Source organism: Tubulanus polymorphus, chromosome 5 (genome assembly GCF_964204645.1).
Source record: "Tubulanus polymorphus chromosome 5, tnTubPoly1.2, whole genome shotgun sequence".
Classification (NCBI taxonomy): domain Eukaryota; kingdom Metazoa; phylum Nemertea; class Palaeonemertea; order Tubulaniformes; family Tubulanidae; genus Tubulanus; species Tubulanus polymorphus.
In genome coordinates this window covers 16,327,359-16,834,202 of record NC_134029.1, presented here as the reverse complement: position 1 = coordinate 16,834,202, position 506,844 = coordinate 16,327,359, and the positions used below count along the sequence as shown (strand labels likewise).

Here is a 506,844-nt window from a genome sequence, read left to right as displayed (position 1 = left end):
TTGTCTACAATGATAATTGCAGGGGCGGATCCAGAGCTTATTTTCAAGGGGTCCCAAATCTCACACGTAGCAAAAACTTGCGTTGGTTCTTCATCATCAATATCACGGACTTATGGAGGCCTGTTGAGGCCTATTGGTGTCCGGCTCGTTTGGTAATTTACATAAATTTAGGTGATATTTAAAATATTTCTCAATGCTCATAGTTTGATCTGACCTAGCCCATCTTAAAGACGGGCGTTAAATGTTCTTTAGATCAGTTAGAATGGTTGCCAAGTATTGTAACATTACATGATATAATATTGATATCAATAATCTATCATTTCGAGTTTAGATTTTAAAGAATAATAAAGTTATCTATATATAGTTAATAAGTTCTAATAGTTTTTTAGAGAAAGACTTTTGAGATTAGTTATCCATAGCCTACTCAAGTTATCTAAATAAGTTATTTCCACATTGATAAAAAAAATGTGATATCAATATTTAGATATACGGCATGAATATTATGAATTAAGTGTCGTTTTTGATATATTGTTCTGTTCCGGTACACATCCATGCTGTAGTTGGGTTCCACTCTTCTTCTTGACATGCTGTTGTTGCTCCTTTTTTGTTCTGTTCTTAGCTAATTGGATCCCGTTGAGTGTTGCAGGTTCGGTCCTTTTTAATTTTATGTAATTCTCTACGCATTGAACCCGATCATTTACATTGGTAAATATCACTCTTATGGGACGTGGTCTCGTTTGATTTTCATTGCCAATTCTTCTGATGTCTCTTAAGTTGGCTGCACCAAGTTTAATGATACCATTTAGAAATCTTTCCACCCGAGAAGTGTCGTCACAAATAATCTTATTATCTGATTCAGGTATGTTATATGATAATGTGTGACCGTCTCTCATCATTGGAAGAGCTATTTGGAACACTGATTTCCTCAGGCGATGTTTTTGTTGAAGTGTTAAATCCAGCTTCCATTTTATGGGTAGATTTCTTGAAGACCATATTTTCACTCTCAATCTGCTTAATTTGATTTGAAAGAACATCGAGATTTTTTGAGTTCGTATCCAATAGTCTACTATGGGTCTCGATTTTTATCCTGATGTCAGCTATGCATTTATTTGTTTTGTAGCTTTCTTTTGCAGAAACTTCTTGATGTATTTTGGTAATCCGGGATTCTAAAATTTCTATAGCGTTAAAGAATATTTCTCTCATGTTCTTTATCTCCAACTTAATGGTCTCCATCTCTTGAAATTTCTGCTCAGTTTGAAAATCAGTCAAACATCGACTACACAGATATTTAACCGGCAGATTCTCTGCATTTTCAGCTGGGTTGGAGCAGTTATTACAAATTGACTGACTGCACTTGGACGATCTCGTTTTCAAAATTAAACAGTCGGTTACATTTAGAGCACGGTACATAGTTTTCCCCATTCATCATCTTCTTCTAGTGTTGAATCACAATCACTGTCCAGTTCTGCTAGACTCTCAGCAAACTTCAGAGCTTCTTCATGAATTTGCCCTTTTGGTCACAGCCCTTTACCTTAGTTACCTATGGTTTCCCTTGTCTGAAATGGTTGCTGACTGGTGGTTGCTAAGTTGCTTGGATGATTTCCCACAGATGAAAGATTTCACTTTTTAAACACTCACAGATTTTCTTAGGGAAGATCGTAGTTGTTGAAGCAATATTCAGAAGAATCCCTGTGTATTATTTAACATTGTCCTGCTAAGTTAGATGGCAGGAAGATGTTGTTTCTGTTAAATATGTAGAAGTTACATGGAGCTTAGATGTTCATTCTTCCTTCCATCCCCATGGTCACTCTTCTTATCCTAGGTTGACATATTTTATTCCTTCATTCTTTCCATTCCAGGCTGCAGGGACTTATAGGAAACATTTAGAAAAGCTGATTAGTTGAAGCAAGGACTGAGGGTCGCCCGCCAGACAGGAAAAGAGGTGTAGAAACCAACTCAGGGTGAAAACAAGTGCTGTATTTTTGACATGCATATTTTGAACTATTCAAATGGAAGCTTTAAACATTCGTTAATAAAAGTTGGTCGTGTACAAATACAAACGACTAACCCTAGGTAAATGAAAAAACCGTGTTATTCTTGTTGATCATCTTGTTCAGGACGAATTCTAACTGACATTGTTTTCGGATGTAAGGTAAAGACGTCAATGGGACGTCAAGATGGAATTAAGTCTGGATTACGTCACTTTGATGCCGTATGGAGGACGTCAAGAAATTGACGTAATTTTGACGAAAGAAAAAGACGTCTTAAATGACGTCGAGAAAACTTTCATTTTTTACTCGAAATCCAACGTCTGGTTTGGATGTTTTAAGGACGTAATGAAAACGTAAAAATGCCTACTGGGGTAGTGCCCGAAAGTGTAGTGTGTATAGTAGGCTACTTACTGAGCCATGCATCCGGGCCACCGCGGCGAAAACTTTGAAAATGAACGATTCTAATATTTCCTAGGTTTGCACTTCCGGTGTCAGCGATAGTGGGCGATAAGTTCCCTTTATTGGCTCCCATGCCTTTTGGGACAAGAATATGTCAACTACTTTAAGTAAACAGTGGGCCCCGGCATAATGGAACGTAGTCGTAGTATGGATTCATTCTTAATGAGTTTAACAAGCTTATCAGCAATCCTTGTGTAATGGATGATACAATCTCTTAGGACCATGGTGATTTTCTGCGAATTGTACGGACTGACGTAATTCGTATTTTCTATTAGTTACGTAATTCGTAGAATTAGCGATTTGATTCGAATAAAGTACGAATGAAAGTTGCAAATGTTTTCCACTGGCATTGGAACAAACGCAGCGTAGGCTACCAAGGCCATTCATTGTTTAGGGCACGGCTCAGTGGCAATGACTGACGAGAATTGATCCTTGCCGATGCCAGGTGGATGTTCAATCGAATACAATTACGGGAAGAAAAGGGACCGTGGCTATGATTTACGAATTGTCCGATAGAAATTAAAGGGAATTAAACGAAGGAAAAAGTTTCATTTTAATACGAACTAGGTACGTCGTGAATTTACCGACGACGAATTTAGAGATTGACCGTAGTTAGACTGCAATTTCACTGATCGTAATACAGTAAGACTACTCTCAACTCGAATCCTACGAAGTCGAAAATCCGTTCAACTCAGCAAATGTTCAAAGTTTTTTTTCCGTCCCCGATGTTACCATACATTTCAATTCACTCTTATTGCTCAACTCGAATTCGTTCAACTCGAACTTTTTTTTGACCAAAAGTTTTACAGTAAAACTTCTTCTTTCATCATGGGCCGGAGAAGAACATGGGCGACTAGCCGGATACGGCTTGCGACGAGTCGGTAGGCGTCGGTAGGCGTCGCGTTGCCGTCGCAAGCTGGCTTATGTCGAACCGATTGAGGAGCAACTGGCGGCCTCTCGTAGGCCGCTAGTTGCCGCTAATCGGCGATAAACCCAGTTGCGTCGGTAGGCGTCGCGTTGCTTGTCGACATAAGCCAGCCTTAAGTTGCTTGGATGATTTCCCACAGATTAAAGATTCCACTTTTTAAACACTCACAGATTTTCTTAGGGAAGATCGTGGTTGTTGAAGCAATATTCAGAAGAATCCCTGTGTATTATTCAACGTTGTCCTGCTAAGTTAGATGGCAGGAAGATGTTGTTTTTGTTAAATATGTAGAAGTTACATGAAGCTTAGATGTTCATTCTTCCTTCCATCCCCATGGTCACTAGGCAACCTCATGGAGACATTCAGTCATTTGTAGGCTAGTCCACAATCTCCAGCTTGGTTAGTGATCATAAATACCCGAAAATTAACTGCCCGTTGCCCGTTCACTTATTAAAAGGTTCACTACGGTAATACAAGCCATGTAGGATCGAATGTTTCATTGAGGTTCAATTTCCAATGATTTTTTTTACAAAATTCGTCAAAACCCCATCTCAAATTACGCTTTAAACTCGATGATATTTTCTGGTCCCAATGAATTCGAGTTGAGCGGAGTCTGCTGTGCCAAATTGACGCATGCGTTCAAAAGAGAAATATCCCGCAAAAGTTGATCCCAGACAATTTAGAGTCAATGGTGTCAAAAGCCCAGCTTATGGTGATTTAGGATTCTAAATCTTTAGAACACCAAACTAGGGTTCATTCACTAAGTATTTACACAAAATCCAAAGACAATATTAAGCATTCATGGAGAATTCGTACATCACGTCTCATTACCGCAAAGGAAAGTTAAGTCAGATAGCCAAGAAGTAAATTTAAAAGCCAAATGAAATCCAATATCAAACTTTGGCTCATCTCTCATAGTTACCACAGCTAAATGAATTCCAAATTCCCAGATTTTTCCAAAGGGGTGTTTCATGAGCGATTTTTCAATTTCCCAAATGGACATGAACAGATATCATCATGCTAGTCAACATTTTAGAGGTGACTGGTTGATAAATGCGATTCTCTAGAGAAATTGAGCAAATGCCCTTGGCAAATGCAACATGTGAAATGTAGGTGAATTTCCCAAATATTTCCCTGATTTGACAAAAACATTTCAAATTCCCAAATATTTCCAAACTGGGGAATAATTATTTCAAAATTCCCAATTTTTTCCCAGTTTTCCTGTACTGTGGGAACCATGGGCTCTACCCGCCTGTAAGATCACAATCAGACATTTCGACGAACAATGAGCTCTATCCGATGATGAGCTTAGGCTTACCAATAAAAATTAGTGGTCAAGCTATGGTGTCTGAAGAATTTTAAAAAAAAGAATTGAACAAAAAATTCATGAGTTTTGAACAAACCTTACATATGAATTTATTTCAAAAAAACTTGACAAATTGGACGACATAACAGGAAATATTCAAAACTTGCAATACAGTAACTCACAATTGCCCACCCAAGATCAGAATTTTGAAATCCCAATTAGAAAAATTTAGTTCATCATCAGCTATCCACATTTATCCGCCAATAGGGAGGATAATTGAGAATTCCCTATTCTGGTTTACAATTCAATTACTTAACTCAATAACTTAAGCGATGAGGAATTTCTGTGAATCATCAGTATCTTCAGTAGCTGAAACCTGTAATTGTCCATCCGGCATCTGAATCAAATACAAAGCTTGGTTTTTGTTGACATTGTCAACCGATTCTAGAATCATATCCGGGTCATTAACGACAAGCTGCAGGGGCTTCGGTTCCAACCTACGCTCGGACCGCGATTTATCCGGCCGAGCAATAATTCTCGGACACCGGACTCGCAACGGTACATCCATCGATTCATCATCACCTATTGCGGCCACAGATTCCTCGGTTTTAATTCCATGGCAATCGTTCACGTGTTTATTAAGCAAATAATTAAACTGAAACGAACGATGGCAATTGGGACATTTGTGTTCGCGAGCCTTGGCGTGAACGATCTTCATGTGTCGTCGTATATTCTCGACCAATCCGAATGTCTGGTTACAAATTTCGCAGCGATACTTTTTCACTTGCGTATGCGAGACGAAATGCGATTTCAGCATGTACAATGCGATGAACGCCTTGTTGCACACCTTGCAGACGTACGGTTTCTCGTTCGAGTGTTTCGTACGCATGTGTTTCGTTCTATGGCTGCGTGATCGAAACATAGCCGAACACTCGCTACACTTATACGGTACTTCTCCCGTGTGTATCCGCATGTGATCTTTTAAATATTCCCGACGCGGGAATACTTTATCGCATTCCTTGCATTGAAATCCTTCGCCCCGATGAATTCGCTGATGAAACGATAGAGATTTCGCTGTTTTGTACAGTTTACCGCAATCTTCACAGGTAAAGCAGTCCCGACAGCTCGATTCGTGTTCTTCTAAATCAGTGCGAAAGGCGAAAGATTTACTGCATGTCTGACAGACAAAATCGTCGGCATCATCAGTGGCGATGTCCGATTTTCCAGCTCGAACCCGTTTAATAATAGATCTCATGAGGGAATCATTTTCGGATTGATTCGAAATGAACTGATTTTCACGCTGATTCACAGATTCATTTCGACGCTTTTTTGAAACATGCACACTTTCTTCATCATCTTTATCTGAAATATAGAAAAAAAAACTTTAAATCATATGGCACCCAGTTAAATCTTTATTGTGCTCCATTGAAAAAGATCAACATTTCAAATCAGGATTCATTTTTCAGGCTAGGATGCAGGCCACAGCTGGAATTTTTTAAGAGCAGGTGGATATGACAAAAAGGGGCCAGGGACACCATGGATCACAAAATGCTTGACAATTTCCATTTTCAGTACCCCCTGGTGAACTAATACACTACAGTAACCAACAATCCTTGAAACTGGGTTTTAAAAGAGCCAAAAGCCTGAGAATTCAGACAAAAAATGACCTTTTTAGGCACAATCAAAGTCACGGAGCAGCCAAATATTTTTGTGATTATAGGCCTAGGGGCAGGGGGGGCAATAGGGGGTATAAATTCACATTTTCATGCAAGAATTTGAATAAATTCACTGAAAGAGTTAAAAAGGTCTACAAATTAAGTTAATCAAAGGAGCAGAGATGCTAGGGCCAAAGTACCAAAATTCCGGAATTAGAACGGGGGGTCAGAAAAATTCTCCCCCAGGAAAAATTTTGCGTTTTTGCATCACCGGAGATGCAGTATCACGATCGGCATCTTTCATCTGAAAATACGACGGCAGGCATTCGTTGTGCTTCACATCCCTCGCTGCCTTCTTATGCCGCGCGCTATCCGGGTGACGAAGAATATCTTTTTTCCCGCCACTACTGTATTTGACCTGGTCTTTACAAACGACGCAGTACGCCACGCCAGCTAAGTCTAACTTACGAATGTAGTTCGATAAGTAGTCCCCGTTACTGTCCTTACACTCTAGCCAGTGCCAGTTAAATTCATTTTTTATACCGCTGTCAATTGCCTTTATATCGGCCGACTCCCGACTGACAATCTTTCCGTGCGTGCTCATTTTGCAGACCGTCCCGCTTGACAGCTGCAGGCAAAAAGAAAGTTACAAAGCTGCGTGCCTCAGGACATAGCACGCGCATGGTAATAATTAAGATGATATTTATTAAATATCATCTTAATTATTACCACGTGCATCTTCACATTGTTGGCCGTCAGCGGGACGATGTACAACGGCGCGTAAAGATAATTGGAAATGGCGTCACAACAGTGGCGCTCCACCTACGCACGCACAGATACCACCACAAGCACACATATATACATTGTAGCAGAACATCCTCGGAAACGGAGACCAAGATAAAATAACACAGAAGCGACGACGAGTACAAGCAAACGAACGCTTTTACGGTCCATGCCATTACTGGTCGCCGCGAGGGATTCTCACCAAATTTCCGGAATTGACATCGGCGATCCTAAATTTCCGGAATTCCGGATATTTCCGGAAAACTAGCATCTCTGAAGGAGGGACTGCATAGCTTTATGATATTCAATCAAAACTTATGTTTTAAAAATGAGCGCAAATAATCGCAACAATGGGGAACTCGAGGGAACGCCACAAAATGGTTCCTAGAAACTGGAAACTTCTTTATCCCCGACCTTATTGAATTGTTGCTTTCCGAGAAATTCACGATTCATGGAATAAAGCAAACAGATTCACAAAATCACGCAGATTTTTTTGTCAAATTCACATTCACAAAGATCTATAAAATTCATGTATTCACTGGAAATTTTTTCTTCATTTCACAAAATCATGCATGAAATTCATCAAAATAATAGTTTATGAAAAACCTATTTGTCCTTTTATTGAACTGAGTAAAATGTCCTTGAATAGTAGAACACTAGGCAATCTGCCGGCATGATTACCGAGGGGGTTATCCGATGTAAGACACGACTAACAATTTAAAAAAAGATGACATAACTACATTTACTTTGTTCTTTGTGTCAATGGAATATTTTTTGTTTTGTGAAAAACATGCGCATGTACTCTTTCATTTTGCAACCTGCTTGAATGCAGCTTGTACACTAATGGCTTATACTCCCTACCTGGATATTGCGCACGTAATTTATGAACACTTCATTATTGGCAAACAGCACATGCCTCAATTCTGATAGTGCCATTTTTGGGCTGCAGATGTGTCTAGGGTTGATACATTCCAAATATCATGACAATCAATTGAAGCATCTTCGAAACTTTTTTAAGTAACTGGATTATGTCTTTGGATCAACAGGCGGATGGGCAAAAAATAAACGCAAAAGCCTGCTAGGGCAACCCGCGTTAACAATCAGGGTCATTTGCTGGTTGTTTAAGTTTGTTGGTTAAGTTTATTTGTCACTACTATAGGCCTATCAACTATCCTATGAGTAACTTGAACCAAATTTTGAGCAACTGGCCCCTGATATTTATTCAAGTTCAGTGTTAAAAAAAAAACATTTCTCTTGGTATATAGGTTAGTTAACTATTGAATGAGATCATATCAAATGACAAATCAAGCTTTTGATCTTTAAAATAGTCAGTAGAGTTTCCCATGCCTCTTAAAAGAGACATTTACCGCATACTGAAGTATGTACGTGTACTATGCATAAAAAGATCCAGATAAACAGGGATAACTAAAACTTTGGGTACCCTGACATGAATTCAGTATATAGCCCTATTATGTCATCATCAGCGCCATCTTTATAAGTATCAGATGAACTACACGATGTAAAAATTCCTTCAAATTCAACACTTTTGAATCATAAATAGTTAATTTATCCATCACTCAATACAGATAATTATTATTACATAAATTAAGATCGTAATGTAATTAATCACTATCAATTAATATTGTAACTATTTAAACATTACTAGATCTTTAACTATTTGATCAATACCATGGTAAGGTTACAATCCAGTTTTAATCATCACCTCAGGGTACGTCAGTTAGATGTCCAGTTTAACCAACTACTGTGTAACTGACGCCAAATTAAACAGAATCTGTCGGATTGAGTTGTGAATCAGATAAAACATCGAGTTGATGAGAAGTTAAAATAATTGGATTCTGTTGAAAATTCAACGGATTCCAAGCTTCGAACAACAATCGATTAACGATATCATCCTCCCTGCTACTGGGTACCGTTGACGTCGAGATTTTTACGCCGGAAAACTCATCTTTAGAATGAGTTTTCAGGTGAGTCTTCAAATTACTCGCTTGCGTAAAGGAACGATCGCAGAGTTTACACGAATACGGCTTCAATCCAGAGTGGAGCAGTTTATGACGTTGTAAATTGTAAGAACTGCTGAAAAGTTTCGAGCATTCGTCGCATTTATAGGGCTGTTCCCCCGAATGCGAACGAGCGTGAATCACACAGTTATTCCTCGTGTAAAAGCGTTTCCCGCACGTTTCGCATAGAAATGGTTTCAGGTCGGAGTGACGTCGCATGTGAACTATTAACGGACCCTTTTGTGAATAACGCTTGCCGCATTCGTTGCATTCGTGAATTTTTTCCCTGCAAGGCGGTGCCACATCGGGATGTAACCACCGTGTGTGTATATCTAAATATTTCTGATTACTGAATTTGCGAGGGCACAATTTACAACCTACTTCGCTCTTAGAACCACTCGATTTCGCTTTTCTATCATTTTCGCTTTTATCCGGTTCGGAATGAATTTTCGAATGATTTTTCAAATAAGCAGCGCTCGTGAACGTTTTTGGACACGAGGTGCAAATAAACGGACGTTCTCCGGTGTGGCATTGACGCTCGTGAGTCTGAAGACTGATAAACTGACGGTATTGCTTTCCGCACGATGCACACTGATAAGGTTTACTACCCGTATGCGTCAACAGGTGGCGCTTCAAATTACACGAAGTCGGAAATTTTTTATCACAACGGTCGCACGCGAACAAATTCACGCCGGTGTGAGTTTTCAAATGCAATTTTAAATTCGGTCGGCGAGAGAAGATTTTTTGGCAAAAATGACAAACGAAGTCATCACCAAGTTTATGTCGCTCATGTTCATGGTTTTGTAAAGCAACGCGACTTTTGAACGTCTCCTCGCACAAACTACACCGAATCGTTTGTGATTCTGGCCTCAACGAATTCAGTTGATTTTCATTCCTATTATCGCCGGGTTTAAGAAATAGTGGTCGTGTCTCATGTGAGTCTGACCCTGAAACAGGCAAACATATTAAACGCTTAAGAGACACCGACCACAATGAGGTACCAGCACCGCTACCGTGGCAAGTGAGGATTCATCAGGTTCGCAAGTGGTTTTGCAGTTACCGTGCTGCTTGAATTTCTACATTTTAATGAATTTTGAATCAAATTTTATTATCAGTAAATAATTTTTCGGTGAAATCTATTATATAGATTTCATATTTCATATATGGTATATTTCATACACCTAGTGGAAAAGCAATTTTATACATCTCCTCGATGACTTGTTTGATCCTATTTGAATTTGGGAGCCTAAAAATCCAGTCCAAATTTCATCCATACTGAACCAATTTTCACTATGCATAACTATTGGTGCACCATCTGGTATGTGCCAGTACCTTAATCCAAGATTCAAACTCTAAATTCTCAATAATCATTTGCATTGTAACTTACCAAAACAGTCAGATTTATCAAGCGGACGTTTTTTGTCATCTGACTGCATTTCTAAATGTTCCTCAACTGGTTGAACATTCAAAAGAACTTCGCCATCAGCTGATGCAGTTGAGGATGTCGTAAATCTATCAATCACATCATCAATAGTAGTCTGATAATCCGGTATAGACAATCTTTGATGACTGTCTGGTGGCATATCTACTGTAACCATAACCAAAAAAAGAAAAAAAAAATATTCAGTGGTCAAATTTTGCCAAAGATGAAAGTTTGTTCATTCAACCATAACAAACCAACTCGTCCTTTTTACCAGGGACGTGTGCCTTGTATGATATTTCTAGAAGTCTATGAAGCACCAACAATATCCTTAATATTGGTAGGAATCATATAGAAATCTATCAAAATTCAGTTCCACTGCAGTGACAGGGTAAGACCTACTAACTCTCATCAAAATAATACACAGCACCAAATATTGATAAGTTACTAATGAGAGACTAAGTGGTTACTATAATGATGCATCTTCATAGTTTTATGAATGCTCATAGTCATCTGCATTAACTGAGGCTTGTTTTTGACTGATTAAAATGAAATTGATATCGAATTTGTGAAAAGCGCCAATATACCGTATTTGATCAATTACAGATACCGTAAAAACCGGCGTATAAGTCGAGTTTTTAACCCTTGATTTTACCACTAAATTATTGACCTCGACTTATACGCCGAGTACAGTTTTCTACGAAGTATTTTCAGGTCACAAGAAATATTGATTCTACCAGACAAAAAAGACTATAACAGTGCTTTAACAGTTTGAATAATTATTCATGATAAATAAAGTTATTTAATGAAAAAAACTTCTTTCATTTTGACACAGCTTTATTTAAAACGATGTATTCATATATGCGCGCTCATAGCAGCGCTTAATACATTAGGCTATATATAGCATGTGACTCACACTACTGTATCACTGTATGGTAGTGTATTATACCTGAGTGTGTGTAACAGTCTATTGATTAACACACAGCAGCAATCAGGCTGACATGTGGCCGCGTGCATGAAGGCACACATCGTTATCAAAACAAACTATTCAATACAATGATACTAGTAATTATTCTTCTAAGAGACGGGACTCGACTTATAAGCCGGATATATGTTAAAATCATAAAATGTAGGTCTAAAAATCGACCTCCACTTATACGCCGCGTAGACTTATACGCCGGTTTTTACGGTAAGTTTGTGGCACTGTGATAACTTTAAGTTCATTAATGATACCAGGCGGGTGTGATTATAACGCAATCATTAAGTTTGTGTTCCTTTAAAATGATAATGGCGCCTAAATGACTGGCACTATGAAGCGCAACCCAAATACGTGGAAAACAGATTTACACAATTTCATATTGAATTCATTAATCAAATCAATTTTTCACCCATAACTTAATGGTAAACACACGCATTCGTACACGCAGCAACAGGGTTCTTAAGCGGGGCGTAGGTCGGTCTTGCAACTTTGCAACTCATTTTTACCGGCAGCAACGATCGCGTTGCAGCGACCAACCAACCTACGCTACCTTGCAACTGCCAGCGACGGGTTGCGACTGCCAGCAAAGCCAGTCGCAATGAGTCGCACATGTTCTACTTTCGGCGACTGTCGCAACCGACCTACGCGCTCTTGCGACTGGGAGCAAATAGTCACACACAGTCGTTGACAATCGTGTCACAACCGACCTACGCCCCAACTTGTGACGCAAATCTGACTTTTCCCTGACTCCCGACTAAAAATTCCTCGATTCAATTATAAAAGATGTCATCGGTAAGGGCTGTTTCCTCACTGAGGCTCAATGTGCCATTGTCACCGGCATAAAAACAGAGACATTAGCGAAGATCACATGAATGTGTTAAGCCAGTGCCACACTCTCTAATTAGACACGGACCATACTTGTCAAATTGTTTCTCTCTAACTTTGCTATTTTCCAGAAATTCAAAGAGACAGCTGTGAAGCACAAAGCCTCAGAAAAATTACTGAGGTCTGTTTCAGATCTCCCGATTTTCATTCAGAAAATGTCAGAATTCCCTGACTCCGTGAGGGCTTGGACTTAAGACCATTCTAAGACCAATTTAGTTCTATAGCCAATCTAACAGACCACTTTTGGTCTTAAGTCTTGACTAAGGAACCAGCCCCAGGAGCCTGAACCCACAGATGTGAATTAGAGTTAGACATAGCTTTCGAGAACAGTTGATTTTCACTGGGTTAACTCAAGTAGGTTAACTGAGAACTGGATCCTATTGAATGGTCCCATTCCTCGCGACAAATTGGTTATACCCGTACCATTTTGATTAGTCGTAGTCAATGTCTGATTAGAACGCTTTTCTCTCCATTTCTTCCAAGTTTCTTCATCAACGTTCAACACTAACTGTTCAATGACGTTTGAATTCAGGAGAGCATCTTCCTGAATTTCAACCTAAAAATCAAGAGATAAAAACACAGTTAATTATCCAAAAAACGATTCAATCAAGAAACATAAACCGGCAACAACTTGCTGTGTTTCCTCTGCTGTGATTAATTAAATAAAGACTTCTAGCACCACTGGTGTGTTTGACTTGACCATGAAATTGTTCTAAAACAATCTACTGTCTGTTACATATGCTCTCTGTGCAATATTTTGATCCGTAATCTCATTAGTAATCAGTCGATCTCCGCATATTATGCATCAATTTGTTCAGTAAGGATTTTGCATTCAGAAATAAACTATGAATTCACGTGAACTGGTTTTTGTTTTCATCTATCTGCCATTGTTTTCCTAGAATACGCTGGTGTAATGCAAATAATGCAAATAAAAACACATTTAGCGAAAAATCCTTACTGAACGAATTGATACTGAATAAAGGTAGATCAAGTGGTTATTAATGAAATTATGGAACGAAACATTGCACGGAAAGCATGCAGTAATTCTTTCGTTCAGCCCAGCGACACTTAGCGAAATTCAATATAGAATCTCCCCCGAGCCTGATTTCATAGACTGGGTATCAAATTTATCCTCAAAGGAGATCCTCAACCTTGTTACTCAAGCACAGTAACAATGAGAAACATGGTGGTGATAAATAGCCAATTTCAAAATGGTTAGGAATGTTCAGATTAGTATATGAAACTGGGCCCTGGTGAACAAATTTAGAAACCAATGACTTTGAAACTCATAAGAATTATAGAATGTGTCATGAGCTACAACCTTGAAATTGATCAAATAATTCGATAGGTACTAATGAATATCAGAGCTGTCAACCTTTCACCATTCATGAAGTACTAATCCTAGATTCCATTAGTATTGTCAATAATGTTGTAATATTTTCATAAATTTGCCTAAAAGCAGGGCTGTTCTGAGTATCCCCCTCAAGCATAGAAATTTTTCATGAAAATGTTCTGTCAAAACAAGCCACCTATGCAAAGTTGAGCCAAGAATCCGCTGTAGTAAGAACATCCAACTGCACGAACAAAAGCAGACCTGCTAACCATGTGCATCCTCACTTGCCATGGTTTTATAGCCTACCGCCAAAGCTCACACCAACATAAACCCTGGCTACAGTTCCTTCATTATTACACCACCCAAGATTTCTTGGGTGGACAGGTTGTCACATACATACTCATAGGCCTAAACATGTTTTTTTTTTCATCGATATTAAACACTAATGTGTGCGAAATGAATTTCAGGTAGCTAAACTATTCAAATCAATATATCTATTAGCAAATAACCCTTGAAACTAATATCTATTGCATCACTGATGAAGTAGTACCAGTAAACCCGTAGCAAATCTGCCACTGCTACGGAACTCTCTCTCATTGATTCCTGTGAATATGAAAATTCCAAGAATTTCCTGTGCTGTTGCACTAAGGCTATGACATGCAGGGGCGGATCCAGGGGCATGTTGTTACCATGTCGACAATAAAAAGGGCATATATTCTTAATTTGGCGGGAAGGCGTATCAGCAAACTTTTTGAAATTTTACCATCATAATAGAGCTTTCTGAGCATCTCTGAGAGGCATTTAGTCAAGAAACATAGGTTATATGTTGAGGAAAAAAATCTATTGTGTATCTCAGGTGGTACAACAGCAAATTTTGATACAGAGAGAAAAAGTAATTAGGGGTCTAGGGACACCATGCCCACTTGGGAAGTGGTTTCAAATGCTCAACAATCTAACAATCTCAATATATAACGCCCCCTGGTGACCATATACAAATACCAATGACCTTGAAACCCACCACAATCATAGAACATGTGAGCAGCATACGATTTTGTAATTGATTGTGATACTCTACTATTCAACACCCCCTGGTGACCATATGCAAAACCCAATGACCTTGAAACTCACCACAATTGTAGTACATGTCATGAACAACAACATTGCAATCGATCATGGTAACAAAATAGGCCTATGCCTAGGTACCAATCTAATAAGGAAATACTAAGTTATTCTTCTATTCAACGCCCCTGGTGACTATATAGAATAACTAATGTCCTTAAAAACTCACCACAATCATAGACGATGTCATGAACTACAACTCTGCAATTGATCATGGCAACAAAATATGCCTAGGTACCAATCTAAAGGAAATACTAAGTTATTCTACTATTCGACGCCCCTGGTGACCATATAGAATAACTAATGTCCTTAAAGCTCACCAAAATCATGGAAGATGTCATGAGCTACAACGTTGCAATTGATAGTGGTAACAATATATGCACAGGTACAAATATAATATAGAAATGCTAAGTTATTGTATTATTCAACGCCCCCTGGTGACCATATACAAAAACCAATGACCTTGAAACTCACCAAAATCATAGAACATGTTATGGGCTACTAATTTCCGATGGATTATAGTAATAAATTTAATGTGGAAAAACTTTTTCCCACCTACCAATGAGTACTGATGACAGCAAGATGGCCGCCAATTGCATCATAATGGCTGATCAAAAATACCTGCCTCAGGTATAAAACATCCCTTTCCAAAGAATACCCATCACAAATTGCAATGAGAAATGACAAACCAGTAGGAAGCTACAGCACCCAGAATTCCGGCCAAAATTGACATTCTTGGGCACTAAACAGGTCATAGGACGGCCATCTTAAGTCCAATCAACCCAATTTTTTTATGTTGATGTGCCCTTGGTAGATTCAAATATAAACGAAAGATCAAGGTAATTGATAAACGCGTCTTCAAAATTTCCCTCAAAAACTTCAAAAAAGTGTAAAAATTGCTGATTTTGGCGAACAACAATGGCTGCCAGTCGACCATCTTGATTCTGACAGGGCCGGTTTTTGGGCTGAAGATGTGTCTAGGGTAGATACACGTATAAATATCAAGACATTACATTGAAGCTTCTTCAAAACTTCCCAAATTAACTGGATTCCATCTACGGACAGACGGCGGACGAAAAGTGAACGCAATAGCCCGCTGGGACTAACGTCCCAAGTGGGCTAAAAAGGCACTAAAGAATTCCGACAACACGGTCTAAATCCACCCCTGATATAAACTTAAATGATTGGTAGAATAAATTTATAAGCCAGAGAAATGCTACTGATACAACTAGGGGATTTAAGTTAATTCGTTGAATAATTCTCCGCACATTTTTACCTTTGCACAAAACTGACTGTTTAAAAAGTCTGCGCAACTACTAGTCGTGCAAGCTAAACTGATCGCTCGACTCACTCATGTACTTAAAAATTTAAATTTTGGAACCGATTTTTTCATACGAACCTTTATGTGATCGCAGTCAATGCCTAATGAATTTGCATTTACTGTATTAAGTTTTAAGCTCATCCATTCATCAAATAATGCAAGGATCCCTTCCGTTTCACTCAGTGTTTCTATTTTCTGTATATGAATCCGCAATGATTTCATCAATGACTTCTCGGTAACATCCACTGAAATTAAAAAAACGTTTAGAACAAGGAAATTCCATCAAAACCAGGCAAGGATCCTGGAGGTGCGTTTGGTTTCGAATCCCAATATTGCAAGTCAAAATTCTACTGTGTTGCGCTTGCGCTTACCTTACTCCGTAACCGGAGCGGAGCTATCGTACTCTCTATACTGACTACATAACCAGAGCCATATCATTAATTTTACGCAGTGGATATTTTACCGATCAGGCGGAGTATCTATTTCCGCTATTTTAGCGTACATCGTCGCTGATGGTTGCATTACTTCTTTATGCAGGGATGAAAATTAACCTTATATGAGCACTTTCGCCCTAGATGATGTTTGTAGAATGACGGCTAGGTACTAGCTATTAGCTGTTATTGTCTATTTATTTTCTATTGTCCACGATAGGTATGTTCATGTCCACGCGGGGCGCCACTATCGATTGTGACGACCATTATTGATTAGGAAAAGTGTGATGCGCGTTTTTACTACGCGTTTTGACATCGCGTAGTAAAATCATTCATAAAACCTGTCTATCAATGCAAATGAGCTAAAATCTTTTGGAATCAACCAATAAGATCGATCTTTATCACTTGGGGGTTGGTTTATGGTATAAATCCGCATTTTAGTCGAAGAAAATAGAAATCGAAATATACCCTTTTTCAAGAGAAAAATTCGTCAGCTTAGGACCCGGAATAAGCGACGAATCATCAGGAATCGGAAGGTTTAGGATCTTAAAATTCAAATACTGAAGACTGCATGATTTTATTTCGTGTCGGGGCTGAGCGATCGTTGCCGGAAAAGTCGATGTCTAAGTTTTGCGTTGAAGCGAGCGATACAAAATGGCGGCCGGCACTTGTTATTGAATGACGACGCGCCGCGCTGCTCGTGATGAGATCAATATTCAACAATTATTCATCGGTCTAGCGGTGAATTATTGTATTTATTTTCCGATTCATAATTATTCATCACTATATTTCTGAATATTAGGACAGATTAAGCTAAATGATCGACAAAAAAAATTTTTGCGCGTGCGAATCGCCACTACGCTCCCGTCGGTAAAGCGGCTGTTGAAAGAGGGAGGCGTCTAATGGGATGAATTGAGGCTTGTGACGGGCAAAAATAGAGGCGCGTGATGGGACAGTGAGGCTCCTGAGGGGATTTTCCGAAAGCAGCAAAATTGAAATATATATAAAATATTGTTGAAATTTAGCTCAAAACAAAACAAATGGATTATGATTTAGTTATTATTAGTAGTATTATTACTATTGCTTGGTTTATGTTACTAAACTGATTGATTTTATTATGATATCATGAATATATTTCAAATTTCAGCGTTTTGAGCTAGGCCAAGCCTAATTTTCTGCTTTTCTTAACTAAAATTCATTTAGCAAATAATATATAGAATTGGTATATTTAAATCAATTTGCAATAGGAGCCTATGGTTATAGACCTAACTGACAGACCTTGATAATCATGTTTATTCATTTCAAAAATTATGTAGTGAAAAAAATAATTTCATCTGAAATCATATCAATATTTCACATTTTTTCTTGCCGTTACCATGGAAACCTAATAATAATAATCTATATAATCATAGATATTCCTAGATAAACTGTAGAGCAAACAAACTATTGATAACTAGTTATTCTATCCCCTTTCTACATCATAACTTTTGATCTAACATCGATATTTTCATTATTTTACCATTTTTCGGCTGGTTTCCATGGAAACCATAGGCATTTGGAATCAGATAAAAATTTTGGGTCTTTCAACTGTCACCTGAAAGTGCTATGAGTGTATTGCTCTTTAAATTTCTAGTCTATCTCTTTTAGTTTAAGAGATATTGAAGTTTGTTTACATGAAATATTGCCTTCTTAGATCACAGTTTTTGTGTATTGAAACATGAAGACACTTTTCGCTCAAATTTTCAAACTTCAATTTGCGACATCTCAAAAACTAATGAAGATAATTCAAAAATTTAAAAAGCATATTGTTATTTGAGCCCTCCCCATTCCAACAAGCTTTCTTTCAGTAAGATTGGAGCTATTTGAATTTTTTATGGATATAGCTATCCACGATCTTTTTGGGATATTTCGTTATTTTGGGTGTGCATACCTCAAATAGGTCTTAATCGAATCACCTGAGTTGTGCAGTCCAGATAAATCATCGTTTTTATATCCATTTTACACTGTTTAGAAGGATTGATGAATATTCTCGAAAATTGAGCTTTAAATCGGCTTAAGAGCTTAATAATGCTTCGGCAAAAAGAAATAGAAGCCTAAATAAATCATTGCTGACTTACCCATATATTGTCGACTTCCCATAACTGTTTTTCAGCATTCAAATTCACAACAGCAACACACAACCTGGAAAATAGAAGTTTAAATGGTTTCCTGTGATAAATAGTCTGACCATCGATAAGGATTTGTGAATTTGTGGTAAACTATCGATGGAAATTGCTTCGATTGACAACAACATTCACTAAAAAATGATAACATACAACAACACAACAGTTCTGAATCATAAATACCACATCTAATCCAGAAATAAGCATCAAATATTTGTTATTCGCGAAAAGAGGAAGATCTTTCTGTCCAACCGTTTCGACCAAATTCAATTCAATTTTGAATTCAATTCAATACAGTTTTATTATAATGTATGTGCAGCCTATGACAGACGACGGACGGGTTCCCATTTTTTTAAACCGAAGTCTAGTACCGTTTACGGTCAGCATCAACTATATGTCTATTTATTAATGGATGAGACCTGTTTTTCTGGGATATTTTGCTTACTTTTTGGGATACGTACCTCATTTATGTCTTAACAGAATGCCAAAAGTCACGGACAACACCTGAATATCCGATATTATTCCAGTTCTGTACCGATAAGATGGATTGGCAAAAAGACTCCTTAAGTCCAGTTGAATGAGAGAGAAAATCCTCCATTTTGTGAAATTTCTTGGATTTGAACATTGTTACCAATATGTATCCCAAAAAGTAAGCAAAATATCAGAAAAATAGGTCTCATCCATTAATAAATAGACATTAGTCGAGTTATTGGTTTCTTTTATTAGTTGTTCAATTATGTAGTTTTGGTGTGCACGAAACAAAAAATGAATACCGGCAGTTTTTTGCTGTTTTAACACCGCGCCCGGCCAGAGCTGTTTTTGTCAGTAGTAAATAAGTCACACTTTGAATAAACGCCGCTCAGTGACGAGCGGTCGCTCTTCCCGTGTCCGGTCACCTCTTTATATCGCGTAGGCTTAACACTACTACTGTCTGTCACACCTACTCTCCGTGCGACGTTTTGGTCCGTAATTTCGTTAATAATCGGTTTATCTACCTTTATTATGCATCAATTTGTTCAGTGAGGAATTTGCATTCAGAAATAAACAACAATTTTCACTTAAGTTGTTTTTGTTTTCATTTATGAGCGATAGTTTACTCAGCATACGCTCGCGTAATGCTGAAAAATCCGCTCCGCGGACGCTCGGAAACGTTACAGTGACGTCATCACCTGCTCATTAGCATATCAAAATACAGTGGTGACAGTAGTTAAAGCGTTATGTGATGATAATATGGATTTTAGGAAAGTGAAAATCCAGTTCAAAGTTCATTGAAAAATAAAATATTGTTGACCGAGTGCTCGTCACAATATCTAGTAGGTTAGCTGGTTATGTACACTTGACTCGGCTCAAATCGGATATTGGGACCATAAAAATGTAACTGACTTGAGCGATATCCGAGTTGGATGTTATGTATTCCGTGAATAGTGTCACAAAAATAGTTTGACAAACATCCGAGTTGAACGGTTTATCCAAATTGATCAGATCAGACTCAGGCGTAGTCAACGTTGATTCCCCATTTAGGAAAATCTCGAAGGTTTCACCCGGGCGATTCACGTTTTCATACTAATAAAGCATCGTTTTTGTCGATTATTACAGAATTTGGAGATGTATTCCGTTTTGCCGAACCGAACAAACCCGATTCCGGTTCAAGGCTGGTCGCGGCGTCGGAAAGAGAAACTACAGTACATCGATCTCGACCTGAAAACGAGCAATGTCTATTTCAACCTGACTTGAGAGCATTCCAGGCGGGCCTAGCCCACTCATTTTTGGTAGTACATACCTGATAAAGGTCTTAGAAGGACCAGAAAGGACAGGCAGTCGACCTAAATCATCATTTTTTAATCCATTTGAAACTGTTTTGAAGGATATCCAAAAAGTCTTCACTGAAAGGGGTTGATGAGAGAAAAGAGACTCCATGATTTGAAAGTTTAACAATATGTCTCCATGCCTACCAATTGTACCAAATGATGACGATTTCGGTGACGTGTCGCAAACTTCTAATATGTTTATCTCGGTCAATATAGAACGGAAATCTCCAAAATTTAACTCGATGTTACCGCAAGCTCGCGCAATGTTTCGTTTTATATCTGCCGGTGATTCAAAAGAATCGGTACCAGAAGCGTGCCGTATGAATCAGTCGATGTTTCCAAAGAGTCTAAACTGCGAATATGCATTTCAATTTTATCATAGAATTGGCGCAAAGATTTCAAATTGTAATTTGGAGAATTTAATTCAATCAGTTCATTTAAATTAGCTTCCGTAATTTTATGCGCCTGCCCGAATCAGTTTTCAAGCAATTCCTTTGCTTTCTCATAGTTAGTACTGGTTAATAGTAATAGGGGTTTAGTTGTTCTAAGCCAAAGGTCGAACGGTCGAGCTCATTAAAAAACAAATATTAAAAGTAATTTAAAACTATAATATATTTTCATAGCCGTGTGTATTTTATATTATAACTAAATATTTATTCTAAGATATTAATAATTTAAATTTTAAAAGCATATTGTTTATATATAAAAGCGTATAAATCAATTGGTCGCTCCGCTTCGCTACCGCTCCGCTCCGCGACCAATTGATTTATTTACAATACACAAATTCATATAATCAAATATATTCAAATAATAATAATTATTCTATTATTTAACTAAAATACACACGGCTATGAAAATATATTATAGTTTTAAATTACTTTTAATGTTTGTTTTTAATAAACTCGACCATTCAACCTTTAACCTAGAACAACTAAACCCCTATTACTCTTAAAATATTTATATACATGAATAAAATATATATGAATAACATATAAATTGATAGATTATTCAATATAAAAGTGTAAGTAAAGTGTTAATAAAGTGTGAGCTCTTATAGAATAGATATATAGATATATTTTAAACATATTTCAATATTTATATTTGTATGAGTTAGATTTTTAAACATTAAAAGTGTTAATAAAGTGTGATTGAAAAAATTCATATATAAATCATTGAACTTCTAAAATCAATTTAAAAAAAAAAATTAGTATTAAAATGGAAGCAAATAAGTACTACTGTTCAATATGTAATATCAATATAGATAAATCCCAAAAAGCAAGACACAATAAAACTAAAACAAATTTAGAGAATAAATTGAAACTAGAATATAAAGATGATATATTAGAAACTAAATTAGATGAATTAAAGAATGAAAAAGAAACATATAAATGTGATACATGTAATCAATCATTCAGTGATAAAAGAACATTTAAAATCTAAAAGTCATATTAGAAATATGAATAATGATAACTTATTTTCATTATTTAACATTAAAAATTATATCTCAGCAACAAATGTAGTGTATGGAAGACAATATAAAATTGATAATATTTCTATAATCAATCAAATATTATCAAATGAAGCACATTTAATTATTGAACTGATAGATAATGGAATCAAAAGTCCTAACATATTTAATACAGTTTTAAATCATAAAGGAATTTTAGATGAAAAATTATGAATATTCTTGAAACTCCTTTCAATGAAAGAAATGATGATTTAATACTTTCTAGAGGTTACAATAATTTGATTAACTTAAGAATTGAAAAAAGACAATTATATTATTTAAATTTTGATGATAAACCAATTATCTATAATGAAAATTCATCAAATATTGGTATTCAATGTGAATTAGATAATGAACAATCATTCAAAGATATTGGAATTCATTGTAATTCAGATGATGAATTTGATGCGCCTAAATATAATCCTAATAAAAACGTTTTATGTAATTGTGGAAAATATTATACTCGAGGCAATAAATCACACCATCTTAAATCAAAATATCATAACTCCAAATATGTTAATCAATTTTAATAAAAATATATATTATAAATGGAGCCGGAACAATCACAAGCTATAAATATAAACAATAATGGTGTTATAAATATTTATCAGAAGACATGTTATAAGTGTGAATTGGATAAGCCATTTACAGATTATTATAAACATAAGATTTACAAAGATGGTTTACTAAATATTTGTAAAAGTTGTAAAAAAGCATATGATAAACAATATTATATAAATAATACTGAAAAATGTAAAGAAAAAAGTAAACAATATTATCTAAATAATCTAGAAAAATGTAAAGAAACGAAAAAACAATGGAGGGAAAATAATCCAAAATATATTAGAGATTGGAAAAAAGATAACTGTGATTATATGACAGAATATATGAGAGAACGATACAAAACAGATTTTAATTTTAAATTGAAACAATGTTTGAGAACTAGATTATCACAATTATTCAGTAAAGATAAACACCCAGTTACACTATCTAATTTGCTAGACTGTTCAGATGTATTTCTCAAATCATGGATTATATATCAATTCGACGATAAAATGAATACAGATAATTATGGGGATTATTACCATATTGATCATGTGTTACCAATATCGAAATTTTATATGAATGATGAATACAATCAAAAGCTAATCTGGAATTGGAAAAACCTGAGACCTCTTGAAAAGAAGGAAAATATTAGGAAAGGAAATGTACTAGATTTACAGTTATATTTAGAACAGTTAACAAAGGCAAAGAAATTTATTGAATTATGGAATAATGATCCAAATAATGAACAATACGTTGACTCATTAATGAGTGGTTAAAGAATAATAGAATTTAAATAAAATTTAATAAAAAAACCTTAACTTCAACTATCCATTATTTCTATTATATTTTTAATATTTTCTTTTAAAATTCTTTTCAAAAGAGAATACTTTATATCACAAATAAAAAATACTAAAAAAAACAATAACTAATACTAAAATTCTTTACCTTTAACTAACCTAGTCAATTTAGTATTAACTTTAACTTAACTAACTAGTATTAAAATATTATATTTTTTTCGCTTTTTTTCTCTAATATAAATGTCAAAGAAATATAAGAAGAATAGTATTAATATTGAAAAAACATTAGATGATTTGGGTATAAGTGATAATAAAGATACAGTTGTAACTAATTGTACTCAAGTTAATTGTAATATAGATTATGAATACTATTTATATTGTAAGCATCATCTAGAACTATTGATTGCTGGAGGGAAATCTAAGGATTTTTTGGGAAAAATAATAACTTTTCAAGAATAAAATGCTATGAAACCAGATAAAGTAATAAAATATTTTAAGATTTATGAAGAGTCAAGATTAGCTAGAATAAATGATTCTATTTCAGATGGTATTGTCAAATGTTATTCTAAGTTATGTAACCGGTTAATACCAATTGATGATGAAAATAAATTATATACTGATTTGAAAAATGACTATTTAGTTATGACTGAATTACAAAAATGGGTTGGTTATGCTTCATTCCAATTAGGATCGGTTATGACATTAATTTCTACTGGCATCATAACATTTTCGAATATCAAACCTATGGAATGTAAATCAGGTAAGAACGAAACAGGTGACGCCGCACTATAACCAAACGGTGAAACAGAAAATGAACCAGAACAAAAATTAACTAAAATAAATGAGTGATGATGTTAAGAAAAAGGTTATATCTGAAAAACAAATTAAATGGGCAAGAGAATTAGGTAAAAGATCTGCAGAATTAAAAAGAGCTAAGAAAAAGAAATTAACTATTATAAATGAACCACAGAAATTATCTGATATTGATTCAAATAACAATCCATCTGATTCTTCTAATAGTGAAAGAAATAATTACTTATATATTACAATTGGGTTAATCACAATTATTATATTATCCGGTGTAATATATAAATCAAAATTCAAATCTGATGATAAAGATGATTCCAATGATAATAAACCTATTATACCAGAAAATAAGTCAAATCATAAAGCCATTGAAACTAAATCTAAATTATTATTAATGGATTAAAATAAGATGAAAAAAGAACAATATTTAAGAGAGTTATATAACAACCCAGAGAGTGAAGTATCATATTCTAGCGTTTCAGAATTATGGAATAAAATTAAATCTGATAATGAAAATATAAAATATAGTGAATTAAAGTCATGGTTACAAAATCAACCAACTTATCAAATCCACAAGAAAATGGATAAAACTTATTTAACAAGGAAAGTTATGGTTTCATATATCGATCAACAATGGCAAGCTGATTTAATTGACATGAAGAACTTAGAGGAATACAACAAAGGATATTTCTGGATACTGAATGTTATAGACATATTCAGTAGATACGCATGGTCAATTCCAATCAAAAATAAAACTGGTATAGAAGTGACAAATGCTTTTAAATCAATATTTAAAGAAGCTATTCCAGATAAGATACAATTTGATGAAGGTAAGGAATTCTATAACAAAGATTTAAAAAAACTAATATCTGATAACGATGTAGAGTATTTTTCAACACATTCACATAAAAAAGCATCTATTATAGAAAGATTTAATAAAACATTGAAAACTAGAATGTGGAAATATTTTACTGCTAATGAAACATATAAATATATCGATGTATTAGATGATTTAGTGAAAAATTATAATAATTCTAAACATAGTTCTATAAATATGAAACCTATACAAGCTAGAAAAGAAGATAATTCAGAAATAGTTTGGAATAATTTATATGGTGCGATTTTGGTGAACCTAAATTTAAAATAGGACAACATGTCAGAATATCTAAATATAGAAAAACATTTTATAAAGGTTATACCCCTAATTTTACTGAAGAAATATTTAAGATTAAAAAGATAGTATTAACTAAACCATTTGTTTATAAATTAGAAGATATAAAAGATGAAGAAATATTAGGTTATTTCTATGAACAAGAATTATCACTTGTACCAAATCCAGATGAAATAGAATACAAAATAGAAAAAGTATTGAAAACAAAAACTCTTAAACGAAAAAAAGTATTCTTTGGTGAAATATAAAGGATATGATGACAAATTTAATGAATGGATTTTATCTAGTAAAATTAAAAGAATAAATGAATAAAGATTTATTTATATTTGAACCGCATAATATGTTAGTTACTGGAGTAACCAATTGTGGTAAAACACATTTCATATTAGATTTGTTAGAAACTATTTTTAAGAATCATTTTGATAATATAATATTATTCTGTCCTACTTATGTAATGAATGAAACATATAATAGAGATATAGTTAAGCTGAAAAAGTTTATTATATTAAATCCTAAGACAGTAAAAGAAAATCTAGATAATTGTATTAAAATAGCAATTGATATTTATAAAGGATCAAATACATTATTCATTATAGATGATTGTGCTAATCTACATGATTCAAAAGTTAGAGAAAGTGAGTTATGCTATTTAGCTTTCTCTGGGAGACATTTTGGGATAACAACATGGGTTTTAAATCAAAAATATAATTCAATTGTTAATGACTTTAGGGAGAATATAAGATTTCTAGTTTTATTCTACTATAAAGATAGAAAATCTATGCAACAATCATTGGAAGAAAATCAAATTATACCTATTAAATTACATGATGAATATATGAATAAATTAAAGAATAATAAAGGTTCAAAATTATTACTGAGGCTTCAATTTCCATATGAATATAAGTTAATAAAATAACTATTTATATATCTATGTACTAGACGTACGAGTAAGAATCCAAGATTCTTGCCAAGAAAGTAAGAATCTTGGATTCTTACTCGTACGTCTAGTACATATAATATAAATTAGTTTTATAATAATTAAAAACATAAAAATGAAAAAAAAATATATGTTTTCTCTTAATAAAAATAAAAATAGATTATATTATAACTATTTCTATACTTAGATTAATAATTTACATTTTTAATTTAAAAAATAACTATTTATATATTTATGTACTAGACGTACGAGTAAGAAAGTAAGATTTCTTAGATTCTTGGATTCTTACCAAGATTCTTACTTTCTTACTAGTACATAGATATATAAATTAGTTTTATAATAATTATTCTAATTTTGTTTCTAATACATTTATAAAATCATCTCTGTTTATATCTAATTCATCTAAAGTCTTAGGTAGATTTATTAATTTTAGTCGAGCCATCTTAACATAATAATTAGTAGGTATATTAGCTTTTTCTCTTAATTTTTCTAAGTATTCATCAAAATCATCATTATCCAAATCAAAATGATTTCTAAAATTATTTATCAGATAACTTAAATCTATTTTTCTAAAATATAATAATTTATATATTTGTTCAGGATTATCTTCTGCATAAGCTAATAATTTATCAAATAACAACTTATAGAATATATAATATTGGTTAGTTTTAGGGTTAAAATATTTGATATATTTCTTTGGGTTATTTAACAATGGTATCATACTCACCATTTTATAAACATTAATTAGATGTAATTTTGATTTATAATGAGTATTTTCATCAACAGGTTCAATTTTCTTATTAAAATATTGACACGTTTTATTTCTTTCTATTTCTTCTAATTTCTTTTCATATTCTTCTAACTCCCTTTCATTTTCCATATGCGCTTGAGATATTTTATGTTTAGAAAAATTACTTTTAGAAATATCTAAATCACAAATGTTACAATGTTTTTTAGAATCATCAATTGTTTCATTATCATTAGTTTCAATTGTATCAACATTATCTGTTATATTATCTGTGGTATCATTTGTTTCAATTGTATTAACATTATCTATGATATTATCTATTATATTATTATCAGATATATTATTATCATTATTATTCTTTTCTTTTTCTATATGTTTCTTTGATTTCTTATGTGATGCCCAATTTTTATATGATATATATTTCTTACATACATCACAATATTTTTCATTTGTCTTTTTGGTTTTGATATCAGGTTCAATCTTACCATTATTAGATGTAGAAGGTATTATATTCTTAGATGTAGAAGGTATTACATTATTAGATGTAGAAGGTATTACATTATTAGATGTATAAGGTATTACATTATTTGATGTAGAAGGTATTACATTATTAGATGTAAGTAATTGTAAAAGTAGGGTTTCATACCAGAGGGCGAGAGGGCGAGACACCACTCATCACCACAACTAATAATTCAATTGAGTATGAGACACCACTCATCACAGCTAGGCTCTAGTGAGAACGGACGATTGCTCTGTGACACACATATACAGTCAGTGCGCGTAACAACAGCTGCGCGTGGATTGATCGATACAGTGAGTCTCTACTGAGAACGGTTATTAACGCGTGTGCTATTACTGTAGTACAGTGATTGCGTGTTAACTGTACCCGGATAAATAGATGCTGTGAGGCTTGGGTGAGAACGGTTAATAGCGTGTTTGTTATATACAAGGGGAAGTAATCCCCACTCATCACCACAAGTAATTTCTTTTCCTAATAAATGGGAGATAGAAAAGCATTCTTAGCAACAATAAATAACAGAATAATACCAGCAAAAAAACAATTTGAAATAAAAAAGTTAATTGATGTTACAAAAGAAATTGAACATAAAATATTGAAATTAGAAAAGATAAAAACTAAATATGGAGAGAAAGTATCAGCTAATTTAAGCTACTGTAATGTTAGTACATCGCGAGAATTTAAAGTATTTTTACCTGATAAATGGGTTTCATCGAGTACAGAGGAATTAAAAGATTTAGAAGGATTTAAAATAATCTATCATGGAAAAAATGAAGATGGACATCATGATTTAGAAATTGTTGATTAAATTTAAAAAAATAAATTAATAAAAATAATGAATATTAAGAATCCGAAATGACTTATCTGGACAATTTAATTGCTCCGCATAGATGGTGCCATAAACAGCACCCACACAGTGATAGACAAAAGTAGTGAGATGGTGCCGTATGGCACCCACATGGTGATATTCAATTAATATTCAATTAATTTAAAAAAATTATTTTTTTTTGCTTTTTTTCTAAAATATTAATCCATTTTTTTATTATCAATTTTGGAATTTCAGAAGTATTTTCATTTTTGATAGCAGTTGTTTCAGAATTACTAATATCATGAATTTTATTTGATTTCTTATACCAATTACACCCAATCAAAATGAATACAATTACAAATCCAACTGTAAAATATAAATATTTATCAAATATTCTATTATCAGAAGGAGTAGAAATAACAATATTTTCACCATTTTTATTAACATTTTTATTACTTATTTTTTCTTTTACACCTTTTTTATATTCTTGTGATTTAATTCCTAATTGCCGAGACCATTCAATTTGTTTCTGTGATCTCGGTTTTTTCTTCACAGTTAATTCCTTCACTTCTTCCACCTCGCTCATTTATTATAGAAATATTTTTACTTTCAATATTTGAAAATGTTATAACCCCAGTTGATAATAATGTCATAAATCCACCTAATTGAAATGATAAATATCCAATCCATTTATTTAATTCAGTCATAACTAAATAGTCATTTTTTAAATCGGAATATAATCTATTTTCATCTTCAATTGGTAGTATATAATTACATAATTTACTATAACCTTTTACTACATTTTCTGATATCGCGTTATTAATTCTAGCTGTTCTCGCGGCTTCATAAATCTTAAATAATCTTATAATTTCATCTGATTTCATTGTATCTAATTCATCATAAGTTAAATTTTTACCGACAAAATTTTTACATTTTCCAGATGCTATTAATATTTCTAATTGATGTTTACAATAAAGATAATATTAATAATTATTATTTGTTGTAACATTATTTAAGGCACCATCATCTGGAATTAATTTGTTTTCTGTTATTCCTAAATCATCTAAAGTTTTTTCAATTGGAACATCACCATTTTTAGATTTTATTTTCTTTTCACCTACCATTTATATAACAAAAAAATTAGTTGTGATGTTGCAACTAGAATTCAACTAGAATGTAACTAGAATTAAACTAGATTAACAAGCTAGTTAAAATATTGTTAAATCTAGTTGATTTTTGTTACAACTACCAATAACTAGAATTCAACTAGATTAACAAACTAGTTGAATTTAAATAAATTCATATTTAAATGGGTGTTGTAATCTAAATAGTAATTTTGATCTTTTAATATTTTTCAACTTATCCATATATTCATTATGTAAATCATGTGGAATAATATCATTTTCCTCAAGTGCATTTTTCATCGATTCTTTATTGTAGAATAAAACTAGAAATCTAATGTTTTCTCTAAAGTCTTTAACAATTGAATTATATTTTTGATTTAAAACCCATGTTGTTATCCCAAAATGTCTCCCAGAGAAAGCTAGATAACATAACTCACTTTCTCTAACTTTTGAATCATGTAAATTTGCGCAATCATCTATGATAAATAATGTATTTGATCCTTTATAAATATCAATTGCTATTTTTATACAATTATCTAAATTTTCTTTTACTGTTTTAGGATCTAATATAATAAATTTATTATTTCTAGTAATATTTCTATCATAAGTTTGATAAAATTCATATGTTGGGCAAAATAATACTACATTATCAAAATAGTTTTCATAAACAGTTTCTAATAAATTTAATATAAAATAAGTTTTTCCACAATTTGTTACGCCAGATATTAACATATTATGAGGCTCAAATATAAATAATTCCTTATTCATTTATATATTTTTAATTTTACTTGATAATATCCATTCATTGAATTTATCTGGCCATCCAACCCATTTTACTAAAGAATATTTTTTTCTTTTAATAGTTTTTGTTTTTAATACTTTTTCAATTTTATATTCTTGTTCTAGATTTTCAGTAGTTAAACTTAATTCTTCTTCGTAAAAGTAGCCATCAACTTCTTCACCATCTAAATCTTCTAATTTATAGACATATGGTTTTGTTGTTATTACCTTTTTTATTTTATATATTTCCCTAGTAAAATTTCGATCGTATCCTTTGTCAAATATCTTTTTATACTTAGATATTCTAACATTTTGGCCAACTTTAAATTTAGGTTCACCAAAATCATCTACAAGAAATGCACCATATAAATTATTCCAAACAATTTCAGCATTTTCAGGTTTTCTAGCATCAATAGGTTTCATTCCAATAGAAGAATGATAAGAATTATTATATCCTTCTATCAATTTTGGTAAAACATCAATCCATTTAAAAGTATTATTTGCTGTAAAATATTTCCACATTCTTGTTCTTAATGTTCTATTAAATCGTTCAACAACTGCTGCTTTTTTATCCGATTTTGTTGAAAAATATTTAATATTATGATTATCTAAGAGTTCATGAACAAGTGAATTATATCTTATATACTCTTTTCCATCATCAAATTGTATTTTTTCTGGTTTTAGTTTATCATCCGAAAGAAATTTTCTTAAAACATTTGATGTTTGTACAGCATCTTTTCTATAAAGTGGGAAACTCCATACATAACGACTAAAAATATCAATTATATTCAATAACCACCAATAATCATCATTATCTTTCTTAACATTTTTCATATCAATTAAATCTCCTTGCCACTGTTAATCTACATAACTTACCATAGTTTTACGAGTTATATATTTTCTAACAATTTTTTTATGTGTTGTATATGTTGGTTGTTCTAACATAAATTCATTTATATCTTTATATTTAACTAAATTTTGTGGGATTATCTTATCTAATTTATCTTGTTTTACTTGACGCCATATATTTTTGGTAGAAGAATAAGCAACCGAACTCTCAGGGTTGTAATATAAATTTCTTAAATATTGTTCTTTAGTATTAGGAATTTTTTTACCTCCCATTTATATATCGTTAATTTTAACTTTATATTTCTAATATTGAATACTATCTAATTGTGAATTTATTCTATCTTTCAATGATATTTCAGAATTTGGTTTAATCAACAAATCTTTAAAAATAACTTTTAATCTATTAATATTATAATCATATGATTTTAATAATAATTTAATTTCTTCTTTTACTAATTCTATGTTATATTCTAAATCATCTTTTTCTTTTTTTAAATATTCATTTCTTTTTTTAAATTCAATTTCTTCAATAACTTTATTATCTCTATCTAATTTTAATTGTTCTATTTCTTTATTTTTATCAGTTAATTCTTTTTCTAAAAATCTAATTTTAAAATCTCTTATTTCTTTTTCATGCGCAATTTTATCAGATGCAAGTTTTATACTAATAATTTCTCTTATTGCTTTATCAGAAAATATATCTAAATCTTCTAATTGTTGATCTGTTGCGTCAAGTAATCCATTCGGTAAAATTTTTTCAGTTTGAACTTCTCTTGAATTAGGTTTACTAGTTTTGGAATTAATAACTTCTTTAGGAATTGTTTCTGGTTCTAAATTATTATCGATTGTTTCAAATAATTTATTAATTCTTTGTTTAAATACTCTATTTTGATTTATTTCTTCTTGTGTTACATCTTCTATTTCATTACTATTTCTTATTCATTTAATTCTAGATAGGTCTAACTTAAGCAGAGTTGATTTTGCTATTATTTTTTCTTCTTTTTTATAAGAGATATTAATATAATAATCCGAATCATCTTTCAACCTATAATAATATTCACCATCTAAAAACTTTAATTCTTGTACTAAAAGTCTGGCGCCTCTGGCATTTATATTATATCCAGATTCTTCAAATATAGGTTTGAAATTATGAATATATTCATTATATTCTAAATTTTGTTTTAATAAATCTGGATTTAAATTTTCAGCAGCTATTTTCTTTATAGTTCTTCTATCAAATTCATCTGTTGATTGGCCTTTAGAACCACTATCTGCTAAATTAGAATTATATGCTGATTCATTACCATCATCAATATTAGTTTCTGCATCATTATAATCATCATCAATATATCCCTCATTATTATTTCCCATTTCTCCCATTTCATAATCTTCTCCACCTTCTACATCCATTTACATAATAAAAAAATTAAAATTTAAAATATAATATTCCTCCGATTACAATTCCTATACAAGTTAAAGCTAATTTAGCATTTTCATGGGATTTATTATCATCATTTAGTTTAATTATATCATGTTGAATATTATCAGTTTTAATATCTTCTGATGTATTGTAATCTTTAATTTTAGAATCATTATTTAATTTAATATTCTTAGTTTTAGTTTCTGTTGATTGAATGTGTTTTTTATTTTTTACACCTTCCATTAATTTTGGAGCAGTGATAATCTTTTTATTTATATCATTCAATCCAAATGAATTATTTATTGTTGCAGTTTTAATTAGATTATTATAACCAATTATGTTTCCCATCTTTAATACTAAATCATTAGAAATAATAAATAGATTAGGGCCTATACAATAATTTAATCTAATATGTGATTTATCTAAATAATTTTGATATCTTACAATGTTTTCTGGAATCGATCTATTTTTATCATTATGAACAGAATCTTCAAATAATACTTTGAATTGTTTCTGTGTATCAAATGATGTATTCAAATTTCCAATTATCGGTGATCTTGTTGCAACTTGCGCACCTAAAATACATATCAAATAAGTTCTAATAGATTGATTTATTCTTTGTATACCTGATTTTGTAAAACCTTCACCATTTTCTAAAATGAAATTAACCCAACCATTATTATTATCAATTTTATAATAATGATAAGCTGAAATTCTATGCATATAATCAATTCTTTTTATTTCAAACTCTTCACCAACACCTTGCAATTTACCATGCGCTCTGAAATCGGAATTAATATTTATATTAAATTCATTACATATTTTATAAAACTTAGATAGATTAATATTATTATCCAATTCTTTAAAATATTTAGACCCGGGTAAAGGACATTCTAATTCATTTAATATTATTCTGATTTGAAAATATGTGTGAAATCTAAATATTGTGTGAATTAATTTTAAATCAGAATACTTCAAATTTTTATCTAAGTTATTTAAATGATCATTCCAACTTATTCCACATCCTGTTGTTGCACAATAAACAGCAAAATCTAATTGGTTCTGCCAATATTTCATATTAGATTTTACTTTATATATATGGTATTCATCTCGAGTAAAAGTAACTTCATATGTATTAAATATATTTTCCATTTTAGAAATAAAAACTGTGATTCAGTAACATATATTTCTAAATTAGTTAATGAATTTAAAACTACATTTCTATATGTAATATTTTTCTTAAAATCTATTGCAGGAATATTATATTTAATTGATTTATTATATTGGAAAGCTTTTGGAAACCCCATTTATATAATTAAAAAATTAATAATTAACTAATTCTTTTAATAATTTATCTTTTTCTTCAACTGTTATATGGCCATTTAAACTTATTATATAATCTAGTGTATTCTTCAATTTATTAATTTCTTTTATATTAGTTTTAATTTTTTCTTTATTACTTTTTATATTCAATTTTGAACTTATACCAGTTAAAACACTTGAACTTAATCCTAACACATCAATTGATATAGCTAAAGGGGTTAATGGACTGAATATTGCTAGAAATGTTATTACAGAACTAATTGTAACCGAACCACTTATAATCAAATAATATATAATTTTACTTTTTAAATATTTTTTCTTTTTTATCTTTAAGTCACTTTCAAATTCTAATATTTGTTTTTCTAAATATGTTTTTAATTTAGTTTTATTTATATCATGAGGAATAATATCAATACTATCAACTTTATCTTCCATTTATTTAGAAAAAAAATTACTAATTAGTAAATTTATATGCTACAAATATAACAATAATAGTTCCACCTAAAATCCAAATTATTTCATATTTCTGTTGTTCTTTACTTGGGGTATAATAATCTGATAATTTAGGTTTGTATAGATGTAATTTTTCTTCATTGGTTACCGCGTTATATAAACTCATTGCATCATCAACTGATTGAAAATCTCTATGTGAAATCTTCTGATCATATAATTCCTTGTTAATATAATCCATATAGTTTTGCCTCTTTTCTCTATATTCTTCCGCTGCTTTATTGTATTTCTCTAATGCTAAGTTATGTCTTTTTTGTTCTGTTAATGAACCATTTTTATCAATATGCTTAAATAAATAACCACCACCAGTAAATGCTAAAGCGTTAACAATTGCCGATCCTATAATAGTTATAACTGCAGAAGCCATTTATTTAGTAAAATAATTATGTATTTATATGGGAGGAATATATTTTTGTTTTTCCAAATAATCAATAGTTAAATTAGATAAAGTAACTGCTAATGTTAATTTTAAAATATCATTTATATCAAATCTATCAACATTAACACTTCCCATTTTGAATACTTTTTTTAATACCATTGAATAACCAACAGTTCCAACTGATAGTAATGCTCCATTATATAATCCAGTTATTATCCACTTATTATCACTCATTTATTTATCAAAAAAATTACTATCTTCAAAATATTTAGTTATCTTAGTGATGATTATTTCAACATTTATTTCATTACTAGTTTCATTTGTATATATTTCAATTATTATTTTTTTAATATCATCGATGATAAAATCTTCATCTAATTCATAAATTCTTAAAGATTCTCTAATTAAATTAGTAATCTTTTCTACATTAAAAGTTTCTTTATCTATTGTTTTTTCATACTCAAATGTTGTTTCATTTGAAAATGCAATATTTTTGATATGTGTAATTACATCATTAATGTTAAATTTCATTTCTTTCTCACGTTTAAAATCAAATCCAAAACATATACTCGGTCCAACAGTTATATTCATTTATATAATGAAAAAACTACTCTCTACATCTTATAACTAATTCATATATCACAGGAAAGTTATTCAAATCAATTAAATATCATTATGATTTCTTATTTCTAATTTAAAATTATTGAAATGTGGAATACAAGGTTTGAAATCACATTCAGTTAAATTATAATTTATTTGAGTTCCAAATTGTTTGACATTTTTTAATGGTAAAATATTTAATAAACCAGAATTACAAATTGTATCTTTAGTTGCTTCAAATGTTTTTGTTGGGTCAATCAAATTGCAATAAATATAAAAATGTGTAAAAGGTATTAAGTTTGATCTACCTTCTGCGTATGCTGTAACAATATCTGGGTTAATTCCCAACAGTTTACCTAAAGGTTTTCTTACTGTAAATTTAAATTGTTCGTCATTAGCTAACCTAATCTTTATTTTATTAGAACTATCACTTTTTAAAATTCTAATACTAAATCCGGAATCACTTCCTAATTTAGCTCGAGCTTTTCTATTAATTTCTTGTGCTAATGTATCTAAATTATATAATCCTGGTTTTAAATATAAAAAAAACCATTTATTCCTTTTTTTGTAAAAGATTGAAAAAAATTAAATGTTCTAGACGTTTATCCGTTATATTATTAAAAGAATTACATAAACTTATATTAACTAATTTTAAATCTACACAATTCTTAAATTCTCTATCTAATTGAACTAGTAAATTATGTGATTTATAACTTGTAAGTTTTCTAGAATCAACAAATATTCTGTATTCTTTTAATTCTACCATTATTTATAACATAAAAAAATTACCGCTCATCACTAAAAATTAATTTTAATAAAATTTTTCCTAAATAAATGGATGAGAAGATACCATGCGAAATTTGTGGTGAACTTCTTAGAAAAAGTAATATGGCTCGACATATGAAAAAACATGATGAAAATTATAAACCCCCTAAACTAAACTGTCCAAAATGTAATAAATTATTCTCAAGAAATTATGTCAAAAAACATTCAGAGAAGTGTAAAATTAATGGCGCAACGGCTAATGTTGATAGTAATGAAAGTAATAGTAATTCTGCTGAAGTTGAACCTGAAATTATTTGGAAAAGACCTTTCTTATTCTATGACAAGGATAATATAAAAGATCATTTCTGTGAGCCTTGTCAAGTAAAATATAGACCTGAAAATATAGAAGATTGGGAGAATCATCAATTTCGTCAAGCACATAGAGATAAAATTTCTAATAAATTTGAAACAGAATTCAATGAAAGAAAAAATAGTTTATTAGAAAAAATAAAATATGAGAAAACGTTACTAGATAATAAAGAAACAGTTGAAAAGTTAGAAAAACAATATAATGAATTAACAAGAAAAACATATTATTGTAAATATTGTAAATTGATTATTACAACAAGTAATTCAAATCTACATAATAGAACAATAAAACATAAAGAAAACGTAAGAAAATACCAAGAGCTTAATGAAGATCTATTACCAATAAATTATAAACGAAAATGTCCACAATGTTATGCGACCTTAAGACAAGAAGGTACTGTGTTATTTTGTAATGAATGTGTATGGCAAAAGAATTTATGGAGTGAAGAAAAAACTAGAAATTTTCTCATAGATCCAAAATTAAATTATCTAGATGAAATTTTTAAAATATTTTCTATAGAAGATCATACACCAGAATATATGCAATGGCTTGAAAAAATGAAAATAATAGAAAATAAAAATGGTGAAATAACTAAAAAAGATATTCTTAAAACAATTATTCCGTCAACATTTAACACAAAACAAAAGAAAATGTATTTATATTTATTATTTAACGATTATTATGAAAAACCTTAATTAACAGAAGAAGATATGAAAAACATAAAAAAAATATTCAAACAAATATCAATGTATCATTTGGAAAATAGAATAACAGATTCAATAAATTAAGAATTCTTTTTAAATAAGATTGAAAATTATTTAAACATAGATATTATAATTCCATTTGATGAATTAACAAACAAAAAGAAACAAAGAGAGCGAGATGAAATGTGGAACAAGATAGAACTATATTTAAATGAGAAAAATGAAATGGAAGAAGAACCTAAACAATTAAATGAAAATGAAGAAGCCAATAGTATTTCGAGTATGATGATATTGATTTTATGTTTTAATGGCCATAAGGTAATGTCTTTATACCATCATCTAAAATATGCCTTTTATCATCAAATGGATTTAAACTAGTTTTTTCAACTTCATTAATGTACATCTCGTGATCTTCTGATCTTAAACAATTCATTTTGTGTTTCATTACAATTGAGTTATATAAACACTTTATATAATCTTGAAATTCTATATGTTTATCAACCACATGTTTTGTTATTACTTTTAACTTTTTAGCTTCATGATCTTTTGTTCTATAACTATACATTTTACCTCTTATCCCAACAAATTCAATCATTTCATCACCCCCTAATTCATCTTTAAACTTACCAGGAATCTTTTTATTATCATTGCTAAATAGTTCATGACCTTTGGGATAATTGCTAAAATCAAAATGATGTTTTAATGTTTTTAAGTCTTTTGTTATATCATTTGTCTTGATTTTTAGTATGTAACTGTCAGTATTGAAGCAAATTAATGGAAATCCACAGTTAAATGTACCATCTTCAGTTGATAAATCATAAACATAATCTGATGGGTTATATATTTCAAATAAATCTTTAACTTCTTCAGTTAAATCTTTTTCTGTGTGGCTTAGATTAAAGCAATTTGGTTTAGATTTAATCAATCCAATATTCATATTGAAGCCTAATGAATTACATAATATATTTAACCCTGATATAGCAACTTTTCCTTTCTGTGCAAAGGTTATCTTTTTATCCTTTGTAAATTTTTTAGCACCATCTGCCGCATAGAATCCAATGAAGAACCATTTTCTTGAATTATTTTTTGCATTTAATACATAATCTGGAACTATCTTTTCTTTTGTTGAAGTATAACTTTTCACTATTGCATGAATATAGAATTCATCATTATATTTTATAGCAAAATCTTTAGGATTATTTACAAGTATTCTATAAACTGCTGATGATTTCATAACATTCATGATTCTAAATGTTTTATTTGGATAAACTTCTTCACAGAATTTCTTAATTCTTTCTAATAATTTTAAGTCTTGATTGCATAAATACCAACAATATTTATTACCCCAAACATAATTATACACACCTGCTGAACCATCTCCCATGAAAAATCCTTTGATGAAATATTCTTTTTCTTCTAATGTTTCGGGTTCTATGTTATAAATATTATCAATTATTTCATCAAATGACATATGATTCATTCTTTGGAAAAATCTTTTATGTAATAATTCATCTCCAATTTTTATACCAGTTGGTTTTATTTCATCGCCATTTCGTTTAATTAAACTATGATCTTCTGTAACATCTACAAACCCTAATTTAGTTCTAACTCTATAGATTTTCTTATTTGTTTTATGCCTAATAATATTCTTTAATTTTTTCCATCCATTTCTTGTCCAAACATCCATTAAACCATTTATTTGTATTAATTCTTTTTCACCATATGAAATATAACATTCATTTTGTTTTGGAATTATTTCTGAAATTCTTCTTATCAATATTTTATCATTACATTTTAATAATATTGGGGTGTCAGCTGTTACAGAATCAAAATATAATATTTCAATATGCTTTTCCCCAAAAAGTGGTTGTAAAACATTATAATAAAAATCATACATTAATAATTTTGATACTTCTAAAACAGTTGAACCAATGAATATAGGTTTATTAAATTTCATTGACGTTCTTTTTAATTTAACTGCTGTTAAATAATCTTCAAATCTTTTATTTCCTAAATGTCTAAGACTTGATTGTAAATGTCTTAATCTTTCAGAATTATTCACTAATTCAATGTCATTTCTATTTCTAATATTTTCACATGTTTTACCATAAAAACTATTATTCAATAATTTGAAGAAATCTTTTTCAAAATCTGTTTTTGATATTGTTCTCAGATGAGTATTGAAATCTATATATTTTTCTAACCACTTCGATTGATTAAATTCAATATATCTATGTACTTTCTTTAATTTCATTCCTTGTTTTAGATAGAATTTTAACATTCTATAATGAACAATATAATTGTATTTATTATTTTGAGTAAGTATTAATTTTTCTGTAAAAACATGATCTTTCGGTTTTATTTTCTTCTGGTATTCACTTAAATAACTATCATCTACAGTTAAATGTTCTGGGCAATAAGGTAAGTTTCTTGTTTTACACTTTATATTTTCAGGATATTCTAAATCAACTACAAAGAAATAACCAATTGGTGCTTCATCTTCTAAACTCATAATTGCGCTTTCCCAATTAGTTTTATCATCATTTTCAACTTCTGTTAATATAAAATTTTTATATGGTTGAGGTTGCATCATTGCCCAACCATATAAATTATTGGCGTCAATATATAATAATTTATATTCATCATTTGCTTTAAAATATCTATCTCCCATAACACCACTAATTCCACCTCTAATTGATTTTTCAAATAATAAAACCATATCTGGTTCTTTTAATAAATCTAATTCTACATTTGTATATTTTAAACCACATTGCCAGGTTAAACCAGGACTAGAGTAGCAATAACAAGGATCAACATTAAAATGATTCAAATTAACTTCTCTAAATTTTTCAAATATGTCAGCCAATATCATAACATCTGATTTTAAATATAAATCAACTAATTCACCATGATTTTTCATCTTAAAATGGTTCCAAATATTTAATGTTCTATTAAACACTTCATCTTTCACATACTCCTCTTTTAATTGATCATAAAATTGATCTTTTAATAATTCTGTTACATTAAAATCATCATGTGTTTTGTAAAATGAATAAGGAATTGCACCTTTATATCTCAATAATTTAAAATCTTGTTCATTTGGATAATAATATCGAGTTATAACAAAATCATTATCAACTAAACTTTTTGATAAATTATCTAATGAACTTGCTAGAAATCTATAAGAATCTAAAAATCTAATGCAACCAAATTGAAATGAAATATAATTTTCAGATGTTTTAGCTAATAGTTTAAAATCATATTTCTTACATTTACACCATTCATAGCATTATATTCTTCTATTTCTTGATTAATTGTGCCCAATTTCCTTGATAATTGTTTTATAAATAGATGGGTATCATAGCCTGATAAATTATGAAATAATATTGGTACGAAATTAACTTTCTTAGCTTGTAAATTACAATCTTCATGAGCAGCTCCACGATATTTTGAATTTAAATGATCATGATCTCTAACTTTTTTATCAAATGAATAAAAACGTTTTTCACAATAACAACAATGAGTTGCATAATTAAAATCAATTTCATCTTCTTTTGTCATAACTATTCTTTTATTTTTGTTTAATAATTTTGCAAAATCACTTTCTAATTCAATCATTTTGTTACAAAAATCATTAACTACATTTTCACTTCTAAAAGAAATATATTGACTTTCATATAATTCGGGATAATTTGATTTTATATAAATTCCATAAGCAGCAGCTCTTTGATGAACTTTTTTAATTGTATTTATAATTGGTGGGTCTTGTGTTGTGTCTTCATTTAATTCATTTCCTTTATCCATTGATTTTAATAATTGCTTTTTGTTATATATTTCTTTTCTATCTTGATCAGTTAATTCTTTATTCAACGATTTGAAATCCCCATAAATTACAAATGGAACAATATTCTTAAATTTATGATTAGTAAATTTCAATTTATAATCTTTTTCTGTTGGCATTATTAATTTACAAAAATCTTTATTATCACATAATTCTTTATGTTTTAATAATGTATTCTCAGTCATAAATTTAGATAAACGTTTTCTACATAGATAAATTTTATTATGGTGATCACTTTCTGTTCTAAAGAATAAATCAATTTGTTTTAACCACATATAATGTTCATTTTCATCTTTTTTGTAATATAACAAATCTATAGCATTTTCATCATCATAATATTCTGTTAAATATAAAGCTTCCAATGTATAATCTTTAATATTTTCACCTTTTGTCTTTGGTAATTGCATTAATTCGAATACGTTAATTTTTGAATTATTAACTTTTTCTATTTTAGGAATCATTTTTATAGTTACTGGATATTGATCAATTTTATATAATGTTTCATATTTCCGGTAATTTGTTATTCTAAAACTATGCGTCATATCTTCTGTTGGGTGTTAACAACTAATAATTGACCATAGAAAACATTTATTATCTTCATTTTGAACATTTATTACTGCTTTTGTTGTAAATGGTAATTTAATATAAGATGATGCTTTAATATCCTTTTCTGTTGTAAAGTTTGAATCATTTTTAAACATTTTATTACTTTTTGATGTTTTATTCCTTTTTGTATTGTAAACATTTAAATCTAAATATACAATTTCATTCAATGTTAAGCCAGAACCCTCAAAATATCTTTCTTCAATATGACGTTTAAATTCATTAAATATTTTTTCTAACTTCCCTTTTATTTGCGTTTTTGAAATTATTTCTTCAGAGAGTGTTTGAATATTATAATCCATTTTTTCTTCTGACTTTATAAAACTTACTTTCCCAGAGATACTAATTTTTGGATATTCAACATCTGTTATCAAATCTAGTATTTTTTCTTTTATTTCATTAAATTTACTATAATCTTCTATTGTTGTACCTTTAAAAAATCTAAATATAATAGCTGCTGGACCAATTTTACTATGTAATGTTTCTAAAATTTCAATTGTATCTTTTATTTCTAGTGAATCAATATAATTTCTAACATTTTCCATGTAAGGTTTATTTGAAATGGATTTAGTTTTTGAAGTTGGTTTTTTTACTTTTTGAGGTTTATCATCGAAATAATCTTTTCCTAAAACATTATTACTCAAATTTTGATGGTGTTTTTGTGATTCGAGATGTCTATTATAATTCCTTTTTACTATAAATTCATTACAAACTTCACATTTTATTTCATCCACATTCATATTTTCTAATCTTTCTTTTCTTTCATTGGAATTTTCTGGAGTTTCAAAATCTATTACATTTTTTATATGATTTGCAGTTTTTTCATGTCGTGTTTTATGAGATGTATCGATGTATTTTTTACAATATTGGCAATAATATTGATTTTTATTAACATTATTGTTTTCTGGTTGGTGTTCATTCTCCCCCATTTATTAGGAAAAAAAATTACTTGTGGTGATGAGTGGTGTCTCGCCCTCTCGCCCTCTGGTATGAAACCCTACTTTTACAATTACTGATGTAGAAGGTATTACATTATTAGATGTAGAAGGTATAACATTATCATCAATTACATTACTTAAATTATCAACAACACCACTTTTATTATTATCGATTTCTATTAGTTTAGTTTTATAAATTTTAAAAATAGGATCAAATATCAAAGCTATATTACAAGGTATTACATAATATAAGCCATCATTATTTTCATGGGTATCGATATATGGAATATGTTTATATACTTTACCTCCTTCCATTTATTATATAAATTTTTATTAAAGTTAAAATTCTAATACATAACACTATTTAATTGAGAATTTACGATATTTAATTGCGCGTCAGATATAATATAAATATGCATTTTGAAATTTTTGATTCCTTTATTCTTTGTCATGAATAATTGTATTCCATCTTTTGTATTTTGTAGTTTTTTCCCAGAACCATGTAATGAATTATCCTCTGTTGTTCTAAAATCTAACCATAATGCGTATTTATTACCGATATAGTAATCAATTTGATTAATATTACAATTTTCAGATGATTTTACTTTTTCATTCATAAAATGTTCATTCTCATTCATTGACAAAATATTTTATTTGCTATTCCTTCGATAGTTATTTCTACTTTTGTTATTTCAGGATTATAATAATTATCAACATTTATTTCACCATTTGAATATGTGGCAATGGTAAAAAATATTAATATACCTTAAATAGATCTTCTTGGGAAGTTAATATTCTCATTAATAATTTCATCATTTGCATTAATAGTTACAGTTTAAAATTTATCAATATAATCATATAATAATGAAAATCCTTGATTGTATTGAGTTTGAATTATACTTGAAATATTTTCATCAGTTACTGTATCATATTCTAAACATATATTCGATAATTTATAACCCATATCTTTATTAACGCTAGATATTACGATTTCATTAACAGGAGCAAATGTTATTTCGAATATAACATCTTCTTGAATTGCGTATTTATATAAAGGTGCATTATTATTTATCAATTCAAAATCTTAATTATTATATCTGCTTCCATATATACTTTTTATCAATTTATCTATAGCATTAGTTAATATTGCATTATGTGCTTCTGGTCTTAATTTATTTTGGTTTTCTGATTGGATTCCTTGAAATATCATATTATTTCTATTTTCTGTAGTTAACCATAAATCTTTATAATGCATAAATAAATTATCATCATCTAATGAGAAAACTGTTTCTGGACCAATCTTTATAGTTAATTTTTTAATCAAATATCTTCCAACATTATCAACAACGTAATTATTATTATTACCAGTTACTTTTATATCGGCTGATAAATAAATACTATTTGGAACATAAAAAGTATTTTGTGTTAATGGAGGGATTCTAACATATAAAGTTTCATCGGGATTAATATTAGAAGGGTTATGAGTAATTATATGATGTGATCTTAAATAGCATTAGATATTCTATGATTCTTAGAAGGATTGATATAACTCCCGCTCATTTATTTAACAAAAAAATTAATTATTTATTTTTTATTATGTGTATTTTTTCTTGATATTTTTTGATATCATATTCACGAATCCAAAAATAATAGCACTTACAACTGTAATTAAAAATAAAATAATATGTTTAGCAGCAAAGTTAAGAATGTTTCCTGCAGATTTCAATATAAAACCAACAATTGATGCAATAACTCCTGGTAAAGCTGCAGCAGATTTTTTAGATAGTTCCCATAAATATTTTGCTAATTTTTTTAAACCATCTTTAACTTATCTTGTATCGAATTACTATCTGGGGGTTTATCCGGTTTATTGGGAGTAGGAGTAGATTTCAGTGAATTTGATATAGCTAAACCAATTGTTGTAAATACCATAGTTACAGATGTTAGAATTGAAAGAATTGTTATTCCTTCTAACTTAAATAATAATTTTATTCTATCTTTCGATGATATTTTAGAATCTGGTTTAATTATTAAATCTTTAAAAATAACTTTTAATTTTTTGATATGATTAAGATCATATGATTTTAATTTCTTTTTCCTGTAATTCTTTGTTATATTTCAAATCATCTATTTCTTTTTCTAAAGCTAACTTTCTGCTTTCATAATCAGCTTCCTCTATTACTTGAAGATCTCTATTTAATTCTAAATGTTTTAATTCTTCATTTGCAATAGTTAATTCTTTTTCTAACATGGTTATTTTAGAAAATCTCATCTTAATATTAGCAAGAATCAGCTGGTGAAATTGCATACCTTTAATTTCTCTACGTGTTTGTTCAGGAAATGCTTCTAATTCATCATCAGTTAAATCAAGTAATCCTTTTTCTAGTAAAGATTGTATTCGATTTATTCCAGTTTCAGCACCGGGTGTATCTAAAACACTAATCATATCTTCTTCAAATGAATTCATTGTATCCAGTAAGTTATCTAAATGTTTTCCTAATTGTAATTGACTTGAATCATTATCAATTTGTTGAATATCTCTTCTCGATGTTTCGGGTGTTGAAGATCTTAATCTATCTAATCGATCTCCATACTCTTCCATTTCTGTTTCTGAATTTTTATTGATTATTTTTAATAAGTCATCAATTCTTTGACTAAATTCTTTTATATTATCATTTCTTTCTTCTTGTGTAACATCAGTTATTTCATTATTAATACTTATTATTTTAATTCTATCTGGTTCTAATTTTTCCAAAGTTGATTTTGCTAATATTTTGTTTAGTCTTGTCCTTTGATTAGTGATATCAATATAATAATCACCATCCAAATGATAATAATATTTACCTTCTAAAAGTTTTAAATCTCCTACTAAACGTTCGGCATCTCTATCATTTATATTATACCCAGATCTTTCAAATACAGGTTTGAATTTATAAATATTTTCATTATATTCTAAATCTTGTCTTGCTAAACCTTGATTTTCATTTTCAGGATTTATTCTCGATCTAGTTCTTCTATCAAATTCATCTGTTGATGGGGCTTTAGAACCACTATCTGCTAAATTAGAATTATATGCTGTTTCATCATTATTATCAATATTATTTTCAGCATCATTATAATCATCAATATACCCGTCATTATTATTTCCCATTCCTCCCATTTCATAATCTTCTCCACCTTCTGCCATTTACATAATAAAAAAATTAAAATTTAAAATATAATTCCGCCGATTACAATTCCTATAAAAGTTATAGCTAATTTAGCATTTTCATGGGATTTATTATCATCATTTAGTTTAATTATTTCATGTTGAATATTATCAGTTTTAATAATTTCTGTAGTATTGTAATCTTTTATTTTAGAATCATTATTTAATTTAATATTCTTAGTTTTAGTTTCTGTTGATTGAATATGTTTTTTATTTTTTTCACCTTCCATTAATTTTGGAGCAGTGATAATCTTTTTATTTATATCATTTAATCCAAATGAATTATTTATTGTTGCAGTTTTAATTAAATTATTATAACCAATTATATTTCCCATCTTTAATACTAAATCATTAGAAATAATGAATAGATTAGGGCCTATACAATAATTTAATCTAATATGTGATTTATCTAAATAATTTTGATATCTTACAATGTTTTCTGGAATCGATCTATTTTTATCATTATGAATGGAATCTTCAAATAAAACTTTAAATTGTTTCTGCGCATCAAATGAAGTGTTATCATTTCCAACTATTGGTGATCTTGTTTCAACTTGCGCGCCTAAAATACATATCAAATAAGTTCTAATAGATTGATTTATTCTTTGTATACCTGATTTTGTAAAACCTTCACTATTTTCTAAAATGAAATTAATCCAACCATTATTATTATCAATTTTATAATTATGATAAGCTGAAATTCTATGCATATAATCAATTCTTTTTATTTCATACTCTTCACCAATACCTTGCAATTTACCATGCGCTCTAAAATCGGAATTAATATTTACATTAAATTCATTACATATTTTATAAAACTTAGATAGATTAATATTATTATCCAATTCTTTAAAATATTTAGATCCGGGTAAATTCTAATTCATTTAATATTATTCTGATTTGAAAATATGTGTGAAATCTAAATATTGTGTGAATTAATTTTAAATCAGAATAATTCAAATTTTTATCTAAGTTATTTAAATGATCATTCCAGCTTATACCACAACCAGTTGTTGCACAATAAACAGCAAAATTTAATTGATTTTGCCAATATTTCATATTAGATTTTACTTCATATATATGATATTCATCTCGAGTAAAAGTAACTTCATATGTATTAAATATATTTTCCATTTTAGAAATAAAATTCAGTAACATAAATTTCTAAATTAGTTAATGAATTTAAAACTACATTTTTATATGTAATATTTTTGTTAAAATCTATTGCAGGAATATTATATTTAATTGATTTATTATATTGGAAAGCTTTTGGAAACCCCATTTATATAATTAAAAAATTAATAATTAACTAATTCTTTTAATAATTTATCTTGTTCTTCAACTGTTATATGACCATTTAAACTTATTATATAATCTAGTGTATTCTTTAATTTATTAATTTCTTTTATATTAGTTTTAATTTTTTCTTTATTACTTTTTATATTTAATTTTGAACTTATACCGGTTAAAACACTTGATGATAATCCTAATACACCAATTGATATAGCTAAAGGTGTTAATGGACTGAATATTGCTAGAAATGTTATTACAGAACTAATTGTAACCGAACCACTGATAATAAAATAATATATAATTTTACTTTTTAAATATTTTTTCTTTTTTAATCTTAAGTCACTTTCAAATTCTAATATTTGTTTTTCCAAATATATTTTCAATTTAGTTTTATTTATATCATGAGGAATAATATCAATATTATCAACTTTATCATCCATTTATTTAGCAAAAAAAATTACTAATTAGTAAATCTATACGCAACAAATATAACAATAACTGTTCCCCCTAAAATCCAAATTATTTCATATTTCTTCTGTTCATTACTTGGGGTATAATAATCTGATATTGTAGGTTTATGTAGATGTAATTTTTCTTTATTGGTTACTGCGTTATATAAACTCATTGCATCATCAACTGATTGAAAATCTCTGTGAGAAATCTTCTGATCATATAATTCCTTGTTAATATAATCCATATAGTTTTGTCTCTTTTCTCTATATTCTTCCGCTGCTTTATTATATTTTTCTAATGCTAAGTTATGTCTTTTTTGTTCTGATAATGAACCATTTTTATCAATATGTTTAAATAAATATCCACCACCAGTAAATGCTAAAGCGTTAACAATTGCCGATCCTATAATAGTTATAATTGCAGAAGCCATTTATTTAGTAAAATAATTACGCATTTATATGGGAGGAATGTATTTTTGTTTTTCTAAATAATCAATAGTTAAATTAGATAAAGTGACTGCTAATGTTAATTTTAAAATATCATTTATATCAAATCTATCAACATTAACACTTCCCATTTTAAATACTTTTTTTAATACCATTGAATAACCAACAGTTCCAACTGATAATAATGCTCCATTATATAATCCAGTTATTATCCACTTATTATCACTTATTTATTTATCAAAAAATTACTATCTTCAAAATATTTAGTTAACTTATTTATGATTAATTCAACATTTATTTCATTACTAGTTTCATTTGTATATATTTCAAATATTATTTTTTTAATATCATCGATGATAAAATCTTCATCTATTTCATAAAATCTTAAAGATTCTCTAATGAAATTAGTAATCTTTCCTACATTTAAAGTTTCTTTATCTATTGTTTTTTCATACTCAAATGTTGTTTCATTAGAAAATGCAATATTTTTGATATGTGTAATTACATCATTAATGTTAAATTTCATTTCTTTCTCACGTTTAAAATCAAACCCAAAACATATACTCGGTCCAACAGTTATATTCATTTATATAGTGAAAAAATTACTCTTTACATCTTATAACTAATTCATAAATTACAGGAAAGTTATTCAAATCAATTTAGTATCCATTGTGATTTCTTACTTCTAACTTAAAATTGTTAAATTGAGGAATACAAGGTTTAAAATCACATTCAGCTAAATTATAATTTATTTGCGTTCCAAATTGTTTAACATTTTTTAATGGTAAAATATTTAATATACTAGAATTACAAATTGTATCTTTAGTTGCTTCAAATGTTTTTGTAGGATCAATTAAATTGCAATAAATATAAAAGTGCGTAAAAGGTATTATATTTGAAATGCCTTCTACGTTTCCTGTAACAACATCTGGTGCAATTCCTAGCAATTTAGCTAATGGTTTTTTTACTATAAATGCATGTTGACTTTCATCAAATACCTTTAATTTAATTTTATTTGTGCTATCACTTTTTATAAATCTAATTAAAAATTTATCATCTTTTCTAATTTTCGACCGTGCTCTTCGATTAATTTCTTGAGATAATGTTTCTAAATTATATAATCCTGGTATTAGATCCAAAATGTATTCATATAAAACCAAAACTCATGAATCAAAGAAATTGAAAGGAATTACCAAAAGCGTTGTTTAACGGAATATTCATTTCAAAGATTACATCAATTGTATATTCAAAGAAGAAGTTAGAAAACATAAGATGAAATGTTTAAGATCTGAAGATCATGAAATGTTTATTGAAGAGATAGAGAAGATAAGTCTAAACCCATTTGATGATAAAAGATATATTTTAGATGACGGAATTCACACAGTTGCTTATGGTTGCAATTTAGATGAATACTTAAAATTTAAAAGAGAAGAAACAAAAGAGAACGAGATAATGAAAAGAATTCTAACGTGTTAATCAAATTTTAATAAAAATATGTATTATAAATGGAGAGTAAACAAGCAAACAGTGAGAACAACAAATTATTTCTAGATAGAATAAAAGATACTTCAAATGTCAAATCAGTAGATTATAAATTTAAGAAGTTAAAACAATTAATAATCCATAAGAAATATCTAATTACAAATATTGATACAATTACTAACAAATATGGAGATAAATTAGTTATACACTTAGAATATGAAGGATTAAAAGGAAATACATATAAATTCAGAACATATTTACCGGATAGATTTCATAGATTATCAAGTGAAGATTTAGAAGAATTATGTTCTGGAGATTTCTATTTCGTATACAAAGGTAAGGATGAAAAGGGGCACCATGAAATAGATTTCGAATAAGAAAATATGTAAAATAGATCGTAGAATTAAAAGAATATAGAATATTTGTTGATTCTAGAAAACTTACAAATTATAAATCTCATAATTTACAAGTACAATTAGATAGAGAATTTAAGAATTGTGTTGATTTAAAATTAGTTAATATAAGTTTATGTAACTCATTTTACAATATATCGAATAAAACTATTGAACATAATACTTTTTTAATTCATATTAGAAATGTAAATAAATGGTTTCATCTAATTTTAAAACCAATGAATTCAATCATTTCTTCACCACATTAATTCATCTTTGAATTTTCCCGGTCGCTTTTTATTATCATTGCTAAACAATTCATGATTTTTAGGATAATTACTAAAATCAAAATGATGTTTTAATGTTTTTAAATCATCAGTTATGTTATTAGTTTTTATCTTTAATATGTAACTGTCAGTATCAAAATATAAGATTTCTATATGTTTTTCTCCAAAATGAGGTTGTAATACATTATAATAGAATTCATACATTAATAACTTTGATAATTCTAAAACTGATGCTCCAACATAAATTGGTTTATTAAATTTCATAGATGTTCTTCTCATTTTAACTGCAGCTAAATTTTCATCAAATATTCTGTTACCTATAAATTTAGGATATGTTTGTAAATGCCTTATCCTTTTGCCATTACTAACTAACTCAATATCATTTCTATTTCTAATATTTTCACAAGTCTTACCATAGAATGCATTATTCATTAACTTGAAGAAATCTTTCTCGAAATCAGTTTTAGCTTCAGTTCTCTGTTTGGTGTTAAAATCTATATATTTTTCTAACCACTTAGATTGACTAAATGAAATATATCTATGTACTTTTTTTAGAACCATTCCTTGATTCAAATAAAACTTTAACATTCTATGATGTACTACATAATTATATTTATCTTCTTGAGTTACCATTAACTTTTCTGTATGAATATGATTTTCGGGTTTAATTCTTTTTTGATAATTTGATAATTCTTCATGAGTTACAGTTTTATGTTCGGGACAGCATACTAGATTTCTAGATTTAAATTTAATATGATCAGGATATTCCAAGTCTACAACAAAGAAGTAACCAGTATCTGAATCATCTGCAATATCTAGAATTCTTTTCTTCCAATCAAATTTATCATTATTTTCAAAAACTTCACTTATTTCAAATACTCCATAAGGTTGTGGTTCCATCATTGCCCAACCATACAAATTATTTGCATCTATATATAATAACTTATATCCAGTGTTATCATTTACATTGAAATATCTATCACCTAATACACCTGAAACTCCTCCTCTCATAGATTTTTCAAATAATAATAATTGATCTATATTTGTTAACAAATCCATTTTCATATTTGTACATTTTAAACCACAATCCCATGTTAAATCTGGACTAGAATAACAATGACAAGGATCAATATTGAAATATTTTAGGTTTACATCTCTAAACCTTTCAAATATATCCGATAATAATAATACATCTGATTTTAAATATAAATCTACTAATTGTCCATGATTTTTCATTCCAAAATGATTCCAAATATTCAATGTTCTATTATAGACTTCATCTTTAACATATTCATTTCTTAATTCATCATAGAATTGTTCTTTCAATAATTCAGTTATATTAAAATCATTATGTGATTTATAAAATGAATATGGAATTGCGCCTTTATATCTCATTAATTGAAAATCATCATTATTTGGATAGTGTTGCTTTAATATTTTTAATTCATCATCAACTAATGATTTTGATAAGTTATCTAATGAACTATTTAAAAATCTATATGAATCTATAAATCTTAGACACCCAAATTGGAATGATATATAATTCTCAGATGTTCTAGCTAACATTTTAAATTTATAAGTTGGTATTTTATCTTTTGATCTATTTGAATTTAATCTTTCTATTTCATTATTAATTTCTTCTATTTTATGGCATAACTGTTTGATGAATAAATGTGCATCATATCCTGATAGATTATGAAATATAACTGGAACAAAATTGATTTTCTTTGCTTGCAAATTACAATTCTCATGCGCAGCGCCTCTAAACGTTCCATTCAAATGATCATGGTCTCTTACTTTTTTATCTTTATAATTAAATATCTTTTCACAATAATAACATTTATCTGTAAACTCAAATGCTTCTTTATCGTCTTCTGTCATTATAATTTCTATATTTGAATTCAATAATTTACTAAATCTTATTTCATATTCAATTAATAAGTCACAAAAATATTGATAACATTTTCATTTCTATAATGATAATATTCACTTTTAATTAGTTCTGGATAATCAGATTTAATATATAACCCGAAAGCAGCAGCTGATTGATGAATCTTTTTAATAGTAATTGTTTTTGGTGGTTCATCTGAAAAATCATTTTCATTAGAATTTAATTTCTTTCTTTTATAATATATTTCTTTTCTATCTCGATCAATTAATTCTTTATTTAATGATTCAAAATCTCCATATATTACAAATGGAACTTTATTTTTGTAATCATATTTTTTGAATTCTAATATTTTATCTTTTTCAATTGGTAAAACTAATTTACAATAATCATGATTTTCACATAATTGTGTATGATTTAATAATGCACTTTCAGTTCTGAATTTATGTAAACATTTTCTACATAGATATATTTTATTATCAAAAATACTTTCTGATTTAAAAAATAAATCAATTCTTTTAATCCACATGTAATGATTCTCATAATATAATATATCTATAACATCGTTTGAATCATAATCTTTTGTTAAATATAAAGGTTCTAATGTATAATGTTTTATATTGTTACCTTTTGTTTTTGATGATTTGATTAAATCAAATACATTTATTCTTAAATTATTATCTCTTTCTATTTTTGGGATATTTTTAATTCTAATAGGATACTTATCTATCTTATAATTATTTTCAAATGGTTTATAATGTGTTAATCTAAAACTATGTTGTTTATAATCTTCAACTGCGTGTAAACAACTTATAATTGTCCATAGAAAACATTTATCTTCAAAATTTTGTACATTTATTACAGCATTAGTTTTAAATGGTAGTTTGATATAACTCGATGCTTCAATATCTGGTTTCATTATTTTCATCTATTGGTTTCGATTTAGTTAACTTATTATATTTTGTGTTATAAACATGTAAAGTCATAAATATTATTTCATCAAATATTAAACCAGATCCTTCAAAATATTTCTCTTCTATTTTAGTTTTTACTTCATTATAACATTTATCTAATTTTTCATCTATATGTTGTTTAGATATAATATGTTGTGAATGAGAATTTATATTATATATTGGTTTATCTTCAGATTTTATAAGGCTAACAAAAATGATATCTTGTTTCTCCGCAGCGGCCGGGTCATTTTTGTGAAATATGATAAAATTCATAAACAGTTCATTTCCATAGCGGCCGGGTCTGTTATGGTGAAATTGATCACGATTTAAAAAAAAGTAATGTATAGGGTAGATAGGCGGCCGGCCGGGTCAACATTTAAGCTCAGCAGAGCGGAGAAACAAGGTATCAATTTTTTTTTTGCCTAAACTTTACTTTAGAAGATATACTTATTTTAGGGTATTCAACATCAGTAATTATTTTTATGATATTTTTCATATTTTCTAAATGTTATTTATTTTCTTCTAATGTTTTTCCTTTATGAAATTTAAACTCACTAGCAGCTGGACCAATATCACTTTTAAATGCTTCGGTTATCTCTATATTTTTTTTATTATCTAATGAATTAATATAATTTCTTACATCTTCCATGTATGGTCTTTTATTGTTTAATTTATTTCTTATTCTTTTAATTGTCTTATGTTTCTGATCATTGTCATTATCAAAATAATCCTCACCTAAAATATCATTATTCATATTTCCAATATTTCCAATATGACTTTTAGATTTTAAATGTTCTTTATAATATCTTTTATCACTGAATGATTGATTACATGTATCACATTTATATGTTTCTTTTTCATTCTTTAATTCATCTAATTTAGTTTCTAATATATCATCTTTATATTCTAATTTCAATTTATTCTCTCAATGTGTTTTAGTTTCATTGTGTCTTGCTTTTTGGGATTTATCTATATTGATTTTACATGTTGAACAGTAGTACTTATTTGCTTCCATTTTAATACTAAATTTTTTATTAAAATTGATTTTAGAAGTTCAATGATTTAAATATGAATTATTTCAATCACACTTTACTAACACTTTTAATGTTTAAAAATCTAACTCATACAAATATAAATATTGAAATATGTTTAAAATATATCTATATATCTATTCTATAAGAGCTCACACTTTATTAACACTTTACTAACACTTTTATATTGAATAATCTATCAATTTATATGTTATTCATATATATTTTATTCATGTATATAAATATTTTAAGAGTAATAGGGGTTTAGTTGTTCTAGGTTAAAGGTTGAATGGTCGAGTTCATTAAAAACAAATATTAAAAGTAATTTAAAACTATAATATATTTTCATAGCCGTGTGTATTTTAGTTAAATAATAGAATAATTATTATCATTTGAATATATTTGATTATATGAATTTGTGTATTGTAAATAAATCAATTGGTCGCGGAGCGACCAATTGATTTAATTCACTGAACTCAAATTACTTTGTTCGTCAACCGTAGACTTAAAAAAATCCCAAAAGGAACACCACTCCAACAAATCACCAGCAAATTTTGGTAACTGCAATTTCGGCAAGGATATGCGCTTACTGTTCGTAAGTGAACTGGAATTTTTGTCTGCAACATTGGCACACAATTGATTAAATGCTATCTCAAGAATGTTAATTTCAGTAAGTCGCTCACACAGATATTCATCTCCTGTGACGATCTCTCCCTCTTAATTCGCAAGTACTTATCAAGTCTTTTTCTATCTCTTCCTATTTCGAAAATGTATGTCTTAAGCCGGGCGTAGGTCGGCCTTGCGACGGCTTGCGACTCACTGCGACCGCCAGCGAAGATCGCGTCGCAACGACTCGCCGACCTACGCTACCTTGCGACTGCCAGCGACGGGTTGCGACTGCCAGCGACGCCAGTCGCAATGAGTCGCACATGTTCTACTTTCTGCGACGCGACGCGACCGTCGCAACCGAACTACGCAACCGAACTTTTGTTAAATATAAAGGTTCTAATGTATAATGTTTTATATTGTTACCTTTTGTTTTTGATGATTTGATTAAATCAAATACATTTATTCTTAAATTATTATCTCTTTCTATTTTTGGGATATTTTTAATTCTAATAGGATACTTATCTATCTTATAATTATTTTCAAATGGTTTATAATGTGTTAATCTAAAACTATGTTGTTTATAATCTTCAACTGCGTGTAAACAACTTATAATTGTCCATAGAAAACATTTATCTTCAAAATTTTGTACATTTATTACAGCATTAGTTTTAAATGGTAGTTTGATATAACTCGATGCTTCAATATCTGGTTTCATTATTTTCATCTATTGGTTTCGATTTAGTTAACTTATTATATTTTGTGTTATAAACATGTAAAGTCATAAATATTATTTCATCAAATATTAAACCAGATCCTTCAAAATATTTCTCTTCTATTTTAGTTTTTACTTCATTATAACATTTATCTAATTTTTCATCTATATGTTGTTTAGATATAATATGTTGTGAATGAGAATTTATATTATATATTGGTTTATCTTCAGATTTTATAAGGCTAAACAAAAATGATATCTTGTTTCTCCGCAGCGGCCGGGTCATTTTTGTGAAATATGATAAAATTCATAAACAGTTCATTTCCATAGCGGCCGGGTCTGTTATGGTGAAATTGATCACGATTTAAAAAAAAGTAATGTATAGGGTAGATAGGCGGCCGGCCGGGTCAACATTTAAGCTCAGCAGAGCGGAGAAACAAGGTATCAATTTTTTTTTGCCTAAACTTTACTTTAGAAGATATACTTATTTTAGGGTATTCAACATCAGTAATTATTTTTATGATATTTTTCATATTTTCTAAATGTTATTTATTTTCTTCTAATGTTTTTCCTTTATGAAATTTAAACTCACTAGCAGCTGGACCAATATCACTTTTAAATGCTTCGGTTATCTCTATATTTTTTTTATTATCTAATGAATTAATATAATTTCTTACATCTTCCATGTATGGTCTTTTATTGTTTAATTTATTTCTTATTCTTTTAATTGTCTTATGTTTCTGATCATTGTCATTATCAAAATAATCCTCACCTAAAATATCATTATTCATATTTCCAATATTTCCAATATGACTTTTAGATTTTAAATGTTCTTTATAATATCTTTTATCACTGAATGATTGATTACATGTATCACATTTATATGTTTCTTTTTCATTCTTTAATTCATCTAATTTAGTTTCTAATATATCATCTTTATATTCTAATTTCAATTTATTCTCTAAATGTGTTTTAGTTTTATTGTGTCTTGCTTTTTGGGATTTATCTATATTGATTTTACATGTTGAACAGTAGTACTTATTTGCTTCCATTTTAATACTAAATTTTTTATTAAAATTGATTTTAGAAGTTCAATGATTTAAATATGAATTATTTCAATCACACTTTACTAACACTTTTAATGTTTAAAAATCTAACTCATACAAATATAAATATTGAAATATGTTTAAAATATATCTATATATCTATTCTATAAGAGCTCACACTTTATTAACACTTTACTTACACTTTTATATTGAATAATCTATCAATTTATATGTTATTCATATATATTTTATTCATGTATATAAATATTTTAAGAGTAATAGGGGTTTAGTTGTTCTAGGTTAAAGGTTGAATGGTCGAGTTCATTAAAAACAAATATTAAAAGTAATTTAAAACTATAATATATTTTCATAGCCGTGTGTATTTTAGTTAAATAATAGAATAATTATTATTATTTGAATATATTTGATTATATGAATTTGTGTATTGTAAATAAATCAATTGGTCGCGGAGCGACCAATTGATTTAATTCACTGAACTCAAATTACTTTGTTCGTCAACCGTAGTCTTAAAAAAATCCCAAAAGGAACACCACTCCAACAAATCACCAGCAAATTTTGGTAACTGCAATTTCGGCAAGGATATGCGCTTACTGTTCGTAAGTGAACTGGAATTTTTGTCTGCAACATTGGCACACAACTGATTAAATGCTATCTCAAGAATGTTAATTTCAGTAAGTCGCTCACACAGATATTCATCTCCTGTGACGATCTCTCCCTCTTAATTCGCAAGTACTTATCAAGTCTTTTTCTATCTCTTCCTATTTCGAAAATGTATGTCTTAAGCCGGGCGTAGGTCGGCCTTGCGACGGCTTGCGACTCACTGCGACCGCCAGCGACGATCGCGTCGCAACGACTCGCCGACCTACGCTACCTTGCGACTGCCAGCGACGGGTTGCGACTGCCAGCGACGCCAGTCGCAATGAGTCGCACATGTTCTACTTTCTGCGACGCGACGCGACCGTCGCAACCGAACTACGCGCTCTTGCGACTGGGAGCAACTAGTCGCACACAGTCGCTGACAATCGCGTCGCAACCGACTTACGCCCCGACTTGTGACGCAACGCGACGATCGCGTCGCGTCGCAAGGTCGACCTACGCCCGGCTTTAGAGTGCAAACGGTAGACATACCTTGAGCCGCGTGTTTCTCTTTCAGATGGTCGTCACATTTCTTTTTCCATTTCGTGAATTGTCCTCGTTGCTCCCTCCGTAGCTCCTTCAAGCTTTCAAAATCTGTCATGTCGTGAACTTCTGGTTACTTCTTTCTTCAAATTTTCTTCAAATGGATCCGGCTCGAGGGACCAAATTGTAGCGACTGTTAACTACAAGGACGAACGGCGACGAGACATAACGACGAACTCCGAATCCAACGAATAAGTGTAACGAACGACGACCAGGGACAACAAGGCAGTGCTTACTGTTACAAGGTTTAGTACGGTCTAACATTTTATTTAGTTCAAGATTACACGAAAACCCGGTGGAAAAATGCATGACTCGGATAGGTCGAGAGACGTCAGTTCAGTACTTCATGGTTCATAGGTAAATGCTCGTCACGACAACTTATGTATATAAACATACTTCTCTGGGTGCTGAGGATGATAACCTACTGATTATCAGACCAAACAACCTGGAAGAAATTGATACATATACGACGTAAATGTTGTAGTAACTCGGATTTCCATTGCAAGGGGAACGTAGCTCGATGGCTGACAACTCATGTAGAAAAAAAGAAAAAATTATTTAATTAATTCATTAGTTTATCTATTTCAATAACTTTTTTATTATTATTATTTGTATGCCCATTTCCATTCAGCTTCTTTAACTTCTTACTTAATTTCATATTTTCATTAATCAGATCTTAACTAATATTCTCATAATAAAAGTATAGCGCAGCTAAAATTAATCCTCCAGCAACTAAATAATGTTTCAAGTCACTACTTCCGGTTGGAATGAAACCATCCTTTATTTAAGATAAAAAATTGAAAAATTGATAAATATTTGCTAGTTTTTAATTTAATATTTTATAATCATTTTTAAAATATCAAACTTTTAAAAGATTAAATCAAATAACAATTTATCATTTCAACAGTCTAACAATTTAACATTTCAACAGTCTAACAATTTAACATTTCAACAGTCTAACAATTTAACATTTTAACAATTTAATTGTTATTCATAAACTTATTTCAAAATGTTAAACTATTATATAATTATAACATACAGCTTAATCCTATTTCAATATAGAATTATTATTCTTTCCATCATTGATATGTTTAATTGTTTGCTTTGATTTATGTGATCTTAAATATTTACCTCCGCAATAACAATATATTTTTTCATTAGGATTAAATTTCTGATTTTAGAAAGTATCAAATCATCATTTCTTTCATTGAAAGGAGTTTCAAGAATATTTATTATTTTTTCATCTAAACTACCTTTATAATTTAAAACTGTATGAAATATTTTAGGATTTTTGGCACCATTATCTAAAGTATCTATTAGTTCAGTAATTAAATATGTTTCATTTGATAATATTTGATTAACTCTAGTAATATTATCAATTTTATATTGTCTTCCATACACAAAATTTGTTGCCGAGATGTAAATTTTAATGTTAAATAATGAAAATAAGTTATTAGTATCTTCTTTTTTATAACAATACTTTTACTAAACTAAGTCTAACTTAAACAAATATAAATATTCAAATGTTTTAAATATTAATCATTTCACTCACACTTTACTCACCTTTTTTTCATTTAAAATTGACTTTGTTTTATTTGCATCACAGCCCTATTTTATTCTTACCAAGACTAACCCTATTCGATTATTCAAACCTCACGACGGGGCGGCTTGTAGTGTTGCCCGCACACTGTAAGCAGCTGGTGCAGGACTCGTCCTTTTCAGAGGCGAGCCGACAATTTTGGAGTGGACGCGAACTCAACTTTGACACGGAATGAGTCACCCAGGAAGAAAGACACTCTAAATATTTGGATGGATATATAAAAGCTGTGGGTACTGGAGTGTGTAATGGGTAGTGTATTGTGATCTGTGTGCATTTGTGGCCAGCACACAGATCACAATGTTCATTGGGGTTTGGTCCAGGACTCGCGAGATTTTCAACAACACGGAAGTAACGTGTAATAAATGATGACTTGAATTGCATGACTACCTACCACCCCTCATTATTGTTGGAAAACTAAACGTTCGGCACTGACTAAAAATTAGTAATAACATTTTAGAAATGGCCAGAATTTTAACTTAGGTTCTATCTCATTTTTATTTTACAATTGCGATTGGTATAATTTTTTTCTAAACGGCCGTTAAGGCTTCATGTTTCGTCTGCAATTCACTGAAAATAGTTACGCAACTACGCACATTTCAGTGTTTTTGGCAGCTGTACACTCAATCGGCACCGTTCGTGACTAGCTTCACTGCGGAATTATCATCAATTAACATCGCCATATCACATCATCAACTTATATTGTGCCTTAAAACCCTAACAGCCGAAATAATTGAAATGCACACACGATTTCTATCATTGAAAATTGAGAGAGTGGCCATGTTTGTGTTTGCTGCTTCGCGTAAATCCCGCACGGTGGCGCACCTGCGCGGAGTGGGGCCGATACACGTCCATCCAGCTAATAATGCAGATTCCGGGTGCAGATTAGGCTCTCCACGATAGCAGGGTCCATTGGCTTCTTTATCTGACATAAGTTAATTTGACACAGTTTTACCATGTTGCATGACAGAGGCGACAGAAATCAACCATGAAGGATTAGGAGTCCGTAGAACTAACTGTTTATTCGACGTAGCTACCAACTGTTAACAGGGCGTAACACGTATAACGTAAAACTTTGTAGACTGCTATTGTATGAAATCCATGGGGCGAATGCCCAGAACAAATCCTAGCAGGGAACTATATACTAAAAATAGTCACACCTTGTTTTGCGATACTGTGGTGTTTTCGGCCTGGGTGAAAGTGGTAAAATAAAACTCAAGGCCGGGATCAACCTAGGTTTTTCACCTATGACAGAAGTAGCCTTGAGGTAGTAGAAATTTACGCCAGCGCGCATTTACATCCTACGTATATACAAAAAATCAACCTCAGATGTGGGAATTAGAATTTTATGTCAGTACCGTAACGAATTTTAGAATGAACTTTACTGAATATCTGGCCCTGCTAGTTTTTTCACTTGCCTAGGCGAATGATAAAATACTAAGTTAATCCGGATCAGGAAACTTGAAAAAGCCACCAATACCCTTATTGAATATTCTTAAATATCTTAAAGATCTTAAAATGTCAGTACCATAACACATGTCGACGTTATGGGATTGGCGTTATGGGACTGACATCGGATTCTACGATATTTCATGAAATTGAGTTCATTCGTCGTAAACGCTATCAAAAGTTAATGGGGATTTAAATAACACAATATATACCTTTCTAGAGACAAAAAGATAGTAATGAGCATCTTGTATTTGAAAAATACGCGTCCCGTTACATATTTTCCCGTTATGGGACTGACATAGAAATATGGTATCTATCAATTTTCTTTTAATGTGCTACGGTTGTTATGAACACTGTTCTACGTACCATAGTCAACTGTTAAACAGTATTTATATGTACATTATTTGAAATATTTTTGAAAAAATATTTTATTGAAATATTTAAATTAAGTACGATTGTGTGGTAGGCGTTAGGGTACTGATTTTGAATATGAATATTCCAATGTCAAAAAGCGATAAAATAATGAAAACATACATCCAAAATATTTATTACAGACATTAGAAATGGTGGGCTGTCAAAGCTGTGTTAACTTATCATGTGACATAGCTTTTTCTAGCATACATGGCTGCAAGACAGATTGTACTGGGGGTGCGTTTATATGGTACTGATCATTCTATCAGAGACAGGTAGAACAAGACAAATTTTTCTGTAACTGGAACATATATCGATAAATCATTACAAGCCTATCAGTGCAACTAATTCTTATTTGCACATTTCAAAAACGATAACTTTTTTCAACAAAGAAATATTTTTTGCGCTTTTCAAAACAGAGATTGAGTACGAGATACTTGAAAAAATTACTGAATGAATCTGTCAATGAATTTAATGATGATCGAAAGTAATTAAAAGATAATAATCATATTCGACAAATTCTGGGGTCCTTTTTTCCTTTATTTTCTATTCTAGAACTAGAAATATGGTGGAGACATGAAAACACCGCATTTCCGCAAAACAAGCGGTGCCATGTCGAGTTCCTGAATTGAATGGTTCTGCCGTTTCAACACGCTGGCCCATTATTAAATCCATAGAGTCAACACTAAACATAACATAGAAATCGACAAAGACAAAAAAGATTCAATCGCAAGATGTAATTTACACAGAATCGACTCAGATATGGAAAATATATGGCTATATCGGAGGAACACCAAAAAGTGCCGAGGGAATGGACTGAGGACTGGCCGAGTGTGCATCGGCAATGTGCTCGTGTCAAATGATTAAATATTATACACTTTCTACATAAGTTTTTCGTGGCGTTTTTATATTCTTTCCCGTCCCGAAGCAATAAACTCATAGAATTGATTGATCGCTCGAATCATGAACGTGTAAATGTTCCTTTTTTTGTCATTACTTGTAAATCGTATTTTTGTTACATATGTTTTTTTTTTCTCTCTCTTTCTTCTCCTTTTTAACTTGTCTCTCTTGTTTGTAACTGTAATTGTAATGTGTTCACTTTATTGTTGTATATCTGATGTTGTAATGTTTCGACAAGGATCAATAAAGTATGAATTGAATTGAAATTGATCCATGACGTCATCGGGAAATCGTACCCAGGATCTAACACTAGAGAATAACGCTAATTCTGAATTTAAGTCGGGGACGTCGGATTATGTCAATATATCACGATGAGATTGAAATAGAGGACATGGAATTTGATGAGGACACTGACACCTATTATTACCCGTGTCCCTGTGGAGACAGATTTGAAATAACTAAGGTAAAACGGGCTGGGAAGTGGATTCTCACTGACACTGGCACGACACCCACACGACACGGGTTCCTAATTAATACCTGTGACCTGTTGTCGTCTGACGCTAAAGTATCATATAATAGAGGTTAACTCCTGTTAATTGCAATGCAACAACTGATTTTAGTGTCAAATCAAACCCTTGTACTCAAGTTACCTTGTTGACTTTGAAAACGTGTTTTATGATAATATTTTTGATGATTTAAATCGCGAAACGGAGAATTTATTGATTTGATTTGAATTGAATTGATTACCACAATCGGGATTTCCAATACGGACTAAATTAATAAAATATGTAAATTCAATATGCCTCTCTAAAATTACTCGAAATGTAATTTTTTGGTGATAAAACGCAAATTTTGGTCTGTTCTTCCTTAAGAATTTGAAACAAGAATAATATCTGCATTGGCATCAATGTCGTCAGTCCAAGTTCAAGTCCGAATCCGTAATTTACACTCCCATCATGCAACACGAAAAGCCGCCATATTTGTTATGTTGCTTCACTTCAACTATTTTTGGTTTACCTTTGTCAGCAGTATGAGGTTGGCATTGAGCCAATTCATGTAAAATCACAGTACGTCTTTTTATGTGAGCATTTTTTCATTGGTTCTCTGGTTAAACGATGTATAATCGATGCGATTGAAGACATGACGAACTTCCGTCGATGAAATGGTCAACTGTGTTTAAATTCGACGAAAAACTGTTTTTGGCGAAAATTCTTAGCTCTTGCATGTAAAATTGCAATGACCTCGATTGGGGGGCGTCATCTCTACGAGCGAATCTGATTGGCTGTTTTTGGGATAATTATGGGGAAGCTATTTATGGCGGACGTTTCATTGGACTAGGTGCGAATTTTAAATGCTCATTGCTGGCGAGAATATAATTATTTCACATATCGCCATAGGTATTGTTTCATTTTAATACCCGTTGATTGAGATTGAAGTGAAGCGAACGTTCACTACACAAGGCCTCCACTTGCGCACGACGGGAGTGCTAAACATTAGCTACTATATGGAGATGCTGTAACGCTGCTTGGCGCGTGCACGTTTGGTATGATATTAGGCTGAATGATTGTGGTAGCAGAAGATCAATATTCAGCCACCTCTGACATGTGGCATCATATGAATTTTATTTGAATATTTTTTGACGCCTTTTAAAACGTTACCATTATGAAACCTAAATAATGCTAACCATTCAGCGTCATTTTACAAACGACAACCGTAAATCGATGTGCAAAACGTCACAGGTTTATGTGTACACATACAAGCTATTTGGCAAAATATTATTGATAAAGATGTAGAATGGCTCCCTGTGATTATATAATGACCTATATTTGAACGTCGAAATGTTACATTGCATTGAATATCATGAGAAGACGTATTATAATAGTAAAAGATGTATGATTATATCAGGAGCGGCAGGCATAAATAGAAATGATAAGTAAATCGGATTATTCGGTTAAATGGCGGATGTATACACGATTTGGAAGTCTGATATAAAAGTCAGACCCTGACATGGGGATGCTAGTGGAATGACGAAGCTATCTACGATCTGAGTAGGGCCGGCGTGAATTTCATCGGCGGCTACAAGCGGTCTATATAAAAACGTGTAAACATATAATTTCAATATTCAAATGTTTTAGAAAATATGTTCGATATTAGGGGTATGCAGGTTTCATGAGATTAGCAATTTATAATAGCATAACTGTCATATACGGCTCCGCATCCACTGATGGCATGTGTATAAGGTGACAATTCAATTCAATACTTTATTGATCCTTATTACATTGAAATTCCGGGATAAAATTCCCAAATTCAATAAAGTTACAAATTTTAAACTAAGAAAATACAAAATACAAGACACACGGGTAATTCATACAGAATAACATGAATAAGTTATTTAAATGACAATGTCTACTTCAACCCAGACTCAAGTCTAGGATATCTATCGAGTGACAGCCAAACCGGGCCCCGGGATCCCGGTCGACCGGGCCAGCTAGCTACACGATATGCTCGAAGTCATGATGAAGCAGCAGACATCAGAAGAGCTCTTTCTTCAACCATGGAGGCAATGAAGTTGCAGACCAGCTTAGAGGCAAAAGTGAATCGAAATCGGTCACAAGTTGACAATTTTTTTTTAAATTAGACCAGTCGAAGACTGTATCATCTACCCAATCGCCAAATCTCATAATTCCCCAAATTTCTTAAAACTTCGATTTTCAAATTTGCAATTCCTCATTAGCTTATCCCAGAAATTCTACATTTTTTGGCAGGCGTCAAATAATTTATTAAAGTTAATTTTCTTGTTTCATATTGTGAAAAATATTTTTTTGAAATTATAAAATAGTTTCCCTGCCGCGCCTACCCTACAAATTTTTGGACCATAAACAAATGTTTATCTTTGGTCTTTTTGACTACAAAATAATTCTTTAAGAAAGATAAAATACAGTATAAACTTCTAGAACTTTGAAGTGATGAATTAAAAAGATTTTCAAGCAATGCCCTTGCTCCAAACAACCTCTAGCTTTCAAGGTAAACCACACTTTGCCCAAGGGCAATTTATTTGAGGCGACTAGGCAAAAGTTTTGAGTTACTACGATCGTCAAAAGCTACTTAGGATTACAAATTTATGCACAAACAATAGTTAACTTCCATCTGATTACAGAACAGTCAGTTTGAGGTAAGTTGATGGTGTTTTAAGGGGTGAAATAGACCCTCAAAGCCTCGAAAATTAACTTTATATGAGCACTTTCGCCCTAGACGTTGTTTGGGGAACAACGGCTAGGTACTAGACTAGCACGCCGTTAGTCTGAATACCAGTTGTTGTTTACCACCGGTTTCTTCATCCAGTCCTGAGAATGGCTGGTTCATGGAACTCCGTATACTGCGTGTACTAAAGAGCTCGCGTGAACCACCCACCCAGTCACGTAGGGGATCATTCATTTATTACTTACGCATAAAATTTGAATTTTTCAACCCCCCTTTGTACGCAAAATCGGCCATTTTATCATATACATTAAGCATTACAGTACGCAATTGCACTGACCCCCTCCCCTAATGCGTACGTAATAAATGAATGACCCCTAGTCATTATTGGCGAACCGTAGGTTTGCCTATGCAAACGGTCTGATGGAGCAGTTTTCATTGAAAATGAATAGAGTACCGGTGTGTCAACAAGGCACAAACATTGGCTGTTGAACCAATAGTGTTGATTTTTGGTGTCATGGTTTGGCTCAATGAGTTCTCGAGCCCACAAAAATTTCATAGTGATCGAATTAGTTTTAGGGGACTTATTCTTGAAAAACACGCAAAAACCCTGCTTTTTAGCACTAAGTAATGTCGCCCGCGACAATTCATTATTTTGGTTTTATCGCCCGCGACAATTCATTAGTTTGGTTTTGTCGCCCGCGACAATTCAATATTTTGGTTTTATGGCCAGCGACAATTCAATATTTTGGTTTTATCGCCAGCGACAATTGATTATTTTGGTTTTATCGCCCGCGAAAATTAATTATTTTGGTTTTATCGCCCGCGACAATTAATTTTTTTGGTTTTGTCGCCCACTTTATCAGCTTTTGAATAATTAGGCCAATTAATAACGTAATAAAGACTTATGCTTTCGCCCATTTTGAAGTCGATTAATCTGATATAGTACGGAAGCGATAAAGGGCCTCGAGTTGTCGCGTTCAAACTCGACAAGTCGCAATATTTATGTCGATATATCGCGTCAAGTCGACATGAATATGTCAACATATCGTGACATTTTCACGACAAATTTCGCTTTTTTGCTCATTTTCCACGGGACAAGCCGTTTGAAGACATGTCTAAATGTAAGATGAGGACGCCAGTAATATGACGACTGAGTTTCAAGTCATCATGAATATGTCGACTTGTCGCGAGGAAAATGGTCGAGAAAACGAAATATGTCGTCGCGACATCTCGAGGCCCTTTATCGCTTCCGTACTTTTTCGCCCATTTTCCAAGGGACAAGCCGTCATTTGAAGACACGTCGCAATGTAAGATGAGGACGCCAGTTATATGGCAACTGAGTTTCAAGTCGTCATGAATATGTCGAATTGTTGCGAGGAAAATGGTTGAGAAAACGAAATATGTCGTCAAAACGTCACAATATGTCGACATATTCATGTCGACTTGAAGCAATATATTGCGATATGTCGACATAAATATGGCGACTTTGTCGAGTTGGAACGCGACAACTCGAGGCCCTTTATCGCTTCCGTACTTCGGTATATATGGGACCCGTACAAAACCGTCGCAACCTTTTATCACGACGAAATTATGTCGAACAAACGTGATATATCGCGATTTATCGACATAATTAAGTCGATATATCGTGTTAATATCACGATAAATCGTTATACGGATCACGCCTTTCACCAATGTCGACGTCTGTATCTCAACATAACGGCGTACCGTCGACATAATTATCACTCCTTTAGCTAAAATGTCGTGATACGTATGGCAATTTATTGAGACAATATCGCAAAAAGTCTACATAAAAATCACGACATTTTAAATATGGTCTAGTTATGGTCTTCCTAATTTCAATAAGGGGACGCATACTTAATGATGTTTAATGTTAGATGAATATGAAAGAAGAAATGAAGTTGGCAGAAAAATTAAAATGACTTTATCATCACCAGAATCTGGTGGACATATTGAATGTTGGGGTTCAAGTAGAATGACCCCCAAATGCTGGGGCACAATAATAGTGTTCGGTACATGGTCGATGAACTAAATAGGTCATTCGCATCAATACTTTGTCAAAATTGATTTGCGGTATATTTTGGATTACTGTGTATGTCATTTGTCAGGACATTAAACAGTAGACGACTTAGGATACTACCTAGCGTGACTCCACTAGTTAGACCGACTTATTCCAAGATGAGGCGTTCCGTTGATTTTGGCTATAAGTTTTCGTTCAGAGATAACTGCTGAGCCATTTGGGCGACCTTGCATTGATACTGTTTCCTAATAGCCTGTTTAGTTAGTAATGGCTGATGTTGTGCCTTATCAAATGCTTTGTCGAAATCCACCGATGAACAGGATTCTAAGACAGCAAAAAACCCGTTATCGCTGCTTTGCAGCTATATTTAGTATAATATTTTTGACAATATATGCACTCAATGATTTAATGGTGAGCCACAGGGCCATTGGACCTTTATTTTGGAATTGCCGACTGGCGCTCAGTCGGCACTTGAACCTCTGATCAGTACTCGGCAACTACTCATCCGATTTCAATAAATAAACTACCTACACTGACCTTATGTCGTTATCTTTTCATCATTTACGCTCCCAAGAATATATTTGAAGTTCAAGTAGCTAAAAATTGCTTCTAGAAATATTTCAGTACCGCTTTTGCTTTACTAAAAAATGGTTTCTTGCGAGACTTGCCCTCATGAAAAAATCAATATCTTAGCAACACAACAATAGATACCGATCTGCGCCACCGTGGATATTTGACAAGTCATGAAAAATTGTTTCATACACAAAATACGATGACGAAATGGCTAAATAAACACAACAGTAAGAACAAGAAAGATGAGAGGTTTGTAATGATGGTTTATTTTTTGAAATCGGTTGAATGAATGTGAGCTGAGTAGTGATGATATAATTAGACTTCCGCGACTTAGTGTCAGGGGTCGCGATAGCGATATACCACTGACACTAAGGTTCTCAGTGATCGGTTCCCTGAACGACAGCTAGGTACTAGACTAACACACCGTACGACACCACACACAAGACAAAACTATGGAAGCCCTTAGACAACATCTTGAGTTCATCATGAGTTCTGAGTTCATAACTTCCTGAGTTCTTAAGTTCATGAGGGCCTGGTGACAAAAAGCCTGGGTAAAAGTGCAGATCCGCACCTCTCGTGATTGACGCAATTTACTGGATTACAAAGGAAGTGGATATTTTGCCAATAATGTGGCATTATTTTAGTAAACGCTATTTTGCCAATGACGTATATGATAAGATATACTAATAAAATATAACAATAAAATCATTATAATGGGGTTAGAGGGTTAGGGTTTCGATAGGGTTAGGGTTTAGAGGGTCTAGAGGGTTAGGGTTAGGGGAGGTTTAGGGTCCGTTTTTACCCCTAGGGATAGGGTTAGGGTAAGGTAAGGCTATATCTAGTGAAAACTTACGGGTGGTTTTGAGTGAGCCCAGTGGTCTAATTCCTATTTAATATTTAATCTAATAATTAGATTTTCATACTGTTTCGTATCATATTGTAATTTCATATCTTTGTATCAATCTATTATGCAAAATACTGAATATAACTTTATCTCACGTTGAGGCTGTATTGTTTATTTATGATATAAGCGTTGTCAACTAATTGATGTGTTTGAAACATTTATTTTTAGGAAGATTTACAGAACGGTGAAGACATTGCTCAATGCCCCAGTTGCTCTCTGATTATTAAAGTTATTTATGATACAGTAAGTTTTCCTACATATTTCAGCCCACTTAGGGCAAAGCCAGAGGGCTATTGCGTTCTCTTTATCCCTTTACCTCAGTCAGTTAATGCAATCAAGTACCTATGCATAGTTGTAACTGCGATCAATTGCAAATGACATTTCATGATTGTGGTGAGTTTCAAGTTAACATGCAGTGTTTGAAAGTTTACATAATTAATATCCCGCTCTAGGAATGAAAAATACCCAAAATGTTTCCTTGACCTAAGATTATTTTGAGTTTCAAATTCATTCTTTTCGAAATATATTCATCCGAGCGTGTTGAATATAGAAATCATCATCAGATTGCCAAACATTTCGCCACATGGGCATGTACCCCCTAGCCCTAGTTCGATCAACAATCCTTGTCAATACTGCATTTCAGATGTTGATTTTTTATTTGATTTTTTATCAAAGGAGGATTTCCAGGAAGAAGAAGAAATTGTTTCACCTTTAAAACCAGAATTACTACTTGCGTAGAAGACATTTTTATCCGAAGATTCGAAGTTTTAACATTGTTATGGAGATGGTGAATATACAAGACTTTTTTGACGAAAGCCTTCACCACCAGGGAGCACTCAGAGAAATTCACATGAACGAGGGTCAGGATATGAAGGACTCGATGACTTACATTCGACCGATCAGCGACAAGGAGGTGACGTCGTCGACGGAGAAATCTTCACCTGCTGGCCGTAAATTACGCATGCAGAAATGTTCAGTTGACGGATGCAAGGAGATAACATATAAAACCCGTACATCTCGTTCATGGGTTTGTCGCCAACACCAGAGTAAATTACAGAAGGAAATGCTTAAAAAACGTTTAGAAGAAAGATGTAGAACTCCAATTACTGAGGTTTGTTTTCTCTCATTCTCGCCTATGATTTTTTCCTATGATTTTTTCCAAAATCAAGTTCATGCTTTTACGGATTCGGCTCCTTTGGCAGAAAACTCTTTGTTATTAGAGTTATTTATTATTAGAGTTTCTATCTTTTTTCAGAAACTCTTTCTTTGAACATGTTTTTTTGCAAAGAAGACAATCTTTGATAGTTGTCTAAGGCTTGGGTAAAATGAATTTTTTAATGTTGATGATTTGCTGATAAGCCAAGTATTTAATAGCAAATTCAAGTAGATTAAAATCAGCAAAAACATAAAATCCAATTTAAATCAATTTTATTCAGAAAAAAACATTGAATCCAATCCAATTCGATTTTATTTTATTTTCTTTACAAAAAAAAAACACCAAATCCAATTCCAAATTTTAACTAAGGATGAAGCATACGGCAATTGCTTATTTTACCCCCTGCAAAATATTGAAGAAAGTGCGAGCTAGGTATAACCAGCATGTGCAGGAATCTATTCCATTCACTCAAGATATTTTATCGCACACTGATAAAATTTTGGAATTTTGTTTTGTTCACTCAGAAGGTATGATAACGCATGTTAAGCCGTCAATCCTAGCGAACAGGATAAAGAACGATGTTACCTGAAGGCAACGCGAGCTATAAATCTTCTATTTTTCATTGCAATAAAATATTGAGAGAGAAAAATCGCTCAGTTCGGCAAGTTTGCCCTGTAACCAAGTGCGTCATTACCTGGAACTGCTATCCTGGGAGCGCAGCAATTGCTGTGATTTAAATAGTAAAGCTCTGTAATTCCCTGCACTGTTCTAAGATATGTGAACCCACAATTGATGATGTTTAAATAGATTTAAGAACCACTATTGAATATTCGTCATTCCCTTTCTCATCTGGCTTGGCACAATTGCCAGCAGTATCCGTGACTTATAAGAAATCCACTTCAGTTTCTACTTATAAAGCGCATTCACTCAGGTTTTGATGCTTGGGAATTGGAGCCCCCATGTAAATCTTGAAATCAATGAGCAGCTGAATATTTCTAGCTAATTAAGAACATATTTGTTTTATCCACTCATGCTTTAAAGGGGTCTCTATGTCCTCTCGCAAAGCAGCCATTGAGCCCTCATTGTAACCTTTGACTGACCTGACCTACCTGTCTAGGTTCTCAGTGAGGGTATATACTAGATTCTATACTCTTGCGATAGCGATAGGTAGACCACTGATAGGTTCTCAGTGATTGTTTATCCCAAATTCCTTATTCTCGCTATATCGATAGGAAAACCACTGGCACTAGGTTCTCGGTGGAGGTATAAACTAAATTCCTTACCTTGTGGGTCTTTCTTGCCCTATGCCATTTGGCTAAGGGTCTTTTTGCTTGTGCCATTTAGTATTGTATCATATATGGGTCTTTTGCCCATGCTGTAAGGCTATGGGTCTTGCTTGCCCCTGCCAATTAGTCTTGGGCATTTTCAGGAACAATATTAATGGCCAAGTTCATAGTCAAGATGCTGCGCTTTCGATTCCTGCCATCCTGCCAAGTGGCTAAATTGATAGAAAATTCTCAACATTCATCCACTAAACCAGTGCAATATTCTTACCTGTAGGTTGACGGACAATAACAAAACCTCATAAACTAGTTATAAGAGAATGAAAGCAATGTTGGCGAAGTTAAAAAAAATGATATCGCGAAACAAATGCGTTTATTTGAAAGCCATACTGGATAATTATTGATTACCGGTAGAGAGTTGGCCTTTGGCCAAGCGGGTAAATAATTGATCTGTACTATTATCCCGCCAACTGCTTTACCTAATGTTACTTTTGAAATGGGGGGCCGGGCCAATTGACCTGATATGGTTATTTGATAGAAGGGTAAATGCTACTTAATGCAACATATTAGGAAATCATGCGTAGTTTTTACTTGTTGTGTGCTTTCTGAATAGTGTGTACTGTGGCTTTTACCAGATGGTATCTATTCGTGATGCTTGTTTTAGAGTTTCGCCCTCATTTTGTTTTTGATATCTTTGTAGCTACAGAAATCCACTCCCGCTGCAGTCGGTTCTGTTCCAGTATCCGATAAAGTAGTTTTACCATGCAGTTCAGGAGGAAATGCACCAGAACCTGGACACGCTGGGGCTTTATTAAACAGTCTACGACCAAGTCTCTTAGAGGAAGTTCTCAATGAGAAAAAATTAGTAAGTTTAAAGCACCGAGAATTGTTGTTCACTTATTTGTGGGTACCTGTTAAGTTGGCCAGGGTAGCAGGTAACCTTATCTAGTGAATGTTGCATGTTGTTGAAAATGACTAGTAGACCCACCTATAAGCTGCGATGACGCAGAGACGATTTGGCCATGTGTAATTAGAGAGCGGCGATCACACAATGCTTTAACAGAGCGAAGTGTTTCACTTCCGAAAATTTGATCAGTGCTAAAATTTGGCTCAGGCCTAAACCATTTGGCACCTGTGCGAAGAGTTGTTGTGGGCCTAATTTGGCACGGGCTAAACATGCGTTTATAGCTGTTATGCAATTTGGGAATTCTTAATTCGATTTTGACCAATCCTTATTTTAGTTCTGATACGACTGTTTGAGGAATTCTTCATCGCATTCATGAAATACAGCTGAATTTTTGGATATTGCATTAATTATCTATATTAGGCTTTTATGATTAGATTCTAATCGAAATCGCTACTAGTCTATCATGGTTTCGACAGTACAGTAAAACCTCCCTTAGTGAACACCTCTATTTAGTGAACACCTCCCTTAGTGAACACTTTTTGCCCGGAACCAAATTTTCCCTACTCATTTTCAATTAAACAGAACCTCCATTTAGTGAACACCTCTATAGTGAACAGTGAACACTTTTTCTGGTACCAAATGAGCATTTTAACTCTCTATAGTGAACAGTGGTCCCATCCCAGACTGTCTAGATAGTCAGTATCTAGGTGTTCATCATATTAAATAGCGAATCGAAATCATTGATAAACAACACATGTACCTCGACTACGGATCAGCCATCAAGACGAGCAACCGTTAAGGAAGTCATCGGAAGCTGGACGAAAATTCTGAAAACAAAGTTGCAGTTCACATTTATACACATATACAGAGTTTAGTTAGTATTATACAGTAAAACCCCACTTAGTGAACACCTCTATCTAGTGAACACCTCCCTTCATGAACATGTTTTCCCCGGAACCAAATTTTCCCTAATTTCAATTAAACAGAACCTCCATTTAGTGAACACCTCTCTATAGTGAATAGTGAACACTTTTTCTGGTACCAAATGTGCATTTTACCTCTCTATAGTGAACAGCAGTCCTATCCCAGAATGTCTAGACAGTCAAAATTTGCTAGTAGACTCATTGTTTCCAGTATCTAGGTGTTCATCATAGGCCTATACCATATGTACATAACTCATGGTCATTCAATGGCTAGCTGTCTTTAATAGTCCCCAGGTAGTACTGATTAGGTTAATTGGTGACCACAATTATGAATGGACAGCTGTTATTGTTTTGGATTAATGCTTAACTCATTGCCTGCCAAAAATGTACTGGTACGTTCGATATCTCCCATTATTTGCCTGCCAAACCGTACTGGTACGGTTGACTTGTTTCTTAAGTTTAACGATAGATGGCCAATTCATCGCACAACACCAGTTAGTTTAATGCCTTTACTACTAAAAGAAACTATAATCAGTCGTTCAATGCAGTGTGTTAGTGACGTCATCTATTGAAATGGGGGCTGAACACGCATGAATGGGCATATTTTATGCAAAATACCCCCTCTGCACAAGTGATTGCTGCAGATTTTATCACTTTTAGAAGAAATGTCGCTTATTTTGCATGAAAAAGCAAGACCAGATAAACAAAATAAAACAAATTTGATGATGATATCTCTTTTAGTTTTTGTTTTATGAATCTCTGAAAAACACGGAAATCCTGGCAAAGCACAGCATTTCCTGAAAAATAGGCCTGGCAGGCAGAGTTAATATTGGGAGGTAGTTATTCTAACTGCTGGTAGGTGGCGTGACACAAATATGTTTAGTGTCATCGATTATTTTGTGTGTGATTTAGAACTGTTTGGTTATGTTGAGGACTTTGAAATAATGCCTTTTGACCCATTATTATCTGATGGACATAATCCTATTAATCTGTGCGTGTATACGAATTCTAGGGACACCATTGCTAGCGATAATGAAAGGGGTAATGAACACGCGAACTTTAAAACTTCAATTAGGTGGGTCAGTACTAGATCAAATCAATTTTTCCTGAATGTAGAATCAAGATTACGAGATAATGATTTAGATAAGTTACTGTTGGACGGGTTGCAAGATCTAGGAAATCAATCACCAGATGACATTAATGGACTTACCGATAGATTTGTATCTTCTTTATTATCAAGTGCTGATGAGTGTAATTTGATGTACCATAGAAAAAGTAGGAAAAGTAATAACTGCAAAAAACCGGTCCGCAACAGATGGTTTGGCAGGGACTGTAGAGATGCACAGAAGAAATATAATTATATGAAAAAAAAGATATAGGGGTTGCCCTACCCTTTCCAATTTTGAATCCCTTAAGAACTCGTCTAAAAACTATAAAAAGGTCATCCGAGAAAATAAGAAGAAACAAAAGGATGAATTTATTAAGGAATTGAGAGAATGCGAAATTAATAACCCAAAAAAGTATTGGTCGATGCTAAACTCTGCGAGCGGAACAAAAAATAATGAGGCTAATATAGATATTGATATTTTTCTTGAACATTTTATGAGATTAAATGATTTGAATAATGTTAACAATGAAACCGATGACGGTGATGAGCCCCCAGACGTGGGTGACCATCCTGTCTATGACAATTATATTTTGAACAGTGATTTAACCAGTGATGAGGTAATTAAGGCTATCTCTTTACTCAAAAACAATAAGGCCCCAGGCATTGATGGAATCACGAATGAGCTGCTGGGAGTTAGTCAGTATCCGTTTTTAGTTGATATATTACAAAAATTATTCAATTTAGTTCTTAAAACAGGATATGTTCCAGAGATGTGGTCTATAGGCGTCATCAAACCCATTTTCAAAAAGAATGGCGATCCCTCTAATCCTGATAATTATAGAGGTATTACCTTAGTTAGCTGTCTTGGTAAATTATTTACAAGTATCCTAAATCAAAGATTGTCAACATTTCTAGATACGAATCACATTATAAGTGAAGCCCAGGCTGGCTTTAGATCGAAATATTCCACCATTGATCATATTTACACGCTTAAAACAATCGTAGAGCTGTATCTTTGTCAGGGAAGAAGACTTTTTTGCGCCTTTGTTGATTTTAAGAAAGCTTTCGACTCGATTTGTAGGGTAAAGTTATGGCGAAAATTAATTGCTAACAATGTTAATGGAAACTTTTTCAATGTGGTCAAAAATATGTATAACTCCATAAAATCATGTGTTGAATTAAATGGTTGCACGTCACAATACTTTGCAGCTGATAGAGGCTTAAGACAAGGCGAAAATCTCTCACCTATCCTCTTTTCGTTATTCTTAAACGACATTGAAGAATTTTTCATTGATCGTGGAAAACCAACTTTGTCATTTATAGAAAAACTAAATTTGAATCGTGATCAGGATATTGATACTTTACTGAATTTATTCATAATACTATACGCAGATGATACAGTTATTCTTGCTGAGGATGAGAAATCTCTTCAGCTACACTTAGATACCTTATTTGAATATTGCGCGGCTAATGGTCTCATTGTTAACCCAGAGAAAACTAAAGTACTAGTATTTGCGCGAAGTAAATCCCGGATAAAAACGATTTCGAAATTTATGTTTGGTGATCAAGAGTTAGAGGTAGTTGAAGATTATGTTTATCTCGGAGTAAAATTCAATTGGAATGGTAACTTTGCTAAGGCAAAAAAGTATCTTTACGATAAAGCTATCAGAGCTATGTTTTCGATCGTTCAAAAAGGCAGACGTTTGAAATTGCCCATAGATGTTATGTTTAAATTATTTGATACGTGTGTTGCTCCAATAGCCATGTATGGGTGTGAGATCTGGGGATATGAAAATCTTGATTTATTAGAAAATATTCATCGCTTCTTCTGTAAAATCTTAATGAAAGTGACGAAATATTCTCGCAACTTACAAGTTTTATCAGAGCTAGGACGTTACCCTTTGAATATAGATGTTAGACGCAGGATGATTAACTTTTGGGTGAAAACAGTATCTGGAAAGCAAACCAAACTTAATTCAATACTCTATAAAATATCTTTCAATTTATTTTTAAGGGATAAATTTAAGAGCCCTTGGTTATCATATATAAAGAAAACGTTTGATGACTGTGGTTTGTCCTGCATTTGGACGCAGCAATTCATGACTAACAGTAAATCTTTTTCAAAACGAATAAAACAGATACTCCGTGACCAGCACCTTCAAGAAACTGTATCTGCCATAAATACTAATCCGATATACACTAACTTTAGGCAATATACAAATGATATTAGGTTAGAGAAGTATATAATAGAACTTGGTGATGACTTAGGAACTAGTTCATTTGAATTTAGGGTCGGGTCCTATATTTTACCTGTGAACAAATTTTCAAACCTTCATTTAGACAGAGCCGATAGAATATGCCCCACTTGTAATACTTTAGGTGACGAATCCCATTTTCTGTTTGACTGTACCTTACTTAACGAACAACGCAAAAACTTTTTGAATTTGAATACCTTTAATACCCTTGATATTCTGAAAAACCCAACGGTCAACTTAGCTAAATTCATTAAGACCGGCTTAGATGTATATAGATCCCTCCAATAGTATATATAGTATTGTAAATAGTTGATGTATATAATAGTATATATAGTATTGTAAATAGTTGATGTATATATATATTTCGTTACGTTTTCATTCTCTAAATTTTAATCACTTTAGTGTTGTTTTGTAAATATTTGTATATACATGTGTAATAGTTTTCCTCCATATACCATGGAAATGGTTGGAGTGTAAATAAATCGTAATCGTAATCGTAATCGTAATCGCAGCTTACATATTTCATTATCAGCCAATCAGAAATCCTGATTTGTTTTTGTCCGGGTTTTTCCGTTTAGAGCTTTTTGGTGAAAAACTCTGTTCTTCAGCTATAATACCTTGCAAATAACTTCAGGGATAGGTTAGAAATGTGTGCCTTTTTTCTGTCAAATTTTGTCCTGACAAAATTTAGCTATTGGCCCAAGGTACAGCAAATCCAAAATGCAATAGGAACTGACAACACATTTCGCATTTGAGCCCGAGAACCGTTACTGCCTATGGCTTGTTGTCTTATTACATTGGTACGTAGGCATATTTTGTTAACAACATTCCCAATTGCAAAATAGTGGCTCATGACAAGTTCTATAATTGTGGCGAGTTTCCAGGTCATTGGTTCAGTATATGTTCACCAGGAGGTGTTGAATATTCAAATTTTCATTGTTGAGCATTTCAAACCATTCCCTAGTTATTTGATTTATAGAAAGGGAAGAAGGGGCCTGAGAAAACTGTGTGACGTACACCAAAATTATAGTAATCCCAAAAGTTGGCTCTTCTGTACTTAGAAAAAAATATCCTACAGTCAGTCATGCATAACTGAAGTGTTTTTGTCAGTGGTTACCCACTTTGTTTAATTTGTCCTGTCCTAAAGTTTGAACAAGTACTGAATTATACTGGGTCACGAATTCTAAGCCGCTTTCAAATTCTCATAATCAATTTTTCCAAGATGTCATTCAAGAACTCTTTTTCTAATAAAGGACCAAGTTTCATTAAAAAGTTGACACTGACCGAAATCAAATCCATTTTAAGAATCTAGTTTCTTTATAAAAATTATCTTTGGGAGGATCCCCAAAAATTGCGAGTATGCCCGGTGCACATATTGCTGGTTGTTGCTCAACCTAAGCTATCAGATACATGTTAAATATTCGCTGATCTGCCATGGAAATATGCACTTGTTTAGCAGTTAATTTTGGTAAAAGTGGCAGTGAATTTTGAATCAGCAGTTCCATAACGAACCCTGATTTTTATTTTCATGTATGAATATGAAATGTAGATTGATGAATATTTGTAGGGTTTAATGAGGTCCCCAGAAGTAATGAGATTTCTACGACGCGAACAAAAAAATGTTGAAATTAAACGTAGACAAGAAGTAGCCAACGATCGACCCAGATCAGCGGAGGACAAAATTCATCACAGATGACGATAAAATTAATTGTTTTACTGTGTGAAGATTTGCAATATATGAAGTGAGAAGATTATTGTGAATAAAGTTTTAATTGTATTAAAGTATTTATCATTGTGTTTTGATATCCGTCTCACTTGCTCGACGACATATCAATTCATTTTCAAGAAACGAAGAAAGATGATAGATTGATTATTCACTTAACTGGTGTCTCATGTTAACTAAGATAAAAAATTTGATTCTCCTGGGTCCAGTTTCTTATTTAGTTACTATTGGTTCCTACAGCCAATCTAACTTCCATCCCCAGTTAGTGCACAATCCATATATAAAGATTGGTCCAATTTTTAAGGCAAAAAATTGATTCATTAATTGTACCTTGTTTCTCATTTCTGCTGAGCTTAATGCAGCTGTCAATCTGCTGTCTGTATCCACCCCTCAGACAAAGCAGCAAGATTCACAAGGATATCAATATGCCAAGGATTTCAGGCATAAACCATAGACAGCCTATCACCAACGTCAAGAAGATATCGAGGACAGACATTGCCGCTGTTCAGACTACAGTATTAAAGTTCGAAACGCAAGCCTCGGATGATTTTGGTTTGAACATACAGGAAAATTATTTTGGAAAGTTAATAAGAAATGGACATTAGTTTACATACATTTTGTTGTGGTACTAGCAGAAAGGATAATAGGGACCTGGCACAGCACAGCTTACTCCAAAACACGGTTCTGGGAAGATTATCAGGCCAATTATATGGCCAATATAAATACAACGTAAATTGTTTGGCCTTTAAAGTAATAATATTGTATTGCGTCCATCGCAAGAAAGTTGTTTACAACATTGACAGCTCGTGAGCCGAGATTTCTTTCCTTCTCAGTGAGAAGATAATGAGAGATACATCATGTTTCTTGTGTCTATAAAATGGAGGACAGGTGGAAAGTCCAAGTTTTATCTTGATTCAACAAAAACTAGGACTAGTAGCGATTCATTGAAATATGGGCCTCAGCCACTTGTAGGAATCAAATCCAAAAAATTGCTCTATATTGTTGAAGTTCTTGTCCTATAGGATATCCATACCAATTTTGGTGATGATCCAATAAGAACTCAACAACTAATAGCGATTTAAAGTAAAAGTTGATGGACGAATGGCTCATTCCCAACCCATCAGCTGCCTTTGGTCACAGCAGAGCTAAAACGGAACCTCAAAAAAATTTTATAGACTTGTACAAGTTTCACTAGTACCCCTGGATCCACCCTTGCTTACTTAGGACGAATTTTGCCAGTCCCTGTTTCTCTGAGCTACGATTTTTAACTATGGGGTCGTGCATAAAGTATATGTATGCACGTTGGGGAGGGGGGTTTAGTCTGTACAAAAGCATTCAGGGGCAGGGGTGAGCTCAAAAGGGTACATAATGTTGGTGTTAATGCGGGATACATAATGTTGTGTTAATGTTTAATGGGGAGGGTTTATGTTTTTAATTGTTACTTTTGCACCAAACACATAATGATTTTTACAAATATCTCCAATATTAGTTGGGATTTCCTGGGAATTCCTCCCTCTTGGTCATTGACTTCGTCAATATGTACATCAGCGTCAGAGCTCTGATGGATGCTAGTGAATTTTGCCTTTTTGAAACCATGGTTCCTGAAAAATTCCATTTTACAGGGAGGGGGGTTAATCATAAGTATTTACACAAGGGGGTTATGAAAAAAAGTACATGGGGGGAGGTTAAAAATATCCGGGAGTCAAGCATACGTACTTAAAGCATGGCCCCTATACATGTACTAAGTAATACATAGCTGCCATGTTCACCAGGGGATGTTGAACGGCGGATTAACATGGTATTTCCACCATATGCATTTTTATTAACACAATCAATTGGAACGTTCATGTCAAGTTTTATGATTGTGAGCTCATTGATAACTGTATTAGTTCACAAAGGTTGTTGAATATTGGAATTTTCTGATTGTCGAGCATTCTACTAAGTGGGTATGGTTTCCATGGACCCTTATGCTTTTTGGGGGAGGGGAAGAGACATATGGAAAAATCTAGATGAAATATTGTAATCTCAGGATTAAGGCACTTTACATCCTCCTCATTATGAATTAACCAGATCCGATAAATCAAAAAAAGAAAAAAAAATCAAATATAACATCCATCTCATTTTGCTTGTATTGATAGATTTCTCAAATTATATACTTATATACATAAATAGTTTGTCTATTTACATCGGTTTTTTATACATATTACCATAGTTGCTTTGTACAAAAGAAACAACCCCCCTTTAGTTTCAAATATTCTCATTACCGGTAATTATGTTTACAAAAATATCTTCTTTTTTTATCTTTTGATAATAAAAATCACAGTCAAATAATATGTTTGAAACCGAACACCTCATGATAAACCATAAAATAATTTTATATAGGGTTTTAGAGAAATAATTTGTCCCCAGTTTCTTTTCATAGTATGCTTACAAAACGGATGCAAAAGAATAATGTATCACAGTGGAACCTCGTTTTAACAACCTCCGATATGACTCATCAGCTTTTGTGAACTGAATTCATTCAAAATGGGACAATTTCAATAAATGGGTTATAATGAACAGATTTTCCCGTCCACTGAAGCTTGTGGTAACGACGTTCCACTGTAGTAATCTCAGTCAGGCTCCTCTACTTGAAACCAAAATATAAATATTCTCACAAACGAAAAGTTCACTTTTGAAGTAAAAATGTAAGTAAGGAGTCAAAATAAGGGACATGCCCTAGTTACGCATCCCCCTTCTGCAGGGATTCGAACCTGATGGAATCGCTACACTCAGCCACGGCACGAACCCCGTCACACTAGACCAGGTGTGCAGGTACATAGCAGGTTTACCGCACAGAAACATGCAGCACCAATCAGATTGTTTGTTGTATAATCGTTTACGCAAATTTCATTGAAGGACTATAAATGGATAAAACCCAGGCTGAATTAAAACGGAACATTGGATTGGCTAATAATTGACATCATCTAAGCTGCGTACTCGGTCTAGTGTGGCAGGGTTTTGTACTGTGACAATCTCATCAGGTTCAAAGCCCTGCTTGGGGAGGATGTAGTTATCATTCAGTAGACTCCGCTTAACAAGGATCTGGCAACACCAGTAAATTTTCTCTAGAATCTATCTTTCTAGATAAATTTTTTTCTGCAAACAAATTCAAGGGATGTCTGAGTGATTATAGATGATCACATCAATTGGAAATTGTATTTGTCCAGGCACACAATTATCCGTGGCAAGCCCAGTCTACTGTAGCATTTCTTCTATCAGTTTAAAACTATAAAACAGCTAGAGAGGTAAATGCGTAACATGTATAAAACATATTATCAGAATTTCTAGTGTTTTAACAACACCTAAAATGTGTGTATTAGAGATGGTTACCAGATTTTACCGGTGCCCCGAACTCAGTCGATCTCGGAATATATACCATTCGTACACTACATACACAAAATTTTGCTGATATTTCAACAATTAAATTAAATCCTTGCATAAAACTGACCATTCTTAGACGATTATTTAGGAAAGAATTTAGGCAACCGTGACGATATCACATTAATTTGGTTAGCAGAATCTTCAGGTTTCATTACTACTACGACCGGTGATTCTTCCGCTGTATTAACTGCGGATTGCATTGTTGACTGAGACGGAAATGGGAATGGTATCCGTGTACCAGGTAACGATACCGATGATTCCTCGACAGGACTACCAGGCGGTGTCGGTGTATCCGTTTTATCAGTAGTGGCTGTCGTTATTTCTGGAGGCTCTATTTTCATCGGAGTTGGAGGCAAGAGTTCTGGTGGAATTGTTTGCTCCAATTTCTGACTAGTTTCAGTTTTCACATCGACTGGTTCTACTTTAGGAGTGACTAACTCTGGATTATCTGCAGTTGAAGGTTCATTCGCTGGTGGGACTTCCACAATTGGATCCTCTGGTTTAGTTTCAACCTGAGCATTTTCTGATTTGATGTCCGGAGGGAAAAGTTGAGTCGGTACCATTGGAGTCTGGAAGAATGGCTGAGATTTAACTTCTGGAGTTGGTGTAGGAGTTTCTAGGAGTAAAGTCTGGAAAACAGAGAGCAGATTGAGTTATTCTGCTGTAATGGTTGATGGGGAATCGACATTCGAATACTTACAACATTAGCGTCTTCATAACAGACAGGATGATAGGTCTTATTATCCACTCGAATCGCGTCTTTCAGGTGCCATTCCTCTGCTTCCTCATCCCAGAACTGCTCGAATGGATCACGGCAAATTTCGCAAACCTGAAAGTCAAAATGAACTCGAATAAGGATTTCAACTAACATACTTTTCTACTCACAGGTCCCCTGTCGAAAAGTTGAGAAATATGACCTTGTGAAAGTTTTTCCATAAAAGATTTGATAAATAAAGCCCAACATTGCTCAAACCACTATATATCGAAATTTGCATGAACTATGAGCAAGTTTCCGGATCGATGCTACAGCATCCAGAGTTGCCACTTCTCCGGAATTCCAATTTCATTTCCGGATTTTCGGGAGAAGTCAAATAACCACAAAAGAAAACATTGCGAAAAAAATAAAATCAATTCGGGATTCGACCCAAAACATCAAAACGTAACGGCTCCGTAGAGGGTTCGAAAAAGCCGTATTGTGCTGCCACGTAGTGGCAACAACCCCGCAGTACACGATTAAACCAAGATGACGCGACGATCGAAATCGACTAACGCTTCGTTTGTTTTTGGCTCTGGTTTATATATGAGGTGCATTTGACGGAACCAATCGCTATTTGAAAAAATGATCTATACACATTGTTGTTATCGACATATCTTGGAAAAGGTGTGTGAGTGTATAACCTTTGAGAAAATGCTTACTGAAAGTTTGAAGCGACAGATTTTGATTTGATTGTAATTGACAGACGTGAAAATTGATACACACTTCCGGTAATGAAAGTGAGGCCTATAACGCGTATTGCGCCAGAACGCATCTCCTGGCGTTCTAATTTCAAAAATTTTTCTGGGGGAGGGCCCCCAGACCTCCCGACTTATTTTCCGGATATTTAGCTTCACATTAGTGGCAACTCTGAGCACCTCACATTTTTTTTAAATCTTTCGTTTAGAGGTTGGCCCCCAATGGAACAGTCCTAGAAAGTTTCTACCAGTATCTAAGAGTTGATATCAAGTTGAAGCTTACATCATCATTTTCCCTTCCAGTAGCCGCCGGACAACTAATCTCTTCAACTTCAACGCCACCTGGATGGATGCCCATTTCTTGCTGAGCTTGTAATGAACGAGCAAAGAAATTTTTCCGTGCTGAAAAATTATAAAATCTTTAAATTCTTTTTTCTTCCCGTGGTTCTGAATATGTGTACAAGAATAGGGTCAGTCTCAAAATGTGAAGGATTAATTATGATCAGGGAGCATTTGTTAAATATATGCCGCCTAGGCCGATTTGTAAGAATGTTTTAATGAACTGAAATCACAAGAGCACGGACATACAGCGCATGTGCTGTTGTTTAGGATCAGTGACAAATGCTGCAGCACTAAATCTTGACTTCTAATAGCCATAATTGTTTTTCTACGTGTGAGCAATTGAGCATCAGATCTGCAATTCATACATAGCCTATACTTTATGGCAACAAACTAGTGCAATATGTTCATAAAATTTTGAGATGCCAGTCATACAGTTTTCCAATGTAAATGTAGTATGGTAGCAACCGAGCATTAAGAACTAAAATAATTTCATATTCCGTAGGAATACATTGCAGAATCAATATTTGGTATATGAGCAATGGAATCGAGAGAGAGTGGGAGAGGGTTTCATATTTTTGAATTTTGGATTTGGCCAGCAATCAATCAAACTATGTGTACCTTTCTCCTCTTCATCTTGAATTTCTACAAAATCAACCCAATCCTAAAAGAGAAAATTTACAATTAAAATCGAATCTTAGTGTTAACTGTGGATAAATTTGATACGTTTAACATGGTACTGGACCCAGTTCCACCGTTTTCAGTGTAGATTTGACTCAAGGCTTAAAACATCGGAAAGTAACTGATTCTAACTAATTGGTAATGAACTAATTCTAACTGATTGGCACCGAACTAATTCTATCTGATTGGAAATTTACTAAATCTAAATGATTGGAAATTAACTAATTCTAACTGTAGTGTCAATTAACCTCCCCAAATGGAACTTGATCCCAGTATATAAAACTTACCGCTGCATCAAAGAACCATTTTCTGAAATGCGCAATTTTCATGTCATCTTTTCCACGTTTATTCAAACGGAAATGCCAGTCGAGATGCAGACGGTACCTTTCACAATCTTCATGTACGAATCTTACACCACACGATGAGCATTGAATTCCTAGATATAAACGCTGAATAACTCCTGCATGATGCCTGAAACATCACATAAACAAAAATTACCCTTTGAAACAGGGGGGTGTTGGCAAAAACTGGAGTAGGATAAGTGATACATACTTGCGTAATAAGCTGATATCTAACGAAGTAAGATCTGGGATTGGAGCGACACGAACTAAGGACTCTGATTCTGCTATTACATTCTCTGAACTTGACTGAAATACAAAACGAAAATAACGATGAACAGAACGTATTTACATGTATTTACATTTAACAAAGTAACCAAACAGTGGATTCAATCGGGCTAATCTATGGGCTGCATATATGGTTAGGGTGGCTACATACAACAACCAAATATCAAGACCATACGTCAAAGTGCATCGAAGAAAAAAGTGCATGTTAGTTATATAGCCCACTGGACTTGAGTGCCAAATAATCTGATGAATTGATTCTGGATGAATAGACAATTGAATCAAAGTGACCTTAGTGGGCTTAAAATCTTGATACATACTGTTTCAATCCTTCCAAATAATGATTCTTTTGTTATCTCAAAATATTGATTGACCCTGTATATGTATATGACCCTAATATAGGGATTGACCCAAATAATGATTCTTGGCGTACATGTTCAAATATTTATGTAGTTGTAATAAATGAACCAATTCATTGCTCTTTTACCGTTTTAATTTCAGATGAATTGTTTGATGAATTTCTTTCTTCTTCCTCTTTTTTCTTCTGTTCGTTCAACATTCCAAACATTTTCAATTTATTCAATAAATCCATCACATTAACGGAGGATGAGGATGACTCAGCAGTTTTCTGTTCCGACTGTTCGGAGGATGTTACTGCAGCTGGTTGTTGGGGTGATACAATACTCTGCTGAGATACAACTGGCTGATTCATCATGTTTGGCATCATCTGTCCAGCTTGCATTGATTGCTGCATCATCATCTGTTGCTGCATTTGAGCCATCATCGGATTCATCGCCATCATTGGGTTAGCTAAAAGAAATAACATGATTCAAAATAGTGCAGGCTTTCAACCTTTAATTAAAGAAAGAATCCTCGTACATATTTTTACATACAATTTATTCAAATATAAATAAGTTTTATCAATCAGAATCATAAAATATACAAAGTCAATACATGCTTAAACCCAAAGCACATCGCATATGTTTGTTTCATCAAAACAGAAAACACATTTTTCACAAAACGCAAATGAGCATGACAGTAATGTTTAGAGAACAGTTATTAAAGCATGGAATCCATGGCAAAACTTTTTACATCGTCAAATTTTTCTGTCATGTCATGTGGAACAGCTATTCTCGGTGAATGATTATTCAGCAATGGATGAGATGAAAAATTCTTTCGACGACGCAAAAAACAATTAATAATCAAATCAATGAGCAGTGCTTGTTTCGCTAAAACATTTTTCTGTTCGGTGTTTCTTGTTTTGATTTCATCGAACAGCAAAACACATCGAAAACGTTTTCATTAGGAAGAAGTAACTTTCCTTGCCGTGCTTTTAGTTAAGTCTGTTCCAGTTAAAGTCCAATTAACTCTGGACTTTCTAAAGGAGTACTTATCTTTCTTGGGCTAATTCTAGCAAAATTCAACCTAACTGATTCATCAATTTTTTTTGGATTAAATATCTCTTATATATAGCCATGTTGTCATGTTCACAATTGAGGGAGCCTGGAATTTAAAAGACTTACCCATTCCTTGCATCATTTGCATTCTGATATCCGGAGTCATCATCATTCCCATGGGGTTCATCATTCCAGGCATTGTTCCCATCATTAAGCCCATAGGGTTCATTAGTCCAGGCATACCCATCATATTCATAGCAGGACCGGTTGGACACATCTGTCCATTTGAGTCATATGATTCGGATTTCTTTAAATACTCTGCAGAAATAAATCAACGTCAGTTTTTTACTTACTCAAATAAACACATGAGTACGCTAAACGAGAAGTTGATTACCGGCATGTTTAAAGAGAACAAATCAAACGAACCTCTGTACGATTTTGCCTGTTTCTCTAATCGCCCATATTTATCTTTTTTATTGGCTTCCATGAACGACTTCGGGACAAACAACAATTCGCCTGTGGCAGGGTCGACAGGAATTTCATCGAGTATTTTTACTTCAGGCGGCGGTCCTTTCAAAGAGAGATTATGTAAACGACCACTGATATTGATTTCTCGTGGAGGCGCATCAAAAAATACCTCATAGGTTCGTCCATCTATCATAACCTCGTGGCCCGGCCCAAGAAACGCAACACGATGCGGTCGTGGCCCGATTCTGATTATTGCCGTATTATCCATTGGTAGCCGGTAAGCTTTACTGTCAATATAAAGGTCACGTGGAGGTCCATCAAAACATATTCCATGTGGCTTATCACCCATGAATATAACTGGAACTGGGTAATCTAAATGCAACTGACAAATTTTGCCATCGATTAGAATTTCGCGTCTAGGCTGGTCGAAACGTATTTCATGTTTAGTAAATGCAATCATAATGATCCTAGGGGACCCTCCGAATGGACCCTGGCCAATTCCATCGATGTAAACTTCATTCCTCTGGAAACCATCTATGCGAATATCATGTTGCGTGTTATCGATAAAGATTTTCTGAGGAGGACCATTTAACCTGACATCAAACTGCATTCCGTCAATCCAAATCTTTTTCACTGGTCCACGATAGCAAATCATAAATTTACGTAGTCCAACTTTTACTTCTTTCATAGGGGTTCCGATTTTATAAACAGCTCTATCATTCATAAACACTTGTCGTTTTGATGGATCAACTCGGAACCAATATGGTTCATCTCCCAATTCAATACGTCGTGACTTCTGTCCCATACGGATTTCAAACGTTCTACGATCAATGACGACTTCTTCACGATCTTCTAAATTGTTCTCATCACCGAATGGAAGTTGTGCAGGGTCAATATGAGGGGGTAGGTGAGTGAATGTATGTAATATTGGTTTCCCCGGAACAACTAATTCAACTCCATCTGCTGTCACTTCTATCTGCTCACCTGCTCGTCTCGGCTGCAAATCTTTAGGGGAATCTTTGAGGGGTTCCATTAAACCGGCAGGGGGAGCTGGTGGCGGCATTAGACTCCCCCCTTTATCATCAGAATCGGCACGTCTTCGGAGCATATCTCTCATTTGACGTAACCTTTCCATCTGGACTTTTATTTCCCCTCGTTTGTGCGGGTGTAAATTTTTCGTGTATAATTCATTATTGAGGTGTTTAAGCATAGCAGTTTGATGTGAGATTAAATCTTCTATCGGAGCACCAGGTGGTGGTATAGGAGGCGGAATGCTCGAAGTGATTTCTGATGAATTTCTGCGACCTCCGTATCGACCACCTTGACCTCTATAATCTCTGCGTCTACGATCTGGTGAGAATTCTCTACGATGGTGATAGCCTCGTCGCTCCTCTACTGGATCGGGAGAAAATTCGCCCTGCGGTATTTCTTCATCCTCATTCGACGTCTCACTATTTGCCATCAACGGTGGTGCCATTCTCATATCAAAATCCCCAGATGGTGCAGGTGATTTTAACAGCTCCATTTCCTGTGGTTGCTGGAAGGGGAACTCATCAGGATGTGACGCTTTAAACTTTGCCCATCCTGCATTCGTTATTTTGCCAGGTTGTCGATAGTCCTGATCTTTACCTTTGAAAGAGTCGCTGTAAGAAAGAAAAAAATATCTACATTTTTAAATATGAAAAAATAAAATGCTATTGCATTATTCTGAGAAACAAAACAGAGATAGCATTTCACAGAAAACCCAAAACTTACTCATCAGAAATGTTTTCTTTATCATCAGTATCACTTCGTTGTTTTTTAACCGGTGGTTCCTCATCCAGTCTCTGAACATTCTCATTTGTAACATCTGCTGTTTTAGATCTCATATCAATATCGCGATCTCGTTTTACCCTCAAATCTTGATCACATCTCAGATCGGTATCCGAATCTTTCCTCGCAGGTCGAGTTCGTCGATTGTCGTCATCTCTCTGAGCCCATTGACTCAGCCTGGCTCGTATATCTTCATCCTTACCCACGAGGCGTAAAGCGTCTACTCGTTTTGCTCTGAATTCCTCAGCTGGAAGTCTCATATCGACATCCTTACCAGCACTTCGAGCTGGCCTCATATCGAAATCATGTCTATGTTGCCATGCATCATCGTCTGATGACATCCTCATTCCCAGATCTGTGCTATAAACTGGCGCCCGACTTCTTAAATCTGTATCAGAGGCTTTGATTGGTGGAATATTGGAACTTTCAATTGGTTGGACATCAGGAGCTTTGATTGGTTGAGGATTGTTGCTCGGACGTTTTCTTAGATCTGTATCATGCGCAGATTCTATGGAAACTGGCTCTACATCATCCCTCTGCTCCTGATATTCAACAGGTTTTTCAGCCTCTGATTTATTTTTGATTGATTCAAGTCTCATATCGACATCCCCTCCTATTTCAACAGCACTAGCTGTATCAACGACACTACTTGCTTCGACACTACCCCCTACATCAGGGTTCTGGACAACAGCGAAGTCAGTTTTGATGGATTCATTTTCTTCATTATTTGCTGCGGATTCGTCAGCCATTGTTTTCTTTCGCATATCTTTATCAGGTTCTACCCATAGATCCTTATCTTTAAATCTGTTATCAGTAAATATCTGAGGTAAACTTCCTTTTCTCATATCTACATCCTGTGAATCTATGTAGACCTGCGTATCATGTTCTACATTCTCTATATCATTTGGTTTCTCTTCAAATCTTGATATTTTACGCAAATCTATATCTTGAGATCGATCTTTGGGTTGATCTTCTTGATCTGACATTTTTACAGCAGGGACTCTCATATCGATGTCTCCGGTATGTTTGGAATTTTTCCTCAAATCTTCATCTATATCATTTGTACGTTCCTGCATTCTTTCAACCGAATCTTTCACAATTTTACCGATGATATCTTTAAACGCAGGAGTAGGACTAGGAATAAACCCTGGACTAGGACTGACATCAATTTTAAGTTTCTCCACATCGGAATCCGAAGACAACGTTTTATCGAAGTCTGTCTGCTCTGATTTAAAAGGTTTTGATTTCTTGATTGCTGGTTCCGAAATCAATTTCTTCGATTTGTCGTCTTCGCGTTTTGGTGAATCTTTACTTTCGCGACGCGATGACGAAACTTTCTCTTTAGAATCACGTGGACTCCCACGACGACTGCTAGAGTCGCGATCACGGCTACGGGATCTCGACCGTGGTCGTGGTTTCTTAATTCGACCAAACTCATCAATCTCTTCACCATTGCCACTACGCCTACTGTGACGTTCAGGTGATCGACGTGATACACGAACCGCTTGACGACGGATTCTCTCTCGTTCTTTTTCCCTTTCTTTAAATTCTATCCTCTCTCGTTCTTTTCTTAGTCTTTCATTTTCTTCCAGACGTTTTTTCTCTTTCCAAGCTTCGATCTCTTTCTGTTTTTCAGTTTTTTGTGCATCTTTCTTTTTACCCTTCTTATTGTTAATATAGACGTTTGTTGTACTACTTGTTTTAGTGTTGGCGTCTGTAGTTTTAGTGTTATCTGCAGAACTTGATGGTGGAATCGGGATGCTGTCAAGTGGCACAGTGGTAGCTGGGATTGCATCAGTCATTTGCTGCTGGTGATAAGGCATCGTCATTGCTACAGGAGCTTGAAATGGCATTGACGGAAACTGACCTGGATACATCATAGGCATTTGCATCATTGTTACAGAATTCTGATATTGTGAGGGGTCTGTTTGATATTGCTCTGAATGTGAGAACCTAGGCTCGACTTCAGCAGTAGGAGTTGACGCAGGTTCCGACTCTGTTTTTACTGCTATTGTAGAGTTATTGGACTGTTGAGAAGATGGTGTGGTTAAAGCTGCCTGTAACTGACCCAGTAAATCCAGTGTATTCTTTTTAACACCTGATGTATGAGCTATCTGTGATAGCTGATGAGCTAACATTTGAGCTGCTTCTAGATTAGACAATCCCTGAGCAGCAGCAGACGCTGTTGGTATAGTACCCGTAACCGAAGCAGCTGGCGCAACAGTAGATTTCGTCTCCAATCTGGGGTCACGATTAGCGAGACGTGGATCTCGTCGACGTGGTGGCACAACTGTAGGTTTAACGGGTTCCGTTACCACTGGTTCCGAAACCATTGGTTCGGTAACTTCTGGAGAAGGTGGAATCATATCTAACTGTGGGTCCACTGAGGGTAGGGGTAGATTAGCTGAACTGTACGCTGCCTTTAACTGTAATGAAAAGTGGTCAGGAGTAACAGTAATTATTCAAGAATAAGGTTTAAATATTGGAGTGGTAAATATAGGAATTTGACAGGGGTTCTTGTTTCTAATTCCTATATTCCAGCACAAACGCAGGGTTGCTACTTTTTATTTGAATTGCCTTTTCCCCGACTATTCCCAGACATGCACATTGTTTTCCGACTTGATTGGCTACAAAACCAATCAATTAACACAGTCAAATGCGTAAGACATAGATGGAAACTGTTTCATTTTTTACGTGCGATCTAGCAATCTCCACAAATTTTCCCGAATTTTTAGCTTTTTTTTGACCAAATTTCCTGACTTCTTTTTTAAGAAAAGAAAATTCCTCGACTTTTCTCTGAATTCCAGGCAAGCGGCCACGCTGAAACGGGAGGTTAAGATTGCATTTCGAAATTAATTCTTTGAATATCATACTACATACAGTTTCGTCCCTAGATATCCCGACACTTCAATATCTAATTCTATCAATTTCAACAATCCGGACGCATTCTCAAGACCTTGCTCGCCTTAATGTCACAAATTTAACAACACCCCATATCATAATCATGCTTGCACCTGGATTGCTTTTCAATTTCCAATATAGCGGTGTTCACACTAGATTTGGCGCTTATGAAGTACCGTACGTCGCTGGTGCTGAATTCACAAAAACATGGCGCTTACACAGCCAGTTCACATGTAGAGTCGGCAATTCGGCATTGAGTGCATTGCACTAAGCGGATGTAAATACGCGGCTAGCCGAATCTGCGTTCACACATCAGAAAATACGAAGCCAGTTCAGTTCCGTACTGAGATCGGGTTTTCGGCACTCTGCATTCCGCGCTTAATAAGCCACGTATTTCAGTACGGAACTGAATAAGCCGCGAATAGGCCTCGAATGATTTCCAAGTGTGAACGCTTAGTACCGTACTGGAATCCTAGTGTGAATTATTAGATGCTTATTAGATGAAATGGATTATTTTTTGTTTGCACAGTTCCACAGCAGGTACAAAGCTATGAATATAAACGCGGCAAACATCATATGAAAAGGGTTAGCGGTAAAAATCCCCAATTCTTCAAAGTAGGTAAAAATTCCCCTCCTTCTAAATGTGGTGTAAGTAGATACAATCTTAAAGGTCAATTAATTCTTATATATTGATACATATATCCAATTTATTCATACTGTGGAACACTATAAGGGTATCATGAGCATACAAACTATAGTAGGCTATATATGTACTATTTGAATTAAAACATACTACAAATTAACAGTTTATTGATACTAAATTAGTGCATTAAGTTATCGCACAGTTTAATGAAAGGGATTGCACATTTCAAATATATTACACTAGCTTACCAGGTAGATCTAAAATATTTCAAATTAAAAATTCATTATTGCGTATAATCCATGGCATCGCACAGCTCAAATATACCACAAGTTAACTAGAGTTCACAGTTCAAAAATATTCCAGGTCGAATTTAAGATATTACAAATTACAATCTATTTTATTCTAAGAGTTTACTTAAGAATTTATCCCAACAAAAGAATTCATTGCGCAGTTCAAACATATTTCAGTCTCATCGCAAATGAATAAAATTGGAGAAACATTTTGCTTTGAAATTTTCTTGAAAATCACCAAGTGGGGATTTTTACCTACTTTAAATATTTGGGGATTTTTACCCAGGGGATTTACCTAGGGGATATATACCTAGGGGATTTTACCTACAACCCACGAAAAGACATATTTCTTGATAAAATCAATTGGATGGTGAATTGGACTATTCTGAACTTAAATGTACTGTCTTAAGTTAGTTTTATCAATGGTGCAAGTTATACAGTAAAGCATGCATAAGTCGAATCTTTTGGGACCAAGAAAATTCCTCCAATTTGGAAAAAGGCCAATTGAATAAATTGGATTTTCAGCCTTTTTCCAAATGGAAAAACTAAATCAGCATCTACGAAGTGTTCAACATCTACATAAGAAACTATCTATAAGGACTGAAATATTTCAGGTTTATTTTTCTATTATAATACACTGACCTCAACTAAAATAGCGACTGTTATCAACGTCCCCCTGGACCTCAGGGTCTGATCTAAGGAATGAAAGCCACTCGCCCAGGGGGCAAGCATGTCTGAAATTTTGCTTGCCCCCTCCAAAAGCTACTTACTCTACACAGGCAGTCTGGTGGCACTATCATCTGTTGCATCGAGTGGGAAAAAAGCTTATTGACATAAAATTGCACTAGTGCGGGGGACAAGTGATAATGATAACCCACTTGCCCTGATGAGAATATACTTGTCCTGGGCAATCGGACACGTGCTTAGATCAAACCCCGCTGGTGAACATAAACCTATTAAACTCTACCCTCATTAAAGGATACTATACTATACTATACTATAGGCCTATGAACAAATAGGCCTCCACAAATTTCTCATGAAGAGTGCATGTTCACGCTTAAGGAACATCCTTTTTTGATCAATGCTCGAATCCTATAGCAATGATCAATAGTTCGGCAGTGATGATCAATCCGTGGGAGGCCTTCATACCCCCACCCACTTCCGCGAGTTATTCTCATGGAAACAACTATAGCAGCGTTCACACGACAACTAGTTAGACCGGTCTAAATGGGTCCATACCTGGTCCGGTCCAAATTTAGACCGGACAAAATTTTGGTGAGCGTTTACACAGCGTTTTGACACGCGGTGATAAAATCGCTTGTCACCGGGCCCACAAGATGTCGCCATCTGCTAAATAATTAATTGCGCCTGGATGAAGTCTTACTTCCAGATTCCAAGTAGAGCAAGACATTCTTCATTTGACCAATTCGTCCTCTGTCAGGTTTATATGTTTTTGCGAATTTGATTTTATTCTATCATGCTGAAACTCTAAGTGTCGTTTAAACACGGTTCAAAGCACGGCAATAAAACGGATGATGAACGCGATATACGAATACGAATTACGCTCCAAATATTTCCATTGAATAGGGAGGAAAACAGTACTTCAAAATAATTACATAAACGGTAATAAAAGCATTTAAAACTTAATAAAACTGGACTCACACTCTACCGCAGAGGTTGCACATCTACCGCAGAGATTCAGAATTACGATTAAGACCGGACCTGGTACCAGTTTCTGTCAACACACGCATATTTAGACCGGTCCAAAATTTCGTCCGGACCTGGTTTGCTCTTTTAGACCGTGCCAAATTAGACCGGTCTAATTTGGAACGGTATTTTTGCCCGTGTGAACGCTTGGTCCGTTCTAAATTGGACCGGACCAAATTTAGACCGGTCTAAATTTCGTCATGTGAACGCGCCTTATGGAACTTTTGAGATGCTCCCTAAATGGTTGACCCCTGAGATAAATCTTATTTACCTTTTCTTTATGTTTTAATTGTTGTTGCTGTTGCTCAATTCTTGCTTTAGTCTGTTGAAGTTCTAATTCTAATTGTTGCTGTTGCAATTTCAACAGTTCTTGTTGTTTAGCCAGTAACTGTTTTCTCATCGCTGCCTCTTCATCTACTCCCTTCTCTTGTATGTGTAATTCAGGTGATATTCCTACATTAGGCTCAGTTTTCTCTTGTTGCTTCAAACGAGGGTCAGTCTGAAATGTTTACCCATGATCCCAGTAATGCAAGCAGATTCAATTCGGCAGTCTGTTTCAAACATGCCATCTATTCTAAATTATTTCTATTTTTTCTTGAGTTTAGTATATGGTAGACTTCGCGCAAGTTGCAATGTAATGTACTTCATTTAGCATGACAAAAAAATATTAAAAAAAAAACATCCAAGTTAAACAGTTTTCCGAGTTGATGGGATCTGACTTGGGCGGAGTCTACTGTATATAACCCAGCTTTTTACCTACCTTTTTAATGAATTTAGGATTTACATGAATACTTGGAGTTCCACTCGGGTCGGGGGGTTTAGCCATAACGGGCCATGCTGGATCGATAGCTCGCACTCTGATATCTATAGCATAAAGTTTCTTCTGAGGGAAAATTTCGCTCCATGTTTGACGTAGTTTGAACAATGCCACTCGAGTTTTCTCATCTCCCTGTTAAAAAATTCACTAAGTAAAATCTACAGTCTAACTCCCTTCAGTCTTCATAGCTAGGACCATCATTACATTGACTACATATCAGCATATGAATTGGATATACAAAAACGGAATAAAAAATTGTCATGAAATATGACGACTTAAGTGGGTTCGACTCTTATCAAAAAATTTAGCATCATATTTGCATAGTCATGTACGGAACGCCCCCTTGTGACTTATTTCAGTTGTTCAAACCAATACTCGAGAAAACCTCAATAAAATCAATTCTCTTCTATTCTGGACTAAATATATATACTAAACTAGAACCCAGTTCTAAAGTTGTCAGTTGGAGTAACACTGAGTTAAATTAGTCCACTTTTGAAAGGTACATGTTTAAGAGAACTGTGAAACTGGCTCCAATCTGGTTGATATGTCCATGCCCCTATTCAGTATTACCAACTCCTCCACGTGTAGTCAAAATCTCTGGACATTACAGCTCATTTATACATCAAGATGCATTAATAATTTCAAGGATTAATATCATGGTTGCCAATGTTCATAATTAATCATCAGACATAAATTCAATCAACTGAAATTTCATCAAATCTTACTTCATGAAATACATTGGTTTCATATAACTTTAATCAGAATGTTGAAGTCCAACCACTGGGATTTCTCTGAGTAATATTTTCCTTTCCGACTTGCTATCATTGAACACTTGAGACATGTGAATCACCCACCTCAGTAACTAGAAATTTTCTTATTCATATCAGATCTGAGCCAATATAATTATTAATGAACTAAGGCATGTGTTGAAATATGTACAAAATACACCCTCCCAGGTCATCGAACTTGAAAAAATTGTTCCTTAGGCGTCAAATAATTAAATTCTTTCAGTTTCTAAGTTTAAAACCTACAGTGGAACCTCATTATAACGAACGTGGATACAATGATTTATCGGATATAACAAATATAGAATTTTGTTAACTCAATTTCATACTGGATATATCGAACTATCGGTTATAATGAACATATTTTCTGGGCCCGTAAAATTTGCTGTAACGAGGTTCCACTTAATATACAGAATTCAAAAACATATTTTGTTCACCAAGAATTGAAAACAAAATACACAACGTTTACGGGTTACTGGGATTTAGTAAGACCAAGGTTATGCATTTCAGAATGACCCTCGGTTAAAGCAACAAGAGAAACCTCTCACCATAATCGCTAGTTAAGAGTTGGTAATAAAATTTGGTTTTTATCTGTTGAATTCTGTATAAAGCGGGTTGTACACTTATCTGTGCTCCATGTCAGTGCAGCTATTCTACTACCCTCTCTTTCTATTTAGATGCTAGACAAACTTACCCGAGCAAGGTGCAGGATATATTTTGTGGTTTCAAGTTGTTGATAGTTTGGAGCTAAATCTGGAGTGTGGTAAGTTTATATGGTCTAATCTAAATTTCACTGTTTATCAATCCAGATTCACCGATCTCAAATTCCTAAGATTGAGCGTTGTTAACTGTATCATTGAGCGTATAGTTGTATCAACTCCGACATGGTTAGTCAACCAATATTTTGAGCATTTGGCCAGATAGTTAAACCAGAATTATGGAAATCATCATTTTCTACATCACTTACCTAGATAAACCACAGTAAACTTACCAATCACAAAATTGTAAATCATCTTCCACCTACCTGAGCAAAATGTGACTTCCATAATGCAGGTTACCGAATCTTCACCAGAAAATTCCTCTAAGCCTGGATAAATGTTCATAAAATTGCCACAAGAAATCATCAACTTTTTTCAGCAAATCCACATTTACAAAGGAAGACGTGATTCGACATAAATTATCAATTTGAAATCAGGGATTAATTCTGACAGCAAAAATGTGCCACATCATCAAAAGACCTTGAGCAAATGGACCGCTATATTCCACAGTACCTCAATTCTCAAGAGAAATATGTTCCTGGTTTCCAACGTTCAGGATTTCCCCACAACCAATACAATAAACCTTGCCGACAAAACAGGACAAACCGGGCCTGACAAAATTGGTAAGCAAAAATCCGGGTTAAGGAAATGAAGTTATATTAACAAGTCAGAAAAATTATTTCGTTTTTGTCAGAGTAAGGCACGTTTTGACTAAGGCAAGGTTTATTGTACTCTTCTATTAGACTTAGCTCAAGTTTGATCATCTCAGAAAAATGTTTAACTGGCACCTTTATTTAAATATCTTTTAAACACTATATCTAATATCTAACTCGGATATTGCTCAAGTCAAACAAATCTTTCGGGTCCTACTTGAGCGGAGTCTAATGTGACGTCGCACGCTTAGAAATTTGGAATGAGTTGAAACGTGATCCTACAGAAGAAACATCTCATTCTCAATAAACACTGGAGTTGAAACCTACAGAGATTAATATGAAAGCTTAAAACCCATAAAAATGTATCTTTATTTTCCTTCATAATTAACAGAACTAAATACAGATATCGACCCGGCACAGGATTTCAAGCCTTTGACACATCCTTGGTCTATTCTTGTATCGTGCTGAAAAATGATATCACACAACACACACCACACTAGTCCTCTTAATGATCCAAACTCCAAGTCTCGAGTCACACTCATAGTCATGCTCCATTAAGTTCAGTCAAGTTTTGTCACACTTTATCTAGCCATTCATTTATTTATCCATCGATTGGTGAAGCATCAAGAAACAAGGTCGTTCTAATTCATTTGTCTAAAGGTAAAAGTTCCAAACTTGTGCCGATTGTAATCAGCATGGCCTTTTAAGCAATTAAGCCATTTGAGCGAATTTAAGATTTCATCATTTCCAAAATATCAAATGCCGAAATGAGAACGTATCTGTCAAGCCTTTGCAAACTTTTACATTTCACAAACTATAGAGGCGCTCCATGAATTCCTTTTGAAAACTGTGACAACTGTGGCAATAACACCTTAAAAATCGTCATAATCGATGTAGTTGCGTTGATTGCTGTTCTCAAAATACAAGCTACAGAGATTCGAGAAGTCAGCAACTTATGAAACACCACACTATCAGAACTCGATGTATATATTTTATTCAATTCATCACAGAAAAAAAAGAAGAAATACACACATATCAGTCATTCTTAAAAACATTGAATCGCACTTTTATGCGAAAAAAATGCAACCTTGTTAAACCTAGAAATTTCGCAAACAAAAATCTACCCACAGATTTTATATTTCAGTTTTCGAAAGGTTACAAAGGCATCCAGAAACAGTGCAAGAATTAATCTTAATCAATTTTCAAGAGAAGATATCCACTACAATATTTGACATTGGAGTCAATTGCGAATTGGAAACATCTTTTCTAATGGTAAATATTTTATATCAACAAACCTTTTCAAACACATGGCAAAATGTGAAGACTATATTTTGTGTGAAGATCTGAATGTAGGAGCTCTTGTGAACATTCTTGATGATCGAATCTATTAGATATAACGCTGGAAGCTTCAACAACGGTTTACTCTGAAAAAGAAAAAATACGGACCGTTATATTGGACTGTTTGTCTGGGAACTCATTTTAATATGCAACCCAGAACAGTGTTCAAATGCAGCTCAAGTGCAGTAGAGCCTGTCTTGGCTTCTCCCAGACAAATTCAAAAATATCTTTTTTCTGTTCCTAGGGTTCCTCCTACGAGGATGCCTACTTAGGAAATGGATAGACTTGAAGAGTAAAGCTAAGCTCAGGTCGTGTTATGACCCGATCATCTCGTCATAAGAACATCGGTAGTAAACACATGACCGTTGATTGTCGATTCGTTTGTCGCAACGCCGTAAGAGCACTCGGGTCGACTACGACGATCATCGCAGACTTTAAGGTCATGTGACGCATAACTCATCGCTGATTGGCTACGACAGTCTGATCAGGTCCTAGAAATAGAACTTGTTCTATCATAGCGATTCAACTTATGAAGGGTCTACGATCAATCCATCGAAAGCAAACTCATGTCGAAAAGGATCCTGATAAAGATCACAGACCATTCCGACGAGATGATCGGGTTGTAAGTGGACCTGAGCTTAGCTTAAGGCTATATAAAGCAGTAAATCAGTACTCGAAACTCGGGCCAGCATATTGCAAGTGCGCTGTCTTCCCGCTAGACCACCAAGGCTCCCTAAAAACTGCTTTTGTTCAGGTTCGGCTGGGTGAAAATAGGGTTATGCCAGGTCACGTTTAACGATTATTTTAAGTCAGTCTCTTCAACAGATTAGTCACTGCTCGCACGGCAGTGTTTATTTCCGCTATTTTACCGAACATCGTCGCTGATTGACCGATTAACGTTGCGTAACCGCACACAAGTGCGCGACTTACCGATTGTTTTAACAAGATAGCCTATAGCACCAAACCTTACCCTTACCCTATATCTTGGGGGAAAACAGACCCTTACCCTAACCCTCTGGGTCCTTTAGACCCAAAACGTATTGGAACCCTAACCATTAACCCAATAAAATGATCTTATTGTTTATCATTACTTTCATATTGGGCCTAGTTATTATAATCCCCCCCCCCCCCCGTACGCAAAATCGGCATATTTTTTCATATACACTTAGCATCCACTTAGTTTAAACAGAAACTAAGGATTAGGAACTGGAAGGTACACAACCCGTTCGACCAGATTAATAATAGGCCTAATGTCTATTTATTAATGGATGAGACCTGTTTTTCTGGGATATTTTGCTTACTTTTTGGGATACATACCTCATTTATGTCTTAACAGAATGCCAAAAATTGCGGACAACAACTGAATATCCGATATATTTCCAGTTCTGTACCAATTAGATGGATTGGCAAAAAGACTCCTTAAGTCCAGTTGAATGAGAGAGAAAATCCTCCATTTTGTCAAATTTCTTGGATTTGAACATTGTTACCATGCCTACGCCACCCTGATTTAGTTGTTGAGACCCCACAAGAAAAATAACTTCATTTTGTAGGCATGGTGACAATGTAAAAATTCAAGAAATTTCACAAAATGGAGGATTTTCTCTCTCATTCAACTGGACTTAAGGAGTCTTTTTGCCAATCCATCTAATTGGTACAGAACTGGAAATATATCGGATATTCAGTTGTTGTCCGCGACTTTTGGCATTCTGTTAAGACATAAATGAGGTATGTACCCCAAAAAGTAAGCAAAATATCCAAGAAAAACAGGTCTCATCAATTAATAAATAGACATTAGTTAGTAAATCATGAAATGGGCCCATACACCGTACTTCGCTGGTTAAATCAATTCGTAGACAGTTCAAATACAGAGATAGCGGTTCAGTGTTTTACCAATGATGCATATGAGGAGAAATGTACGTAAAATCAAACCTTTTGAATATGAGTCTCGATAACTTGGACGATTTGTTGAGCGTGATTTTGGTTCTCATCGGCCAACATAGTCAACATGCTGATCTGAGGTTTACTGTTAAATGTTAAATCAGACAATGATTGTCTGTATTCCTCAACCGCTTCGGATCCCATCCTGACAGCTCTTATCCCTCTTACGGCAAATATATCATTTACAAATTGAAGTATAAATTCTCCCTGCGACAAGAATAATATTTCCAGATGTCCATGAAAATGGCTTCTCGCGAACTACGTAATCTGACCGCTGATTGGCTGTTATTCAGATCACGTGATCAAATGCGTCTTGAAACGTCGCTGCCATCTGGTGGTAAGTTAAGAAGTTACTGGGAGTGGATTGAGCTAGAATACAGACTCGCCCAAAAGCGATTTGATAAATTCGTAATTCTTTTTTTTACTAACGTTAAGCCATAAAGAAAATAATTAACGTTTTATCGAATATTATCTTTGGGTTTCTCTTATCGATACTGATAGTTGCGATGGGTAGTTTTGCAGAGTTTCAATTCTCACGTTCGTCAAGTACAATAATACTGATCGAGGCCGGGACGCCGCGTCCGGGGCCAGGGGGAACGATGAATTTATCACGGCAACAGATTCTCTTCCGACCGGCGGCCTGGACAATACACACAAAAAATTAGATTGTTGTTTGTTTGGCTTTACGTCGTTAGGGATCTTGGTTTCCCAAGGCCAAGACGAACCCTATCCGGGATTCATTTAAAAGACGGGGGCAGCCTTCTTTTGAAATGTTGGCCGCACCGTAAGACCCACTGGACCAGAGTCGAAGTGTCCACGGCTCTGGAGTGGAAACACTCATTTCACGCCTTATCTTACTGAGCAACTGATTTTTTTCTATTCATTTGTTGGGTTTGAGTAAACGAAATCATGTTGTTAATCAGTATGCTTTTGTTATTTATGCATTTCGTATATACTAATACATGTCCCGGTCGTCCGTTATAGTGAAAAAACAGCAATAGAGGATTAAAATCTTCGTGAGTCCCATTATGAGTCCGGATCCGCTATATACGTCATACCCACAATGGCCGACTTTGATACGATATTTGTAGAAGATGATTACAGGCTCGATGAAGCGATGATAGTCGCAGTACCGGATCCCGTAATAGTCAGAGGAGCTGGTAACATTACCGTGTACGTTTTGTCCAGTTTACTGAAAAAGAAATTCGATCTGCTAACTCGCCAATACCCGGGTAACCTTACGGCAGTCATATCATCGGTATCAATTCAATTCAATACTTTCTTTAATATATGTCAAAGTAAGAAAACTTGGTGAAGCGCACAGCCAGATTTAAGTTTTAATGAATAAATAGAGGGGAGCCAGTGGCTCTTCCAAACTCATAGAATTCTACAACACAGGTTTTGTTGAAGGCACCTGTGTTCTGTGTGGCCCATGGCCTCTAAAGAAAATCGCCAAAAATATCGAAAATTCGCAATGAGCGATGGTTCGCCGTGATCAATAGAAAAGAATTTCATTTTTGCAAAAAAACATACTTTTGGAAAGTTGGTTACAAATTGAAAGCCTGTTTTTGTTATCGTTCATGCGAGAATAGATATTTCTGTATCGTCAGATAGTACGTTCTACATTAAATCTTCACGGCTTCAATAGTTTTATATGTTTTACGCAAGAAATTTGTTCCCAAGTTCTACATCGTAAAAAACGTAGGTTTTGCTGAAGGAAGCACCCGGTGTTTGGTGTCACCAAAGAAAATCACACAAAATATCATAGATCTTTGAGCGAATTAAGGCACCCGTGATCAAATAAAAAAACTCGACCCTTAGCGATGCTGTGAAACCGGCGCGCTTGTTATTCTGAAAAATTCGACCCGTTGCTAAGGGACTGTGCTTTTTGTGGGATTCCAATCCAGTCTTCCAATTGGTTTCTATGGAGAAATACGAACTAAAAAAAACATTTTTTGACATTATTTTATGAATATTCTTTGTAAATATTCTGAAAATTATACAAAATCATTTTGTGATCCTTCATTCACGTATTTAAACTACCCGCGCGACGCGGCCCGCAAGTTTCGACGAAAGTCCGTCTGTGACCGTCATTTTCGTTGCCGCGATTTAGCCAATGCCCATGTGTCCCGGATGTAAACTGCACTTTTGAGAAGGGCGGTATGGAGAAATATAGAAAATTTGAATTTGCTTCATATGCACAATTAACTTAAGGGGCTTCCAGCTCGCGCCTTCGGCGCTCACTGTGCGCTTATTACCGCTTTAAGCTTACAAATATTTGGATGTCAATAAACAAGTAATATGTCAAAGTCGAAACTTGGTGAAGCGCACAGCCAGATTTAAGTTTCAATAAATGAATAGAGGTGGCCAGGTCTTTCATAGAATTTTACTTTGTCATTGTAAAAAATAACGCAGTGGATATTTTACCGTACGGCAGTGTTTATTTCCGCTATTTTACTGTACATCGTCGCTGATTGGCTGATTTACGCCGTGCATGCGCATAGAAAATTCAAGGAAAGTGTGGAGAACAGAGTTAAGAGAAAATAGAACGGATAGTTGGAGACTTGAATGCGGGCCAGTAAATTACTAGCGCAGCATCATACCACTAGATCACCGAGCTCCCGAAATCCAACCGAATGATTTCTATAGTACCTCACCTGACCCTAATCCTATCAATAGGGGTAAATTGGACCCTAATTCTAACCCTAACCCTGACCCTCAGGGTCCTTTAGACCCTAAACCCATTGGAACCCTACGGTAAACCCAATAAAATGATTTTATTGTTACTTTTATTTTTATTAGTTAATACTATAATATAAAGTAATGATGTACGGTAAAATAGCGGAAGTAAACACTTTGCCGTATACGGTTAAATATCCACTTCGAAAAAGAACAGGATTTGCTGAAGGCACGCCGTGGCTGTGTTCGGATCAATGAGCGAAGGAAGGTCCCGTGATCAAATATCAAAAAGAAATTTATTTTTGCAAAAAAAAAACATGCATTGGGAATGTTCATTACAAATTGAAAGCATGTTGTTTTATCGATTATAGGAGGATAAATTTTTTGGTAATAATGTATCGTCAGATATGTTCTACAGTAAACTTCTCACGGCTTCTGAATAGTTTTATATGTTTTAAAAATTTGTTCCCAAGTAGTACAACGGGTTGCATGGGTACGGGTTTGATGGACTACTTTAAATGCGGATTATAGTAGGCTAAGGGTACACAAATTCGACACAGAAAAAGGAAATAACGTTTGAAAAATGGGAGTAAAAGACTGGTAAAAATATGAGATCTGTTGAAAAACACATTTTATCCCAAGGAGTGGCAAAAATTTTGATGGTTAATTATTCATACTCGTGTGTCGCGGGATGGTCGTTTTGTAACACGCGGACAGTGCGCGAAGCCGTGCGCGCGTAATTCTCCGGGACTTGACCCTAGCGATGCTGTGAAACCGGCGCGCTTGTTATTCTTAAAAATTTGTCCTGTTGCTAAGGGACTGTGCTTTTTGTGGGATTCGAATCCAGTCGTCCAATCGGTTTCTACGGAGAAATCTGAACTAAAGATAACATTTTTAGCCCACTTTGGACTTCAATCCCAGCCGGCTATTGCGTTCACTTTTCATCCGTCCGTTTGTCCGTCCGGTGACAGAATCTAGTTATTTTAGGAAGTTTTGAAGATGTAATGTCTTGATATTTGAATTACTCATCTACCCTAGACACATCTTCAGCCCAAAACCTGGCCCTGTCAGAATCAAGATGGTCGACTGGCAGCCATTGTTGCTCGCCAAAATCAGCACTTTTTACACATTTTTGAACTTTTTAGGGAAATTTTGAAGACGCTTTGATCAATTACCTTGATTTTTTGTATGTATTTGAATCCCTAAGGGCCCATCAGCATAAGAAAAATTGGGTCGACCAGACTCAAGATGGCCGTCTTACGACCTTTTTAGTGCCCTAAAATGTCAATTTTGACCAGAATTCTGAAAACTGCTTCCTACCATCCTCGCATGCCAGGGGTCAGGTATCACTCCCGAACTCGCTTCCACCAGCCCCCTGGCCTCACGTAGCGTGATTTCATTACTGGCGCTGTTGCGCATCATATATCGATTTGCGAAATACTTCCTTGTTCAGTAAAACGTTCGCTGATTGGTCTATTTAACGGGAAAACCAATAGAAGCCTAAAGTCGTTTGTTACAAGCACGGGATTGGTACGACCGGATTCTGGTCAGCTAGTAACGACTCCAACGACTCGTGAGGTCAAGGGGTTCGGCGAACAGCTTTAGCGTAGTGGGTTCGAAGATGCTTCCTACTGGTTTGCCATATCTCATTGCAATTTGTGATGGGTATTCTTTGGGAAGGGATGTTTTATACCTGAGACAGGTATTTTTGATCAGCCAATTATGGCACAATTGGCAGCCATCTTGGTGTCATCAGTACTCATTCATAGGTGGGAAAAAGTTTTTCCACATTATATTGATACCTAAGCATATTGTGTTTCCACAATCAATTGGAAAGCTCATAACGTGTTCTATGATTGCCTTTAGTTTCAAGGTCATTGGGTTTTGCATATGGTCACCGGGGGGTGTTGAATTGGTAACGAGGCATATTTTGTTATCACAATCAATTACAAAATCACAGCTGCTGACATATTCTATGAGTGTGGTGAGTTTCAAGGTCATTGGTTTTTGTATATGGTCACAAGGGGGCATTGAATATTGAAATTGTAGATTGTTCAGCATTTGAAACCACTTCCCGAGTGGGCATGGTGTCCCTGGACCCCTAGTTGACATTATTTTGCGAATATTCTTTGTAAATATTTTGAAGATTTAACAAAAATCCTCTCGTAATCCTTAATTCGCGTATATAAAACTATCCGACGCGACGCGGCCCGCAAGTTTCGACGAGAGTCCATCCATGACCGTCATTTTTGTAGCCACCATTTAGCCAATCCTCCATGTGTCCCGGATGTAAACTTCACTTTTTAAGAAGGACGGTTTGGAGAAATATCTAAAATTTGAATTTGCCTCACACGCGCAATTAACTTAAAGAGCTTCCAGCTCGCGCCTTTGGTGCTTGCTGTGCGCTTAGAAATTTAATGAAAGAAGTGTTCAGCTGGGTAATCCCATTTCATCAAGATTCAATTAGCTAGTGATAGTTAAGCAAGTTAGCTGAGACTGAGTGATAGTGACAACAGTGTCTACTAATTATAACTTTAACTTTGTTTTCATCTGAAATTACTCATTGTCACTGATCATTAGTTTGTGGGGCACAGAAGATAGAGTACGCTTTAGTCAGATCACTTGGGACCGTCATTTTTGGTCTGACTTAGCACAAGTTACTCGTATTACAAAAATTTGCTAATTTCTGTGTGGGAAGTTTTTGCATAGCCTATGTAAACAAATGCATACTTAAATATAATAAATACCATATATTCTAATTTTTAAGATCAAATTTCTCTAAGAATTATTAATTTACATAAAGCGTTACAAAAATCCTATTTAAACGATGTGTTAGTGTCGCACGCGAATCTCCCAGCCAAAATGTCAAACCTACTTGTATTACAGCTAACTCATCAGCATTGGAAAATCAAAGAGAATGCTTGACACCTGTTATTTTGTTCTCTGCTCTAAATATATTGAATTTGACTAGTATATTCCGTCAGCGCGCAACTAACATTGTAGTCTACTATAATTGTGACTGAAAATGCGCGGCCCTATGTTAGGCGCGTATGCAATTAAGATGGATCTTGAAATTTTTGATTCGACTTAGACCTGTGAAGTTGTGTTTCAATTTCTCAATTGGACCGAGATATTTTATTTGAGTCCGACTTATGAAATCCGACTTAATCGTACATTTTGTATGATCCTATTCCCAAATGGAACGGGACTTCAGACATTTACTGACATACGCTTCACTCCGACTCATATACTGGTAGGCCTGTGCGTTTATACTGGTGTGTGTGTATAGTCGACTTATGCATACTCTAGGCCTACTGTATTTCTCTTAATCTTTTGAATACAATCATTTATTTGTTCAAACTGTGGAGTCTAAATGAACCATCGTTTTTATATCCATCTAACACTTAATTGGAGTATTGCCAAAAAGTTCTCTAGAACTCATTCAAATAAGAGAAAAGAGACTCCATTTCAAGAACTAAAAATCAATTTCAACAATATTTTTCCATGCCTATTCTCAAATCATCCAAAATGGAAACACAGGAAACATATTGTTGAAATTCAAAAAATGGCTGATCTTTTCTCCTTTCAATGAAGAGTTTTTGGCAATGCTTCAATACATTGTAATGTAAGATGGAAAGAGACTGCATAGTTGCACTGGTCGTATTAAGACCAAATTAAGGTATGTGTTCAAAAGATTAAGAGAAATATCGTTATCAGATGAAATCTGAAAATGGACCTGAGGCTAATACGTGTTCAGAATTTTCTTGTGATGGGACTACGCCAGTATTTTTCCATAATCTCCAACTAAAATGTCGATTTATACACTATACCAACCCCCATGTGATAGAGAAGGATTTTATTTGTTAATTCCAAAAGATTTCAGCTCATTTGCATTGATAGACAAGTTTTATGAATGATTTTACGGATTGACTCAAGACGCATTTACTCAAGCCGCATAGTAAAACTGCATGCCATACTTTATCTAGCCCCTATAAAATGTTGAAAAATTAGATGCATTCTGAGCACTTTTTAGCTAAAAAAATCAAAAGATTAGGCCGTATGCCGAATTCGGTCAAATTGTGGAGCAGTGTAGCCTATCTTACATTCATGTATACCGACACACGATTGTTTATGTTTTTGAAATGTTTGGTCAGCCAGGATTTTTAATGCCACATTGATTCTAATTGTAGTTTTGGATTAAGTAATCGCTTTTCAGAAGAGTTTCCATCAGGACTGGCCGCTAAGGTAATTTTTCATGTAATTTTCCTACTCGTGTAGGCCTAATCTTTAGCTCATATGGGATTGAAGTCCCAACGGGCTATTGCATTCACATTTTATTTGTCTGTAAACAGAATCCAATTACTTTGGAAAGTTTTGTAGATGCTTCAACACTTTGATTGTCTTGATATTAAGCTTATTCATGTATGTATCTACCCTCTTCAGCCGAAAAGTGGCCCGGTCAAAAGCTGATTGGCACCCATTGTTGTTCGCCAAAATCATTATTTTATACACATTTTTAGCTCTGCTGTGACCGAAGGGTTAGGGGGATTATCCGTCGTCGTCTGTCCGTCCGTCAACTTTTGCTTCAATTCGCTACTTGTTCTACAGTTTTAATCAGATCAATTCCAAATTAAATGTGAATATTCTATGGACCAGGGACTATAAAGTTATAGAGCCATTTTTTGTATTCCACCCCCAGGGGCTGCCCCTGGGGGTGGAATTTCTACTTCAAATCACTACTAGTCCTACAGTTTTAATCAGATCAATTCCAAATTTAGTATGAATGTTCTATGGCCCATAAAGTTATAGCGCCATTTTTTTTATTCGTCCCCCAGGGGGCGCCCCTGGGGGTTGAGTTTCTATTTATTAAAATTTATTTTGCATGAACGTTAGTTGAAAAATGTGAGAAAAATGATTAATCGGTTCCTGAAAATATTGTTATGATGCATGTCTTGTAGCTGCAATTAATTGCATGGTTGTCGCACATGACACCTAGGCCGAGTATGAGTTTCAAGGTCATTGGTTATTAGGGAACCTATGGTTCGCTTTTGCTATCACTAGATGATGGATGTCATACTTCCAATATGGGGTTCCGTCCAACTCACTATAACTACAACCATGCTTGTTGTAGTGAAAGAGTTAAGAGAGCGTGGTTGTGTGTAAATATTTCACTATTCTAATTTACTAAAATGCTTTCAAAACAATTATCTATGATTATGATGTGTTTCAATTTGTAGGTGGCCCCTGAAGAGTTTAAAGCAACATTAGAGAGACTGAATAGTGCCTTAAAGAAATCATTGCCTATGAATGTAAAATGGTTGTTTTGTGGTTGTATATGTTGCTGCTGTACTTTAGGCTGTTCATTGTGGCCTGTTATTTGTCTCAGTAAACGGGTAAATAGACCATTGTTGTCACGTGATATATTTAATATATTTTATATGTTATATGGATGGTTTAATATGTGATCTAATTTATCAATTCTTTTTTGTAGACAAGACATTCTATAGAAAAATTATTAGACTGGGAAAACAGTCATCTATACAACAAGGTAACTCAAAAACTTAAGTAGAACCAGCTTAATTTGGGTCATTTGGGACAAACCAAATTCTCAATTAAACATTAAATTTTGCATAAATTTATGTATCGGTAGACTGTCAATAATATCTGGGTGAGATCATAATGAGGTTCAAACTGATTAGAATTAAGTAAGATTGTACTAAAGTATTATTGATTGCAAAAAGAGGTATGTTGTAGAAGTGCTTTCTGAATATCTATTTTTTTTGTTTTAGTTGGGTTTACATTGGAGATTACATAAACAACGTTGTGATTCTAGTAGTATGATGGAATACGTAAGTTATATTCTCCTGGTATCAATTTGTAGCATGGATCCACCCATCCTCTCTGGGCAGGGATTTGAACCTGATGGCATTGCTAGACTCACAAAACCCTGCCACACTTGCCCGGGTGCACAGATTTGCTGCAACTAGCAGCGTTAATCGCAAAAACTTTCTCGTTGCTACCTTTTCTTATTGTAACAACTGCTTATGGAAATCATGTCTGTTCTGTATTTGAGCAGAAACGTTGAAATACCCTAGTCTGACTAGCCCACTGGGGGTTTAGCCCAAGAGGGCTATTTGCATTCACTTTTCGTCCGTCATCTCTGTTCATTCAAGGACTGAATCGAGTTGTTTTGTGAAGCTTTGAAGGCAATTGAATGGATTGTCTTGCAGGCCTGCAATCCCATATGGTTTTTCCTATTTTCATATGGCTGTGGGCTTTGGTGTATGGTGTTACAGTCACTCTCTATTTAGTAGGAAGTCTTGAATAGAATTTTGAGCCATGATAGAATAATTGACTCAATAGTCAAGTGTGGGCCTACAATTAGCAGTGGAATGCTATCAGCAATTCATCTTATCAACAGTCGTATTGTGTGCATGATTTTGTCAGTATTGTTTCTGTGAGACAACTGACAACAATTCTTTTTAGCCCACTTGGGACTTAAGTCCCAGCGGGCTATTGCGGTCACTTTTCGTCTGTCGTCCGTCCGTAGACGGAATCCAGTTATTTTGGGAAGTTTTGAAGACGCTTCAATGCAATGTCTTGATATTTAGGCTACACGTGTATCTACCCTAGACACATCTTCAGCCCAAAAACTGGCCCTGCCAGAATCCAGATGGCTGATTGGCAGCTATTGTTGTTCGCCAAAATCAGCACTTTTTACACATTTTTGAACTTTTTGAGCGAAATTTTGATGACCCTTTGATCAATTACCTTGATCTTTCGGATATATTTTAATTCCCCAAGGGCCCATCAGCATAGAATTATTGGGTCGATCGGACTCAGGATGACCTTTTTTGTGCCCAAAAATGTAAATTTTGGCCCAAATTCTGAGTCCTGCTTCCTACTGGTTTACCATTTCTCATGGCAATTTGTGATGGGTATTCTTCAGAAAGGAATCTTTTATACCTGGCACAGGTATTTTTGATCAGACTATTATGACGCATCTTGGTGTCACCGTTACTCATTCATAGGTGGGAATAAAGTTTTAAATCTTGAAATTACTAATATGATTATATCTTTAAGAATCATAAATTGTAATAAGGGCTTATGAAATAATAAGGTGATTAGATTTAGAATTAACAAACAATATCCATTGAAGAGTTTATTCAGCATCTTCAACATTTGATAGTTTTAATTCGGTAAAACATTTTGACTTGAAAAAATTGCTTGAATTAGATACTTTTTTAGATTAGATACTGTAAAATATAGAAATCAAATTTCTTTTTAAGATTTTAAAAAAATTTGTTTAAGTATAATAATATATTTACATTGATAATTTTGTTCTAATATAAGTGATAGCATTAATTAGGGTTTTCTGTTATTTCACAGAAAACCCTATTGATATCCGCGTGATTATTATTATTATTATTTTCTTCCACACTATGGTTACCAAAAGAACATAGGCTTTGTTACCTTACCGCTGTTTCATATACAATCCATATAATATCGTTCAGCTCACTGAGATCTACAAATAGCCCACGTGTTTTTTCACGAATCATCGTTACAAAAGCGCTGTCGGGCCGTAAACATCGAAAATTTAGCCCCATTCAATGGGGCGACATGTTTTTCGAGTCGTCATCCCGAAATCAACCCGCAGGCCGACTGTCACTTCGATTATCAATTCAAGTATAAATGAACTAATTTATTGCCGCAGACTTCACATTCAGTCGCGGTCTTCAAACAGTGATTTTAACAATAGCCCATTTTCCTCATCAAATCATATTACCGATACACTGGAAATTTACTACTTTAGATTTTAAAAGCACTGTCGAGCCGTAAACATCGAGGAATCGACGAGTGTTACTACATCGTCGTTCCGGGGATCAGCTGCGAGTTTCTCCTCATCATGAACCTACGTGAAGTGAGCCTGTTATTCCAGCCTCGTATTCAGATATAGTGTGTACACACTGTACAGCTGCCTGTAGATACTGGTTGACATGAAATGTATAACTTAGCATGACGGAGCGATGATAACTAACGTTAACGTTAGTATATAGCATCGGATACTGATACTCAAATTTCTCTGAAACAAAAACTCCAGGTTTCGTAAAAACTGAGTATATTACTGAGAAGGCTCGATTGTTCAAGTAGATATATAAAGTAAATGTCTGTGCATCGATTTGGTCAGGTATTATTTCAACTCACGATTGCATCATTCCACGACAATTCAATATTTTGGTTTTGTCGCCCGCGACAATTCATTATTTTGGTTTTATCGCCCGCGACAATTCAATATTTTGGTTTTATCGCCCGCGATAATTCATTAATTTGGTTTTATCGCCCGGGACAATTCAATATTTTGTTTTTATCGCCCGCGACAATTCATTATTTTGGCTTTGTCGCCCGAGACCATTCATTATTTTGGTTTTATCGCCCGCGTCAATTCATTATTTTGGTTTTGTCGCCCGCGACAATTCATTATTTTGATTTTGTCGCCCGCGACGATTCAATATCTTGTTTTTGTCGCCCGAGACAATTAATTATTTTGGTTTTATCGTCCGCGACAATTCATTAGTCTGGTTTTATCGCCCGCGACAATTCATTAGTTTGGTTTTGTCGCCCGCGACAATTCACTAGTTTGGTTTTGTCGCCCGCTACAATTCAATATTTTGGTTTTGTCGCCCACGAAAATTCAATATTTTGGTTTTATCGCCCGCGACAATTCATTACTTTGGTTTTATCGCCACCGACAATTCATTATTTTGGTTTTGTCGCCCGCGACAATTCATTATTTTGGTTTTATATTTTGTTTTTGTCGCCCGCGACAATTTTCTTTTTTGGTTTTATCGCCTGCGACAATTCAATATTTTTGTTTTATCGCCCGCGATTATTCATTATTTTTGTTTTGTCGCCTGAGACAATTCATTATTTTGGTTTTATCGCCCGCGACAATTCATTATTACGGTTTTATCGCCCGCGACAATTCTTTATTTTAGTTTTGTCGCTCGCGACAATTAACCATTTTGGTTTTGTCGCCCGCGACAATTAACCATTTTGGTTTTGTCGCCCGCGACAATTCACCATTTTGGTTTTGTCGCCCGCGACAATTCATTATTTTGGTTTTATCGCCCGCGACAATTCATTAATTTTGATTTATAGCCTGCGACAATTCATTATCTTTGTTTTGTCGCCCCGACAATTCTTTTTTTGGTTTTGTCGCCCGCAACAATTCAATATTTTGGTTTAGTCGCCCGCGACAATTCAATATTTTGGTTTTGTCGCCCGCGATAATTCATTAATTTTGTTTTATCGGCCGCGACAATTCAATATTTTGGTTTTATCGCCCGCGACAATTCATTATTTTGGTTTTATCGCCCGCGACAATTCATTATTTTGGTTTTGTCGCCCGAGACAATTCATTATTTTGGTTTAATTGCCCGCGACAATTCAATATTTTGGTTTTATCGCCCGCGATAATTCATTATTTTGGTTTTATCGCCCGCGACAATTCAATATTTTGGTTTTATCGCCAACGACAATTCATTATTTTGGTTTTATATTTTGGTTTTATCGCCCACGACAATTCATTATTTTGGTTTTATATTTTGTTTTTATCGCCCGTGCCAATTTTTTTTTTGGTTTTGTCGCCCGCGACAATTCAATATTTTGGTTTTATCGCCCGCGACAATTCATTATTTTGGTTTAGTCGCCCGAGACCATTCATTATTTTGGTTTTATCGCCCGCGACAATTCATTATTTTGATTTTGTCGCCCGCGACGATTCAATATTTTGTTTTTGTCGCCCGAGACGATTCATTATTTTGGTTTTATTGCCCGCGACAATTCAATATTTTTGTTTTATCGCCCGCGACAATTCATTAGTTTGGTTTTATCGCCCGCGACAATTCATTAGTTTGGTTTTGTCGCCCGCGACAATTCATTAGTTTGGTTTTGTCGCCCGCGACAATTCAATATTTTGGTTTTGTCGCCCGCGACAATTATTTTTCAGTCCACTTGGGACTTTAGTCCCAGCGGGCTATTGCGTTCACTTTTCGTCCGTCCGTCCGTCCATAACGTGTTCTATGATTTTGGTGAGTTTCAAGGTCATTGGTTTTTGTATGTGGCCATCAGGGGGCGTTGAATAATACAATAACTTAGTATCGCTATATTTGTACCAAGGCATATTTTTTGTTACCATGATCAATTGCAAAGTTGTAGTTCATGACATCGTCTATGATTGTGGTGAGTTTTTAAGGACATTAGTTATTCCATATAGTCACCAGGGGGCGTTGAATAGTAGAATGGCTTAGCATTTCCTTATTAGATTGGTACCTAGGCATATTTTGTTACTATGATCAATTGCAAAGTTGTATTTCATGACATGTACTACGATTGGGGTGAGTTTTAAGGTCATTGGGTTTTGCATATGGTCACCAGGGGGCGTTGAATAGTAGAATAACTTAGTATTTCCATATTAAATTGGTAACGAGGCATATTTTGTTATCACAATCGATTACAAAATCATAGCTGCTCACATGTTCTATGATTGTGGTGGGTTTCAAGGTCATTGGTTTTTGTATATGGTCACTAGAGGGCCTTATGTATTGAAATTGTTAGATTGTTGAGCATTTGAAACCACTTCTTAAGTGAGCATGGTGTCCCTGGACCCCTAGTTTGGTTTTGTCGCCCGCGACAATTCATTATTTTGGTTTTGTCGCACGCAACAATTCAATATTTTGTTTTTGTCGTCTGCGACAATTCATTATTTTGGTTTTATCGCCCACGACAATTCGATATTTTGGTTTTATCGCCCCCGACAATTCATTATTTTGGTTTTATCGCCCGCGACAATTCATTATTTTTGTTTTGTCGCCCGTGACAATTCAATATTTTGGTTTTGTCACCCGCGACAATTCATAATTTTGGTTTTGTCACCCGTGGTTTTGTCGGAACATTAAGTTTTTTGGTCGAACAGTGTGTTAAGGTCGTCTTGGAAATTTACTCGGTCTGGTATATTTTGGATTACTGTGTATGTCATTTGTCAGGACATTAAACAGAAGACGACTTAGGATACTACCTTGCGTGACTCCACTAGTTAGACCGTCTCATTCCAAGATGAGGCGTTCCGTTGATTTCGGTTACAAGTTTCCGTTCAGAGATAACTGCTGAGCCATTTGGGCGACCTATCATTGATACTGTTTCCTAATAGCCTGTTTAGCAATGGCTGATGTTGAGCCTTATCAAATGCTTTGTTGAAATCCACCGTTGAACAGGATTCTAAGACTGTGCAGAAAACCCGTTATCGCTGCTTTGCAGCTATATTTCTTACATTGTTTTTGATTAGAAATTTTTTTTTTGACCAGAACTGGAAGCTTTTTTTTTGGGTCGCGTCACTCGTGAAAAATACTGAATAACTCAAGAAAATACTGACAAACTTAAAGATTTGTGCTGACAATAAATTTCTGGGGTTGGCAGGTCTGGTCTTGATGTCCTGTACAGTCAACCTCGCCTAATTCATATCTCTTGGACCGTGGTTTTTTCTATGAATTAGGCATTATACAGATTATACATAATTCGTATTTGCTATGAATGTTTTATAATTCGTAGAGTTGACGATTCATCTATTTAATTTGTAGAAACTACGAATAAAATCCTGCTATAAATTGTTTCCACTGTCATTTGAACAAATACTGCGTGTCGCTGCTGCATGCTCAGTGCCAATGACTATCGAGTAATTGATTAGCTTGTCAACCACTGCCAGCAAGCGGAACAATTGAATACAAATTATGCGTCACATTTTCAATTGTTTTTAAGAAAAGGGACCATGGTTATGGCTACGATTTTCGAATAATGTAGTACGAATTATCCGATGGAAATTAAAGGGAATAGCGATGGAAAAATCGGGACCTTTCATTTTTATAAGAATTAGGTGGTTATACGAATTAACCGACGACGAATTAACCCTTTCAGTGCTGACTGATTAATACCTTATAGTGCTCGAGATTATTTGAAAATTTTGAAAAATTCCACCCTTGCATGTTGAATGACTGGAATACCTATATGGTGCAACTACACCGCGGTGCGGTGTATCGTTAGTTACTATTATTTCACTATGTTTGACAGGTGTTGCCATCTTTCAAAAGAGACAAAAACTAATCACTAATTACACAAATACACCGCAGTGCAGTGTACAAGCAAAATCCTTCACCGATTTATATACCGCACTGTGGTGTAGATGCACTGAAGGGGTTAAGCGAAGTTGTATATTGATCTCCCTAGGGCTTACCAAATTGAAGAAAATTTGCGTCAAACGGACACAGACTGTGGCCATCTTGTGACTTCCTCTGGCCTAAATTCCGATTGCCTATTGCTACTTTAAATGTTTTGCCATTTGTCATTAAACTTCATGATGAAATAACTTGACGAAAAAATCTTTTAACCCTATACCTGCTGCTCCCAATATGTTCGGGAGCGTAACTTCACCCCAAACTGCGGCTCCCGAAATAGTTGGGACCTGAATAAAACTCACTAGCAAGTGTCTCTACCTGGTGGATATTGATAGAATTTTATCGGTTTATCAGATCAATAATATATATTCATGCAATAGCGCTGCGTGGGAAATCTATATTTAGAATCTGCAGTCGTGAAGACATAAACAACGAACGATCAGCCGCGTGGCAGCAGTCTTATTTTGTCATTGGAAAATGGGCCTTGGATGCGCCAAGAACTCCGTGAAATTTCAAAATTTTCTTGGGGGAGGTCCCCAAAACCTCCCTCAAGGGGCTTTGGTGCTGGCGGCTGCTCGTTAACCTCTAAATACTTCATTTCAAATTTATCCGCGTTTTTTAAACGCCTCTGTTTTCATCCCTGGGTAGTATAACTAACGTGACTTCAAGGTCGCGTAGCTTTTATGGATAAATTTTACTAAGAACACTAAGAAAATGACAGTGAAAGGGTTAACATCAAGTCAGTTTTTAGGCCAGCCGTAGGCTGAGCCTATTACTATACAAATGGAGCGAATTTAAATGACATGGTTTCCAGAGCGAAGGCTCTTTTACTGTGCAACTGAGCATATATTCATACAAATCATTCATTAAAGCATTATCCATTCTCCAAACTCTACGTGGTTGAATTTTGAAAGAGGGCCTCGTTAAGATTTATATGAGCTTTTTCGCGAATATCTGATTGCAAAAATATTGGTTTTGAAAAGCCAATCAGAAAGCAAAGACTCCTCTATGATTGGCTTAGCCGCAGAAATCAGCAGGTGTTCACGTGAACCCACGGTATCGTCTACCGTTTTACTTCCGGGTTTTATTTTAAGATCTAAAATTGTATTTCAAGATTGATTTCTGTGAAAGCTTTAGTTGATTTGGTTTTTGGGAGGAATATTTTTATTAGCACTACAGAAAATATCATTGACCATTGTGCAAAGTCCGGGAAAATAGCTTTTTCTTAAATCGAATAGATGACCTTGATATGCTAATTAGCGATGTGCTCAAACTAAAAAGTCAATCAAATTTTATTCCGCAAAAAAATATCAAATCCAATTCAATTTTAGTTTATTGAACAAATAAAAACGTCAAATCCTATTAAATTTTGTGTTATTGAGAAAATTTCAAAAATTCAATTCTATTCCGCGTTAAAATCAATAAGACCTAGGGAAAAGATTTATCTGAGGTTCCTGCCAGATCCAGTTGCTGTCTGTGCTACTTTTGTATTCTACGATAGTATTGTGTAAATTATTAGGTATTGACTCAGAGCTGGGAGTGTATTTTGACAGATTTAACCCACAGAATGCATCATCATTTGCCATTTTATGAAAAGCTGACAGGCTGGCGCTAGTGCCCCTTGGGGCTCTTGTTATGCAAGTGGCAGCCATCTTATCCTCATTCATAAATCGAAAAAGGTTTTTATGACGAAAATATCAACAGGTTTCAGGTGTGGGTTGCTCGTAGAATTCCATAGTACTATCTATTTTCAGTCTTTCAACGCTACACTTCAAAGTATATACTAGGTAGGCCTACATTTTAAATATGCGATGCTTTAGAACACATGAGGATACCAACAGACCACCCTCCCTTTGAAATCTTGGACCCGCCTCTGGGTTTTAACCTATAGTCTTTATATTTGGGGTTTTCTATTACTTTTGCAGACACCCTTATTGTTATTCTCGTGATTATTATTAAAAAAGAACCTGCCTTAAGGCAGAGGTAACCTGGAATTTTCAATAGGCCCCTCTGTCCGAAAGGGGGTATCTTACATTTCCCTATTTTGGTGGTGCCTAAGTGTTTATGTGAAAATTTCTATTTCTGACATTTTAACTTTACTTAGCCTGCTAACAACCTGAAGTTTAATTTTTTCATTGGTGAACCCCAAATTTAAAAATTGAGCTTTTTCACCCCTCTAACTCTAATTCTATATAAGACAGAAGGGTGCCCTTGCACTTTTATTAGTCCTTGAATGGACGCTTCAAACACATCCTCTCTCGGCAAGGGTCTAAAACCGATGTATCATTTGACTTTGTACTCCCTCTGGTTCTCTGGTAGCGCCACCTAGAAATAGAACAATAGCAAGGACAATGAAAATGGCAATGTAATGTTAAGACAAATGTCATTTAGTGATATATTGAATAGTGTATACAACAGTTGTTTTGTCAAGTGTTTTGCCAAGTGGGTATGGTATCCCCTTGGAACCTTAGTTATTCATTTTCAATTGAAATTGCCCGAGGAGGGCCATGAACGCACATGTTAAACCTTCATGATCAAATACTGGAAGAATGATGATAAGCTGATTCCGGATTGATAACTAGTACAAACGTTGTTTCTACATGTAGTGCACATTTTTATGGTAACAAAGGAATTTTGTATATTTTTTCAGGTTTTACAAGTTGAGCATCTTCCAAAAATACCTATCCATCGTCCGGATTAATAGTATATCTCGCTGCAAATACTTACATACATATCAAACAATAACAGTACTCTTCCGGAGATTTTCTAGATGATTACGGGCTTAAGACGATGACAGACTCTATATGTACTGATCTTGAAAATAGGGATTGACCCTGTTATTTTATATACATGTATGTGTTTCAAGGCAAAATTAATTATCGTACGTTTAGCCTCCTCATTTTGCAGCTGGTCTGCTATTTCTATATAATGCAACAAGAATGCAAAAATTCATTAAAACACAGAAATTTGTGTTAAAAATGATGATAAACGATTCTGTAAAAATGAAATCTTTTTTCGGAAATCCTTCTTATTCAATCAGGAATTTTTCTATTGTGTTTTCATTAAAGGGATAATTTTTGCCTGGAACCCTATTAATTGCATATGTCATGCCTGAAAATGAGCCCCTTCAGGTCAGGTGGTGCTGTCATATTGCCAATGCCAATCAGTTCCTGCAAGGTTTCTTTGCTCTATTATCCCTGAGAGCATGATGGCTGAGTAGAACCACTATTTTGTACGTATAGCTATATTTCATTCAAATGCCAAATTGTTTTCCGTAATTCTGTTTGTGTTCAAAAGCTTATACTTCGTACAACCATGGTATTTATATGTGCAAACGCTGACAGGTTAACAGTTTTTCAGCAGGAGGGTACATAAACTCGAGACGGAAGTAATTTTTCATAATGGTAACTTCTTATAATGAATTTTCCTCCATTATCCTTTACACAAGGGTTTTACTTTGATTCAGCTATGAAATTCTCAGTGGAACTTCAGACATAAGCCTAAAAAATAGATACCTTGTTTCTTGTTCCTGCTTGCTTTTAAGTTGATCGAGCCAGTGGCTTTATATACCCTTTACATTACTTTTTAGCTTCGGTGAAGTAGTCATGTGACTCAAAAATTGTGTCGCCCTAGAATCAATAGAAAAGATGTCCGATCCTATACATCATAGTTTTGTAGAGAGGGTGATGATAATTTCAGTAAAATGATATTTTTAAGTAGAAAAAAATCTATTTGCATGGGCCTATTTGTGGATATGTTGATAACTACATCACTTGGCATGAATGGGCACCTTGTAAAAAAATCCACCTTGGTTCCACCCACTGTCAAAGTTAGTTGAAAAATGTGAAACAATAATTTATCAGTTCCTCACTGAAACTATCATCAGTATTCAATATCAGCCAATCAAAAGGGCATTCTTGGATACATGTTCTTCAATTTATAGCATCAGTACCGAAGCTTCAAGGTCCATGGGCCTCTGGTTCAGAATCACGATGAAGCTAACAATTTACAGACCCCGCAGTTATAGAAATGAGCTGATTAAAAATTGTATTGCAGCTTACAAAAGTGACCGGGATGATAATAAGAAACGAGGTATCTATTTTTTTTAGCTGTACCCAGTACTCTGCTTGAGCTGGGAAATCAATCATTAGCACTGCACTGAATAGTCCTTAATGGTCATCCTTGGTTACTGGGTCTATAAGACCAACGTAGTCAACATGGACCAATTCTTAGCATCGATGTTCAGTCAGTTTAATCAGATGTCGTCCGACTGAACTGATTGTCAGGCATTTCACAAGATTCCGAGTGCCAATTGATCCTGAGTGCCAGTGGGAATACCAGATAGTGACCATGGATCCACTAAGCTGATAGGAAAAATGCAGAGTTAATCTCATCCTCCCTTGGCAGCCACGGCACGAACCCCTGCTTTGCCGCATAAAATTTTGCGGCACCAATCAGATTGCTCGTTGTATAATCGCTGAGGTAAAATTTCAAGGAAGAACTATAAATGGGAAAACCCAGGCTAAAATAAAACTGGATATCTGACGGGATAATGACATCATCTAAGCTGCACGTATGCGCACTCGGTCTTGTGTGGCAGGGTTTCGTACCATGGCAATCTCGATGCCATCAGGCTTGAATCCCTGCCGGGGAGGATGAGTTAATCTGTCAAACAGGTATTTTGCTATGGTCCTTAAGTTGTGTCTTGTTTATTGTTAGTATTGGTTGACGTCTATGACGTCATGCCAATGCTAGTAGAATGGATCTAGTAAAACTTCTCATTTTCATAGTAACTTCAAATTGTAACTCAGTTCTCGTAAAACAGTTGACACAACTGAAAATGACTCAAAATAATGTTTCAATTATACCCTACAAGATAGCGTCGCTCGATTTCTAATTTACTGGTCCAAAAAGTTATTCTATCGCATTTTTCTCGTTAGTTATCTGGTGGATGAGAGGGGGTTAAGCAATCGCGCAATGATATGTCCGCATTGACAATTAAAAATGGGGAACAACCTCTTCTGAATAGAAAAACAAAAAATTATGTACCTCCGATTTATAAATATCAAAGTGTTTGAATATCACTGATAGTCCAACTATCAGTAGCCATGGGATTAATTGGGATTAATTCTCAGCATCAGAATACGTATTTCTAGAGCAGTGGCATGGCAGGCCTACTCGTGACTGAAGCCCGTATAGGTAGTATACGTGATCGTGCAGGAGCGCCTTTACTAAAGTTAAAACCATTTCATAATGACTTGAAACATTAATGGTAAACGGTAGGCTACCACCATGATACGATATCACCAATAAAGATATATCATTTTATTCAATTTTACCAGAGTCGTTTATTCCATCGGTTCGGCAAAATTCTACGATGGTCATTTGCCGCTACTGTAGTTTTTTGGAATTGAATCGAGCGGCCTCGGTAGCTCAGTGAGATAAGGCGTTGTGCGGTTGCATCCACTATGAGTGCTGAGTGACAAGTGGGTTAGAGTCCTGCTGACTGCTTACAGTGTTCGGGCAACACTTCAAAGGCTGTCCCGTCGTGAGGTTAAATGAACAATCCAATAGGGTTAAAAACCAAGGTCCGAACAACGTAGACAAACAAAAAGACAAACAAGCAATCATCAGCCTGTCTCAGTAGTGACACCAACGCCGGCATCGCTTCTATATCGGTTGATCTCTACCTATTATGCATCAGAGTATTTTGCATTCAGAAAAATCGTTCTGTTTTTGTTTTCATTATTCAGCAATAGGGTCTAACAGTTCATGCAAGGAAAACCACTGTCAGTCGAGATTACCTTCACAGCTGTACATTAAATACGAATCTTTTGTATGCGAAAGTGCCGAAATTGTTGTAATAAATGGGTTTGTGTAAACAAATCTTGATTGATATAAATCTCTTGGGACATGATGGAAAACATCAGAATAAACTAGTTTCGTCTTTAACAAAAGCGCATTAATGAGGTTTAACAATACAAATAGCGTATAGGCTAAATTGTTCGGCAGAAAAATGAAATGAAATTCATTCAATTTTAAGTCTGTGGTCCTCCCAATCAACATCGTCATAGAACATTTCAGATGTACAGCATCAACGTTTTAATTCCTTACCACAGTATAATCTACCAATGCTTCAAGGCCCATGGGCCTCTTGTTGGTATTTAAAATTTGTAAAGAATTAATGGAGGTTGGCTATAGTGCCCCTTGGGGCTCTAGTTAACCATTTGGTAGAAAACACGAATGTACTATGTAAATTATATTGAGCAGAGAGTGTATTTTGACAAATATTACCCACAGATTGCATCATTTATGAAGAGCGAATATTACAGGCTGGCTGTAGTGCCATTTAGGGCTTTTGTTAATTCTTGACTTGAACCAATAATTCTTAAGCTAATCTCAGGTTGACTGAAGCCCCGCTCATCTTGCAGGCTGGCTGCAGTGCCCATTGGGGCTTTTGTTGATTCTTGACTCGAACCAATGATTCTTAAGCTAATCTCAGATTGACTTAAGATCCGATCATCTTGTCGAAACGGTCTGCAATTTTTTTCATCTGGAACCTTTTCGACATGAGTGTGCTTACCACTGCAACGAATTGATCGCAGACCCGTCGTAAGCTAAATTGCAATGGTGGAACAAGTTCTATTTCTACGACCTGATCCAATTGTCGTAGCAATCAGCGACAAGTTATGCGTCACATGACCTTAAACTCTGCGATGATCAAGTCGTAGTCGACCCGAGTGCTCTTACGGCGTTGCGACTAACGAATCGGCAATTAGCAGTTACTTGTTCTTATGGCGAGATGATCGGATCATAACACGACCTGAGCATAGCTTTACATAGTTAATGAACAATAAACTAAACTCTGCTGTTTTCTATGAATTATGTAATATGTTACTTGTCTTCAATTTCTTGTCCCTTCACCCCAAAACTGACGTGACATTGCTTTTGCATTTTAGGTCATTTTAATTTGAATAATGTCAATAAAATGGACAATTACAACAGTTGAACCATCTTAACCAGGGTCACTTGGGCCTGAATGATGGATTTTCGTAAATCATTTGGATTTTTCCATTGAAATCCAAACGATTAGTGAAGGCCACTCAAAATTGCTTTCTAGTTCCTCATCAATTCTGAAAAAACTGTGCATCACAATGCGCCTAAAAAAAGAAAAATTTAAAATGCGCATGTCCACCACAAGAAAATTTCTTTTTTGATAAAATGAAAATTTGGTCGCCCTTGTCTCCTTAAAAAAGCATGGCAGTGGTTTATTTCATCTTATTTAATAAAAGACTTGATGAATATAAAATATGCGTGCCCTAGTGAAATCTGATGAGAAACTACTAAGCACCCATCCAATAGCCCGGGACAGGTATATTTTGCATTAGCCAATGCAAGTAGGTCATCATTATCATTAATCCACCTAGCTAGTGCAATTTAATGTCTCAATAGCTTTTTTCCCACTCGATACAACGGATGATTGTGCCACCTATCAGACTGCCTGTCTGGGGCAAGTTGATTTTTGATGAGGCAAGTGAGATTTCAGATATGCTTGCCACACGGGCAGTTGGCTTTTATTCCTTAGATCGAACCCTTCTTATGTCTTTTAATCCTGATTTCCCTTAAAGCGGATGCCATTTGTAGGTCCCAAATGATCCGAATTAAGCTGATTCAACTGTAGTTTGTAAGCTGCTTCCGCACATCTGTTGATACATATAGGCCCTTCAAATATTATGTAGCTTCATTGCAAGCACAAATTATCATTAATTCATTTATTTGTTGCTTTCATAATATCGATGCGCTAGACAACTGATACCTATATCATTATGACAGTAGACCTTGCATGCAGCCGATTGCCATTGATTATTGTATGCAAGACAGAATGTTGAAGAAATTTTCTACTGATGTGAAATGTCCTGATTTTCATTTATTTTGGGAAAAGATTATTGGTGCACCAGATCTACGGCACGCAGAGTCTACTGTAGTGATGATGTATAAATAGAATGTAATACTTCTATGGTTAGTATATGGCAGTAATGCCAGAATAAGTTAGATCGTATTTCACTCAATTCATATAGAATTTCTTGGCCCCGAAAAATATGAATTAAGTGAACTACTGTAGTTGTTACAGTCAACCTTGGTAAACTTGTCACTGGAAAAGTGACGACTTATCTAAATGATGACTTAACACGTTGTAAACTGACTTGGAATAACCACTCGGGACTCAATAATTGTGATGTGATAACTGACGATGACTTAACCGAGTTTGACCCTGAATTCATGTTGATAATACTGAGGTTGGGCTGGAGAAAACGTTTATTAATGTCTAATGGTGCATTTTTCTGTTAAATAAATTGAAGCTTGTAATAATATGTTGTATATGTATTTATATGTAAAACAATCCAAGATGAAAATGAATGTGAAATAAAATCATCCTTTTTTTAAATTTTTTTTGTTATTTCCCTCTTATCTAATACTGGTATTTTGTGGAGAAAATAAATCATAGGTATCATTTCTTCGTAAGTTCACAACATACTGACTACGTATCTGACAACATGGTGCTCGGAACTACCCTCCTTCAGATATTCACCATTGGAATTGTAGTGTGAAGTCTTAACGATCAATTGTAGTAGAAGTGTGGTAATGAAACATAAGGATCTCCTAAGTTGGCAATTGATTTTCAGTTGGAAATGTCTGATCTCAAACAAAGGTTAAGCCTAGATGATGAAAATTGGAATAATGGATAAGCATCGAATAATTTGATAGGAGTAGAATCCACATCTGTAGTCAATAGTGGCGCTGGAACACTGCATTGAACACTGGTTTACTGTCTACACTAGCAAAAATGCATGCACAGGCGGGATGAACTCCTCTTTTTCAAGAGGGGTTTCTAAAATGTCGGTTTCGCAGAGAAATCTGTATTGAACAGATCTGCAGTTAGGTAAAGAAGTGACAGTACCAGGCCCGTACACAGCCTCTATTCCTCCCCCAATAAAACTTTGAAGATTTGAAGCGCTTTAACATATTTCCAGCTAATGTTAGTTAATATTTCATTTAACAAAGTCAATGGAACATTTTAATAAATCTTATAAAATTTCTTTGACAAAAATTAGTGGAATGCAGGATCTTGCAGGGAGGTACGTTTAGAGCCAACGCACACCCCTTAGTATGGGCGTGAGTACAAACACATGTGCATACCGCAGAATTTTATACTAATGACCTATCTCAGGGGTCGGAACCCCACCTCCTCATTGAGGTTACCTTTTCGTCATGACAGAGATCATTGGAACCAATAAATTTGACACTTATCCTCTTGGAAATTGTGTCCTTTTTGATGAAATATAACTTCTGTACAGTCAAGGCTCGTTATAACGCAAGCCCCGGGACTGTGAAAATTTTGGCGGTGTTACAAATGTGGTGGTATAAAGAAATGGAGATCATGAGTGTTGACATAGTACAGGACATGACTTTTGACCGAATCCAGAATTGACATCAATTAATCCTAATTTAGGAAGCATAAATGTCTTAGCTTATTTCATTTAGATAATAGAAAAAAATGATACAGTAGAAGTACAGGAAACATCGGTGACGAAAGATTGTTGGCGACATAACAATTATTTTCTCTACGAGTTTGAATAGGACTGTTCTAGGATTTTTTTGGCATTATGGCGGAGGGTGAGAGGTGGTATAACAGGAGCTATTTACATACACATGGATACCAAATAAACTGTGCACAATGAAATTCTTGGTAACAGGTGAATTTTGTGGTATTGCGGTATAACGAACTTTGACTGTATTTGTTTGAAAATTTTTGAGTGACAATGTTCAGTTTCTAATGATGGGAGCAGTTAACTTCTACATGTATAACTAAAGTTTCTACATGTATAAGGCAAGTATGTACAGTCAACTCCCGATAATGTGCCCTCCCATATACCGCCAACCCCATTTACCGCCAGGTTTTCTCTATATATAAGTACATAGTAAAACACCAGCAATTACTGCCATACTCTCTTTACCGCCAAAATTGTACTGCACCAATATGGGCGGTATATCGGGGGCTGCTGTTACCAAATTAAAAATTCAGTATAGGCAGTACTGGTACCAACCAGGGGGGGGGGGGGTGGTGTGCAGGACTAAAGAATAAAACAGTTATATGAATGATGCAATGATGAGAGTAATTTGGGTTCATTGATTCCTAAATCATACCCAGCATCAGAATCTATCAAGCATATCATGTAAAAGAAGTCAATAAAACATCAAAATCACTTAAAACCATTTATTATTCTACCTATTAATTAAAAATGTATATACAAAATGGACAAGTTTTACAATGTAACTGGGGCTATCAGTTTGCTGCCTCATGAAAGTTTCCTATCAGTAACCTTTCGGACCTCTGAATCTTTGTCTCATGTCAAGCTGAAAAAGTTTACAAAAAAGCCTTTAAAGAGATTTTTGCCATGAAGGACATAGGCCTACATGTAATCCACTAAAATTGGCGATTTTAGCCACAAAATGAAATACCCTTGATTCTCATGCAGGTTTTCCAGGGGTTCCAAGGACACCATGCCCACATAGAGAGTGCTTTAAAATGCTCAATAATCAGAAAATTTCAAAATTCAATGCTCTTTGGTGAACATATTAAGGAATCAATGACTATGAAATCAACCACAACCATGAAGCATGTCGTGAGCTACACTTTTGCGAATGATTGTAGTTACAAAATACGGCATAGGTACCACTAAAATATACAAATTGTATATAATTCAATATTCAACTCCCCCTGGTGGTGCGAACAAAAAAAACTGGTTAACCCCAATTCCACGTGAGATGAATCCTATGACTGTAACAAATATCAAGACAATAAGTTGACACGCGATGACACTTAAGAAATGACACTTAAGATTGATATCTTCGAATAGTTTCGACAGTGGAACTAGAATCGTTGAGCTGAAAAACTGATTCGTGTTCATGAAAAAAATCTGGACACCTAGAAATTCATCAGCGGTTACTTTATATCACACAATGACTACACACAATGAACGGACACACAAAACATAAAAAAACAAAACTATCAGAGGATTAAACATGCACTTATTCCAGCCTTTGTTTTCTATTAACAGACGGAACGAAAAGTGAGAGGCATGCTTTTGAGTCAGTGTAATTGTGAATTTTTTGCTAGACTGTGCAGTAAAGCCGGTTCAATGATTAAGTTGGATTTCTGTTTAACAGAAAGCACTACACAGCTTTGGCCCAGTCCAAAGAAACAATAGGTCATAAGCAGTTATAATGGCTAGGAATAAAAGCAAAACATTCCTGGTCAGGTTTTAACCATTGGATACCAAATGATGAAAGTTATCAGTGCACTACTTTCTGGGTCTGTCTTCTCATTTCCGGCATGACGTAAGTCTATTATCATATGGACTGTGCAACCGAGCCCTGTTTTCATTGCGATTGGCATTGGTGATTAGAAATGATCATGATGCAACTCAGATGTTTACATGGACTATTACAGGACTATTTTAGTTGAAATGTTGATAAAAGTTACTTGCAAAATGAAAAAAAAAAATTTGTTACAGAAAATCCATCCCAATGTTGCAGGAATGATTATAAATTTTTGAATTTTTTATGAACAACTGCTACTGTCTGCATTACAGCTTATTCTCTAACATAAAGCTGGTGATTAATGTGAAAAAAAGAGCCACAAGGGGCACTATGGCCAGCCTTTCAGCTTTTCATAAAATGGCAAATGATGCATTCTGTGGTTTAAATTGTCCAAATACACTCCCAGCTCATAGACTTGTCAATCCCAGGGACCTTATTCACTGACTCCAACCATTGCAATGTTCATCGCAAATCCTCCCGTAACTCCAAATTTGAAAAAATCTCCGTATTCACTAAAATCCACGCAAATATTTTCCTCGCAAATTCATCAATTTTCCCCACAAATCTGCGTGAACTAAGGGGCACCCCTAATCTCTTATTTTCCACGCAAGTAATACTTTTGTGGCTTTTTAAAGTTGAATTACGTAAACGATTGATATTTTTCAAGGTATGGTTTTATAGACCAGTACCCTACTAACTTTTTCCAGGGCCCAACTGGGATTCATTGTTAGTTAAGACTTTATTCACCAATATATTTGCCCTATGATGCTTGTTCCTTTGATGATAAATCAAATCAAATACAAATTGTTTTCAATGAGGTCACCTCAAGAATCCAGCTATGGAGGTGGTAAAATAAGATATTGACCCAATATATCAATCTGCAATGAGGTTTTACAATTGGACTGGTTCCCGTTGCGTGAAAAATTGCGAATCACTTTTTGTGAGGAGGTAAGTGAAAACCACGCACCGCAAACTGATTTTCGTAGCAAATCATCCCGCAACGCAAAATATCCACGCAGACTTGCGTAACGTTAGTGAATAAGGTCCCAGGCTAATGATTTACACAATTCAATCGTGTTTTCATAAGTAGCACAGACAGCGACTGGAGCTGGCAGGAACAAATACCTCAGATAAATCTTTTCCCTTGGTCTTATTGATTTGAATGCGGAATAGAATTGAATTTTCTGAAATTTGCTCAATAAAATAAAATTGAATTAGATATGCCGTTTTACCTTGTTCAATAAGTAAAATTGAATTGGATTTGATATTTTTTGTAGAATAAAATTTGATTGAATTTGCAGTTTGAGCACGGCTAATTAGCATATCAAGGTCATCCATCCAATTGAGAAAAAGCTATTTTTCTCGGACTTTGCACAATTGTCAATGATATTTTCTGCAGTGCTAATAAAAATATTCCTCCCAAAAACCAAATCTACTAAAGATTTCACAGAAATCGATATTGAAATACAATTTTAGATCTTAAAATAAAACCCGTAAGTAAAACGGTAGATGATACCGCGGGTTCACGTGAACACCTGCTGATCTCTGCGGCTAAACCAATCATAGAGGAGTCTTTGCTTTCTGATTGCAATCAGTTTTTTCGTGAAAAAGCTCATATAAATTTTAACGAGGCCCTTTTTCAAAATTCAGCTATATAGAGGTTGGAGAATGGATAATGCTTTAATGAATGATTTGCATGAATATATGCTCAGTTGCACAGTCAAAGAGCCTTTACTCCGGAAACCATGTCATTTAAATTCGCTCCATTCGTATAGTAATAACCTACAGCTGGCCTAAAAATCATTCAAAAAGAAATCATCTGCGTCATAGTAAGCTAAGATATCATTAACATAACAGTTTTTTTGTAATACTACAGTCAACCCCGCATAAGTCATAGCCCTTGGGACTGACGATTTCTTTCAACTTAGGTGATGTCCGAGTCACGTGTAAGTCGTATTTTTATGAGTTATCTTTAAGTCATGGTTTTATACAAATTACTCGAATAACTAAAACCCGTGAAAATACGATCTATACAATGCTCAGATTCCAGCATGGTTGGTAATGTTTCCGGTCATATCCTTAGCTGTCAGTTCAGATCCTATATCGCTGAAATCCACCCTCCAATCATGGATGTATAAACTAGCTTATACGTCCATGCTCCAATCAATTAAAGCTGCCACGTGCACCAGGCAAACGTCACAAGAAAGTTACATAGGAACTGTCTAAACACTTACACAGACAATATTGTAGCGTATTTTCATCTGCTGCTGGCATATTGGGCTACAACTTACGCAAGGTATTTTGAATGGAATCAGAAGATTTGGTTTCTAAATTTTTACAACTTTAGTGAAAATACGACTTGTAGTATGAGTTATAAGCATAATTTCATAAAGATTAAAGAAAAAAAATCGGGCCAAAATAATTATACGAGAGATGTGATGATACAACTTATTCGATGCTGACTTACGTGGGGTTGACTGTATTTTCTAAGCAAAACACTGTATGATGATATAGTAACTGGTTGGGAAAGAGCACAAATACCACACCTAAAAGTTGGTCTTCGACATAGCCTAGTAATGGTGGTTCGATGCAGCAGATTGATCATCATCCCCATCAATCTAACACATTTCTACACAACGTAAATGCCATTTGGCATCGTGTAAGGACAGAAAGAATACTAGCGAATATATAATTTTCTTATTCACAAATCTTTTCATGGTCTAGCTCTTCCTTTGGTGGAGATATTGTCCACCCTAGACCTGGCCATATTTTGGAATTAGACAATGAAGGTACTGGTATATAGATGAGGAATAGAATTTTTAGCATTGGTTGACATCTATGACATCATGCCAATGCTAGTAAAATGGATGGAAAGTCGTAGTAAAAAAAAAAAAAAACCGCCAACTCTTTTCATTTTCATAGTAACTTCAAATTGTAACTTCGTTCTCGTAAAACATTAGAAACAGCTGAAAATGACTCAAAATAATGTCTCAATCCCTACAACACAGCGCACCACATTTCTGATTAAATGGTCTAAAAAGTTATCCTATCACATTTTTCTCATTAGTTACCGTATGTGGTAGAAGCAATTGCGTAGTGATATGCCCGCATTGAAATTGGCAGTAAAGAATGGGGAACGGCCCCTTTTGAATAGAAAAACATATATTTATGTACCCCGGTGTATAAATATCATAGTGTTTAAATATGACTGTTATTCCTCCTATCAGAAGCAGATTAATTGGGATTAATTCTCAGCGGCAGAATACATATTTCTAGAGCAGTGGCCTACTCATGACTGAAACCCGGATAGGTAAGTTATTTGATCGCGCAATTTACCGCCCAACCATGATACGATATCACCAATAAAGATATTGTTATTTATTGGAAGAAAATATCATTGTTTAGTACACCAAGAACCATGTTGTATCATCAATCAGTTGACTGACAATTTATTGTAAAATTCCATCGGTTCGGCTATATTCTAAGATAAGTTTTCACTTTAAGATGCCCTGTCTGCCTCCTGCACACTCACAAGGTGGTCCTGCCCCTTACGCACCCGGCAGAGATAGATTGACTTTGTAATGCGCAGCTTTTCCATGCGCTGAACACCACAACAGTAATTAAATTTACACGTTGTTTGTCGTGAATTGTAGTTTTTTGGAATTGAACTTAAGTCCCAAGTGGGCTAAAAACCCACAATAGATATACTGTCAGATAATAAACCTTTCTATATATCTGCCGTTGGTTTGTATTTGTTAACTCTGTGCTGAGATTAATATCAGTTCACTATAGTCATGATGTTGAACTATTCGTTGCCCTAGGGTGTATTTGAATTTTTTTCAAGATTGATACATCGGAGGTGGTGTATCAGATTTTGCTGAGATGAGAAACAAGGCTATTTCTTTGCATGGCTTCGAAGGAGTCATATTTACCAAAGATCTTTTGCATTCGAAGAAAGCGACTCTAAGTTTGTGGCACTCACTTGGATAACTTACTGCATCCTGGCTTAATTTTAAACATGCTAACGGAGTTTTCTTATCCTACAATTGAAAGTCAAATGAATAACATAAATTCAATGAATTTATGAATGACCGTTACATCTAAATTGGGTTGTTGAATAGTTGTACAATGAACAACATTGGGAAAATGACTAAAAAATCCCCTGAGCAACAAGACCAAATTTGGAACAACAAACGTGTTGGTCCAGCACTGCACCTTGTTCAAGTCTTGGAGAATTAAGCGTGCGTGCGGCAATCACATATCATATCATTAATACGCACTACACCATTGATTAGTTCGCTTCAGAATTACTGGTCGAAAGCACAGTTTGTTTAAAAATATCATGGTCATTTTAACTTCCAGGCTGATGCATAAAGAAAGAACAGAATTCAAATACATTTGCCATCGGAAACCCGTACATTTATATTTAATTCTTTCTTGAAGCCTGGAATGGATCAATGAGATTCATATACAAATGTATGCCAGCAGAAAAGCGATGATGTCATAATAAGGACTCCCATCGAACTAAGCACTATAAATAGCACCTGTAAAACTATCTAAGCTAAAACGCCGTTTCTGGCGATGTAGTTTTAAAAACTGTAACAGCTGAAAACCACAGGGACTTGTCACAATTGATAGTGAATGAATAAAACCAATATCAATGACCAGGTCCACTATCCCTGTATAATATAAAAAACAAGGGTGGCAACAAATTTTCAATCTGACAATGACTTCTCCACTTCAATCGACTGTAATTCCAAAAATTCTCAACCGATTCACATGAAATAAGCTTTAATACAACCTAGAAAACTTTCTGCTTCCAACGAGCCTTTAACCACCACTCTAGGACAATTATCTCACAACGAAATCACCGTTTTTTGACGAGAGATAGCTCAAATTGGAGGTGTACCGATTCTATGGTGGACAGCAAAATGGTCGTATTTTTCACTTCAAACGATGATTTCTATGTGAAATCTTAGAGATAACCCCAACAAACCATACATTTTTTAAAACTACGCGGTCATACGTGTACGCTTATCTCATTTATTTGTATAATCCACGCGATGGGTGAGCTCGCAAGCTCAAAATCGAACAAATATACGAAAAAGTCACCTCGCACTATCGCGCTGGCGGCCATTAATCACGTGACGTGCAGGTTCGGGCTATGTTAATAGAACCGCGACAAGTCTACGTCTGTAGACTTGAAAAAAGGAAATATTTGTTAATAATACCACCCCTCAGACGAATGTTGCACTATATTTTCATAATACGGATATTTTATTAATTAACAGAACTTTTAATAAATTTTGTAATGTTTTTCGAAATCTCTAAGCCAATCAATGCGCGTGAAATATTTAGCCCGTTACTACGATATCACGTGATTAATGGCCGCCCAGTTGATGACAAGTTGAACGCCGTGTTCGTCCTCATTTTCGATTTTGAGCTTGTGAGCTCACCCATCGCGTGGATTATACAAATAAATGAGATAAGCGTACAGGTATGACCGCGTAGTTTTAAAAAATGTATGGTTTGTTGGGGTTTTCTCTAAGATCTCACATAGAAATCATCGTTTGAATTGAAAAAAACGACCATTTTGCTGTCCACCATAGAATCGGTACACCTCCATTTTGAGCTATCTCTCGTCAAAAAAAGGTGATTTCGTTGTGAGATAATTGTCGGAGAGTGGTGGTTGTAGGCTCGTTCGAAGCAGAAAGTCTTCTAGGTTGTATTAAAGCTTATTTCATGTGAATCGGTTGAGAATTTTTGGAATTACAGTCGATTGAAGTGGAGAAGTCATTGTCAGATTGAAAATTTGTTGCCACCCTTGTTATTTTATTATACAGTTGCAGGGATACTGGTACCCCCATCATTGGTCTCATCCATTATCAGTCGTGACAAGTCCCTGTGCTGAAAACAGCGGAAATGGCGTTTTTTAAGAACAAGCCAAAAATGGCAGAAAACGCCGATTTCGGCTAAATTGGCAGAAGCAGTTTAAAACTGAGTAATCCATAAATGGCTGATTCCGCCGTTATTGGCGGAAAACGCCGAAATTGGCAGAATAAGCCGTTTTTGGAAAGTGTTCCTGACTGGCCGCGGGAATGAAATAAAATCGAAGCCAGTTTACAAGCCCTGCCTGTGCCTAAAAAATGAAAAAATTAGTCGTTTGCCAACAGTTTTACCTTTCTCACACAGTTTGATTTAAGGAGGCATTCGAGAAGATCTTCTCTCAAGCCAGAACAAGCAAATTTAGATTTTTGCGTGTCATCTTCATCGAAATATTTCGGCATCTTTATTGGCTGCTCTTTATTGGCACTAGATTCCTAGTGCAACGACCTTGAGCTTCGGTGAAGTGTTCATCTCGTAGTCACTGTAGTCCGTTTCGTTGTCACTGTAGTCCGTTCGGTATTCCGTCAGTATTGTAAGTAGTTTAAAACCGGCGGATTCGTTCGAACTTGTTTGTTGATTTTTAAAGCGTCGCTTGTCTTTACGAACGGAACAGTCTCAACCGTATCGTAAGTTATTCAATCAATTACAATTGAATTAGGGGTGAAAGTGTAACGGTTCAATCAATTAGGCCTACCTACATTTTAATATCATTTGACATTGTTTCAGTCAGATTTAAAATGTCATCCGGCTCCGCAATTCAGTTCAGTACATTGCTATTGGTTAATTTTAAATCTTCACTAATGTCTATTTATTAATGGATGAGACCTGTTTTTCTGGGATATTTTGCTTACTTTTTAGGATACATACCTCATTTATGTCTTAACAGAATGCCAAAAATCGCGGACAACAACTGAATATCCGATATTATTCCAGTTCTGTACCAATTAGATGGATTGGCAAAAAGACTCCTTAAGTCCAATTGAATGAGAGAGAAAATCCTCCATTTTGTGAAATTTCTTGAATTTTTACATTGTCACCATGCCTACGAAATGAAGTTATTTTTCTTGTGGGGTCTCAACAACTAAATCAGGGTGGCGTAGGCATGGTAACAATGTTCAAATCCAAGAAATTTGACAAAATGGAGGATTTTCTCTCTCATTCAACTGGACTTAAGGAGTCTTTTTGCCAATCCATCTAATTGGTACAGAACTGGAAATATATCGGATATTCAGTTGTTGTCCGCGATTTTTGGCATTCTGTTAAGACATAAATGAGGTATGTACCCCAAAAAGTAAGCAAAATATCCCAGAAAAACAGGTCTCATCAATTAATAAATAGACATTAGAAAGATTTTAGCCTGGATTCTGTCTTTCAGTAGATTGCATCGATCATGAGACTAGGTGCGGATCTGCTCTTTTACCCGATTAGGGGATTCTTATGTGATAAGGCCTACTGTCTGTCACACCTGCTCTCCGTGCGACGTTGGTTCAAGTCCAGTATAGCGTGGAATAGTTCGCCGCTCAAAGATACATTTATAGAAAAGGAGTAATTTGGCTGCGACCGATTTCACTCGTCGACAATGTCTACAACCCCGATTGTCGACCGATTCTACTCGTCGACAATGTCTACAACCCCGATTGTCGACCGATTCTACTCGTCGACAATGTCTACAACCCCGATTGTCGACCGATTCTACTCGTCGACAATGTCTACAACCCCGATTGTCGACCGATTCTACTCGTCGACAATGTCTACAACCCCGATTGTCGACCGATTCTACTCGTCGACAATGTCTACAATCCTGATTGTCGACCGATTCTACTCGTCGACAATGTCTACAACCCCGATTGTCGACCGATTCTACTCGTCGACAATGTCTACAACCCGATTGTCGACCGATTCTACTCGTCGACAATGTCTACAACCCCGATTGTCGACCAATTCTACTCGTCGACAATGTCTACAACTCCGATTGTCGACCGATTCTACTCGTCGACAATGTCTACAATCCTGATTGTGAAAATCAACTGATGGAAGCACGCAGCTCCTCGATCCCAGCCACTTTATATAACTTTATATAAGGGTAATCCACGCACTCATGCAGCCCCTCGATCCCGGCCACTCTATATAAGGGTAATCCACGCACACACGCGGCCCCTCGATCCCAGCCACTTTATATAAGGGTAATCCACGCACACAATCCACGCACACACGTGGCCCCTCGATCCCAGCCACTCTATATAAGGGTAAACCACGCACACACGCAGCCCCTCGATCCCAGCCACTCATTATAAGGGTAATCCACGCACACACGCAGCCCCCCGATAGCAGCCACTCTATATAAGGGTAATCCACGCACACACCACCCCTCGCTCCCAGCCACTTTATATAAGGGTGATCCACGCACACACGCAGCCCCTAGATCCCAGCCACTCTATATAAGGGTGATCCACTCACACACGCGGCCCCTCGATCCCAGCCACTCTATATAAGCGTAATCCACGCACACACGCAGCCACTCTAGCCTAAACAGTGCTTCATCTAGCCAAAAATAGAAGGGCGGTCCGCCCCGCCCCCGAAAATTGCCGCCCTTGTGCCCTTCAGATATGTCCTATGATTGCCCTTGTGCCATCATCACTTGCTGTAGGTCCGCCATCCTGCCCTTGTCAGTCACGAGTAATGAGTCAGGGCTTTCAAAATAAGCCGACGCATCCGACTGTTAGTAAGTTTCCTGCGACGGCTATGAAATATCTCGTATGATATCAACGATAGTAGCTCATGTGATCAGTGGTTATATTCAAATGTTCTGCAGTCAGTGTGCATCATGTGAAAACGTGCCTCAGACGTGTGGCCTAGTTTAAGTTTCCAGGAAATTGGCTGGCTTCCAAACTACTGCCAATCATTCTAGCGACTGCCGTTGTAAAGCTGGTAGTGTATATTCGATGGATTGTTTCGTTTTGAACACATCGTGATGCTCTGGATCTTTTTATCTAGACTATTAGACAAATTTTTTATATACAAGGTGAAAAACTTTGTTCGGTGAACTCACAGAGAGACTCGCACAGACAATTAGTTTGAGTAGCCTAATAGCAATAATGTGTTCTTAAGCTGACTGCTTACCAATTATCAACAGTTACTTGCCAATCACTAACACTATCAATTTAAATCAATTAATTTGATATTTCTAAGATTAAAAATATGCAATTTCATGTAGGCCTATACACTATTGCTGGCTCTTTTACGCTGTGTTTGCTACTTGAGATTGCTTTTTTCTACAATTTTTTTCGTCTGCAACTGGTTTTCCAATTCATTTTGAAAGCCCTATCTAGATTTACTTTTGTTGATTGACAGGCATAGGTGTAAGGATGTACTGTGGTAAAGTTTGTCACTCATTGCATAATCAGATTTAAACATAGTTTCTAGTCCTCAATCGTAGTAGGGGCTACCTCGATTCTATGCATTAGGAAACATTGCACATTGCAGGCTATTGCGTTCACTTTTCGTCCGTCGTCCGTTCGTCCGTCCGTAGACGGAATCCAGTTATTTTGGGAAGTTTTGAAGATGCTTCAAGGTAACGTCTTGATATTTGGGTTACACATGTATCTACCCTAGACACATCTTCAGCCCAAAAACTGGCCCTGTCAGAATCAAGATGGCCGACCGGCAGCCATTGTTGTTCGCCAAAATCAGCACTTTTTACACATTTTCGAACTTTTTGAGGGAAATTTTGAAGACGCTTTGATCAATTACCTTGATCTTTCGGATATATGTGAATCCCCCCAGGGCCCATCAACATAACAAAAATTGGGTCGGTCGGACTCAAGATGGCTGTCCTATGACCTTTTTAGTGCCCAAAAATGTTAATTTTGGCCCGAATTCTGAGTCCTGTAGCTTCCTACTGGTTTGCCATTTCTCATTACAATTTGTGATGGGTGTTCTTTGGAAAGGGATATTTTATACCTGAGACAGGTATTTTTCATCAGCCAATTATGACGCAATTGGTGGCCATCTTGGTGTCACCAGTACTCATTCGTAAGTGGGAAAAAGTTTTTCCACATTATATTGATACCTAAGCGTATTTTGCTACCAGAATCAATTAGAAAGTTGTAGCTCATATCGTGTTCCATGATTGTGGTGAGTTTCAAGGTAATTGGAATTCGTATATGGCCACCAGGGGGCGTTGAATAATACAATATCTTAGCATTTCTTTATTATATTCGTACCTATGAATATTTTGTAACCACAATCAATTGGAAAGTTGTAGCTCATGACATCATCTATGATTGTTGCGAGTTTTAAGGACATAAGTTTTTCTATATGGTCACCAGGGGGCGTTGAATAGTAGAATAACTTAGTATTTCCTTATTATATTGGTACCTAGGCATATTTTGTTACCATGATCAATTGCAAAGTTGTAGTTCATGACATGTTCTATGATTGTGGTGAGTTTCGAGGTCATTGGGTTTTGAATATGGTCACCAGGGGCGTTGAATAGTAGAATGACTTAGTATTTCCATATTAAATTGGTAACGAGGCATATTTTGTTATCACAATCGATTACAAAATCGTAGCTGCTGACATGTTCTATGATTGTGGTGAGTTTTAAGGTCATTGGTTTTTGTAAATGGTCACCTGGGGGCTTTGAATATTGAAATTGTTAGATTGTTGAGCATTTGAAACCACTTCCCAAGTGGGCATGGTGTCCCTGGACCCCTAGTTTAATGCTAGATGAAACACTGCTATATAAGATTGTATAAACATGATTGTAGACATCGTCGACGAGTAAAATCGGTCGACAATCGGGGTTGTAGACATTGTCGACGAGTAGAATCAGTCGACAATCGGGGTTGTAGACATTGTCGATGAGTAGAATCGGACAACAATCGGTGTTGTAGACATTGTCGACGAGTAGAATCGGACGACAATCAGGATTGCAGACATTGTCGACGAGTAGAATCGGTCGACAATCGGGGTTGTAGACATTGTCGATGAGTAGAATCGGACGACAATCGGGGTTGTAGACATTGTCGACGAGTAGAATCGGACAACAATCGGTGTTGTAGACATTGTCGACGAGAAGAATCGGACGACAATCAGGATTGCAGACATTGTCGACGAGTAGAATCGGTCGACAATCGGGGTTGTAGACATTGTCGATGAGTAGAATCGGACGACAATCGGGGTTGTAGACATTGTCGACGAGTAGAATCGGACGACAATTGGGGTTGTAGACATTGTCGACAAGTAGAATCGGACGACAATCGGTGTTGTAGACATTGTCGACGAGTAGAATCGGACGACAATCGGGGTTGTAGACATTGTCGACGAGTAGAATCGGCCGACATTTAGGATTGATGGATCTCTACTTTTACCTGTTCTGGAGTTGAGCCGCACGTCCTATGGTGTAATGTCGTAAGATTCAATCAGTCCAATGTTGGCGGATTAATTCCAAATACCAGTCCAATGTGATAAGTCTCTGCTGGAACTATTTAATGCTATAATGGACTTGAGCCGCGACGTTTTGGTCCGTAATTTTGTTTATGTTCAGTTGATCTGCGAATGTTATGCATCAATTTGTTCAGTAAGGAATTTGCATTCAGAAATAAATTATGAATTGGCATAAGTTTGTTTGTGTTTTCATTTATCAGCGAATGTTTACCTATTGTCTATTTCAACCTGACTTGAGAGCATTCCTGGTGGCCTAGCTCGCTAATTTTTGGTAGAACATACCAGAAAGGACAGGCAGTCGACCTAAATCATCAGTTTTTAATCCATTTGAAACTGTATTGAAGGATATCCAAAAAGTCTTCACTGAAAGGGGTTCCTGAGAGAAAAGAGACTACATGATTTGAAAGTTTTACAATATGTCTCCATGCCTACCAACTGAAGTTTGGTACGTAGGCATGGAAACATATTGTTAAACTTTCAAATCATGGAGTTACTTCTCTTCATTTAACCCCTTTCAGTGAAGACTTTTTGGATAACCTTCAATACAGTTTCTAATGGATTAAAAAATGATGATTTAGGTCGACTGCTTGTCCTTTCTGGTCCCATTAAGACCTTTATCAGGTATGTACTACCAAACATTTGTGAGCTAGGCCACCTGGAATGCTCTCAAGTCAGGTTGAAATAGATATTAGCATACGCGCGCGTAATGCTGAAAAACGGCTTTTCCGGCCCGTCATGTGGCGCCACCTACTGTATTTTGTTATGCTGATGAGCAGATGATGACGTTACTGTAACGTTTCCGAGTGTCCGCGGAGCGGATTTTTAAGAATTACGTGACTATGCTGAGTAAACTATCATCGCTCAGAAATGAAAACAAAAACAACTTTAGGGAAAATCGTTGTTTAATTCTGAATGCAAATTCCTTACTGAACAAATTGATGCATAATAAAGGTAAATCAACAGTTTATTAATGAAATAACAGATCAAAACGTCACAGGAAGAGCAGGTGTGACAGACTGTAATGTCTATTTCAACCTGACTTGAGAGCATTCAGGGTGGTCTAGCTCAGTTAGTTTTGGTGGTACATACCTGATAAAGGTCTTACTAGGACCAGAAAGCACTGGCAGTGGACCTAAAACATCCCTTTTTAATCCATTTGAAACTGTATTGAAGGATATCCAAAAAGTCTCTACTGAAAGGGGTTAAATGAATAGAAGAGACTCCATGATTTGAAAGTTTAACAATATGTTTCCATGTCTACGTACCAAACTTCAGTTGGTCGGCATGGAAAAATATTGTTAAAATTTCAAATCATGGAGTCTCTTCTCCAACCATCAGTACTCATTCGTAGGTGGGAAAAAGTTTTTCCACATTAAATTGATACCTAAGCATATTGTGTTACTATATTCAATTGGAAATTTGTAGCCCATAACATGTTCTATGATTTTGGTGAGTTTCAAGGTCAAGGTTTTTGTATGTGGCCACCAGGGGGCGTTGAATAATACAATAACTTAGTATTTCTATATTATATTTGTACCTATGCATATTTTGTTACCACAATCAATTGCAAAGTTGTAGCTCATGACATCTTCCATGATTTTGGTGAGTTTTAAGGACATTAGTTATTCTACACGGTCACCAGGGGGCGTTGAATATTAGAATAACTTAGTATTTCCTTATTAGATTGGAAACTAGGGATATTTTGCTACCATAATCAATTGCAAAGTTGTAGTTCGTGACATCGTCTATGATTGTGGTGAGTTTTTAAGGGCATTAGTTATTCCATATAGTCACCAGGGGGCGTTGAATAGTAGAATAGCTTAGTATTTCCTTATTAGATTGGTACCTAGGCATATTTTGTAACCATGATCAATTGCAAAATTGTATTTCATGACATGTACTACGATTGTGGTGAGTTTTAAGGTCATCGGGTTTTGAATATGGTCATCAGGGAGCATTGAATAGTAGAATAACTTAGTATTTCCATATCAAATTGGTAACGAGGCATATTTTGTTATCACAAACAATTACAAAATCATAGCAGCTGACACGTTCTATGATTGTGGTTGGTTTCAAGGTCATTGGTTTTTTCATATGGTCACTAGGGGGCGTTATGTATTGAAATTGTTAGATTGTTGAGCATTTGAAACCACTCCCCAAGTGGGCATGGTGTCCCTGGACCCCTAGTTAGGCCTATAAACATATTTCCCCTCGTCCCATTTTACGACTTTAGGCAAACCTCGTTATAACACCACCATCGGGACCTGGCTAATTTTGGCGTTATAACGAGAATGGTGGTATAAAGAAATGCTCGATCTGATCCTGCAAATAATTATCAAAAGCACTATCACACAACGTAACTACTTGTGTACTATTTACTGCTGAATCCAATAGTTTTGGCGCACTAATGACATTGTAGCTTGTCTGCTAACGTGTAGGTTTATAGCGTGATTCAGAGCGATAATCAACCTCGATAATGCATTCCTAGGTGGAAGCAAGATTGGGTTTTTAGCATTATACATAGGATGGGAGCATTGACCAATCTCCCGGCGCACCTGATCAGTCCGCTTTTCTTTTCCAGGAATAAATTCATACGTCTAACGACTTGCGATTTGCTGTGTTTGCGCGTGATCACATCTTTTCTCCACAAATATTTGTCGTTTTAAGCTCCTTTAATCCATTTGCATTTCGCCTTCCTGAGTTCTGGCACAGTTGGAATTTCACCGTTTTACCATTGTGATTTAGCCATCACATGGTGGTTTCGCAATCGGACTCCAGATAACATTTGTAGCCATAATTATCGAGGCTGGCATCGCAGAATACGTGTAATTCAACGTTTTTTGAATCGTAGCACTGAAGTATTGACAACCAATACTGGTACTTATTTCATCGCACGCACTAGGCCTATTTAACTCGAACATAATTTTCCTCCAAGTAGATTTGAATTCTTCTGGGAGGTCTTCATCCCAGGATAACTTATTTTTCCACAAACGATTTCACCCAAATGGTAACGGGTGATAGCAACCAAAGCTGACGCAACCGCACTAGATATATCAGGTTTCGTGATTACTTCAGAATCACACTTCTTGACCACTGATTTGTCAGCAGGTACATAACCAATTTCAACCAATTTCGTCTGAATTGGTGTTCCATGTCATACCGATGACTTTGACCGTAGATTTCGGGTCATTTCGATTTTCCTGTCGCATTAGATCGCATAAGCTCGCATCATTTGTTGCCCAAGAATGCAAGTTAACTCCAGCAACCGAGTTTCTTGCAATTTTGAATTTAAACTTTCGTTTTATTATTTTATGATCGTCCAAACCTAGCTTGCTGCAATAAAGAGAAAAAGATGGATCAAAAAGCAATGGATTGAAATCAAAACAAAATGCAAAATGACCAACTAACATGTATTTTTTTATGATAACTCTTTTTGAAAGTTTTCTCTGCCATGATGGCAATCCAATACAAGTGTCCCAACAATCACAAAAGGTTGCCATCAATCTCGAGCTTATTTTTCCATTTGCTGTTAGAGGCTGCCATTTCTTTCCACATAATCTTGTGTTTATGTCCACTGAATCGATCTGATAAAGAAGCAGAAGGTTTATAAATTATATTTCATCCTGCTAACCAGAGTCTTAAAACTTACCTTGCCTGGTATGTAGAAAAATAGATTTTTTTCTCAATTCATATCCACCAGAGCGGGCCGAATAAAGAAACCTGGCCTAGTGTATAGAAAAATGGATATTTGTCTCAATCATTCATATCTACCGGAGTGGGGCGAATCTAGACACCTGCCCTGGTATATGTGACCTGTGCTGTGATTTTTAGGCTCGGGGTCCAAAAAATATGTGATTTATGCAGATTTGGATTCCTTATTCCTTTTTTGGGCTGCTTAGGGTCGGAACGAACTTTTGGCATAGTACAAAGAACATCCAGCAGATGACGTATCCATCAATAGCTCGATTTCTACCAGATGACGATTTTCATCGGATTTTTGCTCATTACTCAAAACAATAGCCAGCAACTTGCGCCTAGAAATCACAGCACAGGTCACATATAGAAAAATTTATTTTTGTCTAATTCATATTCACCAGAGCGGACGAAATCAAGTAACCTGCCCTGGTATATAGAAAATGATCTCGCGTCAATTCATACCACCCAGAGCGGGCCGAATTATGATCAATTATACCAAGGGCAGGTGGGATCAACCACCCTCACGACATGGCAACTGCATGCGCCACGCCATCGAACTTGCTTGCTTGGGTTGTATAAGTCGAGCTGACAAAAACTACACAATGCGTAGCCTACCTGAACATCCAAAGTTGGCTGTTTGCTTTACTTTATAAAACCTAGAATTTGTAACGATTTCATTTTCCATGATAAGTTTGAATGCTTCTTCAACAGTACCAACATCTATGACCCGTCAAATCAATGACATGTCTGGCGTAGGCCTAATTGGAAAACCATAATATCGAAATTATGGGAAGCCTCAATCAAAAACAAAGTGGCGATCATTTCATTCGTCTAGGTACCGTACATGGTTCGCTTGTAATTTTGATGTTGTTACAGATATAATCGAGTAGGCTATGTAATTTAGTATCCTATCTAAAAACCATTACCATGTATATTAACCCTTTCGCTACGTACACGCTTGCACCGCCCCGTACGTAAGGTATTTTCCGAAAAATTCGATTTTTTTCAAATTGTTTTTAACCCCGATTTTTCGCGTTTTTATCGAAGATTATGATGTTATTTAGTGAAAATCAGTAAAAAATCATACCAGCAGCCTTTTCTGTAGGGGGGGGGCGTGTTGGGGGGGGGTCAGGATGGGTTAGAAATTTTTTTTTTTCAGTTCGTCCCAAGAGTCGTCTCCGCCCAGTCCGAAATCACCCCCGTCATCTAAATCGTCATCTTCACTGTCGTCGTCGGCGTAAATCTTGCCTAAAACTTGATTAGCACTGAAAACTTTCTTTCGAGCAGCCATCTCAATCCCGCGCAAATTACCATGTGCTCAACAGGCTGACAGCACCAACTACTGACGCATTTTCGCCATCTGTTGTTTAGAAAGCTAACTATCTTGTCTTACATGCGTTTCCATACTGTTTGCTGTGTACGCGTTCGAGTTATAAATCATTAGGTGCATGACGTTTCTACAACGTCATACGCACAGCACGTGTCACTCATATGACGTTTCCAAAACGTCACACGTAGCAAAAGGGTTAATCATCAAAATTGAACATGCTTACTACACAGTGCACCATGATTCCATCTTAATCAACAGTACGTTATTGCAAATCCAAAAACAAAGCAATTTTTTTTAGGAAAAGTAAAATGTACACGGCTGATCCTGTTTATTTAAAGTATACTGCTATATTGGCATTGTATTGTACCATTCAGCAATCTCGTCCATTTTGAAAATTTCGGTCGGTTCGTTTTCATTATCTCGATTAGTTCCACCTTCAATATATTTTCAGGAATTTCGATATGTGTTTTTTGGTCAGCCAATTACTTATTTCTTTTCATTCCAGTGGATCATCCGAGTCCAAGGAAAGTAAACTTCAACCAAATGTGCATTTCATACACTTCAAAAACGATTTATTCTTAATAAACCAGCAATAGACTTGAAAAACCAGAAATAAACTTGTTTAAAACAAGTAAGCTCAATAAGTTAGCTCTGGCTTTTCCTCCCAAAAATCCATGATTTTCCTATCCTTACTTCACTTCCGTTTTTTACCCATACCCCCTAGAGGGCAGCACACACTAGCCAAATTGATGCCAACATACTCTCCTCTTAAGGAGAACCTATAACGTAGCCCTAAACGAAATAACATACAGGCACAATTATCGATAGTCCCTTAGATATTACAAAGTTACTTAACCAACAATAAATCTATGAAAAAATTAGCACAAGATAAGTCTAGAGATACGCACTTCAGGGCGAATTATAACAGGATTGCTCTTAGTTTTGACCGAAATGCTTCAGACCAAACCATTGTGTCCTGGGAAGACATGCCCAATGGCCAGAAATTCCTAGGAGTGGTATGGTCCGCCACTAGAACTATGTCGCCAAGAAGCAAATTCCCTTTCGCATCAAACCATTTCTGCCGGGCTTGCGACAAGGGTAAATACTATGAAGTCCAGCGGTGCCAAAAAACATCGGATTACAGGACTGGAGTACTGGATTTGTCCCCACTGATGCGTAACGTAATTTTCCGCTCTTTCGAGGCGGTGACAACACATTGGAACAACCCAGCAACAAGGGATTAGGAGTTAATGCACTGAAATCACTTCTTGTGTTGTCGGAAATAGCCATGAGAGGTCTGTTGTTAAGTATACCTTCTACCTCACACATGAACGACAATAAACTCTCATCATTGAGCTGTTGTTGCTTCAAACACGCGTTGAAGACGATTCTTATCGAACGAATACAGTGCTCCATGCTGCCGAAATGTGACCCCAGACAGTGACGGTTAAACTTCCATGCGATTTCCTTCTGCGGCAGAAATCCCTCGATTTGATCGGTATTCCATTTCGCAATCATTCTTTTGAGCTCAGATTCGGCACTGAAGAAATTTGTGCGTTGTTGCAATGAATTACTACGGCCTGGCCTCTACGCGTACTAAAATGTCGCAACGCATTGATGAACGATGAAGTATCCAAAGCGTGTAAAACTAAGATATGAATTGCTCTGCTCGATAGGCTTGTAAAGATACAGCCATGACGCTTTATATCGCTACAACCTTGTCTTACGACATGAGGCCCAAAACAATCTATGCTGACGTTCGTGAAGGGCGGCTTATTCGGAGTCATGCAATCGAGCGGCAAATTTGCGCACCAAACACCCCTTGATGTATTTTACAAACTATTTTACTATCACGAGTTGACAGCAGATTTTCCATTCAGCAGCCAATATCTTCCTCTCAACAAAGCCAGAACGTGATTCACTCCGGAATGCCTGCAGTCAAAGTGACGATTTTGACGAATAATCAGATCCGTGACGTGAGCGTTCTTCGGTGGAATTATCGAATGTTTAGTGCGGTTGGCCAGGAGAGAATTCTCCATGTGCCCCCTACTCTTAACAGACCATCGCCGGAGCAAATCTGCGGTTAAGCCCACGCGAAAAACTCGATTCCTTTACTTTATGGTACCTCGTCAAATTTTGCATGTCTCGATTTAGGCCTAAACGCATCTGCAGAAACTGCCTCTGGATCAGCCTGCCAAGAAACTAATCTGTGTATTTATATGAGAGGCATACAAATCAATATTCAAATTTATATCAAATTTCCAAACTTTTCCACAGTACTGTTAAATTCTTCTTTGCCCAGCATGCATGCTTTATTGTACTAAAACAAATGTATTGAGAGGTATGTCGTATTCCACATCAGCCAATGCATGACTAACTTTAGCGCTGTTTTCAAGAAAAGTAATAGTTATATTAAAGTCAATTATTGTTGCACCAACCCCTGAAACCCCTTGATGAGCTACTGCAACTAAGGGAAAAAGTGCTCCCGGGTTATACTGTATCATAAAAAGATAAAACTGATATAGCAATAGCGACGATGCTAAGAATAGTTGGTATGGATAGTATCCCTAAAGACAATGGCTAAAAAGACGACTGTAATCTATCATTAGCAAGTTCCTGCTTTAAGGTTTCTGTCTTTGATGAAAATAATTTAACATTTTCCTTACTAGTCATTGCTAATTCTCTGTCTTTATTATCTTTTACTGCAATCATGTACCAGGACTGTTGCAACTGACAACCAAGAATTTTGTTCTCAAGTTCCGAACTGACTTTATTCGACCAAGACGAAAAGACGTTTCTACAATATGAAATGAAACTTTACAAGTTTGTGATTCAATATACAGAAAACTTACTTCTAATATGCAACTGATAAAAAAAGTTACGAATTATCTTGAATTAAACTTACGGAACAATTGAGCCTTTTTGACAAGATATTGCTAAACCAAAAACCAGCTGCGTTCAAATATGGCTACCAAGAATGACGTAAAAAAGCCGAAAAATTATAAGAATGATAGGTGGCAGCACAATGCAGACATATGAAGTTACAAACTTCGAACTGAAGTAACCATACAAACTTTCAACTACAAGAGCCGAAACGTGGCGTCAACAAGGACCCTTGATCAAATTTAAACGTCAGCATTTGAACCTTTGGTGCCTCGGCCAATTCATTGCCCTGAATCGCTTTAAGATCTCGCGAATTAGGGAACAACGTAATATAGGCAAGTTAACGACATGCAAGACTGTCTTATCAACTTTACCAAATTGACATCCAGTTAATTTATTGGCAATACCCATGACACACAGTTTACATGTCGTTACTGACTTCACTTGCCTTTTAGAACAATGCACTGTCCATACCGAATCACTTGAAGAAAGAAGATAAAGGCCATCTGAAAGTTCTTAACTCCCTTCAGATAATAAAGCTTCCTTATATCGAATATCACATAATTTCATAATCTCATCCGGCTGATCCCAAAATAAAGCCGAAGCCATGTCAAATTATTTCTGAGAGATTTAGCAGTCGAACAAATCTTTAAGTCCCTCCCCTGAAATGATAACAAAACTTGCTATTGAATGTAGTATTGTACACGCTATGCTGAGTTACTGCCAAATACTGAGGTACCCCAACGATTTTAGTAGGGTTTGCTCTAGTTGCATTTGATGGTACTTGCAACGTGTCGAAACGATAAACACCCATAAAGCCTGCTATACCATGAATAGGAATGGCTATCTTGATAAATATTTCTCAGTTTGAGTGAAAGTAATATTTTTTGATCAATGATTGTACATGATCAATTACCTTGCTAATTTGATCCAGTCCGACTAACGTAATGGGTAAACGCCATGAGTAATAATTGGGTGGCTTGTAGAAAGTTCTGAGAGTGTTAAACCACAACACTAAACCTATACTGATAATCTGCTAAATTCTTGAGGAGAATCGCCATAGAAGAAACAGTTACGTTCAATCGAGCTAACTTTTCTGCCAACATTTTCTGTGAAAGGTTTCTCTCAGAAAGGTTTTATAATAATCGGCAATTTCTTTATCAGATCATGATTTTGATTGATAGCCTCCATAGCATTATCTATTCTTTTATTTGTACAACCAAATTACTTAACATTATAATTACACCATTAAACTGAGACTCTCCTATCCATATCCACATATGAGCATCCCAGATATCTAACATACAATAATATCAATAAGCTGATGACACTCCTACCAATTTCACACAGGGACGTTCAAAATATCATCACCAACAATATTATTACGCTAATGACCTTCCTATCGATTTCACTAGGAACATCGATATCTTCCTATCAATTTTCACATAGAAACGTCAGCAATATCAAACATGTAATGATATCATCATAATGATTTCACGTCAGTCTAAATCCACCTAGGAACACCCTCAATATCTAAAATTGCAAAAACACCAATCATCTGATAATCTTCCTATCAACATTATCATAGGAGCGTCCCAAATATCAAACATCGAAATACAATAATGAATCTGATCACCCAATATCATGCTTAACTCAAACATGCCAATATCACAATCACACTCGTGGCTCTCCAATCTAGCAACACTTAAGATCATCCTATATCTAACAGTTATTATCATAATTAAATTGATTGCCCTCCTATATGCATACACCTAGGAACATCTCAGATAACTAACATTGTGGTAATATCTTTAAAGTGACAACCTTCAAATATCTAATATGAATGATTATCATTGCCATGTTTCCTGCCTATCTATTTCCACATAAGAACGTCCTAAATATCAAACATTATAAAAACATGATTCTGCTGATGACTCTCCATTCCGCTTCCACATATGACTACCAAATTACCTCAGTTAATTTTATCATTAAGATAATGACTCTCAAATCAACTTGCTCACAGGAGCATCCCAAGTATCTATCATTATAATACTACAATTTAATCATTGCCTCTCCTACCTACATCCTCATGAAGCCGTCATATTCACATGCTAAACTCATACTTCAACTCATGACTCCTATCAACTTGCAACACCAAATATGTAACATAGTAATAATATTATACAGATGACCCTCCATTCTACATCTCATAATACTACAACACCATATCTATCAACGTTATACCACACATCAAACAATTGTGTTTATATCTTAACCCTACAAACATCATTGCGCTGGCATCATAACCTAGGGCAGACCTCAACAACATGCATCAGATAGATATTTTTGACACACAGGTTGGTTGCTTTTGATTTAAAACTATCCAACTTCAAGATTGGCACAATATTACCCATGTATTCTACATTACCCAAAATCTATTAATTTTAAATAAATCTATTGCTCACATAAGTCATTCACAAATGTCCCTTTGATAAACAACCGCATACATCACCACTTCACACCATACATCCTTGAACCCCCGCTCATACACTGTCACGACCTCACAACATAAGCTAGCTGCACCCTTAAAAGCAACAAATAATGAATTTGTATCAAATATGAAGTTAGTAATTTGAATTTTGACTGCCACGATATAATTCACCACCCACAATCCTTACCTACATTTACTTCATAGGGGCCAACGATACAACCTTGCCTTTCTCAATTATTGCCATTATTAACTGTGGATGGCAAAGATTCTAGAATATCTTCCTCTGTCATGTTAACATCTGTTAACGTGTACTCTTGTCCATTATCACCGACCACAATTAACTGCCTACAATTAACTGGAACATATAACCTACTTCAATGCCAAAGTAAAATTGCATTACAAATACTCAGCATTGAAAGATCATGAATTCAACAATTGACCCAGTGCAATCAATTACACACCTGATACCATCCTTATACTGAACACCATCCCCACATATTCCCACTTCTATTTGATCATCAGTACGTGCCATTAGGCAACCATCAACTCAACACTTGCATAAAACAAACCTAACATATTTATACATACCCATCATCCTGGGTATCAACACCCACAATACAAATTTCTTGTATGTTTGATTCCACTTCTGATATATCCTAAAGCAAACAAAAAAGCCATACATTGCCAATCACACCCACCTATCCATATTCTCATTAACATTCTAATCAACTTTCATCTTTACCTCAACATGCATCAGCCCAGTGCAGTCCAAAGATTTCAGCCCATTATATTCTGCCACCAACACATTCTCAACAAGAACCTCTCGTCCTTCATCACCCTCTCCCAATACATTATTGTTCTCGTTCCACAGCTTTAGGCGTATATTGCTATTAGTCCTTTCATCACTTATGATAACGTCTCTACGCTTCCACCCCATGCTATCATTACTTACACCACAGGTCACACCATACACCTATCATAATAAAAAATACAGCTTAGCCTACAATTCATGCTGCCACATCTGATTACCCTTTCTCCATTGCAGATATATCATTTCGTCAGCCTAACAACACCTCAAAACCCTATAATTCGACAAACAGAATTTCAACCCAACCCTGCTGTGTATATCTATCAACATCATACACATTAATCCCAGTAATTACAGATAACTGATCCTCACATAACAGCAACCCTTCCACCCACTATCAATATTTAGGCCCACGCCATCTTCAAAAACATACTTCTATCCCTATCTAATCACAATGTTACCTACCTTAGACACTTTTCCTGACACACTAATACGACGTTTTTTCGGCGAGCTCAATGCATCGGGGATCGATACACGCGGGGCATGCAAATACCTTCAATTACTGCATTATCAACCTCGAATTCTCTTGTCTTGAATATCTGAATTTGATAACAAATACCAATACCAAAATCAACCTATGCCATCCATCATTACCCACCCTACCATCACTTATCCCCCACCTTTTGATTTTCCATTGATCCCGAATAATCATTACACCATTACATTATACTGAATTCAACATTCCAACCCTCATATACGTGGGCTTTTACCAATTGGCAAACCGCTCATAACAATAAACATTATGGAAAACAGCACTAACACATTTTCTTAGCAAATGTGCCACATAATGAGATTAATTAACGAACTAGATTACAAACTGGACATTTGCACACTGATAATATGAAATCCCGTATCATAATAAACACAGAATCAACAATCTTACCTTGGAGCTCTTCGTTGCGTATGATACCAATGAATTGGTATTTTTCACATTCGTCATTGTCCTCCAAATGCCAAACTGCAATTTTGGTGCCAAATCCTTGGCCACCACAATCTCTTATCTCATCGCTGCTTGTAATTACCCCAATCATCACAGACTTTCTCCTATCTTCAGGCTTGGTAATCACCTTTACTCTCATAGTATTCAAGGACACATCTACAACACATTAAATACATCATATCATTCTATCCTCAACGTCATCCCCCACTATAGGTTAAAATTAAAATCCATGCCTTACACAGAAAATTAACTTTCGCAACAGCAATAAATATTTTTAATGACATATCAATTGCCCTACTGATAATTTAGTCCTATTCTTTTTCCACAGAAAAAATTTTTGATTCCTACATTTCAATGGCCTTCCATTCCTGATTCCTATGTGACAAAAATCTAGTAGACATATATATAAACTGCATGAAACTCTTTTTTTTAAATAGGGGGTACTTATTTTCATAAAATTTTAGAATTTTGTAAATTATCCAAAAATATTTTTTTTCAAACCTTTATAATCACCAACCAATATGTTTTATGCCTTTAAAAAAGTTTCATGCAGTAGAATAGTATGTACTAGAGCTACACTCCACATTTTGTGAAGATATCTCGAAAACTCAAGAAGTTACAGCGCAGCAAAAAATTTTAATACATCCAAAATTACAATATGAGAAAAGCGCATTTAAAAATAGTTCAACAGCTCGATGGTCTTATTCCACAGTTAGTCTAAAACTTTTTGATAAGTCAAGCCAGAAAACAATAATGTTACTAAATCTAGACACAGCACTTTCACATTGATATAAATTCTAACCTATTATTTGTTGAATTCATCAAGTGAGCATGCTCACCTTTTGGTCCTTCCACCCATTCTGTTCAAAGATTGTTCCAATCTTTATAAAAATACTGAGTGACAGTTCTTGAGCCTAACTGTCGTAGCATGGCATAATTCGCATAGCAGTCATCTGATTTCAAATATGATTTTGTTATGATTTCCAAGATAACATTTCATTGAATCAGAATTTGTTCTCATCTGTTATATCCTACAACATAAATTAATAGCACATTACACACTTATATCATCAAATATCCATCCTTATTCCCATAGAAACTATCCAGCACAGATGGCCATACCTTCGCTTGAATCATCCCGGTACTGTCCAAGGAGGTGATCCCATTAAACACATTAACCACGACATTTTCTATTATTACTTCACGACCCTCGTCTTGTTCTGCCTGAACGCCATTACCCTCGTTCCACAATTACTGACGAATGGAGGAACTCGTCTTCTCGTCGCTTATTACAACATCTCCACGCTCAACATCATCACTGCTCACTCCTAATGTTACACCATACACTTATGAATATAATACAAACATACCATTACTTTGCAATCATGATGCCTCTACATGCCACACATCCTGAAGCACTCACGACCAAAGGTTAACAAATATCACATTTTAAATCCAACCTACATGATACCACTGCGTTTTCTGCGTTAACATACATGGCTAAAATGTGTTCTACCCCACACATAACCTTTTTCACAGCTCATACATCCCATACTTTAACCTTATAGTATTAACTCATAGCAAACACTGCGCCTATGGTCACGATACATTTTGCAACTGCTACATCCATGCCTACAATGCTATTTCAAACCATTTTAAAACCCATCCATGTACCAACTGAGCTGGCCACTAGTTTCTGTATTGTGACATTGCTCAGAAAGCCCCATTTCAATCCACATCCTACAATCTCCCAACATTAATTACACTGCCCTCCATTATAATACCACACTACTTCCATACCAGGCTAGTAACAGACAACATGCCAACTCTTCATCAGCAAAAACTTGCTGTGCAACACCCTATTCCTTGAAAACACCACCAGCAACCATGGTACTTCATATGCTAACATCTTGTTCAACCACAAATCCTTACCAACGTATCCCATCCCAACCGCAAAGTAAGTATTTACCTTTGTCACCTTCCCCGTCGCACTAACCCTGCGTCTTTTCGGGGAATGCAAAGCATCCGCGACGGACACCTTAGGGGCATGCATATAACCTGACACTGTGAACATGTCACTGTCCACTTCAAAATCTTTAGTCTTAAATATCTGAAAGAGAACACACCATATTACCAAACACATGATCCATGCTATTTACCACTCAATAGCACACTGATCAGCCACTTTTCACCCAATGATGACACACATTACTACCTAAAGCCACCAAGCCGCACATTATACACAAATCACAATCCCCTTCACAACCATTTACAACATTGCCACTACATGCCTTGGAGTTCTTCGGTCCATAACACACCACACCGCTCGTAAACTTCAAATTAGTTACAGTCATGTGTGATCCTACCAAAAGTTTGCTTGCCAGGCCCTTTGCCACTGTCAATTCCTTCACCACATTAGCGGATGTTACAACCGGAATCATCATCGAGTTCCTCCGGTCTTCTGGCCCTCCAATCACCTTCACCCTTGTGCTGTTGGAAGACATATCTACAGCATAACGAATACATAGTAAGATCACATTGCAACTTCTATAATTCATACTGCAAAGCAACAAAAGCAGGTTTAACACATATCAGAGTTTATTTTATGCATGATTTGTCCACTTCATGCATTGGATGACGGAAAATTAACATTGATTTTACTTTTAAATTAACTAATTTTCAACAAGTGCGTCTGATATCACACTGGCGCCTGCTGATAAAATTGCCAGTGTGCCAGTTCCCAATGAATGAACCATTTACTAACGAGCAGATCTGCAATTTTACGTCAACGCAGGCCTTTCAATCTACTTTCTAGCACAAATGTAAACAAATAAACCCCTGTACTAAATGTATATGACAATCAGATTCTACTGATTATTCGACCATTACAGCGACGACTGCACATCTTCTATTTACCAACACTACATATAAACTCATACACAGCTGTCCCCCTAGATTAACAGCATACACCACGCCAATACACAACTGAGGCCATATAAAAACAATTACTTGATTCAGTGCCCGCCTTGAGTTTACCAACCCCCTGGAGTTTTTATATATTTTATATATAAAATATTAAATTACCGCCTTGGATAACAATCACACTTAGGCCTATAACATTTTATATACAAAAGTCATCTGCCAAACATGTAAACACATGAAATAATTCTATGAAGTTTATTGATTATTGAAAACTAGCTCCATCACACGTCGAGCCATTTACGTACATGTTCAGAATTTAGTTAACACTTTCAGCTTTTGTATTCCGGACATGTACCGACGAGACAATACATGACACTTTTATCCTATATTCTTTCAGCTTCAATGTTTTTTACCTATTGAAGCTACAATTGAACATAGCAAGACCTCAAAGGTCTTGCTTGTCCCAAACACACCTAGATTGCCCGCGCCCTGACGTCAAGCCCCGCCAATTGCAGTACCAAACCCAATCATTAAGCCTGCCTTCCACATGCAAGCAATATATCCATTGTTTTCAGTTGCCACAACAACACACCACCTCTCGCCCCGGCCACGACAACACACGCACGGCCCCAGACTCACCCCCGGACTGGATGGGCCTAACACGCAACGCACATTAATTGCGCAATTGTCTACGTGGTAAACTACGCAATGAATTGCGAGAGACGAGTATGAAATATAAATCTACATATTCTCGTAGCAAGATGATTTGTTTTTCATGGTTTATTGTGCCATTAACACAATTACCTCGCTTGATCGCCTCTGATAATGTAATTTACTACATTCCCGAGTGACATTTCCACATTCCATATGCAACATTTTTCTCGGGGCCATTTTTTCTGGGAACATTATATCCCGAGACATATTTTCCTACATTCGAACAGACTAATGGGTAGCAAACGATAACCACACGTTTTGTAAATAATTCCACTATCTGTTTTATAATACAGGCACAAGAATTGAGATGTACTTCAAAGAGCCTAATTATGTGATGTCAGCACTTCTCATTCCCTTGGATATTCATTGTCAGGATTAATTTCACCTACATAAACTTCATCACAAATAGTCAGCATGCATGACCCGCAATACAATGATCCCATAACCTATAATCTACATCGTACACCACTATGCTCAAACTCAAGCTCAACTATTACATAATGACATTGGCATTGCAAAGCCTATTATATACCATAGCATTATTCCCTAAATGAATGCCTATCATAACATTTTATCAACCCAATCACCTTGCCTGTAACACTTCTTCTGTGCCCTTGTGTTCACACATAATAATTCCACGACAGTCATCGCTTTCATTCCATTATTCACTTGTTGGGTTATTTGCAATTTCTTTGTTTTCTTGGCTAACTATTCTGGAGGGCTGTGTTTATAACAGATTTAGATATTACTAATATTTTTGTAAAGAACTTTTGGCACACTTGATGTCTTGCACCATTAGCGGTATTCCCTGGAGGCCGCTTTCTTCTGTTCATCCATGCATCGCAAAGGAGCGACCGCATTAACTATTGTGCCGATAAATTCTTTCTATCTTTCGTTTGACCCCAGTCTAATATATGCATACCATCATCATCCGAAATCTTGTCATTGCATTCAAACCTGCACCTTGAACTATCTACAGGCATTATTGATTTTGCAGGAACAGTCTTCTTAGTGCCGGAAATGAATTCCTGACCGAAAAGCCTTCTTGCCTTGCATTTATTTTTCTGCCATTCAGATGGATTAGATTTCTATTTTCAGGTCAAAACTTTTGCTTAGGAGTTACGAAATTTGCTCGTTGAAGGGGGTAACTCACATTTTATCGGTAGTTTCTGTTAGGGGCGGTCAGTCCTTTCACTGCCAGGTTCATTAGCCGCTTCATCCTGATAACCATTTATATGTGCCTCCCACGTTGGTATCACAATGGGCTTGGATTTCTGGTGCTTCTGTGATCACTTTGTTTCCAGAAGTTTCCCCTTAAAGGGGAGTGTCTATGGCAGAATAAGTTGATGGCAAAGCGTGATCTCTGGAAACAACATTCGGAACATTTTCTGACTTGACTGAGCAAGTACCAATGAAATGTTCTTTTGCTGGGATTGATAAATAAGCCAGCGGAATAGTTGCTATATTGGGTTGTTCATTTTCTGGCACCACTTCAAGGATTGGTGTCAGTAAATTATTTGTATATACCTGAACCTTTTGTGCTCCAAACAATAATGATCTCATTATTGGTAAAAGGAACAGGTACGAGACTGCCACAGAAAGATAGAGCATTGAAATCTGTATATCATGATATCCTTAAAGATCAAGTAGCGATTAATTTGTCAAAATACTTATTTTGATCTCATTCAATACTTAACCAACTTATGTAACAGTACATAATGAAATTTTTTCAATAAACACTGAACTTAAATAGATATCTGAGTTTGAAAAATAAATAAAAGGTGCACGAATTTCAGAGTGCTCACTGACTATAAGTTATAAGCTGACGTCATTAGGTCGACGATGAATACACAGTACACTATAAACACGTTAGTATTTATAAGTTTTATTGGTTTCTAAAATCGCCTAAAACAAAGACTTGTTCAATTAGTTCGAAGGTGACCCGACCAGACAAATAAGGACCACGTTTGTTTGGTCGTCCATCCAAAGAGAGGAACACTAATATACAAGGATCTAACCCAGAAGAGGGGCGGCGTTAGTTGGGTTGTCCCTCTGTTGGTATATGTATTTTTGTCTGCTCTCACTGAATCGTTATAAAGAACTAATTGGGTTATCAATGCAGCACTTGTCCACGATTCCCAATAGGCTGTGTAGTACCAACTGTCTTTTCTCCCTATGTCTACCACTCTTATTACTTTTGTTGGGTCTGTGCTGTCTGTTATTTCTGATCTTAGTGTCGATGTCGGTAAGTCTGGTGTTATACATCCTCTTCCCAAGTCGTACTGTCTATACGTCATCTCCTTGCGTTAGTAAGTTTGCGTCTGTGTTAGTCCCTCTGCGTCAGTTTGTTTTAGGTCCCAGTCTACTGCTGTTCTTATCCATGCTATAGGGTCTTGTGGTGCGTTACTCGTAGTCCCGTAGGCCAGCCGATACTGATTCTGTCGATATTGGATATAGAGTTATTTTTGCTTGTATGACTTTAAATTGGTCCCATAGTTGGAACCAATCGTTTACTGCCAGGTATGTTTTCTATCCGGCTCTATCTGTTAGTCTGAAGTTATGACTCATCATTCATCAATCGTTGTTAATGCATACTCTAGCCTCTTTTCCGAATCCTTTCGCGTCTGTTGAGGGTGGTCAGTTACTAAATTCTAAGTACCCTCTCATGATTTTGCTTGTTTTATAGAAAATATCTGGTTTCAATGTCATGTGTGCTATCATTTGGTGCGTTTGCCTCTACACACCTATATTACCTGAGCACTGACGTCACGCCCCGCCCAATGCTGTACCAAACCCAATCGTTGAGCCATATTTATCCCAACACAACACCCCCCTATCATAAGCATGCCTGACCATCCACATCTCCATAGAACGCTCCGAAAAATCTAAATATTCATTTCATGTTTGTCCCACCACAACAACCCCCTATCATTACTAGGCTGACCATCCTATCTACATCCCCATAGGAGGCTCCGAAAATCTAAATGTTTACTACAGTTGATATCCATACACAACACCCCAACTAACATTATCATGACTGACCCACACATCTACAACCCCATAGGAGGCTCCGAAAATCGAAACATAATTCATTACATTGCATATCCAATAAAACACCCCCCCCCCCCCGCTATTTACATGACTGACCCTCCTATCTACATCCCCATAGGAGGCTCCGAAAATCTTAATATTGTACAGTCAAACCTCGTTATAACGCCACCATCGGGACCTGGCTAATTTTGGCGTTATAACGAGAATGGCGGTATAAAGAAATTATCTATGTGATCCTCCAAATCACTTACCAAAAGCATTAAAATACCAAATGAAAAGGTGTAGACTCAATTCAAAAAGGGCAGCCAAAAATTATTTTTAGACATAATCGGGCCCTATAGACTACGCCCCTGATTCAGATGAAAAATGCTGCTTTGCCTACAGCAAATGCTGCTTTGACAGATTTCTTGCAACGCCTTCATCTTAAAGCGTCCGGAACACACCAGGGTAGCAGGTACCCTTCCTACTGGTGTGTCATTGCTTGTCATCACCATCACACATTGTACGCTGACACGTAGCGTGCGTGCAGGGTAGACATAATCTTGATGGTGGTATTATGGGACAAATTAACAATGCATTACTATAGGAATGTATTGTAAATTGTGTGGCGGTGGGCGGAAAGCGAGGGGCATTATTACGGGAGAATTTAACACTAAATTAGATACGGCTGAATGGTGCCACGGCAATATGACGGCGGTAGGTGAGAATGGCGGTAATACGAGGGGCGTTATAACGAGGTTTTACTGTATATCCATTTAACTAAAGCCCCTCTAACATAACACACCTGACCCTACAATCTAAGACTACATAGGAGGCCCCAAAATGCTGTTCCATTCAAACCCAAACCCCCGTCATTTCCTATCATTTCAACCCTCCAATGACAATACCCAATGGAGGCTCCACAATCCACCATATAGACACTTCACGCATTCACTACATTTTATACCAACACCCCCATTAACGCCGATCTATATCCTCATCAGTTGCTGCCATAACCCTACATTACTAAACTATAAGCGGGGAATACTATACATAAACCTAACACCTCTTATACATCAACATCATCACCCCCTATCTACCTCCTAAAATGCTCCTACATACTATACCCTAAATATGCACCTTTTGACCTACACCCCATATCCCATCCACCACATCATAATCCATTGCTCCACGATCACTGAATTACGATAACAACATTGGTTTTGCAAACCTCCAAACAAATACTTGCACATACCTACAACCCATACACAACTAACACCACTTGGTTATACCTCCCTGCTATACACATCCCACACCCATTGCTACCTCCACTCACACTACCCCATTGCTCCACCACTGCCATACCACTAGAATACACCACCACAGCTATATTATATCACCTCACTGCAATATAGAAAATTACAACAATCATGACACAATTTACACACTGCATTTTCATAACCACACGATTATTCTCACCACATACCTTCATTTATTCAGCTGTAGCTAACGATACAACAATTCCATTCTCTATTATACCCATTAGTTTCGATGGCACACACCCCAATATATCCTCCTCTGTCATGGTAACACTACCACTACACACATATTCTTTACCATTCTCTGCTACCACGATCAATTTCCTACAATTACAAGCTTTCATTACGATAAATTCATCACTGTCCTATACTGCAAGTAACTTGAATTACCCATACTCCACATATACACTACACAACACATCCATATTTCAAGCACGGCGCACACATTCCAATACATCACAACACCTCTCCGGCATCCCCATTATTAGCCAACCATCTATACATATCCCTATTAACCTCCATCACCATCACTGCTCAGTCATGACTCATTGGCTTACATACCCATCATCCTGGGTATCAACACCCACTACCGTCAATTCAACTATATTTGTATCAGCGTCCGTAATATCCTACAATATACATAAATACCACATTATTTATTCATATCACACATACATCCATAGTCACATCAAAATTATTCACATCACTACAGGGCATACCTCCACATGTATCATTCCCGTACTATCTTAAGTGCTGACCCCATTATACACACAGACCACCACATTTTCAACTATCACTTCACGACCCTCGTCCTCAGCTGCTAGCACACTATTAGTATCATTCCATAATTTCAATCGAATGGAAGAACTAGTCTCTTCATCAGTAAGTACCACATCCCTTCACTTCCACTCTATATTTTCATTACTTACGCCTGTTGTTACACCATACACCTATCAAAATATTAAAGCATACCATTACTTTGCATCCGTGCTGGCACTACATACCTACACATCTAACCGTAACTCTCACATACATATCATCCTGCAATTACATATGCCATAATGCAATCCCCTTAACCACATATTCCATCACTGCTACATGAATTGTCCATCATAATCATCATAGCCATATTCACTAATTGGCACTATTGCACATTCGTACAACCCTCCCACGTATGATTATTTTACCATTTTATTTATCGATGAGGTATGGGGAATAAAACTCAGTAACTTTTAGCACAAAAAAACTAATATTTTGGTCCTGAATTAGAGCCGTTTTTCAACCAATGAGACGCCATATTGGTTTCTCCCAACATCATAGTTGTGCAAACTATTACCGAGAACCGTCCTATGGAACACTCCCACCTGCAAGTACGACTGCAATACCGCCCTCTAATTACTAAAAGCTCACATCCAGAAACTTGCTCCCTGCACCACAGTTCATCAGCCTTAATATTACCCAATAGAGAGATCTGACTCAGATAATTTCTTTGTCTTAAAAATCTGGAAATACACACACCATATTACCAAACCCAGCAACACATGTTATATACCTCAAAATACCACTCCAATCCTACATCATTATCACTCAATTAGGACACATATCATTTCGCACTTAACAAACCATCTACCTGCCTTATACCCCGTACACAAAATTTAACGGCCATTCATATCACATTATACGCAATAGTGCCCTGACATGACCACGTCTATTATTACTATCATCCCCAAAGAAGCAATTCCACAGCAGTAGCTATATTGCAAATATAGGCTATACTTCTATTCAGGTGATTTTAACTTTTGCCGCCACCACTAGGAGCGCTAGTGTTCAGTCACCTAGGCAAAAGGCGACATGAGAAAAAAATTGTCCGAAATCTACAGTGTGAGTAAAATATAACGTATTTAACGAATAATAAACCATATAGAGCCACCAGGCACTGAAGATTGAAGTATGTTATAATTTTTCAGTTCATGAATGTACTGTTTTATGCCTTTGATTCCTCAAAAAATTACTTTAAATAACATATATCACCAAAGCAATAACAAGATAAAATCGCTGTTACAGGCCATATATGGCAGCACTATACGGTTATTATTACCAGATATTTTGTATATCACGTTGTACTAACAGAATTAGTGCCCGCACACAAATCATTCACTATATTGGAATATTTATAATCGAATTATCATAAATATATAAATAATCACCATAAATCATTATCACGAATTCAATAACGAAGCTGCGGCAAACAAGTATACGTGTTGCGTAAATTCTCATGTGATGGATTAGACATCTACGATAAAATCGTCAAAAGACCTAAGAAACCAATCCAAAATATAGTTTTGATCATCTAAAAAAAAATCAAAAACTTGGAACCATCTACATTTTAGAGTTTGCAAGAATAGGGGATCTCTGTTTCAATGTAGTTCTAGGATGAATACAAAAGTCACCCACATTTCAATGCATTTTGCCTTTGAGGTAGGTGACCCAACACTAGCGCCACTAACGACAATAACTATCATTCAAATCATCTGAATAGAAGTATTGACAAGTTCCCCACTGATCATGATTTTCCCACCAAATAACACAACTCCTCCCTGCCAATCTTATTATTAACTTACGACACCCAACAACAAACCCCAAACCACCTTTTTCAACGCCGCCACTATATACCTTAGAGTTCTTTGTTCCGTAACACATCATACCACTTGTAAATTTCAGATTCGTTACTGTCCTGTACGCACCATCCTCCAATTTCACCCCCAAGTCCTTCGCCACGATCAACTCCTTCACCTCATGGTTCAGCGTAACTACCGGAATCATCAAAGAATTCCTTCTGTCTTCCGGCCCTCCAATGACCTTAACCCTCGTGCTGTTTGATGACATGTCTACAACACATTGAATTCATAAATTTAATCTATGCTGTCAACAACTACATCTGAACCCACCAAGCCCGTAGCCACCATTTTGTAAGGGCCTTCCTAAATTATTAAAAGGGCACTTTTAACATGATCTGTATCTCTGGCAGATGAGCACCACAGATGCGACACCCAGATTGGGGGTCATCCAGAAATTTTTTTTATAAGACTACGTATTCCCCAAGTTGGATTCTCCAAGCTAAAATGAATATAAAAACAATGATTTATCTGGACTGCACAGATTCACTGATACTATTCAGACCAAATAAAGGTATGTGTTCAAAAGATTATGAGAAATATCCCAAACAAATCGAAAATAAATGGACGTTAGGCCTTATATATTATTACTAATAACTACTTTTGCTATCCTCCCGCCCTTTATCATGCTCCCCCTGGCCTTTACGCCCATGACCAATCATAATCAATTAAGCATTCCCAGCAGCTACCCCAGGCCTCTCAAACCTCTGGCTCACAGGGACCTGACAAAAAAAAAGATTTTGACCCCAGTATCCTAGGTACTATATATAAAAAAACAAGGGAGCCAACTCCTCGTCGCATCGGTCCATAGGTAGGCCTATGTCACTTCAACAGTTCGTAACTTTCATATTAATAATCCAATCCGCTACAAGTAAGATTATTCATAACTAGCTAAATACCCGTCCCACGGACGGGGTTTTTTTGATAAGGAATAATTTTAGAATAAAGCAATGCAAACGAAAAATGAACCAATATTAAATATATATCATGAGTTTATTTCAAGCAAGGACTTATGATTTGTACATAGTATGTCATTGTAATTGCCATGATGTAACAGTTTATAATAGACTAAATGTACGGTATAATACCACCAATTATCCACCCAATACCTCTGGGTACACAATGTTTTTGATTTGAGCTGGATTTGAAGAGTAAACAAAGAGTGAAGATGGTGTGCCTACACGTGATAGGGCAACATACAACATGCCATGGCTGAAGACGGGGTTGTCTAGATCAATGCCAACTGCAGTGAATGTCTGTCCTTGTGCTTTATTTATAGTCATTGCAAAGCACGGTCTAACAGGGAACTGGAGCCGTCTAAACTGGAAGGGAAGGTCACTATCAGATGGTATAAGAGGAATGCGAGGGATGAACGTTGTGTGACCTTTAGATGGACCAGTCAAAATGATTGCCTCAATAACATTTGGGTGAAGATGTTTCACTACACATCGAGTTCCATTGGTTATGTGGGGAGGGTTTAGGGAGCGCAAAACGATGATTGGTGCACCTACTTTCAAATGAAGTGTGTGTGGTGGAAGTCCTGGAATATCAAGGGTATTCAGGAATTCAACAGGGAAATGTATTGCCTCATCAGGTGTGAGTGTACTATCCACCGACTTGTAAGTGTGCATGTTACCAGGGAAGTCAGGCATTATCTTGAAGTTGATGGTATTCACATTTTCATTCAGGGGGCAAAGAATTGTTCGCTCAGCTAACCACGTATGATTTGAGTATTGTGTCTGCAGATTAGGATACACAGCATTGATCATTTCGTCAGTACTACCAACTGTGTGGATAGTATCAGGCAATTTAATGAAATCAGGTTGTTCTATAATAGGATAGGTTCCATTACCCACATCCATAAGAAACTGCGCGAAACACTCGGTATCGCGATCATTGTGGAGGTGTACACGCATGTTGGTTTTCAAATGGTGAACTGTAACATTCGCCCATAAACTCGATTTTTTCAATGAGGCATCAATTATGTTTGCCTTTGTCCCATTCCTTACAACAGGAAGAATCTGACGGAAATCCCCACAGAGCAATGTAGGTATTCCTCCCATTGGTAATTCATTTGAACGGATATCCTGCAAGCTGCGGTTGAGTGTTTCAAAAACAACTCTGTCTTGCATTGGTGCCTCATCGACAATGATAGCAGATGCATCTTTGATGACAGAAGCTAGGGCAGACTGCATGGGTATATTGCACATTGGCTTGTCTTGTCGATGTACATCTAACGGTACTTTAAATGTTGAGTGGACTGTTTTTCCACCGGCTAAGAGTGTTGCTGCTATTCCACTGGAAGCTGTTGCCAACACGATGTTGCCTTGGGAGCGAATAAATGCAAGTAGCAAATTCAACAGATAGGTTTTGCCAGTTCCTCCAGGTGCATCAAGGAAAATAATTCCATGGGAGCCTGATGAAAGTAAAGTAAAGAAATGAAGCTGTCGAAAACCTTTCCTTGCTCATCTGTCAGATTTTCTATGTTCTGTTGATAGATATGTAATTGTTCATCACGGTCATATGCAATCTGCGCAGCATATTCTCTTGAGAGCTGCTGTGAAGGTGCTTCAGTAGGCATGGGTAGACCATAGGTATCAAGTGGTTTTCCCGAAATTTGAAGGACACGATTCGAAATGTCAATCGGAGCCATGCCATATATGCTATTGCTATATGGCATGTCTTCTTTGGCACTGTTTATTCTTTGTTCATGGAGGAAGTCTTCTGATAATGAGTCCCGATGGGCTTGCCAAAGGCCTAGTGGTTTTGACGGTTCACATGATGTCAAAATTACGGCAAACAGCAAGCGTAGAACACGGGGTGATTTACATATAGCAGCTTAAGTTAATGCAAGCAGGAGGTGGTCATCATTCTCAATTAGACCCTGTTGTAGGCAAGCTTCACGATATGAATCGAATGTCTGTCCATCTGCAGTCCGAACAGCAGCAAAAGATGTTGGTCCTTTGACATAGTGCAGCAAAAGTCGCAAGAAGTAGCATTCAGATAGTTTAGGACTAACAGTGTAAACACGTCCTATGCAGTCTGTAGAGAATATTCCAGGGTGACAGGAGTGGGGTGTCCCACGTTTTCTTCTGGTCCATGTTTTTGTTGCTTTTTGCCAAACATAATACGTCGGTAGCTTTGCATAAAGCAGGGTTTGTGCAAATGTGTCACGTTGGCATAATGAGAAGAATTCAGTCAAAGTGGTTTTGGGTGGCTCATTGAGTGCCGCTTGCATGGCAGTGCTTTCAGTGAAGTACACTCGCTGTCCATTCTCTAAATGTACTGCTAGTTGAACCACTGATGGGTAGTGTTCATGCATTGGAAACTCAAATAAACGCCATGCTGCTTCTGTGCTCCCCACATACCTACCATGTTGAAAGTTAGACACTTCGTCAGTTGCAACAGCAAAAACTGCTCGATCAGCTCCTTTTGTTATGTACTTCAAAACATATTTAATGCTTTTGATAGACATACACAACTCTACATTGGCATGTGCATCAATCTTCCTTATTAACCATGGGTTATAAGGAACAATCCATCGGTTATCAATTTCATATGTCTGCCTTTTGCCATTAATTGTTACAGGTATTGTAGCTGTATGACCCCCACACTCTGGTGAAGGGCGTCTGTATTTTGGATAACCATCATTCCCCAATTCTGTATGTTCTAGGAAAGGCTTTGGAAAGCTTTTTGAACAGCTACTGTTGATCATACATGGGGAATGCCGATTTGTTACCGCAAGGCCCATGAACCATATTCTTGGTAACGATTTTATGAAGTTCTGGTTCAGAGTGTGGACATGGAATAGTGGCCCATACAACTTCATCAATTTTGTCAGGATGAATCTTGTTTCCCTGAGTTAACCATAGAAGTATGTGCGCATGGGGCAAGCCTCGTTTCTGGTATTCTATGGAATACAACCAAGCTGCCAAAGTACCAAAGCAACCGGACTTGAAAGCATTGAGCAAAGAGCGGAGCTTGAGTCTGAAAACTCTGGCTACAATGTCCGGTCTATCCTGGGGTGACACATTGGGTGGTAGTTGTGATGTTATTTCTGACCATTTAGGATTTGTTGTAATTGTGATGAACAGGTCAGGACGGCCAAATTTTTGGACATATGCCATAGCGTCCATCTACCTCTCATGCATATAACGTGGTCCTCCTGTAAATGTCGCAGGCAGTATAACTTTAGTACCTACTGTTGATGGATTGTGGTCATTGGTGATAAGGGAATCTCTAAGATCTTCATATGTATTGGCTCGAAGCGACTTCTGTTCACGGCGTATACAATTCAATCGTTCACTCTCCACTTTACAATACATATCAACTAAATATTGTTGGAACAGTCGCCTACCTAAGAGAATATAATTGATATCCTTGCGAATCATAAGGTGGTATGAATAAAACTGTAGCTGAGAGACTTTTTTATTCTGGGGCGTGCGGATGTAAACATGATAGGCATCAGAACCGTGTGGCAGTAGCAAAGGATACTGCAGGGCATCGTATGACCGATGTAACTCAGAGATATGTTTCAAAGGGCCACTGCGCTGTGAGATTACAATATCTCGATGGTGAGCTGGTTCATTGGGCATCAAAATTGCTATTTCAGAGCAAGTTGGGGCATTAAACCTACGGGTGTGCTCACCAGGAGGTTTCCTATTCTCCTCAATGATAATGCTTAGATTTTCACTATTATCGTTTATGAGTTCTCTGGCACATTTGAAATCTTTAATATAAGGATTATACATATCAAGTTCATCAGACAGTTTATCGATGATTTGGGGCTGTAAATTTGACCCTATTTGATGAAGACGCCCACGCTGCTCTGCTTCATTATCCATGAAGTATACCTGAAGGAACTGTGGTTGACAGTTATCATCAGGATACATGGCGCCAATTCTATGACAAACTTGACCCTGAATAGTGAATGTAGGGTTCCAGCCAGTAATTGCACGGAGACGATGGCCAAAACTGGTCATCTGGAAGATATTGTTGAATGACCTTATGTTATTCAAAAAGTGGTTTGCCTCACTATTACCCCCACTGAATAAATTTGCCAAATATGGTGGTGGCTCTGGGAATAAAGGCAAGGATATTTTGCCACCCATACAACACAATGAAGGAGGTTCACCAATAAATTTTTTGGCACCACAGAAAGAACAAATAATGTCCAATGTCCCAACATCTGTAATGGATTCAAATGAATGTCTTTCATATTGTAGTGCTGGTGGTGTCGGATCCACTACTATTGGTGGTGTAGACGGGTGTTGGACTCTTCGCTTCGCTCGTCTTCCAATTTGCCGTCTCCTAGGGGTGGGCATTTTGAATGGATGAGGACCCTAGCTTCACTAAAAAATACAAAGATTGCACAAAGATAAAAAGTCAAATTAAAGTGAAACTTTTATTTTCATAAAAAAAGTACAAAAGTTACAGGGTTAAAAAACAATCAATTTCTCTCATCGTACTTGGCCGACATGACCTCCATATCATCAACCTCGCTGTCACATTTCACGGACATTGGCTCATCGGATTTTACTGACTCCGATTTAACAGACATAGGTTGTTCAACATCATCCTCGGGTTGAGGTTGTCCAATTTCAACATCCTCGGGTCTCATTATTTGGTCGTATGATCTCGAAAGGATTTCATCTTCAGAGGAATCTATCAGCGGTGGGGCTGATTTTTTTGGGGTTGACGTGCTGGGTCTAGGTTTCACAGTGGCCGCTGCCGCAGCCTTGTTGTGCACAAACATATTGTATACCTCCTGTTTAATAGAATTTATCTTTCTAGAGATCTCAGTTTTCTGCATTTCTAATGTTTTTCTTAGTAACGGCAACCCTATAGCGACTTTACGCCCTCCATTTACATCAGATGATTTAAAAGTTTCATAAGCTGCCAGGTTCATAGCTGTGTTGTCAATTATTTGACCTACTTTATTATTTAGTCTTGCCAGCTTGCAATGTGGCGGCACTTTTGTCGATGCTGATGAAGATGATGCCATGGTGATCTGAAATATAATAATAATTACAATGTATTTATAAATCTATTATAATGACCCACAATTATTAATTAATTTTCCCTATTATATGATGAGGATAAACCTTGATTTTTGGATGTCTGAAGCAGCTGGGGATTTTACACCAAAAATAGTACACGGCAGACAACAATAACAACAGGCTTGACAACAGAAAATCTACTTGTATGTGTTTGTGTTTATCTCGATCATAATCATTTTATTTTATGCATTAATAGATTAATCATAAGATTCATGAGATGGTCCCCATATTTTTTTAATTAAAATTAATTTTTGGTTTCATTATCTAATTTATTATACACATGTATTCCCTTTTTGTACAATTTTCCCTGTTATACGATGAGCATAAACAGATGAAATGGTCCCTTGATCTGTATGAGCATAAACAGATGAAATGGTCCCTTGATCTGTGGATGTCTGAGGCAGGAATTAGACTTACATCTCAAATTTGTAAATAGCTGAATAGTAGTTCTTCGTCTTCCTGACAACAGATGTGGAAATCTGAAAAAAAGAATTAAAAAATGATATACAAATTTTACGTTTTTTCTCCATAGTCCCAGTAGCCATTCATGAGATTAAAATTTAATATTCTTTTTAAAATTAAATAAGTTTTTCTCCATCATCACAATAATCACTATATTCTAATTTTGTTATATATACGGTACATTCAATTACAACTTATAAGATCATGAGATGGTCCCGGTCCAGGCCATCTTTTTATAAAAATTAAATAAATTTTCCATAGGCCTATGGTTCTACTGTTTATAACTTATAATATCATGAGATGGTCCCCGGTCCCCATCTTTTTAAAATTGTCCATAGGCCTATGCTTCTACTGTTTATAACTTACAATATCATGAGATGGTCCCCGGTCCCCATCTTTTTAAAATTGTCCATAGGCCTATGCTTCTACTGTTTATAACTTACAATATCATGAGATGGTCCCCGGTCCCCATCTTTTTAAAATTGTCCATAGGCCTATGCTTCTACTGTTTATAACTTACAATATCATGAGATGGTCCCCGGTCCCCATCTTTTTTTAATTAAAATAAATTTTCCATAGGCATAGGCCTATTATGGTTCCATTGTAAGTTATTTTTATTCCCCTTCTGTATAGCCTATAGGATATGATGAGCACGGCAAACAGATGAAATGGTCCCTTAATAAGCAGGAATTAAACTTACATCTCAAATTTCTAGCTGAACAATACTCAGTCCGGTCTTCTTCAGACAACAGCTGCTAAGGAAATCTGAAAAAAAAGAATGAAAAGATGATATACTATTGTATTTGTATGGTTTTTCTTCATCATCATTTTTAATTATAAGATCATGAGATGATCCCCTCTCATGCTCTGGCTCTGGCCCTACCTGGCAGCCTACCCTCCTAGTCCTGTCCCCATATTATTATTATTTATAACAATATTTGTACATGCTTTATTTAGTAGCATTTGTGAAGTTATAGGCCCTAAGCCTACTTTTCTTTACATTTAATCATGATTTTATATGTACGGTAAACATGAGATGGTCCCATCCACACGAACGGAAGTGGAATGGAACACACGTGTGTGTCTATTTTTATTGTATAATAATATCACTTTGTTTGTTGCACATGCAGTCTTCATTTATTGTGTGAAATTATGACTCACCTTCGAAAGCGAACAATGAAGGATCAAATTCAATGACGTTGTAATATCGATATGGTTTTACGATCTGATAATAAACAAAACAGCGAACGGACAATGGCATGAATGGCGTGAATAGAAATCTCCGCGAGTGTATGAGAATGATGTCGCGAAATGACTCGTGCCGTTGAGTGCACTTCTCGGCTACTCGAGAACAATAGTTTGATCTTCAGTTGCTACGCAGCGACACGTACCAGTGCATTACATGTATTGCAACATTTTATTGATAGGCGGAGTTACCGTCAAATTCAATTGAAATTTCACTAATTTTAGGACCATGATTCTAGTCCCCTGGTTGCTTTCAATCACTTAAAAAGCCAACCACTGCATTTATATTGATGTTAAGCAGGACCATGGCGATTTCTGTTATCATGAGTGGCCCAGGTAAAGCTCAATTTGGTTCAGAAAATCGGACAGTTCGTTTTTATTGTATAGATATAACGAATTTCTGCGTTAGACTGAGTAGTTTGAGAAACATATGAGTGCCTTTAAGATCGTTAAATCGTGCGATTAATCCGAAAAAAAATCAGCACAATCCAGGTGTACCGCACCAGCCTGGAAGAAAAATGACCATGATTTTTTAAAACAAACAGCGCTTTTGACCAGTAATTTTGAACCGATTTTTACAAACAAGGGCTTTGTGGAATGATTAGACTCTGATCATACCTCTGCATATCTTTATTTCTGATTCAAATGATAATCCTGTCTGTACCAAACACAAAACGTGACCAAGATCGAAAACGGGTTTCAAAGTAGCAATGCGGCCGCCATTAATCATAGCTCCGCAAAAATACGAAAATCGCGATTTCAAATCAAACACTTTTGACGCCGAAACACATCACAAATTAGACATAATATCATAAATTTATGTAATAAATCTTAGAATATTTGATGCGCATTGTAATTATTCATAAAATGCGTGAAATATGATTAGAAAGCATCGCGTTGGCATTGAGCGCGATACTTGTCAGCTGGCACCACCATGCGGCGACCGCGATAATGAAAGGAGCCGTTTTTCAATCTCGGTCCGATTTTATATTCCCTTCGGACAGCATTATCAATTAATACGGAAATAACGATAATTAGAAGTATGTCAGTCATATCTTTCTGAAAAGGCCTCGTTTGTAAAAATCAGTTCCAAATTAGTGGTCAGAGCGGCATTTGCTTTCAAAATCCATGGTCATTTTTACTTCCAGGCTGGTGCGGTCCAGCTGGATTTTGCCAATTTTTTCGAATTAATCACACGATTTAACGATCCTAAAGGCACTCAAATCCTTTGCAATCTACTCGGTCTAATGCAGATATTCGTTATCTTTTTGAATAATCTTACTTGAAGCAGATTGGATTATTAATAAGAAAGTTACGAACTGTTGAAGTGACATAGCAACGAGGAGTTGGCTCCCACCTGTTTTTTTATATAAAGTACCTAGGATACTGGGATCAAAAATTTTTTTGTCAAATCCCTGTGCTCTGGCTCTATACCCCCAAACACTTACCAGGCCTTTAATTCCTATAAACCACTCACTACTTCTCACTTCCACGACACTGCCGACTGCTCAAGCACGACACTATCCACAACGCTGTTATACGATCACCACAAACAAGCTCTAACCACTGAATCTATTCGTCTATTTCGACTAATCCACACTAGGCCTACTATTGATTTGATAGCTATACACAACACACTATGATCGATTCACCACCCCTACACACTATATTACCCGCGCACTGACGTCACGCCCCGCCCATTGCAGTACCCTACCTGATATCATTTTGGGTTGCCACAGCAACACGCCCCCGGCCGCGGCCACCAAACAAACGCACGGCCCCGGACAAGACCGCCAAGGCATTGTCTCTAAATGATTATAGGTAAAATAGATTCCTAAAATTCACAGATTATCCAAGAAGATTATTGTGAAAAACGTCACGGAAAATTTCAAATTTTTAAAAACTATGATAGTTTCTCAACACAATGATATTGAAGTATTATATTGAATTTTTTCCTAGGGGGATTTTTACCGAGGTGATTCTTACCGCGGAATTTTTTTCCGGGAAGGATTATTCCCTGATACCAATAGCGGGTTATGTATTTGCGCTTATCTTCGCCTAAAGACATTTAACCATCATCATGATTATCATAATTACATCATACACGGCTATTGAGATTCACCTCCACCTTTCCATCCACAGGCCACAAATATGAATTTATTACACCCATTCCTGCTTCCTTTCAACTACATTTTTAATGATAATCATATCACTTGCGACAGACGTATGTACTGATCCCCACATTGAGATTTTCACTTCTCTCAACGATATATTCCTCATTCTATTCATTCCTATACCACTGCTAATTTCTAAGTGTATAATCAACCATTTCGTTGCGTTACATCATAACTTTCATCCCTAGAATTCATTTCAGTTCTCAACTATATTTCTATTGCTTTTACATACGAAATTTTCAAATGCCTTATTGCCTTTTTTCCATGGCCATTTTTTCCTTGGCCATTTTGTACACGAATGTGCTAGTAGATGGAATTAATCGTGTTGACTCAATAATACGATGAGTATTTTGTGATGCAAGTGCGATGGTGTTAGATTGCATGGTGTGTGCCAAGTTATGCAATCATAGCTTGTCTTTGCGTGAAGTATAATTTCGTCATGAAATTGTCATGTACGTAAACAATAGCACAGTAATGTGTCACAGGCAACATGATTAGGTTGACGTATTGTTATGCCAGGCAACCATTTAGGGACAAATGATAACGTATATGATAGGCCCCCAACGCCATTGTTATTTCCACCGGTCTGTAAAAACATTACAAATGCATTTGTTACATATCAAAACACCGGGCAGGCAAATGTGCTTGAATGGAAATTAGGGCGATTGGCAGAGTTATCCCCTAAAATAGATGAGGAAATGGCTAATGGGATGTTACTCAATACATTAAACAAAGATTAGAACACAGGTGTGTGATAGTGGGAATTTACAGGCTGTAAAACATGACCATGCGGTTAATATACGTACCTAGAATAAAATAAATTCACCTTAACGGATAATTCAATTCCTATTTATAAAACCACATACACTTCGAGCTGCAATATTTTTGAACTGTGCACTTGCTATATTGTGGTATAATTAAGCTGCGCGATACCATATAACTTTCATTTGAAATATTCATCCTTCAACTACTGACATATATTTCATATGTGCGATGAACCCTATTAAACTGTGCGTTAACTTTTAGTACCCCTCCGGTATTAAAACTGTTAATTTATACTATATATATATACTTTAGATTGTATGATATCCATATAGTGAAACTGACTGTCCGTTGATTTCGCCCTTAACCGACACATCACCACATTCAAATAGCTTGTTTAGTAATCGTTGATGAACATTTGTAGTACCTTCTCTAATGCTTTTCCGAAACCCATACACACAAATTACGCCTGACAGACGATTCTCCTTAGTCACAGTGTCAGAAAACCCGTTATCACTGCTATGCAGCTATATTTTGGTCTGCATTTGCCTCTACACACCTATATTACCTGAGCACTGACGTCACACCCCGCCCAATGCTGTACCAAACCCAATCGTTGAGCCTGCCATCTACCCACACGCAATATAACAAGCACCTGTTCTCCATGGCCATGATAACAAGAGGCCCGATCACTTATGCATATATATCATTCTGAGTATGTGACCTTTCCTCAACACATCCATTAAACCACTCCGTGATTGTCTGCTTGGTCTGTGAGATGATCACAAGTTTTTTGAAAGTTCCCTTAGCACTAAGGACGATTCCGAGGTAGCAGTATGTATCACCTACTTCACGTTGTAGCCATTATATGTAAAGGTATAATTATCTATTTTTCGGCCAGATGAATTAATTATTATTATCTCAGTTTTGCTAAGATTAACTTTTAACTGCCACTGCTTGCAATACTCGGAGAGTTTATCTAACGTTGATTGGAGATCTTTTCTAGTTTTAGAAATAATTATTAAATCATCTGCATATAAAATACAGTTGATGGCTTTATCATGAAGTTTCAATGGATCAGAGTTAGTTTTGAAGATGTCGGGTAGGTCTGAGATGTAAAGATTGAAAAGTAAAGGGCTAAGAACACAGCCTTGTTTTACACCGACTTTAGATTGAAATTCAGGGGTTAAGCCATTTTGGAGTTTAACAGAATAGTTTACATTTGAATACATACTCTCAATAGTTGCGAGAATGTTGCCGTCAATACCAAGTTTGAGTAGCTTATAGATCAAGAACCTTCTGAGGACAGAGTTGAAAGCAGACTCAAAATCTACGAAACAACAATAAACTTTGCTTTTACAAAGCTTATCTATGAATTTATCAATGATCGCTTTTAGTGTTGAAATATGGTCTGCCCTTTGTGTACCTTTGTGGAAGCCTATTTGACAACTTGGTATAAAATTTTCCTTTTCAAAGAAAAGAGAAGTCTGTTGTTTAAGACAATACAAAATAGTTTACAAAGATTGCTGCCAACTGCTATCCCTCTGTAGTTTCCAGAGTTAGCGGGGTCACCTTTCTTATGAAGAGGGGTAAGAGTATTACAGCACCGGAAAACAGGGAAACTTCCGTTACATAGGAAATCATTGAGTGGTAAAATAAAAGGTTTGCTGGCTTTGATCATCTCGTTTAATAAAATGTCAGTACCACCGGCTTTATCGTTTTTTTAGTAAACTAATGTTTTTAGAAATTTCTAGTTCAGTGATTGAATAATTTAACTCGCAGAAAGATTTTCCTCTATTTTCAGTGATGAATTTTTCTGTTTCCTTGTCAACATCACTGACATAAATATGTAAAGTGTTCTATTTACTGAGTAGCCGAGATTGTATTGGATGACTTATTAGAATTAAGGGCCTTTACCTGATTAAACAGTGTCCAATAGTTTCTAGGGCTATTATTGGAGAGATTTTCAAATTTTCTGTCCAATTGGGAACCTAGAGATTTTAGGTCTTTCCAAAGAGTGCGACATTCAGCATCAAACCATTTCAAGCTATCATTGACTTTATTAGTAGGTTTTTTCCAGTTGATTTGGGTTGGGGTACAGACTTCTTAATATTTGCTACATCAGCTGCAGTGTGCAGCATGTCTGTGATATCTTGGATAAGGATGGAATTATCGCAAGGATCAGTAGATAGTTCTTGAAATTTAGAGGACAGGTTAGGGTTTAGAACAGCACGACGATCACAATTTTGTCTAGGGAGGAATACATCTGATACCTAATTAGGTAATAGTGAATTAACTGGTGAAGAATCATCACAACAAAAGTCAGGTAGCACGCCAGTATGGGCATTAAATCCCCATAAGTCAAGCAGTCACCACATTTTGAAAATTTTGCAACATCACTCAAGTAAATCAAAAATATTCTCACCTTTCTTACCATGTTCACTTATATAAACAAAGGAGATATATATGTCACGATCAAGGTTAAAAAAGTTTTTTTGCAATTTGATCAAGAAAATTTCAGAGTTATCATTTTCAATAATTCTTACACCCTTGCGTATATTTTGTTCTATGCATACAGTGATTCCACCATTAAAGTGTGTGGCTTTATCGATCTCTAGCTCACAGTCTGACAGAGGAAAAAGCTGTGATGAGATCCTGTTCCTAGTGCTTTTTCACTAATATATTGTAAAGAATGTCTTTCAACCAGGCTGTATCCCTCATTATTTTCTGAAACTTCATCTGTAGTTACATAGATAAATTTGATGCCAGTAATATTTTTGTCATTCCATTCATACATTTCTTGCATCATAACAATTTGCCCAGTTATTGTTGCCTGCAAACTTCCCCGCACGACCAATCGTTTAACAGTGTACTGGCTATGCCATCACATGGGCTTTTACCATGGCTTTTAGCAAAGAAATTTCCATTCTGCTGGTATGTTAAAGTCCTTCTCGTGACAACACAAATTTATGAGGTTTTTATAGTTCTTGTATCGGCTGGCAGCACCGTCGCTGAAATGTATATTTCTAGACAGGCCAGGATCAGTTTGTTTGACCACAAAGGAGTATCACTTCATTTTGGACCATATTTTCTTTCAGATCACTGAGGTACTTTGCTTGTGATTTGGCAATAAACTGGTGCGGTAAAAGAGCTTTGAATAATGTACAAATCTTATCAATATATCTTGGGTAGAGAGTCTAGATAATTAAAAATCCATAGCAGCAAAAACAGTACAAATCTCATTTCTAATGAGTAACATATATTTATTATAGCGAATGTTTTCGGGAGTTACATTATCCCCTCTTCAGGCATAGCGCAAGTGATTGAATTTACATATCATACTGGTATTTATATAGAATAAGACGAAGCTAATTACAAACAATTTCAAATTACTGAGTGACAAGATAATCATAATATAAAGATAACTAATTACACACAATCTAAATTACTGAGTGAAGATATTTGACGAGTGGTTAATTATCTAAAAACATTGAGAATGAATCCTGAACCGTGTTCGAATAGTTGTTGATTAAGGGAGGGCTGTTGAGTTTTGATAAAAAGTGCTTCTCTAATTTTACAATCTTAATCGGAGGAACCTTTATCTAAAATTTTGAAATTCTTTTCGCTAAACGAGACCTGAGAGTCACGGCAGTTTGATAGATGTTGGCCAATTGCTGAAGTCTTAAGTTTGTGCTCCTTAACTCTTGTTACTAGGTGTCTTTTTGTTTTACCTATATAGGCAGTGTTTATATCACATAAACAAGTGTATTTGTAGACAACCATATCTTTCAAGGATTTAGGGGTCGGACACTTAAGTGAAAAGAAATTCTTAATCTTAGTGGTTATGAATGAGCATTGAAGGTCTATTTCGAAATTCGATTTAAACAGTTTCTTAAAAAATTAAAGAAACTGTTTGAATCGAATTTCGAAATAGACCTTCAATGCTCATTCGTAACCACTAAGATTAAGAATTTCTTTTCGAATGAACCAAAATGGCCGCAACGTTGTTACATCGATCGATTAATTTTGGTGGATGGTGTTCGAATCCCGCGATTCGAAGTTCGATTTAGGTTGTTAATAACACATTTTTAATGCAACGTTAGCATTACCATTGTATTTTCCAATATATATTATATGGTTATTTCATCGATAAAGAGGAGGATATGTCACATTGATGTCTGCCCCGAAAGTCTTCCAGTCAAAAAGTACGCCAAGGAGTATCATGGTGATTGGTATAAATTAAGGACCGCTTGGGAACATGGGTTTTCAAAATGAAGCAAAAAATATCGTCAATAATGATCAGGGAGTTTTTCATGCATCCTTTGCTATTACAATACGTCTTCTAATGATATTCAATGCAATGTAATATTTCGACGTTCAAATAGAGGTCATTATATAATCACAGAAAGCCATTCTACATCTTTGTCAATAATATTTTGCCAAATAGCTTTTTTGTGTACACATAGACCTGTGACCTTTTGCACATCAATTTACGGTTGCCGTTTGTAAAATGACGCTGAATGGGTAACATTTTTATGTTCATTATGGTCACGTTTTATAAGGTGTCAAAAAATTCTGTCTGACACAATACAGTCATCTGGATATGTCCAAAGTTAAGGTAGCTCCTATGGATTTTAACTACCGTATTTTCCGGCCAATAAGCCGAGGGCAGTTTTTTAGCCTAAAATACATGGATTTCATAAAGCTTCGCCCAATAAGCCGAGGCCCTTCATCAGAGATTTTAATTCACTGATTTGTCAATTAGTTCGTCTTAATTGACGATTTAAGAGGCTGACAGTAGCGCCCGCCGATGTGTGAGAGTGCTGTGTATATTACCATCGCCGAGTGACTCTGCTATATATAGACTCACTCAGCTGATTACTATACATACAGCCATACACGCAGTACGCGGCTCACTGCTGATTTGCATATATACTAATGTATGAACTGACACGTGGTAGTACGATGAACTTGCGCGTTATATAAATGTATACCATTGCCGCTGTGCGGTGATGGAACAATCAAAGTAAAAATAAAATAGTTCAAAATAGATTATAATTGGTAGTAAATAATGACCTCAAATAAATATCGACCACTTTTCTTGATTTTGACGATCATTGAGAGCATTAGAGTGGCATAGATCAGGAAGTGATTTTTTATGTCAGATCGTATCCGCCCAATAAGCCGATCACGATATTTTGGGTAAAAATCTGAGGCTAGAAAATCGGCTTATTGGCCGGAAAATACGGTAATTTCTTATTTAATCATCTAAATAGGTAAATAACCATATAGAATCATCATACCAAGTCCAGAAAGAGGAAAACATATCCGAACTACGAATTTTACATTTTCTGGTTACCATGGCAACCGTTTCCGTTCAAATTATTCTTTATAAATTATCAAATCCTCAAAATTAATTTTTTTTGTAAAAGCGGTAAAAACTTATCTTAGAATATGATTAGAACACTGAAAGTGGTAGGGAACATGACAAGGGGCATAAGGAATAAACAGGCCAAATTTCAAGTAAATACATCTGATACTTTTTTTTTAATCCTTAAAAAACATAAGGAAAACCATACAAAATGGCATTTTCAGGAAATCGAATTTAAAGTTCTTGTGCCCAGTGAAACACACTTATATAGGCTTTTAAAAGCCACCAGCTTCATAAATTGTTCCTTCCTTTTGTTCATAATCATCAACAAGTCCTTTTCTGATGGACCTAAGTCTCTTTCTACGTTTCTGTCGATTTTCGGATTGAATGTCTGATGCGTTGTTGATTTTCGTTCATGTTCTGAGTTCAGCCGTCAACGCACCGCGTGAGCAATGTTTCCGAACACGGTTCATCGTATATTGGTTCTTATAATTCTACAATACACTCAGACAGGCCATGTTTGTGCTTGTAGCCATTATTGTCTGTTCTATTGTATTTGCACCAAGATTTATCTCAATCAGGACACATGTGATGCTGCGGATTCTCTGCGGTAGAGGCAACATGATATAGTGTTGCCATGGCGTCGCGCTGCATTTGCACCAAATTCTGTTTGTTGCTGCGGATAGCCATGCCATAATAATTTTGCAGTGTATCAATCACATTATTAGTGAGTCTGTTCTTTCCACCAATGCACTTTCCATCAGATAGTTTCTGTTTCTTATAGGACGCTTTCAATTTTCGAAGCCGACCACCCACACGCTTCTGCACATGGCCGACACATTCTTTTTTTTCTGGCACAACGTTTGGGTATGGCTTTGAATCTATCACATTTTGGTAAGTGCTGCTGTCTCCATCCCCAATGAAGGCTTTGTAGACCAAGCCACGTGTCTCTACAGACCTGGCAAACATTTCTATAGCCGCCTTTGGTTCCATCGCACAGGCCGAACCACCATGGTTGATTGGACAACGAGGCTTGTGTTCTCGCTCGAAGTCTATATACTCTGGTGTATCTTGCCGTTTTTTCCATACCTCACACTTCTTACAGTATTTTGCTTTTCACTACATAATCAATGCATCTATCAACGTCCTGTGCAATGGCTGTGAATACACCATGCATGGATGTATGGCCCCGCCGATGCCAGGTACCATCAAATGAGATATCGGTTTCGACAAGAGTATCAGAATTATTTTTGATATCTCCGACAGCATTTTGCATAGATTGTATGCACTCATTGCTGAAATGTTCAACTAGCATAGAGACGTGCGAGTTATAGCTATTCGTCGAAAGTGAACCTGGAAAATTCATGATGCACTACATTTTCTCCATAGCTTCAGCGCCGAGTCCCTGTGAACGAAATGCCATTGTCGCTAAACGGTTTATTATGAATGGGCTACTCTTGTTCTTGTTTACAATAGCTGGGTCAGAAAATCTTCTGGAGGAATACTGATTCTCTTCATAGTCACAGGTGTGGCATTTCATTTTGAGAGAAAGCGCAAAACCAAATCGATGGCTTGGTTCATGAACAACATCAAGTGGCGCTCCACAATCCGCCACTTACAGTACTTGGTAAAAATCTCTCGTAAAATCACCAAATCAATAATAGCAAAGCCTTCAAGTGGGTGGTCTTCATTCTTACTCTCAATGGCGGCCTGTAAAGTGTCAACAGATGTATCAAGTTTACGTTTTGAAGCACTAATGACACTGGATGTTGGAGATTCTCTTTCACTTCCGGGTTCGGATTGCTTATATTGGTTTCCTCTAAAGCGTCTCTTACGAACATAATACGTCTTCTTACCCTTTTTTTCTTGTGAATTATGTTAGAAAACAAATATTTTCTTTTACTTCAGTGGTTGTTTTTTCGAAATTAGTCTCTGGATTGACTGATGAACACCGATTTTTAGAAGATTTTGTAAAAAAAATTCTGATCACCAAATATGGGATAGCTGAGTATAGGAGACGGCGGCTCCACACAACCTCCAAACATCGGTTAAAGAGGGACATAGATGGCAGCACATTATGGTCTTTAGGTTTATACTTGATAGAATTCAAAATTTTGCCAAAATAATGATGTTTTAGATGAAAAATGTTGCACTTCCGGGTTTCCAAAGTTGTAGAATTTTTTTTTAAATCACTTATTAATGTATAAAACGCTTTCAAAGTGTAATAAAAGTTATATTATTTTAAAGACAACATTTTAAGCTATCAATACAGCCCAAAAGCAAGATTTTCAAAATATTTCAAAAAATCACCCTGAAATCCATAGAAGCTACCAGTACCATTTTCGGAATGAAATGCAACTTTCTTGTACTGTTGAACACCCATTAAAACCCAGGCACTGGTCCATCACTATGTGGTTTTTAGAGAACTGGGAAAAATGGCTCTTGAGGGATAGATTTTCGAAGCCTTTTCACTAAGACATTTGATCACTTGTTGGAGTGGATGTGGAGCATTTCCTACCAGACCTTTTAAATGACCAAGGTAGCCTTCTAAAGGAAAACCTGAAAACGTGTCTATGCAACCATGTAGTTTAAAGTCTTCAGCCAAATGACTAGCAATGAATATTTAAAAAAAAAGATGCCCAAGGAGCAGATTTGGGTTTTGTATGTCAAAGGTCAAGGTCAAAGAAAGCCATTTTTATTTTCAATACCTGCCCAGACATGCGGTTTCGCTGGGACAGTCCCGGTTTTTGAAATTTTATTCGCTGTACCGGAGAGCCCCAATTTGTCACAGAAATTTTATTAGGGTTTTCTGACTTTCGTCGAAAACCCTCTTGAAATTCTGTTGATTATTATTATTATATATTTTCCGCCGATTTCGTCAAATAAAATCAAATAAAATAAATCTTCATTCAGATTCGGCAACTGACAGCTTCGAAACGAAATGTATAAATTGATACTGTAATAACGGTCTCTCTGAACCAACAGATTGTCTGAATGTACTTTCCATCCTATTTGAAACTTAAAATTACTTATTAGGTTACTGTAAATAAAGAATTGAATTGAATTGTTAGACAACAAGCACCGGCGAAATAACAGTTTGTGACGTCATTTAGTGACAAAAACTTCCGCATTGAGAGCGCCACCGCACCAATTCAAATTCAATTATATGGATCGGAAACCCTCCAGCGATGCACTCTATGATCTTTAGAACCTGTCTCTGCTGACTGGGAATAAGATATTTCTCAGCGCGAAGGGGGCGGGGCGCAGCGTCACCAGGTCCTGCTCCGCGAGGAAGCTAGATTTTCAAAGAAATGAGTGCACGCGTACGGCCGTGACCACTTGTTAGTGACGTCATCAAGAAGGATGGCTCCGAGAATCGCCACATCACAGGTTACTGTGAATAAATGGGATTCGACCATTCAAAAGTTCAAAATGTACTTTCTTGTTTTGTAAAACAAGTTTATTCATGTCGTTATATAAAGCATTTTGTTTGAAACATTCTTTAATAATGTTTGTTGAGTTTAAAGCCAATTGTCGTTGTGTAATTCCATACTGGTCACTGACATCAAAGTTTTAGTTTCTGTTCACATGTTTCGACTTATAAATATCCAACTTGTATGTTCTTTCTTTTAATACAGGCCATGTGATTAATTGCGTATCACTCCATTAGTTTAAAAAGAGAGCACATATTTCGATATTGTTAAATAATTAACTACATTTCTTTCTGCAACATGTTGATTTTTACCCATCACTTATAAAATTCAAATGTACGTGATGTATTCTGTAAGCTATGTAAGCTTGTTCTTTAAAATACACTATGAATTTTCAATTTGTACTGACCATAATAGTTTATTTTTCGTAAATAAAATTTATATTTTAATTAAATAATTTCAAAATCTTTTCTATGCCCTCTGCAACAGAAAGTTACTAAGGACTATTACATATTCAGATGTACGTTGATAATTGATTTCAATCGTCCCTTCAAATAATTATATGAACATTATTTCGGAAAATGCAGGTGGTGCACAATCATAATACATACAACTCATCAAGCTGACGAGTCTCCGTAACCAATGTTACAGAAGGGTAACCAATCTACTCGACTCCACAGACAACTAAACGACCTGAGTAACCCCCAATGTGACTATAACTATGAATTATGTTATGTTAAACCGCATTGGTGTGACTTGACACATCAAATGCATATCCCGTATTGATATATTTGTATTATCCACTTTTCAAATACTGAATAGCACGCCTGCTCAGAAAACCCGTTATCGCTGCTTTGCAGCTATATTTTAGTCCTAAAATCCTGGCGAGAGTTTACATTTTATTAAGAGCCCATAAAAATCCCGGAGAGAATTGCCTCATTCACGTTTAATTCTGCATTGTCGCGTTTAATTTCAAATAGTCCTGGCACTTGCTCGCTTGAGCTACTATAACCGATCCAACTGAGTTTCCACAGCGAGGCCCCACCCCACGCGAGAGACTCGTGTTCAGACTGTATGTTGGAAATCAAGTGTGGCCTAGTTTCAGTTTTCCAGGAAACTTGCAGTGTTCCAATAAGCTGCCATTCATTCAACAAAATGAAACAAAATGCATTTGCGCGCTATGCAGATCCCATAGACGCAATCTGTAGCGCTGTCAATCAAACTTGCCGCGCGCTAATTGCTGATCAGCTATTTCCGCCTGGTGTTCGTCATTCTCTGTGCAACATTCTACAGACATAGATAAAGCGAGAAGCCTGTAGAATAGTATCAACAACTTATTTATTAGGCCAGCCGTAGGCTGAGCCTATTACTATACAAATGGAGCGAATTTAAATGGCATGGTTTCCTGAGCTAAGGCTCTTTGACTGTGCAACTGAGCATATATTCAGATCAAAATCATTTATTAGAGCATCATCCATTCTCCATCCCCTATGAAGCTGAATTTTGAAAGAGGGCCTAGTTAAAATTTATCTGAACTTTTTCGCGAATATCTGATTGCAAAAATATCTGTTTTAAAAAGCCAATCAGAAAGCAAAGACTCCTTTATGATTGGCTTAACCGCAGAGATCAGCAGATGTTCACGTGAACCCGTGGGATCGTCTACCGTTTTACTTCCGGGTTTTATTTTAAGATCTAATTAATTGTATTTGCATATCGATTTCTGTGAAATCTTTAGTTGATTTGGTTTTTGGGGGGAGAAAATATCATTGACATTTGTGCAAAGTCCGGGAAAAATAGCTTTTTCTCGAATCGGATGGATGACCTTGATATGCTAATTAACCATGTGCTCAAACTGCAAATTCAATCAAATTTTATTCTGCAAAAAATATCAAATCCAATTCCGTTTTACTGCATTGAACAAAGTAAAACAGCAAATCCAATTCAATTTTGTTTTATTGAGCCAATTTCAGAAAATTCAATTCTATTCCACATTCAAATCACTAAGACCAAGGGAAAAGATTCATCTGAGGTATTTGTTCCTGCCAGCTCCAGTCACTGTCTGTGCTACTTATGAAAGCACTATTGAACTGTGTAAATTATTGACTAGTCTATCGAGCTGGGAGTGTATTTGGACACATTTAACCCACAATGCATCATTTGCCATTTTATGACCAAGCTGACAGGCTGGCCATAGTGCCCCTTGGGGCTCTTGATACAAATTACAAAATGAAAAATTTTCATGGCCCAACATAAGTAACTTTCAGCTTATAAAGACACAGCTTTTTTGGTATAATTGGTTGTAGAGTAGCTGGGGAATCTGGCATCATGTCAATCAAAGCAAAGCAGCTAATTATGAAACAGAATTCGAGTTGTGTAAAAAAAGATATATTCTAATATCTCGGATGGTCGTAACAATGTTTCAGTGTAAAATATAGTAGGTTTTTTCCCTAGATTCTTTTAAATGTCCCTGAAAATGTGGCTGGATATTTTTGTCCCTGACAAAATTTGAATATGTCACTGATGTAGATTTTTTTTATCTGGCATGTCTGACTACCTTCATAAACGACATACTCTCAGGGTGTATTTTACACTCAGGTGTTTTACCTGAATATAGTTTGTAAATGAATCGACATAAAATCGGTCCTTTTTTTGGCATAAAAGAGATATGTGATGATATTTGGCCCCATCAAATTAGACCAGGACAGGAAGTCAGCAGGCTCATGATTTTGAATTTCTTTCTAGTTCCTGTTTATGTCAATGAGGGTTTATTTTGAAAATTTCAGTGGCATTTCCCAAGTAGGCATGATATAGGTACATTGAGTACCATTCCCCCTTAGCCATACTCTCCAGCGAAGCTATGGATGACAGATTTGTTGAGTTTCTGCGTTTTTTGATGTGCCAGTTTTCATCCGTGATTATTGTTTTATGTTTCAGTGAAGATGACTTTAATAGAAACCGTTCAAGTTCGGCAAAGAGGCGCTTATGATTATTTATCACATTATGAAAATCTATGTGCATTACAAGATTCCTGTCCATTACCAGCAGTGAAGACTCACCTAAATGAAAATGTGCTCGATTTGAATGGAGATCGAGTAAGGTATGTTTGTTTTTTCTGTCATTAGGAGAGTGGGCTTTTATTTCACTATGCAGATCTTAATTGGCCATTTGCATGGGGAAAAAGGCAAGACCAGTTTCTCGGAGTTCTAGCAAATTTGGCACCATTGCCACCTCATTAATCTTCACACTTATGTTATCCCGGAATGTTTAAAGTAATGACAGCCATTTTGAAAGTGTGGGTAACTTGAATTTCAATAGGTGTAGGCAGTGACCTATCTTATTTATCTTCATTGTAAGAAAGCAAACATTATAAACATCATTTGAAGTTTGTAGAACGCTAAATGGAAATTCAAGATGTCCACCTTGACAGCCATTTTGGGACAGCGAGAAACCTGATTTCCAATAGGTGTGAATCCAAGGACATAGGCCTACTATGGTATAGTGCATGGTGAATTTGAACTGTATAACTCATGTGGGAAATTGATTTAGGGATCTGTCCGGATTGATAATACAGTCGGCCCCAGATGACTGGCAACGTTACGGTTAGCACTGTGTTCTTCACTAAAACAGAACCTCCTGAACGCATATGTTCCTTGTTTATCTTGTATTACTAGTATCTGTTATAACTTTTGCTGCATTTAATTCATAATAACAATGTTTATTTGACAGGGCCACTGACTGGGCACCGATATTAAACACAGTGAGAATCAATAAGACTCTCGAATTTATTGGAATTCGAAGTTATTTCCAGCAGTCACTTCAACAGGAAGATTTAGGTAGATTTTCATCAAGTCTTTATCAAAAAACCAATTCATAAATAGTATAATCCTTAATTCCAAAATGTATGATCCAATGAACAAGAATGTATGGCAACACACAGCAAAACATAGGTCTCTTTTCTAATTTCAGATGAAAAAAGGAGCGCGATTTATCGACGTAAAATTCCAGCAATTCGGTCAAAAGAAATAACATATCATGTGTGTAAATCTTTACGTGAATGTTTGAACGTAACATCGAATTTGATTTGTATCGAATTACAAGGATTACCACTACGTGAAAGAGATTTGATTTCTCTGTCAAAGGTATGTTAAAAACCCTAATCGACAAGAAAAATGAATATACTACAATACCTGGGCTTATTTGATTGATAAGGAACTCGAATACAGTCATACCTCGATTTAATGCCACCCTTGGGGATTCCTGATTTTGGCAGTAAATAGTGTGGTTTTGACCCTTTTAACCCTAACCCTAGGTCGAGACGGAATAGTATTATTAAAGATCACGTTACTCAACTTTTATGATGACGTAAAATAGGGAAATATTGTAATACATTTGTATATGATTGTACTAGGAGATTACGTTGGCAGTGGCGGTATGTGAGGTGCTGTAAATCGGGGGTTTTCCTTACATTTTAGATACGAATGTTCAGTTTCCGATGAAATGTAGGTGGTTGGCGAGGTTGGTCGGGGAATCGGGGGTGTTAAATTGAGGTATGACTAGATCTAAGAAAATTTCTAGGCTGGGCCCAAAAGTTAAGAATGGGCAAGCCAAAACCAGAAAATATAGCAAAAATACTATTGAAAAGATATAATATCCATGAGGATGAGTCAAATTTTTATGTGTTACGTTAATACGACATCTGTCAAGCTTCTTAATCATTCCCTACATTCATGGAAAACCTGAAGTGGTCTCCATAATATCTCATTCTGCCTGCATAGGTAACATGATAGAAACTCTTGGAATGGACTTTCGAGTGTTTTGATGGTGAACATTTTGAGAATGATTAGAGACTCAGAAATGTCTATATTGGAAATAAAGTTATTAATTTTTTTTGCAAAAAATTCTTAATTTTAACCATCAAACTTATACAAAATATACGGTTATCACATCATGCGCTGCAATCAGCATTATGGGCATGATTTAGAAAAAAAACGAAATGTTGTACATGAATGATATGACGGGTTAATTTCACAACAACTTGGTAAATACAGAGTAGAAAACAAAAAAAATAGTACCTGGTAGTCATTGTCTTCTAATTTTTGTTACAATGATCATGATAAAATAAATTCAATAATCATGATACAATGTACTCATGAGTAGTGCAGTTGTGGTTGATTCACGTGCATAATAGACTGATTAAATCATTCAATTCAAATTGTATTTTACAGCAAACAATAAAACCATTGCAACCTGATGACGTACATTTACAAAAAGAGGATTGAGAACCTTTTGAGAGTTCCCTTTAAATCCTGAAAATCAGTACACCTTGAACCTCGAAGATGCGTTCTACTTTGTTTTCTGTTGTTGGCTTGTGGCTTGCCTAGACGCATCATAAACCATCAGAAACATAAACCAGCTTTCTTAACATAGAAATTGCCGCAATGTTTATAAGTGTACATGTATTTTGTAATTTGATTGCTGATGAGCTGGCTTGTTGCTTGGTTTAATGTACTTAAAGTTTCAATGCCCAAAATTCTCACTCACTCCTGCTGTGCAGTAAAGCCAATAAACCCCTGCCGATGATGTTCCATCGTGCAAGAATTAGAGCTCTGAAAGTCGATGTCATGAAAATCAGCTTTGTTATTTCTTAACAGACACATTTAGAATTCCACATTTAGTCTATAACTTGAAATTGTGTGTGCCAGATATATTTCTTCCAACAATCTGAGGAATGCCCTATCTTTTCTTAATTCAACGCCTGTCTTTATTATTATCCCACGTAGATTTACTATTATCCTAGATATGCAAATCATTTTTCAGGGTTTGGCTAAAAGTACATGTTTACGCCATCTATCTGTGGAATATTGTAATGTTGGTGATACTGGATTGGACAGTAAGATGATGTTTTAATTAGTCCCAGCTATAAATTCTTTTATGTTGTAACTAACAATGAGATAATGGATATTGTTTCTGTTTTAGTTTTATGTAAAGGCATAAAGAATTCAGTATACATACAGTCATTGAACTTGACCGGTTGTTGTTTGTCATGGGTTGGCGCTGATGCGTTGAGTAAAGTTATAAAACATCAGGCAATAAAACGACATAATGAAGCTTGGAAGGATAGTTTGAGGTATCGGCGACCTAATCTCGATGGAATGACTGGAATTCGACGTATTACGGTCAATAAAAACCCATTAATCGGTGATCAAGGAGCATTCAGTTTAGCCGAAGCATTGAAAGATGATTTATGGTTGAAAGGTAATTAATTGATTACCGGTATTAACGTACTTTTACACTTCACTTTTACCATATGCAACATTTGCTCTGCACTTTTCAGAACAGTTCTGTGCCTACTAGTACTTTCTTCTGAACACAAAATTGACAAATGACAGGATAACATCTGATTCACACACTGACATTCTGAAATTTGCTCAGCTTTATGTTTTTCGTTTGTTGGGTGTTGGGTGTTGAATTCTGGCAATACTGGCTATCTGTATTGCAAAATTGTACAGTTAATGCAAGTTCTGTTCCAAGATTTGTAGATTACGAGACTGCCAGCTGAAGCCTAATCCCAATAGAAAATAGTCCTGCCATCAATCCGCTCAAAATTGCATACTTTTGTTATACAACATGATTAGTTCATTTGGTTTTGATCTTGATAAAGTTGCACATGATCATTTTTAAGCCTAAATTAGATATATGTAACAAATTCTCATTGAATATGAACACTACACTACTTCTTCGGTAAGCACTTTTTGCCAAAGGCTAGGATAATCACCCTAGTTTTTACCACAATGAATACGCTACACTTGGAAAAATTCTGAGAAAATAACCACTATTAACCTTTACAATAGTGCTACCGTATGGCATACGGTACAAATGGCAAGCTAGCATACCCGTATTGTATGCGATACCGTATCACTTAACCCTTCTTCTAGAAGGGCATATCTATCAGTATCAGCCGGTGCTGCCATGTGCATAAAATACAAGATGGCAACAGCCAGGAAAACACAATTTGGCTGGATGAAACGGTTCAGCAGCTCGTACATGATGCTGACAATGATGCAGGTGACTTGGAATTTGGTATTGAACAAATTGAGAGTGGCAACGAATATGACAGCAGCAGTTCAGATGATGAGACTTAGTCAGAAAATAGGGTTATAGTGCCGGCAATGATTTTGATGATGAAAATGAAATCAGCGACAATTGTCCATCCTCAAGGTCACATATATCCAAATAATTTGTCTTATTTGTAAGCCCAATGGTTATCAACACCATGGTATACAATGTATCAGTGTCAAATACATAGGTAACAATTTTCTGAGGCCTGAAATTATACCCCAATGAAACCCCTTACATCCAGCCTTCCGACATATCGGTGGAGAAGTTGGTAAATGAGTGGAAAAATAAATTTTTTAGTTGTTCTATTGCTTTAAAATTTTTACTTCATAAAGTAAGGACATATGGCATACAATTTCAGTTGGAATTGATTAGATCAGTGAATTTTGCTGGGAGACAGAGCATTTTATCTGACACTTGTTCGTGAATTTTTTTCATGGCGGCCATCTTGGAGTATGTGACCTTGACCTCAAGTTCACTTATATCCAAATTATTTATGTCTACATTGTTGGCCCAAAAGTTATCAACAACATGCTATATAAATTTTCTGTGTCAGATGCCTTGGTAACTATTCTATTAAGTTTCAAATATACCCCTATAAACCCCTAAATTCCCTCCGGTACCGCAGTGGAGACACTATGTGGTATTGAAAGGGTTAAGATTTGAACACAATAGCACCGTAGTGGTAGCGCAGCGCTTTTGCCACTAGCAGTCAATGTAGCCAGATGCTAGACCTGATCTTGTTACTACTTCTAGCTTAATCCTTACCCTTACTTACCTTACTATAATGCATAACAGTACCCTTACTCTATACCTATGAACTCTCTTCGCCCTAACCCCTACCCCCTTTAGGTCGTTTTTTATTATTAGTTGGATTACGGATCCGCCACAAAGTTTTTTCGATTCTAGGTATTAAAAAAATTTTTTTTTTTCCTGCCACCCCTTTATTCTTAAGCATACATATGGAAATAAAAACAAACATTCATAGTTTTTTTCCACTGCCACATCATCTTTTGACATCAAACACAAAATAATTGCGGTAAATGGGGGGTGTTCTAATGTGTATATTTGGTGGGTTCATTCAGTAAATTGTGATTTGCAAAAATGGCGGTGTCAGTTATGAGTGTAGGCAGTAAATAGACAATATTCGGGTATCATTGTCCTATAACACCCTCCAAAATAGGGCGTTTTATTTTTTTTCAAATCCCGCTCCCCGTTCACTAAATTAGTAATAAATTCAATGTTTTACGTAAATGTTTTTTTTTTCATTTTTCTTCCCGTCACCATAATGATTTCAAGCCCTTCAAATCCGTTATCCAACTTTTCATAAAAAAAGCAGCCTCACGGTGAGATAAATTCTCATTGCGTTCAGGCTGAACCATTAATAACTGGGTCACCCTCATGATAAATTTCTTCGTTTTACTAAATCCTGTTTGTTTTACAGCTTTAGATTTACAGCAATGTGGTGTGACTGATACTGGAGCTAAAGCTCTGCTCCAAGTGCTAAAATATAATACAACGATGGTTGTGTTGGATCTTCGAGCCAATCCACTAGTAGAAAGAGAAACTTTGAGTAGTCTCATGGAACAAGTTTTAATCAATGCCAATGGTCAAGATTCTGAGGTATTTATCACTTACTCTACATCTGATTCAGCTTTTATGAGCAATATACAGTCAACTCCACTTAACTCATATCTTTTGTTGCTGGTGATATTTATACGAATTAAGCAAAATACGAGTTATTTCTACGAGTAAAATGAAATATTGATTAAAGGTTTGACCTAAAAAAAACCGGGCTAGCCTGTTTCAACAAAATATGTGAAAATACGAGTAAATCCGCTACAGATAAAGCGGAGCCGACTGTAGTTAAAAAGTGCACATGACACATACATGCAATGATGGTTATCTGTATATAATACCAAGCACTTTTTGAAAACAGATTATGATGTCAATTTTAGGAATCACTGCCTGTAGAGATAGATGTGGGCTCAACACCCAATTACTTTCCTTAGCGTTGCGGACCAGCAAAGTACACTATCTTCACCAATTGTCCCGAATTCATTCAAATATGTTGCATGAAAATGGGAGGTGTTTGTCTTTCAAAGCAAAAAATGTGTTCACAACGAAGATGAATGTTTTTTGCCGTGCCATATTAAATGGATTCAAACAAAAATTGGCTGTGCAATTGCCAGTCATTTCTAACCACAAGTACCATTTTTGTGACACCAGCTTTAGCCTGTTATTCATTTGTAAACAAACAGAAATTTATTTCAGTATAAATGGATTAGAATTGACAGCACGCAGAAACCAAAACCAAGAACCCCAGCTAAAAAACGATTGAAAGCTTGGACTTCCAAGAAATCAAACATTATTAAGGTATTTTACTCGTCCAGAAATTTCGAGATATGTCTTTCATTTTGTAGGATATTTTATAGATATTGTTATGCTTTCTATTGTATTAAGATGACTCCTTCACATCCAAGAAAGAGATCCAGAACAGTAGGGGCAGGATTTGGTCGTACGTACGCAGTGTCAGAATTAGCCAAACCTGGAATGCCATGGAGAACTGCACTTAGGGCTGCTAGATACAGGTTACTTATTCATAATCCTTTGAACCCTGCTGGTCGGTTAAGTTGATATATCCCGGCCACTATGCCATGTGCTTCTATCATTTTTCACATGTAACATTTGTCAGTGATTATCTAACAAAACATACTACCGTCATATCTCCGTACAATGTCAACAACAGGGATTTGTGATTGTGGTGGTACTGGTTAGAATATTACAGTTCATTAGGGTGTTAATTACATTGGGTTCCTGAACCATCATGTCAGAGGTAAATAGGGACCTACTCAATTTAACTGTACATTTTAGAAGACCCCAGAGCTGTTCCATCCGTCTTATAACATTTTCTGGATCAACAAGGTCTCAATGTCCATGGACCTTTCGTATTATTTTTAGCCCACTTGGGACTTTAGTCCCAGCGGGCTATTGCGTTCACTCTTTGTCCGTCCGTTCGGCCGTCCATCCGTGGACGGAATCCAGTTATTTTGGGAAGTTTTGAAGACGCTTCAATGTAATGTCTTGATATTTGGGTTACACATGTATATACCCTAGACACATCTTCAGCCCAATAACTGACCCTGTCAGAATTAAGATGGCCGAATGGCAGCCATTGTTGTTCGCCAAAATCAGCACTTTTTACACATTTTCGAAGTTTTCGAGGGAAATTTTGAAGACGCTTTGATCAATTACCTTGATCTTTTGTTTATATTTGAATCTACCAAGGGCCAATCAGCATAAGATAAATTGGGTTGATCTGATTCAAGATGGCCGTCCTATGACCTTTTTAGTGCCCAAAAATGGCAATTTCACGCAGGTGAGCATGCACTAGGATGTCAGCAAGCCCTCTTTTAGAAATTTAGTTCTTGTTTACGAAGGCATAAAGTGATATAATTGAAAACATAATTCGCTTGCAATTTCTGTGCGGTTTTTATCTTTTTACAAACATAAGACATTATCTAGCAACCTTCTATCCATAACATGCATACCGAATTTTCATTTAGGACTCAAACCTTAGATAGATTCTTTATCACTTTGCTGGAAATGACAGGGATTCCCAATCATGCTAGTTCCATGCATTATGTTTATGACATGGTCTTGGCAACAGTCCAATCCATGGGTTGGGAATATTTGCAGTTTTGCAACTTTGCAACTTAAGTCAGTGTGTTTTGATGAAGAGGTGAACCTGTGCAGGCATAACTTATCGCATACGGTGATCAAGTATTTTCACTATCAAACAGTTTAACTATGTGTTTTATGGAATTGAACCAAGAAAATGGTTCTGTATTTTCCAAATATTTTTGGCAATATGTGAGGCTGGGGGTGTATCAAGACATGACTGTAGTTTACATCGTCGTTTTTTCCAGTGTTAAAAAAAGCTAGTTTTAGACTTTTGGGTGTTTTGAAGCAAAATAATGATCAAAAAATCTAAAATACAACAAAAACCCAATTAGATATCATCTTAGGGACAAGTGTTCAACAGGGATAACAATGATTATAGATGAGTTTACACTCATAGCGATTAATATCATAAAACAAGAAAATCATTCTGCATCAATTTTCTTGGGTTTTGAATATGCTGATAAACTGGTAGGGCAGGGTCTGGTGAACTCATGTCCAGAGAGCTCATGTTTCAAAGGGTTAAATATTATTTCATTGGTTGATCTATTCAATGATTTCTTTGGTTGAGTGGTCAGTGGTTTGATTAGTGTATTTATTGTTTTGTAGGGGTTATCCACCAGAGTTAACACATGCCACTCATGAACGATCAGATGATGAAAGTGCACCTATCAGCCATGAGAGAGAACCACCCTATATATCGGTCACTATGGACACTTCAAATGAATCATATGAGCGATGTTTTCCGCAGGGAATTGACAGTCAAGTTAAAAATTCTGATTCTAATGAAGTTCGTCTGCTCAAGGTCACACAACAATTCCTCACTCCTCTACAACTATAAGCGTCGACATGAGAGAAATCAATTGAACATATTTCGTTTTTTATTTGAACAGATTGAGTTAGAACAAACCCGCCGTTTGCTGAAAGAGGAAAGAGAAAGTCAAGGTCATGCTGACCAAAGAATTATTGATGTGAGTAAACTAACTATACGTTACTTTAAAAATGATGAAATTATCCATTGAATTTTAAATGTTGTTTTGGTAGACCAAGTAGAATAACTGCATTTTAGCCATGGAGAAGAGATGATGAGATTAAAATCACCATGTACAAATTCAAAGGATTAAAAACGAAATTTATCTATCGGAAATTATAATCAGGAGATGAAACTTTACTGTTTTCAGTTAACGATTGAAAATAATCGTCTGCGACATGAGGTTGATGATCTACGTAGACAAGGCGGAGCCACTAGTGGTAGTAGTTTATTTGATGATGATAACGTGCTGGAAACAGTTGAAAAGACTTTCGAAAAGTTTCACGCTTTCCTCGACATGTTACGGGATGCTGGGTAAGTAAAATATTCTCAATTTTTACTTTGATAACAGTTCTCACTAATTACACTTTTGGGTTTTGTGATCAGTCAAATATCACGTGATTGGCGGTGGCCGTCAGTCTTCATTCGCAGGGGGAAAAAAGTTTTTTGAGGAAAATATCATCAGGTTTTAACTTCTAATCTTGACATTATTATTAGCACTGTCATAGGATACATTTCCTTATATGGAATTGGTTTAAATTTTTTGTTCTCGCAACTGCATTCATGTCCAGAAATTACACAGAACAGAAAGTAGTAACTTCCGGAAGATTTTTCTCCGGAATCGTGCCGGAAATTTCCGGAGGATTTATTTCCAGAATATTTCTGGCCGGATGTCAGATTTCCGGAGGATTTTTCTCCGGAAGTGGCTGGCCGGGGTGGGCAGAATTCCAGAGGATTTCTTTCCGGAGCCGGAAATTTCCAGATGGGTTTCGATCGTTAGCGTTTCGGAGTGTTAGGGTTTAGGGGTTAGGGTTTCGATAACAAGGGTTTAGAGGGTTAGGGTTTGATGCGTAAGGGTTTTTGATGGTAAGGATTTAAGGGTAAGGGTTTAGATGGTTAGGGTTTAGATGGGTTAAGGTTTGATGCATGAGGGTTAGGGTTTAGATGTGTTAGGGTTAGGGGGTTAGGGTTTGATGCGTTAGGGTTTAGAGGGTTAGGGTTTAGACGTGTTAGGGTTTAGCTGAAGGGCATTAGGGTTTAGAGTAAGAGAGGGTAAGGGTAAGGGTTTAGATGTTCTGCCGGAATTTTCCGGACATTTCCGGGAAGAAATCTTCTGGAATTCTGCCTAACACACACACTCTCCTCGGATTAGATGTCTGCTGGAATTTTCCAGAAATAAATCACCGGAATTCTGCCTATCCCGCGCCCCCTCCTCGGATCTGCCGGAAATTTCAAGAAAGTTCAATTTCCGGAATTTTCCTGAAAATTCTGTTATGTGTAATTTCTGAACTTAACTGCGCCACTGGGGGAGTTAGATATAAAAATAGTACACAGTTTTTAGCCCACTTGGGACTTTAGTCCCAGCGGGCTATTGCGTTCACTTTTCATATGACATAATGACAAAAAGTTATCTTAAAATTCTTTTCCGCTGTCAAAATTATTGCATTACATTAATGATTCCACAGAAAGTTGCACAATCCCTTGGACAAAAATGCATGGACAGATCTCTATGGACTATGGACATTTTCAGGAAGTGCTGTCCTCTACAGGAGGATAAAGTTTTTGATGAGAATGTTGCAGAAAGCTTTTCACTGAAAGTTACATAGGGATTATTACCTAAAGTTGCAGAAGGTCTCATGGACATGATAAAGTTGCAGAGGGCCATGGACAGTTTACAGTGTGTAATGTCTGCACATAATGTTATGTAGTTATGCCAAAATCTACTCACTATAGATTTAATTTCCTTAATTGGATATTTCCTCTGAACTTTTGACCAATTTTGCATGACGTATTTGAATTTTGAATTTTTGAATTGTAAACAGCTTTCAGATATTGAGTCATATGCGGTATCATCGGGGATTTATGTCCATTAGGTTGACAATCCATTATTATTATTTTTTAGTTGTCAAGACATTGCAAATAAATCTCATTCAGCAAAAAGGTCTATTTAATCTACTCAGCGTAATTCATAGGGAAAGAGCAAATTGATCTGAAGTGTTTGTTCCTGCCGACCACTGTCTGTGTTAATTGAAAAATACTGCACATATTGTATGTATCTTTGCAATTTGTATAATTTTAAGACGAGAAACGGAGCTTCAGGCTTGTTAGAATGAACAAATCTAATTAAAAAGTGGCAATATTTTGAGAAAAAATTATCTCCTATTTACCAATTTTTCTTACGAATTACTCTTAGAAGATATTTTGCCTTCTTATTCTACCTTACAAAACACTAATCCAAACTGAGTGTTTTCATGAGTACTAGTACAAATAGTTTCAACAATTGTTACCAAGGGCAATTTTGAATGCCTATTGCCTGAAATATGATGCTCTCTCGAATGTATGACTGTTAGGCCGGTGCAATCACAATGATGATGATTAGATAGATGTTTTTCTCACGTTTCGAGGTTTTAACTAAATCCTATTATCAATGAAATGAAAATTGTAATATAATCGTAATATGATTGTAATATAATCCAAAAAGCCCATGTCAATACGGCATTGAGCTGGCCGTATATTTTCTATAGGTTGAACGCAGATTTGGCGCGTAGCAAGATGGTACTTTGTACGCTACACTCAACCAGGATGATTGGAGTAATTTATTCACATATGTGGCCGATTTTTCAATAGTTATTAGCATAAGAAGCTACTAAAAAGAACGAAAATACTTATTAGCATTGTTAAACCCTAACTATCAACAATATGTGATGATGAATGTATTTCACTGACATTGGATAGTTATCGCTGACATTAGATAGTTAGTTGTACACCAAATGGTCAAACTGCTGTTCGCTAGGTAGGAGATTTGGTTCAGAATGGATTTTAAAATATATACAACACAATGATGATAGCTTGGAAGCACCACCTTTAAATCATTTTCAGTATCAGATTACTTTAAAGCTGTCTCACTAAGTGCAGAATCATGTGCAAACACCCCGAAAGTGTGGTATTCAAGCTAATTTGGTACCGGAGAAGTATGTTATTTTGTAAGCCAAAAATCCCAAGTGAAAGCCACTTAAGAGACAATTTCTAAGATAAGACAAAATAGGTACATAGACAACGATTACTTAGCAGTATGTTTATTCCAGATAATGTATGGAGATAAGACTTTGTTATAGGCCTAGAGTAACCCGTATTAGAGTTGAAAGTTTTCAGATTTTCTGTGATAATAGCTGATTCTATGTGTCAGTTTCTAAGGTCATTGCATGGATAGAATCAGGGGCAGATCTAGGATTTTTCAAGGGGGATGGCTGACAAGAAACGTAATGAAGAGACTGCAACTAGCTCGAATTTTGAAAAAGCCTCTGGGAAAATGGTGGAATTTGACAGTATTTGTGCGATGGTTTCTGTGAAAATTATGACAACCTGCTGAGCCGTGGCCAGGATGAGGTATTGATAATTTTGATGAGATTATTAGGCGAAGCAGGTCATTTCTCAAGTATTTGTCATGGTACTGTTTTGGGAAATTTTTGACACAGATTGGGAAAGAAGTCAAATAGTTATGATTGGGAAAAAATAATCGTTTATCGGATACATATACGGCCTAGCGGAATGGGTGGAGATACACTAACTCATCTACAACGGAATGGTCCGGTAAAGTAAGTGCAGATCCGCACCTCTCGTAAATGGTTCAATCAACTGTATTAAATATCACTATTTCACAGTCAAAATGTCATCAGCAATTCAGTACATAAGTGTATTTTATGATATCTTCACCTGGAGATCTCAAACTCGTATTGCTCGTAGCATAGTACGGCGTCATATAATAGGTATATAATACAATAAAGTCGCAATGCTACTGTTATTTTTGATTCTGAGGCAGCTAATAACATTCTTATTTCATCTTCTTAGAGGCTATTGACACGAAGAAGCCCCTCGCAGAAAATTTTTATCTCCTATTCACCCCCCTTAGATCTATCCCTGATAATTAATTACCTGTGATTGAAATCGAAAATTTGACCAGTTTCGAAGATACTATGATAAAACTATGAACTTTCAGGTTTATCATTCATGGAACATCTGTGTTCTTTTATTCATATGATGAGTGATCAGCCAGTTTCTCTAATAAAAACCTTTTCTTATTAACCACTGGGAATTTTATGTATACCGCATCTGATTAGGTCCTCAGGATTCTTTGTTTTAACATAAGATTACATAAGTGTAATATATCAGCAGGCCCTATTCTATTTGAGAGAGGAATTGTTTGATGTGCTTGAGTTCAGATTCTAAATATTAAGAGTGATTGATCTCGTAGGCTCTAAGGAGAGATTTGAAGCTACTCCAATTTTAATGTTCTGTTTCAAAGTAACGAAGATATATGTCGGCATGAGATTTGAGTGGGCTTCTGGACTTATGTACCCCAATATACAGTCCTATATATGCGACCCAGGTTGTGTATGTCCCTGGTTCCATATTGCGTATTGTGGCTTTCTTTCTTATCTATACCTCTCCATTTGTAATTTGTGGTTGGAACATCTATATATACTGACCGAAATTCTTTGGCTTTGCGATAATGATGTGAGATATTTTCTAGCGTAAAGTCAGTTTTAGCTACGAGCAATCATGATTGCTTGAGGTTTTAGGTATCTAGTCTAGAGGATGACATCCATTGATGTTATATACAGTTTGCCTAGCAGACTTTCTTTTCTCAAATACAACAGCTTTACTTTTACTGATATAAATCACCAATTTCAACCTTTTACAATAAGTAATAGCATATCAAGGTTGTTATTGTTCATGAAAGCTGTTGTAAATTGAAAATTGAATTGTGGTCATGGGAATTTGGCATTATCTACCTCAAGTAATCAAAACCCTGTTAATAATTGTAATTTTGTAGTTTCCATTAAGAAAAATTTTTTATATTGAATATACGTACATTTATGTGGATTGTTTATCCATAATGATTTATGAAACATAAATCGATCTCACTTGAAATAGAAATGGCGACAAGAACGACTGTGTCCAATAAGATATGTTTGCATGATCAGTCAGTAATCAGGTTTTATTATGACGCCAAAAAAATTACTCCTTGTTGAGCCTAAAAGTTGACCCACCCATCTACCCTGTACATTACTTTAAAAAAAATCATGATCAAGCTAAGCACAACAGACCCAGCCCTGAAATGAACTGATTGCAAATTTTATTGCAGTTTTCAAAAGTGCTTACCTACATGTAAACATGGTTTAGCGCAGCGATTCGTAATGCAGCACATCACTATGACTATTGAGCGTGGATTGCATCATGTCGCATCGCTCGGCACTGTCGCTGTGCTCTGTTCGATATCAAAATTTATCATCCGAATAGAGTGGTAAGATTTCAAAGGATATGGACAAATGGGACTTTTGAAAATTCATCCGGAATAGCCGAAAATCCGAATAATACGAACCGAATTAAGTGACAATTTTGGAAGGTATTATAATAAGAAACTGAAGCGACTTTTAAAAATCATCAGAGATACGTCAAAATCCGAGTAAAACCGATCCGAATAAAGCGGGCTTGACTGTAACTTAGTATTTCCTTATTATATTGGTTCCTAGGCATATTTTGTTACCATGATCAATTGCAAAGTTATAATTCATGACATGTTCTATGATTGTGGTGAGTTTCGCGGTCATTGGGTTTTGAATATGGTCACCAGGGGGCGTTGAATAGTAGAATGACTTAGTATTTCCATATTAAATTGGTAACGAGGCATATTTTGTTATCACAATCAATTACAAAATCGTAGCTGCTGACATGTTCTATGATTGTGGTGAGTTTCAAGGTCATTGGTTTTTGTAAATGGTCACCAGGGGGCGTTGAATATTGAAATTGTTAGATTGTTGAGCATTTGAAACCACTTCCCAAGTGGGCATGGTGTCCCTGGACCCCTAGTTCAATTTATAAAGGTACTTAGGCATAATTAATAACAACAATCAATTACAAAATTGTAGCTGATGACATGTTTTATGATTGTGGTAAGGTCATTGGTTTCAATATATGTTCACCAGAGGGTGTTGAATATTGAAATTTTCTGATTGTTGAGCATCATATATCACTTCTTAAGTGGATATGGTGTCCCTGGACCCATGGTTACAAGCCCACTTGGGGGCATTGCCCCAGTGCACTATTTATTGCATTCGCATATGTATCCACCCTAGATATGTATCTACCTAAGACCAATCAAAATCAACATGGTTGGCTGGCAGCCATTGTTATTCACAAGAATCAGTATAATATTTGGTATAAACCAAATATCAAAACGTGCTGAAAAACTTAACACATTGCTTGAGTTGTCAAAATTCTGCTAACAAACAAATGGACACATTGTGAAATCATTAGGCTCTTGGTATAAAGAACCTACTAAATATCTTACTTCAATTTCAAAACATCCTTGTCTATAAAATTTGATTTTGATTTCAGACTTGGTGATCTGGTGGCTTTGTCTGGACTTGCAAATGCTGATAATCCAATCATGCCAGAAGCTCAACCTCAAACTAAGATTCTCATCTCGGCGAACAATAACGATCATCTAGAGGAGGAATATGTCTCACGTATCGCAGATCCGACAGATACTGACTACAATCCAACAACAGCTGATGAACTTTATAATAGGATTAAAGCAAGAGCTTCAGCAGCACTTGCAGAAAGTCGGGCAAATCAACCGATAACTCGACAATACAGATCTGTATCACCAAACAGGGTGGTGCCACTAACTGTACCGACTAGCCATCCAACTGCGAAGGAGGATGCTAAACTGAAAGAGGACAAACTCAAAATCAGTACTGATGAAATAGATGTAAATGCGGGTGGTGACACTGTACGTTCTAAAAGCGGAGAAGTTGTTATGCTTGATTTTGATCTAGATTTAGCTGATGGCGACAAAGAAGACGATGTACAAGTTTTCTCTCCTGTCAAGAACAAGTCAACGTTGAGCGTAGTTAAACCAAATCCAAATGAAGATTCACAGAAATCGGCGACAAGTGTTAAAACTACGAAATCCGATTCATCTCAGCCAGTTACAGTATTAGGTCACGCGCAAGTTCTTCGAGAGAAATCGCCTGAAATTCGACCTCGTTCCGCCGAACAGAATGAATCAAAGAGTGAAATTTTTTCTGAATACAGTGAAACCTTTGAGATTTCAGAGGAAAAGCCGAGCAGCAAAATTCATACTGAATCCAGTTCTTCATTTCATCTTTCTTCTCCCTTAATGCTAGCTTCATCCGCCACTACAACTATCCCAACATTGCCTGCTGCTGTACCTAAACTTGTAAATAGTGACGAAGATGATTTTTAAGCAATTAATTTCATTATACAGGGTCCAGTTCCACAGTTCTGAGTTAAGATTTAACTTCGAGTTAACTCATCGAAAATGAACAAACTTTAACTCCGAGTTAACTCTAACTCACAACTGTGGAACTGGATCCTGCGCATTTAAATTCATTAGTTTAGAATGCTGACTTTTAAAGGTCAAGTGCCCTCTAAATAGAATATTGAGTAAAATCTATTTTTAAATGTGATTAGTGTATAAATGATAAGTGTGTCACTAATTTTGATTTTGGTAAAGCCATTACTGAGAAATAAGACTATAAAGTCGGCCATTTTCGCCAGCTTCCCGTACACAGTATGTGCGCATTTACTGTGAAAAACCCACATTTGCATTGTAGTCAAACACACATTTCCACGCACGTTGTACCACTGAAGAATAAGAAACTTTTGGTGCGCTTTATGAATAGCAAAGCTATGGCAAACTAATAGATCTGATTTAAAACAATGAGCTTAGCTTTATTAGATGGATTTTATAACAATCCATGGTGAAATAAGCACTGTGCATCTGAAATAATCCAACAGTTTCCAGTCAGTAATCCTGCACCGTGTAATCACCATTCGTATTTAATCCTTTTAGAAGTTGTTCCTAAATTCTTTCTGGTGTACAGTTATACATAACACAATAAACATACAATGGATAGCCGGCAGTAGAGTGAACTAATGAAGGAATGATGTTGTTTTATAGATTTTATATATAGGCTATATAGTACTGAGTTCACACACTCGTATGTTTGTTTGGCTAATATGACTCATGATTGCGACGCTGACATGCAGCTGCATATGCTATATAGGTCAATGATCCAGTGAATTAATTTTACTGATTTTAAAACAAATAAGTGATTTTTTTTTTTATAAGGCTGATCCCAGGTCGTTATTTATATACTGATGTATCATTTGGAAGGTATATCTCAAAAAGTAGGAATTAGAGGGCACTTGACCTTTAATCATGGTGTTAGACTAGAAAATCTCTGGAGCTGGCTTCATTTTTACTTACCGGTTATAGATTTTCCTGTTATTATTATTGCCTTAGTCTAACTCTTCATTACCGGTAATTCATTCTTATAACCTATGGTATGCTATTAACTTAGATACATTTGTAGATAGAAGTAGAATAGCCATACTCAGATGCAGAGAATAGATCGCATGCATATGATAAAAACCCACTGCGTACTAATTTAAAAGCAAGATATATTATTCAAAATATTAAAAATTTGAGTACATAACGCTTTGAACTCTCACAAGAGATGATTGTCAGGTAAAATTTTAAAATGTGTACGTTGGTACGTTTTTATCATATTTCTACATGTACCTGGTATAGGCCTATTGTTTACATGACAATACATGTAGACAGAGATGCTAGTTTTCCGGAAATATCCGGAATTCCGGAAATTTAGGATCGCCGATGTCAATAAGACCAGGTCAAATACGGTAGTGGCGGGAAAAAAAGATATTCTTCGTCACCCGGATAGCACGCGGCATAAGAAGGCTGCGAGGGATGTGAAGCACAACGAATGCCTGCCGTAGTATTTTCAGATGAAAGATGCCGATCGTGATACTGCATCTCCGGCGATGCAAAAACGCAAAATTTTTTCTGGGGGAGAATTTTTCAGACCCCCGTTCTAAATTCCGGAATTTTGGCCCTAGCATCTCTGTGTAGATATATGTAGGAAAGTTATTTAATTATTTCTGGAGCTGGTACTCCTGCTTATCAATCTTTTGTATTATCTATTGATGAACTCTGCTTTGCAGTCAAGCCTTTCTTCTGCTCAATAAAGATAATTTTTTAGTATACTGAAAACACGTCTTATATTTCTAAATTTCTGTTTTTACAAATTGTTGATTATACAGATCCAATGAACTACAGGGAACTAGAATATCTATTCATCAGCTAATATTTCGCCTGTGCTGAGGGGTTTCGGTGGTAGTGAACGTACGCCCTAAAAATTCCCCAAGTGCGCTTAAAAAAATCAGTGTCGAGTCAATTCTTAAAAATTTGGATACAATTTTCATGTTTAGGCCAAAAAAAAATTGATACCTTGTTTCTCCGCTCTGCTGAGCTTAAATGTTGACCCGGCCGGCCGCCTATCTACCCTATACATTACTTTTTTTAAAATCGTGATCAATTTCACCATAACAGACCCGGCCGCTATAGAAATGAACTGTTTATAAATTTTATCATATTTTACAAAAATGACCCAGCCGCTGCGGAGAAACAAGGTATCATTTTTGTTTAGCCTTAGATTGCTTTTCATTTAAAAAAAAAAAAAACATGAAAATGATTTATTTAGGTACCCAACACTTCATATTTAAGATCTGCCCTTTTTCAATAAGATTGTCGCCCTTTTAACTGTGAAAAAGTGCAATTTTTCTTGAAATAGAACTGCCCCTCAACAAAGCTTGGCATGGGCCTGTGCATTTATGTTGGCCTGTCTTGATATAATTGCTCATAGGTTTAACATTTCGGTTCATTGAATCATGAGGACACTGAAGGCAGCAGCTGATGTATCTTCGAACTATAGCTATCAAGGTGATGGTGATGGGTCTGTGCAATGGGATGCTACTGAGGGAAATGAGGATTCAGAGATGAATCACTAGTGGTATTTGGGTTACCACATTCAATTTCCTTTTCAGGTGCGGATCCAGAGGGGAGGGGGTTTTCAGGGGTCCTGACCCCCTGCTCGGCTACCCAAAAAAATTTTAATCGTTTTCTTAAAGGAATGTACTCAAGACAAAGCGGGCGAACAGTGCTACATAATCGGTACCATATCATCTTATGTTTGGCCAAACAATATGCCAGATAGGCCCCCTATCAGAGATTTTAGTCGCCGGTTTTGACATTCTTTATGAATTATGATTTTCACTATGAATGACCCAGTGCTTTGTGCCATCTGGTAGTACCAGAATTCCATCAATGCAGCCCACAGACACTTGAGTCAGTTATTTGCATACCAGACTTCGGAAAAGGGAAGTTAGGTTCCAATGCCAAAATTTTTTCTGGTAGGCCCCTATAGTGCAACCTAATCTTAATAAACTAAACGATTTATTGGAAATAACCAACTTGAAATTTCATCCCAAATAACATAGTAGAGTGATTCAGTCATAACAAACTTGGAATCTTGTCCAAAATAGGTAAATCCCAATACTTGAAGGCAAGCAAAATTCGAAATTATTTTGAAAACTTTTCAAATGTTTTTCTGGCAATATTTTTGAGGGTGTGCCTCAAACAAGTGTATCCTCAATGTCCCGAATGTTGTCTCAAATATTCAATTGTACGCATTGAGTACTTTCTGAAAAAGGCAGTCTGAAAGGGCATCAAGTGTTACTGAATAGAATGTGTTGAAAATTGAAGGCATCAGAATCGAATAATATTAATTGCAAGTAGATTATTTCAAGCAAAAATTATCAAAATTGTCCCGTACTGTGGAGGAAACTTCAAAATTTGTACCCTAATAGGTTGATTTGCAAAATTGAATTTCTGTAAATAGGCAAACAATTTTGTAATAGATGATGGTATCGGTAACAAAATACAGTCAACTTGGTTAATCTGTCTCCGGTTAAACCCTATAAGTGTTTATTCCATATAAATAAATTGGTCCCAACGTTATTCCCTTTAAAATTCTGTATCTAATTCGTACTCCATAATCCGTATTTTAACTTATTCTGTAGACAAATGCATGGTCCCGTTGTCCAATTTATATGTAAATCCTTATGTGTAATCCGTATCGGCTGTATCAACTGTTGGGAACATACACTTGAAGTGAAAAAAGTATAAAAACATCTGTAATCTAAGGCCACACCAAAAGAAAACCTTGCTTCACGGGCCCGACCGACCCGCTATTTCCCCATTTCAAATAATCATTTTCAGAATAAAATATAACTGCCTACCGACCCTTTTTCAAAATTTTGGGTGAAATAACTTTTTTCAAAAGTATATTTGTGGCCGACCGACTACCAAACTCTCCTTCTCATAAATATTTTTTTTTATCAAATCGTGACATCGGCACTGAGATCAACATCATAAAAACATTTTATCATATCGAATTCAAAATTTGATTCTGGAAATGGCACAGCCATGCTCAGACAACTTAGCTAATCGGACTTTGATGGCAACCTTGGATTGTAAAATTCCAGGAATTCCGTGAAATATGTTCAAAATATAGTTTTTTTATAGTTATTTTGTGGTCTACTAGCTGTTATGTTAATCATATTCCTGAATAAAAATTTAGTCCAGTAAAAATTATTTACGGCAACCTACCCACTGATAGAACAATAAACGATATTTTTTTCTATAAAAAGAAAAAAAAATGTCCTACCTACCCATTTTAGTGATTGCCCCGCCCGAGAAACAGGATTTTTTTTTGGTGTGGCCTAATGAGGTTAATGTGGTCAGTAGGAAATATAAGAAACTCTATGAAACACTGAAGTTAATCCATCATCAATGTCATAGTCTCAAGCTTCACTAAATATTCAGTATATTATCTGTCAATCAGCAAAAGTCCTTTGATGAATTACCCTCAAGTACATGGCCTGTGGGTTATCTGTACTAGACACACGATGGCTTCAAATAGTCCTACTCTACTGAAACCAGTTGGTTTGTGTTTCATCACACCAGGGGTTTTTTTCTTTTCATGTATAAATGATATCAAATGGATACTATGAACTTTTTATCCTCCCCCAACGGATCGTTAGAACGTGGTTCTACTGTTACAGTAGTAGTCGTCCACGGTTTGGGAATAACTAAACCAGCTATATATATACCGATTGTGCACTTACATCATAGTTTATACGGGCAATTACTAATAGTTAATTCTTATCAATTACGAATTATCTGTTATCCTTATATAACTTCATCCGTACTAAAAAGCTCAGTCCCTAGTGATACGGATTAACTGAGGTTGACTGTATGCCTAGTTACCAATATAATATGGAAATACTAAGTTATTTTACTATTCAACGCCCCCAGGTGACCATATGCAATGCCCAAAGACCTTGAAACTCATCATAATCATAGAACATGTCATGATCCACAACTTTGCAATTGATCATGGTAACAAAATATGCCTGCGTACCAATATAATAAGGAAATACTTTGTTATTCTACTATTCAACGCCCCCTGGTGATAATATAAAATAACTAATGACCTTGAAACTCACCACAATCATAGACCATGTCATGGGCTACAACTTTTTGATCAATAGTGGTAACAAAATATGCATAGGTACGAATATAATATAGAAATACTAAGTCATTGCATTGTTCAATGCCCCCTGGTGGCCATATATAAAACCCAATGACCTTGAAACTCACCACCACCATAGGTCATGTCATGAGCTACAACTTTCCAATTGATTGTGGTAACAAAATATGCTTAGGTATCAATATAATGTGGAAAAATTTTTTTCCACCTACGAATGAGTACTGATGACACCATGATGGCCACCATTAGCGTCATAATTGCCTGATCAAAAATACATATCTCGGGTGTGAAAGATCCCTTTTCAAAGAAAACCCATCACAAATTGCAATGAGAGATGGCAAACCAGTAGGAAGCTACAGGATTCAGAATTCAGGCCAAAATTGACACATTTTTGGGCACAAAAAAGGTCACCGAGCGGCCATCTGGAGTCCGATCGACCCAATTTTTCTCATGCAGATGGGCCATTGGGGGACACAAATATACATGAACGATCAGGGTAATTGATAAAAGCGTCTTCAAGATTTCCCTCGAAAATGTGTAAAAAGTGCTGATTTTGGCGAACAACAATGGCTGCCAGTCGCCCATCTTGAATCTGACCAGGCCAGTTTTTGGGCTGAAGATGTGTCTAGGGTATGTATAAACCAAATATCAAGACATTACCTTGAAGCGTCTTCATAACTTCCCAAAATAACTGGATTCCGTCCATGGACGGGCGGACAAAAAGTGAAGACAATAACCTGCTGGGACTGAAGTCCCAAGTGGGCTAAAAATGGTTGAAAATGACTTTCACTGTGCATCCTCCTTAACTTGAATCCTACAAACTCAAAAATCCGTTCAACTCAGTAAATTTTTTTCTGTCTCCTCTGGTTTTCTATTGAACGTCAACATACGTGGTTGCGTTTGTAGTCAACTTTTTTGCACCAAAAAAAGTTCACCACGGTAATACGATTCAAAGCAGCAGTTCATGATCGTTCATTTTTCTTCGCACCGAATAAAATTTTTGGAGGTACAAGGGAAAACAAGAATTATTTTTACAGAATTTATTTTCAGTTTAGCATCTAATTAAACAGTCAATCATTTAGGATCGGTACATAATTGGTTAATTTCTCATTAATGTTTGACCAATTTAGTGTCTAAATCCCCAACTCGAATTCTGCTTAACTCGCATCCTCCCTCAGTAGTGTATCGTACCTGATGGCATCGCTTACTCAGCCACAGCAAGAAGCACACTAGACCGGGTGCGCAGGTACATGTGCAGCTTTGCCGCTTGAGAACTTGCGGCACCAATCAGATTGTTTGTTGTATACGGTATATATATATATCGCTGAGGCAAATTTTCACAGAAGAACTATAAACGGGAAAAATAATGACTAAAATAAAACAGGATTTTCTGATTGGCTAATGCTGCGCATTTGGTCTAGTGTGGCAGGGTTTTGTACTGTGTCTCGATACCATCAGGTTCGAGTGCCAGGAGGATGCTTAACCCTTTCAATGCTGTGTATAAATCAGTGATGGATTTTGCTAGTACACCGCACTGCGGTGTAGACGCGCTATAGTGGTATTCCTGTTTGCTAGGGTGGAATTATTCAAAATTTTCAAATTATCTCCCGCATTATAGGGTATCAATTAAGCCAGCACTGAAAGGGTTAACTCGTTGATTTTTTTCTAGTCCCAATGAATTCGAGTCAGCTGTATAATGTCCCCTTTTTTCTTTGGTGGGGCAGTCAAAAATTATTGGCGAGTCCATACAAAATATGGATATTACTATTAGAAATAAGACTACATGACTACTGTTAATCGTGTTTATTTTGAACTACAGGTATTTTACAAATCGTTAGAACAATATACAGACGTGAAAAAAACACAAGATCTCCGAGTACACGTAACGCAGCCCAATGGAGTACATATTTAATGCCCATATCTACGAGAAAAAAAAAATCATCAAACATAATTTTTTAAATATTCATTGCTATATGGTATGGATATAAGATATTCAAATATACAACATACTTTTGAAATTCCCATTCCCTGTTGTCTAGAGGACAAACTTGACGAGTTTTTAGCCAACGACTAATACAATGGAAGTGGAATGCATGCTGCAATAGAAAGTCAGGAACATTTACAGTTACATTCAACATGAATTAAGAACCGTTCAGCAATGTTGTAAATCTTACATTACAAACCCCCCATGCCACTGTACACTCTTCACTTGTTGCTGATGCTTGATTTGCCTGACATTCAATACCTAAAAAATATGGTGGGTATATAATATAACTAGAATGTGGCAACGCTAGACGTATCTTCAAGGGAAAAATACTGAGGTAACGAAGCCCTTCATTTATTGATACCGTATCGTGATCAATTTTACCATAACAGACGCAGAGGCTATACAAATGAACTGATAACGAATTCTATTGCATTAAAGTATCCCGGCTGCTGCAGAGAAACCGGGTAAAGTCAACATCGGTCAATCCATCTCCGGTTAAACCGTATAAGTGCTTATTCTGTATAGATAAATTGGTCCCGTTTTTCAGCAACGTTATTGCCTTTAAATTTCTGTGTCCAATTCGTACTCCATAATCGGTAAGACTATTGTATTTGTGTCTCCCAACAGGGACATAATAATCTTGTGTAAACAAGTCAAACAATACACCCAGATAATATCCATACGTAAACAAGAGCCCTATGGGGCTTGACGCGACAGCTTCAAAAATTATATAAGACCTCAAAGACCTGGGCTTCGATGAACAGGCTTTTAAATCATTTCCAAGACTTTTTTTGCAGAAACTTGAATGATGAAAACACTTCTTTTTTCAACGTGGTGTTTTGGCGGAATTTCAGAAGGGTATCCGTGCTTCAAGTAGTTAAAAAGCCTGTCTCCACTTGAACCAAACAAACACACATTACATCATAGAACTCATGAGTTCTATGATTACATGTAATAATCACACATCATCCCTAGAATCCCGACGAAGGAATCTAAAACTGAGATCGTTTCCAGAACAGTTGCTGTACCAGTAGAGGAGAACCTCAAACCAGGAAACACGCCTACAAGATCTACAAACAGTACCAAATTCAGAGCATTCAGTACGAATACCGACGAATTCAAATTTTCATTCTTTCCTAGAACTGTCACCCAGTGGAATCGGAGTACTAAGGACGAGATGGACCTTACCTGCGCCACACCCGTTGCACCAGTGAACAATTACGATAAGCACCCACTCCCTGCATCACCAATACGCGGTGGACGCAGTATCATAATCAAGATTAAGATTAATATACGTGGTAGCGGGATTTCCCCAATGATTCAAATAGACATCTTCCGTACAACGTACAACACCAGGATGCTGAACGATTTCATCTATTACATACACTGTGTATGAAATTGAAATGAAGTTTGTTAGATGATTTATTATCATAAATTAAACAATTATCAAGATTCATTGCCCCTTTTTAGATTTCAACATAGTTGTTCATTTAGCCAATCAGCGTGCATTAAAAAAATATTTAGCCCGGGTGCGCTTGGTGGCGGAGGCTTTCTCTAACACACTTCACAGAGGTTCACACGCGGAGAAAATAGGCCACCCCAATATTTCATCTATTGACGATTCTTTTTCACTTTCACATGTGGAACCTGGCAATTTTACCTTCAATAATCATGGTCGGGCCTAGCCAACCAATATTCGCTTCAGATATGCCAGTTAGATGCGCGTTCTTTGATCACAGGTGCGTCGACGGGTATTACATTCACATTTACACTTTTGACAGGTACATGTTACAGGATAAAAACCACCATGTTACAGGATAAAAACCACTCGCAGTGAGAAGACTGCAATTTTTGCTAATTTTGAGAACTGCATAAACGGGGCTCATTCATCAAACTTAACGACTTGGGGCAACACTTTTGTCGGAAGATTTAAAAGAACGCTAGTTAAAGATGATAATGCGTGTTTGAAATCAAATTTCTCTCAGCTGTTTTAAAAGCAGCTTAGCGAAATTTCGCTGATAGCATTTTAATTTTAGTGGAAAGCCATTGCAGTATACAGCCCCTGCAGGCAGCGGAGCTGCCGCTAAAAATCGGGACATTTAGCCTGTGCTAAGAAATGCCTGCAGCCTGTATCTTAAACCTTTCATCTGTATACGTAATAATTAATGACTGGCTCTTAAAGGATGTTGTAATCGTGATACTGTACTTACAATGATCCATAATATGATTTCGACAGATGGCACAGTTGTCTACGACGATGTCTAAAATGAGAACAATATGAATATTAAATCATATTACTAACACTACTGGCGCAAAATGTGTCATTTGACAATAGTAAGAAGAATGGCGAAAGAAAATTGTGGCAAGTTTCTTTTAATTTTTTCTGGCATTTTTAAAATGACCCCAACCAAAGATACCCCTGAAGAGAATCATGTTCTTTGATGATTGCTTAGCAGTTGGATTTAGTGTTTACCAAAGGTGAGAACCCCCATTAAGCAGATATGAAGAGACAGGGATGGAAAAGATAAAAGAGAAAAACGTTTTTCACAAACCATGAAATACAAATCAAAGCTTGACCATCGCAGCCAGTTTCACCCGAAACAGTTAATCGAGATTTATTAATTAATTTCTATTCAGTTCCCCACTAGAGCACAGGCAGCGGGAAAGCAGGCTAACTCCCACCTGTTGGAAGGCATTAGAGTTAGGGGTATCGGGAAAAGCACAGTCCACCACCTAGGCCGGGACTCGAACCACGGACCTTTCGTTTGCCAGACGACTGCTCTACCAGTTGAGCTACCTGGGCAGACCGACGACTGTGATTTCCTGTGACCTCGTATTCCTTTATTCCTGGCACAGGCTGAGGTTAGGTTTAGAGATAGAGGTTTGGGGAACCAATTTGAATATTAATTAATGACAAGTGTGTTCTTCAGATTAACCCCCCGAAACAGTTAATCGAGAGCACGGGCAGCGGAAAAGCCAATGTAGAAGTTAAGTTATCATTGATCTGAAACAAATGTATCCCTGTTCAGTTACACTTACCCCATGCCCACAAAGCCACAGCATTCCACTGAAAAAGAAAATGTTTTAGACGCTAGTTAACATACAAATGAACGCAACATTTTTCTACAAAATTCAATACACCTAAATAAATCCAATCACTTTCAAAACTGATGTTTTTAAGATCAGAGATGAGAACGCCGACCTATAAAATCCGCGGTTTTTTTCTAGTGACGGTAGCCGTCAGTGCCCGCGAGCGCCGAAGGGGGGGGGGGGTTTGGGGGTCCTTCCCCAAGAAAATTTTAGAAATTTGAAAGCATTTTCCGAGCACTAAGAGCGATCTTGAACCCATGAACAATATTATATTTTGGAAGGTAATGGCTAGTTCCAATGTGGCACATCCTCATTCGATGACATTCAGCGTCTCATGCATTATGGGTCGAGCCCTGAATTATTGCGGTTAAAATGCGCCGATGAATGCTCACTAAAAATCATCACCCAATAGTGTAAAATATCTGAAGGCGTTCACCACACACACACGGCAACAGTAAGTAGGCCTATATACGTTACTACTGTGGCCGCGCGCGCGTGTCTGCAACCGATCGATAAAATACATACACATTCACCGTAGTAGATAATAAATCAGTGTTGCAATGAAGATGCATTGAAATGCGATAAAACGATAAGTAAAACAGGCACTGAACGCTTTTACGGTTCACCTGATTACCGATCGCGCCGGACCAATGGAGTGAGATCATCCCACCCCCCCCCCCCTATACTTTTACATCATTTTTGGACTATTTGGAAAATTGATATTTTTCAATACCGAAATCCGCGGGGAATTCTCATTCCTGTAAGATATTCATATGGTACTTGAAGATTATATCAATATGTAATTTGTTTGCATTCTATGTCAGTATAAACAAACTCGCTATCTGATACTTGTAGACCGTTTTTCACACTATATTGAAATCTTGTATATGGGGAAGGGTGAACCAACATCTGCTGCTGACATTGAAAAGTTCAAGTAGGTGTTTTCTAGGCATGGAATCCCCGGAGAAGTATTTACAGATGGCGGTAGTCAATTCATTAACAGCGAATTCGACACATTTGCTAAATCGTGGAATTTCTTTCATGATACGTCTAGCCCGCGATATCCACAGTCTAACGGAGCTGACGAAAGGGCAGTGCGGACTGCTTAGCACATCTTAAAACAAGATGATCCACACATGGCATTGTTATCATATCGCTCTACGCCGATAAAAGCCACAGGCTACAGTCCAGCTCAAATGCTATTTGGTATAAATCTACGAACGCGTCTTCCGACTAGTGAATCGCAATCAAAACCTAAATGGCCAACTATGCATAATATCAAAAGACATGACAGTAAATATAAACCAGAAAGAAACTTTCCATGATGGGTTTCTGTGTAATTGTTTCTGTTTCATTCACCGAACTCGCTGTCAAAAAGGCGATTCTCGATATAAATAGTAATGGGTTTTCCCCGCGGGATACCCGCTTTGGGAAAGGCACCTGAATCGATGCTACGAGTTCGAATCCCAATATTTAGACGTAATTTATTATTCTTTGAAATAAATTCTTAGAATTTCTATTTATGATAGGATGTGCAGGTTTTGATTTGGTAATGATGTTAATAAAAGTTAACCTCTTAAGGTATTGTTTTCTATCTATTATTTGTGACGGATTAGTTTCGATGCTCCTCACAACCCGCCCCACCACGTGTCACTTATTCACGGACACGCGGATTGTATCATTTGTAATAGGCCTACCACATGAAAGAGTCCATGGCCTACCGTAGAATAGTAGGGCCTACCGATCACGCTATGTGCGATGAAAGTAGTGTTTGAATAAAACAAATTTTTAATGAAATAAACATTATTTATCATAATTAATCAATAGATCAGGTGCCGCCTAAATAATTGTTTGTTTCGTGAAATTTGTACAAAACGTTGCGACTTCATCATGTCTTGTGACCCTGAAAATACTAGAAGAATCATCGGTAAGCTTATAAAACCGCGAGGTCAACATAGTAACAACAACTTCGGGGATTGAAAAAAAAACTCGAGAGAATTATTTCTTATACTGATGAGTTATACTGATGGGGAGTAGCGACCGTCATTGACACCGGTTATTTATCCATTCACTATCAAATGTGACGAGCCCAATAAATGATTGCGCATAGATTCGGCCTCTCAGCATTTAGCACAGCAGTTCCGAGGAGTGTTAAGACCGATCAGCGCGCGCACTATCTAAAACCGGTGCTAGTACGATCAATATCTACAGGTATATACGTGTTCAGTATTACACAGCGAGTACCAGTATGTTGATCGAGCGTCGTCGTAGCAACGCGCTATACAGCGGCTTGAACTAGCGAGTAACGTTAATTATCTTTTAACCAAATTAGAGCACTTATAACCATCGGAATCAAATATAAACCAAGCTGCACCATCTACATCAAGTACAGAATACCTGTGTGAAATTACAGAATTGTCGGTCAACACAAACAGCTTAAATCGTGTCATAAAGAAACATCCACAGACGGACAGACAGACAGACATGACGACGATGCCATAGATGGGTTCGTCTGACGACGAAACCCATCAACAAAACATGGCGTCATCATATAGCCTAATAAACACCATGGCGTTAAAGAATTACCCGAATTAGAATCTGGTCAAGTTGTATGCATAAAATAAGACACCGAAAAAACTTGGTCAAAGATAGGGAAAGTAATTAGAAAATATAAACAACCGCGATCATATTTGGTCAAAACTCAAGAGGGCTCCATATACAGACGTAATAGACGTCATCTCAAAGCCGTACAAGAAAAAATTCAACCGAAATATCACCTCTTGATTACCCGGACAACAGCAACGATCATAATAATCAAAATCCAAATATAAACGATGTTCCCGAAAACCAGAATCAAATTCATGTAAATAATCCAGGCTACAACCCAGATGATTATGTAATGGCTAGGTATCAGAGAATTACGCGTTCGAGGTCAGGTAAGAATGTTAATCCACCAGCGTACTATGGTAGTTAAAAGTTTATATCCCTGTCATATCACTCCTGTAGATTAATGACCAGAGTGTATTATATGTATAAAATTCTGAAAAATGGTACTACTGGTTAAAAGAATGAATGTAATCAAAAATGTGTATTTTGATGAAATGTATGTATAAGTTGATAAAATGTATGTATAGGATTTCAGGTCTAGGGGGAAAGTGCTCATACAAAGGTTTATTTTCGTCCCTCCTTTTGAGTGTCTATTTCACCCCTTAAAACACCATCAACTTACCTCAAACTGACTGTTCTGTAATCAGATGGAAGTTAACTATTGTTTGTGCATAAATTTGTAATCCTAAGTAGCTTTATACGATCGTAGTAGCTCAAAACTTTTGACTAGTCGCCTCAAAAAATAGTTTAAGTGAAACACCATAACAAATATGGCGGCTTTTCGTGGTGCATGGTGGGAGTGTAAATTACAGATTTGGACTTAAACTTGGACTGACATTGATGCCAATGCAGATATTATTCTTGTTTCAAATTCTTAAGGTTAAAATTGACCAAAATTTATGCGTTTTTTCGACAATAAATAACATTTAGAGTAATTTCAGAGACATATTGAATTTTCACATTTTATTAATTTAGTCCGTATTGGAAATCCCGATAGTGGCACTCAATTCAATTCAAATCAAATCAATAAACTCTCCGGTTCGCGATTTAAATCATCAAAATTTTTATTATAAAACATTTTCAAAGTCAACAAGGTAACTAATTAATTTATTTTAGTACAAAGGTTTGATTTGACACTAAAATCAGTTGTTGCATTGCAATTAACAGGAGTTAACCTCTATTAGTTAGTTACCTAATCGTTGGTGGTAAGCTTTTTATAATCGGATGGGCTTATACCAACGTTAGGGATGACAAGGACCAAAACACGGTTGAAAAAAGTAACACTTCAAAAATATACTTTCTATCCACTTCAGTCCACAATTAATGGCTTAATTCACAAACTAACACAGGTACCTTTCGAAATAATCCAATTCTATGTATGTTTCGAGTGATTAATCAACATTATTTTGAGAAATTAATTAATTTCCTTACAAATTTCGCCATTGGCCGCCATTTCTCTGTATTGCACATGTGGCATGATAAGACAAGGGGACCTACAAGGATTTAGATAAAACTTCCAAGACGAAACGACAATTTTTATTTTTGATGGTTTTCCAACCTATATTTCAAATCTTCGTGTTTTCCATTATAAATAATGAAATAATAAATTCTGGTAAAAGAAAAATGTGAATAAGTGTTGATTTCTTAATATTTTTCAATTTCGTCGTTTCGCTTCGTTAGTTTGTGCTGTTGTCCCGGCCTCAGTCCACAGGTGCCAGCACCTCCAGTAATTTTCAAAATGGCAGCTGTTGACTCTACGGAAATTTACTCTCACTTTACGGCCGATTTGCACATGGATTAAGATCGTCAGGTGAGGTGTTATAGGTATCAGACAAACTACGAATCTGTTGTGTGTCGATTACAACAAAAATTTGACGGATATCTTAAGAGACAATGAAATGCCAGGCAAATTACTCGTCAGTCAAATTGGCTGACGAAGATTTCATACAAAAATGACCTTCCCATTCCTGACTGTGGTTTGTGAAAATATCCGACCGTGAAACTAAACCACAGACAGGTTACTGACTAAACCTCTATATGATACTTTAGCGTCAGATGTTGTAGGGAACCGTAACAACGACTGAGGCGCTTTTACGAAACTGAATCTTTGTAAATCGATTTAATTTTCACGTTTACGGCACACGGTTTAGTGAATCGGATTTGGTAAATCAACTTGTTTATGGACGCGGTTTAGTAAATTGACTTAAATCGACTAACTTGCTCGCCGAGCAAGTTAGTGGCGATTTATTCAGTGAAATCCAACATGGCGTCCTCTTCGACCTCGGGCTTAAGGCATCTTTCGCAGACCATCATCTATCAATAATTCGGTCACCACTAACGCCCATTTTCCTACGAATTGCGACCTTTAAATTGATAAATTGATTCGACTCATTTACGAAAAACGATTCGATTTACTAATCCTTTTCCAACATCGAATCGGATTTAGCTAAACCGAATCAGATTCAATTTTGTAAAAGTGCCTCTGGTATTCAGGCTAATCTATTGACTGTTGTGTATGTGGAATTCAAGAATTCCTTCATGCCTATATATTATAATACTTTACTTGAACAGTTAAAGCTACAAATTTCGCAGGTTTTATTCGCAACTTTAGACCTTCATTTCTTAACCAGTTAACGCATCTTTATATCTCACCTTTTTGACTTCAAATCGCTTTTTGGAACCCTTTTCGGTGCTAGGAATGGGGGAATCATCATCAACTTCCATCGCAGCAGCCATAGCTTCAAAATTATAAACAACAGGTACTGAAACGACCAGAACACCAAATATCATGCCATAGACTAATTCAAAAAAGCAATTTATCTTTTAATCTTGCCTTAACTTTTTGCTTATTAATTTCATACGTTTAGAATTTAAATCAGTTCCTACAAAATAAATGTTAAACGAATGTTGAATTCGATGTTTCAGCTTTGTGTTTGGCGTTGGTTTTTGTTTCAAGATGGCGACCTCCATGTCTGCCCTAAATCTTTCATCTTTTACAAGTAATCCCCCGATTGCTTTCGATCCAGGGGTTGATGGAGGTTGTCATGATAGCTGCATGGAAACGGCAAATAAACGTCATGGCGGAGGTGGTGGTTTAACTGTTTTTGACGCCGTTAAAGCTGGGTAAGTTAGATCATGATGATGCCGATGGACGATTCAATTTCAATTCTACCTTTTATTATTGTTACACGACTTCTGTCAGCGTCGCTAGTCAAGAAAATTTTCCAATTTTGACGGGCTCAAGTCCGATATACGTCGAAATAGAGCGCTATGCGTGAAGTTTTTACTCAATTTTACTCAATAAAAACGCCTTAAAGGCGTCTTTGCGCATTAATTTCGTACTATTTTCGACGTATATCGGACTTGGGCCTTTTGACGTATGGAAATAAAATGATTTCAGAGAGACAATATAATGGAAGGGCTATTTCCATTTTCGTTTTTTCCATCGTTTTTGAGACAGGCCTGGTTAGGGCTAGGCCTTCAGCTTAAATGGAAATTTGGTGACACAACAGCTGTTTTTTCTCTTCATTCACTTAATTTGGCAGGTGATATTTTGCCGACGCAGCATTCCTGTTGACACTATTTGCCTATTTTGATCTATGATTAGGTAGGAAAAGCTATGATCTCAAGGAAAGTGTGGGGAACGGACTTAAAAGAAAATAGAGCAGATATCGACACCCGGGCCAGCATATTGCTAGCACAGCGTCTTACCACTAGGCCACCATGACTCGTTGAAATTGTCCGTATGATTTAACTACGTATAGCATTCAAACTAACCCCCTAACTTAACCCTAGCCGAATTACCCTCTTAACCCTAATGATTTTATTGTTAATTTTGTTAGTATATCTTATTACATATATGTAGGCCGTAGGTGTCAGCAAAATACCGTTTAATAACATAATGCTACGTTAGCAAAATATCCACTTCTTTCTATATTAATCATCATCAAAATCACGGACAGAAGGAGGCCTGGTGGTGGCCTATTGGTGTCCGGCTCGTTTCTTGATTAATATTGGTTTCGGTGACAGGGTTTCTATAAAAAGCTCTCTCACTTCATAATATTTATTTCTTTACAAATAATTGGTATATTCTTTTCATTACAAAAAGATTAAATTGTTTATAGAGTTGATTAGTTAATTTTATAAAAATCTGATTAGTCATAATTAAGAGTTAGGCATTGTTAATTTGATAAGGCTACACTCTTGAATTCTAGCGATTCAGTATTCAGTAAGTTAAGATGTGTTCCAATAAGCAAGAACAATGTGCGTGTGTCTTAACACGTTCGCTGCCGCTGACGAGATAAATCGTCATGGTGGGTGAACAGCAGTTTGCCATGATGAGTTATATCGTCATCGATTCAATGTCATTTCATAGCGTTATGAATGACCTGGCAGAGGCAAGAAACCAGCTAACAATTGTCTGGCAGTATGGAGAGACTAAGATATTATTTATTGGGGTACTCAAGTCTGGTGTACACTTGAAATTTTTAGCTCCGCTGTGACCGAAGATCAGCGGAGCTAATGCGTTAGGGGGTGAGCCGTCGTCGTCCGTTCGTTTGTTCCTTCGTTCGTTCGTTCTATTGTCAACTTTTCCTTCAATTCGCTACTTGTCCTACAGTTTTAATCAGATCAATTCCAAATTTGGCATGAATGTTCTATGGACCAAGGCCTATTAAGTTACAGAGCCTTTTTTTGAATTCATCCTCCAGGGGGCGCCCCTGGGGTGGAACTTCTATTTCTTCAAAATGCTATTAGTCCTACGTTTTAATCAGATCAAGTCCAAATTTGGTTTGAATGTTCTATGGACCAATACCTACAGTACAGAGCCCTTCTTGGATTTGGCCAAAAGGGGGCACCCCTAGGTATGCAGCTTCCATTTCTTCAAATCACACAGCGGAGCTATATAAGCCGATAGGCTCCTTGTTTCATAAAAATCTTCAGAAAGCAAAGAATTTTAGCTTGTTTTCCGGCCAATATTTAGAGAACATATAACGACTAAAATCATTCTATGTCATTTTTAGCCCACTTGGGACTTAAGCCCCAGCGGGCTATTGCGTTTACTTTTCGTCCATAGACGCAATCCATTTATTTTGGGCAGTTTTGAAGACGCTTCAAGGTAAGGTCTTGATATTTGGTTTATACATGTATCTACCCGAGATACATCCTCAGCAAAAAAAATCTCAGATTCAAGATGGCCGACTGGCAGCCATTGTTGTTCGCCAAATTCAGCACTTTTAACACATTTTTGAAGTATGTTTCTGTGACAGGTATTTTTGATCAGCCATTTATGACACAGTTGGCGGCCATCTTGGTGTCACCAGTACTCATTTGTAGGTGGAAAAAAGTATTTCCACATTATATTGATACCTAAGCATATTTTGTTAGGCTACCACAATCACTTGGGAAGTTGTAGGTCATAACGTGTTCTATGATTGTGGTGAGTTTCAAGGTCATTAGTTTTTGTATATGGCCACCAGGGACGTTTTTCAACGCCTTGTTCAATTACCTTGAATATTATTATTATCTTTTGTTTATATTTAAACCCCCAAGAGCCCATCAGCATAACAAAAATTGGGTCCATCGGACGCAAGATGGTCGTCCTATGACCTTTTGAGTGCCCAAAAATGTCAATTTGGCCCGAATTCTGAGTCCTGTAGCTTCCTACTGGTTTGCCATTTCTCATTGCAATAGCGTTGGGTATTCTTTGGAAAGGGATGTTTTATACCTGTGACAGATATTTTTGATCAGCCAATTATGGCGCAATTGGCGGCCATCTTGGTGTCATCAGTACGAAAAAGTTTTTCGACATTATATTGATACCTAAGCATATTTTGTTACAACAATGAATTAGAAAGTTGTAGCTTATAACGTGTTCTATGATTGTGGTGAGTTTCAAGTTCATTGGTTTTTGTATATGACCACCAGGGGGTGTTGAATAATACAATATCTTAGTATTTCTATATTATATTTGTACCAACACATATTTTGTTACCACAATCGATTGCAAAGTTGTAGCTCATGACATCGTCTATGATTGTGGCGAGTTTTAAGGAAATTAGCTATTCTATATGGTCACCAGGGGGCCTTGAATAGTAAAATAACCTAGTATTTCCATATTATATTGGTACCTAGGCATATTTTGTTACCATGATCGATTGCAAAGTTGTAGTTTGTGACATGTTCTATGATTGTGGTGAGTTCCAAGGTTATTGGGTTTTGAATATGGTCACCAGGGGGCGTTGAATAGTAGAATAACTAAGTATTTCCATATTAAATTGGTAACGAGGCATATTTTGTTATCACAATCAATTACCAAATCGTAGCTGCTGACATGTTCTATGATTGTAGTGAGTTTCAAGGTCATTGGTTTTTGTATATGGTCACCAGGGGGCGTTGAATATTGAAACTGTTAGATTGTTGAGCATTTGAAACCACTTCCCAAGTGGGCATGGTGTCCTTGGACTCCTAGTTCATTAGATTTGTATGTTGATTTATCAATGAACAAATAGTGCTGGCAGCATATGAATTGTATAATGTCAAAAATTAGCATTGGCAATAGTACCGGACCTTAACCGCTAGGCGGCAGCAAACGTGTTAATACATTTATTTTTCTGTGGTTGATAACAAAAATGATTGACAAATTTAATGAACTTATGGGCCTAGGCATGGGAGGCATGGATCCATTCAGATGGGTGCTGTAACTGATGTACCGCGCTCCAGAGTCAGGAAGCTGACGAGACATCGCCTCAGGCCAGTAACATGGTACCAGCGGCAGCCAGTCTTATAAAATTCTACCTAAATTGGCCTGAGGCACGTAATGTAACTTGCCTCAGGCCAGTAAAGGCAAGTAATGTTACTTGGCTCAGGCCAGTTTAAGGTTTTGCATAGGCCTGCCTTAAACTGGCCTCAGGCAAGTAACATTATCAAGCCAAACTCGCCTCAGGCAAGTAACACTGTTACTTCCTTAGGGCCAGTAACATTAGTTATTTGACACGGAGTCAAGCCCAATGGCCTCAGGTAAGTAACAGCATTACTTGCCTAGGGCCACAACATCTATTTGCACTGATGTCGAGCCCAAACTGGTCTCTGGCAAGTAATGTTACTTCTAGGGCCATTAACATTTATACCGGAGTCAAGCCCAAACTGGCCTCAGGCGAGTAACGCTACTTGCCTGGGGCCAGGAACATTTATTTGACACTGAGTCAAGCCTAGGGCAAGTAACACGAAGAATTTACTTCAGTACAATGAGAAACTTCTTATGAATATTTTCTGTCTGTTGTTTTTCAGAATGTTAATACCTGTACAGTCGTTTGTCCAAACGTATGGAGTGGAGATTCTACGAATGAGAGATGAGAAGGGTCATACAGTTGCCCATTGGGCTGCTCTCGGAGGTCATACAACTATTCTCCGTTACATAATAGAAGTTAAAGGTCCGATAGATGAGGCGAGTGATAACGAATTAGCTCAACACCCAATCCACTGGGCCTGCGTGAATGGTCATATAGCTGTTGTAGAAATATTACTACAGTGTAATGTTCTTATCGATGTGATGGATAATAAAGGTTGTACTCCCTTGATAGTGTCATGTCAGTACGGTAAAACGATGTTAGCAGGTTATCTAATGGGAAAAGGCGCTAGGTTACAGTTAGTAGACCAGGATGGTGATACTGCTCTACATTGGGCTGCATTTAAAGGTAAATTCTCTTTCACAGTCAAATTCGCTGAGTCGTTGTTATAATGATCATTATGTTGATGACTTGAGTTATTTAAATGATTGACGATTTAAACTTAGTAAATTTAGAAATACAAATTCACACTAAAAAAAATTAAGATGACTTACGCCTAAATGATATGTAATGAATAATCCGATAACAGCATAAGTGGGTTAAGTGAACTGTATCTACATACTTGGTGTCATCCTTAATCTAAAGTTGCGTCGAGTAATACACTAAAAAACCCAGGCTATTTACTTACTTCACAATAAGGGCAGATCTGTGTTCCCAAAATCAGGCGCATAAGGTTAAAGATTGGATGAAATCTAGGTCCTTGGGAAAGGGGTGTTTGACAGGGATGATAATTTTCCGCCGTTCGGCGGATATCCGCCTTTTCAATCAATTTTTATCATTTCTCAGATCAATGACAATCTGTTGAAAAATATGGGGATAATGGCATCTTAAGGATAGATTGGTATGACCATAAAAGCGTTTCCCGATCTATTTTTGAATGCAATCATTTTCGATAGTGGCATGTGTATACTTACGAAGTTTTAAATCTATCTGTTGCCTGACCGTGTGTCTGTGGATATATGTATCTAAATTATTGATTTTTTTACCAAGTGTTGCTCGTGTAGTGCCGAAAAACGGCTTTTGCGGCCCGTAACGTGGCGCCGCCTACATTGATTTCTTATGCAAATGAATAGATGATGAGCATCTTGACTCGTCTTGGAACTAGCAGTGTGTTGATGGTAAAACATGGACGATGTTGTTTGAATTTCTGAGTGAAATTTCAGTGTAAAAGGTGCTGAAAAACGATCTGAGACAATGTGAAAAATCAAAATTTTCAGTCTCCCCGTCAATACTTCGCGCCTTAAGCGCTCGTAGCTGTCAGCTCCGGCGTTCGTTATTTCTAAGTTATTACAAGACTTAGAATTTTCCACCTTTTTAATGATGGCCTGTTATCATCCCTGGTGTTAGCCCACTTGGACTTCAACCCCCCTTTTTGTTGTTCGTTCGTCCGTAGATGGGTTATTTTGGGAAGTTATGTACAAGGCTGTAAATAAGCGGCCGGTCATGGACATTGGCCGGCTCTAAACGCTACGATGTCCGTTGCAAAATCGCTCCTGCCTGTCACGCTGACCGGCACGAAAATTTTTTATGGTTCTACTAGTTTTAGCTTTTTTGAACCAATATGAAAATAAATAACGCCGTTTCCTATCACCGATCAATTAATTCCGTTGTTTATTGCGTTAAATCGCGCCAGTTGTCTTCGCACTACCGTATTTTCCGGCCAATAAGCCGAGGGCAGTTTTTTAGCCTAAAATACATGGATTTCATAAAGCTTCACCCAATAAGCCGAGGGCCTTCATCAGAGAGTTTAATTCACTGATTTGTCAATTAGTTCGTCTTAATTGACAATTTAAGAGGCTGACAATAGCGCCCACCGATGTGTGAGAGTGTTGTGTATACAATCATCGCCGAGTGACTGTGCTATATATAGACTCACTCAGCTGATTAGCACAGCCATACACGCAGTATGCGGCTCACTGCTGATTTGCATATATACTAATGTATGAACTGACACGTGGTAGTACGACGAACTCGCGCTATATAAATGTATACCATTGCCGCTGTGCCGTGATGAAACAATCAAAGTAAAAATAAAATAGTTCGAAATAGATTATAATTGGTAGTAAATAATGACCTCAAATAAATATCGACCACTTTTCTTGATTTTGACGATCATTGAGAGCAATAAAGTGGCATAGATCAGGAAGTGATTTTTTATGTCAGATCGTATCCGCCCAATTAGCCGATCACGATATTTTGGGTAAAAATCTGTATGTATTCTATCGCCTGTTGTTGGTTCCGGTTTCGTTTGCTGTTATTAGAGATTGATTTTATGGTATAGTTGGTAAGGTTCATCCTGATTGCTGTTAGAGATTTTATGGTATTGTGAAAGTAAATTTTAATGTTGAAGTTCCAATATTAATAAAGGTTGTGTGCAATTCTTCATATGTTTTTAATGTTAGTAATTAGGAAATTCTCTATAAAACAGTAGTACTTTGCTAAATGGCAGGCACCAAAATCATTTATGTCAGGCACCATACAGTTGGTGCCTGCCATGTAAATGGCAGGCACCAACTCATTAATGTCAGGCAGCATTATAGTTGGTGCCTGACATGTGGCAGGCACTGGCAAAAAAATTATTTACAGGCTTGTATGTAGATGCTTCAATAGACTATCTTGATATTTGGTTTATATATTACATGCATCTACCCTAGATACATCTGCAGCCCCAAAAACTGGCCCAGTCAGAATAAAGATGGCCGACATTTGTTTGCCAAAATCGGCACATTTGACACATTTTGAAGTGTTCAAGGGAATTTTAAATGATGTTTCAATCTGACAGGTTGCTTGTTGAAGTTTTCAAAGGAAATTTTGGAAGACACTAATCAATTTTCTTGATGTTTCGTACAGAACTTTTATGGGACAATTTTCTTGAGGAAGCTTCAAAGTTTATGGATGTAACGTTTGTTCCATTAATATTGTTACCCATGCATATTTTATTACCAGAATAAATTGCGAAGGACATTGTCTATTATTATGGTAAGATTCATGGTCATCAGTTTTGAGCATTGGTTGATGTCTATGACATCGTACCAATGCTAGTAAAATGGATGGAAAGTCATAGACGAAAAGAGAAACGCTGAGTTTCTCATTTTTGTCTCTCGATGAATGAGACAGCTATTACAAGCGTGTCGGCATTGTGTCGTGTATGTTTACCGCGAACCAAAGCACACCATTTTTACAGTCACTGAATTAACGAAAGATCCGATTAATTGGGTTAAACACGCTGCAAAAAATAGATCTGGCAACTTTGTATTCAAATATATTTCACATTATATTGGGTTGAATGGTGATAGTAATATCAAGAAGATTTTTGAATAATATTTTATCAGTATTTCGTTCGGATAAATTTATTTTACAAGGTGAATTAATATGCGCATGACTACATCACTTAGGTTGAACGGGCACCTTGCACCAAGGGTCGGTACCTTAGCGGTCTTAAATTTCTTGTTTTAAGCTGGGAAAGTCAGTGGGGGTCTTTAAATTTGAAAAGTTGGCAGACAATGGTCTTGAAAGCCTTAAATTTTTACAGTTAGACCGATCGCAGAGTTGTATGTCAGTGTGGTGTGCTTTTATTCATTTTCCGGAGAAGTATTGCGTAGCAACAATCAGCGTGTGGAGATTCCGCATTAGCGGGGTTCCCTATGCATCGCAACAACCAATTAGAGCTATGCGCACCTGCTGATAGACTGTTTAGTAACAGATTTTCCTTGCCAAACTTGCATTCTAAATCTATATTGTATAAAAATAGAAATAATATTTAGAAAATATTTTGCATTCCAAAATTGATTTTTGGTGCACCAGTGCTTATTTTGGTGAATAAAACGTGCGTATGAACATTCGGATGAATTTTACGAAATAGTAGTTATGGGTCCAATTATTATTAAAAAGTCCTTTGGTCCTCTAGTCATAGTAACTTCAAATTGAAACTCACGTAAAACATTAGAAACAGCTGAAAAATAATATCTCAAAATAATGTGTCAAAAAAAATGACTCAAAATAATGTATCAATTATTCCCTACAAGACAGTGCCGCCAGATTTCTGATTTAATGGTCCAAACGGTTTTTCTATCGCATTTTTCTCATTGGTTATGTGGTAGATGAGAGGGGATTAAGCAATCGCGTAGTGATATGTCCGCATTGACATTGGCAGTAAAGAATTGGGAATGGCCACTTTTGAATAGAAAAACATAAATCTATGTACCAGTATATGAATATCATTGTGTTTAAAGCTTACTGTTATTCCTCCTATTAGAAGCAATGAGATTAATTGGGATTAATTCTCAGCAGCAGAATACTTATTTCTGTAGCAGTGCAACGGTAGGCCTACTCATGACTGAAACCCGTATAGGTAAGTTTTGTGATCGCGCATGAACGCCTTTACTAAAGTTAAAGCCATTTCACGATGACATGAAACATCAAACAATTAACGGTACCCCCCAACCATAATTAGATATCACCAATAAAGATAGATTATTCTATTCAATTTTACCAGAGTTGCTTATTAGAGGAAAATATCATTGTTAAGTACGCTGAGAGCAACCATGTTGTATCATTAATCCATCAATCAGTACACTGATAGTTTATTGTAAAATTTCATCGGTTGGTTATATTCTAAGATAAGTTTTCACTTTAAGATGCCCTGCCTGCCTCCTGCGCACTCACGAGGCGGTAGCAGCCCCTTACGCACTCAGCAGAGCGATTTGCTTTGTAATGCGCGCCGGGAAAAATAACTTTCATTATCATTTCCATGCATTGAACACCACAACAGTGATTGAATTTACACGTTTGTCATAAATTGCAATATCGCGATGGTTATTTGTGCTGCTGTAGTTTTTTGGAATTGAATCGAGCGGCCTCGGTAGCTCAGTGAGATAAGGCGTTATGCTAATGTTATGCTATCAGTGCTGAGTGACAAGTGGGTTTGAGTCCTGCTGACTGCTTACAGTGTGCGGGCAACACTTCAAAGGCCATCCCCTCGTGAGGTTAAATGAACAATCCAATAAGGTTATTCTTGGTTTCGGAAACCAAGATTCAAACGACGTAAACAAAAGACAAACAAACAATCATCAGCCAGCCTCACTCAGTGACACCAATGCTGGCATCGCTCTGTGCGACATTTTGCATGCGTACATTCGTCAGGTTGATCTACGTATTATGCATAAGAGGATTTTGCATTCAAAAAAATCTTTCTGTTTTTGTTTTCATTATTCAGCAATAGGGCCTAACAGTTCATGCAAGAAAAACCAGTCAGTCGAGATTAACCTTGCAGTTATAGGCATACGTCGATGACTAGGAATCTTGTAGGCAAAGGTGCTGGAATTATTGGTTTTTGTATCCAAATCTTTGATTGATATAAATATCTTGGCTGGGACATGATGGAAAACATCAGAATAAACTAGTTTCGTCTTAAACAGAATCGCATTAATGAGGTTTAACAATACAAATAACGAGGCTAAATCTTTTGGCAGAAAAATGATATCAAATAAAAATTGTGATTAAAAACCTTAAGTCTGTGGTCTTCCCTATCAACATCGTCATAGAACATTTGCGGCAGATGTAAAGCATTAACCACTTAATTCCTTACCAGAGTATAGTCTACCAATGCTTCAAGGCCAATGGGCCTCTTGTTGTATATTATCACCAGGCGTTGAATATTGAAATGACCAGATTGTTTTAAGCATTTCGCCTAGTGGGCATGATGTCTGTTTTCATTGGTGCCCAAATATTTATGCAGCTTTCAATCAGTCGCAATCAATCTGATGTAAGCTATAGGTGGAACTAATCTGGAAATTGATCCCATTCATTATTGTTAAGTAAATAAATTTTAAGAAATTGATTTTCATTACAGGATTTTCTGAATTAATGCGGTTATTAATTTACTCTGGGTTCGATGCTGGTCAGTTGGATAATTATGGTCAAACTCCTCTTCACTTAGCTTGCATAAACGGTAATTTGACTGCAGTTCGTGAATTGGTGGAAAGGGTAAGTTACATATAGAAATAAGCACATTGATATTTCATATGACAATGTTAGATGGCATTATATATCAGTCGAATCTAGGTTGTAATGCCAAACCAATATGGTGGACTGGTGACCATACGCTCTATTTGTTTAAAAATGTGCATTTTGGCCTATTACTATGAATGTATTTTATGTGGAGCATTGATAATTTGTATGAAAATTAGTTGACATTATCAGAAGTTGAATTGTAATGCCATCCAAGATGACTGGCAATCTGATTCCGAAATTGTACATGTTGACCTATAGCTGTGAATTAATTTCTGATAGACCAATGATATCTTATGAATTGATTAATTTGTGGGAAATACTGACGAGACACAAAGAACTGCATGATGTTGAGGCTGCAGTTGGGTTTGGGAGGTTCCTTTGGGGATATACATGTGTTCACAGGAAAGTCACAAAACTAAAATTGGTTTATCTAGGTATCTTACATACCTTGGAAATTCTGAAGAAACTTTGATCATTTGTCTTGAGGTTTGGCATATATGTATCTCCCTAGGGCCTAACATATCATTGAAAATGAACCTATTTTCACTATAGATGACCCAGTGATTAGTTTCGCCATCTGGTATTTGCCAGTACCCCATTTCTAAGTTGTGAAACGTCCTTATCTATGATTGTGATTTTCAAGGTCATTTGATTCTGCATACCTACACCAGGTGGGCGTTGAATGGTGTGATTATGTAGTAGGCCTATTTCCAATAAACATAGGCCTATTACATATTTTGTTACCACATTCAATTCCAAAGTTCAGGGACAGATCCATGATTTTCAAAGCTCTGCTAGTCATCCTCAAGAAAATTTTGAATAATCAGTCTTATTTCCATGCATTTTTGAGTGTATTAGGCACTGCTGGCTCATTTCATATGTTTGAAATGTACCTTGTAATTCTGTGCCTGAAATTGTAGCTAATGACATGTTCGATAATTGTAGGGAGTATCATGCTCATTGGTTTCTGTTCATTAGTGGGCGTTGAATATTGATATTGTCAGATTGTCAAGCATTGCAGACCATGCTCCAAGTGAGCATGGTGTTCCTTGACCCCTAGTTTCTTTTATTAGGATGGAGTAGAAATAAATTTGAAGGACAAAAATGGAAAATCTCCTTACTTATTGGCATGCGGGCGAAAACACCAAGACGTTATCAAATATCTTGATAATGAAATTAAAAAAAGAAAAACAATTGTTACAAAAATCAACATGAGGTATATTTTATCTGTAAATTTATCACTAAGCAGAAATTTCTGCATAGGCTTAGAAGTATCTGTGTCTTTGTCGTTTTAGAAGTATCATCTTTGGTCCTCCGGGGAAAACAAAAGGTCCATTTCTATTCTTCTTAGTAAATCTACTGTTATTTGGGTATCCTATGTATATTTGGAAGGTAAAAACCAAATCAGAAATTTTTGAATATTACTGAATTTTCCCAGAATCATCAACATGTTTTGTGTACATATTATTTCAGGCCATTCCACTTACCTGGCCGCTGTATCCTTCACTACATGTTCTATTCATTCTACTGAATGTAGTTATGTGGATAAGTCTTTATCAAGCTTATGGACACGATCCCGGATTTTTACCACAGAATGTCCCCGAGTATGATATGGCTATAAAACAGGTATTTTACATTACTTAAGCTTGTGATACAGTAGGCAAATTTCTTGGCAAGTCGATGTTTGTAGACAATCTTCTAGTGTGCCAAGGGATGTGACACAAATTTTCCAGTTGGCGATTCGATCAGTATGATTTATGCTAGTTTCATGTCTTCATCAACTGCAAGATTTTTCTAGTATCATGTTCAGCGAATAGATTCGGTGAAAGAATTCTTACTGAATCATTTATTCAGTGAACATATTTGGCGAGTCAATCTGAATTCTGCTATGAAATTTGCCCTGTGCACAAGCTAGTGGTTTGTCACAAGCTTAAGGTAACCCGATATTGCATTCAACACCTGGATGATCATTTTCTAACCTTACTTAGAACTGTGGCATGAGCAATCAACTTTTGTTTTGGTCACCTAGGTGCATCCATCCATTCATCTGTTGATAGAATCATGTTTTCTCCTTAAATCTTAAGCCCAATGTTATAGATCAATGGAGATAATTAAATCAGTAGAAAATCATTCATGGCAATTGGTTGTGTTCATGTTTACCAGGGATTTTGTTGCGCATTCACCAGTTCTAAAACAGGCGTGGTGTCTCTGTATCCCTACTCGTTTTGTGTTTTATCACGGATAGAACACTTTGTTTTTCACTCATCGTGAATGCAAATGTGTTTGACTTTTTTGGAATTTTTAAAATGAATTTGTTATATATATTTTTAGGTAGCCCATTATGATGAATGGAAGCAGGGAATAAATCCATTGAGTAGACTCTGTCATACATGTAGAACAGTTAAACCATTACGCTCTAAACACTGTAGAATATGTAATCGTTGCGTAAAACACTTTGATCATCATTGTCCTTATATATACAACTGCGTGGGACATGGAAACAGGTGAGAGTCTTGAGGTAGAAGAGGGTGCAGATTTGAGGGCACATATTCCATTATTGAGCTAAAATTTGCTGGATGGCCAGCAGAGCTGATGTTCGGTAAAAGCTAACAGTATTCACATAAAAACCTCTCTGTCTTCTGGTATGCAAGATGCAGAGTTTACTAATGTGCTAGATACAGTTACACAATTGTGAGTTAGTGAAAATCAGTCCATTTTTTGTTGGCTCGCATGTCAACGGTCTGGCCGATCGATAATCATTCGTATGCTTAATACACTACGCTCACAGCTATTATTAGCACTCTCAAACGCAATTTCAGTAGCCTGTAATTTCACTACTAATGGGCGAATTGAACGGATTAAGCAAAAATATATTTCGTAATTGGTTTTCCTTTCTGGTGCGCTAAGTTGAAAGCCATGGGTTCCATAGTTTTTGAGAAATTTACCAAAAATTTTAAAAAATTCGATTTATTTGAGCACGTTTTTTTATGCAGCATCTTTTAATGTCCAAAATAACACATGTGAAAATTCAATGCTATTTGCGTCGGAAGAACTTTATATCCCCAAGATCCGACGCTTTTTTCGGTAGTTATGGGCTTTCAAAGACTAAACCCCCCAAAATCTCAGTTATGTATAATTTGTGTTGACCCGGTTTTGACTTCCATCATGACGTCATAACGTTGAAGGAGGTGGATCAGCTGGTGCCTGTTATTTCACAAACAAAATGGCGGCACGATTGAATAGGTTGATATTCATCATTTCTAGCGCGAATACTGATATTCAAGGCGTATGATATAATGATTTATTGTGTGCGATGTGTTCGATGATTCATCAAGTTTTAAAGTTTTGATATCCCGTGCATGAGATAACGTTGCATCAAGATATCTGATGAAACTGTGGTTTCAAAATGCGGAAATTTACTTCCCTGTTCGCCACACGGCTGATTTACTGATAGTATCAAATTTTTAGAGATGAGTCTGATATATACATGACTGGAAATACTTGTTTTATCATCATTAATTGAAGCATTAGCGATCCGTTTTGGAGCCTGATCATTAGTGTTAGTTTGTTAACTGCGGCACAACGATGGGCGTTCGCGTTGAAAATAGTCATGCACAGTCGCGTAGGCAATATCGCCTTATACTCTCGTGTTCACTGTTTGTATGTATCAGTTATAGAGTACGCGCGTTACGGTGTAGGTCGCACGTAACAACGATTTGTCTGAGTGAAGATGTAAGCTACAAAGCAATCCTATCATGAAATTATTAAAATCATGTCAGTCAATAAACTTTGTTTCGTCAGTAACTGGCACTGGCCTCAAATTTGAAGAACTTGGGAGCTTCTGTCCAGAATGGTCCGTATGATAATGAAAAACCTCTGATGAAACCCAGGCTCTCACCAAGTTTGTACCGGATCTTATCGGGTCACTCATAGTTTTAGTTGTTTTAATTTACATCATTCAAGGGATGTATTTAAATTATGAACATTTGTTCAGACAAAAGACCCATATTAATTTTTCAAAGATTTCATTCTCGTAAAAGTCAGTTATCATTAAAAGTTCACTCTGACCAAAATTTAGTATATTTAATATATTTTTTTCTTGTTTTATATTCAATGAAATGAATTTTTGCATACAGGTAGCCTACGTGACAGATTTTTTACTTCACACCAGTTTGGCGAGCCACTGGACCATTGGTCCTTTATTAAACTTTTAAGTCAAAGTAGACTCTGATCAGGGGCGGATCCAGGGATCGCTGTCGAGGGTAGCACACTTGTAAAAGGGTTTTTGAAACAAAAAAGGCATTTTGAAATAAAAAGGGCATTCTGAAATTTCAAAAATCTGCTTTTTGCTGCGATTTCCAAGCAATTCAGTCCTGACATGATGCACTTTATGGCAAATTAACTGCAATGAGATGTAGTTTTCCGGGTAATAAAGATAAAATCAAGAATATCACTTTGGGCCCTCTCCCCCAGGAAAAATAGAAATTAGGTATACAAACATATATTCTAGGTTTCTAAAAATAATTTTGTATGTGCATATTTATATCTAAGGCTGAAATTTTGAAAGGCCCTTCAAGAGTTAGGGTTGGGGTTATCCTTTTACATTGGCTATTCCTTTAAGGGAATTAATCTCTAAAACTGCTGTACTGCTTGTTATTTTTTTGTAGAGTATGGTTTTTGGTGTTCGTATGTATGGTTAATTTGATGTGTTTGATCGCCTTTTATATGAGTATTTCACTATTAAGATTTGCTGGTTGGAATTGGTTAGTTTTTGTCGGAACTTTAGATTTAGGATTCTTCAGTTTTATCGGCACTGGAATTACTGCATTTACGGTATGTATTTAGCATCGTTTGTTTGAATTAACTGATAATGTGAAATGAATGCTGTATAATGGTTAAATGGATCTACCCTTATTTCAGATAAACAACATGTTGAAGAATATAACAACGAATGAATACATCAATTACAAACGTTATAGTTACCTGAAAGATGCTAACGGTAGATTTTATAACCCATTTAATCGAGGGGTATTGATGAATATCCTTGAATATATATATTTACGCTTGCCATTGCGCGAGGATGAAACTGAGTTTATGACTGTTCGCATAGTCTGATTCAATGTTAAGTTTTTCAGTTTTATGTCTCAAAAGTGGTACAAATACCAGTAGTGAGTGTTATAGAAATCAACAGAGCTTCAAATAAGCTGGTCGGTGTAGCACAATGTAGTATGATGCAGCAGTATTTTATTGTACTGTTTATTGGACTGCATTGTAATCCAATGAAGTACTATGTACATTTTTTAAGTATTATTCAGTATACCTGTATTTATGGTTGCATTATAATTGCTGTTTTATTTTAAAATCTGAAGCATTTGAATGAGTTTCATAACCAGTTCTAGTCACTTATGAGACTAAAGGCTGCTTTGTTTTTTTTAAAGTAGTAATTGGCAATATCTTCGATATATCTGCTTTATGAAATAATTGGATCACTTATTAGCCCACTAGGGGCATTCACTTGCGTTCGCTTTTCATTTGTCCATTCATCCATAGATGGAATCCAGTTATTTTTGGAAGTGAAAAAACTTTGTCTTGATATTTGTTTTATACATGTGTCTATACATCATACATCACCAACTAGTCATCACAAGATACATCACCAAGTAAAAGACTTGCCCGATCAAAATCAAGATGTCCGGATGGGCACTCTTTACTTTAACATAATTTTAGCCCACTTGGGTGGAAGCCTCAGGCTATTGTGTTCGTCTGTCTGTAGACAAAATGTAGTTTCTTTTGGAAGTTTTTGACACACTATGATGTATGGTTGACTTGATATATGATTTATGGATCTACCGTATATGCACCTGCAGGCCAAACAAAATCAAGATAGCCAATTTATGGCATTTGGTTATGCCCTTATAGAAGTGTTTTTGCTTCTTAACACACAACAAGTGTGCGTAAGTCGGTGAACAGCTATAATGGCATATATCAGTTATTTTTGATTAGTTCTAAGACAAGATGCAGGTGCTTTTTTTATTAAAATCCTTGATTTGAGCGGGGATGGCATTGGTGGTTTATCAGAGGGTAGATGTAGCAGCATATGATAATATACGAAAATTATCTTTAATAAGTTAGTTCTGGTTTTCAACTAAACTGTACCTGATTTTGGGGCCCAATGTCAATTTTTTTTCATTGATTTATCATTCATTCCATTCATCAGTGATGATATTAAAGGGTTTGGACAGTTGAAAATCCAAAAATTAAAAATTGAACATGCAATGGTTAGTTAATACAAATTTACTAAGCACAGAAAGATTAATTGGTTTGTCATGTGATATTGAAATTTTTTGGATTAGTGATTAGTGGATTAGTCAATTGTTATGCGGTCAGTGGCCATAGATTCATCAATTCTCATTCATATCTGGGGAATAGTTTCTTGGGGATATTATCAACAGTTTTTGACTTGTTGTCTTAATATTTGTTAGGACTGTCTTACGACACAGCTAACAGGGAATTGAGTTAACCCAGTGTATTGTTTTCATCACCAGGGGAGTTGAATATTGATATGATATCAAATATTTCAATGTATATAGGTTTGTATGTATATTTAGTAATGACAACCGATAGCAGGTGTTCACGTGAACCCGCGGTATCGTCTACCAATTTACTTCCAAGTTTTATTTTAAGATCTAAAATATTGTGTTTCAATATCGATTTCTGTGAAATCTTTAGTTGATTTGGTTTTCGGGAGGAATATTTTTATTTGCACTTCAGAAAATATCATTGACATTTGTCCGGGAAAAATAGCTTTTTCTCAAATCGGATGGATGACCTTGATATGCTAATTAGCCATGTGCTCAAACTGCAAATTCAATCAAATTGTATTCGCTAAAAATATCAAATCCAATTCCATTTTACTTTATTGAACAAGTTTTAACAGCAAATCGAATTCAATTTTGTTTAATTGAGCAAATTTCAGAAAATTCAATTCTGTTCCGCGTTCAAATCACTAAGACCAAGGGAAAAGATTTATCTGATGTATTTGTTCCTGCCAGCTCCAGTCGCTGTCTGTGCTACTTTTGAAAGCACGATTGAGTTGCGTAAATTATTAGCCTGGGATTGACTAGTTATCGAGCTGGGAGTGTATTTGGACAAATTTAACCCACAGAATGCATCATTTGCCATTTTATGAAAAGCTGACAGGCTGGCCATAGTGCCCCTTGGGGGTCTTGTTCTCACCTCCAGGGGGGTTTGATATTGAAATACATTGTATTTATAATTTGTCTATTTATATTAGTTCCTTTGCATATTTTATAACAGCAATCAATTGCTCATAAGGGAGCGTTCACAAATTACGTACCTCAAAATCTCCCTTTTTTCTGACCCCCTCCCCCCTTGTACCACCTTTGTACCAAATTCACTGACCCCCCTCATAGGTACGTACCATCGCACCCATGACCACCCCTCCAATTATATTGATGCAAAGAACACAAATCAAAAAAACATAAATACCTGATTTCATTAATGATGTAACAAAAGAATTAACCAAGTATTGTTGTTTATTGATTTTATATACCCGGTACTAAAAGCCGATAAAACACCAACGGCTGTTTTTAATTGAGTTTGGTACATAAAGTACGTACCAAGATTGATTAATACCCCCCTCCCTCAATGTACGTACCTTTTTTGCTGACCCCCCTTCCCCCCATGTACCACTTTGTACCAAAATTCAGTAACCCCCTTCCCCCCAATGGAGGTACGTAATCTATGAACGCTGCCTAACATGTTTTATGGCTGTTGTGTGTTTCAAGGCATTGATTCAAGGAGCATTGATAACTGTATTTGTTCAAGAGGGGTGTTGAATATTGAAATAAGTCAGATTGTCAAGCATTTTACCAATCTGGGACGGTGTCCCTGGACCTCTAGTTTTTTATATATAGATTGATTAATACAATGAAGAATCGTATTCATGTTTCTACCCTCCTCCGATTCCTCTCACATAAAATCTTTGTAATATTTTTTTCTCAACGAGAGATGTTTATATATAAAGTATCTGCTTCAGAAGGAAATAAAAAGTTTATAAGCAAATCCTTCTGTGTTAGTTATTTGGTCAGTTGAACTCCCGAGTTAAATCAATAGGTTCCACAATCTGTTTCTAGACTAGGGGGTACATTGGTATCATTGCAGGGTCCAATCAAAGCACTTGTCCGATTGCCCGGGAACAAGTATATTCTCATCAGGGTGAGTCGGTTATCATTATCACTTGTCCCATGGGCTAGTGCAATTTTACGTCACCAAGCTTTTTTCCCACTCGATAACAACGGATGAGTGCCACCAATCGGACTGCCTGTGTAGTCAGATTGCCTGTGTAGGGCAAGTAGCTTTTGGAGGGGGGTAAGTGAAATATCAGATATGCAAGTGGCTTTCATTCCTTAGATCGGACCCTGCATTGACATCATTTTAATTACATGTATTGGAACTTTAACCCTTTAAGGGAGCGTTCACAAATTACGTACCTCAAAATCTCCTGTTTTTCTGACCCCCTTGTACCACCTTTGTACCAAATTCACTGACCCCCTCTTAGGTACATACCATCGCACCCATGCCCCCCCCCCCCCCCAATTATATTGATGCAAAGAACACAAATTAAAAAAAATATAAATACCTGATTTCATTAATGATGTACCAACAAGTGCGTGAAAGATCGATACCGGTACCCGGTATTGGGGAAATCCCAGTTGAAGTCGACTACAAGTCACAAGTGGAATTGTTTGTTTGTTTCTGTTTCAGCCTCTCCTGTTGCCAGGCAGCATAATTTTTTTTCGTAGGATGATAGAGTCACAAAACTTAATTTTTTATCTGAATTAGGGTTAGGGTGAATTAGAACAAAATTCCGATAATTAAATAAATGACGCAACAAAAGAATTAAGCAAGTATTGTTGTTTATTGATTTTATATACCCGGTACTAAAAGCCGATAAAACACCAACGGCTATTTTCATTTGAGTTTGGTACATAAAGTACGTACCAAGATTGATTAATTCCCCCCCCCCTCCCTCAAAATACGTACCTTTTTTGCTGTCTATCAAAGCAGGAAAGTGATATATCATACATTTGGCATGTAGTAGGGGGTATAGAAACCACATGTCACGTGGGTCAGATTTCCGAAGTTGAGAAGATCGTCAGTAGTAATAGCCAATGCACTAAATAATACGTTCTCTAGTGAGTTTGGCTGATATTTTGGACAAAGTAATGAAAGATTCTGATTATAATTGATATTGGGATGAATCTGATGACAGTGCTTGATTATGAATGTCCCAAAAATCTGGATGACCTTGGGAACTGTGACCTTTGGGTCAGACCCTGAAGGTAACCCCCAAAATTCGCAAACTTGGTACCATTCGAAAGCTTAGGAAAAGACCTTTCATAAAATACATACAATATGGGGTTATCCCTCATATTCTACAGAGTTTTCACTTTTAAAGATTATAGGGGCACTAGGCGAAGTTGGCGACAACCATTCTTTCATGGGTTCGCCAGCTTCATTTTTTATCCACATCTGTTGAAATCTTGTCTCGAATTCGTTTATTCTGGATTGCTCTGCTAGCCTCTAGAAGCCCTCTATAGGCTTTAAATGGTACCATATTTTCAAAATTTTCTGGGGGTGGGCCCCCAGACCCCCCGCTAAGGACTTCGCGCCTTCGGCGCTCCCATTGACCTGGATACTGGGTCTGCCCTTAGATCAGAAAGGTGCCCTTAAATTTCCTTCCAATACTGTCTACCCATCCCCCTGGATCCGCCCCTGCATGGATAATAATAAGAGGAAGGGAAAGGCAACGGGAGGGAGATTATAGTGGTGAAGACGCATCCATAAATCATTCAGTAAATTATTGCCATGGCTTTCAACGCTGCACTTCGAACGCGACAGACAGAAATGTAAATAACGAAGCGTTTATCCATACTTCCAGAAAAATGATCAAGCCAGAATGACGAATTACACACTGATGATTACAAAGCAAGGTCACCTGTATATGCTGTTATGGTAAAGATCTTATTTGCATATATGCAGAGGAGAAAGTAGTGCCCGAAGAATTCAATGAACATCACGAGAATGCGATGATGGTGCTTTTGGTAGTTATTTGGAGGATCACATCGAGCATTTCTTGATGGTGGCGTTATAACGAGGTTTGACTGTATGCACATGCTTCCACACTTACTTGATACGGGGCCAAATTGTAGGAAAAATGAGCAAAATATTCACCCTAAATCTGCTAAAAGCTGCGAAATTGCTCCTCAGCATTTAATCATCTTTCATTTTCATGAAAATCGAACCTCCAAATACGTGGCTGGCTATGGGCCTGCTCAGGGGCAGCAGAGCGGATAAACAGAACCATTGAAAGATAACAGAAAACCCGATTTATTGATGATTTACTGAATTTATTTTACACAATAAACAGTTTTAAATAATAAAATTCATAAAACAGCGAAACGATGTCAGGGTATGCATACACTTGTAATTTACTATATTTTCTTTATTACAAATGATCTCTTTCGGCTAACTAGTCATGTAGTCACTAAATAAAACAAACCAATACATGCATATGATAAGTCCTCATATTATTGAACTTTTTATTCTGATACAAACCTCTTAAGCCTAGTTGTATATACATTAAAGTGCATGAATACTGAGTACTGTAGGCATGTTTTATGGGGGGGGCAAAACTCGCATTTAAAGATAACTTGCATACTCTATCTAATAGAAGGTGTTGACTTATAAGTCAAAGCACTGTCGAATGCACTATAGCTTGTTCATTTCAAGGCCATCTTAAGTTATAACTAGTTCTGGTCTACAACCACTGTGCTGAATTGCGTGGACGACTATTTCCGGACTATAGTTCTGACAAATGGTTTCACTAAGTTTGCAAATAATTGACTAACTCTAATAACCAAAGTTTTCCCTGCATGGCTCTATAACCAACTCCACTTGACCTAGTTCCCAAAAGAAACAGCTAGACTTATTTATATCAAAGTTTTTTTATACATGATTTGATTAACATAAACCATAGCTATTGTGACTATAGCCGCTAAGTGGATTAGCACATATTGACATGCGATTTATTCTTGGTATTTTAGTAGTGAATATAATAAGTCCCTCTTAGCTCATCCTACCTCGATGACTTCACCGTTAATTGCAGTTTGGATCAATACTATTCTTTTTCCTCATCAAAATGACTATATACTTAAGTAATCTTTATTACAGCATGATGATTTTCAGATCTAGATCTAGAAAGTATTCGGTGGATTTAGAACCCTGAATTTGTCTACTTTCTTATATCAAGTGTGACGTAAATTCATTTTCGTTTTGTCATATCTGTTAAAATCATTGTATTGGAGTTTGTAATAACAAAGTTCGGGTTTAGAATCTGTGCCTTATGTGAACAAGCTACTTCCTCTAAAGGTCTACTATTCTAATCCTACAGCTAAAACACTATTAAAAATTGTTAAAACATTGGTACTATAAAAACACAATATAATATATTATCATAGAGTGAAAGAAAGCTATATTCATTTTATATAAGTACGTGAAAAGCAGGGGATGCAATGCAAATTTATTTGCATTATGGCTGCGATTTCAGATTCGCAGTATAGCGTGTTCATTTGCTAAGTATTTGAAATATGTTAATATTTTCACAGCATATTTCATCGCTGCAAGAGAAGCAAATTTCGTTACATGAAATTTGATTTGGTTTATGCCTAGCCAGGGGCAGATCAAGAATATACGGAAAGGGGGACACATTTTCGACGAAACAAATCATAAATTTTTAACAATGGATGCTCTTGATTGCAGTTTCCTTTACTTAAAATCATAACTTTCAAAAAACAAATCCTGGTACAGTCAACCTCAGTATCTTGGGACCAAGTTTTTTAATACCGATTAAGTAATGTATGTAATATTATGAGTAAACATGTACTATTATGTATTAGGATACGGTCACCGTTATCGAATGGCTATTGTAGCTTGATACGTGTTCTCTAGTACTGCACTCTTTGTTACATGGTGTCAGAAGTTGAAGAAAGATATGCCATGCCACATCAGAAGACTTTCGGATGTTAGGGCGTAAGTGTGATTTTTAAAATTTTACTGGGGGTGTCCCGTGTGGTGAAATTTTGGGCTAAGACCGAAGGAAGTAGGGTGAAGAATCTTGAGACAGTGACTAAGCAACTGCTATTACAGGACAGAATGAGTGAATTGAGTGGAATTATGCCACCGGTGATGGACTGGGGTTCAACTGATTTACCAACTGCTTTTAGTGAGTTTTGACAATACTGTGAGTTGATTTTTACTGAGTGAAAAAGCAGCTGAATGTCACGCTACATATCTGCTAATGTGGTTAGTAGGCCATGAAGGCCGAAGAGTGTACAACACATGGAATCTATCCACAGAAGACTCAGAAAATCGGGAAACGATTTTTGACAAATTCAAGACCCATCTTGAGCCTAAAACAAACCATCGACTGTCACGGTTTGAGCTGCAGCGCCTGTGACAAAGTGATGTGCAGACTGTAGATGCGTTCATCACGGAAGGCCGAACTGTTGCCGGGAAATGTAAGTTCCGTGATCAAGCCGAAACCGACGAGAGGTTGATTGAACAGCTAATAACAGGGACAGCGCACCCGCCGGGAGAGAGAAACTGACGATTGACAATGCCCTGGACATCGCAAGAACACATGAGGCGACAACCGAACAAATGAAGAAACTGACGCTAGACGACGGCTACAAAGAAGTCAACAGCGTCAAGGGAAAAAATGGTTATCACCATAGACATCGCCCTACCGTAAAAACCGGCATATAAGTCGAGATTTTAATCCTTGATTTTACCACTAAATTATTGACCTCGACTTATATGCCGAACACAGTTTTCTACTAAGTATTTTCAAGTCTGAAGAAATATTGATTCTACCAGACAAAAAAGACAGTGTTCATCTACGACCAGTGGCAGAGAAACAACCTATACGGGTCCACAATCGCACCACCGGGAGGTGGGAACCAGCCGCTGTGAAACAGAGTCCACATACGTCCGACGATGGAAAATCAACGTACCACCGCCACAGACAGCGAAGTGATGCAAACGTATACGCACACGCCATGACCAATGCAGTGACCAACCAACATCGTATCACACTCGCTCTGGACACGCTCTGGTGAAGCCACCTACGCGTATAGGCTTATGAATGGTGTATGGTTATTGTGAAATACGAACTATTAGCTGAAGACGAACTTTCATTCACTAGCACTCATAGCCACTATTAGAATTGTTAGATTAACGTTAGTGTTAGATATTAGATTTGCCTATTTTCAGATATAGTGCAACTAAATTCACATACTACATCCCTTCCCAGAATGAGTTGTTGCAGCTCAGTGCGAATAAAACTCACATACCAATACTTAGGTACCAGTATTTAGAAGCAAATTGAATAACGAAACTTGAATGAAAAATGACTAGTTCATTCCATTAAAAACTATCCCTGCATTTCAAAATATAAGATATGGTCAATTAAACAATGCTGATACACATTGACATTACACTCGTTCATCGCAGGTTAGCTTATCACACAATCGAGACAATCCTCATCTTTCATCGGAAACTGAATATGATGTGCGATTGCTCGGAACAGGTAAGTCATAGTACCATAACGCCCACTAGGGGCGCTGTCGAAGAAATGATAACATATACCAGCTGAACCTCCGCACAGTGGATGACTTGATCTACGATTATTCTGTGAAGCACAACATAATACTGCATCTCCATTACAATCAACCTAAACATAAAAACACCACCGGTTAAAATGGTGTAACAACCCGGGGACCAGAGATAACATGCCCATTTGGTGAAATGTTAGACAATCTGACTATTTCAATATTCAAAGCCCCTGGTAAACAAATACAGCAACCTATGACGATGAAACCTATCGTAATCATGTCATGAGCTGCATATTTGCAATCCACTGTGGTTATAAAATGTGAATGTAAATTAATACAGAATCTATAGAAATATCATGTTATTCTACTTCCCAACGTCTACGGGTGAACATATGCAGTAACCCATGACCTTGAAACTCTGTTCAATATTGAATATGTCGTGGGCTATAACTTTTCAATTGATTGCAATCAAAAAGTATGCATAGGTACCAATATTCATGAAAATACATGTAGCATGTTATTCCACTATTGAACGCTCCCTGGTGAACACATGCAGAAACCTATGGCCTTGAAACTCACCACAATCATAGAAATGTCAAGAGCAATTCAAGGCCGGTGATTTTTATATAGATTAATATGTAAAAACACAAGTTAATTGGCTCCGATTAAAGCAATGAGTCAACTGTAGATAAATTGCGTATTGATTAGGGTGAATAAAGCCAATGCAATAAACCCCTGATCAATTTCTTTACATGGCGGAATTTTATTAAGCATGTGGCCTATCTTTTATTTGAATGGCAGTAAAGTGCCACAGCTGCCGTGCTAAAATCCCTCAACTAGAACATCGAAATCTTCCTCGAAAACTTCTTGAATCTAAATGAGCCATCTTTTGAGCTGCACATAGGATTGTGTCTAGGATAGATAGATGTATTTAACAAAATAGGCCTATCAAGGCAATAATAACATGTGACAGCATTTTGAAAACAAAAACCAATGACCCTTGAAACTCACTACAATCATAGAACATGTCAGCAGCTACGATTTTGTAATTGATTGTGATAACAAAATATGCCTTGTTACCAATTTAATATGAAAATACTAAGCAATTCTACTATTCAATGCCCCCTGGTGACCATATAGAATAACTAATGTCCTTAAAACTCATCACATTCATAGACAATGTGATGAGCTACAACTTTGCAATTGATTGTGGTAACAAAATATGCTTAGGTATCAATATAATGTGGAAAAACTTTTTCCCAACTACGAATGGGTACTGATGATACCAAGTTGACCGCCAATTGTGTCATAATTGGCCGATCAAAAATACCTGGCTCAGGTATAAAACATCCCTTTCCAAAGAATACCCTTCACAAATTGCAATGAGAAATGTCGAACCAGTAGGAAGCTACAGGACTCAGAATTTGGGCCAAAATTGACATTTTTGGATACTAAAAAGGTCATAGGACGGCCATCTTGAGTCCGATTGACCCAATTTTTCTTATGGTGATGGGCCCTTCGGAGATTGAAATATATACGAAAGATCAAGGTAATTGATTTAAGCGTCTTCAAAATTTCCCTCAAAAAGTGTAAGAAGTGCTGATTTTGACGAACAACAATGGCTGCCAGTCGGCCATCTTATTCTGACAGGGCCAGTTTTTGGGCTGAAGAAGTGTCTAGGGTAGATACATGTATAAACCAAATATCAAGGCATTACCTCGAAGCGTCTTCAAAACTTCCCAAATTAACTGGATTCCATCTACGGATGGACGGACGCTACGACTTACGAACGGACGGATGAAAAGTGAACGCAATAGCCTGCTGGGACTAAAGTCCCAAGTGGGCTAAAAACATGATTCCATAACGGACTAAAGGTGAGCGCAAGTGGGCTAAAATGTTTAACAATTCTGATGAATCTTCACATTCAATTGATCATATCTAAAATCAATAGAATTAATGTAAAATACGAACCTGTTCTTTGAGGAAAAGAAGATTAGCTTCTGAAACTAATTTATCAATTGGTACCACATAATTCAGTGATAAAACACCTCCATCATTCTCTAATAATAAACCTAAAACCATCATAGCCTCTACATTCAACTGGCGATATTCTGGTTGAGGTATGTGATTCAACACTAGTTCCACCTGGAGGGCAAATTTCAATTCACCCTGTGTCATTTCCCTAGTCATGCCCTGTTGAATTATATGCCCGGCCACTGATAAACCATGACACTGAAAATAAAAGTATCTCCGTAATGAACAGTTATTTCAAAACAATAGATCAAAAACTTGACAAATAAAACTTACTCGTTCTAAAGCATGCCAGACGCGAGGGTAAAATCCAACTGGTACACGGTTTAAAGCGCCATCCAGACGTCGTCGCCGTAACCACTGCCCAGTACGATCATCAATGAATGGGAGATCAGCCTCAGTTTCAGATCCATCTGATGATACAGACTGACGCCGGTGCTGCCACAAAAAAAAATCAATAATAAGAGCGCGTGAAAAAGCTTCATATCTATTTAATATTCACTAGTTCCTGTACGTAATAACCAATTACTATTAGACGGAAAAGATCTAGAAGTTAAAGGCTAGCTTTAGTTAAATACAGTCAACCTAAGTTAATCTGTATCACTGGGGAACTGTCGGAATAAGTGATGTACAGATAACGATAACCCGTAATCATACGAATTAACGATATACATGTAATCTGTATAAATGATGATAGGTCCTAAATCATAGTCTGAAACACCATACAGTAATTGTAGATCAGTGCTGCCATCTATCAACCGCACCATGAAACAAGTGGTGGATTCCCTGGAATAGTGTCAACCTAAGATGCTGTTTCATTAGATGCTATTTTGCATGTTAAATGATACACAGCAATTTCATGGTGACGACTCATGATGTAAAAATTTCCTCACAGTAATGTTACATCATTCACATCTGAACATCGATACAAAGACTTTAAATCCAAAAACTGGTAACGACCGTGATATCAACTCCTTCAGTGCCCATGTGTAATTTATGAAAAACCCTCAGAGTGCCCATCATTGTTAACTAAAACGTAGGAAAATCAGTAGTAACTTTGGAGCTCTATAGAGTGAGAAATTTAAGCGATAGAGCTTTATGGTACAGTAATTGAAAAGTTTTTAGGGTATGACCCTTAGGAAATTTTAGTAATAATTTTTCTTACTAAAAGTGACGCATATTTTATGGAAATGAGCTAATTTGCATAAATTATAGTTGGTAACCTATTTATTTGATACTCCCTAAACTTCAGGTATGAGAATGAACAAATCGGGTATCTAGCCTCAGCTAACAGCTGACAATGGAATATCTTATGTCTACTGTCAGCAATATAAATCATATGGGTAATCATAATTAGAAAATGAGCTTATAATTAGATCACGTGACCTCCGGACCCACGTAGGTACCCGCTACTTTCAAATACAATAAACTCAAATATTTTGAATTGCAACACCACAAGAACGCAGCATAAAAACAAACTAATGGGTGCTGCCATTTAATCAAGCCATCTAGCGGCAGGTTTTTCTGTTGAATTCTATATGAAAAACTAATAAAGGACCAATCGTCCAGTGGCTCACTAAACTGGTGTGAAGTAAAAAATTTGTCATTTAGGCTACTAGGGTTACGCAAAAAATCATTTCATTGAAAATTAAAAAAGAAAATATATATCAAAAAGGACTTTATTTTGGTCAGTGACTTTTTAACGAGAATGAAATCTTCGAAAAATTGATTATGGGAATTTTTGCCTCAACAAATTAATGTTTATTTCAATACATCCCTGGAATGACATATAAAACCACTGAAACTATGAGTGACCAAGTTTATGCAAATTTTAGACCAGTGCCGGTTACTGACAAAATAAAGTTTATCGACTGCCATGTTTTTAAATAATTATACGATAGGATTGCATTTAGTAGGCATGCACTTACATCTTCACTCAAAACAAATTGTTGTCACGCGCCATACACCGTAACGCGCGTTGACTGATACATGCACGCAGTGAACACGAGAGTAAGGCGATATCGTATATGCGACTGTACACGACTGTTTTCAACGCGAACGCTCATCACTATGCCGCGATTAACGAACTAATACAAATAATCAGGCTCCAAAATGGATCGTTAATGCGAACGTCAATAAAATGACTTCAATTAATGATGATAAAACAATTATTTCAGTCGTGTAAATATCAGACTCATCTTAAAAACTTTGATGCTAACAGCTGATCAGTATCATCAGTGAATTAGCCGTGTGGCGAACATGGAAGTAAATATCCGCTATTTGAAACCAGAATTTCGTCAGATATCTTGATGCAACGTTACCTTATGCACAGAATTTCAAAACTAGATGAATCATTAAACACATCGCACACAATAAATCGTAATATCATACGCCTTGAGTATCAGCAGTCGCGCTAGAAATGATGAATATGAACCTCTTCAAATTGTGCCGCCATTTTGTTTAGCGAAATAACGCGCACCTGCTGATCCACCTAATTTACATATTCAAAGAATGCTATGACGTCATGATGAGTTCAAACCGGGTCAACAAAAATTATATATAACCGAGAATTTGGGGGGTTTCGTCTTTGAAAGCCCATTACTACCAAACAAAGCATCGGATCTTGGCGATATAAAAGTTCTTCCGACGCAAATAGCATTGAATTTTTACATGTATTATTTTGAACAGTTAAAGATCCTGCATAAAAAACGTGCTGATATAAATCGAATTTTTGACATTTTTTGGTTAATTTCTCAAAGAATATGAAACCCACGGCTTTCAACTTTGCCCACCATAAAGAAAAACAATTTATGAAATATATTTTTGCTTCATCCATTCAATTATCCCATTAGTAGTGAAGTAACAGGCTACTAAAATTGCGTTTGAGTGAGCTAAAAGCAGCTTTGAGCGTGGTGTACCAAGCATATGAATGACTATCGATCGGCCAGCCGTTGACATAGGCTCGCTAACGCAGGCCAAAAATAAAACTGCTATAAGAAATGTTGACTTTCGTCGACAGGGCACTGTACGACCTGATATAATCTATCGACGAAAGTCGACTGGGCACTGGAAGAGTTAAACTTGCATTTCACAGTGGAATAAAAAAAATCTTTGCTAACAGTCAAACGAATTACAATATCAACTAACATTTAACTGAGGAAAAATCAACCGAGGTTGACTGTAATTCTGCTAGTCTGATACAAATATCTAGTATTCAGGAATTTAGGGAGCACGCTGGCTAACTGTATGTCCATGGACGCAACCAACTAACACCCTTCAGCTAAGTACAGAAATAGGCATAACCAGTCGTCAGTTAACTTTTTCATGTAATCTAGTCTTTGAAATTCAAAATTCTTAATTTAGCTATATACAACTTAACATGTTCACTGCCAATGACGAAATAAATCATTATGGTGGTGTACCGCAGTTTCCCATGATGAGTTACATCGTCATCGGTTCAATGTCATTTCATAGCGTTATGAATGAACTGGCAGAGGCAAGAAACCAACTAAGAATCATGGGCAGATCTAGCCTCAGTTCCTGACTGCTGCTCAGCCCTGTATCCAGGCACAATAAGGGGGTCTGGGTCCTCCCTCAGAAAATTTGGAAAATTTAACGCCCTCAGAAGCGATTTGTGGGCATTTCACCTGCCAATACCGCTTACAATCAGCAGTGCAGGAGTTCTATGCATTGGCGCTCTCCGAAAAAAAATTGCTGAAAAACTCCCGAGTACCGCTTGAGCGGCATGGTCTAGGCCTCCCCCTCTGAGAATCGTCTGGCAGTATGGAGTGACAAACTACTATTTATGGGGGGGGGGGGGGTAACTCAAGTTTGGGGCACACTTGAAATTTTTTCATGAAAATTGTGCTGGCAGCATATAATTGCACAAGGTCAAAAGTAGCATCGGCTATGGCGACCGAACCTTAACCACTAGGTGGCAGCGAACATGTTAAAGAACCGTTCAGCCAGTTAAAGTCGACATGGTAACCAAAGGTCACAATGTACATGTGCTCAATAAAGAGTTAAAAATTGAATTCTTAATTTTATCAATACCAGTAATTTAAAGGGGTCATGAAGAGGTTTTGAAAAAATTGTTAAATCTAATTTTTTTTTGTATGTAACATGCACCGTATGCATCTTTAGTAGACTCGTGAAAAATGTTTTAAATATCTTTATCCAAACTCCAGAAAACAGGACGCTCGCGTTTGCGCAGTGATGTTGATGACGTCATTCTGAGAACACATCGCCCGCAGCACACTCAGAAGCGTTATAATACAATGCTTTTGTTTAATATCGCGCTAATTTTACAGTCTTTAGAAATGCCTTGGCTGTGTGTAGCTATGAACTGTTCCCACAAAGGCAGCGACAAATTTTAGTGGCCAAAACCAAAAGTTTGCCCCTAGGATGATGGACCGTATGAGTGAAAACACCCAGCCTATGTGTATCACACTAATTTTAGAGAAGGATTCTCACAAATATTATGGCACACATAAACTTGGATACACAAAACTTATGTTTTTATTAGCTGAAAGCCTTTTATTCTGCCAAGTGACGCTATTTTTGCGAATTCAATACCTAGTAAAGATACACGCCAGCACTGCATATAGTCCTGGCTTTCCCCAGTGACCCACATTGCTGTAGTGTGTACAACATACTGACTGTATGTATGCAGCACACATTACTATTACACGGCTGGGATGGCGCAGGCTGGGCTGGGATTCACGAGCAAGTTTACGGTGTGAGGACGCTTTTAAGGTCCAGTACTGGATGAAAATATCTCTACCCACAGAAATATCTGCGATGTCTATATCAGTCATCCCCTCCGCATGGTTTTTACAAAGAAGGAATGACTTAAATGATGATGAATGCTCACTGCTCCACGACGTAGAAATATGCTGTACTATATAGTCACAAATTCTTTCGTTCTGAGGCATCAGGTCCAAATTAAATGGAATAATTTCGACTGTCTATTAATAACAACTGTTGGCTTTCTAAACTTCAGATGTTGTATTGGAATCTGGGCCCGGTTGCACAGTCGTGTTTAAGTCCAAAAGTGGTCTTAAATCATAAGACTGGTCTTAAGTTGTTAGATTGGCTATAGAACTAAGTTGGCCTTCGACAGGTCTTAAGTCTAAGCCATGACTATGCAACCGACCCCCGATGTATTTGAGTCACTATTTTGCACTTTAATCACTGTTAGTATCACCCGTTTCTATATACTACACCATGTTGTTTTCGTTTGGGTTCTCAGAATGATGTCACACATCCGGATTGGGAAGGAATCAGCACGGCCGATCAAGTCTTGTTTTAACACTAATTGAAGAATCAAAAATTAATTTCTTGACCACTAAATCAATTAATAGGTTATAATTGATGATAAAAATACTTTCAGCCATATCTCAAAAACCTCTTCATGACCCCTTTAAGTTTAGTTATAATTTTCCATACATTGTATACATACTCTTGAAGTATAACTTGGAGAGATATTAAATTCCGTGTTTAGAGTAGATTGTTTGAATTCATTGAGTTCAGATTTTCCCTAAATAAAGTAGATGAGTTAAAGTGTAACAATACAACAATCATGCTGCATAAAAAACATGCATAAAATTTCATGTTTCAAATGTTCATATCATGTTAAACACAGAGTTGCCACTTCTCCGGAATTTCAGATATTTTTAAATTGCTTATTTGGGAGTCTGGATTTTCAGGATATATTGATTTTTCAGCGCCGTCATCAAAATACGCCATCATCATTCATTGTTTCCCGTGCATCAGTCATCAGCTTCTAAAAATAGACCACCTTCATAGTTAAAATGAGCCGCTTATCCAGTTTTCCTTACACTACTGTAGACAAGTACATGCAATGATTACTCCAAGGTACATGTATATAGTTTATTGATTTTACATGTTCACAGTTTTTCATGTGTGAATTTCAGCATGATTCAGCATAGCTATTTCATAGCCTCAGATGCTCTGATAGGGCTTCAAATTAGAAGATTTTCCCCAAACCCCTGTTGTGGCTTCACTTTGTTGTTTAACCCATTAGCACTCAGTCAAACCGCCCGTATCCGCCCATTTTTCTTATGCTACACAAAAACGGTTATAGAAGGATTCGAAACCGATAGCGTATGATAAACTAGACACCCAAGTCTTCCAAAATACCATACAGAAATCAGCATCTTCATATTTGAAATTCTCAAGTATCTGGAGTAAGAATATGACAGATCTGAGCGCTAACTTCAAATCCAAGTATGTTTGGATGAAATTCGAGGGGAGGGGGCCAAAAGGACACGAGTTTGGTAGCCGACCTTATCAAATCTTATATCATATGTAAGACTTGACTATTAACAACAAAATAACACGAACTTGTAACGCATGAAAATAAACAGCAAATGAGCTATTAGATACCGTGATAAACTTGGATTTTTCCTTGAATTTTCTAAGGAATTAATTGACACCACATAGTGAAACTCCAGAGTGCTAATGGGTTAAAAAAAATTCAGTGTTTTTCATTGGCTGTAGTGGCAACTCTGTTAACATGATGACACTGACTTAATTCAAAACTCTAACCATAGGAAGCTAGTACGCTGAAAGCTAATTTGAATTGTGACACCAATCATATCAGTTAAATCTCCTTAGAAATCATTGTGATTCATGCAGAAATAAAGCTCGACAAAACTAAGTACTATATCAAAAATATCTATAATGTTAGACAGTCAGGTTGAGTAAGACATAGAGAAAAAGGTTAGATAGATTAACAGAGCAATGGGGTTGCACTCACCGACACCCGACGTTTCTTTGTATTTCTATCATAATCAGTAATTAGTTCTCCAACCTGCGATCGATTGGAAACTGAACCGAACCAGAGAGAAATAGATGTATACATTAGAATTATTCATACACTACTGCCACCTAGTGTAAGTGACAGCAATCAGCATGTTTCAGATGGAACTAAATTCCTGAGGTGAATATTTAGTTTCTCTGAAAACATTACACTAAACCATTTGATTCACAAACAAACTTGGGATTCCGATTTGATTATCTTATTGCGTAATAAAGTTTTCGAAAGTTTGATTTAATATATTTTCATCTGGTTCAATTTCAAAAGGAGAGGAGTAAGGGTGCATGCAACCTGTTTGTGATCAAATGATTTCATTTCAAATTTTGGTTCAACATCACTTCATGCATCACTGTATCCACGTGTGTACTTGCATGTGACGTAGAATGTACAAGTAACTGATGATTAATGCAGTCAACTTATCTATGTTATCTATGTATGTAGATGACTGTATTTTTTCCTGGCGACATTTTTTTCCACTATACAAAAAGTGGCATTTTTCCTGTTGCAAAATTTGGTGGCATTTTTTCCGGTGGCGTTTCGTCCGGTGGCATTTTTTTCGTTTGTCCAATGTACAAGCATGTAGCCTATTGCATCTTCAGACAATCAAATGTACCTGGTACTGTATATTGCAACTGTCCACACATATCAGCACATGGAACCAGCTGATGCACAATGAAGTGATTTTGTAAGAGAAGAATGATATAATGAATCAAACCTTGACAACAGAATTCCGGAAAGTTTTATACGATCTGTCACTGATTTGAGTTTCTATTTCTGATTGTATTGAAAGTCTTCTCTGTCCAGTTATTCTACATTTCACTGTGTTCACATAAAATATACCACATATACACGAACTTCACAGCCCAACAAGCCTCAATCGTCATTAAAACCCTCAATCTTAAAACTAGATCCTAGCATTTTATTTCTTTTATTCAAATTCGAAAAAATGTATAATATCTAATTAAGAGAGACAAACCTGACTGGATGCCGAACTCCTTTCCACTGAGAATATGATGTAATAATGTTTTTGTTTCATACGGACTCAAATTCAACAAGTGTTCAGAGGCTTCTTCACCTAGATTAAATAACAGTAGTGAAAGCATAATTATGGGACTCCAAGGAATGTTTAATTGCCCATGGGCCAAGTGATTAAAAACTGCCTTATGAAATAGACAGTTGAGCAATTAAGTTCAAAATATAACTCAAAAAGAAAAGAAAATAGTGGGCCACATGAAACTGCTAAATGAAGTTTTTTATATCCTACACAGTATAGGTTCGCCTGTTTGGTGTTGCAAATAAATATTGTATTATTGTAATGGCATATTCACACACATGTTTTTTTCAACGGATTTAAGAAAGCCAACAATTTTCAAGAATATTTTCATTCATAAAATGACTTATATTTCAATTAATAATAGTGAGGCAGCATAAAATCTAACTCAAAAGCAATGGCATAGATAAACCAAAAATAATGAAGCTTGTATTTCAAAGTTCAGTTCTCATTATGATCAACCCAAGTTTTGTTCTCAACTATGCCTAACTTATGGTCCGATAATCAGACTAATCTAGATTAATGTATCAAAGCTTAAGTCTTCTTGACTGGACCCTACCCCTGAATTATAACAATGTTCAAAATTTCACTTGATGCAATATACTAATTGCTTATTGATGAATTTCAAATGATATATCATATATTGATATTGGAATTCTTCAAGGTTTTGAATTGAACGATACCAGTTGATACAGTGTTCTCACTGGATTGAAAATAAAGCATGGTGTCCCTCAGAAAATGACGGGATGATGGATTTTATATTCATAAATAGATGTGTTTAGAATCCGTCCCAGTATTTAGGGCTAATAGTCAAAGAGTTGAAGTAAGTCTGGTAATTTCTATCGCCCTTGCCTAGATAGCAATCGTTGGCAATTTGCTTGAAGCATTTTTCTGTCGAAGATTGGTAGGCCTAGGTGAATTAAATAGTTCTATGTTCTTATATCGATTTATATAATTCAATTTTGTCAATAAAGCTCGGAAAGCATTCATTCATTCAAATTCGTTAATCTCATTTTAGCAAAATATTTTAGTGCCTTTGAAAAGTAATTGTAATATAAGTTGTCTCCAAACTGCACAATTTAGGCATTCAAATGGGAAACTTGAAAAATTCAGGCTGCTGGTTCGCTAACTTATTGACCCAGTATACATAATCCCTGATAAGTAAATAAACCCCCAACAATTTTTTTCAACATGAATTTTTAAAAATTACAATTTTTGGAACTAAAATTTGTATTTCCGAGTAGTACTTACCCTTTCCTATGGTTTTTGCCAATATTTTCTAACTTTGGATTGATCGCCAATGGTGGGAAAGGTAGATAGAAAAACCACCACTCAAACGCAAGGTAAGAGGGAAAAAAGAGATCACTTACCCAACCATGGAATGGAGTACTGTAGCACAGGGAAGACCGGTTGGCCACAGTGAGTCCGTCCAGCTCAAGCCCCCCCAAATTTTGCAAAATTAATACTTGCGAATATGAGCTCAAACTATGTACATGGATACACCCCTTGTGATCCTGATAATGCAAACATAAAAATTCTACGCTAAAGAGTCCGATCCGAAAGAACAGACACCGTGAGCCATAACAACAGGACCGAGTGACGCTAATGAGCTTAACTGGCCTGAAACGTCCTGTAAATAAAATGACGTGAATGTCGATGGAGAATTCCGAAAGGTGGACCTACAGACTTCTTCCAACGGAGCACCTGAAAAGGCTGCGCAGGAAGTAGCCATAGACCTCACTTGATGAGAAACAACTCCCTCCAAGGAAAGATTCTCCTTCAATAAAATGTCCTTGATCAGTGAAGAGACCCATCGGGCCACTGTGTCCCGAGAAATATCACCCTTCAGGCATACGCATACGCATGCATCCCCCACCAGTCCAGAGAGAAGGCATCGACCCCCCCATGCTTCCGCATCTGGAAACGGGGAAACAAACAGAGGACACCTCCGATTGAACCGGGTGGCAAACAGATCCAGCAGCGGATTGCCAAACATGTCTCGAACCCGATTGGCTACTTCTTGTTGGAGAACCCATTCTGTCGCAATAGCCTGACCTCGACGAGAAAGTGCATCGGCCATCACGTTCCTTTTCCCTGCTAAATGCGCCACAGTCAGGGAAACGCCCTTTGTCTGGCACCAAAGAAGAATTTTGGCTGACAGATCCGTGAGGATTTCTGAGTGAGTGCCCCCTTGATTCTGAAGGTAAGCCCCAAACGTGGTGGCCCTCCACTCTCCTGTGAAAGAACTTCAGGGCCTTCCACACGGCCAGCATTTCCAGGAAATTTATGTGGTTGGTGGCCTCGTAGCGAGACCACCTCCCGGCTTTGACTCGGTTCTCCAGATGTGCCCCCCACCCTTGGTGACTGGGATCCGTGAATACACGAACTGGAGCCTCTAACGGGGCTAGTGACACCCAGCGCCGAAGATTCGTAGTTGTCGCCCACCAATGAAGATCTGGACTTAGATCGGTTGGAGGTACGGGAATCAAGGTCTCCCAGTTGCCCTTCGACTGAGACCAGAAGACTGAGGTCATTGCCACCCGACATTCTTGAGCCGAGTTCCCGACTATTAACCAGTCGTCGAGATAAACGAACAGTCGAACACCCCTTGACTGAAGTACCTTCTGAACGGACTTGACCAACTTGGTGAAAACCCACGGGGCCGTACTGAGGCCAAATGGAAGAGACCTGAATTGGAACTGGCGGCCTCTCCACTTTATCCTGAGAAATCGCCGAGATTTTGGGTGAATTGGAACCTGAAAGTAAGCATCTTTCAGGTCCAATGAAGCCGCCCATTGACCTGGACGGAGCCCTTGAATCACGTCCTTGGGTTTGGTCATCCGGAACCTTGGAATGTCTAGGTGCCGATTGAGGGATGACAGATCTATCACTGTCCGTTGACCCCCTGTGACCTTTGGTACCATGAATATTCGAGAAAACCAGCCGGGAGAAGTTTCGTTGCAAACTGGTTCTATCGCTCCCTTCTCGGCCAATTCCTTGAGAGCCAGAGAGATTAAGGCCTCCTGATCTGGTTTTGGCCGCATGTCGGGAGGTGACCTCGTCAGGCGCGGTCGCCTTAGGAAACGGAGACGGTAGCCACGAGAGACGACCCGGCAGGGCCAACCGTCTCCGAAAAGGTCGTCCCGAGAATTCATTTCGAGTTTTTCCGAAAGGAAGAGCCCTATCCGTAGCCGCCTGAGAAAGCGCTGAAGTTTGAGTTGGTCCTGTTTGCGTCCATCCCCAACCTTGCGCCGCCGGCTCTATCCCCGGAGCGACGATGACTATGATTCGAAATGTCAGAATCAGACAATGTATGAACCAGAAGTTTAGGACCGGGTGACGTCTAGACCGGACCGGTGCCCGAACCGGACCGGACTGGTACCGAACCGGTGCCGGTATCTCGACTACCGCCGCGCGCGCTCGGTTCAGAACATATAGGCTGAACCGGTGAATGACCGGAAACCGGTGCCGGTGAACTCGCGTTCCTCCCCGGTGAATGGAGTTGGGAAACCGACCGTGCAAGTACGATCGGCGACCGCTCCGCTGTACGATTTGAAATAGAATTAGAGACGTCGGTTGGCACGTCAACCGACGAATCCCTACTTTTAACTCGATGACGATCTCTCAGCTTCCGAGCCTTATCGGCCCGAATCCAAAGGTCCTGGGACCAAACCTCGCAAATCTTGCAAGGATTACTCCTAGAATAGATTTGGCCAGATTTACGCCTGCACGACGCACACGAACCGTGGTCATCCCAGGCACAAAATAAATGTCCACATCCCTCACTGCCACGATGCTGACCTTTAGGAGGGGCGGCATAATTATTCAATTAATCGGTCACAATAATGAATTAAATTAAATTCACTTAGTAGAATTATTTCGGGAAAAAAGAAACAAGGGATAGCCCCCAAACCGAACGGACTCACCGTTACGAGAGTGATAACTCCCTTCCTAATCCCTTTGATATTTTGGCGAAAAAATCTAACGCGTTCATATACAAGAACGCCAAGAAAAAAGAAAGTGGATTTCGCCGGTGGCTTAATGCAATACGGCAGGGCCGGGTCATATAGAAAAACAATTGACGATCAATGAAAATTTAGAAAATAGTGGCAAAAAGCATAGGAAAGGGTACAGTACTCGACGGAATTACTTGACTTATCTTTTATTTGCATGGAGGAGCCACCGTGCTAAAGCCCCTCAGCAAGAACACTGTTGATGTTACAATTGTATACAGTACCTGAACACTTGAGGGTACGTGCCAATTCACAGGCCATCACTTGTATAATCAAACCAACTCTTAATCTTAACATTTCATTGAACAGATTTGGTTCAGTTCTAATGAACATTGCAAGATAAACCAGCAATTCTTGTGTGAACATTGCAGTACTACAGTCCTCCCCGCATGCATCATGAATTATAGTTGCCAACTCATCCGGTGGTAGAGGTCTATTATCACAATAAGAAAACAGTTACTTCACAAAGCCATTGACCTATAGACTGATTTAAGTGTTATCGATAATACAAACCTCAGGATCACTTTTTCTCTCGGCTCGGGAGGTAAACCTACAGTTACCTGTTTCTGACGGACAATCAGATCTGTCACCGCCTAAAATAAACCAATTATCATAAGGCTAGATCATCAATCTTTGTTGAGCACACGATAATGAGAATGAGGCGCTTTTATGAAAGTTTTGACCAATCTTGGCAATATTCTAGTGGCCCATGGACACCACAATCAGAGGGCTTATTTTTGGGCTCTCCAAGGTCTGCTGGTAGAGAGCATAGAGCTCTCCAATAGTCCAAAAAGAACACTACCAGTACACTATGTATAGTCAATATGGTAGCCCAGGAGGGGTCTGAGGGCTTCCCCATATTCTTTATATTTTTCCAAACTCGGAAGTCAATTCCGAACAACTTTGTTCATGGAAATCATAAAATTCAATATGAGAGGAAATAACATGAACTACAAGAGAATATAAGATTGTTAAAAAGATTCTGAATAATCTTGGGTGTTTTACATGCATTCTAGAGGGTTTCGAGGGCAATAAATTCAATGATTAACAGGGGTGGCTATAGGATTTCCATAGGGGAGGGGTGCAGGGAGGTAAAAAGGGCCCAACTTTAACAGTAATGTCCATAGATTTTGTTGCAGATGTCTCATAGTTTATACATGTCATATTACCTGGATCAACCAAGCAGTTAAATTCATAAATGAGACATGTCTCCAATAGAAAATGTGTTTTAATCTTTGAGTGATAAACGATAAGAAATCTCTGTACTTAAGTAAGAACTTCTGAGAATGTTGAAAATAATTTACCTTTGCTAAATCTTCGACTCGTTTATGTAACATACCAGCAGTATGACGTACTAACCACCACTGTTTTAAATGTCCAGCTTTTTCATATAACTCTTTCATCAAATCTTTAACTGTACATCCTGCTTTACCTCCGATCAATGTATCCCATGATGGACCTCTAGATGAAACAGGTAACAAAAACATTATTGAAACAGTTTGGCCTAGGAGTTTTTGATAACTACTGACCTCTTTCGAGTATCAAATTATTCATAATCCTATATCCCGAAAATTGTTTTGACGGACAGAAATCCCCATTTTCCAGGACAGCCAACAATTTTAAGGGATATCCTAAAGTTTCAACATTTAAACTTTTTAAATCAAGCACTTATCTTGTGCCCAGATGGAGAGGAGCATCTTCAATGAAAGTATCGTTAAATTCACAGAAAATATTCATACACCCTAACAGCAGGAAATATAAATATCTAAAATAATTATAATCAAGAAAAGACATTCGATATCTTTGTCAACCATATTTTGCCGTATGGTCCGTTTGCATACTGGTAAAACAGTGACATTCTATGCCTTCACCACCTAGCTCGATACTGGAGAGTAATCATAGCTTGGATTTTGTAAGAAGTTTTATATGCATGTAACAGACTTCACATATTGCAGGTCCCATTCAACCATGTTAAATGTGAGTTCTACTGTGGATAAAACTGCATCACTTATACAATAGTTCAATAAGCTTTTGAAATTGATTAAGTTAAGGAAAGGCAGCAAGAATAATGCAAATACTATACTCATATACTCAAGTTAGAGACCCACTTCACATATTGCTGATCCCATATAAGTAAGTTATGCAGGAGCGGATCCAGGGACCACTGTCGAGGTTAGCACAACTTATAACTAGGGGCCCACTTGGGAAGTGGTTTCAAATGCTCAACAATCAATGTCAATATTCAATGCTCCCTAGTAACCATATACAAAAACCAATGACCTTGAAACTCACCACAATCATAAAACATGTCAGCAGCTACGATTTTGTAATTGATTGTGATAACAAAATATGCCTCGTTACCAATTTAATATGGAAATACTATGTTATTCAACTATTCAAAACCCAATAACCTTGTAACTCACCACAATCATAGAACTTGTCATGAACTACAACTTTGCAATCGATCATGGTAACAAAATATGCCTAGGTACCAATATAATAAGGAAATACTTGGTTATTCTACTATTCAACACCCCCTGGTGACCATATAGAATAACTAATTTTCTTAAAACTCACTACAATCATAGACGATGTCATGAGCTACAACTTTGCAATTGATTGTGGGAACAAAATATGTATTAGTACAAATATAATATAGAAATACTAAGATATTGTATTATTCAATGCCCCTGGTGGCCATATTCAAAAACCAATGAACAAGAAACTCACCACAATCATAGAACACGTTATAAGCTACAACTTTCTAATTTATTGTTGTAACAAAATATGCTTAAGTATCAATACAATGTCGAAAAACTTTTTCCCACCTACGAATGAGTACTAATGACACCAAGATGGCCGCAAATTGCGTCATAATTGGCTGATCAAAAATACCTGTCTCAGGTATAAAACATGCCTTTCCAAAGAATATCTATCAGCAAATGCAATGAGAAATGGCAAACCAGTAGGAAGCTACAGGACTCAGAATTCGGGCCAAAATTAACATTTTTGGGCATTTAAAAGGTCCTAGGACGACCATCTTGAGGCCGATCGACCCAATTTTTGTTATGCTGATGGGCCCTGGGGGGTTCAAATATATACGAAAGATCAAGGTAATTGATCAAGGCGTCTTCAAAATTTTCCTCAAAAAAGTTCAAAAACGTATAAAAAGTGCTGATTTTGGCGAACAACAATGGCTGCCAGTCGGCCATCTTTATTCTGACAGGGCCAGTTTTTGGGCTGAAGATGTGTCTAGGGTAGATACATGTATAAACCAAATATCAAGACATTACCTTGAAGCGTCTTCAAAACTTCCCAAAATAACTGGATTCCGTCTACGGACGGAAGGACGCTATGACGTACGAATGTACGAACGGACAGACGATGGACGAAAAGCGAATGCAATAGCCCGCTGGGACTTAAGTCCCAACTGGGCTAAAAAGGGCATTTTGAAACAAAACAAGAGGCCCATGGGCCTTGAAGCATTGGTAGATTATACTGTGGTTAAGTATTAAGTGGTTAATGCATTACATCTGCCGGAAAATGTTCTATGGCGATATTGATTGGGAGAACCACAGATTTAAGAATTGAATGAATTTCATTTTTCTGCCGAATGATTTAGCCTACGCTATTTGTATTGTTAAACCTCATTAATGCGATTTTGTTTAAGACTGATGTTTTCCAACATGTGTCGCGAATATATCATTCGGCGTATATGGTTGTATTTATGTTGTAGTTTTCATTCATGGTTGTTGTATCATATCAATCCATATAATTCATGTGATAATCCCTTTTCAGTACTGTACAGGTTGTTTACTAGATTCTATCCAATAGTTGTACAGATTTGACACAATGTAATCTCAATATCATTTATATGAACGTATGGGCAGAATAAATCAGTGCTGTTATAGATCTTTCAACGATAAGGAAGTCTCGTCGTTCGTAGTCGTTTCTCTCGGACCTAGGGAATTCTTTGGAGTCCTCGATAGTATGGACATTTTGGTCCCTCGAGCAGCGGGATTTGTTTTCGGTTGCAAACAAAGTATTATTGGTTGTTTTGCGGTGATTTCGACGACGATAATTTCGACGAGAAACTTCAACTCGACGGTGAAAACTCGAAACTCCAACAAGCCGGTTGGGTGATATCTACTTGCGGTACAGCATTAATCACGACGTCTGGAGTGCTGAAGTCAACTAAATCATGGCCACCGAGGAGAAAGAGATGAGACGGATTCAGCGCGGACAGTTCACAAAACTAAGAATCCAGTGCGAGAACCACATCAAAGATAACCAGGCTGTTCAGGGTACGTGTGTTTTAGCTACTCTTAAAAAGAAATTATCTCAATTGGAGCAACTTGACCTTGAAATATATGCAAAGTGTGGTCTCGCGGGTTCAGCCTACGAGAATTTAATCGTCCAGTCAGATGACATTATAAATAGTCATCATATGAAACTTACGGAGATGGAGCTCGCATTAAATGAACTATCAATTCAATCTCGATTCGTTCCTTCCGAAACCGCTTCAGCATCATTTACTTCTACTAGCAGTTTATCGTTACCGAAACTTCAAATACCAAAATTTGATGGCGATATATTGCATTGGCAATCCTTTTGGGATTTGTTTATTTCGGCTGTGGACAAACAAACAAAACTAAGTGAAATCGAAAAATTTAATCACCTTAAATGTTTGTTGATTAAAGATGCGTCGACAGTTATTGAAGGTCTTTCGTTGACATCAGAGAATTATAATTCCGCTAAGTCGATGCTTGTAGCTAGATTCGGTCGACCACATAGGATCAGTGAGGCCTACTTAGATGCGTTGATTAACCTCGAAGCACCGTATTACGATTTACGTTCGCTTCGCACGTTTTATGAGACGATTGAGCAGAAGATACGGAGCCTTGAAGCTCTGGGTATCGAAACTAATTCTTACGGAACATTGTTAGTGCAAATAATTCGAAATAAACTTCCGAAAGAAATAATTTACAACATCAGCCGGGATCACGGTAATGGTAAATGGAATCTCTTTGAGTTAAGAGCTGCTTTATTACGTGAAGTAGAAATCCTCGAAACCTGCCAAGATTCATCAGATTTGAATTCAAATTTCACTACTACTCTACAGGTACAAGCGAGGAAGTTAGAGTGTCTTTTCTGCAAAGGAGAACATCGGAACAACGACTGCACTGTCGTCAAGCAGCCTGATGCTAGATTAGGAATTGTGTTTAAATCACGTTTGTGTTTTAACTGCCTGGGGAAGCACCGTTCTAACAGTTGTAGGTCTAGCTTTCGTTGTAGAATTTGCCAATGTCGACACCATACTAGTTTATGTGGTGCGTCCATGTTTCAGTACCGTCAGAGTCAGAATCAAAATAACACTGACAGAAGTAAAACAACTTTTTCTAACGATGCTTCTTCCAAGAGTGACAATGTCAACGATAATCCTTCCGCAATGCCTGTCAACGATTTTCCTGCGTTGAATTCCAAGGCTGATAAACCAAAATTCAAACAACGCTCTCTTATGACAAACAGCGGCGGTGGGGCTAAAGTTCTGTTAAAAACAGCGGTAGCGCGGGTGTGCTCGTCGTACAATGGATCGATCCGCTCAAATTTATTGTTTGACGATGGCTCGCAACGATCTTTTATTACAAAAGAATTGGTTGAGAAATTATGTTTGAAGCCTCATAAGCAGGAATATTTAGATTTGTCGGGTTTCGGTGCTGCCACTGGGTTTAACAAGACAGTAGATATAGTTAGGGTTGACGTGATATGCAACGATAACACTCAGGTCCAGGTAGAAGCAGTCGTGGTACCCTTTATTACGAGACCTATGTCTGTTCATGGAATTGATCAAATTGATGAGTTTAAATCTTTAGAGCTAGCTCATTCTCGTGAATTCTATTCAAATGCATTCAGCATTTCTATTTTGATAGGCGTTGATTTTTATTACCAGTTTGTACTAGGGAACGACTTCGTGGTTTCGTCAATTGGTCCTATAGCTGTGCCTACAAAGTTGGGTTACCTAGTTTCCGGTCCACAAGCGGCTTACTGTTTGCAGGTGAACGCAGATTCAGTGGATGAAATTGGGCAAAACTCTATTAAGAAATTCTGGGATCTAGAATTAATTGGGATTAGACCACCAGAAACTGATCCGTATTTGGACTGGTATTGTGATAATTGTATCTCTTTTGATAACGGTATATTGATTCTCAGTAATATTTCCAGTGTCTATGATCCGTTCGGTTTTCTTACACCAATTACAGTTCAATCGAAAATTCTAATGCAAGACATTTGGAAACTTTCTGTGGATTGGGACGATAGTCTGTCCAGCGAACTTTGTAGTAGATGGAGTTCTATAGTAAAAGATATGCAAGAAGCGTCTACATTTGAATTTCCGCATCAAGTAATTGATTCTGCCATGTTGGTTTCCGGCCAACCAGAACTTCACGTATTTTGTGACAGTAGTTCACGGGCTTTCGGGGCAGTAACATATATCCGTTGCGTTGATCAATCCGCCTTTTTGATGTCCAAATCTCGTGTGGCACCTATTAAGAAATTATCAATTCCTCAATTAGAATTGTGCGCTGCAGTGATAGGAGCACGTCTTGTATCTCACGTTGCAAAGTCACTTGAACCTGCGTTATGTCGGCCATTGAATATTTTCGCCTGGTCCGATAGTCAGATTGTTTTAGGGTGGTTAGCAGGACGGTCGGGTAAAAAGGTATCCCAATTCGTAGAAAATCGAAGGTCAGAAATAAATCGTTTAATTGATATTGGTTGTTGGGGTTTTTGTCCATCTGAAGAAAACCCTGCAGATCTTATTACACGTGGTGTGACTTGTGAAACACTTAATCAATGTAGCACCTTCTGGTTTAAGGGACCGTCATGGCTGGTCGATGAAAACAATCGTCCTGTAGTAAGTAAGTGTGATGGAAATATCATGTACGTAAACACCAACCATGTCGAATCTAATGCTGTATCCTTTGATGTTTCAGAAGTTATTTCTGACTATGATGTTGGGAAGGTAGTAGATATAGAGACATACTCTTCCCTCACAGGACTTCTGCGGGTTACAGCATACGTATTACGGTTTGTACATAACCTCAAAACAAAAGCGAGTTCACGGCATTTTGATGAATTATCATCATGCGAGATAGACCGCGCAAAGATCCTGTGGGTTAAGAGCTGTCAGAATTTATATTGTAAAGATATAATTCGGGTGTTATCTGGTACGTATAAGAAACAATTTTCGGTAGTGAATCAACTACAATTATATTTGGATAAGGATGGAATAATCAGGTGTAGAGGGCGTTTGAAAAACGCACCTCTTAGTTACGATTGTAAATATCCTATGTTAATTCCGAAGTTAAGCAGATTCGCATATTTGGTAACACGAGACGCTCACTTCAACGTGGCTCATTTGGGTACAGATGCCACTATTGCCAAAATTAGAGAGACTTATTGGATACCTCAGTGTAGACAATATGTTAAATCTGCTATGCGTCGTTGTATCGTCTGTAGGAAATATCAGGGTAAACCATACCGTCTACCCGACCCCCCTCATTTACCTCATTGCCGAGTGGAGGAGGTGCCATCCTTTTATTATACTGGGGTCGATTATTTAGGGCCTATGATTTTGAAAGGTGGCGGGAAAGTGTGTATAGCCCTATTTACGTGCGCGGTTAGTCGCGCAATTCACCTTGAAGTTGTTTCGGATAACAAAAGTGAAACCTTTCTTTCTGCTTTCAGGAGGTTTGTTTCCAGACGCTCCCTGCCAAAGTTGATGTTGAGCGACAACGCCACTACGTTCGTTGGTGCCAATACACATTTACGGCAGATTTTCAAGAATGAGATAGTTCGGCGTTATCTGTCCTCGCACAATGTGGACTGGAAATTCATTTCTAAGAGAGCTCCTTGGCAGGGAGGGTTCTGGGAGCGACTCGTAGGTATTACAAAGGGTTGCATTAAAAAGATCCTAGGGCGTTCTTTTTTGACCTATGTTGAATTCGTAACTGTGGTTACAGAAATAGAGGCGATCTTGAATGATCGTCCACTGATGTATATATCGAGCGATATAAACGATTTGGGTCCTTTGACTCCATCTCATTTAATGTGCGGGAGGCGCATCACCTCTCTACCGATAGGTGATGCTGATATTAATGACCCGGAATTTGTTGTCAATAGCCGTTCACTAAGTAACAGATATAATTTTATTGTGTCGTTAGTACGTCAGTTTTGGGAACGTTGGCGTACAGAATATCTAACTGGTCTTAGGGAATTTCATAGGAATGTCGGTGATAACAGAGAAATAGTTAAAACGGGATCGGTAGTTTTGATACACGATGAGGGTCCTCGTACCAGCTGGCGTTTAGGTGTAATTGTTGAATTGTTCAGGGGACAGGATGGTCGTGTCCGGTCCTGCTCGTTGAGGACTGCTAGCGGAGTAACAAACCGCCCTTTGTCAAAACTTTATCCTTTAGAATTACAGACAACTGAAAATGACGAAGATGCCCCTCCTTCTGTAACTGGAAGGGCAAGTATTCCTCGTAATCTGAGTACTCGTCAAGCAGCAGATTTAGCCCGGCAAAGAATCAGAAATGTATATAAAGACGTTGCCGATGACGTCTGTTAATGGTACTTATCGGTATTTCTGTAAATAGTTAATTTGTGAACAACTTTATAATTTCAGATAGAGAAAGTAATAGTACATAGTTATTTTGTTGTGGCCGGAGTGTCGCGAATATATCATTCGGCGTATATGGTTGTATTTATGTTGTAGTTTTCATTCATGGTTGCTGTATCATATCAATCCATATAATTCATGTGATAATCCCTTTTCAGTACTGTACAGGTTGTTTACTAGATTCTATCCAATAGTTGTACAGATTTGACACAATGTAATCTCAATATCATTTATATGAACGTATGGGCAGAATAAATCAGTGCTGTTATAGATCTTTCAACGATAAGGAAGTCTCGTCGTTCGTAGTCGTTTCTCTCGGACCTAGGGAATTCTTTGGAGTCCTCGATAGTATGTACAACATGTCCCAGCCAAGAGATTTATATCAATCGAAATTTGTATACAAAAACCCATTTAATACAACGATTTCGGCACTTTCGCCTACACAAGATTCGTATTTGACGTAGGGTAATCTCGACTGACTGTGGTTTTCCTTGAATGAACTGTTAGGTAGATCAACCGGACAAACCTACATATCAAAACGTCGCGAGAGCGATGCCAGCGTTGGTGTCACTACTGAGACAGGCTGATGATTGCTTGTTTGTCTTTTTGTTTGTCTACGTCGTTCGGACCTTGGTTTTTAACCCTATTGGATTGTTCACTTAACCTCACGACGGGACAGCCTTTGAAGTGTTGCCCGCACACTGTAAGCAGTCAGCAGGACTCGAACCAACTTGTCACTCAGCACTGATAGTGGATGCAACAGCATCACGCCTTATTTCACTGAGCCATCGAGGCCGCTCGATTCAATTCCAAATAAAGGTCCAATGGCCCTGTGGCTCACCATTAAATCAATGAGTGTATATATTGTCAAAAATATTATACTAATTATAAATAAAAATTTCGATTTAAGATGTATGAGGCTGACAATATGCGCCTGTGGATGTGTGAGAGTGCTGTGTATACTATCATTGCCGAGTCACTGTGCTATATATAGACTCGCTCAGGTGATTACTAACACACACCGCCATATACTCTAACCTATATTCGCACACATGCAGCTGACTGCTGATGCGCGTGTATTTTATACAAATGTACTAGCGACGCAGTATTAGATTGACCGCAATTTCAAAAGTCAGAATCCATCCATCCACAAAAGGTAAAAAAATAAAAACATATACAGACTTTTTCGTGAGTGAGTGTGCAGGAAGCGGGCAGAGCGTCTTGAAGTGAAAACTTATTGTAGAATATAAACAAACTTATAGATGGAATTTCACAATAAACTGTCAGGCAACTGATGATACAACATGGTTGTTCTCGGCGTACTTAAAAATGATATTCCTCCAATAAACAACTCTGGTAAAATTGAATAAAATAATTCGTCTTATTGGTGAAATTGTATCATGGTGGTAGCCTACCGTTTACCGTTTAATGTTTCGTGACATCATGAAATGGTTTTAACTTTAGTAACGGCGTTCGCGCCCGATCACATAACTTAACTGTACGGACTTCAGTTACGAGTCGGCCTGCCGTACCACAGCTCTAGAAATACCTATTCTGACGCTGAGAATTAATCTCAATTAATCCCATGGCTACTGATAGTTGGAATTAACAGTGATATTCAAACACTATGATATTCATATATCGGAGGTACATAATTTGTTGTTTTTCTATGCAGAAGAGGCCGTTCCCCATTGTTTACTGCCAATGTCAATGCGGACATATCACTACGTGATTGCTTAACCCCCTCTAATCCACCAGATAACTAACGAGAAAAATGCGATAGAATATTTTTTTGGGCCTTTAAATCAGAAATCTGGCGACGCTATCTTGTAGTGTATAATTGAAACATTATTTTGAGTCATTTTCAGCTGTGTCTACTGTTTGACGAGAACGGAGTTACAATTTGAAGTTACTATGAAAATGAGAAGAGTCGACGACTTTTGATCCATTTTACTAGCATTGGCATGACGTCATAGACGTCAACCAATGCTAAAAAGGGCATTTTGAAATAAAAAGGGCATTCTGAAATTTTGAAAATCTGCTTTTTGCAGTGAGTTCCAAGCAATTAATGTGATGTGCTTTCTAGCAAATTAACTGCATTGAGATGTAGCTTCCAGGTAATAAAGACAAAATCTTGAAGAATTATGTGCTGTTTGTTTAAAATTATCGACCTCGTCCTGTAAAAAAGTGCGGTTTACGGTTTGAGTTCTACCGTAACGCAATCATATCATTTATAAATTACAATAGTGAAGGGAACTACAATTTTGCAATGCCATGCATCTATCCCCAGGGTAAGCAAACAGTAAAAGGGCAAGTAATTGAAGACTGGTAGGCCTAACATATTGCTCTTCATAGAAAAAAGCAGAATTTACTTTATTGTTCGTCGAGTGTTAGTTCATGTCTTGAATAGATAAACCTGTCTTTACTTTCGCATCAATGTTCATGGATATCCATCAAATATTGCAGGCTGTATTGCGCTAACATGAAATTCAAGATGGCTGTCCTGGCCACCAGATTTGATGGCTGATGACCTCCATTTTCAATAGGGAGGGACTATTCGCATGAAAAAGGGATCTTACCCTAAGTTTTGTCAAAATCCATCAAAAACTCTAGGCTGTATTGGGCTCACATGGAATTCAAGATGGCCACCCTGGCCAGTAGTTTGACGGCCTCCATTTTCAATTGTGGTGATGGACATCTCAAATACCCCATTCCTCATACCAAGTTTAAAGATTTGCAGACTGTACACAAAATGAGCCAGGTTCCTTGGAGACGGTCTTAGTCCCAGCCTTGGGAGTTTAAGTCAATCTTGATCTATGAAGAGCACCTACTTTGTTATGAAAAGGTAATATATAATATCCGCCTGTTCTTGTAAATCTTCAGTTGTTTTTAACGAGTCTACAAGTTCTTGACAATCAATTCCATCATATTTACTGCGGTCGTCTTTATCTGATGTAGATGAGGTGTGGCGACGTATAGTAGGGCTGTTAGTACTGACTGGTACTGCTCCACTCACTGCAGGATTCAAACTTCCTTTCAAGTAATGTGTAGCTACAAATAAGATTATATAACTGTTAAAGCTCTGTGATATTTCATTCGAAAAATCTCAATACATTTGATATAGTTTATAAACAACTAGTTTTGTGCTGGGCTCGCGGTACACGTATATCCCCAGAAATCCACAGAATAACCTTTTAAACCGAGGTCCTGCATTGACATTGCTATTAGCCATCATCAGACATACAGATGATGGCTAATAGCATTTAGCCGAAATGTTGCTCAATATAATCATTTCAATATTGAACTTTTCATTTTTGGCTGAATTTATTGTGGGATTTCTCTCGTTATCTGCAGACATGTTATGATTGCTGATCCTCAGGAAATAAAATAGAAACGGATTCAGTTCACCAATTCCCTTATTTCAGGCCAAATGCTGTATGTTCTCTTTTTTGCAATACCTGTTCATTGTCAAATCTGCTTTGTTTAGATGCTAACCTGAAAATGACATTTTCATTTATTCAGTGTCCCTGCTGGTCACACGATTAAATTTTTAAGTCTGAACCTTGTGAAAAAGGGTTGCATCCTCTTTGGGGAATATTTTTGCCATACATTTTCATTGACAAATCTCTTTCATTCATAAAATATGCTGAAAATATCTTTTTTTCATCATCCGGAGACAAAACCAAAACGAAATTGGATGTGCAAGGAGATCTTTATAGGGCACCAGGATCTTGATGCCGGCCCTAAGTAGAGACCAGCAATTTTTGCAAAAAAATGGTGAACTTAAAAGTTTTATCACTTGGGGGCCTATATGTAACTGGAATATTTTACAGAAATCATTTCTCAATGTTCCATCTTGTATTGGTACAGTTTTAAATGACACAATGAAAGTCTATGGTACAAAAGACGAGTATAGATATACAGCATTTTGTGAGCAACTTATTTCCAGTCAGGCCTCCAGGACCATAAGGATGACTTCATGCAAGACGATGATGTCAACAATGCAATTGATAAAAGCGCTGATTTTGGTGAACAATAATGGCCACCAGTCGGCCATTCTGATCAGACCAGTTTTTGGGCTACATTAAAAACACCCAAAATAACTGTATTCTGTGGACAAAGGAGGGACAGCTGAACGAATGAGTGAATGGCAGATGGATAGTTGGATGACAGATAAAAAGTGAACGCAATAGGCACTATTCCTTAAGTAGGCTAAACATGGTACCCAATTGTCAGAATTATATTGAGCACTTATACGCTTTAACCAAGGATGGATTTACGAAGGTGGACTGTATAATAATACACTGATTTCGCATTATCGGAAATCCCTTGTTATTTTATCAATGGCACAATGTGAATGTTGAACCTACTAGTGATACCTAACATGATGATATCCATCATCAGTGCTCCTGACATTTGAGCAGGAACATTCAATTATAAATTCAATCTCAAGGTCAACACAAAAATCAACATTTCTCTGATATACTAATGATATGCATGCATAATGTGAAATTAGCATGCCATACAAAATCTATGTAATAAATGGCCTAGTACAGAACTAAATAAGTAATTTCTAGAACAAGGGACAATCTATCTTCATATAGACCCAAGAGAGAAACCCAAAATTGAAAGACATTCCATCTTAGCATTTTATAAACGTTGTTTCTTAATATGTACACCTTACAGGGACTGTTTAAATGGAAAAAGAAATTTCTTGGCATATGGAAATTTGGAAAAATAGAATTGGAATATTTAAAATATATACACAAATGCATGAACATTATACTGTATAAGTGAAAGCCTGTGCTCAGGGCTTGCCTGGTATGTGACAAACCATTTTCAAAACTTTTTTGAAAATGGCTCATAGCAATAATCAGATATGAGAAAGCGGACCTATAAAATGACAATCAGCATCTCATGCATTACGGGTTGAGCCCTGAATTATTGCAGTTAAAATGCGCCGATGAATGCTCACAAAAAAATCAACACAGTGTACAATATCTGAAGGAGTTCGCCCCGTACGCGCGTGGCAACGGTATGTAGGCCTCAGGGTTCGAATTTCACAACGGCAATTGACAGCTTTTGCCGATGATGTATTGGTACATAGCCTTTGACCTATCTTTGTACTGACAGCTTCAAAATGCCGTCTATTAAATTTCTTTAAAATGCCTTTGACAATTTCAATCACTGACACTAGATTTTATAATCAAAATTCTGTAAAAAGTCTGAAAAGTTTGACATGAAATAGAAAGTTACAGCGGCTGATGCCTTAACTGTATGCCGTACGGTGCTGCCACCTTGCAAAATTCCTGCGCTAGCACCAACAACTATTTCTGTACAGTGCTGCCACCTAACAAAAACAACTGTCATTAACATGAATTTTGATCTGAATTTTTAAACTTCCAACACATGTACGCCCAATATTCATCCCTCCAGTAGTTTAATTTAATAGTTATGCCCAATGCCATATTCTATTTTTGAGAAATTATAGATTATTAGAATTTCTTTCAATAATTTAGTAATCAATGATTCAATTTCAATCACATATCATTATGAACTGACCCAACTCAAATGATTTCATTTTTAGTGTTTAATTTTTACAAATATTGTTGACAATATTATAATTGATTTGATGTACATTTAAATGTTTAACCCTTTCAGTGTGTCTTCACCACAGTGCGGTGTATAAATCAGTGATAGATTTTGCTAGTACACCGCACTGCGGCGTATTGATGTAATTAGTAATTAGTAATTATCTCTCTTGAAAAATGGCAGCACCTGTCAAACATTGTGAAATACTAGTAACTAATGATACACCGCGCCGCGGTGTAGATACACTATAGTGGTATTATCGTTATTAAACACACTAGGGTGGAATTGTTTTTAAATTTCAAATTATCTCTAGCACTATAGGGTATTAACTAGTCAGCACTGAAAGGGTTAATTAAGTCAAGTAACCAAATAACATTGACTCTCATATAGAAATAGTTTTCAATGTTCATGGAATACGTAATTAACCAGGTATTGTTTTCAAGATAGGCACTTGCTGTGGTGAGAGCTAGACTTGCTGTGGATCGCTTCCACCATCCACAGTATTTCTGAAAGCAACTTGCTGCGGATGACAATTTCTGAAATTTGAACCCTGGGCTTACATACATTACTACTGTTGCCGCGCGCGCTTCTGTCCGTAACCGATCGATGAAATACATACATCATAGTAGATACAAAAACAGTGTTGGAATGAATATGCATTGAAATGCAATACGCGACGGTAAGTAAAAAAGGCGCTGAACGCTTTTACGGTTAACCCAATTACCAATCGCACCGGTCCAGTTGAGTGAGATCATGATCACCCCCCCCCTATACTTTTACATCATTATTGGACTATTTGGAAAATTGAATTTTTCAATACCGATTTCCGCGGTAATCTCATCTCTGAATAATTGAAATATAAAGATAACTCTCATAGTTTTTCTTTTGATTGCGGTTTTCTCTCATAATCATTCTGCCATTAATAATTCTTTGATTAGTGCCTGAAGCAGTGGTATAATTTGATCCAGCCTTGTGATGAGCCTACTCACAATCCATGTCCCTAGAATTTTGCACTTCTAGAATTCTGTCTAGAATAAATGTGGCTGCAGAAAAAGAAGTTCACAACAATAATTGAGTGAAAATAGAGGAGGGGTGGATCAAACAATATTTTGAGGGATCTTGTGGTTAAGGAGTAGATGGAAAAATTAGCTACACTAGAAAGTTATAATAAATTTACTCTACATTATGTATCAGATTCTACTCAAGCACAAACAGTCACTACATCACACACATAAATTCTAAAACAAACCTAACTCTCGAGGGGTAAATGGATTCTCTGAAATTGTTGAAATAATGTATTTCATATAGATAGATGTAATTTATCCACCACAACAAAATAAAATCAATTCTAAATTTCTAAATCATGCGGAAGCCCTTGATATTACCTAATTAAAATCAATTGTGTCATTCATATCCCACATTTTTTATCATCAACATTGTATTTACTTGTAGCATTTTTCTAAGCGTTCTGCTCACAAAATTCATTATATATGAAAAGTAACTGTATCAGTTGATGTAAATAAGTAATATCGAAGCGATAATTTAAAAAATGTGCTTCATGTCATATTCATAGTGTTCTTGAGAAACAACACCCATTGCATCGGAAACATATGTAGTTTAGATGCCTTTCCAGAATTTGGTTGAATGCAAATTTAAAATTGAAAAACTATTTTAGGATTTTACTGCAACCATAAAAAGTTGCATTTCATGTTCTAACCAATTTGCAAGACCAGGTTATGAGGCAGCACTTCGCAGTAAGAAAAGTGTTAAAAGTATAAAAACTAGGGGTCCAGGGACACCATGCCCACTTGGGAAGTGGTTCCAAATGCTCAACAATCTAACAATTTCAATATTCAACGCCCCCTGGTGACCATATACAGAATCCAATGACCTTGAAACTCACCACAATCATAGAACATGTCAGCAGCTACGATTTTGTAATTGATTGTGATAACAAAATATGCCTCGTTACCACTTTAATATGGAAATACTAAGTTATTCTACTATTCAACGCCCCCTGGTGACCATATTCAAAACCCAATGACCTTGAAACTCATCACAATCATAGAACATGTCACGAACTATATTTTTGTAATTGATCATGGTAACACAATATGCCTAGGTACCAATATAATAAGGAAATACTAAGTTATTCTACTATTCAACGCCCCCTGGTGACCATATAGAATAACTAATGGCCTTAAAACTTGCCACAATCATAGATGATGTCATGAGCTACAACTTTGCAATTGATTGTGGTTACAAAATATGCATTGATACGAATATAATATAGAAATACTAAGATATTGCATTTTTCAACGCCCCCTGGTGGCCATATACAAAAACCAATGACCTTGAAACTCACCATAATCATAGAACACGTTATGAGCTACAACTTCCAAAATGATTGTGGTAACAAAATACACTTAGGTATCAATATAATGTGGAAAAACTTTTTCCCACTTACGAATGAGTACTGCTGACACCAAGATGGCCGCCAATTGCGTCATAATTGGCTGATGAAAAATACCTGTCTCAGGTATAAAACATCCCTTTCCAAAGAATACCCATCACAAATTGCAATGAGAAATGATAAACCAGTAGGAAGCTACAGGACTCAGAATTTGGGCCAAAATCAACATTTTTGGGCACTAAAAAGGTCATAGGACGGCCATCTTGAGTCCGATCGACCCAATTTTTGTTATGCTGATGGGCCCTGGGGGAATTCACATATATCCGAAAGATCAAGGTAATTGATCAAAGCGTCTTCAAAATTTCCCTCAAAAAGTTCAAAAATGTGTAAAAAGTGCTGATTTTGGCGAACAACAATGGCTGCCAGTCGGCCATCTTGAATCTGACAGGGCCAGTTTTTGGGCTGAAGATGTGTCTAGGGTAGATACATGTGTAACCCAAATATCAAGACATTATCTTGAAGCGTCTTCAAAACTTCCCAAAATAACTGGATTCCGTCTACGGACGGACGAACGGACCGACGACGGACGAAAAGTGAACGCAATAGCCCGCTGGGACTAAAGTCCCAAGTGGGCTAATAACAGCTTACGGTAATACAGTAACAGCTACCAAAGAACCAGGAGATGATCATCGTGGTAATCATTCCTTATTACGTATGCACGAAGGGGTCAGTTCAAATGTGTACATATCTGTATGGGTAGGATACAGGATGAAATGTTGAACTAGATTAAATATGTCACATCTGAACATTTTAATTAAGGACCATGGGTCCAGTAGGATCAACTGAGTACATTTTTCTTTTGAGCAGAAAAATCAATTTGTTCTTGGATTTGCAATAACATATACAGCTAATGAAGATGAAATCATGATGCACTGTGTAGTAAGCATTTCCAAGTGATGCCATTCTGAAATGCTTTCCCTGTGATGTCATGAAACAAGGTAAAGCATCAATTAGTAGAATGGAGAAAAATTAATTGAAATTTTGGACATTTTCTCCCAGCACTTCCAAACGGCCAAGAGCTGATGGACAAAATTTGCCATATCAATTCCAACACCTATTTCTCTTCTTATGACAAAATACCAGCTGTTTATAACCATTTGTTACAATTTGTGCCACCAAGAGCTAACAGAAAGTTACTGAGACTTAGTGCATACATAATAAATGAATAAAGGAATGATCCATTAAACAAGTAAGGGTGGAAAGAGTTATATTTACCGAAATCTTCCTCTCCATCTATAGCAATAGAACGCGTACGTTTAACTATCCCTGCTATGCTCTGTTTGCGTATTGAGTTTGAGAGCCGGTGCCAGCTGGATGTGGGACTTTTAGGAGAATTTGTTGGTAACCGTGCACGCGATATTGAAGGGCCCATTCTATTTATTGTCTGCATTATGCGTATACCTGTAAAATAAACTCAATTCATCAGTTAGACCTATCAGTTTCTTTCAGTTTAACATTCATACATTATCAAAATCTAAAGCAATGAAATTAGTTTGGATTCAAAAAATATTCAACTCATGCAAATCACAGATTTAAATGTAAAAAGAAACCCGGGGAGGCAGGAGGTGCAGGGCAAGTTATCTTGAATGGGAAAGTGCTATGATTCATGCCCAGCGGGGCGTACATACATCAAAGGGGTCCATGTGTAATGCATGTACTAAGAAACTGATTAAGCTATCAGGTCTACTTTGAGATGATCTTATTCCAGCTAAGATATAAGTATATCAAAAATTGCATTAAGTGCAACATGCAATCAATGACCTTCGGAAGACATCACCCTATCATCATATGTACTAATGAGTATTGAATCGGGCTGCTTCAATGGAGTACTCTGTACACGGTCCTTGCAAACACGCAGCATTGGCAGACTTCTGACTGTTTCTGTTAGATATGTGGACTTGGGCTTTTTGGGGTTAGAAAAAATTGACGGTACAGCGAGGGGATACCGAGCTCGGTTGCGTGTGTGCGTGGAATGTGTGTTTAGGAATTAGTCTTTTACAATGCGTATAAGAGGCCTTACAGGAAATTAAGGTGATTATCAAAATGGTAGCAGAGCAAACAACTAAATTTGATTGGTAGTGCGGTGAGTTACTGTGGCTGCTGACATCGAGACGAGCGGCTGTGGATGGCAATTCGTCGAAGTCGTCGGAGTTTGTTTCAATGTGCGAAAGTGGAATAAGGGCTTTATTCATCGTTTTGTTAAAAAAACAAAAAGGAAACGAAAGAAAGATCGTTGCTATGTTTTGTGTGAGTAGCTGAGGTTTGCATCGGTTCGTTCGTTTAAATAAAATTTGTTGCACGTGGCCATCATTTTTACCGTCCGGTGGCGCCGCGTTGTGTTAAAAAAAAAAAAAATCCGCCAGTCCACCTACAAAAATCCACTGCTGTTGGATAAAGCGACGGATTACCAATCGTGGAAAGATGAGATTGAGATATGGAAACTAGTTACGGATTTAGATGCCAAAAAGCAGGCTTTAGCAGTGACGTTGACATTACAAGGACAAGCGAGGGCTGCTGCTCTTGAGCTGTCAACGGCATCGTTTAATGCTGGATGAAATCTTTGCTTACAAAATTGGATACGGTTTTTAAGACTGCTGACACGGATATTGCATACTCAATACACACAGCTTTTGAGAAATTTGAACGGACTGAAGGTATGTCAATTAATGATTATATAATCGAATTTGAAAGGCTCAACAACCGGTGTGTTAAACGCAACATGCAGTTACCGGAAGCTGTGTTGGCATTTAAAATCTTGGATGGAGCTGGATTACAACAAAAAGAGAAGCAGCTTGCTCTCACAGCTTCACCTACCCTCACATTAGCAAGTATGAAATCTGCTCTCAAGCGGATATTTGAAGAGGCAAAAGTCAAACAGTCTACTGATGACAATTATGATGAATTTCGACGCTGATGTGAAGGTCAAAGGTGAAGAACATGATACATTGTATGCAAATCAGGAAAATCGTGGTGCTCAACATAGATCTGGATTTGGCTCACGAGGCCGTGCAGGCTTTCAGACTAGACGCTCTAGTGTAACTAGCGCGAATGGGCCGAGGGGCACGAATCCCATAGATAGATCTGTACGAAGAACTAGATGTGCTGTTTGTGGCAGTACTTTTCACTGGGCTAAGAACTGTCCGCATAAGGCAGATGAAATGCATGCTATGCAACACGAAGAGGTTTGTGATTAGGTTGTCCTTTTCGCCAAGAGCTCTGGACAAGACAACACAATTTTCATGCTAGAGGCTCTGGGTGCCGCTGTTATTGATACTGGATGTACTAGAACTGTGTGCGGTAAGAAGTGGCTCCATGATTATGTTGACTCATTATCACCTTCCGAAAGGGATAAGATTGTCGTCACATCTTCTAACAGGTTTTTCTGTTTTGGTTACGGTAGGAAAGTACTTTCGTCTGAGAATGTTATCATCCCTGCAAACTTTGATGGTCATACGTGCCGTTTATCTACAGACGTCGTTGATGTAGATCTTCCTTTGCTCCTTAGCAAAGGGTCATTAAAAGAAGCAGATGCCATAATAAATGTAGGTAATGATGAAGTCCATATGTTCGGGAGGAATATCAAATTGGAGCAAACTTCTATGGGACATTACTGTGTTAATATCTGGAGTGATAGATATTATAACGATGATTTTTGTAGTGAAGCGGTATTGATCCTTCAGACTGCTGACGATGTGAAGAGTAAAGAGAGGGCTATGTTAAAACTCCATCGTCAATTTGGACATGCTTCTTTAGAAAAGTTGAAAAATCTTCTAGAGAAAGCAGGAATCAGTGATGCAGAAACTCGACAAGCTCTAGAAAGAGTCCTTACTCAGTGTCATTTATGTGAAAAGTACAAGAGAACATTAAGTCGTCCAACTGTCTCGCTACCCATGGCCTCAGATTGGAATGAGACAGTTGCAGTAGATCTACATCAGTTAGGAGAATCATTATGGTATCTTCATATCATTGAGCTCTACACGCGATACAGTGCAGGTGCTATTTTAAAGACTAAAAGAGCGCATGATGTTATGGATGAATTCATTAAGCACTGGATTAAATGCAGGTGCTATTTTAAAGACTAAAAGAGCGCATGATGTTATGGATGAATTCATTAAGCACTGGATTAGCGTTTTCGGCCCACCAAAAAGATTGTTCAGTGACAATGGTGGTGAGTTTATGAATGAAGAAATGATTGAAATGGGAGGACAGTTTGGCATCGAAATATTGACTACCGCAGCTTGTAGTCCGTGGAGTAACGGAATTTGTGAAAGGCACAATAGGACACTAACTGAAATTGTTACAAAAATCAAGGACGATAGAGATTGCGACTGGGAGACAGCTTTAGCTTGGGCTCTAATGGCGAAGAATACACTCAGTAATATTCATGGGTATAGTGCACATCAACTAGTTTTCGGCTGTAATCCCAACTTACCATCAGTCTTATGTGACAAACTGCCTGCATTAGAAGGAAGTACCACAGCTAATGGTATTGCAAAACACATTACGACTCTATAGAACGATGACCACACTCAAACGTGGTGAACGGATAATAAGATAAAATCCCACTATTTACAGATTAAAAGAATTTAAAAACCAGATTTTATTTATTAAATCTAAAATATTTAAAAGACACGACGTTTCGATCTCACCCTAGAGATCATCGTCAGGTCACTATTACATTACGACTCTGTTTGCTGCAAGACAGGCATTTACTCAGGCTGAATGTTCTGAGAAGATAAGAAGGGCCCTTAGAAAACAGGTTCGAACTCACAATGATGAAATTTATAGAAGTGGTGACAAGGTGTTCTATAAAAGGCCTGACTAGTCAACATGGAAAGGACCTGCTTGAGTTATTGGCCAGGACGGAGTTGTGGTATTTGTTCGACATGGTGGTCAGCTCATTAGTGCACACATGTCGGTTAAAAAAAGCTGTATCTGAGATTAATCATCAACCTTATGATGACAAACGTTATCAACAACAAGATAAGTTTTCCGTAAGAAATGAAACCGAACCGGCAGTTGTACAGTCAAATAATGACAGTGATGACTAGAAAATCAACAACGATGTTGATAATATGTTATCTGAGAACCAGACTTTGCCCAACACGGTCGGAAATGTGAACAGTTCTGATGACGCTTTGAATCAGGGAGTGGTTGAAAATGAGAAGCCAACCTTAAAAAAGGGTCAACAGATTAAATTTGAAGTAAATGGAAACACACAGGTAGGGACCATCATAGGCAGAGCTGGAAAGAAAACTGGACAATATAAAGACTGTACAATATTGCAACAGTAAATTCAGATGGCTAGAGATATCAGAGCTCAGTGGATATAAATCAGTTAGATAATCTTCAAGTTCTTGAACCAACGATTGACGATGCCGATGTATTAGTAGCGCAATATGGGATTTTTGACCAAGCTAAACAAGCAGAGCTAAAAAGCTGGAAAGACCATGGAGTGTACAAAAGAGTCAAAGATAGTGGTCAGCGTGCCGTATCTACAGATGGATCTGTAATATGAAAGAAAAAGAGGGTGTTCTGGTACCTAAAGCTAGACTGGTAGCGAGAGGGTTCGAAGAAAAAGAACTGTCCGCTGAAAGAGATTCACCTACATGTTCCAGTGAGTCGCAGAAAATAGTGCTAACTATCCTTGCTAAAAAAAAAATGGCTGCCCAAGTCAATGGACATTAAAAGTGCTTTTCTCCAAGGAGACAACTTTGACAGACAAGTCTTTTTGGTACCCCCTAAAGAAGCCTGCGAAAATGGTTATTTATGGCAGTTAAAAAAATGCGTTTATGGTCTCAGTGATGCTTCTCTGTGTTGGTACAAGAAGGTAAAATCCACCTTGTCTGGTATGGGAGCAAGGATATGTCAATATGACCCAGCTGTTTTCTACTGGCTTGATGAGAATGGTCTACTTACTGGCATACTATTATGTCATGTTGATGATTTTCTATGGGGAGGTGATGAATCATTTGAAAAAACTGTTATCTGCAAGATTCGAGAGAAATTTATCGTTGGAAGGGAAGATGTACAGGCTTTCAGATATGTTGGTATGCATTTAAACATATCGCAAGATGACACGACTCTCGATCAGGATTTCTATAAGCAAAATTTAGAATTCGTAAAAATTAGTAGTGTCCGGGCACAAAACCAAAATGTCTTACTGAAAATGAGAAGACAGCGATGAGAAAAAAAGTAGGTCAGCTTCTGTGGCTTGGCCGTCAAACAAGACTAGATTTAATATTCGATGTCTGCCAGCTTGCATCCTCAATAAAGAAAGGAAAAGTTGGATATTTTGGCATTGAATAAAGTGATTAAAAGGGCTAAAGCTGAAAATGTCAGTATACAATTTCAGTATCTGAAGAATCCTAGAATGTTGGTTTATTGTGATGCATCATAAGGGAATTTATCTGATGGCGATACTCAAGGTGGCTATTTTATTTGTTTCGAGGGTGAGGATGGAAATATGTCACCAATATGTTGGAGCTCAAAGTAGGGTTGTTCGAAGTACCCTTGCGGGTGAGACGTTAGCTTTAGCGGATGCGGTGATGCCGCCTTACCTTTATGCTTGATGTACACGGAGCTTATGTTTGGCAGAAAGGAGTTTGGTTTAGTTGATGTGATATGCCTCACTGATAGTAAATCGCTGTGTGAAGCAGTCGTTTCCAACAAAGCAGTTACTGAGAAACGTTTCAGAATCGATATAGCTGCTATAAAAGAAGTTATTGAAAATGGTGCGCTGAAAGAGCTGCGTTGGATCGACTCGAATAAACAACTAGCTGATTGCCTTACAAAATAAATTGCCCATGGGCAAAGCGTGGTTTACCTTGAAAGCTAGAGGTTGTTTGGGGTAAGGGCATTGCTTGAAAAATCTTTTTAATTCGTGACTTAAAAGTTCTATATTGTATTTCATCTTTCGCAAAGAATTATTTTGTAGTCAAATAAGACCAAAAATATACATTTCGTAGGGTACAGGTAGGCGCGGCAGGGAAACTATTTTATATTTTCAAAGAAATATTTTTCACAATATGAAAAAATATTCAAATAAAATTCATATGATGTCACATATCAGAGGGTGGCTGAATATTGAGTGTTGGAAACTTCTTCCAACGTATGGCCGCGGAATCTAAACCGGCGCAGTAAGAAATCGGCGTATTAGATCGTTTTAAATCCTGGAATTTACTAATACAATATTCAGACCTCGACCTATACTTGTAGTTTGCTGCTTAATATTTTCAGGTCACAAGAAATTACAATTTATTATAAATTATATCAAACCGAAAACATAGCGCTCATCTTCTGTTGATGAAATGTCAGACGCCCCAGCAAGCAGCGTCTAGTAGTGTATACCATACGAGCGTGTGTTTGTGTATGCAACAGTCTATTATAGCACTCCGCGCGCACGTGGAGGCCTTGTGTAAGTGAATGTTCGCTTGCACTTCAGTGTCAATCAACTCAATCACCGGGTTATTAAAATGAAACAATACCTATGGCGGATAATAATTACATTCTCATCAGCAATGAGCATTTGAAATTTGCTCGTATACGGCACCTAGTCCAATGAAACGTTTGCCATTCTATGGCTTTCCCATAATTATTTTAGTAGCGCCGGAATTCCCCGTATATCCCAAAAACAGCCAATCACATTCGCTCGTAGAGACAACGCCCCCCAATCGAGGTCATTGCAATTTTATACGCGAGAGCTAAGAATTTTCCCGTCAAAAACAGTTTATCGTAGAATTTTAACAAAGTTGACCATGTACATCGACGGAGGTTCGTCATGTCTTCAAGCGCATCGATTATACGTCGTTTAACCCAAGAACCAATGAAACAAATGCTCACATAAAAAAACGTACCGTGATTTTACATGAAATTGGCTCAATGCCAACTTCATATCGCTAACAAAGGTAAACCAAAAAGGTGCGTCAGCTGCGGGTCTGTTGCAGGCTTTGGAGTCTGGAACTATTCAGTGGACGCTATAAACATTGTTGATGCCATGTAAATAGATAAGCCATGACTTATCAATTTTTGTAATTCTTCAGTAGAAAAGTGTTCTACTCCGTTAGAAAGTTACGACTTGTAATTCTTCAGTGGAAAAGCGTTCTGCTCCGTTAAAAAGAAAGATAGATGAGATTGTTAGATATGTGGACTTGGGCTTTTTGGGGTTAGAAAAAATTGACGGTACAGAGGGGATACCGAGCTCGGTTGCGCATGTGCGTGGAATGTGTGTTTCGGAATTAGTCTTTTACAATGGGTGTCACTAGGGGGTCTTAGGTTTAGTGACACCCCTTTTACAATGCGTGTAAGAGGCCTTACTGGAAATTAAGGTGATTATCAGTTTCATGGAAATATAACAGATCTTGGCTCTATTAAACGTCCTTGGTTTTACTATGTATGTGGTAGATTCTAAAACCGAGGCCAATTCAACCCTTTCATCTTCATTTTCCACTTCATTGTGCATTGTGGGTCATACCACTAAACCTGCACAAAATTTAAACTAACTTAATTGAAGCTAGCAAATTATCCAGCTTATAATGCAAGCTGATCGCCCATTCATGTGAAATCGAGGACCCGCTTCTACAGTTTCATATTATCGACTAATCAAACTATAAACCGGCCTCCTGGTCATTAGATCCAATCTCCGAGTGAACTGCAATCAGGTCATTCCTTATCCAACCTAACACTGTAAACATTTACAGTAAGTGCATCAACTAAGTTTGGTAGGAATTGATTATTACATTTATCATGAGGATTTATTGTTATCGTCATGGTTATTATCATTTTTTCAATTTTTTGACATGTCGAATCATGTTTCCTATCAAAATCGACTACTGTGTGTCCAAAACGCATTGCCAAAGCTGTAAAAAATACATAGCAATCTGTCTAAATGTGTAGATCCTGTATGAAGGTTTCGTCTTATTTCAGCCGGTGGTTTTAATTTCCTGGTACTTTCTCCGGAAGTGGATTGACAACAGAATGGTATTCTTTCTGTTGGAGTGGATTAACAACAGAATGGTTTTCTTTCGGTGCTTAGGAGTCACCCTCCCTCAGCAGGTATTTGAACCCGATGGCATTGTGAACCTCAGCCACAGCACGAACCCCTGCCTGATTAGCACCACATTGCAGAAATTTGCGCACTTAGCCATGACGTCACTATAAGCCAATTTGTTGTATCATTTCATGTTATTCTAACAATAGCTATCCATGAATATGCCATGTTTTCATGTGGCTAAGGTGTGCATGTACATGCGCACTTGGGCTGGGGTTCATGCAGTGGCAGTCAAACAATTCCATCGGGTTTGAATTCTTGCCGCGGAAGGATGTGTAGGGTAAGACTGAATAGACATGAACGTGTGTTCCAGATAACTCCATTGATTCCGTGTAGTAAGTAAATCAATTCTGTTACTCATTGCGTACATCATACATATACGTTCAACTCTAAGACCATTGACTAAACTGGCAACCCAAAAATATTCAAAAACCTGATTTTAACTTCCATGCATAAGGAAAGTAGGAATGGCTTGTTGCATGACATATGAAAAGTGAAATCGCTGCTGCGGCTAGAAAATCATCAAATTTCAAAGTGATTATTCTACAATCCGAATTGAAATAAGATTATCACCATATACACTCAGAATTTTACCTTCATAATATCCTTTTTAAAGGCAGAAAATAAACAATGAAATTTACAACCACTGTGCATATCTGGTGAACACATACAGAAACTAAAATGAGGCAAAGCCTCGAATGCCCCCGGCCTGAAATTCACCGCCACGTGAAGTTACAGGGTTTGTGGTAAATGTGTTAGAAATATCATGGCCACAATTACTTCTATAAGAATGATATTAGAGAACATGTGTACAAAGTATAAATAATTTATCAACAGTTGCAGCCTCTAGGCTGTTTTCCCCTGATGGCCATAATTTGAATCAGTCAACAATTGCGGCCTCTAGTAATAATTTGAATTGAATTGACCCAATTTTAAATAGGGTTCTGGCCCAAGTGATACCCTACTTGTGCACCAAGTTTAAAATTAATCGGTCAACAATTGCGGCCTCTAGGCTATTAACGTAATTTTTCATATCGGCCCCCTGGTGGCCATTATTTGAATCGAATTGACCCAACTTTAGATAGGATTTCGGGGCCAAGTGATACCCTACTTGTGTACCAAGTTTGAAAACAATCGGTCAACAATTGAGGCCTCTAGGCTGTAAACGTTGGTCTTCATGTCGGCCCCCTGGTGGCAATAATTTGAATTGAATCAACCCAATTTTAAATAGGGTTCTGGCCGAAGTGATATCCTACTTGTTTACCAAGTTTGAAATGAATCCGTCACCAATTGCAGCCTCTAGGCGGTTAATGTCGTTTTCATGTTGGCCCCCTGGTGGCCATAATTTGAATCGAATCAACCCAATTATAAAATAGGGTTCTGGCCCAAGTGATATCCTACAATTGCGGCCTCAAGGCTGTTAACATCGTTTTTTATGTCGGCCCCCTGGTGGCCAACTCAACTTAAGTTGAGCCGGGGCATAATGAATAACCAATCACAAAATATGTCATAAGATACAACTTTGCAGCAATTATTATGAATGTAGTTACAAAATATGTCTAGGTACCGATATGACAGAAATACCCTGTTATTTCATTATTCATTGTGACTGGTGGAGAGAACTTAAGACAGAGTAAATCCTAAATGAGCTATGTCTTATAGTTAACTACAATATCAAATATCAAGATTACTAAGTTAAAACTAAGATCTTCCATCAAAGCATGTTGAAAAAACCCCGAAATTGCGATAGACAGACGGAATTACAGTACAACGAAAACTGAGCGCCATAGCTATCTGCCCTAAGATAGCAAAATCCGTGCAAAAATCCCTGATTTGTGATCATGCCATCTTGATACTGATTGGGTTGTATATTTGTAACCAAATATCAAGAAAATCCATCAAAGCTTTTTTAAAACTTCCTGAAATAACTTTGAGTGAACACAAAAAAGACTTTGCCCCGTGTGGGCTAAAAAAGCAGCTAAATCATCTACCTCCAAAAATTACAACAATTTTGAAGACCCTAGTGGTCTATGTGAGTTTTTAGATGTAACACGTAGAATGCGTATTAGTAGAATTCATGAAAATGCTCCAAAATAAGGAAAATTGATCATTCTTTAAACTTACGACTGACATTAGCAACTTCATCTAATAAAAATGAAAAATGAAAGGGATAAATATTTCCAGAGTGCTTCATGCAACCAGTGAGGTGTGTTATATTCCCAGAAATATAGGGATTCGAATCTACAATGGTAATGAGTTCAAGTTTAGAAATCGTGTTTTCCGTAGGCTTCATGAAATCAGAAATCGGAATCGCGGATTGCATCGACCCACATGCTCTTAACACTAATAATAGACTACCGTAGCTGCACACCATCACTGACATTTACATAGCAACTGATCTACACCCCACTTGTGACGCGACGTCACAAGGCCCACCATTCGTAGCGTCAAGTGCAACTGCTACTGTGGTAGACACAAGAAATTAACGAGAACAGCAGCGGTTCACATGAACCCGACACATTTTATTTTAGACGCCATTACAACTTGTTTCTCAACTAACATGCACTGCCCTGTCGTCAGTGCGCGTGCGCAAACATTGGGACCGGAGTATCACGCCATCCAAGTGTACGGTTACGGGAATTGGAGGAATTATATTATAAATGATGAAGTCCCGACAAACTCCAGCCACATCAATGTTACGTTTAAAATAAAAGTGTCTTTTACAAATCACTGATCACAAGAACTCTGACTGTTCCTTCATTAACTGCAGGCCTTTATAGCAGCTAGCCGAGGAGCTGGTCTAACAGGAACCAAATTTTCCATTTCTTTGGATGATTCTAAAAGTTCCCTAACATCACAACACAATATCACCAACGGATAAAGACAATTGATGGGTCTGTTCGAAAACCTGTAACTGGTCTTAATTCCCGCAACGCAAATCAAACCATCCGGACCCTTAGGTTATCACCTCAAGTTTCCACTGAAAACAATCTTTTTCCGAGAGGACCAAAACAACATCACCGATCTTACATGGGCATTCTCCCATGAAAGCACTTTGCGGCATGCCATGCCTCTCCCATAGCGCAGTAAGATACTCTTCAAGCCAACGCTTTTGAAAATCGGCATATAAACAACCACGTTTTTTCACACAGATCACAACATCGCTCTGTTTAACATAATCTGGATCGTCCACTGATAAAACGACCCATGAATAACTGCGACGGTGTAATCGGCACTGGATCTGCAACTCCGTCAAATAACGCAGTTAACGGAGATTATTTAACGTACATTCTATTTCGGTAACGACTGTTTGCAGTTCAGTAAATCCCAACTTTGAACAATTGAGAGTTTTCTTTAATGCACGTTTTGTAAGTCCGATGTGTCTCTTGTAAAATCTGCCAAACCATGGACCACAACGCGGAATGAATTTCCATTCACACCCTCTATCAGCTAAATTTCGCTCTAACTCGGGCGAAGTAAACAACTCTTTCAGATGCTTTTCAGCGGATTGAAATGTCCGAAATACAGCACGACGGACAGGATCTGCGACTGTAGAAACAACGGAAACTTTACTTAACACAAATGTCGGTAATGACAAATTAATAACCAACACGAGATGAATACACCTGCTTACTGCACATGTGAACAGAATAATATACGACTTTACCAATGATACCGGATTTATAACAGCTAGGAACTCAAACGGACCAGGATAATCAATCCCTGTAACCGCAAACGGTGGAGCATCCTTAACCTTTCTTTTGGTAAAGGGGGTGGAGTACCTGTCGTCAGTGCGCGTGCACAAACATTGGGACCGGAGTATCACGCCATCCAAGTGTAACGTGAATTGGGGGAATTGATGATAAATTCCCGACAGCTACAGGACCCTTGCAGCAGGTGTGCCTAAAAACACAGTCGCTGATTGGATATCATGATGCATAGGGTCTGATACCATTAATGAGGAATCTCCATCGAAATTTCAAATTTGTAGATAATCACACATTTAAGCTATAAAAGCCAAGAATTGGCAAAATCAACTGCATGCAAAGAACCAAATTTGCAGAAATCTCCAAGGAATCAATAACTACAAATTAGGTTCTTTGCCGAGTCATGAATATTCCATTGAACCATTTGTGCCCAAAATCAGCACCAGTATTGGCATAATATTTTGTGCCACGAAAAGACGGACTAAGTCAATCAAAAGTGATAGCATTCGTAAATCAACCAAAAGGTTGAAGAATCACCAAAATTTTTCCGAAGTCGTGATGATCTTTTTGAAAAGTAAAATGGTTGTCAATAGTTTAAAGACGTGATTGTTGATGTTGAGCTATCTGTGCATGCCCATTTTTATAAAATCACCAGGAAAACATCTCACGACGTTAACTAAAGCACATGCCTGAATATGCGCCTTGAGATGAAACTTCTTCAAGTGAATGCAAGGCAATAGAATAATATATAATAGTATTATAGAAGGGCTATGAATATATAAAATGGCATATAAGCTAACCATGTCTTCACCCAGATTCCTTATGCGTACAATAACAGTAACAGCAATTTATCAGTTACACCTACATATCCTGACTTTGACACTTGAGGTATGTTCTGATTTAGATCAAACAGGGTTGACGGTCTATCAACACGCATAGAACTGTCTGACCACTTTTGCTTTATATCATCACATACACATTGGTTAATGTTTCTGAAGTTTTGACTGTAAAGTCATTCTCATTGCCGTGATAGCTGGTGCCTCCTTTTTTGGCTTCAGGATAGCAAACTCAGTCTGTTTGCACGCAGCGGTGAATGGAAGGTTGCCTCTTGACACCAGTCTCATTAAAAAATACCAAAAAACCAAATGTGACACTGTAAATAAAACCCGAGCAAGACTGTATATACGTAAACGTACAAACATATATGTAATATTCACGTGCCTGTGCCGCTTTCTTACTGATGGTCTATCAATGCGCATAGCACTGTCAGTTCAATTGCGAGGTATCCACGGACCTAACTATGCACTGTATATAAGCAACACAAAACTGCTCCCCATGTGCAACTTTTACTTTTAGGCAAACTCAGTACCAGATGTGAAGTACCAACTGCGCACCCCTTGATGGAGAAACCCATCCTCATCGGAGCTGCACTGTCGATGTCATACAACTACACTTCGGATACCTCAGGACCATACTCTCATCTGGATAATTTGCGTTTTGAAATGTGCTTCCTTTCTATCTAGTCAACACGCGGGACAATCAACTTAGAGGACTACATCAACATCTACCCGAAAAAAAAACTACATTAAACTATCGGACTATTTACGCATAGAAAACGATTAAAAAAGAAATAAAAATGGACAAAATGATCTTCAACCTTGTAATATAGTTACTTCCAAAATTTCGATGTATTTGATTAGGCAGCCAAAAAATAACCTCAATCAGTCGCTTGCCCGTTCAAACTGGTTGGAAGATTGTTTGAATGAACCGGAACCGAATTTCCCAATTATGTACTTCAATTAAAACAAATAAATTGCCCATGGGCAAAGTGTGGTTTACCTTGAAAGCTAGAGGTTGTTTGGAGTAAGAGCATTGCTTGAAAAATCTTTTTAATTCGTGACTTCAAAGTTCTAGAAGTTTATATTGTATTTTATCTTTCTTAAAGAATTATTTTGTAGTCAAATAAGACGAAAGATAAACATTTGTTTATGGTCTACCTCCAAAATTTTGTAGGGTACAGGTAGGTGCGGCGTTGGAAACTATTTCATATTTTAAAAAAAATATTTTTCACAATATGAAAATATATTCAAATAAAATTCATATGATGTCACATATCAAGAGGGTGGCTGAATATTGAGTCTTGGAAACGAAACCTCTTCCAATGTATGGCCGCGGAAGCTAAAACCAGGGCGTAGTATTAGATCGTTTTAAATCCTGGAATTTACCATTACAATATTCAGACCTCGACCTATACCTATGGTTAGCTGCTTAGTATTTTCAGGTCACAAGAAATTACAATAGGTATTAGAATGAATCAATACCTATGGCGAAATGTGAAATAATTACATTATCACCAACAATGAGCATTTAAAATTCGCACATATACGGCACCTAGTCCAATGAAACGTTCGCCATAAATGGCTTTCCCATAATTATTTTAGAAGCACCGGAATTCCCCGTATATCCCAAAAACAGCCAATCACATTTGCTCGTAGAGACGACGCCCCAAATCGAGGTCATTGCAATTTTATACACAAGAGCTAAGAATTTTCCCGCCAAAAACAGTTTTTCGCCGAATTTAAATAAAGTTGACCATGTCATCGACGGAGGTTCGTCATGTCTTCAATTGCATCGATTATACATCGTTTAACCCGAGAACCAATGAAAAAAATTCTCACATAAAAAAACATACCGCTATGTTACATGAATTGGCCCAATGCCAACCTCATACTGCTGACAAAGGTAAACCAAAAATTATGTAAACTCAACCGCCGATCACACAACTATAGCTGTACTTCGATTTCCGATTTCAAAATCAAACCCCCTGTTTCGCTCCCGGCAGGTGTGGTGGGTTTGTAGGGGACACTCAATCAAAAAATTTAAACGAAATTTACCAACCAAATAAAAAACAGGGTCAATCCCTATTTTAAGATCAAAAACAGCAATAATATAATTTTTTGGATGGCACTAATTTTCGCACAAGAATACCAAACTTTCATTGTTAAACATGACTAGCACCACTACACGCATTAAGCAATCCTCCGAAAATAACTAGTTATGAAAGGTTGCTGGAGATGCCAACAGACAGAGCGCTCCTATGTCAGAACGTCGAATATTGTTTGGTGATGCTACCGTACCGATACCTACATTTGATATTATAAATGTAAGTAGCAAATATAGCAATAACAGTTTTCTGCATATTTGAGATAAAACGATTTATAGCAATTAGAAATAGAATGTCGCTGAAGACCACTGATGCCCCAAAATCAGGTGAAACACCTGAGTGTAAAATACACACCAAGCGTATGTCAACCCGTTTATGAAGGCAGGAAATGAAAATCACAAAAACAGCTTCCGGTGACCATGACCTAGAGGACCTGAAATCTGAGCAGTTACCCATAGTCTCATCCATCAAATTTCACCTAGTTAACTTAAACCGTTTATGAGTTAGAGCCCAGAAGTGAAAATACAAAAAAAACCGCTGAAGTCTAATCAGTCACTCATGGTGTCTAGGGTAACCAATCCGAAAAATTTCCGAAAAGTTATCTTAAACCATTTATGAATTAAGAGCCCGGAAATTAAAAATACATAACAATACAAACTACAATAAACTTTCGGACTATTTACATGTAAAAAACGACCAAAAAAATGTAACAAGAGCCCCAAAGGGGCACTATCGGATGTGGCAAATGGATGCATTCTGTGGGTTATATTTGTCAAAATTCATCTTTTCAAAAATCGAATAGGAATTCATAGGGCCACACATTTCATACTGGTATCTTGATTGTTTCCACCCTCTTATCGTATGCACTATATGAAGTGCTGCTTTGCTTGATCATAGCCCCCCTAGGCATTACTTATACACGGGGGAGGGGGGTGGGGGGCCCTCCCAACTATGTTACTGAAAACAGTGAAATCCATCCACCTACACAGAGTTACATAGATTTACCTGCTTCATGATCTGTAGTAATATCAAGATAGATAAGAAAGGAAAGTGAAGCATGCTAAAATATTTGATATAGTAGTTTAAACATTGTTTAGATGATAACAAATTCAAATCAGTAGACATTTATTTGCAGAATCCACACTGAAAAGGTTTTAACTTGAATAAGGGCAGGGGTGGATCCAGGAGTGACTTACGATCATAGTATCAATTGAAAGGGCAGTTTTCCACCAAAAAGGGTTCCAAAAACAATATATATGTATAAACATATATCTACTTTTCATTCTCTAATGTTTCACTGACAGTTTTATAGGGGTTTTCTGTATTTATCAGACCTTTAAACGAAGTTTTCTGCATGAGTTACGGTACCAGTATTTATGTATTTGAATAAATTGAAATTTGAAATATTTACCTTCGACTGAGTCTAAACCTGGCAAAAATGTAAGCTTGGTGACACAGGATGTACTTATAAACTCCATCAAATTACCTAACTGCACCCTAGAATATAATGTAACTGCCTTCTAGAGATGTGTCTACAACAATCTGATCTATAGCTCAAGGACCAGTAATATAAACGGGTATTATCTTAACCTCTGAGATTAAGTCAATTCATTTTCAATTATATCAACCACAGGTTAAAGATAAAACAAGTCTATAAAACTGACCCCTGTAGTTTAACAATAATCAGGATTTGATACCTTGTACCATTGATGTATCCAGACCGTAGTTTCTGTATCGTTGCTACCAATGCAGGTTGTAATTCTTTATTTGTATCTGAAACATACATTTATCACAATCATAATGATGAATTGCTTCATTTGGATTATATCAGAAGACCCGGCTTGCCAGTACCAATTGCTTATCGCTTTGTCTCAGACAAGATAAGATGTAGAATTTTCTTATTCCAATTCATGTGATGATGAATGATTGTCACTCTGACCATTTCAGAGTTTGCTTTCCCATGAGGACTAGGCAAGCAGGATCAACTGTATATAAAGCACCAGTATATCAAATCAATTTAATGCATGTTTTATAATCGTATGTTATTTTTTGTTATTTCACTCATACTTTCATGCAAAGAAGCAAAGCAAAATTAAGCAATAGCAGAAAGCTACATACAGATGTCAATTGACAACTGCCTGTTAGAAGCCCAATTATGAGATCATAGCAGTCTTTGAGACATAGACTGACCTATGTTTTCAGTACATGATATTACCGCTAGGAGACACAGTAAACAATTGCCAGTACATCTTAATACGGATAAGACTGATTTGGATGGAAATTCTTACAAATTAAGACTAAAAATTACAATTTTTGCACAAAGATTCTGATTTTATCCATCGAACATGCGATGCTACCCCCTAGGAGTGTACACGTACATACTAAAACTTCAACCAATTGACTAATGCATTGAAAAAACTTTCAAACTTTTCCCATGAAAACTTCATAAATCTATTGTCGTATGTCTAAGACATGTTCTGAACATCAACTATCAAACAACCTTGTTTGGGCCAGTTTATACACTGCAGATCTTTTTATGGAAAAATCTCTCATGTACAAAGCAAATATCCAAACAATCAATTGACATGTGCTCAATATTTCTGAAACTAGGGGTCTAGGCAGGGTTCAAATTTCACGACGGCAATCGACGGCTTTTGTCGACGATGTATTAGTACATAGCCGTTGACGTATCTTTGTACCGATGGCTTCAAAAATGCCGTCTATCAAAATTCTTTAAAATGCCGTTGACAATTTCAATCACTGACACCAGATTTTGTAATCAAAATTCTGTAAAAATTCTGAAAAGTTTGACATGAAATTGAAAGTTACAGCGGCTGATGCCTAAACTGTATGCCATACGGTGCTGCCACCATGCAAAAACAACTGCTATTAACATGAATTGTTACCCAGTTGTGTTACCCAGTTATTGAATAGTTATGGTATGTATAGTGTTTATACGGTATACCGACTTCAGTCTGTTATAAGTGTGAATCATTCAGTGTTTATACTTGACTTACCCCTATAAACTGTACCTATATAAATATCTGTTTACTGACCACAGTGAGTCCCAGCCACAGTACTTTAATAAATGTACGTGCTTTGTAATATTATACGTCTGGTGTCGTCGTTAGTTTTATGGGTTTTAGTTCGACCCTGGAGCTTGGATCCGAAAAAGAATTGGGTATTTCGGCCCTGGAGTTTCATCCGTAACAGAATTTTTATCTGAATTTTTAAAACTCCCATGGAGGCCCAATATTCATTCCTTCAGTAGTTTAATTTAATAGTTATACACAATGCCATATTCTATCTTTGAGAAATTATAGATTATTAGAATATTACTATGTTATAAGTTCTTTCAATAATTTAGTAATCAATTCAATATTCAATTTCAATCACATATCATTATGAACCGACCCAACTCTAATGATTTCATTTTTAGTGTTAAATTTTTACAAATATTGTTGACAATATTATAATTGATTTGATATACATTTAAATGTTTAAGTCAAGTAACCAAATAACTCTCAAATAGGATTAGTTTTCAATGTTTATGGAATACATAATCAACCAGGTATTGTTTTCAAGATAGGCACTTTCTGTGGTGAGAGCTTAACTTGCTGTGGATCGCTTCCACCATCCACAGCATTTCTGAAAGCAACTTGCTGTGGATGAAAAATTCTGAAATTCGAATCCTGCTAGGGACACCATGCCCACTTGGGAAGTCATTTGAAATGCTCAACAATCAGAAAATCTCAATATTCAACACCCCCTGGTGAACGTATACTGAAACCAATGACCTTGAAAATCACCACAATGATAGAAAATGTCATGAGCTACAATTTTGATTTTACAAGTGTGACCTGTACAGCGCCCACTAGATATCAGATTGGGAAAAATGGCTCAGCAACATTTAGCCCATGGCCAAAAATATTGACATACCAAATTTTGTCAAGATTGGATAATAATTGTAGGACAAGTAGCAATTTAAAGATTTTCTAAGCGCCACCGTACAGCGCCCCCTAGAGATTAAAGTTTGATAACCGCTCTAGTTTAGCCCTTGGCCCATAGTATCTACATACCAAGTTTTGTCAACATCGGACTACAATTGTAGGACAAATAGCGATTTAACCCTTTCAGTGCTGACTAGTTAATACCCTATAGTGCTAGAGATAATTTGAAATTTAAAAAAAATTCCACCCTACTGTGTTTAATAACGACAATACCACTATAGTGCGTCTACACCGCGGCGCTGTGTATCGTTAGTTACTAGTATTTCACTATGTTTGACAGGTGCTGCCATTTTTCAAGAGAGACAATTACTAATTACATCAATACACCGCGGTGTACTCGCAAAATCTATCACTGATTTATACACCGCACTGCAGTGTAGACGCACTGAAAGGGTTAAAGATTTTACAAGCATGACCTGTACAGCGCCCCCTAAAGGTCAAATTGGGCAAACGGCTCTATAACATTTTTCCCTTGGCCTGTAGTATCTATAAACCAAATCTCGTTAGGTTGGATTATAATTGTAGGACAAAGAAGCGATTTAAAGATTTTACAAGTGTGGCCGGAAGTTTTGCTGTTAGGTGCTGCCATCTACAGTGCGGTTTTGTATTATGATTTTTGGCGGCAACAGATCCAGTTTGAGACTGGTCATCGGTCTGATGACATCTCTGGAGTGAAATTGTAGTAATTAAACGTGATTATTTATTCAAGTATATCTGTTGTCACAGGTCCTTCTTTGCTCTGCATGTTTGACGAGCTGTTTTGTACGCTTCTCTAATCTCCAGGACCTCAATTAACTGACACAGGGAAACCTCAAGCAGGAATTTACGACCTGTCACACAAGCACCACCCGTACGGCACCCCCTAGAGATCAAATTGGGAAAACAGCTCTATAACTTTTTAGCCCTTGGCTTGTAGTATCTACATACTAAGTTTCATCAACATCGGACAATAATTGTAGGACAAGTAACGATCTAAAGATTTTACATGCGCCACCCGTACAGCACCCCCTTGAGATCAAATTTGACAAACGGCTCTATAACTTTTTAGCCCTTGGCCCATATTAGCTTCATACCAAGTTTGGTCAAGATTCGAAAAGAACTGTAGCACTAGTAGTAAATTGAAGCAAAAGTTGATGGACGGACAGACGGATCATCATGATACTGTATTATCACCACGCTTAAAAAATGGATCTGTCCTATTAAGAACTCATCTTAAGCACCTGCTGAGTCGATAGATCTAGTAAATTTACAGATAAGAACGTATTATGATTTGGAATAGATTTAAGAAATTAATCTTTTTATTGAAATAGTTGAATAAATACATATATTGTAGTGTAGATTTAATCAATAAATTATGAGTTGATTTTGTCTGGGTTTCGAGCCGATGTTGATTTCGGCTTTTATGGATTACAAATTCTATACTGATAAACAATTTATGCCTGCAACATGTGTGTAAATATCAATCTATTCCACTAGTTCCGTGTGTTTCTTAATAAACGGGAGAGTCACTCTTGAACTTAGTTATTAGAAAAATAATGTCCATTTAGTTATAGAAATTAATTACCTTTTTGAAAATTCTATAATAATATTAGTTCTGTCCTAATCTTTATTACTGTATGAACCAATGATATGCTTTGTAAATATGATGTAATAAAATAAATTTGAATTTAAATTAAATTTGAATATGAGAATCAAGCATAACTCAAGCATGTTTTTTCCACTTGTGTTACTTGTCTTTCGTTAACAGTTCCAGAGTTTCAAGCACATAGGAGTAAATGAAATGAACTGTTAATCACTGCAAACCTATTCCAGTGTTATGTCGATCGACATGTGTAACCCAAATATCAAGACATTACATTGAAGCGTCTTTAAAACTTCCCAAAATAACTGGATTTCGTCTACGGATGGACGAACGAACGGACGGCTTAAAATCCCTCAAAAGGAAAGAAATGAGTTTGCCTGCTAATACGCACAAAAAATACTTTTGAAATAATTGGAATATGTTTGTGGAACAAAAACCAACCGACTCTGCATTAGATCCTGCTCTGGACGGTTAAATAATCAAAAGGAAATCTAATTTCTATCCATCACAACATTGAACGATCCTGCTCAGGTGGATAGAAAATCGACAACACCTAATGTTTTTTATCCACCACAGCAGACACGTGTGTTTGTTTACTTCCGCTATGGGTGCGCTGTGAGATCTGCTGTGGCCGAAAGAAAACAAGGATCTCCCAGCAGTTAACAGGCAAACTATTTCCGGGTTTCCCAAATATCCGTCATTTTAAGAAGATCGCACAAACTGCTAATCGTAACGCTGAAACTGCGGGCGAAACAGCTAAAATAATAACGCTGAAAGAATTATTTCTGGGTAACCAGGATGACATAATTTAAACATAAGTGGCAACATCTACTGACATTTGGGTGCATGAGCCGTGGTACGAAAATGTCTTTGAGGCATGGAATTGTCTTTTTCGCTACATGAAACAAAACATCATCTTTTTGGCGGGGATTGTTGCCCATAGAGACACCATATTGAATCCGTTGAAGAGCACAGGCTTAATTTGTGATATTGCGCAAATGATAGGAACAGGAAATACTTTGTAATTCTAAATAGGGTATCAGAAATTCAATTATCATGTCAAATTACTTCCAAATACTTGATTCGTGGCTCAAATTATATAAATAATTATTCATTTTCTAAAATTTAACATTTTCTGACGCTAATCAGTAAGACCGCAAATGCAGAACATAAGCGGAACATCTACGGCCTAATGGACCAGACCAATTCAATTCAATATAAAAATGCATACAAGATAGATAAAACCTATTGAATATTTGTAATATCAATATCCGCGAACAAAACAACGAACTGAAGCTATTTGAACTGCATGTATCTAGCGTTTTTCAGTCGCGTGCGTGCGTACATACCATTCTTAATAACTGGCATTCCATATTTAGTCCGAGTATGTTTTTTCGTGAATCAATTGCTAGTCCAGATATGTTTTTTTTCTCGGTTGTGCGGGAATGCCGATTGTCGATCGCCTATAGTGGATTTCCACCGGTGTTGCCTGACAGTAAGCAATTTCAATTTTAAAGTATGATGTACAATATATACATAGAATCCACGTGCAGATTCGGAGCGTGATATTTCTATCAGAATTCTACATTCCGCTAAGTAGCTGTTAGTTGTCGAATGCGAGAGATGAATTGTATGTGATGAAAAAAAGTGGAAAATATGCAAATAATAATAATAATCAACAGAATTACAACAGGGTTTTCGACGAAAGTCAGAAAACCCTAATAATCAGGCAAATCTCAATAGGGTTTTCTGTGAAGAAACAGAAAACCCTAAACGCTTAAGTTTGAAACTCATCAAAATCATAGAACATGTGATGAGCTACAATTTTGTAATTTAATCGTGGTAACAAAATATGCCTAGGTACCAATATAAATTCGGTGATCCCAATTCCATGTGAAGAGATGTATCCTATGACAGTGCTAATAATAATTAATTGCCAAAACTATAACTGAAAACCTGTTGATATTTCCTTCAAGACATCTTTTTCCACTTATGATCAATTGACTGATCGCAAAATCCATCTAAAATGCTTAAGATGCCTTCCCAAACAATACCCATCACAAATTTCAATGAAAAATGGCAAACCATTAGGAAGTTATAGGTCTCGGAATTTAGGCCTTTTTGGGCACAGGTCAGCCATTTTGAGTCCGATCGACCTAATTTTTCTCATGCAGATGGAACCTTGGGAGATACGACTAAATCTGAAAGATCAACATAATTAAGAAAGTGTCTTCAAAATTTCCCTTGAAAACTTCAAAAATGTGTACAAAAAAAATGAACAACAATGGCTTCCAGTCAGCCACCTTGATTGTGATCAGGCCAGTTTTGGGGCAGACGATGTATCTAGGGTAGATGCATATGTGTAAACCAAATATCAAGACAATCAATAAAAGCGTCTTTAAAACTTCCCAAAATAACTGGATTCTGTCTATGGATGGACGAACGGATGATAAGTGAACGCGATAGCTTGCTGGGAATTAAGTCCCAAGTGAGCTAAAAACTGGATTTCATCTATGTGTAGACAGTGATGGATGCCTTGAATGGATGCCCCAATAAACCGTAGAAATATCAACACAATAGCTTGCTTCAGAGAAGAACACTGGCACTGAAAACAAATGGTTGCCTAGCAAGTTGGTTAGCAGAGCTAATAATGGAATCTCACAAAGTGCTGAAAGATTTTTAGCCAAATTAGTATCTATCTAAGAGAGTTTAATGTTTACGTGAAATGAAAATGTTTACCTCACCTTTAAAATCGAAGTACCAACTCATGACTGGTATGATAAGTAAAGGTCTACCTAGCATGTTCCAATCACGTTTTAATGAAGCGACATCCGTGCGAAAAAGGTCTATCAGAAAATCTATATCCAAACTCAAGTAATAGATCTCTGGATCGAGAAACTGAACATAAAAATATGTTGATTAATTCAAAATGGTAGCAATAAAGCTAGACTGAATCATAGTTAACTTAATGTAAATTTTAAACTCTCTATATACAAGGGATAAGCGCAACATGCCCACTTGGTGAAATGCTTGAACATCTCATGATTTCAATATTTAATGCCCCCTGTCAAAAAATACAAACACCAATGACCTCAAAACTCACCACTATCATAGAACACATGTCATTAACTACAAATGTGCAATTAACTGTGGTTATAAAATATGCATTATTACCATATACATCAACAAATTTTGCTTAATAAAGATTTTTTTGTGTTTTCACAGACAACCCTATTGCTTTCCTCTGAATAAATATCATCTTTTTTTCTCCTTTCCAAGGAGATTAGCCCCAAAAGTCACCAAAAGCCTAAAGCTCCTTAACTACTAAACAGATTTCTACCATATTTTCTCAGATTTTACTTTAGGCCTAACCCAATACCAACAGGTCTCAAGTATCTTGCTTTTGATCGACCCCTTTGTTCATACCCCAGTGGTCTAAAGAGATTTGTATAGGCCTGTATATGCTTAACAAATATTGCATTGATACCTACTCAGTTTCTATCAATCGCTTCTTGTATAGAATATGTGTCAAAAGGAGCTTGAATAAAAACCAGTTTGGATAAGGCCTACAGACTGAGTGTTGTTGTATGGTCAAGGCAGAATGAATTGAAACAGGTTTGTATAGAAGTTCGTCAGCATTCTTATCAGTGTATAAAGTAAACCGATAATTGTCACATGACATAGCTTTGTGGAAAAGTATCCAATATCAGCCTCTGGAGAACGAATACAGTTGTGATCAAAATATTATTCTTTGTATTGGCCAGTTCCCTTACCTAAAAAGGTTTGCATATTGCACGGCAGAAAACCCATTATCGCTGCTTTGCAGCTATATTTCAATTTTAACTCCAATTCAATACATTGAGAACTAGACACTTGGTAATCTCAATTCCAAGTGGGGAGATAAGTCCTGACAGTGCTAAATGAATAGCAAGACTGCAAGTCAAAAATCAAATGAAGGCTGATGAGCCTATGAGGTTGCCTAATTAATGCATAAGAAATGTATGTTTAAAAAACCCATCTGATGCAAATTTCAATGATTAATGGCATATGAAGAAGCTACAAGCCTCAGAATTGAGACCAAAATAACCATCATTTGCACAAAAGGGTCACAAGATGGCCATCTTGCGTCCGATCAACCCATTTTTTTCCTATGATGATGGACCTTAGAGGATACATATAGGCCTATACATATATGAAATATCAGGACGGTTGATAGAAGACTCTTCAAAATTTCCCTTGAAAACTTCTCCATTGTGCCAGTTTTTGGCTGTAGATGTGTTAAGGGTACGGTATTGCTTAGAATTAACTTAATGAAAACTGTGCATCATACATGCAATTGGAATGCGTTTTAAAATCGATACAACGATATACGGTACGCATTTAATTTCTTTCCTAAAAGCCAATCGATTTTTTTTTTTTAACGTAAATGAAACGGAAAATAAACATGAACGATGTCAATTTAATCTAAGCAGTACCGTAGATACATACATGTTGTAACCAAGAATCAAGAGTATCCATCGAAACATTTTCAAAACTTCTCACAATAACTGGATTCCGTCAATGGAACAAACCCACAAACCAATGAATGAAAAGTGAATGCAATAGCCGGCAGTGGCCAAGTGGGCTGAAAAGTGTGCCCTTCATTCTTTTCATAAAAATGTCATGCGGATTAACACAGTATTGAGCGCTTATGGCATCTACCACTATGGGTACAGTAACCAGGATTTAGCATACATGCAAAACCCTGGTTACTATATACACTGTATAGTAGTTAGCATGTTATATGTACTCCCTTTACCCTTTCCCAACTATTTCAAGAGAAAACTTACATGTCAAATAAAGTTTTCCGAGTTTTTTTTTGGATTCCACAAATTAATGGTTCTAAGATCTCTGGGTTTATCCGCATATTATATTACCAAACTAAAGCACATGTAGATGATATAAATCAATTAAGCTTTAATACATGCCTCTACGAACTGTTACTAGGGGTGCTAACATATGCAGCTAACGATAGTGTCAGCACTAAGAGTGCTAGTGCGCGATAAGCAAAACACAACACATGACGTAAAAAAGCTATGTTAGGTTTTATACCTAGAATAGCAGTAGTAAGAGGAAATATAATGGTAGGACGTCCAAGAACTTTCCAGTTGTTTCTTAAATATGCGACGTCAGTTTTAAATAATTCTGCTGTAATATCACTATCCATTGACAGGAAAAACTGTTTCGAATCTAACATCTGAATATAATAAAATATTCTACTAAACATTTCAAGAAATTAAACTAAAAATTGACAAGACACCCAGTTTTACAACAATTTTGGTTCTAATGGTAACACAATCTTTTTAATTTAAATTCAGTTCCACAGTAATAGGTTACAATTTGATGCTATCAGTTCAATGATTGTAATGAATGAATTCGAAGCAAAATTTAACTGGGGCCAGAGTTTGAACAATTTGAGTAAAACTGGTATGTTAAGATTGCATCTAAAGTAATATTGAATCTCTATTTTAACTACAGATGTGATAAATTCTTTGAAATAATCAATCAATCAAATAGTGAAACTCATGATTTTAACTGAATTGCACTTAAAATTCTTTGAGGCACTCCATCGCTACAGATAAATCCAATTTCTACATACCTGAGGTAAAAACGCATAGATCTGATTTCCAATCATGTATAATTTACTAGTAGACAGTAAGCCTACATCATGTGAGGCTCGACCTGTTAAACCCAGCTTCTCGTTTTTACCTGAAAAGAAAAACCAATTTATCTTTTCATCATCTTAACTAACTACGCCCTGCAGCACCGACAAAGACATGTGGAATCATAGATATAAGGAATGCCACTTATCATCTGCTACACATTCTAGTCCCATTCTAAATCAATACTGTTCCAATTACTTAGTTCTGATTCCTTAGTATAGGTGGCAAGGAAGTCCAAGAGTTTCGAGAAAAAAAATCATCTAGAAGTTACAGTATGCAATTGGATTGTGCAATTACAGTATGCGATGGGATGACTTTTGAGAAAATTAATCCCGCAATATAAAGGTTAATTAATACAGGGCATGATACTAACTTGGGGGAGAGTTCTAAATTTGATTAAATTGAATATCCCTAAAATAGATTATGAATTGAATTAAAAGAACTTTCAAGAGATGTATACCTAAATGTGAATACAAATAACTAAGTACTCTGGCAGGATGAACCTGGATAGGAGAAACTTCGGCAAATGTCTGTACATGTAATCCATGTGCCATTAACATTTCTTGAATACTTGCATCTTCAGCTAATATAACAACTGAAATAAAGAAAACTGTTTGCATTACATAAGAGTTGCTACCACAGGCAATGAAAAAAGGGATTTTGAGGAGCCAAGGGCTAAAACTCAGAATTTGAGGGATTTTTAACCCTCAAAAATGGATTTTGGAATTTGAGGGGTTTTTGAGGGATTTGAGGGGCTGTAGGAACCCTGTTTAGGATGCTGGTAAACCAGTCATTTTCAACGGATTTGCATCGATCTGAGAAATGATAAAAATTGATTGAAAAGGCGGAAATCCACCGCACGGCCGAAAATTATCATCCCTGTTAAGAGTTCTTAATGCAGGTGTCAATGAATGACCTGAACCCCACGGGTGAGGCATTCCACAGGCATACAATCAATACGATGTCCATACAATGCTATTTGCCTGCCGTACATGAATCGATTCATTATCGTATTTTAATAGACTGCCTAACGTAACGGATTTTTTAACTTCTGTATCAATGTTGTATGTCTTTACTGACGGAATATTAATGAAATGAACAAACGTCGAATAAATGTTGGACTCAACGAACCCATATTCCATTGCTAGGGTTCAATCGGATGAATGATGACGTCATATCTCAATCTGTATGTGTATTAGACTGGTTGTCTGTCTCATTCAATAAGCTTATGGAAGATAGAGACCGGTAACCAGTCTTGGATACAACCGTATAATAAAAAGTTTTATGGAATTGAATTATCGGTGCATGAATCGTAACCCGTGGACATTGCCAAATCTTTATTCTTAAAATCTGTAATCTAAACTGCTTATATGAAGTGCCACTTTTTGATGCAACGGACCCTTTGACGCTTATTGACGCTAATTGGTGTGACCCGTCGATGGCGATTCAGTTCGTACCGTGACTGACTGTGAGAACATCGAATGCCTTATATCTCCATGTTGGCAGTTGTTGTATAGAAGTTGAATATCTCGTTACACAAAAACTAACCAAAGTCTTATTGTGATAGTACACCTGTCTGACCAGTAAGCCCTGTCCGCGAATCCTTACCGTATGCCTGTTGTATTGAAAATAGAAATAATCGAATGCCTCATCCGGGGTGGGGGGTTCAGGTCATTCATTGACACCTGCATAAATGACATCTTGGAAAGATGATTACATTTGAGAATTTTGAACTAGCAGATACAGCTGACATTTCATGACCCAGTACAAACGATAGGCCTACTTGTTCAAACGTTAAGACAGTACAAACCAAACGGGGCAGGTTATTACTGCCAAATCCCTTCAGTGGAGTATCACTAAATGTGTGGTTTTTGATACTTTCACAATAGGATATTCTTTTGAGTATACGCCATCTATCAGATTATAAAAGCTTAACACGTGACTAACTACCCCTTTACTTGACCTTTTAGACAAATCAGGAGTAGGTCTGTCATTGATTATTTTCTGAGCAATGTTAGTTTGCGGGATGCAAGTAATGGTAACTAGGGTTCCAGGCACACCACACCTATATGGGAAGTGGTTTGAAATGCTTAACCCTTACAATACCGCTACCATATAGCATACGGTACAAATTGACAAGCTAGCATACCCGCACCCAGTGCTTCATCTAGCCAAAAATGGAAGGGCGGTCCGCCCCACCCACGAAAATAGCCGCCCTTGTGCCCTTCAGATGTGTCCCATGCACGCCCTTGTGCCCTCATCTTTTGCCGTAGGTCCGCCATCCTGCACTTGTCAGTCACGAGTAATGAGTCAGAGCTTTCAAAGTAAGCCGAGGCATCCGACTGTTAGTAAGTTTCCTTCGACGGCTATGAAATATCTCCTATGATATCAACGATAGTAGCTCATGTGATCAGTAGTTATATTCAAATGTACTGCAGTCAGTATGCATCGTGTGAAAACGTGCCTCAGACGCGTGGCCTAGTTTAAGTTTCCAGGAAATTGGCTGACTTCAAACTACTGCCAATCATTCTAGCAACTGCCGTTGTAAAGCTGGTAGTGTACATTCGATGGATTGTTTCGTTTTGAACACATCGTGATGCTCTGGATCCTTTTATCTAGACTATTAGACAAATTTTATATATACAAGGTGAAAAACTTTGTTCGGTGAACTCACAGAGAGACTCGCACAGACAATTAGTTTGAGTAGCCTAAAAGCTGGCTACTTACCAATTATCAACAGTTACTTGCCAATCACTCACACTATCAATTTAAATCAATTAATTTGATATTTCTAAGATTAAAAATATGCAATTTCATGTAGGCCTATACACTATTGCTGGCTCTTTTTCGCTGTATTTGCTACTTGAGATTGCTTTTTTCTGCAATTTTTTTGTCTGCAACTGGTTTTCCAAATCATTTTGAAAGCCCTATCTAGATTAACTTTTGTTCATTGACAGGCATAGGTGTAAGGATGTACTGTGGTCAAGTGTGTCACTCATGGCAAAATCAGAGTTAAACATAGTTTCTGCTTTTTTCTGCAATTTTTTTGTCTGCAACTGGTTTTCCAAATCATTTGAAAGCCCTATCTAGATTAACTTTTGTTCATTGACAGGCATAGGTGTAAGGATGTACTGTGGTCAAGTGTGTCACTCATGGCAAAATCAGAGTTAAACATAGTTTCTAGTCCTAAATCGTAGTAGAGGGTACCTCGATTCTATGCAATAGGGAACATTGCAGTTTGCCCCTAAAACAGACGAGAGCGCGTTATTATGTGCCCTTCCTCCGATGGAATCACGCACAAAAATGCCCTTATTTGAAATCAGCACCCTGCCCTTTTTTAATGCTAGATGAAGCACTGCGCACCGTATGTGATACGGTATCGCTTAACCCTTCTTCTAGAAGGGCATATCTATCAGTATCAGCCGGTGCTGCCATCTGCATAAAATCCAAGATGGCAGCAGCCAGGAAAAAACAATTTGGCTGGATGAAACGTGTCAGCAGCTGGTATATGATGCTGACAGTGCTGGACCTGTCTGTGAATCCTTGTCGTATGCCTGTCGAGTTAGAGAGGAGCAGTGGCCGCCGGTCATTGGTCTCGTCAATCCAGGGTTTATGGTTCAAACCCTGGTGGCGATAGAGTTTCTTGGTCGAAGGTTCTTCTCTGGTCTCTCCCCCATCGCGCAAAAGAAACATTGAACCCGCTTATAATGCCCTGCGTGGCGCTTAGCGGGTAGAGGGTGTTAAAAAAAAGTGATGCTGGGGACTTGGAATTTGGTAGTGAACAAATTGAGAGTGACAATGAATATGGCAGTGCAGTTCAGATGATGAGACTTAGTCAGAAAATAGGTTTAGTGTCGGCAATGATTTTGATGATGAAAATGAAATCAGTGACAATTTGTTTAGACCTTGTTGATCCTATTGTCATGGCAATGGACACCAATGACAATAATGAAGAACCAGAAACTGTCCATCCTTAAGGTCACATATATCCAAATTATTTGTCTTATTTGTTAGCCCAAAGGTTATCAACACCATGATATATAATATATCAGTGTTAAATACTTAGGTAAGAAATTTTCCGAGGCCTGAAATTATACCCCAATCACTCCCCTTACATCAGGCCTTCCGACGTATTGGTAGAAAAGTGGGTAAATGAGTGGAAAAATAAATTTTTTAGTTGTTCTATTCCTTTGAAATTTTTACAACATAAAGTAAGGATATATGGCATATAATTTCAGTTGAAATTGAATAGATCAGTGCATTTTCCTGGGAGACAGAGCAGTTTATCTGAGACTTTTTCGTGAATTTTTTTCATGGTGGCCATCTTGGAGTATGTGACCTTGACCTCAAGTTCACTTATATCCAAATTATTTATGTCTACTTTGTTGGCCCAAAAGTTATCAACAACATGCTATATATTCAACACCCCCTGGTAAACATAGCAATGAACGGACATTTCCCCCCCCAGCCAAAAGTCGTCCTATCTTCCCCAGAAATACTGCTGAGAGGAATTGTGAAAAGGAATTGATTATTTCTTCTCTTCAGACTTTATAATGTTCTTATTCTAAGTTATTTCAAAGTAACTATCAGTTTTAATAATAAAGTGCGTGGCTGACGATGTAGTAGTAATAGCGCAAAGGCCATATCTACAAAGCATAGTGTAGTTGCCCCGACAGTGCGTCAATAATATTCCTACCCACCCTATTTTTCATAATGGTAGTCCATACACTTTAGCCAATGACACTGTGCATAAGCACTGTTCTCTCTGTGAGAGATACAATGTACTTCAATGAATGCATAAGTTCACGTGACAGGCACTACTCGGTGGTAGTTTTAATAACAGCATAGTCCACATGATAACATTAAAACGTACTTAAAATGGCTCTGAAAATCCTCAAAACTCGCCCTTTGGGCTTCATACCTGCGGTGTTCCTCTTGGCATAGATACAAGCTTGTACAATTTTCCCCCAATAATGACTAATAGACATCTTTTTTACCATCACAGAAACCCTGCCTTATGCAGCTGTCAATCTGCTGTCTGTACCTACCCCCCACAGACAATCGACGTCGACCTTGTCGATGTCTTGACGATCTGTTTTTGTTAGGATGGCGAAAGCCTGTCTATAACAAGTGCAAGGATGCGTCGTTACAATGTCGAATGTCTAGCATTGCGAACTAGGGCAGGATAGCGAATGTTTGTCTGAATAAATTGCCATTGAAAAGACGACCTGTCTGGAGTGATGTTAGAATTTTATAGTAGTGTAAATGACATTTTTGAACGTAATTATGAACAGTATTCGAAACATACATAGGCCGACACATGATAACCACGGTACTATGGACTTTTGAAAAATATACAGTTGATGCAAGTGTGAAGTTTGAACATGTGTCGAATTTGGCATTTTCCAACGACCTCACCGGATCCATCTGGTAGCACCTGGGGCACACGCAACCCTCGCTCTAGATCTTCAGTTGGCCCCCAAAAATCTTTCCCATAAAAAATTTGTCTAAAGGCTCCTAATGTTTTTTTCTAAGGTTGAAACAATCTTTATCTTTGGAAATGGTTTCTCCAGGGGTTTCCTATTTCAAAATTTTCCTGGAGGAGCATCTTCAAAACTTCCCAAAATAACTGGATTCTATCTACCCTATGGTCTTGTTACGAATGGATAAAATCCTACCTTACCAATTGTAATCTAATTATTTGTATCGGCGATTTGTATTCTTCTGACCCATGTTTACCAAAATATGGTGTATCACAGGGGTCTGTCCTAGGAACCCTATTGTACACCATCTACGTTCTACCAATTTTTATGCTGATGATTCTCAGTTGTATATCAAGATTAAACCTAAAGTTGACGTAACTTCCGCTAAAAATACTCTCCAGCTTTGCTATGTTGATCTAAAGCGTTGGATGGATTTAAATTTTTTGCAGGTGAATGGAGACAAACCGAGTTTTCACTTGTCGGTAATCCATCACAGCTCACTAAACTCTCCGATTTTGTTTTAGATCTAGACGATTTCTGTTATCACCCCTGTTCATTTGGTCAGAAACCTACGTGTTTTTTTTTACGACAGCATGACTATGTCTAAACATATTAATAAGTTATGCTCTACAGCATAATACCACTTACAGAATATTAGTAAAATTAGACAATTTTTAGACCAAGTGACTACTGAACACTTTTTCATGCTTTTGTTACCACTCGTCTAGATTACTGTAATTCTTTACTATTTGGTCTCCCAGACAATATTATAACTAACCTACAGCGTGTTCAAAATTCTGCAGCTCGTGTTGTTACTCAAAACTCAAAATTCTGTCATATATCACCAATTATTCATGACCTTCACTGGCTCCCAATCAAATCTCGTATCCAGTTTAAAATCATAACATTCAAATCCCTAAACTTTCTTGCATCACAATATCTACAGTCACTTGTGCAATACAAATCATCCGCTAGAGTTTTTAAGATCTAACAATCAATCCCTGCTAGTCATTTCCCACGTTGATCTTGTCTCAGCCGGGCATAGAGCCTATGCGTACTCTGCTCCAGTACTCTGGAATAATTAACATAGTCCAATTAAATCTAGTCCTTCAATCGATGTTTTTAAATCTAATCTCAAAACCCATTTGTTCATCAAAGCTTTTAATCAAACCATTTTTGTTCTCTGTTTTATGTTCGCTTTTTATATATGATGTAAAGCCAATGAGCATATTTAATATGGATTTTAGGCTGAATAAATTATCGTCATTAATTATTATTACTATAACGAACAAACCGACAGAAAACAGATGAAAAGTGAATGCTGAAGTCCCAAGTGGGCTAAAAAGGGTAAAAAGCTAAATATTTTGATCTTCTGCTCCAACTTTTGAACCTCTAAGAGTCAGTGTAGTTGTTTTAAAAATAAAAGGCAAAACAAAATCTCCAGACAAAAAGTCACCCCGGGAGAAATCAATTCTATTGGTGCTATCTTAAGTAGGCACTTGAGCATGTTGCCATTGCCGCCCTGGTACTTGATTATACTGTGCATTTTACCTTGAACAACTAAATCTGGTTTAGGTTCGGTAACTAGACGTCTGTTCAACGGATCTAACTCCCCTGGCGACAGGAACCCCTAAAATTAACAAATGCATTATTCAGTACAGAAACTTGACTTTTTTAGGCTAGGCTCATAGCGCAACATTATTCGATATGGACCCATCAACCACCGGCCTCCAAACACTGTGAATTGACAGTTTACCATTCCCCAGGAGGTATAAGGACATGGGCCTTCGCCCACTTGGGAAGTTGTAATGTTCGAAATCCTTATTCAACTCCCCTAAAGAATATACAGAACCCAATGGAACCCTCCACGACCATAGAACATGCCATAGGCCAAATCATTCTAATGAAACTATCCTAAGAACCTATACTATGGAATAACATATACTACTTCATTTAACTTTTTAACTTCCCCTGGGAACTTTTACAGAAACCAGAGACCTTGAAACTCGCCGAAATCATAGAAAATATCATAAGCTTCAAATTTGCAATCGATTGTGGTTACGAAGTATGCATAGTAAGCAAAATACAAGGTGTATATATTTGTCCTTTTGATCAGTGTACGGTATTTGAGGTTTGAAGTACCCAGTCTCCGTTAGGACAAAGAACAACCAAGATCAGATGATGATAAATGTGTCTCAAGGCATGGTTCAAAATTGGTGGAAGACAATCCAATACCATAATTCACCTATTTTAATACCCCATTGAGTAAGTCATATTCTATCATAAACTGCAATAAGTAATGATAATTTTAGAATTATAAGTATCTTTGATGGGTCTGAAGGGTCATAAATGGTATATTTTAATAAACGCTGACAGATCAGCTGTAGGATATGCTTAGTGTTCCTTAGCTAGCAACGAGGCCTACTTGTTTGCCGTCAACCTGATAAATTTGGCCGTGGTTGCTGCAAGCGTAACAGCTCTGCAAGCTGTTCAACCAACTCGATCCAAGTGGCGTAGAAAGTATCGATTTCGTCTTACAAACTAGCAATTCATTAGCCATCTCGTTTCTGATCAGGTCAATTTTATAGGCTGCTGATGTAGTATCTAGGGTAGACTTACATAAACCAAAATATTTAGATGAGCGGTGCCAACTCCCCTCCCCCCCCCAAAAAAAATTCTTTAAGTAGCACAAACCAAAATTGTAAGTATTTTCGATGATTTTCCTGTATTTTCGAGAATTATTAAACGTCCAAAAAGTAGAAGCTGTATTTTTCAAGGAAAATAAGTAAATGCCAAAGAATGGATACCCTGATAGATGAAAAGTGAATGCAACAGCCTGATAGGCTATGCCTCTAGGGGGCTAAAATTGATGATAACTGAAAGCATTCCCGCAGAAACTTACCTCAATAACCAGTCGGCCCAGAACATATAAAGACTGACCCCACATATGGGGTACTTTACCAATAGCCTTCCTCTCCTGCGAGCGCGGTTTATTATACTCATCATTTACCTGCAAATAAAATAATGCATATTATATTTGTAAACCAGTATGAAACTTTCCATTTATCATTACAAACTTCACTATGTATTATCTATTACTCAGAAAATACAGGGGAAAATCCTCATTTATTGTGATACAAAATAGCTCATTTCAGCTGATTTTTATGTATTTCAAGTTTGTGTTATTAACATCAATTCAATTAATATATCAATATCTATTTACTTCTATAGCACCATTTTCACTGTGATACAATGTTCAACAGCGCTTTCCATTAAATTGTTATTATTACCCCCAACATATAACTCTAACCATTCATCAGTCATCTCTCCCGGGAGAGAAGCAACATCAGGGAGCTGTTGGGCGCTCAGGAGTCATCTATCATCAGACAAGGTAGCCATTTACCCTGGAGGCAATGAGGATAGGTATCTTGCCTGGGGACACTACAGGAATCTATGGGATTTGAATCCATGACCTGGCTTCCCAGAGTCTAACCACTCACCCACACCGCTCACTGTTATCTTGTAGTAAACACACAGATTTGATGAGGTGGGCCACTAAAATCATGACCTTTTGACCCCTGAAATTCAATTTATCCTGACCTACTTGAAAGGTTACTTCCAAAATATTGTCTGTGGCAAGGAAGTTATATTTTTCAGCTCATCCTTAACATAGCTAACAACAAACTTGTTCCAGAGCTATTTTGCATCTTAAGAGATAATCTTCTTGAAAATCTTAGAAAAATAGCTTGCGAATTGGCTTCTGAAATTTGATAGAACTGAGTGCTCAGTTCTGTCTCATGTGACTTGCACTCAAAAGTAACCAATTCTGATATTTAAACTAACAGTAAACTTACCTTCTCAGCAGGGACTGAATAAAGTTCAGGCATGAAAGTCATTCCACTTCCCTCTATACGGATCAAAACTTTATCCAGTAAATCTTTATATGACTGCACCTAAAATTCAAAAAGTGGAGAACATTTTACTATTTGATTTTACTATCAAGCCCACTTAATTCAGATCAGTTTAATCCAGATTCACAGTCCATCTATACATAGGCGTAGGGCATATGTAAAATATGATATTTGGGCCGGATTTTTCATAACTGCATTAATTTCCTTGGTCCAAACTGATTTGAATGAAGCGGGCTCATAGTATAATCACCTCTGTAAATAGCAACTGCCAAATTCATGAAAAAGGAAATAGTTTGGTTATAATTTTTGCACTTTTTAGAAGTATCTAGCAACAAATAAAACCTAGAATCTGAATCTATACGACTGAACTTACTTGTTCTTTATTTCCAAAGAACAAACCATCAAGGATGAAATAAGCAAAGAAAACAGGCCACTGACATTCAATATTCTCAAATACTTTCAACTCCCATGGCTCATAGTATAATCTATTAGCATCCTATAAAATAAAGACATAATAGAAACTAGGTGTCTAGGGCCGCCATGCCCACTCGGAAAGAGGTCTGAAATGCTCCACAATCTGACAATTCAAAATTCCCCCCCGGTGAGCAAATAGGCCTATTATTCAGATATCAATCACGTTGAAACTAGCCACAATCATAGAACATGTCATAAGCTACAACTTTGCAATTGATTGTAGTTACTGAATAAATATCCATAGGTACGAATATAAATAAGCAATTTGCATATTATTCAATATTCAACTCCCCCTGGTGGCAAGAACAAAAACCTGGGTAACCCCAATTCCACGTTAGGAGATGAATACTACCACAGTGATGCTATTTGTCAAATATCAAGACTATAAGTTAAAACTTGTCTATATTTTCCACCAACAACCTTTTTATATCTATAAATGAGGAGTGATGACACTTAGATAACTGCTGAAGATGGCTGCTTGACTGATCATAGAATATGTTTGATATGTTTAAGAGCCCTTCTCAAAGTATAACCAACATGAATTTCAAAGAAAAATGGCCAACCACTCAGAAGCTACAGGTCTTGGAATTCAGGGCAAAAATGGGTAAAATGGGCAAATTTTTGGGTAATGTCTATTTCAACCTGTCCAAGCACCTCTGTACAGGGGAATATTAGGAACCAAACACCCCACGATCCCAGCACCTCTGTACAGGAGAATATCAAGAACCGAACGCCCCACGATCCTAGGGGAATATTAGGAACCAAACACCCCACGGTCCAAACACCTCTGTACAGGGGAATATTAGGAACCAAACACCCCACGATCCCAGCACCTCTGTACAGGGGAATATTAGGAATCAAACACCTCACGATCCCAGCACCTCTGTACAGGGGAATATTAGGAACCAAACGCCCCACGATCTCGGTATTTCTCTACAGGGGATTATTAGGAACCCAACGCCCCATGATCCCAGCATCTCTACAGGGGATTATTAGGAACTGAACGCCCCAGCCTTACAAATATATATTCTCAAAACAACCGGCATGGTTAAATAATGACTGGAATGTCTATATGTAGGTTTGCAGCATTGCCAGAGTGCCGGTATGTCGGGAGTGTCAGTATGTCGGGAGTGCCGGTGTGTCGGATTGCCGGTATATCGGGAGTGCTGGTATGTCGGTATGTCTGGAGTGCCAGTGTGTCGGGAATGCCCGTATGTCGGGAGTGTCGGTATATCGGGAGTATCGGTATATTTCGGGAGTAAGATTGGCAGATATTTGGTCAGCATTGTGCATATTGATACATCAGGTAAAAGGCCATTGGACTACTTTTCCATATTTTATACTTGAGCCCATGGAGTCTCTTTTCTCTCAGGAACCCCTCTCAATGCAGATATCAATGCAGGATATCCTTCAATACAGTTTAAAGTCGGATTAAAAAATGATATTTTAGATCAGCTGCCTGTCCCTTCTGGTCCTAATAAGACTTTTATCAGGTGTGTACTACTAAAACTGACTGAACTAGGCCACCTGGAATGTCAGGTTGAAATAGACATTACAAAAAATGACAGCCATTTTGCGTCCGATCGATCCATTGTTCATTAGGCTGATGCACCATGGAGAGATACAAACGTGCAAAAGATCATGATATTGATCAAAACGTTTTCAAAATTTCCCTTGAAAACTTCAATAAAGGTCCAATGGCCCTGTGGCTCACCATTAAATCATTGAGTGCATATATTGTCAAAAATATTATACTAAATATAAATTAAAATTTGGATTGAAGATGTATGAGGCTGACAATATGCGCCTGCGGATGTGTGAGAGTGCTGTGTATACTATCATTGCCGAGTCACTGTGCTATATATAGACTCGCTCAGGTGATTACTAACACACACAGCCATATATCGTAACCTATATTCGCACACACGCAGCCGACTGCTGACGCATGTATATACAAATATACTCACGACGCAGTATTAGATTGACCGCAATTTTACAAGTCAGAATCCATCCATCCACAAAATGTAAAAAAATACAAAGATATACAGACGTTTTTTCTAGAAATCAAAACAAATACCGGCTATGACTTTTTTCTTAAATATAAAAATAAATAACGACTTGGTAGACCCACTACGAACCCTGCCATTGGTATTGTCATACTTGCTATTTCAGATACTGAATTGAATAGCCTACTCGCTTATATTCATGACAAAGAACAAATTATAAGCAAACTTACGATACCTAGTCGAATAAAATAAATAGAAGCGAGGAACTTTAGGAGGTTTATAAAGTGAAGGCCTGTAGGTCAAGAAGTACATCGAGATCAGTCGAACTAAAAACGGCGACACTTCCAGGAAGGATTGAATCTTTATATATTTCAATTCCAAGCATGCAAATTGTCATATGTAAAAACGTGCCATATCTTAATGCAAAAAAGCAGGGTTTTTGCGTGTTTTTCAAGAATAAGACCCTTTAAAATAACTCGATCACTATGACATTTTTGTAGGCTTGAGAACTCGTCAAGCCAAACCATGACACCAAAAATCAATCACTATTGGTTCAATAGCCAATGTTTGTGCCTTGTTGATACACCGGTACTCTATTCATTTTCAATGAAAACTGCTTCATCAGACCGTTTGCATAGGCAAACCTACAGTTCGCCAAAAATGTGTGAAAAGAGCTGATTTTGGCAAACAACAATGGCTGCCAGTTGGCCATCTTGATTCTGATCGGGCCAGTTTTTGGGCTGAAAATGATTTTATGATAGAATAAATTCTCGATTTTAAAATTCTTTCAATTTGTACGTAGTGGGTTTTTATCTTATTATAACTGGATTCCGTCTATGGACGGACAGACGGATGACGGATGAAAAGTGAACACAAGTGGGCTAAAAAGTCCCAAGTGGGCTAAACACTAGATTCTGTCTACTGACGGCCAGGTGGCAACATGTATAAACAATAGGTAGCTAGGTAGTCTACATCTAAATAACAATAAAATTTGACTCACAACTATAAAACCACATGGTCTGGAATACCAGCACTAAACTTACCTCTTTAGCAGTTTTATAACCATCACGTAAAAATCGACAGCAACCATAACGACCCTGAAATATTGTATACAACGATGAATTGAATGTAGCCTTGGGGGAGGGGGCAACCACTAACTCTATCATTCCCTGAATCTATCATTCCCTGATACAAGGTAGGAGCATCACAAGTGATTTTGCATACCCTGATACAGGGTAGGTGCATTACCTGTAATTTCTCAACAATAGTCTTTCTGGTCAGTTCTATTAACCCCTCATCGTCCACTGCAAATGCTGGGAAACTAATTATACTCAATAATGCACTATCTACTTCCTGAAAGAAAGTAATTTATCTCGTCAGTAGTCAAATAATGCCTCCCGGCCAAAATGTTAATACAGTTGACTCCTCTCAACTAGAATCCTATTGAGTCGAAATTCGGCATATGTTGAAATCTTTTTCTGTCTCCTTACTTAAACGGAATTCATTTCTATCTAGCATCTGATTGTCAAACAATCCACGTAGGATCGATATAGAATGGTTTATTGAGGTTTGATTTCTTAATAATTTTTGGCCAATTTTATCAATAACCCCAACTCGAATTTCGCTTAGCGCGTTGATTCTTTTCTGGTCCCAATTAATTTGTGTTGGGCGGAGTCTACTGTAATAATATATCTATACCTTTGAGGATGACTCTCGGGGTAACATTGATTGTAACACAGCCTAAAATATGAGAATAATTTCAATTTCAATTTATTCATCATAAATCCAAAGTACAAGATTGTGAATGAAGAAAAACAACAATAACAACAAACAGAAAAAAACAAAAATATGAATTCATTCAGTAATGAACAATATTGTTATACACAAATGATTAGAATGGACTATTACCTGACATTGTTGTGGTTCATCAGCTAATACGTGTATTACTGAATTTGGACCTCCTCTTGAACTAAATACATCTAATTCATTTATAGCCTCAAGTGCCGCCTATAGTTATGTAAAGAAAAATAATGGTATTTCAGTGCATGTATCCTGCAATTGAAAATGGTTAACCTAACACCTGGTCTAGATTAATTCACATGTGGGTATTCTCTACAAAGTGATCAACACTCGTGACATTCTGTGGACTTTGGATGTAGCCCCATAGTGCCCTTAATTTGTCATAACCCAGAATCAATTTTCCACATAACTTCAATTCAACAAGGGCTCCAGGGATACAATTTCAAGTATTTCAGAAATACTTGAAAATCTGACAATTTCACATTTCAATGACTGTAGGTTAATTGTATTGTAGTATTTATTTTCATTTGGTTGTTACATTATAGCATTTTATTGATATATAATATACAGTGATGAAAATGTAACAAGAAAATGTGGACTACACTGAGAGATCACAAGGATCTATTGGAGCTGTGCCTAACAAATATCACAATTTTTGCCGTTGATGGGAAACCCTATCGAAATTCTTTTGACAATTTACAAAAATTATTTTCATTCCACCTGTGTACCGATAGTTTAATATCGCGGTGGTTGCCACCTGCAATGAAGACAACGGCTTTGTATCGATATTCAGACTTGAATGATGTAGCATTACCGCAAGGGAATTCTTACGAAACATCCCAATAAAATCAACGTGCGTTGTTAGAAATCGATAAAGCCGTATTGAGCTGCCATGTAGCAGCAACTACCCCGACGTACATGATTAAACCAAGATGGCGCAATGATCAAATTGTACTGTTTTCGTAAAACAATTTGATTTTGCAATCAAATCGAATGTTCGTGAAAACGAGGATAGTTGTGGTTAATCACATGACATAAACATGGGCACATTGATTTTTGAAAATGCCTCATAGAACCGATTTAGGTGAACAACAATGGCCGCCAATCGGTTATCTTGATCCTGAATGGGCCAATTTTTTGCTGCAAGTGTGTCTAAGGTATCTGCAGATACATGTGCAAACCAAATATCAAGACAATCCAATGATGCATATTCAAAACTTAAATATAACGGGATTTCACCTACGGACGAACCAACAAATGAACAGTACGGACGAACGAAGAGCGAGCCCAAGTCCCAAGTGGGCTAAAAGTATTGATATTTACCGCAAAAACAATTTTCCATCAATGATAAAGGACTGATCTAGATAAATGTATAAACCCAATAAACTCAATGGAAAGCATTGTAAAATTAGCCCCTCATATATAAATTTATACTATGACTAAGGAAAACTAAATCTATTCGATAGTTAAGAGACATTTGATTGCAACAATATGAAACCATCCCTAAAGAAATAATCTACTGTACCTTCGCCATTCCGATTGAACTTGCATTTAATTCAGGTAGTCCATGGTTTGTTTTATCTCCGCGTTCCCAGATTCCATAATCCTACAAACATTCAGTGAATTGTATGATCGTTTTAAAAGGAAAAGTAAGTAGGCAATCGAAAATCTCCATTTTTTTACCGGAATTCTGTAAGCAGATTCTATGTAGAAGACTAAATTCTGAATGAATGAAACTTCATCTAAAGTATACACAATCTGATGGCCGGATGCCGTCATTTGAGCTAGTTGTAGTAGATATAATGAAGTTGCATCTATTTGTAAATGTCCCCATTCCGTGTCTCCGACCACAGTCGCTCCAGTGGAAACACTAAACTTTGCATGCAAACAGTCCTCTTTACTTTGCGTGTATTTGAATTTCTCTAATTTATCAACTTGTTTCATCATCGACAATAGTAAACCTCTCATTAATTTCACAACACTTTGAGTCAATTCGTAAGCCTTCGCTCGGTCTTCGTCCAAATCGGCATTCTTCTTATACGCTAGAGCTAAGCCCCAAACTGCCAGAATGGAGTATACATTATCTCTAACCCAGGCATGAGGGTGATCAGGCGTAGCTGGCAGTAATCCCGTAACTGGATGCTGAAATGAGCAAGAAGTATAAATGGAGCGGGAATGTACTAAATTTGCCAGGGACACAAGTACCGAGTAAGAGTGAAGTAAAAAGTTGAGGCAAGGTCTACCTGATGTTTCAGAATTGTTTTATTTACAATTCTGTAAAAATAATCCAAACGCACTCCAGAATTACTTCGACTTCTCATTATGGCTTAGTTGCGTTTATTCAATATATGAGTGTATCATCAGTACCCATCACACGGAGAGATTATTCCTGATTCAAGAAGTCTAGTTTTGAAACATGAACTTTGATGAACTAGCTTGCCTGTAACAAGATTTGAAAGCATGAAATTGTAGATAAGTCAGCAACCATCAATCAGAGATAACAGTCAGCAATCTCAAATAGTGTTACCCTCCAAACCAACGTTGGTTGACAAGGAAATGACCTATTTTTCATGTGTAATTTCTTGTTTGAACTAGGGGTCCAGAGGCAGACACACCATGTCCACTAATTGAAATGCTTCACGATCTGAGAAACACCGCTAGTGAATTGATGTAGTATTCGAAGAGCTTAAAACCCCACTCCATGCATTCCCTGCAGGGAGCGGAGCGGTCACTGCTGGTGCCCACTCAGCCTTTCGGCAAGCACAGCATATTTTGTGCAAGTCCCCTTCCCCCAAAAAAAAGGGGGAAAGAGCGCACCGCACAACCTCTCTGTCCTCGGACATCTGAAATTAATAATCTACAACGATATTTACTTACTTGTAATAATAACTCTTCTACCCATAAAATAACACCCTTTGTGCGAGTCCCCTAGAGTTACTTTAATAGGGATCGATGAGATAAAATTAATGGCCTACATGACCTGAAATAATAACGATTAACGGCCACGTGCGATGAATAAGCCGCTATCACTTAAGGCTGGCTTATGTCGACAAGCAACGCGACGCCTACCGACGCAACTGGAAGCAACCACGATCGCAGCCCAGCTTATGTCGACTGCGCTCCGATTCGCAGCAACTGAGGCCGACTAGCGGGATACAAGATCCTCCCAGTTGCTTCCCTGCTTATGTCGGTTGCGATTACTAGCAACTGCAACGGCTCAAATGGTCATGTGATAAGCATTTTGAGAATAAATTTGAATTATTAGGAAATATATTTCTATTAGAAAAGCTATTTCTTTAAGACTTCGATCTTTCTGATAATGTTTTGAATACAACGTGCTAGCGACATCTATAAAGATAGCCGCTCACACCATAATTCTACCAATTTCGTTTCTAGATCTTCGGTCCAGTCCTCTGCCGTGCTGAAGGTTTGGTTTACGTTTTGAACTACTTGGATTTGGAAGTTTATGACTAATTACGAATGACGCTAACTAGTGGTGATAATTTGTACTATGTATATGCGGTCTCTCATTGGCTGGAACCCCTGCGCTCAGTTCCGTCGCATCGCAGATGAGCTTATGTCGGCTGCGATCGAAAGCAACTGCCTGCCTACCGTAGGCCGGAGTAGAACATGGGCAACTAGCCGGATACGGGTTGCGACGAGTCGGTAGGCGTCGCGTTGCCTTCGCAAGCCGGCTTATGTCGAACCGATTGAGGAGCAACTGGCGGCCTCTCGTAGGCCGCTAATCGGCGATAAACCCAGTTGCATCGGTAGGCGTCGCGTTGCTTGTCCACATAAGCCAGCCTTTAGGAACATGAAGCCACACGCCCCTCGCACCGTCGACACGGTAAACGAAACTAGGGGTCCAGGGAAACCATGCCCACTTGGGAAGTGGTTTCAAATGCTCAACAATCTAACAATTTCAACATTCAACGCCCCCTGGTGACCATTTACAAAAACCAATGACCTTGAAACTCACCACAATCATAGAACCTGTCAGCAGCTACGATTTTGTAATTGATTGTGATAACAAAATATGCCTCGTTACCAATTAAATATGGAAATACTAAGTCATTCTACTATTCAACGCCCCCTGGTGACCATATTCAAAACCCAATGACCTCGAAACTCACCACAATCATAGAACATGTAATGAACTACAACTTTGCAATTGATCATGGTAACACAATATGCCTAGGTACCAATATAATAAGGAAATACTAAGTTATTCTACTATTCAACGCCCCCTGGTGACCATATAGATAAACTTATGTCCTTAAAACTCGCAACAATCATAGATGATGTCATGACCTACAACTTTGCAATTGATTGTGGTTACAAAATATGCATAGGTACGAATATAATAAAGAAATGCTAAGATATTGTATTATTCAACGCCCCCTGGTGGCCATATACAAAATCCAATTACCATGAAACTCACCACAATCATAGAACACGTTATGAGCTACAACTTTCTAATTGATTGTGGTAGCAAAATATGCTTAGGTATCAATATTATGTGGAAAAACTTTTTCCCACTTACGAATGAGTACTGGTGACACCAAGATGGCCGCCAATTGCGTCATAATTGGCTGATGAAAAATACCTGTCTCAGGTATAAAACATCACTTTCCAAAGAATACCCATCATAAATTGCAATGAGAAATGATAAACCAGTAGGAAGCTACAGGACTCAGAATTTGGGCCAAAATTAACATTTTTGGGCACTAAAAAGGTCATAGGACGGCCATCTTGAGTCCGATCGACCCAATTTTTGTTATGTTGATGGGCCCTGGGGGGATTCACATATATCCGAAAGATCAAGGTAATTGATCAAAGCGTCTTCAAAATTTCCTTCAAAAAGTTCAAAAATGTGTAAAAAGTGCTGATTTTGGCGAACAACAATGGCTGCCAGTCGGCCATCTTGATTCTGATAGGGGCAGTTTTTGGGCTGAAGATGTGTCTAGGGTAGATACATGTGTAACCCAAATATCAAGACGTTACCTTGAAGCGTCTTCAAAACTTCCCAAAATAACTGGATTCCGTCTACGGACGGACGCTACAACGAACGAATGGACGAAAAGTGAACGCAATAGCCCGCTGGAACTAAAGTCCCAAGTGGGCTAAAAATGAACCGCGTTGATCGAACGAGTTCGAAAAAAGCTGAAATTCCCTTAGCAACGGGGAGCGAATTCATAATAAACAAACCATGCGCCAGTGCGCCCGGTTCAGCCATCGCAGGTTCGAATCCCGGAGAATTACGCTCTCGCGCGCGACAGTCAACCCCAGCCGCAGCGCTGAAATATGTAATCATTTATCAAGTTTAATGACCCTAAAACTGCGATGAGTCGCGTTGTCGTACGATTTGCTTAAAATTTCAAGGCAGCGCGGCGGATTGGCGGCATGGTCTCGCTTCGCGGAGCAGCGACATCGCGGTCAGCAAAAACATTAGTCTCCGCCCCTTCTTTCACCAAATAAGGAATTTGGTACCGCTAGCCACGTGCACTATTAATTTTGAGCCGTATATTCCCGGTACTCGACATTCCCCCCGAGAATTAGAAACAAATAAATATTTTTTGCAAAAGAAATCAATTTTTGTATTGACATTTAAATTTTACTGCTGATAATTTATTCGATTTTTCTGGCAGAAAAAAATTATGCGATCGAAGCGTTTCATTGTATCTTTCATTTTTTCTTGTCTTTCTTTACTTTTCAAATGGAGCTAATTTCTAAATTAACACCAGGTCAAATTCTTCAATCTTGCAAACCGTCTCAGTTTCACCATAATGTCGGTTTTTACATTTCGGGTTTTACAAAGTGGTTTATAAAGCCATTGAAAAATTCCTGATACAAATCGAAATAGTAATCTTTTTAGCAGTGGTAAACCGACCTACCCTGGGTAGCCAAAGACCAGTTTATATTTAGTTAAGAAATGGGTCAAGTTATTTTCATAGAAAATTGAATTTCATTTGATCTACAGATGGAATGAACAGGTTCGTCATAATTTTCCTAATCAAAATATAAGCCAAAATTTTAAATAACCAGAAATTAATCGAACCTTTAAGTTGAAGTTTCATCTTCTTTCCCCCACCAATTAACTATATGCCATATGGCATTAATTTTCATTTTTCCAAGCTTAACAATAAGAATTGATTTAATTTCTTCAATAATTTACGAAGTGGCTACTTGTACGGACCCGTACGAATAATTCCGTAGGCTATTCGTACGCACCCATCGGATAACTCTGGAATTATGTGTATGGGAAGGGATAGGGGGCGCTATTGCACTTTCGTACCCTTCTGTATATTATTAATCAGGGAGGTCTGTAGAGTCAAAATAAATTACTTTTGACCAAAAATAATAATTTTTCCCAAGCCAAAATTCTGATTTGGGGCCGATTTCCTCGATTCAAACCGACGGGTCGGCCATGTTTCCGCACTAATTACCCCCTAAAAACATGTCAAAAATATCTCAATAAATTTAATTGAATTGAATTGACAAAATTTCGTTTTTGGGCATATAACTTTTCTTCATCAGAACATCTTTAAATCAATAGCTAAGTATGAAAATAATGCAAACATACGCGTCATTTTCAGAGATGGTTATGTTTGAAAACATGGTTTTTTGCAAAGTTTTAATGTCATGACATTTCAGTGGAGGGTTAGAAACTTTGATTGACATCCAATAGGTATGGCGTTGTTGACGTCGCGAATCGGCGATTTTACACGCGATTTAGGGCCCAAAATAACATGATTGTAACCCAGAAAAAGTTAGTTTTTTGGGCCAAAAGTTACTGATTTTGAATCCTTAGACCTCCCTGATAATAAATATGCTGAAATAAAAATTTTTGGGAGGGGGGTACGAAAGTGCAATAGCGCCGGGATAGGGTTAGGGTAAGGTGAGGCTATATGTAGTTAAAACATTCGACCGACTGTCAGCGAGCTCGGTGGTCTAGTGGTATGATGCTGCGCTAGTAATTTACTGGCCGAGTCTCGCTCTATCCGCTATTTTTCTCTAACTCTATTCTCCACACTTTCCTTGGATTTTCTAAGGCGTGCACCTCTGTACGCATGCGCGGCGTTAATCGGCCAATCAGCGACGGTTATTAGCGTACAGATCCTATTACCGTACGAATAGCCTCCAGAGTAATCCGGACGGGTCCGTACGAGTAGCCACAGCGAATAATTTAATGCTCGGGGCCCAAATCTACAGAACAATCTCAACATCGAAATAAAATTGATAGACTTTAAGAGTTAGTAAGAGTTTCTTTCCAGTTTCATTGACAACAATTAATTTTCTCGGTGTTCCTTTAGTCACTGACACTATTTTGAGTGTTTTTGTTACACTCCATACGTGAACGAGGTCGTTTTCGAATCGTTATGATTTCTTATTAATCTTAGTCGTAAAAATTAAATCAAGCTGTAGTGACGAAGCGTCCGTCACTTAGATTTCATCTATTACATATTGTTTAATGTAATTGATTGAACCATTTATTACGCCGAGAGGTGCGGATCTGCACTTTTACCCGTGGTTATTTAGCAATGATCGTCCGTGGTTCTTAAATCACTTTGAACATTTATTTTTTTGGCCATGCTAAAGTTTTCGATCCTGACAAGGTCAAAAGCTCTGCTGCGGAATAAGAATTGACGCCGTGTCGAATAGGTAGCTCTAGTCTGAACCCAAACATAATTGATGAAACGTCAAAACGTAGTGATTTTGTAGGTGAAGTATTTAATTAATCCTAAATGTACTCATTCAGCTCAACTCATAGTAACTGCTTTGGCAAATAGAGTAATTAATTACTACTAGTAGTCAATGATTTCATTGGCAGAACTGGTTCCAGATCATCTTCTATTTCGTGTGATTTTAAGTTCTAATTTTACTTATTACCATCAGTATTGCCGTAGACTAGGCGCGATAATAATACGTACCCCTGGAAGGATGGTATCCCGGATGTAAACAAAACAAATCAAAACGATGAAATCGCCAAAAAATGTATGTGGTTTCGAATCCCAGTCGATCCGAATTATTTAACTTTCGAATAAGAAATGAAAAGATTAAATCTATTACAATTAATCAATACGAAAAAAAATCTTTCTGAAAACTTCAAAAAAATTTCCCTTCTGAAACGATACTGAATACACAATTTCTAATATTAGACACAATGTTTTTTTGAACATTTTTTTAAACGTTAATTCGATTAACTAGATCTTAAAAGTTCGGAATGATCTACAACAAAATCGTAAATAACATTAAAAAATCTATTGAAAATACCTCAACTACATCAATTTCGTATCATATCTAACCAAGTGTAGACTATCATTTACTACGACTAAACTATAAACCCCTCGAGGTATAGATTCCTCGCTGAATATATTGGCATACTGAATCACTCAGATTTTTAGGCTAGAGAGGACCCATCTAATTTCGTATCATTTGCATGCTAAGAGCTTTTTAAGCACATACAACCGAGATTCAAACTTTATGGGCACACATAATAACCAATTCTCCAAAGCTAGACTGCTATATAAAAATCGAAATCCTGAATTTGAATCCTGAATGACTTAGAAATATAGTGAACATAATTTTCTCGCGCTAAATATTTGGGTTTTTTGGTTAATTATTGTTTTGGCGGGGTCGAGAAGGACAAGTTTCGAAAAATAAACCATATGTACAAATTTGTATTTGTTGTGGAAATTACATTTTTAAAATGAAACTCACGTGAAGGATTACTTTCCATGATCAGTTTTGTCACTTCATCAGATCTATGTATTAAGACGTGTCCCCAAAACGGACCCCAATCTACTGCCCCACGTTTTGCTCCAACCCCTTTATATCAATGTAGCCCGTATGCCTATCTGAAAATGTACACGAACTTTCTTATCGAACTAGATCAAATATCGATCCACTGTCGTAATTTTCTATCTTATCTGCCGGAATTGAAGACAGTTTGAAATTGTCTGGTCACATGAGATAGACAGTGTACTTAATTACAGGTAGGAAAATGGAGGAAGCAGAGGATACGGTCAGTGGTCTAAAACGCATACCGGTGCAATCGAGATTCCTACAGAGAAGATCCAGCGCCCCAGTTCTGGACGTCGGGAGAACAGACCGGGCCCCATTACTTAAGAGGCAACTGAGCGATGCGTCAAGCATTACCAATGTTACCGCTGAAACACTAGGTTTAAAACCGTATAAACGCAGATTGTAAGTAAAAAGTGTAAACAGGCTAGTTCTGTTAAATCCAAGTTGAAATCTATGGTGGCTGAAGGGCCATACGTGAAAAAACACGAATATGCAAATGAGGGCGACATAACGACAAAACTAAGATAACGCGACAATTCATTTTTGGTTTTGTCACCCGTTTTATTAGCTTTTCAATAATTAGTCCAATTGATAACGTAATAAAGACTGATGTTTTAATTGTTTTGTCGCATTATTTTAGTTTTGTCGTAATGTCGCCCTCATTTGCATATTCGTGTTTTATTTGAATATTTTTAGTTATGTGTTATTCTTGATGGGGTGGTTTTTGGGATTGCTCGGAGCTATGTGGTCGACATGGGCAGCGATAGCTCATTCCACTAGTGTGGTATTTGGCATATCCGATGGTGAAGTGGCCTTTCTCGCAAACTGGGGTCCTATTGGTTTTATTACATTTATAGTACCATTCACTTATGCATTAGAACAAAGAGGTAAGGCAGAAACTTTTATATTCTATGTTAAAACGCACTACGTACTGATTGACAGATATCAAGGAATCTATGAATCAACCCTAATTCACAGAAGCCTGACCCCCATCCAAAACTCATAGTATGCTTATTGGATTTGGTGTAGCCTCCTTGGAAATTTTGTCTATAAAACATAAAGTTTTCAAAGTTGGTTTGAATGTTTGTGAATCTTTCTTGACGAAGGGCATTTTGATTTTGTTATCGCAGTTATAGCTTGTTTAGATTTTCGTCACTGATATCTCATATACCTCTTAGAATTAGACTGACGTTAGTTTTTTGCGATGTATTTCATTGTCGTTCAGGATTGAGGTTTGTTTGCGTATTAGCCACTGGTCTATTAGCCGTAGGGGGCGCTGTTAGACTACTCATTCTCGTTGTTGACCCTTCATATCGGCGCTGGTAAGTTATCCCCAAATTCCAATGATTGGTGACACTGATCAGGGAGGGGCGCACGAAAGCGCTGTTAGTGTCAATTTTTGAATTTTTAGGTTCATTCATACAGGACAATTCCTAGTGGGGTCAACCGCGAGTCTAACCCAATTAGCACCACCTATATTTTCGTCTATTTGGTTTCCGCCGAATCAGCGAACTACAGCTACAGTTGTTTCAGCCGTATCAAATACACTCGGAGCTGGATTACAGGCAATAATAGGTACGCTAATTAACAAATCCGTCCCCTACGCTTTGGGTCGTTTCTAGACTCATTAACTTGAAACCAGGGAGCTGACTCAATTTATCAATTCAGTACCAATAATATTGGGTACATGCTGGCGTAACCCGCTATATGTTTTGTTATTGTTCATTAGGTCCTTTCATCGTTGCGGATCAACCGAACATTACCACAAACACGAGGTTAGTTTATTTGCAACTTGTTGAAGGACATTCTTCTCTGAAATGAAATGTCATTAACAAACAATCAATACATGTATCATAACGGCGTTCTAGATAAAAAGTCCAATATTTCAGTAATTGGAGCAATGAAACAGGTAGGTACGAATTCGAAATTTTAGAAACATATGGGCCTATACTCAGAGCATGAAACTCGATCAGAATAAATACCTTTCAGATACGGTCATGAAAAATGAATTCAACGATATCGTTGAGCAACTAATAATTCGTAAGTATATATATTGAATGTGTAAAAAGACTCGGATAAAACTTTTCAAAATTAATCCCTGTCATCTAGTCATCGAGACTAAGGTAACTGGTTCATTGTCCTTAGATAAGTTGAAAAATAATTGATACAGTCTGATACTATCCCAGGTACATTTTATACATGTACAAAAATCTATGTTTTTTTTCTTATTTTTACATAACATTCTAGACGCAGCAATTGCAGGGATGCTGTTTTTAACGATAGTTGCATATTTTCCTGCCAGGCCCCCTACACCTCCCAGTATATCCGCTTCAATGAATAAAACAACAGCTAAAGAAGGATTCAAACAACTTCTCAGGTAAAAGACAATTCCATTCAATAGACCTTAATCGTTAAGTTTTTGAAATTAACAAAAGGGTATTCAACTTTTGTCGGAATGGACGTATATATATGTATATATGTATGTACATTTCAGCCATAAAGATTACTGGATATTTTTAGTGGCAACTCGGATCCCACTTGGTGCTTACTTAGGATGGTATACCATGTTAGAAATTAATCTTAAGCCATTGGGTTTTACGCAGGTGAATTTTTACTTCTTTAAGAAAAACCGCCGCGTATTAATTGACAGGGGATGGAATCCCTGGGCCCCTTCACAGAAAGACCTTTGACACACTAAAGAATTAAATCTAGAATTCAAGAATAACTCACATCCAATGGATTGAAGTAGATAAGATACTTGGAATCTGTTAAGATGACCGTAATTTGATATGTGTTGCCTATTCAACCATGGACCATATAAAACCGCCCATACTCCATGGTTTAAGGCTAAACAAAAATGATACCTTGTTTCTCCGCAGCGGCCGGGTCATTTTAGTAAAATATGATAAAATTTGCAAACAGTTCATTTCTATAGCGGCCGGGTCTGTTATGGTAAAATTGGTCACGATTTTAAAAAAAGTAATGTATAGGGTAGATAGGTGGCCGGCCGGGTCAACATTTAAGCTCAGCAGAGCGGAGAAACAAGGTATCATTTTTTTGACGCCTTATAAAACGTTACCATTATGAAACCTAAACAATGCTAACCATTCAGCGTCATTTTACAAACGACAGCCGTAAATCGATGTGCAAAACGTCACAGGTTTATGTGTACACAAACAAGCTATCTGGCAAAATATTATTGACATAGATGTAGAATGGCTTCCTGTGATTATATAATGACCTATATTTGAACGTCGAAATGTTATATTGCATTGAATATCATTAGAAGACGTATTGTAATAGTAAAGGATGTATGATTATATCAGAAGCGGCAGGCATAAATAGAAATGATAAGTAAATCGGATTATTCGGTTAAATGGCGGATGTATAAACGACGCGGAAGTCTGATATAAAAGTCAGACCCTGACGTGGGCATGCCGGTGGAATGACGAAGCTATCTACGATGTGTGTAGGGCAAGCGTGAATTTCATCAGCGGCTACAAGCGGTCAATATGAAAATGTGTAAACATATAATTTCAATATTCAAACGTTTTAGAAAATATGTTTGATATTAGGAGTATGCAAGTTTCGTGAGATTAGCAATTTATAATAGCATAGCTGTCATATACGGCTCCGTGTCCTCTGATGGCATGTGTATTAGGTGACAATTCAATTCAATTCTTTATTGATCCTTATTACATTGAAATTCCGGGATAAAATTCCCAAATTCAATAAATACAAATTTTAAAATAAATTAATACAACATACATGACACACGGGTAATTCATACAGAACAACATAAGCATGTTATTTTAAATGACAATGTCTACTTCAACCCACCCAGACTCAAGACTCTAGGATATCGAGTGACAGCCAAACCCGTGGCCCGGGCTGGCTGGCTAGGCCACACGATATGCTCGAAGTCATGATGAAGCAGACATCAGAAGAGCTCTTTCTTCATCCATGGAGGCAATGAAGTTGCAGACCAGCTTAGAGGCATAAGTAAATGAAGTCGGTCGCAAGTTCGCGATCAATTATTGAGAATTTTCAATAAAAAAATTTAAACCACTACTGGAGTCGAAGACCTGTATCATCTACCCAATCGCCAAATCTCATCATTCCCCAAATTTCTTAAAACTTCGATTTCAAATTTGCAATTCCACATTAGCTTAGCCCAGAAATTCTACATTTTTTCCCCAGGCGTCAAATAATTTTCTAAAATTAATTTTCTTGTTTAGCCTAACCAATCGCGAATTGTGACGTCAGTGGATTCTCGTCCGTCAGCGCAGTTGCATAGTGAAATCATTGCTAAATTACTACATGTACTCATATAATTAATAATGTATTTATCCGTTTCATCTCTTAGATATAAGATCATACATGAGATGGCATCATTTGATAGCGATAAAAGGGACGGGCGAATCTAGGATCCTTTGAAGGGGAGGAACTGAAAAAGGGCAGATTTAGCAATACGAGGGCTGCAAGAGATATGTTGGGGACATATGTTTAGATTTATCCCTTTCTGAAATTTTCTTTGCGAAAAAAGACTTTTCCAGCATTTTTGGGGGAACCTCCATAAATAATGATGATTGTTTTGTTCTGCTGTATTTGAGAAGTTACATAAGAATGATGAATCGACTAGAACGTTCCTCAGTCATTCTCGCTTGCCCGGGTTTTATTGCTGCCGGCCGATGCTTACGCCACAACACAAGTTCAACCTGCAGCTGCAAATCTTTTATTGGTCTATTACACTACCCAAAAATTTCTTGAGCAGACATACCAAAAAGTTTGATTTAGCGAATCAGCCGGTGACAAACAACCGCATCTGATTGGCTCATGAAAGTAGAATTTTTTGTAAGATATCCATGCAAGACAATTGCGGCCAGGGTTTTGTGTTGGGGTGAACCGGGGCGTGAACTCACCGGCGGGCGGCAATCAAACCCTGGCAAACGTCCGAGGATGGGTGAAACCATTATTTTAGGCTGGTTGCCGGTCTATTTCCGACCGGCACGCCATCTGGTGACATAATAGGTTTATCCTTGATGACGTGAGTTGATCCTTCACGTCATGACATTATACTTCACGTTATGAGTTGATCCTTCACGTTACAACATTATACTTCACGTTATGGGTTTTATCCTTCACGTTAGATTAAGGTTGATCCTTCACGTCATGACATTATCCTTCACGTTATGAGTTTTTCCTTCACGTTACTACATTATACTTCACGTTATGGGTTTATCCTTCACGTGATGACTTGAGAGTCTGTTTGGCGGGGATGGCCGCCCATAGGATTCGATCCCAATTTACACTTATTTTAGGGGTGCGGGCTGGACCCAGGGGCCCTAATTATCAAAACATCAGTTTTATCTATATATCTATAGATATAGCCTATAGATAAAACTGATATTGGACAGAGCTATTAGATTCTAAGCTCTGTCAATTATCTTGCAGAAAATACATAATCTGGAGGTTCACTCATCAGGGGATTGATTTCAAAATTGTCCTATAGTGAAGGGTCATGACCCAATTCCAAATCGATGGCACCGGGTACAGTACCTCGATTCCTGACGCCACCCTGGGATTCCTGATTTTGGCGGTAAATAGAGTGTGGCGGTAAATCGGGGTTTATGTCGAGTCACTCAAATACCTAACCTATTATCTGCTCAGTAGGCAACGATGTAAATTGATGTGATGAATTAAGAAAAAATCTGAAAAAAAACATCCTTTCACAATTAAAAACTTTTTAAACATCGGGCGGGCGCATCATTAGGAAAACATCGTAAGCAAGAATAAGGAATCATATCACATGGGACATTTACGGCTCATACTACGATATCAATCGCTGATCGATTAATAAATAGACATCGCTACTGTACGCCGCCTTTAACCCTCTACTCGCCACCACTTTTAAATTGAATGAAAATTATTTCCTGTGAGATCCCAGATGGTAAAGGGGTGGGTTTTTGATTCCTAATGTCAAAATTCACTTTTAGCCCATTTTTTGTATTGTTTTTGGTAATGTTGCTCATGAGCAACATTGATAGACAGTGGCCGACCTGTCACAAAAACTTTCATTCAGCAATGGTCAGCTCAGAATTGCATATTTTGATACCTTGGCCTAGACTGATGACTAGAAAGTTAAAATTCATCCATACACAGATTTTTCTTACCAATATTTATGAATAATAATGATTATTCGGCTCTCAACCCAGTAAAGATAAATGACCCAATTTGCGACTTTTTACTTCGTACTTTATTATCTGAGAGTGAAATACAGTAAAATAGCTTTTAGTACACCATAACAATAAACTCCATGTGATAGTGCTAGAACGATGACGGTCCATTGTTCAGGCTCGGGATGACCCAGGTTTTCCCTATCCGATTTGCTGCTTTCATTTCCTCTGATTACATCAAAATGTATCCTATTTGAATGTATTTTCACCGTATGCCGATCATTTAAAGCTATTTCATCCTAAATTACGAGTATTTGTATGTATTTTCTACTACTGGCCATCTGAAATGTTAGCTTATGAAAACTAGGGGTCCAGGGACACCATGCCCACTTGGGAAGTGGTTTCAAATTCTCAACAATCTAACAATTTCAAAACATAACGCCCCCTAGTGACCATACAAAAACCAATGACCTTGAAACCCACCACAATCATAGAACATGTCAGCGGCTATGATTTTGTAATTGATTGTGATAACAAAATATGCCTCGTTACCAATTTAATATGGAAACACTAAGTTATTCTACTATTCAACGCCCCCTGGTGACCATATGCAAAACTCAATGACCTTAAAACTCACCACAATCGTAGTACATGTCATGAAATACAACTTTGCAATTGATCATGTAACAAAATATGCCTAATGTCTATTTATTAATGAATGAGACCTGTTTTTCTGGGATATTTTGCTTACTTTTTGGGATACATACCTCATTTATGTCTTAACAGAATGCCAAAAGTCGCGGAGATCAACTGAATATCCGATATATTTCCAGTTCTGTACCGATTAGATGGATTGGCAAAAAGACTCCTTAAGTCCAGTTGAATGAGAGAGAAAATCCTCCATTTTGTGAAATTTCTTGAATTTTTACATTGTCACCATAGAACACATTATGGGCTACAACTTTCCAATTGAATATAGTAACACAATATGCTAAGACCTAAGCCTGTATCAATTTAATGTGGAAAAACTTTTTTCCAGCTACGAGTGAGTACTGATGACAAGATGGCCGCCAATTGCGTCTCAGGTATAAAACATCCCATTCCAAAGAATATCCATCACAAATTGCAATGAGAAATGGCAAACCAGTAGGAAGCTACAGGACCTAGAATTCTGGCCAAAATTGACATTTTTGGGCACTAAAAAGGTCATAGGACGGCCATCTTGAGTCAGATCGACCCAATTTTTCTTATATGCTGATGGGCCCTTGATAGATTCAAATATAGACGAAAGATCAGGAAGGTAATTGATCAAAGCGTCTTCAAAATTTCCCTCGAAAACTTCGAAAATGTGTAAAAAGTGCTGATTGTGGCGAACAACAATGGCTGCCAGTCGGCCATCTTGAATCTGACAGGGCCAGTTTTTGGACTGAAGATGTGTCTAGGGCACAGGGGTTTGGCGATGGGCTTGGATTTTATTTCCGGGTTGTTGATAATCTCGCGAGAATGGCGCTTAATATGAACTGCAAATAAATTCAAAATATCATAGAAATACCTTGTGTTTATATTGTTTATTTATCCGCTATTAAGTTCCGATAAACAATTGGTCGTTAAGAATCATTATCAGACGGTCGTCACGCTTTACTTTATAAAATCACAAGGGATGAAACGCAGTTCAATTCGTGCCAGCCAGAAAGTTGGGACAGTCACGTGACAGTCGCGCTTCTTATTTGAATGAATGCAAACCCGAAGCATCTAAGATGGAAACTATGATACGAAAAATATTTGAGAATAACTTACATTCAAATGCAATTTTTTTTTATGAATTATATATTTGATCATAATTTATTCTTTATAAGTTATTAATTTCATATGAATCATCATCTGACAATTGATATCAGTCTGTGAATATGTTAACTTTTCATGTTAAAGTTTTAAATGTGATGACATCATCAGAATGTCACGTGACTGTCCCAACTTTCTGGCTGGCACAACTCTGAAGGCGTTTCATCCCTTGTGATTTTATATAGTAGCGTGACGACCGTCTGATAATGATTCTTAACGACCAATTGTTTATCGAAACTTTATAGCGGATAAATAAACAATATAAACACAAGGTATTTCCGTGATATTTTGAATTTATTCGTAGTTCATATTTAGCGCCATTCTCGCGAGATTATCAACAACCCGGAAATAAAATCCAAGCCCATCGCCAAACCCCTGTGGTCTAGGGTAGATACATGTATAAACCAAATATCAAGACATTACCTTGAAGCGTCTTCAAAACCTCCCAAAATAACTGGACAAATCATGGAACAGCAATGTCCAAGCATCAACAACCTTCCTTGTTTAGTAGAGGAAAAGATAAATTCACTCCTTTGGGAGTTAAAGTTTGATCTGAAAGGTCTCAGGAACCAGTTGAACAATCTAAAGTTTTTAAGGTATTGGTATAGTAGAATTTCTAAATTCTTCAAATAGCAAATTACAGATATTAAACCTATGGTAGTGTGACCTCTATAGAAAATGTTACTCATTCAAAAATTATTTTTTTAATTTATGCTAATTAGGTGGGTTTTTATGCGCAATTAGAGGGGTTTACGAAAAACACTCTAAAAGATAAACCAATTGATATATCGCTATAATTCTTTCAGCATTTGGTTCATAACTAACATGGCTAGTGCTTGTGCCTCTATCTAGTGTTTACACAAGTTATATTTTTCAAAAAATTATTTCAAAGTTGAAACTACACAATTTTTCAGAAATTTTCTACCTAATTATATATTCATAGAGGTACCTAACCTACCATAACGTAGATATTAACTTTTCCAAGGCACATGCACTTATGGATAGATAACAAGTATTTCAAATTTCAAGGCTCTACCCCAAGTACTTTTTTCAAAATCATGTTTTCGGTAATGTGCGTCAGCCGTAAATGATGATTGCAAGAAAACACCAATTTTTTTAAATTTCTCAAGGAATTTGAATTAATTTATCTAAAATGCAACACTTTAGTAGGTTTACACCTATCAAATTGTTCATTTGAATGCTGGTTACCCTGCAGGAAGCTCCTGTGCCACCATATTGTGCAGAAGTTGCCAAAATCTTCATCCTGATGCTGAATTTATTGCATTCACCCTTGGTGGCTGGCTACTTTTAGCAGGGGGGTGGGCTGATTGGATTAGCCGTAAACTCTTTTTCTTTGAATGTTTCTAACTTTCCTCATTGATAGATAACAGTTTAAAGTTAATCATTTTACCACTAAAAAGCCCAATGAAGCATGTATTCACGAAACTAAAGCAAAATATGCTATGAATTTCTGTAAAAGTCAAAATTCTGGAAAATTTCATGATTTTCATTTCTTTCAAAAAATGATACCCAACGACCTTCAGAGCAATGTTTTGGGTTATAAAGTCTATTGTGAATCTATTGTAGATGGCAGCACTGTACGGGTATAAATAGTATCGGTTTAACACCTCTAAAAGTAACTTAGAACACGTTGCTAAGGGCCGTTGCTAAGGGCTTTGAGATTGGAGGGGTCTTGTTTGACCCCCAAAAACATGCCTTTGCCGTTATCTGACCACTCCAAAAATTTCGGAGGTCATTCTACCCACCTATAGTGTTCAATAACAGTGCTTTTTAAAAAACTGAGAAATTTAAGATTTTCCCTGAAATTCTAGTATACCAATACCTTAAATAGAAACTCACCTCCAGTCAGCAAAATAAAATCCTCGTAAATGGGGTTTATTTCCGAGCAGGAGCAGTGATACTTTTTAACACTATAACTCTAAATAGATACGTATATACTCTACGGACAGAAATCTATGGACAACATCAATTAATCCAATACTTCTAAGTATGTGGTGGTCGTGCTGACAAAAACATAGGATGTTTGAAAATAAATCAATAAAATCTAGAGTATTATTTTTACAAAAGGCAAAAAAATCCAAATTATTCAGCCAAACAATCTGAAAAAACTAGGAATAAATGTAGGAATTGTATGGTGGCTACGGAAGCCCCTAGGTGACATACGAGAAAATTTTTTCACAATTTCGACTTATTAAGTCGAATTTCGACATTATAAGTCGAATTTCGACTTAATAAGTCAAAATTCGACATAATAAGTCGAATTTCGTGTTAATTAAGTCGAATTTCGAGTTAATTAAGTCGAATTTCGAGTTTTGTTTTCATGTCGAATTTCGACTTATCGAAATTCGACATGAAAATAAAACTCGAAATTCGACTTATTAAGTCGAATTTCGACATAATAAGTCGAATTTCGTGTTAATTAAGTCGAATTTCGAGTTTTATTTTCATGTCGAATTTCGACTTATTAAGTCGAAATTCGACTTAATAAGTCGAAATTCGACATGAAAACCCCTCACAATTTTATCATGTTTAGGCAAACTTTTTACACTAGTTCTGAATAATCGTCTGAACAGTTTTTCCGATCAACTTGATCTCCTAGGGGTAAACCAAGCGGCCTTCCGAAAGAAATTTTCAACCGTAGATCATCTATTTGCCCTCAGAAGCCTGATCGACATATATCTAAGCAAAGGGCAAAGTTTTTATGCGTGTTTTGTGGATTATTCTAAAGCATTCGACAATGTATGGCGAGCAGCCCTATGGCGTAAATTACTTAATAACGGGATAGATGGCAAAATTATTAGAATTATTAGGAACATGTATTCTTTAGCCGAATCCTGTGTCAAAACAAAAAACGGGTTCTCGGCGAAATTCTCATGTGAATCAGGCGTTCGTCAAGGCGAGAACCTCTCCCCTTTCCTCTTTGCAATCTTCTTACAAGATCTTTAGAAATATTTGCAAGACCACGGTTTTCTAGGATTAGATAACTTACACTTACTATCTACCTCAGAGTTTGTGAGGGGGTTGGGTCATAAAATCAAAATGTTTCTACTCATGTATGCTGATGACACCATTATATTAGCGGATTCGAAAGAGCAACTACAATTAGGTCTCGATGCCATGTCTCAGTATTGTATTGATTTTAAACTATCAATAAATGTCAAGAAATGCAACATTATGGTACTTAGTCGCGGAAGAAAGAGAAACCCAGAACCATTATTTGAATTATGTAATCAGACAGTTGATACAGTGCCCGAATATTGTTACTTGGGTGTACTTTTTTCTTCAAACGGTAGTTTCAAAGCCCATATTAAGTGGGCGGCAAACAAAGGAAGGAAAGCGATGTTTTCTTTGTTACGGCAAGGTAGAAAACTAAGTTTGTCTGTCCCAACACTTATACACTTATTCAATTGTTTGGTCGTGCCAGTTATGACGTACGGGTGTGAAGTCTGGGGGTTTGAAGACTTAGATGAGATTGATGCAGTGCAAACCAAATTTTACAAATATCTATTAAAGATGAAAAATTCTACTCCATCAGTTATGGTATTAGGTGAAGTCGGTGAGCTCCCGGTGTCAGTGTCTATCCACTGTCGTATGGTTTGTTATTGGGCTAAAATGAAAAACGAAATTACGAAGAACAAATGGAATGTTATTTTTTTGACGCCTTATAAAACGTTACCATTATGAAACCTAAACAATGCTAACCATTCAGCGTCATTTTTATACAAACGACAGCCGTAAATCGATGTGCAAAACGTCACAGGTTTATGTGTACACAAACAAGCTATCTGGCAAAATATTATTGACATAGATGTAGAATGGCTTCCTGTGATTATATAATGACCTATATTTGAACGTCGAAATGTTATATTGCATTGAATATCATTAGAAGACGTATTGTAATAGTAAAGGATGTATGATTATATCAGAAGCGGCAGGCATAAATAGAAACGATAAGTAAATCGGATTATTCGGTTAAATGGCGGATGTATACACGATGCGGAAGTCTGATATAAAAGTCAGACCCTGACGTGGGCATGCCGGTGGAATGACGAAGCTATCTACGATGTGTGTAGGGCCGGCGTAAATTTCATCAGCGGCTACAAGCGGTTAATATGAAAATGTGTAAACATATAATTTCAATATTCAATCGTTTGTGAAAATATGTTTGATATTAGGAGTATGCAAGTTTCGTGAGATTAGCAATTTATAATAGCATAGCTGTCATATACGGCTCCGTGTCCTCTGATGGCATGTGTATTAGGTGACAATTCAATTCAATTCTTTATTGATCCTTATTACATTGAAATTCCGGGATAAAATTCCCAAATTCAATAAATACAAATTTTAAAATAAATTAATACAACATACAAGACACACGGGTAATTCATACAGAACAACATAAGCATGTTATTTTAAATGACAATGTCTACTTCAACCCACCCAGACTCAAGACTCTAGGAAATCGAGTGACAGCCAAACGCGTGGCCCGGGCCCGGGGACCGGGCCGGCTGGCTAGGCCACACGATATGCTCGAAGTCATAATGAAGCAGACATCAGAAGAGCTCTTTCTTCATCCATGGAGGCAATGAAGTTGCAGACCAGCTTAGAGGCATAAGTAAATGAAGTCGGTCGCAAGTTCGCGATCAATTATTGAGAATTTTCAATAAAAAAATTTAAACCACTACTTGAGTCGAAGACCTGTATCATCTACCCAATCGCCAAATCTCATCATTCCCCAAATTTCTTAAAACTTCGATTTCAAATTTGCAATTCCACATTAGCTTAGCCCAGAAATTCTACATTTTTTTCCCAGGCGACAAATAATTTTCTAAAATTAATTTTCTTGTTATATGATTTTAGCTGAACTTACTGAGAAAGGGTATTTACAATCACCGTGGTTTTTAAAAGTTAAAGGTATTATTTCTCAATGCAACCTCCTTCACGCGTTCAATCAACTAAACGTATCGGAAAGTTTTATTAAAAGAACTGTTCAAGGTGTCCTCAAAACTGCGTACATTAATTACTTTTGGAACGAACTGCATCATGATAAAAGGTGTTGCTTTTATAAACTTGCCAGCCGATCTAGCTCTTCCTATTTGTTTTATCAGAACATCAAATCTCTGTATGGATTCAATTAACTGTAGACTTTTTGATTTACCCGATTGCCTTCGTTCTTGCTCTTTATGTCATAATATCACTATCTTCGACGAGTATCATCTATTTGCAGAATGTTCAATTTTAGACGAGTATAGACAACTAGTTTGGAACGGCCCCATCTCTTTAAACTTATCTAAATTTGGAACCCTATTAAGTAGGTGTAACAACAAATCTAGAAGATTAGGAATTTTTTGTAAAACGATTGTGAAACTTATCAACCCTCGTCGTCATTTTAGGATCTTCAACAACTTCAACTTGTCAACTCTCAACTTGTTGTGTTCCCTTTTTCTCTGTCAAATTTTATTGATTATTCTATATTTTACGTTATGTTATACAATTGTAAATACTTCTTGATGTCCCTCTGTATACCTCTCGTTGAGGTGATGAGTGTAAATAAATTTCAATAAATTTCAATTTCAAGCGCTACGCCATCTATCGTGAGCAAAAACGGATTATTCCGTTTTTGCGCGTTAAAAGTTTGTTTTTGCGCGCGCGCAAAAACGAAAGTTTGTTTTTGCGCGCGCGCAAAAACGGATTATTTCGTTTTTGCGCGTTAAAAGTTTGCTTTTGAGCGGTAATATTTGTTTTTGCGCGGTCATATTTGTTTTTGCGCGTTTTCGTGGAGGACGAAAAAAAAAATTTACATGGCCCGAATCAGCCACCATGAGAATTGCCTTCGTCAATTGATAAACACCAAATTCCATGAATAATATCTGCAGCTTTTTGTTTTCAATAATAAACTAATGATGATTGAATGGTTTAATTACACTCTAGAGGAGAATTAAATATTGTAATTAACTTAATTATAATTAAAGTTAATTACGTTTTGTGAAACACCTAACTTGATTTAATCATGATAATTTAATCATGATTAGTGATTTAATCATAATCAAGGGCATCCTCGCTTGCCAGGGGTCCGGTATCACTCCCGAACTCGCTTCCACCAGCCCCCTGGCCTCACGAAGCGTGATATCATTACTGGAGCTGTTGCGCGTGACGTCATATATCGATTTGCGAAATACTTCCTTGTTCGGTAAAACGTTCGCTGATTGGTGAATTTAACGGGAAACCCAACAGAAGTCTACTGACGGTTTGTTACAAGCGCTGTGATTGGTACGACCTGATTCTGGTCGGCTAGTAACGACTCCAACGACTCGTGAGGTCAAGGGGTTCGGGGAACAGCTTTAGCGTAGTGGGTTCGAATCCCTTGACGGGTGAAGATGAATCAAGGGTTAATTATGCTTATGTGAAACCGGCCCCGATGTATAACACGGTATAAAAAAATACAAATTCAATAACACAATACTTGTTTAAATGAACAAACAGAAAATAACATAGTAACCGTATAGTGTCGCCATCTGCAAGTTGATATAGGTACTAAAGCAGTTGCTTGTGAGCAACATTGGCCTTAAAAGGTCTAATCTCATGAAAGCAGACAGTAGGTGGGCCGAAAATATGGTGTTGCTCGTGAGCAACGCGGGCTAGTAGAGGGCAACGCGGGCTAGTAGAGTTATTTTCTGTTGCGAAGGATCTTGATTCCTCCAGTTTTTCTTTTACCGTTTATTCGTTTCGGCGCTGTCGGTGCCAACTAATAAAATAGTTTTACTTACTGGAGGGCGAAGCTTGCAACACAGTGAGGTGTCCTCGGATCGATCGATAAGTGAGGTCATCAGTAAAGTTTTATGGTGGCGTATCGTAATACAATTAAAGATCGAGTTACTCGACTATTACGATGGCGGTAAATCGGGAAATATTGCAATACATTTGTATATGATTGTACTAGAGGGTGATAACGTTGACTCTGGCGATGCGAGGGGCGGTAAATCGGGGTTTTTCCTGTACGTTTTAGATAAGCTTACGTTAAATCGAGGTATGACTTTTTACCAAGCTCAGTTGACCTACCGGTAGCCTGCATCTTCCATTTACATGCATATAGATCAACCGTGGACCGCTCCATTTTTATCCTGACCCGAATCGTGAGCTGGTAAAAACATCTAACACCTGGGGCCGGTTGCTCAAAAGTTGGTTAGAGTTAACCAGTGGATAGTTGATATGGTGACAATTGAAATTTCATTGTTACTATGGTATTTAACGACCGGTTATCTTTAAACAACTTTTGAGCAACTGGCCCCAGAATTGCATACTACATTTAGTTGATAAGATAAAAACCCACTATTTACAAATTAAAAGAAATCTAAAATCGAGAATGTACTTATTGAAACAATCTAATTATAAGAACACGACGTTTCGATCCCACACTAGAGATCGTCGTCAGGTGATATAATTTATTTTAATTTGTAAATAGTGGGTTTTATTATCTTATCATCTGTTCACCATGTTTGAGTATGGTTATCGCACTACATGTAGTTGTTTTCCAACAGCATCGGGAAATAAATATTCCGGGATCATAATACCAGTACCCTAGATATCATGTTGTTCAGGAACGACTGGGGGATTGAAAGGGTTAAACTGTAAAAGATAAATTCCAAAAATGAGTGTTCCAATGACCTCTAAGTTTAGGCCTATCAGGGTTGGGCTTGTGGACGACGTTTTGTTGTGGTGTGGGTTTGTGCTCCACTCGTGTAGTTGTCGTTTTAACTCCTCCGAGGATTATAGTTAATCCGTTCTAGGGTGTTTGATCCGATTCGAGATATTCCACTGTCTCTAGAATAATACTAACGACTTCTCGTAGATATATGTTTCTTCCTTTATTGTAATACCAGCTTTTAATACAGTCCTCACTCCTGCATACCTTGCGGCCTCCTATCTTAAGCTTCCCTACCTATTTCTAGATTTTTTCTTTTTTTACTGTACTGAAACCCTCCCTTTTTATGCTGTTTCAATGCCACTCGCGACGTATACTTCCACATAGCTCGGTATCATAGCCCGTGACGTATCATCTCGTCATACTATCCCACCGAGCTATGTAACGGGTTTGACTTATGTTATACGTCACGAGTTCACTACTTGAACTTACCAGAGCTCAAGGCTGCCGCTATATCAAGCCACCCTACCGTACGTAGATACCCACGTTACTCTCACCTACGAGCAATTATGCAATTATCTAATTGCTCGTAGCTCTCACCTATCTTCTCTTCAATGTCTTACGCGCGACGACTGCCCTGAACTCTGGCTTCCCTCCCCGTTATGTAAACTACTAATTTATCACCCCAATAGTTTCACCGACACATCTCGTTTGATTATGTTCGTTTGACACGAGATCTCTTTATCAGTGATGGGTTCCAAAATGGTAGCGTTGTAGATAATATAAGATCGATCGATAATATACACATCCGATCTTGAGTCTTTTGCAGGCCAGTTTTCATAATCTGTGTCAAAATATGATAAATCATATGAATCGAGGTTTTTTCAACTGCCAGATCTATAATTTCAAGCAGGTTTGTAGGTTAATTTTCTCTCCATATTGTCTCTTTTAAAGAATGAAGTAGGGACAATGATGCTTGTAAATGTAGTGGTTGGCAATTTAGTTGGTATAATCATGGCCAGGTATGTATAGGCCTTTATTCACTCACTCGCAGCGGTATCAATTCGTTTACGAAAACTCTACTGTTTACATTGTATTCTTTATATTTTTAAGATTGACAGATCTTGTAAAAGGTCACATGAAAACGAAGATATCGGTTCTAAGTAGTTTAGGAACTGTTATAGTCCTGTTATTCACTCTTCAATCTACGAAAATCATGCCATATAATCACGGTAAATTAATGATTCAACCTTAGATTCAACAACCTCCAGGAGACACTTGCTCGAAAGTTTGGTAAACTGCGTGTACTTTGTTATTTTCAGTGACGATATTTGTATCAGTAACTCTGATTGGAATGTGTTATATAAGTTTAGCTCCACTATCTTTGGAAGTTACCTGCGAGTTAGCTTACCCAGTCACCGAAGGAATTGCTTTGCTCTGTCCTTTGATAGCTATGAATGTAATCACATTGATTTATTTATTTCTACCGGTTCTCGTGCCATCTACAGGTAATTACACCTGATCAGGACAGAACGCGAAGTACGTAGTGGATTGGGTACCAATCTCATATTGTACATGCTTTGAGAATACATGTAGTTCATTTCACCCACATGGATGTTAACTTTCTACAGTAAAATATGGAGTTTTAGAGGTACCTCAATTAACTACCGTACTTCTTGATCTTTCCCTCAGACGTTCATTATGAAATACATGTATACGAAGAGAATCCGCATTGTATTCTTATATCAGTTATTCCTGAAGATGACTACATATAGAATATTAGTCGAAAGTCGAATAACAACAACTCAAGGCAACATGTTCGGACTTTGTTTTCCGTTTTTATTGTGCGATTCTCTCTGTATTTCATATTGAACGTCTGAGGAAAAGATCGAGATCATACTGATACCTGGAAATGCCGTCTTATAAAAGCTAATCGTGCAAGTCGGATGTTTTGGGACTGGGCGATCTTCCGACTTTCAGAGTCGGATTCTCAAACTTTTGAAAAATACTTAGGCAACGCAATCCATGCAAAAATTGCTTGTTGCTCGTCAGTTTCATTTTCCACGTGCGTCAAAAAGGTCCGTCAGTAAAAAAATGAAAATAAAAACGCGCATCCCGCATGCAGATTTCTGTTTTTGTTTCTTTTTAAGAAGTAAAACACTGCCACACGTTCCCCAATAAACATTATTGTAGTTCTCTCCATTCATATTTCAGGAACAGAATGGACATTATGGATATTTTTTGGAACTTGTGTTATATCTCCGATATCTCTAATTCCGTTTAAAATGAGGTACTACAGACAAAGATTGGATTCTATGTCCCCTGACTTAATGGATAATGCTCCAACTAATCCTCGAATGTCATCTGACAATGAAACCAACAATTCTAGGAGTGTTTCATTTTACGACGAATAAGTACATGTACCAGTATAGTAGTAATACATACACATATCGACTAAATTTCTATTGATTTGTCGTTGTAATGTACATATCGTTTCAAAAATCAGAATAATTTAACAAACATTTTGAAATAAAGTTTTTATTTGACCAGCCACAATTTCACAGATCGACGCAATCAATGTACCATAGTTTGAATAAATAAAAAAAAGACCATCAATCTATCACTATTACCAGTAGCATGAGCACTTGATTTCACAAGCCATTTGTTGTTTGTTCATAAATCAAATGAGCTATAAAATGTAAAACACCCCTTTTATTCTACACCAATGACTAGTAATAATAATTGTTAATTTCAGTTATTATGTACAGTAGACAATGCATGGGTCAGATTGCTTGACATATCGTTTTCTATTTGTCTCAGATATCAAATTAAAAAAAGGAAAGAAAGGTAAAACAGAATTTCTCAGTTCAATAGCAGTGGCGGATCCCGGGGATGCGCGGAGGGCGCGCACACCCTTCTTTTTCAGCCGAGTTCTACTCAGAAACACCTAAATGCATCTAATTTGTCAAAATTTTCCTCTGGATACCCTCTTTAACAGGCTGTGATAATCTTGATTATAAAACAAAACAGCCGACGGTAATTCCCGCAATGCATTGTAGGGAAATTAATGTTTGTACTTAATGTCCATTTACTGGCACTTAACACCAGTTTTTCCCATCATCAAGTTACATGCATATAAAAGATCGGTGGTCCGAGGAAGTCGCAATATTCATTTTGAGCCAGGGTTAAAATTCGGTACCAGAATTTGGATCAAAATTGATAGAGGGGGTAAGGCCTTTGGTAGCTAGTAGAGTAGTGACCTAATCGTTGGTGGTAAACTCTTACAATCCGGTATTTGTGATAATATATGGTCGTGAAATCAAACTCAAGACAGGTTACTGACAGGGGCAAGGGTCTAAGAATTCTTAACATTTGAGGCATTTAGATACATTTCCAGGCCAAAAGTGAATATTTGGTATACAAATATAGCAAACAGCCGTCCATTGGACGGGTATTCAGCTACAATTAATTTTTGGTATAAAATGTTATCTGTATTTCAGTTATTCATTCTTAGGATTACACTGGCCAAAAACTTGCTTAGATTTGAAACTAGGGGTCCAGGGACACCATGCCCACTTGGTGAAATGGTTGACAATCGAACAATTTAATATTCAACATCCTGGTTAAAAAATACATAATCAATGAGCTTGAAATTCGGCACAATCATAGAGTATGTTACAAGCTAGATTTTGCAATTGTTTTTACAAAATATGCATAGCTACCAAAATGGAAATACCATGACGTTATTCAATGCCCCCTGGTGAACAAATACAATCCTTGGAACTCACCATAATCACAGAGCATGTCATGAGCAACAATTTTGCAATTGCTTGTGGTAACAAAATATGCCTAGGTACCAGTATATACAGAAATACCATGTTATTCTGTTATCCAATGCCCCGTGGTGAGTATATACAAAAACCAATGACTCTGTTACTCACCACAATCATGGAACCTGTCACGAGCTACAAATTTGCAATTGATTATTGTTACAAAATATGCATTATAGGTACTGATATAAAGAGAAAATTGTATATAATTCAAAATTCAACTCTTCTAGTGGGGAGTACAAAATACAGGGTAACCTCAATTCCATGTGAAGAGATATGTTCCATAACAATGGTGAAATTGATCATATATCAAGACTGTTGACATTTTCTTCAGAACGCTTTTATATACATGTTTAAGATCCCTTCCCAAAGTATACCATCATGGAAATCAGGCCAAAAATTAGTTTTTTGGTCACAGATGATCATACGCCTTAGAGGATACATATGGATATAAAACATCAAGGAAATTGGTCGTCAAGGCATCTTCAAACTTTGCCTTAAAAACCTAATGTGTAAAAAGTGTCGATTTGGGTGAACAACAAAGGCCACCAGTTGGCCATCTTGAATCTGATAGGGCCAGGTGTGCAAATGTGTCTAGGGTGGATACATGTGTACACGAAATATCAAGATTATCGAAGATGGACAAAAGACAGATGAAAAGTGAACACAATAGCCAGTTGGGACTGGAGCCCCAACTTAAAATCGGTTACCAAAAGTTCCGAAAAGACTGCAGCACTGTATGAGTGTATTCAACGCCCTGGCCAACGAAGGCAATGAAGTTAGGACTCTGCACAATCATTGATTTCATGGCTATTCTATCCACATTTGAACACTACACTTTCCCCCACAAGTTTTACTGTACAGATTCTAAAATTTTTGCTTGCTCCAATTTATCAACAATGTCTTATCATGACATTTCGATTCGGTTTTGGCCAACTTTTTTAGTGAAGATGTGTCTACGGCAGATACAAGCATAAAGACTATCCACTACTGAACATTTACTTCAATATGGATTTAAGATTCAGAGGCTGACAGATTAATAATAAAGTACAATGCACTGTATATGTACATAGAAGCCAAGTGTATTTGAACTGTGCCAAGTTTTCCTTTCCACGAAAATAAAGCACATAAAATCCTAGTTGCTGAGCAGAGAAAAATAATTTATTCCCCGGATTAAACAGATCAATAAGGTATGCACGAAATTGATTAAAATACAGAAAATACAATGAAACCAGGGGCGGATCCAAGGGTGACTTCTGACCATAGTAGCAAAAGAAAGGGGCACAGAAACAAATCATCCTCTATTTCTTTTCCACCCCTCATAACTGATGCATTCTGGGCTAAACATCTTGCTGATACAGTCTTGTAGCAGCTTTCAGGGGTATGCCTTACTTAAATTATAGCGTTATCAATTCTAGTGAGTGGTAAAAAATTGGATGGAAAAACTTCCGTGATCTATCTGCATTTAAAATGGTACCCAATATCTCGACCGTGGTACATTTTACATTTACCAAAGTCTGGATCCGTCGCTGGAAACCATTGATTCAGATCAAGTAATCATATGGTGTAGGGGATACTATAATACACTGTAACGAGGAGTCACATGCCAAAGGCTGATTGTATAGTATGGTATACATGTACATTCATGCGCTAATTACACTAAATACACAATAAGCCTAGCAGAAATTGATTATGACAAATGCTGCTTCTGGATTTATTTTGTTCAATGATTGTGTAACTATGTTGTCATATTATTTAATCCTAATTCAGTTGATAGCTTTAACTGTTTGTTAATCTAAATCCATAGGTTCTGTAGGTTTATCTGGAGCTGCATCTCCTGATGCTGGTTCTGTCTCCATCGAATCCCCATCATTCTTTGCCTCCTCAGTGGATTTTACGTCTGGTTTTTTCTCTTCTTTCGGGGGTTCAACTTTTGGTTTAGGTGTGTTTAATATTGGATTACACAGTGTTTCCAATTCCTATGAATAGAAAAAAAAATGTCATAGATTCGCGAAATGAATAACTAAACGTTCACTCAATACTTTTGATAACAAACCTTGACTTTATCCCTGATTTGTGTAACCTTGACTATCGGATCATCGGTTTTCTTTTTTCCCGCTGATTTATTCATATTTTCTTCATACCATTTCTGTCGCTCCTCCAACCACTTTCTCACTTTATCAATTTCACCTGATTCTATATGATTATATTTTTCATCCTAAAACCAAACGGAAAATTTACGTATGAAACTGATTACCAAAATGATTCGAAACCTAAGCTACAATTTGAACATCCAACCACTGCAATTGAGGTACCGGTGATGCTACTTGCCCCTGACTGTAGAAACAAATAACCTCTAAAATCACTACGGTCATTAGAACATGCCATGATCTACAACTTTGCTATTAATTGTGCTCACAAAATAAGCATTAGGCAATACAAATTGTAATACTCAATACATTTCATTATCTAACTCCCCAGTTGGTGAGAACAATACACTTGGTAATCTCAATTCCATGTGTGATGTATCCATTAACAGTACTAACAATCATTGGATATCGAGACTATAAGTCGGAATATGTCGATATTTCCCTCCTAAAAAACATTCTCCGGATATAAACTAGAACTGATGAAAACTGAGATGGCCATTGATTATGTGAAAAATTGGCTGATCCAAAAACCTGTCTGTCTATGCTAAAGATCTCTTGACAAGCTTCTCTAGCTTCAGCCATAAAGAATCTGGGGCCAAAGAGTAATGACCTAAAATGACCTTTTTTGGAACAAATCGGTCATCTACGTGCCTACTGAGACAAATTTTCTTGTGATGATGAACCCAGAAGGATACATATGAAACCTCAAGACAGTCGATCAGTCTGACAGTTGATCGGTGCTTCAGAACTCCAACCAGGAGGGCTTTCTCAGTGATGCCATTATCAGGAAATAAGTTCAAGCATCAATAAGTAGAATGGGGGAAAATTCATTGAAATTTTGCACAATTTCTCTCAGTACTTCCAGATGGCTTAGAGCTGATAGACGAAACTTTCCATGTTAATTCCAACCCCTATTTCTCTCTCAATGACAAAATATCAGTTGTGTATATCCAGTGGTTACAATTTGTGACACCAAGAGCTAACTGAAAGTTACTCTCAGGACTATTCTTTAAGGATCAACACGGATCAACATAGATAATAAATTACCCATGGGCAAAGTGTGGTTTACCTTGAAAGCTAGCGGTTGTTTGGAGTAAGGGCATTGCTTGAAAAATCTTTTTAATTCGTGACTTCTAAGTTCTAGAAGTTTACATTGTATTTTATCTTTCTTAAAGAATTATTTTGCAGTCAAATAAGACCATAGATAAATATTTTTTTATGGTCTACGCCCAAAATTTCATAGGGTACAGGTAGGCGCGGCAGGGAAACTATTCTATATTTTCAAAGAAATATTTTTCACAATATGAAAAAATATTCAAATAAAATTCATATGATGTCACATATCAGAGGGTGGCTGAATACTGAGTCTTGGAAACAAAACCTCTTCCAATGTATGGCCGCGGAAGCCAAAACACCGGGGCGTAGTATTAGATCGTTTTAAATCCTCGAATTTACCACTACAGTATTCAGACCTCAACCTATACCTCTAGTTTGCTGCTTAGTATTTTCAGGTCACAAGAAATTACAATTTATAACAAATTCTATCAAACAGAAAACACAGCGCTCATCTTCTGCTGCGACGATTATTCAGCCTGTTATCATACCAAACGTGCACGCGCCAAGCAGCGTTACAGCATCACCATATAGTAGTCTGTATGAGCGTGTGTTTGTGTGTGCAACAGTCTAATGTTAGCGCTCCCGCGCATGTGGAGGCCTTGTGTAGTGAACGTTCGCTCCACTTCAATCTCAATCAACACAATCACCGGGTATTAAAATGAAACAATACCTTTGGTGATATGTGAAATAGTTATATTCCCACCAGCAATGAGCATTTAAAATTCGCGCATATACAGAACCTTGTCCAATGAAACATTCGCCATTAATGGCTTTCCCATAATCATTTTAGTAGCACCAGAATTCCCCCTATATCCCAAAAACAGCAAATCACATTCGCTCGTAGAGACGATGCCCCCAATCGAGGTCATTGCAGTTTTATACGCAAGAGCTAAGAAATATGGGCCCCACCCCCAAAGGCACCCTGTGGCGGTCTAGTCCAAAACAAGAGGATCATAAGGTCCTGTAAACACGTTCAGTTCTCCTAAGATTCACATATTAAAATTTCCAAGAAAATACGCTCGCTTAAAAGTTCACCACATATATTCGCTGACTAGAAAAGTCTTCCAGAGAGACGTTTTAGTGAAGATTGATTCAGGACTGGCAACGGAGTTCAAAGAATGCCTTTTACACATGTGTGTGGCTGCGTTGTTACAATTTCACAGAAAAACTTACAAAGGGCCTGACGGGACAGGTTGCTTGAAAGCCATTGGTACCAATCGAGAGACAGAAAATATCGGCAGCCATAAAATCAGCTCAATGAACTGTTGATTTGCCAAACAAAAACGCCCAATTTTTGAGCCACAGATGTGTCTGGGGTAGACACAGTCAACTCCCAGTTATCCGCCACCATCGAGACGTCTGCAATTCTGACCGACAATCAAGCCTGGCGGATAAGTGAATTAAAGGAATTTTCATTTTTCTTCAAGGCACTCAATATGAACTCAAAACGAATTCATTGTATAATTAAGCCATTTTCTATTAACACACCGTAGATAATCAAAGAAATCATACAATACAAATTTTTATACAATATTATTTATTGAAACGAAACCACAAGGTGATGGCTGTTGACTAACTAGTGAGTCATTCCCTGATCCCAGCGATACAAAATTTCCGACGCCCCAGCCCACGTAAATGAGGGCATTAAAAATCTGCCGAGATAACTCTCTGCTCGCCCACCCACCGATTATTTCGGATATTGAATAAACCCAATATCCCAAAAATTCACTGAAGCGTAGCAGCAGTAAGTTATGTAGGTAGTATATACAACATCCATGGGGCTCATCAGAATTTTCGGCAACCCTTAGCTCACGTGGCCATTTTGCATACTGTGCCACAATCATTACATTGGTGTTAGCACAAATATGTTAATACGTTTTTTAGAATGAGCCCTAGGACCTAATTTCAACTGGGACTTACTTTTGTGTCATATAAATCAACCGCTTTTTGAATCATCTGTAATGACCGACCGAGATCCTGAAATGCTGCTGGCTGTTCCTGCCACTCATAGTATCTCATACATACTGGATCTCCTTTTTTCTATAAAAATATCAATTCGCAAAATACGTATGTAATGGCATGAATAAAATACCGTAATAATTAGACATAGCTGACTTGAACCAAGGTCAAATTTTACCTTCATTTCGGCTAACTTTTCGATATAAACATTTTTTTTTTGATCTGAGCCATCATCATAGAGCCATTCCTCTGTATCTTCCAATTGCTTTATAAACTTGGCTTTTAGCTGAAAATAATCACATAATTATAGTGTTCATTGAGTTGATTGTTGATATTTGCATTCAATCAGACGTAAAAATAAGTTTGTGGCATTGAACCAGCAATTAATCGCAGAGTTATCCAAAAAAGTGCATATATGGTGAGCTCTGCTAATATGTTGCAAAATCAAATGTTAGAATATAGCTGCAAAGCAGCGATAACGGGTTTTCTGCACAGTCTTAGAATCCTGTTCAACGGTGGATTTCGACAAAGCATTTGATAAGGCACAACATCAGCCATTACTAACTAAACAGGCTATTAGGAAACAGTATCAATGATAGGTCACCCAAATGGCTCAGCAGTTATCTCTGAACGAAAACTTGTAGTCGAAATCAACGGAACGCCTCATTTTGGAATAAGTCGGTCTAACTAGTGGAGTCACGCAAGGCAGTATCCTAGGTCGTCTTCTGTTCAATGTCCTGACAAATGACATACAGTAATCCAAAATATACCAGGCCGAGTAAATTTCCAAAACGAACTTAACACGCTGTTCGACCAAAAACTTAATGTTCCGACAAGAAAAATCGTGTTCGAGTGGAAACAATTCAGTTTGGTTGAACAATACGCTTTTTTTGAACCAAAACTTTCTTCATTCAGACAAAAAATGTGTTCGAATGAAAAGCTATGTAATTGTTGAAATGAAAAACTTTTTGTCCCGGCAAAAAAATTTGGTTGAGCAAAAACAATTTTTTCGACCGAATGTTTGAATGAAAACAATTCTGTTCGATTGAACGAAATACTTAATACTTTTGGTTCGGAGAAAAAACTTTTTACAATATACTTGTTCGAACGAAAAACTTAATGTTCTGACAAGAAAATTCTGTTCAAATTAAAACGATTCTGTTCGATCGAACGATTGTTCGAACGAAAAACATTTTGTTTGGAAAAAAAAGTTTGTTCAACTTTGTTCTAACGATTTTTCGAATTGGTACTATCGAAAAGAATATTATTGGTTGGAACGAAATAAATTTTGTTTCGACGAAAGAATTTTCAAGCGAAAGGTCATTTGAACGAAAAAAAAGATATTTCTGGGGCTCCGCAGTAACTTAAAGCCGGACGTAGGTCGGCCTTGTGACGCGATGCGATCCTCGCGTTGCATCGCAAGTTTCGGTGCAAGTCGGTTGCGATACGATTGTGTGCAACTAGTTTCTGCCAGTCGCAAGAGCGCGTAGGTCGGTTGTGACAGTCGTGTCGCGTCGCAGAAAGTAGAACACGTGTGACTCCTTGAAACTGGCGTTGCTGACAGTCGCAACCCTTCGCAAGGGAGCGTAGGTCGATGAGTCGTTGTGACACAATCGTCGCTGGCAGTCGCAGTCAATGGCGTCGCAGTGAGTCACAAGCCGTCGCAAAGCTGACCTACGCCCGCCTAAACTCATTAGGAATTAATGAAATACCAGTTTCATTTATGATGAAAAAACTCAAATGAAAAGTCTGGCTTATAAAGCTGTCTGCTCAGACGAAATTTTCAAAACAAATCTTCATTTTTGCCAATGAAATAGATAATTGCGATTGATCGTTGCAAGTCAGAACCAGTTAATCACTAATTAAAATGCATTTTAATAAATCTGGTTCCTCCTATACAGTGAACTTAGCTTTAACCTAGTAGAGGCTACTAGCCTATGTAAGCCTATGTATATGCGTAGGCCTAACATCCGGACTGATTTGTCGTAGGCCTATTGAATAACAACACTCCTAAATATCGTAAATTTTGTTTTGAAGTTCAATCCAATGAGTCCGTTAATAAACGCAACATTTATACTGTGTTTGTTTGAGACAGTAAATGTCAGTACCGGTAGGCCTAAAGCCTTAAGGTCGAGTAAAACTCGTTTAACACTTCAAGCGACACAGCGAACGATCTCCTTTCCCCCACAGCGAACGCTTACTCCGAATGTCAAGTGTGAGTCCAACATACGGATAAGAGTGTTTTATATACTTGTATTTAGTAAATACCTTGTGCATTTGACAATGATCGGTATGTACTGTAGGAAATATAGAGAATTGATGGTATTGATATAGAGGTTGAAGCCCGCGGCCGAATAAAGTAATATATTCTTTTATTTTGATACCTCGTCGACATAACAGCTTTTCTCCGCTATATCTTCGGCGTGTTTAGTTTAGGCCTACGACTCCCCGGTACACTAAAGATTTATCTTAGTAAATACACGGTTAATTTGGTAAAGAAAAATAGGTATTATTAAACTAACTCCTTGAAACCCGCAGCCAAATCACTGGTAGTATCAAATTAATTTGTACTCGATTTGATTCTCATGATGAGGAGAAACTCGCAGCTGATCCCCGGAACGACGATGTAGTGACACACGTCGATTCGTCGATGTTTACGGCTTGAAAGTGCTTTTAAAATCTAAAGTAGTAAATTTCCAGTGTATCTGTAATATGATTTGATGAGGAAAATGGGCTATTGTTAAAATTACTGTTTGAAGACCGCGGCTGAATGTGAAGTCTGTGGCAATAAATTAGTTCATTTAAACTAGAATTGATAATCGAAGTGACAATCGGCCTTCGGGTTGATTTCGGGATGATGACTCGAAAAACATGTCGCCCCATTGAATGGGGCTAAATTTTCAATGTTTACGGCCCGACAGTGCTTTTGTAACGATGATTCATGAAAAAACACGCGGAGTATTTGTAGATCTCAGTGAGCTGAACGATATCATACGGATTGTATCGACAACAGCGGCAAGGTAACAAAGCCTTAGTTCTTTTAGTGAAAATAGTGTGACATAAAATAATAATAATAAGAAACACGCGAATCTCAATAGGGTTTTCTGTGATGTAACAGAAAACCCTAATAAGAGAAGTCCCAGGTGGGCTAAAAATTGACTCATTGGTACCCTGGTTAAATATGTACCAGGCATTTTACCGACATTTTTCGTTTCTCTACAATTCGATAGATATTCGATATTCGACCAAAAAATCAACATGAAGTCAATGAATTACTACAATGAAGGTAAAAAATGCAGACCATTTTCTGACACAGTACTATATATGGCGATAAATGTATTTCATATTACAAGGAAATCAAAAGGAATTTTACTGTACACCAAATGGCAATAAAAATGTTCGAATAGGGTTCCGTGGAATTTTTATCGAATTTTTTAAAAGTTATTTTGCATCCATCGTTGAAAATCAGTCAGTCAACCACAATATGGACTTCACTAACCACGTTTGACTATAACAACGAATAATCAAACATATAAGGTGTCAAATAAAGTGTCAAATTTTGAATTTTAACGGAATTGTCTGGTTGATTCGGATACATAGCTCAAACTCGAGATAAACGAATGAATAGAATAGATTGAAAGAGGTAAGCAAACAGATAAGGTTGATAAACACTAACTAATAGATAGAAGGTCAAACTATTCACAATCATTTATTGACATAACTCTCAAAAATAGAATCAAAACTGAATCAGAATTCATGGGGTGAAAGTGCAGCATTTCCACCGTTGGGAACGTTTTTTTTTAAGGAAAGAGAAACTCAACAAGAGGATATTCATTTTTTGTGTATCTGTATAACAGGATAACTCGTTAATGTGTCGTGTTGATGGGACACCCTTATCGAAATAAAATTTTGAATATTCAAAAGTCTCATCTCACCGTGATCGTCGTTTTAGCCACTCACAATCACTCTTCACACATACTTCATAATTCACAAATAATTTTGAGACAATGAAAAACAAGTAATTCTAACTAATAGATAGAAGGTCAAACTATTCACAATCATTTATTGACATAATTCTCAAAAATAGAATCAAAACTGAATCAGAATTCATGGGGTGAAAGTGCAGCATTTCCACCGTTGGGAACGTTTTTTTTTAAGGAAAGAGAAACTCAACAAGAGGATATTCATTTTTTGTGTATCTGTATAACAGGATAACTCGTTAATGTGTCGTGTTGATGGGACACCCTTATCGAAATAAAATTTTGAATATTCAAAAGTCTCATCTCACCGTGATCGTCGTTTTAGCCACTCACAATCACTCTTCACACATACTTCATAATTCACAAATAATTTTGAGACAATGAAAAACAAGTAATTAAATGTTTACTGGCATAAGTTTTGTGGCATCGATTCAATTAAGACTTCACATCCCGACATTGCAAGGTTCCTCGCAAAGGGTCAGAATAAATCAGTACCAAATGATCGCGTTTTACTTCATGCTTATTCTACTATAACGTGCTACTTAAAATATAACTCAATAGAGTTCAATCACTTTCCAATTCATCTATATTAAGCCTGCATAAATCATTTGGCAACGTGACGTGTGATGTAATGAGTGATGTTGTGCTAACAGCTCGTAAAACATCTTTTCAAGAGGACACAACAAAAACTATGCTACTGACTAACCATTACATCTGACGTAACCTTAAGGTAAGTTTTCTTTGAGAATTTGGAAAAAATTCTGACTTAACAAAAACGCCCATCAACAAAATAGAAAATAACATAATCACTGCACTGGCAAATCGACCACATAAAGATGTTCATCGAACGAACCTCCTTAAAACTAAGATATGTCTTTGACAACAAACATCGAGCATAGAAACAATAACACCAACCACAAGTCAATATCAAATCCCTATCAATATTTGATATCACAAACTAAACTGAGATTACCATAGATTATGGTAAGCTCGGACACTTGAATATAGATTAGAAGACACCATGTTGTCTAGTTCCCATAGTAGTCAAATAATGTTTTATCTATTGTCAATGAATGAAAACCAAATGGCACTTTTTTCAAAACTAAGAAGCATGTCTATAATTCCCAATTGTGCAATTTATAATTTTTGAATTATTTGAGTCGATATTAAAACTTTTGAAATCACACCACCTATGGTTTGTTTGGGAAATTTAAAATACAGTCGTACGATTTTAAACAAACAACATTCATGTAAAGGAATTTTCGTTGTGAGATTCAAATTCTTCTACCACTCAAAATCGACTGTCAGAGATAAAAAAACCTGGTAAACACTTTCCAAACACTTGACATTTAACACTGCATGAATCACAATGCACTCACTCACTGACGGTATATTCGCTGATAACGCATAATTCAGACATTTGATGCACCGATTATTGAAATTCATTTTAAATCACAGCTGCGAGGAAGACATAGCAACAAGAAACAATGAACCAACGGTGATTTTGACTTATCTTAGAATTGAACATCTATCATGTGAAAAATTCACATCATCTCAATCCATCCTGGGAGAATTTATCACCTTTACTGTCTAGTCTTTGATGAAATTGATCATACCTCACAAAGTTTTCTTATCATGTTTTTGAGGCTGCGTCATTCAGATATTGTCATAAATCTTTTACCAATCTCCAAAAGCGAGAATGATATCGCCTTTCTCAGTAGATATCAAATGCCATTAACAATAGATGGTTCGACAGGTGGATTGTATGAATTGAGGGGGGTGAGGGAGGGATGAGGTGAAAGAGAAGGGAACTAACCTCATCAGTGATATAATTCTCGTACACTGTGCTCAGTTTATCTCTCATATCATAAACATATTCCTCTACATTATTTTTTGCATCTTCTCTCTCTTTTTCCAGTTTATCTTGCATTATCATCTGATTCTAAAAATGAACGAACAAACATTCTTAAAACTGAACAAATACATAATTACTGAAGAGAGGTCTGCAGTATCTATTACTGCACAAGTTAGTTTAACACACTTCAGGGACCAGTGAATCTGTGCATAAGCATCTGTTCTGTATGCAAGATTTTTATGAACTTGAGTGCAAGGCTTTTCTGTAGCAATAATTACCTCTTTTTCAATCAAGAGGTTCAAATCTTTGGGCGTCAGTTGTGGCACCATCGATTCAATTAGTAAATCGATACTTTTATATTTATTCTTCGATTTCTTCGGGCTCTCCTTTTTGTTATCCTGAAAAATCATGAAATACTTATCATCTTTTACAAACGTTTGACAGAAATAATTGTTACATGCCATTCTTGTCAACTTACCTTCTTATCAGTTTTTTCTGTGTTACTTCCTGCATTATTTTGTTCACCTGGCTGCGCAGTGTCGTCCATCTGACTCTAAAACCATTAATAACAGTGGGCTTTAATGAGGTTTAGTTTTAGAAACCTGATCGGACCGCTTATTGTTTCGACAAAACTCAGCGACCAAGAACTAAATTACCTTACACGAACTTGGTGATCTACTACATGTAACGAATGGTCACCTATGTGATGGATTTGAATATCAGCCCCAAGACTTGGTTGAATCATAAATGGAGAAAGTTGTATGCCTGATGAATGAGGCAATCATTTGCCAATAATAACTTTGGATGAAATAATTCAAGAGGTCAAATGATCTTGAGACTTTGAGAAAATCAGAAGTTCCAAACAAAATGAACTAGAGCCCCCGGCTGGGGGACATCATACCGGTAGTTTTATTCATCAAGTATCAATGCTGTCTTTCCTGAACTCTAAATATTACAAATATACATGACAACCATAAGTGTTTCAGCATAATCTAAATTAAGCCCAAAGATTTTCAAAGTTGTGATAAGCATATTCAAGAAAAAAATTTGATTCGTTGTTTTCTGTTGCAGACATATTTTGGATATATGCTTCGAATGGGTCAATTGATTGAAGGACACCAATTCTTGGCAGGTGATAAAGTTTTAGCATGGCAGTCCAGCCTGACACCGCAGGGTGACCTGTCCTTCTGATAGAGCCCATTAAAACTGCATGTAGTGGGCTATGCGTTTTCGCTCAATTGCAGTTCGTTGGGGACTCGATCACATGTACTTTTTGTGGTTCTGTCTATTCGACAGAAATGATTTTATGAATTTTTTATCATCGGTCCTTCAATCGAGTTGATGTCGAGTTCATCAAATAATAATCAAGTGGACTAGCTAGGGGTTCACGTTTCCACGCACAATTACCGCTCCGCCAAAAAACCACTGCCACTGACGATGTGTCGCCGCAATAGGAAATTGGGCTCCAAAAATCGGAGTTTTCACATCAAAATTGGATTAGATAACGATTTTGCAATGAAATTATATACAAGCTAAGATAACTACTGCATATATCTTTTGTGGCTGGTTATCAGTGCTTTCAGCTAGAAATAGCGCCCGTGTGTCGATGGCACTCGCTTGGGTTTCGATGAAATATTCATCAAATCATAGAATTCAAATGGTCAAATTTGGAAGTTATATTGCATCTATCGTCTGAAATAAATTAGTAAATGACAATATGGTCTTCACTAAACATGTAAGTCTTTAATTAAGGGATTCTTTATTGATCTGACTAGTCTATTCATTTCATTGCTACTGCAATACACGTAGGAATGTATCACTACGCGATTGCTCAACCCCTTCTCATCTACCACATAACTAACAAGCAAAAATTTCGATAATGTTTTGGACCATTCAATCAAAATCTTGCGACGCTATCTTGTAGGCCTAGGAAATAATGAGTTAATTTTCATCAGTGTCTAACATTTTATGTGAATGGTATTTACTATGAAAATGAAAAGCGACAGTGTTTTTTTCAACTACAGACTTTCGATCCATTCGACTAGCATTGGTATCAAGTCAACCAATGCCAAAAACTTAAGTGGAATAGGACAAGGCCTCAGGACTAGTCAGACCCATTCAACTAGGACCATTGCTCAATGCTGTATAGAGCATCCATTTCAGATACATGTATCACTGTATTATTTCTACTCGAGCAGAGATACTAATTGCTGACTTGAACAAACCTCTTCAGTTTTTTTATCAGTTGTATCACTATTACTTTTCATTGGTTCATCTGTATTTTGTGGTCCATTCTCAGTAGAAGCAGGATTTACTGCTGTCGAGTCTCCGTTAGATGTTTCTGTTTTGTCTTCTTCCATCGGTTCCTCTTTGGTCTGCAATCATATATTTCATATATATCACATAGCTCATCGGTTTCTATTTTAGAGTAGTTATGGAACTATTCAGGTAGGAACAAACCTCGGGTAATTTCTCAATGAGTGAAGCAGACGACACCGTGAAAATGCCATGCGAATTTACTCTTACTTTAACCTTCACTTTTGAACTTTCTCCATCTACTTGTGGAACAACATTCTTTATCAAAAAACTCCCTGAAATCATCAAAGCAGTACATGTACAATGTACAACAATTGATAAGCTGGCAAATGGTTGCTAGAAGCGACAGGGGGTTTGTATGAATACTATCCTCTCTTTGCCACAAAGAGAATAGATACTTGTCAAACCTGCTTCATTGGATCTGTTGGGATTTAGATCTAGTCCAGATATCAGTTACAGTTCACCTATGCATAAATGCATGCAGAATATGTTAAATCTGGATTTCTCACAAACTGGATTAGTTTTGATGATCCAAGATGATCTGAATAAAATGGTTATATCTTAAACAGCCCCGAATTTGTGACCATGAAAAACACTGCAATTTATGAAGGCAATTTCACCAATCATTTCTTATCTAAACATCAATTCCAGCGAAGACTATATTCCTCATCTATATATATAAGAGGCTAGGACAAATTCTTTGCAAGGTATAGGTTCAAAATTGGTGGTAGTTACATGGATAAATGAGACATCAGTTTAAAGATGAGGATGAGGAGACGGTTCGTAGCCACAAAATGAGGGCAGTACTGTCCCCTGAATAGCAAAATGGGGGGGTTTAAAAATCTGATTACCGAATAATTAGTTTCGTGAACAGACTGCATGAGGCTCCATGTCTCGGTGGGATGGCAGAGATGCCTGAAGATGATCTTGGTCTATGCATAGAGATGTGTAAACTGTTTACATTTCTGTGGTCCGAATGTGTGAACTGGGTTATACTTCACTGTAGGAGATAGGTAACAGCGAGGGGTCTGAAACAGTTATACTATTAACCTGTCTCAGTGATGAATTCTTTCTCTTTGAATTTATTTTTCTTCCTTGAATTACGACTTTCATATGGGTAGGCTTTGAAATAGTAGGTTTTGACATTTTTAGAATCTATTTCACGCCAATGGGATAAACTTTAGATATATTTCTGGACAATGCTTTTCGATACGTCAGTGCGCATCCAATGCATCCACCGACTGGTAGCCCCCGGGAATATCATTTATGTGGGGGGGATGCGATATAAACTACAAGTGGACCTAAACTACGGCGTTCGCACACGACGCATCCCAACCCTGGCTGCAGACCTGACAGTGTATACAGGGATAATTCTATGGGAGATAATAAGACTTAGAATATATGAATTTGGAAAAAATTAGAAGAGGCTTTCTGAAAATATATGATTTTCCATAAAGGAGATTGGCCTGGAGAATAAAGGCATTATTATAGGCCTACATAATTCAAATTTTCAAATTAATCACGGAACTGTATTTAAGTGACAGTCTGATATTGACATGGTGTACAATCAATATCGATATTTTGTAAGGTTTTACAAAAGGTCTTACGAATTATTACATGTTAGGGCGATACTCCATATTCAGCGGGAGAAGGTGCTCATTTCAGAATTATGAAACGGCAATTATTTCCAGAGCAACGGATCCAGGGGTGCAGTTTGAGTATGTGCACCACCTCTCAATCTCTTGATTTTTGGTTTCCCTGGGTAGAAGTGTGAAATCGCTATTCAATTTACGAGTTGAAAAAGTAATGCACTCAAACCGTGCCCAAGATGCGTCTCAGGCGCATCTTATTCAAAAGAACTTTAGGGGGAACGCCTCGACCCAACACTTCGCTGTGTGCACCCCTGCATCTGAAATCCTGAATCCGCCGCTGATGATATTTTGGCAAATCTCCTGTGAAGTACTCTGGTAGCTATACCGCGTATCTAACCCATCCCGCGGACAGGTATTTTGCTAGTTTTAAATACAGCAGATCCCACTGAATCCGGATAATTTCTGACCAGTTTCTGAGATTTCTGTATGAAACATCATATTTTACATACATTCATGTATAGGTGGACCATAAATGATTAAAGCATAGCAAATGTTCGATTACCCAGAAATCTGATCCGGTCCTGTCTCCTGGTGATACAAGAGTGGGAAATGTATACAAACCTATAGATTTATCTTCTCTAGAAGGAATGTCCTCAGCGTATCTTGCATTCAAAACAAAATCTTCTTTCCGGTAGAAAGATAACATTTTGGAGAATGGAACAGCGTGACTCTTAGAAAACACTTCCATTTCACTGCAAATATATCAATAATAATTCTTATCACACAAATATATCAATAATAAGTTTTAATTACTATTCAATCAATCTTTTCGAGGAAGCAGAGGTTCTATCATTTCAATTTACCTGTTTTCATCAATAGTACCCTGCCATGAGAGAGTAATAGGGAAGGGTTGACAATCAGTTATACTAAAATCACGGACTCTGAACGTAGGACTCAATATCGCACACTGAAATATGAGAACAAATGTATAATGCATGTACAAGTGATTACTTCTGCTGATGAAAGGGGTCCAGGGACACCATGCTCACTTGGAAAGTGGTTTCAAATGCTTCTGCAATCTGACAATTTCAATATACAACGTCCCCTGGTGACAATATACAAAAACCAATGACCTTGAAACTCACCACAATCATAGAACATGTCAGGTGCTACAATTTTACAATTGATTGTGATAACAATATATGCCTCGCTACCAATAAAATATGGAAACACTTAGTTATCCTACTATTCAACGCCCCCTGGTGACCATACAAGATAACTAATGACCTTGAAACTCAGCACAATCATGGAGCATGTAATGAACTACAACTATGCAATCGATTGTAGTAACAAAATATGCATAGGTACGAATATAATGTCGAAATACTAAGTTATTGTATTATTGAATGCCCCCTAGTGGCCATATACAAAACCAATGATCTTAAACTCACCACAATCATAAAAGATGTTATGAGCTTCAACTTTCCAATGGACTGTGGTAACAAAATATGCTTAGGTATCAATCTAATGTGGAAAAACTTTTTTTCCACCTACGAATGAGTACTGATGACACAAAGATGGCCGCCAATTGCGTGATAATTGGCTGATCAAAAATACCAGTCTCAGGTATTGAAGATCCCTTTCCATAGAATAGCCACCACAAACTTCAATGTAAAATGGCAAACCAGTAGGATGCTACAGGACTCAGAATTCAGGCCATAATAGACATTTTTGTGCACAAAAAAGGTCGCAGGACGGCCATCTTGAGTCTGATTGACCCAATTTTTCTTGAAAGATATGAAAGATTAAGATAATTGATCAAAGCCTCTGACAGGGCGTTTTTGGGCTGAAGATGTGTCATGGGTAGATACATGTGTAACCCAAATATAAAGACATTACATTGAAGCGTGTTCAAAACTTCCCATAATAACTGGATTCCGTCTATGGACGGACAGACGGACGACAGACGAAAAGTGAACGCAATAGCCCGCTGGGACTTAAGTCCTCAGTGGGGTAAAAAAAGGCTAGGGCATATATTAATATCTCTACCTGTAGAGCACAACCACGTGCCACTGCCTCGTCAGCATTTAATGTAGTACTAGGTTCTTTACCGAACACTTTAGTGACTACAGATTTCACTGCTGGAATTCGAGTTGAACCTCCAATTATTTCAATAGCTTCAATATCATCAACTCTTAACTCTGAAATATTCAATAATCATAACAATAATCTCATATTCCATCGTTATTACGAGGTAGAACTTCGCAATGCATCATGAACGAAGAATAAAGTCTTAGTTCTACAATCAATAAACCAAAAAGTTAAAATATAGACAGGTTTAAAATTTACAATAGAGGATTGATAAGCCAGATACGCTAAACTCGGACATACGCATAAGTCTGTCAATTCTGTCAGTTCTTTCTTGAGTTACACACACGAACCAGCTGACGGCTAGGCCGTCAGCACTAGCGAGCGCCAAAGGCGCGAAGCTATTTTCCTCCCCCAAGAAAATCTCAGAAATTAAAAGCGTTTTCCGAGCACTTAGAGCAATCTTGAACCCATGAACGACTATTAAATGTTGGAAGGTAATGGCAAGTTACAATGTGGCACATCCTCATTCGATGACATTCAGCATCTCATGCATTACGGGTCGAGCCCTGAATTATTGCAGTTAAATGCGCCGATGAATGCTCTATAATATCTGAAGGCATTCGCCACACACACGCGGCAACATTAAGTAGGCCTATATACATTACTATCGCTGCCGCGCGTGTCTGCAACCGATCGATAAAATACATACACATTCATCGTAGTAGATAATAAATCAGTGTTGCAATGAATATGCATTGAAATGCGATACGCGACGATATGTAAAACAGGCGCTGACCGCTTTTACGGTTCACCTGACTACCGATCGCGCCGGACCAATTGAGTAAGATCATCACCCCCTATACTTTAACATCATTTTTGGACTATTTGGAAAATTGATATTTTTCAATACCGAAATCCTCGGGAAACCGCAGATCCGCGGGGAATTCTCATCCCTGTTTGATGTTTTATCAGTTTAATTAATTTGGTGGGTGCTTTGATAATATATCGATTCAGGAGACTAAAAATCTAGTCCAATTTTGAAAACGGACGACCTACTGCTCGTCAAGCCATCGGGCGGGATAGCTGGTTTTGCAGGTAGCCCATTAATTATCTGAACCCAGTTTCGCACTAATTGGTTAAGTTTGAATTTGGGTTAGAATTAGTTCATATCGATAGTTTCTAACTCAAGAGCCAAATTTTAACCGAGAACAGTTTAAGTGGATCATGATAGTCATAAGTCTGAGCGTGGAATGATTTACTGTATAACATTACAATATAAATCATAACTTACTTGCTGATGCAATCACTTCTCTTAAAACAGTCTCAATTCTATCAAACAGTGGAGCCGCTAAACTTTCCATTTCAGCTCTACAATAATACATTAGTAAGGAATGAATATCTCGAGCTGCCAGAATAGAATCATTTTGATACAGTAGGCTCTGCTAAATTCAAATGTTTCTGACCTACTGATTACTAAGCCAAGTCTTCTGTACAAATGAGGGATCAGATATGCTTACCTATCCATTTTACCGCTGACATCAATGTCATTCATAAAACATTCGATATTTACTGGAATCTTTGTAGCATTTGCACTCATTAGTTTTTTCAGTTTTTCACATTCAGTTTGAAGTCGTACTAAAGCTTTAGGTTTCGTCCGGGCATCGATTTTATACTTCGTTTTAAAATCCTCCACCATTTTCGTTGTAATCAAACGATCGAAATCTCGCCCTCCCAAATCGGGATCTGATGCAGTTGCAAGGACCTGAAATATTTGTCAATTATCCAATCAGAGAATGACAACTTAAGAGTGTTTCTTAGCTTTCTGAAACTTACCTTCAATTTGCCTTTATTGAACGCACAAGCCGCAGTTTGCAAAGATGAATTTCCCATATCAACAAATACTACATGCCTGGGTTTTGCTTCTGGTTCTGGGTGATCTTGTTTATAAATACCATATGCCAAAGCAGCTAATTAAAAACATCAATTAAATAGGAGACATAAGTTTCCTGGCCAGGATTGATTCATTGATGTTTAATTAGTTCACTTACCCGCAGTAGTGTCATTCAATAATCTTAAACAGTTTAATCCAGCCATTTGAGCAGCGTCTAAAACACATCTCCTTTCTACATCAGTATAAAACAGCGGAACCTATCAAAATATACAATTGAAAACCTCTTACAGATTTGAGAATGAAAACTCTAAGATCCGTAAGATAAGTCAATACTGGTACTCACTGAAATTACACAATCAACAACTTTAGTTTTAAGATTCATTTCGCTGATATTCTTTAATTTCGTCAGAATCATTGCTGTTACTTGTTGTGGACTTAAAATTTGTGTGTCGCCCAAGTATTGCACCTGAAATGCATTTTCAAGTAATTTAACACACAATGCAAAAAGACAGAATCTTGTTTTTCAGTATTGAAGAGGAATATACCTTGATACCAGCATCACCATTTTCCATTGGAACAATATCGTACATAAAATTCTGTTTTTCATTTTGCACGTGGACATTGTTATATTTGTGAGCTAACAATCGTTTAAAGCCATAAACTGTATTCTTCAAATTTGTCACTTGTTGATTTTTTGCTGAAATTCCCAATTGACGACGCTTTTCCCCAAATGAGGCAAATGCCCTGAAAATAAATACAAGTAATTCTTTCTACATTGAATAGATACTAGGGTTGATGAACAAAAATTTGAGAAGTGCATTAGAACTATAACTTATAGGAAAAGATTGGCTTTAAATTCCCTGAAAATAAATACAAGTAATTCATTCTACGTTGAATAGATACTAGGGTTGATGACGAAAAATTTGAAAAGTGCATTAGAACTTTTATAACTTTTAGAAAAAATTGGGTTTAAATTCACATGAATGCATTGATATGGCTATCATAAAGTACCATTTCAAAAATCTGAAATAAACACAAATCAAAGGGCGATAAAGAATTGAAGGGTCACTTTTAGGTCACTTGACTGGACAATCAATCTTCGTAAATAATGTTTATATATTATCTATATATATTTCAACTGGGCAGATTTGCTATATCAAAGCTTCTTACATGTCACTTTTAGCCTGGATGTGTGATCATTTCCACTACATGCTAAAACAATACTATTTCCTCCTAATCAAACATCAGTAACTTATACTGATATTACTCTAACAACAGTACCACAGGGGCCAATATTACTATCAAAGAAACAACTAGGCCTAATAAAACACAATAATTACTAAAGAATCGATAAACTCTATACACTGATGTGATATTTACACAATTTTAGCACTTTTCAGATTTTGCAGTTTTTCTAGGACTGGAAAATTTCCCTTATTTGCTTTGCACAACGTTCAATAGAAATGTTCACTAGATACTTGAATACAATAAAAACACCCTTAAAACCTAACTTTCCATTTCTCTAATGTGCTTAAACTAACACTGGTTTTATGAACTTTGAACTGATTTTCACCAACTGTAACCAAGCCTTAAGATAAATTTGTTGTTAATTACTTTCATTCATAATTAATTAAGGGAAATGTTGATGGAAATTTAGCCTGACATACTTTAGCGACTAGTGATGGGTAGCTTCATCAGGTAGGTCTTAACAATTATCTAATGGAGCTACAATGCACTAGTCTGGGGCAAATCCAGGGGCTATTTTAAACTACCTTCCAAAGGTGGGGGGTTTGGGGGTTCTCCCCTGAGAAAATTTGAAAAATTGAGGTCCTGAGATGAAATTTGAGAGGTTCCCAGTAGCTTAAAACACTAAAGATCAAAGTGGAATTATAAGATTAAATTCTCTGAGTTTTTTTTTAGCCCATTTCAAAAATATTTTTCACAGTATCGGCCCAGAAAAAGTGCCCTTTTCATTGTTCTTTTTACTTTACATGCCTTTTCAATTGGATATATGATGCCCCTTTTACGTATCTTGGGCACCTAGAGTTGACCGGTAAAAAGTGCTCTTAGTCTTGAGATCTTCCAGAATTTGTACCCTTTTAAAAAGATTGTCACTGTATCAGCCCATTACACAGTGCCCTTTTATTTGTTCTTTTTACTTTATGTGCCTTTTTAATTGGATATGGTGCCCCTTTCTATCTGTCCTCACCAATCTTCTCAAATGAAAGATTGATTTTTTCACAAAAATCTACTACTTTGATTTTAAAAGGGCATTTTGGAAATTCATATTGCCATCCGGAAGGCTTGGAAGGTAGGTAAGCTGGATCCACCCCTGCTAGTAGCGAAAATTCGTACTTAAACCTAGCTAACGTTCAAATACTATTTGTCTTCTCATAACTGATTTTAGATCAGGGACATGGCTCCTCCACAACAGTATGAGAAACAGTATGAGACTTTTATCAAAATTTCAGCCACCATTCATTCATTTTTGATATACCCGACATAACTATTCCTACCATCTTTTTTTTTCTAATGAAAATATGAATCATAATTCATGTCATCAAAAATGCAGAAGTAGTGGGTCTATTTTAAAGGTCCTTATAATGAAATAGTTGCAAACAAAATACAGAAGTAGGCCTAAATAAAATCCAAACCTGGAAAAACAAGTTTATTCAAACCCACGTCTGTGAGTGGCTATTCTACCATCATTCAAACCCTGTAGATCCAGACACTAAAATAACCACGAACAGAGGCCTAGCAATGGAGCTTGATCAATAGTTATTTGAGTAATTAAGCGTAATTACTGATTTAATGACAAAGAATTCCAATGAGACAGCAGTCTGATTGCTGTGTCTAAACTTCTTCACTAGGCCTACAACTATACAAAGCGTGGTACAATTCCTCATTTCATTCATCTAAAACTACATAGGCTAAATAACCTTGAATGTAACAGTACTGTTTTAAACAATATACGTAGTCAAAGTCACAGCAGTTTTGGTTTGCATATGTGAGTCTTGAAAGGTTCTCTGGATATATATATATATATATACAGCGGCCGGCTCATTTTTGTAAAATATGATAAAATTTGTAAACAGTTCATTTCTATAGCGGCCAGGTCTTTTATGGTAAAATCGATCACGATTTTAAAAAAAATAATGTATAGGGTAGATAGGCCGTCGGCCAGGTAAACTTTAAATCTCAGCAGAGCGGAGAAACAAGATATCAATTTTTTTAGCCTTATCATAGGCCTATATTCTTATAACACGGACAGGGTGTTTTATCAATATTATGAAAATCACCGCAAACATTTGTATTTTGACATTTATAAATTATTGTTGATAAAATCTTAATCTGATGTGGCACATTTTCATCTCATAATGACTATCCATGGATTCTGATATAGACCTAGCTAACTCTATCGTAGATAGAAATTAACTTTAAATCATATTATCAGAAGAAGCTGTCAGATTTTACTTACACTCTATGATTAAGAGGGATTAGAATAAAGAATTAAGAAGTGAAAGTGTCACATTTATTCATAATCTGAATACAAACAATTCACAACTAGTGGTAAATTACCGGCCCTAAATTACAGCCAGTCTATTTCTATAATCGACTATGCTTAGGTCTAGGGCCTGTATCATAGTGGCTTAGATATCTTATCCATGATTGTATGGTAGTCTAGTGTATATCCTAAAATAGACTTATTTGGACCAAAGGGTCGCGACAAAATTTGGGGTGTTGAATCTTAATTGTACGTACTTTTAAAAGAATCGTTTTTCACCCACAGTGGAAGTAATCTTTCCATATTAAAAACAAATATAAATTCTTTTCTAGTAAAACAAGCACAAGCATGATCGATGATCAATACAACGTCAAAAAGAGAGCAAATCAAGTAAAGAAACCCCCTTATCATTAGGCCTACTTCTGTTTACTAAGCTAGCTGCAAAACTGAGGACAGCCGAACACAGGTGACGAGTGCCTAAAATTGTTCCGAAGTATCATTTCTTATCCTGAAATATGAGAACAATTCTAGATGATTTTGCGACAAAATTAGCACTGTTTTAATATCATTATTATCGATTATATCTGGCTACAAAATCGACTCTTACAAATAAACGGGAAGTATGCCAAACTGATGGCGAGGATGATTCACGCTCTGTATAACTGAATACCTAAGATTGCTGAGAAATCAGCTGTCCCAAATCTTGGGCAATTTCATAGATAGATGGTGGATGAGGGCGAACAGGAATACATGTCGGTAGTGCATGGATTATCAATTATTTTTCCAGTATCAACAATGGCCAAAGGCAAAGCCAAAACGCCCCATTTGATACACACAGGCACTGCCAGTGCCACTGCTGCTGGCACATTCATGCCTACTTTAAGATAACACTACACTCAATAAACTATAAGCCTAGGTCTAGTAGGCCTATGCTACATATATACTTACGGGGTACAGCGATCACTGTATTCATTAGCGATAGTTTCAATGCCTCCTCCTCGAGCTACAGCAATATAACAATTCTGTGTCCCGAGATCAAACCCGACCACCGACATGATTTCAATTTCAAACAATTAAGCGAATTTTGACGTTTAAGACGACCCACGCACGCTTATAAATCGAGTGGGATTCGAGATATCACGAGGTTTTAGAAGCTGACGAGCTTAAAGGTAGCCCAAAGACGTCAAAGTCCTTTAAATAATTACGATGGCGTTTGGAAAACCGGTGAAATTTCTGGAACACACGTGAAAACAAGAGAAAATGGCGTCGACTCAATTTCCGGTTGGAAGGGAATACCGGACCGAGACTAGGACTACCTACTCCGGAATGGAATCAATAAAATGTTTCTGTTTTCATAAATAATAAACGAAGCCCACTTAAAAAAACTCCGTTCATTCAAGGTTATTGTAACTTGTGAGACGTGATTATTAGTATGTAACAAAAGTGCTTTGCGAAACACGTGTTTCGTTTTGCTCGACTGTAGGGAATTAAATGCTGATTGGTCGAATGGAGTGACATATTAATTTCATTGATAATGGTTCATCCAATCAAATGAGCCCAAAATTTATAACCTCGTTTTGAAGTTTGACCCGGCGGCTTCAAACAACATGGCGATCTAATCGCGGTATGAGCTACACGGGAAAATTGTGATTAAATTCTTGAATATTCACTTTTATGAGGCGATCTGATTCCAGATGACATCGATTTCAGGAATGGGTGATACGATAGAGGTGAGTGGATACTGTAATTATTCATGTGATTGGCTTGTGTACTCGTTAATTGGTATAGTTTGTCTATAATTAATCACGACGCAAGTAACTTAGTGAGTCCGTAGTATGTAGATATTGCTCGCCCGATGTTTGTTTACAGTCTGAGATTGACGTTCCAGTCTACAGCATTAATTGTCAAAATAGTCAATCCTGATTAGTTTGCCAAGCTAGGCGGATTACCTAAATCCAGTTGTCACTTAGCATATATATACGGGACTGATTGTTTTAGCGGTCATCAGTCTCAATCTAGCAACTGAACAGTCATCAGTTCGCGCAGCCTTCGGCAGCTCCGAGTCGTCGAGTTATTTTTATTTCAGGAATCTCGGGAGTGCTATTTAAGATTCTAGTCATTGTGTTTTAATCATGTCAGTTTATGATGATATAGGTGAATGCATTGAGGTACGTTGGTTGATCTGCAATCAGATATCAAAAAAATTTATCTGACTATTAGGCCTAGATATATATATATTGTGACACTTGTCAAAAATTTACCATTTTCTGTTTTTTTTCCAACGGACCAGTTCGCACTTAGTTAGGATTTATCAGAATTTTATATCAGGTCTTTTTGACTAGCATTCATTTCAAACTAGAAAATGTCAATGACTTTATTAATTGGACATGATAGTATTTTGGTAATGTACATTATTTATGGATCATCTAATTTCATCACGGGCTATTGCAGGGTTTTCTGGTATTTAACGGTACCATATTCTAAATTCTGAGATTTAACCATTGATGTATGTGCAACCATCATTGTATGTATATTTATTAAGAGAATAGGTATATTCTTGCTCAGACATGCGTTATCAGATCCAGTCAAATATTCATGACCTATATCAATTTGAATAACAACATACCATGATTATCTAGGGACCCGTGGTTCGCTGGATGATATGCTGGCCAGAATTATGCAAGATGTTTATCTCGCATTTTACAATGATTTTTTTTTTCACTTTTAGGATTTTGAGGTCCTCAACTTGTTGGGCAAAGGAGGATTTGCGTGCGTTTATCGGGCGCGGTCAATTACTACTGGACAAGAAGTAGCTATCAAAATGGTTAGTGTCAGTCTCCGTGCTCTTGCTAGGCTAATTATTGTTTACAGAATATTACAAAATATTTGCATCTTAATTATCACTTGAACTAATGAGGCTGCCTACATCTCTAATGCATTGCCTATTGTATTGATTGTTGACTGATAATTACCTATTAATTACCAAGTGGTTTTGGTTTCACAGGTGTATCTATGTGATTTAGTTGCTCAGCTCACTAGCACTTGTCTCCAATTGCCACAATTATGCTTATTTATGCATGATCATTGAATGGAAGAATAAATTTGCATTTTGATTTTCAGATTGATAAGAAACTGATGCACGCTGCTTGCATGGTGGACAGAGTAAAAAAAGAGGTTGAAATCCATTCCCGACTCAAACATCCCACAATTTTAGAGGTAATTGAAACAAAACATTGAAGACAGACATTTTGAAATGAGATTATTTAAATAGCTTATTATTGACATACATATTTTCTCTGTATTTTAGTTGTATAGTTATTTCGAAGATGCAAATTATGTCTATTTGGTACTGGAAATTTGTCATAATGGAGAACTATACAGATATTTAAAACAACATTGTAAGATACTGAGTGAAGATGAAGCCAGACATTTCCTACGACATATCGTAGATGGATTATTATATTTACACAGTCATCGTATTTTACACAGAGACCTCACTTTGGCTAATCTACTTCTTACTAAAGATATGGAAGTGGTGAGTGTAGTTGTTTGTCTAGTATGATGTTTTTCCCATCGCTAGTTGAATAGAGATGAGATGCACCTGTATGGCTGAGTAAGACAGGTTCCCTATTGTCAGTTGATACCAGGCACCTGTATATTATACACGGTTCACTAATCTCTTTTATTCATTTTCTGACATCATTTTATCAAAATGCCTTTCATCCTCCTAAAATGCCTTTCATCCTTTTTGCGTGAGCGTGGGTAATGATGATTTGAAATGTTGTTTTTCAGAAAATTGCCGATTTTGGATTGGCTACTCAACTCGAGGTTCCCGATGAAAAACATTTCACAATGTGTGGAACTCCAAACTATATCTCCCCGTAAGTTTGAATTATTAAAGGATTATGTTGTTGTTGATTTTTTTTACAATTTGCATTAAAAGAAGGAATGTTTATGTGAATATTTTTTTTATTTTTTTTATTCAGTGAAATAGCGATGAGAACAGCTCATGGATTAGAAGCTGATGTTTGGTCTCTGGGATGCATGTTATATACGTTTCTAGTCGGCCGACCTCCATTTGATACGATGGCGGTAAAAAGCACCTTGAATAAAGTGATCTCAGCTAAATTTGATATTCCTCATCATTTGTCTACGGATGCTAAACATCTTATACAGTCGTTACTGAAGAAAAATCCTAAAGAACGTCTCAGTTTAAAAGGTAAGCTTCTATGAATTATTGGTTTGATATAGTGGGCAGTCTATTGTGTTTATTCCATTGCATGGAATTTAAACAATGTTATTGTGATGAACTTTACATTTGTACTAAATGTAAAGGCCTCAGTTTGTAAAGAAAATGTGTATGGCAATTATAGCAACCTGCTGGCTAGTCTATAGTCTTCATCTGTTCTATATTTTGGATAGAACATCTTTAAGATGCTTTGCATGCATTTGAATAATAACAGACGGTTGGGGTGAACTGATCTCAAAACAGGTTGTATTCATCAGGTGTTTTAACGGCCGTTGAGATTTAAAAATTATAAATATCTAGTTTACATCATGCAACCTCCCTCAGTTTCCCTCATAAATCATAGCTCCGATCTTTTCCGATTTGGTCATGAACTTTAGACCTATAAAAAAACCTATTGCTTGTCGTTTTTTGTGTGTTGTGCAGTGGTATTGTATGTAAATCAGTTTGCATTGTTAAGTGATGGAATTTTCTTGTTTTTATTGTTTAAGATTCCACCTGTCCCTATTGCTTTGCCTTCTAGCATTATTCAAAAACCAGTCATGGTTGGAAATATAGCATTTTAGCTATGACTTCTCGATTCTTGAATTTAAAGTTGATTTATTTATCCACAAAACTGGGTCTGCACTGAATAACCCTAAATGTACTCTCCTCATCTTCGTTTAACAGAATTAATTTTGAATAGATTTTATTGGCTCTTTGAAGGATTTGAAGAATGATATTAGTATGCCTAGTCATAAAATTTCCTGCAGGGAGAGTGTAATCAGACTCTAATGAATCGTAATTAATTTTTGTGAAAGTGTGAGAAGGGGTTAGGGTTACCTGAGGAAGAGGTTTAGGGTTACCTTACAGTTTACAGTGATGTAATGTGTATGTGGAGTAAACTGAACTGCAGAGAGGGGTTCGCTATGGCGGACCTGTTTTATTTGAGCATGGGCAGTGAATTTTCTATACAACCTGTTTACCTATAGTATTGTTATCTCTTTGTCTACAACATACAATAGGATGTCAATTAAATGTAAACAGGTTCTAGTCTTTCACTGTCTGCCAATGTTCTGTCTAGGTGAAAGTGAGGAGAATATCTCTAAATCAAACAATCTAGGCCATTCTTCAGTAAGCAAAGAAGCGGTTGAATTCAAAATTCAAAATAGGTCTAGCAGTTCACTCTGAATTTAGAATAGCTTGAAATTGAACATTAAGATATTCATAGAGTTCGTGATTATTATGAATGTATATAATGTTGCCGTCTCTTAAAACATTTCAATCTCATGGGTAGTAACCTGTTGTAAGTTCTGATTATACAATAATAAATGTTGTTAATTACTCAGGATATGGTAATTAATATGCTATTTAACATGTACAAACAGTTCAATTAAGCTGGCAGTTCAGCCCCCTGTAGGCTAATTGTTGTACAACCCCCTATTGGTTTTTATGATCTATATGATTTATCGAATAACCCCCTCCCCTGTGATGATTCCTACCCCTGACTGAGCTAACTTTGAATGGAAAGAGAAATTTGTCTCAATTCATCCCATGAATATTAATCTCACAGGCCTATCTATATATATATTTAATTCTTTTTTTTTTTCTAGAAATTTTGGATCATCCCTTCATGACCGGATCCCATATTTCACAATGTAGAAAACAGGTGAGCTAGATTAATGGTATATTTTTAAATGTCTATATGATTGAATGTCTAAAATCAATGTATCATTTCATTGAGAAATAATTCAATGATTATTTTACATTGTTTTATAGATACAAGAATCATCATTAGATAGCGGTAATGATACCATGTCAACCCGGACCACACTACCTTGCGGTAAACGCATGAAGACTAACGATACGTTGAAATCTACTCGGATTTCATCTCATGAGGAAAAGCGCGGTTTATCGCCTCCAGTTAGACTCAGTAGTAAATCGTAAGTATTAACTGTTTGGCCTGGGTATATATATCCAATCCCTTCTATTGGGCCCTTTTTTAATCATTAGCTGTTAAAATAAATGTTTCATATAATCAACGTCTGTTTTTGAGGGCAATTTCACTATGCCGTAGGGACAAAAGTGTGTTTGACACACTCATTCAACATCCTACTTCCCATGAGGTTTCACTCAAATAATACCCAAACAAATTCTTGCTTCATTCCACTGAATTCCTCATAAAATAAAACAATATTTTTACAAACCCTTCCTGTCCCCTCTATTTCTCAGATATTACACAATATTTACTATAGTTAGTTGAATACTAGCAATTAGTTTAGTTAGGAACAATAATGTTAAATTACTGTAGATATTGACAGATGGAACCCTCCCCCTGTCTCAATGAGAAATAATCACCCACCTAACAATAACAGATAAATATTTTATATCCATCTAAACCCTGAATTAGCTTTTGTTATGATTACATCACAGTGGACACATCTGGGCATGCCTATCTTTTATATCCTCAGGGATCAATTCTAATTCTCCTTAAAAATCCACTCAACATCTCTTGGCATAAAGTCTCTAGTGTTTAATTTGAATTTAACTTACATCATCATGTATAACTAAAATTCAACTACCACCTGTTAGAATCAGAGATCTGTTATGAATTTTAAACTTATTGATAGAAGTCAATTTATGCATATAATGCTTATTTATTTGTAGCAGTACTGACGGCTCACAACGCGCACTGTCACAGCATAGCGCAAACAGAAGCACAGTATCAGCAGGATCTGTATTCACTAGCGATCACCCTGGATACGGAGCTTCCAGCATCGATTTTACCAGTAGCAATTATTATCAGGGAGGGCGTAAAAGTCGAACCCGCAGTTTACCGGATTGGAATGACGCTCAACAAAAGCAATTTAATCCAAAAAATTATGAGGACAGTTTCAGTAGGCAACGATCTCACCGGTCTCACAGCGGCTGCAACAGGTCACATCGTTCTCGAAGTGCTTACAGCGCTGAGGGGCGTAGGTCTACTTGTTCCGAGGGTCGTGCTCCAAGATCTACAAACTTCGACGGACAAACCCATCCTCCGATATCAACCTGCTCTGACTCCGGACAATATCAACGCAACCGCAGCTCAGAACGTTACAGACCTACATCCGGTCGCGATACCTCTATTGGTCGTATCAGTCACCACAGCAACAGTAGTACTGTTTCAACAACTAGTAGAGACCAGTTACCAAGCGTTAGCGTTATATCTACCGATTCCTGTCACAACAACAAATCGAATGCCGAGACGAAAACTATAAAAGACATTGTCTCGCAGATAGAAGTAACGAGACTCCGGCCGATCAGACAGAAAACCCGTAATGCTGTAGTCCATATCCTCGATGATCAAGTCTGTTTAGAATTCTTGCAAACAAAACATGAAAAAGAAAAAATCAAAGAAGTGGTCAGGATCAGTAATGACGGGCAGTTTATAACCGTATATGAACCACCACGAAAAAACCGTTCGATCGCAATGGAACCGATACCCATTCCTGAGGATAAAACCACATACACGTATAGCAATTTACCTCAACGATACTGGAAGAAATATCAATACGCAGAAAGGTAAGAAGTCAATTCTTATTGCCGGTTTATCTAGTAATTCATGCATAGTTTTCTAAATTGCATTTGAAAAAAATATTTTCAGATTCGTCAGAATGGTAAAATCAATGACGCCAAAAGTGACTTTATATACTAAACGGTGTAAGTGCATGCTGATGGAAAATTCACCCGATTTTCAAGTGATATTCCATGATGGAGCTAAAATAAACATGTCGGCGAATTCATCTAAAATAATACAGAATGACGGAACAGCAATGACTTTAGAGAATAACGCTAATATTCAACATTTATCGACTGAATCCAGAGAAATGTTCGATTATGCTCAAGAGGTGCGCATCTACATTCATCAATCTCTCATCTAAAGTCTGAATTAAGAAAAAAAGCATTGAAAATGAATATTGTTTGAATTTGATTTTCAGTGTCGTCAACATTGTTTGAACATAGAATCTTTGTTGAGTGGTATTGACTCATCGGATTTATCCTGTTTCCCTGCTGTCATTGGTAGACGAAACGCCCCAAAATGTTTACTGTCTCAACAACCGACAACACCGCCTAGAATTGAATGTATCGATATGAATGAACAAGAATCTCCTAAAACATCGGTAAGTTGCATGGTTTTATTCTCTCTCCACAGCAAGATTTAACTAAAATTATTTGGGCAATAACTAAAACTTGAATTTAATTTTCAGATGAAATCATTCGAAGATGAGGAGAATTTGGTACCTAAGGTGTGCGCAGGTAAACCTGTAACTAGTAAACTGCGTACGACACAGCCACTGTGTAGTGTATTTGTACCAGGTGTAGGATGGGCATCGCAATATTCCGATGGCGAAGTTTTAGTACAGTTTAATGACGGAGTACAATTAAGCGTATTTGCGACTACAAGCGGCACTGTTATTACTTATACTGATACATTTAATCAATCCGTACAGTAAGTATTCATCCTGAAACCTTGCGTTAAACATTGCTTAACTTGAAATTCTGTACTTGATAATGACAAGAAGGTTGAATATTCCATGTTCTGGAACCAAAAACCATCTACCAAGTTTCATCATCCAAGTTAAGCCCTGAGCATGAGCAAGGTTAACTGGTATTTAATGTATCATTTCTATTTGATGTATTGATTATTTAATCATTTGTTGGTTGATTTATTTCTAGGTATAGTCAGTCAGGATTGTTACCGACTCATGTTAGAGACAGATTGGAAAAGATTCCTGCGGTGGTTGATACTTTAGCCTCGCAACAACGTGAATTACCGACTAAAATGGACACATTTAACCCAAATACTGGATTAAAAGTTCGGCAAATGAATATCATTCGATAATTTATATCCTGCTGTAAACATTCCTCTAGTACTGTGCTTACTGTGATTTATTACATCGTATAAATACGCTGTATAAAATGTAAATACTTTGTATTGTTATATATTGTAAAGTTTGTACAAAGTGTGTAGATATTTTTTAGAAGTAGAGCATGTTAGATAGCTTGTAAAAATGTATAGTAGTCAAATAATTGTGTAAAGCGCACTCGTTGATTTTAAATTAAAAAAGAATATTTGTTAAGAATATGAAAATTTCTATTTAATTATAAAGATTAGGTCCAGATTAATTTAATTCCATAATTAATTCAAATGATAAATTATATATAATTTTTCGCGTGATTCATATATTTATACTGTGGATGTTGATGAGATTTGTGTCTTGGGGAGGGATTGAACTACGTAGTTTGGTACGTAGTACTGCATACCACATTTACTTTGTATAGTATAGTAGACAAACTAGGGTATTACATCCGACGTTGTGTAAATTGATAAGAGGTATTTTGAATGATGCTCTTTCTCTGAATCCGACCATCGGAATCTCTTTCTGAATGGTTGATGACGTCATCACTTTTTTCGCGTTTGTGTGTGAAGAGAGAGAAAATGTTTATTGACGCCACACAAACTATTTGTTGCCATTCAGAGTTAACGAATATTTCTGCACTTAATGACCTCTTTTATTGGTTACATTCATTGTTCAAACCTTTCTTTATTATATGTTTAAAATTTCGCGAAAGGTTTCAAAAGGATGTTATAGTAGTTGATTCATTACATTATTTCCTCCTATCTTTTCGCTCTGTCAAATGGGTAATATCCCGGTTTGAACCGTAGGAGGTCAATGATAGATTCACAATAAATTATGAATTACGATATAAAATATTTAGTTGACTTCGTATACATTTCCCCACGAGTTTTTTTCTCACGAGTCTTGATGAACAAAATATGAATTACCCGTTCACCTATCTTCCTGTCCATCTTCCTCAGTTAGCTGCGTGTCATACAACCAGCTGCATCCTGGAGTTTTTAACTGGACACAATCCGTGTACAAGGGACGGTACCGGTTCAGTGCAACAAACTGAACCACGACGATGTTGTAATATCCCCGCCCCAGTAAATATTCCTCACGTAAAAATCCTCTGGTAAAAATCTTAAGTTGAATTACAAGAAAATCATCAATATTCTAAGATAAAAACCCACTATTTGCAAATTAAAAGAATTTTCAAATCGAGAATTTATTCAAAGAATTTATTCTAAAGATATAGAATACACGACGTTTCGATCTCACCCTAGAGATCATCGTCAGGTGTGATGATGCCTGACGATGATCTCTAGGGTGAGATCGAAACCCCGGATCGAAACGTCGTGTATTTCATATTTTTTGAATAAAAGATTATCGATTTTAAAATTATTTTAATTTGTACATAGTGGATTTTTATCTTATTATCCGTTCACCATGTTTGAGTGTGGTTATTGTACAATCAATATTCTAATCTAATGCTACGATTAGTAGACCTTTCTGAGTAATTTTCAAGGGATTGATATGCCATTTTAGTTTAAGCCAACCTGTAGATGTTGTTTCACTAACTGCGAACGTTACTCCCTTTTTAATTACGGTTATACGCTGAAATAATGGCACAGAATTCTTAAGTAATATCTACGGATTGTATGGAAAAAAATGCCACCGGAAGAAATACCAACGGAAAAAAGCCACCAGTGAAAATGACAGTAGAAAACTGCCACCGTTAAAAGTTTAAACTAAGGATGGTAAATAGAACGCTTAAGTTTTATTTTCACCCTTCTTTCCAGATTTTATAGACGTCGAAAGTATATAATTAATGAACTATTGATTATGAATGTTATTGAAACTCATCAGAGAACTTTTGTATATTATGTACAAGCCTGCACGTAGTAGTATACGGAAAAATGCCACCGAAAAAACACCACCAAATTTTACAGGAAAAATGCCACTTTTGCACAGTAGGAAAAAACGCCACTCGCGGACAAAATAAAGTTATTTTAATATAAATTCAAGCTAAACTGCAATGATTATCAATAATTCACCCGCATAATCTCCGCGGGCATGCGGAAAAGAAACGTAACAGTCATATAATGGTTCTACAAGGCTCCAACAAATTGCAATCATTCGAAAAATAATGTTCTGGGCTTAGGAAACCCCATGGTTTCCACGGGTATTTAGTGATTTTCTAATGTATTCATATATAATCGGAATCATGGGCTCATCTCGTTTTAATGTCCATGGAATAATTGCGTTTGCAAGCCAGGTGCCCCCTCAAAACATCTTTATGGGCCTATCAAACAGAAACCTTACTGTACAATAAATCGACATTAGATTGCAACTAGATTTAACTTTTACTTCCGGTTATAATTATACACTTCCCCGGCATCTAAATTCCGGTACACTGTCCGACAGATTTTTATTGATTTATCAAATTTCAGTTGTTAGCCCTAGACGACGGATCGAATAATGACTAATTACATCCTGTGTATGAAACAAGTCTCCCCAACGCACGCAACCACCCTCAATTCCAGCTGTAGCACATATACGCAGAAACTGAGATAAGGCCTTAAGATTTATGCTGTTTTATGTATCATCTATTCCTGATTTACATATTCAGTTACAGAACGAGCCATCCTTTATAAGGCCAGACTAGCGGATCGTGGTGTTTTTAACCTTGCGATTCGTTCAAGCTGGCTTTCTGTTCTTTCGGGCAGTGCAATTAATCAAAATGTTTATGGTATCAAAAGAAGATTATACGATATGCATGTTGCAGTTCTCGATTCACCACTCTAAGTCCGTTTTATTTGGCGTAAGGATGAAGTGAGGATCAACTTAACAACAAAATTTAACATTTTAGTTTGCCTTTCCTGTTTGCCCTGAAGAATGGTCGCGCTAAAACGTTCACGTTTAAACCCGACGAGTTTCCAAAATCCGGATGGTTGCATGTAGCGCATCGTATGTACAACTTCGACAAACAAAGTTGCATAATTTGTGAATTTCATGTATAGTAAGAAGGTGACATTTTAGATGTGAAAGCTTTGGGCTATTTACGCAGAGCCGTCTGCGCATCCTTGGAGACTGAGAAGAGACAATGGGTCGTGCATTACCGGAATTCACCTGGTGCGTGTAGTGGTAGGTTTTCACACCTCCTAATCTACACCTTACACTCTGACAGGCGAACGAGATTTCGTTTAATTTGGGTACGCAATGCGGCCTATATATATTATGATTATGAATAAAAGTATTGAACCCCACAATTGATATAGTATCCGCTATCTATTAAATTGTCAACTCAACTGCATGTCTATAGAAATTGGTAGTTGATGTTTACACACAAGGAGATGCGTCCGTTATTGCCATTACCGAAAAAAAGCCGAGGCAAAACTAATCTCTAAACGATGTGACAATGTGGATAATAAATTGAATAACATTTTAGATTATTCCTATTCAATTACATTGTATTCATCATTCTTCTTTCATATCTTTTCTTGTAATGAAATATTTGAGGAGAAAAGTCTTATCCTCTATTCTGTATTCTTTTTAATCTTCAAATAAGAATTATCCTCTTATTTATCTTTAATTTTGATTTCATTATTTGATTTCAATTTTGTTCGTGCCCCTTACAAACCCACCACATCTGGCGGGAGCTGGACAGGGAGTTTTATTTTGAAATCGGAAATCGTAGTACAGGTGTAATCGGTGTTCGAATTTACAGAACTTTTGTATAAATCGTTGAATTTTTGTATAAAATAATTCTTATGAAAATTAATGTAAACAGTCACGGTCCAACCAGCCTGAACATGCAAGCGAATGCTTTCTGGAGTTATTTTGTTTGCCGTCTAATTTAATACATTGAGATTCGGAAAAGGTTGAAGATGATATTGTCCATTATTCCATGCTTTAAAGCAAACATATCACATTATATCTCCCTTGAGGTAATCTCTTTCTCGCTGCAATGCTTCCTCCTCGGTCAAGTGTATTCAGCTGTCGGTGTTAATTTTACCACAGGGCGGACGACGTCATATCCGTCTTTATCTATGATAATATTATCTTTATGACAGATATTTAAGATATAGTTTTTTTCTCCGATAAAAAGATCATTGCCGATGCGCAACTCGTTACTAGACGACATGCCAGACGAGTACGTACGTATAGTTAGGTCTGAGACGAGAAGATACATCCGTGCATGATGATAACGAGAGAAATCCCACAATAATGAAGCCAACAATGAAAAGTTCTATATCAAAATGATTATATTTAAGAGCAACGTGAAAATCTGGATGGTTCATCTGAAATGATATCCGTGTTGTTATAATGTTTGTAATGAATTTTTTTCGTATCGGTTAAAAAGTAACGAATGTGTTTATTTTGTATGCATACCGTACAGGATCAATTTTTTTCTCAACCAGTCGCGAGAGACGTTTCATAAAATTCGCATGTTTGGAATGAAATTCCTAGGGACCATATTGCTGAAATAATTTTTATCAATGGAAAAATGGAATGAAAGACTCTCCCAAAACAATGGTCAGTCTGATTATGGTCCGGCGTCGTGCACGCGATTTCCAACCGATGTACCGATATAGCACCATATGTTAATATTGGTGCTTTGACGGAACGACTCATTTCGGATTTTGAATTAGGACTTTAGGGGATTTTGATATATTTATTTTCTGAATGTGAGTGTAAGCATGGACGTATAAACCAAGTTATACGTGCATGGTCTAAGACAGACGATATATCCGAGGTAATCCGCTATTCTCAAAAAAGCTGTCACTTTATTTATTTAAGATAATCTATTGTATTTCCAATTCCAATTTAAAAGCGTAAGTCGAAATTTTGGTCAGTCATCAGCTGGTCCCAGCTATGACGATTTCGACTCATGTACAGCAAACTGATCTCCCAAGGTAAGAATTCCTTATTCTTCAAAGCAGGCATAAATAAGTCACACCTTTTGAAAAGTGCACAAATAATTTATACAATCATAAAGTCGATTTATTCATATTGATGTATTCAAAAAGTTCAACTGATCTATTTTAGGAAAGAAAAATCATCATTAAGTGAAAACCACTCACTAACGTCATCAACAACCTTTAAAAACACCACGATGTGTTTTTTTCTGCCTGAGATTACTGCTAAATATAGTACACTGTACTTTATAGGCCAGACACGATTGTATATTCCTGTACATTCAACAAAATCAGGAAATTCACAAAAACTATTGAACTCGTGCTAATACGAACAATTGGCTGGGGATGATTACACAGATTTCCGAAAATAAGCCGGAATCAAATATTTCAGAATTCCTTTCGGTTTTAGTTACGTGGTCGATCGGCTGCGGGCCTTGACAACGGACAGAAGGCTAATGTAGTAGGAACTACCCGCATGGACGGTTAGTCGAGTGCTATAGAGTCCGCGGCTTTTCGGGTTCCTTCCGTATCCCTTACCGCGTGAATAATAGATTACATAATATTCTACTCTAAAATAAAATCGCACAATAGATTGCCGGAATATTTTAACTGCGTCACAATAGATTATATCTGGGGATATAAGGATGTGCATTATAGATCTACTGGCATCTCAAACACATCTACGTAACTAAGGCAAAACAAACTAAAAGCCGCCAGTGGCACCTGACTCGACAGACAATAGTCAACTATAAACTGACCAACCGATAAAAGGTTGCCATGGATGTTCGTCCTTTATTAGACACTATTCACTTCTGCGCGATTTGTTGAAAAATCAGAATTTATCTTTTTTCCATCGCGATCCGACTGATAGGCCTATACTCGTCTTCCACCATTTCCAGGTCTACATGTATTCAAAGTTCTCGACCAAAACCCTTTCAAACTTTCTCGTAGGAAAGGAATCTGGCGCCCGTGGTGTAACATTCAATGGGCAATAAAACCGCGAGATCAAAGTTCTGTGTGAACATTGGGTGCTATAGAGTTATTTAAGCTTAAAGCAAAATCGAGAACATTGTGTCAATAACCTATTCGTCCGCCCTGCGGCTTGGGTACGGATTATCTGTTTTGATTCAGAGTTTTTTTTGGCTAATGGATTCGCTTGTATTAACATAATTCTTCGTATTCACATAAATTTCAGGGCGACTTGTGTCGAGCACGCGTGGTCAGGCGATAGACGATGTTACCTTGGGAACTAGCACGCTTTAATCCAGGATTAATCCGTTACATCACCCTTTAATCACAAATTACTATACAGTTTAAATACATATTTCATTCTTTTCCTCTGACCCCTTTCACAAAAAAATATTTGATTTCATGCGTCAATCATCATCATCATTTAATCCTTTATTTCTTCAGGGAGGTGGCCCACCTCCCTGATTTCTTCCATGAGAAACGCCTCAAATATCTCTTCAATTTATGCACGGTCCGTGCATGAAGAGCAGACTCCCAATTTTGACCACTATTACGCGCGGATTTGAAAGGGCGCAATCTACAGATGTTTAATTTCAACGCGTGAGCACGGAATACTCGAGGCAATATTCTCGGGAATTTTGAACAATTTACAGATGCATTTACGAGAACAGTAAAAATGGTTTCTGCTTTTATGTATTAACGTTAATACCAGTTTTCACTAATTTTAAAGCGCCGGTGAACATTTTTTGATGTAACACGCGCTATATGAATTTTCACCTGGACGGCGATAGTGAACAAACCCCCTAAAAATGATAATGCAGGTGCCCTTCAAAGAGTCAGTGTAAAAAATTCGAGTCATGATTTTTCGAAATTTGGATCCAATTTAAATTCTTTTTTGAAAAATGAAAAGTAATCCATTCTTAATTAAATCATTCCCCGGGAATTATTCATTCAGGTATATGTTTAAGATGTCAATTTTTCAATAGGTAAGTGTCCCTTTTCACAGTTTAGTAAAAGTGCCATTTTTCTCGAAATAGAACTGCCCGTCAAACAAGTTATGCACGGGCATGACTAGATCGTTCCAAATGGGACTGCACCTGGAATGGACCAAATTTGGAATACTTTATTTCATTGTTGTGCCGTTAATGGCGTCACCGTTTACGCCGACAAAATTAATTAATGTATAAAGGCCTCGCACACGAGCCGAATGATGCGGACGCAGTTTTCGGCTCGTGTGCGGGCGATTTTTCGAGCACATTTTGTCGTTCGCCAAATAGCTAAAGGGGCCCGCACACGAGCACATTTTGCACTGGGCAAAGTTCGTAAGCATTTAGCGCAGAATATATAGGGCCCCGCACACGAGTCGAAAAATGTGCTCAGCAAGGAGAGCTGTGTATGCATATGCATATGCATATTTCCTGCATATCTGCACCATTTACTCACGACTTCTTATTACCCTTGTCAAATCTATTTGAATACAAGGAAATTTTTCTGTTCCTATTTATCATATCTAAATCGGGATTGAAAGTCTTGCACAGGGAAAATTATGAAAACCACCCAAGACAGGACTTGCTATGTTCCTGCAAAACATTTGTTTATCAGGTACCAGAATTTCTAGACCCAAATACTAGCACTAATTCATTACATGTGCAGTACATGAGTACATGTACAGGCCCCAAACAAAAGCTGAAGAGCCTCTAACATAGCGAGGAACCCACAAAGAAGCTTCCCAACCAGTATTTTTTTCCTGCCGAGATGCAATTTAAGTCACTCTGGAGCTGCCTGCAAAAATATTTCATAAACCTGCTATGGAGAGGTAGAATAGACGTGGAAATAAATGTAACAACTGAAGACGATTATTATGATATACATAGAACTTTTTTATTTCATGTATTTTAATTGCATGTATTGATACGAACAATATTTTTTGCCCTTTAATAACGTTTTTTTTTACACTGTAGTCCAATAGTTGGCAATATGAATGCACCCTTTAGGATTTCTATAGGATTTTCTGGGCAATTTGAGTGTGTGACAATTGAGTTCACAGGGGCTTGTATCAGAGTTGTAGGTAGTGAACATAAACAGATTATCGTTTTTACACTACCTACAACTCGGATACAAGCCCCTGTTATTGAGTCGTGCCCTTTTAAGAGTATTTTTGGTAATATTCGATATTTTTTGGACAAGAATTAAACCTTTTTTTTTGAATAAGACATTTGACAAATTTGTGCAACCCCCTGCATCCGACCCTAGGAAAGATGCTGGTTAAATTCACTTCAATCTTTGGTTGTTCCTTGTCTTGCGGGTAGCGTTATAGTTTAAAGATAGGATTACTTCATGCCTTTATGTGTTGTATAGTTAGAAGAGGGGCTCCGATGCATCGTCGCTTAATTCATTATAATTATGGCAAGTTTGAAGGTGAAGTGTTTAATATTTTTCTAATAACAAAGTCGATATTCAAGTTGATACAAGCCCCTGTTATTGAGTCGTGCCCTTTTAAGAGTATTTTTGGTAATATTTGATATTTTTTGGACAATAATTAAACCTTTTTTTGAACAAGACATTTGACAAATTTGTGCAACCCCCCTGGATCCGACCCTAGGAAAGATGCTGGTTAAATTCATTCCAATCTTTTGAAACTCATCAAAACAATTCCCTAGTATAGATATATCTTCATATATTGAAACCGTCAGCGTATCAACACTATGATGTGATTTTCGAATCGCACAGATGTTGTATTCATTGTCTTGAGTATATATACCGCTATATAATACTGATAGATTGTTTTGACGAGTTTCGAAAATTTGAAGTGAATTTAACCAGTGAACATAATAGCATGTTGAAAATCAGGCAAACGACGACAAACATGACTTATCATCAAAGCCTTGTTAGTTAAAAAATTAAATATTACCGTAATCAACGGTTAAACATTCACCATCTTAATTTCTGAATTATCCTTGACGCAACTGTTATACCCATGACCCTATACACACTACTCTAGTATTTCTACTATACAGAAAGGTGTGAAATAATCATATCTCCGAAATGCTTGAATGAAATCGCTGAACTCTGGACAGCTGATCTTACAGATAAATATTGATAATTAGGAAATTCGGCAACATTTGGCTGTTCCTAGTCTTGCAGGAAGCGTTATAGTATTAAAGAGATAGGATTGCTTCACGCATTTATGTGTTGTATAGTTAGAAGAGGGGCTCCGATGCATCATTGCTTAATTCATTATAAAAATGGCAATTTTGTAGGTAAATTGTTTAATATTTTTCTATTAACAGAAAGTCGATATTCAAGTTGCTGCACCATTTCTAATGTAATCTCAATTTCAATGACTAAACCTATTAGTCCTCAAACTGCCTGATCTGCCCAGGGAAGTGTAATGAGATTACACTTCCCTGATCTGCCCTACCTACTTCACATCCATCAAGTCCATACAGAAATCAACATCTTTCCACTTGGAATTCTCAAGTATTTGGGGTATGAACATGACAGTTCTATCAAAGTAAATTTTGGATGAATTCATGGGGGTCAAAATGTCACCGATTTGCTTCCACGTCATCAAATTTTATACTACATAATATCCTGTAAATACTAAATTGTGTGTTATACATAAAATTCAACTGGAAATGGACTGTTTTGTACCAAATTAACCCTTTCACTGCGTACCTACCCACTTGCACTGCCCAGTGCGTAATGCATTAGAAAAATAAATTCAGAATTTATCACTTAATTTCATACACAAACTGTCTCACATGTGTTTCTTTACTGTTTGCTCTTTGAGGTGTAAACACACTTCTTTGTGAAATAGCTGAATACTAATGCAGGCGTGTTGGAAGCAATTTTTGATTGCTATGGCCAAATACCGATTTTGGACAGGTTCTAAACTTACGCGGCAAATTTACTTAATTTCTTCAAAATTCATTCAATGAAAAAAAAAACATCATTCGGTAAATTATTGCCGCAACTTTCGCTGCTGCAGTCGCTGCACTTCCAACGCAACTGTAATGGGTGAAAGTGAATCCTTATTGCCATTAGCACCGCCAAGCTGATTTTGTCACAATTTTATCAGCGTTAAGAAAAATTATACAAAGGTTTAGATTAAAAAACTCCCGAGGCATATTTCACTATAAAAGCTAAATTAAACATACATATAGCAGTGATCACAGCAGCTGGGAAGAAAACAGTTTAACATATTCATTCTATATGAATCAGGACGGATTCATTCATTATACATGTATGTTTAAAAACTTAAGATAATTCATTATTTATTGCTTAAATTTCAACAAAAGTTGAGTAAATTAAGATTAGAACAAGGGGTTCAGGGACAACATGCTCGTTTGGTAAAATGCTTGACAATCTAACATTTTCAATAACCAACATCTCTTGATGAACAAATGCAGAAACTAATGAGCTTGAAACTCACCACAATCATAGAACATTTGTCTTATGATGATGGGCCCTAAGGAGCTACACATCAAAGCATCTTCAAAATTTCCCTTGAAAACTTGTAGTAAAAAGTGTTGATTTTGGCAAATAACAATGGCTGCCAGTCGGCTATCTTGATTCTGATCAAGCCAGCTTTTGGGCTGCAGTTGTGTCAAGGGTAGATAGATCCTACACATATAAACCAAATATCAAGACAATTCCATAGAGCATCTTCTAAACTTAACAATAACTAGAAATAACTAGATTCTGTTGGACAGATGGACAAAATGGACGAAAAGTGAACGCAAAAGCCTGCTAGGACTTAAGTCCCAAGTCGGTTGAAAAAGCTCAGCTTTCATCAGTATGTGGTGTAGATCATAAATTTGTTGTTTCCTCATCGTCAGACCCGACACGTAACAGCTCTTTCTCATCAGGTTTGTAAAATATAGTTTTACTACTAGTTTTACTGCTATTCATACTGATTTTAGCGAGCACGCTTCCTATACTGCCTTTAATACTCATAGTTTTATTCTCATTTGGTTGTTCATCTTCCATTCCGCGGTTTACTTGTATTTTTGCAGGATGCTCCTGTTGATTCCGATATTCTATGTAATATGCAGTAGTTAATAACGATTCCTTCTTCGGTTTTTTGAATCTACAAAAAAATAAAAATATTGCATAAAATTGCATACATGAGGAGGCAATTGTCATGGATGAATTTTCTGTAGTGCAAATAAAAATTCCTCCCAAAAACTTGATCAACCTAATATTGCACAGAAATTGATCTTGAAATATAATTCTGAATCTTAAAATAAAACCTGGAAGTAAAACAGTTGACGATTCCGCAGGTTCACGAGAAAACTTGCTGATTTCTGCAGCTAAGCTAATGAGAGAGGAGGCTTTGCTCTCTGTAGCTTTGCTCTCTGATTAGCTTTTTAAAATTTATATTTCTATAGTGCTTTAGAGCCAAATAGGAGGTGCTCTCAGAAAGTCTTGTGGGGCCATTTATCACTTATTTGGCAAGCAATCCAATTAGCTACAATGGTAAACCAAAAACTCAATCAACCAGTGGGGTTGGAACTTTAACGACTGCAGCCACGGCAATTATTTACTGAATGACTTAAGTTTTACTTTTTACTGAATGGCTCTTTTTGTTCTATACGATGATTTTGTTCTATACTGCGCTGCAATATTAGAACCAGTCAAAAATTGGCAATTGTCTGTGACAATCAAAAATTGCTTCCAACGCGCTTGACTACAAATGGATGGAAAACGAATGCAGTCATAGGCAATAACTATGTGGGTTTAAATCCAATGAGTCAATAAAGAAATAGATACGTACAATTTAAGAAGAAGAGATGAACAAACGACAGATACGGAGGATGCAGCCATTGCAGCTGAAGCCATCCATGGCATTAGCTCTATACCAATTGGCATCAATACACCTACAATATAAACAATTAACAGTTACAGCTGCACGCAGGTAGAGGGCGCTGCTAACCTCTAGTAAGTGCTATTAGTAACAAGTTTGAACATTTTCACAAATAATATAGAGAACGTTCAAATTAAGGGCAAGACCTTCACTTACACCTTTCTTTTTATGGTATAAATAGTAAAAAAATTGGGGAAAATTTTCCAGCTCTGCTGGTAGTAGAGGTCGAATAAGGATACTAACCTGCGGCTACTGGTATACCAATGAAGTTGTATATAGTTGCAGCGACAAAATTAACGCGAATTCGTTTAACAGTTTTTTTGGAAAGTAACATCGCTGACACAACATCCAACAGATCATTCTGTAATTATAAACACTTTTTTAAAAAGAGCGATTCAATTCCAATTCAAGTTTAAGGGAGGTAGCATCCTCCTAAACTTGGTTTCAATAGAAAACGATTATACAAATTTTCACTCATGCTCAGCATTGCTGCATGCAATTAGGTTATGAATATGAACTTACTCGAATTAGAACAACATCAGCTGCTTCTACAGCAACATCAGTACCCGTTCCGATAGCGATACCGACATCAGCTTGAGCTAAAGCCGGGGAATCGTTAATACCATCACCAACCATAGCAACGCAGTACCCAGCTGCTTGCAACTGTCTCACTTTAGCTACCTTATGTGATGGTAAAACCTCTGCGTACACCTTAGTGATTCCTACCTATAAAAAACCAAAAAAACTCATTAACATTGACGTCCCGTTACTCGAGAAAATGATAGATTTATGAAACGTGGATTCAAACCTGTCTAGCAATAGCTTTAGCAGTTCTCTGGTTGTCCCCAGTAAGTAAAGCAACAGTTAAGCCCATCTGTTTTAGTGTATAAACAGCTAAATGTGCTTCGGGTTTCACTGTATCGGCTACTGATAACATAGCTACTATATTACCTATAAAATATAGATTACTAGAATCAGCCAGATTTACATACCGTAAAAACCGGCGTATAAGTCTACGCGGCGTATAAGTCGAGGTCAATTTTTAGACCTACATTTCATGATTTTAAGATATATCCGGCTCCTAAGTCCCTTCTCTTAGAAGAATAATTACTTGTATCATTATATTGAATAGTTTGTTTTCATAACGATGTGCGCCTTCACGCACGCCGCCGCGCATCAGCCTGATTGCTGCTGTGTGTTAATCACTAGACTGTTACACACACACTCAGGTATAATACACTACCAGTGAGACAGTATTGTGAGGCACACGCTATATATAGCCTAATGTATTAAGCGCTGCTATGAGCGCGCATATATGAATACATCGTTTTAAATGAAGCTATGTCAAAATGAAAGAAGTTTTTTTCATTAAATAACTTTATCATGAATAATTATTCAAACTGTTATAGCAGTGAGAAGATGAACACTATTTTCTTGTCTGGTAGAATCAATATTTCTTGTGACCTGAAAATACTTAGTAGAAAACTGTACTCGGCGTATAAGTCGAGGTCAATAATTGAGTGGTAAAATCAAGGGTTAAAAACTCGACTTATACGCCGGTTTTTACGGTATCTAGAATATCACTCAACTAACAGCCATTTGGTTGTAAAATGAAATTTCAAATGGCTTATATTAATTGCAAAAATCTGCTGATTTTGGCTAATTGAGATTGAAACCGAACATGAGATGAGATTGAAACTCAAACTGGAGGAACTGTACTAACACACAGGGTAATGTTTAAATCATTTGTATTTGCAGTGAGTTGAAAGCTATACGCGACATGGTTATAGGGAGGTGATAGTAATTGATGCACTACGAAGACAGAAGGCTGCCAGTGGGGCAATCCCTAAATCTAATGGAAATAAATTGTATGTGCACAAGTTCACACTCTACCTTATACATTTATCAAGTTTCATTTAAATATGATGAAAGATATACTGAGTGTATGAAAGTAAAGTCTATGAATTAAACATGATTGGTGGCTATGCAACAGCCGATGTCATTATTGAAGGATATTACGCGAGTAGCACATCATGCAAATTGAATAAATCTGATTGGCCCAACTTGTACGACTTATGCAAGGTTGACTGTAGCTTGGAACAGCGACCAGAAGAGGTGCTTACTGTGAACAGCACATAGAACAGCTGTTTCACCGAGTTCTTCCTGATCACTCATTATTCTATCCATATCTTCAGTAACTGAGATTCCATTTCTTATCATCCATTCACGGTTTCCAATTAATACATCATACTCATCAGAAAAGGGAGCTGTAGTACTGCTACCTACAATCATAGAATCAATCAAATAATGTCCTATGCTGTTTGTGTTGTTAAGTTAGGATATACTGTACGTAAAGAAAGATAGTGGATACTTACCAATAAGTAGTGAATTGTTGATACGTTTAGCTGATAGATTCTGAGGATTTTTGATTTCGTCTAAATCTTTGGAACTGAGAATTTTTTCAATATTGGAAACGGTACATTTCAAGCCGCAGCCAGGAATAGCTGTAAAATCAGACGTCTTTCCTAATGTTTCAACATTTAATGTCTGAAATACATAAAAGTTTCAAAATTTTTTACTTAGCTATTGAGACTGTGATCAATGAGGAAGTGGAAACTCAAAATGTTTGCGGGAGGTGAGCCCAATACCCCCTGCAACAAAGATAATTTCCTTAAGAGAGAATTGGTCATAAGGATTTGGAAAAAGTTGCTTGGATACATTTATAGATACTAAAACAATAGTAGGAATATAGCTGGGAAACAACGATATTGGGCCTTTCATGGTGCACGGTATTGAAGGCCACCCGGTGCCTGGTAGAGCATCAGGAAATCCATCAGGAACTGCCAGCTGTTTCGTGCTAACAAGAAATTCAAGATGGCTGATGTACTCTATTCTAAGTAGGGGTAGAAATCTTGCCTGCCCCAAACCTCACCATACACAATTTGACCATAACCACCCCACCATGGACATCATGGATAGCCCTGTCCACCAGTAATCAACTTACTTGTTTAACATACGTTACAATTGCTGTAGCAATAGGATGTTCTGAGCTAGTTTCCGCAGTTCCCGCTACAGCCAATAATTGATTCAATGAACAAAGCGCTTCTTTAACGAACAATACAACCTTGGAAACCTTTGGAACACCATGAGTTACTGTCCCTGTTTTATCAAATATTATACTTTTCACCTGTAACGAAATAGCATCGAAATCATTTGAAATATTCCTAACCCTCACATCGAATAGACTAACTATTTCACAAATGTCCTTCTAAAATCTGTAACCCTTAACCCTTTAACTGCTGAGGCCTGTTTTTGCCCTGTGCTGAGCCCTTATGTCAAAATTTGACTTTTTAAAAAAATAACTGCAATTGATCTATTTTTCACATATGAAACTTAGACATAAAACTTAAAACTAAAAACCATACTAAAAACCATCATTTTCCGGAAAAATCACTAAAAATCGAAAATAAAAACAAATACAATGATTATGGAGAGATCGCAGCACTGTACGGTAACGGAATATTATGGAGCGAACGCCAGAATAAAATAAATTCAAATTTTAGTTATTATTTTGATTTTCCCACTGAAACGCATGCGCAATCTACAAGATTTTGATGATTTGCAAAACAATTTTAATAAGGTTTTTTTAGTAAGGTGCTGACTATTCAAAACAAAACGATCGCTGTTGTGCTACAGTCAATTTGAAAAGAATAGCTGATATGCGTGCTCTGCAGGTCAGCCGCACACAAAGTGACGCAGTAGAAGCGTGCATAGCACGTCCATAGTACTGAAAGGGTTAAGTCTAATGCAAACATGGCAATTAAAAAACATTTTTTCCACCTCGTGAAAAAAGTTTTTGATGCGTTTTGATATGTCATGTGCGTTAAAGTGAAAGTCAGAAAATGCTGCGCAGAAAAACGTGTTTCTCAAACGAGCATTGATTTGTGGACAACGTTTTGTGCCATGGAAGTCCCATATGCATTGCATGTTTCGTGTTAAGCAACACATCCACTGCTCAATAACCAATCAGGGGGCATGAATGGCATCACATGATATACACAAAAATTGATATGAATAACTGAGTTTATTGTTGCACTATGGACTCCATGGGGCAAAAACAGTTTTCTAGGCGTGGGCGTAAAATTTTTACTCAAAATGTTTTTTTTACAGTTTTGATGAAATGTACGTATTGCCATGTGCATTGGGCTAAACCATCACCATAAGGCAATAGTCTACTGTGGCTAATCTGTTGACAAAAAATGTTTTGAATCATTATATCGGTAAATTTTGCCAATTTGTAAGATTAATTGGCAATCAATTGGAAAGTACGGTACATAACATGCTCAAACTGTATTACGGAAAGCTACTCTACAACTTAAAAATCTGTGATTTTTATCAGAAATAAATAAAAATTTAAATAGCTAAAATTATAAAGATATTTCTTATCTAAAATTGGGTTCAGAAGAAAGGCGTTTGATGATACCTTGTGAGCATTTTCAAGTGGTTCTCCTCCTTTAATGAGTATTCCATTTATCGCACCAACACCAGTTCCTACCATCACTGCTGTAGGAGTTGCTAAACCCAATGAGCATGGACACGCAATGGATAATACAGTTATTGCAAATTTAAATGCATGCTCAAATATAATTTCATGATAATTCATCGAATCTGCATCATCCTGAAAATACAGAGACAACAGTTTGATAAAGTGAGACAAGGAGTGGCGAGCACGAGAGGGAAGATATTGGGATGGTTGAGATGAGGAGGGCATGCAGATGATTGGGATGAGGAAACAGTCTGATATGAGAGTCAGGAAAAGGGTAGATATATACCTTTACATACCATATATAGTGGATCTATGCGGTGAATATTTGAATATCCGATTATAATCCAAACTATCAATGTAACAAGGGAAACAGTACAGACTAATGGAACAAAATATCCAGCAATCCTATCGGCTAACTGCTGGATCGGTGCTTTAGATGTCTGAGCTTCTTCTACAAGTTTAACTATCTGAGATAAAGCACTTTCTGCCCCAACATGAGTAGCTTCTATTTGTAAAGTTCCATTTTGGTTAATTGATCCACCAATTACTGATAATCCTAAAAAACAAAATAACACTGAATACTTCACAGACACCATGCACACTTGGCGAAATGCTTCACAATCTGACAATTTCAATATTCGACACCTCCTGGCGAACAAATACAGAGACCGATGACCTTGAAACTCCACGCAATCATAGCTGCTACCCCGGTTGATGAAAATATTTATAATTTGAGCGAACATGAGAAAAACATATGTTTGATTTTCTTTTGATATGACACTATACTAGGGGAATACATTTTCGTATCAAGACAATTAGTCAAATTTTCTCATAAATAATTCACAAAAAGTACATATTTTGTTAAACATCAATGGCACACCAGTTGGCTATCTTTATTCCAATTGGGCAAATTTTTGGGCTGCAGATGTGTCTAAGGTAGATAAATGTATGAATGAACCAAATATAAAGGACCAATGGTCCAGTGGCTCGCCAATCTGTTGTGAAGTAAAAAATCTGTCACGTAGGCTACCGGTATGCAAAAAATCATTTCATTGAAAATTAAACTACCCGGTAGAAAAAAAAAATATAACTAGGGGTCCAGGGACACCATGCCCACTTGGGAAGTGGTTTCAAATGCTCAACAATCTAACAATTTCAATATTCAAAGCCCCCTGGTGACCATTTACAAAAACCAATGACCTTAAAACTCACCACAATCATAGAACATGTCAGCAGCTACGATTTGGAATTGATTGTGATAACAAAATATGCCTCGTTACCAATTTAATATGGAAATACTAAGTCATTCTACTATTCAACGCCCCCTGGTGACCATATTCAAAACCCAATGACCTCGAAACTCACCACAATCATACCATGTCATGAACTACAACTTTGCAATTGATCATGGTAACAAAATATGCCTAGGTACCAATATAATAAGGAAATACTAAGTTATTCTACTATTCAACGCCCCCTGGTGACCATATAGAAAAACTTATGTCCTTAAAACTCGCAACAATCATAGATGATGTCATGAGCTACAACTTTCCAATTGATTGTGGTTACAAAATATTCATAGGTACGAATATAATAAAGAAATGCTAAGATATTGTATTATTCAACGCCCCCTGGTGGCCATATACAAATTCCAATTACCTTGAAACTCACCACAATCATAGAACACGTTATGAGCTACAACTTTCTTATTGATTGTGGTAGCAAAATACGCTTAGGTATCAATATAATGTGGAAAAACTTTTTCCCACTTACAAATGAGTACTGGTGACACCAAGATGGCCGCCAATTGCGTCATAATTGGCTGATGAAAAATACCTGTCTCAGGTATAAAATATCCCTTTCCAAAGAACACCCATCAGAAATTGTAATGAGAAATGGCAAACCAGTAGGAAGCTACAGGACTCAGAATTCGGGCCAAAATCAACATTATTGGGCACTAAAAAGGTCATAGGACGGCCATCTTGAGTCCGACCAACCCAATTTTTGTTATGTTGATGGGCCCTGGGGGGATTCACATATATCCAAAAGATCAAGGTAATTGATCAAAGCGTCTTCAAAATTTCCCTCAAAAAGTTCAAAAATGTGTAAAAAGTGCTGATTTTGGCCAACAACAATGGCTGCCAGTCGGCCATCTTGATTCTGACAGGGCCAGTTTTTGGGCTGAAGATGTGTCTAGGGTAGATACATGTGTAACCCAAATATCAAGACGTTACCTTGAAGCATCTTCAAAACTTCCCAAAATAACTGGATTCCGTCGACGGACGGACGGACGGACGGACGGATGACGGACGAAAAGTGAACGCAATAGCCCGCTGGGACTAAAGTCCCAAGTGGGCTAAAAAGGTCAGTGTGAACTTTTAATGATAACTGACTTTTAACGAGAATGAAATCTTCGAAAAATTGATAATAGGCCTTTTGTCTGAACAAATGTTCATAATTGTAATACATCCCTTGAATGATGTGAAACAACTAAAACTATGAGTGACCCAACAAGATACGGTACAAACTTGGTGAGAGCCTGGGTTTCATCGGAGGTTTTTTCATTTTTATCATACGGACCAATCAGGACAGAAGCTCCCAAGTTCTTCAAATTTAGGGCCAGTCAGTGCTGGTTATTGATGTAACAAAGTTTATCGACTGGCACGATTTTCAATTATTTCACGATAGGATTGCTTTAAGTAGCTTACATCTTCACTCAGACAAATCGTTGTTACGCGCGACCTACACCGTGGCGCGCATACTCTATAACTGATACATACACACAGTGAACACGAGACTATAAGGCTATATTGCCTACGCGACTGTACACAACTGTTTTCAACGCGAACGCTCCACTGTGCCGCAGTTAACAAACTAATACAAATAATCAGGCTCCAAAAAAGGATCGCTAATGCAAACGTTAATAGACTTCAATTCATGATAATAAAACAAGTATTCCAGTCGTGTAAATATCAGACTCATCTCTAAAAATTTGATGCTATCAGTAAATCAGCCGTGTGGCGAACACGGAAGTAAATTTCAGCATTTTGAATCCACATTTTCGTCAGATATCTTGATGCAACGTTACCTTATGCACGGGATATCAAAACTAGATGAATCATTGAACACATCGCACGTAATAAATCGTTATATCATATGCCTTGAATATCAGAATTTGCGCTAGAAATGATGAATATCAACCAACCTATTCAATCGTGCTGCCATTTTGTTTGTGAAATAACGTGCACCAGCTGATCCATCTCGTTCAATGTTATGACGTCATGATGGAAGTCAAAACCGGGTCAACACCAATTTTATAGAACCAAGATTTTGAAGGGTTTTGTCTTTGAAAGCTCATAACTACTGAACCAAGCGTCGGATCTTGGCGATATAAAGTTCTTCCGACGCAAATAACATTAAATTTTCACATGTGTTATTTTGGAAAATTAAAGATGCTGCATAAAATAACCTGCTCAAATAAATCGAATTTTTGAAACTTTTGGGTAAATTTATCAAAAAATATGAAACCCACGGCTTTCAACTTTGCGCACCATAAAGAAAAACCAATTACGAAATATATTTTTGCTTAATCTGTTCAATTCGCCCATTAGCAGTGAAATTACAGGATACTGAAATTGCGTTTGAGTGTGCTAAAAATAGCTTCGAGCGTAGTGTTTTAAGCATACGAATGATTTTCGATCGGCCAGACTGTTGACATAGGCTCGCTAACGCCAGCCAATAAACCAAGGAGCCTATCGGCTTATATAGCTCCGCTGTGTGATTTGAAGAAATAGAAGCCGCATACCTAGGGGGTGCCCGCTTGTGGCCAAATCCAAAAAGGGCTCTTTGTAGGTATTCGTCCATAGAACATTCATACCAAATTTGGACTTGATCTGATTAAAAATGTAGGACTAATAGCAATTTGAAGAAATATAAACTCAATCTCCAGGGGCGCCCCCCTGGTGGACGAATCCAAAAAATGGCTCAGCACTTTATAGGCCTAGGTCCATGGAACATTCATACTAAATTTGGAATTGATCGGATTAAAACTGTAGGTCTAGTAGCCATTTGAAGAATTAGAAACTCCACCCCCAGGGGCGCTCCCTGGGGGATGAATCCAAAAAATGGCTCTATAATTTTATAGGCCTTGGTCCATGAAACATTCATACCAAATTTGGAATTGATCTGATTAAAACTGTAGGAATAGTGGCGATTTGAAGAAATAAAAACTCCGCGCCCCCTAGGGGACAAATCAAAACTAGGGGTCCAGGACACCATGCCCACTTGGGAAGTAGTTTCGAATGTTCAACAATCTGACAATTTCAATATTCAACGCCCCCTGGGGACCATATACAAAAACCAATGACCTTGAAACTCACCACAATCATAGAACGTGTCAGCAGCTACAATTTTGTAATTGATTGTGATAACAAAATATGCCTTGTTACGAATTTAATATGGAAATACTAAGTTATTGTACTATTCAACGCCCCCTGGTGACCATATTCAAAACCCAATAACCTTGAAACTCACCACAATCATAGAACATGTCATGAACTACAACTTTGCAATTGATCATGGTAACAAAATATGTCTAGGTACCAATATAATAAGGAAATACTAGGTTATTCAACGCCCCCTGGTGACCCCCTGGTATAGAATAACTAATTTCCTTAAAAGTCACCACAATCATAGACAATGTCATGAGCTACAACTTTGCAATTGATTGTGGCAACAAAATATGTATTGGCACAAATATAATATAGAAATACTAAGATATTGTATTATTCAACGCCCCCTAATGGCCATATACCAAAACTAATGACCTTGAAACTCACCACAATCATAGAACACGTTATAAGCTACAACTTTCTATTTCATTGTCATAACAAAATATGCTTAGGTATCAATATAAAGTCAAAAAACTTTTTCCCACCTACGAATGAGTACTGATGACACCAAGATGGCTGCCAATTGCATCATAGTTAGCTGATCAAAAATACCTGTCTCAGGTATAAAACATCCCTTACCAAAGAATACCCATCAGCAGTTACAATGAGAAATGGCACATCAGTAGGAAGCTACAGGACTCGGAATTCGGACCAAAATTGACATTTTTGGGCACTGAAAAGGTCCTAGGGCGGCCATCTTGAGTCCGATCGACCCAATTTTTGTTATGCTGATGGGCCCTGGGGGGGTCAAATACATACGAAAGATCAAGGTAATTGATCAAGGCGTCTTCAAAATTTCCCTCAAAAAGTTCAAAAACGTGTAAAAAGTGCCGATTTTGGCGAGCAACAATGGCTGCCAGTCGGCCATCTTGATTCTGACAGGGCCAGTTTTTGGGCTGAAGATGTGTCTAGGGTAGATACATTTATAAACCAAATATCAAGACATTACATTGAAGCGTCTTCAAAACTTCCCAAAATAACTGGATTCCGTCTATGGACGGACGGACGCAATCCCCCTAACCCATCAGCTCCGCTGACCTTCGGTCACCGCGGAGCTAAAAAGACAATACATCCATGCATGTTGAAAGCTTATTAATATAACATGATTTTATCTGTGGACAAACAACGGTGGTAAGTGAATGCAAGCAATCTGCACCAAGTGCCACAGAGTTAGTATTTGAGTAACATCATTGAAAATTGATGAATTCTAGATGACACAGGATTAGGGGAGGGCGTAAGTGTGTGTAACTAACCTGGATGTTTAGGAACAGGCATTGATTCTCCAGTAATCAATGATTCATCACAAGTTGAACTTCCTTCTTTCACTCGACCATCAACTGGAATTTTTTCGCCAGGTAAAACCTATCAAAATCAATCAACAAAGATAAGATCAACGATTAATCTCTTGTAGTCAATCAAACCTTTTCCAGAATCTGAACAATGAAACCTCACCCGCAGTAGGTCCCCTCTCTGCACCAGATCTACATTAATCTTTTCTTCAGTGATCACGGATCCAGATTTGTTTAAAATAATAAGCGTTGCATCTGTAGCTTTTAGCGACATTAGTTTAGTTAAAGCTTCTGATGTTTTGCCCTGAAATAGAAAAAAGTTTCTTCATTTAGATATTGTATAAATAGATGGTTAAATTGCTACTCTTTAAATTCAACGGTTTCAAATTATTGCTTAGGCAGTGCCAAACGGGTTCAATTTCCTTTTTTAAATTTTTTGTAACTTTGTGATAACAATGTAACAATTTTGGCAAACTTCGTAAATGCTACCTTAAGACACGTCTGCTGTCAAACCTTGAAAAACACTAAGTACGAGGGGCCAGTCATGAATATGAGTAGATTTGTTGTAAACCATGAAGAGGGGTAGTAGGTGACACGTGACTCCACTACTCAGAGACCCAAAGTGAGTTTATTTACTTTTTGAGTAAACTTGTTGGGAAACTGTTCGGGTTAGAGACAGGAAACTGATACAAACCTTTGCAATATGTTCAAGCCATCGACCCAGTGAAATAAACACCATTAACATTGGTGTTGTCTCGAAAAAAGTTTTTGGACTTTCATCAGTGCGTAGAATCATCGATATAACTACAACTAAAACCGAGTAACTGTATGCTATGGTTGTTGCCATGACAATCAACACATCCATGTTTGTAGCTCTATGTCGCATGGCTCTATAAGCCTGAATATAGAAGTATTTGCCACCAAAAAACTGAAATAGTACAAATTGAAATAAAACTCCAAACCTGTTACAGCCCTGTATCCAGTGAAAATGAACTGTAGTTTAAGTTTAAACTGTAATTACCTGTACTGGTGTAGCTAATAGAAACATTAACAAATTCTCCAAGGAAAGACCCGCAACTATATTATACTCATTATAGTTATGATGATGATGTGTGGGTGGCAGGTCCGTTGATGAGGCATTGTTACCGGCAATGACAGGATGTGGAAATGAATTCAATCGTCGTAGAAACATAAACACAATCATAACGATCATAGTTGGTATGCCAAATACCAGAGAAAACAAAAATGAATTACGCCACCTAATAGAGAAATGATAAAACAATTGACTTTGGTTCATACAGTATTTCCACTAAAACATAATTGTAGATATTTTTGCACATGTGTTTTTTCTCTTACTGTCGAATTTCCTTTTTATGACCTTGTTGCAATGTATTTTTTTCCTCAGTGTACAAAACTGCATCAAAACCCAGGCCCTATAATTAAATGTATCTCTCAATTGTTAAAAGGTCACAAATCTATGTTCAGAGTGTTATAAAATATATATATCACCGAATCGATTGACGTGTGCATGAGATGGGGGAGACAATGGAATGCTGATGGTTGGTTAGCCGATGTGGATTCCACTATATAGTCAAATCAGCTGTGTTTAGGAGATACCCTGGAAATGGAACTTTTTCGGGTGAGTAGCGCCCACTAGTGGCAATTAAGTAATGATGACCTAGAAACGTTGCACACGGCTGTATGTCCTGTCAAGAAACATTTTGCAATACATATTCTTTGTTAACAACATTTCGCCATATAGTATGTTTATGTGTACACAGAGCTGTGACATTCTACACATCAATCTTCTCGTTGCCTCACCTAATATGATACTTAATAGTATTCATTGCTTAGATTTTATACGGTGACGTTTAATAAAGCATCAAACTAAGAGTCTAGGACTGTGGATACCACTTGGGAAGTGGTTTGAAATGCACAGCAAATTTCAACAATCCCTGCAGAACATATGTAGATATCAAAGCCTAGCAACTTTTGCACAATCGACATGCTCCCTGAGGAGTTATAATTTCATCAAAAACCCTAGCTTCATAACGTAGTGCAACACTATACTCCAGTAACTGAAACGATACGCATGTAGAGACAGGATCGTCGTGCCCCACACGATATGACAGACTGAAGTTCATTATTTCCTACTGATCATTGGTCCACCTGTATGGTGTGTGCTTATTAGTATTGTTTAAAATTCATTCCATACGCAGACGTTTTTGTCTAAATCTAGATAGTGACTTATGATAGCGATCTTGATTCTGATGTCAGCCATTTTAATTCTGACCAGATTAGTTATAAGTAGGACTGAATTAATTCACGTCCATGGGCGCGGGTGGGAGATCTGAGTTCTCAAACATGGACATAACACATTAACAACAAACATATTAATTCATAATGAAACTGATCTTCCCTAAAATAATGGATGAGTTATCGAAAGTTTTGAAGTCCTGCGCTAGCACGCTCATTTTTTTATGGGAAATTTCATTAAAGATTAGATTTTGATTGTTTTCTCTTTCTTTACATTTCTCAGACAATGGCTTTTTTCTACCTTTTAACCAAATAAAATTACTACCCGTGGTTTCCATAGGTATTTTTCGAATTACCGTAATAATTTCAATAATATCCCGTGGTCCAGTCAATTCTGAATCGTAAACAAAACGACCTTTACTGGTGGCGAGGGCAACGGATGCCGAAATAATTCCTGGTTTTTTCATCAATGTTGATTCAATGTGATGCACGCAAGACGAGCAAGTCATTCCATGGATCTATAAATAATGAAATATCTTTGATACATGTACACTAATCACAACACCATTAATCTACTGATATGACTTCAAGAGTGCTTCGTTGGTTTGAATTTTCAAGTAATATTTGAGGTTAAGAATCTATAAACTCACCGATATTTCAACAGTACCCCGACCAATCGTATCAGAATCAATAACAACAGCACTAAATCCAATCTCATTGATTTTATTAGCGATCTGAGAAGGTATAATATATGCTGGATCATATTTCACTTCAGCTTTCTGCGCCATTAATGCAACCAGTACTGTCTTTATACCTATAATCGAGATGAATAGTGAGGGAATTTAAAACATCACATAGGACTAAACCATTCAACCATTGTGATTCAAAACAGGGTTGAAGAAGACGGAGCCTATTACTTTCAATTATTGATATTTGAAGCTAAATGACGGATTAGGACATGAATTAAAGACGATGTCTTACTGGCAGATTATATTCATATTTCCAAACTAAAATCAAAAAGTGTATCAACAACAACAACAAAAAATATCATGAATAATACAAATGTTTAATTTAAATTCTATCAATTAAGTCTGTATTTAAAATCCTGATTGTACCAATAAATAAATTCAATTCAAATCATATCAATAGATTCTCTGCTTACCACAGGTATTCAGTAAAAATATAAACACATTTTTTTGAAGTGAACAAGGAAATCATTTGGACTATTTAAGCACAAATGTTTTATTTGGTACCATCTGCGGTAGCCAAGCGCGGACATAGGGAGTTTTACAGGTCTTCTGGAAAACCCTCAATATTTTTAAGTGTCCTAAAAAAATGTTGCTCGCAAAACAATTTCATGACTTAAAATGCAGGAAATGGCTTCAAATCAGTGATGGAATTTTCTGGGGGGCCTCAGACCCTGGAAGGGCTTCGCGCTGAAGCAGTGTTAGCCTTGCGTGCTGCGCTCGGTGTGTTATCAGTGCCCTTTTCTTTTAGGTATGCCCCTAGAATTCTGAGAAGACCCTCAGATTTACCCCTAGATCCACCCCTGGTGACACTGCAGAAAACAGAAATGAACCTCTATAGGAGAGAGTTAAGAGTCAGACGTTGGTAGGGGACCCGTAAGTGGTGTCAGATCTAAGCAATCAGTTAGAGGGAAAAAAGGGAAATTCTTACCTTCAACTTTTCTTAGATGATTTTCAATATTAGCGACACATGACGCACAAGTCATTCCTGTGACCTCCAGGTGGCACTTCTCATCATCATCATCATCGTTATCATCATCGTCATAGTTACTTTGATTCATTGCTGAAGACTGATTATTGCGGAATCTCACAGCGGATCCGAGCGGAGTTGATGGTAATGTTATTGATACATCTGTTAACATTAAACAGCATTATCTCATCCAACAGTATATAATACAGACAAAATCGAAATAATTGCTAATTCCGTAAAAATTGACTTTACATTTCATTACTGGAAAATGTTCAAGCAAAACAATTTCTTTGCTCATATCAATTACGGGAACAAAGCAAAATGCTTAATTCTGGGTAATTCGGAACAACAATCATCCATACAGTAAAATACTCTGATGTATTTAACATTAAGGGGATACGTATATCACGAGCACAGTGCGTTGTATTCATTATCAGTTAGTACTGCTGTCCAGCTGGATTATGAGTACGTGAAATGTGACACGTGCTACTTTTTACGGACTACTGGTGGTGTGTGAGCTGTTCCAATATTCAATTTCACATTTTCACATTTCAATCAATAGCGACAAAGAGATAATAATAAAACAGAATGATTAGCAGTTAGACGAAAAAGAGAGCCAGACATAAGAAAGGAAGGATCCAGAGCCATATGGGATAGGCTGGCGTCAAGCAATGAGTTGGGATGGATCTGGATACACAATTAATCCATCACATTAATTACATGTCAACTGATCAAACAACAGAATTAATTATTGTGTCACCTATTAATTATAAAATATAATTAAAACACAGTCTACTCAATTGATATAGGCAGTGATTAACATAGGAGTAATTGATTTTATCACTCACCTGGTAATGATGCTTCAAATCCCATATCCTCAATATGTTCAATTATCTGTTTTATAGTTATCAGATCAGGATCAAATGTAAAATCACCTTTTTCGTCAGCCAGTGTCACCTTAACAGTAACTATACCCTTACATTCCGACAATAAACTTTCAATAGTTTTCACACAAGAATTACACGTCATTCCTCTAATATCAATCGATATATTTGAATATTTCTTGTTAATTTTACCGGTTACAGAAATAACAGCGGATTCAAATCCAGTATCCTCTATTTCATCAGCTATTCTCTGTGAGGTAATGAAGTCTGGATTGTACTCGACAAAGCCTGTTTTTTCCTTCAACGATATTGAAATAGTCTTTATTCCTGGGAAAACTGACAAATTGGCTTTGATATTTTCAACGCAAGATCCACAAGTCATACCAGTGATGGATAGAAGACAGCATTGGATGCTGGATGTATCTTTAAGAGATGGTATGAATCCTATATCATCCATATAATCACAGATAGTTCGCGGTGATATAATTGATGAATCAAATTTTACAACTGCTTCTGAGTCAGTTAATGAAACGGCTATAGATTTTATTCCAGGTTTTGAGGATAAACTTTCGTTGATATTTTTCACGCATGATTGACAGGTCATACCCTCCACTCCAATCCATGCACTATGCACATTATCAGGCAATGAGGCTTCGAATCCCATATCATCAATCAAATCACGAATTTCCTCGGCTGTTGTTGTATCAGTATTGTATTTAACGGTTGCCAGTTTATTTTCAAGGGAAACTCGTATATGTACAATTCCTGCATTTCTAGAGATTTGATCTTCAATGTTCTGAACACATGAATGACATGTCATTCCTAGTATGTTTATTATACAATCTTTAATTTTCCTTTCAGCGATAAAATTTTTCTGCTTTACCTGCAAAATAAAGAATTAAAGAAGTAGCTGCGTATCACAGTGATTTTAGTTGAAATGCCCGCCCCATGGTCTTCTGTCCTCTACGCAACACGACCACAAAAATGTGCTAATTTTGGCCAGTCGGCCATTTTGATTCTGAAAAGCCCAATTTTCAGGTTGAAGATATATCTTGGGAAGATTCATGTGTTATGAAGTAAGTAACATATCCAAGCAGTATGAGATGGTTTGAATATACACTATTGATCTAGTAATTACCAACTTTGGAGAAAGATAATTAATATCATCATAGTTCTGAATACTAATGGGGGTTGCTAGGGCAGTGCTTCATCTAGCCAAAAATAGAGGGGCGGATCCCGCCCCCGAAAATAGCCACCGTTGTTCCCTTCGGATGTGTCCCATGCTCGCCCTTGTGCCCTCATCACTTGCGGTAGGTCCGCCCTCCTGCCCTCGTCAGTCACGAGTAATGAGTCAGGGCTGTCAAAATAAGCCGTCGCATCCGACTGTTAGTATGAATCCTGCGACGGCTATGAAATCTCATATGAACATCTCATATGATATCAATGATAGTAGCTCATGTGATCAGTGATTATATTTAAATGTACTGCAGTCAGTGTGCATTGTGTGAAAATGTGCCTCAGATACTGGGCTAGTTTTAGTTTTCAGGAAATTGGCTGCCTTCCAAACTACTGCCAATCATTCTAGCGACTGCTAGATTGATTTATTGCCAATCATTCTAGCGACTGCTAGAATGATTGGCAGTAGTTTTGTTTTGTTTGTTTTGAACACATTGTGATACTCTGGATCTTGTTATCTAGACTATTAGACAAATTTTATATACACAAAATGAAAAAAGAGACTCGCTGAGACAATGGCACTCCACTGTAGAGCTATTTATGCACCTACTGTTTACTACTGAGAATGAGGCCAACACGTGTTTCTGTAAAGCTCAGACAACCTCGGTAGCTCTAATGCATTAAGGCTGGCTTATGTCGACAAGCAACGCAACGCCTACTGACGCAACTGGGTTTATCGCCGATTAGCGACAACAAGCGGCCTAAGAAAGGCCGCCAATTGCTGCTCTATCGGTTCGACATAAGCCGGCTTGCGACGGCAACCCGACGCCTACCGACTCGTCGCAAGCCATATCTGGTTGGCGGACAGATGCTGCTGATTGCGACCGACATAAGCTCATCTGCGACGCGACGGAACTGAGTGCAGCGGTTCCAGCCAATAGGAGACCGCATATACATAGTACAAATTATCACCGCTAGTTGTCGACATTCGTAATTAGTCATAAACTTTCAAATTCAAGTAGTTCAAAATGTTAACCAAACCTTCAGCACGGTAGAGGACTGGACCGAAGATCTAGAAACGAAATTGGCAGAATTATGGTGTGAGCGGTCATCTTTATATAATGTCGCTAGCACATTGTATTCAAAACCGAATCAGAAAGATTAGATCTTAAAGAAATAGCTTTCTTATAGAAATACATTTCCCAATAATTCAAAATAATTCAAATTTATCCACAAAATGCTTATCACGTGACCATTTGAGCCATTGCAGTTGCTGGTAATCGCAACCGACATAAGCAGGGAAGCAACTGGGGGGATCTCGTATCCCGCTCGTCGGCCTCAGTTGCTGCGAATCGGAGCGCAGTCAACATAAGCTGGGTTGCGATCGCAGTTGCTCTCAGTTGCGTCGGTAGGAGTCGGTAGGCGTTGCGTTGCTTGTCGACATAAGCCAGCCTTTACACAGATTGGAGTTGTTGTAGCTTAATGACTAAGGACCTGTAATTATGGTCTCTATGAAACATTGCTGTTACGGAATTTGTAACAGTGATTCTAGGTATGATTACCAGCCACATATGCAAGGAGTTAAATTCATACCTTTTCCAAAAGCAAAAGAAATTCAGCAAAATGTGAAAGATGGATCACGGCTTGTGGGCCCAAAGAGGATTTCAATGCAGGCAAAGTCACAAGGAACACTTATATTTGTTTGAAGCATTTTGTTGGAGGAAATGGGCCTACAGAAGAAAACCCAGTACCCGCCACAGCTTGTCCCGAGCAAGTAAGTAAATTCTCACATTTTCATGATGAAACTTAATTTTATTACAGTAATATACAATATTGTTGACCCTTAATACTCATACTCATACTCATGATACTGTCAAATGTGACAAATAGCAGAAAATACAATTTGTTGGACACTGATTTCAGATAAAAAAGTAATTACATATAGGCCTATTTAAGTTTTTTCTTTTAGGTGGAAGTGTTTTGTCGAAGCAAGCGTAAGGCACCTACTGCACGGAAATCAAGCACCCCAGTTAAGAAAAAGCGTTTGGGTGCGGCTGAAGCTTTAGTGAACTTAGCTAATTATTCCCTGACAAATGATCAAAGCACTATTTATGAATTGCCTTGAACGTCTGGTGTTGAAATTGATCGAAATTCAAACGGAATGTTATTATTTAAGGATACCGAGACTCAAACTGATACACAATGCACATGCCGTGTCGGACTCTGCTACAGTGACACATCATGTCAGACTGTTTATGATAGATTTTCTTTGCAAGCAAAGATTGAAACAATTGTTTAGAGGAATGATTTAAACACATCAGTGCCTAAGAACGAAAATAACAATACATCGGATGCGTTCTTAAAAATCGAGGATATGAAAAATGATGACTTTCAAATGAATTTCTTCACCGGTTTGACATATTCACATTTCATGGCATTATTCAATTTTTTGGGTCCTGCAGTGAATAATTTAAAGTACTGGTTTGGAGCTGGAAGGTCAAATGATACTGGAAATAACGGTCACAATTTCAGGAAATTAAAACCGATCGATGAGCTGTTCATGACACTAGTAAGATTGATTGAAACACGGATATTGTTATTATTCGATGGCATTTTTCTTCAAAACATCTGAAACTTCTGTGGATGGCGGAAGCGATCCACAGCAAGTCTAGCTCTCACCACAGCAAGTGCCAATACCCGGTTAATTATGTATTCCATGAACATTAAAAACTAATTGTATATGAGAGTCAATGTTATTTGGTTACTTGACTTAAATAATTTGAATGTATATCAAATCAATTTTAATATTGTCAACAATATTTGTAAAAATTAAAAACTAAAAATGAAATCATTATTGTTGGGTCAGTTCATAATGATAAGTGATTGAAATTGAATAATTGATTACTAAATTATTGAAAGAACTTATAACATAGTTATATTCTAATAATCTATAATTTCTCAAAGATAGAATATGGCATTGTGGATAACTATTAAATTAAACTACGGAAGGAATGAATATTGGGCCTCCGTGTATTGGAAGTTTAAAATTCAGATCAAAATTCATGTTTATAGTAGTTTTTTTTAGGTGGCAGCACTGTACGGAAATAGTAGTTGTTGGTGCTAGCACAGGAATTTTGCAAGGTGGCAGCACCGTACGGCATACAGTTAAGGCATCAGCCGCTGTAACTTTCGATTTCATGTCAAACTTCTCAGAATTTTTACAGAATTTTGATTTTAAAATCTGGTGTCAGTGATTGAAATTGTCAACAGCATTTTAAAGAAATTCAATAGACGGCATTTTGAAGCCCTCGGTACAAAGATACGTCAACGGCTATGTACTAATACATCATCGGCAAAAGCCGTCGATTGCCGACGTATGGTAAAAAACAATCAATCTAAACCTTTGGACTGCAGAGTTTACAAAATTCCTTGTTTTGGCTGCGATAAAATTTACATTGGAGAAACTGAACTCTAGGGTGAGATCTAAACGTCGTGTTTTTACATCTTAGATTGTTCCAATAAATAAATTCTTGATTCTAGATTTCTTTTAATTTGTAAAGTGGGTTTTTTATCTTGTCACCTCACTTCCATATAGAGACAGGTTGAAGGTCCTGACAATACCGTCTCTCAGTTATCGCAGAGTACGTGGCGATATGATCACCGTGTATAATCACTTAAATGGACAATATAGAGTCGAAACAGGAAATCTACTCCACGGAACAACGGCGGAAGAACCAGAGACCACTCACTGAAACTTTCAAAGACCAGATCAAGAAAGAATTTGAGGAAAAACTTCTTTAGCCTAAGAGTGGTCAACCAATGGAACAATCTTACAGAAGAAATAGTATTGGCAAGAAGTAAATACTGTTTCAAATCGCGCATCGACAAACGCTATATGACAAAACAATATGAACTGCGAACTGTTATTACCGATGCGCGCTGAACAATTTGGCTAGCAACGTCTAGCGACTTAAAAGCGAAACACCGCGGCAACCTAGTACTACGTTTAAAAAAGCCTTCCGTTGGTTTGCAAGAACGATACAATGCGATAATAAATTGTAAGTTTGGCGCTCTCTCATGTCAGTTTAACGCTTATTTCAACACTCTAGTCACCACTTATAAATATCTAATAAACATTTTTGAGAATAGTGGAGTTCAGAATAAGTTCCGAAACTGACAAGGGCCGACCTGCTAGTCGTGAGCTCCGGATATTATAGCGAAAAGGCCGACTTGCGAGTCGCAAGCTTTGACATACATAAAATGAATAATAATATTCACGTCAGATCATTGAAAATAAACTATAGTTAGGATTCTCCTCGTCTGGATTCGGATGTTAAGAGACGTTTGACAAAGGATTGCTTCCGATAGAGAGCACACCTCTTTAATAGTCTCTCTACAAAATATGCACGGTATCAACTGGTCGGCCAGCACAAAAGTGCACCTTTCTTGTCGTGGAATCGGACGAGAATAAAGGATCGTCCATTCATTTTACATGTATAAACCAAATATGAAGACTTCCCAAAATAACTGGATTCTGTCTACGGAACTGCAACCTCATGCAAAACTCAATATGATGAAACTGGATTCAATCGGGATGACTGCATACCCTGATGGATGCATTATGGTTTATGGTAAAAATGTCCCGGAAAATATGTCGCCAGAAAAAATGTCCCAGTCTATCATTACTTGTGAACTTGGTAATGTAGTTAATTTCACATCATAATAACACCAGAGAACCAACTTAGTAATACATTTAAATTAGTTTTTACATTTGATTACAAATAATGGCTCTTCTTTGATTTAATTATTTGTATTATAAAATAAATTTGAAGTATCATTGAAGTAATCAATTCACATGTTCTAAATAGGCAAAATAAATCAATGCCAAAATTCTAGACCTATAATTCTCATGGTTATTCAATTATTAATTCTTTTTTGTGGTTAGTGTGCAATTTACACAAGTTTGTTGTTTGATGTTATTTTGATGTGAGATTTACTAAATAAGTAATGATAGAGCGAGATATTTTTTTCTACCTTATGGGACATTTTTTCCGGGGACATGATTTCTTGGGACATTTTTACCTACATTCATGCATTACTGGTGCCTCGACCTAAGTGGAACATTAATAGGTCTATTGGTTTACTTAATACTCCAACCGGCATGCCGAAAATCCTATCTGGGAGGGACCTGTTCAAGATCAATTTCTTGTTTCATCTAAAAGTGACGACTCACCTTTACCATGGATCCAGCCTCATTAGTCGTTTCAAGCTTATCATTTTCGGTTACACATTCATTGTCTTCCAGTGACACCTAGGAACAACTTCAATAATTACTTAATGACAGCTTGATGTAACAACAATAAACAATAGATAGCTCCTAGGGCCAGTTTTATAGAACTTAGGGGTTAGGGTATCATTGCAGATTGTTTTCATATACTGCTTAGTCCATGAAACTGGGCTCAGCCTGTAAAAGCAAACAAACCCCTTAACTAACAACCTAGCTATAGCTTGGGTACTCCTACTCACCAATTTATAACCATTATCAAGTATTTTCAGATTACTGAATTTAATTCGCAAATCCATATTTAGGGTGTATACTGGTACGTATAATAGAAAGAGCATTATCACGTAGGCCACATTGCATACACTGTACATAACATACTACACTACACTTGATGTATGTATACCGGTATCTCTTATTAACCCACATAAATATCTGTATTATATACTAGGCTCCTCGATAGACTACCCAAGCCCAGGTGTTATCAATATCTTAGGGCATGTCTGAACATTTAGAACAAATAAATTGCCCATTACATGTTCTAGGCTCTGTATGCCCCAGTCAAAACTTTTAGGGACACTTGATGACTAGGTTTAACTACGCAATGCATCAAAGAAGAGAAAAGTCTCGAAGCCAAAGGGAATTCCTTGAAAATGTTTTTCAGTTAAAAACCAAAAATTTGAATTTTTAATAATAAATTTTAACGTATTTTATGTTTTCGGCTTTGCGATTGTTAGACTTATTTCAAGGACACGTGAATCAAAGTATACTTTTAGGCAGTCTAATTAACTGCAATTATTGATTCTATTACAACATATAGTCCTTATCAATCTAAAACTTGAAGTTATATAATGTTCTATTTTTAAGTATTCTTGTAAATGTTGCAAAATTTGTTTTGTGAATTTTGTAAATATCTTACAATGTTGAATTTCCTACACTCAGCGATTCAGACTTATGTATAGATTTTCATGTGACAATGGATAGCAAATAAAAATCACCTTGCAGCTGAGAAAACACACTATCAATATTTTGGTGCATATGTCACACAGATAGATTTGCAGTTTCCCCTGTTTTGACCTGGGTTCATTGAAGCTTTGGAAATCAACTGGCTATAGATTCATCAAGCAGAACCACCTTCAACAGAGATTGTAATACAGAATGTGGGTAGAAATTGAATATGATATAACTTAAAATGCTGCATACCTAATGTAGGTAAAAATGCCCCAAAAACATCCGCTGTAGGTAAACATTCAAAGGGTAGGTAAAAATCCCCACTTGGCGATTTTCTAAGAACGTTTCATAGCAACAAATATTGTGTTTCTCCTATTAATTTGCGACAAACCGCAATATATTTGAACTAAGCACCGAACATGTGCTATTCAAGTAGGTTGAATCCAAGAAGCCTATAGGCCTATGTCACGGTATATGGTAAAAATTTCCCTGGAAAAAATGTCCTGGAAAATATATCCCCCGGTAAAAATGTCCCAGTCTATCATTACAATCTTGGTAATAGATTTTAATTACAATTTTAACATTTTTGTAACAAATAATGGCTCTAGATTGATTTAATCATTTGTATTATAAATTCAAAATCTTCTTAAATTTGAAATATCAGGTAATGAGTTCTCAATAGCCAAAATTAATCATTGCCAAACTTTAGGCCTATAATTCTCATGGTCACTCAATGAATTATTTTTCATGGTTATTGTGCAATTTACACAATTACCAAGCGCGTTCTCTGTTGTTATGTTGATGTGAAATTTACTAAATGAGTAATGATAGACTTGGACATTTTTCTACCTTATGGGACATTTTTTCCGGGGACATATTTTCTTGGACATTTTTTCCTGGGACATTATTTCCCGGGACATTTTTACCTACATTCATATGTCACAATAGTTTCAAGTAAGTGTACTGTCAAGCAACTGATGGCCTTAACATACACTAATTCTATAGATAACACTAGTCCCTTTAGGCCTACATTATAGTCCACAACCGTATTATTGAGCTACAAAGGGACTGGAATCAGAACCAGACTTAACTTGATGCAGCTTAAGCTGATAATAGGGATTATTGAATTGAGAAACAGAATGTAGTACACATGGCAACCAAATCAGCATTACATGTCAATATCTAATATCCATTCATTTATTTGAATAATAAAAATGTATTGCCTGTTGGGACTTAATCATTTTCAGAAACAAAAAGATCTGATTATATCTAAATGAACAATGATGTCTAACGTACCTTTAACGGATGATAGGGGTAGTTCTCATAATGTTCCACAGATTTACGAAATAGATTGAACATGATGAAACAGAATAACGAATTGAAATGAATAAGTTGAGACGGATAAACATAGAAAGACTGAATTCAATTATGACGGGCTTTAGTTATCTCTCAATTGATCATCCTCATTACATCCCTACATGTGATACATTGAAAAAGAAGTGAAATGTGAAAATATCCCGTCGTTTTATTATTGATAGAAATCAATAGAGCTGATAACTGTACACAGCTGTGTTTGCGCACTCTGTTGCATATAATATAGTATAATATCAACGATATTTCTGTAGAACCAAAAACTAACATTTGCATGGCCCCTAACTCTGGTAAACTGATGAACTGACTGATAAACCTATGCGAAGTCAAACCCATAATACCCGCAAAAGAATGTACTAAACTGATAATTACATGCCTAATTCACAGACGATAATAATATCTTAACACGATTACGACTTAGAATTATCGAAATACCAGATATCTATCTAACAAATCCAGTATCTAAGAACCGTACATATAGCCAAGAAGAGTTTGTTACTAATTGTTCTCATACCATTTTCGCATTTTTCACTCTATGACCAGCATTACAAATAACTACGGCAACACATTTCAAATAGTTCTGCTACCATTCATAAAATGGCAACTGTTATCAGCACATCATTGAAATGAATCAATAAACACTAAATAAACTAGAATGTGGCAATGCCCTACATGTGTCCCCCGGGTAAGCAAACAGGAATGAAGCAAAAAATTGAAGACAGGTAACAAACATATGCATACCTCAAAAAGGTGAGTTTACCTAATTAATTGTTCCTTGACTTAGCAGGAATCATTGGTAAAAGTCAAGAAAGGATTAACATGTCTTTTAATACTCTCAAATCAAGTTTCATGGATATCCATCAGATATTGCAGGTTGCATCGTGCTAACAAGAAAATCAAGATGGCTGCCCTGGCGACCATATTTAATGGCTGATGACCTCTATTTTCGATAGGGGTGCAGCTTACCTGCCCCAACCCTCACACCAAGTTTTATGAAAATCCTTTTAAGAATTATAGGTTGTATCGTGCTAACAAGAAAATTCAAGCAGGCTGTCCTGGCAGCCATATCTGATATCCGGCCTCAATCTTATTAAGTTTCACGAAAAATCTAAGAAATCCAACAAGAATTTAAACGGCAAAGTGCTAACAAGAAATTCAAGGGGTTGCCCTGGTGGCCATACTTGGATGCCGATAGCCTCCAAAAGAGGTGGACATCTCTTACACCGAGTTTCATGAAAATCCGTCAAGAATAGCCTAAGAAGGCTGTCATTGTATCATGCTAACAAGTTCAACATTTTTGAATTTTAGATGCTCTAAGATCGATTTAAAGAATATTTTGACAGAAAATCTAAATGAAAAAACGACGTAATATGACTTTGAATCAAGTGTTGATTCGAGTCCCACATGAAGCAAATGTGTTTTTATATATTAAATCTCTATTTCAACTTAAACCTTTATTTTCAAGCTCAGACAAAATATCCAATTTTTCAGGGTGATTTTCAAAACAGGGTAGGCCTAGGCCTATAGTTTTAATTCGTGCTGGTATTTTCTTTCACGGGTAAGAAAGAGCTGCAGAATTTATATATCATTTGTTAGTTTATATAGCAATACCAGATGGCAGCACGTACTGGTGTTCGGTGGGATAAAATAGCTGATCGATTGTGTCAACTACTGTTAAGAGAATGAACATGAATTTTTATTAGGGTTTTCTGTTACATCACAGAAAACCCTATTGAGATTCGCGTGTTTCTTCTTCTTATTATTATTATTATTATTATTTTTTTCCACACTTTTTTTGTCAAAAGTACATAGGCTTATTTACATTACCGCTGTTGCCGATACAATCCGTCTGATATCATTCAGCTCACTTCGATCTACAAATACTCCATGCGTATTTTGAAGAATAATCGTTACAAAAGCACTGTCGGGCCGTAAACATCGAAAATTGAGCCCCATTCAAAGAGCCGACATGTTTTTCTAAGTCGTCTTTCGGAAATCTACCGCACGTTTCTTGTCACATCGATTATCAATTCAAGCATAAATAAACAAATTTATTACCAAAAGATTGCACATTCTGGCGCGGTTTTTAAAAACTAACTTTAACAATAGCCCATTTTCCTCATCAAATCATATTACCGATACACAGGAAATTTACTACTTTTGATTTTAAAAGCACTGTCAAGCCGTAAACATCGACAAATCGACGTGTGTCACTACATCGTCGTTCCGGGGATCAGCTGCGAAATTCTCCTCATCATGAGAATCAAATTGAGTACAAATTAATTTATTACTACCAGTGATTTGGCCGCGGGCTTCAAGCAGTTAGTTTAGCAATACCTATTTTTCTTTATCAAATTAACCATGTATAAAGATAAATCATAAGTGTACCGGGGAGTCGTAGGCCTAAACTAAACACGCCGAAGAGATAGCGGAGAAAAGCTGTTATGTCGACGAGGTATCAAAATAAAAGAATATATTACTTTATTCGGCCGCGGGCTTCAGCCTCTATATCAATACCATCAATACTCTATATTTCCTACAGTACATACCGATCATTGTCAAATGCACAAGGTATTTACTAAATACAAGTATATAACAAACTCCTTTCCGTATGCTGGACTCACACTTGACATTAGGAGTAAGCGTTCGCTGTGGGGGAAAGGAGATCGTTCGCTGTGTCACTTGAAGTGTTTATCGAGTTTTACCCGGCTTTAGGCCTACCGGTACTGAGCTTTACTGTCTCAAACAAACACAGTATAATTGTTGCGCTTATTAACGGACTCATTGGATTGAACTTCAAAACAAAATTTACGATATTTAGGAGGGTTGTTATTCAATAGGCCTACAACCAATCTGTCCTGATGTTAGGCCTACGCATATACATAGGCCTACATAGGCTAGTAGCCTCTACTAGGTTAAAGCTAAGTTCACTGTAAAAGAGGAATCAGATTTATCAAAATGCACGTTAATTAGTGATTAACTGGTTGTGACTTGCAACGATCAATCACAATTATCAATTTCATTGCCAAAAATGAAGATCTTTTTGAAAATTTCGTCTGAACAGACAGCTTTATAAGCCAGACTTTTCATTAGAGTTTTTTCATCATAAATGAAACTGGTATTTCATTAATTCCTATGACTTAAGCCGGGCGTAGGTCGGCCTTGCGACGGCTTGTGACTCACTGCGATGCCATTCTGCCAGCGACGATTGTGTCGCAACGACTCATCGACCTACGCTCCCTTGTGACGGGTTGCGACTGTCAGCAACGCCAGTCACAAGGAGTCGCACGTGTTCTACTTTCTGCGACGCGACACGACTGTCACAACCGACCTACGCGCCCTTGCAACTGGCAGAAACTAGTCGCACACAGTCGCTGACAATCGTATCGCAACCGACTTGCACCGAAACTTGCGATGCAACGCGAGGATCGCATCGCGTCGCAAGGCCGACCTACGTCCGGCTTAAGGTTACTGTGGAGCCCCAGAAATATCTTTTTTTTCGTTCATAGGACCTTTCGCTTGAAAATTCTTTCGTCGGAACAAAATTCATTTCGTTCCAACCAATAATATCCTGTTCGATTGAACCAATTTGAAAAAATCGTTAGAACAAAGTTGAAGAAACTTTTTTTTGTCCAAACGAAAGGTTTTTTGTTCGAACAATCGTTCGATCGAACAGAATCGTTTTAATTTGAACAAAATTTTCTTGTCAGAACATTAAGTTTTTCGTTCGAACAAGTATATTGTAAAAAGTTTTTTCTCCGAACCAAAAGTATTAAGTATTTCGTTCAATCGTACAGAATTGTTTTCATTCAAACATTCATTCGAAAAAATTGTTTTCGATCAACCAAATTTTTTTACCGGGACAAAAAGTTTTTCATTTCAACAATAACATAGCTTTTTATTCGAACACATTTTTTTTGTCAGAATGAAGAAAAGTTTTGGTTCAAACAAAAAGCGTATTGTTTGATCAAACAGAATTGTTTTCATTCGAACAAGATTTTCTTGTCGGAACATTAAGTTTTTTGGTCGAATAGCGTGTGAAGGTCGTTTTGGAAATTTACTCGGTCTGGTATATTTTGGATTACATGTCATTTGTCAGGACATTAAACAGAAGACGACTTAGGATACTACCTTGCGTGACTCCACTAGTTAGACTGACTTGAGGCGTTCCGTTGATTTCGGCTACAAGTTTTCGTTCAGAGATAACTGCTGAGCCATTTGGGCGACCTATCATTGATACTGTTTCCTAATTGCCTGTTTAGTAATGGCTGATGTTGTGCCTTATCAAATGCTTTGTCGAAATCCACCGTTGAACAGGATTCTAAGACTGTGCAGAAAACCCGTTATCGCTGCTGTGCAGCTATATTTGTCATTGATTCTCTGAGTAGCGCTATGAAGAATACATGTACTTCAGGGTTCATTGTCTCAAGCTCAGGTGAAATTCAAGCCATTTCAAGCTAGATTTATACCATTTTCAAGCTATTTTTTAAGGCACGTTGGAAGCAATTTTCGAAAGTCGCAGCCAATTTGCCTATTTTTAACAGGTTCGTATAAAAATGTTAAAAAAGAGGTAAAATTTTGATTCCAGTGGAACCTCCGAGTTGATACGATTCTGTTAGAGATGAAACCTGTTTTTATCACAATGATTTTCAGCATTTCCCAGCTTAAATATTCATATCAATCAAGATTTGGATATTAGGCCATCCCAAATTAATTGTCTGTTTTGCCGTTACACCTACTAAAATTTTTGGGATAAGTCAGTAGGAAGGTAGAATCATTTTTTTTTGCAAAATTTTGGGGCAAAAAAAAAAACAAATTTATCATCACCTCTTTTAGTGGAAACAACATCCCAAATCTGCGTTCAAAATGAAACAGTAGATTGAATATATGCACGCTATAACATTACCAGCTTTAATATAGTCACTAAGAATGAATGGCAGCTTATTGGAACACTGCCAGTTTCCTGGAAAACTTCAACTATAGTCGAGGCATGTTTTCACACGATGCACACTTAACTTCAAACATACGTAGCTCATACTTCGGCAGTGGGTCGGCCATTTGTTTCAAAAATAAAATTTATTTCAATGAATCCAAGAAAAAAGTTTCCACTCGGTACCTTTGAAGTCGGGTCGGTCGGGTGACGGCAAACAGACCTCTAATTTTGGACGGCCTAATATGAAAGTTGTAATGTTCAATGACTTTGACTAGGTCGCGGTGCCTTCAACATGGCTCTCACACCTGGTGTGGGATTTCAATGCCACTTTACATCAATGCATGATAACATGCATGACTGAAATTTCCCCATATGTTCAAGTCTCCAGACACCGGAGAGTTTCACCACAAGTCGCAGTGCAAGCGTGTCTCGCGATTCAATACAATTCAATTAATTTCTTTATGGATGCCTAAAACATGATGCACGCGTAGAAACGACTCAAGAACATATTCTGTCAGCGATTTCATCGAAAAAAATTCGCGAAGAAGAAAATTTGAGATAATCAAGCATTTCAAGCCATATCTTTTTATTTCAAGTCAAAAATAATTATTTCAAGCTTTCGATCTATTTTCAAGCTGTTTTCAAGCGCTTGAGTAGTATTTCTCAAATTCAAGCCATTTCAAGCTTTTCAAGCACCGCGACGAACCCTGTACTTGGTGCAGTAAGTGTTGAGGTCATTCTTGCTGAAGTTCTCGATGAAACAACATGACAAAATCTCAATATATGAAACTGTGCCGAGATTGAAAACGGCTCTAATTACCGCGGTCACCGCATGGTTGCGCCAGCTGATGAGTACTGCACTCAATGCTATAACGCGATGCTTTCTAATCACATTTTTGCGCATTATAAGAATAACTACAACGCGCAACAAATATTCTTAGATTAATTACATAAATGTAAGATATTTTGTCTAATTTGCCATGTGTTTCCGTGTCAAAAGTTTTTTATTTGAAATCTCGATTTTCGTACAAAGCGCGGAGCTATGATTAATGGCCGCCATGTCGCGATTTTTAAACCCGTTTTCGATCTCGGTCAAATTTTGCGTTCGCTACAGACAGGATTATCATTTTAATCAGAAATAACGATATGTAGAGGTAAGATCAGAGTCTAAGCTTTCCAAAAAGCCCTCGTTTGTAAAAATCGTTTCAGAATTTCTGGTCGAAAGCACTGTTTGTTTTCAAAAATCATGGTCATTTTTACTTCCAGGCTGGTGCGGTACAGACGGATTTTGCCGATTTTTTCGGATTAATTGCACGATTTAACAATCTCAAAGGCACTCTTATCTTTCTTAAACCACCCAGTCTAACGCAAAAATTCGTTATCTTTAAGAATAATCTCACTTGAAGCGGATTGGATTATCAATAATGAAGTTACGAACTGTTGAACAACAATGGCTGCCAGTCAGCCATCTTGATTCTGAGTGACAGGGCCAGTTTTTGGGCTTATGTGTCTAGGGTAGATACATGTATAAACCAAATATCAAGACATTACCTTGAAGCGTCTTCAAAACTTCCCAAAATAACTGGATTCTGTCTACGGACGGACGCACGTCCGAACGAAAAGTAAACGCAATAGCCCGCTGGGATTTAAGTCCCAAGTGGGCTTAAAACACATTTATTTTCAAGCTATGATGCGGGAGGGCGGACTTGATCAATTGTACTGAATATAAGCAGGGTTCATTGTCGATGGCTAGTGTCTATCATAGGCCAAAAATCCATGTAGGCCTACCAGTAAGCTGCTGATGATGACAAAACGGAGTCAAAATAGATGTTCCATGTGTAAGAATTGGGTGATAATAATATAAATAGGCCAAAAAAAAGTTGGTGGTTTCAAGCCACCGATTTACAAACCATTAAGTCTAGCATACAGAGGAGTAAGCATATATGTACTCGAACCCGAATGTCTGTAATTACTTACCGCTGAATACATGAGGTTACCAAAAAGTAAGTCTTTGCTGTTTTTTGGTTTTTCCATGTCTCATATGAAGTAGCAGCAGCAGATTTACTGGTCTTTTCTCATGCTCTTGTCTTCTTGCAGTTCATGATCTGAATGAAAATTATCAAAATCAGATAAGTGCCTAAGACCTGTTCCCTACTCACTGACCCCCTATTTGTACTTAATTTTCTGATTTCAAAATCAAACCCTATTTCGCACGTGGCAGGTGTGGGCCTGTTTTATCAAATCCAACACATTGTTGGGATATCATACTGAAAGGATTACGTGTAACGATCAGTGTTCTCCATTAGGGGTTTTTAAAGAGCGGCCTGCTCCTTTAATTTTCATGTCCGCCCCTGTAAAAATCGTCCGCCCCTATGAAAAGATTAGCCGCCCCTCAGTTTGAAAATCCGTCAGTGATGATCTTCGGTCTGATATAACCAGCGATTATTCTCTCCTACACACAAACAAAATGAGTTACTCACGCTATTACGTTTATTTTCGCACCATTTTATTGATTAGATGCACGTGGCCTTATTACATACGTCGTAGAAACGGCTCACGCACGGCCAAATTAAATTTTGATAAAATAAAACAGTTAGTTAGTATGTGTTTTTTTTACGTATTAGTGGGTAAAATCTCAGTGGTAAGGCAGGAATCTGGGCCCTGATACCACCCTCTAAATCTACCCCTGAAAAAAAGGTTTATGGAGAATCAGATGATACAGGCTACATTGACATAACATGCTAAACCTAAGATCCATAAACTTAAGATCCCTAAATAGGGCCTATAGTTATTTCATCATACTTGAATAAACCCTTAATATCACGTTTGTGGGACTGGCGGGGTATACGGTAAAAATGTCCCCGGAAAATATGTCCTAGGGAAAAAATGTCCCAGTCTATGATTACTAACTTGGTAATGTAGTTAATTTCACATCATAATAACACCAGAGAACAAACTTGGTAATACATTCTAAAAACAATTTTAACATTTGATTACAAATAATGGCTCTACTTTGATGTAATTATTTGTATTATAAATGTAACATCTTAAATTTGAAGTATCATGTAATGAGTTCACATGTTCTCAACAGGCAAAATTAATTAATGCCAAAATCCTAGGCCTATAAATCTCATGCTCACTCCATGAATTCTTCTTTTATGGTTAGTGTGCAATTTACACTATAAACAAGTTTGTTCTCTGGTGTTATTTTGATGTGAAATTTACTAAATTAGTGATGATATACTGAGACATTTTTTTCTATCTTATGGGACATTTTTCTATGTGAAGACTGACTTTTTACAGACAATTAGATCGAAAAAATAAGGACCGAAAATATCAACAACAAAAATTTCTTTTTTCGAATTATGATGGAAATGTATACCTATCTTCGGCATGAAGCTTTTGGCAGAATTTCAGAGAATCCGTGCTCCAAGTAATCAAACTAGGGGTCCAGGGACACAATGGCCACTTGGGAAGTGGTTTTAAGTGCTCATCAATCTAACAATTTCAATATTCAACGCCCCCTGGTGACCATATTCAAAAACCAATGACCTTGAAACTCACCACAATCATAGAATATGTCAGCAGCTATGATTTTGTAATTGATTGTGATAACAAAATATGCCTCGTTACCAATTTAATATGGAAATACTTACTTATTCTACTATTCAACGCCCCCTGGTGACCATATGCAAAACCCAATGACCTTGAAACTCACCACAATCATAGAACATGTCATGAACTACAACTTTGCAATTGATCATGGTAACAAAATTTGCCTAGGTACCAATCTTATAAGGAAATACTAAGTTATTCTACTATTCAACGCCCCCTGGTGATCATATAGAATAACTGATATCCTTGAAACTCACCACAATCATAGACGATGTCATGAGCTACAACTTTGCAATTGATTGTGGTAACAAAATATGCGTAGGTACAAATATAATATAGAAATATTAAGTTATCGTATAATTCAATCCCCCTGGTGAGTGGTGGCCTTGAAACTCACCACAATCATAGAACACTCAAAACACGGAAACACCATCAAAAACCCCAGGCCCAGGGGCTCCCTAGTTAAGTTACCTAATCGTTGGTGGTAAGCTTTTTATAATCGGATGGGCTTATACCAACGTTAGGGATGACAAGGACCAAAACACGGTTGAAAAAAGTAACACTTCAAAAATATACTTTCTATTCACTTCAGTCCACAATTAATGGCTTAATTCACAAACTAACACAGGTACCTTTCGAAATAATCCAATTCTATGTATGTTTCGAATGATTAATCAACATTATTTTGAGAAATAAATTAATTTCTCCACAAATTTCGCCATTGGCCGCCATTTCTGTGTATTGCACATGTGGCATGATAGACAAGGTGACCTACAAGGATTTATATAAAACTTCCAAGACGAAACGACAATTTTTATTATTGATGGTTTTCAAACATCTATTTCAAATCTTCGTGCTTTCCATGATAAATAATTTAATAATAAATTCTGGATGAAGAATAATGTGAATTATTAGTGTTGATTTCTTAATGTTTTTAATTTCGTCGTTTCGCTTCGTTAGTTTGTGCTCTTGTCCTGGCCTCAGTCCACAGGTGCCAGCACCCTCCAGTAATTTTCAAAATGGCAGCTGTTGACTCGACGGACATTGCAATTTGTGTAATGTTGAAACCATCCACAAATCAATCCAATGCGCATGCGCGAATGTGCTGGACTTAGAAAATTCTGAGAAAGATTCACGAAAATTGGGATTCGAACACGCAAGCATAAGAGTGCAAGCCTAACGTTACCCCAAAGCGCTATGACGGTTGCTTCGTTCAGTCATAACTTTTTAACTACTTATAGCCTCATCCTAACCCTACTATGTTATAATATGTAACGGAACCTAACCCTAACCCTAATCCTTCCCGTAGCCCTAACCCTAACCCTCTGGACCCTCTTGACCCTAACCCTAACCCTCTGGACCCTCTAGACCCTAAACCCTAGACCCTACCCCTTCTGCGATTCAAAAAGCCGCCATTTTGTCTCTTTTCAATATCACTTCCGTTTTGTGGATGGTTTCAACATTACCTAAATTGCACGGACATTTACTCTCACTTTACGGCCGATTTGCACATGGATTAAGATCGTCAGGTGAGGTGTTATAGGTATCAAACAAATTACGAATCTGTTGTGCGTCGATTACAACAAAAATTAGACGGATATCTTAAGATACAATGAAATGCCAGGCAAATTACTCGTCAGTCAAATTGGCCGACGAAGATTGCATACAAAAATGACCTTCCCATTCCTGACTGTGGTTTGTGAAAATATCCGATCGTGAAACTAAACCACAGACAGGTTACTGACTACGCCAAACCCCTGCCCTGTGTGTGTGATACTATAGTAGGTATGTTCATGTCCGCGCGGGGCGCCACTATCGATTGTGACGACCATTATTGATTAGGAAAAGTGTGATGCGCGTTTTTACTACGCGTTTTGACATCGCGTAGTAAAATCATTCATAAAACCTGTCTATCAATGCAAATGAGCTAAAATCTTTTGGAATCAACCAATAAGATCGATCTTTATCACTTGGGGGTTGGTTAAGTGTATAAATCCGCATTTTAGACGAAGAAAATAGAAATCGAAATATACCCTTTTTCAAGAGCAAAATTCGTCAGATTAGGACCCGGAATAAGCGACGAATCATTAGGAATCGGAAGGTTTAGGATCTTAAAATTCAAATACTGAAGACCGCATGATTTTATTTCGTGTCGGGGCTGAGCGATCGCTGCCGGAAAATTCAATGTCTAAGTTTTGCGTTGAAGCGAGCGATACAAAATGGCGGCCGGCACTTGTTATTGAATGACGACGAGCCGTGCTGCTCGTGATGAGATCAATATTCAACAATTATTCATCGGTCTAGCGGTGAATTATTGTATTTATTTTCCGATTCATAATTATTCATCACTATATTTCTGAATATTAGGACAGATTTAGCGAAATGATCGGCAAAAAAATTTTTTTTTGCGTGCGGATCGCCACTACGCTCCCGTCGGTAAAGCGGCTGTTGAAAGAGGGAGGCGTCTAATGGGATGAATTGAGGCTTGTGACGGGCAAAAATAGAGGCGCGTGATGGGACAGTGAGGCTCCCGAGGGGATTTTCCAAAAGCAGCAAAATTGAAATATATATAAAATATTGTTGAAATTTAGCTCAAAACAAAACAAATGGATTATTATTTAGTTATTATTAGTAGTATCATTACTATTGCTTGGTTTATGTTTCTAAACTGATTGATTTTATTATGATATCATGAATATATTTCAAATTTCAGCGTTTTGAGCTAGGCCAAGCCTAATTTTCTGCTTTTCTTAACTAAAATCCATCTAGCAAATATAAAATTGGTATATTTAAATCAATTTGCAATAGGAGGCTATGGCTATAGACCTAACTGACAGGCCTTCAAAAATTATGTAGTGAAAAAAATAATTTCATCTGAAATCATATCAATATTTCTCAATATTTCACATTTTTTCTTGCCGTTACCATGGAAACCTAATAATAATAATCAACCTAATAATAGATACTCCTAGATAAACTTAGGGCAAACATAAACTATTGATAACTAGTTATTCTATCCCCTTTCTACATCATAACTTTTGATCTAACATCGATATTTTCATTATTTTACCATTTTTCGGCTGGTTTCCATGGAAATCATAGGCATTTGGAATCAGATAAAAACTTTGGGTCTTTCAACTGTCACCTGAAAGTGCTATGAGTGTATTGCTCTTTAAATTTCTAGTCTATCTCTTTTAGTTTAAGAGATATTGAAGTTTGTTTACATGAAATATTGCCTTCCAGGGGCGGATCCAGGGGGATGGGTAGACAGTATTGGAAGGAAATTTAAGGGCACCTTTCTGATCTTAGGGCACACCCAGTATCCAGGTCAATGCGAGCGCCGAAGGCGCGAAGTCCTTAGAGGGGGGTCAAATTTTGAAAATATGGTACCATTTAAAGGCTTTTAGAGGGCTTCTAGAGGCTAGCAGAGCAATCCAGAATAAACGAATTCGAGACAAGATTTCAACACATGCGGATAAAAAATGAAGCTGGCGAACCCATGAAAGAATGGTTGTCGTCAACTTCGCCTAGTGCCCCTATAATCTTTAAAAGTGCCCCTTAACAATTATACAGAATACGGCTAAGTGCCCCTTCATTGTTAACAATCGGCAAAAATTGCCTCGTCTTCACATTTATCCTTATGTCGTGTGCCATCTTCCAAACCAAAAGTGCCCCTAAAATTTTAAAAATTAGGCAAAAAAGTGCCCTTTTCTTCAATATTTTCCGCGTATAGTGCCCTCTTCTAAAGTACGAGTGCCCCTTTAGCCCTCCCTGAAAAGGCAAGGAAGGACAAGGTGCCCTCATCTAAAGCATGAGTGCCCCTTGCAAAAGGAAAGTTCCCTTTTTAATTTATCATGATTAAAGGCTTTACAAATATGATTATCTCTCCTCACTTTCTCGGCAGCAGTACATACTAACCGATTAATTTTATAATTATGCCCGGATTACGGACACGGAATTAGCGGTTGCTGAAATAATGCCGTCAAAAATATTGCCGGTGAAATTTCGAAGGGCACTTAAAAATTCTAGACCGTATTGGGCAATACGGCTAATACGGTCTGGATCCGCCTCTGCCTTCTTAGATCACAGTTTTTGTGTATTGAAACATGAAGACACTTTTCGCTCAAATTTTCAAACTTCAATTTGCGATATCTCGAAAACTACTGAAGATAATTCAAAAATTTAAAAAGCATATTGTTATTTGAGCCCTCCCCATTCCAACAAGCTTTCTTTCAGTAAGATTGGAGCTATTTGAATTTTTTATGGATATAGCTAACTATAGCGGTAGCCTTATGTCAATGAATATATGTATGGGGAGATTGGCCACACGACGGTAAAAGTGCAGATCCGCACCTCTCGTGATTGACGCAATCTGCTGAATGCCAGAATCCTGGCTAAAATCTTTCTACTCTGAAGATATCTTAAAATTAACCAAGGCCGCAATGTACTGGATGACATTTTGAATCTGAAACAATGATATTTAACGTAATTGATTGAACCGTTTACGCGGAGAGGTGCGGATCAGCACTTTTACCCAGACGACTAATCTTTTAGTCAGCCCTGTCATCTAAATTCAAAATATAAACCTGTTGTCAGTCGACGATGGTGTTGTCCGTTTTTATTCGGTAACACCTGGACACTCACTCAGGCAAAAGGTAGAAAGTTTCTTTTGTCCAATGTCGTATAGCGCCGCCGCGGTCGAAAATCGAACTAATCTGTCAAGTCGATAATTTTCTAAGTGAGAAGACGCCGCGTTCAGTTCGCGGTACACTGTACGTACAGTTTTTCGATACACTGCTGTTCAACAAATTTGTTTTCAAGTTGAAGTTCACAGCGCGCTATTCAGTTTTCAGAAGTAGAGGGCTAAAATAACATCATTCGTAAGATCTCAGATTGAATATTTTCATCTGATTCAGAGCTCAGTTCATTGTATAAAATGTGTTATTTCATGTATTAGACAGTTACTTCTATTACTCTGACAGGAGTTTTTATGTCATAATTTTTTTTACCTCACTCATGTGTAACTCAATTATAGCAGAGTTGATAGTTTAATTATCAATTATTAATTTATAAATAAATTAGTATTATTAATCTAATTATTGGATTGATTATTATTAAGAGATATGACATAATAAACATATATATAATGCACAGATATGGATGTTATATATAATGCAAAGATATGGATGTTATAATGATAATGTGTTTCTACTCGCATAGAAATGAGACTAAAGTTTTCCTGTTTGGATATTCTAAAAGCTTATAAGTCCTTTGCCAAGGATATGAATGGTTTGTGATGATATTATGTTAACTAAATTCATTTGTTGGTTGAACGATTTCAATTAATATCGCAATATTTAGCATTCGTGATATAATTAATATGATAGAGATATGGCCATTTGTCTATTGTTTATGTTAGCAAAAGATTGCATTTGATATAGAAGGCTTTAAAATGTTTTGATGTATGGTTGAGATTTTCAAAATAAATGTTATGCTTACATGAGATAATTGGAACTAGTTGTTTTATTTCATTTTTATCAAGTATCGATGGATGAGAAGTCTTTCGACGATGTGCAGTTAGGCCATTAGAGTTTGCCTTAAAATACTTTACTCTCAGTCTAAGCTGAATTTAATTCATACCGCCGTTACAGTACCATAAAATTCACACAAAATCTTTAGCGTCATTGGAATAGGACGTCCCCTGTTTCACATCCGGCAGGTGTGTTGACGGAGTTTAATAAGGTACACCAAATCTATTAAAACGATCGCTATTTCAAAATCAAATCATCCCGAAGAAATTGGGGATTCGAACCTATCGGATATATACTGGTACTCGAAGTCTTTCCACTTAACAAAACATCGTCAATAACATTAGTTCTTATTATTGCTAAGTAGCGGCGCTACCGGTACTGTCGAATCACGGCGGTGTACTGAACTGTGCGGACGTACTTTCGGCGCGCTCCTTGAATTACTTAAACGACCGTCAAGGTAAATTTTCACATTTCACTTACAAACATTATCCAAGGAAACTATTTTTTCTACCTTAGATCTATTATATTCCGTTGCCGTTTTTGTGCGTTTAGCCCGTATTAGCTGAGAATTTAGTATTAATTATTCGGCCACGACAGACACTAAAAACTAGCTTATATCAAACGAATTAACATTGCATAGTCGACAAAGACTAATCGCACCGGTTGATGACAAACGAACTAACGTGCGTAGGGCCTAGATTAGTTTAATTCTTTGCGTCCAGTTAATCCCGTTTCTATATATTGAAACTTAACCGATTTGTTTTTCTTTTTCAACCACAAAATCTGTGTGATATTCGGTGAGACCTGGAGAAAATGGCGGGAAGACAAAGTGTTTCACCCCCTAACAAGAAGCAGAAGACTGCTGCATCAAATCGTCCGAATCGCCAGAATCATAAATCGACTGAGGAAACGGCATCACGTGTGGAAGCAGACAATGGAATATCGTCAAAACTTGATGCGATTCTTTCCCAGCTTTCGAAATTAGAGCTTCTAGACGACTTGCAGAGGGACATGACCGAAGTTAAACAATCGCTTGAATTTTGCCACCAGGACGTATTACAACTAAAGAGTGAAAACGAACAACTTAGAAGCAAAGTTCGCGATTTAGAGAAAGTCGTCGCTGATCAGGACGCAATTATCAAATCGGACCATGAACTACTCCTAGATCAGCAATGGCGTAGCATGCGCGATAATTTGATCTTTTACGGCGTCGAGGAATCCGAAAATGAGAATACCGAGGACTTAATTAAAGGCTTTTGCGAGAAAGACCTTAAGTTACCGAAGACGACCGTGGACTCATTCAAATTCGCGCGAACACATCGCCTTGGACGAAGGAAAAACGAACAGAAAAAACCGCGCCCAATTGTTGCAAAATTCGAGTTCTTCAAAGATCGTGAACTGGTACGTTCAGTTGCGAAAAATCTCGCGGGCTCGTCTTTAGGACTGAATGAACAGGTGCCTGAGGAATGGGCGGCGAGACGACGCGAAAAGCTACCCGAGCTGAGAGCCGCGAAAGCGAACGGAAAACAAGCTTTCTTTGTACGGGACAAACTCGTTATCCGCGAAAACCGTGACCGCGTACCGATGGACAGCCACTAGGAACCAGCGGAGGGACTTTGCGTACAATTCGTAGACCGGACTGTCCTTGTATCTCGAAGTTGTTGTTATGTTATAGAATTTGTAAATAGTGTAAATTTATGTGACAGTTATCCAAATGTAAATAGAGATATCGTTGGCTCGCATGTAAATTCTCATACGGTAGATACATACCCTGATGTAAATAGTAACAATCATGTACCTGATGTAACTCCTAACAATTTCATTTCTGATGTAAATAAGCGAAATATTAACACTTCTGATTTAAATAAGCAAAATGTAACTAGTACAGCAAACGCAGCAAACATAAGTGAAATTCCTTGTATCAAATCATCATTAAAGTTTTCTACGCTGAATGTATGTGGCCTTATAGCTAAACTCGATATCCCAGAATTCTGTGAATTTATTAGCAATAATGACATCACATGTCTAACTGAAACTCACTTAGATGATTTAGACGGTAATTTAGGTTGTAGTTTGCCCGCCTCCCATATGGCGCACTTTAAAAATAGGAAAAAGTTTTCAAAAAAAGGATCAGGTGGCGTCGGTATCATATATAGGAAGTTCATGAAAAATAAAATAAAACCAATTTCGACTGACTCTCAGTTTGTATCTTGGTATTTATTAGATAAAGATTTATTTAATCGCGACAAACATGTACTTTTAGGTGTAATTTATATTCCTCCAGAAAATAGTCGTTATTATTCAGAAATAGCTATCAGAGAAATTGAAATAGAGTTATTGCAATTGAAAGTTGAGTATGATTTCAATGTGTTAATTTCTGGTGACTTTAATGCTCACACCGCTTGTATGCCAGACTTTTTGGAACCTGATAATCAGATAATTCAAGATGATAACTTAGACCCTATTGTTGACTCATTGATTAATTTAGGCGTTCCCACTACTATTTAGATGCTCAAAATTGTCCCTCCCTAAATCTGCGCATGCGTAATGATGCATGGGTCAAATTGATGATCCTTATGTACGCAGACGATACAGTACTTATGAGCGAGAGTCCACAGGGTCTTCAGAAATTGATTGACAACCTGCATGTTTATTGCAAAGATTGGAAGTTACAAATAAATTGCGAAAAAACAAAAGTAATGATATTCTCGAAACGAAGACTCCGAAACCCTCCGGAGTTTAATATAAACGGTCGAGTGTTGGAGTTAGTATATAACTATAAGTATTTGGGTATACTATTCTCCCATACCGGGTCTTTTGCTCAGTGCCGAAAAGCGTTAGCAAACCAAGCACAGCGGGCTATGTTCTCTGTTTTAAAAAAGGTTAGCGAATATTCACTCGACGTTGATGTTAGTTTAAAGTTATATGATAGCATGGTATTACCAATTCTATTATTTGGTTGTGAAATTTGGGGTTACGAAAATCTCCGAGTTCTTGAGTGCGTGCAGCTGAAATTTTTTAAATATTTACTCAAGTTAAAGAAATCTACTAATAGCTCATTTGTCTATGGAGAACTGGGTCGTTTTCCTCTCGAAGTTTACGTACAGCTTAGAATTGTAAATTTTTGGGCAAAATTAATAACTGATGATAAATTATCGTCAAAGGTTTACAGTTGTGTTTATAATAGCTATATTGATAGTCAAGCTAACTCTTGGATGGATTCTGTGAAGAACATTTTGCTCCGAAATGGGCTCGGATATATTTGGGAAAATCAAAATATTCCAAACGTGAATTACTTGAGTCTGATTCTTAAACAGAGATTGCAGGATCAGTTTATGCAAGTCTGGCATGCAAAACTTACTGATTCCACTATGGCTGTTACGTATTTAACAATCAAATGCCGTTTCGAAATGGAAAAGTATCTAACTGAATTAACCCCTAGGGACCGGTTAACTTTATGTAGATTTAGATGCTCAGCTCACAGGCTACCGGTGGAAGTTGGGCGGTGGCGTGGAATTGCCCGTGCCAATAGGCTGTGCCAAAAGTGTGATTTAGTGGCGGTGGGGGATGAATATCACTTTTTACTCGTCTGCCCGTACTTCCAGGAATCCAGAGCTAGATATATCCCGGAGCGTTATTGGAGATTCCCCAATAACGTAAAGTTGTATGATTTGTTTAACTCAAATTGCCAAACTCTTAAAAAATTGGCGTTGTGTATACGCAAATGTTTAATACATTTCTAATGTTAAATGTTGCAATGTCTATTGTAAATTAATTTTGTGCTCTGTGCAATTGTATAATTGTGGAGTAAATAAACTTAACTTAACTAAGAAATAATCAGGACAAAAGAAAGAATAATACAGGCTATCAACTAATAGATTTGTGTAAGAACCATTCACTAATTATCCTCAATGGCAGATGTGGCAATGATCAGACAGGTAATTATACTTTTAGGAACACTAGTGTCATCGATTATTTTGTGTGTGATTTAGAACTGTTTGGTTATGTTGAGGACTTTGAAATAATGCCTTTTGACCCATTATTATCTGATGGACATAATCCTATTAATCTGTGCGTGTATACGAATTCTAGGGACACCATTGCTAGCGATAATGAAAGGGGTAATGAACACGCGAACTTTAAAACTTCAATTAGGTGGGTCAGTACTAGATCAAATCAATTTTTCCTGAATGTAGAATCAAGATTACGAGATAATGATTTAGATAAGTTACTGTTGGACGGGTTGCAAGATCTAGGAAATCAATCGCCAGATGACATTAATGGACTTACCGATAGATTTGTATCTTCTTTATTATCAAGTGCTGATGAGTGTAATTTGATGTATCATAGAAAAAGTAGGAAAAGTAATAACTGCAAAAAACCGGTCCGCAACAGATGGTTTGGCAGGGACTGTAGAGATGCACAGAAGAAATATAATCATATGAAAAAAAGATATAGGGGTTGCCCTACCCTTTCCAATTTTGAATCCCTTAAGAACTCGTCTAAAAACTATAAAAAGGTCATCCGAGAAAATAAGAAGAAACAAAAGGATGAATTTATTAAGGAATTGAGAGAATGCGAAATTAATAACCCAAAAAAGTATTGGTCGATGCTAAACTCTGCGAGCGGAACAAAAAATAATGAGGCTAATATAGATATTGATATTTTTCTTGAACATTTTATGAGATTAAATGATTTGAATAATGTTAACAATGAAACCGATGACGGTGATGAGCCCCCAGACGTGGGTGACCATCCTGTCTATGACAATTATATTTTGAACAGTGATATAACCAGTGATGAGGTAATTAAGGCTATCTCTTTACTCAAAAACAATAAGGCCCCAGGCATTGATGGAATCACGAATGAGCTGCTGGGAGTTAGTCAGTATCCGTTTTTAGTTGATATATTACAAAAATTATTCAATTTAGTTCTTAAAACAGGATATGTTCAGAGATGTGGTCTATAGGCGTCATCAAACCCATTTTCAAAAAGAATGGCGATCCCTCTAATCCTGATAATTATAGAGGTATTACCTTAGTTAGCTGTCTTGGTAAATTATTTACAAGTATCCTAAATCAAAGATTGTCAACATTTCTAGATACGAATCACATTATAAGTGAAGCCCAGGCTGGCTTTAGATCGAAATATTCCACCATTGATCATATTTACACGCTTAAAACAATCGTAGAGCTGTATCTTTGTCAGGGAAGAAGACTTTTTTGCGCCTTTGTTGATTTTAAGAAAGCTTTCGACTCGATTTGTAGGGTAAAGTTATGGCGAAAATTAATTGCTAACAATGTTAATGGAAACTTTTTCAATGTGGTCAAAAATATGTATAACTCCATAAAATCATGTGTTGAATTAAATGGTTGCACGTCACAATACTTTGCAGCTGAGAGGCTTAAGACAAGGCGAAAATCTCTCACCTATCCTCTTTTCGTTATTCTTAAACGACATTGAAGAATTTTTCATTGATCGTGGAAAACCAACTTTGTCATTTATAGAAAAACTAAATTTGAATCGTGATCAGGATATTGATACTTTACTGAATTTATTCATAATACTATACGCAGATGATACAGTTATTCTTGCTGAGGATGAGAAATCTCTTCAGCTACACTTAGATACCTTATTTGAATATTGCGCGGCTAATGGTCTCACTGTTAACCCAGAGAAAACTAAAGTACTAGTATTTGCGCGAAGTAAATCCCGGATAAAAACGATTTCGAAATTTATGTTTGGTGATCAAGAGTTAGAGGTAGTTGAAGATTATGTTTATCTCGGAGTAAAATTCAATTGGAATGGTAACTTTGCTAAGGCAAAAAAGTATCTTTACGATAAAGCTATCAGAGCTATGTTTTCGATCGTTCAAAAAGGCAGACGTTTGAAATTGCCCATAGATGTTATGTTTAAATTATTTGATACGTGTGTTGCTCCAATAGCCATGTATGGGTGTGAGATCTGGGGATATGAAAATCTTGATTTATTAGAAAATATTCATCGCTTCTTCTGTAAAATCTTAATGAAAGTGACGAAATATTCTCGCAACTTACAAGTTTTATCAGAGCTAGGACGTTACCCTTTGAATGTAGATGTTAGACGCAGGATGATTAACTTTTGGGTGAAAACAGTATCTGGAAAGCAAACCAAACTTAATTCAATACTCTATAAAATATCTTTCAATTTATTTTTAAGGGATAAATTTAAGAGCCCTTGGTTATCATATATAAAGAAAACGTTTGATGACTGTGGTTTGTCCTGCATTTGGACGCAGCAATTCATGACTAACAGTAAATCTTTTTCAAAACAAATAAAACAGATACTCCGTGACCAGCACCTTCAAGAAACTGTATCTGCCATAAATACTAATCCGATATACACTAACTTTAGGCAATATAAAAATGATATTAGGTTAGAGAAGTATATAATAGAACTTGGTGATGACTTAGGAACTAGTTTATTTGAATTTAGGGTCGGGTCCTATATTTTACCTGTGAACAAATTTTCAAACCTTCATTTAGACAGAGCCGATAGAATATGCCCCACTTGTAATACTTTAGGTGACGAATCCCATTTTCTGTTTGACTGTACCTTACTTAACGAACAACGCAAAAACTTTTTGAATTTGAATACCTTTAATACCCTTGATATTCTGAAAAACCCAACGGTCAACTTAGCTAAATTCATTAAGACCGGCTTAGATGTATATAGATCCCTCCAATAGTATATATAGTATTGTAAATAGTTGATGTATATAATAGTATATATAGTATTGTAAATAGTTGATGTATATATATATTTCGTTACGTTTTCATTCTCTAAATTTTAATCACTTTAGTGTTGTTTTGTAAATATTTGTATATACATGTGTAATAGTTTTCCTCCATATACCATGGAAATGGTTGGAGTGTAAATAAATCGTAATCGTAATCGTAATCTGTATGTAAGCGAAAAACACAAATCCCCTTGGTTATTGTATATAAAGAAAATATTTGACGACATTGGCTTATCTTACATATGGTTACAGCAATACACGGAAAATTATAAAACGCTCTCCAAGTACGTGAAACAAGTCCTCCGTGACCAACACGTACAAGAAATGCTTCAAAAAGTGAATGACGATCAGCAGTATGTTAATTTCAAACTATATAAGAACGATGTTAGGCTTGAAAAATATATAACTCAACTTGACGGAAGTCTTGTGCATAGCTTATTCGAATTCAGAATTGGTTCCTATTTATTACCGGTAAATAATCGATCGAACGCTCATAGACCGAAGTGAAAGACTGTGCCCTGCCTGTAACACCGTAGGAGATGAGCTTCACTTCATTTATGACTGCACTTTGCTAAGTGATCTGCGTGATAATTCTATCCATTTAAGTATGTCCAGAAACTTGGAAATATTAAGGAATCCTACCCCACAATTAGCTAAATTTATCCAGTTAGGTTTAAGTTTATACAAATCCCTCCAGTGAATTGTGTATATACGTGTGATATATCTTGCTGTATATAATTCAATCTCTGTACTTGCTTTGTTTGTAAATAGTTTTATTACTGAAAGTTTGATATTAAATTTTGTTAATTCCTATTTTGTTTTGTATATATGTATATAATTCTGTTCATGTTTTGTAAATTTTTATATTCCATATTTTGTATTCAATCTTGCCTCCACGTACCATTCTTATGGTTGGAGTGAAATAAATATCTTATCTTATCTTATCGGACATTAGAAACTTTCTACCTTTTGCCTCACTCAGCTGGTCAATCCGCAATTTGGTTGATGTTTGCCTGTGAACGGAATCTTTTGACGAGCTAATGCCATACAGTGTGAGTAGGTTCGAATCCCATATTATGCTTCGGGCGCAATTTATACCTACTTTGCGGTCTGTTCATAGCGGGTGTACAATCAGAGCTTCCAACTGCAATTTCCACTCATGCTACGTACGCTATCGCCGTTGTTTAATTAAACCCCAAAAGTTTGGTTTGATTGGTTCTGGCCGTGGAGAATAGAATACACGGAATTTAGAGAACGTTGGACCATCTACCCACACGACTCAACCTCTAGATCGAAACAATACAGTAATACTGTGTTTTCATTTGAACAGAAATAACCTAGTTAAGGGACTTGCATTTTAGTCCGAAATATGTGAAAATCCGAATGTAAACCGAGCCAAATTAAACGATTTATATACTTTAATTGATGGTGACAACGCAATTTTGATTCTCACCTGGCCCAATTTTCAATTTCAAAATCATCCTACGATATCAGAAATATGTTAGTGAACTGTTGTCTATTTCTTTGATTTAATGTTATTAATTTACAGTAGGCCTACCGGCCCTACACCAAGACGAAATCATTTTAGAAAGCACCATGGTGCCTTCAAAGCCTCACGGAAAATTATCGCAATAAATGGATTTCGTATCCTACATTTTAAGTGAATCAAGGGGTTTTAAACCTATTTCTAATGCACATAGAACCAAAATCAGTGCGATTTATAATAAGAATAAACTGTAAATTATCATGTGAATTATCATTTGACATCAACCGAAATCAGTTTTTGTATCGGCTTTAAGCCCAACGCACACGGCACAACATTTGTTTCGTGGCGATACAGAAAACGTTTTTCAGAAAACGATTTTTGCTAGAGAAAAACGTTTTTAAGTTCGGCGTTTTGTTTTGCCTCCCCCGCACACGGCATAACAAAAAAACATCGAAAACATTTTTTCACGAGGAAAAAACGTTTTTTTCGGTACTGAGTGCGTTGGGCTTAATGATACGTTGTTTCTGATAATCGCTGGAATGATTCTTAATTTGTAAACTGCAATAAAATTTGAAATCAGTTCCTGCCAGGTCTGCAATTTTTGTAGTACCTTCATGGCAAAAAGTAATAGGGGAGATGTGGAAGAGTACAGAGTTATTCGTCCGTGCCCAATGCAGAGAACGGTAGACCATGCGTAAACTGTCGGTCCACGTGTAGTTTGAGACCAAGAAATATACCCCGACTTAGAAGTCCAACTTTGAATAAGCAACCGTTTTCTGAAAACTACTAATTCTCTCCTACGCGGAATATTAAATCAACGTCTACAAATGCATCTAAAGATACTGAAATAATTCGGTTTTATTTTTCTAGTCTAATACTCTAACCACAACTAAAGGACGGTTGACTGTTGTTTCTCGATTTCAAGCTAGGAACAGGAGTCGGAATCGGGAAGTTGAAAGTAGGCCTACTGAGGCGAGGTCCGACTTAGAAAACCCTATACATTCAAAATTTCTTTGAATAATCATAACACCCCCGAGACATTGTGTCAATTTCTGTGGTACATTGGTAGTGTAGTTAATCATTCCGTGAAAGTGTGAACACAGTCACGGGCACCGTAGCACGACAAACCTAAAATGAAATATCACAAATCAACCTTTTAAGAAACACTCAAACTCGCCTGAATTATCATTTGGATGATTTATCAACATAATGACAGTTTTAAATGACCAGAAAAGCTACTAATGTCTATTTATTAATGGATGAGACCTGTTTTTCTGGGATATTTTGCTTACTTTTTGGGATACATACCTCATTTATGTCTTAACAGAATGCCAAAAGTCGCGGACAACAACTGAATATTCGATATATTTCCAGTTCTGTATCAATTAGATGGATTGGCGAAAAGACTCCTTAAGTCCAGTTGAATGAGAGAGAAAATCCTCCATTTTGTGAAATTTCTTGAATTTTTACATTGTCACCATGTGGTACATCAGACACTAAGATTCTTGGTGAAGTGTGACAGATAGTAGTCAGCCTAATATTGAATTTCGTTTATCGTACCGAAGGTACGTTCGGCAAATCTTTCCAGATTCGTTCTAACTTATGATAGCTGAAATCACAGGAAGAAGATATTTCCTACAAGTTAATATTTTTGTGCCCAAAAAGGTCAAATAAATTCTGAAAGACATCGCTACTTTTCAGCTGCACCAAAGTATACGGTGCCAACTTGACTTACTCCTGAGCTGCATCTGAACCCTGCATAGATTTTGAATGACGCGCTCGTGGTACGGTACCGGGATTAGATCTGTAGAAGTAACATTAGCAATAAATGGTGAATGTTGAACCTAAGAACGATCAGTGAAACCTACAAACAATTTTTAAAAAGTCAATTAGATTTTTTTAAACTTTTCATTGAAAAGATCGAATGAAGAAAACAGCTCCAATGTCAACAGAAGTAAAAAGTCAAGATGCGAAGTAAGCAATATTCCGTCGAGATTTCCTTCCAGAAATGATATATATTTACTGGTAAAGCTAAACTAATTTCAAATATAATCTTGAAACGTGTCATCACGTGTGTAATTATTTTGGTTTCTAAAAAATAAAATCAACTTTCTTTAAATCTCTCAAACCGTTTTTTCTACAAACGACCCGGCGCGGGGCATTTTGTTTGGGGCATGTTTTATTTGCCATTAATCAATTTGAATTCATCAAATTTATGAAGAAAATTAAGTATGAATTTTGCAAAAAAAAAATAAAGATGATTGTTAAATTTATGACGCGTTGTCTTTCTCTACCAGATCCCGTCGGTCTTTATCCGATGGACACTATGTTCCTGTCTCGACCCTTCACATCTGTCTCTACTCTCTAGACAGTCCCGTGGACGCTATGTTCCCATCACGACCCTTCAAAACTCTCTCTACTCTCTACACAGTCCCATGGACACTATGTTCCCGTCTCGACCCTTTACATCTGTCTCTACTCTCTACACAGTCCGGTGGACACCATGTTCCCGTCTCGACCCTTCAAAACTGTCTCCTCTCTCTACACAGTCTCATGGATATGTTCCTGTCTAGACCCTTCATATCCGTTTGAAGACAGTTTGTGGGACACCCTGACATATCTAATTAGGGTTTTCTGTTACATCACAGAAAACCCTATTGAGATTCGCGTGTTTCTTCTTCTTATTATTATTAGGGTTTTCTGTTACATCACAGAAAACCCTATTGAGATTCGCGTGTTTCTTATTATTAGGGTTTTCTGACTTTCGTCGAAAACCCTTTTGTAATTCTGTTGATTGTTATTATTATTATTTACATATTTTCCACTTTTTTTTCGCACATAAAATTCATCTTCTATCAGATTCGACAACTAACTGCTTCTAATTGAAATGTAGAATTCTGATAGTAATATAACACGCATTCGCTCCGCGTAGATTATACCTATGCACTCTCCGTCCTATTTTAAACTTAAAATTACTTACTGAAAGATAACACCGGATGATAGTAGCAATCGCGACTCGCCCCGTCCGGTACTCCCACTAACGATAAAAAGAGCGTCCTGTCCTGTGGCATGGTGGATAAGGTGTTTAACTCCCAACTGAGAGGGCGAGGGTTCGAATCCTAGTGAAACCATGCGTTATCACAGTACAGCGCCGGCGCGCAACAATTGTTTTATTAATGAAACAACATGGTGGATGGTACCTACGTGAAGTGAGCCTGTTATTCCAGCCTCGTATTCAGATATAGTGTGTACACACTGTATAGCTGCCTGTAGATACTGGTTGACATGAAATGTATAACTTAGCATGACGGAGCGATGATAACTAACGTAAACGTTAGTATATAGCATCGGATACTGATACTCAAATTTCTCTGAAACAAAAACTCCAGGTTTCGTAAAAACTGAGTATATTACTGAGTAGGCTCGATTGTTCAAGTAGATATATAAAGTAAATGTCTGTGCATCGATTTGTTCAGGTATCATTTCAACTCACGATTGCATCATTCCACGATATCTAAAATTTAAAAATTCAAACTCAAATTTCTCTCAAACTAAAACCTGGGGCTTTCTGAAAATCGAGTATAATATTAAGGAAACTCTTTTCTTTAAGTTGATGTAAAGCGGATGTCTGTGCATTGATTTGATCATAATAAAAAACGCGTCATTTCAATACACGATTGCATCATGGCGCGATATTCAGAAATTTAAATTTCAAAATTAAATTTCTCTAAAACTAAAACCTGAGGGTTCCTGAAAATTAAGTATATTAATAAGCAAACTCTATTCTTTAAGTTGATTCAAGGCAGATGTCTGTGCATTGATTTGATCATAGTAAAAAAACGCGTCATTTCAATACACAATTGCATCATGGCACGATATTTAAAAAGTTAAAATTCAAAATCAAGTTTCTCTAAAACTAAAACCTGAGGCTTTCTGAAAATCCAGTATAATATTCAGGAAACTCTATTCTTTAAGTTGATTCAAGGCAGATGTCTGTGCATTGATTTGATCATAGTAATAAAACGCGTCATTTCAATACACGATTGCATCATGGCGCGATATTCAGAAATTTAAATTTCAAAATCAAATTTCTCTAAAACTAAAACCTGAGGCTTTCTGAAAAATCAAGTATATTAATAAGGAAACTCTATTCTTTAAGTTGATTTAAGGCAGATGTCTGTGCATTGATTTGATCATAGTAAAAAAACGCGTCATTTCAATACACAATTGCATCATGGCACGATATTTAAAAAGTTAAAATTCAAAATCAAGTTTCTCTAAAACTAAAACCTGAGGCTTTCTGAAAATCCAGTATAATATTCAGGAAACTCTATTCTTTAAGTTGATTCAAGGCAGATGTCTGTGCATTGATTTGATCATAGTAATAAAACGCGTCATTTCAATACACGATTGCATCATGGCGCGATATTCAGAAATTTAAATTTCAAAATCAAATTTCTCTAAAACTAAAACCTGAGGCTTTCTGAAAATCAAGTATATTAATAAGGAAACTCTATTCTTTAAGTTGATTTAAGGCAGATGTCTGTGCATTGATTTGATCAAAGTAAAAAAAACGCGTCATTTCAATACGCGATTGCATCATTGCGCGATATTTAAAAAGTTAAAATTCAAAATCAAATTCCTCTTAAACTAAAACCTGAGGCTTTCTGAAAATCCAGTATAATATTCAGGAAACTATATTCTTTAAGTTGATTTAAGGTAGATGTCTGTGCATTGATTTGATCATAGTAAAAAAACGCGTCATTTCAATACACGATTGCATCATGGCACGATATTCAGAAATTTAAATTTCAAAATTAAATTTCTCTAAAACCAAAACCTGAGGGTTCCTGAAGATTAAGTACATTAATAAGGAAACTCTATTCTTTAAGTTGATTCAAGGCAGAAGTCTGTGCATTGATTTGATCATAGTAAAAAAACGCGTCATTTCAATACACGATTGCATCATGGCGCGATATTCAGAAATTTAAATTTCAAAATCAAATTTCTCTAAAACTAAAACCTGAGGGTTCCTGAAAATTAAGTATATTAATAAGCAAACTCTATTCTTAAAGTTGATTCAAGGCAGATGTCTGTGCATTGATTTGATCATAGTAAAAAAAACGCGTCATTTCAATACACGATTGCATCATGGCACGATATTCAGAAATTTAAATTTCAAAATCAAATTTCTCTTAAACTAAAACCTGAGGGTTCCTGAAAAGTAAGTATATTAATAAGCAAACTGTAGTCTTTGAGTTGATGTAAAGCGCATGTCTGTGCATTGATTTGTTCATAGTTAGATTGCCTGTTATTGCGACACACGATTGCATCATTGCGCGATATTCAAAATTTAAAAATTCAAACTCAAATTTCTCTAAAACTAAAACCTGGGGTTTCCTGAAAAAACGATTATATCAATAAGATGACTCTATTCTTCAAGTTGATGTAAATAAGATGTCTTTGCATTGATTGGTTTATAGTAAGAATTGGTGTTATTTCAATACTCGAAGCATCATTGCGCGAATATTCAAAAATTTAAATTTCAAAATTAAATTTCTCTAAAACAAGATGATTGATGAAAATATTGAAAATACGAACATATTGATAAACGGTTTAGCGATATTCACTGGAAATTATGTCGATGTAGTCTATTAATCAAAATCGCCCTCTTTCATTAGTTTAGTATTTTGCACCTATGTTTTGATTTAGAATCAGCAGTGCGCATATTACTGCCTCAACAAAAACGTGCAGAAAGTGAAATGTTGGTTATGCCAACGTGTATCCGCTCCTCTGATGACGTTTCTGTTGCTAGGTTTTCCGTTTTAAGTCGCAAAATGGGGGTTTGAATTGAACTGTGCAATGAACAAATCAATTCTGGCAAATGTAGATAATGACTTATACCAAGTACATTGTACTTTCCGATACTTCCAAAAATAAATCCAAATAAAAGCTCGCGTTCTGTTATATGTTTTTTCTTTATTGAATATAAAAGAATCCGTATAATGTAAACTTTTTAGTTTCAAGAGGCTGAGAGGTTTTAGTGTCAATGTGTCAGAATAATTGCTTTGCTTGAATTGTTATCCAAACTAGTCTTTAAGTGTTCACACTGATGAGCACTTTCCCCCAGGCTTAAGGCCAATATTCAAGAGTTATTCTAGTCTAATAATAATAATAATCCATTAACTATACTATATACACTCTATTATTCTTGTTTTCAATAATCCTAGTTCTCCCAGTCTAATGTCCTAGCGTATCATATAATACGTTGTATTATTCATTCAATTTATTTCTAAAAAAGTGGAACCCAAATCATAATATTCCTCTCCCCTCAATCTACGTTCCCGTCCTTGGGGACATTCATATAATAGCCATCATATACAACATATATTGAGCTGAAAAAATAAAATCATTTTCCTAAAAAAAGATCATATATCTAGCTGAAAAAATTAAACATTTTCCAAAACACTTTATTGGTGGAAAGTCAATTACATGATAGCTGCAATGTTATATATATATAGTTCTTTAATATATTGTGTACATCGCTGCCATCAAAATCCGTGGTTCACGATCCTGATAAAAAGTGGCTCCGAATCCATTAACGCAGGGCCGGGAGTGTGATCAGAAACGTCAGGATGTGTAGGTGTAATGAACTAGAATTCTTCGATTTTAGAGTCTAATCTATCGAAACATCTGGTTCTTCAAAATCAAAACTTCGATCCCCCGGTGTCTCCTCGGTACATAGTCCGTGCGCAATATTAGCCCTCTCCACTCGTTCCGCGATCTTACTTCTGGGGTCAGCTGACAGATTTTCCTTGATGTATTGCATAATATAACGATGCAGGCGTTCTATTCCACGATCATTTAAATGCAACCCATCCAAACGATAAAATTCTTGTTTGACAGAGAATTGATCTCCTTTGTTTTTGCGTTTCTGACTCGTTTCGAAAATACGCTGAAATGAGACAACACAATCAAAATGCAGGCTCTGAAAATATACCATTTTACAGATTTTAGCCGCCTTTTTGTTAGCGTACGGTACTAAACTTTGTCCTCTATTGTTAGATAACTTTTTTCTCTTTTTAAAGGATTATTTGTGATGTGTTCTATCATATTTAATTGGTTTGTAGGTGAATTTTGCCATGTAAGGAGCATTCAAACCATGGGAATACGTATCTTGTTTGTTTTCAGTTATCTAAAATCTACGAGCAATTATAGATGATAAATGATTGCAAAAGTCAAAAATACTCTAGAAACCAGCAAATAGGGAGTAATTTTGAATTCTTCATTTTCGTAGCAAATTCAAACTTTGATTGACTTTGGAGGAGGAGCTTCTTAGTTATCAACTCACTGACCACAAGCCTGCTGAATTATGTAAACATAACAGCTGTGTGTTTTTTATCTTGTAAGCTGTTGTTAATTAATTGCCTTCACCGGCAATGGTTTTTACTCGGAGCAAAACTTGTTTACTTGGTAAAAAGGAAATATGATAAATTTTTAATTCGTTTCTTATAACTAGATTGATTAACCCTCAAATTTTTAAGAAAATCGGACCTAAAATAAAAACAAGGAAGTTTTTTACCCATGTTCTTGCCTTTAATCAGAAATAATCCCCAGAATCATGGAAGGTGTCATTCAATTCCATCAGTTACAGATTTTTACTCGTTTTACTCGAATTATTGGTCGAGTAGTATACAGGGAGTAAAAAACAATTTTTTTTGTCTGGCCAGTCCAGGGGCCGTGCTGAGATACAAAAAATAACGAACTTCGAATCCCAACGCATGTGGCAAAAACTGGCCACGGGTTTTTTTATCATTCTCATGTCGCATTGTTGCGAATTTGAGAAACACTAGAAATGTTTGAATGCTGCCAAAATGTCAAAATCCACCTACAGGCCAATGAAATATGATAAAACACATCACAAATAATATTTAAAATAGAAATAATTACCAAACAATAGAGGACAAATGAAAGTACCCTAACAAAATGGTGGCTGGCAACTGTAACATGGTATTAGTTTACGGTATACATTTCATGAATATATATATTTACCTCAGTTTTCATGAAGGAAACCCTTTTGAACCTGGGTTCGCGCAGAAGCTTCTTCGTTAACCTATTAACTTTCTTCCGCTTCTGATCCTTCACCTTTGAATCATTTCGTGGAAATATCGGCAACAGAAGGATTTTGGTTGATGGCATCATCAGCGCGAGATAACCTAAAAAAAACTAGTATCAAGAGGAATTTAGTCATTCGTCATTTAGTCATTTAAATTTTCTGTAATTTTCTGCATAAACTGTTGAGTAACTAACCTGGTATGCCTTTACTATATCCTTTGGTTGAACATTTTCGTTTAAATCGTTAGTTCCGACCCATACTATGAGAACGTCCGCGTATTTTATGTCGTCAATTATTTTCTCACCGACGATTCTACGCATTACGTCAATGCCTATTCCTGGCCAAAAATGTGTCTTATGATTTTCCGATTCCGGGAAAAAACGACCCATGCTATCACTTAAAAGTATCGTTTTCATTTTGAATGTGTGCGCGCTCATGTAAACCGGGTAATAATCTGGTAAGAACTGGTTTGAAATTGTTGCGCGCCTTAAACTAGTTAGAGCAGTGACTTTTGCTTACGCAACTGATAGTTATGCAACGTAAGATTATATAATATCAATGATTTATAAAAATGTTTATACGTCCATGAAGTAGTTTTGTTTAAAGATTCAATGTTACATGTACGTATGATTGAATAATGAGGATGTAGTGGAAAAATCCCAACGTTTTAGTTAGCCACTTAATAATTTCAAGATCAGGATAATAATTGTTAGGTTCAAAGAAGTATATTGTTCATTTATTTTGCCGCATAACCAAAGCGTTGAAAATGATGGAATATAACATTCTATTTCACCTACACATGCTGTTTAATGGGAATGTCTATTTGAGATTAGCTGACACCCTCAGATGAGAAGTGCGGACCGATAAAACACAGCGAAATGTGAGGAATAGATACAATCTATGCCTAGTGTAAAAACATTTATACTGTATAGTCCTTATGAATATTGATAGTGATTACTAATACTAATTACAAAGAATGTCGTGCAGGCGTGAAATTCGTGTTAGTTGATACTTGGTTTTTCGGATTTTATGCCTGTTTGATGGTGATTTAAAAGTCACTTCTGCCAGAAGTTCGATGTACGATTTCCACATGATGTTAAATGTTCTTTTATCGCTGAAGGTTAAGTTCCATGCTCCTTTACCCTTGTGGCGAAATTTCGTCACGGGTTGGGGGCGGTCTGTACGCTACGCATGAACAAGTTTTTGGTGCCAAATGAATGGTCGTTTATATGTTTTAGTATCGATTTCATGGTTTCGTAGACTTTTGGACCATTTAAGTTTGGACGCTCCGCGTGACGTCACCCACTGCGCGCAATGATCAAAACAAACACAAAGACAAACACGATGTAAAGTCTATTCATAATGAGTTGACGTGCGGCTTTTTCTCCATATCAAAGAGCAGCTACTGCTGTGAGCTGTCAGATAGCTGCTACACAAATGATCCATCACAGATGTGCTGACCCACTGCAGCCCAGCGTCCACCAAGAGTGAATAACTACACACACATAACTTGCATCTCCACCAGGGAGGTGGGAGTTCACTCCCACCTCCCTGATATTACACAAGTCAGTTTATAATGCAAATGATTTGGTTGACAAATTCATTATAAATATCAGCGATGATAAATGAAGAAATCTCACACTTCGAATTTAAAATTATACGATCAAATTTATCATTACGAAACCACAACGTTTCGGCTGTTGACTAGCAGCCATCATCAGGTGGAATGACCAGAAAAACAAGTTACAAAGCATATAAACTCACAGGATCTAAAATAGAAGCAGTGTGTCAAAACTAAAGATAAACAGACCAAGCAATAAAACATCAAGGGGTACCGTGGAAACCACAGCAATTCTAAACAGTTCAGAGTAAAAACAAATTATGTAACTAAGTGAAGTGGACTGAAGAGGGTGGCGATAACAGAGTGACACATAGTGACATTAACCCAAATCTAATAAAGAATTGATGTGTCTGGATAATAATTGGTTATGTGGAGAAAAACCAGTATTTAAATTAGTAGATAAATTGGATTTCGAAAGTTTACATATTAGGGCTGATTCCACTATGTGTCTCTTATTAATATCTTTACAAGGATAAATAAGTTTCGAATTCTGAAAGTCAAATTGGTGATTAGTTGTAAAGACATGATTTGCTATTCCACTCTCAGGCTTTTGGGTGCGGATATCTATGTTGTGTTCTTTAATACGCTGACTAAGATTACGTCCCGTTTCGCCGATGTACATCATATTACAGTCTTTACATGATGATTCTTCGTCTGAATTAGATTCAAACTATGTAATATGGATGCATCCGCAAAAGAGAGTAGAGGTAGGCCTGTAGGTGATCATAGCAAGGTGTGGGCAACAAATTAGCAGAAGCCGATGACAAGTAGTTAATTAAGCCTTTGCGCAGCATTCGTAGTCAATGCACATGCGTTATTACTCCAAAAGTGATGACAGCAAAATGCGCTCTTGTGCTGCGCTGAAAATTCTGCTCCTGGTGTTAAGGGCTAAGAAATAATCCCCTCTCCAAATCACCACTGATTTTAAATCCCCTCTCTGATGCTTGAAGAAAGCTAGTTATTACCACTGTCCATGGTTATTCACCCGTAAATTATATGATGTTTGGTATAAAACTCAACTTCGCGTATTTTGCTGTTGTTTTCGCCTTTGATCAACCTGCACCAGTAATTTATTGATTATTTCATTTTCTCAGTTTAAGGCAAAAAATGATACCCTGTTTCCCATTCTCCGACCGAGTCCCATAAAGTACGACAAAAATCATAAAAATAAATGCTGCCGACCGGGCCTATTACCTTCTTATTTTTATGATGCAGATAAAAACCGACCGGGTGGGTCAATATAAGTAGTATATGGTAATGAATTTACTTGTTTAAAATCAGATGCCGAATAGCGTGAGGTCGGGACTTGAACCTACGCCAACACTCCTGGGTAGTATCGTCGTTGTTCCAGAACCCGTAACGTCGACTGGTGTCCAGACTTCTAGATTAGTCTGGACACCTTTGCTTTTAACAGAAATACACTCGATCATTTCGACTTAATCACTCAATCATTTCGACTTTCGAAACTCTTGTTTCATAAAGAAATTTAAAAAAAATGTTTTTGAAGTTGAAATTTAAAAATCAGATTCAAATTGGAAATATAAGGTAATTTATATTTGGTTCATGATGATTCTTGTCTGGGATTTGGAGATTTTCATAATTTCATTTACTTTTAGATATTTAATTCGTGGCACTAAATAAGTATTTTCATGCGATTGAATCACGCCAACTCCCCATACTAATGGCGTTTCTTCGATATTTACTAAAGCTTATTCTATAGAACGCTTTGTAGCCATGAGCGAAAAATCCTCGGTAGTTGGGAATGATCCAAGGTTTGGCAGCTAAACTAGGCAGAGTCTCTTGCTTATTGTTTCCATTCTGGCTATTTAGAAAAATAGTTGAATAGTTAACGTACCCTCGAAAATTGGGGAAAACAGGAAGATATGAATGATCCAACATCTGGAAATCAAACTAGACCTACAAGTATACTATAATGGTATTTGACAAACAGTAAGAACTTCTAAAAACCATATCCTGTACATCTTTTTTATCTCAAAAATTTCAGTGGAAACAGTTTTGAAATGAAAATAAAGAAAGGCCGGCCTGGTGGAAATATGTCAAATTTCATACTTTTTATGGAAAAAATAAAAATAAAATGCTGCCTGCCTGGTCACTTTTGGGCATACAGTTTTCCTCTATAGATGAGAAACAAGGTATCATTTTTAGCCATTTATATAGGTTTCGAATTGTTCTACCTGTGTCCCCGTACACAATCAAAGTTCGGTAAAGTGCAGCAATACACCATCTATCAAAAAATAAGTATTTTTCGAACAGATCTGCACTTTTTGCACCGTGACTGATAGTAATATTTATTTGTAGGAATCCTGCAATAACATTCAAAATGAAGTTGATTTGACCAGCTCATCGAATTCGAGTTGCATAGAATCGACCATATCCTCACCGATAACATATGCTGATATTGTTAAAGCCATGCAAACCTCTTTGTTAGCCGCTTCTGAAGAAAGCGATGATGACGGAAACAACGGCAGCAGTAGCAGCATTGACAAGGAAATTGATAAAGGTGCATTAAAAAATAAGGCTGAGTATATTCGGCTGACATCGAATGCAGCAACATCGTTATGGTCAAAAGCTATCCCCGTATCATAGGCCCTTATAAGGGCCAGTCATATGTCCAGAAAGAGCAGTTTGTGCAGCGCCTCCTCGCTTTGCTTCAAATTTTTACATTTTACTTCATATAAGTAGCCAACGAAAGGAGGTATAAACCGTGAGAAATTTTAATGAAACGCCATTTTCATTAATTATGTTTTACGTGTTCGTGTTCGTTTTGAATATCGCTCCATGGTGCAAATGTTTATTGCAATACCACGTAAAAACCAATGCACAGACTTCTGCCTAACATCAACTTATAGATATTTAAAAAATTCAGATAAAAGAAATTCTTTTTGTCTTAAGTCAACTTAAAGAATAGAGTTTCCTGAATATTATACTTGATTTTCAGAAAGCCCCAGGTTTTAGTTTTAGAGAAATTTGATTTTGAAATTTAAATTTCTGAATATCGCGCCATGATGCAATCGTGTATTGAAATGACGCGTTTTTTTACTATGATCAAATCAATGCACAGACATCTGCCTTAAATCAACTTAAAGAATAGAGTTTCTTGAATATTATACTGGATTTTCAGAAAGCCTCAGGTTTTAGTTTTAGAGAAATTTGATTTTGAATTTTAACTTTTTAAATATCGTGCCATGATGCAATCGTGTATTGAAATGACGCGTTTTTTTTACTATGATCAAATCAATGCACAGACATGCGCTTTACATCATCTCAAAGACTACAGTTTGCTTATCAATATACTTACTTTTCAGGAACCCTCAGGTTTTAGTTTAAGAGAAATTTGATTTTGAAATTTAAATTTCTGAATATCGCGCCATGATGCAATCGTGTATTGAAATGACGCGTTTTTTCACTATGATCAAATCAATGCACAGACATCTGCCTTGAATCAACTTAAAGAATAGAGTTTGCTTATTAATATACTTAATTTTCAGGAACCCTCAGGTTTTAGTTTTCGAGAAATTTAATCTTGAAATTTAAATTTCTGAATATCGCGCAATGATGCAAACGTGTATTGAAATGACGCGTTTTTTTACTATGATCAAATCAATGCACAGACATCTGCCTTGAATCAACTTAAAGAATAGAGTTTGCTTATTAATATACTTAATTTTCAGGAACCCTCAGGTTTTGGTTTTCGAGAAATTTAATCTTGAAATTTAAATTTCTGAATATCGCGCCATGATGCAATCGTGTATTGAAATGACGCATTTTTTTACTATGATCAAATCAATGCACAGACATCTGCCTTAAATGTACTTAAAGAATAGAGTTTGCTTATTAATATACCTAATTTTCAGGAACCCTCAGGTTTTAGTTTTAGAGAAATTTAATCTTGAAATTTAAATTTCTGAATATCGTGCCATGATGCAATTGTGTATTGAAATGACGCGTTTTTTTACTATGATCAAATCAATGCACAGACATCTGCCTTGAATCAACTTAAAGAATAGAGTTTGCTTATTAATATACTTAATTTTCAGGAACCCTCAGGTTTTAATTTTAGAGAAATTTAATCTTGAAATTTAAATTTCTGAATATCGCGCCATGATGCAATCGTGTATTGAAATGACGCATTTTTTTACTATGATCAAATCAATGCACAGACATCTGCCTTAAATGTACTTAAAGAATAGAGTTTGCTTATTAATATACTTAATTTTCAGGAACCCTCAGGTTTTAGTTTTAGAGAAATTTAATCTTGAAATTTAAATTTCTGAATATCGTGCCATGATGCAATTGTGTATTGAAATGACGCGTTTTTTTACTATGATCAAATCAATGCACAGACATCTGCCTTGAATCAACTTAAAGAATAGAGGTTGCTTATTAATATACTTAATTTTCAGGAACCCTCAGGTTTTAATTTTAGAGAAATTTAATCTTGAAATTTAAATTTCTGAATATCGTGCCATGATGCAATCGTGTATTGAAATGACGCGTTTTTTTACTATGATCAAATCAATGCACAGACATCTGCCTTAAATCATCTTAAAGAATAGAGTTTCCTGAATATTATACTGGATTTTCAGAAAGCCTCAGGTTTTAGTTTAAGAGGAATTTGATTTTGAATTTTAACTTTTTAAATATCGCGCAATGATGCAATCGCGTATTGAAATGACGCGTTTTTTTACTATGATCAAATCAATGCACAGACATCTGCCTTAAATCAACTTAAAGAATAGAGTTTCCTGAATATTATACTGGATTTTCAGAAAGCCTCAGGTTTTAGTTTAAGAGGAATTTGATTTTGAATTTTAACTTTTTAAATATCGCGCAATGATGCAATCGCGTATTGAAATGACGCGTTTTTTTTACTATGATCAAATCAATGCACAGACATCTGCCTTAAATCAACTTAAAGAATAGAGTTTCCTTATTAATATACTTGATTTTCAGAAAGCCTCAGGTTTTAGTTTTAGAGAAATTTGATTTTGAATTTTAATTTTTAGATACTGCGCCTTGATGCAGTCGTGTATTGAAATATTGCATTTTTTACTATGATCAAATCATTGCACAGACATCTGCCTTAATAATAGAGTTTCCTTTATAATATTCTCGATTTTCAGAAAGCCTCAGGTTTTAGTTTAATGGAATTTTATTTTTTGAAATTTAAATTTCTGAATATCGCGCAATGATGCAATCATGTATTGAAATGACGCGTTTTTTTACTATGAACAAATCAATGCACAGACATCTGCCTTGAATCAACTTAAAGACTAGAGTTAATAAACTTAATTATCCTCAGGTTTGAGTTTAAGAGAAATTTGATTTTTAGTTTTAATTTTTGAATATCGTGCCACGATGCTATCGTCTATTGAAATGACGCATTTTTTACTATAATCAAACCAATGCACAGACATCTGCTTTACATCAACTTTACATCAGAGTGTGCTTATTAATATGCTTAATTTTAAGGAAGTCTCAGGTTTCAGAGTTTCAGAGAAATCTCATTATGAATTTTAACTTTTTAAATATCACGCAATGATGCAATCGTGTATTGAAATAACGCGTTTTTTTACTATGATCAAATCAATGCACAGACATCTGGCTTAAATCAACTTAAAGAATAGAGTTTCCTTAATAATATACTTAATTTTCAGGAACCCTGAGGTTTTAGTTTTAGAGAAATTTGATTTTGAATTTTAATGTTAACATGTTGAGCCATGATGCAATCGTGCGTTGAAATATTGCGTATTTTTTACTATGAACAAATGAAGACATCTGCTTTAAATCAACACGAAGAATAGAGAAATTAATTTTCAGGTAGCCTTGTTTTACTTTTAGACATATTTGAATTTTAACAGGCATAATTGATGTAAAATACATTTCGATGAAAATCTATGAAATTTACGAAAATCACTACACATTTTAATTATATAAAACAATTATTGATCACTCTTCTGCCCCGGTGACTTTATTGAATGATCGTCGTTTCGTCCGGTCAAAGTGTTAAGTTATACATTTCATGTCAACAGTATCTACAGGCAGCTATACAGTGTGTACACACTATATCTGAATACGAGGCTGGAATAACAGGCTCACTTCACGATAGTGTGGATGGTTGAAATCATTTTCGGCTTAAATTTATCGCGAGTTTTAGGACTTTAATGAATTTCACGAAACCATGATTTCTAAAATGAGTGAATTGATTAATTCTATTCGTAAATCAATTTACGTTGGCTACATTTCCTGAAGATTTCGGGGTCAAATCAACGTGATATGGACAGAAATTGTAGGAATTTCCACACGGAATTTTACTTCCGCGTTCAGTTGACGACTCGTATCGATGACAACGATGACAGCGGAGTTTATGTATTCATAGAACTATAACGGATATTCCGTTATAGTTCTATGATGTATTTTAAGGTGAGAATCCGTTAACCAGGGAATGTATTAAATGATTTCTTTAATAATATGAGTATGGTAGCAAATGAGTAGGCCTACTCGGTGAAGCAATGATCATTGTTGGCTACTTACTTAATGCCTACTGTCTATTTATTAATTGATGAGACCTGTTTTTCTTGGATATTTTGCTTACTTTTTGGGGTACATACCTCATTTATGTCTTAACAGAATGCCAAAAGTCGCGGACAACAACTGAATATCCGATATATTTCCAGTTCTGTACCAATTAGATGGATTGGCAAAAAGACTCCTTAAGTCCAATTGAATGAGAGAGAAAATCCTCCATTTTGTGAAATTTCTTGAATTTTTACATTGTCACCATGCCTACGAAATGAAGTTATTTTTCTTGTGGGGTCTCAACAACTAAATCAGGGTGGCGTAGGCATGGTAACAATGTTCAAATCCAAGAAATTTGACAAAATGGAGGATTTTCTCTCTCATTAAACTGGACTTAAGGAGTCTTTTTGCCAATCCATCTAATTGGTACAGAACTGGAAATATATCAGATATTCAGTTGTTGTCCGCGATTTTTGGCATTCTGTTAAGACATAAATGAGGTATGTACCCCAAAAAGTAAGCAAAATATCCCAGAAAAACAGGTCTCATCAATTAATAAATAGACATTAGCTTTTTTGGGGTATGCGCCTAGAATAGATTTAGGCCCTAAATATAATGGGTAGAGCCAGTCAGTGGAATGCCTTAATAGCAGCTAGTTATGGCCTGGTTTACACTGAATGTGCATGACAATTTATTTTGATTACTTTCTTTCCAGCTATTATTCGTGGAATGAACTGGGCACTACGGTCTTCAATTCCTTTGCGGATTCTTGCAGGAATATTAAACCACAGTGCGCAAATGTATGTTTAAAATTAGGCTTTTTCGACATTGACAGCCAAAGACGTAACTTAACAGGCTAACTTAAGCGCAACTGTCTCAGATGCTGTAAGTACTTGACGTTAATTTTTTTTTTGTAATGCAATATTTGGATTAGTAATCAGTCGTGCTAACGTACATGCAGAATTGGATTCATTGTAATTATGGGATGATAATTCATGGGCGTCACGAGTCCTGCAACATACCCTTGATATGAAGCTTTTTTAATGTTAATCATTGCTTGTTTTGGAGTAAACTGAATAGCCCTTAAAATACCAATGCCACGTGGCTTGGTGTCTATGCTCTACGAGACTGTAGTAATAGATTTTCACAACAAACTCAAGATTTCAAATAGTCTCCTAAGATATCTATATATTATTTCGCTCCTTACCTAAGTAATTCTTACATTTGATTGCTTAATTACAGATGGAAAGAGGTCAGATGGCATGAAAATCGACTGTGGCTGACTAATTGGCACGAGTAACCAAAATGCTTCAATCATCAGGGGTAAACAAATTAGCCGAAGATGAATGAAAACTTCACCTTGATGATCATCAGTTGATTTTGCTATAATTATTTGCCTGGATATATCCTTCATTTCAAAATCTGTATTCAGTAGAATTTCTTTCAATAAAATATTTTGAAGATTGAATTTGAATTGATCTTAAAACCAGAGAAAGCATTCAGAAATTTAGAAAATCCTTGACTCATAATCAAATTCTGTGAAGTCAGTTAAGGTCTTTTTGGTCGAATCAAGCCGAGGGCTCAGGTGACTAAAACTCAATTCCTCACTGTCTTATAATGCCGAGTACGACGGAGTTTACACACTGAAACACGTTGGGCTGTGTAAGTGTAATTTGGATAAGTCCACAATATAATGACCGCCCTGCCCCGCTGCATCTGAGACGTCAACAAGTTAGACTGTATTGCTTCGATGACAAACTGACTCCTACGCAAGATGACCATCCAATTCAAATGTAAATTAAGAAAGAAAACAAAACTAGTTGCGTTGATCAACAAAAATAAATCAATAGTTTATTATAATACTTCAATTTCAAAATAAGGATAGGAAAAAATTGAACAATAAGTGTGTTTGCCATGCGTCTTTAAATATTTCCCAAGAATATGTCTTTGTCTGGCAGCCACCTGCCTCGACGTCAGACTTTTTCGAGATTTTCGCTAAAAATACGAAACAAGACAAAATTGATGGATGGGAATCATACATGCTACATTCACTTTTACTGCGAACATTGGAATGAGCTAAAGCAATTTTCTAGGAGGAAAAATTGAGTCAAATGATGTTTCAAAATCTGGACGGGAACAGTTTTACTGAATTGTATGGCTAATGGCAAATACGTGTTTATATTGATAAGGTAAATATCTGTATAAAAGGTTGTATAGCAACTTGAATTGAAGGATTAATGCAATAGGTCTCTTATTCTAAAAGACGAGTGAGCCATACTTACTAGATTGGTTATGTGAATCAACATCAAATTTAGAACTATCATCCATTTTTAGTTTTCAATCAAAGACCAACCTATGAAATAAAGTACATATTTTTCTGATAACAACCTGGAATAAATTAAAATAAATCTGAGGAATTCACCAAATTTCTGTATCGAACCCCTAATAGGGCCTATATAACCTATAGATTGATACTTACATACGACAAATTGACGAAGAAACTTCATTTGACAGTATACAAACTCGCGGACAAACTCCCAAAATGAATCATGTCCTATTCACCTAGAATCAAACAAAATACTACTAAAAAATTCACAATACAGATTTCGGTTTCGAATCCTTCAAATAGCTGTTTACTTACATGAAACGAATTATCAAACTACTTCTGCCGACAGCATACCAACTCGCTGACAAACCCCCAAAATGAAACGTGTCATGATAAACATCTGGAATTAAACGTAATAAAGCTACAAAATTTACAAAATGTCGGTTTCGAATCCCTCAAATAGCCTTTCACTTACAAATGATGGATTATCAAACAACTATGAACTCCCAAAACGCCACATGTCTTTGATAATCTACAGTGAAAACCTGGAATTAAATGAAATAAATCTTAAAATTCCGATTTGAACCCAACGTAGGCCCTCTCTCTACTTGTAGGCCTAAGATCTTGAAATAGGATAAATAATGTTATGATGAAAGAGGCATAATGGTTCGGAAGAAATTGAATTCAATATGGCTCTTGGCCCGGCAAAGTTTGCTTTTGAAATATCCTTTTGATTAGGCCTAGTTACACATTTTAAAAGCAAATTTTATTTTGCATCAAACTAAAAGCGGCTTTGTTGAGGAAAAGATTCATTTGAGTCGTAAAATTTATAGCCTAGAACCAATTTCTTCGTCAAAGCGTGATGCACAATTTTGACTGGGTCTTATTTCCACGTGGTAGTGGACAGAAAATTTGAATAGGCCTAAATAATAGAATAATCTTTCTTAGGTTTCATGATAAAGATGCAGCATTAAAATAGATTAATGCTTATCTTTTACAATTAAGCTTATGTTTCAAAGGAAAACGTCCACAGTTGGTCGAACAGGGGTTAGGCATTGATGGTAGAGGGGCTGTGTCATCCTCGCTTGCCAGGGATCCAGTATCACTCCTGAACTCGCTTCCACCAGCCCCCTGGCCTCACGAAGCGTGATATCATTACTGGCGCTGTTGCGCATGACGTCATATATCGATTTGCGTAATACTTCCTTGTTCGGTAAAACGTTCGCTGATTGGTCCATTTAACAGGAAAACCAATAGAAGCCTAAAAAGTCGTTTGTTACGGATTCTGGTCGGCTAGTAACGACTCCAACGACTCGTGAGGTCAAGGGGTTCGGGGAACAGCTTTAGCGTAGTGGGTTCGAATCCCTTGAGGGGTGAAGATGGGGCTGTGTGTGAAACAGAGAGATAAAAATGCACGGGAACGAGTTTGTCGAGTGGAGCTTATTATTCCATCAGGGATAGTGTACTATGTAATATTATTTTATATATCAAAATGTTCCTTATTAGTTCCGCTGCATCGCTAAAAACAAATTGAGATAGGTTTCCCTGCATTTTTTTACATATTACATCACTTACAACGATAAACGTCCGTCGCCGACTGAAAAATTCACAAAAACTTCCGCATTGAGAGCGCCACCGCACCAACTCAAATTGGATCGGAAACCCTCCAGCGATGCACTCTATGATCTTTAGAACCTGTCTTTGCTGACTGGGAATAAGATATTTCTCAGCGCGAAGGGGGCGGGGCGCAGCGTCACCAGGTTCGCTCCGCAAGGAAGCTAGGTTTTCAAAGAAATGAGTGCACGCGACGGCCGTGACCACTTGTTAGTGACGTCATCAAGAATGATGGCTCCGAGGATCGCCACATCACAGGTTACTGTGAATAAATGGGATTCGACCATTCAAAAGTTCAAAATGTACTTTCTTGTTTTGTAAAACAAGTTTATTCATGTCGTTATATAAAGCATTTTGTTTGAAACATTCTTTAATAATCATTATGAGTTTTCCGGTTTGCTCGGCTACCCGTACTGGCGGGGTAGTCTAGATAGGCAAATGAAAGCTCCGGTTTGCTGAACTACCCCTCTTTGCGGGGATGCGGTATGATGTTTGATCTGACAGTTTCAAGTGGTTAATGGGTGTTTCAAGTGCTTACAACGATGCTTATTACTTAATGTGGTAGGCCTACATGGTGGTTTAAAAAAAGATTTCATAATGATACGCTCAAAGTATAGGCCTACCGCGTGGGCTTCGTAGAAAGACCACTGCCTGTGGCCTTCCCAAATTTTAATTGTTCTGTCCGATTTGGTTTCGTCCAATTGAAAGACTGCCTTTTCCAGTTAGGGCATTTTTGGATCACATCACTCAGGAAATGACTTACGCTTTTGGGCCCTTTCGTCGGTCCCACGTGTTTCATTTGAGCTATAGACCACATGGTGACACCATGATGGTCAGAAACTGACCAATTGAGATATTCCCGAGTCTGAACACCTGACTGCGAATTTCGGAAATTTATCAAGTCATGTTTTTTTTCAAACTACCCAGGTATCATCATTGCAAATTCATAAATTGACCATCACTGACCACCACTGACCAATTCAAACTTCTCGAATATGAGTTCGATATACCGCGTTATGGTGTCAAACTAGAAAGGATTCGCCATAGATATTGAGAATTCATAAATTGACCATCACTGACCACCACTGACCAATTCAAACTTCTCGAATATGAGAACGATATACCGCGTTATGGTGTCAAATTAGAAAGGATTCGCCATAAATATTGAGAATTCATAAATTGACCATCACTGACCACCACTGACCAATTCAAACTTCTCGAATATGAGAACGATATACCGCGTTATGGTGTCAAACTAGAAAGGATTCGCCATTGAAAATTCATGAATTGACCATTCACTGACCACCACTGACCAATTGAAACTTCTCGAATGTAAGAAAGATATACCGGTACCGCATTTGGTGTGAAACTAGAAAGCATTCCCCATTAGAATTCATAAATTGACCATCACTGACCACCACTGCCCAAGTGAAACTTCTCGAATATCGTCGAATTCGAAAGTGGTTGTCGTCGTATTGTTATTTCTAGAGACCAGCAGTATGTTTTGCTACTGTTTCTGAATGGCGTTGACATTATGGAAATATATTACTCCTAAATAGGTTACACATCTGGATCACAGCACCTCACTTGCCGCAGTGCGTTATTTTCACTGCATAGTAATGCTAATACATAAACTTTTTTACTACTTGACTCAAAGCTTGACGCGAATCATCTGAACAGTACTGCGTTTGAAAACGAATAGAAAATGTTTGCGAGAAGCACCTGCAAATAAGTTATGATAAGATTAAATCTATGGTTAATCGATGCTTAAAAAAACAATTAAATCACAGGCAAGATGACTAACAACCGTCTTTCAACCAATCAGCGCGATGCCAATTAATTAAATCATTAAACGCATTAGGCTCCTAATATTTGTGATCATTTGTCGTTCTTTAAACTTGGCCACTTTTGTTTCAGAAAACCGCGTACTAGACCAGTGGTCACCAAGGCATTAAAAAAGTTTTGAAAAATCGATGGTAACGATTTGTCCGTCAAAAAACTGTTTCGTTAATATTTCAAGTTCTTTTTACTCTTGTACAGAATTCACTATATGAAAAGTGTTCATAGGAATTGAAATTCGGTGTGATATCAGTCACCTGTTACCCCTTTTTCATTGTCAGTTCTTTATTGCACTATCATGCGCTCTTCTAAAATAGAAAAGAACATGTGTGTTTCGTTATAAACAAGGTTAAATTCCAAACGCACATGAAATATCACACAATATACACATCTAGCATTTTCTCTAACTAGGCCCTTTCCAAATGGCAATTGTTTAGTTTTTTAACGGCCGACATTCAGAAGCACCTAAAAACCAGTGGTAGCGCTTGAGATTTTCAGTGTAGGTCACATCTCACATCGACTCGGCTCGCAGTCGGTTCGTTTAATGGGAACACATCTGGTTGACACTAGTTTCACAGTTGACGAAATCAGAAAACTTTTTTCAAATGCCTTTGATAACATCTTAAACATAGTATTCTTCTTAATTACATTTCGTTGATTCCATAGATATGTTTTTATGAAAATTGCTCCAGTTATAACGGATTCAAACATACATGTGAAATCATTATTTTCAAAATATTCTATTTTCTCCGCTTTTGAAGAAATTCTGACACAATATCATCTCCACTCGACACATGATTTTACTTCGGCGCCTTTAAGGGAGTGTCCCTTAAAGTTGAGTTCTAACTTAGTCAAACAAGGAGATATGCCTGATTCCTTTTTAAAATTTAGATTTCGACAGATATCATCAAATTACCAGAAAGGGACAGCAGCGTTCGGTCATCCACAAAAAATACCTAAAATGCAGTCCTAGGGTTATGGAAAAACAGGACACGAAACATACAGAAAAATCCTTTGTTTGGTTGACTGAAATTATTATTGAACTCTTAAATAGCGACATTCAGAGAAACAAAAACATAAGAATATAATCTCGCCCACCCGTTGAAAAACATAACGTAATGATATGAGGCCATGTGTCATCTTTAATTGAAATCACATTATATTCATTCTCATGCGAGGATGGGTCTCCAAATTCATAGGATAAGGAGAATAATGGTTTGAATGATGAATACAACTGATAAAGCGCCAATTTCACTGATTCTTGCATATAAATGCTCAAAGGCGCTTTACAGTAATCGAGTAAACAGGTGCGTTTTTAGGAGTCTTTTGAATTTGAATTCAAATCGGGTGTTCATGACGACTATAGGCGCTTTTACGAAACTGAATCTTTGTAAATCGATTTAAGTTTCACGTTTACGGCACGCGGTTTAGTGAATCCGATTTGGTAAATCAACTCGTTTATGGACGCGGTTTAGTAAATTGATTTATTAAATCGACTAACTTGCTCGGCGAGCAAGTTAGTGGCGATTTAGTCAGTGAAATCCAACATGGCGTCCTCTTCGACCGCGGGCTAAAGACATCTATTGCAGACCATCATCTATCAATAATTCGGTCACCATTGACGCCCATTTTCTTTCGAATCGCGACCTTTAGATTGATAAATTGATTCGACTCATTTACGAAAAACGATTCGATTTACTAATCCTTACGTTTTCCAACATCGAATCGGATTTAGCTAAACCGAATCAGATTCAATTTCGTAAAAGCGCCTTATAATTGAGCATTCTAGGGCTGGAGCAAGAAACGTGTGGAATCGTCCGCCAAGGTATCGCTAAGGAGTTAGTCCGTGGTGGCTATTGAAAGCGACGACCGCATATGAATGCATTGATTGAATGACATCTCAAAAGTCAGATTATATAAAATTAAACATGATATACGGATAGGTTCTTCCAATTTGGCCTATACTGGTAAAAATGAAATGACCCAATATGTGATATAAATGTTCAATCAAAAAGTAGAAACCGAATCCATAATTCAGTATGGTAGGCCTATTGTTACAACATCAAACACTCAAATTCAATCCTTTGTTAAATTGGAAGCCAGTGTAGATGAGCAAGTATCGTGGTCCCTGATTTTAGCTATCGTAATAATTCAAGCCACGCGATTTTGAACTGTTCAACAAGTTGGAGTTTGTGTAAAGATGAATGAGTTTGAAATGGAGTGGACTTCAGATATTACTGTTTGCATGCCTATGTCTATTACTTAATCTTTTTACTAATCATAGAAAATTGTGGTAAAATATTTGACTCGACGGTTGGTTTTAGATTGTATCTCTCCAAGCCAGAGGTAATCACTGATATCGGACTACAAAAAAATTCCTTGTGTAAAGCTCAACTTTGTAAATTCCTGGAAAAGCTCGCCTCGGATATTTCAATAATGATTAAACATTAATTTTCCCAACGAAAAACCTAAACAACCAATGTACGCTTGCTTTAAGTTTACCAATGCACTATCGTTGCTTTTTCTAGCTATTTGTACTGTTTGCCGCAAAAAGATTGCATCCTCTATTACAGGATTTAAGGATACAACTCTAAAACCAGTTAGTTTAAATTAACCATTATACAATATGATACATGACCAAATACACTGTTAATATGAAAAAGATCCAATATGTACACATTTCAAATCACAAGCCAAGTTTTATCATTAGAAAATAACGACACAACGTTCGATCGTTCACTAGAGATCATCTTTTTGAATTTGTACACAGTGAATTTTCGTATCGTATTATGGTATTATCAATTCTCCGCATTTGAGTGTGACTATTCTACGAATACAAAGTTATTTTTAGCAATGAAGTTTTAATTGTCATTTTAAATGTTAACTATCCACTGGTATGTAAACTTACTAACTTTTGGCAACTGACCTCAAATCGTGGAATGGGCTCAGGTAGCCTGCTGATCCACTCTTTATTAATACTACTAAAGAAATATTCAGTATAAGAAGTAAAAAGTATATTAAAGTACTATTTATCTTTATATCGCAATAATTTGTGTACGTATGATTGAAAAACGATATTCTATGGAGTCTCGTGTTACGTACTTATGATTATTGTGTATAAGATCAATAATTAGCAACCCTCCACGGATACGAAGCAGCCTAAGTTTACATCCTACCATAATTTTCTCTAAACTCTCAGCATTATATCAAGATCGGTCTTAGAAAATATATGAAGGACGTGTTCACAGGTTAACGAGGCCAAAAATCTTCCTCAAAATTTCAAAATTTTTACGAGCAAAGATAATATACTTCATGCTTTTGGTGCAGAAATAATGGATGTCCACAAATTGCAAATTGTGTTTTCAAAGTAAACGATCCGAGTGTGGAATTGTTTCGAATTCAGGGTTCTCCCATTTACTCTCCGGTATTTTACAATGTTTCAATAAGATACGTAAGTCGCACTTTTGTTGTGATACAGCTTTCTCTATTGGTCAGCGTTGTGATCACTTAAAATTACCCATAAGTTTGAATTCTCACTGAACTACTACATCCCTTATAACGAATATATATTTCATATGAGGCGATTAACTTTGATGATCTGCGGTCAGTGGACAGCAGTTACGAAACATTCAAAACTACTACATTATCTTCCATCTATTCATTATTCATATATATGATATGATATGATATGATATGATATAATATCTCCTTTAGTGTTCAGTTTAAACGTCTTGAACGCAAAAGTTTGACAAGTTTCGCATAATGGTACCGATACGCACGTTTACACTAGTGAAATGTGCACGTTACAGGCTAAAATGCGCACGTTACAATTACAAATCGAAACGTTGTTCGTTCAAAACCCGATGTGAAAATCTTTTGCATTTAGTGGGAAATTTCAAAGTTAGCTCGCTTCCTACAATAAAAATTGGACAAGACTTTTAAAACGACACATTTAATAAGAGTAGTACTGACGAAGGATTCAGGCAATACCCCGTGTTATTTCTAAAAACATTTAACCGGTAATTAGACAGTACTGGTGTAGCTTGTACAGGTAAAAGAGTTGTTATATTTACGTTCAGACCGAATGAAATTATTTGATACGAGACACGACTAAGTTGTGTCCGAAACAGATAAATATAGCTATGTGGTCAGTATTGGTCAATATTTGGTCACTTGAATAGTTGTTAGATGAAAGCCCACACCATTTCTAATTATTAGACACCAAACACGACTGTGTTGCTTCTAGAATAAACAAATTACTTTAAGGTCAGTATTGGTAAAATATTGGTCAGTTAAATAGTTGTTAGATCATAGCCCGCACCGTATCTAGCAGCTCGACGCCCAAACGCGATTTTATTGCTTTACTAAACATATATATTACATATGGTGGGTTCTAGTTAGTGGTAACTGGTCAGTACTGGTCAAGCATTGGTCAGTTAAACAATTTTTAGTTTAATGTCCACATTATATCTAGTTATTTGACACCAAATAACTTAATTGTTTGCAAAACAGATAATTTACTATATAGCCAGTACTGGTCATGCATTGGTCAGTTGATAGACCAAGGTCCACGCCACGAGTTATTTGATACTAAACATTATTGTGTCGTTTCGGAAAATTTATCTGTTGGGCAATTTGTGGTCAGCCCTGGTTCGTTAGTTCTTATTTTGTGGGCATTTTATCTCGAACCACCGAAAGACTGAATTACTAATTAATTCAACAGATCATTAATTAATGGAAATGAAGATCAGTGTTAACTAAGTCCTTAGTCTGAATGAAATGTATGTGGTATTATATGGGTGCTATGGTGCTGTACACCGAACTGTAACTTTTTATTTTCACTACTACCGTAATTGACTATGATGTTTTCAAGTGGTCTTATGTACCGCTAATAGCCGAAAGTCGTTGATTTATGTGAAATTTACACACAGCGCCACCCGTTGGTAGTAAAAGTCATCCGAGCAATACGGGTGTTAAATAGATACGCTAGCAAACCGGCATTCTCATAATGGTTTGTTGAGTTTAAAGCCAATTGTCGTTGTGTAATTCGATACTGGTCACTGAAATCAAAGTTTTAGTTTCTGTTCACATGTTTCGACTTATAAATATCCAACTTGTATGTTCTATCTTTTAATACAGGCCATGTGATTAAATGCGTATCACTCCATTAGTTTAAAAAGAGAGCACATATTTCGATATTGTTAAATAATTAACTACATTTTTTTCTGTCACACGTTGATTTTTACCCATCACTTATAAAATTCAAATGTACGTGATGTATTCTGTAAGCTATGTAAGCTTGTTCTCAAAAATACACTATGAATTTTCATTTTGTACTGACCATAATAGTTTATTTTTCGTAAATAAAATTTATATTTTAATTAAATAATTTGAAAATCTTTTCTATGCCCTCTGCAACAGAAAGTTACGTACTAAGGACTATTACATATTCAGATGTACGTTGATAATTGATTTCAATCCTCCCTTCAAATAATTATATGAACATTATTTCGGAAGATGCAGGTGGCGCACAATCATAATACATACAACTCATCAAGCTGACGAGTCGTTTCCGTAACCAATGTTACAGACGGGTAACCAATCTACTCGACTCCGCAGACAACTAAACGACCCGAGTATATATTGATATATTTCTATGATCCACTTTTCAAACTATGAATAGCACGCCTGCTCAGAAAACCCGTTATCGCTGCTTTGCAGCTATATTTATTATTATTATTATTATTTTTTTCCACACATTTTTTGTCAAAAGTACATAGGCTTTTTTACATTACCGCTGTTGCCGATACAATCCGTCTCATATCATTCAGCTCAGTTCGATCTACAAATACTCCGTGCGAATTTTGAAGAATCAACGTTACAAAAGCACTGTCGGGCCGTAAACATCGAAAATTGAGCCCCATTCAAAGAGCCGACATGTTTTTCTAAGTCGTCTTTCCGAAATCTACCGCACGTTTCTGGTCACATCGATTATCAATTCAAGCATAAATTAACAAATTTATTACCCAAAGATTGCACATTCTGTCGCGGTTTTTAAAAACTAATTTTAACAATAGCCCATTTTCCTCATCAAATTATAATACCAATACACAGGAAATTTACTACTTTAGATTTTAAAAGCACTGTCGAGCCGTAAACATCGACAAATCGACGTGTGTCACTACATCGTCGTTCCGGGAATCAGCTGCGAGTTTCTCCTCATTCTGAGAATCAAATCAAGTACAAATTAATTCATTACTACCAGTGATTTGGCTGCGGGCGTCAAGCAGTTAATTTAGCAATACCTATTTTTCTTTACCAAATTTACCGTGTTTTTACTAAGATAAATCGTAAGTGTACCGGGGAGTCGTAAGCCTAAACTAAACACGCCGAAGAGATATAGCGGAGAAAAGCTGTTATGTCGACGAGGTATCAAAATAAAAGAATATATTACTTTATTCGGCCGCGGGCCTCTATACAATACCATCAATACTCTATATTTCCTACAGTACATACCGATCATTGTCAAATCCACAAGGTATTTACTAAATACAAGTATATAACACACTCCTATCCGTATGCTGGACTCACACTTGACATTCGGAGTAAGCGTTCGCTGTGGGGGAAAGGAGATCGTTCGCTGTGTCGCTTGAAGTGTTTATCGAGTTTTACGCGACCTTAAAGCTTTAGTATGGTGGCTGATAAGATAACAAAACACGAATATGCAAATGAGGGCGACATAACGACAAAACGACAAAACTAAAATAACGCGAGAAAACAATGATTTTGATTTTGTCGCCCGCGACAATTCATTATTTTGGTTTTATCGCCCATGACAATTCATTACTTTGGTTTTATCGCCAGCGACAATGCATTATTTTGGTTTTGTCAGTAATAGGGGTAATGGGCTTTCATACCAAAGGTCGAACGGTCGAGCCCATTAAAAAACAAAACATTAAAAGTAATTAAAAACTATAATATATTTTCATAACCGCGTGCATTTTATATTAAAACTAAATATTTATTCTAAGATATCAATAATTTAAAAAGCATATTGTAAATAAATCAATTGGTCGCTCCGCTTCGCTCCACTCCGCTCCGCGACCAATTGATTTATTTACAATACACAAATTCATATAATCAAATATATTCAAATAATAATAATTATTCTATTATTCAACTGAAATGCACGCGGTTATGAAAATATATTATAGTTTTTAATTACTTTTAATGTTTTGTTATTAATGAGCTCGACCATTCAACCTTTGATATGAAAGCCCATTACCCCTATTACTCTTAAAATATTCATTTATATGAATAACATTTAAATCATTGAACTTCTAAAATCAATTTTAATAAAATATTTAGTATTAAAATGGAAGCAAATAAGTACTACTGCCCAACATGTAATATCAATATAGATAAATCCCAAAAAGCAAGACACAATAAAACTAAAACACATTTAGAGAATAAATTGAAACTAGAATATAAAGATGATATATTAGAAACTAAATTAGATGAATTAAAGAATGAAAAAGAAACATACAAATGTGATACATGTAATCAATCATTCAGTGATAAAAGATATTATAATGAACATTTAAAATCTAAAAGCCATATTAGAAATATGAATAATGATATTTTAGGAGAGGATTATTTTGATAATGATAATGATAAGAAACATAAGACAATTAAAAGAATAAGAAATAAATTAAACAATAAAAGACCATACATGGAAGATGTAAGAAATTATATTAATTCATTAGATAATAAAAAAGATATAGAGATAACCGAAGCATTTAAAAGTGATATTGGTCCAGCAGCTATCGAGTTTAAATTTCATAAAGGAAAAACATTAGAAGAAAATAAAAAACATTTAGAAAATATGAAAAATATTATAAAAATAATTACAGATGTTGAATATCCTAAAATAAGTATATCTTCTAAAGTAAAGTTTATAAAATCTAAAGATAAACCAATATATAATATAAATTCTCATTCACAACATATTATATCTAAACAACATATAGATGATGAATTAGATAAATGTTATAATGAAGTAAAAACTAAAATAGAAGAGAAATATTTTGAAGGATCTGGTTTAATATTTGATGAAATAATATTTATGACTTTACATGTTTATAACACAAAATATAATAAGTTAACTAAATCAAAACCAATTGATGAAAATAATTTATCATATTATAAAGAACCAGATATTGAAGCATCGAGTTATATCAAACTACCATTTAAAACTAATGCTGTTATAAACGTACAAAATGAAGATGATAAATGTTTTCTATGGGCTATAATAAGTTGTTTACATCCAACAGAAGATATTACACATAGTTTTAGATTAACTCATTATAAACCATTTGAAAATAATTATAAGATAGATAAGTATCCTGTTAGAATAACAAACATCCCAAAAATAGAAAGAGATAATAATATAAAGATAAATGTATTTGATTTAATCAAATTACCAAATACAAAAGGTAACAACATAAAATATTATACATTAGAACCTTTATATCTATCAAAAGATTATGATTCAAACGATATTATAGATATACTATATTATGAGAATCATTATATGTGGATTAAACAAATCGATTTATTTTTTAAATCAGAAAATGATCACCATAAAATATATCTTTGTAGAAAATGTTTACATAGATTCAGTAATGAAAGTACATTATTAAATCATAAACAATTATGTGAAAGTCATGATTATTGTAAATTAGTTTTACCAAATGAAAAGGATAAAATATTAGAATTCAAAAAATATGATTACAAAAATAAAGTACCATTTGTTATATATGGAGATTTTGAATCATTAAATAAAGAACTAACTGATCAAGATAGAAAAGATATATATTATAAAAGAAAGAAATTAAATTCTAATGAAAATGATTTTTCAGATGAACCACCAAAAACAAATACAATTTAAAAGATTCATCAATCAGCTGCAGCTTTCGGGTTATATATTAAATCTGATTATCCAGAACTAATTGAAAGTGAATATTATAATTACAGAAATGAAAATGTTATCAATCATTTTTGTGACTTATTAATTGAATATGAAATAAGATTTAGTAAATTATTGAATACAAATATAGAAATTATAATGACAGAAAAAGATAAAGAAGAATTTGCGTTTGCAGGTAAATGTTATTATTGTGAAAAGATATTTAATTATGAAGATAAAAAAGTAAGAGACCATGATCATTTGAACGGAAAGTTTAGAGGCGCTGCACATGAGAATTGTAACTTACAAGCTAAGAAAATTAATTTTGAACCAGTTATATTTCATAATCTATCAGGATATGATGCACATTTATTTATCAAACAGTTATGTCATAAAATAGAAGAAATCAATAATGAAATAGAAATATTAAATTCAAATAGATCAAAAGATAAAATACCAACTTATAAATTTAGAATGTTAGCTAAAACATCTGAGAATTATATATCATTCCAATTTGGCTGCCTAAGATTTATAGATTCATATAGATTTTTAAATAGTTCATTAGATTACTTATCAAAATCATTAGTCGATGATGAATTGAAAATATTAAAACAACACTACCCAAATAATGATGATTTTAAATTAATGAGATATAAAGGAGCAATTCCATATTCATTTTATAAATCACATAATGATTTCAATATAACTGAACTATTGAAAGAACAATTTTATGATGAATTAAAAAATGAATATGTTAAAGATGAAGTCTATAATAGAACATTGAATATTTGGAATCATTTCAAAATAGAAAATCATGGGCAATTAGTAGATTTATATCTAAAATCAGATGTATTATTATTAACCGATATATTCGAAAGGTTTAGAGATGTAAACCTAAAATATTTTAACATTGATCCTTGTCATTGTTATTCATCACCAGGATTAACATGGGATTGTGGATTAAAATTTACAAATATAAAAATGGATTTGTTAACAAATATAGATCAATTATTATTATTTGAAAAATCTATAAGAGGAGGTGTTTCAGGTGTATTAGGTGATAGATATTTCAATGTAAATGATAACCCCGGATATAAGTTATTATATATAGATGCAAATAATTTGTATGGTTGGGCAATGATGGAACCACAACCTTATGGAGTATTTGAAATAAGTGAAGTTTTACAGAATGAAAATAATGATAAATTTGATTGGAAGAAAAGAATTCTAGATATTGCAGATGATTCAGATACTGGTTACTTCTTTGTTGTAGATTTAGAATATCCTGAACATATTAAATTTAAATCTAGAAATCTAGCTTACTGTCCCGAACATAAAACTGTAACTCATGAAGAATTATCAAATTACCAAAAAAGAATTAAACCCGAAAATCATATTCATACAGAAAAGTTAATGGTAACTCAAGAAGATAAATATAATTATGTAGTACATTATAGAATGTTAAAGTTTTATTTGAATCAAGGAATGATTCTAAAAAAAGTACATAGATATATTTCATTTAGTCAATCTAAGTGGTTAGAAAAATATATAGATTTTAACACCAAACAGAGAACTGAAGCTAAAACTGATTTTGAGAAAGATTTCTTCAAGTTAATGAATAATGCATTCTATGGTAAGACTTGAAAAGCTAGAAATAGAAATGATATTGAGTTAGTTAGTAATGGTAAAAGAATTAGACATTTACAAACATATCCTAAGTTCATTGGTAACAGAATATTTGATGAAAATTTAGCCGCAGTTAAAATGAGAAGAACATCAATGAAATTTAATAAACCAATCTATGTTGGCGCTTCAGTTTTAGAATTATCAAAATTACTAATGTATGAATTCTATTATAATGTATTACAACCACTTTTTGGAGAAAAACATATAGAAATATTATATTTTGATACAGATTCTTACATATTAAAGATACAAACTGATAACATAACTGATGATTTAAAAACATTAAAACATCATTTTGATTTTAGTAACTATCCTAAAGATCATGAATTGTTTAGCAATGATAATAAAAAAGTTCCAGGGAAGTTTAAGGATGAATTAGGTGGTGAAGAAATGATTGAATTCATAGGTATTCGATCTAAAATGTATTCATATAAAACTAAAGAACATGAAGCTAAAAAGTTAAAAGGAATAACCAAAAGTGTAGTAGAAAAGAATATTCATTTCAAAGATTACATCAATTGTATATTCAATGAAGAAGTTAGAAAACATAAAATGAGATGTTTAAGATCTGAGTACCACGAAATGTTTATTGAAGAAATTGAAAAGATAAGTCTAAACCCATTTGATGATAAAAGATATATTTTAGATGATGGAATTCATACAGTTGCTTATGGTTGCAATTTAGATGAATACTTAAAATTTAAAAGAGAAGAAACAAAAGAGAACGAGATAATGAAAAGAATTCTAACGTGTTAATCAAATTTTAATAAAAATATGTTATTAAAATGGAGAGTAAACAAGCAAACAGTGAGAACAACAAATTATTTCTAGATAGAATTAAAGATATAACAAATGTAAAATCTGTAGATTATAAATTCAAAAAGTTAACAGAATTAACAATCCATAAGAAATATCTAATTACAAATATTGATACAGTTGCTAACAAATATGGAGATAAATTAGTTATACACTTAGAATATGAAGGATTAAAAGGAAATACATATAAATTCAGAACATATTTACCGGATAGATTTCATAGATTATCAAGTGAAGATTTAGAAGAATTATGTTCAGGTGATTTCTATTTCGTATACAAAGGTAAGAATGAAAAAGGGCACCATGAAATAGATTTCGAATAAGAAAATATGTAAAATAAATGGTAGAATTAAAAGAATACAGAATATTTGTAGATTCTAGAAGACTTACAAATTATAAATCACATAAATTATTAGTACAATTAGATAGAGAATTCAAGAATTGTGTAGATTTAAAATTAGTTAATATAAGTTTATGTAATTCTTTTTATAATATATCGAATAAAACTTTTGAACATAATACTTTTTCAATTCATATTAGAAATATAAATAAATGGTTTCATCTATTTCTAAGACCAGGATTATATAATTTAGAAACATTAGCTCAAGAAATTAATCGTAGAGCACGGTTGAAAATTAGAAAAGATGATAAATTTTTAATTAAATTTAGTAAAAGTGATAGCTCAAATAGAATTAAAATAAAGGTATTTGATGAAAGTCAACATGAATTTATGGTAAAAAAACCTATAGCTAGGAATTGAACCAGATGTTGTTACAGTAAACGTAGAAGGCATTTCAAATATAATACCTTTTACACACTTTTATATTTATTGCAATTTAATTGATCCTACAAAAACATTTGAAGCAACTAAAGATACAACATGTAATTCTAGTATATTAAATATTTTACCACTGAAAAATGTTAAACAATTTGGAACCAAATAAATCATAATTTAACTGAATGTGATTTCAAACCTTGTATTCCTCAATTTAATAATTTTAAATTAGAAATAAGAAATCATAATGGTTATTTAATTGATTTGAATAACTTTCCTGTAATTTATGAATTAGTTATAAGATGTAGAGAGTAATTTTTCACCTATATAAATGAATATAACTGTTGGACCGAGTACATGTTTTGGATTTGATTTTAAACGTGAGAAAGAAATGAAATTTAACGTTAATGATGTAATTACACATATTAAAAATATTGCATTTTCTAATGAAACAACATTTGAGTATGAAACAACAATTGATAAAGAACCTTTAAATGTAGAAAAGATTACTAATTTAATTAGAGAATCTTTAAGATTTTATGAATTAGATGAAGATTTTATCATCGATGATATTAAAAAAATAATAATTGAAATATATGATAATCATAAAACTAGTAATGAAATAAATGTTGAATTAATCATAAATAAGTTAACTAAATATTTTGATGATAGTAATTTTTTTGATAAATAAATGAGTGATAATAAGTGGATAATAACTGGATTATATAATGGCGCATTACTATCAGTTGGAACTGTTGGTTATTCAATGGTATTAAAAAAAGTATTCAAAATGGGAAGTGTTAATGTTGATAGATTTGATATAAATGATATTTTAAAGTTAACATTAGCAGTTACTTTATCTAATTTAACTATTGATTATTTGGAAAAACAAAAATATATTCCTCCCATATAAATGCATCATTTTTTTGCTAAATAAATGGCTTCTGCAATTATAACTATTATAGGATCGGCAATTGTTAACGCTTTAGCATTTACTGGTGGTGGATATTTATTTAAACATATTGATAAAAATAGTTCATTAGGAGAACAAAGAAGACATAACTTAGCGTTAGAGAAATATAATAAAGCTGCAGAAGAATATAGAGAAAAGAGACAAAACTATATGGATTACATAAATAAAGAATTATATGATCAGAAGATTTCACAGATTTTCAATCAGTTGATGATGCAATGAGTTTAAATAACGCGGTAACCAATAAAGAAAAATTACATCTATACAAACCTAAATTATCAGATTATTATACCCCGAGTAAAGAACAACAGAAATATGAAATAATATGGATTTTAGGTGGAACTGTTATTGTTATATTTGTTGCTTATAAGTTTACTAATTAGTAATTTTTTTTTGCTAAATAAATGGAAGATAAAGTTGATAGTATTGATATTATTCCTCATGATATAAATAAAACTAAATTAAAAACATATTTAGAAAAACAAATATTAGAATTTGAAAGTGACTTAAAAGTTAAAAAGAAAAAATATTTAAAAAGTAAAATTATATATTATCTTATTATAAGTGGTTCGGTTACAATTAGTTCTGTAATAACATTTTTAGCAATATTCAGCCCATTAACACCTTTAGCTATATCAATTGGTGTGTTAGGATTAAGTTCAAGTGTTTTAACCGGTATAAGTTCAAAATTAAATATAAAAAGTAATAAAGAAAAAATTAAAACTAATATAAAAGAAATTAATAAATTAAAGAACACACTAGATTATATAATAAGTTTAAATGGCCATATAACAGTTGAAGAACAAGATAAATTATTAAAAGAATTAATAAATTATTAATTTTTTAATTATATAAATGGCAGATAGTTTTCCAAAAGCTTTCCAATATAATAAATCAATTAAATATAATATTCCAGCAATAGATTTTAATAAAGATATTACATATAGAAATGAAGTTTTAGATTCATTAACTAATTTAGAAATTTATGTTACTGAAACTAATAATTTTAATGCAAAGATGGAAAATATATTTCATGTATATTTAATTGATTTTAAAAAATTGAAAGATGAAAAACAATGTCTATTAAAATCTAATATGAAGTATTGGCAGAACCAATTAAATTTTGCTGTTTATTGTTCAACAACAGGATGTGGAATTAGTTGGAATGATCATTTGAATAATTCTAAATATAAACTAATTCAAAGTTTATTTAGATTTCATACATACTTTCAAATCAGAATAATATTAAATGAATTAGAGTGCGCTATACCAGGATCAAGATATTTTAAAAAATTAGATAATAATATTAATTTATCTAAGTTTTATAAAATTTGCAATGAATTTAATATAGATATAAATAATTCTGATTTTAGAACAAAAATTGGAACAATAAGATCACTTCCTTGCCCTAAAAAGATTGCAGAATATTGTGCACTTCCCATACCATCTAATAGTTTTTATAATATCTATAATAATAAATTAGGTTATGGTAAAATAGAAACTAAGGATTTAGAAACATTAAATTTCAATAAATTACCGAAATTTTATGATCATTTAAAACAAGAAAACAATAATGGTTGGGTTTATTTTATTTTAGAAAATAGTGAAGGTTTTACTAAATCAGGTATAGAAAGAATAAATCAATCTATTAGAACTTATTTGATATGTATTTTAGGTGCATAAGTTGAAACAAGATCACCGATAATTGGAAATTTGAATACATCATTTGATACACAGAAACAATTTAAAGTTTTATTTGAAGATTCAATTCATAATGATAAAAATAGATCGATTCCAGAAAACATTATAAGATATCAAAATTATTTAGATAAATCTCATGTAAGACTTAATTATTGTATAGGCCCTAATCTATTAATTATTTCTAATGATTTAGTATTAAAGATGGGAAACATAATTGGTTATAATAATCTAATTAAAACTGCAACAATAAATAATTCATTTGGATTAAATGATATAAATAAAAAGATTATCACTGCTCCAAAATTAATGGAAGGTGAAAAAAATAAAAAACACATTCAATCAACAGAAACTAAAACTAAAAATATTAAATTAAATAATGATTCTAAAATAAAAGATTACAATACATCAGAAAATAATAGAACTGATATTATTCAACATGATATAATTAAACTAAATGATGATAATAAATCCCATGAAAATGCTACATTAGCTATAACTTGTATAGGAATTGTAATCGGAGGAATATTATATTTTAAATTTTAATTTTTTTATTATGTAAATGGATGTAGAAGGTGGAGAAGATTATGAAATGGAAAACATGGGAAATAATTATGATGCCAATACTAACAATGATGATTATATGACTGCTGATACTAATATTGATAATGATAATGATACAACATATAATTCTAATTTAGCAGATAGTGGTTCTAAAGTCCCATCAACAGATGAATTTGATAGAAGAACTAGATCGAGAATAAATCCTGAAAATGAAAATCCATATTTAATAAGACAAGATTTAGAAAATATAAACCAAGCGCGTAGATTACAACATATATTTGAAAGATCTGAATATAATATAAATTTTAGAGACGCCAGAATTTTAGCACAAAATTTAGAATTTTTAGATGGTGAATATTATTATCATTTGACTGGTGATTATTATATTGATATCTCTTATAAAAAACAAAACAAAATATTAAAAGAATCAACTTTGCTTAAGTTAGACCTATCTAGAATTATAAGAATAAGAAATAGTAATGAAATAGAAAATGTAAGACAAGAAGAAATTATTAAAAATGAAAGAGTATTTAAACAAAGAATTAATGAATTATTTGAAACAATCAAAAATAATTCAAAAACAGAAACAACTTCTGAACAGAATAAAACTTCCAAATTTAGTAAAATTAAATCAAACGAAGTGCAAACTGAAAAACTTTTACCGAATGGATTACTTGATGCAACAGATCAACAATTAGAAGATTTAAATATATTTTCTGATGAAGCAATTAGAGAAATTATTAGTATAAGAAATGAAGCTGATAAAATTGCACATAATAAAAGTATAAGAGATAAAAAAATTATGTATTTGGAAAAAGAATTAACTAATGCAAATGAAGAAATAGAACAACTAAAGTCTGATTTAGAACGACAAGTAATTGATGAAATAGAGTATAGACAAATAGAATTACGTTTAGAAAAAGAAATTGATAATTTAAAAGATAATTTAGAAGTACAAAAAGGTGAAAGAGATATATTATTAAAAGAATTTGGTAATAATTTTAAAAGATTAAAAGATGTTTTTAAAAGATATCTAATAAAACCAAATTCTGGAATATCATTAAAAGATAGAATATAGTTATTATTTAAATTAGAAGGAATAACAATTCTTTCAATTATAACAGCTGTAACTATGTTATTTACAACAATTGGTTTAGCTATATCAAATGCTTTAAAATCTACTCCTACTCCCACTCCCAATAAACCAGATAAACCCCCAGGTAATAATTCTATACAAGATAAAGTTAAAGATGGTTTAAAGAAATTAGCAAAATATTTATGGGAACTATCAAAGAAATCTGCTGCAGCTTTACCAGGAGTTATTGCATCAATTGTTGGTTTTATATTGAAATCTGCAGGAAACATTATTAACTTTGCTGCTGAACATATTATTTTATTTTTAATTACAGTTGTAAGTGCTATTATTTTTGGTTTAGTAAATATGATATCAAAAAATATCAAGTAAACCATGATCAAAAATAAATAATTAATTTTTTTGTTAAATAAATGAGTGGGAGTTATATCAATCCTTCGAAGAATCATAGAATATCTAATGCTATTAAAGCAGAAAGATCACATCATATAATTACTAATAACCCTTCTAATATTAATCCCGATGAAACTTTATACGTTAGAATTCCGAGATTAACACAAAATACTTTTTATGTTCCAAATAGTATTTATTTATCAGCCGATATAAAAGTAATCGGTAATAATAATAATTATGTTGTTGATAATGTTGGAAGATATTTGATTAAAAAGTTAACAATAAAGATTGGTCCAGAAACAGTTTTCTCATTAGATGATTATAATTTATTTATGCATTATAAAGATTTATGGTTAACTAAAGAAAACAGAAATAATATGATATTTCAAGGCATCCAATCAGAAAACCAAAATAAATTAAGATCAGAAGCTAATGGCGCAATATTAACTAATGCTGTAGATAAATTGAAAAAAAGTATATATGGAAGCAAATATAAAATTCCATTAGACTTTGAATTGATAAATAATAATGCACCTTTATATAAATACGCAATTCAAGAAGATATTATATTCGAAATAACATTTGCTCCTGTAAATGAAATTGTATTATCTAGCGTTGTTAAAGATATGAGTTATAAATTATCGAATATATGTTTAGAATATGATACAGTAACTGATGAAAATATTTCAAGTATAATTCAAACTAAATACAATCAAGGATTTTCATTATTATATGATTATATTGATAAATTTAAAACCGTAACTATTAATGCAAATGATGAAATAATTAATGAGAATATTAACTTCCCAAGAAGATCTATTAAAGGTATATTAATATTTTTTACCATTGCAACATATACTAATGGCGCAATAAATGTTGATAATTATTATAATCCTGAAATAACAAAAGTAGAAATAACTATCGAAGGAATAGCAAATAAAATATTTTGTCAAGGAATGAGAATGATAGATCAATGGCCAGAAATTAGAAAACATTTTATGAATGAAAAAGTGAAATCATCTGAAAATTGTAACATTAATCAAATTGATTATTATACCGGTAATAAATATGCATTATGGTTAGATTTTAGAACAACAGAGGATAATTCATTACATGGTTCTGGAAAAAAACTACAAAACACTAAAGATGGAATACAATTATTCATGACAAAGAATAAAGGAATCAAAAATTTTAAAATGCACATTTATATTATATCTGACGCGCAATTAAATATTGTAAATTCACAATTAGATAGTGTTATGTATTAAAATTTTAACTTTAATAAAAATATATATAATAAATGGAAGGAGGTAAAGTATATAAACATATTCCATACATCGATACACATGAAAATAATGATGGTTTATATTATGTAATACCTTGTAATATAGCTTTGATATTTGATCCTATTTACAAAATTTATAAAACTAAACTAATAGAAATCGATAATAATAAAAGTGAAGTTGTTGATAATTTAAGTAATGTAATTGATAATAATGTAATACCTACTACAGTAATACCTACTACTTCTAATAATGTAATACCTACTACATCTAATAATGTAATACCTTCTACATATAATAAGGCAATAATATTAAATGTTAGTAAAAATAGAAATTATTGTGATTATTGTAAAGGTGAATTTTCAAACGCTCCATCAAATTGGAATAAACATATAAATACAAAGGTACATATTACTAATGTTATAGAACGTGTTGGTTTAAAAGAATTTATAGAACACCCATTTAGATATGTTACAAAATTTGTTTCAAATCAAAAAGTAAATGGTAAAGAATTATATAAAGATTTATTATTAGCAACACCTAATAAAGATGAATTAGATCTAACCGATGCTAATGAAATATTAGAATCAAACACTGTAAATGAAATATTAGGAGCAAACACTAATAAAGATTCTATGAAACATAAAGTAGAAAATAATGATAACTTTGATTGGATGAATAAGCATAACAATGAAACAACTATTGATGATGCGGTAAAAAAGGCGAAGAATAAGTATAAAAATAATGAAGAATTTGAAGAAGATTCGGTAGAGCATTTGAGAAAATTGTTAGGATATGATAGTGAAAGTGATTAAGATATTAATTATATTTAACTAAAATAATAATATTAGTTGAAAATTGTATAAAATAATAGTAAATAAAAAAGGGGGTTTTAAGTATTTAAGGTATCAGGTATGGTATCAGGTATTAGGGTATCAGGTATTAGGGTATCTAATGGGGTATCAGGTATTAGGGTATCTAATACATAGTCATATAAATAGTTATTTTATAAATTTATATTCATAGGGAAATTGTAGTCTCAGTAATAATTTTGAACCTTTATTATTCTTTAATTTATTCATATATTCATCATGTAATTCAGTAGGTATAATTTGATTTTCTTCCAATGATTGTTGCATAGATTTTTTATCTTTGTTATAAAATAAAACTAGAAATCTAATGTTTTCTCTAAAGTCTTTAACAATTGAATTATATTTTTGATTTAAAACCCAAGTTGTTATCCCAAAATGTCTTCCAGAGAAAGCTAGATAACATAACTCACTCTTTGTTATAAAATTCCTTACCTTCATCAAATTGTATCTTATCTGGAATAGCTTCTTTAAATATAGATTTAAAAGCATTTGTAACTTCTATACCAGTTTTATTTTTGATTGGAATTGACCATGCGTATCGACTGAATATGTCTATAACATTCAGTATCCAGAAATATCCTTTGTTGTATTCTTCTAAGTTCTTCATGTCAATTAAATCTGCTTGCCATTGTTGATCAATATATGAAACCATAACTTTTCTTGTTAAATAAGTTTTATCCATTTTCTTGTGGATTTGATATGTTGGTTGATTTTGTAACCATGATTTCAATTCACTATATTTTATATCACTATTATCAGATTTAATTTTATTCCATAATTCTGAAACGTTAGAATATGATACTTCACTTTCTGGGTTATAATATAAATCTCTCAAATATTGTTCTTTTTTCATCTTATTTTAATCCATTAATAATAATTTAGATTTAGTTTCAATGGCCTTATGATTTGACTTATTTTCTGGTATAATAGGTTTGTTGTCATTGGAATCATCTTTATCATCAGATTTGAATTTTGATTTATATATTACACCGGATAATATAATAACTGTTACTAATCCAATTGTAATATATAATTTATAATTACTTCCAGCATTAGAAGAATCAGATGGATTATTATTTGAATCAATATCAGGTGATTCATTTATGTCAGTTAATTTCTTTTTCTTAGCTTTTTTTAATTCTGAAGATCTTTTACCTAATTCTCTTGCCCATTTAATTTGTTTATCGGATCTAACCTTTTTCTTAACTCCATCACTCATTTATTTTAGTTAATTTTTGTTCCGATTCATTTTCTGTTTCGACGTTTGGTTGTAGTACATCTGTTTCGTTCTTACCTGATTTATATTCCATAGGCTTGATGTTCGAAAATGTTATGACGCCAGTAGAAATTAATGTCATAACCGATCCTAATTGAAATGAAGCATATCCAACCCATTTTTGTAATTCAGTCATAACTAAGTAGTCATTTTTCAAATCACTATATAATTTATTTTCATCATCAATTGGTATTAACTGGTTACATAACTTAGAATAACATTTGACAATACCATTCGAAATAGAATCATTTATTTTAGCTAATCTAGCTTCTTCATAAATCTTAAAACATTTTATTACTTTATCTGGTTTCATAGAGTCTAGTTCTTGAAAAGTAATGATTCTATTTAAAAACTCATTAGTTTTTCCACCGGCAATCAATAGTTCTATATGATGCTTACAATATAAGTAGTATTCATAATCTATATTGTTATTAACTTGAATAGAATTAGAAACAACTGTATCTTTATTATCACTTATACCCAAATCATCTAATGTCTTTTCAATATCAATATTATTCTTACTCGATTTCTTTGACATTTATATTAGAGGAAAAAAGCAAAAAAAAATATTATAAGTATTCTTCAAATGATACTAGATAGTTAAAGTTAAAGAATTCTAGTATTAGTTATTGTTTTTTAAGTATTTTTTATTTGTGATATAAAGTATTCTTTTTTGAAAAGAAAATATTAAAAATATAATAGAAATAATAGATAGTTGAAGGTATGTAATTTTTATTATATTTTATTTAAATTCTATTATTCTTCAACCACTCATTAAAGACTCAACGTATTGTTCATTATGTGTTGAATTCCATAATTCAATAAATTTTTTTGCTTTATCCAGTTGATTCAAATATAACTGTAAATCTAGTTTATTAAATTTTATTTTATTTTCTTTCTTTTCAAGAGGTCTTAGATTCTTTCAATTCCATATTAACTTCTGATTGTATTCATCATTCATGTTAAATTTCGAAACTGGTAAAACATGGTCTATTTGAAAATATTCGCCATAATTATTTATATTCATTTCATCGTTAAACTGATATATTATCCATGATTTTAAGAATTCATCTGTACAACCTAACAAATTAGATAGCGTGTATGAGTGTCTATCTTTACTGAATAAATTTGATAATCTAGAACTTAGATATTTTTTCAATTTAAAATTAAAATCTGTTTGGCGCCTTTCTTTCTGATAATTATTCATATATTCTTTATAATGTTCACGATTATTATCCCTCCATTCTCTCATATATTCTGTTTTATAATCTCGATGATTTTCTCTCCTTTTATTTCTCCTTTTTCTCCTTGAATTTTTCAATATTATCCATATAATATTCTGTTGAATAATTTGGATTATTTTCAAGAAATTCTTTACTATATAGTTTAGTACAGCTTTTGCAATATGTTTGTTTACCATCTTTCTTAGTTTTATTATTATAATATTCTGTAAATGGTTTACTTTTTTTACATTTGCAACATGTCTTCTGATATATATTTACAACACCATTATTATTGTTTATATTTATAGCTTGTGATTGTTCCTCCATTTAAAATATACTTTTTATTTAAATTAGGATTTAATATCTCACTACTATTGTCTATCTATTAGGAGCAGTAATTATAACTGTCCAGATAAGTCACTTCGGATCCTCGATAATAAATCCTCAAACTGAAAATAAATTCAAAGAAACGACTGGTGGAATTACTATTTCATAAACACATATATTTATTATGTAAATTTTAGCGATCGATAATAGAACAATGGAGAACAATAGAAAAGCGGTCCAATCGGACCGGTTATTGCGCAATACTTAGTTAACAGTAAACAATCAATACAGAACAACCGCCGCCATTAACAACGATCAATAATAGAACAATGGAGAACAATAGAAAAGCGGTTCAATCGGACCGGTTATTGCGCAATATTTAGTTAACAGTAAACAATACAATATTAAAACAGATATATACAATCGAGATTACATTTTTGATATCTATATTACAAAGACCTTCAGTGTTATAATTTATAATTTTGTCCAGAATTCTTTAATTACTGGATTGTTTCCAATCATTTCTTCAATTTCTGGTAAATATCTGACTACTTCACTAAATGCTAATCCTAATATTTTGAATTTTTCATATTTTATTAATCTACCTACTCTTCTCAGTTTTCTTTCAAAACCGGCACTGATATCTCCACTCATTTTCTTAGTTCTCGATTATTTGAGTCCCAACAGCAATTTAAGTCGCGTTGCTGGTAATTTTGGTAATTGTAGTTCGCGCGGTAATTGTTTATTATGTATTACATCACTCAGAATTTTCACCATTTCTTGATGATAGTCCAAATGTTCTTGTAATTTTTGTGAAGTTTGTTCGTCAATTACGAGAGTTTCATCCTCCATTTCTATTGATTCCTGAGTTTCACTATCCAGTAGCAATCGTTCCTCATCCGTTGGTTGGCTTAGAATTTCTGGTTGATCTTTGTGTTCCATTTTAATCTAAAAGATATCGTGAAAATGAATTACTGTACTTAAATATGTTTAAAGGTTTCCCTACTTCATAATAACTACAAAAAACGGTACTTACATTTAGATTTAGAACTGTAAACTGTGTTTTGAGAGAGAATATCCAATACGTACTATGTATGTGAATGTTGATTTCTAACTGCCGACGTGGCGCACGTTCAACCAAACTAATTACTTCTGCATGTTTGCCTGGATTGTAACAGATGTTCCTTTGTGATGTAATTGATTAATCCTTTAGAATTGAAAACAAGATATATTTGGCAACATATGTTTTAGTAGTAAGCAAAAGCTATGTATTATATACATACAAAGCTCAAATAGAATTGCCAGCTTTCTAACCACTGATTAAAACCTCAGAATGCGGTTGATTCTGTGAAATACTATTCCATAATTAATTCAACAAATGTCTTTGCTTTATCCAGTTGATCTAAATATAATTTCATATCTAGTTTGTTAGATTTAATTATGTTTTCCTTCTTTTCTAAAGGCCTTAAATTTCTCCAGCTCCATATTAGCTTCTTATTATAATCATCAATCATATCAAATTTAGAAATCGGCAACATATGATCAATATGAAAGTATTCACCATAATTATCTATATTCATTTTATCGTCGAATTGATATATTATCCATGATATGAAAAATTCATCTGAACAACCCAATCTGAACAACACCATTTTGGTTTTGTCGCCTGGACAATTCACCATTTTGGTTTTGTCGCCCGCGACAATTCATTATTTTGGTTTTGTCGCCCCAACAATTCTTTTTTGGTTTTGTCGCCCGCGACAATTCATTAGTTTGGTTTTGTCGCCCGCGACAATTCAATATTTTGGTTTTGTCACCCGCGACAATTCATTAGTTTGGTTTTGTCGCCCGTGACAATTCAATATTTTGGTTTTATCGCCAACGACAAGTCATTACTTTGGTTTTATCTCCAGCGACAATTCATTATTTTGGTTTTGTCGCCCGCGACAATTCTTGTTTTTGGTTTTGACGCCTGCGACGATTCATTATTTTGGTTTTATACTTTGTTTTTGTCGCCCGCGACAATTTTTTTTTTGGTTTTGTCGCCCGCGACAATTCAATATTTTGGTTTTGTCGCCCGCGACAATTCATTATTTTGGTTTTATCGCCCGCGACAATTCAATATTTTGGTTTTATCGCCCGAGATAATTCATTATTTTGGTTTTATCACCCGCGACAATTCATTATTTTGGTTTTATCGCCCGCGACAATTCAATATTTTCGTTTTATCGCCCGCGACAATTCATTAGTTTGGTTTTGTCGCCCGCGACAATTCATTATTTTGGTTTTGTCGCCCCGACAATTCTTTTTTTGGTTTTGTCGCCCGCGACAATTCAATATTTTGGTTTTATCACCCGCGACAATTCATTAGTTTGGTTTTATCGCCCGCGACGATTCATTAGTTTGGTTTTGTCGCCCGCGACGATTCATTAGTTTGGTTTTGTCGCCCGCGACGATTCAATATTTTGGTTTTATCACCCGCGACAATTCATTAGTTTGGTTTTATCGCCCGCGACAATTCATTAGTTTTGTTTTGTGGCCCGCGACAATTCAATATTTTGGTTTTGTCGCCCGCGACAATTCAATATTTTGGTTTTGTCGCCCGCGACAATTCAATATTTCGGTTTTGTCGCCCGCGACAATTCATTATTTCGGTTTTATCGCCCGCGATAATTCATTATTTCGGTTTTATCGCCCGCGACAATTCATTATTTTGGTTTTATCGCCCGCGACAATTCATTATTTTGGTTTTGTCACCCGAGACAATTCATTATTTTAGTTTTATCGCCCGCGACAATTCATTATTTTGTTTTTATCGCCCGCGACAATTCATTATTTTGATTTTGTCGCCCGGGACAATTCACCATTTTGGTTTTATCGCCCGCGACAATTCATTATTTTGATTTTGTCGCCCGTGACAATTCACCATTTTGGTTTTGTCGCCTGGACAATTCACCATTTTGGTTTTGTCGCCCGCGACAATTCATTATTTTGGTTTTATCGCCCGCGACAATTCAATATTTTCGTTTTATCGCCCGCGACAATTCATTAGTTTGGTTTTATCGCCCGCGACAATTCATTAGTTTGGTTTTGTCGCCCGCGACAATTCATTATTATGGTTTTGTCGCCCCGACAATTCTTTTTTTGGTTTTGTCGCCCGCGACAATTCAATATTTTGGTTTTATCACCCGAGATAATTCATTATTTTGGTTTTATCACCCGCGACAATTCATTATTTTGGTTTTATCGCCCGCGACAATTCAATATTTTCGTTTTATCGCCCGCGACAATTCATTAGTTTGGTTTTATTGCCCGCGACAATTCATTAGTTTGGTTTTATCACCCGCGACAATTCATTAGTTTGGTTTTATCGCCCGCGACGATTCATTAGTTTGGTTTTGTCGCCCGCGACGATTCATTAGTTTGGTTTTGTCGCCCGCGACGATTCAATATTTTGGTTTTATCACCCGCGACAATTCACTAGTTTGGTTTTATCGCCCGCGACGATTCATTAGTTTGGTTTTGTCGCCCGCGACGATTCATTAGTTTGGTTTTGTCGCCCGCGACGATTCAATATTTTGGTTTTATCACCCGCGACAATTCATTAGTTTGGTTTTATCGCCCGCGACAATTCATTAGTTTTGTTTTGTGGCCCGCGACAATTCAATATTTTGGTTTTGTCGCCCGCGACAATTCAATATTTTGGTTTTATCACCCGCGACAATTCATGAGTTTGGTTTTATCGCCCGCGACGATTCATTAGTTTGGTTTTGTCGCCCGCGACGATTCATTAGTTTGGTTTTGTCGCCCGCGACGATTCAATATTTTGGTTTTATCACCCGCGACAATTCATTAGTTTGGTTTTATCGCCCGCGACAATTCATTAGTTTTGTTTTGTGGCCCGCGACAATTCAATATTTTGGTTTTGTCGCCCGCGACAATTCAATATTTCGGTTTTGTCGCCCGCGACAATTCAATATTTCGGTTTTGTCGCCCGCGACAATTCATTATTTCGGTTTTATCGCCCGCGATAATTCATTATTTCGGTTTTATCGCCCGCGACAATTCATTATTTTGGTTTTATCGCCCGCGACAATTCATTATTTTGGTTTTGTCGCCCGAGACAATTCATTATTTTAGTTTTACCGCCCGCGACAATTCATTATTTTGTTTTTATCGCCCGCGACAATTCATTATTTTGATTTTGTCGCCCGGGACAATTCACCATTTTGGTTTTATCGCCCGCGACAATTCATTATTTTGATTTTGTCGCCCGTGACAATTCACCATTTTGGTTTTGTCGCCTGGACAATTCAATATTTTGGTTTTGTCGCCCGCGACAATTCATTAGTTTGGTTTTGTCGCCCGTGACAATTCAATATTTTGGTTTTATCGCCCACGACAAGTCATTACTTTGGTTTTATCCCCAGCGACAATTCATTATTTTGGTTTTGTCGCCCGCGACAATTCTTGTTTTTGGTTTTGACGCCTGCAACAATTCATTATTTTGGTTTTATACTTTGTTTTTGTCGCCCGCGACAATTTTTTTTTTGGTTTTGTCGCCCGCGACAATTCAATATTTTGGTTTTGTCGCCAGCGACAATTCATTATTTTGGTTTTATCGCCCGAGATAATTCATTATTTTGGTTTTATCACCCGCGACAATTCAATATTTTGGTTTTATCGCCCGAGACAATTCATTATTTTGGTTTTATCGCCCGCGACAATTCAATATTTTTGTTTTATCGCCCGCGACAATTCATTAGTTTGGTTTTATCGCCCGCGACAATTCATTAGTTTGGTTTTGTCGCCCGCGACAATTCAATATTTTGGTTTTATCACCCGCGACAATCCATTAGTTTGGTTTTATCGCCCGCGACGATTCATTAGTTTGGTTTTGTCGCCCGCGACGATTCATTAGTTTGGTTTTGTCGCCCGCGACGATTCATTAGTTTGGTTTTGTCGCCCGCGACGATTCATTATTTTGGTTTTGTCGCCCGCGAAAATTCAATATTTTGGTTTTATCACCCGCGACAATTCATTAGTTTGGTTTTATCGCCCGCGACGATTCATTAGTTTGGTTTTGTCGCCCGCGACAATTCAATATTTTTGTTTTATCACCCGCAAAAATTCATTAGTTTGGTTTTGTCGCCCGCGACAATTCTTTTTCAGTCCACTTGGGACTTTAGTCCCAGCGGGCTATTGTGTTCACTTTTCGTCCGTTCGTCCGTCCGTCCGTCCATAGACGGAATCCAGTTATTTTTGGAAGTTTTGAAGACGTTTCAAGGTAATGATATTTGGTTTATACATGTATCTACCCTAGACACATCGTCAGCCCAAAAACTGGCCCTGTCAGATTCAAGATGGCCGACTGGCAGCCATTCTTGTTTGCCAAAATCAGCACTTTTTAAACATTTTCGAAGTTTTCATGGGGAAATTTTGAAGACGCTTTGATCAATTACCTTGATCTTTCGTTTATATTTGAATCTACCAAAGGCCCATCAGCATAAGAAAATTGGGTCGATCTGACTCAAGATGGCCGTCCTATGACCTTTTTAGTGCCCAAAAATGTCAATTTTGGCCAGAATTCTAGGTCCTGTAGCTTCCTACTGGTTTGCCATTTCTCATTGCAACTGCTGATGGGTATTCTTTAGAGAGGGATGTTTTATACCTGGGACTGGTATTTTTGATCAGCCAATTATGACGCAATTGGCGGCCATTTTGGTGTCATCAGTACTCATTCGTAGGTGGGAAAAAGTTTTTCCACATTAAATTGATACCTAAGCATATTGTGTTACTACATTCAATTGGAAAGTTGTAGCCAATAACGTGTTCTATGATTTTGGTGAGTTTCAAGGTCATTGGTTTTATTGGTATGTGGCCATCAGGGGGCGTTGAATAATACAATAACTTAGTATTGCTATATTATATTTGTACCAAGGCATATTTTGTTACTATGATCAATTGCAAAATTGTATTTCATGACATGTACTACGATTGTGGTGAGTTTTAAGGTCATTGGGTTTTGCATATGGTCACCAGGGGCGTTGAATAGTAGAATAACTTAGTATTTCCATATTAAATTGGTAACGAGGCATATTTTGTTATCATAATCAATTACAAAATCATAGCTGCTCACGTGTTCTATGATTGTGGTGGGTTTCAAGGTCATTGGTTTTTGTATATGGTCACTAGAGGGCGTTGTGTTTTGAAATTGTTAGATTGTTGAGCATTTGAAACCACTTCCCAAGTGAGCATGGTGTCCCTGGACCCCTAGTTTGGTTTTGTCACCAGCGACAATTCATTATTCTGGTTTTGTCGCACGCAACAATTCAATATTTTGTTTTTGTCGTCCGCGACAATTCATTATTTTGGTTTTATCGCCGCGACAATTCAATATTTTGGTTTTAACGCCCGCGACAATTCATTATTGTGGTTTTATCGCCCGCGACAATTCATTATTTTGTTTTTGTCGCCCGTGACAATTCAATATTTTGGCTTTGTCACCCGCGACAATTCATAATTTTGGTTTTGTCCCCGAGGTTTTGTCGGAACATTAAGTTTTTTGGTCGAACAGTGTGTTAAGGTCGTTTTGGAACTTTACTCGGTCTGGTATATTTTGGATTACTGTGTATGTCATTTGTCAGGACATTAAACAGAAGACGACTTAGGATACTACCTTGTGTGACTCCACTAGTTAAACCGTCTCATTCCAAGATGAGGCGTTCCGTTGATTTCGGTTACAAGTTTCCGTTCAGAGATAACTGCTGAGCCATTTGGGCGACCTATCATTGATACTGTTTCCTAATAGCCTGTTTAGTAATGGCTGATGTTTAGCCTTATCAAATATTTTGTTGAAATCCACCGTTGAACAGGATTCTAAGACTGGGCAGAAAACCCGTTATTGCTGCTTTGCAGCTATATTTATTAGGGTTTTCTGTTATTTCACAGAAAACCCTATTGATATCCGCGTGATTATTATTAGGGTTTTCTGTTATTTCACAGAAAACCCTATTGATATCCGCGTGATTATTATTATTATTATTTTCTTCCACACTATTTTTACCAAAAGAACATAGGCTTTGTTACCTTACCACTGTTTCATATACAATCCATATAATATCGTTCAGCTCACTGAGATCTACAAATAGCCCGCGTGTTTTTTCACGAATCATCGTTACAAAAGCGCTGTCGGCCGTAAACATCGAAAATTTAGCCCCATTCAATGGGGCGACATGTTTTTCGAGTCGTCATCCCGAAATCAACCCGCAGGCCGACTGTCACTTCGATTATCAATTCAAGTATAAATGAACTAATTTATTGCCGCAGACTTCAAATTCAGTCGCGGTCTTCAAACAGTGATTTTAACAATAGCCCATTTTCCTCATCAAATCATATTACCGATACACTGGAAATTTACTACTTTAGATTTTAAAAGCACTGTCGAGCCGTAAACATCGACGAATCGACGTGTGTTACTACATCGTCGTTCCGGGGATCAGCTGCGAGTTTCTCCTCATCATGAGAATCAAATCGAGTACAAATTAATTTATTACTACCAGTGATTTGGCTGCGGGTTTCAAGGAGTTAGTATAACAATACCTATTTTTCTTCACCGAATTAACCGTGTAATTACTAAGATAAATCTTTAGTGTACCGGGGAATCGTAGGCCTAAACTAAACACGCCGAAGAGATATAGCGGAGAAAAGCTGTTATGTCGACGAGGTATCAAAATAAAAGAATATATTACTTTATTCGGCCGCGGGCTTCAACCTCTATATCAATACCATCAATACTCTATATTTCCTACAGTACATACCGATCATTGTCAAATGCACAAGTTATTTACTAAATACAAGTTTAAAACACACTCCTATCCGTATGCTGGACTCACTTGACATTCGGAGTAAGCGTTCGCTGTGGGGGAAAGGGATCGTTCGCTGTGTCGCTTGAAGTGTTTATCGAGTTTGACGCGGCTTTAGGCCTACCGGTACTGAGCTTTACTGTATCAAACAAACGCAGTACAATTGTTGCGTTTATTAACGGACTCATTGGATTGAACTTCAAAACAAAATTTACGATATTTAGGTGGGTTGTTAAATTCAATAGGCCTACGACCAATCTGTCCGGATGTTAGGCCTACGCATATACATAGGCCTACATAGGCTAGTAGCCTCTACTAGGTTAAGCGTTCGCTGTAGGGGAAAGGAGATCGTTCGCTGTGTCGCTTGAAGTGTTTATCGAGTTTTACGCGACCTTAAGGCTTTAGTATGGTGGCTGATAAGGGTGTCGGGAATTGTTATATGTCAGTTACCAGTAACGCACTCCCCTCAGTTCATGTAACCCCGCCTATGTAAGCCCCGCAAGAACTTATGCTGTAGCGAGTAGATAAATAAATCAGAGTTTACTTAGACACCAAACATATTGGTCGTTGTTCACCTCTCCGGCGTCTTGCTTATTTTACTCAAACCTGGACCATTTAATGTGGCAATCATAGCCCACATTTTGGTGCCGTGACCAGGATATACAAGCAGTAAATTCGGAAACTCAGCCAAGATGCCGTCGAAAGAAGAGATAATGCGAAATGCGCAAATTCGACAGATGACGAAACTTTTTGATCAGGCGAGGGATTTACTTCATTCGGAAAGTGACGAAAGCCTAGACAAATTGTCTGGCGTCATAACTAGAATACGTACAAAATTGGAAGTTATCGCAGGATATGATTCGGAACTGATTGCGAACGCAGAGTTAGGGAAACTCGAAGACCTCGTATGTGAAACCGATGATTATATGAACGAAATAAACATCGAACTATCAACCTTCATCGGATACCTCGAACGGAACAAGAATCAAATCGAACCGACAACGCGCATGAAATCCGAGCAACAAAAAACTACGAAAAGACCGATCCAGTTGCCGAAGTTATCTTTGCCAACATTCGATGGCGATATTCTGAAATGGCAAACGTTCTTCGATGGGTTTTTCTCGGCAGTTGATAGTGATGAGAACTTAACGAATATCCAAAAGTTCCAATATCTGTCCGCACAGCTAAAGGGCGACGCTGCAAAATGATTGAAAGCCTGAGTTTAACAAACGAAAATTATAAACAAGCTTTGGAACTTTTGTTAAACCGGTACGGGACACCACACAAAATTGTGGCCGCATACATGAAAGCGTTGTGGGAGCTTTCACCACCGAGTGATCGCGACAACTCACTACGGAATTTCTATGACTCTCTGGAATCTTATATTCGTGGATTAAATTCACTCGGAAAATCCGAAGAATCGTACGGAGATCTGTTAGTACCCATCATAATGGAAAAACTACCGAGCGGAACTAAACAACAGATTACCAGAGACCACGGTAACAATGCCTGGAGCCTGACTGATCTAAGAAAGTCACTCCTTAAAGAAATTGAGGCCTTCGAGGCTAGTATCGCAAGCCTTACGATAGAGGATGATTTTCCCGCCAATTCGCCGACCGTGGGAGCGTTCGCAGTTACGGCGAAAAACAGACATAATTTTTCACGGGAAAACGATCGAAAATGTGCGTTCTGCAAAAAGATCAATCACGTTGCGGTGGACTGTAAAACGTTTCCAGATGCTGAAAAACGCAGAGAAATTGTTGCTAGGGATAATTTATGCTTTAATTGTCTCTCGAGCGGTCACAAATCGACGAAATGCTTATCGAAAAACAGATGCAGAGTTACAAACTGCGGTAAAAAGCATCACACATCAGTTCATTTAGATGCAAAATCAACCACACCTGTGGCCGCAAAATCAACCGATGAGAAAGCTGACAGGGATTGACATCAGTATCTGGGCGCCGCCGATGGAACAGTTTTATTAAAAACAGCTATCGCGAACGCAAAAAGTCGCGAAGGCGTAACGACTAACGTAAACATCTTGTTCGACGAGGGCGCTCAGCGGAGTTTTATTACTCAAAGAACAGCCGAAAGATTATATATAAACAGTGAAGAAACCGAAACTATATCGATCAACACATTTGGCGCGAAACAATCAAGTGCGCGGTCACTGATTGTTGCGAACTTTACACTATGTTCTGATGAAACCGACATACCGATAACGGCGTTAATTGTTCCACAAATTGCGTCGACAATGCGAAACCAAACCGGCAGATCTATCAAAGATTTACCGTATCTGAAAGGTTTGAAATTAGCGCATCCGTTTTCTACCGAATCACACTTCGAAATCGACATTTTAATCGGTGCCGATTTCTATTGGTCAGTGGTCGGTAATCACACAATCCGCGGAAATGGACCCACGGCAGTATCTTCGAAATTAGGGTATCTTCTCTCTGGACCGCTTAGTGATTGCGATCCAATAAATACTGCACGAGTTTACAACGTGGATGTTACGTCACATCGTTCGGAGGAAGTCAACCTCCAAAAATTCTGGGATCTCGAAACCATAGGCGTAACTGATGCAACAGATGCGGCTTCAAAAGAATTCAATCTACTCGACTACTGTCAATCAAGCCTGACGACATCCGACACGGGACGGTATACTGCGAAGTTGCCGTGGAAGAGTGGACACGCCCCCCTTCCGACAAATTACTATGTTACTCGAAACATAACACAATCGATGATTCGTCGGCTATCGCCGCAAATTCGAAATGTTTACCACAACATTATCATGGATCAATTATCGCGAGACTTCATCGAAGAAGTCACAGATGATGACCGAAACATAGGTCATTATTTACCGCATCGCGCGGTCAAGAAGGAATCGTCAACAACCCCTATCCGTATCGTCTATAACGCGTCTTTATCGACCGCGGGAAACCCTAGTTTAAATGATTGTTTGGAGACCGGTCCGACGCTGCTGAATGACCTCGGTTCAATCCTGATCAGATTCAGGTTGCATAAATTCGGATTGTCGGCGGATATCGAAAAGGCGTTTCTTCAAGTTGGTCTGCACGATGATGATCGCGAGTATACGAAATTTCTATGGTTGACTGATCCTAAGAATCCAGAAAGTGAACTCAAAACCTATCGCTTCAAGGTTATATTGTTCGGCGTGGTGAGTTCACCCTTTATATTGAATGCTACTGTTCGTTTTCATCTAAATAATTATAATAACCATGTATCACGCGACTTAGTTAAAAATATATATGTCGACAACGCGATTAGTGGATGTGAATCTGAGAGCGATCTCATGAAATACTATACGAATATCAATAGCATAATGAAAAACGGCGGATTTAAACTTCAGTCTTATGCTTCTAACTCTTCGTTACTAAAGGCCAAAGCAGATTCCGATAATTTATCGGACGAGAAAACTATTGTTTCTACGCTCGGACTCCAATGGGATACGGTGAATGATACGCTGTCATTCAAAAACAAACAAGCGTTCGCCAATCCTGACTTGATTACCAAACGCGAAATCGTTAAGGCTGTCTCGAGCCTTTATGACCCGTTAGGATACGTCTCGCCTGTCCATATTAAGTCGAAGATGTTCGTACAGCAGTTGTGGACGGAAGGTTATGAGTGGGACGAAACCCTACCCGAGCGCGTAGTCGAATCGTGGATCTCGTTGATAACGGAATTACGTGAAATTAGCGAAATACGTGGAGATCAGACGGTACTCGTCATGTCTAAATCGCATGTGGCACCTGTTAAAAAACATACGATACCGCAGTTAGAATTAATGGCCGCGTTGATTGGTGCTAAATTAACAGATTACGTTCGAAACAGTCTGATTACTGAAATAGTCATAACAAAGTGCGTGCTCTGGTCAGATAGCCAGATTGTGTTACACTGGATCAACTCCGAGAAAAAGCTTCCCGTCTTCGTAGCTAATCGCGTGCGTCAAATTAAATCGGTAACAACAATCGGTCGCTATAAATATTGTCCGACGAGTGACAATCCGGCTGATATGTTAAGCAGAGGAATATCGTGCGAACAAATTACGCGATGCACGCTCTGGTGGAATGGCCCTAGCTGGCTTAGCAACGGTAATTATCCCACCTGCGACACGATCAATCGAGCAGTTTTGCTCATAACCGAAATGGACGAGGACAAACAGCCTGACGAAAAAATCTGCGAAAACAACGAAGTCGGAATATGTAACGTAATAGATCAGAACGATTTCACTTCGTTAACAAGGCTATTACGCGTAACCGCGCTAGTTCGACGATTTATTAAAAAGTTAAGATGTGAAAACCATGAATCGGATGAAATAACTGCTAACGAAATAGCAGAATGCGAAGATCTATGGAACAAAGGTGTTCAATCGAGTTACTTCAATGACGTGAAAGTTAGTTTAGAACATAAATCTAAGAAAAGGCCATCACTTGTAAAGAAACTTCGTTTGTTTTTAGAAGATGATATCATTCGTGTTGGAGGCCGTCTCCATAACGCGCCCATCGGATACGATGCAAAGTTTCCGATATTGTTACCTCATTGTAGATATAGTGAATTAATCGTACTGGATTCCCATAATAAGGTCAAACACCTCGGTACAGAATCTACTATAACCGTAGTCCGACAAAAGTATTGGATTACTCGTGTTCGTCAAGTGGCTCGGAAGTTGTTGAGAAAATGCGTCATATGCAAATATATCAACGGTAAACCGTACTCGTTACCAAACTGCGCTCCGTTACAATCTTCGCGTTTGAAAGAGGCTCCACCCTTCACCGTCTGTGGTTTAGATTTCACCGGTGCACTACATCTTCGGTCGAAATCCGGGGAGGAGTCACTCGCGTATATATGCTTGTTTACTTGAGCCAACACGCGTGCCATCCATCTGGAAGTGGTAACGGACATGACTACGTCAACATTCCTACACGCGTTGAGGAGAATGGCTGCCAGACGTTCGTTACCACAGAAAATAATATCGGACAACCAATCAACCTTTATTGCGAGTAACAATGCTATCAAAAAGATATACGAATCGATCGAAACCCGAAAGTACTTCAGCCTACACCGATCAGAGTGGGTCATGATAACTCGTCGAGCCCCCTGGTTTGGTGGATTTTACGAAAGGCTAGTTGGAATAACAAAAACCGCGATCAAAAAAGTTCTGGGGCGTGCGCGAATATCCCTGCTGGAATTGATTACGATCGTATCAGAGACTGAACAAGCTGTAAATAATCGCCCGATATCGTACTGTTCATCTGATGTGGACGACCCAGAACCTTTAACCCCGTCACATTTCCTTCACGGTCGCGTTCTCACGAGTTTACCGCATCTGTTCGTAAGTTACGATGAACTGACCGACCCGACGCTTGGAAATGTGCCGTCAGAATTTGAAAAACGTTCGGTGCGAATCGGTTCATTAAAACAACATCTGTGGAAACGTTGGGCTGAGGAATACGTAACAGCCCTAGGCGAAAGACACATCCAATTTAAAAATCGCGGATTAACTGGAAATACCATCAGAAAGGGTGATGTCGTGTTAGTACACGACGACAATCATAATTCGCGTCTGAAATGGAAACTAGCACTGGTCGAGGAACTCGTTCCGGGGAACGACGGCTTAGTTAGAACCGCTAAGATCAAAATTTCGAATGGCAGGACTAATCGACCAATTAGCAAACTCTACCCTCTTGAAGTGCGCGCCGCAGATCCCTCGAACACGTGCAAACCGGACTCAAACGTAAATTCTGCACCCGTCACACGTCGTTCGACGAGAAAGGCAGCTGCCGAGGCTAGAAATAACATCAGTAGATGGGCTAACGTGCTGTCTGATACATGTAGTAGTTAATTAATTGATAACCGCTCAGGTCAACGCTAGGTCACTCGGAGACCTAAACAACAAACACAACGCAATGTAATAGACTTTATAATCTTAGTTTTAGAATTAATTTCAATTATACACATCATTTTTAGTTGTCAGTAGTTCCTTATCTGACTATCATAAATTTATAACAATATACATGCATCATTTATTCGAATTTCGATATTATTTAGTTGTAGTAACATTTTTCTTAATTACATCTATCTAGTAATTTTCTGTCGCCCGGGAGAATGTCGGGAATTGTTATATGTCAGTTACCAGTAACGCACTCCCCTCAGTTCATGTAACCCCGCCTATGTAAGCCCCGCATGAACTTATGCTGTAGCGAGTAGATAAATAAATCAGAGTTTACTTAGACACCAAACATATTGGTCGTTGTTCACCTCTCCGGCGGTCTTGCTTATTTTACTCAAACCTGGACCATTTAATGTGGCAATCATAGCCCACAAAGGGCCATGCGTAAAAAAAACACGTATATGCAAATGAGGGCGACATTATGACAAAACCACAAAACTAAAATAACGCGACAAAACATTATTTCGGTTTTATCGCCCGCGACAACTCATTATTTTGATTTTATCGCCCGCGACAATTCATTATTTTGGTTTTATCGCCCGCGACAATTCATTATTTTGGTTTTGTCGCACACGACAATTCATTATTTTGGTTTTATCGCCCGCAACAATTCATTAGTTTGGTTTTGTCGCCCGCGACAATTCAATATTTTGGTTTTATCGCCCGCGATAATTCATCATTTTGGTTTTGTCGCCCGCGATAATTCATTATTTTGGTTTTATCGCCCGCGACAATTCATTATTACGGTTTTATCGCGCGCGACAATTCATTATTTTGGTTTTATATTTCGTTTTTGTCGCCCACGACAATTTTTTTTTTGATTTGTCGCCCGCGACAATTCAATATTTTGGTTTTATCGCCTGCGATAATTCATTTTTTTGGTTTTGTCGCCCGCGATAATTCATTATTTTGGTTTTATCGCCCGTGACAATTCATCATTACGGTTTTATCGCCCGCGACAATTCATTATTTTGGTTTTGTCGCCCGCGACAATTCACCATTTTGGTTTTGTCGCCCGCGACAATTCATTATTTTGGTTTTATCGCCCGCGACAATTCATTATTTTGGTTTTGTCGCCCCGACAATTCTTTTTTTTGGTTTTGTCGCCCGCGACAATTCATTAGTTTGGTTTTTGTCGCCCGCGACAATTCAATATTTTGGTTTTATCGCCCGCGACAATTCGTTTCTTTGGTTTTATCTCCAGCGACAATTCATTATTTTGGTTTTGTCTCCCGCGACAATTCTTCTTTTTGGTTTTGTCGCCCGAGACAATTCATTATTTTTTTTAGATATTTTGTTTTTGTCGTCCGCGACAATTTTTTTTTGGTTTTGTTGCCCGCGACAATACACCATTTTGGTTTTGTCGCCCGCGATAATTCATTATTTTGGTTTTATCGCACGTGACAATTAAATATTATGTTTTTGTCGCCCGAGACAATTCATTATTTTGGTTTTATCGCCCGCAACAATTCATAGTTTGGTTTTATCGCCCGCGACAATTCATTAGTTTGGTTTTGTCGCCCGCGACAATTCAATATTTTGGTTTTATCACCCGCGACAATTCAATATTTTTGTTTTATCGCCCGCGACAATTCTTTTTCAGTCCACTTGGGACTTTAGTCCCAGCGGGCTATTGCGTACACTTTTCGTCCGTCCGTCCGTCCATAGACGGAATCCAGTTATTTCGGGAAGTTTTGAAGACGCTTCAAGGTAATGTCTTGATATTTGGTTTATACATGTATCTACCCTAGACACATCGTCAGCCCAAAAACTGGCCCTGTCAGATTCAAGATGGTCGACTGGCAGCCATTGTTGTTTGCCATAATCAGCACTTTTTAAACATTTTCGAAGTTTTCGTGGGAAATTTTGAAGACGCTTTGATCAATTACCTTGATCTTTCGTTTATATTTGAATCTACCAAAGGCCCATCAGCATAAGAAAATTGGGTCGATCTGACTCAAGATGGCCGTCCTATGACCTTTTTAGTGCCCAAAAATGTCAATTTTGGCCAGAATTCTAGGTCCTGTAGCTTCCTACTGGTTTGCCATTTCTCATTGCAATTGCTGATGGGTATTCTTTAGAGAGGGATGTTTTATACCTGGGACAGGTATTTTGATCAGACAATTATGACGCAATTGGCGGCCATCTTGGTGTCATCAGTACTCATTCGTAGGTGGGAAAAAGTTTTTCCACATTAAATTGATACCTAAGCATATTGTGTTACTATATCCAATTGGAAAGTTGTAGCCCATAACGTGTTCTATGATTTTGGTGAGTTTCAAGGTCATTGGTTTTTGTATGTGGCCATCAGGGGGCGTTGAATAATACAATAACTTAGTATCGCTATATTATATTTGTACCAAGGCATATTTTGTTACCATGATCAATTGCAAAGTTGTAGTTCATGACATCGTCTATGATTGTGGTGAGTTTTTAAGGACATTCGTTATTCCATATAGTCACCAGGAGGCGTTGAATAGTAGAAAAGCTTAGTTTTTCCTTATTAGATTGGTACCTAGGCATAGTTTGTTACCATGATCCATTGTTAAGATGTAGTTCATGACATGTACTACGATTGCGGTGAGTTTTAAGGTCATTGGGTTTTGCATATGGTCACCAGAGGGCGTTGAATAGTAGAATAACTTAGTATTTCCATATTAAATTGGTAACGAGGCATATTTTGTTATCACAATCAATTACAAAATCATAGCTGCTCACATGTTCTATGATTGTGGTGGGTTTCAAGGTCATTGGTTTTTGTATATGGTCACTAGAGGGCGTTATGTATTTAAATTGTTAGATAGTTGAGCGTTTGAAACCACTTCCCAAGTGAGCATGGTGTCCCTGGACCCCTAGTTTGGTTTTGTCGCCCGCGACAATTCATTATTTTGGTTTTGTCGCACGCAACAATTCATTATTTTGTTTTTGCCGTCCGCGACAATTCATTATTTTGGTTTTATCGCCCGCGACGATTCAATATTTTGGTTTTAACGCCCGCGACAATTCATTATTGTGGTTTTATCGCCCGCGACAATTCATTATTTTGGTTTTATCGCCCGCGACAATTCATTATTTTTGTTTTGTCACCCGTGACAATTCAATATTTTGGTTTTGTCACCCGCGACAATTCATAATTTTGGTTTTGTCGCCCGTGGTTTTGTCGGAACATTAAGTTTTTTGGTCGAACAGTGTGTTAAGGTCGTTTTGGAAATTTACTCGGTCTGGTATATTTTGGATTACTGTGTATGTCATTTGTCAGGAGATTAAACAGAAGACGACTTAGGATACTACCTTGCGTGACTCCACTAGTTAGACCGTCTCATTCCAAGATGAGGCGTTCCGTTGATTTCGGTTACAAGTTTCCGTTCAGAGATAACTGCTGAGCCATTTGGGCGACCTATCATTGATACTGTTTCCTAATAGCCTGTTTAGTAATGGCTGATGTTGAGCCTTATCAAATGCTTTGTTGAAATCCACCGTTGAACAGGATTCTAAGACTGTGCAGAAAACCCGTTATCGCTGCTTTGCAGCTATATTTATTATTATTTTCTTCCACACTATTTTTACCAAAAGAACATAGGCTTTGTTACCTTACCGCTGTTTCATATACAATCCATATAATATCGTTCAGCTCACTGAGATCTACAAATAGCCCGCGTGTTTTTTGACGAATCATCGTTACAAAAGCGCTGTCGGGCTGTAAACATCGAAAATTTAGCCCTATTCAATGGGGCGACATGTTTTTCGAGTCGTCATCCCGAAATCAACCCGCAGGCCGACTGTCACTTCGATTATCAATTCAAGTATAAATGAACTAATTTATTGCCGCAGACTTCACATTCAGTCGCGGTCTTCAAACAGTGATTTTAACAATAGCCCATTTTCCTCATCAAATCATATTACCGATACACTGGAAATTTACTACTTTAGATTTTAAAAGCACTGTCGTGCCGTAAACATCGACGAATCGAGGTGTGTTACTACATCGACGTTCCGGGGATGAGCTGCGAGTTTCTCCTCATCATGAGAATCAAATCGAGTACAAATTAATTTATTACTACCAGTGATTTAGCTGCGGGTTTCAAGGAGTTAGTTTAACAATACCAATTTTTCTTTACCGAATTAACCGTGTATTTACTAAGATAAATCTTTAGTGTACCGGGGAATCGTAGGCCTTAACTAAACAGGCCGAAGAGATATGGCGGAGAAAAGCTGTTATGTCGACGAGGTATCAAGATAAAAGAATATATTACTTTATTCGGCCGCGGGCTTCAACCATTTATCAATAATCTATATTTCCTACAGTAAATACCGATCATTGTCAAATGCACAAGGTATTTACTAAATACAAGTATATAACACACTCCTATCCGTATGCTGGACTCACACTTGACATTCGGAGTAAGCGTTCGCTGTGGGGGAAAGGAGATCGCTCGCTGTGTCGCTTGAAGTGTTTATCGAGTTTTACGCGACCTTAAGGCTTTAGTATGGTGGCTGATAAGATAAAAAAACACGAATATGCAAATGAGGGCGACATTACGACGAAACGACAAAACTAAAATAACGCGAGAAAACAATGATTTTGATTTTGTCGCCCACGACAATTCATTATTTTGGTTTTGTCACACGCGACAATTCAATATTTTGGTTTTATCGCCCGCGACAATTCACCATTTTGGTTTTGTCGCCCGCGACAATTCACCATTTTGGTTTTGTCACCCGCGACAATTCATTATTTTGGTTTTATCGCCCGCGACAATTCATTATTTTGGTTTTATCGCCCGCGACAATTCATTATTTTGGTTTTGTCGCCCCGACAATTCTTTTTTTGGTTTTGTCGCCCGCGACAATTCATTAGTTTGGTTTTGTCGCCCGCGACAATTCACCATTTTGGTTTTGTCGCCCGCGACAATTCACCATTTTGGTTTTGTCACCCGCGACAATTCATTATTTTGGTTTTATCGCCCGCGACAATTCATTATTTTGGTTTTATCGCCCAAGACAATTCATTACTTTGGTTTTATCTCCAGCGACAATTCATTATTTTGGTTTTGTCGCCCGCGACAATTCAATATTTTGGTTTTGTCGCCCGCGACAATTCATTATTTTAATTTCTTCGCCCGCGACAATTCAATATTTTGGTTTTATCGCCCGCGATAATTCATTATTTTGGTTTTATCGCCCGCGACAATTCATTATTTTGGTTTTGTCGCCCGCGACAATTCAATATTTTGGTTTTGTCGCCCGCGACAATTCATTATTTTGATTTCATCGCCCGCGACAATTCAATATTTTGGTTTTATCGCCCGCGATAATTCATTATTTTGGATTTATCGCCCGCGACAATTCATTATTTTGGTTTTGTCACACGAGACAATTCATCATTTTGGTTTTATCGCCCGCGACAATTCATTATTTTGGTTTTGTCGCCCCGACAATTCTTTTTTTGGTTTTGTCGCCCGCGACAATTCATTAGTTTGGTTTTGTCGCCCGCGACAATTCAATATTTTGGTTTTATCGCCCGCGACAATTCATTACTTTGGTTTTATCTCCAGCGACAATTCATTATTTTGGTTTTGTCGCCCGCGACAATTCAATATTTTGGTTTTGTCGCCCGCGACAATTCATTATTTTAATTTCATCGCCCGCGACAATTCAATATTTTGGTTTTATCGCCCGCGATAATTCATTATTTTGGTTTTATCGCCCGCGACAATTCATTATTTTGGTTTTGTCACCCGAGACAATTCATCTTTTTGGTTTTATCGCCCGCGAATATTCATTATTTTGGTTTTATCGCCCGCGACAATTCATTATTTTGGTTTTATCGCCCGCGACAATTCATTATTTTGGTTTTGTCACCCGAGACAATTCATCTTTTTGGTTTTATCGCCCGCGACAATTCATTATTTTGGTTTTATCGCCCGCGACAATTTATTATTTTGGTTTTGTCGCCCCCACAATTCTTTTTTTGGATTTGTCGCCTAAGAAAATTCATTAGTTTGGTTTTATCGCCCGCGACAATTCATTATTTTGGTTTTGTCACCCGAGACAATTCATCATTTTGGTTTTATCGCCCGCGACAATTCATTATTTTGGTTTTGTCGCCCGCGACAATTCACCATTTTGGTTTTGTCGCCCGCGACAATTTATTATTTTGGTTTTGTCGCCCCCACAATTCTTTTTTGGTTTTGTCGCCCACGAAAATTCATTATTTTGGTTTTATCGCCCGCGACAATTCATTATTTTGGTTTTATCGCCCGCGACAATTCATTATTTTGGTTTTATCGCCCGCGACAATTCATTATTTTGGTTTTGTCGCCCGCGACAATTCATTAGTTTGGTTTTGTCGCCCCGACAATTCTTTTTTTGGTTTTGTCGCCTGCGACAATTCATTAGTTTGGTTTTGTCGCCCGCGACAATTCACCATTTTGGTTTTGTCGCCCGCGACAATTCACCATTTTGGTTTTGTCACCCGCGACAATTCATTATTTTGGTTTTATCGCCCGCGACAATTCATTATTTTGGTTTTATCGCCCGAGACAATTCATTACTTTGGTTTTATCTCCAGCGACAATTCATTATTTTGGTTTTGTCGCCCGCGACAATTCAATATTTTGGTTTTTTGCCGCGACAATTCATTATTTTAATTTCATCGCCCGCGACAATTCAATATTTTGGTTTTATCGCCCGCGATAATTCATTATTTTGGTTTTATCGCCCGCGACAATTCATTATTTTGGTTTTATCGCCCAAGACAATTCATTACTTTGGTTTTATCTCCAGCGACAATTCATTATTTTGGTTTTGTCGCCCGCGACAATTCAATATTTTGGATTTGTCGCCCGCGACAATTCATTATTTTAATTTCATCGCCCGCGACAATTCAATATTTTGGTTTTATCGCCCGCGATAATTCATTATTTTGGTTTTATCGCCCGCGACAATTCATTATTTTGGTTTTGTCACACGAGACAATTCATCATTTTGGTTTTATCGCCCGCGGCAATTCATTATTTTGGTTTTGTCGCCCGCGACAATTCACCATTTTGGTTTTGTCGCCTGGACAATTCACCATTTTGGTTTTGTCGCCCGCGACAATTTATTATTTTGGTTTTGTCGCCCCCACAATTCTTTTTTTGGTTTTGTCGCCCACGAAAATTCATTAGTTTGGTTTTGTCGCCCGAGACAATTCATTATTTTGGTTTTATGGCCGGCGACAATTCATTATTACGGTTTTATCGCACGCGACAATTCAATATTTTGGTTTTGTCGCCCGCGACAATTCATTATTTTAATTTCATCGCCCGCGACAATTCAATATTTTGGTTTTATCGCCCGCGATAATTCATTATTTTGGTTTTATCGCCCGCGACAATTCATTATTTTGGTTTTGTCACCCGAGACAATTCATCTTTTTGGTTTTATCGCCCGCGACAATTCATTATTTCGGTTTTATCGCCCACGACAATTCATTATTTCGGTTTTGTCACCCGAGACAATTCATCTTTTTGGTTTTATCGCCCGCGACAATTCATTATTTTGGTTTTATCGCCCGCGACAATTCATTATTTCGGTTTTGTCGCCTGGACAATTCACCATTTTGGTTTTGTCGCCCGCGCAATTTATTATTTTGGTTTTGTCGCCCCCACAATTCTTTTTTTGGATTTGTCGCCTAAGAAAATTCATTAGTTTGGTTTTATCGCCCGCGACAATTCATTATTTTGGTTTTGTCACCCGAGACAATTCATCATTTTGGTTTTATCGCCCGCGACAATTCATTATTTTGGTTTTGTCGCCCGCGACAATTCACCATTTTGGTTTTGTCGCCCGCGACAATTTATTATTTTGGTTTTGTCGCCCCCACAATTCTTTTTTGGTTTTGTCGCCCACGAAAATTCATTATTTTGGTTTTATCGCCCGCGACAATTCATTATTTTGGTTTTATCGCCCGCGACAATTCATTAGTTTGGTTTTGTCGCCCGCGACAATTCAATATTTTGGTTTTGTCGCCCACGAAAATTCAATATTTTGGTTTTATCGCCCGCGACAATTCACCATTTTGGTTTTGCCATTGCGACAATTCATTATTTTGGTTTTATCGCCCGCGTCAATTCTTCTTTTTGGTTTTATCGCCCGCGACAATTCATTATTTTGGTTTTATCGCCCGCGACAATTCATTATTTTGGTTTTGTCGCCCGCGACTATTCACCATTTTGGTTTCGTCGCCTGGACAATTCACCATTTTGGTTTTGTCGCCCGCGACAATTCACCATTTTGGTTTTGTTGCCGCGACAATTTATTATTTTGGTTTTGTCGCCCCCACAATTCTTTTTTGGTTTTGTCGCCCACGAAAATTCATTATTTTGGTTTTATCGCCCGCGACAATTCATTATTTTGGTTTTATCGCCCGCGACAATTCATTATTTTGGTTTTATCGCCCGCGACAATTCATTATTTTGGTTTTGTCGCCCGCGACAATTCATTAGTTTGGTTTTGTCGCCCGCGACAATTCATTTTTTGGTTTTGTCACCCGCGACAATTCAATATTTTGGTTTTATCGCCAGCGACAATTGATTATTTTGGTTTTATCGCCCGCGACAATTATTTTTTTGGTTTTGTCGCCCACTTTATTATTAGCTTTTGAATAATTAGGCCAATTAATAACGTAATAAAGACTTATGCTTTCGCCTATTTTGAAGTCGATTAATCTGATATAGTACGGAAGCGATAAAGGGCCTCGAGTTGTCGCGACAATTCATTAGTTTGGTTTTGTCGCCCGCGACAATTCAATATTTTGGTTTTGTCCCACGCGACAATTCAATATTTTGGTTTTATCGCCCGCGACCATTCATTAGTTTGGTTTTGTCGCCCGCTACAATTCAATATTTTGGTTTTGTCGCCCGCGACAATTCAAGATTTAGGTTTTATCTCCCGCGACAATTCATTTTTTTGGTTTCGCGCCCGCGACAATTCAATATTTTGGTTTTATCGCCAGCGACAATTGATTAATTTGGTTTCATCGCCCGTGACAATTATTTTTTTGGTTTTGTCGCCCACTTTATTAGCTTTTGAATAATTAGGCCAATTAATAACGTAATAAAGACTTATGCTTTCGCCTATTTTGAAGTCGATTAATCTGATATAGTACGGAAGCGATAAAGGGCCTCGAGTTGTCGCGTTCAAACTCGACAAGTCGCCATATTTATGTCGATATATCGCGATATATCGCGTTAAGTCCACATGAATATGTCTACAATCGTGACGTTTTCACAACAAATTTCGCTTTTTTGCTCATTTTCCACGGGACAAGCCGTCATTTGAAGACATGTCTAAATGTAAGATGAGGACGCTAGTAATATGACGACTGAGTTTCAAGTCGTCATGAATATGTCGACTTGTCGCGAGAAAAATGGTCGAGAAAACGAAATATGTCGTCAAAACGTCACAATATATCGACATATTCATGTCGACTTGACGCAATATATCGCGGTATGTCGACATAAATATGGCGACTTGTCGAGTTGGAACGCGACATCTCGAGGCCCCTTATCGCTTCTTTAGCTTTTGAATAATTAGGCCAATTAATAACGTAATAAAGACTTATGCTTTCGCCTTTTTTGAAGTCGATTAATCTGATATTGTACGGAAGCGATAAAGGGCCTCGAGTTGTCGCGTTCAAACTCGACAAGTCGCCATATTTATGTCGATATATCGCGATATATCGCATCAAGTCAACATAAATATGTTGACATATCGTGACGTTTTGACGACTTGAAACTCAGTCGTCATATCACTGGCGTCCTCATCAGTCAGCAACGCCAGTCACATGGAGTCGCACGTGTTCTACTTTCTGCGACGCGACACGACTGTCACAACCAACCGACGCGCTCTTGCGACTGGCAGAAACTAGTCGCACACAATCGTATTGCAACCGACTTGCACCGAAACTTGCGGTGCAACGCAAGGATCGCCTCGTGTCACAAGACCAACCTACGTCCGGATTTAAGTTACTGCGGAGCACCAGAAATATTTTTTTTTTCGTTCAAAAGACCCTTCGCTTGAAAATTCTTTCGTCGGAACAAAATTTATTTCGTTCGAACCAATAATATTCTGTACGATTGAACCAATTTGAAAAAATCGTAAGAACAAAGTTGAACAAACTTTTTTTTTGTCCAAACGAAAGGTTTTTCGTTCGAACAATCGTTCAATTGAACAGAATCTTTTTTAATTTGAACAGAATTTTCTTGTCAGAACATTAAGTTTTTCGTTCGAACAAGTATATTGAAAAAAGTTTTTTCTCCGAACCGAAAGTACGGTGTTGTCATATCGCGGAAAGACGGAATCGCGGAATTTTCCAAAAACGCGGAATTTCTTCATTTTTACTTTAAATAGTAAACGAGTTTTCCCACGGGGATACCCACTGTCGGACAGCGCACCGGACCGATCGATGCAACGAGTTAGGTTCGAATCCCATTATTTGCAGGCAATTTTATATGGAAATATTATATTACGATACCGTTGACTGGCTGCCACCTGTAGAAGAAGTCAGAATCAAGTGGGGTGAAAGAGACCAGGCACCTAATGTCTATTTCTACTAGGCAAACTTCGGTTATCGAAGTTCATCGACTTTTTGAGAACTTCAGAAATGACATATATGAAATAGGGACATATATGTTATAGCAGTCACAAAGTAAACATTAAAAAAAACGAAACCATTTTATAATCTTTCATATCATTTAATTCTAAAAGATAAACCACATTCGCTTATAACAACAATGTAGACACACAACACGCATGAACAATCCTAAGCCAGAATGAAATATACATAATGTCTATTTATTTTCGTCTGACATCGATCCAGTTCCACAGTTGTGAGTTAACTGTTTTAAATCCAGAGACCAGAGTCAAATCTTAACTCGGAAATGAGTCCTGGAGAATGACCCATGATGTCATCACAAATCCTACGTTTACGTACCATCGATTTGTATTCCTTCAGTTAATGCAGCGATACTCTGTATCACTGAATTCGCAAAGCACGTATTGCCTAGGTTCTCCATTATTTGGAACAGTATCGTTAAGTTGTTGACTGGCGATATAATAAATTATCAAATACTAATTCCCGGTGTTGAAAACCTGGGTCCGGTGCCCTGTCCGACAGTGGGTATCCCCGTGGGAAAACCCCGTTTACTATTTATAGTAAAAATGAAGAAATTCCGCGTTTTTGGCAAATTCCGCGATTCCGTCTTTCCGCGATATGACAACACCGCCGAAAGTATGAACTATTTCGTTCAATCGAACAGAATTGTTTTCATTCAAACATTCGTTTGAAAAAATTGTTTTCGCTCGACCAAATTTTTTTGCCGGGACTAAAAATTTTTCATTTCAACAATAACATAGCTTTTTATTTGAACACATTTTTTGTCAGAATGAAGAAAATTTTTGGTTCAAGCAAAAAGCGTATTGTTCGATCAAACAGAATTATTTTCATTCGAACAAGATTTTCTTGTTGGAACATTAAGTTTTTTGGTCGAACAGCGTGTTAAGGTCGATTTGGAAATTTACTCGGTCTGGTATATGTTGGATTACTGTGTATGTTATTTGTCAGGACATTAAACAGAAGACAACTTAGAATAGACCTTGCGTGACTCCACTAGTTTGACCGACTTATTCCAAGATGAGGCGTTCCGTTGATTTCGGCTACAAGTTTTCGTTCAGAGATAACTGATGAGCCATTTGGGCGACCTATCATTGATACTATTTCCTAATAGCCTGTTTAGTAATGGCTGATGTTGTGCCTTATCAAATGCTTCGTCGAAATCCACCGTTGAACAGGATTCTAAGACTGTGCAGAAAACCCGTTATCGCTGCTTTGCAGCTATATTTATTATTTTTTTCCACACATTTTTTGTCAAAAGTACATAGGCTTTTTTTATATTACCGCTGTTGCCGATACAATCCGTCTGATATCATTCAGCTCAGTTCGATCTACAAATACTCCGTGCGAATTTTGAAGAATCAACGTTACAAATGCACTGTCGGGCCGTAAACATCGAAAATTGAGCTCCATTCAAAGAGCCGACATGTTTTTCTAAGTCGTCTTTCCGAAATCTACCGCACGTTTCTTGTCACATCGATTTTCAATTCAAGCATAAATTAACAAATTCATTACCGAAAGATTGCACATTCTGTCGCGGTTTTTGAAACCTAATTTTAACAGTAACCCATTTTCCTCATCAAATTATATTACTGATACACAGGAAATTTACTACTTTAGATTTTAAAAGCACTGTCGAGCCGTAAACATCGACAAATCGACGTGTGTCACTACATCGTCGTTCCGGGAATCAGCTGCGAGTTTCTCCTCATTCTGAGAATCAAATCGAGTACAAATTAATTTATTACTACCAGTGATTTGGCTGTGGGCGTCAAGCAGTTAATTTAGCAATACCTATTTTTCTTTACCAAATTTACCGTGTTTTTACTAAGATAAATCATAAGTGTACCGGGGAGTCGTAGGCCTAAACTAAACACGCCGAAGGGATATAGCGGAGAAAAGCTGTTATGTCGACGAGGTATCAAAATAAAAGAATATATTACTTTATTCGGCCGCGGCCCTCTATATCAATACCATCAATACTCTATATTTCCTACAGTACATACCGATCATTGTCAAATCCACAAGGTATTTACTAAATACAAGTATATAACACACTCCTATCCGTATGCTGGACTCACACTTGACATTCGGAGTAAGCGTTCGCTGTGGGGGAAAGGAGATCGTTCGCTGTGTCGCTTGAAGTGTTTATCGAGTTTTACGCGACCTTAAAGCTTTAGTATGGTGGCTGATAAGATAAAAAAAACACGAATATGCAAATGAGGGCGACATTACGACAAAACTAAAATAACGCAAGAAAACAATGATTTTGATTTTGTCGCCCGCGACAATTCATTATTTTGGTTTTATCGCCCACGACAATTCATTACTTTGGTTTTATCGCCAGCGACAATGCATTATTTTGGTTTTGTCGCCCGCGACAATTCATTATTTTGGTTTTATATTTTGTTTTTGTCGCCCGCGACAATTTTTTTTTTGGTTTTGTCGCCCGCGACAATTCAATATTTTGGTTTTATCGCCTGTGACAATTCAACATTTTGGTTTTATCGCCCGCGATAATTCATTATTTTGGTTTTGTCGCGTGAGAAAATTCATTATTTTGGTTTTATCGCCCGCGACAATTCATTATTACTGTTTTATCGCCCGCGACAATTCATTATTTTGGTTTTGTCGCCCGCGACAATTCACCATTTTGGTTTTGTCGCCCGCGACAATTCATTATTTTGGTTTTATCGCCCGCGACAATTCATTATTTTGGTTTTGTCGCCCCGACAATTCTTTTTTTGGTTTTGCCGCCCGCGACAATTCAATATTTTGGTTTTATCGCCCACGACAATTCATTACTTTGGTTTTATCTCCAGAGACAATTAATTATTTTGATTTTGACGCCCACGACAATTCATTACTTTGGTTTTATCTCCAGCGACAATTCATTATTTTGGTTTTGTCGCCCGCGACAATTTTTTTTTTGGTTTTGCCGCCCGCGACAATTCAATATTTTGGTTTTGTTGCCCGCGACAAATCATTATTTTGGTTTCATCGCCCGCGACAATTCAATATTTTGGTTTTATCGCCCACGATAATTCATTATTTTGGTTTTATCGCCCGCGACAACTCATTATTTTGGTTTTGTCGCCCCGACAATTCTTTTTTGGTTTTGTTGCCCGTGACAATTCATTAGTTTGGTTTCGTCGCCCGCGACAATTCAATATTTTGGTTTTATCGCCCGTGACAATTCATTACTTTGGTTTTATCTCCAGCGACAATTCATTATTTTGGTTTTGTCGCCCGCGACAATTCTTGTTTTTGGTTTTGACGCCCGCGACAATTCATTATTTTGGTTTTATACCTTGTTTTTGTCGCCCGCGACAATTCAATATTTTGGTTTTGTTGCCCACGACAATTCATTATTTTGGTTTTATCGCCCGCGACAATTCAATATTTTGGTTTTGTCGCCCCGACAATTCTTTTTTTGGTTTTGTTGCCCGTGACAATTCATTAGTTTGGTTTCGTCGCCCGCGACAATTCAATATTTTCGTTTTATCGCCCGTGACAATTCATTACTTTGGTTTTATCTCCAGCGACAATTCATTATTTTGGTTTTGTCGCCCGCGACAATTCTTGTTTTTGGTTTTGACGCCCGCGACAATTCATTATTTTGGTTTTATACCTTGTTTTTGTCGCCCGCGACAATTCAATATTTTGGTTTTGTTGCCCACGACAATTCATTATTTTGGTTTTATCGCCCGCGACAATTCAATATTTTGGTTTTATCGCCCGCGATAATTCATTATTTTGGTTTTATCGCCCACGACAATTCATTATTACTGTTTTATCGCCCGCGACAATTCATTATTTTGGTTTTGTCGCCCGCGACAATTCACCATTTTGGTTTTGTCGCCCGCGACAATTCATTATTTTGGTTTTATTGCCCGCGACTATTCATTATTTTGGTTTTGTCGCCCCGACAATTCATTATTTTGGTTTTGTCGCCCCGACAATTCTTTTTTTGGTTTTGTCGCCCGCGACAATTCAATATTTTGGTTTTGTCGCCCGAGACAATTCATTATTTTGGTTTTATCGCCCGCGACAATTAATTATTTTGGTTTTGTCGCCCGCGACAATTCATTATTTTGGTTTTATCGCCCGAGACAATTCATTATTTTGGTTTTATCGCCCACGACAATTCAATATTTTTGTTTTATCGCCCGCGACAATTCATTAGTTTGGTTTTATCGCCCGCGACAATTCATTAGTTTGGTTTTGTCGCCTGCGACAATTCAATATTTTTGGTTTTATCACCCGCGACAATTCATTAGTTTGGTTTTGTCGCCCGCGACAATTCTTTTTCAGTCCACTTGGGACTTTAGTCCCAGCGGGCTATTGTGTTCACTTTTCGTCCGTCCGTCCCTCCATAGACGGAATCCAGTTATTTTAAGAAGTTTTGAAGACGCTTCAAGGTAATGTCTTGATATTTGGTTTATACATGTATCTACCCTAGACACATCGTCAGCCCAAAAACTGGCCCTGTCAGATTCAAGATGGCCGACTGGCAGCCATTGTTGTTTGCCAAAATCAGCACTTTTTAAACATTTTCGAAGTTTTCGTGGGAAATTTTGAAGACGCTTCGATCAATTACCTTGATCTTTCGTTTATATTTGAATCTACCAAAGGCCCATCAGCATAAGAAAATTGGGTCGATCTGACTCAAGATGGCCGTCCTATGACCTTTTTGGTGCCCAAAAATGTCAATTTTGGCCATAATTCTAGGTCCTGTAGCTTCCTACTGGTTTGCCATTTCTCATTGCAATTGCTGATGGGTATTCCTTAGAGAGGGATGTTTTATACCTGGGACAGGTATTTTTGATCAGCAAATTATGACGCAATTGGCGGCCATCTTGGTGTCATCAGTACTCATTCGTAGGTGGGAAAAAGTTTTTCCGCATTAAATCGATACCTAAGCATATTGTGTTACTATATTCAATTGGAAAGTTGTAGCCCATAACGTGTTCTATGATTTTTGTGAGTTTCAAGGTCATTGGTTTTAATATGTGGCCATCAGGGGGCGTTGAATAATACAATAACTTAGTATTGCTATATTATATTTGTACCAAGGCATATTTTGTTACCATGATCAATTGCGAAGTTGTAGTTCATGACATCGTCTATGATTGTGGTGAGTTTTTAAGGACATTAGTTATTCCATATAGTCACCAGGCGGCGTTGAATAGTAGAAAAGCTCAGTTTTTCCTTATTAGATTGGTACCTAGGCATAGTTTGTTACCATGATCCATTGCAAAGTTGTAGATCATGACATCGTCTATGTTTGTGGTGAGTTTTTAAAGACATTAGTTATTCCATATAGTCACCAGGGGGCGTTGAATAGTAGAATGGCTTAGTATTTCCTTATTAGATTGGTACCTAGGCATATTTTGTTACTATGATCAATTGCAAAGTTGTATTTCATGACAATTACTACAATTGTGGTGAGTTTTAAGGTAATTGCGTTTTGCATATGGTCACCAGGGGCGTTGAATAGTAGAATAACGTATTTCCTTAATCAATTGGTAACGAGGCATATTTTGTTATCACAATCAATTACAAAATCATAGCTGCTCACATGTTCTATGATTGTGGTGGGATTCAATGTCATTGGTTTTTGTATATGGTCACTAGAGGGCGTTGTGTATTGAAATTGTTAGATTGTTGAGCATTTGAAACCACTTCCCAAGTGAGTATGGTGTCCCTGGACCCCTAGTTTGGTTTTGTCGCCCGCGACAATTCATTATTCTGGTTTTGTCGCACGCAACAATTCAATATTTTGGTTTTAACGCCCGCGACAATTCATTATTGTGGTTTTATCGCCCGCGACAATTCATTATTTTGGTTTTATCGCCCTCGACAATTCATTATTTTTGTTTTGTCGCCCGTGACAATTCAATATTTTGGTTTTGTCACCCGCGACAATTCATAATTTTGGTTTTGTCCCCGTGGTTTTGTCGGAACATTAAGTTTTTTGGTCGAACAGTGTGGTAAGGTCGTTTTGGAAATTTACTCGGTCCGGTATATTTTGGATTACTGTGTATGTCATTTGTCAGGACATTAAACAGAAGACGACTTAGGATACTACCTTGCGTGACTCCACTAGTTAGACCGTATCATTCCAAGATGAGGCGTTCCGTTGATTTCGGTTACAAGTTTCCGTTCAGAGATAACTGCTGAGCCATTTGGGCGACCTATCATTGATACTGTTTCCTAATAGCCTCTTTAGTAATGGCTGATGTTGAGCCTTATCAAATGCTTTGTTGAAATCCACCGTTGAACAGGATTCTAAGACTGTGCAGAAAACCCGTTATCGCTGCTTTGCAGCTATATTTATTATTTTTTTTCCCTTTTCCACATAGTTTTTGTTAAAAGTGTAAAGGCTTCCTTACCTTACCGCTGTCGCCGAAACAATCCGTATGATATCCTTCAGCTCACTTCAATCTCCAGATATTGCATGGGAATTTTGATAAATCCACGTTATAAAGGCACTGTCGAGCCGTAAACATCGGAAATTTTGCCCTGTTCAATTAGTAGCCATGTTGTGTTTTCTTTCCGAAATTTCTCTCTTCTTTATGAGGAAGAGCTATCGAATTATTCACTCTCTTCTCCACAATCAATTTCAAAGTCAATTTTATGAATTTATTGCTCAGCGGGTCCGAGTCCAAGAGTTTACGAGTCCGGCGTTCGCGTGTCTGACAGGTTTACGGGCATTTGTTTGTTACCACTTAAATATTTTTGATTTCTTGTTATTCCGGTTATTTCATTTAAGTATATTGCTGATCAGTTCATGTAACCAAAAGCGTCAATAAACAGATTTTGAATTGATCAAGTTTAAATCAAGGTCGTTGAGTCGCCGAGGGCTACTAGAATTGCGTTCGTCTCAGAGAAAGAGAAAACAAACGACAGAAAAGTATCAGGTGATTATCGATAGCCTACTACGGTACACACAGTTGACAAACAGTTAGGCCTGTGCCGGTTGGTGCGTACTGCGAATAAATGCAGATCTGCACTTTTACCGCCAATTACCATTTTTCAAGTACGAAGTTGTTACCCGTACGTGCCAGTGACTGTACGGTGATATCCACAGGTTAACCGTACGTGAGTTCCCTAAAAAGGCCGTAAGTTAGTTCCTATAATCTGCAAACGTGCAGGCGTGAAAGAATAGAGTTTGGGTTAGGTGAGGCTAGGCAATTTGTAAATCAAATTTCATCTACCCTGCAGTTACGTTCTGTGGCAATGTGGGTAAATCACTGGACTGCAACTGGATTTTTTTTTCGTTTGGTTTCGAATCCCAATATTGCAAGTCTGAGCGTCAACGTACTCACATACGGCTAACCTGTAGAAATCACCGTACAGTCACGTACAGGTAACAACAGTGTTTTAAGTACCGGGTATTAAGTGAGTACGACAAGCCTACCATGCCTATGTACTACAAACACAACTTTTTCCCTTTCGTCGGCGGTCATCCTCCTACAATGATGTTACTATAACTGGTGCAATTATAACATGGATATGATTTGGCCAGGACTAGCCTAAAGTCTAATTCAGTCTATGTACTAATTCACTCGATAGGCCTATTTTTAAAACAGGAATATTCATTTATTACGTACGCATAAAATTTGATTATTTCAACCCCCCTCTCCCTCTGTACGCAAAATCTGCCATTTTTTCATGTACATTAAGCATTACAGTACGTAATTGCCCTGACCCCTCCCCCTCCCCTAATGCGTACGTAATAAATGAATGATCCCACAATACAGTGAAGTATTCACACGCAGAAAGGCAAATTGATTTGAGCCATGCGATTAAATTTGGCCAGGCCTTCTCTGACCTGCTGACATTAATAGTCAATGTGGTCACGGCTTGTATACCAGAAATCATTGTAGGCCTGTACATTTTGCTGTTCGTAGGTTTGGTATACCGATTTCTCCATTCTTGACTGATAAGTGTACGGTACTAGGTATACTACGGTACTGGGAATAGGGCCTATTGATTGGGCTTATTATTTCCTGCTTTAGAATACTGAAATAAACCTAATGTTCATTCAAATATCCAACATCGGTGAAAGTTTGATTACTGTATACATGTACTGTAGGTTTTCATGTTGTATGAATATTTTGCAGTTCAAATGGGTATGATGCTGATTCCAATGTCAAACGCATGAAGTTAGATGGTCAAGGACCGTCAACACCAAGATATCTCTCTTCTACCGATGTTGTACCATAGAAGATCTGATTCTTTTAACTCAAGGAATGTGATTCAACACGATCGACATAACACTGGAATAGGTTTGCAGTAGGCCTAACTAACGGTTCATTTCATTTAGTCCTATGTACTTTTTAGCCAATTTGGATTTGATTGTAATTGAAACTCTGGAACTGTTAACAAAAGACAAGTAAGACAAGTTGAAAAAACACAAGTTATGCTTGATTCTCATGTTCAAATTTAATTCAAATTTATTTTATTACATCATATTTACAAAGCATATCATTGGTTCATACAGTAATAAAAATTAGGGCAGAACAAATATTATTACAGAAACTCCAAAAAGGCAATGAATTTCTATAACTAAATGAACATTATTTTTAGCCCACTTGGGACTTTAGTCCCAGCGGGCTATCGCGTTCACTTTTCGAAATCAGTTATTTTAGGAAGTTTTAAAGACGCTTCAATGTAATGTCTTGATATTTGGGTTACACATGTATCTACCCTAGACACATCTTCAGCCCAAAAACTGGCTGTCAGAATCAAGATGGCCGACTGGCAGCCATTGTTATTCGCCAAAATCAACACTTTTTACACATTTTTGAACTTTTTGAGGGAAATTTTGAAGATGCTTTGATCAATTACCTTGATCTTTCGGATATATGTGAATGCCCCCTGGGCCCATCAGCATAACAAAAATTGGGATATGGACTCAAGATGACCGTCCTATGACCTTTTTTAGTGTCCAAAAATGTCAATTTTGGCCTGAATTCTGAGTTTGCCATTTCTCATTGCAGTTTGTGATGGGTATTCTTTGAAAAGGGATGTTTTATACCTTTGATACCTGAATTGTTAGATTGTTGAGCATTTGGAACCACTTCCCAAGTGGGCATGGTGTCCCTGGACCCCTAGTTCTAATAACTCAGATCAAGAGTGACTCTCCCGTTTATTAGGAAACACACGCAACTTGTGGAATAGGTTTGATTTACACACATGTTGCAGGTATCAATTGTTTATCACTATAGAATTTGTAATCCATAAACGCCAAAATCAACATCAGCCGGAAACCCAGACCAAATCAATTTATAATTTATTGATTGAATCTACACTACAATATATGTATTTATTTAAATATTTCAATAAAAACATTAACTTCTTAAATCTATTCTAAATCATAATACGTTCTTATCTGTGAATTCAATCAATCTATCGGCTCAGCATGTGCTTAAGATGAGTTCTTAATAGGACAGATCCATTTTTAAGGATAGTGATAATACAGTATCATGATGTTTGAATGCCAAAATAAATGCCTGGTCAAATATATTAATATTTGTGATTGTACATCCGCGTATGTTCAGTTTCAAAGCTGAATCATATTTGACGTTTACACAGTGGTTGCATATTAGGTTCGAATCTGTCAATGCTTTTTATTCTATGTATCGATATTTCAATTTACTACAATTCCCATCATTCTGAATGGCTTTACAGAAAACCCGTCATCGCTGCTTTGCAGCTATATTTGGTTTGTAATATTTCCAGTCAGTGGGACGAACCTTTTTAAAAAATGGAAATGAATATTACAGGTGGTCAAATATTTATTGATTAAAATCATGAAAAATCTACAAAATCGATGCTGACAGACTGAATATTGATATATCTACACAAGGCAAATTTCTACAAATTTAGTGCAATTCTCAGGAATAAGTATGTACTAAACACATTTGACAATG

The 506,844-nt window shown here is 36.3% G+C and overlaps 17 protein-coding genes, 2 long non-coding RNA genes and 1 other non-coding gene across 40 annotated transcripts in view; 9 read left to right on the top strand and 11 right to left on the bottom strand.

The window, feature by feature from the left end:
* Positions 1-4,789: 4,789 nt before the first annotated feature.
* On the bottom strand, positions 4,790-19,047 carry LOC141905957 (uncharacterized). 3 transcript variants are annotated; one of them, XM_074795085.1, is made up of 6 exons: positions 18,941-19,047; positions 18,743-18,806; positions 16,273-16,439; positions 12,845-12,977; positions 10,525-10,725; positions 4,790-6,043 (listed from the first exon to the last, which is right to left on the bottom strand). In XM_074795085.1, exons 2-6 carry the CDS (start codon positions 18,762-18,764, stop codon positions 5,007-5,009), a joined length of 1,560 nt encoding a protein of 519 aa, XP_074651186.1. In that variant the 5' UTR covers positions 18,765-18,806; positions 18,941-19,047; the 3' UTR covers positions 4,790-5,006. The 3 variants fall into 3 exon arrangements, with proteins under 3 accessions (XP_074651186.1, XP_074651185.1, XP_074651187.1); XM_074795084.1 differs by having other exon boundaries at positions 18,971-19,044; XM_074795086.1 differs by having other exon boundaries at positions 10,525-10,722; positions 18,971-19,044.
* A 49,834-nt stretch (positions 19,048-68,881) lies between these two features.
* Positions 68,882-78,129, top strand: LOC141905989 (regulatory factor X-associated protein-like). Its single transcript, XM_074795124.1, has 4 exons — positions 68,882-68,955; positions 69,388-69,823; positions 71,852-72,016; positions 77,912-78,129. Exons 2-4 carry the CDS (start codon positions 69,491-69,493, stop codon positions 78,038-78,040), a joined length of 627 nt encoding a protein of 208 aa, XP_074651225.1. The 5' UTR covers positions 68,882-68,955; positions 69,388-69,490; the 3' UTR covers positions 78,041-78,129.
* Positions 78,130-80,188: 2,059 nt separating this feature from the next.
* LOC141905215 (uncharacterized) lies at positions 80,189-100,340 on the bottom strand. Of its 2 annotated transcripts, none has more exons than XM_074794026.1 (14): positions 100,084-100,340; positions 98,112-98,240; positions 94,564-94,752; positions 94,075-94,302; positions 88,206-90,688; positions 86,409-88,093; positions 86,109-86,300; positions 85,073-85,395; positions 84,515-84,609; positions 84,250-84,433; positions 83,903-83,945; positions 83,226-83,344; positions 82,191-82,319; positions 80,189-82,119 (listed from the first exon to the last, which is right to left on the bottom strand). In XM_074794026.1, exons 1-14 carry the CDS (start codon positions 100,234-100,236, stop codon positions 81,571-81,573), a joined length of 6,501 nt encoding a protein of 2,166 aa, XP_074650127.1. In that variant the 5' UTR covers positions 100,237-100,340; the 3' UTR covers positions 80,189-81,570. The 2 variants fall into 2 exon arrangements, with proteins under 2 accessions (XP_074650127.1, XP_074650128.1); XM_074794027.1 differs by having other exon boundaries at positions 94,075-94,284.
* Positions 100,341-101,149: 809 nt separating this feature from the next.
* On the top strand, positions 101,150-123,411 carry LOC141905448 (cysteine-rich hydrophobic domain-containing protein 2-like). The gene is made up of 6 exons (XM_074794315.1): positions 101,150-101,265; positions 106,962-107,016; positions 108,009-108,164; positions 108,263-108,319; positions 108,561-108,620; positions 117,649-123,411. The coding sequence occupies exons 1-6, from the start codon at positions 101,156-101,158 to the stop codon at positions 117,697-117,699; spliced, it is 489 nt and encodes a 162-aa protein (XP_074650416.1). The 5' UTR covers positions 101,150-101,155; the 3' UTR covers positions 117,700-123,411.
* Positions 123,412-125,281: 1,870 nt separating this feature from the next.
* Positions 125,282-132,701, bottom strand: LOC141905924 (cytochrome c oxidase assembly factor 5-like). Its single transcript, XM_074795029.1, has 3 exons — positions 132,560-132,701; positions 130,313-130,420; positions 125,282-125,414 (listed from the first exon to the last, which is right to left on the bottom strand). Exons 1-3 carry the CDS (start codon positions 132,665-132,667, stop codon positions 125,373-125,375), a joined length of 258 nt encoding a protein of 85 aa, XP_074651130.1. The 5' UTR covers positions 132,668-132,701; the 3' UTR covers positions 125,282-125,372.
* A 94-nt stretch (positions 132,702-132,795) lies between these two features.
* Positions 132,796-200,996, top strand: LOC141906067 (centrosomal protein of 78 kDa-like). Of its 3 annotated transcripts, none has more exons than XM_074795244.1 (13): positions 132,796-132,892; positions 183,021-183,183; positions 183,813-183,919; positions 184,053-184,225; positions 185,904-185,976; positions 186,063-186,341; positions 188,647-188,825; positions 189,477-189,578; positions 189,666-189,793; positions 191,493-191,688; positions 191,777-191,854; positions 192,065-192,228; positions 198,313-200,996. In XM_074795244.1, the coding sequence occupies exons 2-13, from the start codon at positions 183,026-183,028 to the stop codon at positions 199,184-199,186; spliced, it is 2,511 nt and encodes an 836-aa protein (XP_074651345.1). In that variant the 5' UTR covers positions 132,796-132,892; positions 183,021-183,025; the 3' UTR covers positions 199,187-200,996. The 3 variants fall into 3 exon arrangements, with proteins under 3 accessions (XP_074651345.1, XP_074651342.1, XP_074651343.1); XM_074795241.1 differs by lacking the exon at positions 132,796-132,892 and adding an exon at positions 168,571-168,684; XM_074795242.1 differs by lacking the exon at positions 132,796-132,892 and adding an exon at positions 168,571-168,684 and having other exon boundaries at positions 183,813-183,934.
* Positions 200,997-206,204: 5,208 nt separating this feature from the next.
* LOC141905824 (E3 ubiquitin-protein ligase RBX1) lies at positions 206,205-214,845 on the bottom strand. The gene is made up of 6 exons (XM_074794874.1): positions 214,753-214,845; positions 209,443-209,470; positions 208,614-208,664; positions 206,591-206,661; positions 206,427-206,512; positions 206,205-206,337 (listed from the first exon to the last, which is right to left on the bottom strand). The coding sequence occupies exons 1-6, from the start codon at positions 214,834-214,836 to the stop codon at positions 206,325-206,327; spliced, it is 333 nt and encodes a 110-aa protein (XP_074650975.1). The 5' UTR covers positions 214,837-214,845; the 3' UTR covers positions 206,205-206,324.
* Positions 209,134-209,206, bottom strand: Trnaa-ggc (transfer RNA alanine (anticodon GGC)). The gene has a single exon. It is a non-coding gene; the product is annotated as a tRNA-Ala (tRNA).
* Positions 214,846-215,082: 237 nt separating the features above from the next.
* On the top strand, positions 215,083-235,542 carry LOC141905858 (uncharacterized). 3 transcript variants are annotated; one of them, XM_074794924.1, is made up of 10 exons: positions 215,083-215,223; positions 219,388-219,794; positions 225,298-225,431; positions 226,532-226,674; positions 226,754-226,850; positions 226,932-227,084; positions 227,790-227,962; positions 230,126-230,291; positions 230,379-230,457; positions 235,423-235,542. In XM_074794924.1, the coding sequence occupies exons 1-10, from the start codon at positions 215,156-215,158 to the stop codon at positions 235,428-235,430; spliced, it is 1,428 nt and encodes a 475-aa protein (XP_074651025.1). In that variant the 5' UTR covers positions 215,083-215,155; the 3' UTR covers positions 235,431-235,542. The 3 variants fall into 3 exon arrangements, with proteins under 3 accessions (XP_074651025.1, XP_074651024.1, XP_074651026.1); XM_074794923.1 differs by lacking the exon at positions 235,423-235,542 and having other exon boundaries at positions 230,379-233,561; XM_074794925.1 differs by lacking the exons at positions 226,532-226,674; positions 226,754-226,850; positions 235,423-235,542 and having other exon boundaries at positions 230,379-233,561.
* A 339-nt stretch (positions 235,543-235,881) lies between these two features.
* Positions 235,882-318,133, bottom strand: LOC141906396 (phosphorylase b kinase regulatory subunit alpha, liver isoform-like). Of its 9 annotated transcripts, none has more exons than XM_074795657.1 (29): positions 318,030-318,133; positions 312,748-312,944; positions 312,188-312,646; positions 312,030-312,110; positions 310,613-310,711; positions 310,403-310,444; positions 309,953-310,057; positions 309,748-309,801; positions 306,598-306,720; positions 306,168-306,266; positions 305,216-305,323; positions 303,865-303,943; positions 297,291-297,440; positions 296,767-296,876; positions 293,873-294,026; positions 287,234-287,309; positions 286,948-287,033; positions 281,010-281,030; positions 271,052-271,237; positions 264,603-264,822; positions 254,396-254,552; positions 253,605-253,684; positions 253,316-253,524; positions 249,004-249,102; positions 248,743-248,846; positions 246,648-246,725; positions 241,463-241,624; positions 241,127-241,387; positions 235,882-239,274 (listed from the first exon to the last, which is right to left on the bottom strand). In XM_074795657.1, the coding sequence occupies exons 2-29, from the start codon at positions 312,823-312,825 to the stop codon at positions 239,056-239,058; spliced, it is 3,699 nt and encodes a 1,232-aa protein (XP_074651758.1). In that variant the 5' UTR covers positions 312,826-312,944; positions 318,030-318,133; the 3' UTR covers positions 235,882-239,055. The 9 variants fall into 9 exon arrangements, with proteins under 9 accessions (XP_074651758.1, XP_074651763.1, XP_074651761.1 ...); XM_074795662.1 differs by lacking the exon at positions 248,743-248,846 and adding an exon at positions 247,968-248,038; XM_074795660.1 differs by having other exon boundaries at positions 297,291-297,425.
* A 1,300-nt stretch (positions 318,134-319,433) lies between these two features.
* LOC141905836 (solute carrier family 49 member 4 homolog) lies at positions 319,434-337,833 on the top strand. The gene is made up of 13 exons (XM_074794893.1): positions 319,434-319,711; positions 320,006-320,196; positions 320,535-320,631; positions 320,721-320,884; positions 321,039-321,084; positions 321,199-321,218; positions 321,299-321,349; positions 321,557-321,686; positions 321,804-321,912; positions 335,945-336,012; positions 336,104-336,222; positions 336,313-336,498; positions 337,205-337,833. The coding sequence occupies exons 1-13, from the start codon at positions 319,509-319,511 to the stop codon at positions 337,402-337,404; spliced, it is 1,584 nt and encodes a 527-aa protein (XP_074650994.1). The 5' UTR covers positions 319,434-319,508; the 3' UTR covers positions 337,405-337,833.
* A 2,126-nt stretch (positions 337,834-339,959) lies between these two features.
* Positions 339,960-362,524, bottom strand: LOC141905834 (heat shock protein 105 kDa-like). Its single transcript, XM_074794892.1, has 19 exons — positions 362,224-362,524; positions 358,316-358,514; positions 358,114-358,236; positions 357,928-358,027; positions 357,713-357,846; positions 357,397-357,641; positions 357,171-357,247; positions 355,838-355,989; positions 354,652-354,755; positions 354,410-354,540; positions 352,341-352,471; positions 352,106-352,255; positions 350,359-350,433; positions 350,159-350,278; positions 349,842-349,967; positions 344,224-344,331; positions 344,007-344,126; positions 340,877-341,038; positions 339,960-340,799 (listed from the first exon to the last, which is right to left on the bottom strand). Exons 1-19 carry the CDS (start codon positions 362,328-362,330, stop codon positions 340,611-340,613), a joined length of 2,553 nt encoding a protein of 850 aa, XP_074650993.1. The 5' UTR covers positions 362,331-362,524; the 3' UTR covers positions 339,960-340,610.
* A 423-nt stretch (positions 362,525-362,947) lies between these two features.
* LOC141905131 (serine/threonine-protein kinase PLK4-like) lies at positions 362,948-371,183 on the top strand. The gene is made up of 13 exons (XM_074793904.1): positions 362,948-363,005; positions 364,004-364,099; positions 364,396-364,491; positions 364,583-364,810; positions 365,068-365,156; positions 365,262-365,494; positions 367,114-367,169; positions 367,280-367,443; positions 368,168-369,064; positions 369,147-369,390; positions 369,481-369,663; positions 369,751-369,992; positions 370,220-371,183. The coding sequence occupies exons 1-13, from the start codon at positions 362,970-362,972 to the stop codon at positions 370,383-370,385; spliced, it is 2,730 nt and encodes a 909-aa protein (XP_074650005.1). The 5' UTR covers positions 362,948-362,969; the 3' UTR covers positions 370,386-371,183.
* Positions 371,184-378,168: 6,985 nt separating this feature from the next.
* Positions 378,169-404,093, bottom strand: LOC141906493 (copper-transporting ATPase 1-like). Its single transcript, XM_074795815.1, has 21 exons — positions 403,988-404,093; positions 403,695-403,772; positions 397,250-398,168; positions 396,363-396,563; positions 395,336-395,499; positions 395,042-395,203; positions 393,786-393,862; positions 393,451-393,688; positions 393,124-393,357; positions 392,593-392,733; positions 392,394-392,502; positions 386,986-387,245; positions 386,627-386,821; positions 385,148-385,330; positions 384,519-384,690; positions 384,267-384,425; positions 382,952-383,094; positions 382,666-382,869; positions 382,387-382,504; positions 382,054-382,156; positions 378,169-381,366 (listed from the first exon to the last, which is right to left on the bottom strand). Exons 1-21 carry the CDS (start codon positions 404,081-404,083, stop codon positions 381,087-381,089), a joined length of 4,236 nt encoding a protein of 1,411 aa, XP_074651916.1. The 5' UTR covers positions 404,084-404,093; the 3' UTR covers positions 378,169-381,086.
* Positions 404,094-434,377: 30,284 nt separating this feature from the next.
* On the bottom strand, positions 434,378-436,857 carry LOC141906112 (uncharacterized). The gene is made up of 3 exons (XM_074795321.1): positions 436,718-436,857; positions 436,460-436,633; positions 434,378-435,362 (listed from the first exon to the last, which is right to left on the bottom strand). Exons 1-3 carry the CDS (start codon positions 436,841-436,843, stop codon positions 435,084-435,086), a joined length of 579 nt encoding a protein of 192 aa, XP_074651422.1. The 5' UTR covers positions 436,844-436,857; the 3' UTR covers positions 434,378-435,083.
* A 7,401-nt stretch (positions 436,858-444,258) lies between these two features.
* On the top strand, positions 444,259-446,080 carry LOC141906380 (uncharacterized). The gene is made up of 3 exons (XR_012619323.1): positions 444,259-444,588; positions 445,400-445,569; positions 445,927-446,080. It is a non-coding gene; the product is annotated as an uncharacterized LOC141906380 (long non-coding RNA).
* Positions 446,081-446,564: 484 nt separating this feature from the next.
* Positions 446,565-448,600, bottom strand: LOC141906186 (uncharacterized). Of its 3 annotated transcripts, none has more exons than XR_012619319.1 (5): positions 447,486-447,654; positions 447,326-447,410; positions 447,164-447,246; positions 446,967-447,037; positions 446,565-446,679 (listed from the first exon to the last, which is right to left on the bottom strand). It is a non-coding gene; the product is annotated as an uncharacterized LOC141906186 (long non-coding RNA). The 3 variants fall into 3 exon arrangements; XR_012619318.1 differs by adding an exon at positions 448,586-448,600 and having other exon boundaries at positions 446,574-447,037; positions 447,486-447,555; XR_012619317.1 differs by having other exon boundaries at positions 446,574-447,037.
* A 34,415-nt stretch (positions 448,601-483,015) lies between these two features.
* Positions 483,016-485,157, top strand: LOC141906270 (uncharacterized). The gene has a single exon (XM_074795513.1). It carries the CDS (start codon positions 483,016-483,018, stop codon positions 485,155-485,157), a length of 2,142 nt encoding a protein of 713 aa, XP_074651614.1.
* A 39-nt stretch (positions 485,158-485,196) lies between these two features.
* On the top strand, positions 485,197-486,138 carry LOC141906269 (uncharacterized). Its single transcript, XM_074795512.1, has one exon. The coding sequence runs from the start codon at positions 485,197-485,199 to the stop codon at positions 486,136-486,138; it is 942 nt and encodes a 313-aa protein (XP_074651613.1).
* Positions 486,139-506,543: 20,405 nt separating this feature from the next.
* Positions 506,544-506,844, bottom strand: part of LOC141906042 (uncharacterized) — a 2,697-nt gene continuing 2,396 nt past the window's right edge. For all 4 annotated transcript variants that reach the window (XR_012619292.1, XR_012619293.1, XR_012619295.1 and 1 more), the window contains one exon: positions 506,544-506,844. This exon is cut by the window's right edge and continues 305 nt beyond it. The gene's annotated coding sequence lies outside the window, so the exon portion shown is untranslated.

Excerpts from the sequence above, each read along its gene's own strand:
- LOC141906270 (XM_074795513.1), top strand. The coding sequence starts at position 483,016 with ATGATTCGTCGGCTATCGCCGCAAATTCGAAATGTTTACCACAACATT.
- LOC141905836 (XM_074794893.1), top strand. The coding sequence starts at position 319,509 with ATGGAGGAAGCAGAGGATACGGTCAGTGGTCTAAAACGCATACCGGTG. Across the intron at positions 321,350-321,556 it reads CGTTGAGCAACTAATAATTC|ACGCAGCAATTGCAGGGATG; the intron begins GTAAGTATATAT and ends ATAACATTCTAG. Across the intron at positions 336,499-337,204 it reads GGTTCTCGTGCCATCTACAG|GAACAGAATGGACATTATGG; the intron begins GTAATTACACCT and ends TTCATATTTCAG.
- LOC141905824 (XM_074794874.1), bottom strand. The coding sequence starts at position 214,836 with ATGGCTGCTGCGATGGAAGTTGATGATGATTCCCCCATTCCTAGCACC. Across the intron at positions 208,665-209,442 it reads TGTGGCTTTGTGGGCATGGG|ACATCGTCGTAGACAACTGT; the intron begins GTAAGTGTAACT and ends TTCTCATTTTAG. Across the intron at positions 206,513-206,590 it reads TGGCATGGGGGGTTTGTAAT|CATGCATTCCACTTCCATTG; the intron begins GTAAGATTTACA and ends TTTCTATTGCAG.
- LOC141905989 (XM_074795124.1), top strand. The coding sequence starts at position 69,491 with ATGGAGATGGTGAATATACAAGACTTTTTTGACGAAAGCCTTCACCAC. Across the intron at positions 69,824-71,851 it reads GTAGAACTCCAATTACTGAG|CTACAGAAATCCACTCCCGC; the intron begins GTTTGTTTTCTC and ends ATATCTTTGTAG. Across the intron at positions 72,017-77,911 it reads TTCTCAATGAGAAAAAATTA|GGTTTAATGAGGTCCCCAGA; the intron begins GTAAGTTTAAAG and ends GAATATTTGTAG.
- LOC141905957 (XM_074795085.1), bottom strand. The coding sequence starts at position 18,764 with ATGGGAAGTCGACAATATATGG. Across the intron at positions 12,978-16,272 it reads TTGACTGCGATCACATAAAG|GTTGAAATTCAGGAAGATGC; the intron begins GTTCGTATGAAA and ends CTTGATTTTTAG. Across the intron at positions 6,044-10,524 it reads TGATAAATCTGACTGTTTTG|ATAAAGATGATGAAGAAAGT; the intron begins GTAAGTTACAAT and ends TCTATATTTCAG.
- LOC141905215 (XM_074794026.1), bottom strand. The coding sequence starts at position 100,236 with ATGGGATCCGAAGCGGTTGAGGAATACAGACAATCATTGTCTGATTTA. Across the intron at positions 88,094-88,205 it reads AAAGAAAACATTTCTGATGA|CGACTCTTTCAAAGGTAAAG; the intron begins GTAAGTTTTGGG and ends TCTTTCTTACAG. Across the intron at positions 84,434-84,514 it reads GATATCAGCTTATTACGCAA|GCATCATGCAGGAGTTATTC; the intron begins GTATGTATCACT and ends GTGATGTTTCAG.
- LOC141906269 (XM_074795512.1), top strand. The coding sequence starts at position 485,197 with ATGACTACGTCAACATTCCTACACGCGTTGAGGAGAATGGCTGCCAGA.
- LOC141906493 (XM_074795815.1), bottom strand. The coding sequence starts at position 404,083 with ATGCTCTTTCTATTATACGTACCAGTATACACCCTAAATATGGATTTG. Across the intron at positions 393,689-393,785 it reads CATAAAAAGGAAATTCGACA|GTGGCGTAATTCATTTTTGT; the intron begins GTAAGAGAAAAA and ends TTTCTCTATTAG. Across the intron at positions 392,503-392,592 it reads AGAGAGGGGACCTACTGCGG|GTTTTACCTGGCGAAAAAAT; the intron begins GTGAGGTTTCAT and ends TGATTTTGATAG.
- LOC141905448 (XM_074794315.1), top strand. The coding sequence starts at position 101,156 with ATGGCCGACTTTGATACGATATTTGTAGAAGATGATTACAGGCTCGAT. Across the intron at positions 101,266-106,961 it reads GGAGCTGGTAACATTACCGT|TTTTGGATTAAGTAATCGCT; the intron begins GTACGTTTTGTC and ends TTCTAATTGTAG. Across the intron at positions 108,621-117,648 it reads CTAGTAGTATGATGGAATAC|GTTTTACAAGTTGAGCATCT; the intron begins GTAAGTTATATT and ends ATATTTTTTCAG.
- LOC141906067 (XM_074795242.1), top strand. The coding sequence starts at position 168,639 with ATGTTAAGCAGGACCATGGCGATTTCTGTTATCATGAGTGGCCCAG. Across the intron at positions 183,935-184,052 it reads TTTAGGTAGATTTTCATCAA|ATGAAAAAAGGAGCGCGATT; the intron begins GTCTTTATCAAA and ends TTCTAATTTCAG. Across the intron at positions 185,977-186,062 it reads TGGTGATACTGGATTGGACA|TTTTATGTAAAGGCATAAAG; the intron begins GTAAGATGATGT and ends TTTCTGTTTTAG.
- LOC141906112 (XM_074795321.1), bottom strand. The coding sequence starts at position 436,843 with ATGCGTAGAATCGTCGGTGAGAAAATAATTGACGACATAAAATACGCG. Across the intron at positions 436,634-436,717 it reads ATATAGTAAAGGCATACCAG|TTTTTTTTAGGTTATCTCGC; the intron begins GTTAGTTACTCA and ends TCTTGATACTAG. Across the intron at positions 435,363-436,459 it reads TTTCCTTCATGAAAACTGAG|CGTATTTTCGAAACGAGTCA; the intron begins GTAAATATATAT and ends GTCTCATTTCAG.
- LOC141906396 (XM_074795657.1), bottom strand. The coding sequence starts at position 312,825 with ATGAGAAGTCGAAGTAATTCTGGAGTGCGTTTGGATTATTTTTACAGA. Across the intron at positions 310,445-310,612 it reads ATGAACCACAACAATGTCAG|GCTGTGTTACAATCAATGTT; the intron begins GTAATAGTCCAT and ends CTCATATTTTAG. Across the intron at positions 241,388-241,462 it reads TCTGGCATGCTTTAGAACGA|TGTCATGGTTTATCAGTGGC; the intron begins GTAAGTTTTATT and ends TTTTATTTTCAG.
- LOC141905834 (XM_074794892.1), bottom strand. The coding sequence starts at position 362,330 with ATGTCGGTGGTCGGGTTTGATCTCGGGACACAGAATTGTTATATTGCT. Across the intron at positions 357,642-357,712 it reads TCAATAAAGGCAAATTGAAG|GTCCTTGCAACTGCATCAGA; the intron begins GTAAGTTTCAGA and ends CAAATATTTCAG. Across the intron at positions 349,968-350,158 it reads ACCTCTTGATTGAAAAAGAG|AATCAGATGATAATGCAAGA; the intron begins GTAATTATTGCT and ends GTTCATTTTTAG.
- LOC141905858 (XM_074794923.1), top strand. The coding sequence starts at position 215,156 with ATGGAAACGGCAAATAAACGTCATGGCGGAGGTGGTGGTTTAACTGTT. Across the intron at positions 225,432-226,531 it reads TTCGTGAATTGGTGGAAAGG|GATGGAGTAGAAATAAATTT; the intron begins GTAAGTTACATA and ends TTCTTTTATTAG. Across the intron at positions 226,851-226,931 it reads ATCCTATGTATATTTGGAAG|GCCATTCCACTTACCTGGCC; the intron begins GTAAAAACCAAA and ends ATATTATTTCAG.
- LOC141905131 (XM_074793904.1), top strand. The coding sequence starts at position 362,970 with ATGACATCGATTTCAGGAATGGGTGATACGATAGAG. Across the intron at positions 365,495-367,113 it reads AGAACGTCTCAGTTTAAAAG|AAATTTTGGATCATCCCTTC; the intron begins GTAAGCTTCTAT and ends TTTTTTTTCTAG. Across the intron at positions 367,444-368,167 it reads GTTAGACTCAGTAGTAAATC|CAGTACTGACGGCTCACAAC; the intron begins GTAAGTATTAAC and ends ATTTATTTGTAG.
- LOC141905924 (XM_074795029.1), bottom strand. The coding sequence starts at position 132,667 with ATGCCGAAATATTTCGATGAAGATGACACGCAAAAATCTAAATTTGCT. Across the intron at positions 130,421-132,559 it reads AATCAAACTGTGTGAGAAAG|GATAAGAAAACTCCGTTAGC; the intron begins GTAAAACTGTTG and ends TTTCAATTGTAG. Across the intron at positions 125,415-130,312 it reads TCGAATGCAAAAGATCTTTG|CTTGACATGAGACAAAGATT; the intron begins GTAAATATGACT and ends AAACTTTTTCAG.